At 48.5% G+C, this 508,867-nt stretch overlaps 5 protein-coding genes and 2 long non-coding RNA genes across 27 annotated transcripts; 4 read left to right on the plus strand and 3 right to left on the minus strand.

Annotated features, from left to right (window-relative positions):
* Window positions 1–76,238: 76,238 nt before the first annotated feature.
* Window positions 76,239–133,177, minus strand: LOC129532366 (uncharacterized). Of its 2 annotated transcripts, XR_008678071.2 has the most exons (5): window positions 133,062–133,177; window positions 129,739–129,841; window positions 95,186–95,243; window positions 81,061–81,199; window positions 76,239–76,619 (listed from the first exon to the last, which is right to left on the minus strand). It is a non-coding gene; the product is annotated as an uncharacterized lncRNA (long non-coding RNA). The 2 variants fall into 2 exon arrangements; XR_008678070.2 differs by lacking the exons at window positions 76,239–76,619; window positions 81,061–81,199 and adding an exon at window positions 94,265–94,748.
* LOC129532367 (uncharacterized) lies at window positions 85,049–119,473 on the plus strand. The gene is made up of 4 exons (XR_008678073.2): window positions 85,049–85,299; window positions 85,582–85,705; window positions 109,716–109,837; window positions 119,346–119,473. It is a non-coding gene; the product is annotated as an uncharacterized lncRNA (long non-coding RNA).
* Window positions 133,178–168,540: 35,363 nt separating the features above from the next.
* On the minus strand, window positions 168,541–186,552 carry TPRA1 (transmembrane protein adipocyte associated 1). 5 transcript variants are annotated; one of them, XM_031009122.3, is made up of 12 exons: window positions 185,862–186,191; window positions 179,800–179,929; window positions 175,499–175,640; window positions 175,217–175,349; window positions 172,464–172,550; window positions 172,295–172,367; window positions 172,091–172,170; window positions 171,414–171,524; window positions 171,223–171,283; window positions 170,878–170,980; window positions 170,660–170,740; window positions 168,541–169,260 (listed from the first exon to the last, which is right to left on the minus strand). In XM_031009122.3, exons 3-12 carry the CDS (start codon window positions 175,621–175,623, stop codon window positions 168,993–168,995), a joined length of 1,122 nt encoding a protein of 373 aa, XP_030864982.1. In that variant the 5' UTR covers window positions 175,624–175,640; window positions 179,800–179,929; window positions 185,862–186,191; the 3' UTR covers window positions 168,541–168,992. The 5 variants fall into 5 exon arrangements, with proteins under 5 accessions (XP_030864982.1, XP_018879133.1, XP_018879132.1 ...); XM_019023588.3 differs by lacking the exon at window positions 179,800–179,929 and adding an exon at window positions 183,447–183,623; XM_019023587.4 differs by lacking the exons at window positions 179,800–179,929; window positions 185,862–186,191 and adding an exon at window positions 186,324–186,552.
* A 6,828-nt stretch (window positions 186,553–193,380) lies between these two features.
* MCM2 (minichromosome maintenance complex component 2) lies at window positions 193,381–217,217 on the plus strand. Its single transcript, XM_004036237.4, has 16 exons — window positions 193,381–193,602; window positions 194,446–194,675; window positions 199,748–199,923; window positions 200,036–200,296; window positions 201,244–201,463; window positions 201,736–201,943; window positions 203,508–203,642; window positions 203,959–204,150; window positions 210,633–210,726; window positions 211,639–211,889; window positions 212,050–212,176; window positions 212,740–212,852; window positions 213,803–214,054; window positions 215,471–215,653; window positions 215,844–215,999; window positions 216,434–217,217. Exons 1-16 carry the CDS (start codon window positions 193,597–193,599, stop codon window positions 216,542–216,544), a joined length of 2,715 nt encoding a protein of 904 aa, XP_004036285.3. The 5' UTR covers window positions 193,381–193,596; the 3' UTR covers window positions 216,545–217,217.
* A 6,705-nt stretch (window positions 217,218–223,922) lies between these two features.
* On the plus strand, window positions 223,923–267,575 carry PODXL2 (podocalyxin like 2). Its single transcript, XM_031009697.3, has 8 exons — window positions 223,923–224,072; window positions 233,998–234,276; window positions 255,141–255,922; window positions 256,999–257,073; window positions 263,215–263,371; window positions 263,915–263,976; window positions 266,207–266,386; window positions 267,041–267,575. Exons 1-8 carry the CDS (start codon window positions 224,003–224,005, stop codon window positions 267,251–267,253), a joined length of 1,818 nt encoding a protein of 605 aa, XP_030865557.2. The 5' UTR covers window positions 223,923–224,002; the 3' UTR covers window positions 267,254–267,575.
* A 108-nt stretch (window positions 267,576–267,683) lies between these two features.
* On the plus strand, window positions 267,684–275,710 carry ABTB1 (ankyrin repeat and BTB domain containing 1). Of its 10 annotated transcripts, XM_055381488.2 has the most exons (13): window positions 267,691–267,849; window positions 268,264–268,377; window positions 269,160–269,222; window positions 269,314–269,369; window positions 270,735–270,879; window positions 271,037–271,196; window positions 271,301–271,346; window positions 271,731–271,847; window positions 271,932–272,050; window positions 272,229–272,327; window positions 272,440–272,607; window positions 274,778–274,978; window positions 275,062–275,710. In XM_055381488.2, the coding sequence occupies exons 1-13, from the start codon at window positions 267,794–267,796 to the stop codon at window positions 275,266–275,268; spliced, it is 1,551 nt and encodes a 516-aa protein (XP_055237463.1). In that variant the 5' UTR covers window positions 267,691–267,793; the 3' UTR covers window positions 275,269–275,710. The 10 variants fall into 10 exon arrangements, with proteins under 10 accessions (XP_030865315.1, XP_030865314.1, XP_055237463.1 ...); XM_031009455.3 differs by lacking the exon at window positions 268,264–268,377 and having other exon boundaries at window positions 267,684–267,849; window positions 269,160–269,187; XM_031009454.3 differs by lacking the exon at window positions 268,264–268,377 and having other exon boundaries at window positions 267,687–267,849.
* Window positions 275,711–283,805: 8,095 nt separating this feature from the next.
* Window positions 283,806–418,227, minus strand: MGLL (monoglyceride lipase). 7 transcript variants are annotated; one of them, XM_019023285.3, is made up of 8 exons: window positions 417,936–418,216; window positions 416,545–416,692; window positions 376,619–376,725; window positions 317,204–317,340; window positions 315,827–315,937; window positions 305,339–305,428; window positions 289,765–289,980; window positions 283,806–287,065 (listed from the first exon to the last, which is right to left on the minus strand). In XM_019023285.3, exons 2-8 carry the CDS (start codon window positions 416,667–416,669, stop codon window positions 286,940–286,942), a joined length of 912 nt encoding a protein of 303 aa, XP_018878830.1. In that variant the 5' UTR covers window positions 416,670–416,692; window positions 417,936–418,216; the 3' UTR covers window positions 283,806–286,939. The 7 variants fall into 7 exon arrangements, with proteins under 7 accessions (XP_018878830.1, XP_004036296.1, XP_018878832.1 ...); XM_004036248.5 differs by lacking the exon at window positions 417,936–418,216 and adding an exon at window positions 417,163–417,787; XM_019023287.3 differs by lacking the exon at window positions 305,339–305,428 and having other exon boundaries at window positions 417,936–418,227.
* Window positions 418,228–508,867: the final 90,640 nt, after the last annotated feature.

The following is a 508,867-nucleotide window of genomic DNA, read 5'->3' on the forward strand; positions in this document are numbered from 1 at the left end:
TCATTTCCTAACCAATCAGGAACGATTTTTTAAAAGCTTTTCCTATCTTAACGTGTGCAAGCTTCTCTTTACCTAGCTCCCAAGAGAACCTGGAGGAGAGAGATAAGCAGGCTTGCTTCCAAGAATAGTTCTGGGTAGTGGTCCCAGGAGGCCACATCCACTCAACTCCACTGAGTGACCAGACAAATGGGCTGGGACAAACAAGAATGGATATAAACTCCTTGTTTGGACCCCAAAATGCAATTGTGTAAATATAGGATGGGGAATACCCAGCCTGAAAAAAAAGTTGTAAAAACAGTTCAGCAGCTTTAGCCAACCACAAGCTGACCTTAAAATCCATACTGGGACAGAGTATCTTAGGTTGCATCACAAGAAGTATAGTGACCAAAATGAAGGAGGTGACAATTACAGGCAGACCACATCTGGAATTCAGATTAGTTTCGGGTCCCTCAAGACTCTCTGTTAACCCATCACTTCCCCATCCTGGGGACCAAAGCCAGGTTCGCAGAGGGTCTCTGAGGTTCCTTTCTTGCCCCTCTCCATCTGGTACCAGGGAAAAGGAAGAAGGTAACAAGAGGCAAAGAGAAGAGCTGGCCAGAAGCCAGGAAACTTGTTCCCCACCACATCGAGTGTGTAATTGGGCTAATTCTGTAGTATTTGTGCTTCCAGGCCTTTGTTTCCCTTTGTCTGTATAACTCCTGATTGGAACATTTGCTTTTCCTTTTGTGTGGTCCTAAACCGAATCCTCTCTGCTAATGTTCATGAATGTGTTCTGATGGATGTTTTCCAGAGCCCTTTGTTGCCTCAATTAAGGGATAATGAACAAGAATTGTTTCTATTTGTAAAACAGCCCAGCCATTTCTGCTTCCCAATTGGTGGGACAATGTGTCTTAATTAAGCACAAAGACTTGTCACTTCATCTACTGTCAAGATCTCCAAACAGGCAGTGATAGGGTGCAGGCGAAAGAAAGAGAAGCCTGGGGGGGCCCCCTCTGATGCCTGGTTGGGCCCAGAGGGGCCAGGGAAGCCCAGTGGGCAGCTCCCAGGTGTCAGGAGCTATGCCAGATCATCTGTAGCCTCGGAATGCCTGGGCAAGACACCTGGCCTTTTTCTACGCTGCTGTGCCAGGCCTTTGTCACCAAGAGCATGGTCTCTGGAAGCAGACTGCCTGGGTTTGGTCCCTGCTCCATACTCACTAGCTGTGTGACCCTCACCCAGAACGTGAGTGAGAATAAGTAAAATGATGACGGCCCCCACCCCACTGAGTGTGGGCAGCTTGAATCTGACAGCACAGGGGAAGGGCTGAGAACAACACTAGGCTCAAGGAAAGCCCCTCAGTAAGTGCTGGTGACGATATTGTTTCTGAAAACAGTGCTCCAGATTTCCTCTGGGCTCTCCTCCTCCCCCAGTGAATATGTGGTTCGGGAGAACAGAGTCACAGCTGTGTGCCACCACAGCTCCATGTCCCCGGTAGCACAGAGCGCGGCAGGACATTCCTGGAATGAGCTGCAGGAATGGTCCCACAGGCAACCTGCAGACAGTTGTGACATCTTGGCAGGAACACCAGCCACTCAGGGGCCTGGGGCCAGGCGTTCATCCACTCACCTTGGGTGAGTAGGAAGGTGGATGGAATGCCTGGGAGAGTCTGGAATGGAGCCACACTCAAGGAGCTCCAGGCAGTGCCTCTTTACCCTGCTGTGTGCAAAGACTTCAGTAGCTTAATAAAGGGCACGGCCATCCAGGTGCCCAATCACATGCCCTGCTGGGACTCATGACTACCAGAAACCCCTCAGAAGTCAGTTTCGCAGAGCCAAGCTGGAGCCTGCTCATACCCCACACACACCCCTCAGGCCCATCAGTGGCAATTGAGAGCTAGAAAGACGTGACTGGTGTTTCTCAGATAGGAGTAGCACCGGGTGGTCACAGGAAGATGGAGAAACCCAAACAACAGCTAAAACGAGAACAGGGTGAAGAAACCACAAAATAACCAAAAACCCAAAATAAGGGAGAGAAAACGGCCCAAATCCTGGTCACGGTGACACGTCCATAACATGTCTGTGTCTTATTTGGATTTCCAGGCAAACCCAAATAAGAGAGAAAGGGGGCAGTAACTGGGGGTCCCTGAGATCCCCTCCTTTTCCAGAATACCTAGCGATTATTCCACCCACTGATTAGACACCCATAAAATTAGAAACCCAAACCCTCGCTTCATTCTAACTCCTCTGTGAACTCTTTCTTGGACGGTATCAAGAACCTGGGAACTTGCTGGGCTGGGATCTCACTGGCCTCTGGAGACCCTCCTGAGCCCTCTGGCAATGTTTCCCTCGGCCCTGGATCCCTGACCCGCTCAGGCTCCACAAAGACAGCAATGTGTGTCCCCAACCAATTCCCAGTACTTCAAAATACCCCACTCATTTGTGGAGGAAAAGACCACAATAGGTCTTTTGCTTTCGGTGGGAATTCCCTCAACCGAGGGCCACACAAGGGCTGAGAGGGGCTCACATTGCTCAGATGTTTATATTGATGATTGACTCTGGGGTTCTATGATTGATACCAAACCTGTCAATACAACCTTTACAAAAAGGGTGCAGACTGCATACCAAGCCCTGCCTGAGCTTCTTGAGTCTATTATCCAATTGAACTCTCACAACCACCCCCCAAGACAGTCATCGTCCCTATTCTTGCCATTTTTACAGATACAATCGCTGCAGCTCAGAGAGGTACAGGGAGCTTCCCAGAGTCACCAGGAAATTGTGGAGGCAGGACCTGCGCTCAGATCGCTCCTACCTCACCAGCAGCGGGCTGAACCCCATGTGATCCATTGTTGCTGAAACTCTGGTCTTCCATGGCATGACTCAGGTCTCCTCCTCTCGGCTCAAGCTGGTGCAGGAACCTCCCAGCTTACCTCCTGACTTCGCAGTGTACCCTCCTCCCCAGCCTGCCTCGGCCCACCGGCCAGATGAGTTTGGGGTGAAAGATGTTTATTAGGGATCAACCCTTGTGAGAAGAAGGGTTGGTGGGGGAGCATTGGGCAGAGGGAGAAGTCAGTCTGCAATGCAAAATCGAGAACGCTCAGCCAACCCAGAGGGGAGCTCCAGACAGAACAAGCCCTTCAGTGCCCCAAGCAGATGGAAATGGTGGGGCCTTTATGCCCTAGAGCCCTCAGGAGGGCATGGCCTCAGGCAAAGCCGGCCCTGAAGAAGCTGACAGCCAGAGGTGGTCTCCACTGCACACCTAAAACAAGGCATGTGAAGAGTGGGGAGGGACACCTCTGTGTCGACCACACCACGTCCCATCCCTGGCTGCAGGCTTCAGTGTCTCCCCACGGAGGCAGAATGCAGCTGGGCCTCCATGCTGCTCAGTTGGTGGCATTTGGCTTCTGGCTCTTTGTTAGGCCGCCCTGCCCCTGCCCTCTCCTCTCAGAGCCCTCCACCCCTCTGACCACACCCCAGAGGCTTCCTTAGCTCCTCCATGGTCTCCTCTCCCCTAGGCTGACTTCTCCCCGGAGACCACCTCCCTGGGAGCCTTGCCTGATCACTGTCTTGTATTATGCAAACCCTCTGGGCCTCCAGCCACCCCTGCACAGCAACCACCTCCTACCCCAAGCCAGAGTAGACTAAGTCTGCCCCATGGCTCTGGGCAGACCCTGCCACAGAGCAGAAGGGACCCACCGCAGGGTGGAGAAAGATGACTGGGGTAATCAGAGAGCCAAACTCAGAGCCCCAGAGGGCTGGAGGCTTAGGGACATGAGTAACAGGGTTGGCAGTGAGCACCAGGCGCTTGTGGGACCGTGGCCCCACCTAAGGGGGATGACCTCCGCCCAGCCCCAGCCAACTCATCCAGATGGGAGTGGGCACAGTGTGGACAGATTCCTCCATTTCCCCAGAGAGCTTAGATGTCTAGGTTTTTATTTCAATTACCTTGATTTTTGGTTAAAGTTGGCCTCTACTTTCAAATTAACAGAAACACTGGATTGTGTGACTCAAACCAAGACCCTGCAGGCCCTGGAGTGGACAAATGAATGCACCACCCCCGCTGGGGCTCAGTCACGGAGCACATGCTAACTGCCTGTGTGGGCCCAGAGCCCCAGCCTCACAAAGTCCCCAGGTGGGGAGACAGCCAGGAGGCAGTGGTCTTCATGAAGAGTGAATGATTATTAGTACAATGTTTTGGGATAAATGGAGCAGTCGGGGGTGGCAGTTTGAAGGGAGCGGGTCTGATGGAGAGGGTGACATTGGAATGGGGACTGAAAGGCTGGGCGCCAGCAAGCTCCACAGCTTTGCAGACCGGGTTTTGGAAGGTGGGGGTATGGGTCACAGAATCCTAAGAACTGTGGCCTTTATTCACTGCAAGGTGACAGCCAGTGGGGTTTTAAGTGGAGGAGATGCTTGCTCTGACTGCTTTAGTGAGTATGGCTGGGTGGAGAAAGTGGGGCAAGGTGGCTGTCACAGTCATCCAAGGAGGACGGGAGGGTGGCCCTGACAGCGGGTGGCGGTGGGGCAGTGAGAAATGGTTAGATTGAGGACGTGTTTTGAAGGTAGAGCCAGCGGGATGTGCTGACAGATAGCGCCTGGATGAGAGAGGAGGCCAAGGTGCCCATGAGGACAGTGTGGGGGCAGGAGAGCAGGCTCTGCGGAGAAGGCCACAGCACTGTTCAGATGCAGGGCAAGGTTGGAGCCTCTGAGGCCTCCATGGAGCTGCCCAGCAGGCAGCTGGTGCAGGACTGGGACTCTGGTGGGGAGAGACTCAGACCAGACCCTCCTCTGGCTGAATGAACAAGTTCCAGCAGCAAGGGACTTGTGTTTAAACACAGGAGACTGACCATCCCCAGGGAGGTCATTCAGAAAATGGGGCCAGAAGCTGCTGCAGACCCGGGCCTGGCCACCACCCCGTCCACTCAGGGCAGGGCATGCGGCCCGGGAAGGGGATGGGGTGGAAATAGGCCGTGACTGTCCTGAGGACACAGGGGAAGAGAGGATGGGGCGAGCCCAGGGGTCTCAGCCTCGCCTGGGTGGATTAAGCATCTGAAAACCACGCCCCCACCCCAGGAGCTCCAGTCCTCATGAGTGACAGGTGCAGACGGTGCCCGGGTTGCCATGACAACGGAGAGATGCACTGCTGGCAGTCCACACTCCCTCTCTGACCACCCTCCGCCCCCTATGGGCATCAGGGTGCAGAGAGGCAAAGGCTCGGGCCTCCGGGTCAAGCCGTGCAGGCAGCTGGTTAATGAGCCAACCCTGGGCATCCCTGGGAAACAGTGACCAGGACTGTTAGGAGGTGGCCACTGAGGCTTCACCAAGGTGGCTGCACTATAAGTACCAGCAGTGGTAGTGAGTGCTTTGGTGCAACAGCCTGTCTTTGGGGTTCTGGAGCCAGACTCACTGAGTGACTCCAGAACCAACTAGCTGAGTGACCCTTGGGAAAGTCACTTAACCTCTCGGGCCAGCTTACCTGGAAGAGGTGGGGACAGGCTCAGTGGGATGCTCCACTCCCTTCAGTACCGCTTAAAGCCTAGTGTGAGAGCCGTGCCTCCAGGGTCCTACCCCTGTCACCTCCACCACTGCCAGTTCCACCATCCTCCTCCTCCCGGCCTCCCCTCCCTGCCCTGGCAAACTCCACTGTCCACCACCGCCTGTTCAGACAACCTGTCCCAGGTATCACTGTCCCTTCACTTCGGGGGACAACTCTCTCTCTCTCTCTGCCGACTTTTACAGATCCTTTCTATGTCTTTAAGAGGTTGCCTTGTGACATTTCCACCAGGGAGCAGAGGAAGGGAGGGTGGCTTCCAGGAAGAAGGCAGCCCACCCTCTGGTGCTCCCTGCTCATTTATCTTACTCTCCCCTTCCTTTGTCTCCCTACCTCCCTCCCCAGCTCATCCCCTTCCCTTCACCCCACATCCACCACTGACAGATGGGGCCTGCAGCTGCAGCCTCCTGTCCCCTGGCCCCCGTGGTGGCTGCCCCCTCTGAGGTCAGGGCAGGCCCTGCAGCTGGCAGCCCTGCCTGCTGGAGCTGAATTCCCTGCTGGCCTCCCAGCCCACAGCCGCATGGAAGGACTGCTGCTGATCGAAGCAGCCCCTGGCCAAAGGAAGGGAAGGGCAGTGCTAGGACATTTCAGACAGGGTCTTGTTTCGTTTAGTCCTCGCCATAATATACCCATGAAGGCACAGTAAACCCATTGAACAGATGAGAACAACTGACACTCACGGAGGTGTTGGAGCTCCTTTGTGACAGTCAGAGCCACCCAGCTAAGGCGTGAAGGAGCCAGGCTTGGAGTCCAGGTATGCATGGAAATGGGTGGTGCCCTCTTGGCCCCATGGTGGGGCTTCCCAGATTGTCTTCCTGTTCATCTGCCTGCCATGTAACTCAGAGCTCAGAGCACAAGGCTAACATGGCCTACGGTTCGCATAGGAACCACTGAGCTGGGGTTGGCCCTGGTCCGAGGCTGGGCCTGGACTATGCCTTGTCATGGGGATGTTGGACACTACATCTGAGATTTGCCTTTTGCAAATCTCATTCCTTGCCCTGCTCTGTACTGTAGGGCATTGCCTTGCCCTCTGGCTTCCTGAAAGTATGTCTACGGGAAGGCACTGATAGAGGCTGGCGGGCAGGAGGAGGAAGATAGCCAGGTGTTTCTCCCCATTCAATCTTGGCAGCACCTCTGGCAGTGCTGTTTCCTTCATAACTCTAGCTCAGTTTGGGGGCTCCACCAAACTGAACCCCCTTCCATGGTCCCAGCTCCCATGCAGAAGCCTCTACCATGACTCCGAAAGGTGCCCTGGTTTCTGGGCTCTGGTGACACTGCCTTCTCTCTGTGGGACAGCAGTCGTGAATCTCCGGCTTGCTTAAGTCACCAGCCAGTTTGGTTACCAGTTTCCCTGTATCAAATCACCTGTTTATGAGACCTAGGGTGACTTCTGTTTGGGAGAAGAGATCCTAGACCATCCCCACTGTTGAAGAAGAAGAACCCAGCCATGACCATCAAAAAGGAGGAGCAAGCTGTGAAAGATGTGTCTCAGATCCACAGCGTCACCAGGAGGTGGCCACCAGCCCACTCTGGGACCTGGCCTCCTCTCATATGAAAGACAATAGCCGTACTCTTGGTGCTTTCTTTGAGGGCTCTTGTCAGGGTAAAACGGGGCAAAGAGCTGGTTGGTGCTCAGGCCAGCACAAGGCACTCTCAGATGCCCAGGCCTGCACACTCTCATCCCCACTGTTCTCAGCCCGGCCTGCCTGGGCACAGAGGTGGACCACTGCAGGGCCCGCATGTCTCTCCAGCCTTATCTTGGGCTGTTCCAGCCACCCAGAGCAGATCCACACAGATTCCGAGGAAGTTCAGCAAGGCTCTGACTGTCCTCGGGAAAAGGGGGTAGCTGGCACACAGGAGTGAGTCCCTGAGAGATCTCTGCTAAGGCAGCAAAGTCTACATGGTGCCCTGGAGACCTTGTTCATTTTGTCCTCTCAAGATGACAACCTTACTGCTCTGGAGAACTTGCCACCTGCTCAGTGCACCAAAGGAATGGAGACTGTCAAAAGAACCAGAGGATCTGAGATTGCAAAGGGACATCTTGGGGCCCTTGAGGAACAGCTTCCTGCTGGTGCACAAAGCCCAGCCAGAGCCAACCAGAGCCGGCTGAGCATCTACAGGGACAGGGGCTTCCCACCTCCCAGGTCCCCACACCACACTGAGCAGCTCTGAGGAAAGTATACACATGGGAAACAATGGCAAATGGAAATAGGATACCGTTATCATTAGAACTCTGGCAGACCTAGCTCATTTCGGTCCAGAGGACCTTTCTCTCTGCCTGCTGCATAGAGATAAGCTGGGTAGCTTCCCCAGGGGCCTAATCTCAGCAGTTGCCCCTCCTCTGCAGCTGGCCCCACCCTCTCCCTGCATGTGGCCCTCCCTGGGACAGTCACACTGCCAGGTGCCCAGATCCAGGAGAGAGCACTGTGTCCAAGCCAGCCTAGCCCCAAACCTTCCCTGGATACTTGAAGGGGTGGGTTGCCCCTCCACACCTGTGGGTGTTTCTCGTAAGGTGGAACGAGAGACTTGGAAAAGAAAAAGACACAGAGACAAAGCACAGACAAAGAAATAAGGGGACCCGGGGAACCAGCGTTCAGCATATGGAGGATCCCGCCAGCCTCTGAGTTCCCTTAGTATTTATTGATCATTCGTGGGTGTTTCTCTGAGAGGGGGATGTGTCAGGGTCACAAGACAATAGTGGGGAGAGGGTCAGCAGACAAACACGTGAACAAAGGTCTTTGCATCATAGACAAGGTAAAGGATTAAGTGTTGTGCTTTTAGATATGCATACATATAAACATCTCAATGCTTTACAAAGCAGTATTGCTGCCTGCATGTCCCACCTCCAGCCCTAAGGCGGTTTTTCCCTATCTCAGTAGATGGAATGTACAATCTGGTTTTATACCGAGACATTACATTGCCCAGGGACGGGCAGGAGACAGATGCCTTCCTCTTGTCTCAAATGCAAGAGGCATACCTTCCTCTTATACTAATCCTCCTCAGCACAGACCCTTTACGGGTGTCGGGCTGGGGGACGGTCAGGTCTTTCCCTTCCCACGAGGCCATATTTCACACTATCACATGGGGAGAAACCTTGGACAATACCTGGCTTTCCTAGGCAGAGATCCCTGTGGCTTTCCGCAGTGTTTGTGTCCCTGGGTACTTGAGATTAGGGAGTGGTGATGACTCTTAAGGAGCATGCTGCCTTCAAGCATTTGTTTAACAAAGCACATCTTGCACAACCCTTAATCCATTTAACCCTGAGTTTGACACAGCACATGTTTCAGAGAGCACAGGGTTGGGGGTAAGGTCACAGAATCTCAAGGCAGAAGAATTTTTCTTAGTACAGAACAAAATGGAGTCTCCTATGTCTACTTCTTTCTATACAGACACAGTAACAATCTGATCTCTCTTGCTTTTCCCCACAGATACTCATGCTAGAGCTGGCCCTTCAGAGATAAGGCCTGACAGCTTCTCACCAGCCTCTCTGGTCTGCACGGAGGGCTAAGTTCCTTGCTGGAGGCTCCTCACCTTCGCTTCCGTTTCCTTGTCCTTTATGGCTGGGCAGTGGTGTTCCTAACCCTCTCCCCAATCCCAGAGGTCAGGGATTTCAGGGACTGGTGGAAGGATCCGTCCTCAGAGCGAGTCCTGCCCACTTCGTCCTCCTGAGAGGCTGTTCCCCTGCCTCTGATGTCAAAGCCAGGTCTGAAGCGATGACTGTGGCCCTACCCGACTTCCCTGCACAGCATTTCTAGTTCACTAACTTCATGAATCTCCCTGGCACCCTGCTACCTCTGGGCACAGACCACATCTGCCCTCCCTCCCCAGCCCCCATCTCACCTGGGATTCCCACTTCGATGCCTCCTGTGGTTCACTCATGGTCTGGAATCCCCACGCCTCTGTCCCATATTTGTCTGAACACACATCAGCCCTCAAGGTCTCCAAGGGGGTGCCACCCACAGCTGTCTCTGACCCCCAGGCTTCAATGCTGGGGCCTCCTGGGCTCTGGCCTCACTGTGGAAATCACTCCCAGTCACTGTCTGGAATCACTTCCTCTTCCCCATGCAATAACCTTGGGCCCCTGTCACCCTCTGCCAGGGAGAATAACAGCAAGCCCCAGGGTCCTAACCACATAGATTAATCCTCATTTGGTCATCTGGGGTAGGCACTGATGGTATCCCCCTTTCTTACAGATGAGGAAACAGAGGTGCAGAGAGGATAAATGATTTGCCCGACATAAATACTGTTCCAAACAGGAGACAAGGAAGTTGTAGGTAGAAGAGAGTGGTTTCCCAGCAAAGGCCCCACCCTCAAGCCTGGATTCCCAGGTCAATAAATGAGAACAGGCTTTCGTGTTTTCGTGCCCCAAATGTTGCCTTTTTGGCCCACAATGCCCCCTATCTTGCCCCCAATATAAACCCCGAATCCCAAATTCCAGGAGAGACCAGCAGACCAGCAGATCAGTGATGGCCAGCCATGGGGTCCAAGCCCAAAAGCCCTTGCCCTGGTTCCTGCACCTGCCTGTCTGCATGCTCCCCCTTCCCCTCCCCTGCCATAAAGGGTTTGAGCTCCTGGTGGCCCAATAGAGAGACACACCCCTGTCGCACATCCTACAAAAGGGGCCAGGGAAATCTCCTGTTTCAATATGACTTGCCCACAGACAGTGTGTGGGAGAGCTGAGATTTGAACCCACTCTGCCTTGAGCTCCCAGCTTAAACCCCTACACTGTCCAACCAAAAGAATAAGTCAGAGTAGTTCAGAACATTCCAATGTAGCATGATTCACTTGTTCTCACAGGGGATGTGCAGAGGATGGTGACAGAGAAAGGACTGCCCACCCCCACATACACTGGGGCACCCCCAGGCAGCTGCTACAAGCCAGGGTGGGATGGGGCATTCTGACCCCGCTTATTACTCCCCAGGGCCGGGGAGGATGGGAGGATGGGCAAGGTGACACCCAGTCATAGCTGCATTACCTCATTGGAAGTATTCTCTAACTGAAACATTAAACCGCTAGTGAGCATAATTTCTAGGCAGACAGCAACTTTGCACAGGAAATTTGCAAGCATTACATGTCATCTTTCCTTGTTGCAATCTGTATAGTTTATCTTCTGAAACAGGGCTCGTGACTAAAGAACAAGTCTCCCAGGCTGCTACTCCCGGAAACGAAAAAAATATCATTCCTTACATGGCAGAAATTGGGCTTTCAAACCTATAAAGGAGAATTTGAACAAGGCTCTCCCAGAGCAGTTCCTGTCTTCCTCTGGTTCTTCCTACATCTCTTTCCCCTCTTTTTTCACTTTCACACTTCAAGACTGAGACCTGATTTTAAACCCAGTCCATTCCTGCTTGAGTGTCTGATGTTTCCTTTCCGAAGCTCAGAGCAGTCATCTTCCCTTCACATGACACATTCTAAAGAATTCTCCCTGTCTCCCCAGGGCTTCCCACCAGACTGAAGCAAAACTGACTCTCAGAATGCAAATGCCTCAGGCCCTGGCCTCCATTTATTTCTGCAGCAAATGTTAAGCAAGCACCTACTATATTCCAGGCACCATCGTAGGCATGGGGCAGCCGTGAGAAAACAAATTCCTACCTTCGAGTGTTCGTGTGTATCAGTTTAGCAGCTCTCAGCTGCAAGGGATGAAACCTCAGCATAACAAAGCTTAAACAATAGAGCTATTTAATGTCTTTTTTTTTTAATTTTTAAAAATAGACATGGGGTCTTACTACATTGCCCAGGCTGGTCTCAAACTCCTGGGCTTAAGCCATTCTCCTGCCCCGCCCTCCCAAAGTGCTGGGATTAGAGGCATAAGCCACCACACCCGGCCATATTTTCTTATATGACAAGAATTCTGGTGGTAAAGGAAGATCCAGGATTGGTTAATTCAATAGACCAATGATGGAAAGTCTGGTTTTTCCCATCTCTCCACTTTCCCATTATCAATGGATTGACTTTGCTCCTAAAACTAGCTCTCTTCCTGGTCACAAAATGGCTGCCACAGTTCCAATCATCGTAACCAGGTACAAAAATGTTCCAGAGAACAGAGTTTCTTCCTTCCGACTCCTTTTAAGAACAGTAAAAATCTTCAACATCCATGCATGATTAAAAACCTTCCCAACCTGATAAAAGGCATCCATGAAGAAACTCCAGCTAATTCAACACTTAATGGGGGAAGGCTGAATACTTTCCTCTAAGGTCATGAACAACGCAAGGATGTCCACTCTCACTACTTCCATTCGACATTGTTGTGGCAGTTCTAGCTAATACAACAAAGCAAAACTTAGAAATAAAAGGCATACAGATTGAAAAAAATGCAGGGCCAGGAGTCACTCATGCCCATAATCCCAGAGAGGGTAGATTTCTTGAGCCCAGGAGTTCAAGACCATCCTAGGCAACATGGCTACGAAAAATAGAAAAATTAGCTGGGCATGGTGGTGTGCACCTGTGGTCCCAGGTACTCAGGAGGCTGAGGTGGGAGGATTGCTTGAGCCTGGGAAGTTGAGGCTGCAGTGAGCCATGATTGCACCACTGCACTCCAGCCTGGGACACAGAGCAAGACCCTGTCTCAAAAAAGAAAGTTACAGATGACATAATTATCTATGTAAAAAAAAAAAACCCCAAAGAATCTAAAAAAGAGTTATTAGAACTAATGAGTGAGCTTAACAAGACCATAGGATACAAGGCCAATAAACAAAAATTAGTTCTATTTTTATATGCTAAAAATAAATAATTCAAAGCTGATATTTAAAAGTGTCATTTACAATAGCATCAAAATTATAAAATACTTAGGTATAAATCTTACAAAATATATTCAAAATCTGCATGCTAAAAACTATAAAACACATTTGAAAGAAATCACAGACCTAAAGAAATGGAAAGAGGTAATCATGTGTCTGGATTAAAAGATCTGGTATTGTTAAAACGTCAAGTCTCCCCAAACTAATCTATACATACAGTGCAATTCCAGTCAAATCCCAGTGGGATTTTTATAGAAACTGACAACCTGATTCTAAAGTTGAAATGGAAAAGCAAAGAAACTAAAATAATTAAAACAATATTTTTAAAAGAAGAGCAAAAAGGAATCATACTACTTGATTTCAAGACTTATTATAAAGCTACCATCATCAAGAAACATGGTGTAGGAGAAAGGATGTATACATAGATCAATGGATCATAACGGAGTCCAAAAATAGACCCACACATTTATGGCCAATTGATTTTTGACAAAGGTGCAAAGGCAATTCAATGGAGAAAGGATAGTCCTTTCAGCACATGGTGCTGGAACAATTAGACATCCCTGGATGCAATGAGAAGGGGGAGGAGGAGGGGAGAACAACTTCAATTCGTGTCTTGAATCATATGAAAAAACTAACTCAAAACAGAACTTAAAGCTAAGTGCAAGCCTCAAACAATAAAACTTCTGAAAGAAAGCCTAAGTGAGAGTCTCTATGACCTTAGGTTAAGCAAATGCCAAAATCAATTCATTCCATAAAAGACAAAACTGATGGATTCGATTTGATCAAAATTAAGAGTTTCTACTCTTTGAAAGTCACAGTTCAGCATGAAAAGACTGAAGGAAAGTAGGTACAAATCACGTGTCTGATAAAGAGCCTATGTCCAGAATATACAAAGAACTCCCAAAACTCAATGATAAAAAAACAAAGAACTCTGTTTAAAAATAGGCACAAGATCTAAACAGACACTTCATCAGAAAAGTTATATGGATGGCAAATAACACATGAAAAGACACTCAGGATCGTTAAAGAAATGTAAATTAAAGACACCACGATGAGACATATGTGTCTACATACATACTGGAAAGGCTAAAATTTAAAAAAAAACGAAAACAAAAAAACAAAAACCTCACAGTACGGAGTGCCTGTGAGGGTGTTGAGCAGCTAACCTTCCATATATTTATACTGCTAGGGGAAATGCAGAATAGGCTACCACTTTGGAAAACAATTTGGCAGTCTCCTATCAAGCTAAGCATACGTCTACCATATGACCCAGCAACTCCATTCCCAGGTATTTACCTAAGTTAACTGAAAACATATGTCCACACAAACTCTATCTAAATGTTTATGGACGTTTTATTCATAATCACCAAAAACTAGGACAACTCAAATGTCCCTCAACTGGCAGATGAATAAACAAACTCTGGTACCTCATCCAATGGCGTACTATTCAGCAATCAAAAGGAATAAACTACCCATATATGCAGCAACATGGCTGAGTCACAAATTCCAAATGAAAGAAGTCAAATTCACAAAGCTACCTAGGCATTCAGAAAAGCAGAAGACTGTGGAGACAGAAATCAGCTTAGTGTTTGCAGGAGCCGGGGCAGGGGAGATAGTGTCTACACAGGTAGTTTTGGGGGTGATGAACTTGTTCTATATCTTGATTATAGTGGTGTTTATGTGGTTGTATGCATTTGTCAAAACTCATCAGACTGTGCAGTACAAAAGCTGAGTTTTATTTTGTGTGATACCTTAATAAAAGAAAGAAAAAACAAACATTTCTCAGAAGCAACCTCCCATCTCAGTGGCTGGATTTGCATCTTCCACTATTTCTAGCATGAGGAATGGGATTGTCTTGGCTGGTTTAGACTCATCAGGACTTGCTGGGAGCATGCAGGAGGGGTACTTGAACCCATCGAGAGTCTTGTTAGAAAGAAAGGTGGAGAGGGAGATGGGTATGAAGCAGGCTGCCTCTGGGGGCCTCCTACATGGAAGGTCCCAGTCTGCAAACAAATTGGTAAACAGAAGTGCTCAGGTAGGCGTGTGTGCTACAGGAAAGAAAGCAGTGTGGTGTGAGAGGCGGAGACTTCTGGGGCCTGCAGGGAGGCCAGACGGACCCTCTCTGGGGAGGTGACTTTGGAACCCAGACCTGAATGTTGGGACAAATCCAAGCAAATAGCACAGCAAAAGCCAAGGGTCAGGAGGGAAAACCCATAACCATGGTGTAACCTCGTGAGCACAGAAAGGCGGGCTGGAGACTTGGCTGGAGAGGGGAGAGGCCAGGGGTTGGCTTTCACCCCAAGAGCTAGGCAAGCCACTGAAAAGTTCTGCCAGTGAGATGACACAATCCCACTTATATTTTAAGAGTCACAGCTGTGTGGGAAGTGGACAGGAAGATAGAAACAATGTAAGCCGGGATGATGGTGAAGAAAAAGAAAGATATGGGAACAGCAGGCTGTAGGCTACAAAGCTGGTGGGTGGTAGAGTATAGAAATCATATGTTTGATGTGGTAGGAGCCCTCAGGAGCTCTCCTTGGGTGGCCTTGCTGTTCAGAGGCCCCTGAGACACTCACCTGGGATGTCAGGCAGGCACCTTCCTCATCTGTTAGATGGGAAATGTGGCTCTGGAGACAAATGACATTAACACTCCCCCTTTATGACTCCCCTGCCATGTGACTGTGGCTTCAAAAGTATCCAATGAATAACCCTCATAGCCTCCCTGCGAGGTTATCAGTTTCATTTTATAGATGCAGAGAGAGAGAATCAGAAAGGTTGCATCATTTGTCCAAGGTCACCCAGTGGGTAAATGGTAGAGACTGTACCAGAATGAAATCAATGTCTGCAACCTGAAAAATCTTGGCGGCCCCTTCCCACAGAGCCTCCCAAAAGTGAAGGGTTATTTTTTATGTTCAGTCTGTGAAGGAGTTTATATGTGAGACACAGGTCCCCAGCACCTTTCAAAACTGCCAATCAGGCAGCCAGCTCCTCTTCTGGCCTGGGGTTCCTATCTGAAGGAGGAGACTGCCCAGCCGGAGGCAGCAGAAACATCTCTGCAGCTCAGCACAGTATTTCCAGGCGGCAGAATTAATAGGGCAATTCCCCATGCAGAACTTAGCTGGCTCCAGTGCTAAATTAGCATAGATAAATATTTTTGAGAGAGGAAGGAAAATAATGCATTTTGCAATAAAGCCAGAGAACAGCCCTCTGCAGCCCAGTCCTGTGAATCTGGATGAAATGAATTTGCACCTGGTGTAATTGAAGGTGCCATGGTCCTCCGTGGCAGGGAGGAGGATCCAGCCAAGCGGATAAATTTCCTCTACTCCAGCAGAGCTGATGGTTGTCAAGAGGCTGATCTCTGTGGGGCGCCCAGGTGGAGGCGGGGAGGGCAGTGCCAGGGACTGAGGAGCAGGGCCAGGGCTTAGAGGATGAATGAGGAGAAAGACTCCCCAGCAGCCTACCGGGCACACACACACTCACACTTGCACTCACACTTGCACAGGCACACCTGACCCACCCCAGGGCTCTCTCTAGATGAAGGCCAAGCATCCCAATGGTATGGTCAGCCAGGAGCCTCTGACCTCCACACCCTCCTCCTAGCTCTACTGAAACTGTGAAGCTCTGGAAATTCCTCAGTGAATGGCTCACAAGCCCAAGGTAATGATCTGGGCCTCCCTGCAAACTGTCACCCACATCCTTCAGTCACTGGATTAATAATTAGCCTTCTAAATCTCTCTCCAGCCCAAACTCTCTCCCAGTCCCCTCTGCCTCAGCCTCATGCAGGCCTTATCCTCTTTCCCATGGGTCCCCAGAAAAGGCCACCTCACTGCAGGGCTCCCCTGAGGCAGCCCCAAGGTGAGGGCTCAGGGAACCAGAGCTGGTGCACATCAATATAGCTCCACTGGTTGTTAAAAATACTAAAACACTTCAAAACCAGCTGGAAAATGACCGCCGCCAAACCCCCATGGAGGATCCCTGGCTGCCCTTGAACCCCAGGACCCTTGGGCTTCTCCATAAGGCACAAGCAGGTTCATGCCTGGCACCAAGAGTATGGCCCACCAGCCCTTCTGATTGGCTGGGTGTCTTATATTTGGAAGATGTTCCCTGGGGTTGGAAATGTAGACCCCTCCATGATCGTCATCAACTCTTCTGGTAACATACCAGCCAAGGTAGAGAGAGGGTTGCCATCACGTGCTAAGACAAGCCCCTGGCCTCCCTGCGACAACCAGGCCCCCATCATCTCCCTGCAGCCCATGGGCAGGAGGGGCCTTCCCACAGTCTGGCCTTCCCAGCTCCCAGCGTTCAAGGCCCTGAGCCCTCTGGTCCTTGCTGACCTCTCCAGATGCTCTCCTGAGACAGCCGGGGGAGAGCCATGCAAGATTCAATCCTGTCCTAGAGGAAGGTAGAGGGCAACTGACAAAATAAAACAAACAGAAGGGAGCTAGACCAAGAGCAGGGCTGCTGGAAACCCAAGAGGAGCACCCACACTTGGGGCTGACAACCCCACCCTGGTCTGAGAGACAGCAAGGGGCACTGCCAGGTCTAGCAGCTGTGGCCAGGGTCCAGCTGCTGGACCAGCATCTGATCTGGGACCAGAAGCCGGGTGGACAGTGAGCTGTGCTCTGCCTAGCTCTGCCGGAGCAGGTACAGGGCCTGGGAACCCAGCACTCTGCTGGGGGGCCCAGCCCTACCTGCTAGAGGGTGTCTCCAGGTCTCATCCTGGCTCCAGAGGATCTCACCAGGTCTAAGACTTCAGGCCATTTTTGCATCAAAAGTCTTTGCCTTAATGCTTTTTCTCTAACATCAAATATCTAACATCAAATATTTTCCCTGCCTGTGGCTCTCAGTAATAGTATAGAAATGGAGCAGAATTCCTTGAGGTGCTTTTTTTCCTAACTGCACACTCCAGGCTACTTCCCTGGGATTCTGAAAAGCACTCCTTAGGGGAAAATGTCAGAATCCTTGGGGCAGGGATGGGGAAAGAGGATTATAGCCAATGTGAAAAGCTATAAACATCCGGAGATTCCATCAATACTCCCCTTTCCCCGGGGCAGGCACAGGGCCCCGGAGGGGGAAGCAGGGTCCTTTGCCCTCTGCCTCTGTGAGTCACTGTCCCTCCAACAGAGTACTCACCCTGGTGGCTGTCTGACTTCAAGAGCCCTGGGCTCACACAGGGGCTGATCCCAGGGGCCGGGGCGTCATCAGCTATGCAGGACAGAGGGCTACTACAAGGTGAAGGACCCAGCCACTTTGAGCAAAAAGCCCAGGAGCGTCTACAGGAGGCTGTGGGTACAGCCACACTTGGTGGCGTCCTGTCTGCCGAGCACATCTCTACCAGCCTATGGGTTTTGTTTTATAAGCACTTTTATAGTGCCAGGCACTGCCGTAAATACAGTACATATATTAACTCATTCTATCTTCATACAGCCCTATTTCTTTTTTTCTTTTTTTTTTTTTTCTTTTTTTGAGACGGAGTCTTGCTCTGTCGCCCAGGCTGGAGCGCAATGGCACGATCTCGGCTCACTGCAAACTCTGCCTCCCGGGTTCACACCATTCTCCTGCCTCAGCCTCCAGAGTAGCTGGGACTATAGGCATACGACCCTATTTCTGAAGTAAATCCTACTGTTTTCCCATTTAACAGATGAGAAAGCTGGGGCTCAGAGATGGTAAGTGATTTGTATACAGTCACACAGCTCCAAAGTGGAAGAGTCAGAATTCAAATCCAGGCAGTGTGGCTCTGATCCAGCCCTTGCACCCTGGCTCCAGCAAGCCCCTGTGAGTGCCCAGGGCAGGGGGCAGGAGCAGGCTTTAATGGTTTTGCAGCCTGTGCAGGTCAGGATTCCAACCCAGACCCTATAGGTGCCTCTGCTCCTGGTTTGTAGATGCTACCTGCAAATTAGCTAAACATTATGGAAAAACCTGTGTCTTGGCCAGGATATGGCTCATTAATGCACATTTATACAAATCATGACAATTTCTTCAGACAGAGACTTGAAATGCCTTCTCTGCAGAAGGTGGTCACAGAGATCACCAAAAATAGCAACCGGCTCAAGGCAGTAGCTTGGTAAATGCCACTGACAATCTGGGGTTTATTTCTCCTCCCAAAGCCAATGCTGGTGCTCACAGTGGTCTCTCCAGGGACCAGAGCAGCAGCTGAAGGTCCAGGTGTGGAAGGGCGCCAGTCCTGGCCTGGGGATCATGCTGCCCCAGCTCCACTGCGCGCTGTTTCTTATGGACCAATTTTGGTATCTGTGTGGTTAGTCCAAAAAAACAGACACATTGATGTGCACCAAGGCTCTGGAGTCTGTGAAGTCTTGGTCTCTCTGAGCTTCAGTTTTATCATCTGCACAAAGGGCATCACCAGGTAGCTGCGAAAATCAGAGATGATGAACGGGATGCCCATGGCACATGCCAAGAGCATGACAAATGGGACCTACTACTACTGTTACTCCAAGGAGCAGACAGAAAAGGGTGCTGTGTGCCAGGGCTTCCAGAATGGAGAGGGCGAGGTGAGCTGAGAGATTGTTTGGAAATCCTTCTACCTCCTGGGAGCAGCATGACTGAAGGTGGGGGCAGGGAGTGGCCCCAGAGCTGACCAAGCATGGCATGAGGTTTCCCTCGATCTCCAGGGGGCGTCCCAGAGGGACAAGGAAGGCCCCTGAGCACAGAAAGCCCAGCAACTAGCAGGTACCCGGGACCCTGGCTGGGCAGGTTGTGCGGAGGGGCATGGGCTGAGTGTGAGGAGCCCCTAAGGGAAGATGTAGATCCGGAGTGAGGGGTCTGCTGGAGGTTGGTCGGCGGCCAGCTGGCAGTGCCCGCTGCAGCAGAGCCAGGAGCCTGGGCCCCCCCAACCCTTGGCCCATACACAGGTGCTGAAACTGAGACCCAAGGGGTCCAGGACCAGGTCCGGAGCACAGCAAATGGACGGGCCAGACTTGGGGCCTTGCAGAGCCCCCTCCCACATCGGAGAACCCCGGGAGTGCTCACCAGTCCCTCCTCCGCGGCTGGGTTTCCTAGGAAACAGGCCAGTGTTACGAGACACAGTCGCCCCTCTCCATCTGCGGGGAGCCCCGCTGCTTCTCTGCGAGGTGGAGGCGGGAGGCTGGGCCCAGACGCCCGAGGCTGGGGGGCGCCTGGGGAAGGCCCGGGGCTGGAGGTGCCCGCCTTACCGGAAGCTCCTCAGTCCGCGCCTATGCAGCAGGTAGAACATGGTTAGCGTGGGGTTTCAGAATCTTCACAAGAATTAAAGTATGGTTTAAGAGTGTTTCTAGCAACATGGGGAGAGCAGAATGCCAATGGCCAGGGCGCCCCAGCCTTCCTGAGCCACGAGATTCTCACCCCAGGACTGTCCCTGCACCCATTTCACAGGCAGGGAAGCCGCTCAGAGGGACAGGGGAATAGTTCCTCAGGCCCCAAAGCTGGCAGGAGACAGAGCTGGATTTTAAAGTCAATGCTTAAGCCATTCTGGAATACACTATATTCTGTGAGCAGTGGAAATGGAGCTCTCTTTCTCCTCTTCGTCTCTTCCTCCCCCATTCTCTCTCCTCCTCTCCCTCCCTCTCTCCCTCTGCCTCTCTGTGCCCTCTTCCTCCCTCTCTCTGTCTCCCCCCACCTCCTTTTATCTCCCTGTCTCTCCCCTCCTCCGTCTGCCACTCTCTCCCTCACTCTGTCTCCCTCTCTCTCCGTCTCTGTCTCTCTCTCCTCCCCTTTCAAAGTCTCTCTTCCTGTCACTTCATCCCTCTTCTCTCCCTCCTTCCCCACTCCCTCCTTCCTTTCTACTTTTGAGAATTTTCCAAATGTTCTGTAGTGAGGAGGTCAACTTTCTAATAGTATCAAGAGAGGATAAACCTAGCTTTTTCCCCTTACAGGAGCCCCCATTAGCTCCCCTCCTTCAGCACTTACACCATGCCCCAGGACTCACCCAAACGCAGAAGCCACAGGGCTTCCTGGTCATTCTCCATCAGCTCAACACTGGTGGAGGAAAATGACACACAGTGTTTTGAGCTACATCTTTCTGAGGACTTCAGTGAGACCCTGGCTGAGGTTCCCAGCCTGGACGTAGAATTCTAGGCCTTCAACAGCCTGCCACCCTAGCAGCGATGAGGAAGTGAACGTCCTTGGACCGGCAGGGCCATGGCCGGGTCTGTGTCTTTCTCACTGAGTTCTAGGACCCCACTGCCATTTGAACAAACCGTTTCCAGACTCCCCCACTTGCTTCCTGTGAGTCCGGACTCACACCGGGTGCTGGGGACTCGGCAATAACAGCCAACAGCCCTGTGCTTAAACACTCAAAGCCCAGAGATGAAAACAGACAAATGCGCGACCAAATACAGTTCCGCACGGAAATGGAAGGACAGCAAGGGCCAAAGGAAGGGCTCAAGGAAGCATTCAGGGAGGGCTTCCTGGAAGAGACAAAACCTCAGCTGCCTCCTGAAGGAGCAGTAGCTGGCCAGAGGTGTGGTCTTGGGCTCGCCACCCCAATCTGCACCCCCACCGGCCACTGATTCCCTCTCCCTGTGTTCACACACACTGCGTTCCTCTCCCTATTCACATGCGCTGCCTTTCCTCTCCCTGCATTCACACGAACTGCCTCCCTCTCCCTGTTCACACACACTGCCCCCCCTCCCTGTTCACACACACTGCCCCCCTCTCCCTGTTCACACACACTGCCTCCCTCTCCCTGTTCACACATACTGCCTCCCTCTCTCTGTTCACACACACTGCCTCCCCTCTCCCTGCATGCATGCACACTGCCTTCCTTCCCACCCCGGGACCTGTGTGCGTGCCGTTCCTTCTGCGAACTCATTGTTTAACTCTCAGCCACAGTGTTGCTTCCTCCTGGAGCTTCCCTGACTGCAGAGGGCCCTGGTGGACACCGTCCCCACACCCTTCTTCCTAGAACTCTCCAGAGTTTGGAATCCTAGAACTGTGTGGCCCTTCAGTTCATGTGTCTCTCCCCTACCCCAAACTGTGAATGCTGAGAAGGCAGGCACAGATCTCTGGCTCCTGGCCAGCTCCCCAGGGCCCATAGCAGAGTGCCAGCATACAGCAGGTGCTCAGTAAATGTGTACTGAAGGTAGACAGGAGGAAGGCACAAAGGAAAGAAGGCAGGATGGGAGAGGAGAGAGGAGAAGGTGGCTCCAGGGGGAGGCTGAGGGAGAGGGACTGCGTGTTTGGGGACGGTGTCTGCTGGGCCTGCCTGGGCTCCCGGGGTTGGTGAGGAGTGAGGTCAGACCACAGGCAGCTTCCTGGCCCAGGAAGCTGGGAAGCTCCAGACAGCCATAAAACGTGAATGGCACGTTCACTCCTTGTTTCAGGGAGTTCAGGCCAAGGATAGGGAGTGGCCCTGAGGGTCCAGGCAGTCAGGAACTGCAGCCTCACAGAAGGCCAGACCTCAAAGGCCTGCCCTTCCCTTCCACAGCAACAACACCTCCCCCACCTGGGGAAAAATCACACACACACACACACACACACACACACACCCCTCCCTCACCTGGGGAAAAATCTCTCTCACACACACACACACACACACCAGCCCCTGGTGAGCTCTATCACCAGGATGGGCCATCCGTAGACCACTGCCCACCCTGGAGACTGCAGTTGGCCCCAGGAAAGCAAGCAGGTGGGCAAAGGACCCACCAGGGCCACTGGGAGTCCTCTCTGGGACTGCTTGATGGATGCTGGGCAGAGAGGTTTTCTTTCTGCTAGAGTGACAGAAAGTAAACCCAGAGCAGCCGATCGCCATCTTGCCCCTCCTCAGAGCCACAGAAGGAAGCTGGCCGCTAGATCAGAGGAGCGCAGGGTGATGTTACCACCGAGCGCCTGGACCCAGCGGTGCCTGAAGGACTTCACCTGGCCTCCCCGGCCCTGCTACTTGCAACCAAAAGAGGCTTTGCTGATTCTGAAATTGCCACCTGGAAATGGAATGTGACAAGAGACAGACCTCAAGATGCAGAAGGGGCCGGGTGAGGCAAGGAAGCACTCCACGAAGCCGCCAGTCCCTGATACGCCACGTGAGTGACACTGTCATCAGCTGTGTCTCTGGACTCTGATCATGTGCCTGCTCAGCTGGGGCTCTAGGGAGCTGGATAACACAATACGGGGTGCTGACCAGGCCTGCCACCTCCAGTGAGTCCTGGGGGAAGCTGGACTTGAGGTGAAGGTGTAGCTCTGTGGGGAGCCACGGTCTCTGAGTACCATGAGAACTTGAGACCTCAACACATCGGCAGACAGGGCACTATGTTTGTCTCCATTTCACACATGAAAAAACTGAGGCTCGGACAGGTAAAAGAATCACAGCCACCAGAAGCCTTGGTGGCGTTAGTGGTTTAGAGGGGCTCACAGAACAGGCTCCAGCAGGGTGGCTCCAGGAGCACAGGCCAGCTGGGAGGCAGAGCCCACAGGAGGCCTGGAGAACAAGCGGGGCAACCAAGGCAGGGAGCCACTAGAAGAGCGGTATGGTGGGAGGGCTATGGGAAGCTGCGGCTTGCTGGGCCCAGAGCTAAGGCAGCACAAGTAACACCATGCCCCAGCTGCTGGGAGAGGGGCTACAGAATCCCACCAGGACAGGCTGGCACAAGCTAGGGGACTGGGAGGGCTGGACGGTAGAGCTTCATGGCTTCTGCTGGGAGGGGGAAGCAGGGCCAACTCCAGGCCATTCTCTGGGTGTTAGCTAGCATTGGCCCCAGCCCAGGGGCCCGTGCAGGCTGGGGTGGGGCTAGCACGAGGTGGGGGCTGTTCAGGATGCCAGGCAGGCTCTGACTGCATTTGCAGCTGCTTCGAGGCTCATCTCCCATCGGACGTGCATTGCTCTGCAGCGCTCGGCCCCATCCCTGTCACTGCAGCTGCCACTGCCTCTGTCCCAGCTGAGGGGGAGGGGAAGCCCAGAAGGCCAAATAACAAACAGGCCCAATTTCTCCAAATCAACCTGTCGCCACAAAGGGAGGAAAATTCAGAAGCCTGGCCAAAGCTGACCTTCTGTTTACATTTTCCTTGGAAACGAAGAAATAATTGCTGCTGCTCTAGGGAGCTGTCTTCAGTTGCCCCCCTCCCCTGCTCCCACCCCCCACCCCGTCCTATTCAAGCGCAGCCAGGGATGACACTGGAATCTTGAATCAAACTAAGTGGTTACTATGGTGTCAGCCTGAAATTCTGAATCTCCGAGCGGGCCAGCGCTGAGGCGCAGAGCCAGGGTACACAATTAAAGCAGAGAGATCGAGGAAAGAGAAGGCACATTGTATTTCAATAGCAGCAAAATTGCACTTCCCAGCATGGCGGGGGAGAAAGATGTGCTTAGAAATGAAGCTGGACGCAAGATCGGGGCTAGGAACAGCCCCAGTTCCACCACCCACCAGTCATCTCTCCCCGGCACATACACTATCCCCTTCTGCCCTTGTCCCTGTGGTCACTGAGAGCCATGGAGCCCTGCCCTGACCCCTGCTCCCAAACTGCACATCCTTAGCCTACCCAGAGGCAGGTGCCACTTCTCATTACACAGTGCCAGCTTCCCAATGCCTGGGGGCCTCTGCACTCACCTGGGCGGACACTGGCACAGCTCATGGGCATCTCTTTCCTCAACCCCATCTGGAACCCACTGAAAAGTCCTGCCAGCCCTCCCTGTAAACGCACTTGTGTGAGGCCCCTCTCACACCTCCACAGCCGCCACCCTGGCCCAAGCCCGTCATCTGTACAACAGCATTAGTCCTACACTGATCTGATCCCCCTACAGTCTCTTCTCATTAGGGTAGCCAGAGAAATCTTACTGAAGCACAAGCCCCATCCTGTTCCTCCTCACATCACTCAAAGAAAAAGCCAGAGCCCTTCAGTGGCCTCCCGGGCATGCTCAGGCCAGACCTCCTTCCTCTCCTACTCATTTCCCCCAACCCCAATCACTGGCTCCAGCCGCCCTGGCCTCCCACCTTCTATGAACATGACAAGCAGGCTGCTCCTGCCCCAGGGCCTTTGCAGCGGCTGTTTCTCCTGCTAGAGCACTGTCCGCAGTCAATCCCACAACTACAGGGGTTTGTCTGTTTGACTCACTGCTGTATTCCCATGCCCAGAACAGCACGGGCATGTAGGCGTACTCAGGAGTGAATGAGTGAACCATTCCCTGGGTTCTGGGCATTGGAGGAGCAAACAGGAGGCTCCCACAAGCAACACCCAATCCGTAAGCCTGTTTTGTTCAGCCCACGGCATGCTGACCTGCAAGGCGCATGTCAACCTGAATTCATTAACAACATATAAAAATGGGAAGGTTGAACACACAAAGCAGGATTTCCAACAAAGGAGTTATCTGTTCCTTAAAGGTTTGGCAGAACTTCCCCATAAAACTGTCTGGACCTGATGCCTTCTTTTTTCTTTCTTTCTTTTTTTGTTAGGCTACCTTTTAATTGCTTTTTTGAATAGGTCTGTTCATAATGTTTCCCCTTGCTTCTTCTTGATTCAATTTCAGTGTATGAGCCAGAGATGCAGACCACAGCTGGTTAAGGGCAAAACACTGTATACTGCAGAGTTTAGAAAGCTTCTTGAGTTTCTGTGAAGGTGAGCAACATAGACAAAAGGGAGGAGACATTCCATTCCCTCCAACACAATGTCCTGACAGAAACCCACTGCCTCCACCACTCACCACTGGGTGCCTCTACCACAACTGTCTCGGCTGAGCCAAATGCTTTTGACTCAAGAGCCAATCTTTCCGCACATGACCTGGCTCCTGCCATCCTCTCAGCCCATTGCTCGTCACTCCTCTTGTGTTAAGCAGGGCTCTTGCTATGGTAAAAAGCATAATCCCATCTCACGCAGGCACAAATAAAAGGAGAGAGATCTTTTGGCTAGTGTGCCAGAGAAGCCTTGGGACTTCAGGCACAGCTGGATCCAGGAACAGTGCCAGGAATCCATCTTTTGCCACTTCTAAGCTACACCTCCCTCTGCTGTTGGCTTCATTCTCAGGCAGGCTCTCCCCTCCTGGTAAAAACACAGTCCCCTCAACCACCAACGGTAGCTCACTTTTGCCTCTGGAGTCCTGCTTTGATAACCTGCTTGGCTCAGTCCAAGCCACACACTCAACTTGAACTGCAAGGACATATGGAAAGTATAGTTTTTAGCTTTTCCACTTATGGGGTGGAGACAGGCATGCTGGAAGGGATTGGGACGGAGGTCGGGTTAGCCAAGTTGCAGCATCTGCCACTTTGTACATATGTGATTTTACCTAAAAAGTATTCATTTTACCTTTGATAATTAGATTTATTGGCAAAAAATGTGCTTTGTATTCTCCCATATTTTAACATATCTGTATATCTATAATCCCCCTTCTGCATGGTTACTGATGTGTTTTCTTGATCAGATTTACTAGTTTTGTCTGGCTTATCAGTCTTTTCAAAGAATTATCTTTCCTATTTATATCTCATCTACTATTGTTTTATTCTATTTCATTAATTTCTGCTCCTTTTCTTCATTAATTCCTTCAGTCTGCTTTCTTCAGATTTATTCTGATGTTGATTTCCTAGCTTATTGAGGTAAATGCTTCTCTTATCTTTTTAATCTTTCCTCTTTACTAATGACTGCATTTAAGGCTATTCATTTTCCTCTAAGTACACATGGCTTGGGTGGTATCCTGTGGGTTTTTATATGCAGTGCCTTTATTGCTGTTCATTTCTAAATAGTTGATAATTCAGTTTTGAGTTATTGTTTAATTCACATTATTAGATTTGTTTTTAAATCTCCAAGTGGATGGATTTGAGGGTGCTCCCCTCTTGTTCATTTCTAGTTTTATTTGCATTGTGTTTGGGAAATGTGACTGGCATGATCTTTTTAATTTTTAAAAAAATAGGTTTTAAAAATCAAAAGGAGTGTAAAAACATATCCTCTCTGTAAAATAGCCAGTCAGTACAGAAGTGCATAGAGCCAAACATGAGAGTTTCCTCTTGCAATTATTCTTATTCTCTCAGCTTCACCCTCCTATTCATTCAGAGCTAACCTTTGTGAATAATTTGGAGTATATTTTTCAGCCCTATTTTTAAATCTAAGCATATATTTATATATTCATCCCTAGAGCTTAAAACTTTCTTCTGTTTTACAGCCTGTCTTGCAGAACTCTTAGCTAATTCTACTTTCAGCCATATTTTTCCAAATAAATGCATTTTGTTTTCAGATAAATGTTTGCTTTGATTTGGCAGCAGCATGTATATTTTGATATGTCATGCTACCACTGCTGTTCATCTTTAGGTCATTTTTAATTTTTGTTTTGATTTACCTTTTAACTTGAGTTCTTGATCAATTTTTTTAAAATTTTTGATTATGTATGTTTGAGAACCAAGGAAAATGGAAAACGTTCCACCTCTTTCTAAAAGAACTAGGCAAGGATAATTTTTAAAAGAAATGTGTAAACCAATATCCCACATTAAAAATTTTCCAAAAGCCTAAGTAAAATAGTAACAAATTACATGCACAATATAATCAAAAAATTAACCGGTCATGATAAAATAGATTGTAATCCAAGAATTGAAAGACAGCTCAAGATAATGAATGTAATATTATCCATTATATTCACATATTAAAAAAGAAAACTCATATGATCATTTACGTAGATACCCCCAAAGAAGCAATTTATAAAATCCGACATTTGTTTCTGACTTGTAAAACTTCTGATTAGTAAGCTAGGAAATAGAAGGGAAATTCATTAATTTAACAGAGATTGTCCATTAGAAACTCTTAGTAAACTTGACACTTAACGGTGAAATTTTAGAAGCATCCCCATCAGAGTTGGGAGAAAACGACAAATGCCCCCTCCCACCCTATTATGCAAGGGACTTGAGATTCCAGGGAATGCAAAGCCAACAGGCATTGCATCTGAATTTGGGACTTAGGAATACTCTGGGACCTTCAAGTCTGAGCCCTAAGAAGCCCTGCAACAAGAACAAGAAAGAAGAGTCTCTAGACAGAAGTAATAATAATAAACTGTCGTCATTTGCAAATGATATAACTGCCTATCTAGAAAATCTATAAGAACAAATAAGAGAGTCCAGCAAGTGACTAGACATGACCTAGCAAGTTCAAACCAACAACCATGACCAGTTAGAAAATATTTGGGGGAAAAGATGTAGCCCATTCACAATAGTGACAAAAACAAGAAAATAATTAATAATACATGTAACAAGATCTATATGAAAAAAAGATCAAACTTTACATAAACAAAAACTTAAGTAAGTAGAGAAACTACTACATTCTTGAACACAAAGGGATCGATTCTCCCCCAAGGAGTCTATAAATTCGCTGCAAACAAGATACCAAGCACAGATTGTTGGCTCCCTGCCCAAAACCCAGCATTAGAGATACCACGGCAGAGAAGGGGAGGTTGATGGATCTGAGAAGCCAGCATAAAACTATGAGACAGAAGGTGGTTGAGTTCTGGCGTGTGTGTGCGTGTGCTTGTGTGTGTGCGTGTGTGCGTGCACGTGTGTGTGCAGGGAGAGGGAAGGATGACAGTCCAGAGTGGAAAAGAGCCAGTCAATGTTGGAGTGGATTAGGTTAGAGGAATGCTTTTTTTTTTTTTCTTTTTTCTAAGATAGGGTCTCTCTTTGTCACCCAGGCTGGAGTGCAGTGGCATGATTATAGCTCACTGTAACCTTGAGCTCCTGAGCTCAAACGATCCTCCCTCCTCAGCCTCCTAAGTAGCTGGGACTACAGGCGCGCACCATGATGCCCAGCCAGGGCAATGCTTCCTAACTGTGCTCTTTTCTCTCCCTGGCACACTGAGAGGACTGTTGTCAATCCCCTCACCTGTATAAGGCAGGAATGAAACACCAGCACCCACCCAGATGAAACAACGTTGAAGCAGTTATTTGTCCTGGCTGCAGTGTGGGCTGGCAGTTCATGCTGGCTGTTGGTTCAGAGGTCAGCTGGGTGGTTGGTCACAGTGCCTACACGTGGTCTCTCCATGTGGCTTGTTTTCTCTCTGCATGATAGTTAAGATCTGAGAGGGAACCTCTCAAACACTAGCATTCCAAAAGACCCAGGGAAGTTCTAAGTTTTGATATGACCCAGCCCAAAATGCCATCCCTCCATATTCTATTGAGGAGGATGAGTAACCAAAGCCAGCCCAGATCAGAGGGAGAGGAATGTGGCTCCATCTCTGGATGTGAGGAGCACCTTGCCTTTGGAAGCCATCTTTGTTTCTCCACCATAGTCCCCAGGCTCACACGATGTTGTCTTTTTCCCCCTTGGGAGTCCATATTCCTTTGGAAGTATAAGCTAATTTGACTAATAACGTACACTGGATAAAAATACTCATGAGTAAAAGTCTAAATATGTTATGGGTAAGCTCTAAAAGATGAAAATGGAATGCCCGAATTTCAAATCAATAGTAGAAATTTTGATCTATCTGTTGAAATATGGCAACATTTTAAAAATAAGAAAATGTGATAAATAGAAAACAAAAAAGACTTTAGGAGAAATAGATCCTAACATAACAAGGATTCAATTAAATATAAATGGTGCAACTGCACCAAACGAAGACAGGGAGTCTCAGATTTTTTTAAAAGATCCAGTAATGTCTATAGGAGACACAATTAAAGAGATGAAAATAAAAGAAATGAAGAGGAAAAAAATCAGGCAAATAAGGAACAAAGAACACAGCAACTTTAATATCAGAAGAGAAAAACAGGAATCAAGGCAAAAAAAATCAAAAGGGACAAAAAGAGACATTTTACTTTGTTAAAAAGAACAACGAATTGAGATATATCATGCTAATAATGAACATATGTTCACCTAAAATACAGCCTCGAATATATGTAAAATAACAACTGAAAGAACTGTGGAGAGATATAGAGAACTCAAAAACTATGGCTGAAAATTGTAACACATTTGTCGTAGGAACTAATAGATCCAGACAACAAACATAAGCAAATGTATATGAAAGATATATTTAAATAGATATAAAAATTTCCACCCAACAGAGACAAAATGTGTTATCTTTGAACACACATGGACCATTCACAAAATCAACCACGTATTAAAGCACAAGTGAAGCCTCCCTAAATTAAATAAGAAATCAATATCATATAAACCCATTCTCTAACCATAATGTAATAAAACAAAAGCAGTAACAAGAGGAGGATGGCTTTTTAAAAAATTCCCACATATCTGAAAAAGGGAGAAAATTGCAAATAAGCAAAATATAGAGCAAAAAACAGAAAATCACTACAGGCATAATATAAAATTCCAAAGTAATCACTATTACAAACAACTGTTTAGTCTACAAATTTGGAATCCTGGACAAAGTAGATATATTTCTGGTAAAGCATAAAATGCCAAAATTGGAACAAAAAGAAACAGAAACTTAAATAGATCAATAACAATTAAAGAAGTTAAAATAGCAATCAAATACCCACTTCTCTAGACACCTCAAGCCAAAATCATTTCACAAGGGAGTTCAAGCAAACTTTCAAAGAAAAGAAAAACTCAAGACAGAGATGCCCTCTCTCACCACTCCTATTCAACATAGTGTTGGAAGTTCTGGCCAGGGCAATTAGGCAGGAGAAGGAAATAAAGGGTATTCAATTAGGAAAAGAGGAAATCAAATTGTCCCTGTTTGCAGATGACATGATTGTATATATAGAAAACCCCATTGTCTCAGCCCAAAATCTCCTTAAGCTGATAAGCAACTTCAGCAAAGTCTCAGGATACAAAATCAATGTACAAAATCACAAGCATTCTTATACACCAACAACAGACAAACAGAGAGCCAAATCATGAGTGAACTCCCATTCACAATTGCTTCAAAGAGAATAAAATACCTAGGAATCCAACTTACAAGGGATGTGAAGGACCTCTTCAAGGAGAACTACAAACCACTGCTCAACGAAATAAAAGAGGATACAAACAAATGGAAGAACATTCCATGCTCATGGGTAGGAAGAATCAATATCACGAAAATGGCCATACTGCCCAAGGTAATTTACAGATTCAATGCCATCCCCATCAAGCTACTAATGCCTTTCTTCACAGAATTGGAAAAACTACTTTAAAGTTCATATGGAACCAAAAAAGAGCCCGCATCACCAAGTCAATCCTAAGCCAAAAAAACAAAGCTGGAGGCATCACACTACCTGACTTCAAACTATACTACAAGGCTACAGTAACCAAAACAGCATGGTACTGGTACCAAAACAGAGATATAGATCAATGGAACAGAACAGAGCCCTCAGAAATAACGCCGCATATCTACAACTATCTGTTCTCTGACAAACCTGAGAAAAAAAAGCAATGGGGAAAGGATTCCCTATTTAATAAATGGTGCTGGGAAAACTGGCTAGCCATATGTAGAAAGCTGAAACTGGATCCCTTCCTTATACCTTATACAAAAATCAATTCCAGATGGATTAAAGACTTAGATGTTAGACCTAAAACCATAAAAACCCTAGAAGAAAACCTAGGCATTACCATTCAGGACATAGGCATGGGCAAGGACTTCATGTCTAAAATACCAAAAGCAATGGCAACAAAAGCCAAAATTGACAAATGGGATCTAATTAAACTAAAGAGCTTCTGCACAGCAAAAGAAACTACCATCAGAGTGAACAGGCAACCTACAAAATGGGAGAAAATTTTCGCAACCTACTCATCTGACAAAGGGCTAATATCCAGAATCTACAATGAACTCAAACAAATTTACAAGAAAAAAACAAACAACCCCATCAAAAAGTGGGCAAAGGACATGAACAGACACTTCTCAAAAGAAGACATTTATGCAGCCAAAAAACACATGAAAAAATGCTCATCATCACTGGCCATCAGAGAAATGCAAATCAAATCCACAATGAGATACCATCTCACACCAGTTACAATGGCAATCATTAAAAAGTCAGGAAACAACAGGTGCTGGAGAGGATGTGGAGAAGTAGGAACACTTTTACACTGTTGGTGGGACTGTAAACTAGTTCAACCATTGTGGAAGTCAGTGTGGCGATTCCTCAGGGATCTAGAACTAGAAATACCATTTGACCCAGCCATCCCATTACTGGGTATATACCCAAAGGACTATAAATCATGCTGCTATAAAGACACATGCACATATATGTTTATTGCGGCATTATTCACAATAGCAAAGACTTGGAACCAACCCAAATGTCCAACAATGATAGACTGGATTAAGAAAATGTGGCACATATACACCATGGAATACTATGCAGCCGTAAAAAATGATGAGCTCATGTCCTTTGTAGGGACATGGATGAAATTGGAAATCATCATTCTCAGTAAACTATCGCAAGAACAAAAAACCAAACACCGCACATTCTCACTCATAGGTGGGAATTGAACAACGAGATCACATGGACACAGGAAGGGGAATATCACACTCTGGGGACTGTTGTGGGGTGGGGGGAGGGGTGAGGGATAGCATTGGGAGATACACCTAATGCTAGATGACGAGTTAATGGGTGCAGCGCACCAGCATGGCACATGTATATGTATGTAACTAACCTGCACAATGTGCACGTGTACCCTAAAACTTAAAGTATAATAAAAAAAATTAAAAAAATTAAAAAATTAAAAAAATAAAAAAATTAAAAATTAAAACCCAGTTCAATTAAAAAAAAATAAAAATAAAAAAATAAAAAAGAAAAACTCATTATAGGCAAGTTGTCCAGAAACAAAGAAAAGAGAGAAAGCTGCCCTAGTTATTTTATGAAGCTAGAAAAATCTGGATCCCAAATTGGAGAAGTACAGGACAAGACAAGAACATCATCAAGCCATGTCACTTATGAATATAAATGCAAAGATTCTTAAACTAATATTTGTGAATCAAACCCAACAGAATATTTTAAAACATAATGCATCTGATTCCACTAACATAAGAGTTAGAAGCAGACAAAGCTAACCAATGGTGTTAGAAGTCAAGGTGGTGGTTGCCCTTGGAGGGCAAGACCTGGGAAGGGGCTGAGAAGTTTCCAGACAGATGGTCATGTTGCTTCTTGATGGAGACGCTGCTTTCACTGTTGCATTCATTTACCATTTCATCTCCCTTTTGTGTGCAAGTTACACCTCGACGAACAATTCCCTTTTTGAAAAAGTAGTTTACCTAATAGGATTTATGCAAGAAATTAAAAGAAAGTTTAATATTAGAATATTTATCAGTGAAATCCACCAATTAATAACCCAAGGGAAAAGTCACAGGATTATATCAATAGACACAGAAATGACTTTATTCATGTCCAATTCCTATCTATGCATGATAAGAACACCAAGAAAAGTAATAGAAGGAAACTTCCTCAACCTGATAAAGGGTGTATACCCAAACCCAAAAGCCTTTATATATAGACATGTTAAATACATTCTCTTTAAAATTAGAAATCAATTAAGAATGCCTGACCAGGCACTTCTGTTCAGCACAGTGTGTCCTGGAAACAGTAGTAGGGAAATTGACTCATTATAAGTGGCAAAATAAAGTTAAATCCCTACTTTTGATCATACACTAAGGGAACTTCATATCCAAATTATGTATTAATCATTTACTAAGGTGAACCTAAATATAAAAGGTAAACCTAATAGAAAAAAACAATGTAAGAGAATATATTTGTAACTAAGGGTGGAGGAAGACCTCTTAACACATAAAAGCACAAATCACAAAGTAGAAAAAAGATGGATTTGATTATATAAAAATGAAGCATTTTGTTGGATAAAGGCACACAAAGATAGAGTCAAGTGATAGACTGCAGAAGATATTTGCATTATCTAACATCCACGAATATACAAGAAATGTCTGCAGATTAACAACAAAATAATCAACCCAACAGCAAAAGGATAAGCGATATGATTAGGCAACTCATAGCAAGGGAAACCCAAATAGTTCTTAAGTACATGGAGAGATGCTTAACTTCATTCGTAATCAGAAAATGCACATTAAAACAATTACCCCACCACAGTGGTAAAAATTAGGAAGTCAGAAAAAACTCTGCATTGGCAAAGACACAGGAAATCAGGATGGTGCATGCATTGGGTGGGAGCGAAACGGGTGCAGCCTTTCTGAAGAGCAATCAGGCAGCGTTTAGTGGAAATTAAGTGATGCAGCAAACCCATTCCTGGCTGCAGGCTCTTAAGAAATGTGAGCCGAGCTCCACAGGAGAATAAGTACAAAGACGTTCAACCAAGCATCGTTTAAGGAACCCAAGAGCTGGAGGCATCCTTTGTACTCATTGCCAGGGGACTGTTTAAGAAAACAGTGATAGGCTGGGCTCAGTGGCTCACGTCTGTAATCCCAACACTTCGGGAGGCCAAGGTGGGAGGACTGCTTGAGGCCAGAAGTTCAAGACCAGCCTGAGCAACAGAGCAAGACCTCACTCTACAAAAAATTTAAAACTTAAAAAGAAAACAATGTTAGATGCTGTGTGAGAAATGCTATGCCACTACTAGAAGCAATAAATTGGATACACATGTAGCTACCTAGACATGTTTTAAAACATGATCATTGAAAAATTTATTGCACTTGACACAGAACAACACTAAATATTTCATAAGGATTGATAACTATCCAAAGACAATTATCAAACAAATTAGTAAGTACCTACTTAGGAGTGGGAATTAGGAGGGAAAAGGGGAAATAATTACTACAAAGTAAGAAAAGAGCATTGCATGGATGATAATAGCGGGCCGTGAAATGAGGAGTAATAAGTAACTTAATTTTTGCCTCTGGTGTCCAATAAATAAATAATTAACTCAATATTGGCCCCTGGTTTCTAGTAAATACATACAGTCATTAATAAGTTAATTCTGTATGATAGCAATCAAAACCCAACAGAATTTTTCTGAGGAATCTGACAAGCTGATTCCTTCAGGTCATGTGGAAGGCACAGGAACAGCCCAGAATTAAAAATAATAACAGCAACAGGACATAGAAAGTTCAGGAACCACTTGGTGAATATACGGGAATCTTGGACACAATAAAATTGGCATTCTACTTCACAGCATACGAGGTGATAAATTTCAGATAGATCAATATTCTGAACATAAAGATTCCATAAAAGCACGGGCTTAAAATGTGGCACAAGCTCCGTAGAACTTGGAGCAGAAACGGCCTTTCTAAGCAATACCAAAGACAGAGACGCCATAAAGGAAATCCTTTTGACAATATAAAATGGAAAGTTCTATAAGGGAAAAAGACACCATAAACAAATTCAACACGAAAGACAGGCTGGGAGAAAATACAATATTTATTATGGGAAAAACATTAATACTCTGAAGAGATGTTTTTAGAAGTCCCTAATAAGCAAAAGACAGCCAACCCAGCAGAAACAATGGCAAAGGATATAAACAGGAAATTTACTTGCAGAGAAAAATAAACAGCCCATAAACATATGAAAAGAAGCTCAATCTCACTAATTATGCAACTACAAATTAAAATAAAAAATCTAATTCCAGATTTTGCCCATTCGATTGGCAAAAACTATAAGAACTGATTATATCCTGTGTTGGAAAGATGGCGAGAAAATGGGCACTCCTCTTCTCTCTTGGTGAGAGTATTTGTTTATTTATTTATTTATTGAGACAGGATCTGGCTCTGTCACCCAGGCTGGAGTGCAGTGGCGCAATCATAGCTCACTTCAGTCTCGACCTCCTGTGCTCAAGCCATCCTCCTGCCTCAGCCTCCCAAGTAGCTAGGATGACAGGCATGAGCCACCATGCTTGGCTAATGAGCCACCGCCCCTGGGAATATTTTGTGTGAAATTTTTTTACATTTTCTTCTTACAATTTTTTACACTTGCAACTAATTTTGAAACATTATATGAGATATATATACACATATGTATTTCTATTTGCAAAGATAATGTGTACTCATTTTAGAAAACTCCAGTAACCCAGAAAGACATTCTGCAAGCAAACGCCATGCCACCCAGAACAACCCCCAGCATTTTTCTGAGCCTGACCACAGACTCCCTCTCTACAGATACACACACAAATGGATCTGTAGGGTTGCGTGTACGCCTGCATGTGCGAAGTGCACTCACATGCATATGTGTGAATGGTAAACACAGTCTCACTGTGGGGTTCTCTGGACCTCTGGACCGCTTACTCAGCCTTGGATATTTCCCTTATTTGACCTGGACTCAACACCAAATTAAACCCTAGCTCTCCAACAACTCCAAGAAGTGGTGACTTCCGAGCTCATGGGTGGGGAGCCTAGGCCCAAAATTGGCTAAGAAGACAAGCTACTGAGGGGCCCAGAACAGGAGCGAAAGTGCCATACAAACAGGAGGCCAGGGGTGTGTGCCAGAGCTGGCAGTGAGAGGTGGGCCAGCTGAGATGCCTATCAGAGGTAGTGTAGCTATCAGAGGGGGTGGGCAGGCCACTTCAGGATGGAAGCTGCCCGAGATGGCTAGTTGACTGGAAGGACCTTTGTCACTGTGTCCCACCTCTTCATGGCTGCACTTCACAACTGTTGGAGTTGAACCTGGAAAGTGACGCTCAAGGAAATGATTTTAAGTACCTTGCTTAAGCAAGGAGGAGGAGGAGGGGGAGAAGACCAGGAGAAAGAGAAGAGAAAAAGATCAAGAAGGAAGAGAAGGAAGAAGAAAACCTTAATAATTTCCTGGTTTAAATAACGTTAAAAGTTCAAGGGCAGCCTTCCTTCAGGCATGGCTGAATCTCGGGGCTCACATGATACACCCTACGCATTTGCTTTCTTTTCCCTACCCATGCCTCCATGTCTTGGCTTTGTCTTCCTCTCCACAAGCTGTTGTCCATAGTACCAGACCCTGCTCTAACAACTAGGAAGACAGCAATTCTTTCCCATGGACTCTAACCAAAGTCCAGGGACTAGATCTCAGGGGCCAGGCTTGAGTCTCACGTTCATCCCTAATCACCAGGCCACGGGATGAAGTGCTCTGAGAACCCCAGGCTGGTCCAGGTGGTGGACCCCTCCGGAGCTGGGGTGGCCTGGGAGCAGGGGCAGCTCAGTTCTATGGGAATTGCACTTAGTAGGGGAGGGGTGGCTCCCTAAAGGAAAAGCAAAGCATCGTTTCCAGAAAGCAGAGCTACAGGGGCCAAAACTGCAGGTGTCACCACCCATGATCCCTTCAGTCAGGGAGATCCTGACCCCACACTTAGCAGCTACATAACTCTAAACAAACTTCTTAATCTACTGATCCAGTGTTTACTGCTCAAGTGAGGATTTAAGATTCCATTTTGTATTATCAAGTGAAAACAAGGTATGGAAGGCCCACGCACAGTGCCTGGCACATAGTAGGTCCTCAGTTCATGTGAATCTCTCATGAGCCAAGCCACCTCCTTCCCCACCCCATCCCCACATTTCCCCTACACTCAGAGGCTGAAGGGGGTTGGGGGATGCAGCTCTTCCTAGCGGCCTTGTCTCCAGAGAATATAAACTCTATGATCAAGGGACACGTTCAGAAAATGGAAATATTTGGCCAAGCCTTCAGAGATTTAATTAAAATTAATATTATGCCTTATCAAAGCAGAAAGCTCAACGCTGTGCATGTAGAACAATCTATTTAACCAATTAGCCGAGGCAAACATGACTGTCCAGCCTTCAGCAAGGCCGTCCACACCTACTCTTGGGCCACAGTTGCTGCTAATGCCATGTGCTCAGACAAGTGGGCCAGCTTAAGGCTGAGTGATGATGCAGCAGGAGGAGGCTTCCAGAGAGACTCAGGGGTGAGGGTGGGGGATGTGAGCTTGCCGGGGCCCAGCCCGCCCATCCAGTGCCCATCCTGACCCACCTTAGTATTAATGCTAGGTGAGCATTCACATGATGATCATGGACCAGCTGTGTGATCTTGGGCAGGTGACTGAACCTTTCTGGGCACCCAGCTATGGTGAAGATCAGCAATAACAGGCATACAATGGACACACCAAACTGGCTTGCCACAGGCTGAATTTGGCCCAGGATTTTAACATTTTTCACATATGCATTTTCCACGCAAGTTTGCTCACAATGTCTTCAAGGTTTTTCTAATCAGATTTCCTACCAATCAAAATGGCAAAAATCCCAAATTTATTAATACACTGTGGTGGCCAAGGAGTGGGGAAACAGGCACGCTTATATCTTGTTGGTAGGAGTGTAAATTGATACAACCCTAATGAAGGGAAATTTGGCAGTATCTATAAAAGTTACAAATTGTGATCTTTAATCATTTTGAGGAATTTATCCCATAGATTTACTTGTACATGAACAAAACTAGATATGCAATGATGTTCGTCATTACTCTTTTTGTGATAGCACAAGATTGGAAACAACTCATGTCTTCATCAACAGGGGATGGACTTAGGGGTGTCAGATGATATACAGGATGCCCATTTAAATTTGAACTTCAGATAAACAATGAATGCTTGTTTAGGAAAATAGGTGCATTCATGCCTTATTCCTGTATTCTTATTGCTAAATACGGGAACTCTAGTTGGATTAAATCAGGATTTCTCAGCCTCTGTACTATTGGACATTTTGGACAGAAAAATCTGTTTTGTGGGGGTCATTCTGTGCGTTGTAGGAGGTTTAGCAGCAACCTTGGTTTCTACCTACTAAATGACAGTATACACAGACACACACACACACGCCGCACTGGTGACTGTCAAATGTGCCTCCTGACATTGTCAGGGCAAAATCTCCCCTGAGTGAGGGCCACAGGGTTAAGTAAACTGGTACCTCCACACAGTAGAGTACTATGCAGCTGTTAGGGTGGAAAGAGGAAGCTCTCTGAGTACTGATAAGAAAAGGGCTCCAGGACCTGTTATCAAATAAAATAAGAAAGGTACAGAATAGCACATATATACCAGCTGCTACGGTTTCAATATCTCCTCTAAAACTTGTGTTGAAATTTAATCCCCAATGTGGCAGTACTGAGAGGTGGAGCCTTTAAGAGGTGATTGGATCATGCAGTCTCTGCCTTCATGAATGAACTAATCCATTTGTGGATTAATGGATTAATGGGTTAAGGGATTAATGTGTTCTCGTGAGAGTGGGACTAGTAGAGGCAGTGCGGCCTGAGATCGCATGCTCAGCCCCCTTGCCACGTGAGGCCCTACAGGACTCTGCAGAGTGTCCGCTGCAGCAAGAAGGCCATTACCAGATGTGGCCCCTCCACCTCGGATTTCTCAGCCTCCAGAACTATGGAAACAAATTCATCTTTTTAAATTGCCCAGCTTCAGGTATTCTATTTATAAGCAGCAGAAAATCGACAAGGACACCACCTCTTTCATATAAAAGAATGGAGGAGCAGTCACTGGGCACAGGAGACAGGGAGGGATGAGGGCTCTTGCCTGTCTATACACATAATCTAGTCAACAAATTAAGAGAAAGCGGATTTCGTTGTTAACACTTAAAAAAATGAGAGATTATACATTAAAAGCTCAGACCTGCAAGTTTTTCTGAGAAGTCCAAGTCTGAACCACGGGGACCGTGTTCTTGGAATCAGTTGACTGAAGCTAAAAATGGGATACATTGCACACCTCACCTGCCATGGTTTATGTACCAGCAGGGGCCCTGGGGATGGGAATTCAAGACCCTGCTCACAGTATGCCCTCCGTGAATGGGAGCTTCTGCAGCCAAGTGAATCAGGGAGTGGTCTTTGCACCCAGGTCATAAAAACACAGGACATGAATCCTGACCACTGCCCTGGTACCGAGGAGGCCAGGCCCCCTGCCCCAAGCACCACTCAGCACCAGGATACCTCATCTCAGAAGTTAAAGTAGCTTAAGGTGGGAAGGACTCAGATCAAAGCCTGGTTCCTTGTCCTCACCTGGCTCTTCAGTGTCACCTTAGGGGAGCAGCTGTCCCTCTAGGCCCTGGGCCTCAGGTGTCCCATTGCAAGTAGCTTCATCACTGTCACGGAGTCTAAGTCATGGAATGAGCTCATCCCTCCCTGGGGGCTTCCTGGCTCCATCTCCTCGCACCTGGGCTGGAGTACACAGGGTGGGAGAGGGGACCGGGCAAATGGGGCCACACTATCTCTTAACCCCCAAGTGCTATTGTTGGGGGGAAAGGGAGGAGCTGGGGAAACATTGTCCAAAAGATGTGCTACCCTTAAAAATGTCCCAAAGATAGACATTCATTAGTTGTTGTTTATAACAGCAATTTTAAAAAGAAAGAAAAAGAAGAGAGAGAGAGAAAACAGAGAAGAGCAAAAAATAAATTCTGGAGTTCCCTTAGAAAATGAATTATCAAACAACTGTAAACATCATGCTTTCACAGCCTTTTAAGACAGGAAAACTCTCATGGCAAGCTAATTGGAAGGTCAGTGTGATGCCAATTTTGTAAAATACACCTATTTTAAGGCCAGTCACACATTTGCCGGGTTAGAATTTCTGTTTGTTACATGTTAGCTCTGTGGCCTTGGGAAGGTTCCCTGAACCTTCTATGTCCCAGTTCCTTTATCTGTGAAATGGGGATAATAAAACAGTAACTCCTTCGAGAAGTTGCTGGTAGGAGAAAGGAGATAAGCATGCGTGACCGTAGCCGGCACTGTGCAAATGCCAGTTACAGTGCTGCCAGGAGGAAAGGCCCAGAGGGAGAGCACACACGTCACTGGGATTGGGGTGATTTGGGTTACCTTGTTCCCTTTCCAACTTTTCATCTTTCTGCCCTGAATATGGATTTATTATCTTAAGAACCAGAAGGCAAAGTTTTGGGTTGATCTCTCCCAAAGCCAGCCCTAGACAAGGGCCCCAGTGGAGGGTGTCACTGGGGATGGCCCAGGCACACCAGCAGGGAGAGGGTGTGAGTCTGGGAAAGCGAGGGCCAGCACAGAGATCACTGCCAGTCACCCCAGTGGACAGCTGGTGCCTGACGCAGCACAGAGCTGAGTTATCCCCAGGGGCCAGGGAGCTGAGCATCAACACCTAGCCCCTTGATCAGGGCCTGCTCAGGGACACGGATTCCCCACTTCAGGCAAGCCACAGGGCCGAGTGCACAGCCACAGCTAGACTCAGGCTGGGGAGTCAGACAGAGGCAGGTGTATTGGGGGGCGCCACAGCATCTAGCACACACCAAAATAAGGAACCCCAAGGAGGGAGTGACCAACGACAGGACGCAGGGATGTTCAGAGCCCAAGCTCATTCGCTACTTGTGTTGTTGCAGGAGTTGCTTTGGAAAACCCTGAACCCCAGGAAAAACTCCCACCGTACCCCCTTAGCCAACACCAAGACCCTGACAGGACCCAGACTCGAGGCTGGACCTGGTCGAGGGCTGTCTCCTGAGGTGGTTCATGTGAGTGGCCCGGAGGGAGAACACCTGCCAGTGCCCACAGGTTTGAGGCCTGCGGCCCGATTGCCCTCTGACCCTCTCTGCCACCCTCTCCACCCCCAGGCTTTGTTGTCCTATTGTCTTCAATCACAACCGAAGATGGACGCCCTGACGGCCATCTCACCTCCATGTCCCCCTCTCCGCTCTCCCAGTTAGCGGCCTTGCATAGGCACTTTTTTTTTTTATTTTGAGATGGAGTCTCGCTCTGTCGCCCAGTCTGGAGTGCAGTGGCGCGATCTCAGGTCACTGCAACCTCCGCCTCCCAGTTTCAAGCGATTCTCCTGCCTCAGCCTCCCAACTAGCTGAGATTACAGACCCATGCTGCCACCACACCCAGCTAATTTTTGTATTTTTAGTAGAGACAGGGTTTCCCCATGTTGGCCAGGTTGGTCTTGAACTCCTGACCTCAGGTGATCCACCCCCATCAGCCTCCCAAAGTGCTGGGATTACAGGCATGAGCCACCATGCCTGGCCACTTAGGCATCTTTTGATAGTGGGTTCATTAGAATTGCAGGGGTCTGGAAATCTAGCTTCTGGGACTCCAGCAAATGTTCTGCGTAAAAATTATGAATCCAAGACTTAGGCATTTTTAGAAAAATGGGATAACCTTACCAAAAATAACTTAGAATTAGAGTGGCCACCCTAGAATCTACCACACACCTACCATACCAGGGCCCACTGCTCCCCACTCCAGACCCTTCTGCTGCAGGCTCTGGCCTAGCCTGCAGGCCTCCTCCCTACCCCAGCCCTTCCACCTGACGACCCAGTGACCAAGTGGACGACCCATGCCAAGTCCAGCACCCTGGGCTCTCAGGATCTCAATCCTCCACTCCATCCCAGCCTCCCAGGCCCTCAGCCACACCTTTAGGGTCAGCACCAGAAACCTACTGGATCTCCAACCAAATACCAGTTCTTCCTGATTGCTTTCATCCAAGCTCCACCATACCTATTCCTCCCCTTTGCAGAAACTCTCCCCCAATGGGAAGCTGTGAATTGTAGGGGTGGGCTCTGGAGCTGGACTGCCTGGGTTCAAATCCCACCTGCGCCAATGACTGGCTGTGTGACCTTTCTGTGCCTCGATTTCTTTATGTACAAAAGGCCTGAGGATGGCTCATCTTCATTCATTCAATAGTTGCTGAGTACCTGCCATGTACCAGCCCCAGGACTGGGAACTGGGCATGAACCACGTAAAAGGAGACAAAACCCTTGTCCTCATGGAGGGAGAAACAACAGAACATGATAATTAAAATACACAACATAGCAAAAAGTGGTGGTTAAGCACTTGCAGCAAGACCAGGCTGGCCCTGACTGACCCAGCCAGAGCAGACACAACGAGCCACTTTTAGATTCTGACAGTGTGTGACCTGCATGGACAGTGAAAGGGAGAGTCAGGGACAGTGTCATGTCCAGGGTCCCTGTCCTGCACACCTAAAATGATGCCACCAAAGCCAAGGGCCTGGACGATCACAGTCCGAGTTGGGTCTGAGTTGTGGGACACCCCATCACTGAGGAGCCTGACACAGCTTGACTGCAGTTAAGTGGCTTTGAATTCCACAGCTCTATTCTGCTGGGGACCCAGGAGGCACTGCGGAGCTGCCTCAGCACTGCCTCCCAGGGGAGAGGCCTCCATCCTCCGGTGTTCCAGGAGGACTGCAGGGTGTCGTGCCAAGCTGGGATAGGCTGTGGTTCAAGGGTGGGAACCTTTGCTGCGTGGCCCTGTGGCTGCACGCAGGGCGCCAAGGCGGAGCCGTTCCCTTATGCAGGGATGGAGGTGGTGTTATCTTTTTAAATTGGATGCCCAGAGAAGGCTTCACTGAGAAGGTAAGCTTGAGCAAATGCCTGAGTGAAGTGAAGAAGCAGGTTATGTGAGTATCTGAGAGAAGATGGTTCCAGGCAGAGGGAACGGCAGGATGCAAGGCCCTGAGGCAGGGTGAGGCTACATACCTGTGGAAAGGGAAGAAGTCACAGTGGCCAGGGTGGAGTCAGGAGTGGGAGGACAGGCAAGAGCCAGTCATGCAGTGACAGGTGCCTAAACATGTCGAGCCCTGAGGGCCAATGTTGGGACTGAATTCTACTCCGAATAAGGTGAGAATCGGTATGGGGCTTGGGGAATAGACTGAGGGGCAAGGAGATGCCTCAGGAGCTTTCACAACAGTCCAGGCAAGACATAATGTCACTTGGTCCAGAGTGAAGGAGCAGAAGTGGTCTGATTCTGCTAATATTTTGAAGGTGGAGATGACAAGCTCTGGGTGGGGGATCACAAGAGAAAAAGAGCCAAGAATAACACCAGGTTTTTGGCCTAAGCAGTCAGAAGGAAGAATAATGGGAAAGGCTGCAGAAGGAGCAGGATGGGGAGAGGTCAGGGGCTTGGTTTGGGACCTGTTGAGTTTGAGGCTCCCAACTGACCTTCAGGTGCTTGTCACATCGGCAGGAGGTAGGGCCATGGACTAGAGTGGACACAGGCCCAGGGTACAGCAAGGGCCAGGTGTGCAGCAGTCACCCACAAAGGTGAGTTCCTTCTCCTGTTGACAGGTCTACTTTCTTACCTGTTAGAGGAAAGTGTCTCTTTCTCTCTTTTCCTCTTACATTCCAGGATCCATGATTCAACCACCCCCCTCACTCTTGCCCTATCATCCTGCCATTGTACCTCCCATCTGGCAAGAACTCCAGCCTCAATGGATTCATCTGCCTGCCTGCTCTGTGCCTGGGCCAGACTGTGGGACACTGTTGGAAAGCATCAGACCACGCGGGGGACTGGTGCCACCATGCATGCCCTGGGAATTGTAGGCACTCCCTCACCACCCACACCCACCAAGTTCAGGCACTCTGACTCCTTCTTGTATCTCTTATCCATAGCTCTCCTCCATCCCCACTGGCTAAATAATAGCCACCAAAGTTGTCCATGCTCACACTGGAGTGGTGGTGCATGTCTGTAATATCAGCTACTTGGAAGGCTGAGGCAGGAGGATTGCTTGAGGCCAGGAGCTAGAGACCAGCCTGGGCAACACAGTGAGGCCCCATCTCTAAAAATAGTTTTAAAAATATTCACCAGGCATGGTATTGCATGCCTGTAGTCCCAGCTACTAGGGAGGATGAGGCAAGAGGATCCCTTGAGCTTGGGAATTTGAGGATGCAGGGAGCTATGATTGCACCACTGCACTCCAGCCTGGATGACAGAGTGAGACCCCATCTCTAAAAAACAAACAGCTGAAAGATGTCTGTGTCCTAATCCCTGGAACCTGAGAATATACCAACTTACGTGCAAACAAGATTTTGCAGATGTGATTAAGTCAGGGATTTTGAAATGAAGAGCTTATCCTGGGTTATCCAGGTGGCCTCAATGCAACCACAAGGGTCCTTATAAGAGGGAGGCAGGAAGATCAGAATCAGGGAGAAGAGATGTGATGACAGAAGCAGAGGCTGGAGTAATGAGATTTGAAGACGGAAAAGAGGCCACAAGCCAAGAAATGCAAGTGGCCTCTAGAAGCTGGAAAAGCTATGAAAACAGATTCTTCCCTAGAGTTACCACAAAGGAAGGCGACTTGGCCAACACCTTGATTCTAGTCCAGTGAGGCCCATTTCAGACTTCCGACCTGCCGAGCTATAAGGCAATAAGCTGGTGTTGTTTTAAGCATGGAGTTTGTGGCAATTTGCTATAGCAGCCTAGAAAACTAACACATTCTGCATTAGGTCAGACGCATCTTCTCCCACCCGGCCTACCACACCAGCCTCTTGCCAGAGCTCTGTTGCAAGTCATTTTGGTCCGCTGCTGCCAGAGGATCCTGCAAAAGCCTGATCATATCAACCATTTTCTTATAATCAAGCCTCCCCACCACCTTTCAGCTCTTCAGTATGCCATCTAAGATTTCATGACCTGGCTCTCCTGCCTTCCCCTCAGCCCATTGCTCGTCACTCCTCTAGTATTAAGGAGGGCTCTTGCTATGGTAAAAAGCATAATCTCATCTCACACAGGCATAAATAAAAGGGAAGAGATCTATTGGCTACTGTGCCAGAAAGGCCTTGGGACTTCTGGCACAGCTGGATCCAGGAACAGTGCCAGGAATTCATCTTTTGCCACTTCTGAGCTACACCTCCCTCTACTGTTGGCCTCATTCTCAGGCATGCTCTCTCCTCAAGGTGAAAACACAGCCCCCACTGCCCTGCGGCTTGAAGCTTTCATTCTACCAGCTAAGCCACCCCCATAGCTCCAGCAAAAGTCTCAGGCATAGCATGCATTAATCGTGATTGGCTCTGCTTGAGTCATGTGTCCATGCAGCCAGAGAGACGCAAGTCTCTCATTGGCTAGGGCTCAGTCATATGCCCATACGTGGACCCAGGGGGTGGAGCCAGACCTTCCCCAATCACATAGACTGAGGATGAGAGAGGGTGGGTTCCTAAAAGAAAATTAAGAAGAGAAATAGGTACTGAGGAGGCAGGAATGACAATGCCCCTCCCACACACCCGGAGTCTCAGCCCCATCCCACGCTAGTCTTTGCCCAAATGTACCACGCTCCCTCCTTACTCTCTGCCAATCTCTCTGCCTCAAATGTTCCTCTTCCTCTCCTTGCCTTCCCTGTACCTTCTCCAGGAAGCCTCTCTGACCCCCAGACCTTGCCTGCTGTCTCCTTTGAGCTGTCACAGTCCAGTGCTTCTCCCCGGCTCTCCAGGACACACTGACACCATGTGAATGGCTGACTCCCACTGGGCCGCCTCCTACCCCAGTAGCAAACATGGTGGTTACTGATATGGAGTACTGACCATGTGCCAGGCACCACCCCAGTGCTTTGTGGGCTTTATCTCACTTAATCCATACAACACGCCTGAGAGATGGATTCTATGCCTAATCTCTAGTTCAGAGGGAAAAAAACTGAGGCACACCCAAGATATGGAAAGGCACCCAGGCTGCCTGGCTGCAGACCTGTGCTCTCAGCCTTGATGCTACAGCCCTTTCTGTAGACCTCAGCAAAGCAGGAAGGGAGTTTGTTCACCTCTGAGTCCCCAGTGTGATTCCATTACAGCATAATTAAGACCACAGTTTCCGGAGTCAAGGCAATCTAGGGTCCATCCTGGAGGCTGTGACTCTTTGAGACATTAAAGTAGGGTGTATAATATTCCCTTGGCTCAATTTCCTCATCTGCGGAACAGGATAACAATAGTACCTACCTCTTAAGTTTGAAGCAAAGATGAAAGAAAAGAATGCTTTAGTACTCAGCACAAAGCCTGGCACGTAGTCAGAGCTCACAAAGTGTTAGCTGTGATGAGGCTGAGGGATGATGCTACCAGCAATTTGCTCCTTGATATATTGGGGAAATGGAGGGCTCTTCTCCCTTCCCTCATGTAACACACAGCCAGAAAAATTGATGGTCAAGGGGACTCAAGCCCTCTCTAGTTCTGTTTAAAACCCTTGCCACATTCTCAGGGAGCTGAGGTTTTGATACCTGGCTCTTCTCAAAAGACCGTGCCCCCAAGAGCAGGAGAAACTGGTCCAGCACGGTGGTTGCCATGGAAACCATTGAATGTAAATTTCATTTTCTGCCTTGCCCAGCTAAGCTATCGATTCAGCAAGAGGGAGAGAAATTGGGAGCAGTTTCCTTCCCAAAGTAAAAGAGAAAGTGCAGACCCAAAGTGAAAACAGAAGGAAGTGTGGCCAGGGGATCGAAACCTAGTTGGAAAAAAGATGGAACAGGGGTAGGCTGAGGGAGCAGGGAGGGAGGGAAGGACTAGAGAATCACTTTCCACTCCTATTAACCTGATGGTACAGGTAAGTAGCCAGCTCCTAACACAGGCTCTAGAGTGATCTCGGCCCTGGCCTTAGCACTGGCACTTACCAGCTGCGTGATCTGGGGCAAATGGCTGACCCTCTATGAGCCTGTTTCATTATGTATAGAAACATGGATAAAAATTGCAACCTGGCAAGCTTGTCCTGGGGACATCATCACCCATGCATCCCAAGGCCTCTCTGGCATGCTGTCTTCTTCCTTTTTAGCCTGAAATTCCCTCCATTGTTGTCATACTGAAGTTGTCATCGACAACTTCAGTACTCAAGGGAAAGAATGTGGTCCCAAGGAGCTGCAGTGGAAAACTCGAGGTCACCCATGAAAGAGGATAAGAGGAAGATGGAGCAGATGGGACATGGGACAGGTCCGTTTTGATGGAGTGAGCTGGAGTGGAAGTGGACCATACAAGGGTTGGGAGGGAGGAATGGACTCGCTGACCAAAACCAAGTCCAAGTCTGGGTCCATCTCTGGGGTGCCCCAGCAGCTGGGTGCTCCATGCGGTGGGTGCAAATGCTGTGTGCTACCAGTTGTCACAGGATGACCGTGCAGGGCTGCTGAGCTGGAGTGAGCCAGGCTGCCCATTCCCTCTTCCTGGGACTGCTGACACTGGCTCCCCTGGGGTGACCCAGGCCTGCCCAGGCACCATGACATGCCGAGGGTGCCCTGTCACTGCAGTCCTGGCAGCTGCACCCACAGAAACACTAATTGGGAAGTGAGACAAGCGAAGTGCCTTTAATGAGCTACCTTGTTGTAACTCTAACTCGTTGGCGTTATTTACAGAGATTCTGCTAATGAGGTGCCTGTCAGAGGGGGAGCCCACTGTGGGAGTGGGGGGAGGATGGGCCAGTCAGCCTTGAGGGAAGAGGCAAGATTCAAAGGGAAGAGGGAAAGAAACTCACCCTTGCTGAGCACCTGCTGGGCCAGAGGCCCTTCATCCCCATGATCTCAGCACACCGGCCCAGAGGCCCAGGAAGTACGGATGAGGTGTAGGGTGCAAGAACCTAACCAAGGTCACATGGGGAGTCTGGTAGTCCAGCCCAGGCTAGTCAGACAGCACAGTCCCTCAGGCATCTGCCTCAGGCAGGCCACAGGAGCCGCCAGGACCACCAAAGGTGGTAGGGACAGTGTGTGTGTGTGTGTGTGTAAGTGTGTGTGTGTGTGTGTAGGAAAGACCACCAACTGGGAAGGAGTCCACTTCACCTGGCCTGGACATATGGGATCTACTCAACGGTGGCCCCATCAGCTCTTCCACGCCAGAGTTCACAACCTCTCTTTCTGGGTTGACTCCTGGCAGGGCAGGGTTATCCCAGCCATCCCTCACCCACTCCTCCCTCACTGTCCAGGGACCCTGAGCTCTGAACCCTGACCCTAGCAAAAAAAAAAAAAAAAAAAAAGGAAGCTTCTCTGGGTCATCTACACTTTTAGAGACCATCTATCTTAGATCCAGTGGAATGGATTTGGCTGCTGCTTAACTGGTCTAGCCTGGGTTGGGTGCACCTCTCAGCCTGGGGTGGTGGGCAGGGCTCAGTGGCGGGAGGCGGGGGGGCTCAGTCTGAGTTAAGGGTGGGGCAGGGGTGGGGCTCAGCCCGGGGCAGGGCTCAACTTGGGATTAGAGGGGAGAATCAGTTTGTAGCATTATCGGTTTGTGGCCAAAATAAGGGAACTGACCATTGGTGTTACTTTTTTCACAGGCAAAATTGGATTAATAAACTTGCCTTTCTAGAATGTTATGGGATCCTAAGAAACAGAGATTGTGAAAGTGCCTTGCAAACCATATGGCGCCCCTCCTGGGTCTTGCTGTGGTCACTATGAGCAGAGTGGCAGTCTGGGTGCTGATGCTGAAACCAAGCTTGCCACCCTAGTGGAGACACTTCCCTGGCTTATCCCGTCCAGCTCGGCTCTGAGCTCCTCTCTCCTCTTCTCCATTCTCATTGTCACATCCTCTCTCCTCTCCTACTACCTGTCAAGATTGGCATCTCTTTAATTATAATGTCTGAGTGTTTCTTTAGGAGCCATGTAATTCCCCCTGACAGCCACCTATTTAAAATGAAAGTCAAACACTCAGAACTTTGTTTAAGAGTTGAGTCTTGGGGAAAAAAATGCATTAATTGCCAAATGTTGCTAATTTCACTCTGATTTGGTGCAAAAAGAATACACACACACACACACACACACACGAGTACTGATGAAACTAACATGAGTCCAAGGATAGCATCTGGATGTCAAAGCCCTAAGCTCATCCAAACCCCTCTGTCATTTCTCAGATGAAGAAACCAGGACCCAGAGAGGTTAAATGACTTGCTGAAGGTAGCCCAGGCATAGGCAATGGAACCAAGGCTCAGCTGATGCCCGCAGGCTCCATGTGGCCTTCAGGCAGCAGCTGGTTGACCAGGGAACAAAAGACAAAAGCCCTGCATTCCTTGCACATATCAGCATGTCAGGCCATGTGGGCCGCTGCCTGCCCTGCAGGGCTGCTGTGTTTGCAAGTGTTGCCTGCCAGGGGGCCTTGCCTGGGACAAGGGGCCTGGGGAGACCCTCTTCTGAGGCTGGGGATCTGTCCCTTGGTAATCAGAACATATAGGCACAGTCCTCCCTGAGCAACCATCTGTGGAGGCTCAGCTGTGAGGCACAGGCACCAAAGGCCTTTGCCGACAATCAAAACTTGTCCCAGGACGGAGCTGGGAAGAGGGCCTGAAGCAGGCAAGGCAGCTTGCAGAAGGCTCCAGCCCTGGCTGGATGTACCCTCACAGCCTCTCGGTGGGGAAAGGCAACTTGGTGGAGAGCCACAGGGAAATGTTTGGGCACTACCCTGCAATGATCGAAGCACCACTTCTGAACTCGGCCAGTTCTCAGATCAGATCCCCGCTAGACCTCTTCCTTACTGAGCAACCTTGAGGAGCTGTGGAACCTCTCTGCATTACTGATTCTGCATCTGGCCGACATGATCAATACTATGGATTACTCAGAGTTGGTTGAAGGGGCGTCTAATGAGTGAATATGTGCTGTGTACCAGCCCAGGGCACACACACCCTACACACTGCTCCCACCTCTTCCCCAAAAAGGAAGCAGAGGGTTAGGCCAGGAAGAGCAAAACAGGGGCCCAAGAGCCTTGTTTGGCCACAGTCTTGTTTGTGGGCTTGCATGTGCTGTTATAAAAATGTAATTTAAAGGCCTCTTGGACAAGACCTGAGCTCCCAGAGCATCCTGGCACCCACCAGTCCCTGGAGGCTCACAGCTGGCCACTTCATTCATGCCTATCTGTTACTCTGCAACTCCTAGAGAAACCCTCTGCATAGCTCTGAAAGATGAAAGTCTGTGCTCACCCCTAGCCCTCTCCAAACCCAGCCAAAACCCCACATGCCTTCTTTGCCCCAGCTCTGATAACATAGTGTTTAAAATCCGGTCCATGTCCAGCTTTCCACTGAACTAGGAGCACCTAGACGCGAGGCGCCACATGCTACCCCTACATGAGAAGAGGTAGGCTTTTGGTAAATATATTTACTCATTCGACAAAGAGGTGTTGCAGCTAGGCTCTGAAGACACAGCTGTGAACAGTTTTGACAAGAGCCAAGTCTTCCCAGAGCTTAAGGACAATTAACACTTCAATAAACAAGATGGCTTAAGATGGAGAAGATAAAACACGGTGATGTGCTGGGCCAGAGTCGGTGAATGAATGAATGGGCAAATAGCAAGAATGCAATTTTCAGTCGAACAACACAATAGGAAAATGTTATTGCCTCTAACAGGTAGGAAGATGAACCAGTGAAGAAGATACTAGTATTAGTCCCATGGTCCCAGTGAGGAATCAAAAGTATGGGGTCATACCTAGGGTCTAATCAGCCCTCTGAGTAGAAGGGCGGGGGATATACCAACTCCTCAGATAAAGAAAAATTATCTCAAAGCAGCCACCTTTTAAAAGTGTCTACTGCCAAGCTTCTGCCAGACACTTTACCCACAGGATCCTCTAGACAACTGTCTGATCATCTTTATAGGTAAGGCCATCAAGGCTCAGAGACTTGCTCAAGATCACCCAGCTGGAAAGTGGCAAGTCTGGCTGGCTTCAAGCACTGTGTGCTTTCTGGAATAGTGGGTGCCCCCAGCCACAGAGCCGTACCACCCAACTTCTCAGCCTTCCAAAGAGAGCTGCCCTGAGGACCCAATTAGCCCACAGCCTGCAGCTGCTATGCCTGCAAAACCTGCCAAGTAGCCAGGCTGAGGCCACATTCTGCTAGCCAAAAGCCCAGTGTGGCAGCAGTACCAGGGCCTGGGCATTCCTGCTCAGCTTGGGGCTCCTCTGTGGACAGTCTATCAGGGAGTCCCACTGGGCTGGAGAGATTTTCTCAGAGCTGTGCTGCAGGCTAACACTCTTCTTACCCAATCTGCCTACCCTATTCTCTCTTCTTAGAAGGCTGAAACCCACCGTATGGTCCCAGGCAATCCCCACCTACTCCTGCTCCTTCTCCTCTGGATTTCTTGCAGGTGATTCCTGCCATAAATCCCTTGCACTTCTTGCTCCGTCATCTTGGCATCTGCTTTTCAGTGTTCCTAACTGGCACGACACATCATCCAAACCACAAGGAAGACTTCTCAGGTATGGAATCATGCAGGACATGGCATATGAGGGTGGCTCCTCTGTGCTTCTAAGGTTCCAGTGGTGGAGAAACCTCTGAGAGCTAAAGCCTGGAGCCCTCTGACCATTTGCACAGCTGCCTGGCTCAGGGGAGCAGGTCCAGGCTGAGAGTCAGACAGGGCTTAGTGTCCCTGCAGCAGCTCCTTCGGCTCTCTGGGCCTCAGTCTTCCTCATCTATAAAATAGGCATGCTGACACTTTCCCCGTAGTACTGTCTTAAGAACTGGATAAAGCACCTGCTTTGAAGGTCAGATAACCAGGAGTGTGGGATTTTAGATCCATGTCACTAGAGTCTAGATGATCAGAGTTGGAAAATGTCATAGAGCCCTATATTTTCATTATTTGTGTAGGGAACTGGGAACATGGAAGGGAAGATCTTAGGCAAGCAGGGACGGCAGGCCACAGCAGAGGCAGGCCAGGTCCCGTGGCCCAGCCCGGAGCCTAGGAATGCCTTCCATTCCCATTCAGCACCAGCTTTGCCCGCAACCACAGGGAGCCCAGGCCAGGATCCCAACCTCCCCCCTTTCCCCAGGCAACCCAGGGGGCATGGTGGGGCCAGAGGGAGAACCCAGTAAGACCTGGCATTAACATGAAGACTATCTGTGGGCAGTCAGAGGCGCCCAGCCTGCAACAGAGGCCAAAGGGCAGGCGAAGGCGGAAGAGGCGGGGTGCTTTTCCTCCGCTGGTCGCATCACCGCTAATGTGGCCTCAGGGCCTCCTCTCTGGAAGAGCAAACTGACCTCCGGAGAAAACAGTTGGAGCAGGAAAAACAGAGAGATGCCAGGGACCCAAGGGGCACTCAGAGACAGGGTCAGCCCTTATTGGAGTTATAGAGGCAGAAAGAAGACAGAGAGGCCCAGGGATGGAGAGGGGAAGTGCAAAACAGATGGCCGGGGAGGGATGCGGAGGAGAGGCGGAGGTGTGCGCTGGGGGAGAGGACTACCGACGGAGCTGGCGGTCGGGATGGGCTGGAGCGGGCTGCAGTCGGGGCTGCATCGCCGGGTCCCAGCATAGCGCAGGCTCGGCGCCGCACCCGCAGCCTTTGTCCTGGGCTGCAGAGGGTTTCCGCGGGCCGCCAGCGCCCCCTGCCGCCCCCAGAGCGCCGCGCCGCAGCCGAGCGGCCCCTTGCTGTGCAGAGGGGACCGAGCCCGAGAGGGGACCGAGCCCGAGAGGGGACCGCGAGGGCGGAGGGGAAGCTCCGCGAGCCGGCGCTAGCGCCACGGCCCAAACCCCAGCCTCTGCAGGTACTCACTGCGCGACTGCCTGTCCCAGGCGCTCGGGCTGCGCGCCCTCTCTAGGGCCTGGGAGCAGCGTGAGTCCGGGGGCGGCCCGGCACGGGCCTCCCACCCCAGGAGACGCCCTTCTGGCCTGGCCCTCCCAGTCGCCTGGGCAGGACTCGGATGCCCGCGGGCTGCAAACCTGTCCCCCGTGAACCCAGCAGGGAGGCCGGGGAGGCACGCTGCTCCCCCGCTCAACCTTGCCCAGTGTCCAGACCTTTCAAAAGAAGCCAGAAAATTCACGTTTGCTTGGGAATCCCACAATTCAAAAGCTTTTCAAAACAGTGCGGGAAGAAAAGTGGGTTTGGCCCACCAGCAGCCGGCGGGCACCCTCCCAGCCTCTTCACGGACTCTCCTTCAGGTTTTGGGCGCCCGGCCCCACTAGAGTCATCTGTGGGCATTTCCTTCAGATCTTCCTCCACTTAAATACACTTATTGAAAAAGAAAACTCCTTTTCTCTTTCCCTATAGTAATTAGAAACTCAGCGTCCTGTGGTGTAAAAGCCAGGTAGCCTCGGAAGTGAAACAGGGCAATTAGAACAGACACAGGGCCTGTTCCGCCCCACCCTGCTGCATCTGGTAGACAAGCCCCCGGGGCTGCTGATGACCCGTGCCCTCTGACCTCAGGGGAGGGGCGGGCCGACGACAGGCCTTTCTAGAAGGGCCCTAGGAGCGGCTTCAGGGAGTCTGGGAACAAAAGCAGCCACCCTGTCCATGGCACTGTCCACCCCTGGCACCACGGCCCCACCGGGAGTGGAAGCCGCCAGGTGAGGCAGGGGTGGTTCCCTTCCCCGGGGAACAATGTGCAGAAGGCATCGGTGCCTGCCAGAGAGGAAGTGGGGAGACAGAGCACAGAGAGTGACTCAGACCCGAGGGCGAACCAGAAGCTGCCCGGAGATTCCCACTGTATGGCTTCCTGCAGGATTCAGCTGTGGAGACTGAAGCCGGAGGGCCTGGGGGGAGCCGCAGGAAGCGGGTGGGCGGGGGCCGTCTGCCCCTGGACACTCAGGACAGCCTGGCTCACCACGGGGGAGGAGAAGCCAATGGAGACAGCGGGGACCAAGAGGGAGGGGGTGGATGGGGAGCCTGGGGAGGAACAGAGGGACCCAGGTCCCCTGCCTCACAGGCCGACCAGCACAGGTTCCAGGTCTCCAGCCAGCTACAGGGCTTCTTAACACACAGCACTCCCTGCTTCGAGCCTTCCGGGAGGCCCCCAATCCAGGATCAAGACCCAGCCCCGTCACGGCCTGGCTCACGAGGCCCCACTTCAACTGCCCCTGACCTCTCTGCGCCCCCTGCTCCCGCCAGCCCTGCCGGCCGCTGCCCTGGAGAAGGAGTTGCAGACGGATCCCCAGTGAGTAGGAGGCAGCCGTGTGAGTCAGGCAGCGGAGGGAACGGGCTGAATCGCGGAGAGGAGGTGCGAAGCAGCGCGCCGTTTCCGGGCTCTGGAAGCCGAGCTGCCAAGGCGTAAGCTGGGAGGTGGACATGACGGGGGAGTGGGGAAGGGCAGGCGGCGGGACGGCCACACAGCGGAATATTATTCAACTTATAAAAAATTTAATTACCTCCCTACCAATAGACTTAAAGGGATTTCTATAAGGTATTGTTGGGTGAGAAAAGCAATTTGGAGATAAGAATGTAACATACGATCCCATTTTTATAAAACAATGGGCAAAAAAATCTGTGAGTTTGTGTGTATATACGTATATGTATATAGGCCTCTATAGGATTTTATTAACACAAAAGAAAATACAGGATACATGCTAGGTTGTTAACAGGGGTTTTCTTCACGGAAACCTATTGTGGGGGAAGAGGAACCAATAAAAAAAGGATCTGAGAAATAAAGACCGCCCTTAAAAGATGGATGACTGCAGCTAACCGTGTCCCCAACACCCACCCCTACCAAAGCTAGACATGGGGGAGTGGTCTCGACTATCCCCTTCTCCCCATCCCAGCATCTGCTCCTCTCAGGTGGCAGCCAGCCACTAGACACCCCCCAATACACACACGCACGTGCACACACACACACACACAGACCCAGCCCAGTCTCCACATAGCCAACCCTCTGAGGGTTCCAGTTGCCCTGAGAGTGAGATCCACTTCAACACAGACTCCAAGTTCCTTCCCCCAGCCCCACTCACCTCTGCAGGCTCAGTCCTCACTGCTCCCCCAAACCCCACCCTGCCAACTCCCTGCACTGCCAAATAGCCCAGGGTCCAGCCACTGTGCTCTGAACTCTGAGCCTCTGCATCTGTCAGAACAAGCTTGCACTGATATTGGCTATATTCCAGTCTCTGTTCTGAGCACTTGACATTTATTGAAAGCATTTAATCCTCACAACAACCCTATAAACGTGTATAATATTCTGCATTGTATAGTATTTTTGTAGATGGGAAAACGAAAACACAGAAAGGTAAGTCATTTGCCTAAGGTTGCACAGCTGGTTAGTTAATAGGGAAAATGGCCCCAGAGCCTGCACTCTTGACCACTGTGCTAAACCCTCACCATACTATTCCCTCTGTCTGGAACTCTTTAGTTTCTTTCTTCACTTGGCTAAATCCTAATCCCCACTAGATATCAATTGAGATATCACCTCCTCCGGGAAGCCTTCTCTGACCCCCCATATCTGGGCTGGGTGTTCTTCTGATGTTGCCTCCACAGTGCAGTCATTCCTTGATCACAAAGTTTCTGCCATGCTGTGGTGGTTGGACGTCCACACTAGGCTGTGCTCCTTGAAGGCACAGGCTTTATTTCACTCTTTGGAAGAAGGGTCCCAAGTCCCTGGGACAATGACGCCCTGTGTTAGGAGCTCAACCTACATCTACTGAATAAAAGGTGGATATCAGTACATCAGATAGGCTAGGAACCATCTCTCCGAGTACAGAGGATGGGCGAGGAGAGGGAAGTCGGTCGGGCCTCTTTCAGGACCACGGAGAGCTCCTTGGCTGCCAGCCACCGCTAGAGCAGGGGTCTCCAGGTTTGTTTCTTTGTTCTCTGAGAAACTCTGATTCTGGCCTGGACAAGACTCCCCAGACTTTGAATGTTAGCCGGCTTGACTGAGCGGCAACAGGGCAGGGGGGAGCACAAGCCTCAGGACTGGCTAATCCGCTGCCTGGGCGGAGCAGCACCCCCAGGGCCCCACAGTCAGTCACACCCCATCTCCTATATACTTTTTAACCAACACAAAGTTTTAAAAAGTAATAGAGAGCCTGTAGGAACCAGCACCAAATCTATGTGTTTTCTCGAATTATTGAACTAGAAAGAAATGAAAACATCAAAATACTCTCTTTGTACCAGGCTCGAATTGAGCGGCTGCCTCATTCAGTCCATGTCTCGGCCTGACTACAATGATGAAGCAATGGAAGGCAGAGTGGATTGAAAGGGAGCGAGGCTCAGCGGGGAACCTCAGATTGCCATTCGCAGACCACGGGGAGCCCAGAATGGGTCCCTGCTCGGGAGGAGAGAAGGGAAACAAGATTGACAGGTGAAGAGATGGGGGAGGGCAACAGGGGGCCAGGGCTGGAGCAGGCAGAGACACAAAGAGGTACTCTCCTCCTCCATTCAGTTCTGCCCAGAACACAGGCAGGACCCTGCCTGGTGCCAGACTGGACCCCCAGAGATGGGTCCCTACCCACTGCAGCTGGCCAAATGGGGACAGCCTGCAGAGGGGCAGAGAAGTCAGAGCCATCAGTGCCCCCACAGAAAAAGGTGCAGGCCTCTGAGGAAGCACAGGAGTGCAGCAGGCAGAAAGAACAGCGTATGCAGGCAGGAGGTGTGTGCATGATGGCAGGGTTTCGAGGACAGCCCAGTAAGAAACAAAGCCAGAAAAAATGCTGAGGTCCCTGAATGTCACCGACAGCAGTGTGGGAAGACCTTGCCTTGGGGGAGAACCTGATCTTAGATGGACTAAAAGGCCTTTGTCCCTCCTTGTTCAGAAGTGCACCTTGGGGACCAAATCCTGTGGCTAGAGTTACACGTCTGTGCAACAGGCTGCCACAAGGCTGAACAGCCATCACCAGATGTTGCTCACACCCATTTAGGGAGTGGGCTGTGGCTAAAAGGGCAAAGAGAAACCAGGTTTCTGGAGTTCACTCCACAGCCAGGCTCTGCAGCCCTGACCCTGTGGAACTGACGGCAGCCCCCTCCTCCATGCCTGGTGATATGGGGTGTGGGGTGCCCCAGCTGGTCTCAGTGGGAACCTGCAGAAGATGCTTCAAGGAGGAGAGGGAGTGTGAGAAAGGCTGATGAGTCAAATCTCAAGGCAATGGAGGGAGATGCCCGGTTCTTTTTGGTTTTGGCACAGCATTGGTTGGGCATTTTTTCTGTGTGCATGTTACACACGTTCACAGCCTGAATTCTCTCAATAGCTGTCACAGTTGGACACAGCTATTCACCCAAGAGCTCAGAGAGGCAAAGCAACTTGCCCATGGCCACCCAGTGACAGAGATGGGGCTCTGACTTGGGTGGCCAGCTCTGGCACATGGGAACAGATTACATCTGTGTGTTCTCCACCCAAATTCCCACCTCCCCTTTGTTTCTCTCCTTTTCCTCCAGCTCCTGGCCTTTGACCTTCACCAATACTGTCCAGCATGGCACTTGAGTGGGTTGCCACCATTGTGAATTGGGCCTTGCCTGCATTCTCAGTAGGCTGGGTTCCAGACCTTTGAGGTCTCAGCCATAGACTCTGCTGGGAACGTGGAGGCCGGGGAGATTCTGTCCCACCTGGTCCCTCTGAATGAGCCAGGCACCTCTTGGAGGAAGTGACAGTCCAGCCCCAGGCATGCACTCCACTGGTATGTTTAGCCCCAAATCCTCCTCTTGCCCCATTTACCACCTTTCTCTGGGTGCCACCCTTGGGCCATCCCCATCCCTGACTGATGACTATTCAAGACCACTTTCTCTGCCTCTAGTGGAGCGTGTCAGAACCCAGCCTGTGACCCCACCCCATCATCTTAGAAGCAAACTCTTTCTAGCACCTGTACCAGGTGCTGGAGCAAGCCCTGAGTTTAGTTCATGTAATCCTGACAACCACCCCATAGGTCAGATGGGGAAACCAAGGCAGGAAGCAGGCACATACCCTGTGAGTGGCTGGACCCAGGCACTAACCCCCAGCCCCACACTCTTAGCACCCTGCTGTCTCTTGGTGACATGTGAGTATGTCAATCTGAACATGCCTGAAATGAATATTTGTCAATAATTTTACCAGGCACTTGCAAGTTCATTCATGCTCGCTAATTCTTTATTCAACAAACATTTGCTGGCACCTGCTCTGTGCTAGGCCCTGTGCTGGGGACTATGGGTGCAGTGATGGCTCAAACATAGCCCCTGCCCTCACGATCCACAGTCAAGATAGAAGCAAATGAGGAAGTAGACACCTGCCACACTAAGAGGTCAGCACCGTAGCAGGTTATGGGAGCCGGGAGGAAACAGTCATTCCACCTGGGGCCCCCCTCTTGTGCACGAAGCCTGTTCTCGGGCGGGTGGGAGGGAAGGTGCAAGGCACGGCCCTGTGCAGGAGGACTGAGTGCTCTGGGGCTGGCCTCCACTGCTGCGGCATGGCAGGCTCACACAATGAAAGCTAATTCTTTGGTTGTAATGACTGGAAGAATTGCTGGCTTTTGACTTCTAGCATAATTACTGTGAGACCTCCGTAGAGTAATTCACCAGATAATTACATGGTAGCAGGTGGGGGGTGGGATTCTTCTCTGGAAGGTAAAGAGGTAGCATTTAATTTCAAGGGGGATGCCTAATCTTATAATTACTCAGTAAAGTCCTATATTCTTGCCAACCTGATTCCCTGGGGCCAGCCTGACCTACAGAATCAAATCAAGCAGGGGCCATTCCCCAAAATGGAAATTCAGAGTAGGGGCCTCGGGGATGATGAGGCTTCCCCAGAGTGTCTTCACAGGTGAATTATCCTTGGGGCCTTGAATACAGCAGGAGGAAGAGGCAGGGCAAGATGCAGAGCCTTATTTTCTGTGCTGGAGGTGGAACTGATCAGAGGGAGAAAACTCATCCCCAGGCAAGACTGTAGCTCAAAGTGTGGCAGTCCAGGCTGGCCGCCCACCTCAGGGCCACTTAACCTCTCTGCGATGCAGCTCTCTCCTCAGTCAAAGGGGGCTAAGCCTTACTGCCTGTTATCTATTATCACCAATAGTGCCGCCTAACAAACTACCGCAAAACACAGAGGATTTGCAAACCAGCTAGCAACGTACTCCTCATGCTTCTTGGGTCCGCTGGCAGCTCAGCCTGAGCTGCGTCTCATTCACATGGCAGGTGGTGTTGGGGCCATGTGTCTCTCATCCTCCTGCAGGCTAGCCCAGGCTGGCTCCCATGGCATCTGGGAAGTCCCAAGAGCAAGCATCGAAGTGGACAAGGCCTCTTGAGGCCCAGTCTGGAAACCAGCACAGTGTCACTTGGCCACATTCTACTGCCCAAAGCAGGTCACGGAACAGCCCAGAGACAAGGTGGAGCAACGGATTCCCGCCCCTTTGTGGGAGGCTCTTCATCATGTGGCAAAGGTGTGAGGTCATAGGGAGGAATGAGGAACTGGATCTATTTCTGTAATCAATCTACTACAACCTGCCCAGGGGGTTATTGCAATGTGTATGAGATGCACACAGTAAGTGTTCAGTAAAGTGGAATTCTGCTGGTTGTTGAGAATGAGAATAGTAAAAGGAAGCTGGTAGCAGAGATAGGCATGGACTCCTGCTGCTGAATGTGCAGGCCACTGGCCTTCCCTCTTCAGAGACAGCGATGTAGTGCAGATGCCCAGCACAGGCCTTGCGGGGCGGTGGGGGACATGGTCCAGAAGTGAGTTCCTGCACTACCTGCTTCTGTCTTCAGCTCACTTCCTCTCTCATAGCCTCAGTGGCTGTGGTGCAGATGCCCAGGACAGGCCTTGCGGGGCGGTGGGGGACATGGTCCAGAAGTGAGTTCCTGCACTACCTGCTTCTGTCTTCAGCTCACTTCCTCTCTCATAGCCTCAGTGGCTGTGGTGCAGAAAGGAGGTGATGCCACCCCACAGAGGCGGCTGAGGGTTAAAGCAACACATGCCACATGCCAAACAAAAAACGGCCTGGCGACGGTCGGTATTTCTCTCTTTTGAAATCCAAGCCCCAACTGTCCAGAGGATTTTGTTTAGCTTTACTTCCTGTTGTTTATATTACAAGAAAAGTAGCTAATTCCCTTTCATTTTCCAAATATGAAATTATTCTCTCACACAGAAATGCCTTTTCAAACTAGATATTTCTTCATGGAGCTTAGGGTGTGTTCCCTGCCCTGCCATCCTTCCCCCGCAGGCAGGACCATACCATGGGTCACAGGTACCAACCCACAGCAGGTGACTCATGGCTCATGCTCCTTCTCCAATAGTCACTACTATTTTTTAATTAAATTGTTATTAAACAAGTAATTATACACTCTCCTTTTGAACAACCAGAACATTACAGATAAGGTAAAGTCCCCCTGTTCACCACCCCAATTTCAAATACCTTCCCCAGCCCCCACCCACCACCAATGCCGTCCTCACCTTCCCCAAAAACACCACAAATATCAGCACATGGTATTCTTCCAGTTCTTTTCCTATTAACTTACATGTATATATACATGTGTATGTGCATGTATGTCTGTGCATGCATGTGCTTATATATATCTATTTTCATAGTATATGTTATTATTTTGTGCTTTGTCATAAATGGTATATCACATACATTAACTTGCAACATGCTTTTTCGCCCAAATTGCTAACTTCTTTCTCCATTGACGCACGCAGATAGGGCCCATTATTTTTACATGCTGTATAGTACTCTGCAGTGTGAATGGACCCATTTCTATCCATCCTGCAGTGGTAGGAATAATACTTTACTGCAGCACTGTCCTAAACAAGTGTTTAGAGCCGATACTAACTCCCAGAATCCCTCACATCAACCATGAGGCAGCCACTACTCATGTTTCCATTTTGCAGTTTTGAGGAAAGCAAGGCACAGCAAGGTTAGATGAGTTATCCAAGGTCATATCAAAAATAAGTGGCAAGGCCAGGATTTGAGCCCAGGCAGTCTGGCTCCAGAGTCCCTGCTCTCACGCGTAATACTATATTGCTTCCCGCAGCATGTGTGAGTGTGGTGGTTGGGGGGTGTCGTTTGTGTTGGTTTGCTTTGCCTTGCCATTTTAAGTCACCCCAAGTTCTCTGAGACTCAGAGACCTTTGCTTGACCATATTTTTGAACTGGAGGTCAGCCTGCCATCAGAAGCCCCTCCCTTCGCTGCTCAGGCTCCAAAGTGCCTGCTCCAAATTCAGTATTTCCTGAATTTGGATGTTGATATGTCTTGCTAGGTCGGGGAAGTTTTCCTGGATAATATCCTGAAGTGTGTTGTCCAACTTGGTTCCCTTCCCATCACTTTCACCTGATGCCCTCTGTGGATAATTCTGGGCATCTTCCCGGAGATGCTGCGAACAGCGGGAAACCTCTCCCCACCGGCTCTGAGCCACCCCGGCTCATTTCCAGGCCCATGCCTTGGGGAGCAAGGAGCCCACAGTGTGGACTGTGGACTTTCCCTTTCCCTAAATCACCATGTGCGCCCATCAGAATGCAAGGCTATCCCTGAGATTCGAGGGAGAATGAGCTCCTACGGAGAGCGTTTTGCTGGCATAGGGAGGGTGTCTGCCCGGCACTCAGGGGTCAGCCTAGTGGGTGGTCAGTGCAGCGTTTACTAACAGAAAGAGAAAGCCCTTTCTGAATCTTAGAGTGCCTTACAGCCAACAAGTCCGTCTCCCTGGAGAGCCAAGAGTGTGTGCCAAGGCAGGATGGCAGAAGGCGGGGACACATTCTGGAAATTGCAAGTGATTCAGTGTTTGAGACAGAGTGCAGGGAGGAGGAGGAATGTGAGGTGGGGTGGTTGGGCACAGCCTCAATCAGAGAGGCCTTGAATGCCAGGCAACGAGGTTAGGCAAGGAGGAATGGGAGGGCGTGTCCATCCAGAGGGGAGTGGCATGGGCAAAGGCCTGGAGGTGTGGCTGAGCGCAAGTGCTGAACAGGTTTAAGACTTTGAGGGATCTGAGAGCAGTAACACGGCCAAGGCCCACAGGTCAGCCTGCACCTGGGTGCAGGACCTTCACTCGCAGGGAACCATGACAGCCTCTGAGCAGGGACAAGAGCTGGCCAAGTGGGCTGGGGCTGATTTCTCCAGAGGAAGAGGCAGGGGCAATTATTACTGAGGGGTAGTGCTGCCTGAGACAGCTGAGCCAGGTCCCTTCCAGGGGGTCTCAGGGAAAAGATAACCAGCCAGCCCTTCCGCAGAGAGAGCCACACCATGCAGTATGGACATCTTGCCCCTGTTTCTTCAGTTTCTAATCCTCTTGGTTTTTCCTTGAGTGCAGCAGCTTATGGGAGTGAGCCTGACAGGGGCATGTGGGAATAGACTTGGCCCCTTGCACAGTGCTCTGCTGTCAGTGGGTGGAGCCTGCCAGCAGTCCTTGGTGGGATATCCTTGCAGGCCCCAGCCACACCCCAAGGGCCACCCCTGTCGCCCCCAGTAGTCTATATCTGGCAGAAAGGAAGCCACCCCTTAGTCATTCCCTAGCAATCAAAGGGTATGTGATTCCTGCTTACAGCAGGTGCTTAATTACTTCAAAAGTGCCCCCAGAACAACAGTGCCATTGCACAGGCCACCTCTGAGCCTGGTCCACACTGTTTTGAGGTGTCACAGAGCTCAGCCCCAGCCAGCATTGGGAGTGGTCAGGACCAGCTGTCACGTTCCCCAGGAGAAAAGCATTACCATTCCACTAAATCAGCATCAGCTTCATGAAGACACAAGCAGGGTCTCTTGATCGTCCAAGCCTGTGCTAGGTGTCTTAGATGGCCTTCCCCCAGAGGCAGATCCTGAGACCAGGATTCAAGTGCAAGTCACTTATAAGGGAGCCCAGGTAGCACCAGATGGGAATGGGAACTGAGACAAGGAAGGGAAGGAAACCAGTGCTGTGCGGCCTCAACCAAGTCACCTAAGCTCTTTGAGCTTTGTCTCCTCAGTAAAACAGAGTGCAGTTATACCTCCCTGAGAGGACTGGTGTGAGGATCAAGGGAAGTGCCTGGCAAAAACAAGGTAAGTCCAAACGGATGGAGTGAAATAGGGGCCCCCAGGCATCCAGGATTGGCCAAGGCCCATAGAGAAGGACCTACCTGCACGCATGTTTACAAGCCCCAGGTTGCTGACCCACTGCCAGGGCTGTCTTCAGCCCTGTCAGTCCCCAGCACCCCTGCTATGGGCTCTTCCAGCCCTGCTTCTCAGGCTCTGCCCTGTGGCTCCAGGCTGGCCCAAGCACGTGACCTTCCTTTGGGACCCCTGGAGCCCCTAAGTGCCACCCAGTAGATAGCTGGGGTGGGCAGGGCTTTTCCTTTGAGCCCTGCTGGCCTCTTAAGGCCCCACATGGGTAAAGGTTCACCAGTCCATACCACCCAAACTGGAAGTACCCCAGGAGCCCCACCCCACTGCTCCTGGCAGACAGGCTGAACTCACCTAAGTGGGCACAGACAAGAGCCCAGCTGGCTTTTGGCACAGGCCCACACCAGGGGGGACTGGAATTCCTGGGACTGCTGAGACCTGGGCCATCAGAGAGTGGATGCTGGCTCCATCCCTTGCCAGTTGTCCTGTAACCTTGGGAAACTTCCCCTAGCCCATCTGGGGTCCCTTGAAATCTCTATAAAATGGGCCTAAGAGCAGTGTCTGCCCCTTGGGTTGTGAGGAGGCAACTGGGGTCACCCATGTGAAGGGTCCGAGCCCGAGGTAAGTGCTTACTAAATGCTGCAACACTAGACTGAAAGGAGCAGCCAGGGGTCCAGGCTGCAGGGGCAGAGGGGTGCAGGTTGCAGGGGCTGAGGGGTGCAGGTTGCAGGGGCTGAGGGGTGCAGGTTGCAGGGGCTGAGGGGTGCAGGTGCAGGTGTCTCCAAGAGAAAGTGAGGATGTCCCCGAGGCCAACTTCACCAGCAGGAATATGGGACCCCTGCTCAGCAGGACTCAGGGTGGTGTCCTTATACCCATGATGTTCCAAGTCAACTGATGACAGGACCCAACCAGGGGCACAGCCAGTAACCAGATGACAAGGGCTGAGGAAGCAGGATGGGGTCCAGGGCCCACACACAGGCCTGGCCTCCCAGATACATTCTTCCAGTAATACTGTTAGAAGTGATATACATCTGGCATTTCTAGTCCTTTACATAATGGCCTCACTAGTCATCCAACACCCCCACAAGGTAGAGCCTAGTATCAGCCCCACATTCCAGATAAGGAAACTGAGGCACAGAGAGGCTCCTGCTTCATCCAGGCAATGGAGGGGATTCATCCCAGCGAGCCCGGCGCCAGCCTGGCTCCCATCCACTGCTTTAGAGCCCCTTGTCTTCAGGCACAGAGGTGAGAGTGCTGGGGGGAGTTCCTAGAGATGGAGGGCCAGTGGAGCCAGCCACTCCTGGGAAGAACCTCCCACTGCCTCGACCCAGGCCCACTGCAGGTGCCACCTCCTCCCTGATCCCCCAACCAGGCATGTTCTCCTCCCATCCCCAGGCACTTTCTTCTGCCCTCGTCTTTCCCTGACCTGAACTCTCACCTAAGCCAACTCTCCCTGCCTGATCTGGGTCCCTGAATTTGGGCACGGGGCATGGGGGTCCCTGGCCAGGGAGGGCAGAGGAGGGAATCATAAGTGCCATCCACCTCCCCTTCCTCCTGCAGCTTGCCTGGCCCAGACCCCCTTAACTAGCTCTGGCTTCAAACCTAGGCTCTCCCAGCCCCACCCCCGCTCGCCTGCTGCAGGCAGGCCTGGCCGCCCTGATGCAACGGGGGCGGTGGCAGCTGGGGGCGGACTGCTTCCTTCCAGGGCTGCGGCTTCCACATCAAACCCATGCTCATTAAGAAGCACGGCGAGTGCCAGGGTGACATCTTTATTCGCGCGCCCGGAGACTTCAAAGCCTTCAGGAGATCTCCTCGGTGGATTAGACATGAAAAATGTTGGAGATGAGATGGAGCAAAGAAGCAGACAGCCACTCTGGATGTTAATTAGGCAGGGGGTGGGGGCTGCCTCCAGTCCAGGGTGGGTTCCTGTGGGGCAGAAGGGCCCAGACCACCAGAGGCTCTCTGTGGCTACAATCCCAGGTCACCTGGAGGCTGGAACCTCCCAAGCTGCAGGCCAGGTCCCTGGATGTGGGCGAGCTGGACCCAACAGGAGAACTTGCTCTGCAGTGAACATGACTGGGTGACCCCAGCATCCCCAGTAGGGAGAAGCTTCAGCTTCACTGCTGCCCACAAATGTAGACCAAGTCCTGCATGGACAGCTCTGTGCGGGCTGCTGCCAAGAAGGCAAAGAGGAAGGGGACATCCCAGGATCTCAGTCTTGGGAGGCAGGTGGGAGTAGTTGCGAGTCTCTGTGGTCAGTTCCGAGAAGGAGGCAGGTCCAGGAGGCTGTGGGAGCCAGAAGAGGCACTCCGGCCAGAAGACGAGACTCTGGCTGCCCCCACAGATGTTTCCCAAAACATTTCAGAGGAAAACCTACTGTCTCAGAGGGCAACTGAGAAACAAATTTCTTTGGGCTTTCTTATGCCTGCTAGATGAGGGGAAGAAAAGGTTTCATAAATGAGCTTTCCCTCCCCCACCAGGGTGGGAAGGGGAAAATGGAGCTATTGATTGGCCCATTTAGAGTGTCGACTTTGATTTGGTGTGTGTCACCTGGGCGACTAATTGGAGACGCGCAGCTTCTGATCAGGGGGCGGCTTGGGGCCTCCTGGCAGGTGATGTGGAATTGGTGCCACCATCATCCTGTCTGCCTTCCTGGCCTCATGGCACCACTCAAGGACAGGACCATAGTGGCAGGATCACTGGCTGTGCTCACGTTTAGGCTGTGTGTCGCCTAACCATCCCCCCTGCACACACTGAAAAGATGGGCACTGGAAGCAAACTACTGCACTGTTCTTGTTGGGGGCCAGGAAGGAGACACTTCCCCCCAGTCCTGTGGGGACCCCACACTGCCAGTGCTTGGTATAGCCCCACACCCTGCCTCCACCGTGTCTGAGCTGCTCCTGTGCCAGAGAAGCTGTGGTTCTGCAGGCACCCATTCCCCCATCTGGAAACAGCTCAGCATCCCCCAGGGGAGTTACCCCGACCCCTCAGTCCAGTATCTCAAGTGGGCTGATGGACCCAGGCTCTTGGTTGATCAGATGACCCGGGCCTGGCCAATAAAGATGCTGCATTTCTCCGGCCACAGCGATTGGTTCAGGAGGGGTTATGTAGCCCAGGCAGAGCCAATCAGAGGCAAGGAGTATCACGTTTTAGATTTTGCAGCACTTTTGGGAAAGAAGCAGGTCGTTCTTTTCATGGGGGGGGGAGTGGTCACTGAGCTCATAGGACGTTGACAAGGAGCTCATCAGGGTTTGCAGTAGCTTGGGTGCCCTGGGAAGTAGACTCTCGACATTGCCACAGATTTTAGCAAGCAGAGCATTCATTAAAGGGGGCCTGGGGATGACCCCTGTGGAAGGCGGGAGAAGGAAGTGGAGGAGGTAGAAGGAGAAGTGACAACCTCAGCCACCCTACAAGGACCTCTGGGGCTAGTACCGAGGTGGGCTGAGATGACCAAGGCTTTTTATCCTCACATCCATCAGTCACTGGGTCTGGGCCACCAAGAAAAAGGATGTGGCCTTAGCCAAGGCAGTTCTCTCCAGCCAGAGCAATCCTTGGAGGACCAGGAACTGTCTGCTGACAGCCCTTCCAGCTGGGAGGAGTCTGTGCAGTGTGTCCCAGGCCGTCTTTGTTACCACTAGGGGAGATGTGAATGAACGAATGAAGAATGAAAACTCTGAAAAAAACAGAGCTAAGAAATAAAGCCATATTGAGACTTGAAGACTTTGCAGTGCCTGACCCATTCCCATAACTTCTTGCTTCAACCAGTTTGAGCTGGACTTCTGTCTCTTGCAACCAAGAGAGTTGACCAACAGAGCCTTACCAAGGGTGGGCATTCAGTCCAGGTTTGGCCAAATTAGTCGCTTCAGGGTCTAACATGGGAAGGCCTTGTGGTGACAAGAGCTGGGGAGAAAAGGTCTAAGGGGTCAGAAGGGAGCCCTGGAGCTCACATCTGAGGCCAACACGGGACACAGCCAGGGCATCAGAAGTGAGCTGCCAGGGAGGTGTGAGGGGGAGGCAGACCAAGGAGAAAAGTGGGGGATAGAGGAAGGTCTGCAGGTGCCCACCATCCCCAGCCCCTCAGTGCCTAGTGGGGAGCACTGGGTGACACTGATACTGATTAATGAGAGCCTCCTGGCCACAGGGCTCAGTTCATGGGTGGGCAGGTGACCCTAGCAGGACCAATTAGAGTCAAAGCACCTCAGGCCCAAGCATTCTACCAGAGTTAATGTCTCCAGACTGGTCCCAGTGTGCGCCTTCCTCCCACCCCCACCATGGGGTTATCACCACATCCCCTCCCCTGTAGGTCCCCTCTCCAGCCCAACTGGAAGCAGGCCGGTGCTGTTGAACCTCAAGCCTTGCGCCCTTTGGGCCAGACCTTCCTGGCTCGCAAAATCTCCTTGGGAGCAAGACCAGGTCTCCAGTCATCTCTGATTGCTCTGCCACCTGCCCCTTTCCAGTGGACTCAACACATCTGATTCACACTGAACACACATTTGTTTAGCCGAGAATGTCAGACAGAGGTGGGGACTGGGGGAGGCAGGGAGAGAAAAGGGAAATTCAATGACAGAAACACACAAATGAAAACAAAGTCTAGCTGAAAATGCTGAGTATGTCCTCGAGGCTCTCAGAATTCCCAGCCATGTGGCTCAAAATTGAGGGAGGGAGGAAAGAGACAGGCAGGGAGGGAAGGAAATGCCAGCTGCCCTTTTCCCAATGACTTTATATGCCCCCAACTTCATGACAGGAACTTGCCACTGCATTACCTCAAATGGCCGCCCAGCAAACCTTCATGGAAGGACAGATGAGGAGACCAAGGCCTGGGCAGTGGCAGAGTGTCCGGCCTTTACGTCTAGGTGCTATTTCTACTCACACCGAAGAATGGGGTGTGTGTTTGGGGTGAAGGTATACCAGGAGAGGAGAGCAATAAATCCATGAGAACAATTAAGTGATTCCCAGAATGAATGTCCAAAAGTATGGATTATCCTAGTTGAAAGGACCCCCAAGCCACAGACTCTGGACCCTGCTTTGCAGATAGGTAACTGAGCTCCCAAGCTAGCCCTATGTCCTCAAATAAGTGACAGGACCAGGAATAGGATTGGGGTCTCCCCGTTGGGTCTCCCAATCACCAGCCTGAGGCTCTAGACACGCCTGTGAGCTTCTCCTCATTCCAGAGACCCCAGCGCCCCTCCCCAGGTCAGCGAGGGAAGAGAAGAGTCCACAGAGGGCCCCTCTGTCTGAGCGTGGAGCTGCCTTCCCTTTGTTTAAGCCCATTGTCTTTTGTAATTAGAAAATAAATTACTTTTTCTCAAAGAAGCATGCCTGGTTCTAGCTCCATGGATAAGAGGGATAAGAGGCAGGGTGCATCCGTGGCCTGACAGGTGGAGAGCTGGCGCCCTATCAGCCCATCCCGGCACTAAGGCCTATGGAAAAGAGGGGGTGGTGGGGGGAAGCTGGTGGGAAGGAGGCAGGCAGAGGAGGAGAGGGCCTGGAGTTTGACTAATGCAGACCCTTTGTGTCTGCAGCACCAGTCCAGCATCCAAGAAAACAGAATCCAAATAGTTTTTGAAAGAGGGTCCCTTGGGTTCTTACTCCAGATGGGGAATGGGTTTTAAGGTGGCCCTACTGCACTGTCCCACCACGTGTGTGCGTTGACAGCATCCAATCCCGGTGTAGTTGTCTGGCTGGAGCCTGCCGGGCCAGGGCCCCCACTGAGGAAGAGCTGGGCTCCAGATCCTGCCCTGCCCTCCTCCTGTGCTCACTCCGTCCCGCCCCTCTGCCTCCATGCTCACCCTTAGCACCCCCACCCTAAGGCCTTCGCCTGCTGCCTAAAGGTGTCCTCAGCCAACCTGGCCGCCCTCCCGAAGGTCTCTGCCCACCCCGTCCTTCCGTGACCTCCCACCCTGCCCTGCATCTCATTATACCTGCCTGCTTTTTTCCTCCAGAGCTCTATCCCCTTCTCCCACCCTACAAAACTTGTTCTTTTATGTCTCTACCTCCCCATGGATGGGGGTTCACAGTCCTCACAGCAGAACTGGGGCGGCCTCGGTGGGGCAGGTATAGAATGAAGCTGTCCAGGCCTGCAGGCACCCTGTCCACGGAGGCCTCAGCCTTGGAGAGAGGCTTGTCTTCCCAGCCATCCAGCTGGGTTTTTTGAGGGTTTATTTCCCTGTGTCATGCCCATCCCCTTCACTGTTTGTTCCCAGCACTGTAGTTATGAAGCAGAGTTGAGCAGAGAGCAGGGCCCAGGGCTCCTTTGAGGCTGGCATGACAGAGATGGCTGGCATTGGGGAGAGATCCTTAAGGCCAGGAATCTTGGAGGACAGGGCCCCACCCCATTCCTTCATGGAGATTCTCCACTGCATCAGCTGCAGAGCTGAGTTGTGTCTGGTTTAAGGAAAGCGCCCTTAGGGGCTGGTGCAGGGTCCCCAGTGCTCCCTGCCTTACACCTGTGACCTTATGCCGAGAATTTACCTTGACCAATGAGTGCCACCTGGTGGAGACACCTGGGAGGTTACGCCCACTCTCCCATCCACCCTCGGGAGTGGAGAGCAAAGCTGGCTGTTCTGACTGAGCAGAGCACAGGAGCCCAGGCCCCTGGCCTCAGGGCAGGACAGAGCCAGAGATTTGTTCTCCAGAACGCTTCCCCGCCCCAATCCCAGCGGGCCCCACTTGAGACCACATTCTTGCCCGGCACATTCACTTCCCTCCACTTACAGGGGTCCCCTGAGAGCTCCCTCAATAAACCAGGCTCAGGCCCTGCCTCTAAGGGGGCAGCCTCAGCTGGTGAGGGTGTGAACACCACCCGGACCCTCTCCCAGGCCCGGGGAATAACAAGCAGGAGTGTGGGAATGTCAGTTGGCAGAGCCTGAGCCAGGGAGGGCCAGGATGAGAAGGCAGGGCTGGAGGTCCCCACACAGGAGGGACCTGAGCCAGGACCAGAAGGTCAACCAGGGGCCCCAGCAATTTCTAGCCCACACAGGGCTGTGTCAGAGTCCAAGGGTCAGATCTCAGGACCTGGGCAGGATTTAGCTTCAGCACTTATTGCTGGTGGAAGCTTTGCCACAAGCTAAGAACTCAAGCCACCAGTGAGATCTTCTGAGAGACAATTATTATTCAGACCCTAAGGCCTTGGCCCTGCTGGGACTCCTGAGTCCCCACTATTAGAAAGGGCCTCAGGTGTCCCCAGCATCTGTTGTTGGAATTGTACGAAACTAAAATTGCTATGCAAAGCTGCCAGGATTGCTGAATAATAAAGTGAGCTTGGAAGTAGTCCAATGACTAATTTCTTTAATATATAAAGAGTTTCTACAAATCACTAAAAAACACAATGGAAACTTTGTTAGAAAAAAATAGGCAAATGTTAGGAGTAGGAAATACAAAGTTTTCAACTATATTAGATGTTTATTATCACTTAAAATAACATATCACAAATGCAACAAGATGCCATTTTCATCTATTAGATTGATGAATATCAGAAGATTGGGTAATATGCTGTCCAGTGAGGATGCACATGAGCAGACCTTGCACCCTCCAGGTGGGGTGACATTTCTATCCACTTACAAACACACTTGCCCTTGACCCAGCATCACTTCTGAAAGCTCACCAGCAGGTGTGCCAGGACTCGAGGATTGAGGTGTGTGTACAGCATGGTGGTGCAGCAGGACAGAGGACAGAGAAATGATCTCAGTGTCCTTCAACAGGGACTGGTCACATGGACACAGCACATCCATATGGCAAGGTCCACTGCAGCCACTTTAAAAAGAAGGAAGCAGATCTGTACATGCTGATGTGGATAACCCACATGCAGACCACGAAGACCAAAAGGCAAGAGGCAGAGTGCTCTGTATGACATGCTACTATTCGTGTGTGGGTGTATGTGTGTGTGTGCACGTGTGTAAAATATCTCTAGAGTGATGCTCATGAAACTGACAAGAGCCATTGGCTCTGGGAAAGGAAGCTGGGCGTCGGGGTGGGAGAGACACGGAGTTCTCACTGTATTTTGATTCTTGTTTCTAAGATCTTTTCAAGAAAGAAAGTTTAAAGCTAAACTTTAAACAGATGTCTATCTGAGACTCAGGGGAGGGGAAGAAAACAGGAGGAGCCGAGCTAGAAGGGCCCTGGGCCTGATTCAGCAGGAGGGACCAGCAGGGAGCCCCCAGGATGTTCCTGGGGAGAGGGTGGGGAAGGAAGGGACTAGGGAAAGGGGCCCTAACCACAGGGGCAGAGTGAGCTGGGGTGCCTGTGGGAGGCATGGTGGGGGGACACAACCACTCACAGGGTCCCTTCTGGATGGAACCGGATGCATTTGCCAGGGGCCAGGTCCACCGGGGTCAGGGTGGGTAGAGGTAGACTGGCCCATCTGCTTATTAGACTTCAAGAGCTGATTCCCTGGTGGGGAGCTGAGGAGCAACTTGGAAGGATCCCCAGAGTGGGGCTGATAGAGAAACCTGGGGTTTTGAACCCACCCCAAGGACCCCCGACACACACACACACACACACACACACACACACACACACACACACACATACGTCCTACTTAAAGCTCCTCAAGGCTTCCCATCACTCACACACACACACACACACACAAAAAAAAAACAAAAACCGTTCCCATAGTCCACAGGACCCCATAAGGCCCAGCCCCATCTGCAGCTGCACCCCACGCCCACCCCATGGGCACACCCGGGAGCCCTAGCTTCTGACCCACCAAGCCCCGCCCACCATGGGCTTTGGTGAGAAGGTTGCTCCTAGGATGCTCCTTCTTCCCTCACCCACTCCACCCACCACCTACCTCGTGAACTCCTCTTTGTCCTTGGAGGGAAGCTGGGCTACTGCTTCCTTGGGAAGCCATCTCGCTTTCATCAGGGTCTCGAACTCAGTGCTTCTGGCAGCTGTCTGTGCAGTTATTTGATTGATACCTGTCTCCTCACATAAGACTACCAGCTCCAAGAGCACAGGAAGCACTTCCTTTTATTTTATTTCACTTTATTTTATATTTTATTTTATTTCATTTTATAAGTCTACCACGCTTAGAGACACACGCACAAGCCCTCAGTGCACAGCTCACTGAATTCCCACACAGTGCGCACACCTGCATAAGGGGTGCCTAGGTCAAGACATGAAACCCAGCCATTTCCCAGCAACATGCCATGTCACCCTCCCACTGAAGGGGGACCACTAGCCTGACTTCCAACAGTCTAGCTCCATTTTGCTGGTTTTGAGTTGTATGTACATAGAATCATATCTCTGTGATCTTCTGTTGGACAGATGCCCGGACCTGTGAGACCCAATGGTGGTGTTGCCTGTGACTGCCCCTGCTTCTTCTCATGCATTGTCATGCCCCACAGGGGGATTTCCCACATTTATCTATTTAGTCTATGTCAAGGGACATGTGAGTTGTTTCTGGTTGGGGTTGTTTGAATAACACCACTATGTGCATTCTTGTACATGTCTTTTGGAAAACATATGTGGACATTTCTGCTTCACGTAGACTCAAGCAAGGAATCACTAGGCCAGAGGATAAAAGTGTGTTCACCCTTCAACAGTGGACTGCCAAGCAGTTTTCCAACATGGCTGTTCCAATTCTCTGCCCTGCTGCCCATACTTGATGAGGTTTATCATTGTCACAGCGTCGTTCTGACACAGACCACATCTGGTTTATTCATTCTTTATCTCTGTGCCTAGTGCAGTGCCTGATGCCACATAGTAGACGCTTTAAAAGAGTGGGAAAGAGGAATGGAGGGAGAGAAGGAGAAAAGAGGCAAGTGAGGAAGGAAGGGAGAGAAGAGGAGGAAGGTGGGAAGGGGAGGGGGAAGGGAGGGAGAGAAAGGGAAAGGAGGAAGGAGAGAAGGGAGGAAGGAGGGAAGGAAGGAAAGAGGGAAGGGAGAAAAGTAGGGCCTGTCTCCCACGACTGGTGTGATTCTGGCTTTAAGTCCTGCAGCAGCTGAAGCAAACATGAAGCCAGAGGGCTCCTTGGATCCAGCAGGAATTATCTCAGCCCCGGAGACAGCCCCTCGAGCAGAGATCAGAAGTCTAGAACAACACAGGTGCTTTGATCTGCCTCTGCTAAGATGGAAACTTTCCTGGAGGTTTGGCAGGAGGTAGACACCTCCGGACTAGCGCAGCTTCACTGGAAAGGAGAGACGTCATGAAGATGAAGAGAAATAGCCTGAAACAGCATGTTTCAGCAAGGAATCAAAGGCAGAGAGAGCATGGAAGGTGCCTGGCGACACCACGCTGGTGCAGGGTGAGACGAGGAGCTGCCGGGGGCAGCTGGTGGGCCTGAGGGAGCCTTCTCCTGAGGTTAGGAGGGCGCAGGATGACAGAGCCTGACGGAGAGTTCAGAAGGGGAGGATGTGGCTCAGGCCTCCATGTCAAGTGGACAAAGCATGAGAAAGGGAATGTGACAGTGGGGAGGACTCTGTGTGCACACATGTACATGTGCATGTGTGTGTGTGTGTTTAATTTAAACTTGAACAAAGGAAAGCAGGGATGGCAGCGCTAACATCAGACGAAGCCAACACAGTAAGTGTGGTCCAGGGGCTCACTGTATCATGACACCAACAAACACTAAAACAGCAGCACCAGTATTCAGCTCTCGAGCATTTTCTGCGAGCCAGGCACTGTGCTTCCTGTGCCCCACGTGTGCGCTTATCTCCTGACAAGAGCCTCCTCAGTGAACATGGCTCCAAGCCCCATTGTAGAGACGAGGAAACTGAGGCAGGGAAGCTCCACAGTGGCCCTGAGTGGGACGGGGGGCCCCAGCAGCCCAGCTCCAGAGGCCACACTCAGGTCATCAAAGAAAGGCGCAGTGAATCCTGATGCTCCTTTTCCTCACACTTTCATAGACCAAACCACAAAACTCATTTTTAAATGTTAGAGATAAAAGGAGAGAAGACATGACATTTTAATTCACTAATACTCATTTATGGAATATTAAGTAAGCAAAAAATAAGCACAGAGGATATGAACTATGTCATTGAGAAGATAGAATTAATACGTGAGCATTTATCATTTTACCCAACAAACAGAGAATGTGCCATTGGTGGGAAGGTTCAGGGAACATCGTTAAAAGCTGATCATATCATCAGTCCTGGTGAATATGTCAAAAAGATTTTTCGAACAGATCTTTTAGAGACCACAGTCTTGACCACAATATAATAAAGCTAGAAATACTTTCTAAAAATAGAAAGAAAAGTAGAGATTTAAAACTACTCTCCTAAATAACATCTAGGTCAAGGAGGAAATCAAGTACACAGTAACTGATAACCCAGAAACAATGAAAATCAAACCTACATATCAAAACCCGCAGGACGGTCCTCGCCAGCCTCAGAGGCTCGCCCATAACTTTAAACGTGTTTATTGTCAAACCAGCTCACACACGCAAAGAGAACATGAAGAGATGAGGCTTTCAACCTCGGATTTTTAAGAAAAGAACAAACCCAAAGAAAAATAGGAGAAAGAAAATCCTAAAGATAAAAGCAGATAAATAAATTAGAGAACATGAAAGCAGTGAAAATAACAAATAAATACCAGACCTGGTTCTTTGAAAAAAACTAATAAAATAGAAAAACTTCCTGCAAATCTAATGAAAAAAACTGTAAATGTGAAGGTCTTTCCACTTAAAATTCAGGGCTCTTTAATTTTTTAAACGCAGACAGACTATTATATTAAGAGAAAAAATCTCCAGGTAGGCCGTGGGGAGCGGAAGGGGGGCCAACCCACACCGCAGATGTCCCTCTCCCGGTGGCACCTGCAGAACTGGGGACATGAAGTTCTCAGATTCTCCTCTTTGGGATCTTAGGAGTCCGCTGCATGAAGGGGAGCACCCTTACTCTTAGGAGACATCTGGGGCTAGACCGTCCTTCAAGAGGTCCCGAGCATGTGGAATGGGCAGTCCTAGTGGTCTCCTGGGCCCATTTCACAGAAATGAATCTCAGGCTCAGCCAAGCTAAGGGCTACAGAAAGGTTCTCTGCGTTGGCCACCTGATGGCCATGCTCACATGGTTCTCTCCCCCTAGAATGGCCTCCCACCCATCTTCCATGTCATCTCTGTTCTTAATTTTCTTTTCTGATGAATCTTTCTAAGCAGGGGGCAGAGGTCTTAGTGGATTCAGGTAGACCACCGGCAACTTTTATTATTGATAAAATACTCCAAGCTCCCTAGTGGCAACTTCCTTGGCAGTCGCGGAGGCCTGAATGTGAGGAGCTCCACCCAGGCCCCTGCCCTGGCCAGAGCCTGTACCCCGCTGACCCCTCAGAACCCCTGTCTCCACTGGGGCCACTTCCCCCCCCATCCTCACCAACACAGCCCTTCTCACAAAGTAAATGAGGACTGTGTCATTCACCATCAGTGGGCTCTATAGATTAGGTGGGTTCATAGCCCATGGTTACCAAAATAACAGCACAAAGTAACTAAGCGGAGAGCTGACTCTAACGGCCAAGTTTGTTTTAATGCTCTCACAAATTACTTTAGTCTTGAACTGATCACCTCATTAATTTAACATTTTTACATAACTGAGGACATTATATGGGGGAATCAGTTGCTAAGATCATGTCATTTACAACTTGCAAGCGACAAGAACCCAACTCAAACTTGTTTCGCAAAACAAAAAGTAGTGAATCCTTTCCCGTGGGGCCTGGCTGGCCCTGGCTGCTGCTGATTGGTTCTGCTTTCCTGAGTGTGGCCACAACCCCAGGCGGGTCCCCCTCACGCTTGCAAGACAGGCAGCTCTGACCCACATGCAGCCAGCTGGGAACCTCGCCACTTCCAGCAGCATCCTGAGGTCAGCTGGCACTGGGCCACTGAGCCTGCCAGGCCTAGGGGACGCAGGTGTCATCCCCCACACGCCGCACAGACTGACTTTGTTCTCCAAAGGAAAGCTGAAGGGGATTGTGCTGCTGGCAAAACAACAGACGCCCAGGACAGCATGTTTGCAAATTTGGAGATTCATGAAGGTCTCTGGGTGATCAAAACGCGCTCTTCAAAGAAGCAGGCTGCAGGATTTAGGGTGTCCCCTTGTGATGTCTGTTACTTACTTTCAAAGAGTTCCGCACAGAGAAAATGCATAAAGAGAGGAAAAGAGATGAAGCAACTACACAAAAATGTTAACTATTATTGAATCCAGGTGCAAGTCATTCCGATTTCTTCCAATTAGTCCTCCCATTCTTCTCTGTTTTAAATGTTTTCATAAGCAAAATGGCAGAATAGTTACCAGCTAAATTGTTTTCGAACAATAAGAAAATAATGCACATTTTGCTGATAAATGTAAGATTTATTTGTGTCAACCCAAGGCCCCCTTCCCCTGGGTGGTGAGAAAGTGTCCTCTTGCTGGAGCTTGCTACACTGAGTGTCCTGGCAGATAGGCCCCTCAGAAGACAGCCCGGCTAAGAAAGCCTCTGGGCTGGGCCCTGGGACTGTCCCTGAGCTGGGAGCTCTTTGTATACCAGCCAACCTCTAAATGGCATAGACTCAGCTCAGAGCAGACCCAGCCTGGTCTGGGGGCTCAAGGCAGCTCCGCCTTCGGCCTGCAGCACCTGACCCCCTGGAAGCCAGGCCTACACAAGAAGCATCTCCAGGAAGAGGACAAGGCCTCACAGCTGCCGCACTCTACTCCCACTGTACCCGCCAGGGTCCAGACCCGACTCTCCCACCCTCAATGGTCTGCCAGACAAGGGAGGAGTTCTCTTCTGGGTATTTACATCAGCCCAGGAAGCCGGGAGGAAAAGACCTCTTCACAATGAGACAAGCCCCTTCTAACAACAGAAAGTGGGTGTGGAGGGGACTTCTACTGTCCAGGAAATGAAGAACAATATGAATGACATATAATTTATTTTGAGCTGACCCATAAACACCCAGATTCTGCCAATGCTTCTTTTGATAAAGAACGGCCAGGCATCAAAAGGAAGCAGCGTGCAGATAACACTGGGGACAACTCCCAGCCGCACAGTCTTCACTGGGTGATCTCAGACAATCATATAACTTCCTTTTGCCTCCGTGTGCTCATCCATGCGATGGGAATAATAGTATCTCCCAACAGTGTTGTTGTCATGATTCCACACTTCTTCAAGGGTCCCCAAGTTAGAGAATGGACTGTAGACCACAGTTCAGTGAACTGCACCTCTGTTGGAAACCACGGGCCAACGGCATCCTATGACGGTCCCAGCCCTTGTCCACTGGAACAATTCTGTATCCCCTCTGAGAGCGAGGCTGTTCCCTGCAGCCTCACTCCTGGAACTCGCGGGTGTGTTTGTTGAGAGAGCTCTTTGGGGTTCCTAGGAAGAGACACATCCAGGTGACCTAGAGAGAGCTCTGTGCAGTGTCACATGGAGCCCCCTGGAGCCCATGGAGCCCCTTGAAGCCCAAGACATAATGACCCCAGGGTGCACAGTATGGCCAATGTCATGCAGAACCAGGCCTGGACTAACACCATTGCAGAATCATCTGCTGCTCAGAAAGCCCTAGTCAGGGCAGGCAAGTTCAAGCTAAAATTCCCTGCAGTGGGAAAGGACACACACACACACACACACACACACAGAGAGGGAGAGAGAGAGAGAGAGAGAGAGAGAGAGAGAGAGAGAGAGAGAAAACCACAGTTAGCGGAACCTTGAGAAACATAAAACCTGCTCATATCCATAAGGTATTTTACTGTCTTTCGAGCCGCTGCATGGCCATGGTCTTATCTGAGTCTCACACCAGTCCTGTGGGGCCTCCCCACTTTACTGCTGAGAAATGGGTCTAGCTCCAGCTCCCCACTGTCACCAGGAAGCACAAATGACTTCCGAATCTCCCCAAACATGCTTTTCATCAGGGGACTTTTAATCAGTTCAGAAATGTCCTCCCCCTGCCACTCGCTGTGGCTGCTGTGATCTTAGACCCTGCAGAGGCTCCCAGCTCTCTTCTGCAGGTATCTTGTGCCTCCACCTGCAGCCTGGAGGCTCCAGGGGTGGCCTGAGAGATGCTGGAGCTCTGAGGTCTATGTTGCAGGGGTCGGCAAACTACCCCCCACAGGCCAAATGCCCCACCACTGATTCCTGTACAGCATACAAGCTAAGAATGAGTTTTCCTTTTTTCTTTAAGTTGAAAAAAAAGTCAGGCTGGGCACAGTGGCTCACACCTGTAATCCCAGCACTTTGGGAGGCTGAGGCAGGAGGATCACGAGGTCAGGAGATGGAGATAATCACGGCGAAACCCGTCTCTACTAAAAATACAAAAAAATTCGCTGGGCATGATAGCATGTGCCTGTAGTCCCAGCTCCTCGGGAGGCTGAGGCAGGAGACTCGCTTTAACCCAGGAGGCGGAGGTTGCAGTGAGCTGAGATCACACCACTGCACTCCAGCCTGGGTGACAGAGTGAGACTCCGTCTCAAAAAAAAAAAAAAAAATCAAAAAAAGAATGGTATTTTGTGGCCCAAGACAATTATATTGAATCCAAATTTTGATGTCCGTAAATAAACTGTTCTTGGCACCCAGCCACACCTGTTTGCTCACATGATGTCTACAGTTGCTTCCACACTACCACTACCACAGCAGGGCTGAATCACCGAGACAGCAACCATATGGCCTGCACTGCCAAAATTGCTATCTGTCCCTTTACGGAAAAGCTTGGCAGACCTCAGCTTTAGTGCCCCTGTCCTTCACCCCTCTTTGTATCGCCTGGAGGCAGAGCACATTTTCTACCCACTCAAGGCTAGGTTTGTCTTGCTTTGGCCAAAGGTGCATCAGCAGACATGAATGTGAGCAGAAGCCTTAAATATGCATGTCTGGCTGACTCTGCCCTTATGCATGAGAAGAACATGCCTCCGAAGCCACTGCTCTAAGGAAGATCAAAGACAGAAAGCTGGGGGTGCGGCCCCCAGCTCAAGTGTTGGGGTCCAGCCCCACCGAGCCCAGTCTCGGCCCCTGAACGCCTGCTGACCGGGCAAATGTGAGAGAAGAATAAACGAGATTGTTGTAGGCCACTGAGTCTCATGGTGGTTTGTTAAACAGCATTATTGTGGCAATAGCTTGCTGAGGCCATGTCCAACAAGGGTGACTCACAAACATTTGCAACATTTGTTAGTTTTCAAGACTTTTGCATCCATTTTATCAAGAGATCCCTGCTTTATGAATAACGAGACCACAAGAGACAGCAGCAATAATGGCAGGCTCCCACCCAGGGCCCTGGCCCTGCAGCTCCCTTTGTCTGGAATGTTCTTCCCTAAGTATCCACAGAGCACTCCTCGGCTCTGGCGTCTCTGCTCAGCGAGGCCCTGCCCCACCACCTACTCCCCCCGGAAGCCCCCTCCCCCTGGGCACTCCCGACTCCCATTCCCTGCTTTATCACCTTTTTCCATGCTGTGTCGTGTTCTTTTTATTTCATTTCTTCTCTCTCTTCCCCTCTAGACTGTGAACTCTATGGGCCAGGCATTCGTGTGTTCCGTTCACTGCTAAGCTCTTTCCCATCCTGTGTCTCCCGTCCTTCCCAGCACGCTCAGTGCACTCAGCCCTGCCTGGCCTGTCCAGCCCCACCTGTGACCTCTCAGCCCTCCTGGCCCCACCCCAGCCCTGCTCCCTGTGCTTCTGCCACACTGGTCTCCTCGCTGTTCCTCAACAGGCATGGCAGGCCCAGGCCTTTGCATCGGCTGTTCCCTTGGCCTGAAATGCCTGAAACACCTTTCCCCTAGATTGCCCCAAGGCTCGACTCCTCACCTTCCTACCTTCCTCAGCACCTTATTTTAGACTGCAGCTCTTCCTGCCCCCACCCCATGGTGCCTGTCCCTCCCCAGCTCCATTTTTCTCCTTAGCTCTTGGTGCCTTCTCGCACACCCTGCATCCACCTGCGTCTGCCTCGGCCCTGGCATGCCAGCTCCTGAGGGCAGGGATTGTGTCTGCCTTATTCACTGCTGTGCCCCCAGACCTTGAACAATGCCTGACACACAGTAGGTGCTCAGTAAAAACTCACTGAGTCAAGAGGAGGGAGGGAGGAAGAGGGGCCCAGGAAAAGGTGCATGGATTGCTGGGAACCTGCGTGAAGAATGTAAACACTCAGGAGCTGGGATTTAGGAAACTGCACCCCAGAGGCTCAGGCTCTTCTGGGTCCCTAACAGGCCTACGCTTCAGGGCTCGGCTTTAGCACTCCACTGGGCCTTATCTCTCCACACGGAAACATCCTGAGGCCTCCACTGACTAAGCTCAGCTGCAGGGGCTTTTGTTCCACCAGAGCAGAAATGAGAAAGCTCTGTGGGTTTTGCACGCCAGTGGCAGACTCCAGCACGTCAGGCCTGCGGTGTGAGTGCGCTGGGGGAGGGAGGAGGCCAGGCATTGTGGGGAAGTCAGGAACCGAGGTTGCTGGGGGGACCTTGCCACAGCCCACAGCCCGCAGCCCGCAGCCCGCAAGGTGTGGTCCCTGCGACCCCCAAACCGCTCCCTATCAGAAACTCTCATGGAGATGAAAGGTGGAGTGGCAGGAGGGGCAGGCACCCGACTTTCCCTCTGAGCCTCCGTTTCCTCATCTGTAACACAGGACAATGAGGAGCCGGGAGGACTCCGTGGGAGCGAAACCCAGCTAACACCCGGTGCAGCTGCCCTGCATGGCACTGAATGCTTTCTGTACATCACTCGCCCAGGGCCCAGCAACCCTGTGAGAGAAGTAGTGTTAGTGCCCTCCACAGACGAGGAAGCTGAGGCACAGAGAGATCAAGTGACCTGCCCAAGGCCCCACAGTTAGGATGCAGAGCTGGTCCAGGGTCCTGTCTTCTCCAGTCTGCTGTGCACCACCCCTGCTATGTAAGTTGAGCCCCTAGAACACAGGGATGAAAGCAAGAGAAGGAGTATGGCCCAGTCACAGAGAGGATGCCAGGGGGACTTACGCCCCTGCTAAGGACCAGCTCTGGCTTGTGCCTGGCTCAGCCAACCTCTGACGCTATTCTGAGCACAGCCCTGGACTTCCGGACACCTGAGAAAACAAAGCAGGCACAGAGTCCCACTTCGCCCATCTGAGAGTCTTGTGGGTCAGTTCATCAGCCCCCTGAGCCCTGGTGGCAGAGATTAGCTAATTGTTCAGCAACTCACTGCCCTTTCCTCTGGGGCCAGGAGGAATGCCTGGGCATCATTCCCAGCCCTCCTTGCCCTGGGGTGTGGCCATGTGGCTGAGTTCTGTCCAGCCAATGAATGTGGTGAAAATGATGCTCACACACTCGGATCTGGATCATGAAGGCTCTGGTGTGATCCTCCACACATTTTCCTCCCATATCTGCCAGTCAGATGTTAACACCTAGAGTGACTTACAAGCCCCATGTTGACGGTGGCAAAACCTCCATCATCCTGGGTCTCTGAATGACTGCATGGAGCCCCTATCTTAGTCACAATGAAACTTTACATGAGTGAGAAATAGCATCATCTATTGTGTGAAATAGCATCATCTATTGTGTGACGCCACTGAGATTTGGGGTTGTCTTTTTTCTGCAGCCACTAGGGCTGCTCTATCACACCCACGTTCCTTATCTTTAACATAGGGATAATAATTTGGATCTTCAAGTTGTTAGGTGGGTTAAATTAAACGTGATAAAGTGTCCGGATGCAGGGAATACTCAGCAAATATTGATTTAGTGTTTGCTGAAGGTTTGGGTGAGCCCATGGGTGTTTGGCTAGTGTATTAGGTAGGATTGCTTTTGGCTATAAATGACAAGATGCTGGGTGAACAGTTGTTTAAACCACAAGGATGTGTGTGGCTTACTCAGCAGGCCCTCTGGAAGTAGGCAGTCTGGAGTTCCTTCCTTGGCCCAGTGATGACAGGTCCTTCCCTCCAGTGCCCTTGGCCACTGTCAGCATGCCAGCCTCTTACTCCTGCACTTGTCCCTCTGTGGTCCTTGAAGCTGCAGGCACAAAGAAGGGAAGCACCAGAGGGAAATGCTTTCTCCTTGAGAGGCTCCAACTCTTTCTCCATCTGAAAGCAAACTTTTCCCCAAAGCCCCCAGGCGAGACGGCCTTTCCTCATATTAGCCAGCAGCAGGTCCCTTGTCCATTTCCCTGCAAGGGAACATGAATTGGCTCCTGGTGGGCAACTGAAGCATCTGCCAGAGTTGGGAAAGAACATGGAAGGTGGTCAGGGCCCAGAGAGTAGCCGCAGACATCAGAGATAAAAAACTGAGCAACTCTGACCAGGAAGGGGCAGCAGCTACTGAAATAAGGGAGCCCTGGGCCCAGGAAAGACTGGGGCCGATGGAGGCGTGGGGACCAGGCAAGAGGCCAAGTTCACATGCATGGCCAGGGCACCCACAGCAGTGGCGGAGCTGCAGGAGGGGACGTCAGTGACCACGAAGGCCCTAGTTCACCCATCAAGCGTGGTGCAGGGTTTTCTTTGTGCATCGGTCTGAATTATTTCCATTGCAAACAACAGATTCCCACTCAAACTGGTCTGAGCCTTAAAGATGATGAGTGGTCTCAAAAACTGAAAATCTGCAGCAGATCTGACGGAGCTGGACCCTGGGCTTGGGATGTCCTCAGGGCTCAGCCTCTCTGTGTGTCTGCTCTGATTTCCTCTAAGCTGGCACCACCTCATAAAAACCTTTCCCCTGGGGAGGTAGTGAAGACAGCTTCCAGCAGCTCCAAGCTCCCTTCCTTAGCTTCCTGACCCCATGGGAAAAGAGGACTCTTCCCAGTGGTTTCAGCAAAAATCCTGGGGTTTACTCTGATTGGCCAATGTGGTCACGTGTGCAGCTCTGAGGTGTGGGCGGCATCAGTGTCTAGCTGGAAAATAATCATTTAATCACAGGCTTCAGGAGCCAGGACCCTGTGCTCGTCCTGCCCATTCCAGGCCCCAGGGACCTCAGAGCCTCCACTGAGGCACCTCAGAGAGGTGAGTGTGCAGGGGACATTAAGGCCTCTCCTGAGCCAGGACTGGCTGCAGCTCACAGGCCAGTGGACTGAGGGGCAGGGAAGCCATGGCGAAGGGCTGGCTCCTGCCACAGGCAATAGCATCAGTGCGGAGACGAGGCCGGGCACAGTGGGGGCTACACCAGCAGTTCCGGTCTGCAGACCCCACATGGAACGATAAAAAGCTGAACCTCTCAGTATCCTGTCTCCAGACCTGCCTAGGAGCCCCTTGTGCAATGGATGACCACAGCCACCAGCCTTACCTTGATCGCTTCCAAAGGAGGGAGTTCACTACCTCTTCTCTGCATTACCATAACTACTGATTTAGATGGTATCTCAAGCAATGTGGAGACACTCAACCGCTGACCTTCCCCCAACATCAGCACCTCTGAGACGTCCCCATTTCACTGTATACTAGCTCCATTCTTCCAGCCGCTGAGATGAGTCTCTCTCTCTCTCTCTCCCTTTCTCTCTCACAAACACACACACACACACCCCTAACCCATACACAAATCTTGTTGGCTCCACTTCCAGATCCGTGCAGACTCCATCCAGAATTCTCCCCACCCTCCTGCTGCAACCCTGACTGCAGCCACTGCTCCTCTGGCCTGGACAATTGCAGCAGCCACCCCTCTGGTCTCCCTGCCACCATTCCTGACCTTCCTACCAACAGCCAGAGTGAGTCTTCTACGTGCCTGTCAGACGGTGTCTCTGCTCAGCCCCCATCATGTCTCCCCATCTCACACGTAATTCAACGGCCAAGAGGATCCTATGTGACCTGAACCAAACACCTCCATTGACCTCCTCCACACAGATTTCTGTGGTATTTCTCGAACGTGCCACACTCTTTCCCCCAGAACCCTTGCACCTTCTGCCTGACTGCTCTGCCACGCCACTCCTTCACCTCTGCGTAGCTGGCTCCTTTTTGGCACCCAGCCCCCCACACCCTCCCTTCACACCTCCCCTCACACCTCCCCTCCCTTGCCACCAGAGAGCACACAGGATTGACTTCCACAATCACAGGGACTTCAAGGAAGGGAATGAAAGGGGGAAATTGAAAGACTGAGCATGTACCCAATATAGTCAGACATACACACACACATACACATGAGTACAAACACACACACACACGAGTACATACACAGGAGTACACACACACAAGTACACAAACAAACACACATGAGTACACACACACAAGTATACACACATGAGTATAAACACACAAGTACACACTCACACAAACACACATGAGTACACACACACATAAGTATACACACACACACACACAGCAGACTAGGCACATGTGGGGAAATCGGATCTGTTTTGGAGAAAGAAGGTTTTTGCGTCTGAGCTGTAATGCCAGTAAGTCTGTGATTTTGCTTCAAATGCTTCCATTTCCCTGGCCACAGTGATTGGTCTGCCCCAAACTGGCCACTCAGAGCCACTCTCCAAGATGTTTGAGTTTACAAACAGAAAATGTAAACCAGGGAGCTGCAGGTGCCACCATTCCAGGGCCACAGAAGAAGCTAGCCTGAGAGAATGTAGCCAACATGCAGAGACACGTGGGAATCCAACGGGAGGAGTAAGGAAGCATCCCGGCCCAGGTATCTTTTGGCAGCTGACCCCTGCCCTTCCTGGTTGGGCTGAACGCACCCACACATTCTCCTCATTGCCTGATCTGTCCGTTGTAGGTTTCTGGCTCTTGGAACATAATGATTTTGACCAATCAGGCCCTGGACACACTGTGTGCTGGAGATTGTACTCAGCCCCAGGCCTCAGAGGAGAGAGGATTCAGACGAAGCTAAAAGAGCAGGAGAGCTGGGTCCCAATGGACGGGGAGAAGTCCCCATGTAGACAGGAGTGGGGGGTGCATCCTGGTCAGAGGGCATGGCACTCAGGGCACAAGTGAGTCCCCCAAGAGCTGGAAAACAAGAGCCCAGGCAGAGAGGAGATGAATAACTGATCCAAATGGGAAAGACCATTCTGAGGACCCTGTGATGGGGCGCTGTGGGGGATGACCCTCAAAAGAGAAGAGGGGCAGAGGAAAAGGAAGGAATGCAGCAGCCAGACCTGCCCAAGCCCTGACTCAGCCCTTGATTTGCCACCAAGCCCTGGGCAGGCTGTTTCAGCCATCTGAGGCTCAGTGTTCCCATCTGTGAAATGGTGTATTTCAGAAATCAAACGAGGTTAGGGATAAGAAAAGTGCTTGGCAAATGCTGTTCGCCTACTCAAGTGAGGGCACGGGGGTGTTGCAAGCAAGGCAATTGTGCAGGAGACCCAAGGCATGCTGCCTCCCTGCTCTGGCCTCAAGAGTCCTCAACTGCCCGCTCTGCTGTTGTCAGCAATTATGTGTCACATGCACTGTGCCAGAGATATCAGACAAGGTCCCTGTCCTCAGAGGGCTTACACTCCAGGTGATAAGTAAGTAGAAGTAGACACAAATAAAGAACTAGGGTGATTCAGGCCGTGGTAAGTGCTAAGTGAAAAATAAATCTGGGCAAGGGCTCCAGAGTGACAGGGAGGAGAGCCCCATCCGGGTGGTCAGGGAAGGCCTTTTGGACATGGTGGCCTTTGAGCTGAGACCTGAATGGTGCAAGAGAGTGACTGGGTGTGGGAAACTGAGGCCTACAGACGCCAGTCCCCTAGCTGACAACTGAGCCCCTGGGGCATCCTGGGGCCTGGGCTGCACACTGAAGACAGGGAAATGACGAATCCCCAATCCCACAGGAACACACTGGTGAGTGGACATTAGATAAGCCCATTATTGAAAGTCACAGTCACAGAGTGTTGCTGTCATAGAGAAAGGGGCAGCAACAGGCCCCACAGGCCAGTGGAAGCCCAGGGCAGGAGGAACCTCACCCGGTCTAGTAGGGAGGGCTTCCTGGAGTAGGTGAGGAAGTATGCTCCGGAGGACAGAGGAAACGGCAGGAGCAAGAATTAGGAGATGACAACTGGAATAGCAAAATCCCTGGGTTTTTGAACTCCACAGGGACAGCCACATTCATCCCGGCTGTGGACTGAACTGTGTCCCCTTCAGATGTCACATGTTGAAGCCCTTGCCCCCACTGTGACTGCATTTGGAGACTGGGCCTATCAGGAGGTAATGAAGGTGAAATGAGGGCATGGGGTGGGCCCCTGATCCCATAGGATTCCTGTTCTCATAAGAAGAGACACCATGGTGGTATGCACCTGTGGTCCCAGCTACTCAGGAAGCTGAGGTGGGAGGATCCCTTGAGCCCAGGAGCTCAAGTTTGCAGTGAGCTATGATGGTGCCACTGCACTCCAGCCTAGGCAACAGAGCAAGAGCTTGTCTCTAAACCAAAAAAGAATGAGAAGAGGAAACACCAGAAAACTCACTCTCTTGCTCTCCAAACATGCACAGATAAGAGATCACGTGGAGACACAGCAAGAAGGCAGCTGTCTGCAGCCAGGAAGAGAGCCCTCAGCAGAACCTGCGCCTGCCAGCACCATGATCTTGGACTCCCAGTCTCCAGAACTATGAGAAAGTAAGTGTCTGTTTTTGAAGCCACCCAGTCTATGGCAGCCTGAGCAGACTGACATCCTCACACCACCACCCAGAAGGAGCAGCTCTTTGTATCCCCAGTTTACAGATGGGGAAACCAAGGCCCAGAGATAATACATGACTTGCCTGTGATCCCACAGCTGTAAGTCAGAGTTAAGACTGGAGCCCAGGCCATCTCCCTCCACCACCCACACCTGACATCCACTCACTGCGCTTCCTGCATGGTGGACAGTGCCTGCCTGCTCACAACTGGGACCACTGCCTCCTCTGCTTCTCTGTAGCCCTGGCCCTAGCTCGTGGGAGGAGCAACAGGGCCATATTTGAGTTTCAGAGCACTGCTCAGGGGGGCAGAAGGCAGGGTCAGATGCTTCTGGAAGAGGTCGGAGTTTTCCCAGCCAGAACAAAACTGGGATGAGAAGCTGGGGTTCCTCCCACCTCTCTCCAGGACCTGTGAATGTCCCTCCCCTGTGGAGCTGGAGAGCCAGCCCGAAGGCGCCTGCCCCGTGGGAGGACACACCCCTGAGCCTTGATGTCTCATCTCCTGCAGCTTTGGAATTCTAGCCCCTACCCCCACCATGCCCACCCCCCTTGCCTTCCTGTCATGGGCCCCCATCTTTCCCCAGCCCATCCAGCTCCTGACAGCCAGCCCTAAAACCTCCTTAACTGAGAGTCTATGCCTGCTGGGGTGTTTGGTTAGAAGGCATTTAAGCAAATCAGAGGGGATCCTCAAGGGAGCCTCAGCCCCTCCCCAGGGCCCCTCCTAGCCTACTCAGCAAAGGGGCATTAAAACCACTCTTTAAAAACTTAGCTGGTGCAGTGGCACACACCTGTGGTCCCAGCTACTCAGGAGGCTGAGGCAGGATGATGGCTTGAGCCCAGGAGGTCAAGGCTACAGTGAGCTAGGATTGCACCATTGCACTCCAGCCTGGGCAACAGAGCAAGACCCTGTCTCTAAAAAGAAAAAGAAAAAATTTAATTGTAAAACTAAAACAACTCTGATGTCCACTGACAGATACATGGATAAACAAAATGTGATGAGCCTGTGCGTGTGTGTGTGTCTACATACACATATATACAGTAGAATATGATTCAGCCTTAATAAGGAAGGAAATTTTGACCTATGCTGCAACATGGATGAATACCACAGACACTAGTCTAGATGAAACTAGCCAGTCACAGAAGGACACATACTGTCCTTCCAGCACATGAGGTCCCTAGAGCAGTCACAATCCTAGAGACAGAGTAGAATGGGAGTCGCCAGGGGCTGGGGGTGGGGGATGGGGAGTTAGTGTTTGATGGGGACAGAGGTTCAGTTTGGGAAGATGAAAGAATTCTGGCTGGGTGCAGTGGCTCAGACCTGTAATCCCAACACTTTGGGAGGCTGAGGCAGGTGGATCACTTTTTGGTCAGGAGTTCGAGACCAGTCTGGCCAACTTGGCAAAAACCCATCTCTACTAAAAATACAAAAAATTAGCCAGGCGTGGTGGCAGGTGCCTGTAATCCTAGCTACTTGGAAGGCTGAGGCAGGAGAATTGCTTGAACCCAAGAGGCAGAGGTTGCAGTGAGCCGAGATTGTGCCACTGCACTCCAGCCTGCATGACAGAACAAGACTCTGTCTCAAAGAAAAAAAGTTCTGTGGATGGATGGTGGTGATGGTAGCACAACAATGGGAATATACTTAATGCTACTGAACTGTACATGTAAAACTGGTTAAGAACCCCAATTTTATGTTATGTATTTTTTTACCACAATAAAAAATGCAAAAGCAAAATGCAGCACTGACTCCAGGCAAGGGTGGGAGGGAAGGAACTGGGCTTATCAGAGCATTAGGGATAGTTGGGTCTGGGTGGGTGGTCCTAGGCCCAAACTAGTGAGGGGATCCCACTTCCCTGCTGAATGAAAAGGGTGAAGACTTGAGAGCGCTGTGAGCTGCAAGGAGACTGAGTTCTAGAAGGGAGAGGAGTCCGTGCACACAGACCCCAGTGGGACCTGGGCCTGTCACTTCCCCTCTGAGCCTGGTCAAACAGGGGAGCCAGCATTTACTAGGCAGCCTCCAAGGGCCAGACAGAGCACTCTGTGCTGTGATGCTCGGCGAATCTCATCCCCACAGAAACCTGAGAGGTGGGACCTGTTACAATCCCCACTTCACAGAAGAGGAAGCCAAGGATCTGAGAGGTGAAATGACCTGCTCAGTTTACACAGCAGAAATGTGAGAAGGCTGAGAGTTTATCTGGAATCCATACTGTTCGCTGTTCTGCTCTGCCTCCCAGGCTGGAAGCTTCCAGCAGTGGAAGGGGCTGAAGACTGGTTCCAGGGCACAAACTGGCATGTAGCCTTCATGTCCCCTCAGAGATCTGGCCCACAGAGTCACATGACTAGCTGAGCATCACTTGCTGCCACAGGGGAGTGGGCAGGGGACCTAGCCCATGCAGCAACCTTGCGGTGGAACTGCCCTGGGAGTGGCCCACGCTACCTGGGTGGCCCCAACTTTTCCTTCTGTGCTTCTTGGCCTGCCTCCCTGGCCACAGTTGATTGATCTATGGCCAACTGACCCATGTTGGACCAATCAGAGTCCTTCCAAGGGTTTTCGCACTGTAGCTGGGGGAGCCATTCAACCATCTTTAATAGTGGGAGTCACGAACAATGGGAGACAGTAGAACCTGCATGAGGAGGCACTGAAGCTGGTGTTCAGGAGAGGCAAAGACAAAAAGAGCTAGTATTATTGGGGTTTGATTGTAGATAAATTGAAACCCCAAATTACATGGCTTGAACAAGATGGAATTAATTCTTCTCTGAGTAGATGGTCCCAGGCTGGTATGACATCAGGACTGTGTTAGTCCATTTTGCATTGCTACAAAGGAATACCTGAGATTGGGTAATTTATAAAGAAAAGAGGTTTATTTGGCTCACAGTTCTGCAGGCTATACAAGCATGGCACCAGCATCTGCTCAGTTTCTGGTAAGGCCTCAGGGAACTTAGAATCCTGGCAGAGGTGACATGGAGCAGTGTTATCACATGGCAAGAGAGGGAGCAAAAGAGATGCCAAGATCTTTTAAACAACCAGCTCTCACATGAACCAGCAGAGTGAGAACTCACCACCAAGGAGATGGCACTAAGCCATTCATGAGGGATCCGCCCCCATTACCCAACACCTCTCTCTAAGCCCCACCTCCAACCTTAAGGATCATATTTCAACATGAGATTTGGAGGGACACACATCCAAACCATATTATTTTGGCTGTGGCCCCCCCAAATCTCAAGTCCTTCTCACACTGCAAAATACAATCATCCATTCTCAATAATTCCCAAAAGTCTTAACTCATTCCAGCATCAACTCAAAAGTCCAAAGTCTCATTTGAGATTCAAGGCAAGTTCCTTATACCTATGAACCTATAAAATCAAAACCAAGTTATTTACTTCCAAGATACAATAGTGGTACAGGCATTGGGTAAATATTTCCATTCCAAAAGGGAGAAATCAGCCAAAAGAAAGCAGCAACAGGTCCCATGCAAACCTGAAACCCAGAAGAGGAGACATTCAACTTTAAAGCTCCAAAATAATCCTGACTCCATATCCTGCATCCTGGGCACAGTGGTGCAAGGGATAGGATCTCAAGGCCTTGGACTTCTCCACCCCTGTGGCTTTGTAGAGTACAGCTCCCATGGCTTCTCTCTTGAGTTGGAGTTGAGTATCTGTGGCTTTTCCATGCTCAGGGTGCAAGCTGCCAGTGGTTCTAGCATTTTCAGGTCTGGAGGGTGGTAGCCTCCTTCCCACAGCTCCACTAGATAGTCCCCAGTGGGGACTCTGTGCAGGGGCTCCAACCCCATATTACCCCCTTGGTACTTGCCATGTAGGGGCTCTCTGCAGGGGCTCCCATATAGGGGCACTCCCATACAGGGGCTCCCTGCAGTAGGCTTCTGTTTGGGCACCCAGGCTTTCTGATACAGCCTCTGAAATCTAGGTGGAAGCTGCCAAGCCTTCTTCACTGTTGCATTCTGAAAGCCTGCAGACTTAACACACCATGTGGAAGTCACCAAGGCTACAGCTTGCACCCTCTGAAGCAGTGGCCCAAGCTGTACTTGGAGCCCTTTGAACCATGACTTGAGCTGCAGCAGCTAGGATATGGGGTGCAGTGAACCCAGGCTGTGTGAAGCAGTAGGGCCCTGGGTCTGGCACTTGAAACTACTCTTTCCTCCTAGGCCTCTGGGCCTGTAATGGGCGAGGCTGCCTCAAAAATCTCCAAAATGCCTTAAAGGCCTTTTTCCCATTGTCTTGAATATTAGCACTTGGCTCCCTTTTAGTCATGTAAATCTCTCTAGCAAGTGGTTGCTCTTCAGCCCACTTCAATTCCTCTCCTTAAAAATGTGCTTTCCTTCTCTACTATATGGCCAGGCTACAAATCTTTCAATTTTTTATACTTTGCTTCCCCTGCAATGGTAAGTTCCTATCTTGAGTCATTCCTTTGCTCCCACATCTGTTCATATAGAGTTAGAAGTAGCCACACCACATCTTGAATGCCTTGATGTTTAGAAATTTATTCTGCCAGATACCCTAGGTCATCACTCTTAAGTTCAACCTTCCACAAACCCCTAGGACATGGACACAATGCAGCCAAGTTCTTTGCTAGGGAGTAACAAGAGTGACCTTTGCTCCAGTTCCCAATAACGTTCTCATTTCCGTCTGAGACCTCGTCAGCCTGGTCTTCACTGTTCATATTTCTATCAGTATTTTGGTCACAGCTATTTAACCAGTCTCTAAGAAATTCCAGTGTTTCAACTTCCTGTTTTCATCTGAGCCCTCCAAACTCTTCCAACGTCTGCCGGTTCCAAAGCTGCTTCCACATTTTCAAGTATTTTTATACCAATGCTTCACTCCTTGGTACCAATTTTCTGTGTTAGTCTGTTTTGAGTTGCTATAAAGAAATATCTGAGACTGGGTAATGTATAAAGAAAATAGATTTATTTGGCTCACAATTCTACAGGCTGTAAAAGCCTGGCACCAGCATCTGCTTGGCTTCTGATAAGGCCTCAGGAAGCTTATAATCATGGCAGAGGTGAAGGGGAAACAGGTGTGTCACACAGTAAGAGAAGGAGCAAGAGAGATGCCAGGTTCTTTTAAACAATCAGCTCTCATGTGAACTAATAGAGTGAGAACACACTTATCACCAAAGAGATGGTGCTAAGCCATTCATGAGAGATCTGCCCCCATGATCCAAGACCTCCCAACAGGCCCCACTTCCAACATTGAGAATCACATTTCAACATGAGATTTGGAGGGGACACACATCCAAACAATATCAAGGACCCAGCCTCTTTCTCTCTAATGTTGTATTCTTTGGATGTTGCATTCACCTCATGGTGCAAGCTTCACTCACATTCTGGCCACCTGGAAGGAAGAAAGAGAAGGAAGAGCACATCTTTTTCCTTTGAGAGCACTTCCCAGCAGCTGCACACACCACATCGGCATCCATCTCATTGATCAGAACCTGCTTGTATGGCCACACTTAACTGCAAAGGAAGCCAGGAAACATCTTTTTATTCTGAGAGACCTGTGCCCAGTCAACTCTCAGGATTTCTGTTATTAAGCAGGAATGTGAGAACAGATACTGGGGACAAGTAACAATGTCTACCACAAAAACAGCACTTAAGACAGTGCATCATCCTCCTCTATGCCTATCTCCCCACCTAGACTATAAGCAACTTGAAGGCAGGGGCCAAGTCTTTTCATTGAGTGTCCACAGCACCCAACACAAATCTTGGAATACAAGAGCCACCCAGTAATATTTGTGGAATAGAATAACAATTTACAGTGTGTTACTGGTGATGGTGGCAGCCCATCTGGGACACCTGCTGCCATGATGCCAGCTGCAGTGGAGAAGGTGTGACTGGACTGCATGCTCCATGGAGCCAGCAGGAGCCAGGAACAGATGGAAGCCCTGCCTGCTTCCAAGTTGGAGAGGCAGGAGCCCCACCCTCCTGGGTGCAGCTGCAGCCATCCAGGCACGGCTGTGGACCTAGGCATCTCTGCACTCTTGGGATCCCAGAAAGTAGTCTCCCTTCCCCTGCAGCTTCAAAAGTACCTGTTCCTGCTGCTTGGCCTCTGCCTCTCCTGGCACCCACTCCAATTTCAAAGCAAAGTTGTGGCTGACCCCAGCACTGTCATGACCTAGCCAGGTGTGCACATACTCAAGACAGTGCTGACACACCAACCCCCTCCCACCTCAGCTGCCTTCAGACTTTGGGCACTGATAAGCATGGCAGGGAGGCTGAAGCAGGGCTAAGGGTGGCTCAGCACAGGCCTGCAGTCACCCCTCAGCACAAACAGCCTGGGCATCATGGGCACTGTGGATGGCAGGTTAATGGTGGCAGGAGGCAGATAGGCTCCTGAGCAGAAAGGGACTGGTTCCCAGTGAAGCCCCACCTTCAAGTCAGGGACTGCCTGAAGTGTGGGGCCAGGCTGTCAGCTCCGTGGACCAAGGTGAGAACTTACAGTGTTTTTTCTGCACCCCCTGCCTCGCCCCCACCGACCATGGCTGCCCATGGACCAGTCAGCATGCACTTCCTCCCCTCTAAAGTCCGTAAAAACCCTGGACTCAGCCAGACTTGGGTAGATGACAGGACAACCTGCCTGCAAAGAGCATCTACCAACTGCTGGTCTCCTCTGAGCTGTTCTGTCACTCAATAAAGCTCCTCTTCACCATGCTCACCCTCCACTTGTCTGAGCACCTCATTGTTCCTGGATGCAGGACAAGGACTTGGGACCCACCAAATGGTGGGGCAGAAAGAACTGTAATACAAACAGGGCTGAAATATGCCCATTGCTCACCAGGTTTCAGGCAATGAGAAGGAGAAAAGAGAGAAGGCAAAAAGAGCTGTAGCCCTTTGGGGACCCCAGACCTAGGAGCTCCCCAAGCCAGGGCTATGACACCCTCTTTGGGGCTCTGTGTTTCCTGGTATCTCCAAGCTTTCAGGCACCACTGCATTCCCTGATGCCAGCCATAGAAGCTTCTTTTCTATGGACCAGAAGCCTGGTCCAGCTGCAGCCTCACAGGGAAGCAGTACCTGTACCAGCATCTGGAGCTGCCCGCCCCACCACAGCCAGCATGCCTGGCTGTGTACAGTGGCCAGACCCCATGCTTGCTCGCTCACACATCCCTCACCACTCCATGCCTGGCTCACCTTTGGCAGGCATGGGATCCAGGCTGGTAGCACAAGCCAAGTACAGCCTATCAGGCTGAGTGGGCAGAATGAGCCCAGTGAGCCTGAGCAAAACTTGGGCAAAGGCACCACCAGCCACAGAGGTTTCTGGCCAGAAAAATGACACCCCAAGGATCCTGTGATGTTGCAGTTACTGTTGCTGCGTAACAAATCACAACAAAACTTATGGCTTCAAACAACATTCATTTTGATACGCATGTAGAGTCTGAGGGCCAACAATTCTAGGAAGGGCTCTACTAGGTGGTTCACATGGGGTCTTCCATGTAGTTGCAGACAGAGCTGCAACCACAGGCATCTGAAGTCCAGCTTGACATCCAAATGGACATCCAAGTTGTTTCACCCTCAGCTTGCAGTTGGTGTTGGCTGTATGCTGAGGGCTCAGCTGGGCTGTTGACTGGAGCATGTGCATTTGACCTGTCTTTATGGAGCTTGGATGTCTTCCACAGTGGCTCAGCGACCTCAGCACAAGTGTTATGTGAACAAGGCAGCAGCTGCCTGGTCACTCACAACCAAACCCCAGAAGTCACAGCATATCACTTTTGCCAAAGTTTATGGGTTGAAGAAGTCACAGATGAACCTAGCTTCAAGAGGAGGGAAGTTGGGCCCCACCTCTTGATGGAGGAGTGTCAGGGTCACATTGCAGAGGAGCATGCAGGAAGGGAGACATTGCTGAGGCCAGCTTTGGAAGGTTCAGGCTGCACACAGTGCAAAACCCAGCTCTGAACTATTCAGAAACGAGGAAGACAAACTCAAAAATTCACTTGTGACTTCTGTCTTTGCCTCTTGTCCTCATCAATCAACTTTTTTCATTAAGATATAGTGCCTGAGCCACTGACAGTAATAATTTGGTGTTTCATCACATCTCACAAATAGATCTGAATGTGTTCAAGTGCCCTGTGGGGCTGAGAAAGAAGAGGCCCTCCACATCTGATGGAGAGGGTACATCTAGGACAGTGAGTCTCAATCCCAGGTACATGTTAAAACCCCTTGAGGAGATTTTATAAAAAAAAAAACCCAGGGCTATGTCTTCTCTAAGACCAATTAAATCTGGGAACCTCTGGGAGTGTGGCCACAGCTTTAGAACTGTTTGAAACTTATATGACTGGGGAGTCCAGTAGATGCCCCCAAATCCCAGGGACAAGCAGGGAAGGTATTGGCATTCTCCTGGTGTTCTCCCATCCAGTATCTTGTCCATTACCTCAGGCCATGTGCTTCTGTCCAATTCCTGCTCCTTCTTACCACATGGGAGAACCTACCTTTCTCCCCCAAGACACCACAAAAACAAAGGCATTGGGTAAAATAGATTTTACTGAAGGTTTTGGAGGGTGAGTTAAAAAAGGGAGGCCAGGCGCAGTGGCTCATGCCTGCAATCTCAGCACTTTGGGAGGCCAAGGCAAGTAGATCACCTGAGATCGGGAGTTTGAGACCAGCCTGACCAACAGGGAGAAACCCCATCTCTACTAAAAACACAAAATTAGCCAGGTGTGTTGGCACATGCCTGTAATCCCAGCTACTCAGGAGGCTGAGGCAGGAGAATCACTTGAACCTGGGAGGCAAAGTTGCAGTGAGCCGAGATTGCGCCATTGCACTCCAGCCTGGGCAACAAGAGCAAAACTCCATCTCAAAAAAAAGGTAGTTATCGCACTGAGCAGAAGACTGCCTGGAATTGAATATTATCACCTTTGTTTCTAACATGAAATGGCCATTCCCAATCACAGGGCATTTCTTAAGGAATGTTGCTCTTCTTCATCTCTTCCTAATTTCTGCTGCATCCTCTTCTTTAGGGCATCCATTCTATCTCTCACATTGCTGGGGTGAAACAAAAAAAAATCCTCCTAATATAAAAAGATATCCTAATATTAAAAGATATTTACTGCCCCCCTTTCTCACCCCAGCCCTTCACTGCAAGATCCTCCCATTTAGGATTACCTAGGATCATCCCTTTCTGAATAAAAGAACTTATTTCTAAAGTAATGTATAATCCTAAATAAAAGCACAGTTTGGTTTACCCTGTCCCCCCACAACCACGGAATGAATACATTTCTGCAGGTTGAAATGACATCATCCCAAACTTTTGCTTCTGATGGTAGTAGGCAAGATGAGCTAACTCCTCTGTTAAGGACAGAAAAACTGAATAACACGTTTCTGTTAAAATCTTCTTTAAGAGCATAAGAGAGCTAATGAGATAGTGAAGAACCACCAGGTTAGGTTGCGGAAAAAAAATAAAAGGAAAAAAAGATACTCACTTCAGCTGCTTCTCCCTGGTGGCATTTTCAGTTTCATCAGAAGTGCCTGAAAGACAGACTGAGAAGAATTTTGACAGCTTCGTGGGATCCAGGATACAATAATGTTAGGGAGACTTAGAAAACATCCCTGTTCCTGAAGCCTAGGGTGGGGATCCTGAGGAAAGCATCTCACAATAAATGTGAACCAAAATTGGAGCAGCTCTCAGAGACTGAAGCACAGCTCTAAGGCATACCAGTCTCTGAGAGTGGAGTAAAATTACTAGTGACACAAAGCACCAGTCAAGATCCAGTGTCAATCTTCTCTAGGAGAAGACAATGTCATCTAGGCCTCAAACTGTTCTACACATAGTTTTTCAAATGCAATGTTCAGGATGTCATCAACATCATCATCTCTGCCATCATCATCAATATCACCATCATCCTTATCATCACAATCAGGCACATAAAAAGACAGGATAATGACAACAGAAACAACTGCCAACAGAAACAGATCTGCAGATACACAGATATCAGGGTGACCAGTTATAGACTTTAAAGTAACTATGGTTATTATGCTCAAGAAAACATTGAGAATTTTGGCAGGAAACTGAAAACAATCTCTAAATAAGATAGAGAAGATTTGAAAAAAGAGTAATATAGACATTTTAGAACTAAAATGCAAACAATAATTGAAACTCAGTACTTAATGGGTATGTTTAACAAAAGAGTAGACCTGCTCTTCTCAAACCATGTGCCAAGGTGCCCCAGGTGCTCCTGTGCATCACAGGAGTGCTGCAAAGTAGTTTATATATTGAAAGGAAACATATTGCTATCTGTTGGACACAACACAAACTATTAGCTCAAAGTAGTTCATAGTTTCAACATTAGATGGCTACCTTCCTTCTGATAACATCATATATTTGCAAAGCCAAGTTTTCAGAGATCGCTGTAATACAAAGAGATTATTGTATGAAAATCAATGAAAAGCAAGAAATGAGGGTAGCGATATTCAATGATTCCATAATTTGAGAAGCTGTGCAATGCCAAAAAGGTGGCTACTCTGTTATGACACAAATACTTATACTGTTAGGATCTAGCTACTTAAGAAAACTATTAGGTATTCCTTTTTACCTAGGAGCACCATGGTGGGGGAGGGAAGAGGAATGAGATATTAAGAATATTATGAGCCAAGAAAGCCTGGGAACCTCTGGATAGACATAACTGAAGAGATTTACTAAACTGGAAGGATGGGGGAAACACCAGAGTAAAGCAGAGAAGGACAAAAGAATGGAAAATAGAAGAGAGTATAAGAGACAAAGAGAATAGAATGAGAAGATCTAACATATGTGTGCTTGAAGCACCAGGAAAAAAAGGACAAAGAAAATAGAACAGAAGACATAAATGATGAAAATATTCCAGGCCAGGCACAGTAGCTCACACCTGTAATCCCAACATTTTAGGAGGTTAAGGGAGGAGAATTGCTTGAGGCCAGGAGTTTGGGACCAGATATAACCTAGTGAGACCGTATCCCTACAAAATAAATAAATAAATAAATATTCCAAAAGTGATGGAAGCCGTTTGCTTACATATTCAAGAAGCACTACAAACCCCAAACATAATGGTCAGAATAAATCTACACTTGGGCACATGAAAGTAATTGCTGAAGACAAAAACTAGAGACAATCTTCAAAGCAGCTAGAGGAAACAACTTGTTTTACCTTCAAAGGAGCAACAAGTAGACTGACAACTGATTTTTCAATAGAGAATATAAAAACCAGAAGACAATAGAATGATGTCTTCAAACTACTGAAAGAAAATAACTACCTACCTAGAAGTCTACCTTCAGAGAAAAATCATTCAAGAATGAAGGTGAGATAAAAATATTTTCAGCCAAACAAAAATGGAAAGAAATAATAAAAAATACACCCAAGCTAAAATAAAAATGATAGTGTTCGGACATAGAGTATATTTCAGATGGATAAACAGAAATGCAGAAAAAATATTAAAATAGCAAATACGTATATAAAGCTAAATGAATATTAACTGTATAATGTAATAATAATGTCTTTGCGAGAGTTTTAATAGGTAAAGAATTAAAACCCACAAAAAACACCAAACAAGTCAGGAAGAAGCTAAATGAGTTGAAATGCTCTAAGTTCTTGCATTGTCGAGGAAATTGGTGATGTGCCAAGTAAACTTTGATTACTCAAGAATGTAAGCTGTAGGAGATCAACTTCCAGCATGATGACATGAGGAGCTCTGCCAGCCCCTCTTAATTAAGGCCTCTGGAAATGGCCCAAAGGACAAAAAGAAAATTAAGAAACATCTATTTAAGAAAAACCCATAGAATTTGGGTAAGAAAGTTTAGAGTCTGTGGTATTTCATGACTCCCTCCATCCCAGCCCCATGAGGCAGAGAATCCAATCCAGATAGCTGCAACCAAGAAGACAAGGTATCACCCCAGCTTACAGTTGGAAGTCTTTCTTCCCAGAAGGAAGAGCACTTCAGTGTTTGTTGTCCTGTCCCCAGCTACCTGTTGCTGAGGCTAAGCTCCAAATGAGTGCAATCAAGCCATGGGAGTTCCCTTCCTCCAACCAGTTGCTAAGAAACAAACAAGCAAATAATGACAACTATAAGCCCCATGGAGGAAGAGAGGAAACCAGTGCTCAGAGTTTCTACAATATATTATCTACAGTATTCTACAGTGTATTATAATGAAATATATTACCTAAAATGTCCAGTTTCTAGTGAAATATCAAAAGGCTTGTAAAGAAGTATGACCCATACACTGGTTTAAAAAAAAAAAGGAGCAGGCAACATGAACTGCCTCTAAGAGCCACAAGATATTGGATTTAACTGAAAAAGACTTCAAAGTACAAATTATAAATATGCTCACAGAGCTGAAAGAGAGGATGATTTTAAAAACAAAAGCAAGATATAATGGCAGTGTTTCATCAAGCATCTTCTATCAATAAAGAGATTGAAGTTATTTTAAAAGAACCCCAAGAAAAGTCTAGAGTTGAAAAATAGAGTAACTGAAATTAAAAACTCACTATAGGGGCACAACAGTAGATTAGAACTATCAGAAGAAAGAATTAATAAACTTGAAGATAGGTCTATAGAAATTATGCAAATAAAAGAACAGATAACAAAATGAAGACAAATAAACAGATCCTCAAAGTCACAAACATAATGGGAGTGAAGGACAAGAGAAAGAAGAGAGAAGAAAAAATATTTGAATAAATAATGGCAGAAAACTTCCCATATTTATTAAAAAGCAATATACATCCAGAAAGCACAAAGAATTACAAGTATGATAAATGCAAAGAGATTCACAGATACATCATAGTAAAAAATGCAGAAAGTCAAAGACAATAAGAAAATATTGAAACCAGCAAGAGAAAAATTACTTACAAAGAAACCTCAATAAGATTAATAGTTGACTTCTCAGCAGGACAATAGAGGCAAGGATGCAGTAGAATAACATATTCAAAGTACTCAAGGGCAAAAAAAAGCTGTCCACCAAGAATTCTGTATCCAAAAAAACTAAATGTATATTTTGAAACAGTCTGGCTCTGTCACTCAGGCTGGAGTGCAGTGGCATGATCTCAGCTCACTGCAACCTCTGACTCCTGGGTTCAACAAATTTTCAGTTCTCAGTCTCCCAAGTAGCTGAGATTATAGGTGTGCACCAATGTGCCCAGCTGATTTTTGTATTTTTAGTACAGACAGGGTTTTGCCATGTTGGCCAGGCTGGTCTCAAACTCCTGGCCTCAAGCAATCCACCTGCCTCAGCCTCCCAAAGGGCTGGGATTACAGGGGTGAGCAACCACGCCCAGCCCAAACCACATTTTTTTAATAAAGGGGAAATAAAGATTGACCCAGATAAAATAAATAAGTAAAAGAATTTATTGATAGCAGATCTATCTTCCAAGAAATACTAAATGAAACTCTTCAGACTGAAAGCATGTGACTCCAGATGTTAATATGAATACAAACAAATAAAAATAAGGAGCACCAGAAAAGATAATTATTTAATTATAAAAATCAGTATAAGTCTATTTTTTTCTGCTTTCTTTTCATATGTGATTTAAGAAGCAATTGCAGCCAGGTGCGGTAGTTCATGCCCGTAACCTCAGCAACTCAGAGGCTAAGGCAGGAGGATCACTTGAGCCCAGAAGTTTGAGGCTGCAGTCAGCCATGATCATGCCACTGTACTCCAGCCTGGGTGACAGAGCAAGACCCTAACTCAAAAAAATAAAACCAGAAGCAATTGTATAAAATAATGTGTATATAATGTAATTTTGGGCCTATGACATAGAGAAATGTAATATTATGTGTAATGTATTTGTCAATAATGACACGAAAGAGGTGGGTAGAAGCAGAGCTGTATTGAACTAAGGATGTGATGACAGATGGTAAAGTAATAATCAACAATTTATCATTAAGTTTATAACATTGATAGATGTAACATGCATAACAATAATACCACAAGAAAAGGGAAAAGTGAATAGAGCTATATACTAGTAAGGCTTCTACATATCACCATAAGTTAGTATAAATCTAAAGCTGAATCTGATAAGATGTACAGTAAACCCAAAAGCAATCAATAAAAAAACTCAGAAAAATAAATTAGAAAATACACTAAAGAAACTAAAATCCTAACTAGAAAATATTCACTTAGTGTAAAAAAGCAAGAAAGAAGTAATAGAGAAACAAAATGACATGAGACATATAGAAATATAAAGCAAAATGGCAGATGTAAATCCAACAATATCAATTGCAACATTAAATGTGAATGAATTAAAAAATCCAACAAAAATGCAGAGATTTTTGGACTTGGTTAAAAAAACATGATACAACTATATGTTGTATATAAGAGGGCAAGATTAGATCCAGATTAGATTCAAAGATACAAATACATTGAAAGTAAAGTACTGAAAAAGAAATACACAAACAGTACAAGAAAGCTGAAGCGGCTGTACTGATATCAGACAAAATAGAGTTTAAAACAAAAAAAGGGCCGGGCGCAGTGGCTCACGCCTGTAATCCCAGCACTTTGGGAGGCCGAGGTGGATGGATCACGAGGTCAGGAGATTGAGACCATCCTGGCTAACACGGTGAAACCCCATCTCTACTAAAAATACAAAAAAATACCCGGGCGTGGTGGCGGGCGCCTGTAGTCCCAGGTACTGGGGAGACTGAGGCAGGAGAATGGCGTGAACCCGGGAGGCGGAGCTTGCAGTGAGCCGACATGGTGCCACTGCACTCCAGCCTGGGCGACAGAGCGAGACTCTGTCTCAAAAAAAAAAAAAAAAAAAGACAACAAAAAAAGTTGTTACTAGAGACAGAGAGACATTTCATGCTGATAAAAGAGTCAATCAATCAGGAAGATATAACAATTATAAACACATATGCATTTTATAACAAAGCATCAATATACATGAAGTGAAATTGACAGAAACTAAGGGAGAAATATACAATTCAGCAATAACAGTTGAAGACTTTAAAACCTCACTTTCAATAATGGATAGAAAGACTAGACAGAAGATTAATAATGAAATATTAGACTTGAACAGCACTATAAACCAATGAGACCTAACAGACATCTCTATAGAACACTCCACTCAACAACAACAGAATATACATTCTTCTCAGGAGCACATGAAACATTCCCCAGGATAGACCGTATATTAGGCCATAAAACAAACCTTAACAAATTTAAAAGAATAGAACTAGCACAAAGTATGTTCTCTGACCACAATTGGGTAAAATTTGACATCAACAGTGGAAAATTTGGGGAAACTCAGAAATATGTGGAAATTAAACACACCCTTATATAACCAATAGGTCAAAAAAGAAATAAAAGGGCAAATTTAAAAATACATTGACAAGAATGAAAATGAAAACACACCATACCAAAACTTATAGGATAAAGCTAAAGCAGTGCTTAGACAGAAATTTATAGCTGCAGTGCCTATATTAAGAAGAAGGAATGATCTCAAATCAATAACCTAATCTTCCACCTTAAGACACTGGAGAAAGAAGAGCAAACTAAACCTAAAGCAATCAAAGAAGGGGAATAATAAAGGCTAGAGCAGAAATTAATGAAACAAAGAATAGAAAAACAATAAAGAAAAGCAGTTAATTCAAGGCCAGTTTGTTGTAAAGATCAGCAAAATTGACAAACCTTTAGTTAGATTGTTCAATAAGAAAAGAAAGAAGACTCAAATTACTAGAATCAGAAATTAAAGAGAAGACATTACTACTACCCTTACAGAAATAAAAAGATTATAAGGAAATATTATGAACAATTGTATCCAAAAAACTCAATAAATTAGAAGAAATGTCCTTCCATAGAAGGGCAAAAACAAAACTACAGGAACTGACTCAAAAGTAAATAGACAATCTGAATAGACTTATAACAAGTAAAGAGATCGAATTAGTAATCAAAAACTACCCATAAAGAAAAGCTTAAGTCCAAATGGCTTAATCACTGAATTTTATCAAATACTTAAAGAAGAATTAATACAAATTCTTCACAAACTCTTCCAAATAGTAAAAGAGGAGGAAACACTTTCCAATTCATTTTATGAGGCCAATATTATCTTACTATCCAAACCAGGTGAAGATAGCACAAGAAATGAAAATTACAGACCAATACCTCTTATGCAAAAATCCTCAACAAAATACTAGCAAATCAAATTTAATAACATATAAAACAAATCAAACACCATGACCAAGTTCGATTTATCCTAAGAATGCAAGCTTGGTTTCAACATCTAAAAATCAATTAAATCACCATACCAATAGAATAACAGCTAAATGAGCTAAAATTATACTCAATGGTAAAAAACTGGATACTTTCCTCCTAAGACCAGAAACAAAACAAGGATGTATGCTTTCACCATTTCTATTCAACATTGTACTGGAGGTTCCGGTTGGGGTAATTAGGCAAGAAAAAAGAACAGGAGGCATTCAGATCACAAAGAAAGAAGTAAAACTCTATCTATTGAAGATGACATGATCTTGTACATAGAAAACCCTAAGGGGCCAGGCATGGTGGCTCACACCTGTAATCCCAGGACTTTGGGAGGCCGAGGCAGGCAGATCACTTGAGGTCAGGATTTTGAGACCATCATGGCCAACATGACAAAACCGTGTCTTTACTAAAAATACCAAAATTAGCCAGCATTGTGGCACACGCCTGTACTCCTAGCTACTGGGGAGGCTGAGGCACAAGAATCGCTTGAACCTGGGAGGCAGAGGTTGCAGTGAGTGAAGATTGTGCCACTGCACTCCAGCCTGGGTGACAGAGTGAGACGCTGTCTCAAAAAAAAAAAAAAGAAAAAAGAAAATCCTAAGGAATCCATTAAAAAACTATTAGAACTAATAAATGAGTTGAGCGAGGTTGCAGAATACAACATTAATATACAAAAATCAATTGTATTTTTGCTGGGCGCAGTGGCTTACGTCTGTAATCCCAGCACTTCGGGAGGTGGAGACAGGCAGATCACTTGAGGTCAGGGAGTTCAAGACCTGCCTAGCCAACATGGTGAAACCCAGTCTCTACTAAAAATACACAAATTAGCCAGGTGTGGTGGCACAGGCCTGCAGTCCCAGCTACTTGGGAGGCTGAAGCAGGAGAATTGCTTGAACCCGAGAGGCAGAGGTTGCAGTAAGCCAAGACTGCCCCACTGCACTCCAACTTGGGTGACAGAGTGAGGGTCTGTCAAAAAAAAAAATCAATTGTATTTTTAAATAAACCTTTAATTTTAGAATAGTTTTAAATTTTAAAGAGAGTTGCAAAGATAGTACAAAGAGTTCTTTATATCCTACATCCAGAGCCCTCTAACCTCTAATGTTAACATCTTCTATGACTATAGTACATTTATTTTAATTGCTGAACCAAAATATACAAGTAACAAATCAATAAACATTTGATTGCAAGTAAGAGAAGACTAAATCAAAATAGTAATAGTAGTAATTTCAATAGTGGTAGTAGTGATAACTGAATGGTCAAGGAATAATATACACTTTAGTTGAAACCAGGCCTCAAACACTGTCATCAAGATTACCTTCCTCTCTTATTTTTTCCTTTGCACGATATCAATTATATGTTTACACAATTTCAATGAACAATCCAAAATAAAATTAAGAAAACAATTTCATTTACATTGAAAACAATTTCATTTACAATTCAAAAAGAATAAAATGCTTAGGAATAAATTTAACAAAAGAAGAGCAAAATTTATACTCTAAAAACTGTAAAATATTGCTCAAAGAAATTTTAAAGATCTAAATAAATGGGAAAAATCCCATGTTCGTGGACTGAAAGACTAAACATTGTTAAAATAGCACTATTCACCAATCTGATGTACAGAGTCAGTGCAATTCCTATCAGAATACCAGCTGACTTTTTTGTAGGAATGGACAACCTGATTCTAAAATTCATATGGAGTAGCAAGAGACTCAGAATGGCCAAAATGATCTTGAAAAAAAAGAACAAAGTAGGAAGAGTCAAGGTTCTTGATTTCAAAACTTACTACAAAACAAGAAAATAGAAAAATAAAGAAGAGCAGAAATAAAAACAAAGTAGAAAACAAGCATACAATAGAAAGAAGCAACATAACCAAAAGCTTTTTAATAAACCCTTAGCCAGGCGCAGTGGCTCACGCCTGTAATCTCAACACTTTGGGAGGCCAAGGCAGGTGGATCACGAGGTCAGGAGTTTGAGACCAGCATGGCCAACATGGTGAAAGCCCGTCTCTACTAAAAATACAAAAATCAGCCAAGCATGGTGGCAGGTGTCTGTAATCCCAGCTACTCAGGAGGCTGAGGCAGGAGAATTGCCTGAACCTGGGAGGCAGAGACTGCAGTGAGCCAAGATCGCACCATTGCACTCCAGCCTGGGTAACAAAAAAAGAAATCAAAACTAATAAATCCTTGAAGAGTTTGGTAAAGTAAAATGAAAAAAGGTACAAATAACCAAATGCCAAGAATAAAGAAAAGAACATTGTTACAAATCCTGAAGGTAATAAAATGATGAGACTTTGTGAATACATTTTTATGCCAACATATCTGAAAATTTCTATGAAATAAAAAATTATGAAAATATAACTTACCATATCTGAAACAAGAATATAAAATATTAAAGCTATTAGAACTATTAAACTACTAGAAAAACTAAAAATACTATTAAAAATATTTTCACAAAGGAAAATCTAGATCCAAATGTCTTCACCAGCAAATTCTACTAGAAATTTCAAACCAGAGAAGAGAAAAGGGGGGAACATTTTATAAATTGCTTTGTGAGGCAGGAATAAACTTGATACCAAAACCCAATAAAGACATTATGAGAAAGGAAATATCACTCAAGAAAATAAATGGAAAAATTCTGAGCAAAATATTAGCCAACTAAATCCAGAGATATATCACACCAAATAAAATTTATTCCAAAAAGTATGTTAAGTGTAAGTTGGTTTAATATCTGGAAATCATCATATTAGTAGAATTAAGTTCTTTAAAAAGCATATAAATGTCTTAAAAGATGAAGGGAAAAAACTGATAAAATTTAATATACATTCACAATATTTTTATATCCTCAGGAAGTAGGAATAGAAGCAAACTTTCTTGGTCTGAAAAAGGATATATATGAGAAATACACAACAAGTGGCATACTTAGTGATGAAATGTTAAACTTTTTCCCCTTTGAGATCAGGAATCAGTCAAGGGTGCTCGCCATCCCCACTGTTTGCCATTTTATAAGAGTTGCTAGTCAGGCAAGGCAAGAAAAAGAAATAAAAGATAAGAAGAGTAGAAAACTACTCCTAAAACTGGAATTATTTGTAGGTTATATGATAATGTACAGCTAAAATTCAAAAGATTCTTAACATAATTTATGTCATATTCTTAGAATTAATACAAGGTCAATATACAAAAATCAACTGAACTTCTATATATCAGTAACAAACCAAAAATAAATTGTTTTAAAAGATGCCACTTATGCTTGTATCAATATATATTAAGTACTTAGGAATAAAACTAAAGAAAATCTAAGTAAATTAATGTTCATGACTTATAGGACTCAATATTATAAAGATGTAAATTATTTCTAATTAATGTATAGTTTCAATGGAATCCTAATCAAAAATTCTAGCAGGATTTTTTTTTAGAAATTAACAAGCTGATCCAAATATTATATGAAAGAATAAACGACCAGACATAGCCAAGTCAATCTTGAAAAAGAAGAGCAAAGTAGGAGAATTTGCTCTATCAGACATCAAGACCCATTATAAAACTACAATACTTAAGAAAACATAATGTTGAGGCAAGAATAATCAAATAGATCACTGGAGCAGAAAGGGGAGCCCAGAAACACACCCACATATATTCAGATACTTGATTTATTTTTTTTAAAAAAGATTACACTTCAGAACACAATGTAGGAAATTATTTTTAACAAATATTGCTAAAACTATTGGTTATTCATATGAGGAAAAGAGTAAACTTGATACCTGCCTCACACCACATTAAAAAGTCAATTGCAGGTGGAATTGTACATCTAAAAGTGAAAGGTAAAACAACAAAACTTCTGCAAGATAACATAGGAGAATATATAATCTCAGGGTAAGAAACAACTTTTAACTAAGATACCAAAAAACCTAACCATAAAGGAAAGCACTGACATATTAGAATGCATGAAAATATATATGGAATGCATTTTATGTATGTAGAAAATACATATGTAAGTGCTATCGCTTGAATATTTGTCCCCTCCAAAACTCATGTTGAAATTTAATCCCCAGTGTGGCAGTTGTAGGGAAGTTTAAGTTTTCCCAGAAGATTTGATAATTTGAGTCTATAGAACAAACTTACAATAGAAAGAGTAACAGAAAAAATGGCATACAAATTTTATTATGTGCACATGTGTGCACAGGAGTCATAAAAAATATAAACACTCAAAGAAAGCCAAGATGGTTGAAGTTTTTGTACTGTATTGGGTTTACAGAAAGAATAGGGGCTTGGATGGTGGCAAAGACAGGTCGTGGGAGAGAGAGAAGAGGAAAGACCTGGGGAAAAGGCAGTCTTGTTATGCAGGAGAAACCTCACAGGTAGCAGCCCTCAGAAAGAACAAATGAGTGGCAAATCCAGACAAGTGGACAAATATTCAAGTGATAGCACTTACATATGTATTGTTTAATTCACTTTATTTCCTCTGTAGATGCACATCTCCCCACAAAAGACAGCTTTGTAGGGCTACTTCTGTCTGCAGGCCCTCTGAACTGAACAGGCATCTCAAAATATGTCAAAGAAGTATATTTTGGGGTAAACCATTTTGGTTTCCTTCACAATTGAGAGATGAGGCCTTTAAGAAGTGATTGGTTCATGAGAGCAGTGCCCCATGAATGGATTAATTTATTCATGGACTAATGGATGAATAGATTAATGGGCTAATGGGTTAATGAGTTATCTTTGGAGTGGGACTGGTGGCTTTCTATTAGGTCGATGCAAAAGTAATTGCGGTTTTTGCCATTGAACTGCAACTACTTTTGCACCTACCTAAATAGGAAGAGGAAGAGAGACCTGAACTAGCATGCTCAGCCCCCTTGCCATGTGATGCCCTGCGCTACCTCAGGACTCTGCAGAGTCCCCTCCAGCAAGAAAACCCTCACCAGATGTGGCCCCTCGACCTTGGACTTCTCAGCTTCCACAACTGTGAGAAATAATTTTCTACACTTTATAAATTACCCAGTTTCAGGTGCTGTTACGAGCAACAGAAAATGGAGTAATGCAATATGAGATAATATTGGACTTTAAAAGTAAATTACATTTAAGAAAAGTTAAAATTAGGAAAGTCTATATATCAAAAGACCCCATTAAGAAAGTTAAAAGGTAAGCCACAGAATGGAAGAAAATATTAGTACCATATATAACAGACAAAATGTTTACATACAGTCTATTTTTAAAACTCCTACATATCAATTAGAAAAAGAAAACAGAAAAATAAGCAGAAGACTTCAACAAGCACTTCACAAAAGAGGATATACAAATGGTCATTGAACACATGAAAAGGTGCTCAGTCCCACTAGTAATTATGGGAATGCAAATTCAAGCCACAATGAGATATCTTTACACACTCATGAGAATGGGCTAAAATTAAAATGTCTGACAATACAAGATGTTGGTAACAATGTAGAGGAACAGGAGTTCTCACATACTACTGATAAACATGTAAACTGGCACAACTATTTTGGAAACCAGTTTTGCGTTATGTTCTAAAGTTAAGATATGCACGCCTCATAACTCAGCAATTCCACTCCTAGATTTTTTCCCAAGAGAAATGTGTGCACAGGTACAAAATAGTCCCAGTCAGCATGCACACCTCATTTGAGACAAGTGAAAGATGGTCATAGCCACATTGTTCATAATAGCCCCAAACTTGAAACGAACCACACATCCACAAACAGAAAAACAGAAATATAAATTGTGTTATATTTACCCAGTGAAATACCAAACAGCAATGAAGACAAGCAAATTGCAACTACACACAACAACATGGGTGAATCTCACAAACAAAATATTAAAAGATGCAAGTAAAAAAAAAGACAAACTATATAATTCCAACCTGTATTTTTTAAATAGGCAAAACTAAACAATTATGTTTTAGGAATGCATGCTTAGTATAGTGATAAAACAATAAAGAAGAGAGGAACTGATTACCATACAAGTCAGGAGAGTGGTCATGTTGCGGGAGGAGGGAGGTGGGAAGGATTAGGACGAACACAATAGGAACCTCCTGCAGTGTTTGATTTTGTGACCTGGTTGGTGGCTTCATGGGAATTTGCCCGGCAGTAATTCACTAAGCTGCACATTTCTGTTTGGTGCAATTTGTGAGCTCACAATTTACAATGGAAACATCATTTTAACCACCCTGTTTCTTTGGCTTCAATATATTCATAGTCACATAGATTCTAACCCTTACACTCTTACTCTTTGGCAGCGCAACCTGAGGTAGGAGGCGAGGCTCAACTCCAGAGGTGGGGTTCAGACTCCAGACCAGATTGAGGACTAGCTGAAACAGGAGAGAGGCAAAAGCACCTTTCCATAAGACACGCCTACCAGTGCCATATCAGTCTACAATTGCATGGCAGTACCCAGAAGTTGCCACCCCTTTCCATGGCAATGACCCAGAAGTTACCACCCTTTTTCTAGAAAATTCTGAATAACCCACCCCTTAATTTGCATGTAATTAAACATGGGTATAAATATGACTGCAGAATTGCCCCTGAGCTGCTGCTCTCCATACACTGCCTAGGGGCAGCCCTGCTCTTCAGGAGCAGTCACAGAGCTCTAATACTGCCACCTCAGTAAAGCTGTTTTCTTCTCCCACTGGCTCACTCTTGAATTCTCTCCAAGCAAAGCCAGGAAACTTCTCAGGCTAAGCCCCAATTCTAGGGCTTGCCTGCCTTACATCAAGCCTACACTTGCTAAAAGTTTTTCACAAACATTAAAGTACCCTGAGAGCAGGTGACTATTATTCCCCTTTTTAGTTAAAGAAACTCATCATGGCCAGGCGCAATGGCTCATGCCTGTAATCCCAGCACTTTGGTAGGCCGAGGTGGGTGGATTACCTGAGGTCAGGGGTTCGAGACCAGCCTGGCCAACATGATGTATTTTGTATTTTGTACTAAAAATACAAAAATTAGCCGGGTGTGGTAGCAGGTGCCTGTAATCCCAGCTACTTGGGAGGCTGATGCAGGAGAATCACTTGAACCTGGGAGGCGAAGGTTGCAGTGAGCCGAGATCACGCCATTGCACTCCAGCCTGGGGGACAAGAGCGAGACTTCATCTCAAAAAAAAAAAAAAAAGAAACTGATCATGAGGGACAGGCACAGGGGAAAGGGCCAGGACTATAACCAGGGGCAGAACAGAAACCAGAACGCTTCCTTTCATCTGATCTTCTCCTTTACACAATGGATAGTGTATAGTGTTCCGGGGAAATGTGCAAATCATGTTTTTGTAAATTGATTTCACCTGAAATACACTGGGGAGCCTGCCACGTAAAGAAAACCCCAGAGCAAATTCATTTATTAATTGATTCAGCAAATATTTATCAAGTTCCTATTGTATTCACAGAACTGAGAACCCCCTGAAGTCTAAAATTCTCCCTCATAAAGTGAATAAATCCTTCCTTAATTTATTGGTGTACAGGTCTACATTTTCAAATATTGATAATTCCTAAATGGTTTTTATTTTTTTTTCTTATTGCAAAAGCAGTACAAGTTCACTGTAAGCATTTAGAAAACAGGAGAGAAACAAAATAAAATCATGGGTATTCTGCCACCCAGAGATAACCATTGTTAACATTTTGGTATATATCCTTCTAATAGTTTTTTTTCTATGCATGTGTTCACTTTTTTTAACCAAAATAAAATCACACTGTACATCTTGGGTGTTTTGGGGGTTTTTTACTATATATATACACACACACACATATATATGTATATATAAATATATATATTTAAATATATATTTCTTTTTTTTTGAGACAAAGTCTCACTCTGTCACCCAGGCTGGAGTGCAGCGGTGCCATCATAGTTCACTGAAGCCTCAACCTCCTGGGCTCAAGTGATATTCCCACCTCAACCTCCCAAGTAGCTAGGACCACAGGTATGTGCCACCCCACACCCCGCTAAATTTTTTATTTTTGTAAAAACAGGGTCTCACTATGTTGCCCAGGCTGGCCTCAAACTCCTGGGCTCAAGCAATCCTCCCACCTTTACCTCCCAAAGTGCTTGGATTACAGGCATAAACCACCACGCCAAGCCCAAATTTTATATTTAAAAAACACAGTTGGATTTATAGCACTAAATGCCCACAAGAGAAAGCAGGAAAGATCTAAAATTGACATCCTAACATCACAATTAAAATAACTAGAGAAGCAACAGCAAACACATTCAAAGGCTAGCAGAAGGCAAGAAATAACTAAGATCAGAGCAGAACTGAAGGAGATAGAGACACAAAAAACCCTTCAAAAAAATCAATGAATCCAGGAGCTGGTTTTTTGAAAAGATAAACAAAATTGATATACCGCTAGCAAGACTAATAAAGAAGAAAAGAGAGAAGAATCAAATAGATGGAATAAAAAATGATAAAGGGGATATCACCACAGATCCCACAGAAATACAAACTACTATCAGAGACTACTATAAACACCTCTATGCAAATAAACTAGAAAATCTAGAAGAAATGGATAAATTCCTGGACACATACACCCTCCCAAGACTAAACCAGGAAGAAGTTGAATCCCTGAATAGACCAATAACAGGTTCTGAAATTGAGGCAATACTTGATAGCCTACCAACCAAAAAAACTCCAGGACCAGATGGATTCACAGCCGAATTCTACCAGAGGCACAAAGAGGAGCTGGTATCATTCCTTCCGAAACTATTCCAATCAATAGAAAAAGAGGGAATCCTCCCTAACTCATTTTATGAGGCCAGCATCATCCTGATACCAAAGCCTGGCAGAGACACAACCAAAAAAGAGAATTTTAGACCAATATCCCTGATGAACATCGATGCAAAAATCCTCAATAAAATACTGGCAAACCAAACCCAACAGCACATCAAAAAGCTTATCCACGACAATCAAGTTAGCTTCATCCCTGGGATGCAAGGCTGGCTCAACATACGCAAATCAATAAACATAATCCATCATATAAACAGAACCACAGACAAAAACCACATGATTATCTCAATAGATGCAGAAAAGGCCTTTGACAAAATTCAACAGCCCTTCATGCTAAAAACTCTCAATAAACTAGGTATTGATGGGACGTATCTCAAAATAATAAGAGCTATTTATGACAAACCCACAGCCAATATCATACTGAATGGGCAAAAACTGGAAGCATTCCCTTTGAAAACTGGCACAAGACAGGGATGCCCTCTCTCACCACTCCTATTCAACATAGTGTTGGAAGTTCTGGCCAGGGCAATCAGGCAAGAGAAAGAAATAAAGGGTATTCAATTAGGAAAAGAGGAAGACAAATTGTCCCTGTTTGCAGATGACATGATGGTATATTTACAAACCCCATCATCTCAGGCCAAAATCTCCTTAAGCTGAAAAGCAACTTCAGCAAAGTCTCAGGGTACAAAATCAATGTGCAAAAATCACAAGCATTCCTATACATCAATAACAGACAAACAGAGAGCCAAATCATGAGTGAACTCCCATTCACAATAGCTTCAAAGAGAATAAAATACCTGGGAATCCAACTTACAAGAGATGTGAAGGACCTCTTCAAGGAGAACTACAAACCACTGCTCAAGGAAATAAAAGAGGACACAAACAAATGGAAGAACATTCCGTGCTCATGGATAGGAAGAATCAATATCGTGAAAATGGCCATACTGCCCAAGGTAATTTATAGATTCAATGCCATCCCCATCAAGCTACCAATGACTTTCTTCACATAATTGGAAAAACTACTTTAAAGTTCATATGGAACCAAAAAAGAACCTGCATTGCCAAGACAATCCTAAGCCAAAGGAACAAAGCTGGAGGCATCATGCTACCTGACTTCAAACTCTACTACAAGGCCACAGTAACCAAAACAGCATGGTACTGGTACCAAAACAGAGATATAGACCAATGGAACAGAATAAAGCCCTCGGAAATAATATCACACATCTACAACCATCTGATCTTTGACAAACCTGACAAAAACAAGAAATGGGGAAAGGATTCCCTATTTAATAAATGGTGCTGGAAAAACTGGCTAGCCATATGTAGAAAGTTGAAACTGGATCCCTTCCTTACACCTTAACAAAAATTAATTCAAGATGGATTAAAGACTTAAATGTTAGACCTAAAACTATAAAAACCCTAGAAGAAAACCTAGGCAATACCATTCAGGCCATAGGCATGGGCAAGGACTTCATGACTAAAACACCAAAAGCAATGGCAACAAAAGCCAAAATTGACAAATGGGATCTAACTAAACTAAAGAGCTTCTGCACAGCAAAAGAAACTACCATCAGAGTGAACAGGCAACCTACAGAATGGGAGAAAATTTTTACAATCTACCTATCTGACAAAGGGCTAATATCCAGAATCTACAAAGAACTCAAACAAATTTACAAGAAAAAAACAAACAACCCCATCAAAAAGTGGGTGAAGGATATGAACAGACACTTCTCAAAAGAAGACATTTATGCAGCCAACAGACACATGAAAAAATGCTCATCATCACTGGCCGTCAGAGAAATGCAAATCAAAACCACAATGAGATACCATCTCACACCAGTTAGAATGGCAATCGTTAAAAAAAGTCAGGAAACAACAGGTGCTGGAGAGGATGTGGAGAAATAGGAACACTTTTACACTGTTGGTGGGACTGTAAACTAGTTCAACCATTGTAGAAGACAGTGTGGCGATTCCTCAAGGATCTAGAACTAGAAATACCATTTGACCCAGCCATCCCATTACTGGGCATATACCCAAAGGATTATAAATCATGCTGCTATAAAGACACATGCACACGTATGTTTCTTGCGGCACTGTTCACAATAGCAAAGACTTGGAACCAACGCAAATGCCCATCAATGATAGGCTGGATTAAGAAAATGTGGCACATATACACCATGGAGTACTATGCAGCCATAAAAAAGGATGAGTTCACATCCTTTGTAGGGACATGGATGAAGCTAGAAACCATCATTCTGAGCAAACTATTCCAACGACGGAAAACCAAACACTGCCTGTTCTCACTCATAGGTGGGAATTGAACAATGAGAACACTTGGACACAGCGTGGGGAACATCACACACCGGAGCCTGTCATGGGGTGAGGGGAAGGGGGAGGGATAGCATTAGGAGATATACCTAATGTAAATGACCAGTTAACAGGTGCAGCACACCAACATGGCACATGTATACATATGTAACAAACCTGCATGTTGTGCATATGTACCCTAGAACTTAAAGTATAAAAAAAAAAGAATTGGAAAAAAAAACACACAGTTGGATTCTACCCAGCAAAACAAAGAGAAGTATTCCAAATACAAGTCACCCCAGCTTCCCACCAGGGTGGTAGAACCCCAAGTAGATGTCAGATGCCGATGGAGAACGCACTGCATGGGATGCTACAAGGACTGAGTGTCCCTTTCCTCAGGGACGTGCCTTGGAGGTGGCTGCATTGCTCACAGGCCCAGATGACCTCCACTTCACCATCACCTGAGCACAGCCCCAGGTCTGCACAAGGAAATACACAAGAAGAAGACTGCCATGTAAGAGAACACAGCAGCTTTCTCCAAATCACCTTTGAGAGTTCACCAAAATTTCCCTCCAGCCTCTAGGTAAGCTTAGTTCCTTGTTGTTGACTCAAGTCTCACTACTAGAATTTCAGCACATCCCACTTACAAGCCTATAATACAACCCATATTATATTTTATAAAAGAGTACACTACCAGCCCAGGTTGTTGGCAAGACCTCAATATTTTCCCAGAGCAGTAGAGTCAGTAAGTTACCCCTGTCAAAAGCAGCGTATGTTCAGGAGTAGTGCTGTTCTTGTCCTCTCAGAAGGAATGGCATGAGGTGGTGGCAGGCAAGTGGGGACAGCCCAAGCGCAGTGCATGGGGGAGACAGAAGATGGCTGATGGTCAGATGCCAGCCGTATCTACCATGACCACTGGGACCTCCGGGCACTTGGCCTCCCAGATATCAACAAACCAGGACTAAGTCAACACCATCAGAGCGTGAACTTATACCACCTGGGAAAAGAAGGAGAAGCCAAGGGGATGGCCAAGTTTCAAGAACTTGACCTAACATCTGGGTTCCAGGAATTATCACTGGGGGAGGGAAGCAGCCATCACAGAGAACTTCGTGCCTTAGGGTGAATATTCAGGAGAACAAAGCACATGTTAAGACGAAAGAACAGGTGACTCAGCTACCTTAAACACCATCATGACTGCAGTCACACCCCCAGTGGGTTACAGGTTCATCTGTCTTTTTGCCGTAACATGAGCTATTCTATCTTATTCTTACAGCACCAAGAACTTCCTAGGAAAAGTCAAATGATGGTTTTTATGGAACAAAATAATTCTTACAGCAAAGACAAAGTTGCCGATTGCGTCAGATGCAAAACGAAATACAAGCAAGGATGAAAATCATCTGAGCCAGTGAACAACTTACTCCTTCACCAACTTGCTTACAGTTTATAACAGCTCTTTTACAGAAAGTATCCAAAAAAATATGCTAGAAAGGCCCACCCAAAGCCTTGCCTTCAGACTGGTAATGAGACCTGGTTTTATGACTCTTCCATAAATACTTCCGAAAAGTATTCTTTTCGGATACTCAGCATCTGAATCTTTTTTCTGTGTTTGAAGAAATTTCACCATAGAAGGGATGGGCATGTTTTTGAGATGCTGACCTTGGACATAGACTCTCACCTTTTGAAACTTTGGGAGACCTTCTTTTTAAAGGGAGAGTCAGTTCAGTAATAAGGAAGTTGTACTGCATTAGCAGCGCACTCACATGTATATTTAAATGTGTGAAAGTTTGAAAAGAAAGTGCATGCTGTCTATTTGTTCGTTTGTTTTGCTCCTTAGCAAATAAATCACCCTCTTATGAGTGGCAAGTCACCACCCCATGGGTTTTGGTTGGGAGGCAGAGCCCGCTCACTGCTTTGGAAGCAGCTGAGAACCCTGGGATCTCACTTGGTGACCTCCCTCCAGCAAGGGCACATGATCCAGGCTCTGCCAGACCCACATGCACGGATTGGGGGCCAAGGCACAGTCCCAGGTTCCACAGCAGGATTCTGGGAGTGATGTCCAAAGGTTTGGCCCTGAAAATGAAAATGATTATGTAGATTTTTTTGTAAATCTCTGAGGTACCCAGTATCCTTTTAACAAGTTCTATTTCTGAGCATATCTGCTGAAGTTGGTTCCTGAGCTTTCGAACTAAGAAGCCAGATTGCTGGAGTATGAAAATAGTAACATGCTATGCAGTGATGAAATCACCCAGTCTTCTAAGGTGAAACAGTACCATTTACATTTAACCTCAAGGAACAACCTGGAATTTTTTTCTTGGAATTTATGTTTTCTTGTTTTTGGTGGGGAACAGGTGGCGGGGACAGAATTTCACTCTTGTTGCCCAGGCTGGAGTGCAATGGCGTGATCTCGGCTCACTGCAACCACCACCTCCTGGGTTCAAGTGATTCTCCTGCCTCAGCCTCCCGAGTAGCTGGGATTACAGACGTGCACCACCATGCCCAGCTAATTTTTTTATATTTTAAGTAAAGATGGGGTTTCGCCATGTTGGCCGGGCTGGTCTCGAACTCTCCTGACCTCAGGTGATCCGCCTGCCTCTGATTCCCAAAGTGCTGGGATTACAGGCATGAGCCACCACACCTGGCTGAAATTTATATTTTCTAAAGATGTAGGTATGAATGTGTCACCTATGCCAAATAAGATATATGGACAGGATGACAATCATTTGAAGCAAAATTGTTATCAAATTTCAAAATGCTAACGAGACTTTTGAAAACAGCCCCATTAAGCTGATGTTCTTCCCTTCTCAATGAAATCTCTCAGAAATAGCAAGAAAATCAAACTTCTCCTTGCTCAGAGCTATGATTTAGCTGAAACGCCAAACCAAAAAATAGGTGAAGTATAAAAAGCAGAAAAATTTAGCAGGAGTGTAGGCGAAAACATAAAGTGCCCATGGCTATGGGGACCAGAAAGAGTTGACAAGGTACGTGTATCCAAGACAGAACCAAAAGCCTTAACCGTAAGACCAAATCCCTTTTGAATGTAGAAAGAAATGCATTATCTTCCTTGTACTTAGTTTGTGTCTGACAAACAGTGGGTTGGCCAATCTCAAAGGAAGGGAAAACACATTTGCAACAAGCACCCCAGGCCATATGGCTGGATGAGAAAGACCAGAACCTCAGGTGGCTGCTCTGCCAGGTGGAAGGAGTTGGCTCTGAGGGCTCCACACACATCGACGACAGCAGTCCCGGGTGCGACACTGGCTCTCCACCATCGAACCTCCAACAATCACTACTCCGTGGAAAATGGCCTTACACAGAGATAAGTAATCAAAAATACAGTCAGGTGCCACATAATTCCAGCTGCTCAGGAGGCTGAGCCCAGGAGATCGAGGCTGCAGTGAGCCATGATTGCACCACTGCACTCCAGTCTGGAAAGAAGAGCAAGACTTTGTCTCTAAAAAGAAAATAAAAATTAAGAAAGAAAATATTTTTGTACAGCTGTACAATGTGTTTGTTTTAAGCTGTGTTATCACAAAAAAGTCAAAAAGTTAAATTTAAAAGTTTATAATGTAAAAGGGTTATAGTGAGCTAAAGTTAATTTATTATTGAAGAAAGAAAATATTTGTTGTAAATTTAGTGTAGCCTAAGTGTCCAGTGTTTACAAAGTCTACAGTAGTGCACAGTAATTCCCTAGGCCTTCATGTTTACTCACCACTCACTCACTGACGCACCCAGAGCAACTTCCCGTCCTGCAAGATCCATTCATGGCATGCAAGATCCATTCATGGTAACTGCCCTATACAGGTATTCGCATTTTTATCTTTTATACCATATTTATTTTTACTGTTTTCTTTTCTTTTTTTTTTCTTTTTTAGACAGAGTCTCACTCTATTGCCCAGGCTAGAGTGCAGTGGTGCCATCTCAGCTCACTGCAACCTCTGCCTCCCGGGTTCAAGCAATTATTTTGTCTCAGCCTCCCGAGTAGCTGGAACTATGGGACTACAGCCGCCTGCCACCACACCGGGTTAATTTTCGTAGTTTTAGTAGAAATGGAGTTTCAGCATATTGGTCAGGCTGGTCTCAAACTCCTGACCTCAGGTGATCCACCCATCTCGGCCTCCTAAAGTGCTGGGATTACAGGCGTGAGCCACCAGGCCCAGCCTACTGTCTGTTTTCTATGTTTAGCCGTGTTTAGGTAAACAAACGCTGCTATGTTACAATTTCCCACAGTACTCAGTACAGTCACATGCTGTACAGGTTTGTAGCCTGGGAGCAACAGGCTATCCCATGTAGCCTAGCTGTGTAGTAGTCTATGCCATCTAAGTTGTATAAGGACACTCTTTGCACAATGATGAAATTGCCTAAGGATGCATTTCTCAGAACATATCCCCATTGTTAAGTGACACATGACTGCAATTGGGTACTAGATAAGGTACTAAAGTTATCTCATATTTTAGTTATTTTAATACAGGTATTGAAATAGCTAAAAAATGAAAAATGTCACAGAAAACAAATGGCAGATACATATCATTAATTAGAAAATATATCACTCCTGAGCAGCAGAATATAGATACCAAATTTTACTTTATAAATTACTAAAGTGTAATGAAGTCCCTGCCAGTATAAAACAAGAGTAGAAAGTAGATACAAGAGCTCAACACAAATAGAGATAGAGGAGATAACCCATGAGCTAGCAGGAGCCAGAAAAGTGTGTACATACCAACATGAAGATAGTAGTACAAAAGTAGTACAAAAGACTTCACATATCATGCACATAGACTTTCTTCCACACAAATTCTCTGGCGTCCACCGAGGGGTATACCGCAGCTCCACACTTGCCCACAGACTCTGCATGCAATATTTTCCCTCCCTAAGAACTGTCTCATGCATATGTGTACTGTGGCTGCCAAATTGAACACTGTCTGTAAAATCCACAGGGTTTGTCTTCTATTTGAGTTCTTTTAGGCAAATAAAGTGAATGCTCTGAGAGGTTTCTCACTCTCATTATTTCTACATGGCTTCTCACTCTTCACTTTTCTGTGCTGTGAACACATTGAGTATGTGAGTAGGAAGACAAGACGCACAAAACTCTTTTCCTCCACCTCACTGTCTTCCCAGCTCTCTGGTGAGTTGGCGCTTCTGTCTGGATGAATGCCATTTCCTTCATGTGTGTCTCTTGGTTTGCCTTGCTCTTCTCCAACCAATCCTTACATCGACAACTTCTCCCCATGGACATAGAAAAGCCCATCCCTGACAGCCTCTCTAGCTTCACTCCACGGGATGGATCTTCATCAGAAAAGTCTTACATTGAGTCTCAAAGAGATAATTGCACACCCATGTTCACAGCAGCAATCTTCACAACAGCAAAAAGATGGAAGCAATCCAAGTGTCCATTGTCAGAGGAATGGATTAACAAAATATAGTATATGAACACAACAGAATGTTAAATATTTAGCCTTAAAAGGGATGGAAACTCTGACACATGCTACAACATGGATGAACCCTGAAAACTGTGCTAAGTGAATAAACCAGTCACTGAAGGGCAAACACTATATATGATTCCACTTATATGAGGTCCTTAGAGTGGTCAGATTCAGAGAGTAAAATGGTGGTTGCTAGGGGGACTGGTGGGAGGAGAAATGGGAGTTAGTGTTTAATAGGTACAGAGTCTCAGTTTGGGAAGAGAAAAAAGTTCTGGAGACGGATGGTGATGATGGTTGCACACTGAGTTTTACACTTAACAATGGTCAAAATGAAAAATTTTGTTATGTGCATTTTACTACAACTGAAAAGTTTTTGAATTTTTAAAAAATGCCTTATGTTGAAGTTGATTTTCCTCATGCAAGCAAGGCTCCAAATCTGTTGCCTTGAAAACATTATTTGATTCTTCATGGTTTATCCTCTTGACCCAACTAAGAGATTGTATTTGGCTTGGGAATACCCTGGGATGCGATGGCCAGTGCAGCAATGACTACCCCAAACTGACAAGCTCTCCAGGAAGGGCTATCCGTGAGTCACACAATTAGGTGGTGTCAGGAGACAACCTGGGCTTCCCAGGCCCGCAGCTCTGGACTGTGCTTCTCCCCAAGATGTACACTCAGACGTGCGTTCATGTGCACAGAAACTTCTGGTCGCACTCTCTAGGAACCCTGGGCAGTGTTCTGCTGAGTCTTGACATCCTCCCCTGGGTGCAGAGGGTGCTGAGGACTGAAGGTGTTGGTAGGAGGGCCCTGAGCAGCACTATACATCTGTTTCATAATCTGTTGTTTTTCTGCTTAATATTCTATTGTAACTATCGTTCTGCGCCTCTAAGTAGTCTTCTATAACATTTCTTAAAGGTTGCATAGCACTCCCTTGTATGAATGCAAAATAGATGATTTAATCAATTCTTTTTTTTTTTCAGATTGTGGTTGTTTCAAAGTTTTTGCTATTATAATTGCCCCTACAGGGAACACACTTGGAGCTGAATCTTTACTCACTTAATTATTACCTTGGAATAAATTACTACAACTAGAATTGTTGGTTCAAAAGGTATGTGCATTTTAAAGGCTTTTGATACAGATTGCAAATTGCCTTCTCAGAAATGTTCCATGAATGTGCACTCAGACCAGCAGGGTGTTCGAGTCCCCATTCCCTACACCCCCCGCCAACACTGGGTCCTATCTCTTTTGTGCCTCATCTCTTGCCAATTGCACTAGTTGTTGTTGTTTTTCTTTAAGTATCTTATTGTTGTTTGCATTTGCATTTCTATGATCGCTGGTAATGTTGGGCACTTGTCATAGATTTATTAGCCACTTGCGGTTCCAAGTCTTTTGTCTGCATCCTTTGTCCTTTCTCCCCATAGAGGCTCCCAGCTTCTCCTTAATGACTGATAAAAGCTCTGAGTGTACCTGCTTTCCTGAGCGGGGCCCAGCTGCGCTCGGCACCCTCTCTGGTTGCTATGCAGATGTGCCAGTGGCGGGCCCAGTCGCCATGGCCACAGATGCCCGGGTCTCAGCGAGGAGCAGCTTGGGGAGAGGTTGCCATGGCAATGCTACCCAAGCAGGGCCTGGCTCCCCTCCCACTCTGCAGAGGCTGGGCTGTGGGGCTGCACACCCAGGCAGAGGCTTCTCAAGCTGCAGAAAAGGAGGTGAGCAGAAGTTTGAATATATCATCCCTGAATGTGGAGACGCATGATAAGATTAAAAGACAAAGCCGCTCATCGCAAAACAGAAAAGTTATGTCCCATGGCCAGACCAGACAATGCGCTAAATGAACATTTTTGTTAATAATATTGCAATTATCTTGTGATTTGTACAATTGTGGTGCATTATTTGTTTAAAGTACTAACTTATTAAAGTAACCACTTAAAATATAGATCAATTTCTTAAAACCATTGAGACATGCCTTTATTTTTTAGTATGCCAAGATCCTCCAAATAAATAAATACATGGGAAGTGCCAGGGCTTCCTGCTTTTCCCAGTCTTGGGGGTGGTCTGGCACCCCATCTCGCAGGCTGCATGGTGGCCCCCAAATTTACACACTGAACTCTATGCCCAGTACCTCAGAATGGGACTGCACTTGGAGATGCAGTAGTTCCCACTTCTCTGCTGTTTTGCTTTCTGAAATTTTAGTTACCTACGGTCAATCACATCTGAAAATATTAAATGGAAAATGCCACAGCCTGGGCAACATAGTGAGACCCCATCTCTACAAAAAGTTTAAAATCTAAAAACTAGCCCGGCATGGTGGCATGTGCCTGTGGTCCCAGCTACTCAGAAGACAGAAGCGGGAGGATCGCTTGAGCCCAGGAGGATCACTTAAGCCTGGGTGACAGAGCAAGACCCTGTCTCAAACAAAAAGGAAAAAAAAAAAGGAAGAAAGAAAATTCCAGAAACAAACTATTCATAAGTTTTAAATTGCACACCATTCGGAGTAGACTGAAAAACCTCGCTGAGTGCAGCCCCATCCAGCTTGGGTGTGAATCATCCCACTGTCCAGCGTCTTTATGCTGTACCTGCAACTCCCCCAGCTGTGAGTCATCAACATCGTCTGCTCCTGACATCCAGCCTGCACTGTCATCATGGCTCAATGGTCCAGGGTAACCACAGCAGGTGACCCTCCCTCTGACGTACGTATCATCAGAAGGTTGGCAGCAGCCTGACACTATGTCACAGTGCCCACGTCATTCACTCATGAAGACATTGTGTCTTCTCACAGCCTCACAGAAAGAGTGAGTGCGGCACAATTGGGCGTTTGGAGTAAGAGAAGCCACACTCCCATAACCCTTATAACAGTATGTCCTGATTATTGTTCTATTGTATTCATGGTTGCTATTGTTAATCTCTCACTGTGCCTAATTCATAAATCAAACTTTATCATAGGTTTGTACATGGGGGGAAAGTTCAGTACTATCCACAGTCTCCAACATCCACTGGGGGTCTTGGAGCACACCCTTGCAGATCAGGGGGACTCCTGCAGAGTCAATAAAGAGGTACTTAAGTTAAAACGAGTGGCTCATAACCCAATATAACTGGTGTTCTTGTAAGAAGAGATCTGGACACAGACGCACAAAGGGGAATGACGAGGTGAAGACCCAGGAGGAGGAGACAGCCACCTGCAAGCCAAGGAGAGAGAGGCCTCAGGAGAAACTGCACTGACACGCTCCCCTACTGCACACACCACCCAAGAAAGAACCCCAGATGGGGCTGGCTTCCTAGGAGGTGGGAAGCCAGCCTCATCCCCTTGATTACAGCTGGGCAAACTGAGGCTGACACTGCTCTATCTCCTTGGGGCAGCAGGAAGGAAGGAATCACTCCCTTCAAACGCCCCCCCAGCTCTGGGCCATCCCTCACAGGCCCAAGTTCTTTCTGCCCTGAATTAGGGTGATTTATATCTTTTTCATGCATTTATTTATTCATTCCATTATCTAACTCATATTTATTGAACACCTACTATGTGCCAGGCACTGGGCTAGGCATTGGGGAGATCGTGGTGAGCAGGACAGACAAGATCCCTGCCCTCACGGAGCTCATGTGCTAGTGGGGACGGAGTGTGCACATGAAGTCTAATGAAAGAAGATCATTTTAGAGAGGGGCTCCGAAATGCTGGGGGCTGGCATGACAGTTACTAGGGACCAGAGGGACTGGGGCAGGGAGACAATGTCGAAAGGGTGATCAGGGAAGGTGACATTTCAGTGGGACTCAAGTGACAGGGAGCAGCCCATGTGTGAATGCTGGAGGAGGTGTGCTCCCAGAGAAAGGAGCTGTGCGTGGACATACCTGCATCTGGAGAGAGCGTGGGCTATCAGAGGAGCGGTGAAGAGGGCAGTGTGGCCGGAGCACACTGAGCAGAGTGAAGAGGAGGGTGAGATGGGGCCCCGGAGCTGTGAAGGAGGACCTTGTCTTGAACCGTCCTCAGGGGCAATGTGCCAGGGGAGGGTCCAGCCTCCAGGCTCCTCCTCTGCCAGCCCCATCTGCCCCTGAGCAGTTGCCTGGGAGGCAGCAAGGAACATGAAGAGTCACGTGGATTCTGAAGACAAAACTAAACTGGAATCTCAGCTCTGAACCCCCAGCTATGTGACCTTGATTGTGTCATTTTCTAGAAGACACTGTCCTTTGCAGCCCAGACCCCTCCTTCTGGACCAAGGTATTTGGGAGTGTTGAAGGCTGAAGGCTGACAGCTGCATCCCTGGGTAGTGCCCTTGGATAGCAGCAGCCACTTCGCCCAAGGTCACACCCCTCCTGGGGAGGAAGGGGGCTTTGGTAGGCATCCCACATCCAATGTCTGGCTGGTGAGGGGGTACAGAGTCCTGGCCCCTTAATTAGAAGTTAAGAACCACTCTGAAGGGCCATTCAGGTAGGAATGGCTGAGGCTTCTGTTGCCCGCAATCAACTTCTCCCTCTGCCCAGCCCTCCTTCCCTCACTCCCTCACCAGTGTCGGGCCTGAGCCTACTCCCTAATAAACTTCCTGAATGCAAATCTTCATCTCACAGTTTGTTTCCCTGGAAAACAGACCTAAGACGCACTTCATTTCTCTGAAACTTAGTTTCTGCAGATTTACTGAGTTGCAAAGATTAAAAGCAATGATGTATGCAAAGCTCCTGGCCCAGGACATGATAAGTCTTAAATAAATGTCACTTGTTCTCTTTTCTGTCCTCCCTGTGCCCTTTGGTCTCACACATATGTGTATCTGCCATTGAGCTCAAGCCAAGGCCTTATACAGGGTAGATGCCCAGTGTGTTCTGAATTGAGTCAATACACAATATATGATAAGCATTGCACTTGTCACATTTATTAGAAGATGAAGTGGAAATGGTTCATTGTCCCCCAGTATCCATGCTCAATTTCTCTCATAGAAATAAAACTCTAGACTTTTAGCTGGGTACACTTCATCCCAGAATGAAGACTACAGCCTTCCTGGCAGCTAGGTATGCCCATCCGTTTAAATGCTGGCCAGTGAAACATGAGCAGAAATGATGTATGCAACTTCAAACGTGTCTTAAAAAGAAAGGTCATGCTTTGCCCTTCCCACTGGCAAGAATGCAGATGTGATGACTGGAGCTAGAGCAGCCACATTGGACCACAGAATAGCAGGGCAACTGTGAAGCCAGCAGATGTACCCTGGGCTGAATGCTCACTGGCTGTGCCTTTCAGGGCCTAGTGCAGCAAATCTCTCACCTCACAGAGCCTCAGTGTTTGCATATGTGAAATGAGACAAATTCTAAGTGAGACCATATACAATGGAATCTCACTGTACCCAACAGTTCTATTTTACAGGGGAGAAAAATTCCCTTAGAACTGAAGGGCTTGGACTCTTGGGAATATTGAATTTCAGACTAACTCCTTCTTAATTAACTCATTTTGTTTATATTTATCTCTGTGGTGTGACCTTCCTTTCCTGGGGATGGTCCAGATCTAGCAGGTCCAGGGGAAAGGCTAACAAATAAAGAAGCAGATCTCTCCCTGTCAAAAAGGGCATCGAGTTCATGTAAATTAAAACGTGGGCCTGGCAGGCCTCCACAAGGCACATCAGAGGTCCAGAGGCACTCATAATGCTTATATGCTTGTTGTTCTGTGATGATTTAAAATGCCCTCAGAGCTGCAGGCACCATGGTGGTCTGGAGAGGTACAGGTGAACCACGAGGTGTGCAGCCTTTGCATACAGAAGAAGAGGAGGGTTTTCCTATAGATCCCGGTCAACGATGGAGAGGTTTCCATGAGCTCACTTGTCTTTGAAGTTAAGAAAAAAAAGTTTCCATGAGCACAGCAAAGGGGCATAGAGTAGACCCTGGCCTAGATGACATGGAGGGTTTTGGAGGAAATTGGGAAGAAGAGTTTTAGAGGACAACTGATGAATGCGTAGAATTAGCATGGATTGGCTGTAGGTGTTGGTGGATCCAAGGACTGGCTTTCGTCTGGCCTGGACCCAGGCCTCTCCAAACCTCAGCCCAGCCCCATCCCAGCTGCCCTGCCTCCAGACCCTGCCCACCCCCTGAGATCCAAGGAACCTCTCATTAGAGCTTGGCTTTCTGCTCTATGCACCCCAGGGTATCACCCAAGGTCATGTTTAGACTTTTCACAAGAATTGGACAATTAGAGCAGACAAACAGTATGAATAACAGCAGTGCACAGCTCAGAATCTTGAAGGAGGCTGGGGTAGAGGATGGTGTATGTGTGCAATTTCAAAGGGCTTTACCCACTGGAACTTCTGCAACCAGAAAGATGGAAGAAGTCAAGGTACTTTTTCTTATTTCCCCCCACCAAATACAGCTAAAAGTCATGGGTATTCTGTGTAGAATGAATACAAGGAGGCCCTAACAGGTGCAGAGAAGCACAAGCTGGGAGCCTCAGGACCTGGCAACAGCATGGTGGTGAGTTCCATCTTTATGCTTCGTGTTTGCCAAACTGGGTGCTAAAGAGTCAGCAACCCAGAAATACCAACAGGCTCAGAAAACAATCCCCCAGAAAAACCTGCTCCCTCTAGCCAGGCAAGGGGCATTCTGGAAAACTTGAGAAGATAACTGACCTACGCCATCAGACCACACAGGAAAAGACGAGGCCCCACCCCACCCTGGCCAGCAGAGACTGAGGAGGGAGCCTAGACCTCCACCCTCACCCAGATGTACTGACTGAGATGCCACCCCTCCTTGGGAAGGTATTGGAGAAGCCCAGCTGGGGGCAAGGAAGTCCACCACAGCCGGGCCTCAAAGGAGGCTGCTGAGACAGAGGTTTAAATAAGGCCAGGAGCCCCACCACATAACCCCTAATATCCAGGCTTCAATCACAAATCACTCCACACCAGGATCCAGGAAAACACCAACTCTGATGAGAAGAGATGCAGAGACTAACCCAGGATGACACCAACGGCAGCATCATCTGAACAATTTGAAGCCACCATCACAAAAATGCTCAACGGCAAACAACAGAATCAAGTGAGAAAATAGAAAATCTCTGCAGAGAAACAAGCCACAAAGAGGAACAAAATGGGAACTCAGGGTTGAAAACGCAACAGCCAAAATTAACTCAGTGGATGGCTCAACGCCAGAACAGAGAGGTTGGAGGGAAGAGTCAGTGAACCTAAAGACAAAATAATAGAAATTACTTAATTTGAACAACAAAGCAAAAAATAGACTTAGATAAAAATGAGCAGAATCTCGGGTATGTATATTTTGGCCTGTATACATTTTGGTCTATATTTTGGTCTCTCTATTACAAAAGGCCTAGCATCCATGTCGTGAGAGACCCAGAAAGAAAGAAAGATGAGGGTGGAGCTGAAAAGATTTTCAAGGAAATAATGGTTAGAAATTTCCTAAATTTGGCAAAAGACATAAATTTACAGATTCAAGAACCTGAGCAAACCCCAAATGGCATCAATCAAAGCAAACCTATGCCAAGACACCTTCTATTGAGACTTCAGAAAACTGAAGACAAAGACAAAAATCTTGAAAGTGGCAAGAAAAAAACAACATCTTGGCCAGGCGCCATGGCTAACGCCTGTAATCCCAGCACTTCGGGAGGCCGAGGAGGGCAGATCACTTAAGGTCAGGAGTTCAAGACCAGCCTGGCCAACATGGCAAAACCCCGTCTCTATTAAAAATACAAAAATTAGCCAGGTGTGATGGTGCATGCCTGTAATCCCAGCTACTAGGGAGGCTGAGGCAAGAGAATCACTTGAATCTGACAGGCAGAGGTTGCAGTGAGCCAAGATCGCACCACTGCACTCAACCTGGGAGACAGAAAGAGACTCTACCTCAAAAAAAAAAAAAACAGAAACAGGCTGGGCTTGGTGTCTCACGCCTGTAATCCCAACACTTTGGGAGGCTGAGGCGGGCAGATCACGAGGTCAGATCGAGACCATCCTGGCTAACACGGTGAAACCCCATCTCTACTAAAAATACAAAAAATTAGCCAGGCATGGTGCCATGCGCCTGTAGTCCCAGCTACTCGGGAGGCTGAAGCAGGAGAATCGCTTGAACCCAGGAGGCAGAAGTTGCAGTGAGCCGAGATCGTGCCACTGCACTCCAGCCTGGGCGACAGAGAGAGAAAAAAAAGAAACAGCATCTTACCTGTAAGGGAAAACCATTTTAATGACAGCAGATTTCTCACTGAAACCATGGAGACCAAAAGGAAGTGGCACAGCAATTTTCAAGAGCTGAAAGAAAAGAACTCTCAGCCCAGAATCTTACATCCAGTGAAAATGTCCTTCAGAAATCAAGAGGAAATCAAGACATCTTCAGAAGAAAAAAAAAAACAGAGACTTTGTCACCAGCAGACCTACCCAAAAGGAGTGATTAAAGGAAGTTTGCCAAACAAATAAAATGAGAAAAGAAGGAATCTCAAAGTGTAAGGAAGGAAGAACACAGTCAACAAAATATAGATAGAGACAATAGACCTCATCTCTTGAGTTTTCTAAATTATGCTTGACAATTGAAGCAAAAGTTATAACACTGAATGATGTGATTGCCAATGTATGTAGAGGAAATATTAAAAAGAATTATTATACAGGGGGAGAGAACAGGGAAAGTGAAGGACTTAGGTTTCTCCTCTTCCCCTCCACTGATAAAATGTCAACATCAGCTAACTGTGATAAGTTATATATGTATAATCTAATACCTGGAACGACCACTGAAAAATCTGCACAAAGAGATGCTGTCAAACGCACTATATACAAGCCAAAATAGAATTTGGCAGGCCTGGGTTCAGGGCTGAGATAGAGCCCAGTGAGGTTTCAGAGTGGGGCATAAGCCTAGGGCTGGCCTGTCCATCCAGTTTCAGCCAAGGGTGGCATGGGGGTGTGGAAAGGGAGGGCGCTGTGCAGGCTGGGACAAGGGGGAGACAAAAGAGGCATCCTCCATAAAAAACGCAGGGAGGCACTCACTGCCAGGCCTGTGGGTGGCCTCCGAGAGGCTGAGCCTCATGGAGGAGAGGCAGCCAGTTCCAGGCAGTGTGGCAGGCCCGGGGCAAACTGGAACTGGAACTTGGGGAACTGATTCTGAGGTCACCCTCTAAGGGGGTAGGAGTTTGCATGTCCCTAGTTGAGTACAGAGATCCAGTCAGGGGCAGGGTCTGGCCTTTAGGTCACTGTGGGGAATTGAATGGGGAAACCGAGGCTGGAGCACAAAGTAATGGATTGGACCAGCACTGCACAGTGGTGGTGGGTGTAGGGGAGATGCAGTAGCTTTGTGGCCCTGGGTGCAGGGACCTCCAGGGTCACACCAGACACAGGGCTGAAGGACCATGGGGCAGATCACATTTCCAGAGGCGACCACACAGCACCTCCCATCCCGCACACGCCTTTGCAGTGTGACTGTCTTACTCCATTTTGTGTTGCTATGAAAGAGTACCTGAGGCTGGATCATTGATAGAGAAAAGAGGGTCCTTTAGCTCACCATTGTGCAGACTAGGAAGTTCGAGGACATGGCCCTGGCTTCTGTTGAGGGCTGTCATGCTGCTTCATAACATGGCCAGGGTCAAAGGGAAAGTGGGCAAATATGAAGGGTGGTAAACTGAGAGGTGTCTGGCTTTATAACAACCCTCTCTCGAGGGAACTAACTTATTCCCATGAGAACTCATCCAGCCTCACCAGAGTGAGAACTTGCTCACGGCCTAGAACAGCACCAACCACTCATGAGGGAAGACCTCATGACATAAACACCCCCCACTAGGCCCTACCTACCACCACCACCACCACATTTCAACACAAGCTTTGGGGACAAACAGACCATGGCATTGACCTTGTCTTGTCCCTGCCAAAGAGTGGCCTCTAACTTCCCCACCCCCATGCCCCTGGCCTTGAACCTGACCTGGCCTTGGTGATTTCCTTTGCAGTGACAAAATGTTGTAGGAATGAGGTCAGAAGAATGAGGTCCCTGGGAACACTGGTCCTCAGGATGCTTCTCTGGAGCCTGGCCTGCCATGCTGTGAGGAGGGCCAAGCCACCCAGAGAGGCTATGTCAGCTTTCACTCAAGCCCCGGTGCCAGGCTTGGGTGTGAGGAAGCCTCTAGGTCCCTGCAGCCCCCAGTAGCCTGAGTCACCAGGATCACCACCCAGCCTTCAGTCTCCCCAGCTTTCTGGGACATGCGGAACAGAGGGGAAGCACCCTGATGCTCTCTGGCTGAATTCGTGACCCACAGACTTGGAGAGCAGGAGAAAATGGCTGCTGTTTTAGGCCTCTAGGCTTGGAGTGGTTTGTCACCCAGGCACCTAGAACAGAGCTCCCCTCCTGTTCACGCCATCCCCACCTGGGCCAAAAGACTTCCCTACTTTTTTGTTTTTTTTTTTTTTTTTTTTTTTGAGACAAAGTCTCACTCTGTCACCCAGGCTGGAGTGCAGTGGCGCGACCTCGGCCCACTGCAACCTCCGCCTCCAGGGTTCAAGCGATTCTCGTGCCTCAGCCTCCCAAGTAGCTAAGGCTCCCCTACTTTTAAGTGGGCAGAGGGCTGGAGGGGTTGGAGGCCCAGGACAGAGGAGGCAGCTTGGCTGCCTTGGCACAGGGCCTGCAGGATCTGGGGAAAAGTCTCGGGCTCGAGGGCCCTCTGCCCCAACTGCCACCTGGGCCAGTGTCCTCCCATCCCGGGCCCCCTGTACCTTCATCTGTCACACAGGGATGGTGAGGCAGAGAACATGCCCAGCGCACACTTGAAGCCACTGTGCACGAGCTGGCTCCTGCTTTTCCTTATGCAGCTGCTATCAGGCATGTGCTGCCTGGTCTGTAGACAGCCCGCAGGGGCACCTCAGAAGAGGTAGGGCCGTGCACCTTCTAAGCCTCAACTTTCTGCTTCTACAAGTGAGAGAAGCACTGCGTGGGGTGCCTGACGCCGATCCCTCTAGGTCTCACCTCCTCCCTTGCCCTTGAATTGTCTTCCTCCCCATCACCTGACAACACTACTCTGGCCTGGCTGGACCCCAGCTTCCTCCCTTGCCCTGGCAACCCTCTCTCCCAAAGACACCACTGAGACTTTAGAACTTCAACGCTGACCTCACCGCATCTGCCTAGCCCTCTTCACATGCCACGGTCAAGGTCTCCTGTGACCTGGCCTGGCTGCCTCTCTCCCTGTCTCCTGATCCCTGCCCTGTGAAACCTTCCCCTGCTTGAACTCCAGATACAACTCGACGGACAGTGGAGACCTTGGCAGACGCCACCTCCACCAGTGATGAAGGTGAAGGGCCCTGGAAAGCAGTGGCACTGGTGCATGGACCCCCATGTGGTGTGATGAGGAGCATCTCCTCTCTGTGGTCCTCCCCCTCAGGATGCCAGTGCCATCATAAGGAAGCATCAGAAAAGCCCCAGGGGAGGCCCATCGTGTGGACTAACCGGCCAGCGCCCTTCCAGAGTGACCAGGTCAAAAAAGATGAGGAAAGGCTGGAGGGGACCAGGGAGACAAGATGACCACACGAAATGGATCCTGGATTATTTCCTGAAACAGAAAAAGGACATCAGTGGAAATGCTGGAGACATCTGAACTCTAGTTCACGGTGGCACAGCAACAGTTATTCCTTAGTTCTGACAGTTGTATCACGGTTACGTGATGTGTTAACATACGGGACAGGAATTCTCTGCACCACCTTTTAGTTCTTCAGTAAATCTAAAATTATTTCAAAATAAAAGGTTTAAAAACCCTAGATGCTTAAAAATTCCTTATCGTGTCTCTCACTGTAACTGTATGCATAATCACTGTAATAACTCAAATCAGCCGAGACACACAATGGTGACAGTGCTGGCCTCCCTTCAAAGAGAAGCTGGCGTAATGCGCATCCCTCCAGGTCCCGTGCATGTGTTAACACATATCAAAACTCGATTTTGTTTTTCTCATAAATGGGATATAAAGCACACTGTGTCCTGCCACTTGCTTTTTCTCCTGTTACTCCCCCGGGGCGTCTTCCAGGTGGGGCCTGTGTTCACGGCCGTGGATGTAAACCACATTTTAAGCAGGCTTCTCGGTGAGTTGTAATTTCTGTATCCGACTCCTCATCAGGGCCGATTCCATAGACGCTGTATTTACCTAGTACTGTGCACTGTGAGTGGCTCCTTCCAGGAGTGAAGAAGAGTGCCGAGTTACCATTTCTTGTTCTAAGCTCTTGCTTCCATTATCTTCAAAACACATTTCCTTCACATGAAACTTCTTAAGCCACTTGCTCATTTTGTTAGGGTTAGTTTAATTAAAACCAGAGACTATAATCCACAAATCCACTTACCCAGGCAATTCACTGAAACAGAATAGACCTGAGTGGGCCCCTCTATGCTTCAGGCCTCCCCCTGCTGCGAGGGGATGTGGCTGTGCGAACACCAGGGCTGAGAAAGGACCTCCGGAGGGCGGTGCCGTCTTTACAGTAGGCATTGATCAAGCTGATTGCTTTCTTGTTGTGGAGTAACACAGGTACAAAATAGAAGTTCTAATGTTTTCTTCTCACACCCTGTGGTATTCATAGAAGTTCCAGCATATTTTTTGCAGCATATTCACCAGTGGCTTGGCCTGCATGGAGAGTCGGTGCTCCATTTTGGGGACCCCTGGGCCGGGTCCTCTGCTATCCTTCGCAAGGCTAACTTGTCCTCCAGGCTCTGGAGACTCGCCTGCCCCCCAGGAAGAGAGGCAGAGAACATGCACAGCATGCACTCGAGCCTGACTCCCCAGCTGCATCAGGACCCCCCCTCGCTCTGGTCACAGCCACCTTCCTCCCTTTGGTCGAACATGATGCTGACCATACCACTGGGTGCAAGTGACCCCCTGAAGCCTCTGAGGGCAAGCTCCTGCTCTCTGTGCTCACGCTGCCCACACAGGCCAGTGCTGAGGGGTGCTGAGGATGTACGGTGGAGGAAGGAATGGGAGAAGAGTTTGGATCTGCTCTGAACACGGGGCGAGAAGACCTGCTCCTCTCTCTCACCACAGCCCACCATGCCCCAGCACACAGCTGTCTGCTGTACATCTCACACCTGCCCCTCCTGTCTTCCCCACACTCAGCCACCCATCAGAAAGCTGTGAACCCTGCTTCCCAGCTTCCCCTCTAGACACCCCTGCACCCCCAGGACTCACGGCACGCCCCTGCTTAGATGCTGTCCATGGTTCCCCCACCGCATTTAAAGGCTACACCTACCCAGGCGCGAGGCTCACTGTTGGCCCTGGCTAGCCGCTCCCCCACCACCCCGCACTGGGCCTCCTTGCCCTTTTTGTCTTTGGAACCTTGGCACAGGCTTGGGATGCTCCCCAGCTCTACGCAGCCACCCTGCTCCATGTCCCTTGGAACCTAGGCAGGGCCTCCTGCTGTGAGCCTCATGTGTTTCTCTTCTCTTTAAAGGCCGCAGTGTACCCACACACCCAGTGGGCGTTTGCTAAAGGCAGGCACACAGGAGCAAAGAAAGGGAAGGAGAAAGGACCAGCATGCCCTATCCCGGGAGGTGAGGCAGTGGGCAAGGCCCCAGGCTCTGGGCTGAAGGCGGCCTCTGCAATCCTAGGTGACACCAAGGTCCAGGTGGGGTGGGGGTGAATGGCATACCTGGTGGGCACAAGGGTGTGGGCAGGGCTGGAAGCGACTGTCCCTGTGTGTCCTGCTTTCCCTCCCTGGGGGGTCCCTTGGGCATCTCAGCCTGGTGAGGCACTTTCCTCCCTCCAAGTGCTGGCATGTGACCAAGAGAGGGTGGCATCAGGAGGCACCTGTGCCTGTGTCTGTGTGAATCAGATCTGCCTGTCGCCGTGAGCTTTGTGTCTGCCTGGATTGGTGCGGGGGTGTGTGTGTTTGTGTACCGGCGTGTGATTGTTTTGGTTTGCTGTGATGAGTGTGGGTGTATTTCTGTGGGGGCCATGAGTGCTCTGTGGGGGTGTCTGCTGTGGGGGTGGGTCTGGGTCCCCACATGCCTGCGGAGCTGTGTGTAGGTGTCTGTGCTCCACGAGCCTTCATGCTTCAGCTCCCCCCACCACAGCCCCGCCAGACCCTGCCCAGTTCCCCACTCTTTGCTCCCCCCAGTTCCCATCACCTAGCAACAACAGAATCAGAGCAGTGGCCTCTGCAGACAAAGAAGGTGTCTCTAGGAGGGAAGAGCTGGGAGGTGGGAAGTGGGGGAGGGGCCCCAGACCAGGCTCAGAGCATATCCTTGCTCCTGGCCTCCACTGCAGAAGGTGGCTCACCCCTCCGCCTGGAACAGTCTCTCTCCATTCCCTCTACCCTGGCCTTCCTCCTCCTTGCAGGCCCCAGAAGCTGGAGGGGGCTGGTCAGGGTTGGGCTCACAGACACAGTGGTGGAGCTCACAGAAGTGCCCCCACCCACCAGGAGCCCAGGGTGGGCCTCAGCCAGCCGGGGGTAATGAGGCATGGGATGGACTCTGCGGGCACAAGGCCTGACCCTGAGTGCACCCAGGCGAGGGCGGGGAACACTCAGATCTGCCCCTCTCTGCAGGAACCTGGTTTCCCCACCCTGGAGGCCAGCGCCAAAGGACGTTCATGTGCAGCTGTGGGTAATGGGTGGGCCATCCTGAGGGTTGGGAAGGGAACAGGCCCAGGTGCCTCCTCTGTCCCTCAATGCCCTGCAACCTGGCCTCTCCTGGGACTCCAGTCTCCCCCGCACACCCCTGCCCTGTCCCCACACTCCAGCCCTGCTGGCCAATGGGCCAGACTCTCTTTCTTGGGGTCTTTGCACCGCCCTCACCTGCCCAGCACACCCTTATTCCAGGTTGCCATGGGGCTCATGCCATCGTTCCTGTGGTCATGCGGTTGCCACCACTTGGGCAAAGCTGGTCCTGGCCACTGTATGGCGGCTCCCCTCCCCACCCGCTCTGTCCCCCACCTCTGCGTTATCTCGCCTGAGGCACTTAGCTCGCTCTAAGATGGTCCTAGTTACTCCCTGATTGTCTATCCTCTGACTCACCCGTGATCTAATAATAAGCTCCATGATCTAATAATAGCCAGATTCATTTAGCACTTACTATGTGCCAGGCAACGTTCTAAGCCCTTGATGTCTTCTAACTCATTTTACCCTTGCAGCAACCACACAATATAAGAGCTACTGTCTCCAGTTAACACTTGGGGACACTGAGGCAAAGAGCCTGGCTGAATATTGTGCCCGTGATGACAGAGGGACAGCCTATTTTGTTTGCTGCTGTATCCTTAGCACCCAGCACAGGGAAGGGGTCCTGGTACATTTCTAGAAAGAATGGAGGGGAGCAGAGTCCCCCTGAGTACCTGGGGTTTGATGCCTCCCTGCCCAGAGCCCTTGCTATAGCATATGCTGGTGAGGGCCGAGGCTCTAGCTCACACCCCAGACTGGGGTAGGGATCCAATCTGGCTTTGAAGACATCATGCGGAGCCTCTACTCTGGAGATGGGAACCTGCAGACAAATGCCTCCTTATCTCAATCCTCTGAAAACAGTTTGACCAGGGAGACAGCGTTCACTCATGAATTTCAGAAAAAAAAAAATCCCTGATCCCTGCTTTTTGCCAACTTCAATGCTGATTTCTAGTGGTACCAAGAAAAATGCAACTGAGCCTCCATCCTCAAGGGGCTCACAGTCTTGGGTGGAGATAGAAAGTTAGTGGTCATTCAGATTGCGGTGAAATCTCCCAACGACTGTCTTCTATTCACAGTTATCAATGTCCTGGAGAGGAGCTGCTGGGGAGGAGGTATGGGGAGTGGCAGGAGATGAGATTGGACAGGGAGGGACATCTCTGAGTTCCCAGCCAGAGAACTAGAGGGCAAACAGAGGCCATTCATGGTCCCATGCAGTAGGAGTGACACATTCGCCTTTGTGCTTTCTAGCTGGCTCCTGTGCAGGTGCAGGTGCAGGTGCCCACACACACATGCCGCGTTAGTGGGGCTAGGTGCCACCTTACGAGGCCCCCAATGGAAAAAGGTTTAGGGCAGGGAGTCAGGGGTTTATACAACCATTGGAAGGGTTGGAACATCAAAAGTTGGGACTTGGGGTTTACTGCCAGCTTTCAGGGGAGTAGGATGTTACTGTCGCCTCCCAGGTCGGGAAACTGCTGAAAATTGCTGAAGATGTTCAAGGCTTTCTGTTGTTATTGCACTCAATAAATATTTACAGAATGAATGAGTGAGTGTTCACAGAGTCTCATATATATTTATATCACATGGATCTAGTTTTTCCCCCAATAATTATTTATTAGAAAGGTGAATAAAATTATAAATAACAAAAACAATACCTTCACCATTAACTTAAAAAAATTCTAAATACAATTCTTTGGACTCTCTTGATCATTATTCTTATGAATACATAGGGATGCAATCAAAATAAAGAATATAATTTTGCATCCTAACCTTCTTTGCTTAATTTTTAAATTTTGAAATAACCACAGATTTATAGGAAGTTGCAACGATAATATAAAGAAGTCCTTTGATGTCTTCATCCAGTCTCCCCCAGTGGTAACATCTTATGTAGCTATTCAATACTGAAACCAGGACATTGACATTGATACAATGCACATGTTGAATTCTATGTCATTTTATCATGTGTGTAGATGCAGGCCTGCTGCAGATCCAAGTCCTGTGGCCGGGGTCCTGCCCAAGGGTCCTCCTTCCCTAGGCATCCCAGAAGTTCAGCCTGCATCTCGACCAGAGCCTGAGAGTAGACACCTGCCGGTTTATCTGTCCCTTCATGTAGCAGGTGACAGAGGTGCCAGGGGCATGGCAGGGGTACTCTGACAGAGCACTGCTCCATGGAGCCCATGTCCCACGGCAGAAGACCCACGATGCACAGCCAGCCAGGTGAGAGAAGAAATGTCAGGTACAGAACACAATGAAGAAGAAAGCCAGCTATGAAGGTGGCCCCGTCGCAGGCTAGGGTTGGGAAGAGACCCTGAGTTGGAGGTGAACGTGCAGGACGTTACTTAGGGAGGGCTCTTGGATTGATACTGTGGACAGAAAGGGCAAGAGGAGGCAGGGCTGGCGGGGAGCTGTGATGAGCTGCAACAGAAGCCCCAGCAACGCAGGCAGAGATTCTGAAGATCGATGGCCCTTCAGAGGGCCCCGGAGAGCTGCACCGGTTGCTCATAGGGAGGGGAGCGACCTCAGTTGAGGCAGCTCTTTGCAGCTGGGTGTGCTGGCTCCCGGCGGATGGGGCGGTGGAGCGGGGAGGGGGGGTCTGAACACCCCCACAGATGCTGTCCAATTAGGAAGGCTTCTGTGATGCCTCATCTTGTGCATCAACTTGGCCAGGCCACACTGCCCAGTTTCTGGTCAAACTCCAGTCTAGACATTTCCACGAATGTGTTTTTTAGATGGAAAAAATATTTAAGCCAATGGACCTTGAATAAAGCAGATTACCCTCCATCATGTAGGTGGCCTCATCCGATCAGTCAAAGGCCTCAATAGAACCAAGACTGACCTCTGCCAAAGAGAGAATTCTTTCAGCAGACGGCCTTCGGACTTGAGCTACGACGGCAACTCTTCCCCGGGCCCACCTGACAGACTGGGTTTCTCAGCCTCCACAGTCATGTGAGCCAATTCCGTAAGATAAATCTCTCTCTCTTCTCTCTCAATCTCTCTCTCAATCTCTCTCTCTCTCCAGGAAAGAACTCCAGGGTAGCTGGGAGCTTGGTATGTTCCAGGACAGCAGGGAGGCCAGAGCCACTGTCAGTGTGAGAGGGTCGGAGTACAGTGGGGCCCTCCCTGCATGTGGGGCCTCATAAGGTGGCATAGATGCATGCTTGTTCTGTGTGGACAGGGTTTGGGTGGGGGTGATGCTTCCTCTGTTCCCTGGGTAGAGACTTGATGGCTGGTGGCCTGGGGAAGGCAAAGAGGCCATGTGGAGGCTGCTGCTGTGGTCCGGGTGAGAGGTGACGCCACTGTAGGGCAGCTGGTGGCATGCATAATTCAAAATAGGCATATTGACCGGATGCAGTGGCTCATGCCTGTGATCCCAGCACTTTGGGAGGCCAAGGCAGGGGGATTGCTTGAGCCCAGGAGTTTGAGACCAGTCTGGGCAACATGGGGAGACCCTGTCTCTACAAACCATTAAAAAAAAAAATTAGCCAGAATAGTGGTGTGCATCTGTGGTCCCAGCTACTTGGGAGGCTGAGGTGGGAGGATCACTTAGGCCCAGGAGTTGGAGGCTGCAGAGTCGTGCTCACACCACTGCATTCCAGCCTGGGCGACAGAGTGAGACCCCATCTCAAAAAACAAAAAACAGGGGTATTTTGCAGGCAGCATCTAAAGGCCCAGCTGCTGGCTTGGCTGTGGCCTTTGAGGAAATGAGCACAGTCAAGATGGAAGTACAGATGTGGGCAGGCCCTGTTCCAGCCTCCAGATGTTTCCATCCTAGCACTGGTAAGGATGAACTCATTTGTTGAAGGGGGAAGTCATGTGCTCCAGGAGGGCAAGGGAATGGGGGCATTGTTGAATCCTGCCTTATCCCTGAGCCCCCACAACTAGAGAAATATGAGTAACACCAATGGAAAGGCTGCCTTCCTTCCATACCTGTGGCCACTAGGTGCTCTCAGCCCTGCTGCAGGCTAAGGGCGTGGCCACCCCCTGCCCAGGTAGCCTACAAGGAGGTTTGTGCCAAGCCCAGAGCCAGAGCAAGAGCTGGCTCTGCCTGGAGGAGCTCATGCGAGTTGAGGAGATAAGGCACAAAATAATTAGTGAGCAGAGTGTATAATTAAGCGCTAAATTGTGTGTTTCAGACTCACTGAGCTGTGGGAGTGTGAGGTGGGGGAGTCACACCAGGCTGGAGTGGCTGGGTGAGGCAGCTTCTGCAGGTTGGGGGCATGACTAAGGGGGGCAGCCCAGAGAAGGGACAAGGTTCCAGGCGGGGGCAAGGCAATGGGGCGAGGGGTGGCAGAAGCACAGTGAGGTGCAGAGAAAGGGAAGAGAGCGGCCATCAGTGTGATGGGGTCTGCAGGTTGGGGCCCCAAGACTGCATTGGGTAAGCAGTGGTTCCCAGCACCTTGTGACATGCTGGGCCTCATGTACCACATCTGTGAAATGGGGATGCTGGATGTATTCAATGGGCAAGTCTGTGTACAGGTCCAGCCCAGGGTCTGGTACATGGGGACACCCAAGCAGACAGACAGGCAGGCACATAGACAGAGGGGACAGGCAGACAGACGGGAGGAGCCAGGTGGTCAGACAGATGTTCAGACACAGATGGGCCAGACAGACAAGCAAGAGAAGTTCAAATAGACAGCTGGATTCCTGTGTCCCAGCACCTGGCCCTTCCACAGCCCTGACCAGAGCAGGTCCTACCCACCCTCATCCTGCTCTGAGAGGCGGGAAGCCTGGGGCTACCAGGTGGCCCCGAGCCTGAGGGCTCTGCGTGGTAGGGTGTCCTTGCTGCAGCATTCAGGAGCTGGGATTCTGGGAGAGCTGGGCTGACTTCAGGCTTTGGGGGCCAAGGCCCAAAAGTTCAAAAGGGCCCAAGAAGATGGAAGGCAGGGATGAGCACGGGTGGCCCTGGGCTGGAAGGAAACCAGGAGGCAGAACCATGAGGGACACATGCAGCCTGGCCAGGCTGGGCCCCGGGCGGTCAGGCCAGACACAGGAGAAGGGCAGCATGTCGCTAGCATGGCAAAGGATCCCAGCGGCACAGGAGGCTTCCCCTTGGCAGTGCTGTGTTTGCTGCCTGGCTTAATGTGCCGCCGCCTGTTAAACAAATATTGTGACAGGCCCACTCCATACACTCAGGGACGGCGGCGGCACTGGCTGTCACCAAGGGCGGCCAGTAATGCGGGCACTCTGCACCACGCAACCTCTCCTTCCAACTCAGAGCAAGCCTGCTGCCTAAACAAACACAGGGCTTGGCCACCACCAAACACACCCAGAGGAGACACAGGAGTGGGGCCCAGCCTGACTCCAGCACTCCTGCCCCACACATGCAGGCAGGAGGAGGCAGCCCCACAGGCCCCTCTGCCCCACCTGGCACGGACACATCCAGCCAGCAAACACTGAGCATCTATCACGTGTGGAGCACTGTCCTGGAAACAGGGAAAAGGGCGGAGCTCCCACCTAACAGAGGAGGCTGGCCACGGACAGAAGGAAATACAGCATGCCTGGCGACAATACAGAGCCGGGAGAAAAGCCACAGGTAGAGCATGACAGGTGTTAAAGCAAACTAAAAATGGCCTGAGAAGGACTTCATACTTCTATATGTTAGTCCTTGTGGATGAACTGTAACCTAACTTAATAGGTAGACAAAATTGGAAAAACTGTGTTCAAATAAGGCAAACGCCAACCTATAACCAATCCAGCTGTTTCTGTACCTGACTGCCGATTTCTTTACGTCATTTTCCTATTTTCGTCTATAAATCTTCTTCCGCCATGTATCTGCGCTGGAGTCTCTGTGACTCTTCTGTGATTCTGGGGGCTGCCCGTTCCTGAATCGTTCATTGCTCAATTAAACTCCTTTAAATTTAATTCAACTAAAGTTTTTCTTTTATCACAGGGCAGTCAGGGAAGGCCTCCTGGAGACTTGGGCAGAGACCCAAAGGAAGTGAAGGGGCGGGCAAGATGGGAGAAGAGCATCTGGAACAGCATGTGCAGAGGCCCAGGGCCAGGGCTGTCACTGGCATGTTCCGGGGCTCGTAAGGAGCTGGGTGTGGTGGAAGCGGACTGTGCACCAGGAGAGGGGACCATGAGGCAGAGAGGTTCCCGGCACTCCGTGCAGGCCTCTAGGCCATTGTTGGACTGTTTCCTCTGAGCAGGTCATGGAGTGCGTGGAACAGAGGAGGGAGGGACGGGACCTGACTTTGGGTTTAGGAGGGGGGTCCCTCTGGCTGCTATGGGGCAGGAGCAGAAGCAGCAAGGCCAGCAAGGAGGCTGCGGCAACAGCTCAGGAGTGGTGGGGCGGGTGGCCCACACCACGGTGAGAAGAGAGCCGGAGCGGGAGGTCAGATTCTGGGTGTATTTTGGAGGTGGAGGTGGCAGGGTTTCCTCACAGGCCGGATGTGAGGCATGAGGGAAAGAGAAGAGACGGGGCAGAATGTGCTCATTCACTCATTTGTTCATTCATCCTACATTCACTTTGTCTTTTTGACTAGGTGGGCAGGGAGTGTGGCAGCATTGATGAGAGTAGCTTTGTGGTAACACTCCTCTTAAACATCAAATACGCAGCCTCAGCCACACAACCAAGGAGGAAGCTGCTCTTCCAAGAGTCTCCCATCCTTCCGTCCCTCCTCCTCCAGCCTGAACCCCTGCCCAGAGCACAGGGACAGCAGGGCTCCAGAGCTTCTGACCTGCCTCGGGTGGGGGCAGGCCAGGGAAGGGTTGTGGACCATGGCAACCTGTGAACCCAGTCCTGGAGGGATGCTGGGCAAAGATGAGGCACAGGGCAAAGGTCGGAGGCAGCGGCATGCTGGCTCTTGTGCAGCGGGGCAAGGTCTGGGGCCCCGAGCGGCCTCACGCATCTGGCTGGAGGCTCAACTGTCCTGAGGCCAGGCAGCCACTGCAGGATTGTAAGCAGGAGCAATTTTGTTTAAGACGTCGCCCTCTGGTGGCCATGTGCAAGGTGGCCTGGAGAGACAGCCCTGGGAGGGCTGTGGCCCCAGCTAAGGCAGGAGGAGGGCTCAATCAGCCATCTGTCACCTCACCACAAAGAGGACAGAAGGCCCTGTGCCCCCTCCCACCCAGACCCTCACACTGCCACTGTGTGCTGAGCCTGTCCCTGCCCCACTGTTCCCTCAGCCCTGGTCCCAACCTCACTGTGACCTTGGGCAATTTCCAACCCTCACAGCCTCCATGGAAGAGCAGGGCCCCAGGGTCTCTCAGCCAGAGGATCTACCAATCCTAAATCCACACTTCTTTTTGCAGAGCCCAGCAAAACTGGGCAAGACAGGCCTGCAGCCCTCAGGAGGGCTGTGTCCACCGTGGTAGCACAGCTGAACGGCCTGATTTCAGCATTTTTAAACAAAGCCTCCAGATGGACCTTGTCTGCCTGCTGGGGAGGGCTGGGCAGCTGCTGCACTCAGGGACTTTCCTCTAATTGGATCCCCTGGAAAGGAGAACAGCCTCAATCCCAGCCAGCCCATCCATGCATCCATTCATTCATTCCTTGAGAACCCATCATGTGAATCAGGGCCCTGAGCTGGGGTCTGGGTGAGCAGGAAGAGGAAGGGCTGCACAGATGGCACACACACTTGGGCGGGGAGACCCACGGTCCTAGGCAGGCAGGGATCCGAAGCATCATGCGGAAGGCAGAGATCCAAAGCATCATGCGGGAGGCAGAGTTAAGCAGGGTGGAGTGACCGAGCAAGTGCTTCTCCGAGGAGGTAACATTTAAGCTGAGGCCTGAATGGAAAAATGGAGCCAGCCACACCACAGTCTGGGGAGGTGCTCCCAGAGGAGGGGACTGCAAGTGCAAAGGCCAAGAGACCAGTAGGAATGGGGGCTGTTTAAGGACCAGCAAGGGAGAAGCGGGAGGAGGTCAGGATTTCAGCGGGTGCCTCTCAGGCAGAGCCTGTGTCTGTGGCAGGAATAATCTATATTTTACACCATGTGTGCTCGGAGGAGGCTGCTTCAAGCCTGCTGGAGCCGCTCCCTCTGCTGTGGTGGGGACTAATGATACCACTCGTCTGTGCACAGCCGCTTTATTATTACTTATTGGCCCACGTGATCCTCCACCAGGAGGAACTGTTAGGCTTATTTAATGGATCAGGAAACTGAGGTTCCGAACAACAAGCAGAGCTGGATTTGAGCAGAAACGGCCATTCCAGCTGAATTCAGCCCTTAGAACTAGTTTGTTTTACCTGTATAGCTTTGAAAATTTGAATCCGTTGCCAACTCTACAACATTGGGAGCCTTCACGTCAAAGATGTTTTGGCTTTCGGCATCTCTTCAACAGTCTGTGGCACTGGCTATGGCAGTGTGAGCCCTGGCTCTGCACGGGGTTGTCTGCAGATGCCCCTTCAAACCAGAGGTCACAGCCCCCACTCTCCGAATCCCATGCCCCTCTGGTGTCCTGCCCTGCTCCCCCAGCACCTGAGTTTGCCACCTGGGCCACCTCTGCTTGAGGTGGGCTTGAGCCCACCTGCTGTGGTGAGCCCGTCTTGCTTAGCTGACAACGGACACATACACTAGAGATTCTCTGAGGGAACAAACAATCCTCCCGCACCACCCCCCACCCCGATTCCACGACTGTCTCCTCAGTTTCCTGCCACCAGACCTGAGACTCCCAACTGCAACTTTCAAGATGTGAATGAATTCAGAGACCCTAAGAGCCAGAGACCATGGATGGGGCTATCCTCCAAGGGGAAACTGAGGCCAGTGGGGTTCGGGGCCGGCCAGCTAGTCACTCCTGGGGCTTCTGGAGACATGCTGTGAAGAAGCACATTCTTCCCTTCACCTTGGGGCTCGGAGCCCCAGCTCTGCCTCCATTTAGCTGTGACGCTTGGGCAACAGGCCTCAGTTTCCCCAGCTGTTCACTGACAGAATAACTGTGAAGTTCATGGGGGCTTCTCGGCTCATGTACCCATTGTCTCAGGAGAGGAGCAGCTTGTCTCTCGGGGTTCAAACTCAGCCTCCACTTTTAGCTATGTAACCTTGGGCAGGTAGCTTAATCTCTCTGACGCTTGGCTTCTTCATTCAAAAAAGGAGATGCATTATTGGGATTATTATGAGATTCCAGGAGATGATTCAAGAAAAGCCCTTAGCACAGAGCAAGTGCTCAGCAAATGTGAGCAAGAGCAGGGAGTTGTGAGCTGACCCGTGTCCCCTCCCAAAGGGCTTAGGCCAAGGTCACGACCAACAGGCCAGCGTCCCAGAGAAGGCCAGGCTCCAGGCCTCCTCATCCAGAGTCCACTTGCCTGAGTGGTATAGTCCCAGACTGAGGTCACCCTCCACTCCCATGTCACTGAGTCCCTGCCATGTGCCAGGCAGCCCTGTCAGTGCTGGAGAGAGGTCCCGTGGAGACAGAGACTGGAAGGGTGCTGCCCTGAAGTTCTAGGGGGAAAAGGGAAGGAATAAATAGGGGAGTGGAACAGAAACATCCAGGGAGGAATTGGGACTACTTGGTCCATCGGGGGGAGAGAGAATTTTGGGCCATCAGGAGAGGTTGAGGGGCATTGCCAGGGAAGGGCTTTCCAGGCAAGGGAGCCACACGTGCTGGGGCAGGAGGCAGGCACAACCCTGAGGCCTTGTGGATAGCAGGAAGGCTGTTGTGCCCGCTGCAAGAGGAGAGGAGGGGAGAGGGGAGCCGCGGTGTCAGCTGGGCGGCAGGGCATTCATGCGAGCGGAAGGCCTCCTGGGGATTCTATTTTAAGGTGACAAGAGCCCTGGAGGGTTTGAAGCCAGCTCGGTGGTGGGCTTTCCATTCCACACCGAGGCCAGCGGCAGGCTCAGCTCAAACCCTGAGAGTCTGGCTCCAAGCAGCTCCAGGCAAGAAAATGAAGCTCGGAGGGGAACTCAGAAGGGAAGGATTGGGGTTGGGAAGGTGGTGCGACTGGGGAGGGAGGGGCACAGGCTGTGGTCAATGGGTGCGGTCTGAGGCTGGGGGTGCGAGCTGGGGTCTGGAGGTGAGACACGGACTGGGTGCTGGAGAGGGGACATAAGCTGGGGTACTGAGGAGGGGTCAAGGGAGGAGGGACGGAGCTGGGGCAAGGACTGGGTCCGGGGGAGGGGTAGGGGAGTAAGCCAGGCGGTGTTGGCGCAGCTCAGAGCAGACGCACAGCCCGGGGCTGGGCAGCAGGGCAGGCGCTGCCCAGCCCCTCCGAAAGGCGCAACTGAGAGGGGCCTGCGGCAGTCCAGAGGCGCCCCCTCCTCTTCCCCTCCTCCTCCTTCCCCTCCCCTCCTCCTCCTTCCCCTCCCCTCCTCCTCCTTCCCCTCCCCTCCTCCTCCCCCTCCCCTCCTCTTCCTTCCCCTCCCCTCCTACTCCAACCCCTCCTCTCCCCTCCTCTCGCTGCCTTCCCCTTTCTTTTACTCTCCCCTCTCCTCCCCTCTCCTCCCTTGTTTCTCCTTCCTCTCCCCTCCCCTTGCTGTCCTCCCCTCCCTTTCCCTACCCTCCCCTCCCCTCCGCCCCCCTCCCCTCCGCCCCCCTCCCCTCCGCCCCCCTCCCCTCCGCCCCCCTCCCCTCCGCCCCCCTCCCCTCCGCCCCCCTCCCCTTCCGGAGCCCGGCCCCGCGCGCCGCCATGCCTGGTGCCGCACCGCCCCCTAGTGCCCACGTCAAGCATGGCGCGGAGCGACTGCACTGTGCCCGGGCTGCACTGGGGGCGAGAGGCCAGGGAGCCCCTACGGCCTCCAGAGGCCGGGCGTTGGGGGGGCCGCAGAACGTCGGGGACTCCCTTGGGACCCACGCTCAGCTCCGCCCTGCCCGCACTCGGCTGCGTCCTTGGGCCCCCTCCCCTCTCTGGATCTCGCTTCACAGCCAAGATCACCAGCTGGGAGTGGCCAAGGTCACCAGCTGGGAGTGGCCGACCCAGCGCCAGGCGCCGTCCCGCAGCGCTGTCCCCGTCCCCGCAGGCCAGCAGGCTGCACGGCTGTCTGAGCCTCAGTGTCCTCATCTGTAACACGGGCATCATCATATCCCCAGCTTCAATCTTAACGTCTCAAACCATTGAAATCTCAGCAGTAAGAATCCAAGTATCCAAGTGCCAAATTCTCCATCAATGTCTACATAGTTTTGGTTTAAGTCTGTTTTTTCATGCATTTCCTTTTAGCACTAGAATGAAATTCAAGCAACAGGCCGGTCACGGTGGCTCATGCCTGTATTTCCACCACTTTGGGAAGCCGAGAAGGGCGGATCACTTGAGCCCAGAAGTTCGAGACCAGCCTGGGTAACATAGGGAAACCCCATCTCTACAAAAAATTTTTTAAAATTAGCCTGACTTGGTGGCGCACACCTGTAGTTCCAGCTACCGAGGAGGCTGAGGCGGGAGGATCGGGAGGATCGCTTGAGCACAGGAGGTCGAGGCTGCAGTGAGCCGTGATCACACCACTGCACTCCAGCCGGGGCAGCAGAGCAAGACCCTGTCTAAAAAAAAAAAAAAAAAAAAAAACAGACACACAAGCGACATTGAACCTCAGAGGCTGGCATATAAAAAGGGTGGTTTTTGAGAAGCAAGACCCTCCAGAAGTCAAGCTTTAGCCCTATCAAAAGATGTCCAAGAAACTGTCTTTTTTTTTTTTTTTTTTTTTTTGAGATGGAGTCTTGCCCTGTACCCAGGCTGGAGTGCAGTGGCACGATCTCAGCTCACTGCAACCTCCACCTCCCAGGTTCAAGCAATTCCCCTGCCTCAGCCTCCCAAGTAGCTGGAACTACAGGCATGTGCCACCATGCCCAGCTAACCACACCTGGCTAATTTTTTGTATTTTAGTAGAGACAGGATTTCACCATGTTGACCAAGATGGTCTCGAGCTCCTGACCTCGTGATCCACCCACCTCGGCCTCCCAAAGTGCTAGGATTACAGGAGTGAGACAGTGTGCCCGACCAGAAACTATCTTTAAGCTAAAAATGCACTTAAATAAAAAGGAAAAGTCGAAAGACAAATGAGAAACTGGGGAAAATGTTTGAAACTCATTACAAAAGTCTAGCACAGGGTCAGCAGGCTGTTTGTGTAAAGGGCTGTGTAGTGAGTACTTTCAGCTTTGCAGACCATGAGGGTATCTGTGGCAACTGTTCAGCTCTGCTGTGGTGGCAGAAGGCAACCACAGACAGTGAGTGCAGCTCTGTTCCAGTAGAATTTTATTTACAAAAAAATTTAAAAGGCAGTGGGCCCACTTTATCCCACAGGCAACAGTTTGCCAATCCCTGGTCTAATCTAATACATTAAAAGCTTCTAGAAATCTAGAAAAGACAACCCCCCCAAAATTGGCAGAAAACTTGAATAGACAGTTTACAGAAAACTCAAAAGGCCCCTAAATGTATGACAAATGTCCAACTCCACACACGATAACAGAAATGGAAATTAATGACATCAAGTTACCATTTCTCACCTATCAGAACAGCAAAGAATTCTAGTGCTGCCGACAGCGTGTGTGTGTGTGTGTGTGTGTGTGTGTGTGTATGTAACAGGTCCTTCCGCATTGCCATGAGAGTCAAGGGAACACCCTCTGGAGGGGAAGCTGTCCATAGAAAGGGCTGTCATATTTACCATGTGACCCTACAACCCTACCTCTGAGCATGGGTCTTGCAAACATCCTGGGCACCACGAAATGATGCGTCCTCACAGTTCCACCACGGGAGGCACTGCTGCCGTTTGTAATCATGAAAATATTGGAAACAACCCATCTAGGAGCTGGTTAGACAAACTCTGCTTTGGGCACACAGTGGGATACCACACAGTTGTTGAAGACAGTGAGGAGGCTCCGTGGGCTGATAGGAAAATTCCACATGCTGTTGGGAAACAGGTCCTTCCACATTGCTGTAAGACTCACCACTACCGCTAGATCCCAGGGCCCAGAACAGTCCTGGCACATAATGGATGTCCAATAAATACATGAATGAATGAATGAATGAATGAAGAATCTGCACACTCTAACACTTAGAGACGAGCCAAGAGAGGCTGCATTCCCTGGGCCATGCTGGTAGTTGTTAGCAGAAAAACAAACATGCAGAACCACGCACAGAGTATAAGGCTTTTGTGTAGGAATGGGGTGGAGAAATAAGAATGTCTATTTGTATATGTTTGTGTAAAGAAACATTAAAAGGATCCATAAGAAATCAGTACAAGTGGTCGCCTATCTGGGGCATGGGGTGGTCAGGAACAGGAAGGAGAGAAAGAATTCTCAATATACATCACTGTAACTTTTTAAGCCCCGTGAGAATATATTTCCTATTCAGAAATTTAAAATTTTTTAAATCAATGTACATGGCTCTGACAAGGAGTGAGGAAAGAAGCCAAATACAGAAGGATATATATAGAATGCTACAGTTTGTGTGGGAAAGGCATTTCCTTACGTGTGGAATATCTCTGGAAGGATTACAATCCCCAACTCAAGTGCTGGCAGTGATGGCCTCCAGGGGAAACGTGGGACCAGGGGTTGGAGAGAGACTCACCTTTGACTGCTGATCCTTTTGGATGGTTGGTTGGTTTTTGTTTTTGTTTTTTACCATATGCGTGCTTTGAGATTTTCAAATCAAAAGAAAAAGAGATGAAAAGCAAGTGGGTGAAAGCCCATGGCTGTTATAATAACACAGCAGCTCCCCCCACAGCGTTCCGAGGGTGTTGGCTGCATTAAGTCACCTAGCACGCTCTCTGTGGGTACCATCACCAGCTCCACTTTATGGCTGAGGAAGCTGAGCTGCAGAGCAGTGAGGTGGCCTGCCCAGCATCACACAGGGTGAGCACACCCCCAGCAAGTCCCCATGGCCAGCAGCTGGAAAACACCATTGCAGCCCAACACTGTTCAAAGCAGGGATTTCCTCTATGAAACCCTCTCGACTGGTTGCCCAGCCTATGCTCAAATTCCTCCCAGAATAGGAAGCTCACCTCCTTACAGGGAGGGCATTCCATGGTCAGATGTTTGGGTCAAAAGCCCCTCCTCACACTCAGTGGCAACGGGCCTGCCTGCCCCGGCTCTGTCCTGGGAGCCCATCTAATTGCTCCACCAGGGAAAGCCATGTGGGCACGTGGCCGGGGCACCTGGGGCTATTCTTCATTCTGAGCAGTCCTGGCTATTGCAGTTGCCCCTGCTGAGCGATTCGGGTCCCTTCCTCTCTGAGTCAATATGGATCCACAGGTCCCCTTTTGTTAGACTGTTGTGAACTTCACAGGGGCAGTGCTAGCACACACGGAAGCCCCGCTGATCTCCCCTAAGTCTTCTCCATTTTAATCTTTGGTCTTATGCACATCAGCCCAGCCTGGACATACCCCAGGGCCTTTGCCCTTGCTGTCCCCTCTGCCTGGAAAGCTCTTATTATGCCTGCATCTCCCCAGGCTTCAGTTTCTTAGCAGGAATGTAACCTCCTTAGAGAGGCCTTCACCCACTACTCTTGCTAACATGTCTCCCCGCCATTCCCTTTCTCATTCCCATTTCAATCTGGAATCGTCTTGCTTCTTTGTTTCTTTGTTTGTCATCTGTTTCCCTTAGTAGAATATAAACTCTAGAGGACAAGGGCTCTATTCCATTCACCACTATCGCTAGATCCCAGTGCCCAGAACAGTCCTGGCACATAACGGGTATCCCATAAATACGTGAATGAATGAATGAATGAATGAAGAATCTGCACACTGTAGCACATAGCAGTGAGCCAGGAGAGGCTGCATTCCCTGGGCCATAGATCTACGAGTCCATCTCAGAGCAGCCCCCACACAGCCACTGTTACAAGCCCTGCACTTTAGCCCTCTCCTCTCCCATCCACCATCCAGGGCAGAGGTGAAGCCAGGAGGCCATCTTCCCAGAGAAATATCAGGGCTCTAAATTCAATTTAAAACAGTTTAATTGCCTAATTGCTCAGCTCTTCGGTGCAGTTTGTTAACAGAAGTGATTCTGCAGCAGCCAGGCCAGCCTAGCAGAAAATTGGCATTTCAGCCAGAGGGAATTAAAGAGGCAGAGCACAGAACTGCCACTGCTCCCAGCTGCCCCCATACCCCCTACTCCACCACCCCCAGCCGTGTGTGAGGCCTGACTCCCTGAAGGACTTGCTTGAATCTCTGTTGACACGCCCATAGGTATGACGGTGCAGGGTGTTGTTTGTGTTTGGGGATGAGCAGCTGTTCTGCCAGCATGTTTGGACGTCTCAGCCATGTGCTTACCTAAGCATGTCTGTGCTTTCCTTTTCTTCATTTTTAATTTAGGCTTTCAAAGGAAAAACACATGCAAATAATGCAAAAAAAATTTAATTCAAGATTTAAACAGGTTTACATCTACAATGAGCCCCTCTTCCCCCAGCGCTGATTCCAGACCACCAGTTCCCTTCCCCAGGGACAAACACCGCTATCGGTTTCCTATGGGTCCTTCCAGAGACAGTTTATGTTTACATGTGCATAAAATTGTTTCTATGCAAATGATTACATACTATAAACATTATGCTGCTGTTGGTGGTGGTGGTGGTTTTGACAATACATCTCGGAGACTCTTACTAACCAGAGCTTATCTAGACATTCCTCAATCTTTGGAACAGTTGCATAGCAATTCCATTGAAAGACTGTACTTTGATTTCTTAATCAATCCCCTATTGCTAGACATATAAGTTACTTCCAACCTCATGCTTTTATAACCCACATAGCAATCTCAATCTTTATCCATACTTCAAGTTTGTATATATGGAGGTACATGTGAATAGAATTCCTATTCCTTTCAAAATCAATCCCTTCCCTTCCTTTCCCTTCCCTTTTTTTCCTACCCAGAAAGCAATTTTTTTTTTTTTTTTTTTTTTTTTGAGATAGAGTCTCACTCTGTGGTCCAGGCTGGAGTTCAGGAGTGCAATGGTGCGATCTTGGCTCACTGCAACCTCCACCTCCCAGGTTCAAGTGATTCTCTTGCCTCAGCCTCCTGAGTAGCTGGGACTACGAGTGCACACCACCATACCCAGCTAATTTTTTGTATTTTTAGTAGAGACGGGGTTTCGCCATGTTGGCCGGGCTGGTCTCAAACTCCCCTCAAGTGATCTGCCAGCCTCAGCCTCCCAAAGTGCTGAGATTACAGGCATGAGCCACTGTGCCTGGCCCCAGAAAGCAATTCTTGATTCCCTTACAGGAAAAGAAAGAATGCCACAATCCCACCGACTCAAAAGCAACTAGAAGCCAGGCACAGTGGCTCACTCCAATAATCCCAACACTTTGGGAGGTCGAGGTGGGAGGACTGCTTGAGGCCAGGAGTTCAAGGACAGCTTGGACAACATAGTAAGACCCCATCTCTACAAAATATTTAAAAAATTAGCCAGGCATGGTGGCACACACTTGTAGTCCCAGTTACTCCAGAGGCTGAGGTGGGAAGATTGCTTGGGCCTGGGAGGTCGAGGCTGCAGTGAGCTATGATCACACTGCTACACTCCAGCCTGGGCAACAGAGCGAGACCGGTGTCTGAAAAAAAAAAAGAAAAAAGCAACCAGAAACAACCATGATTACCCCCGCAACAAGAGCAAATTTTTCAGCCCCTCTTCCAAGCTGCTTCTGACTTCTATCTTACCCAAATGGGCTCATACCATTCAGATTATTTTTCAAGCTGCTTTTTGTTGCACTCAACAATAAATGACACTCATCTTCTGTGTAAACAGCTCCGTACTTCCTTTTGAGGGCTGAATAGCATGCCACCGTGCCCTCCAATGACAGCGGACTTCAGCACCCCTTATTAGAATCTAGATTGTTGCCAGCTTTTTATTATTACAAACAGCACTGCAGGGATATTCCTTGCAGCTGAGTCTTGGTACACATCCTTAGCTCTCTCCTAAGAATAGCTTCCCAGAAACGGAATTTTTAGGTCAAAGGGCGTGTACTTTTTTTGCAGCACAAGTTTAAACCATTTGAAGTGTGCGTGTGTGTGTGTGTGTGTGTGTGTGCTCTTCTGTCTTGTGTCTGTGGGCCTGAGCCTGTGGTTCCTGCAGGTCCCAGTGCAAATCTGTCATGTGTTTTTGCATAAAGGGAATGCATGTGTGCTTTCTCTTCAACCTTAGTCTCTAAAACTACTCAGCTCTGCCCCTCCTCTGCATAGTAGCCAGGGACATCCGGGAGTGTTTCTGAGCCTGCATGGTCTTTCTTCCTCTGGGCACAACCATGGGAGAGGTTGCAGGCCTCACTCTGGTCCCTGAACCAAGCCAACTCTCCTCTGCCCTGGAACCTCCTGTAGCCAGAGTCAGAAACCCGTCCTAAACTGGCTTCACAGCACAGGAGTATTTTGAGTCATTGCGAAGTGCAGGACTTTGGGGCTAGGTGGATCCAGGTGTTGAAAGAAGTCCGTTCAGAATTGATATCTGTCTCCTGGTTCCGGTCCCCAGATTGTGCCAGCTGACATCACATGTCCTTCCCGTGGCCATGGGACTGTGGTGTTTGCCAGCTAGCCTGTGTCGCAGGCCACCCACCTGTCCCCACCCTACCCAGATCTCCAGCTCCTCTCTGGAGCCACACCCTGCTCCCTGTGTCCCTGCCCCATCTGCTCATCTGCAGCCCACAGTGAAGAGGTCAGCAGACAGTGATGCTCATGTTTGCTTCATGCCTAGGATAACTGCAGTCTCAGAGAAGACCCCCAGAAACCCAAAATGCTTCCAGCCACAGAGGAGGAGAGCAGCTGGCAGCCAGAAGCATCCATTCCAAGTGAGAGACATCGAAGGGAACAAGGCTTAACCGCCTTGTCTTTGAACAGCACTAAATGATTCAGCAAAAGGGATGAGAGGAAACCTTTGGCCATGTCACGGTTCACAGCCATCTGTATATGTTCCTATAGTCCTGCTTTGTACCTCCAGCCTAAATGATGGGGAGGTCGTTTGAAGATGAGACTGACCCTTCACTACATGTGCTGCTTCCAACCCCAGATTCCATCAGGCTGCACTTCTGAGATTCAGTGAACTCCCACTCATCCTTCAAAACCTATCTCAATGTCGCTGCCATAGCAAAGCCTTCCCTGGCCCCCTTGGGTAGGGAGGGTCTCTCTGTCCACTGGCAGGCCAAGAAGGCCAAGCTCTGCCCTCTGAGAATCCATCAGTGTCCCAAGCTGACTTTCCCTAGCCTCGTATCCCTTCATTCCATGAAAGGGGAACTTAGGGTGGAGTGGAAATTTTGATCACCTAAAGGAACAATAATTGCTTTCATTCATTCATTTAAACAATATGTATTGAGCACCTACCAAGGACCAGGCCTTGTGCTAAGTGCCCCCACAGAGGTCACAATAGTCATATACTACAAACAAATACAGCATCACAAAGGTTGGCGCATGAAGAGACAGCAGCTAAGGGCATGGTCCTGGAGCCAGAATGCCTGGATTTGAATCACAGCTCTACTACTTCCCAGCAGCTTGTTGAGCTTAGCCAAGTCTCTAAGCCCCTCTGGGCCTCAGCTTTATCACCTGTAAAATAGGGATAAAAGCAGCATCTGCCCTATTCATCTGTTCACAGGAATACATGGCCTATGGAGGGAAAGTACCCAGGCTCCTGAGTGGGCCCTCCTGGCCCGCGGCAGAAGCCGTGTGCATGTCTGTTCAACAGATACCTTTGGTGGCCTGTATGTACCAGGCGCTTCTCTTCTCTGCTGGTCAAGGAAGGCTCACGGTGGAATAGGATTTAGCCCCGGGAGAGACAGCAGGGGCATTCTAAAGACATCGACTAGCTGGCATCCTGTGCCAGGCATCCCAACCTTTTGCACATCGCGGCTCACCTGGAAAAGACGTGGGGGTGAGGAAGGAGGTGCCACCTGCATGAGGCATGGCAGAAAAGCATGACATCGCCTTTATAGTGCAAAGCTTGACAGGAAGAATAAGATACAAGTACTTAAAGAAGATAATCGATATTGGATGTGTATTAAATTTCCAAGGAAAATATTTTTAAATATGTAAATTAATCTTGAGTTGGCTTCTACAAGCATAACTTTTTTTTTCTTTTTTTTCTTTTGAGACAGAGTCTCGTTCTATCACCCAGGCTGGAGTGCAGTAGTGTGATCTCGGCTCACTGCAACCTCCGCCTCCCAGGTTCAAGTGATTCTCGTGCCTCAGCCTTTTGAATAACTGGGATTAAAGGCGCACAACACCATGCCTGGATAACCTTTGTATTTTTAGTAGAGGCGGAGTTTCACCATATTGGCCAGGCTGGTCTCAAACTTCCAACCTAACCGGGGCTCACCCTGATCTGCCTGCCTTGGCCTCCCAAAGTGCTGGGATTACAGGTGTGAGCCACCGCACCCAGCCTTACAAGCATAAACTTTTTTTATACCAATGTACCAGGTTTCATGCTTGGGCTGACTAAGCACAGTCCGGGATCAGGAATGTTTTTCAGGGGTCAGTCCTTTGGGTTCCTGACAGTCACCACTGATGAGAAGCGGCCGGGCAGGCAGCAGTGGATGAGGACCACCTGTGGCACTACAGAGAGCCCTCTGGTGGCAGGTGGGATGTCGACTGGGCACAGCTGCTGTGACTGAATCTGAAAGGTGACAGTGGTGCCAAAGTTACCTTCCAATAAAATTTCAACTGTTGCACATTTTTGAATGGTTGTGAAAAAATGATTTTGTAACTATAAAAATGTATAACTACAAAGAATCTATAAGCTTCAATGGCTGGCAGGTTAGGGTTGGAAACCTGGGAGTTTGAGGGCTCCAGGGCCTGGGGTGCTGGGGCGTAGATGGGGAGGCAGGGGAGGAGCACGTGGGGGCTATGCCAGAGGGGAGCTGAGGGAGGGGGCTGAGCCACTGAATAGATCTGTGTGTTTCAAAGGTCTCTGTGACTGAGTGTGCAAATGGAATAGGATGGGGCAGAATAGAAATGACAGTGTTGGCCTAGAGGAGAGGGAATGGCAGCGTGGACCAGGCTGGTGGAGGTGGGAAGGGACAGGTAGATTGAAGCTACATTTTGGAAGTAAAATGCACAGGACTTGGTGACAGAATGGATATGGGGATGAGAGAGTAGGGGGTGTCAGGAGAACTTCCAAGGCCTGGCTCCTGGAACTGGGCAGGCAGGCATCCCCTTTGGAGTGGTAGCAGAGCCACTTTCCTTACTCAGAAGCCGGCTGGAATGGGGGTGAGGGGTGTCACAGGTCAACGCACCTCCCAGTTTTCTGGGGACAGTCCTGGTTTATACCTATCTTCCCTGAATATGTACCTATTGCCCCTTCCACTCTCAAAAATGTCCCTGTTTTCCTCTGAATGACAAATAAAAATAAATGTAAATAAATTTTAAAATAAATGAATGCATGGGGAGAAGAGAATGCTCTTCCTAACAGTGGAAGCTAACCGGTAAATGTGGAAGGGGTGGAGTATGTGATCTGAAAGTCACTATTTGGCCGCCAGTTGGGGAACAATTGTTTCAGGCAAGAATCAAAGGATACTAAAACTGGCAAGTAAGGGCCAGGCACAGTGGCTCATGCCTGTAATCCAAGCACTTTGAGAGGCCAGGGTGGGTGGATCACTTGAGGTCAGGAGTTCGAGACCAGCCTGGCCAACATGGTGAAACCCCATCTCTACTACAGTAGAAAAATTAGCCAGGCATGGTGGCACATGCCTGTAATTCCAGTTATTCGGGAGGCTGAGACAAGAGAATTGCTTGAACCCAGGAGGTGGAGGTTGCAGTGATGAGCTGAGATGGCGTCACTGTACTCTAGCCTGGACGACAGAGCAAGACTCCATCTCAATTTAAAAAAAAAAAAAAACTGGCAAATGGAAGGTGGAGGGAGAAGAGAGGATGCACCTGGGCTCAAAGCACTGCCTCCCCGCAGAGGCATGTTACTCGCAAAGGGGAAGAGCACATTTCCCACATTTACAGGGAAGAAGGCTCCTTCCGTAATTAAGTGATAAGACAAACTGCCACTGTGGACCCCAATGGGGTGCAATGAGGAGAACGCAACATCCCTTCTGTGCCATCCCTCTGAAAACACAAAACCTGATCTAATCATTAGGAAGCAGCAGACAAACCCAAATTGAGGGGCATTCTATTCTTTTAAAAATGCTGGAGGAGGCCGGGCGTGGTGACTCATGCCTGTAATCCCAGCACTTTGGGAGGCCGAGGCTGGTGGATCATGAGGTCAGAAGATCGAGACCATCCTGGCCAACTTGGTGAAACCCAGTCTCTACCAAAAATACAAAAATTAGCTGGGCATGGTGGCGAGTGCCTATAATCCCAGCTACTCGAGAGGCTGAGGCAGGAGAATCACTTGAACCAGGGAGTCAGAGGTTGCAGTGAGCCGAGATTGTACCACTGCACTCCAGCCTGGGCGACAGAGGAAGACTCCATCTCAAAAAAACAAAAAATGCTGGAGGATAACATTCAAAGGCATCCAATTGATGAATATCAAGGAAAGACTGAACAATGTTCCTAACTAAAGGAGTTTCAGGAGATGGGATAACTCAGGGCACCATGTGGTCCTGAACTGGATCCTTTTGTTCGAAGGATATTCCACAATTGGCAAAACCTCAGTGGTGTCTGGGGATCAGATGCTGGTGTCCTCTCAGTGCTACTTTCCTGATTTGGATGGCTGTGTTGCAGAGAATGGTCTGTTAGAGGGAAAAACACACTAAAGGCTTCAGGGTGTTGGGCATCATGTCAGCAACTCTCAGATGGTCCAGGAGATAAAAGTTCTTTGTAGCCCAGGCGCAGTGGCTCACCCATGTAATCCCAGCACTTTGGGAGGCCAGGGTGGGTGGATCACCTGAGGTCAGGAGTTCAAGACGAGCCTGACAAATATGGTGAAACTCCATCTCCACTAAAAAAATACAAAAATTAGCCAGGCGTGGTGGCAGGTGCCTGTAATCCCAGCTACTACTTGGGAGGCTGAGACAGGAGCATTGCTTAAACCCAGGAGGTGGAGGTTGCAGTGAGCCGAGATCATGCCGCTGCACTCCAGCCTGGGCAACAGGGCAAGACTCTGTCTCAAAAATAAAAAGTTATTTGTAATATTTTTGTGCCTTTTCTGTACATCTGAGATTATTTTTAAAATATATCTTAAATGTTACCCCAAAAAGGTGTGCTGGTGATTTGGACAATAAATTATATGGCCATCCAAACCACAAATACTACAACACAGCCATCACACCCCTTTGACCAGACTCTGCTGGGGACTGGAAGGGAATGGTCCCCAGAGTCCCTTTATATGATACTTGACATGGGAGATCAGGAAGAGAACACTCCCCTTTCCTACCCCAGGCCCCTTACCTATGCCCACCTGCCCCAGAGCTCTAGCACTTCCTGAGGATGCACTATACCCTCAGGCATTGCCAGCTGGAACATCTAATCAGGCCAGGCACGTTCAGGATGGAATGCTCTGACCAGCCAGCCCTGGTCAGAGCATTGGCCCTTCTAGCCATCAGTGTGGCCTATCTCAAGCTGCCCCGGGTTGGCATTCCTGGTCCTGGGTCAGAATCTGTCTTCCCTGGGAGCCATCTCAGTGGCCTCAGCCCTGAGCTCCAGCCACACACCCCCAGCTATCGGGACTGTGCTGCTTGATTTCACTGTCAAACATCAGATATAGCCTCCCATCCTTCAGCATTCCCCACCCTACAGCACCCACCAATTCATTCATCCATCCATTCCTTTAACAAAATTGCTACTGAGCACTCAATAAGACCAGTCACTATCCTAGGCACTGGGGAGAGAGCAGTAAACAAAGCATACCAAAATCCCTGCCTTCATGGAACTTACACAATAAGGGAGATCAACAAGAAACTGTGTTAACAAACAAGTTAGCACGGTTAATTTGTGAACAGGAGTCTCAGGGGTAAAACAACAGCAGGACTCTATAGTTATCATTCCTGTGCATTTACTGTTTCCTCTGAACTTACAGTACCCTAGCACTTACTGTTCCACCATCACTTACTGTTCCACCATCACTTACTGTTCCCTGCACTTCCTGTGTCCCCAGACATCCTGTGCTTACTCACCTCTGTTCCCCTGTACTTCCTGTTCCCTTGTACTTACTATTTCCTCTGCACTTCCTGTTGCCCCTACACTTCCTGTTACCTCTGCATTTACTGTTCTCCCGCACTTGCTGTTCACCTTTTGATTACTGTCCCCTCACTTACTGCTCCCCTTGCACTTACTCCTCCCGTGCACTTACTGTGCCTCCTTGCACTTGCTATTTGCCCCTCATTTACCGTTCCCCTGCCAATACTGTTTCCTGCACTTACTATTAATCCTGCACTTCCTGTTCCCCTACACTTCCTGTCCCCCTGCACTTCCTAATCCCCCTACAATTACTGTTACCCCCAACTTACTCTTCCCCCATACTTACTGTTCACCTACCCTTTCTGTGCCCCTACACTGCTGTTTCCCTGCTCTTCCTATTTCCCTGCGTTTACTATTCCCCTGCTCGCCTTGTTCCCCTTGCCCTTCCTGTTCCCACTGTACTTCCTGTTTCTCTTACACTTATTATTCCCCTGCACTTACTGTTCCCCTGCACTTACTGTTCCATGGTGATATATGTTCCCTCTGTACTTACTATACTCTCGGCTGCCCACTTCTTTCCCCAGATACCCACAATGAAGCCCCCTCACTTTCCTCACATCTTAACTCCGAAGTCACTTTTTCCTAAGTCTTTCCTGCACAGTTTATTCACACTTTCTGCTTCTTCTCCCCACCCCAACAATTCCCCTTCCCCTTCTCTGCTTGTTTTTCTTTCTAGCACTCACTGCTGTATAAACCTCTGCAGATTCTGTGTGTGTCTCCTGGATTATCTACCTCCCACAATAGAATATCAGCCCCTTCAGGGTGGGGATTTTTGTCTGGTTTCTTCACTGCTGTTTCCTCTGTGTGGATAAATGAACAACAAAAGAGGCTGCTTTCTAGTGTGGTTGTTCAGCTGTGTTGCTCTGGGAAGGTGATGCTGAGCAGAGAAGGAGGTAAAGAAAGAGAATCTGGCCGGGCGCGGTGGCTCGTGCCTGTAGTCCCAGCACTTTGGGAGGCCGAGGCGGGCGGGTCACAAGGTCAGGAGAGCGAGACCATCCTGGCTAACATGGTGAAACCCCGTCTCTACTAAAAATACAAAAAAATTAGCCAGGCGTGGTGGCGGGCGCCTGTAGTCCCAGCTAGCTACTCGGGAGGCTGAGGCAGGAGAATGGCATGAACCTGGGAAGCAGAGCTTGCAGCGAGCCAAGATTGTGCCACTGCACTCCAGCCTAGGCGACAGAGTGAGACTCTGTCAAAAAAAAAAAAAAAAAAGAAGGAGAATCTGCAGAAGGAGTGAGAATTCAGGTTCTGTGATGTCACCTCACCGTTCCCAATGCAACGCTGATTTTCCCCTTAGGTGTGCCTGCTCTGTGGAGCCACCACTGTCTATTACAGTTTTAGGAACCCAGCTGCTCCCCAGGCTGGCTGCAGCAGGCTCTGGAGTGGCAGACCAGACCTAACATAGCCATCACACTCCCCGCTGTCTCACAGCCAGGTGGAGCAGCCGCATATTCCCCACCCCCTGCTGCCTGTTCCACGGACTCACTGCCAGCTTGGGCCTTTCCATAGAACAAGTCAGCCAGTGACCACTTTGGACCCTCTTTCTTCACATAATATGCTCTATCGCCAAGTCTTCCCCATCTTGCAAGTCTTCCCCATCCTGGACAGATTGCTGACTTATTCTGGAAGAGAACTTCATCTGGGTCCCTGCCCTCTCAGCTGGCAGTGAGCAGAATCATTCCTAGCAGCCGAGGCCTGTGAATGTGATTCTAGCACGAGGACACACATAGATGTTGGGGAAATAAGCCAAGTTCTCGTCTCTTTGGAGAACCCACAGTTGTCAAGAGCCTTCTGAGCAACAGCTATTTTATAGATCGTCTAATACCCGACAGGAAGAGATATTATCGTCCCTATCTTACAGAAGAGGAAACTGAGACCCAGAGGGTAAAATTACTCACCCAAGGTCACTCTTAGAAGTAGGATCTAACTTGCAACCCAAGCATCCGACTTATTTCCCTCACACGGCTGCCTCCCTCTGCATAGTGCTGACCTTCCCAGCCGGTCTGTTCAGATCTGGCAGTGTCCCTCTGGCCTGAAAATCACAGTTTCCCAAAATGGGATGGAATCAGAGAGGTTGGATCAATGACACACTGTTAGCAACCTCCAGGGGCCAAATGGGGCCGGTTGGAATGGCTCTGAGGTAGGCCCAGAATGTGAGGAGTGCATCCCAGCAAGATGGTTCCCAGAGCTCGAGTTGCCCCCTGAGGATCCATGCAGCAGGGGCAGTCGACAGAACAAGGGCCTGTTTCCACCGGCTGAATTTGAAATCACTTTGTCTCAGCATCCCAGGAAGTAAACCCGGCAAGGAGGAACAGCAGCCCTGAAGCAACTCGCCCGTGGACTGCCCGTCGTGCTCCCCAGCTCTGTGGGTCTAAATGGTGGGTCTGTCCGTTGGCAACCCTAAAACTTTTTGGTCTCAGGACCCCTTTACACTCTTAAAAATTGAGGCCCTCAAAAAGCTTTTGTCAGGGAGAGTTTTATCTATCAGCGTTTACCATACTCATTAGAATGGAGAGCTTCGAAAGCACAAGAAGCCATGAGCATGCATCTCACTGGCTGTCGGAGCTGTGATGTCATCACATGCATGCCTGGAAAATGCCACCGTGCACTGTGACAGAATGAGTGAGAAAGGCAGATCATAGCTTATTGTGAAAATCGTTTTGACCTCATAAACCCCATCAAAGAGTTTCAGAAATCCGTAGCGGCCAGGACCCAAGTCTGAGAACTCCTGGTCTATGTCACATCCTTGTTTCAAAAGCTCCAGGGATTGCTATGACCACTTGGAAGAAAACTTTGGCAGCATCGAGTGAAGTTGAAGATGTGTATGCACATGACCCCAGAAAATTTATTCCTTAAGATACACCCTAGGGAGGGCTTCAGAAAGTCAGACACCAGATGATGCATGGGGATGTTGTTTGCTGTCACAGCTTGCAAACAACCTGAATTGTCAGGAGAACTGACAAATAAATGATGCTGTATTTGTATAATGGAATACTATGCAGTAGTTGCAAGTATCAACATAGATGAGTCACCAAAACAAAATGAAATGAAACATCAAGTTATGGAAGAAAGTGATCAGTATGAACTTATTTGATTAATTTAAATGCACACAAGACAATGCCACATACTGTCACAGATACATACTGCATGGATAAACACAAAATTTGAGAGAGTAGGAGAGTAGTTGCCTACTGTAGGGGTCAGAGGAGGGAAATAAGAAGTAAGGATTACACATGATGGGGGGTGAATTGTATCCATGATGGCTTAATTTATAAGGTAACATTTGAAAGACCTATCTGAATGACTATGGGAAACTATGACTGGCTGCTGGTGGTACAACACCACTACCACCAGCACCACCAGCACCACCACCATCACCACCACCATCCTACCAGCACCACCACCACCATCCTACCAGCACCACCACCAGCACCACCACCAGCACCACAATCACCACCACCAGCACCACCACCAGCACCACCACCAGCACAACCAGCACTACCACCAGCACCACCATCAACACCACCAGCACCACCACCAGCACCTCCATCAACACCACCATCATCATCAATATCACCACCACCATCATCACTACCACTACCACCAATACCACCACCAACAACATTACTACCAATACCACCACCAGCACCATCACCACCACCATCACTACCACTACCACCACCACCAAAACCACCAGCACCACCACCAGCAGCACCATCATCACCACCACCACTGGCACCACCATCAGCACCACCATCACCACCAGCATGACCATCATCAGCACCAGCACCAGTTCATTAACTGATTCTTTGTATATCTTAGTACATGTAGCAGAGACTGCCAATTGCCTATCTAATATCTGTTTTCTTTCTCTGTTACTGATTTATGGGAGACAGCATGTGCCCAACCCCCTCAAAAAAGGAAACCTTACTTTTGCCAACCTCCCTTGCAAACAGGGGTGACTTGATCAGCAATTTTTGGGCAACGAGGGGAAAGTGAGAGTTATTAAGTACAGCTGATGTGCTAGCTCCTCACGTGGAAGGGCTTCTGGCCCAGAGCCCCAGGGACCTAGACAGAACTGGACAGTGGGAGCCACAGCTGCCATCCCAGGACTATGAGGCCACCTTTGGGATAGAAGCCAGGGCTGAGGCCAGCAGAGCACAAAGCCAGAGGGAGCCTGGGGCATGGACTGGTTAGCCTGCCCCCTCCTCACCTCAAGCTCCATCTCCTCTTTATTTAAGGCCCTCTGGTCCGGCTATGTGTGTCCACAGCAGCGCACCCTCATACCCCCCTCACTGGCTGAGTTGAACAATCGCACCTCCCCAGGCACATTCAGGGGGCATGCCGCTCACCGATGGTGCAAATGGCATGTGCCCTAATTCTCCTACTGACTCATCCTAGCCTGCTCTTCACCTTTCTGTAGTCTGAATTGTAAGCTTGTTGAGCCTGCTTTTTTTTTCTCCTTTTGGTGCCAAATAATGAAATTTCAACAGTTGGCCTTGAGAACTCTAAGCCTTTCTTACCGCCAGTGAAAGAAATCTCAGCAAGACAAGAAGGAAGAAATGTTCCCCCTTCCCTAAAGCTGCAAAAACACAGGAGCTCTTTGGAATCATAAGGCTGCCTCTGATAACGTGGGGAATTGAAAATGTTATATACACATATATATATATTCTCTCTCTCTCTCTTTCTCTCTCTCTCTCCAGTGTGGAGACTGATGAGAAAATGTAAAATCCCATTCTATTTTCTGTTAGTATAAAAGTGTCTGCAGAAGGGTTATTTGGACAAAGGAGTCTTTAAGGTGCCTGGACTTTGGGCTTTGCCAGCACGACCTGCGATGCTCTCCGGGCTGCAAGACCCACGAGGAGGTGTCTTGTATGATCATTTCTTGCTCTGCTAAGAATATTTAATTTTACATCTGTCACTTTCTGAAATTTTTTGGTCAAACTATAAGAGGATCATTGCCATCTGCATGAAGGAAAAAATTAGTAAAAGCTAAGATGCTATTTCATTCCTTATTTGAACCACGGTTCTAAGAGTCCTGTCTTATTTCAATCCACACTGATCTAACAGTCTTGTGCTCATGGCTTCCCCAGACTAGAATGCCCTCCCTTTCCTCTCCTCCCTTCATTTCCCTGACATCTGCTCACCCTTCAAGCTTGCCAGTTGGAAGGCCCTTGCCCCTAGCTTGGAGCTGGGTCTCCTCCCCATGCCCGCAGCCCCTGGGTATCCCTCTGCCTGGCTCACCCCTCACCCACATAAGACAGGGCTCCTCTAGTTACAAGTGACAAGACTCAACTTAAGCTGGCTTGAGCCACAAAGGAGCTGTGTTGGCTGCAATGCCTGGAAACGCCTGCCATGCCCTGCTCAGGCTCGGATGGGTCCAGGTGCTGGGCGGAGGGCTTGCTCCTGAGCCCTGCCCCTCTCCAAAGCTCTGCTGTGGCCCTGATGGCCTCATCCTCAGAGGCTCTCACCAGGGAGCTAGAGCAGCTCCAGAACCACATTCCACCAGCTCGGCAAACCCTGCAGAAAGACACTTCTTGTTCTCAAGAATTCCAGAAGCAGCTCAGTGATTCCGATTGGCTCAGCCTGAGTCACATGCACGTTCCTCATTGGCTAGGCCTGAGCATGTTCCTACCAAGGAGCCCAGGCAAGGGCCAGTCCCCAGAAGGGAAGTTGGGGGCATCTTAGAAGTCTGGGCAGACAGGCCAGGTATGATGGCTCACACCTGTGATCCTAACACCTTAGGAGGCTGAGTCGAGAGGACCATTTGAGCTCAGGTATTCAAGACCAGCCTGGGCAATATAGGGAGACCCCATCTCCATTTTATTTAAAAAAAATTGTTTTAAGAAGACTGGGCAGGCAAAAAAGACTGGACTCCATGGCAACACAAGGTTGTAATTTGTTTTATTGTCTGTCTTCTATATCTAGATCACTATAGAGCATGGCACAGGCATACTAGGTAGGTGCTCAGTAAACATGTGCAGAATGCTATGAGTGGGAAGGACAAGATGTAGCCTGGGAGAATCCTCCTGATGACAGGGCCCAGGATTGCAGGGATGTCTGAAACTCTGATATGTGCAGGAGCCAGGCAGGAGACATGATGGTCCATGCCAGGAGGACCAGTCAGAACTGGGGGAGAAATGTCCCAATCTGAGACTGTCACATCTTCTGATTTTTTTTTTATGAGAAGCCTAATATTTGGACAATATATGAAATCTTGTAATATTTAAAATCTGACAACTAATATTTTAAACATTGTGCAAGCCCGCAAGACACCTCCATTTATGAGGATGATGAGGGTCAGCATTTGGAATGGGGAAGAGTAGGAACCTTCTGGAAGGCCACCGTCACAAGGGCTGCATCAATCTCTAGAGGAGGGTGCTTGTCACCCACTCCAGTCTGTAGTCAAGGGTTTCAGAGCCAGCCCCGGAGGCAGCCCAGGTGCTCACAGTGGGGAGGCCAATGGTGTGAGGGGGTGTGCCCCACAAGCCCATGGCCCAGCTCCAGCCCGGGCAAGCCCCAGCCCATGGGGAGGGCCAGCTCCTTGGAGTGGCTCTCACATTTTCCACCTCGAATTAGGCCCTGTCTTCCCCAGAATACCATTCGCCTCCAGCCAAGCAGAACTGATCTTGCATCCCAGAGCCTCCGGGAGCCGGTTTTAAACACTCTTCACAGCAGGTTTTTGGATCTTGATTTGAGGAATGCATTCAGCTGAGTCACCGTCCCCAAACAATATGAGAAATAAATCGTTGGGCACGCTCCTGATCCCAGAGCCAATTACATGGGCCACTCCCCACAAGCAGCCCCTATACCCTCCAGAGAAGGTCCTGCTGAGAAACAGAGCATGGACAGTTCCCCAGATGGAGATGCTGCACTGGGCCAGGCCCTGCACAGGATGGGGTGGAGGCTTCATGGAAGCCAAGGAGGCACAATCAGCCCCACATTATAGGTGGGGAAACTGAGGCACAGAATACTGGAAGCCTGCCAGCTCACTTGAGGAAGTGGCAGAGCTAGGAGTGGAAACGAGTTAGTTCTATGCTCCAGAGGTGTGCACTCCAGACCCCGCTCTGCTATAATCACCCCAGGTGCTCTCAGTCCCATCCCAGCAATCCTTTCAGCATTTTCTCTGCATCCTCCAGACTGGCTTTGGAGTGGCTGCAGGCTCCTCATTTTGATGCAATGGCCCAAGAAACAAGGCTCGGGGCCCTTCCAGTGCTGAGGGTGTTTCTGTCAGATGTGACAGTGCGGCGAAGTGGTCAGAGGCCTGGACTCAGCCCGATTGCCTGGAGTCAAAACCCACCCTACCACCACGTATTTGGCCATGTGACCTCGCTCCCTCAGGTTTCCCCGTCTGTAAAGTGGAGCTGTATAACCCATGGCGAGTGTTTAGAATGCTGCCAGAACATAGTGTTTAGAACTACTTTCATATCCCCCTAAATAATCAACCAAAAACATGTGCAGTGCCAGATGAGCCTGCCTTCCTCTCCGATGTGACATGTGAAAGCCAGCTCCTCTCATTCACACCTTTCACATCTGATGTTGTTAAGGGGGGCAGTTTGGTAAAATTGCTCTCCCTGAACCCCTCCACTGACCTGGGTCCTCCTGAGAGGGGTGTTGCGTCCCAGGTAAAGTCAGGCTGCAGATTCAGGCAGACCTGGGCTTAACACCCAGCTCTGCTTCCCATGAGGTCTAGGATCTTGGGCAAATAACTGCACCTCTCTGAGCCTCGGTGTCCTCATCTGTAAAATGGGATAGGTAAACCTGTCTTGCAGGATAATTACCAGGACTTTAGCAGAATGACCTCTTGTGGATGACCCATGGGTGTGGACAGGATTGCCAGCTTTGAAGATGAGACTGTCCTCTGAGAGGCTGCAGAGTGGGAAGTCCTGAAGACCTCACGTCTGCTCTGCCCGGGACTGAGCCCGAGTCCCAAGGCAGAACTTGCGCACGCATCCCCAGGGACATGGGAAGCTTGGGACCCATATCCTTTTGGCCTCACTCAGTTGTTGCAGCCCTGGGGAGTGTGGGTCCAGTCTCCAGCCCAGCTCTGCTACAAAGCCATGGGGAGAAGCAAGTGGCCACTCACTCTAGGCCACTCACACTAGGTCTATTCACCAGGCTCAGTGCTGAGCAGGTGCCTCTAACCCCTTGCAGCTCCCAAAAGGCATTTCTGAGATCAAGGAGAGGCATGCTCATGGCTTAGCAACTGCTTCTCCAGGCTGGCTTTGCCGCATCTTGATCACCTGCCTGGGGCAGAGGGTGGGCTCAGGCCTCCAGGGAGCCCATCTGCCAACGGGTTCGGTGCCATGGTGTCTGACATCCAGGCACCAGGTGCAGGCCACCTGAGCATCTCTGGGACAGCCCATGAGGCCGGCCAGCTGCTCCAAGAGGTACCTACCCCATCGTCACTGGGAGAGGAGCAGGCTCACTCCTCCTGGGCTCGGGCACAGCCCTCTCTCCCAGGCCCGGCCCCTTGATCTGCAAGTGGCACAGCAGGAACAGTTGGTCAGGGAAGGGGACAGTGCTTCCTAGGCTGGCACTCCAGAAGGCAGCTCAGCGCTGGGTGCCCAGCACACACTTAGTACGTGGCCTGTGCCATCACAGCACACTAGCTCCTCCCCAGATGCCTTCACCCCTCCACAGTCACCCGAAAGCACAGAGATGAGGCCACTGGAAGCTGAAGGGAGGTGGAAAGACTAGGGCATTCAGGTTATGACCCTGGCACAGGCATCCCTAAGGAAGCTATGAAGGGGAGGAGAAACTAACAGAATGATCCATGGAGTCTGAAAATGAGCCCATGTAACACAGGGGCTGAGGGGGTGACCCTTTGAGCCTAGGAGCTGTTACTTGTCCCTAGCCCAGGCCTTGCTCTCTGTACTTGGAAATCAAATTAATCACAGCTACTGTAGCAGGTGTCCACCTCAGCTAACCCTTGGAGAGGTTGAGACATGCCAGGATGTGCTGCAGTAACAAACAGCCCCCAGTCTTGGAGGCTTAAAGGATAGGGTTCACTTCTTTTTCTGGTCACATGTTCAGTGCATGCTCAGCAGGGGGATTCTTCCCACTGAGCCCCCTCAGGGACCCAGGCTAGCAGAGGCTCTATCTTTACCACATGCTTCTGCCATCACCGTGGCTGGCTGGAGCAATGTACTGGCCATTAAATTCTCCCACCTGGAAGTGACTGATGCATGCCACCTCTACTCACATCTCAGTAGCCAGCGTTAGTCACACGGCCTCATCCCTCCTCTAATGGGGCAGGGCAGGGCAATGCTCCTCCAGCTGTCCCGAGGGAAACGGCAGAACCTGGGGCTGTCCTCAAGAAGACCCAGTCCCACACAGCGCCGGGAATCCCACCACAGCACACCAGGAATTTTCTAGAATGTTGCTGAGTTTCCACCATGGCCCCATTCTGCTGAGCAGGAGGAAGACTTAACCTCAGTTATGCTTAGGGCTTTTCTGCCTGTTCCATGGATCTGGTAAGGTCTCAGGCTCTTGCACAGTGTCAGGAAGTCAGAGGGAGAGAGGCTCTAATGCCATTTGTTATGGCTGAAGTCAGTCCCCCAACACTCATGCACTGAAGCCCCAGCCCCAAGCACCTCTGCAGGGGACTGCATTTGGAGATTTGGCCTTTACAGAGGTGACTAAGGTGAAAAGAGGCCATTCATTGGGAGTCCTAATCTAATCTGACTGGTGTCCATATAAAGAGAGGAAATTCGGACCCAGAGAGACAGCAGGGACCCCACACACAGAAGGAAGACCACTCAAGAAGGCAGAAAGGGGACAGCTGACTGCAAACCCAGGAGAGGGGCCTCAGAGGAAACCAACAGTGGACACCTTGATCTTGGAATTCCAGCCTCCAGAACTGTAAGAAAATAAACCCCTGTTGCTGAAGGCCCCTATCTATAGTACTTTGTTATGGCAGCCCTGGCAAACCCATACATCACTGGCCATGCGTTCACCCGTTATATCACCATGCTCCAGTGCTCTGGGTGGGTGGACCTGCAGGTCTCAGAGCTCTGCTGCTTCAGGGCCATGTGGCTGGCACTGAGCTTGACAGCAACTGAGGACCCTGTGTCCAAGGTCTTCTTCCCTAAATTCTCAATGGTGACACCTCTAAGGTGGGTGCTTCACTGACCCACAAACATGAGGGTGCAGTTACTGAGGGAGGAAAAATGGATACCAGTGGCAACCAGTCACCTGCTACCCTGTACCACTAGTGAAGAAACTGAGGATCAAGGAGAAGCTGTGACCTGCCCAAGGTCCACAGTCCATGTGCAGCAGCAGTGGGAAGGTGAGACTAGACTTTGGCCACATACAGTGAACTCTGTTACCACGTTAAGACTCCAGAAACCTCGCATCCAGCCGCTCCTCTGCCTAATGCCTGTTCGCACCCAGACACCACACAGATGTGGTCTGAGCAGGGCTCTTCAGAAAGACTGAAAATGTGACTGGCATACCGCGTCAGTGAGGATGTGCCGGTGGGAATGAAAGCTGGCATAGCCTCTTGGAATGGATGTTTTGGTTCAGATTAGGTTCAACTGTAAGAGAAACATCAAAAGTGGTTTGAACAAGATAGCCACTCATTTCTCTCATACGTTCCAAAAGTCATCTGAAGGTAGGACGTCCGAGGTCATTACAGATGCACTACAGTGTCCATGACACCGGCTCTCTCTATCCTGTCGCACTGCAATGAGAAACTTCCATTCCCCAGATTACCCTATGGTTCAAGATGGCTGCTATCACTCCAGCCATTATAAGCACATTCCAGTCAGCAGGAAAGAAGGGCCACCTCTTATCTCTAAGGAAGTTGCATGCATACTTATATCCATTGGCCAGAACCCACCTGCATGGAAGGCTAGAAAATGCAGTCTTTATTCTAGACAGCTGTGTATCCAGCGAAAAATCAGGGATTTTCTTCCAATGGAGAAAAACAACATATATTGGAGGACAACTATTGATCTCTGCAGAAGACTAATAAGAGTAATTAAAACTAATTAAGACTGTGTGCTCCAGCAATTCTACTTGCATGAGTTACCAAAAGCAAATTTATAAGGATTGTTGATGTTGCCTTGTTTGTTGTTGCAAAATCTTTCAGAAACAAAAGGGAAGTGGTTTATAAATTGCCATATATCCATATATATGTAGCTGCAGGGGTGAAGCAGTCCTCCACTTGACATGGAATGATCTCCAAGATCCATTGGCGCGAGCTACAGGACATTAGCATTACAGAAAGAGGGATGATATACACATCAGTTGGTGTGAACACAGGATGGCTCTGGAAGGTTATGGAGACCCTGGGTGCTTCAGGAGGGGGACGGAGGAATTCAGTGCCACACAGGGAGATTTATCGTTCACCAAATACCCTCCTGTACTGCATGAACCTTTTTTTTTCTTGCCATGTACATATATGACCTATTTTTAAAAAACAAACTTAAAAATTATAAAAATGGTCTCTTTTCTTCTGTTGATGCCTCTCTGCTCATTCACTGTAGCCAGCAAACTTCGGCTGACACTGTGCCATCTTGGACTGCATGTGGATCTGATGGTCAAATCCCTGCTGGCCCCAACCCTTACCCTGCTCACTCAGAATGCCGTGAGCTTGCCTTCCCTGATTACCAGGCTTTTACATGAGCTGAGAGGCCCTGATAAAGTATGCCATTCAGGGGCACCCTGCAGTGCCCCCTGCAGCCCAGGAGTCCAGCTCACTGGCCGTACTGTTGGCCCTGCCCGCTATCAATCAACCCTCCAGGCCCTCCCAGGGAGCCTGACACATTGGCCCCACAGACATGAGCTGTGTTGGAGCTTGTGCCCTCCGCACCCCATTCCCCCCTAAAAAAAAAGGCTGATCGCGGAGGCGGGCAACAGCCTGATCCTCAGGGTACCCACAGCCAGGGCTGAGACCTCCCCAGGCTCTGAAGCATGCAGTTGGCTGTGTCCTGGATGGGCTCCTCCTCTCCAACACTGGGGATTACATAACTGGCAGCAACTCCCTTTCACTCTGGCTGCCAAAAAGCTCAAAGCCGAACTCAGGTACAAGGGCAGTGGCAGGGACAAGTGGGCCCCTCTCCCCTACTCATGCCTTATGATCCCAGTGCTTTGCTCTGATTTACTCCCATTTTCAGCCAACCACACCCATCCTTATGACAAACATCAGTCCCCGAGTCCTGTCTGCTGAGGGCCTACTATGTGCCAAGCACTATTCTTGAGGCTAAAAATAAGAGCTATCCTTATCGTTCATTACTGTACGCCAGCCACTCGCGCTTAGTGTTTTCCAATCCTTACAAAAGGCCCTGCAGGACGGGTCTTCTCCGCATTTTACAGATGGCAATAGTAAGTCCATTCTGAGTTTTACTGGAGCTGAGCAGAGAGAACCGGCTGCCCAAGACAATAGTGTGTGTCTGACAAAGGGAGAGGGGCTGGCTCACAAAACATAGTTCTCCTCTCTCTCAATGTCTGTCCCCCCTACTCAGATGGGCCCAGGGGCAGGGGCAGCGGCAGCTGGGATCCTGTTTCTCTTCACCTCCCCAGCAGCCAGCCCAGGGCTTGGGCACTGGGGACTGTTCCTTGGTTGAGCAAACAGAGGCCCCCTGAGCCTCCCAGCCCCTCACCCAGCCCTCACGCTCCTGAAAGGAACCAGCCCCGGTATTCCTGCAAAACCTCCACATTAGCACCTTCTGCTCCTTTTCCTTTTTATTAAAAAATAGATCAAGAAAATATACACACTTCAGTCCATCCACCATGGTGGATGCTTTGAGGAGGCCAAAGCACCATGGGGATGGGATGGAGGCATTGGGAGAGCCAGCCCTGCCCCCGTGCCAAGGGTGCAGAGAAGGAGGGTGCCCTCAGCCAACCTTGCCAAGCATGGCCCTGGAAGGAAAGCCTGGGCCATGTCACTGAGCAGTATGAGAGCAGGTGGGAAGGGGAGGAGGGTCCCCAGTGAGAGCAGAGATGGCAAAAGGGATTGGGAGCCCCAGGGAGGCGGGGCCTCCAGACTCATGGTGGGAACAGGGCCACACAGGGCTACCGCCCACAGAAGGTCCCTTGACCTGGTCCTCCTCCCCCGGGGACTCTGGGCCCGCCAGCCTCCTCTCTGGCCTGTCCTCCACAGGCCCTGGCAGCCGCTCTCAGGCATTGATGGCCTTCCAGCGCTCGCTGTCTGTGCTGTTGATGCTGCCAGTGTGGCAGGGCATGGAAGCGATGTCATCCAGGTAGGCCACCCCGCCGGCAGAGTCGAACTGCGTGCTCGAGTAGCTGGCAGCTGAGGCCCCAGCAGCCCCTGCAGCCTCCAGGCCCTCCCGCCGGGCCACAGCATAGGGCTGGGGTAGGTGTACATCTGGCTCCTCTGTCTCGTCCACTTGGCATTTGTAGGAGAAGAGGATCTTGGGCTCCGAGCTGATAAAAGGAAAAGAGGGGCATGGAAGCCTCACTGAGTGATTCAGGAAGAGCCTTCCCCTCCAGGCTGATGGGGCCACCAGATAAGGAAGGAATCGACCAACAGTTGCCTGACACCCACCCCGAGTGGGCCTGTGAGCTGGACCCCAGAGCCCATCTAGACTTGTTTTGGAACTCAGCCCTCCTCCCCCTGGCTGTGTGAGCTCAGGCGGGGGGCATCTGTGCCTGCTTCCTCATGGTGAAATGGGTGCGTGGACACCGTGTGGAGGAAGAACGGACATAAATCATGAGCCTTCAACAGTGCCTGCCCAAGCACTCAGGAGACATTGGCTGTGGCCTCTGCCCCCACTCCTGTGACCCCTGCTGCTCATGTTACCACCCACTCCACTCTGACCTCATCCCTCGGCCCTCAGGGCAACTCTCCAAGGGGGACACACTACACCCAATTTACAAAAAGGAGCCTGAGGCTCAGGGGAGAAATTGTGTGCAAAGATCCAAGCTGGGGCCATGGACCAGTCTGGCCCTCTCCCAGCTTCACCCAGGTGGGAGGCTGATCCCCTCCTCACAAGACCTGGCAGGTGAGAAAGGGGGGACAAAACACCCACATTCCGACCACATTAAGGTCTGGAGTGGGACCCCCAATCCCATGTCTTCAGCATCCCATCTCACAGACGCTTCTGCAGATGCACATGTGCACAGCAGTGTACTCACCCCCAGAGAATCCAACTGACTTCCCACCCCAAACCTGCTCCCCACTTAAGTCTTCCCCCAGCAGGGTACAAGCTTCGTGAGGACAGGGATTTGCATCCGCTGTGGGCCTCGCATCTTCTGGCTCTAGCAGTGTCTGGCACACAGTAGGTGCTCAATGAATGCTTGCGAATGAATGAGTTAATATATTATTAAATAAAAACCAGCAATGTAGAACACCATGCATAGTCACTCTCTCTCTCGTGGGGAGAGTATGTCTGTGTGTACTGTACATACAACGTGCATATATATGTATGTATATGTGGATATGTGCATATATCTACATGTATGTATATGTTGAGCACGTGTTCATGTGTGTATGCATGCATGTGGGTGTGCACGTGCATGTTTGTGTGCATGTGCCCGTGTGTATCCGTATGTGCGTGTTTGTGTGTGCATGTGCATGTGTGCACGCTTGTGCACCTGTGTGTGCATGTGCACATGTGTCCATGCACATGTGGGTGGGTGTGCGTATATCTGCGTGCATGTGCATGTGTATCTGTATGCGTGTGCCCAAGTGCATGTATGTATGTGCGTGCGCATGCGCACTGTATGCATACACAGCCTCTCAGCTTCAATCCTCACACCCATGCTGGAAGAAGGCGCAGTTCCGCCGGCAGCCACGCGGGGGCGCCGGCGGCCACAGACTCACCCGAAGAAGCCCCGGAGGAAAGCCACGTAGATGAGCGGAGCGAAGAAGCTGAAGTACAGGAAGGTTGTGGCATCTACACAGCTGCGGAGAAGGCGGGTCAGCGCGGGGCCTCCCAGCCCCATGCTGACTCCACACCTCCCCATGCCCCCAGCGGGTGGACACCCTGCCGCCCACTTCCCATGCCCCCACGAGGTAGACACCCTGCGGCCCCCACGCACCAGAGCCCCTCGATGATGTCGAAGCACAGCAGCACACTCCCCAGCCCCTGCAGTAGGTTGAGCAGTGCCAGGATGCCCGCATACACGTAGAAGCTCCTCCGAGCTGGGGCCGGACAGGGTGGGTCGTGAGGTCCCACCCTGGACAGGCCAGGCTCTGCCTCCAGCACCTACTACCCTCAAGCCTGGTGTGTCCCCCAGGGCCCCTCTAGGCCTCCCTCTCACCCAGGGCTCTCCAGCTCCCAGCCTGGAGCTCTACAGCTCCAGCTCCCAGCTCCCAGCTCTACAGTGGCCCGGTAGACTCCCTCCCATCCCCGCCTGTCCCAGAGCCGCTGGCCAGCTGCTCACAAGGCAGGGAGATGCGCTCCTTCAGCGGGGTCTTGGGAAGGACGACCACCAGAGAGTAGACCTACAGAGACAGGCAGGGCTGAGAAGGTGCTGGGGACGCCACCCCAGACCCACAGCCAGAAACCCAGGAATCCAATCCCTACCTGGCCCTAAGGCCCCAGCCACCCCAGCTGCCCCAGCCTGAACCTCACCAGGAAGAAGAAGCAGGAGCTGACCAGCCAGAACTGGCGGCCCCCATGGCCATAGATATTAAAGTCCTCAGCTGAGAGATGGGCATCAGGGTACAGGATCTCCAGGGTCCCCTGCAGGGGCAAGCAGGAAGGGAGGAAGGGAGAGGATCTCAAGGCTTCTCTCTCCCAGGGGCTTTCCCTGATGCAAAGCCCCCTAAGCTCTCCACCACACCAAGTTCAGCCTCTTGGCCTGACCCTCAACTCACCTGCCCCAGCCTGCTCCCTGGCCATGTCCTGCCCAACTGATTGCAGCATCCAGAGCCGGCCCAGTCTTGGGCTGAGTCACATGGGGAAGGGGGCAGAGATGGACAAGGTGCAGTCCCTGCCCCCAATCTAAGAAAGGGGACTCTAGATGCATGCTTCTCAGGGGGGTCTGCGGACCTGCACCATCCCGACCTGAACTCCTTATTAAAACGGCAAGTTCTGAGCCTCCCATCCTGGCGCCCTGGCCCACTGGATCCGAATCTCCAGGGGACCCCAGAACGTGCCTTGGTAACAAGCACCCCATGTGATTTCTCAGGTGCAAAGTTTTGAGAACTCTGAAGGTGATAAAGACTGGAAACCTGACCCAGACCCAGAAGCAGTGGGTGCCTGGTGCCCTGACTCCTGGCATCCCCTGCGCACACTCACCCTCTTACCTGGGTGACAGAGTAGGCCAGGGACAGCACTGTGGTGATGGCCAGCACCCGCTTGATGCTGGACTTACTCTCCAGGTGGCCTGGAAGAAACATGCTGGTCAGCAGGCAGGAGCCAGCCCAGGTGACCAGGCCAGAGTCAGCCCACAGCCAGGGACGGGCAGGGGAGAGCGTCGCCAGGGCCCAAGAGCCCAGCGGTACACACACCAAAGGCCAGGCCCAGGATGATCACACTCAGCTCGATGGCCAGCAGGAAGAAGCGGGTGATCTCCCACAGGATCTGCACGCAGAGTGGGCACAGCGTCAGCCTGGACCAGCATCCCCAGCCCACCCCAGGCCAGGCCTCCCTGGCCTCCCTCAGAGGGCCCAGCCGCACCTTATCAGCAACAGTTGCAGCGTTCGAGGTGCTCACCGTCATGGATACCACGGCCCGGGCAATGCCCACCAGCGCCACCACAAACACCTGGTGGGCAAGGGAGTGGCGTGGCAGTCAGGGAACAAGAGCCTCTGCGTCGGCAGGGGCAGCAAGCCCACCCCCATATCTACAGGAGCCTTTGATTCCTGAGGTCGGAAAGGAGGAAGGGGCAAAGTCAGGGTGGGACACAGGGAGGTGGGGATCAGGCTCCAGGAAGCAAGGCTCACAGAGTTGCAGACCCTCAACTGCAGGTGACTTCCAGCCTGGCCCTCCCCTCTCGGGACCCCGGCTTCCTGGCTAGCACCAACAGCCTTGGGCTGGTGAGCAGGAGTGCGCGTGGTGGAGCCAGATGGGCCAGGTTCACATCACAAGCAGCACGCTGCTGCTTCCTGGCTCTGTACCTTAGCTTTCTCATCTATAAAATGGGGGCAGAAACAAAACCTACTGTGTTTGATTGTTGGGTCAAATGGGTTAACAGATGCAGCAGAAGCCTGCCTGGCACCCAGGAAGGGCCAAGTATACATTTGCTGTTATTATCATATTCATGGTTTTAATTCTGAGGCATGCGGGACCAGGCGAAAGGTCACCGAGAAGAGGTGCAGAGACCTCTAGGGAAGCCACCAGCCCAGCAGGTTTCACAAAGTACCTGCTCAGCATCTGTGGCACTTATCGGCCTGGTATATCCATCCCCTTCCTCTCCCTTCTCACCCCCACTTCAGTGGTTCCAGATAAGGCTGAGTCCACCACTCCTGGCTTCAGGGATGGGCCTGGGACGCAGCACTGGCCAGTGGTGTGTGCCATTCCCCTGGCCTCAGGGCTAGTTCAGGAAAAGGTATAGGCCCCAAGGGAGCCTCATGAGAGAGACCCAGGATGTCAGGTGCGGCTGCTGGGAAAGGCAGACGGACGGCATGCAAGCCTGGCACCATGGACACCACCCTGCTGCCACAAGGGCAGATGGCGAGAGAGCAGGGCCATCGGGGAGATCCCAGGCTGAGTGGGAGATGGAGATGGTGCCCCAGCAGCACTGCTGTGCCCCCAAATCCTGCTGTGCCTGAGGCCCAGGAACTGCCCAGTTTCTCAGTCAGAAACTGGCTTCTGTGAGTCTCAGTTGGGTTTTCTGACACATGCCCAGATCCATATATACTCTGTCTTTTGTGCCATGAGAAATTGTGTCAGCAGGGCAGGCAGCAAAAGCAACAAACTGCCACACGCCTACTGTATGTCAGGCTCCCACTGGGCTGCAGCTATGCAGACGACTTCATAGGTGCTCACATGAACACCATAGCTAAAGCAGATCAACATCTGTTACGCAGAAGGGCACTGGGGCACAGAGAGACCAAGACACTGGCCCCAGGTCACACAGCAGCATGGCTGGGGTTCAGAGCTGGACTTCCTGAGTCCACTCTTAACACTGCCTCCTGAACTCTTTAGGACAAAGTCCCCAAAAGTTGATGGGCTGGGCCCTATTATATGTTCCTGGACATTTAGCCCTGGCTCTTTCTCCCTGCCTGCACTCCCCCTTACCCCACAAAAGGACATCTGCCTAGCATACAGTAGGTGTTTAATATCTGTTGAATAAATACACAAATGAATAAATGGTGAGAGAAGCAGTAGGAGAGAAGCAAAGAAAGCAGGCCTCAGTTCCCAGTCCTGTCTACCACCATCTTGTAGGTGTGAGGGACATCAGGCCACTACAACCTCCAGGCTTCCCCAGCCCCTTGTCTGTCTCTCTGCCTGCCCACAGCCCACTCCTCTGACTGGGAAGTTCTGGGCTAGACCACAAGGAGGGGACCAGGGAGCCACTCAGCTCTCATGTGGTGGTATCTAAGGGCCACAGAGAAGGGAGGACTCCAGTCAGGCAGGCCCTGCAGGCAGGGGAAGGGCGCCCTGAAGGAAGGGAGCTGGACAGCCCACACCCGAAGCCCATACCTGGACAGCCCGCACCTGAAGCCCACACCAGGACAGCCCGCACCCGAAGCCCACACCTGGACAGCCCACACCTGAAGCCCACACCTGGCACCTATACTGGGACAGCCCACACCTGGAGCCTATACCAGGAGAGCCCACATTTGGAGCTGCCTTCTCAACCACAGCCCTGACACCTCTCCCCAGGCAACATGTGCCAGGACCACCAAGTGGTGACAATGCAGGCTCTCCCAGCAAGTAAGATGTCTTCTCCAAAGAGGTTTCACAGAATGGACAGATGGGGGACGAATGGATGGAGGATGCAGTGGGCATTTTCCCCACCCAGCATCCATTCCCCTCCCCTCTAGTACCAGCTCCCCAATTCTGTTGTGGGCTCCCTCAGTCCATATGGTCCAGCTGAGCTGATGCTGCCCTCCCAGCTTCACAGTGCCCCTTTCCTTGCTAGCCACAGTGCTTGGCTCAGGGATGAGGATGGGATCCTAGGTGGGCCAGTCGGAGGAAATCCCAGGTCTACACTGGCACTATCAGCAAACACGCACTGTTTGCCTGAGTTGTAGAGGCAGGATGTTAGCTCAAAGTTCCTCCTGGCCATCTTTGACACCATATGAGGGGAACTCATCTGAGATAAGTCCCAAAGAGATCAGAGATGCAGAAACAGATCCTAACAATATCATTTAACTGCCTGGATCCAGCCATACCTGAAGGTTATTTTCATTATAGAAGCAGTTAATTCCCTTTTTGTTTAACCCAGTTGGAGTTGGCTTTTCTGTCAACTGCAGTGAACTCACCAGGATGTAGAAGGTGATAAAAATGGGGCTGGAGGTGATGCGGATCTTCGCCCGAGCAGATGGAAGCTTCCAGAGCAGGAAGATGAGGAAGAGCACATTGGGGATGAGCAGCAAGAGGTCCCAGTACCGGACCCTGGCGGATGGGCACAGGAGCTGGCTCACTGGCGAGGCCACATATGCACCCCCTCTCCAAGACACAATCTGCCCCACCCTCACCACCCCCCTACACCAGGAAAAGCCACTGACACTCAGCGAGCCTGCCCAGCGTTGTGACTGCCTCACCTGGAGGTGCCAATGTCTTCGTAGAGCAGCAGCAGGCAGCGATGAGGCACACTGATGTTTGGTGCCAGGGGTGGGGGTAGCGCTGTGCTCCCATTGGCCCAAGTCGCCTCCTCCAGGGTGTCCATCCCACCAGCAGCCAGCCCTGGGGGAGTGAGAGCCGCCCAGTAAGCTGTGTGGCCTGGGCCACTGTCCTCCTTCCCCTGGACCTGGGACTCCCAGGGGAAAATCAGAGGGGCTGCACAGAGCACCCCTGTAAACCACCCTCCCCACCCACTGCAGCTCAGTGTGGGGCTCCATACAGGTCACGACCCAATCCCCCAGGCAGGGGCCCAGTCCCCCATCTCAGGCTCTATCTCACGACCTGCAAATAGTCTAACAAAGCCACCCCCTCAGCTAAGCATCTCCGTGTGCAAGGCACAGCCACTTGGCTCCTTTCAGTCCTGAGGGCCCATGAGAGCAGCGTGGGTAAGAGCATAGGCTCCGGGTTCACAGCCCAGCCCTGCCCCTTCCTTCCTGTCCTCTCCGTGCCTGTGTCCCCCCCACCATGGAATGGGTGTAACAAGTGAGGCTGTGGTGATGCCGAGTGCCTCAAACAAGGCACACACGTGAGGAGTTCTTGGTAGCGGTCAGCCATGGTTCTGACCTGCCACACCATGCAGAACTCAGAGGCCACTGACTTGTGTGAGGCCACAGCACTGCTGAGGGCCAGAGCTGAGCACCATGCCCTCCTCTGTTGCACCCTCCGGCCCTTGTCTCCCTCTGCCACCACAAAGATGGAGGGGACACTGAGCCGTGCCTAGAAGATGCACAGGAGGTCTCCAACTGGAGATGGGCATGGGGGAAGAGGCTGTACCACAGACGGGCAAGGCAAGTGTGTCTGCAATGGCCATGCTGCAGGGTGAAGCCAGGGACAGGGTGGGCCCACAGGCCAGAGGTCCACATGACACTCTGAGCATGAGAGGTCGAGTCTAGCCTGGAAGACAGGAGAGCTGGTGGTCTGGGGTCCTGGGAACCACTCTGGGGTTGGGGGACTGAGGGTCTGGTCGGAAAACCAAGACTCCTAAGCTAGAGGACTCTCAGGAGACAGCAACAGGTACTTCCGCAGGGAGTTCAGGGTGATCCAGGTGTGGCCTGGGGCACCAGAACGTAACAGATGCCAACATTTAGAATGATTTGAACAGATTGGGCCAGATGCCCGTGACTCTGCTTCACCAGGAATGCTTGTAAAGGCTATGGATGACAGCCCCAGGCGGGGAGCAGCCCCAGAGCATGGGCATGAATGGTGGCAGGTTCCTACGGTTGACACTTGCACAGCATAAAAAGAATGACCCACTGCTACAGGCAACACGAATGACTCTCAGAAGTGATATAGCGTGAAGCAAGGCACAAGGGCCGACAGGCGTATGATCCGTGGAGAAATGCAGACAGGGCGCCTTTGGGGAGATGAAGCGCATGGTAATTGGGGGAGGCCTGCCAGCGTCTGGGTGTCAGATCCAGGTGGTGGGTACACAGATGTGTTCACTGTGTGGTAATTCATCAAGCCACACACCGATGACTCCTAAGTCATAGGTGTACTTCAGTAAATTTTAAAAAGTAAAAAAGATGTGGCCGGGCACGGTGGCTCATGCCTGTAATCCTAGCACTTTGGGAGGCCGAGGCGGGCAGATTGCCTGAGCTCAGGAGTTCGGGACCAGCCTGGGCAACATGGTGAAACCCCATCTCTACTAAAATACAAAAAAAAAAAAAAAATTAGCTGGGCATGGCGGCATGTGCCTATAGTCCCAGCTACTCAGGAGGCTGAGGCAGAAGAATTGCTTGAACCCAGGTGGCGAAGCTTGCAGTGAGCCGAGATGGTGCCACTGTGCTCCAGCCTAGGCGACAGAGCGAGACTCCATCTCAAAAAAAAAAAAAAAAAAAAAAAGATGTGTCCCGACAACACATCAAGGGCCCAGGCCTCCCCTTCAGCAAGGAGGCGCCCAGTGAGCTGCATGCCTGTCAGCAAGGTCTGCAGAAACGCCAACAGGAGCCCTGCTTGTGTTGTCGCCAAAGCTATCCCTGAACAATAGCAGCCCAAGACAGGGCTGGGGGGACTTAGGAATACTTCCATTGCTGGTCCAAGCCCTTAAACACCAGAACACCTCTGGATGAAAGGGAGGGAAGACTGAAGGGGGCGGGCCATGGGCTGGGGCTCAGGTTGCTCCAGTGGGCCACTCACTGGCTCTGGGATCAAGTCCCCATCTAAACAGTAAGGACAGCAGGGTGTAGTGACTCACACCTGCAATCCCAACACTTTGGGAGGCTGAGGAGGGAGGACTGCTTGAGCTCAGGAGTTCCAGACCACCCTGGGCAACATAGCAAGACCTCATCTCTACAAAAAATACAAAAATTGGCCGGGTGCGGAGGCTCACGCCAGTAATCCCAGCACTTTGGGAGGCCAAGGCAGGTGAATCACTTGCGGTCAGGAGTTCAAGACAAGCCTGGCCAACATGCCAAAACCCCATCTCTACTAAAAAATACAAAAATTAGCCAGGCATGGTGGCGTCCAGCTGTAATGCCAGCTACTTGGAAGGCTGAGGCAGGAGAATGGCTTGAACCCGGGAGGTGGAGGTTGCAGTGAGCTGAGATCGTGCCACTGCACTCCAGCCTGGGCGACAGGGCAAGACTCTGTCTCAAAAAAAAAAAAAAAAAAAAAAAGGCTGGGCACGGTGGCTCACACCTGTAATCCCAGCACTTTGGGAGGCTGAGGTAGGTGGATCACCTGAGGTTGGGAGTTTGAGGCCAGACTGACCAACATGGAGAAACCCCGCCTCTACTAAAAAAAAAAAAAAATACAAAATTAGGGCCAGGCACGGTGGCTCACGCCTGTAATCACAGCACTTTGGGAGGCCAAGGTGGGTGGATCACCTGAGGTCAGGAGTTCGAGACCACCCTGACCAACATGGAAAAACCCTGTCTCTACTAAAAATACAAAAAAATTAGCCGGGAGTGGTGGCACATGCCTGTAATCCCAGCTACTTGGGAGGCTGGGGCAGGAGAATCCCTTGAACCCGGGAGGCATAGGTTACGTTTAGCTGAGATCACACCATTGCTCTCCAGCTTGGGCAACAGAGCAAGACTCCGCCTCAAAAAAAAAAAAAAAAAAAATTAGCCAGGCATGGTGGTGCATGCCTGTAATCCCAGCTACTCAGGAGGCTGAGGCAGGAGAATCACTTGAACCCAGGAGGCAGAGGTTGCAGTGAGCCGAGATCACACCATTGCTCTCCAGCCTGGGCAACAAGAGTGAAACTCCATCTCAGAAAAAAAAAAAAAAAGAAACAAACAAATACAAAACTTAGCCAGGTATAGTAGTGCATACCTGTAGTCCCAGTTAATAGGAAGGCTGAGGTGGGAGGATGGCTTGAGCCCAGGAGTTCGAGGCTGCAGTGAGCTATGATCGTGCCACTGCACTCCAGCCTGGGTGACCGAGTGGGACCTTGCCTCAAAAAAGAATAAATTAATTAATTAAAAATAATAAAATGAGGCCATAGCTGCAATCTTCAAGTGATGGGGAATATTAAAGAGAACAAATGCCTGACACATAGTAGATCCTAAGAAAGAAGATGGCTCCTTCCCTACTGTTGGGAGGGGGGCAAAGAAGCCCACCCTTCATTCACACATGCTTTTTTTTTTTTTGAGACGTTGTCTTGCTCTGTCACCAGGCTAGAGTGCAGTGGCGTGATCTCGGCTCATTTCAACCTCTGCCTCCCAGGTTCAAGCGATTCCCCTGCCTCAGCCTCCCGAGTAGCTGGGGCTACAGGCACGTGCCACCATACCCGGCTAATTTTTTGTATTTTAGTAGAGACGGGGTTTCATCACGTTGGCCAGGATGGTCTCGATCTCCTGACCTTGTGATCCGCCCACCTCGGCCTCCCAAAGTGCTGGGATTACAGGTGTGAGCCACCATGCCCAGCCCACACATGCTTTCATTTGCTCAGCAGACCTTAACTAGCACCTACTGGGTGCCAGGCACAAGTCTAGGTGGTTGGACGTGGCACGGAACAGAGCAGACAAGGCCCTGCCCTCACAGTGAGGTGAAGCCAACAACAAGGATGAAAACCCTATTTAAAAAGCAAACTTGGAAAAAAAAAAAAAAAAAGCAAACTTGACAGGGCACAGTGGCTTATGCCTGTAATCCCAAAACTTTGGGAGGCCGAGGTGGGAGGATCACTTGAGCCCAGGAGTTTGAGACCAGCCTGAGCAACACAGCAAGAGGCTATTTCTACAAAAAGTTTAAAAAACTAGCCAGGTATGGTGGTGCATACCTGTAGTCTTAGCTACTCGGTGGGGCCGAGGTGGAAGGATCGCTTGAGCCCAGGAGATCCAGGCAGCAGGCAGCAGCAAGCTATGATCACACCACTGCACTCCAGGCTGGGCCACAGAGTGAGACCCTGTCTAAAAAAAAAAAAAAAAAAAAAAAGCAAACTTCTAGAGATAAATGCTAAGTGAAGAAAACAGAGAGGTGGAGCAGAATGACAAGAAACACAGTAGACTGCTGGGTTCCCCCAACATCTACCCTTCCCTTTAGTGATGGAACCAATGGAGTTTAGCTTACACATCGCTTCCCAGCACAATGGGGACCTTTCCCAGCTTCCCTGCAACTGGGTGTGGCCATGTGGCTGAGTTTTATCCAACTGGACATGAGCTGAGACAGGCTGACAGTCCTTCAGCCTGTTATTTGATCTAATCCCATAGTGTGAAGACGTAAACTCTACAACAGAGGCCCAACAAAGATAAAAACCCTGACTTGTCTTTAAAAAGAACTGTTTTTTTGTGATAAACATATGACATGAGCAGAGTGAGGTCTGCTAATTTCAGGTCATGCCCTCCTCCCTTCCCGGTGGCTGGAATATAGATACGACAGCGGGAGCAAGAGCAGCCTCCTCAGACCACGAGGCAGAAACCCTGTACGAGGGTAACAGAGCAATGACAAAGAAGGTGTCTGAGTCCCCAGCACAATGAGGCCTCCGTGCATGTACTGGACAGCTTGCACAGAGGCTGCCATGCATAGATAAAAATAATCTATTTTATTATCCTAGCCTTTGTTTCAACAGCTAGCCCAAATCCCAATGAATATAAAGGTACTGCTTGGACTGGGTGGTCAAACAAGGTGACATTTTGAGCTGAGATCTCAATAAATAAGCAGGAGCCAGCCTTGGAAAGATCAAGATAAAGAACATTCCAGGGAGAATCACCTAAGATCCAGATGCACAGGTCCAGAGGTAGAAACAGGTTTGGCCTGTCCCAAGGGCAAAAAACAGGCCAGGGTAGCTGATACCAGAAAGGTTGGCAGGGCCAGGTCCCACATGCAACTCGACTTCACTCTAAGTGCAACCAGAAAGGTGTTACAAGGAGTGAGAGGTCTGGTTTCCATGGCGACAGGATGCCAGTGAAAAGGGACTGAAGTGGAGGAGGAGCAGAGACCGGGAGGCCATGAGGAGCTCCTGCAACAGTCCATGCATGAGAGGACAGAGGCTTGCACTAGTGGCAGCAGTGCAGGTGGAACAGAGGGACTTGGGAGACCTTTGGGAGGCTTGGCCAACAAGACCCACTGACAGATCAAACACAGAGAATGAAAGAAGAGGCCAAAGACAGCTGATGGTGCAGTTTCTGGCCTGAGTCACTGGATGTTTTGCAACTGAGGCCAACACTGACCACCAGACATTGTCCCCTTCTTCCTCACTAACAAGCTACTATTTTGTTCAGGATCCCTCCATAAAACCTAGTGTTCAAGCAGGGGCCCCTCTCCAGCACCAGAAGTTGAGTCTCCATTAATTTCAGCCAGTGGTCTCTGGGGTGGAGCCGGTGTGGAGCACTGCTCTAGTTTGACATGGCAACTGCTAGGGGATGGAGGACTGTGGATTTTTTTGTGTGCAGGGTCCAGGGCTGCCAAATGTCTGCAATGCATAGGACAGTCCGCCAAATGAGTAACTAACTGTCTTCCCCTACAGCTAGCATGCCCTGCAGAGTGGCTCTGGTCGAAGTCAAGAAGGGTGGCCCTTCTGCTCCTGGACAGCAGTTGGTTGAGGCAAAGGCATGTGATGCCTCATGGGGGGATCTGTGCCTGTGTGGGGTGTCCAGAACTGTCTTCCTGCACCCCTGGAGGACTGGGCCACCACGCTGAGCATGCAGGAGCTTACAGCTGGAAGCGGGTGTGCAGCGCGCCTCCTGCATGACTTCTGGTGGCATGAGATAACAACCTGTAACTTTGAGTTGAGAGTATCAGTGACCTGATGAAGGAGGGAGATTCTACAGCCCTCTCCTCCCCACCCCATTATTTATTTATTTATATATTTTTGAGACAAAGTCTCACTCTGTCACCCAGGCTAGAGTGCAGTGGTGCAATCTCAGCTCACTGCAACCTCTGCTTCCCAAGTTCAGCCTTCTGGGTTCAAGCGGTCTTCCCATCTCAGCCTCCCAAGTAGCTAGGATCACAAGTGTGCACCACTACACCTGGCTAATTTTTGTATTTTTAGTAGAGACAGGGTTTTGCCATGTTGGCCAGGCTGGTCTAGAACTCTGGACCTCAAGTGATCCACCTGCCTGAGCCTCCCAAAGTGCTGAGATTACAGGTGTGGGCCACCATGACCAGCTATCCCCACCCCTATTATAAAGCCAAGCCAGGCAGAGCGAACGCCTGGTCCTAGCAGCCCAGCACCAACTCTGACCCAGAACGGAATGTCACACAGCCCCAAGACGGGCAGGGCCAGGGTGCAGGCCAGGCACCCAGCAGTCACCAGCAAGCTGAGAGGCCCCTTGAGGCACAGAGGCCAGTGGGGAGGAACAGGGGCAGGGAGTAGGAGAGTGGGGGAGTCAGACAGAGTCCAGGGTATGGAGGGCGGGGTGGGCTTCTGGTTTTGCCTGCCCAGCAACCAGGCTCCTGCCAGTTGGTAAGAGCACCGTTTTCCTGAGGTGGAAACTCAGCTCCCAGACTCTAGACTCTCTGGAAGTTTAGGGATGCCTGACTAACCCTTCACAACCCAGGGAATGCACCTGTGATCTAAGTCTGGCTAGTCAGGATGTTCCATCACCCTGGCCAATGAAAATCTGCCCTGAGGCTTTTGATCTAAATTATTATTAGAATAAATTATTAGAGCAAAAGTCTCAGGGCAGATTCTCATTGACAATTGAGGAAACACTCTCTGCTGAGCTCAGTAAGTCAGGGCTGTACCACCTTGACCTCACGCTCAGGTACCCGCCTCAGAGTAAAGCCGACACGGAGGAGTGGAGAGCTGAGACACGGATGGAGACAGATCTTGATGAGCTCACTGGAGCCCCTGGATTCAGCCACACCCAAAGCCAGTCCTACCCGCTTGGACTTTTCAGTTATAAAACCCAACAAATCCCCTTTTCTGCCTAGGCCAGTTTGAGTCTGACTTCTCTAATTCACCACCGAAAAACCTCCAGCTAACACAGATTTTGGAGTCAACAAGACGGGGCTGCACTGCTGGTTCTGCCACGTGCTTGCTGTGTGACCTGGGGTGAGTCACTCCCCCTCCAAGTATCATGGGGACAACATCTGCCTAATAAGGGTGCCGTAAGGATCAAACAAAACCAGGGAGGTAAACATCTACAAAAGTGACACATGTACAAAGGTGGTTGCTGCTTTTTTTTTTTTTTTTTTTGAGACAGAGTCTTGCTCTGTCGTCCAGGCTGGAGTGCAGTGGCGCGATCTCGGCTCACTGCAACCTCCACCTCCCGGGTTCAAGCAATTCTCCCACCTCAGCCTCCCAAGTTGCTGGGATTACCAGAGAAGACTGAAGGGCAAGGAGGGAAAGGAATTGGTTCCCAGGTCCATGGACCTCTTGTGAAGCCCCCATTGCTGTGGAGTCTGAGGAAAGACAGAGGAGGTGTCAGCTGCTCTCCCTGCCCCCACTCCCCTGCCAACAACGTAGCAACCTCTGTGCCTAACCTCTGAGCCCTGGCCTCCAACCCTGGGAGGGAGGTACTTATGTTATCCGCATTGTGAACGTGGAGCTCAGAGGGGCAGCCACTTGCCAGGCCAGCAATCCAGGCTGTCTGTCTCCAGAGCCCAGGCCCCCAGTCAACAACTTGCCAGGTGCCCCTCTCCAGGCCTCGGCTTCTCCACCTGTGGGTCAAGAGCACCAGGCTTGTTCTAGAGCTATCTTCTCAGACCTGATGTGGGAAATACCCTGGTGTTGTTAACATGCAGATGCTGCTCCCAAGGGCAGGGGTAGGGCTGACAGTCTGTGTTTCCCACAGGCTCCCAGGTGGTGCCCCTGCTCCTACTACTTGATCCAGCAACCACACTGGGGTTATGGGGCTGCTGGCCATACCAGGACTGCCATTACGTATCAAAGCTTAGGAAATAACTGAAGCACTGACTTTTTTTTTTTTTTTTTTTTTTGAGACAGAGTCTCACTTTGTCACCTAGGCTGGAGTGCAATGGTGCGATCTTGGGTCACTGCAACCTCCGCCTCCTGGATTCAAGCGATTCTCCCGCCTCAGCCTCCTGAGTAGCTGGGATTACAGGTGTGCACCACCACACCCGGCTAATTTTTGTATTTTTAGTAGAAATGGGGTTTCACCATGTTGGCCAAGCTGGTCTCAAACTCCTGACCTCAGATGATCCACCCACTTCAGCCTCCCAAAGTGCTATGATTACAGGCATGAGCCACTGCGCCTGGCCCGCACTGACTTTTAGTTAATAGGATGCACACTTCCTATGTGCAGACATGGTGCTCAGTGCTTTACACATGGTGACACACTTAACAATGGCATCGCCTTCTAAGGGAGAGAGGACAATTACTGTCCCCTTATACAGAGGAGAGGAGAGGAGAGGCAGAGAAGGGGTCAGTCCTCAGCCTTCTCTACTTAGTTCTCTTAGACTGATGCTCCCAAGCACTGACAAGGAAGTGGGAGGGGTTGGTCAGCTCACGATAGGGGCCTAAGGGTGGTGAGAAGGGGTGGAGCCCAGGGGTGATTCTCAGAGGAGGAATTCCTGGGGTGCAGAGCACCCTGGGCAACCCCAGGCCTCCCAGGAACAGGGAAACTGGGACAGACTGTTTCTTCCACCTGGGAGGAGTCTCCCAGCCTCACAACATTCCAGGGGCCTCTGCCTCCCTCCCTCCCACCCAGTTGAGGGACAGGATGCTGGCTAGGCTCAGGTCACGGTCACGCAATGCAGGACCCGCTGAGAACGACTGGATAAGGCCTTCTCTCTCCTCTCTGGGACTCAGCTTTCCCTGCTCTCTCATCTGTGCAACAGGATTGACCAAACCCCACCCACGGCTACCGGATGGGAAACCCTGGGGAGAGGGGCCCTCAGTGCTTCCCACACCGACGGGTTGTTGAGCTTACAAACCCTAGGGCCTAAGGGTGGTGAGAAGGGGTGGAGCCCAGGGGTGACAAGGTGGGGAAGGCTCCATAGGGTAGAGGCCAAGTTACTTTGCTCTCCCCTGTTGTCCTTCGGCCTTGGGGCTGGCAGGCGTGTGGTCCCTGTCCTAAGCCGGAGACCCCAGTAAGATGGGGAGGCCTGGGCCCAATCTGACCTGCACCTTGCCCTCCCTGCTTGCCTTCCACCTGCTGAGCTGGTCCGTTCCTCAGGGCCTTTGGGCTGGCTCTCCCTCAGTTCTCTCCTGACACCTCCTCTGAGAAGCCTTCCCTTCTCAGCTGTCTCCAGCGCCCGAGCCGCGTCTGGGTATTTACTACTCTCTATCCCGGGAGTGCTCAGGACTCGGTCCCCTAGAACACGGCCTGACACGACACGAGCCCTCAACAGGTTGTTATGACGGGAACAACTGAATCTCCAGCACCGCCAAGCCCCGCTGGGGACTGGACGACCCTGCGGCCCCTCCTCACTGCAGAGAAGAGGGCAAAGCCAGCCCCCACCTGCCTTCCCCGAGTCCAGAGGGAGCGGAGGCTTCGACATGGCCCCCTCGCGGGGCAGCAAAGCCCCGAACCGGCGGCAGGCTTGGCTCAGGAGCACCTCGGCCGCTGCGGGAAGTCACCGTGGGGCTGGAGTCCATGCCGCCACCCCGCGCCGGACCGGGTCGCCGAGGTCCGGATCTCCACCCGCACTGCCTCCAGCCCGGGCCGAGCCCGACGCCGCTACGTGCGGCTCCCTCCCGGGCCTCGCGTGCCCCCGCGCCCCGAGCGACTCCCGACTGCCCGGCACCCCTCCCGTGGGTTCCCACATCCACGGCCTTCCCTCCCAAACGCCGCCTTGGCCGTCCGAGCTGCGCCCGAGCGGAAATGGGCCGCTCGCGGAGCAAGGAGGGGGACGGCGGCTGGGCTTCCCGCCGGGGCGAGGGACGGGGCTCCCCCTCTAGCTGCGGCAGGAGACGGGGAGAAGGCCCCTCCTTACCTGACAGCCCGGGCCGCGCTCAGGCCCGGCCGCCCCGGCCGCCCATCCGCCGCCGCTGGGTGTGCGCGGACCCAGCACAGGCCGCGGGACTCCGGCCTCCAGCGCCAGACCAGGCGGCCGGGGCCGGGGAGCGTCGCGCAAGGACCGGGCGCGACCGGCTCCGTGGAATGAGGGCTAGGCAGGAAAGGCGAGGCGGGGTCAGCTCGCCGGGCCGCGGGTCTCGCGGACACCCTGCAGCCCTTCCCGACAGCGGCGACCGGGAAAGCAGGACCGTCTTTTTCGTCCAGCCCAAATTGCGAAAACGGCCACAGTCCCACAAGTCCCAGAGTCCCAGAGTCCCTGTTATCACTCAGGCCCGCCCTCTAACCTCCAGCAGCCTATAGGAATAAGTCATCACTGGAAAAAAAAAAAAAAAGTGGGAGAGACCAATCAAATTCCCAAGAGGCGGAGCAGCCCGCTGACCTCTTAAAGAGACAGCACAGAGGAGGTGCGGAGACAAGACGCTGCTTCACGGAAGAGAGAGGCCTGCGTTTCTCACTCGGAAAGAGAGCGGAATCGAAGACTGGAAAGCTGAGGACGCGCCACCTCTCGCCCTACGCGCCTTCCAGCTGGCAGTAGTTGTCAGTGGACCAGCTGGCGGCAGCCGCGCTCCACCTCCCGGCCTGGGCCGCTGCTGGACCGTCGGGGCGGAGCCTCCGGGGACCGCCCCCTCGCGTGCGGGCGCTTCGGGCGCCCTGCAGGGGTGACCTGGGGTCAGCTTGGGGGAAGGCGTGTCGGGGACCCTCCCCGGCGCCACGCGCTCCAGCCGCGCCACGCCGCAGGGCCGCCGCCTCCCAGCGCCCTGCTCCACGCGGCGCCGCCAGGCCTCGGGCACTCCTCTTAGCAACCCTGCTAGGCAGTCATTATAGTCACGTTTTACAGGGCCACCTGAGGCTTGGAGAGGTCAAATAACTTGACCAAAGCCGCGCAATGAGGAAGCGACACAGCCAGGACGCCTCTCCCCAACTCTAACTTCCACAGTTCTTCACGCCTGTTCCTCTGGAAAGCCCTCCCTGATTGCGCCTGTCTTATCCCCTGGCATCGATGCTGCATTCACCATACTCAAGCCATGCGGGTCTCTGTTTCTGTCCCTCGGCTGTTCCAAGCTTGTTCCTGCTCCTGGCTCTACACCTGTTCCCCCGCAGAGCTCGCTCCTTGCCACATCATGTCCTCTAGAGGGTTTTGTGGACACCCTCACTGGAGCGGCTGTCCAGTCTCATTTCCTTCCGAGCATCTTAATTCTCACCTGATTGTTTTCATTTACCTGCCTCCCCGTCCAGTCTCCCCACCCTATTATAGAATTCCAGCGTCATGAGGATGGAGCCAAGAGAGCCAAGCTGCAGGATGTCCCCTGCAGCATCCTGAGGCTGACTCAGAGCCTCGTGCAGACTGTAGGCACCCAGTTATTACAGGCACCCCAAGACTCACACCTTGCGACAGCACCGCTGGGCTGGAATGAGATTGGGTCCCATTCTTCTCCTTGCTCCTGTCCTAAAAACACAGGGAGATTGGGGAAGAAACCACCTTGTGATCCTCTGGGACTTTCCCAGCCTGGACCACACCCAAATGTGCATACCTAAGTTTAGGCTTCTATATTCGCCAGAGAGGCTGGGCAATGCCGGCCTGCGTAATCACGAATGACCACAGCCACAATGAGCCGTGGGGAATCCAGTGGCTCCTCAAGTTCCTCCCAGAAAGTTATACACATCACTCACACTCACATTCAATTGGCCACCACTTCTAGCCTCCAGAGGGCAGGAAACTGCCACCCTACCATGTGCCAGGAAGTAGAAGTCATGGGACATGTGTGACCAGGCCTAATAACTACCCTCTGTAAGGTTCTTGTATCGGTTCGAACCCTGAGAGCGCGCTGACACACAACACGAGGCGGTGTGGAGCAACATGCTGTTTTAATGAGCGCCTGGGTGCAGGTGGGCTGAGGCCTAAAATGGCATCAGCCCCAAGTGAGGACGGGGCAAAGGTTTTATGGTCTCCTGTAAACAGGAAGTGTCCTAGTCTGACATAACTGCTACGTTGTACCCGGATGGACTCTTTCTCGATCTTCACGGGTACATGTCTTCCCACCAGGGTAGGTGTCTTCTGGCCAGCTCTTGTCCTGCTTCTGCTATCTTGCTGGCACAAGTAGCCTTGCACCTTGGAACTGGGCCTGAAAAGGGAGGAGTTATTCATCTCCTTAAGCTTTCAGGCCCCAGGAAGAATCTTAAACCCTCTATTTTTATTTTTCTGCCTTTTGAGACTTGGAGAATTCTGCATTTTCTTCTCTTGAGTTTTGAACCCCATATCTAGGTTTCTGTGGGATTTTGTTGTATTTGTGAAATAACCAAAGGTATCTCCCTTTGAGAGCTGAGGCAGTGGCTAATTCACTGCAGTATCCACTACACACAGGACAGAGTGTGGCATCTGCAACATTAAATGAATAGTAGCTTAATAAACAGATCTGACTCTCAGGTTCTTCATCACCCTACAGCAGGCTCAGGGGTGGCCACAGCTGACAGTAGGAGATGCTGCTACAGAACTGGGCTCCCTGATAGCCATGGGGATGACAGCAGTCCCCAGATAACAGAAGCCAGATGGTAGTGCTTAGGCGTGAGAAGCAAAGTGGGTGCAACTGTCATAGGACCATCAAGATCAAGCTCAATATATCACTGGGATAGACATCCTGTGTAGTAAACAAAATGCCTGCACTGGTTCCTTGGTCTATGGGGTGAGAGTGATGGTAGCAAAAGTCAAGTGAAAGCCTCTGAGACCCCACTATCACCACCACCCACCCCGGCCAAGAGAGCAAGCACATAAACAACATCACACACCAGAGAAAATGGCGGAGACTGGTGCCACCCTTGAAGACCAAAGATGTGTGGAGGGCATCCCCCACCATGTACCTATTTAATTCATCAGTCTGACCTTATAAAAATAAACAGAGTGGCAATGGACTATTGCAGATTCAGCCAAGTGGTAGCCCTGACCACAGGTGCCGTGCAGGTGTCATTGCTAGCATAGACAGATCAGCACGGCCCCCGCTTCTCAGGGTATAGCCTTCCATCTGATCACCACACTTTTTCATCCCTATCAGGGACCATTTGCACTCATAGGAACGGCCAACAATACACACATATGGTCTTGCCCCAGGCCAATGATACCTTTCCCATCCTTTGTCATCACAGTCTGAAGGGGACTGGGCCATCTGAACGTCTTGCAGAACACTGCACTGGTTCATGGTGTCAATGACAATGTGCTAATCAGGATGGATGAGCAGGAGGTGACAAGTACATGGAAAACTTGATGAGACATATGTGCTCCAGCGGGCAGAAGATTAAACCCTATGAAGAATTAGGGGCTTGCCACATCAGTGAGGTTTGTAGGGGTCTGGTGGTGTGGGGCACACCAGAACATCCCCCTGCACACTCCATCACAGAAGAGCAAGCACAATGCTTAGAGGCTTCTTTGGGTTCTGGAGGTAGCAGATTCCACACCTGGGAGTGCTGCTCTGACCCACATATCTCTGGGTCACATGACATCAAAGGCTGTCCCCCAGGCTATGGGACCCACAGACCCCATGATACTAGAGGCATACATGGTGGGAAGACATGCTGTGTGAAGCTTACGGCAAGCTCTGGTGGGAAAAACCACAAAGTAGACTCCCTAGGGTTCTGGAGCAAGACCAGGTCATCTATAGTAGAGAGCTAGACACCATTCACAAAGCAGCTCTGCCAGGCTACTGGACCCTGGTAGAGATGACTAGGGGACATCCAGTGACCATGAGGCCAGAGCTGCCCCTCGTGAACTGGGTTCTGTCAGGCCCTCTAATATGTAAATTCAGGTGGGTGGGCCTAGCAGCAATCCACTGAGACTGTAAGCAATCCGTTGTACATCCACATCACCCACCACTGCCACAGCAGCTCCTCTGCCTCAGTTCACAACTACGCCAATGGGCGGTTCTTACAGAGGAAAAAGGCTGCGCTTGATCACAGCTGAGCTGGCTCAATACATGGGTCAGATGTAGTACCTGGATGTGCAGCGGTCGCATGGAGCCCTTGAGGATGAAAGCCACAGGCTACAGACGGCGGAACCAGACTGGGGAGGAGACTTGTCCTCGGCGATGTCCTGAAGCACCTGCCCCAGCGCTGGATGCCTACTGACCTGGGAAGAGCAAACCCCAAGGTGATGTGTCCTGGAGCAAGTCCAGCATGACTGTTGGCTGGGGTCCCAGCTCCTCACTCCCCAAGCCTGTCCCAGGCTGCCTGAGTGTCCTCAAGACATGGATGCTGCCTTCTCTCAGAGTGAGCAAAGCTGCAGTCTTTTTGTAACTGAATCTCCAAAGTAACATCCAACCACATCTGTCCTATGCTGTTGGGAGGAGATCACACAAGGGTGTGAATACCAGAAGGCAAGGGCCATCAGGGTCATAATAGAGGCTGCCTACTCACCCCACCCACCTTTCTGTCTCTCCTACACTGCCCTCGACCAGTGTTTAAACATGTCCAAGAACCTCTCATCTGAGAAAAAGCCATGTCCCACTCCAGTGCCTGTCCCAGCTCTCACAGTCCATTCCACACCTGGGAATGCCTCTCTGACCCATACATCTCTGGGCACCATAAAAGCACTCCAGCCTCCAACTAGTAACTCACATTCACCCTTCTCACTTCCCTGCATCCTACCTGTCAACACACTTCAATGTGGTGTCTGACTCCAGACACACCGGCCAGCCCAGATCTGCTATCGCCAGGGCCACCAACAGCTCCTAGTCCTTATCAGATGACCTCTGGGCAGCCAGCTGACCCCATCCACCATCTTGACTGCTCTCTTCAGTGGCCTTTGGGAGGGCTCCTGATAATCCCCAGCCCTGCTAGGATCTCCTCTCCTTCAGTGTGGGCCGGACCTCAGGACTCACTTCTCGCTAAGAGAATATGGCAAAAGTAATGGAATATCACTTCCAAGACACGGCATCTGTCTTATATGGCCTCTCTCTCTTGTTCGCTTGCTCTGAAAGAAACCAGCTGCCAGGTTGTAAGCTGCTCTGTAGAGAGGCCCCCACCCAAGAGCCAGTGGGAAACTAAGTCTTCAGTCCAACAGCCTATGAGGACCTGAATCCTATCATGTGAAGAAGCTTGGAAGGGGATCCTCCTCAAGATGAGCCTTCAAAGGAGACAGCAGCCCTGGCCAATACCTTGCCTGCAGCCTTGAAAGACCTTGAAGAAGAGGCACCCAGTGGCATCATGCCCCTGACCCACAGACACCGAGATAGTGGGTGCTAATTGCTTCAAGGTGCTAAATCCCAGGATAATTTTTTTTTTTTTTGAGATAGAGTTTCGCTCTTGTTGCCCAGGCTGGAGTGCAATGGCACAATTTTGGCTCACCGCAACCTCCACCTCCAGTGTTCAAGTGATTCTCCTGCCTCAGCCTCCTGAGTAGCTGGGATTACAGGCATGCACCACCACGCCTGGCTAATTTTGGATTTTTAAGAGAGACAGGGTTTCTCCATGTTGGTCAGGCTGGTCTTGAACTCCTGACCTCAGGTGATCCACCTGCCTCAGCCTCCCAAAGTGCTGGGATTACAGGTGTGAGCCACCATGCCTGGCCATCCCAGGATAATTTTTTATGCAGCAACAGATAACACAAGCCCATGCAGAGTCTCTTCAGCTTTCCTGTCAGCAGCTCCTAGCATCCAAGGTGCATCCTTCACATCCTTTGTTGGTGTCTCTTAACTGTTGGGGTTTCCCAGGTCCCAGGCTTAGACCTTCTCATCTCCCTGCACTCACTCTGGATTATACAACCACTCCCAAGGCAATCTACAGCTTCAGTCCAAACACGCCCTCGAGTCCCATACATGGATATCCAACAGCTTCCTGGATATGTCCCCTCGGCCCAAATTCAGCACAGCCAGAAACAAACTCATCTTCTTCCCCCTTAAATTGCTGGTCTTCCTGTGTGCTCCTATCTCAGCTATCATCCACCTAGCTAAGCCAGGATCCTGGTGTCATCCTGCATGCCTCTTTTGCTGTCCTCAATCACCAACACCTATAGACCCCACTTCCTGGCCGGGCGTGGTGGCTCACACCTGTAATCCTAGCACTTTGGGAGGCCAAGGCAGGCGGATCCACTTGTCAGGAGTTGGAGACCAGCCTAGCTAACAATGGTGAAATCCCATCTCTACTAAAAATACAAAAATTAACCGGGCACAATGGCGTGCATCTCTAATACCAGCTACTCGGGAGGCTAAGGCACGAGAATCGCTTGAACTTGGGAGGTGGAGGTTGCAGTGAGCTGAGGTTGCACCACTGCACTCCAGCCTGGGTGACAGAGTGACTCTGTCTCAAAAAAAAAAAAAGATTCCACCTCCTAAACATTTTGTATTTCCAGTTCTCTCCATCACTCCTGCCTCCCTACCCTGGGTCCCAGGCAGAGATGCTTGTTCACTGCACAAAGTGCCTGGCTAAGAGGGTTGCGATTCAGCCCTGCCTCTGCTCACTAAGGCTGCCTGGAACTAGACAAGAACCACAGCAACCTCCTCGTTTGCTGCCTTCAACCTCGTTCAATCCACTTCCACCTGGTAGCAGCCAGAGGGATTCTAAAACCCACACTAGTTCACGTCTCACCCTGCTCAAAATGCTTCCATGGCCTTCCATTGCTTTCAGAATACAGAATAGTCAAACTCTCTAGAAAAACATCTAGCTCTTTTTTGATCCGGATTTTCTCTCCCTCAAGTCTTGTCTGTTGCCCGGCATCATAAGCTCCTAGCGTTAGTTCTTAGGGAGGGGCTTGCACATCTGGGCCCTGCCATGACCTCTGCGGCTTTGCACATGGCATCCTTCTATCTGTAACATCCTCCCTGCATCTTCGCTCCCCTGGGCAAAGATAACTCCTACTAAAGCCTCAGATGTGACCTCCTACAAAATCCCAGAGTTGTCCAGCTGCTTGAAGCATTGAGCCTTTGAGCTTTGGGAGAAGTTAAACCATTGTGCTCCTAAGACGGTAAGACGCGTCAGAAAACCAGGCTCTAAACCTCTGTTGTCTTTTTTTTTTTTTTTTTTTTTTTTTTGAGACGGAGTCTCTCTGTCACCCAGGCTGGAGTGCAGTGGCGGGATCTCGGCTCACCGCAACCTCCACCTCCCAGGTTCAAGCGATTCTTCTGCCTCAGCCTCCCGAGTAGCTGGGATTACAGGCCCGTGCCACCATGCCCAGCTAATTTTTGTATTTTTAGTAAAGACGGGGTTTCACCATGTTAGTCAGGCTGGTCTCGAACTCCTGAGCTTGTGATCCGCCCACCTCGGCCTCCCAAAGTGCTGGGATTACAGGCGTGAGCCACCGCGCCCGGCCTCTGTTGTCTTGTCAGCAAAATGGCCCTGGTGTGACCGAGGTCACGCAGCCAGCAAGTGTCGTCGGCTCCCCTGGAGCCTCAGCTTCTACCTCTGCTCCAGCTCCCACCACAGCGCAGGCGAGCGCACGCGCACAGCGCCGGGCCGCACACCTCCGGGCTCTGGGCGGAGCGCCTCGGGCGTTGTGGGCGGGACCGGACCCTCTGGCCCGCCCCTCCGTGTCCCTGCTGGTCGCCAGTGGACGCCGACGTCATGACGTCGCGTTCCGTAGGGCTCTTCCCGGGCTTTGGTGGGTCACGTGAACCACTTTTCGCGCGAAACCTGGTTGTTGCTGTAGTGGCGGAGAGGATCGTGGTACTGCTATGGCGGTGAGCGCGCTGACGCGTGGCGGGTGGGCGCCGGGGACATGGGTGCGGAGGCTGCGCGCTTCCCGTACTCTGGCCCCGGCCCGGGGCGGCGCTCTGGGTGAGGCTGGGCCCCAGGCTCTGGGCGCAGCTACTTTCTCGCCTGCACCCTGCGTGAGGCGACTCGCCTACCAACCACTGACCTGGGGCCCTGGGCTCCCTAAGGCGAGCTCGGCCCGTTCAACCTCTGTCCTTTATTCACCCCACACATACTTATTGGGCGCCATCTGTGTGGCGCTGAGCGTACAAAAGACAGGCCCCCATTTCACTACACTCCTTTAAACTTTTTTTTTTTTAATTTCCCAATGATCCTTGTTCCAAACACTACGCTTACTTTTGTATTACCTTCTTGTCCCTTTGTCTTGTATACTGTCTGTTCCACATCTGAGTTCCAGACCTCTTGTTTTGGTGGCTCTTCTATGCCATCTCTATCACAATACCTTGCGCACTGTGTGTGCTGAAATAGGTCTAATGCTTAAGGGGAGATAATAGACAGTAAACAGGTAAATAGGCAAATGACATAACCTCAGTGGTTTTTCATGGAGAAAGCACGGTGATGTGCGTGACCCCGATATTTGAGCTGGCTTCTATTTGTTTGGAAGCCACTGACTCAGATTGCTCAGCTGAGAGCATTCCAGGTGAGAGAACAGCAAGGGCAAAGATCTGGAGGCTGGAAGGGGTTTGGTGTGTTGGAGGACAAGAGTCACAGGTGGAGAGAAAGAAGGGAAGGCCCCTGATGGTAAAAAGGAAGCTGTATCGTGCCTCACCAGCTTCCTAGGTTTCTGACAACCGCACCTTCTCTTGCAGGAATCATCGGAATCCTTCACCATGGCATCCAGCCCGGCCCAGCGTCGGCGAGGCAATGATCCTCTCACCTCCAGCCCTGGCCGAAGCTCCCGGCGTACTGATGCCCTCACCTCCAGCCCTGGCCGTGACCTTCCACCCTTTGAGGATGAGTCCGAGGGCCTCCTAGGCACAGAGGGGCCCCTGGAGGAAGAAGAGGATGGAGAGGAGCTCATTGGAGATGGCATGGAAAGGTAATTTCATTCAAGGCCCTGGACTCAGCAGATAGTTTTGCAGAGAGCCCATTGTGTGCCTGGTGGCCTGGCTTTGGGAGCTGGGAGCAGATAAATCAATGGCATTCTTGCCTTTGAGCACAGCTTGATCCAGGGTTCTGAGGAGACAGGTTTACAGAGCCATGACATAGGTCTCTTTAACTTACTGTATGTAACTTGGAAAGACTAGACCCTAAGCTGAGGATAAGCCCCAACTCCATAAGCACCCCAGAGAATGTAGGGGTCTCTAATCTGGAATACACCAACTCAAAAAGACAGGAAGCAGGAAGCCCAGTGTTTCCCAGTAACTTTTCAAAGGAAAGGTGCATGGGGGAGGAGGGATCTGATAAATAAAGTTTTAGAGTCAATCAGCAAACATTTATTGTACCTAATATGCACCATGCCCTTTGTTAGGAATGGTCTTGTTTATTAGTAAACGTGGTGGCTCACACCTGTAATCCCAGCACTTTGGGAGGCCGAGGTGGGCGGATCACCTGAGGTCAGGAGTTTGAAACCAGCCTGGTCAACAGGGTGAAACCCCGTCTCTACTAAAAATACAAAAAATTAGCTGTGCGTGGTGGTGCGTGCTTGTAGTCCCAGCTACTTGGGAGGCTAAGGCAGGAGAATCGCTTCAACCCAGGAGGCGTAGGTTGCAGTGAGCTGAGATCACACCACTGCACTCCAGCCTGGGCAACAAGAGCGAAACTCTGTCTCAAAAATAAATAAATAAATAAATAGGTTAGCAAGACTTAATGCTAGGAGAGTGGAGTAAGCTCTGCGCATAAGCAAGGCTAGATTTCTACCCCTGCCTTACTCTGCATTTCCAGCTGGGATCTGGTAGATAACGTCAGTAGCGGAATTGTGTGAATGCCCAGGAGCCTCGTGGAGATGCTGCTTTTGTGCCTTTCCAGCCTTAGCATGTGTGAGAGTACTGTGCAGGGCATCCTGCCGTCCCTAGGATGTCAGACAGCTGAGAGGCTTTCAAGGGCACTCCAGACTGGATGCATCTTTCCTATTATCAGTACCACCCCCAACGATGAGACTGCACGTGCTGTAGGCTGTAGAAAGAATGAGGAGTCTGGATAAATCTGCCCTGGACTTGGGGTCAGGGCATGGGTCCTGGACGGCTTCCCTGTTCTGCCTGATGAGTTGTTCAGGCCGGATGCCCCTCCTCTGCTGTTTCCCCTCCCTGTCTTGACCCTTTCTCTTTGCTTCTCTGAGAAGCAAAGAGAGAGGCCCTTGGCAGGGGGCTTCTGGGTAGAGGTATCTGAGGGATAGCTGAGCCCAATTACATTTGTTTTTGTGGTTTTTCAAAAAAAAAAAAAAAAAACTTTATTGGGCTATAGTTTTTTAGAGTTTACCCCTTGCAAAAATATAATTCAATGCAAATTCATGGTAAATTTCCTGAGTTATACAGCCTTCACCACAATCCAGTGTGAGAACAGGGTCATTTTCCCATTGAGGTCCCTCCTGCCTGCTTATAGTTCATTCTCAGTTCTTACCCAACCCACAGGTAAGAATTAAAGACCTGTCTCTGGATTTTCCAATCTGGTCATTTCATATAAATTGAATCATATTATATATGTACTTTTGTGGTGGGCTTTTTTCTCTTAGTGTGGTTTTAAGGTCTCTCTGTTCTTGCATGTGCAGCACTCCATTCCTTTTTGTGGCTGAATCATATTTCTTTGTATGGAGATACCACATCTATTCATCAGTTGATGGATGTTGGCTTCCTCAAGCCTTTTGGCGATTATGAATAATGTTGCTATGAACATTCATTACAGGTCGTGTTTTTTGTTTGTTTGTTTGTTTGTTTTTGAGTTTTGCTGTGTCGCTTAGGCTGCAGTGTAGTGGCACAATCTCAGCTCACTGCAACCTCCGCCTCCCAGGTTCAAGCAATTCTCCTGCCTCAGCCTCCCAAGTAGCTGGGATCACAGACATTTGCCACCACACCGGCTAATTTTTCTATTTTTAGTAGAGACGCGGTTTCGGTTTTACCATGTTGGCCAGGCTGGTCTTGAACCCCTGACCTCAGGTGATCTGCCTGCTTCAGCCTCCCAAAGTGCTGGGATTACAGGTGTGAGCCACCACACCCGGCCCGTTACAGGTTTTTATGTGAACAGATCTTTAATTCTGTTGGCTATGTAGGAGTGAGATTGTTGGTCTTGTGTTTAATCTTTTGAGGAACTGCCAGACTGTTTTCAAAAGCAGCTGCACCATCTTGCATTCCCACCAGCAACACATGAGGGTTCCACTCCTCCGTGTTCTTGCCAACATTGGTCTTTTTGATTCTGGCCATCCCTGCAGGTGTGAAGTGGCATCTCATTCCTGATGGCTAATGATGTTGAACATCTTTTCGTATGCTTGATTGGCTCTCTGTGTATCTTCTTCAGAGAAATCCTGGACTCACTTTTTAATTGGGTTGCTTGGCTTTTTATTATTGAGTTGTAAGAGGTTTTTTACGTATTCTGAATATAAGTCCTCTATCAGATATGTAATTTGCAGTTATTTTCTCCTCAATCTGGCTTATCTTTTTCGTGGTTTTAATGTTTTCTTTTGAGGTGCAAAAGTTTTGAAATTTGATGAAGTCCAGTTTAACTTTTTTTTTTTTTTTTTGTATGAACCAATTAGAAGTTTGCTGAGGGCATTTTGTGTGACTTGAGATCCAGGGAGAATGGGACCGATACCTTTTCCCCGAAAACATGGAAGAAATCAGACTTGGTCAACTCTGATATCTGCCTGGCTGGGTTCTGCTTGGGGCATCAACTGCATAAAAAGATTTGTTCTGACAGTAGTTTGACAACGTTTATTGCAGAAAAATAGTAGCAGTTTCTCTCGTCACCATTTAACCTGAAAAAAGGAGAATTCAAGGGGATTGTCTTGGGGAGGCAGTATGGCATGGGGGAAGGAGCTCTGGGCTTGGACTATATTTTGACACTCAGGTCTACAGAGTGACCATAGGCAAAAATCACATTTTCCCCTCAACTACCCATTTCCTCATCTTTCAGATGGAATGACAGTGTCTCCTCCTCAGGGAAGAGAGCACTGCAGGGAAGAGAGCACAGTGCTTTGCACTCGCTGGGTGCCTTATTAAGGCATTACTTCTCTTCAGTATCTGAAGGAAGATAATGTGGAAAATGTGTGTCTGATGGTCTTGGAGTAGCTCAAAGGGTTGAGACAGTGGGTGGCCATTTCAGAGGGCTGGTTTGGCTGACTGTGCGTGGAAGCCAGGACATCAGGTTGTTGAAGGCGGCATAGTCAGAGATGGGGAAAGTACAGGGAGAATTCCAGCCCTCACGGGGAGTTGGGTCAGCTCTCTGAAGCCTTTTGGTCTAATGTTTTGTGGTTCCTTGAATTATTTTTTCTTATTGGGCGCATAGAAGCTGTCTGGAGATCTACCTCCCCTTTTGTAATTGTGGTAAAATACACATAACAAAATTTACCTTTTTTTTTTTTTTTTGAGACAGAGTCTCACTCTGTTGCCAGGCTGGAGTGCAGTGGTGTGATCTCGGCTCACGGCAACCTCCGACTCCCTGCTTCAAGTGATTCTCCTGCCTCAGCTTCCTAAGTAGCTGGGACTACAGGTGCCCACCACCGCTCCCAAGTAATTTTTGTATTTTTGGTAGAGACGGGGTTTCACCGTGTTAGCCAGGATGGTCTCGATCTCCTGACCTTGTGATCCGCCCGCCTCAGCCTCCCAAAGTGCTGGGATTACAAGCATGAGCTACTGCCCTGGCCCAAAATTTACCATCTTAACCTTTTTTGTTTGTTTGTTTGTTTGTTTGAGACGGAGTTTCACTCTTGTTGCCCAGGCTGGAGTGCAGTGGTGCTATCTCGGCTCACGGCAACCTCTGCCGCCCTGGTTCAAAGTGCTAGGATTATAGGCATGAGCCACTGCGATCAGCCCTTTTGTTTGTTTGTTTTGTTTTGTTTTGTTTGCTAGTTTTTTGAGACAGGGTCTTACTCTGTCACCCAGGCTGGAATGCAGTGGCACGAACGTGGCTCACTGCAGCCTTGAACTCCTGCGCTCAGGCAATCCTCCCAGCTCAGCCTCCTGAGTAGCTAGGACTATAGGCATGTGCCACCAGGCCTGGGTTATTTTTTTTTTTCGTTTTGTTTTTTTTGAGACAGAGTCTCACTCTGTTGCCACCAGGCTGGAGTGCAGTGGCACAATCTCTGCTCACTGCAACCTCTGCCTCCCGGGTTCAAGCGATTCTCCTGCCTCAGCCTCTCGAGTAGCTGGGACTAGAGGCACATGACACTACGCCCAGCTAATTTTTGTATTTTTAGTAGAGATGGAGTTTTACCATGTTCGCCAGGATGGTCTCAATCTCTTGACTTCGTGATTCATCCGCCTTGGCCTCCCAAAGTGCTGGGATTACAGGCATGAGCCACCGTGCCCGGCCATTTTCTATTTTTATACAGATGGGGTCTCACTATGTTAAGGCTGTTCTTGAACTCCTGGGCTCAAGTGATCCTCCTGCCTTGGCCTCCCAAAGTGCTGGGATTATAGGCATGAACCACCACGCCCAGCCATCTTAACCATTCTTATGTGTATGGTTCAGTGGCATTAAGTACATTCATATTGTTGTGCGGCCATCACCACCATCCATCCACAAAAGTCTTTTCAGTTTGAAAACTGAAACTGTCTCGGTTAAACACTAACTCCCCATTCTTCCCAGCACCTAGCAACCATCATTTTACTTTCTGTTTCTGTGAATTTGACCGCTCAGTGAGTGGAACCATATAGGATTTGTCCTTTTGTGCCTGGCTTCTTTCACTCAGAATCATGTCCTCAAGGTTCATCCATGTGCCAGCACGTGGCAGAGTTTCCTTCTATTTTAAGGCTTCATCGTCCATCATATGGACAGATCGTGTTTTGTTCATCCATTGGAGATCTTTTCTGAGCCTTCTGTGTTTCTGACGTGGAAGCGCTGAGCCTACCCACAGTGGGGCTCCTGAACCTTAGGGAACAGGCCCAGTTCCTGGATGGGGTTTGGTGCTTAGGGTTTTCCTTTTCGGCAGCAACCACATCTGTTTTGGTGCTCCCTCAGGGACTACCGCGCCATCCCAGAGCTGGACGCCTATGAGGCCGAGGGACTGGCTCTGGATGATGAGGACATAGAGGAGCTGACGGCCAGTCAGAGGGAGGCAGCAGAGCGGGCCATGCGGCAGCGTGACCGGGAGGCTGGCCGGGGCCTGGGCCGCATGCGCCGTGGGCTCCTGTATGGTAGGTCCAGTTGTCTGCCTGCCCGAGGGACTGGGAAGCTGGGAAGGAGTCTGGGAGGGGAGTAGAAGGTGCTGGGGATGACCGCAGTAGCAGGTGTCTCTTGCCTCCCCAGACAGCGATGAGGAGGACGAGGAGCGCCCTGCCCGCAAGCGCCGCCAGGTGGAGCGGGCCACGGAGGACGACGAGGAGGACGAGGAGATGATCGAGAGCATCGAGAACCTGGAGGATCTCAAAGGCCACTCTGTGCGCGAGTGGGTGAGCATGGCGGGCCCCCGGCTGGAGATCCACCACCGCTTCAAGAACTTCCTGCGCACTCACGTCGACAGCCACGGCCACAACGTCTTCAAGGAGCGCATCAGCGACATGTGCAAAGGTGTGGCTTCCCTACGCCCCCGCCTCAGCCCCTGTAGCGCCTCCATAAATCCTCCCCAGAAAGTTGTCTGAGCCGAGTGAACACGTGAAGCACAGGGCATGTGGCTGAGAGGTCTGTCAGAGAAACCAAAAGTATTGAGTTTTGCATCAGGGCTCTCCTGCTGGCTATGGAGTGACCACATCTGGGCCACCAAAGCGTTTTTTGACAAGCTTGAAAATGGACAGATTTTATATAAAAATCTGGATTACTACTTTGATCTTTGTAATAGGAATTGACTCTTTTTTTTTGAGACGGAGTTTTGTTCTTGTTTCCCAGGCTGGAGTGCAATGGCATGGTCTCGGCTCACTGCAACCTCCGCCTCCTGGGTTCAAGCGATTCTCATGCCTCAGCCTCCTGAGTAGCTGGAATTACAGGCATGCGCCACCATGCCTGACTAATTTTTTATTTTTAGTAGAGAAGGGGTTTCTCCGTGTTGGTCAGACTGGTCTCAAACTCCCGACCTCAGGTGATTTGCCCGACTTGGCCTCCCAGATTGTTGAGATAACAGGCGTGAGCCACCGTCCCCAGCCAGGAATTGACTTTTAAAAGGGACATGTAGATCTTGATTCCTGCAGTTCCTTCCACTGCTTTTTGTCCTGTGTTTGTCAGTTTCTTCCTGGCTCTTGTAAGGCATTTCATGTTTGTAGCTGTGTAGGCACTCTGCTCATATTTAATTTAACCCCCCAGCAACTTTGTACACTGTGTGACATGCCCATTTTACGGAGTGGGAAGTTGAAGCTCAGGCTATGTCACAGCTGAAGTGTGGTAGGCCTAGAAGTGAAAGCTGGGCTTTCTAGGTCAAAATCAATGGTCGGGGTGGGTAGGCCTTGCTTCTGACACAGGCATTGTTGCAGCCCAGCCTGGGCCTCATGCTTAGTTAACTCTCTTCCCACTGTGCCCCCCTCTAGAGAACCGTGAGAGCCTGGTGGTGAACTATGAGGACTTGGCAGCCAGGGAGCACGTGCTGGCCTACTTCCTGCCTGAGGCACCGGCGGAGCTGCTGCAGATCTTTGATGAGGCTGCCCTGGAGGTGGTACTGGCCATGTACCCCAAGTACGACCGCATCACCAACCACATCCATGTCCGCATCTCCCACCTGCCTCTGGTGGAGGAGCTGCGCTCGCTGAGGTGAGCTGAGGGCAGGTGAGGATGGCAGGTCCGAGCTCAGTGCTGGGTGACTCGGTCGTGATTCCTGAAGAGCGATTGCGGTGTGGGCGGGGAGGGTGCAGCCAGCAGCATCCTCATCGCAGGTGAGTTGTGGTTGCACAGGAGTGTGATGGGAGGGATCTTCCCGGGCTGGGGGCTGGGCCCAATTTCCAGGACAGTGTGTTGGGACACTCTCGTCTGCAGCCTGGCCTCACCCTGGCTCACAGCTTCTGATGCACCCTCTGCCTCCGCAGGCAGCTGCATCTGAACCAGCTGATCCGCACCAGTGGGGTGGTGACCAGCTGCACTGGCGTCCTGCCCCAGCTCAGCATGGTCAAGTACAACTGCAACAAGTGCAGTTTCGTCCTGGGTCCTTTCTGCCAGTCCCAGAACCAGGAGGTGAAACCAGGCTCCTGTCCTGAGTGCCAGTCGGCCGGCCCCTTTGAGGTCAACATGGAAGAGGTGAGAGAGGACACAGGGCCTGCTGCCAGCTGTCCTTAGGGGTGCCCAGTATGCAGGACCTGACTGGCCTCTCAGGCTGTGGAAGACCAGTGTGGGCAGCCGCAAGAAGCAAGATAGAATTGTGTGCTGGCCACACCCTGGGGTGGACCCAGTCTGTCTGGCCAGTGGGCTTAGCTTGGCCCACACGACATTTTTAGGAATTCAAGTCAATATTTAAGTCAGGCGATTTTGTTTAAACCATACAAGTTTATGGCTCCTCTTGAAACATGGGAAGATCTGGCAAACAGGGCCCACTTCTTGCCAGGTCACTCCTTCACGATGTGTGCTTACCAGTCTCCATGGTGCCATCACTCACGTGGGGTGGCTGCAGTCCCATCGGGACTTCCCCTCAGCTTGTTTCTGGGACCTGCGTGGCTCACGTGGGGCCCCTGGACCATACCAACCTCCTGCACCATATTCAGGAGACGCTGCCAAAGCCTCTGGTGTTAAGGTCTTAGGCACATGTAATGTGCCTTTGTACTTGAGCGTCCCTGTAAATGGGCTCGTCGCCATCGCTGTGGTGGCACCCAGGCCCCTTGACTGCCCTGCTGCTGTGGCTGTTGGCTGTCCTCTTCTCACCGCTCTGCAGTGCAGTTCTGCGAACTATCCCATCTGGAGCCACCTTGCCAGAAAATGCCTCAGAGGTTCCACCTGTGGCCACCTACAGCCAAAAGCTGACCCGTCTCGTCTCGGGTGGGGCAGCTGCAGGCCAGATGCCGGCTGAGCCACGTCTTTGCTCACTCTTCCCATGCCCTGTCTGTCTCCCTCAGGCCATGCTTCTAGGGACCTGAGATAGTACCTGGTAGAGGGTTAACAGTTACAGCTATCATTCATGGAGTACTTACCAGTGCCAGGTGGTGGGTGGTTTATTACCCGGTCCTTTTTCACAGCTCGTGAGGCAGGAACTATTACTGGCCCCACTTTGCCGAGTGTTTAGAGAACTGGTTGAGGTCACCCAGCCAGAATGTGTGTTAGAGGTCCACAGCTCAGGCATCTTGATCTAGAGCATGTGCTTTTAACTGCAGTGCCATGTTGTGAGATAATGGGTACAAAATGACATGGCACAGTGCTGGCCTGTGATACTTGACAGTGACAGCCAAAACTTCCTGTAACTTAACATTTATCAGATGCTGGATTAGGTTGATGTGTGTATGACTGGCTTTAATTCTTATTATGAGGTTGCAGAGAAGGCACAGAGAGAGGAAGTCACTTGCCCAAGATCACACAGCTTAGACACAGAACCCAGGCAGCCTGGTTCCAGCATCGGTACTCAAGACAGCTTAGCTGTACAGCATAGAGCAGGTGCTGAGTCTGGCAGTCAGAAGGCATCCCAGAGGGATGGTGTGGCAGGAGTGGGGACTGTCAACTGATGTGCTGAGTCGCCATGAACTCATTCCTTGCTGTCTTTGGCTCTCCATTTGCCACTCAGGAGTCGGAATCCTGCCTGTTCTCCCTCCTGTTCGGGGGTCAAGGTTAGGTGACATAGTAAGTCAGTGATTTGAGGCCTTCTGTGTGTCCCTCGCAGACCATCTATCAGAACTACCAGCGTATCCGAATCCAGGAGAGTCCAGGCAAAGTGGCGGCTGGCCGGCTGCCCCGCTCCAAGGACGCCATTCTCCTCGCGGATCTGGTGGACAGCTGCAAGCCAGGAGACGAGATAGTAAGTGGCCAGGGGCAGGCTGGGAGGGAGCCAAGTTGCAGAGGGAATTGGCAGAAGCAGTTGTGGCTGGGCCGGTGGCGGTGTCTATGGTCGCAGGGGCACTCGGGCTAGGATCTGTTTTTGCATGGCTGAGGCAAAGAACTTTCTTCTGGTGGATGGGTTGTTGGAATGGTGGGTTTAGGAGGGGTTTTACTGAGTTACTTATCTTGGTGTCTGTAGTGTGGAGCACTTGCAATAGGAGAAACTGGAGGAAGGCAGCATGGAGGTGGGCACCCCTGGGTTAGGCTCTGACTTCTCGGCCCCTCCCTTTCCCCAGGAGCTGACTGGCATCTATCACAACAACTATGATGGCTCCCTCAACACTGCCAATGGCTTCCCTGTCTTTGCCACTGTCATCCTAGCCAACCACGTGGCCAAGAAGGACAACAAGGTTGCTGTAGGGGAACTGACCGATGAAGATGTGAAGATGATCACTAGCCTCTCCAAGGATCAGCAGATCGGAGAGAAGGTAGGTGGAAGGCAGGGGCAGGGGCTGTCAGGATGCTGTGAGAGGATATGGAGGGTTGCTGGGGCTGTGGTAGGCACCTAGGGCTCACTGCTCAAACCTTGCCTTATTCCCCTGGAGCTCAGTAAGCTTGTCTGGAAGGGAGGCCCTGTGCTCCAGGGAAGAGGTAAACTCACATTGGGGATGGGTGAACCTGGCTGTGGCTCCACCATGGGCCAGCAAGGTAGTGGGATAACTTGGATGACCTCTCTGAGTCTGTGTGGTGGGAGGAGTCCCCTGCTGAGGACGGGGTTGCGACGAGAAGAGCTCTTCCTTTAGCAGATCATTTCAAGCTGTGGTTTGAAATTGGAACAGAGGCAGGGCAATAGGATAACTTGTGTCATGAGGGATTCCTAGGGATCCAGCTGTGGCCAACGGGAATTTCTTCAGAAAAACAACCCAGAATGGTGGTGGTTTTTGTTTTTTTTGTGATAGAGATGGGGTCTCACTATGTTGTCCAGGCTGGTCTCAAACTCCTGGCTCAAGATCCTCTCACATTGGCTTCCCAAAGTGCTGGGCTTACAGGTGTGAGCCCTTGTGCCCAGGCAGTTGGGCAGTTGGTTTTTAGTATAGACATCCTTACTGAAGGATGAGGAGATGGGGATTTATGTTGCAGAAATACGGATTACTTAAACAGAATGTTAAATTTCTGTTGATAAAAATCCTTTGCTGTTTCTCCCACAGTACCTCCATCCTGCCCCCAGAGCACCGTGTGTTCTCAAGCTCACTGCTCTCCCCTTTCTCTTCCTTCCTTCCTCTGTTTCTCAGTCAACTTCCTTTTTTTTTGAGATGGAGTCTCTCTGTCACCCAGGCTGGAGTGCAATGGCATGATCTCAGCTCACTGCAGCCTCTGCCTCCTGGGTTCAAGCGATTCTTGTGCTTCAGCCTCCCGAGTAGCTGGGATTACAGGCACACACATCACCGCACCTGACTAATTTTTGTATTTTTAGTAGAGACGGATTTCACCATGTTGGCCAGGCTGGTCTCGAGCTCCTGACCTCAGGTGATCCGCTTGCCTCAGCCTCCCAAAGTGCTGAGATTATAGGCGTGCCCGGCCTTCAAGTCAACTTGAACTTCAGTTTTTAATGCGGAGCAGTTTAGTTCGCCCTTTAACCTCCACTCTTCTGCCCTCTGGCAAGATAAAATTCAGTTCCCATTTGGCTTCTTCAGTGAACTGGGTGATTTCCTTCTGAAGTATGTAAACCCCCCAGGGACAGGAGCCATCACTGGCTTAATCACCTCTGTCCCCAGGGCCTGGCTGCAGGAGGCCCTGAGTAATTTTAAAGGAATGGATGGTGGGGTAAGGAGAGCTGTGTCCAGGCTGCAGGTTAGCTGATTTGTTTTGGTTGTTTCTCTCCATCCACCTTCCCCTGAAGCCTGTGGAGCCCCCTTTCTTGGTTCCTCTGAGGCACGGCTATGGTTGCCCCTTCCTTTTCCTCCTCACCCATCACATTTACCCATGTTTGCCTGCCACTTAATATTCCTACACATGCGTGGTTTGTTCTGTTCCTTTCTTTACTCCTTGAGGCGTGTTCTCCAAGTAGGCAGGGTAGTTTTGTGTCTTGGTTCCTTTTCTCAAGTGTATTGCGTGTCTTTGCATCCACCATGAGAAGCTGCTGCAGGCTAGACGCAAACCCAGTAGGGGCAAAGCATCCAGCATTTGTGGGCTTATATGTTACTGTCATTGTTCAGGAAAGCTCCAGAAATGCATCCCTGGCAGAGGCTGGTATTGGTGCCATTCCTTCCCAGCTCTTGGCCATCTAACCTATTCTGCGAAGATTTGGGGTTCCCATAGGAGAGGTGGGTGTTTCTTAGCGTCAGGAAGCCAGGAGCTTCAGTTCAGCCAACACACATTCGTTCCTGGAAGACCTAGGGCCAAGTTCTAGGGATACAGTGGTGAGTAAGTCAGACATGACCCTTGCCCTCAGAGCTCATATTTTACTAGGGTTCCCAATAATAGGAAATAGACAAGATCTTTTCATGTAGTTTTACATGCGAGGAAGACAGTCACACAGGCAAAGAAAGCCAGGACCTCCCAGCCTTCTACCCTCACCACCTGCAGAGGCTCATGAGTGCTACCACAGTGGACACCTTTGCAGAATTTCATCCAGATGTTTGAGCTAATTTCTTCAGGCTTGGGTGGACTTGGCCCTGCTGGGGTCTTGCAGTCCCTAAGCAGCCGGGCCACCTGTGTCCCACATGCTTATCTGTGTCTGTGCCTACCACGCCAAAGGAGCTGCATGCTTCAGGAACTCTCTTCTGGCACCTTCTCTTCCTTTGCCTTGAGCTTCAGCCACTAATTTCCCACTCTGTTGATTGAAGAGGTGAGAGACCCATAGGTGAGCGTGTGGCGGGCATGGCATGCCTGGGCACTAATAAGGCATCTGCCCGGGCCATCCCCATGTGCTTCTGGAGCCCCAGGTTCCAAAACGACTTGTTCCCCAAATGGAGGCAGCCCTACCCCACTCCCAGGTCTTGATGCCTGCTATTTGTGTCTACACAGAGCACCTTCTCCCTCACTTGTCCCCAGCTGACTTCTGTCTTCTGCAGATTCCATCTCCAGCAGGAAGCCCTGCAGGCTTCTGCAGCTGACTTTTTGTATTTGTTTTTATTTTGAGTTAGTTATCATCCTTGAGGGATCCGGAGACTTCACATAGAAATCCGGATGCTTTTTGAAAATCCAAGATCTGTGGGTGCTGGCTCTGTGTTCCTCTCTGGTAACGCTGACGGAGCTGAGGCATAGCTGCCCTTGCAGGCAGGATCTGTGTCCCCAGGTTTACCCCGTCCCCTACTCTGTCAGTTTCATGGCCCTGCCTGCCTTCCGTGGGCCCTGGACACTGATCTGGTAAAGTATTAAAGAGATCAGGGTCATGCCCAACACTTAGAGATTCTAAAGAACTAACAGAAGCAGCATGCAGTCTGAAGCCAGACTTTTTAGGTTTGAATTTTGGCCTAATCCTTAGGATGGTCAGATGAGTCACCCTTATCTATAGAAATGAAAGGATGAGAGTAAACACTCCTAGAGTTGTTATAAAGATCAAATGAATTAGTGCATATAAAGTACTTGGCTGTTGGCGAGTGCTCAGTATCTAGCTGTTACTGTACATGGCTACCAAAGTTAAACTATTTGTACAAAAACTGGATGGAAGAGCCTGTGACAGGCGTGTAGAAAGCATAAGCAGCCAGTAGGTAGGACAAAAATAGCTTTGAGCCTGGTGCTTTAGGCATTTTACACATATTATCTCAGGCTCATGGTACCCATGCAGGTGGGTGCTTTTTCTCCGTTTGCTGGGTGGAGCTCACAGTACCCACTCAGGTGGGCACTCTATCCCTGTTTGCTGGGTGCGGAGACTGAGGAGTGCTAGGAAGCAGCACACCTAGAGCCAGGAGGAGCATGAGCTTTGGATTCAGATGCATCTGGGGTCGAGTCTTGCCTCTCCTCTAGGAGAAAATATTTTGACCTGAGCCTTGGTTTCCTCTGTAGGATCGAGAGAAACAAGGTTATTAGGAGGATTACATGAGGTAATTCATGGAAAGCGCTGTTATTCCCTGGCAGGTCTGGGATTTGATTCTGCCCCACTTTCCAGCCATTAAATTAGCCTGCTACTGTCTCCTGGAGTAACTGGGTCAGCGGTGGAAGGCACAGCAGGCAGTGTAGGCATTCGCACATTTGCGCTGCTTGCCCTCCAGTCCCACAGGGAAGTCCCCCTGGATGCAGTGGTTGCTTTACAGGAGGGGGATTGAGTTGGGCAATCTGCCCTGCATAGCAAGCAGGAAGCTCTTGGCCCTGGAGGGAGACATTACCTCATCCTGCAAGGTTGCTCGCTACAAAAATTATACGGGGAAATGAGCTGGGTTAAGAGGAGTCAAGGATTGGCAGTCTTGGCACATCCAGCACGAGGTGTGTTGGGGCATGAGAGGTCCGTGGAGTGGTCTGCCCAGCATCTGCAGCACAAAGTAAGAGTTTCATAAGAGAGTCATTATACTTACTGAGGACTTAGTATCTGCTTGGCATTGTCTAGGTAATTTCTAGATAGCAGTGGTCCTGTGAGGTTTCATCTCTGCCTGTTTTACTGATGAATAAACTAAGGCACAAAAGGTTAGATAAGTTGGCCATAGTCACATAGCAAGTGGCAGAGTCAGCAGCCTGGCTTGAGTCCATGCTCCCAGTGACTGTATTGTGCCAACAGTTGGTGAGTTTATTTGGTTATTGTGAGTTCCATGGGCACTCTGTGTTACATAAGGCCTGGCCCACATTTTAAAACATTGTTACAGAAAATTTCAAACAGGTATGTGGAATGGTATAGTGAACTTTGACTATTTGTCTTAGTCCATTTTCTGCTGCTACAACAGAATACCATAGACTGGGTAATTTATAATGAACAGAAATTTATTGACTTATGGTTCTGGAGGCTGGAAGTCCAAAATTGAGGGCTGGCATCTGGTGAGGGCCTTCTTGCCATGTCATCCCATGGCAAAAAGGTGAGAGTTAAAGAGACAGAGTGAGAGCCCAGAGGGGGCCAGACTCATCCTTTTACAAGGACCTACTCCCTGGATAGCAGTGCTTTTATCCTCCATTCATGAGAGCAGATCCCTCATGGCCTGATCACCCCTTAAAGGTCCCACCTTTTAATACTGTTAAATGGGGGATTAAGATGCCAACACATGCTTTCTGGGGGGTACATTCAAACCGTAGCACTCTACCCGGCTTCCACAGCTGTCATAGTCACAGCCAATCGAGTGTTCTTAATACACCACCCATTCACCCTTAGTATATTTCAAGGCAAATTCCAGGCATGCCGTTTTTTTCTGTAACTACATCAGTATGTATATGAAAAAGAAAAGGCTCTCTTTGAATAAACCTAGCCACAATACCATTATCTCACTTTAAGAGGTAATTAACAATTCCTTAATATCCAATATTCTGTTGTTGTTCACATTTCCCTGATTATCTTACCCCTTCCTCCTGTTTTTTACAGCTTCTTGGAGTCATTATCCAAATAAGGTCCATAAATTGTGATTGGTTGATATCTCTTAAGTCTCATAATCTTTAGATCTTTTCTCCATCTCTTTTTTCCTTGTAATTTTTTGTGGAAGAAACTGGGTCATTTGTTCTGTTGAGCCTTGCAGTCGAGATATTGCTAATTATGTCCCCATTAGACACACACCTCTGTCACCTGTGTTTTCTGTAATTTGGCAGTCAGGCACTGAAGCCTAGTCAGGTAAATGCCTGCTTATTTTCTTTGACTTACTAGTTTTAAAAATAATGAATTGGTTCCCAGGTGACCTGGGTATCATAACAGACAAATAGGCCCGCCGAGTGTTGAGGTTTCCACGCTGCAGGTGTCATCCCTACAATGCTCAAGTGTCCCTTTTTTGCCAGCGTGAGCCTATTCATGTTGGCTCCTGAGTTCTGTTGACATGACCCTGGTTGTCTTTGAGTAATTTTTTGCTTTCTGGTAGAAGATATTGCAGGCTCCTCTTGTACATTTCCAGCCCCGGACCTGGAATTGGACATTTCTCCAAGAAGCCCTGTGGGAAGTGTTACTTGCTTTCAGAGGGAGATAGGAGTTAGAGACACCTCTAAAGCTGCATGAATTTGATGGTGCAGGCAGGACATACAGGATGCAGCCTGATGGAGGTGTCTCCCCTCCACCTTCAGGGCTGGTTTTCCTGCCTTAGTCCCCTCTCCCCAGGGGAGGGCCAGTGCTTTCTGAGCTCCTTTGTCTGTCCTATAAGGAGGGAAGGATGTGGGTGTGGCCAGTGCAGGGGGGTATGAAGGCTGAAAGCCATCAAAACATGGCTGTGCTGCAGGTGGAGTTGGAAGCAGTCTCCTACAAGCAAGAAATGTCTTTGATGTCTCTAATTCTATCTAAAATTCATGAAGATTTTGCTCTCTCCCTGTCTCTTTCTTTCTCTCACACACACACTGAAATAGAAATGTTCCAGTGACTCACTAGTTGGAATTACTTCCTGGTGGACACATCTCCCAGATGTGCCACATTTATTGCATTGACGAGGCAGGCACTTGCATGAACTGTTGCATTTGTACCCACCCTTCTGTGAATTGGATGTTGCCATCTCTCTTTCCCATATGAAGAAACTGGGGCTTGAGGTAGGCCAGTGCCATGACAGACCTGGTTCCGGTCTTATTTCTGCTCTTGGTCTGTGATCTTGGGAAAGGCCTTTCTGAAATATGTCAAGATTAGGGGTTCAGATGAAGGTTCTTCTAAACTCCAAAGTTCTGTGACTCTTGGGAAGAGCCAACTAATGAAAAGCTTTAGAGTCGGGCACGGCTTGATACCAGGGCCTGATGCAGTTGCAGCAGCTGTGGAAGTGGGTGTCTTTGAGCTGGGGATGTCGTGGTTCCCTGATGCCAGAGCATGTGGGTGACCTACTCTGTGAGTATCTGTTCCCATTCTTGTCGGTCTCCCTCCCTTTCTCAGATCTTTGCCAGCATTGCTCCTTCCATCTATGGTCATGAAGACATCAAGAGAGGCCTGGCTCTGGCCCTGTTCGGAGGGGAGCCCAAAAACCCAGGTGAGCACCCACCTTTCCTCTGCAGGGGTGTTAGCAGCTTTCTCTTTGGGGAGCCAGCATTCAAAGAAGGACACAGTGTTTTTAAAGCCTGGGTGCTGGGGAGAAAGAATGCATTAAAAGATGGTCTGGCTGGGCGTGACTCGTTCTTCAAGGGAGAGGGTGGCCCTGAGTTGGGCATTCTGGGTGTTGGGCTGTTAGTCAGGGAGCCAGTGTCTGCCTGCTTTTGTGATTTAAGCAAATGAGTCTTTGCTTCTCTTCTATTTAAAAAATACTTTGTCTTTTAAAAAACTGTTGTAAGTACAAAAATACTATTGACACATGAGTTTGTATTTATATTACACTTTTATAGAACACTAAAAGTCATGGGTGAGGCTGATTTCCCCATTGACCCCCACTTCTCTTCCTAGTCCCTCCCTTTGTGGCCATTTACAATTACACAGCAAACACAGGGTTTCATGACTACACGTGTTTATTTGTACAAGCGCAGCATCCCCTGTGTGTGCCCAGTGCTGTGCCTGTGCGCAGTGCATCCCACCGAGCTCTCCTGCTCAGTGCCACACTGCAGCATCTTTTCTTGTTAGTGCATACAGAGCAATTGCCTTCTTTTAAATGACTATCATGCCACCGGATAACGCAGTTTATTTAGCTCTCCCTTTGGAGAACACTTAGATTGTTTCTGGTATTTCACATTCGCCAAGGACATCTCGTGCATCCCTCCTCTGCACCCGTGTGTGTTTCCCTGGGAGTGCCCAGAGTGGGACTGCATGGCGTAGGGCATTGTATCCCTTTCTAGAGGGACTGTGCCTTACCATTCCTAACAAGTAGGTTGAGGAATTGGTGGGGGATGCAACTGTGCCCTCCTCCTCTCACTTCCCACTCTCCCCCTCCCCCGCTTCTACTCATCCCCTCCAGGTGGCAAGCACAAGGTACGTGGTGATATCAACGTGCTCTTGTGCGGAGACCCTGGCACAGCGAAGTCGCAGTTTCTCAAGTATATTGAGAAAGTGTCCAGCCGAGCCATTTTCACCACTGGCCAGGGGGCGTCGGCTGTGGGCCTCACGGCGTATGTCCAGCGGCACCCTGTCAGCAGGGAGTGGACCTTGGAGGCTGGGGCCCTGGTTCTGGCTGACCGAGGAGTGTGTCTCATTGATGAATTTGACAAGGTGGGTCCCTGGGTCACGGAGGCTGGTGGAACTCAGGGGGTGTGTGTGGGCTTGGGCCTTAGCGACGGGAATGGTGTTAATGGGGTCCATTGGGACCTCATCGGAGACTTAGTAGTAGGGGCATGTACCATGCTAAGGGTGGGCCATTTCAATCTTGCAGATGAATGACCAGGACAGAACCAGCATCCATGAGGCCATGGAGCAACAGAGCATCTCCATCTCGAAGGCTGGCATTGTCACCTCCCTGCAGGCTCGCTGCACGGTCATTGCTGCCGCCAACCCCATAGGTGCAGCAGGCACCCTGACTGCTGGGGCTGGGGTGGGACACAGGGAGGTCCCGCCTGCTTGAATTGGGAGCCCACGGGATCCCCAGGAGCCGATCTGAGGAAGTCATTGTGCAGCAGAGGGTTCCCCTCTTCTGCATATCCTGCCAGAGCGGGGAACAGTGAAAGTGGGACCTGGGACACCTGGGTTTCCTGTTGAGTCATGTTCCTGGAATCACCTTGGATGTTCTCAGAAGGCATGGGAGGAGAGCCCAGTGCCCCTCTGGCCAGGATGGAGTTGGCTGTTGGTCTCAGCAGCAAATGCGTAAAAGAACCCAGGCTCTGTCACCCACTGTGTTCTTGGTTTTTCCTCCTGGGGAAGCAGTTGTGCTTTCTGTCTAAATTAGGCTATTTTGGGCACTGGTTAGGGTAAGCTCTTTGCTGTCTCAGACAGCAGGTGCTAAGTACCCACCTATGTCTTCCTCTTCCACTGCCCTCATCCCCTTCTGCCATCAGAGCGGCCTGGGGTCGCTGAGATGGGAGGATAGGGGAATCCACCCTGATGGAGGTGCTCCCCTGTGTTTCAGGAGGGCGCTACGACCCCTCGCTGACTTTCTCTGAGAACGTGGACCTCACAGAGCCCATCATCTCACGCTTTGACATCCTGTGTGTGGTGAGGGACACCGTGGACCCAGTCCAGGTACAGCTCGCATGTGCCCGGTTTCCATGAACTGTGGTTTGGGGGACCTCAGGTGAGGCTTGGGGTCATACAGTGTGCCCAACACAGGGGACAGGTGCTGCAGGGGCCATAGGCTGTTTTCTAGTCCTGTTCCCTCGGTCTCTTCTCATGTCCAGAAGTAGCCCTGATTTCTCTTTCCTTCACAGCACCCCCGACCCCCAACCTACATAACCCACAATCCACCAAATCCTGTTGTCCCAACTCCTGAGCCTACCCACCTCCCTCACTTCTGCCTCTGACCTGAGGCACTACCATCATCTGAACTGGCCTCCTGGCACCCATGTAGACTGTCTTCCAGTTGAAGGCATAAATCAGATCAGCCCCGTCCTTAACAACTGCTTGAGGCTTTCTGCTGTCATCAGAATAGAATCCAGGGTCCTCCCCTCCGGCCCGCACCCGCCATCTCTGCAGCTACCTCCTCCTCGCTCCCTTCCCTCACCTGCACCTGCACTTGCCCTTCTCTCTCTCAAAAGGGCCGAGCCTTGGGGCTTGATTGTGCTCCTTGCTCCTGGCAGACACGCTCCCACACTGTCACGTGACTTGCATCTCATTGTCGTCATCTCAGCTCCCTGTCTTTCAGGGAGGGGCTTTGCCGGGCACCCTTAGCTAGAGGCATCTCCTTGGTCCCTTGATCCCATCACTCTATTTTTCTTCTGAGCATTACTTTCCATAATTAATTTTTAAGACTATTTGTCTCCTGTCCCCTTGTGGAGATGAGCCCTGTGGGGACTCTGTCCCATTGTCTGGTTTGCCACCCACACCCAGAACTGCCTGGCACATGGTCAGTGTAGTCAGTCTTGTTGAAAGAGTGTCACCCTTGAAGGGCACACACGCAGCCCTTCTCCAGCCACTGACCTCCCCAAAGCCACGCACACCCACAATCAGACCCACCCTCTCATGGCTTATCTTAGGACGAGATGCTGGCCCGCTTCGTGGTGGGCAGCCACGTCAGACACCACCCCAGCAACAAGGAGGAGGAGGGGCTGGCCAATGGCAGCGCTGCTGAGCCCGCCATGCCCAACACGTATGGCGTGGAGCCCCTGCCCCAGGAGGTCCTGAAGAAGTACATCATCTACGCCAAGGAGAGGGTCCACCCGAAGCTCAACCAGATGGACCAGGACAAGGTGGCCAAGATGTACAGTGACCTGAGGAAAGAATCTATGGTGAGAGCCCAGGCAGAGCCGGGAGGTGCTGTGCAGAGAAGGAAGTGCAGTGTGAGCCTTCTGACCAATGCGGCGGGGGTGGTGGTCAGTCAGGCCAAAAGGTGCCAGAGCAGGGAGGCATTAAAAAAAAAATGTAGGTGCCAGGCACGGTGGCTCACGCCTGTAATCCCAGCACTTTGGGAGGTCGAGGCAGGAGGATCACGATGTCAGGAGTTTGAGACCAGCCTGACCAACATGGTGAAACCCAAAAATTAGCCGGGCGTGGTGGCACATGCCTGTAATCCCAGCTTCTCAGGAGGCTGAGGCAGGAGAATCGCTTGAACCCGGGAGGCGGAGGGTGCAGTGAGCTGAGATCGCACCACTGCACTCCAGCCTGGGTGACAGAGTGAGACTCCATCTCAAAAACAAAAAAAATGAAAGTTGGGTACAGTGATTCATGCCTGTAATCCCAGCACTTTGGGAGGCCAAGGCAGGAAGATTGCTTGAGGTGAGTTCAAGACCAGGCTGGGCAACATAGTGAGGCCCTTTCTCTACAAAAAATGTTTTGAAACTTAGCTGGGCCTGGTGGTTTGTGCCTGTAGTCCCAGCTACTCAGGAAGCTAAGGAAGGAAGATCTACTTGAGCCCAGGAGTTCGAGGCTACAGTGAGCTATGATGGCACCACTGCACTCTAGCCTTGGTGACACAGTGAGACCCTGTTTCAAAAAAAAAATTTTTTTTTTAAATGATAGGTATTAATATATACCTTAACCATTTTGTTTTAGATGAAATTTAAATGTGCATTCATTTGTCTCAGTGTAGGGCCAGGGCCTTAATTGTTGATGTGCTTATTAAGTTCCATATTGACTTTGTGTAAATTTCACGCAAATGAACACAAGGTCTTTGGCTCATTCATAGTGGAATGGAAACTTAAAGCAGCTTGCAAGCCATGGGAATGTCGAGTCCTTGTAGATTGCTGCCTCAGCTACACCCAGTCAACACAGCAGCTTTTCAAATTTCTGCCTTTTAACTTTACCAAGTTTTTTCAGACCATTCAATTTAGTTTTCCTACAAACAACGACCTTTTTTTGCACTTACATTGCACACGATTATTCAATATTTAGTGTGTGACAATAACCAATACAGCTGGCCACAAATACAACAGCCTCTGAGATGCACAGAAGTCAGCTGGTGGGAGCAGAACTGTGCAGGTGTGATGGTGACAGGCCGTAAGCATGCAGCATCCACTGGCATCCTCTGATTTCCAGGAGGGATAGGAAGTGTGCATTCACTGGGCAGCGCAGTCAAGCATTCTGCATTTCTGCTGGGGCGCTGTCAGATGGGTCTTCTTGGCTCTGGGTGCTAAGAGTGCCGCTGCTTTATTTTCCTTGCTTCTCTTTCCTGCCCGTGAAAGACCTGACACTGTGCTTCTCTCCAGGCGACAGGCAGCATCCCCATTACGGTGCGGCACATCGAGTCCATGATCCGCATGGCGGAGGCCCACGCGCGCATCCATCTGCGGGACTATGTGATCGAAGACGACGTCAACATGGCCATCCGCGTGATGCTGGAGAGCTTCATAGACACACAGAAGTTCAGCGTCATGCGCAGCATGCGCAAGGTGGGTGTGCTCCGAGGTAGGGGCCTGATGGGCAAGCTCAGTGAAGGAGGCCACGTGGGTATCCAGGGCTCTGGCCTGGACGTGCACCCAGGAGCGGCAGCCTGTCTGACCTGGGTGCTGGCACGTAGGGTAAAGGGAGTGTGGCAGGCATAGTGGGAGCGGGTGTTTGACTGAGGCTTTTTTCCTGCAGACTTTTGCCCGCTACCTTTCATTCCGGCGTGACAACAATGAGCTGTTGCTCTTCATACTGAAGCAGTTAGTGGCAGAGCAGGTGACATATCAGCGCAACCGCTTTGGGGCCCAGCAGGACACTATTGAGGTCCCTGAGAAGGACTTGGTGGATAAGGTATGGGCCCGGAAGGGAGGTGAGGGTTGGGGTTTGCTGACTTGGGAGCTGCCAGTCTCCTGATGGGGGCTCCATCATAATGGGTCATGAAGTGGGTGTGCCTTGGTTGACAGCCATTTATTGAATGCTTACAGTCTGTTGAGTCCAGTTCTGTGCCTGTAGTCTGACAGCAGGGGAGTGAGGTGAATCCTGTTACTGCCTTCCTGTTGTGCAGAGGTGGAGACAGATACAGGGCAGCCAAGTAACTTGTCTCAGTTTACACACACAGCTTGCACAGCAGAGATTTGAAGCCCCTTAATCGGCCTCTCCACCCCTGGATATTTTCCTCCCATAAATGGAGGTGATGGTGTCTGAAAGTGCACTGTAACTGGGGCGCTCTGGAAACAGCCTGTTCTCACACCACTGATGGCTCACTGGACACTTCCTCCTTGCAGGCTCGTCAGATCAACATCCACAACCTCTCTGCATTTTATGACAGTGAGCTCTTCAGGATGAACAAGTTCAGCCACGACCTGAAAAGGAAAATGATCATGCAGCAGTTCTGAGGCCCTATGCCATCCATAAGGATTCCTTGGGATTCCGGTTTGGGGCGGTCAGACTGAGTGGTCAGTGCCCTCTGTGCTTTATGGACACAAAACCAGAGCACTTGATGAACTCGGGGTACTAGGGTCAGGGCTTATAGCAGGATGTCTGGCTGCACCTGGCATGACTGTTTGTTTCTCCAAGCCTGCTTTGTGCTTCTCACCTTCTGGGTGGGATGCCTTGCCAGTGTGTCTTCGTTGCTGAACATCTTGCCACCCCCGAGTGCTTTGTCTCCACTCGGTACCTTGGATCAGAGCTGCTGAGTTCAGGATGCCTGCGTGTGGTTTAGGTGTTAGCCTTCTTACATGGATGTCAGGAGAGCTGCTGCCCTCTTGGCGTGAGTTTCGTATTCAGGCTGCTTCTGCTGCCTTTGACCAGAGAGCTGGTTGAAGATGTTTGTAATCGTTTTCAGTCTCCTGCAGGTTTCTGTTCCCCTGTGGTGGAAGAGGGCACAACAGTGCCAGCGCAGCGTTCTGGGCTCCTCAGTCGCAGGGGTGGGATGTAAGTCATGCGGATTATCCGCTCGCCACAGTTATCAGCTGCCATTGCTGCCTGTCTGTTTCCCCACTCTCTTATTTGTGCATTTGGTTTGGTTTCTGTAGTTTTAATTTTTAATAAAGTTGAATAAAATATAAATGCTGGTATCTGTTGGCTTCCATTCCGCTTTAGTAAGTAACCTGGACTTCCTCTGAAGGCCCTTTCCACCTTCTCTGTTTAGAGTTCTGTAGGAGGTAGGTCAGGTTAAAAAAGCTGTTTTGTTTGTGGATGTAGAGAAAGCAAAAATGATATAGATCTCCCCATTGAACTTGGTTTGCAGTCACTGCTTCTGTGATATCTAAGTGGAATCCATGGAAATCCTAGTTAGACATGTGTATAGAAGGACTAGAGGTGGTGTAGCCCACCCCCCAGTGGGGCAGTACCATCTACCACCTCACCCAGAGATGAGGTGCTGGAGGGACCTCATCAGCCTCAGCTGATGGGCTGCCGGAGGGATTGCAGTTCCCAGATGGGGTTCTGACATCTGTCTTGTCCAAGTTTTCCCTTCTTGAACTTTTTTTTTTTTTTTGAAGTAAGTTTTCAGTCGCCCAGGCTAGAGTGCAGTGGTGCAATCAGCTCACTGCAGCATCGACCTCCCGGGCTCAAGCAATTGTCCTGAGTAGCTTGGACTACAGGCACACACCACTACACCTGGCTAATTTAAGTTTTTGGTAGAGATGAGGTCTCACTCACTATGTTGCCCAGGCTGGTCTTGAACTGGGCTCAAGCGATCCTCCCATCTTGGTCTCCCAAAGTGCTGGGATTACAAGCCTGTGCCACCATGCTCAGCCTGGAGTTACTTTTTAAAGGAAAAGGTGCCAGTCACAGGAAAATGGGCTGAAGCATAGGGCAGGGCAAGGATTGAGGCCAGAGTCAGGCAGGTCACACAGGACTTGTGCTCTAAGGAGGCTCTAGTCTGCCACAGCAGGCAGCCAGCAAGAGGGTGTTCAGGACAGCAGTGGTCCAGCCGTCTTGGAGAGCTGGCTGGCCACCAAATCATACTGAGAGGAGAAAGGACGGAAGAGTGGAGACTTGGGTGATGGAGATGGGGGAAAGTGGACATAGGTGTACTTTGCAGGTAGATTAGACAAGATGTAGTGATGAGTAAGATGTAGGGGTGGCGCAAAAAGGAAAAACCCTGGATGACCAGGTCTGTGGCTGGGGAAATAGGTTGAAGTTTAGTAGGGAAAGCCAGGAGTTTCATTTCAGACATGTTGGCTAGACAGGCCTTTTAGGCATCCAAGTAGAAATGTGAAGTCTGCAGGCAGGTTGAGTCGACCACTGAGCAGAGGTGTGGGCATGAGGAGCGGTCATCACAGCTGCCACTGTGGGGCTAAGTGCCATCACCCCCAGAGTGCACAGAGAAATGATCCAGGCTGGGTGCGGTGGCTCACGTCTGTAATTCCAGCACTTTGGGAGGCTGAGGTGGGCGGATCACAAGGTCAGGAGTTCAAGACCAGTCTGGTCAACATGGTGAAACCCAGTCTCTACTAAAAAAATACAAAAATTAGCTGGGCATGGTGGTGTGCGCCTGTAATCCCACCTACTTGGGAGGCTGAGGCAGGAGAATTGCTGGAACCTGGGAGGCAGAGGGTGCAGTGAGCCGAGATCGTGCCACTGCATTCCAGCCTGGGCGACGGAGCAAGACTCCATCTCAAAAAAAAAAAAAAAAAATGATCTGGAAGGCTACGTGACACCCATCATTTGAAACAGCAAAGGAGACAGGAGGAAAATGTGGCAGAAAAACCAGGGGAGAAGGGTGTCTGTGGAAGCCAGGAGAAGAAGAAATTTCCAGAAGATTGAGGTCAGTTGGCCAACGTAGCTGAAAGATCAGGTGAAATGACAAACCTGCCCACTACCATGTTTCATTGAATATAAGATGCCATTGAAGATAAGAATCACCATTTTATGTGCTTCTGAGGAAAAAATGTAAACATTTATAATGATGTCATCAACCTTCAGATGTCCTTATTTTATTTATTTATTTATTTATTTAGAGACGGAGTCTTGCTCTGTCGCCCAGGCTTGCTCTGTCACCCAGGAGTGCAGTGGCACGATCTCAGCTCACAGCAACCTCCACCTCCAGGGTTCAAGCAATTCTCCTGCCTCAGCCTCCTGAGTAGCTTGGATTATAGGCCTGTGCCACCATGCCCAGCTAATTTTTTCTTTTTTTTGTATTTTTAGTAGAGATAGGTTTTCACCGTGTTGGCCAGGCTGGTCTCAAACTCCTGACCTCAGGTGATCCACCCACCTCTGCCTCCCAGAGTGCTGGGATTAGAGGTGTGAGCCACCATGCCCGGCCAGACATCCCAGTTTAGATGTGCACCTTTGAAATACAAGCTTTGTGGTAATGTGGGAGTTGCTGTGGCCTTGTCCAGCAGTTTCAATCCCTTGGTGACAGTGGAAGCCAGGTTGGAGTGTGGATAGAATAAACGGGAGGTGAGGAGGTAGAAACTGCTCATGGAGAAAACGCGTGAGAAGTTTGGCTCCAAGGGGCGTGTGAAATGGGACAGCCAACAAGGTATACAGGACCACAGTGAGGCTTTTCCGTTGATGTTTACTCTAAGACTGGAAAATTAGATTTTTTTTATTCATGCGATAGAATTTATTAATGGATTAATTTGAAAGATATGAGTGAAAAAACAAGATGCTAAAGGATGTGATACATATATGTAAACATTTAAAACATACCGATATTACATAATGTGTGTGTACATATGTGTGTGTGTGTGTGTGTTTGTATGTTAAAGATAATAATATACGCCAGCGAGGTGGCTCATGCCTATAATCCTAGCACTTTGGGGGGCCAATGAGGGCGGATCACTGGAGCCCAGCCTGGGAAACATAGTGAGACCCCATCTCTACAAAAAAATACAACAGTTAGCTGGGCATGGTGGCACAAACCTGTAATCCCAGCTACTCCAGGAGCTGAAGCAGGAGGATCACTTAAGCCTGGGAGAGTGAGGCTGCAGTGAGCTATGATGGTGCCCTGGCACTTCAGCCTTGGTGACAGATCCAGACCCTGTCTCAAAGAAAAAAAAAACTCCAAGATAAAATGTGAGCTTGGGTATTCTTGTGTTTTTTACAGGTTTGTTGAGATATAGTTTACATACCACATAATTTAAAATGTACAACTTGGCCGGGTGTGGCAGCACACATCTGTAATCCCAGCTACTCAGGAGTCTGAGGCAGGAGAATCGCTTGAACCTGGGAGGCGGAGGTTGTAGTGAGCCAAGATCACACCACTGCACTCCAGCCTGGGCAACAGAGCGAGACTCTGTCTCAAAAATAAATAAATTAATTAATTAAAAAATGTACAACTCAATGGTTTTAGCATATTTGCAGTTGTGCAAATTATCACACTTTTAAAACATTTTCATCACTCCCCTCCTTCCCCCAAAAACATACCCATTAGCAGTTACTCCTCTTCCTTCCCCACCAGCCCTAGGCAACCACTAATCTGCTTTCTATTGCTAAAGATTTACCTATTCTGGACATTTCATAAAAATTGAATCATATAATATGTAGTCTTTTGTGATGGGCTTCTTTCACTTAGAATAATGTTTTCAAGGTTCATCCATGTTGTAGCATGTGTCAGTACTTTATTTCTTTGTATTGCTGACCAACATTCCATTGTATGGGTATGCTACATTTTATTTATGCATTCATCAGTTGATGAGAATTTGGGTTGTTTCCACCTTTTGATTATTATGACTAATGCTGCTATGAACATTCCTGTAATGTATTTGACTAGACATATGTTTTCTATGCTCTTAGGTATGTATTAGGAGTGGAATTATGAAGTCATATGGTAACTCTATGCTTAAGCTTTTGAGAAACTGCCTATGTCCAAAGCAGCTGCACCGTTTTACATTCCCATCAGCAGTGTACGAGGAGGGTTCTTTCTCCATATCCTATATAACACGTGGTCTCTCTTTTTAATTCTAGCCACCCACCTTAGTGAGACGCGAAGTGGTTTCCTTTTTTTTGAGACAGAGTCTCGCTTTGTCACCCAGGCTGGAGTGCAGTGGTGCGATCTCAGCTCACTGCAACCTCCACCCCCTGGGTTCAAGCAATTCTCATGCCTCAGCCTCCTGTGTAGCTGGGATTATAGTCATGCACCACCATGCCCGAGTAATTTTTGTATTTTTAGTAGAGACAGGGTTTTGCCATGTTAGCAAGGCTGGTATCCAACTCCTGACCTCAAGCTATCCACCCAGCCTGGCCTCCTAAAGTGCTGGGATTACAGGCGTGAACCACCATACCCAGCCTGAGAAGTGGTTTCTTATTGTGGTTTTGATTTGCATTTATCTGATGGTTAATGAGGCTGAGCGTGTTTTCATGTGCTTATTGACATTTGGAGGAATGTATATTCAGATCTTTGTCCATTTTAAAACATTGAGTTGTCTTTATTACTGACTTGTAAAAATTCTTTGTATATTCTAGATACATGATTTCCAAATGTTTCTTCCCATTCTGAGGATTGCCTTCACTTAAATTTTTTTTTCTTTTTTTGAGACAGAGTCTCACTCTGTCACCCAGGCTGAAGTGCAGTGGCACAATCATAGCTCACTGCAGCCTTGAACTCCTGTGCTCAAGCAGCCCTCCCACCTCAGCTTCCTATGTAGCTAGGACTACAGGTGTGTGCCACCATGCCTGGCTAATTTTAAAATTTTTCATAGAGATGGCATTTTGCTTTGTTGCCCAGGTTGGTCTTGAACTCTTGGGCTCAAGTTATCCTCCCACCTCAGCCTCCCAAGTAGGTAGGACTACAGACATGCACCACTACACCTGGCTAATTGATTTACTTAGAGATGGGGGTCTCACCATATTGCCAAAGCTGGTCTCAAACCCCTAGCCTCAAGTGATCCATCCTCCTACCTCAGTCTCCCCCAAGTAGCTGGGATTCCAGGCACATGCCACCACCCCTGGCAGCTTTAGAGTTTTCTTCATTTGGAGCTTACATATCTGGTTTGGTTTATTCCAGTTTTTAATCATTGTTGCTGTGATTGCGATCTTTTCTCCTACTACATTTTCTAAGTGGTTATTGAGGATACACAGAAAAGCTATTGATTTCTGTACGTTATCTTTTATTCAGCAATCTTGCTGAACTCATTGGTTTTCAATTATTTTGCCAACTGATGATCTTGCATTTTCTAGATAAACCTGCAAATAATGAGTTTTCCCCCAATACTTTCATCCCATTTCTTCTGTCAGGCCTTGTTGCAGTGTCTCTTATAGAATATTCAATCATTGTGGTGGTAGTGAGGATTCTTTTGTTCCATTCACTTAAAAGAGAATGTTTCTAATGTTTCACCATTAAGTATGATAATAAAGGTTTCTGGGAGATACCCTTAATGGAATTGAGGACGTTTCCTTCCATTTCTTGTTTGCTTCTAAGATCTTTGTTTCTTGTAACAGAAAAACAAAACAAAACAAAACAAAAAACCAAAGGGATGCTCCTTTCATCCTCAGAGGAGGAAAGAAGAGGGAAGCTGGGTCTAGACACACCCTGAATTTCTCTTTTCCAAGCCCAGCTGACAGCCACTTTTCTAGTACCCCTAACACCCATCAAATAAAAGGTGCTACATTTTGCTCATGTTCTTTCTTTTGCCCGGAACCCATTTCTTCCCTATGCTCCTCCACCTCAACTCCTATTTCTCCTAAGTATTAATATTTAGTCTGGAAGAGTCCCGTGAGATTATCTCCAATGTCTGATGCTATATCCCTGCATAGGGGGGTGGGGATATACTTTGAAAAAGCATATTCAAATAACGATTTGTTATTTTAAAGAAGTGTTTTCCTAATATGCTATATATAAAGTAACATTCCACAAAATTGTGGTTGCTGTATATTTAAGCTGCAGTAATTCTAAAAGGGTAGTCGGGGTTTTTCTCTCCCTAAAAGAGGCTGAGCTTCTTTCTAACTCAGGAACTCTATCAGTGGGCTTTTCCCTCTGCCTTGTACGTTCTCTCCCAAACCCAATCTCCTACCTAATACCCACTCATCCTTCCGGATGCCAGCCAGCTTACCTTAAATGCTGTTTCTTCAGGAAGGCAAGCATAAGGTTCCCCTCTGTGCTGTCTCCCAGCCCCTTATACTCCTTAACAGACCGACTACCAACTGCAATCATAGGACCATATGTGTGTCCATTTTGTTTTTCAGTCTGTTTTCTCTACTAGCCTAAACTATGAGGACGAGGGATGTGCCTGTTTTATTTACCACTACAGTGCTTGGCATATTAAGGATCTTCAGTTGCCAAAAGGGAGCACATGTTAGAGAAGTCAGCACCTCTCTCATAATCTAAAACCCCCAAGTTAGCAAAAGGGGCAAGTGGGGCCCAGAGGTGAGAAGAGATTTACTCAAGGTCTCGGAACCAATCTGATCCTGAGCCAGACTGCCTAGCTCTAAAGTCCAGTTCTTTGCTCTCAGGTTCTCCTTCAGGGCTCACCCAATCTAAGTACCCTGAGAAGTCTTTCCTTACCCCAGGCCTCTGTCCACCCTCACAGTCATTTCCACGCGTCGTCCTCGTCCCATCAGTCCCATCTGCCACAGCTGCCCACTCTGCTTCCCAGGGAATGGGAAGAGCGGCACCCGGGCGCGAGGTGCGAGGCCCAGGTCTGCGGGCGGCCGGGCCAAGCCCCCGAGCCTCGGCGGTGCTGATTGGCCGGCCTGGCGCGGGGGACGGGCGGAGGGACGGCCGCCCGCGCGTCCGCTTCGTCTCCGCGGGGGCGCGCCCGCGGCACGCGGCCGGGCGGGGCCGGGCGTGAGTGACGGCCACGCGGACCAATGGGGAGGGCGCGCGCCGCCGCCGCCGCCCGCGCGGCCCCTGACGCGGGCCCGGGCGCCGCGCCGCTGCGGCTGCAGGCGGCGACGGCTACACCATGGGCCGGCTGCTGCGGGCCGCCCGGCTGCCGCCGCTGCTTTCGCCGCTGCTGCTTCTGCTGGTTGGGGGTGAGTGTGCTCCGGGCCCGAGCGCGGGAGGGCGGGCGGCGGCGTGGGCGCGGTGCTGGACAGCTCCCCGGGCCGCCAACAAAGGGGCGAGAGTGCGGCGCCGCCGGGAGCGCGCGTGTCCCGGCCGGGCCGCGGCGCCGCCCCGACACGCGCGCACGAGGAGTGGGTGCGTGGGGGCCGCGGCGGGCGCCTGGCTTGCCGGGCGACCCCCGACCAAGGCGCGGCGGTGAAGCTGGGACACAGCACCGTGGCCCCCACGCCGCGGCTCTCAGGGGCAGGTGCGCAGGCTGCTGCCTCGCGGGCCGGGGGGGCGCGCACGTGTGGGTGTGCATGTGTGTGCGTGTGCATGTGTGTGTGCGAGTGCATTGTGTGCCTGCGCACTCGGAGGAGGAGGCGTGTGTGACAGCCACGCGGGGAGGAGGCCGCATTGTGAAGGTCCCAGGGGCCGCCTGCGGAGTGTGGGGCGGGTACGCTGAGGCGCGGGTGGCTGCTTACGCGTGGCGTTGCCGGGAGGGAGTGTGAGTGTGTCACGGTGAATGGGTATTCTCTACTGTTCTGGGCGACTCTATTAGGAGCTGACAAAAACGGGCGTACAGCCACGGAAGGCCCGTGACAGCACACGGCGGGAGGCTCCCACGCAGCTCACACACGAGGGAGGTGTGAGACTCAGATGTGTGGTTTCCATTCAGCAGTCACGCCGGGCGGCGGGCTGTGTGGGTGCGTGGCGGGCTGGGGGTGTGGCACAGGTGTGAAAGGGATGTGTCTGCCTGAGAGAGAAAGAGACGGGCCTCCTGATGACTTCCAGCGCAGACGGGGATTTAGTGGAGGGGGTGTGTAGGGAGGTGGGCATGGGGTGTGACAGCCCATGAGGCAGGCGGCCACTATGGAAATGGCGGGGAGAAGGGCTGTCTGCAAAGGTGGGTCAAATAAGGTCATAGCTGAGCAGCTCCTGCACACACTGGCAGAGCAGAGGGAGTGTGTTACGGTGTATGTTAAGGTGTGACTGGTGCTGCTGGAGGAATACCCGGATGAGGAAGTGTGCATGTGTGCCTGTGCACACTCATCAGCCAGCTGTAACTTCACTTCTGATGCACACGTCAAAATAGCGTCCTAGTATGATGTGTGTATGTGCATGTAGGAGTGTGCACAGGACATTTCCCACGCAGCTGGCCCATGAAGACACAGGCACTTTGTGTCCAGATGTGTGTGAGTGAAAGAGAAACTAGTGAAGGGTCTCTATGGGAAGGGAGGAACAGTCTTTGCCTGAGGTGGGCCATGAACCTGGGACTCAGAGTGGCAGAATCCCAGGGTAAATGGCTGGGAGGGGAAAGTGGTCCCTCACACATTCCTGTGCATGTCATGGGAAGGCTCAGTTCAGGGAGGGTACATTTTCTCCACAGTGAGTCTAGGGATGAAGAAAGGCCCTAGGTGGTGTGCACAGAAAAACATGTCCATCAGTGTTGGCTCAGACACTCACACAAACCCACCTGTATTCTTTCACGCCGTAAATCCTCTTTGGAAGAAGGCGACATTCAACAAATAAACATCAATTGATTGGTCTGCTATTTCTTTGTGTGACAGTCATAAACCAGAACTGGCCAGCAACGTCCTCACGGACCCAGGCCCAGCTGTAACTGCCCATGTGCTTATGTGACCAGCTGTGAGGACTGCAGGCAGCCGGCCTCCCGGCTCCTCTCTCCCGTGCATGCTCTTCATGACGCACTTCTTACCCCATGCTTGGAGGGCATGTGCGTGTGTCTAGCAGTGTGTCTCTTTCTTACACACCTTTGTGTGGAAGCCCTTCAGGGACCCGTCAGCATTGTTTCTCAGGTGCTTACAGAGTGGAGGTAGTGTGACTGTGCTCAGCAGTTCCTGTTGTCGCTGACACTCAAGGGTGAGGGGCTGTGTGACAGATGCTGCAGGGCCCCTCCCATGTTGGTGTCTGCCGAGAGCTTAGGGAGACTGGACTTCAAAGACCCTGCTTAGGGGAGAGGTGGGGTGTAGCTGATGGTGGAAATCAGAAAGGAGGTTTGCACCGGGAGCAGATCACAGGGACTGATTTGAAAAGGTAAGATAAAACATGAGGATCGCTGGGGTCTTGTTTTTTTCACCTCCCCAAATGTCAGCCTGCTTCCTTTGCCTCTTTCGGTGTTTGTTTGGGTCAGATTTTCAGTTCTTTGAGGCTGATCCCCTAATCCTTTTCATGTGCCATCTTTTTCTCTCTCCTCTGTTGGGTGTGATGATGTAACAGAAAATTATAGGTGCTAGAGGGAAAAAGGAAATCAATCACACACAGAGTGTAATTCTGAAATTTTAAGTCAGGTGGGGTCTCAATTAAGGCAGATTAATTATTAAGTGCAAAACTAATTATACACAGAATGGCTATGTCTCAGCTACTATTTTGGTGTCATCTTATGGTGGGCAAGTTTGAAAAGAAGTAACCTCTTGTAATTACTTAAATAAATACCCATTGCCAAGGCCTTTGAAAATATCAAGGTCTATGTAAAGACAAAACAGTCATTAGAGGGAAAAATAACTTTAAGAAAATGAAACTGTTTACTGGAAAAGGAATGAAAAACCGGGAAAATACCAGATTCCTTTTTCTTCAGTAGGGTTTTCAAAATCTTTGCCAATTCCTATTAGACCACTGGGAAGGGAAGACAAAGAAGGAAAGGGAGAGATGTTAGAGGAAGGTTGTAGGTTCCTGGCTTGACAGGTGGGAGAGCTCAGAGAGGTGGGGGCTCACTGGAGCCATGGAAATGACAGGGAAGGGGCCTAGCAAACACACCAGACCACAGTCCTGTGCACAGAGAGCTGGACTGACTAGAAAGTGTTTTATCCCCCAGAGTGGGGAAGGAAACAGGCTCCTCTGGGCACACTGACCTGGAGAGGGCAGAGCAGTCTTCTTGAGTTCCAAGCCATTCCGAGGAGCCAGAGTAGGGTGTAGACGGCAGCAGCCTCCCCCTGCCATGCCACAGCCTCTCCCTGCCATGCCACAGTTCAGCTCCGAGAGAGAGTGCCAAGGTTTGAGAGACAACCCGTGTTTAATCCTTCAGTGGTTTTGTAGAGAGTGAATTTCAAAATTCTTAGGGAGAATCAGTTTACACTTTTCTAACAAGGCTGAAGTAATATCTTTCCCAGCATACCTGCTGGAGGTTGGAGCATGCAGATAAAGATCTCCAGTTCATGGCCCTCTCAAAGGCAGGTTGCCCGGGTGCCCTGGGAACCTATACAATGTGTATTATTTAATTATTATAAACATTTTCCATCAGTTGACTTTTTTCTTCCTGGAATGCATGAATGAGTTTTTCCAGATTTGTTTCTTGTATTTTGGCTCCCTGCCAGCCCTGGGGATACTGCTTTTGCAAAGCAGTCTGCTACATCGGCTCAGATCCCCTAAAGAACTTAGGGTTCCACTTCCCAAGAGTTCGTAATTTTCCTGAGGGCAAAGCCTGTCTCTTGTTCATCTGTCTCTTGTTGCACCTCCAGGAAGGGCCTAACACACTGTTTGGCACAGAATAGGAGCTCAGGAGTGACTGTATTTTTCTTTGTAATCGAGAGTCTAATAGAAATTTTACCTCTAATAAGAGCACAGCCCACCTGAAACCAAAGTTCAATTATAATTGGATTACATCTGATTGGCAGTACTACATGATTCTGATTCACTTTTCAAAAATTAGAAAATAACTACTAAATAAGTACAGTTTATAGATGAAACATTTCCAAACACAGGGGCCACATGGAAATGTAAATAAAGGGATTCTTGCTTGTGAAAACATTGGGAATCACTTTACTAATTTGGTCTTTTTCAAGAGAAGAGATTCCTTCAATTGATTGGATTGGTTGTGGGGACCCTGGGCAGAGTGTTTGGAAAGGGGTATCTTCTAGTTTTTAGCTCTGGCTTCTTTCCCTGGCCCTTAAAGCACATGAAATATTTAAGCTGTTTTACATATTCTCTTCCTTCATGTATCCTTTGGAGGAAGGAAGGTACCCAGCCCCACAAGTAATAGCTTTCCATTCTTCTTCCTGGAGCATCCACAAGACGTTTTTATGGGGGAGAAACCAGCTAATTTCAGCTCCTCTATTAACTAGCTGTTTGACCTTAATCCCACTAGGCCTCAGTTATTTCATTTGTAAAACAAGAGGGTTGGATTACAAATTTTGTGTGTGTGTGGAGGGGGGGAGAAACCAGCTAATTTCAGCTCCTCTATTAACGAGCTGTTTGACCTTAATCCCACTAGGCCTCAGTTATTTCATTTGTAAAACAAGAGGGTTGGATTAGACTACTAATTATTTATTCAAACCTTTATCGTGTCCCCATCATGTGTAAAAGGTTGTGCTAGGCACTGGAATTCCAGGGTGGAATTGAAACAAGGGACTCCTCATTTACAATGGAGGCTGTATGAAGGTCTGTTACAATTTGGTGAGAAAAGTGGCGTGAGAGTAGTTTGTTGAGAAGGCTGTGATAGAGAGGAGTGGTGTCTCATCCAGACTTGGAGTGGCCACAGAAAGCTTCTCGGAAGCTGAGACTGCAGGCAGGAGTGAGAATTAGCAGGTGGGTGGTGGGACAGGACAGAGATGGGGAGATATGGATGTTCAAGCAGAAGAGCATATGCAAAGACCCAGAAGGCAAAAGAGGCGGCTGTGTTCTGGAAATTGCGGGTAGTCAGTTTGTCTGAAGCATAGAGTATGATTGGGGAAGGTGGGTACAGAGAGGGGAGGGGAGGTAATGGTCAGTTTATGAGAGCCTTCTCGCCTTTTCAAAGGATCTGACCTGTATGATAGAATGATAGAACCAGATTTGCATTTTAAAAAGACCTCTCGGCCTGCGCAGTGGCTCACGCCTGTAATCCCAGCACTCTCGGAGGCCAAGGTGGGCAGATCACCTGACGTCAGGAGTTTGAGACCAGCCTGGCCAACATGGCGACACTCTGTCTCTACTAAAAATACAAAATTAGCCGGTCGTGGTGGCACATGCCTGTAATCCCTGCTACTCGGGAGGCTGAGGCAGGAGAATCGCTTGAACTCGGGAGGCGAAGGTTGCAGTGAGCCGAGATCACGCCATTGCACTCCGGCCTGGGCAACAAGAGAGAAACTCCATCTCAAAAAAAAAAAAAGTTGGCTGGGCACAGTGACTCACACCTGCAATCCCAGCACTTTGGGAGGTTGAGGCAGGCAGATCACCTGAGGTCAGGAATTCGAGACTAGCCTGGCCAACATGGTTAAACTCTGTCTCTACTAAAAATACAAAAAAAAATTAGCTGGGCGTGGTGGCAGGTGCCTGTAATCCCAGCTACTCAGGAGGCTGAGGCAGGAGAATCGCTTGAACCTGAGAGGCGGAGGTTGCAGTGAGCCAAGAACGCGCCATTGCACTCCAGCCTGGGCGACAAGAGTGAAACTGTCTGAAAAAATAAATAAAAAATAAATAAAAAGACCTCTCTGAGCTTTGTCACTCAAAGTGTGGTCCGCGGACCAGCAGCATCAGTCACACCTACTGTGTCAGAAGACTCGGGTGACTCACACACATTTCAGTCTGAGAAGCGCTGATTAGAGGGCAGTGTGCGGGACAGATGGGTGCAGGGGGAATTGCTAGGGGTTCGTAAAAGAGCTCTCTTTTTCTTCCAGCGGTGAAGCACTATGAGGACTGTAATTCTAATGGAGGCGTCTCTCATGTCTACACACCTATGTTTCTGTATCGTCTCTGCTGTTTTGCTTTATCGTGAAGTGTGGGGCAGTTCGGCCATGTGCCCCCCTGAGTGGCATGGTTGTCTACCCTAGAGAAAGGGAAACTGAACACATGTTCCTGAGATCCCGGTGTTGTTATTTCCTCCAGCCTCCTTTCTCCTTCACAGTGTACTGAGCACAGTTAGTACAGTGCCATGAGCAGTTCTGTTAGTAGCTACCTTTGAGATCTCTCTCCCTGCCCTACTAACCCTGTGGCTCAAACAGAGTTATATGGTCACTGTTACACTATTCCATAATGATTTGTTTTCTTGCTGGTCTCTGTAGTAGAAACTGACCCTTTTGGGGCAGGGACCCTAACTTTCTTATTTCTGTACCAGCATAGCCTTGGATCATGCCTAGTCCAAATAAGCATTTAATAAAGGCTTTTTGGTTGAAGAATGAATGAATGGATGGATGAATGAATGGAATTTAACCATTCAAACACTACTCTGATCCAAAAGGAGAACTTGATTTATAATTTTTCTTAATGTATCAGTTGGCTATTTCTGTGTAATAAATCGCCCCAAAATTTAGTGGTTTCAGATTCTCAATTCTTAAGATCTGATCCCTGGACAGAAGCATCACCTGGGAACTTGCTAGAAATGCAAATTGTTGGGCCCCGTCACAGACCAGCTGGATTCAGAACTCTAGGGTGGGCTTAACAGTCTCTGTTTTAACAAGCCCTCATGGTGATTCCATGCTGGTTCAAGTTTGAAAGCACTGGATTAAAACGGTAGCCATTTATTTAGCTCATGATTCTGTAGTTTGGCAATTTAGGCTGCAGTCAGCTGGGTGGTTCTGGTCTCAGCTGAACTCCTTCAAGTTTGTCATCAGTTGTTTATCACCTTTGCTGGTCTTGTCTGGCTCTCTCACTTTGGGACTTCAGCTAGGACACTGAGCTGACCTGGCTGTCTTCTTCATGGGCTCCTGTTTTCCTGCAGGCTAGCCTTGAGCAGAATCCTGAGAGAATGGAAGCGTGCAAGGTATCTTGATGCCTAGCCTTGGAAATGGCACATCATCACTTCTGCATTGACTTGTGTAGCAACTCACAAAGGTAGCTCAGATTCAAGGAGTGGAGAATTAGATTTCATCTCTTGATGGGAGGAGCTACAAAGTCTCATTGCAAAGATGTGTGTTATTAATTGGGAGTCATTGGATAACCCCTCTCAGGAAGAACCTTAAGAAGGTACTGTTTTGGGGTAGGACATGACACTCTGTTTCTTTCCCATCTACCTAGTAGGGGATAGATACTGCTTTCTTCTATAATATTCGGGCTAGGAAAAAATCCAAGAGTAGCTTAGGGTCCCCCTGTGATGTGAAGGGGAATTAGAGTGGAAGAGGTCATGGGAAAGTCTTGAGCTAGAGAGAGTCCAAGTCCTTAATTCATCCTCTCCCAGGAACAAAGGGGAACTTCAAGGGGAGTGGACCCCAAATTGATTGTCTTGGCTTTCTCTGGCTTTTAAATACCTTTGGCTCAAAGAAACCACAAAATATGAGATGGCTGTTTCTCTCTTTGAGTCAGGGATTCAGACACAGGCTCTGGGAACATGACTTCAGCTTCGTGGAGCCAGGCCCTGCCTGGAAGCAGAATCTTTGTCCGTGGACATGGTGCCTAGGACAGCAGAAGACATTCCGGATGGGGCGTGATAGCTTCCTGGTTTGGACTTGGCAGAAGGCATTCCCCTATGAGCAGTCCTCAGGGGCATTGGCAACACAGCAGTGCCATTGGCTCCCACCTGCCCAGGGTCACAGCTTGCCCACCCTTTAGGTATTTTTTTATTTTTATTTTTTTGAGACAGAGTCTCACTCTGTCACCTAGGCTGGAGTGCAATGGCACCATCTTGGTTCACTGCAATCTCTGCCTCCCGGGTTCAAGCAATTCTCCTGCCTTAGCCTACCAAGTAGCTGGAGACTACATGCGTGTGCCACCATGCCCAGCTAGTTTTTGTGTTTTAGTAGAGACTGGTTTTGCCACATTGGCCAGGCCTGTCTCGACCTCTTGACCTCAAGTGATCCACCCGCCTCGGCCTCCCAAAGTGCTGGGATTTACAGGTGTGAGCCACCACACCCAGCCCCATCCTCTAGTTATGATGATACTTTCTAAAGCTGAGAGTTGGGCCTGTGAATTATCTTATTGAGAGACAGAGCTTCACGGGATCTTAGAGGTTGGCATAGACGTTTACTAGCCCTGGTCAGATGCTAAGGCTCTGATGCCTCCTTAGCCCCGGCGTTGGCTTTGAGGCCACGTAGAATCACTCTGATATTCTTATTCACATCAACCTTTTGTCTTAATGTATTTGAAGATACCATGGTCTCTTTTAAATATTTTTTTCCCCAGGCCATGAACTTCGCAGGTCTCTGTTTTTTATATAGGATAATAACACAATATTTGTAGAATAGTTTGGTTCGTAAAGCTCTTTGTAGAGCAGCTTTCACACATGGCTCACGAATTACCTCATTTGGTGCCCCTCACACTGGAGGCATGGTAGGAATTGCTGTCCTTATTACACAGAGGAGGAGAGCAAGGCTGGTGGTGGTGAAGTCACTCAGCCAGAGAAGCCAGAGTGTAACCTATTTCCTGGTACCAGGCTTTCTCTCCTGTTATATAGAACATCTTCCTGTCTCTGACCTCAGGGCGTCTCTCTTACCCTGGAGTCTCTACTTCCCATCCCCCATCCACACAACCCAGAATACACCCCTGTGGCTGGATGTGGCATTATTGGCTGTGAGTTGTCTGGCTGCTGCACAGTGTGCACAGACTCCCTCATACCCAGACTCACAGGACAGTCTGAAATGCTCATTTTTTTCAGTGGCCAGTCACAGTATTGGCACATATCAAGCTTAGGGCCTGCTCAGCAAAGCACATGGCACCAATAATATTAGCCCTATTTTTATTATAAGCATCACTAAAAATTGCCATGTACTATAGTCAAGTCAGGTCACAGTACACATCTGGTGTAGAGCAAGAGGAAGACTGTGAAATTCCCTCTTCCCTAGATCCTTAAGTGTTAGTCTTGGAAAAGAATTCAGAGGTCATTTCATTTAGCTTCCTTGTCTTTCTGGTGAGGAGACTGAGACCCAGAGGTCTTGAGCAGCTTTCCAAGAGCCTCACAGCAAGTTAGTAATTTGTGTGGTTAGGTCATTGTGTGGTTAGGTTAAGTTGTGAAACTGGCAAATAGGGCTATATTCCTGTCCTTAAAGAATGAGAGTGAAAGAAGAGGAAAAAGGCCTCCTTTAATTTGTTTTCCTGTCCATTTATTTGCTTGTTTTGGTAAATTAGGAGAGAGAGAGAATCCAAGATTCTAAACAAATATGTCAAATTACCAGCACTGGGTTGAGTTTGAACTGTGACCTCACGTGGTTTTTTAAAAGACTACGTTCAGAGGCTGGGCTCAGTGGCGCACGCCTGTAATGCCAGCACTTTGGGAGGCCGAGGACGGCAGATCACTTGAGGTCACGAGTTCAAAACCAGCCTGACCAACATGGCGAAACCCTGTCTGTACTAAAAATACAAAAATTAGCCAGGCATGGTGGTGGGCACCTGTAATGCCAGCTACTTGGGGGGCTGAGGCAGGAGAATCACTTGAACCTGGGAGGCAGAGATTGCAGTGAGCCAAGATTGCACCACTGTACAATCTGTTGCCTGGGCGACAGAGCAAGACTCCATCTCAAAAAAAAATTAAAAAAAAAAAACTAAAGACTATGTTCAGGATACTGTATTGCTGAAATACAAATCATATTCATAATGCAGTTTTGGAGAAATTTCAGCCAAGGATGGAAGCCTGGGGAACACTGTGTTCGTCCAATCATACTGCTAGGTCCTTAAAAGCATGGGCCCTGTCTTCACTTCAGTTTGTAGCTCCAACACCCAGCACAATTGCCAGCAGAGAGAGGGGTACTCAGGAGGCGTTTTCTGAGTGACCACATGCGCAGTGGAACGCTGACTCAGTGATTCCTTTCTCTCCCCTGCCTGTCTCCATCTGTCTCCCCTTGCCCCTGCCATAGGGAAGTCTAAGCAATTTGGCTTTTTTGAAATGAAAATAGTGTCTCAGAATACCCGCAAAGCCTCTGGGTTTTCAGGAGTGTCCACTGAAGTCCCCCCTTCCCCAGGACCTTTGTCATTTGAGACATGCTCTAACCTGGCACCAGTCTTGTGTCTTCTCTAGCCTCCCCTGACTGTCTGGCTTTTATGTCTGCACAGGAGCGTTCCTGGGTGCCTGTGTGGCTGGGTCTGATGAGCCTGGCCCAGAGGGCCTCACCTCCACCTCCCTGCTAGACCTCCTGCTGCCCACTGGCTTGGAGCCACTGGACTCAGAGGAGCCTAGTGAGACCATGGGCCTGGGAGCTGGGCTGGGAGCCCCTGGCTCAGGCTTCCCCAGCGAAGAGAGTGAAGAGTCTCGGATTCTGCAGCCACCACAGTACTTCTGGGAAGAGGAGGAAGAGCTGAATGACTCAAGTCTGGACCTGGGACCCACTGCAGGTAGCTCTTCTTACCTACAGAGCATGTGTTGAGTGCCAGCCAAGTGTCTAGGCAAAACACCAGGTGACCATTTCCTTGCCAGAAGCATCTCTTCTCTCTCCCTACAGTTTTTACCATGCTGCTGCTGTTTACCTGCACATCAGAGCTAAGGCTCTGGGACCCTGAGTGTCTCACAGGCCCAGGAGGCCCTTTCTCTTTAATACTAACCACTGTTTAGGGAGCCTTTATTCTGTGCTCATTTAATTCAATCTGATGCTTATAACCTGAGAGATAAGTAATATGACCCCCCTTGTAGACAAGAAAACACTGAGACTGAGAGGTTAAAAGCTGGCCTGAGGTCAAACAGTGGCTCAGATGCTCAGTCATGATTCAGACCTATGGCTTTCCAAGCCCTGGAGCTCATTGTTTTGTTTCTCCCTACTGCTGTATGCTGTCTCTGTTGAAGATTGCCACAAGGTCAGCTGATCCATGTTTCCTTGAGTCTATCCGACCAGCAATTGAGGCATTCTAACCGCCCTTCCCTCAGTCACGCACCAGAGCTAGAGCTGGTGTTTGGGTCTACAGAGCCCAGCTGGTGAACATTTGGGTCCTGAAGAAAGCCTGAGGCCTAGGGCTCCAGGTTTGAATGCCCACCGCCATGAGCTGACATTGATACAGATGTACGGGAGCGTGCAGGCAGCGCTGCCAGCCATAGCCGCTCTACCAATGTCCTGGGCCAACAGGAGCCCGTCTCTCAGTAGGGACTGAGGAATTGGTGTGATTGTGTGTGCACATGGGGCAAGGTGTTACAGAACTTAACCTTTAATTTTTCTTTTTAAAATAGGTAATATTTATTGGATTTACCTTTTCTAATTATAAAAGAACACATGAACATTGTAGAAAATCTAAAACACACAAAAATAATACAAAGAAGAAAATAAGGCTGGGTGTGGTGGCTCACGTCTGTAATCCCAGCACTTTGGGAGGCTGAGGCGGGTGGATCACTTGGGGTCAGGAGTTTGAGAACAGCCTGGCCAACATGGTGAAACCCTGTCTCCACTAAAAATACAAAAATTAGCTGGACACGATTGTGGGCACCTGTAATCCCATCTACTTGGGAGGCTGAGGCAGGAGAATGGCTTGAACCCGGGAGGTGGAGGTTGCAGTGAGCTGAGATTGCACCACTGCTCTCCAGCCTGGGCGACAAGAACAAAACTCTATCTCAAAAAAAAAAATAAAATAAAAAATAAAAACTACCTATAACCTGATAATTGAAAGATAATTACTATTAGTAGTTTGGGGATACATTGTTCTAGTCACTTTTATGTGCAAAATTGGAATCGTAGGGACATTTTGTTTTCACTCAAAATATTTCAAAAGTATATTTCCACATTGTTAAATATCCATTTATAACCTGATTTTTAAACATGTTATTATTTATTTATTTTTTTGAGATGGAGTCTTGCTCTGTCACCTGGGCTAGAGTGCAGTGGCGTGACCTTGGCTCACTGCAACCTTCATCTCCTGAGTTCAAGTGATTCTCCTGCCTCAGCCTCCGAGTAGCTGGGATTACAGGAATGCTCCACCACACCCAGCTAATTTTTGTATTTTTAGTAAAGACAGGGTTTCACCATGTTGGCCAGGCTGGTCTCTAACTCCTGACCTCAAGTGATCTGCCCGTCTCGGCCTCCCAAAGTGCTGGGATTACAGGTGTGAGCCACCACACCCGGACAACATGTTATTATTTATTTATTTATGTTTAGAGTTGAGGTTTTGCTCCATTGTTCAGGTGTGATCATAGTTCACTGTAACCTCGAACTCGTGGGCTCAAGCGATCCTCCCACCTCAGCCTCGTAGGTAGCAGGGACCAAAAACGTGCCACCATGCCTGACTAATTTTTTCACTTTTTTGTAGTGATGGGGTCTTGCTATGTTGCCCAGGCTGGTCTTGAACTCCTGGGCTCAAGCGATCCTCCTCCCTTGGCCTCCCAAAGTGCTAAGATTATAGCTGTGAACCACTGTGCCTGGCTTATAACCTGATTTTTTTTTCTTGAGACGGAGTTTCGCTCTTGTTGCCCGGGCTGGAGTGCAGTGGTGCCATCTTGGCTCACCACAACCTCCGCCTCCCAGGTTCAAGCGATTGTCCTGCCTCAGCCTCCTGAGTAGCTGGGATCATAGGCATGTGCCACCATGCCCGAATAATTTTGTATTTTTTTTAGTAGAGACAGGGTTTCTCCATGTTGGTCAGGCTAGTCTTGAACTCCCGACCTCAGGTGATGTGCCCGCCTCAGCCTCCCAAAGTGCTGGGATTACAGGCATGAGCCACCGTGCCCCCAGCCCTGATTTTTAACAGCTACGTTATATTTCATCATGTGGGTCATCAGGTGTATTAAACTGGTTCCCTACTGTTGAATACTTAGGTTGTCTTCAGTTTTAATGCTGCTACAAATATCCTTACACATTTTCGCACCTTCCTGGTGGTTTCCTTAGGATAAATTTCTAGAATAAAATTGATAGGTCAAAAGATGTATTAGGGCCAGGCACGGTGGCTCACGCCTGTGATTCTGGCACTTTGGGAGTTTGAGGTGGGCAGATCATGAGGTCCGGAGTTCGAGACCAGCCTGGCCAACATGGTGTAACTACGTCTCTACTAAAAATACAAAAATTAGCCAGGTGTGGTGGCGGACGCCTGTGAACCTAGCTACTCAGGAGGCTGAGGCAGGAGAGTTGCTTGAACCTGGGAGGTGGAGGTTGCAGTGAGCTGAGATTGCACCACTGCACTCCAGCCTGGGGGACAGAGCGAGACTCCATCTCAGGAAAAAAAAAAAAAAAAAGATGTATCAGTCAGCATCCCACGCGGAAACAGAAGACACAATCAAATTAAAACAATCTAAGGAGAGTTTGTTTATGAAGCAGCAGATTTATGAAGGTATGGGCTGGATGTGGGTGAACTACCAAAGGACTTGTGGCTAAGGATCTGTGGCTAGCAACAGCTGAGTGCTTACCATCTCTAGGCACAGGGAGACCAGGGAAGGGATGAAGATGGGAGCCTGCGGGGAAGTGGTGTAGAGAGGTGGCCAGATATGGGAGGAGACCAAGAGAATGAACGCCGCACCCCCCACCAAGTGTTCTCTCTTTCCCTTGTCAGTTTGATAGGAAAAATCATAATGGCCTTTGATTACTAGTACATTTTAACTCATATATGTACAAAATATATAGGTACGTTCATTATATATAGAATATGTGTATTCTATAGAATATACATATACACAAAAATAGTGACCACTTATCACTCTTCTTTTTTATTTGAAGCACAGTGTAGTTAAGAGAACAGGCTTTGGAGTCAGGAAGGCTCCAGTGCTGTCATTTAACAGTGATGCCATTTTTGGCGAGTAACTTGCCCTAAGCCTCAGTTTCCCATCTAGGAAATGGAGATAATTATATACCTACCTCACAGGGTTGTGAGGTTCACACACCATCATACATTTCGAGCACTTAGCTCAGTGCTTGGCACATTGTTAAGTGCTCTGTGACTATTAGCTATTATTATTACTTTCCTGTTTTTTTCTATTGAGTCTTTAATTTTTTCTTATCCCTGTACAAATCTGAAAAAGGATACTAACTTTCCTCTGACATACATAGAAAACATTTTTCCAGTTTGTCAACTGCTTGTATTTTTATTATAATTTTTGGCATAAAGAAATTAAATATTTTGTAAGCTTAAAATTACTTTTTTTTTCTTCGAGATGGAGTTTTGCTCTAGTCACCCAGGCTGGAGTGCAATGGTGTGATCTCAGCTCACTGCAACCTCTGCCTCCCAAGTTCAAGCAATTCTCCTACCTCAGCTTCCCAAGTAGCTGGGATTATAGGCACGTGCCACCACGCCCAGCTAATTTTGTATTTTTAGTAGAGATGGGGTTTCACTGTGTTGGCCAGGCTGGTTTCAAACTCCTGATCTCAAGTGATCCACCCGCCTCAGCCTCCCAAAGTGTTGGGATTACAGGCATGAGCCACCACACCCAGCAAAATTACTTCTTTTAAAATGTTTTTATGTGTTTTTCTTTACTTTATGATTAGAAAATACTTTCTGCCCTTGAGATACATGCACCTTTCTTCCTTCTATTCTTTTTTTTTAATGTAAATTCTTTTTTTAAAATTATTTTTATTTTTTGGACACAGGGTCTCGCTTTGTACCTCAGGCTGGAGTGCAGCAGCACAATCTCAGCTCACTGCAGCCTTGACCTCCTGGGCACAATCGATCCTCCTGCTTCAGCCTCCCAAGTAGCTGGGACTACTGGTGTACCCCACCACGCCTGGTTAATTTTTCTGTTTTTTTGTAGAGACAGGGTGTTGCCATGTTGCCCAGGCTGGTCTTGAACTCCTGGGCTCAAGCAATCCACCTGCCTCAGCCTCCCAAAGTGCTGGGATTACAGGTGTGAGCCAGCATGCCTGGCCCCTTCTATTCTTTAGCTTAATTTTTTACATTTAAGTCCAATCTAGCTGTAATTTATTTTTGTGTGTGGTGTAAGATAAGGATCTAATTTCATTTTCTCCATATAGATCATCTATTGTCATGGCGGCATCCATTGATAATCTGTCCTCTTATCATTTTAAAGAAATGATATTTTGTTGCTGTTGTTGTTTTGAGATGGAGTCTCACTCTGTTGCCCAGGCTGGAGTGCAGTGGTGTGATCTCTGCTTACTGCAACCTCTGCCTCCGAGGTTCAAGTGATCCTCCTGCCTCAGACTCCCTGGTAACTGGGATTACAGGCGTGCTACCACGCCCAGCTAATTTTTGTAATTTTAGTAGAGGTGGGTTTTACCGTGTTGCCCAGGCTGACTGAACTCCTGACCTCAAGTGATCCACCCACCTTAGCCTCCCAAAGTATTGTGATTACAGGTGTGAGCTGCTGTGCCTGGCCAAGAAATGATTTAAACAAACTTTTACATTGTACCAGACAATTATTGGGTCTTTTTCTGGCCTTTCCCTTTTGTTGAGACTATTGAGCGTCTAGTGTGAGGTAAGCAGTCACGCAGAGAGCATTGGCCTCAGGACCACAGTGGAGGGCCCTGAAGCCTTGATGAGCTCGATTTGTTGTCCTCCCCACTCCCCAGGGGATTCGTTTCCCTTTCTTTTTCTTTCAGTTCATGTCTCTTCCTCTCCCATTTCCTTCCCTAGGTCTCGTAAGAATAAAAATAGCTCTCATTCATTGAATACCGGCTATGCATAGGCCTTTGCCTCCATTGTCTCTAGTCCTCACCACAGCTGCATACAGCTTGGCTGTGAGGTGGAGATACCAATCACCCTACCCAGGATGGGCAGAAGGCTAGGGAGGTGCAGGGAGGAGGCCAGGAGGCAGAGGAGGTGCAGGGAGGAGGACAGGAGGCCAGGCAGGTGCAGGGAGGAGAGTTGCTTCAGTCCTGTCCCTCATTGCTCCTCTCTTGACCTGTCCCCTCGCCTTACGTTTCCTCAGGTCAGTCTCTTCTCTGTACTACCTGACCATGATCATGTGAAAAAACTGGAGTTGCCCATCTTCTTCTCAAACAAACTAGCAAACAAACCCCTTCTCAAACCCCAAAGCCCACAGGTTAAAGGCTGAACTTTTTAGCATGGCAGAAAATGCTCTTGATAGTCCGGCCCCAGCCTTCCCCAGCCTCTTCTCCTTCCTTGCTCCAGCATGCATCTGATTAGCTCATCATCAGCTTGTTCTCTTCCTTGCTTGGCAGAGTTGAACTGAGGCATGGGGAAGTAGGGTGTTTTGCCCAAGGACACATTGCTTGGATGTAATGGAGCTGGATCTAGAGTCAGTGTCTTCTCACTGACAACAGCCTGGCCTATTCCCTAAGCCTGTGATGCACTTGTTCCTCTTGTCCCATCTGCTGGGAAGCTCTTCTCCATCCTGATATACTAGTGGATATGTATTCGACCTTGAGTACCTAGCTCAAGAGGACTAGCTTCAAGAGGCTTTTGCCAGCTCTGACCAATGAGCAGGACCAGTGCATGTGGTTATGCTGGTGGTGCCCTGTCCGGGGCTCCTGACCGAGCATGGGAGTTGGAGCTGAAGTCCAGCATACACCCTGCCAACCAGGCCATGGGCTGGCTGGGAGGAGCACCTTTTTCTAATTCATTTGCCCAGAGGGGACATCTCCGTGTACTGGCAGTGGCCCTGAAATCAGGCTAGTGACCCCTGCTTCTGTTTTCTTGCAGCACCTTGATGGCATATGATTAGGACATGACAGAAGAGAAAGTGGCTAAGGTGGCAGGCTGATAGCGAATAGTCAGGCTGGTGTAGGAGGCAGCCCAGGGGACAGTGGCGTGCCCTACCCCCCATTCTTGTCTGCTCTTGTGCCCCGGAGCCACAGGCTTCTGTCTAGGGGTTCTTGGGGAGAAGGAGGTGGATCACCTCTTGGGGGTTGGAGGAGTGCAAAAGAACCTTGAGAGGGCATGCCTGGGTTGGGATCCTGCAGAGTCCAGGGTGACTGTGCCAAGTGCTATCCTAACATGGCCATTAGGGACATTGAACTCCATGCAGCAGTAGCAGGGACTGCTGAAAACCATGCTGCAGACAGGCCAATCTCAGATCAAGTACAAGTACATCAATCAATGTATTCAACACCCAGTATGTGCCCAGCACTATGTTAGGGGTTGTGGGTTCTCATTTAACGTCCACTGAAAAATGTAAGTATATATTCTTACTTCCATTTAGCCGATAAGCAAACCTGAGGCTTAGGGAGTTTGAATTTACAGCCCAGCAAGTAAATGTAAGAATCAGGATTCAAACCCAAGTTGTTAGACTCCAAAGCCTCTCTGCCCTGTCATGTCACCTCTCAGCACAGTGATTTTGCTGGAGACTAGCACTAATGTCATATTCTATGTGGTACTTATCACCATTTTTCCATAGATTTTTTTTTTTTTTAGATGAAGTCTCAGTCTGTTGCCCAGGCTGGAGTACAATGGTGCAACAGTCTTGGCTCACTGCAACCTCCGCCTCCCAGGTTCAAGTGATTCTCCTGCCTCAGCCTCCTGAGTAGCTGGGATTACAGGGGTGCGCCACTATGCCTAGCTAATTTTTGTATTTTTAGTGGAGACGGGGTTTCACCATGTTGGCCAGGATGGTCTCAAACTCCTGACCTCGTGATCTGCCCGTCTCGGCCGCCCAAAGTGCTGGGATTGCAGACGTGAGCCACCACGCCTGGCTCCATAGAATTTTGAGTTAGCTCATTTGGACTTCACAACCATTCTGTGAGCTCAGCCAGGTGGCAGTTATTCTCTTTGCTTGACAAATGGTGAGCTGGGCCAAGGGAGGTTCAGACCTTTGCCCAAGGCCACACAGCTTGTGTGTGGCAGAGCCGAATCTGGAGTCGGTATCCCTGAGCACTGATGCCCTGGGCCTGGCTTCTTGCCAAGGGAGCACATTGATGGCACATGTGAGACAGGAAACCAGTCCATTCTGTCACTAGGACTTTGTCATACATCCCATTTCTAGTGTGTTGGGCCTCAGGTAGAGCTGATGCCTTCCTTCTCCATCTGTAGTGATGGTCCCCGGGCCCAGTGGGAAAAACAGCTGGTGGAGTTTCTGCTTGGTGGATAATGAGCAGTGTGACCTTGAGTGCGTTGCTTTTCTAATGTTGGCTTCAGTCTCTTCATCTGCAAAATGAGACCTGGGAATAATAGATTGAAGTCTTTGCAGCTTGAAAATATTATGATTCTGTGACATTTCAAGTGAAAAGAGCAACCTCAACAAAGCAGGGAAAAAAACATGGAATGCGAATTGCTGCTCCACCAGCTAGCATCAAGTGAAGTTACAGCCTGACCAGTTAATTCATGCACAATTGTTAATGATTAGGAGCAGTCTCTCAGGTTACCTACTCATTCGAGACTGTCCCCACTGACCCCTCTAGCCCTTTCATTTTCTAAGCTCCTTAAGGAAATTGTCTTGCATGCAGTTTTAATTTTCCTAGTGAGTGAGCAAATTAAAGTGTTCTGCAAGAAACACTTTAATCTTTGGGGTTGGCAAGTCCTAGATACCCAACTCAGACAGGCTCACGGGCCTGTGTGGTAAAAGGGGACTTTATTGGCTGAAGAACGGGGGGTCCAGGAACAGGCTTCCAGCTCCAGCACTCGGCGTGCCGCCCTCAACGTGCTGGAGCCTGCCCTGTCCCATCAGTCATGCTCAGCTTTCCCTTGCTGGCTTCATTCTCAGGCAGGCTGGTCCTGGGCACCGGCTTGGAGAGCCCCAGTAGCTCCACACTGTCGTCCCATCACTCAGCACCCCGCAGAAAGGGAGCTCTGCCTTCCCAGCACTTCAGGAACAGTCTCTGGATGTTCTCCCTGGGTCCCAAGCTTGGGGATGGAATTTGACTGTCCAGGCCCATGTTGAGCTGTCTGTCCCTGAAGCCAGGGGACATTCCAGACCAAAAAGAGAGGAGGAATGTCCCCCAGAGTAGAATTGAGGTGCTATTAACAGAAAGAGAGCATGAGACAACAGTACTGTGCTTGAGTAGGGAACACTCATAAAGTGCCTATACTTCATATGTCATTTTCACTTGGATTTTTTTTTAACCTCACAGCAACCTGATGAAATCTGTAAAAGCAGGCATGATTAGATCACTGTTTTACAGCTAAAGAAGCTGGCTTACAGAGATTTAAAAGTGGCTCTAAATGACACAGTGGCAGAGCTAAATCTCAAATCTGAGAGTTCTACTTCAAGATCTGCTGCTCCCCTCAATACAAAGTCCTTCATTAGGCTACTTTAATTATCATTGCTGTAATCAATTTTGGAGAAAGCAGACCGACCGAGCAGCTGTCTGCTGGGACCTGGAGCTGGTTCCTGTACAGCGAAGCCTTGTTGTGATTGTGTCTGCTGTAGAATGATTTGACCTTCTGGGTCATTGCCCACACATCAGGTGTATCCATGTCCTTAGGATGGGCCGATAGCTGTGGAGCCTGTGGACAGAGCAACAAAGAGAGCACTTTTACTTAGACACCAAAACAAAAGCCTTGTCATTCTTGTTCTGTGCTAGTAATAAATATCAACATATAAAAATTTAAAACAGCAACTAAAAGAAGAAAATAAAAATCACCTACAATCCAGTCATTCAGTCAGTGAATGTTAACGTTTTGGACTATCTCTTTCTGGACTTTTTTTTTTTTTTTTTGAGACAGTCTCACTCTTTGCCCAGGCCGGAGTGCAGTGGTGTGATCTTGGCTCACTGCAACCTCCGCTGCATGGGTTCAAGCGATTCTTAGTCTCCTGAGTAGCTGAGATTACAGGCATGTGCCCCTATGCCCAGCTAATTTTTGTATTTCTTTTTCTTTTTTTTTTTTTTTTTTGAGACGGAGTCTTGCTCTGTCGACCAGGCTGGAGTGCACTGGTGCGATCTCAGCTCACTGCAATCTCTGTCTCCCGGATTCAAGCAATTCTCCTGCCTCAGCCTCCTGAGAACTGGGGCTGCAGGCAGGTGCCACCACCCCTAGCTAATTTTTGTATTTTCAGTAGAGACGGGGTTTCGTCATGTTGGCCAGGCTGGTCTTGAACTCCAAACCTCAGGAGATCCACCTGCCTTGGTCTCCCAAAGTGCTGGGATTACAGGCATGAGCCATTGCACCCAGCTCTTTCTGGACTTTTTTTTTTTTTTTCCTTTATAGGACATATATAAAAATATACTTTTACAAAAAATGGACAATAGTGGACACTGTGGTATACACATCTTGCTGTTTCACTTAGAAACCTCTTTCCAAGCCAGCACACACAGCTCTGCAGCCTGTTCAAGGCTGCCATGGTCTCCCAGTATAAGGCGGGTCTATCATTTCTTTGGGCAGTCCCCTGCCGTGTGGGTGCTGGACCCCAGTCTTCTGTTACATGGACTGTGCCATGATGGGGATCTATAAAGCCACATGACTGTGAGTGTCCCTAATCGTCTCCTTAGGGTACCTTTCCAGAAGTGAGATTGTAGGTTCAGAATATTTGTCTTTAAAGCTTCTCGTTCCTGTGACTCAGTAGCTCTCCAGAAATGTGGCCTGCTTTCCTTCCCATCCCTCACCCTTCCAATACTAGGCATGAATGACTTTGAATGTATACATATACTTGTCAGGTTGGTAGTCCAAAGACTTTGGCATTTTGCAGTTTACTTTATGTTCCTTTGATGACTATTGAGGTTGACTATCAAAAAGTAGTTTTAAGCCAGGCATGGTGGCTTACGCCTATAATTCCAGCACTTTGGGAGGCCGAGGCGGGTGGATCACCTGAGGTCAGGAGTTCGAGACCAGCCTGGCCAACATGGTGAAACCCCGTCTCTACTAAAAATACAAAAATTAGCTGGGTGTGGTGGTGGGTGCCTGTAATCCCAGCTACTCAGGAGGCTGAAGCAGGAGAATTGCTTGAACCCAGGAGACAGAGGCTGCAGTGAGCCCAGATCACACTGCTGCACTCCAGCCTGGACACCAGAACAAGACTCTGTCTTAAATAAAAAAGTAGTTTTAAGTTATACTAAAACGTCTTCCCTTGCACCTCTGTTTTAGACATATTTTTTTTTAATTTTGAGTGTTTTTATATTAACACTCAGTTGGATAACTGACTTGAGAGTTGTAGTGAGGGGACAATTTTCAGTGACTTGACATTAACCTAAAGGGACTTTTAAAGTGATCTTTCAAGGGCTCTGGCCCTTATGCCTGTTTTAATTCTGTCTCTTGAATAGAAGAATCAGTTCATTGATATTTCAGCCTGTGCTGAAGTTCATCCCTGGGATTATGGCTGCCCTGAGAGATAGAAGTAAAGTCCAGAGTGACCTCGATAAACTGGGGAAAGAAACCTATACAGAACTGTGATGAAATATAGGAGGGAAAAATGATCTATTTAGGGAACAAAGCCAGCACCATAATGAGTTTAAAAGAAAGCGGAGAAATAAGGCCTGGGGGACCCAGGCCTGGGGCTTCATCAGGGTGAGCTGGAGCTGCATCTGAGCCAGCACCAACCCATCACAGGGGGCGCAGGAGAGCTCAGCTTACCAGCTGTGATAAATGACAGTAGTGCCACTGGAGTGGAGAAACCCCTTTACATTTTGCATCAGTTAGTCTCAAGTTAGTGAATCTTGTTCAGTTTTCAATAGTTCATTCAGCAAATATTTACTGTGTACCCCCTGTGCTGATTTTGTAACACTCTTTTTTGTTTTTTGTTTTTGTTGTTGTTGTTGTTGTTGTTGTGACGGAGTCTTGTTCTGTCGCCCAGGCTGGAGTGCAGTGGTGCGATCTCGGCTCACTGCAAGCCCCGCCTCCTGGGTTCACACCATTCTCCTGCCTCAGCCTCCCGAGTAGCTGGGACTACAGGCACCCACCACCACGCCCAGCTAATTTTTTTTTGTATTTTTAGTAGAGACGGGGTTTCACCGTTTTAGCTAGGATGGTCTCCATCTCCTGACCTCGTGATCCACCCACCTCAGCCTCCCAAAGTGCTGGGATTACAGGCGTGAGCCACCGCGCCCAGCTGTAATACTCTTAAAACTGTGGTGAGGCTGGGCGCGATGGCTCACACCCGTAATCCCAACACTTCGGGAGGCCAAGACGGGTGGATCACCTGAGGTCAGGAGTTCAAGACCAGCCTGACCAACATGGTGAAACCCCGTCTCTACTAAAATACGAAAATTAGCCAGATGTGGTTGTGGGCACTTTAATCCCAGCTACTCGGGAGGCTGAGGCAGGAGAATCGCCTGAACCCAGGAGGCGGAGGTTGCAGTGAGTTGAGATCGCGCCATTGCACTCCAGCCTGGGCGACAGACTAAGACTCCATCTCAAAACAAACAAACAAACAAAAAACACCAGGGTGAATCCAGAGTTTTCACAAGAGAAGGATGAAAACAGAAAGGTTGAGAATAAAGAATAATTACAGTTGTTTAGCCCCAGGAAAAGAAGCTAGGTTTAGGGGCAACTAAGAGACTATGTACATTGTTTCCTCTGAAGGCGGTGCTAGCAGGTGCTGCTCACTTACCAGATGAAACAGAGATGGACTTGAGTTGTAAAGGAACCATCACAGCTGGGTTTAGGCAAATGGGGGTGTAGGGGTAAGTCAATAACACAGAAATGCCTCTCTAAAGAGACCCAGCCATATTCTTGAAGATAATTGCCAGCCCATCTTCTCTAGACTCACCAGTGCCTGCCAGAGGGCTGAGGCCTCGTCAGGTAGCCTCCTGTGGTCCCTTCTCGTGTTAGGACCCTGACCCTAACCACGGATATACCTGCCGTGAGCTGGGCTGTGTGGATGCTGAGAGGAGCAGAGAACATGGAGTGTGACAGAAGGAAAGTGTGCCTTCTGTGGGCTGGGTGTTTTGCATTCCTGATGCCACTTCATCTTTGTAACAACCTGAGGTATTAGCCTCACATCATGGAGGGGTGGGTGTGTGGCACACAGAGGCAAGTGGCCACCCAGAATTCTAGCCCATGCCTCCAGAACGCTGAAGCTTGGCCTGGGGCTCTTAACGCCAGCCACTCTTGTGATTCAAGCCCAGCTTTAAGGAGGTTGGCTGCGGCCACAAAGGTACGGGCAGACTGGGGAGAAGTCATGATTCTGCTTGTCAGCTTGCTCCTGTCCAGCATCGCAAGCCAAGCCCGGGTGCTGGACTAAATGACCAGGATGTGTCAAAAGACACTGGCTTTAACCACACAAGAGTCTAAGAGTCTTACAACTTTACAACTGTGACAAGTCTAGCATCACAACTTAGAGCAAGAATCCTCCTCTCCTGGGCTCCCTCATATGGAAAAGGCGAGAGATGGGCCCTTCGCTCTTGCAGGGCCTCTGTCTACCTGTAAAATCCCCGAGTCTGGGATTTGGAGACCCAACTGTTCTGAGGGCTCTGGGAAACATGTGGTTTCTGTTTAGAGCCACCAGGGGGGGCTGTGACTTCACAGTGCCATTCCCAGCAGTTCTGGGAGGGTCGGGAGCCCAGGAGCCTAAGTGTTATCCTGCAGTCAATCCGGGAGGTGCTCCAGGGCTCTCCTGTGCAACTAGGGGGTCTGCCCCAGGTGTCTTCTGAGCTGCAGCTTAGACATTCCTGGCCTCCCATGCTCTGAGGCCCAGCCCGAGCCTCTCCCTGGAGGGCTTGAGCCTTGGATGACCTTTCTCATCCTTCAGTGCCCCAGCTCTTCCTGAGGACAGGGATGAATCCATGGAGCCAGCCCTTAGACTTCCACGTGTCTCCAGTGTGTCTCCCGGGTGGCTCGGCTTCCTCACACCCGTGTCCAGGTGTGGGGCTCTAGAGGTACACCTTGGTCCCAGACACGCTTTTGGGGTTTGGCTACAAACTAAAAGGGCTTCGTGGAGGGACCCTTCTCCTGAGCCTGAAGTGGATGGGGTAGGAAGGCGTTCCCTGGAGCGCTCAGCTGGTCAGACCCTCCCTCTGGAATCAGAGCTGTCCACGGCAGCAGGGCTGAGGGTGTGGGCGTCAAGGACTTGCCCTGGGTCACTGAGGGCAGGCTGGGAGGGCAGGTAGCCCTGTCATGTGTCCCCTCTCTCCTTCCTCTCCTCTTGCCTCTCCCCTCTCTTTACTCTCCTCATCTTCATCTCCCTCCTTTTCCTGCTCAGCTTCACTTCTTTGTTTCTCTTCTTCCATTCCCAATTTGATCCTTTTTCACCTCCAAAGTGCCTGCTGAGGCTTCCTCTCCCCTCTCAATGCAGCGAGTCCCTAGAAGCCTGATCTGTATTCCTTGGACACCTGAGTGGGAAAAGCACCTTCCTCCCTGTCTCTCAAAACTGTCTCACCTGCTTCAGGGCGGTGTGGCTCCTTCCTGCCACAGGGCTCTGCGCTCTCAGCCAGGATAGCCTGCCCTGTCCCTTGCCATGTTTCTATTCCCCTCTTGACAGCTCAAGCATGTTCGCTGACCTGTAGTGAAAGTCAGTGTCTCAGGCCGGGTGCAGGGGCTCTCTCCTGTAAGCCCAGTACTTTGGGAGGCCAAGGCAGGCAGATCACGAGGTCAAGAGATCAAGACCAGCCTGGCCAACAAGGTGAAACCCCATCTCTACTAAAAATACAAAAAATTAGCTGGGCGTGGTGGCATGTGCCTATAGTCCCAGCTACTCAGGAGGCTGAGGCAGGAGAATTGCTTGAACCCAGGAGGCGGAGGTTTCAGTCAGCCAAGATCGTGCCAATGCACTCCAGCCTCGGTGACAGAGTGAGACTCCATCTCAAAAAAAAAAAAAAAAAAAAAAAGAGAAAGTGTCTCTCACATGTGCACGCTCTGTTGCTCCTTATTTTAAAAAATTTTCAATTTACAGAAAAGTTGCAAGAATAATTCCGTCCACCCCTTGCTCGGACTCCCCCATTATTAACACTTTGCCGCAGTTGCTGTATCAGTGTGTATGTGTACACGTATGGATATGGAGATGCAGATCTGTACTTGCTAAACCATTTAATGGTAAGTTGCAGACGTGACGCTCCTTTGCTCCAAATACTTCAGTGTGCATTTCTTAGGAACAAAGCATTCTCCTATAAACCACAGCAGGATGATCAAAATCAGGAAATTAACACTGATACAATATGCTTCTGTAATTACAAACTTTATTCAAACTTTGCCAGTTTTCCCAGTAGTGTCTTTTATAGCAAAAGAAAAAAAGAGCAGGGTTTCATAGTCCACTATCCGGTCCAGAATCACGTACTGCATTTAGTCAGCATGTCTCTTTTGTCTCTTTTTTATTCTGGAAAACCCTCTAGTCTTTCTTTGTCTTTCATGACCTTGACATTGTTGGAGTGCAGGCCAGTTATTTTGTAGATTGCCCCTCAATTTCAGTTTGTCTCAAATTTCCCCATGGTCAGATTCAGGCTCTGCATTTTTGGCAGGCATATTGTGGACGTGATGCTGTATCTTCTTAGTGAATTGTACCGTGGTTCTGCTCTTGGGTAAAGCCTGGCTTCTTCACTCTTTATTCTCAACTCACATTTGGATCCAGTCTCACGGGCCCTCTCCTGGGACCCCTGCTTTCACACCGCTGGTGTTTGCCCTGCAGCTGCCCACACAGACGCCCCTCACCCCACTGGTTCCTAGTGTGTGCTCCCATCAGGCCTCCCAGTAATTCTGTTTCTGTTTTAGGAGACATTTGTGATACTAAAATCATATTTACACTTGTCAACAGATGACTAATCCCCTCCTGCCCTGCCCTTTTTCCTGGATTTTCTTTGACTTAAAACTCAAGTGCTTAGGCTTTAGTTACATTCGGTATAAAAAATGAAAAATAAAAACTCAAGTGCTTATCCTGCTCCTCATTCTATGGAGATACTTCCACTTTTCCTGTTATTATTTTACCAGGTAATAACTCCTTTAATAATAATAATGGCAGGCGGATGGCCAGGTGCGGTGGCTTACGCCTATAATCCCAGCACTTTGGAGGGCCAAGGTGGGCGAATCCACCTGAAGTCAGGAGTTTGAGACCAGCCTGGCCAACACGGCAAAACCCCGTCTCTACTAAAAATACAAATTTTTCTTTCTTTCTTTTTTTTGTGACACAGAGTCTCACTCTGTCACCCAGGCTGGAGTGCAGTGGTGCAATCTCGGCTCACTGGAACCTCTGCCTCCCGCGTTCAAGCGACTCTCGTGCCTCAGCCTCCCAAACAGCTGGGATTACAGGCACCTACCACCACACCTGGCTGATTTTTGTATTTTTAGTAGAGACGGGATTTCACCATGTTGGCCAGGCTGGTCTTGAACTCCTGACCTCAGGTGATCCACCCCCTTGGCCTCCCAAAGTACTGGCATTACAGGCATGAGCCACCATGCCCAGCCATAATACAAAAATTAGCTGGGCTTGGTGGCAGGTGCCTGTAATCCCAGCTTCTCTAGAGGCTGAGGCAGGAGAATTGCTTGAACCTGGAAGGTGGAGGTTGGAGTGAGCCGAGATCACACCACTACACTTCAGCCTGGGCAACAGAGTGAGACTCTGTCTCAAATGATAATAATGATAATAACAACAACAATAATAATAGGAGGAGGTGGAGGACCCCCCACAGTTAACTGAGTGTTTACTCTGCACTGCGGACTGTGCGCAGGGTCACCTCACTGAACCCTGACCAGAGCCCTGTGTGGCAGGTACTATTTTTATTTTACACTTAAGGAAAGGGAGACACATGGAGGTTAAGCAGCATGTCCAAGATCATACAGCTGATAAGCAGTGAAACTGAGACCACACTGTAAAAAGAAAAGGAATAATTTTAGATCTTGAGAGCTGGTAAGGAAGTAGTAAAGGACTGCTGATTCCAAGTGCCAGTGAGCAAGCGTTCAGTGATTTGTCAAGTCACTGGAGTGAGAGGCTGGAAAAAAGCGAGGAGCTCTGGAGAAGATGTAAATTTGGGAGCCTTTAGCATAGAGAAAATAGATGCAGCCTGTGGAATGAGCACTGACCAAGGAAGAAGTGTGGAAATGATGAGTCAGAGGCTGACCCTGGAAGGGACTGCATTTTGGGAGGCAGGAGAGGAACTCATAGAGACAGTAAAGAAGTCTGTGCCGTGACGGGAGGGCCTCTTACCCCGTGGAGGCACAGGCCCTGGTTTTTAGGAGGCAGAAGAATTCAAAAACACACATTGCTCTCCTTTCTACTCTGGGCCAGGCACTATGTTACGTGCTGGGAATGTAGGGATGAAGACAATTACTTTGCTTGGCATCAAAAATTTGTAATCTAGTGAATCCTATTTTATTCTTACTTAAGACACTAGAGTTGTTTGTAATGCCATTGGTATATAAGACACATTTATCAGAACTATATCCAAAGCTTAAAATATCAGTGATATGAAGAACCTTAGAAATCATATATACCATCATCCTCATTCCACATAAAAACTGAAGCCCAGGCCAGGTGCAGTGGCTCATGCCTGTAATCCTGGAACTTTGGCAGGCCAAGGCAGGAGGATCGCTTGAGCCCAGGAGTTCAAGACCAGCCTGGGCAACACAGGGAGACCCCATCTCTACAAATAATAATTTTAAAGAATTAGCCAGGTGTTGGGCGCGGTGGCTCACGCCTGTAATCTCAGCACTCTGGGAGGCTTTGGTGGGTGGATCATGAGGTCAGGAGTTCGAGACCAGCCTGGCCAACATGGTGAAACCCTGTCTCTACTAAAAATACAAACATTAGCCGGGCGTGGTGGTGCATGCCTATAGTCCCAGCTACTCGGGAGGCTGAGGCAGGAGAATTGCTTGAACCTGGGAGACAGAGGTTGCAGTGAGCCAAGATCGCGCCACTGCACTCCAGCCTGGGTGACAGAGCAAGACTCCATTTCAAAAAAAAAAAAAAAACAAATTAGCTAGGTGTGGTGGTATGTGCCAGTAAGTCCCAGCTACTCAGGAGACTGAGGCAGGAGAATTGCTTGAGCTCAGGAGTTCGAGACCAGCCTGGGCAGTGTAGAGAGACCCTGTCTCTACAAATAATAAAAAAAATTATCTGGGTGTAGTGGCCCTGTGGTCGCAGCTGCTTGGGAGGCCGAGGTGGGAGGATCACTTGAGCCTCGGAGTTTGAGGCTGCAGTGAGCCGTGATTGCACCACTGCACTCCAGCCTGGGTGACAGAGTGAGACCCTGTCTCAAAAGCAAACCAAAACCTGAAGCCCAGAGAAGTTGGAGGGACTTACCACTGCGTGCGCAGATAAGTTAGTGGCTGAGTCCCAGATCATGCTGCCGACAGCGTGACTGATGATGCATCTCTGAGGAGGCTGTACACAGTTTAGGGAGTTCTGTTGGTGCCCTCTGGAGATGTTGATGCTCTCTCTGACTTTTGGAAAGTCAGCACCAAATTGAGTAGAGAGATCGTTTTAGTCAGCTTGCCCTCCCGGGACCTCCCCACCCCATGGGATTCTGCTGATGGGTGTGTCACCATCCACCATATTCCTGCCATATCCTAGGCTTCATTGAATCCATCAGCTATTTTAAGTGCGTCCTGAAGGTTTCCAATATGCCTTTCCTCTGAACTTCACCATCTCTATTAATGGCTTGGCTACTCCCGCAGCTTCTCCCTGTTGGCCATCTAGCTCACGCATCTGATTACTTCTCTTTCAGAGTCATCTCTTGAGTCTGCTCTTTTCTCATCATCTCCAGTGTCATCACCGCCATGCATCTCTCCCGAATCACTGCAGCAACTCCCTGACTCTTCTTTGCACTTTCATTCATCTACTCCTTCACCTAATCTTGTAAATTGCTGTCAGATTAACCTTCCAATAATGAAATATTATGCTTGTAAGTGATTTCATATATTGTATTTCCTAGGCACCCATCTGACTCCTATTCTGTTACCCAGTATTCCTATCAAGTAATCATCCAGCCCATTTCAGTTATGTTTTCATGCATTATATTTTAATTTTGGATAGATCTGGCTATTATAAAGTTCTTACTTACATTGAGGTAAAATATATTTATTCTTCTATATACTTGTTTTGTGGGTGTGATTTCCTCCTGAATCTTTCTGAAGATATTAACAAGAAACTTTTCTGAATTCTCTTTTGTTAACTAGACTAACTTTTCCTAGAGGTCAGTTGCTTTATGGTCCCACCCTTATGCTTCTTCATCAGGCTGGCTTTCTTAAAATGTCTTGTGAATCTTGGTTGTTCTTTCTTTCTTGTTTATCTGTAGTGACTTCACTACAGAGTGTGTGCAGTAGGTGGAAGAGGGGGAGGATCTGCTACTCAAAAAGTCTAATTAACAGAAGTGGACTGGATAGAATATTCTAATTATTGATTTAAATACTATAGTGGGCTTTCAGTTGTCACTAGGATTGTTCAGCTTCTAAGTCATACTTTTTATTACAGGGAATCAATTTTTGTTTTTGAAATAATCGTTCTCAGAGCTCTCTCTCTGTGTTCTAATTTGAACCAATTGCTTTCCAGGCTTACTGCACAGTTTCCATCCTGAGATATATTTTCATTGCATTCCTCTCATGTTTCTTGATTTCCCATGTCTTTTTTTTTTTTTTTTGGTTTCTTAAATAACTTACTTAAATCTCTTGGAATCTGTGGATAGTAACACTTTTAAATCTTTGCATGTATGAGAATGTCTTTATTTTGCAATCACACTTGAGTAGTCATTTATTTGGGTATAACATTTCAGGTTCAAAATAAACATCCCTCAGATTTTTCAGTGCATTTTAAAATTCTTCCTCTAGGCTACTGATATTAATTAGAAGCTTCATGATAATTTGATAATCTGTTTCTTGTTCCTTTACAGATAACCTGTTCTTTCTCTGAGAGCTGTTAAGATTTTCTCTTGCTCCTTATAATTCTAAAATCACATGAGAATGAGGCTAGGTATAAGTCTTTTATCATTCACCTTGATGATGTAAGCTTTCAATGCAAAGATTCATGTTGCCAGCTCTGAAACTTTTTTTTCTTTGTTTCTCTCCATTATTCTCCATTTTATTGGTTCTATCTTTCCAGAAATCATATTAGCTAGGTATTAGATCTCCTACATTGGTTGTCTGTATCTTTTAACTCTTATCTGTTGTCTTCTCACTTTTGCCCTAGAGGCTTTTCCTTGACTTTTTTTTTCCCAGCCATTAAAAATTTGAATTTTCAATCTGTTGAATTTTTAAATATCAACTATTGACTTTCAATATCCAAGAAATTTTTCTTTTTTAAAGATTACTTGATTTTCTGAGTGGCGTCTTATTTTAGGGATGCAATATTTTGTAATCTTTCTGAGGATACTAATTAGACTTTTAAAAATTACCTTCTGTTCTCTGAATTTTCTGTGTTCTACATCCTTGCTCCCACGGTTGTGCCTCTTCCTAACTCTGGGTAAGAAAGCCTGCCTCCTCCCCTGCTATTTTTTCCTATGTTTATTTTGTCTGAGGGGTTATCTGTTCCTATAATCTCATCTGCTTTCCATATTCCCAGAAATTTCTCTAAAATGTTTTTATCTTCATTTTGACAGTTAAAATTGTTTTTGTCATTTGATAAAAGTTTTGGAGGAGGAGGTAAATGAATACCTTTAGTTCGCTATCTTAAAGTGTTCCCACCACTCTCTTTTCTAAAGAGTATTTTAAAACTACAATATTTATTATTTTGAAACAAAATGGCAGCCAATAAAAGTTGCTTCCTAGATACAGCTTCTGATATTTTGAATGAATTTCCAAAAAACTTGTTGTATAACTTTCATGCATAGTTATTTGGAAGAGGCCTAGGGTTCATTGAAAAGCCAGAAAACAATCTGATCTCCAGGAAGTCTCCTAACTTCTCTGCTTCAAAATGTAATTCCCAAGAATGGCAGGGAGAATAAAAACCCCTCTCCCATTGCCAACAGTGACCCTGAACATTCTGGGAGGCCCTGGAAAACTCTGGGCTCAGCCCCTGGCCTCTCTCTGGCTCTCCCTACATCTTTTTCATTTCCTGTCAGGGCCTAAATTACAGAAAAAGAGCACAGTTGAGGAACAATGGTCATAATTGAGGGGTCTCACTTCCTCCAGTGATGAGAGGGCTCTCAGACCTCCTTCGGGGACTCCACCAAGAAGACTCTTATAACGACTCACTAGAAAAGGAGTAGGGGGACCCTTCCTTGTGGGTTGTTGTGGGATCTTCTTGGTGAAATCCCCAGATGAGGACAAGCAAGCACATTACAAACACAGTGGAGAATATATACCTCAAACTACTCATGGCTCTTTTGGAGGAATGCAATATACAAAACTTTCTACATTCCTGTGTTCATTGAGTTTTGGTGATAAATTTGTATTATTTTATCATCATAAAGGAAACAGTGACTAGCCTTGTCCCTGTGTCCTTCCACAGTCTGCTCCCCTGGCCTCTCCATCATGACCTGATGACCCCTGCCCTGTCAGTGTATTGTGGTTCTTTTATGCCATCTGCCCAGTAAATACTGAGTAAAGCAATGAATGATGAAACAAGTGAATGAACTTTTCATCTCTGTCCTTAGATTATGTTTTTCCTGACTTAACTGAGAAGGCAGGTTCCATTGAAGACACCAGCCAGGCTCAAGAGCTGCCAAACCTCCCCTCTCCCTTGCCCAAGATGAATCTGGTTGAGCCTCCCTGGCATATGCCTCCCAGAGAGGAGGAAGAAGAGGAAGAGGAAGAGGAGGAGAGGGAGAAGGAAGAGGTAGAGAAACAAGAGGAGGAGGAAGAGGAGGAGCTGCTCCCTGTGAATGGATCCCAAGAAGAAGCCAAGCCTCAGGTCCGTGACTTTTCTCTCACCAGCAGCAGCCAGACCCCAGGGGCCACCAAAAGCAGGCATGAAGACTCCGGGGACCAGGCCTCATCAGGTGTGGAGGTGGAGAGCAGCATGGGGCCCAGCTTGCTGCTGCCTTCAGTCACCCCAACTACAGTGACTCCGGGGGACCAGGACTCCACCAGCCAAGAGGCAGAGGCCACAGTGCTGCCAGCTGCAGGGCTTGGGGTAGAGTTCGAGGCTCCTCAGGAAGCAAGCGAGGAAGCCACTGCGGGAGCAGCTGGTTTGTCTGGCCAGCACGAGGAGGTGCCGGCCTTGCCTTCATTCCCTCAAACCACAGCTCCCAGTGGGGCCGAGCACCCAGATGAAAATCCCCTTGGCTCTAGAACCTCAGCCTCTTCCCCACTGGCCCCTGGAGACATGGAACTGACACCTTCCTCTGCTACCTTGGGACAAGAAGATCTCAACCAGCAGCTCCTAGAAGGGCAGGCAGCTGAAGCTCAATCCAGGATACCCTGGGATTCTACGCAGGTAAAGTGAGGGGCATGCGGGCCACCACCCTGTACCTTCTTCACAGAGCCTGGCCATCCCCAGGGCTGGTGTGGCATGGGGGCAGGATCTGCCAGGTTGAGGAGGGAGGCCCTTTCCACAGCACGTGGAACCCCATGGAACTTGTGGGGATGCAAACCTCAGGGCCAACAATGGGTGTTCTCCCCACACTTCTGTGCAAAGGCCTTTGGAGAAGCTTGGTGGCCTGGCCTGGGTTTCATTTGTTCATGTGTTACCATTGCCACCCTTAGACATCTTTTGTTTTTTTTTTTCCCGAGATGGAGTCTCACTCTGTCACCCAGGCTGGAGTGAAGTGGGCATGATCTCGGTTCACTGCAACCTCCACCTCCCAGGTTCAAGCAATTCTCGTACCTCAGCCCCCTGAGTAGCTGGGATTACAGGCATATGCCACCATGCCTGGCTAATTTTTGTATTTTTAGTGGAGACAGGGTTTCACCATGTTGGCCAGGCTGGTTGGGAACTCCTGACTTCAAGTGATCCACCCGCTATGGCCTCCTGAAGTGCTGGGATTACAGGCATTAGCTACCGCGCCCAGCCCACACTTAGACTTCTGCACTGATTCTACCAGCAGCTAGAGCTAGTGGCTGACCTGTGCTTTCCCCATCCCATCTCACCACCCTCCTCCTCCCCACCGACACCCATGTGCATAGCAGGCACAAGTCAGTGTTCACACCCACTGACACCGCAAGGAAAAGAAAGGAGCCCCAGAATATTAACGATAAACTTGCCCTTGAAAGCCAGCATGTGGGGCAAGCTCTCTGCAGCCTGGCCCCTTTGATATAGTCCCCTACTTCCTGGGAATAATGCCTGGCCTCCTCCTCTCACTCAACACATTCCCTGCTTGGTCCCCAAAGACATTCGAGTTTGTACTCCTTGGCATGGTGCCTCACAGAGGCTGTCAGCAGCCCCCTCGCTGTAATACGCCTCCACTGGCCTCCACCTTCCAGCTTCCCAAAAGGCCTCTGACTGGGGCTCTCTCCCCTGTCCCTTTCCTATGCCTTCGTAACTGTCGCCCTGCTTTCTGTCTCCTCGCACAGGTGATCTGCAAGGACTGGAGCAATCTGGCTGGGAAAAACTACATCATTCTGAACATGACAGAGAACATAGACTGTGTGAGTGCCCAGCCAGGCTCCGAACCGCAGGGAAAGGCTGCAGGCAGTGGACAGGGTGGGGCAGAGGGCAGGCTGGGGGGACAAGCAGTGCATGGGAGGAGGCTTAGTCCTTCAGTTGGTGGCCCAGGGATATATCAGCAGCCATCAACATTACACACAGAGTGCTTTCGTATTTTAAAATGTCCAAAGAAGGCTCTTTGGTTCTTGCTTCCCTCTCTTTTTAATTTAAATGAATAGTTTGTTCATGTGTGCATCATCTTACCTCTCCCGTGATATTGAAACCTTTCTGTCTTTTTTAGAGTTGTTTTCTTCCTGTATAGGTTGCTTTTCTCCGTTTTGGGTCTCAGCCTTTTCATATATATACATGCTCTCCACACATGTCTGGTGGAGTTTGTTCATAGCTCTCTCTATCAAAAAACTGGCTGGAAGCTTTGAGCATAGTGCTAGGGTTGTCAGCTATGGCTTCTCATGAGAGTGGTCTGGCTGGGCTGTATCACTTAGAAATTTGCAATGGCAGCATTGTTAGGTCCTTCCTCCTGAGGTGATTAGAGTCTTTGAAAAGGGAACTTCTGTTCTGTTCGAAGTATAACAAGTTGGTTGTCAGTGTTCTGGGAGCTGGGGTGGAGAGAGAGGGCTGGGTGTTTCAGTATTATAAATATGTATCCATAAATGTGAATATTCATGTACTGTCTCTTCCTGTTTGCAGAGTGACCTTCTCCCTCCCCAAAACACACACTTGTGTCTGATGCTCTCTAGGTCAGAGACCCTCTGTTTTATCTTTTTTAAAGAATAAACTTCCAGTCTTCTGCCAGGGAGAAGGGACATTTCTTGGCTGTGCAGCACTGCGGGAAGAACTAGGGACCCAGCCGTTTCTTAAGCAAACTTCCGACCAGCTCATATTTTTAGTAGCATTTTCATCCCCTCTTCCAAAGGTAACCAGGGCCCCTATTCCGGGGCATCTGGGGAGTGTCAATCAGTATGCATCTGACTGCTTCTCAGCTTTCCTCATTTTGGCTTAGGGTTTGGCTCTTTAGAGTTTGCTAAATTAGGAAATTCTAACTCACCATCTGCTTCCAGTGTCTAGATTTTGTTGCTCTTGTCTCCTCTTCTGTTTTGCTTTGTCTCTGGTTTTAGGCCTTAAATTCTTTACTCTTGTTAATGGGCCTGGGCAAGACTGAAGGGACATGCATGCGTTGAATCCAAAAGTCCCCAGCAAGGTTGGTTTCCCCCACCATCACTATACTGATGGATCTTCACCTAAGTGATGTGTGTTTTCATCCATTGCAGTTATTATTTTTACTGATGCTCAATACCTCATCTTTGGCCAGGGAAAGCCTCTTTGAGTTGGCCTCTGAGTCCTTTTGACCGATCTATTAAGTGTCTGATTGCTTCCTTGCTTTCTGGCATAATAAGACATTACAGGCTCACCTTCCTCCCCCAGACATGGAGCCCTCATTCCCTTCATTGGGTAATGGTACATGAAGACCACAGATGGGTACTTGGGACCCTTGAACTTTTGGTGTGCATACTTGAACAATACAGCCTAAAGTTCGTATCTTTTTGCCAATCAATACATAGATATTAAGATGCTTTTATTCTGTTTTCCCTGTTTTTGTCTTCTGTGTTATTCTAATGTGACCTCCACTCAATTAGTCATCATTATTTTTTATGGTAGATTTTTTTTTATTGTAGTAAAAAACATAAAATTTTCCATTTCACCCTTTGTAAATATAAGTTCAGTTGTGTTAAGTATATGCACATTGTTGTGGAACAGAGCCCCAGAACTTTTTCATTTTCAGAGCTGAAACTCTGTACCCATTAAATGACTACCTGTTCCCCAGTCCCGGCACCCACCATTCTCCTTGCACCCACCATTCTCCTTTTGGTTTCTGTGAATGGGACTACTCTGGATACCTAATAGAAGTGGAATTAGACAGCATTTGTCATTTTTACGTCTGGTTCATTTCACTCAGCATAATGTCCTCAGGGTTCATCCATTTGGTAGCATGTGGCAGAAATTTCTTTTTTTTTTTTAAGGCTGAAAAATATTCCATTGTATGTATATACCACATGTTATTTATCCATGCAGCTGTTCATGGACACTTACATTGCTTCCATCTTTTGGCTATTGTGAATAGTGCTGCTGGGAATGTGCTGTGCAAATATATCTTCAAGACTCTGTTTTTAATTATTTTGGGTATATACCCAGAAGTGGGGTTGCTGGATCATATGGTAATTCTATTTTAAATTTTTTTGAGGAATCTCCATACTGTTTTTCGCTATGAGTATACCATTTTACATTTTCACCAGCACTAGGGTTCCAGTGTTTCCACATCCTCATAAACACTTGTTCTTTTCTGTTTTTTTAAACAGTGGCCATCCTGAGAGAAGTGAGGTATTTGGTTGGTGCAAAAGTAATTGCGGTTTTTGCCATCGAAAGTAATGACAAAACCCGCAATTACCTTTGCACCAACCTAAATGGTCTCATTGTGGTTTTGATTTGCATTTTCCCTGATGATTGGTGATGTTGAGCATTAGTCATTATTATTAACAGTCAATGCTTACTATATTTTATCAACATACTTATTAGTTTCTTTGCCAGATTCACCACTTGTTAGAATTTTTTCAAACCATTTGAGAAAAAGTTGAAGACATTATTTTCTTTTGCCCCTACCCCCAAATACATTAGTTTGTATTTCCTCAGAACAAGAATATTCTTTTAGATAACCACAATGGAATGGTCAAAATCAGGAATTAGCACTGCTACAAAACTATTATCTGATTACCTACCTTATTTCAATTTCACCATGGTTCCAATAATACCCTTTATAGCCTTCTTCCCTCCCATGCAGGGATATAATCCATGGTCATGCATCACATTATTTGTCTTGTCTCTTTAGTCTCCTTTAATCTGGAATAGTTCCTCGGCCTTTCTTTGCATTTAATGACCTTGACTTATTTGAAAAATGAAAGGAATAAATGTGCATAAAAACTGATGGGCTCTACAGAGACTACCTATTCAGAAAAAGACAGGGAGAAAAGTGCTGGCAGTCTCTTGTGGAAAGTTTTACACGATGGAACTACAGGAGTTCCAGGAGTTCAGCCCTCAAGATCTAGAGAAAGTGATGCAGGCTCAGTGGCTTCTATTTTACCTAGATGTCACAGGTAACACAGAAGAAACTGGAAAGAAGTCTAAGAAGGAAACATATGAGAGGAGGAAGAAAGATAAAACAGTAAATCCAGAGGTGGTGTTTTTGAGTTCTAGAAGGCAAAAGAAATCCTTACCGTAGAGATGCAAGGATCTGATCCTTTGTCTAGCACAACAGAGAGAAGTGCTAGAGGACAAGGACAAGGAGGAGAAATATGTGGATCATCCTTTAGTGAAAATACTGAAAGAGAGCTTCCATGCAAAGGGCTGGATCATCAAGATCTGGATAAAGAAGCAGCGCTGACACAGAGTGATGAGGCGCCAGTCCTTTGCCCGAGGCTGCAGAGTTTCTCAGTGCATGCCACACACATGCTTACAAGATGTTCCAGGCTGCATGGGACTTTCCTTGCCCCAGCCCCTAATTTAGCCATTTCTGCAAGGAGCCCTGCTTCCTTTTAATGAGGAAAGGTATTTAGAAACCAAGATCTGGGCCCCAGGTGTGCTCATGGCTACTGGGGTGTCACTGCTTCTAGGCCCTTCTAGAAGAACTGAGCAATATGGATCTTTATTTCTGTCTGTCTCTAGGGCATAGATATACATATATCATGTATAATGCATGTACACATATTAAAAGTACGAATTCAATATTTCTAATTCTAATCCATCACCACTGGATGATGTCCTCCTGTGCTTACTGCTACAAACTTTAGATCTGTAGTCCATCTGGAATTAGTTTTGGTAAATGATGTCAGGTATGAATCAAGGAACTTTTTTTGTTTTCCATGGGATATCCAGTTGTCCCAGCACCTGTGATTGAATAAGTACTTTACTTATTCACAGTAAGGTAGGGTGTCAGGACCATTGCCCATGTTTTTAAATAGGGAAACTGAGGCTCAGAGAGGTACTTCTTTTTTTTTTTTTTTTTTTGCTGACATCACAGAGAGCTGACAAATGGCAGAAGCAAGATTTGAACCAACGTATTTATTTATTTTTGTCACCCAGGCTGGAGTACAGTGGCACAGTGTCAGCTTACTGCAGCCTCAACTGCCCAGGCTCAAGTGATCCTCCCACCTCAGCCTCCCAAGGAGCTGGGACCACAGATGTGCACCACCATACTTGGTTAATTTTTTTTGCATTTTTTGTAGAGACGGGGTTTGCCATGTTGTCTGTGCAGGAGTTGGAACTCCTGGGCCCAAGTGATCCACCTCCCTTGGCCTCCCAAACGTTGGGATTACATGAACCAGTGCACCTGGCCAGAACCCAGATTTATTTGATTCCGAAGTCAGGGCTTTTCCCCCTTGCCATGGACATTCAGTTTTCCTGTCTACATAATAAGTGGTATGAAATCTGCAGTCATCAGATCCTCCCACACTGACATTGTGGGTCTCTGGGCTTAAGCCAGGCAGACATATGTACCCAGGAAAACATGGGGTGTGCAAACACAGCAGAGCACAGAGCCGCAGCACAGAGGGCAGGCACTTCATGTGGCAGGAGAGTGCTTGTTTTGTAACCGGGGGTCTGTGGGTCATGGTGCATGGACCCTTGCTCTGGCAGGGGCGGGCATGCACTCCTTCTCCCCCCATACTCAATCAGTGAATAAAGTAAGAACCATCACAGAACTAGGGGTTTCCTAGCTGCTCTATGGCCATCTCCAGGTACCCATCTTCTCCCACATTTAAAACTCAGTTGGCTGGCTATTAGACCAGTGAGTGCCAAGGCTTGAGCCTGAGCCTGGCATTTGCCATGGTAACAAAGAACAGAGGCCCAGCACTTCAGTCCCTCTGGTAGCCTTTAGGTTGGCATGACAACTACGGAACAGCTCATTAGCCTGGGCTCTAGCAGAAGGGAGATTTGGAGTGGCAGGGGATCCTGCAGGGCTGGCCTGGTGAGATGCCCGTGCCTCCCAGTGGCGCTGGCTCTCAGCTGCATAGCAGGGCACTGCGAGAAAGCTGAGCACCTGGGAGAGGGGTATCTGCAGCAGGCTGTGGAGGCTACGAGCAGGGAATATGCGACTGTGCATGTTCAGGAGGGAGAAGGCTGCTGGGGAGGAGCCGGAGTGAGGAGTGGCCACAGGGCCAAAGGAGGGTATCTTCCTAGATGGGGCTGGGCAGGGACAAATGGCAGGATGTGAACCAGGAGGCAGGGTTCTGGCCTGTGCCCCAGCCTGGGCTCTTGCCACTCGTTGAGTTTCTGTTTAAGGCCAGGCTCTTGTTTTTGTTTTAAATTGTGGAATTACAGGTACACATGGTCAAGAAAACCTCACAATACTAGCGAGTGCACGATGAGAAAAGGTCTCCTCACGCCCCTCCCTCTGTTCCAGCCCAGCTCCAGGGGCTGCGGTTCCCATCTCTGTGTTTGCTCTTCTGGCCTCCACCGCCTACACAAGAGCACACAGATGGCTTTCCCACTCAACAGCTTGGGGCTGCATCTCTGCGATGACAGGCGAGAGGAGAGCCGCGTTCTGCCACTTCTGGCCCCTCCCCGATTTTTGGTAGTTACATGGTGCACACCTCTTTTGGCCATCACCACTCCCACCCGCCCATGTGTTCATCCCCAGCACCATGCACTTGAGCACTAGGCACAGGGAGCAGTTCTCCCATAGGCCTTACCACTCTGTGTACCCAGTTTCTGGGCTTGTCACTGTACATGGCTGTGTGTGTGTGTGTGTGTGTGTGTGTGTGTGTGTGTGTGTGTGTCCCCAGCCCCCGCCCCGCTCAACTGCATGTGTCTCTGGGACAGGCCCCTTGACTTTCTCATGGCTAGAGGCCAGGGCAGGAAGGAGCACCTGGTGTAAGTGAACAAATGGGTGTACATCTTGGGGTTCCCACATTCCCTGGCTTGCAGCTCTCAGAGGGTCTCCAGAGTTGACCAGAGCTGCCTCTCTGGGAACAGCCAGAGGGTTGAGGGTGAGTACAGGGCTGGGCCTAGAGGCAGAGGGCTCAGTAGAGCCCCTCTCCTTCACTGAACACGGGGGGCTCTTTCTGCCCTTGTAGGAGGTGTTCCGGCAGCACCGGGGGCCACAGCTCCTGGCCCTGGTGGAAGAGGTGCTGCCCCGCCATGGCAGCGGCCACCACGGGGCCTGGCACATCTCTCTGAGCAAGCCCAGCGAGAAGGAGCAGCACCTTCTCATGACACTGGTGGGCGAGCAGGGTGAGCGAGGGCAGGTGATGGGAGGGCCCAGGAGGGCAGTGGGAGGCAGGCGGCCCCTGAGGGTCACGGGAAAAAGGTGCACGCATAAGGGCTTTGAAACTTGGAACTCCAGGACAGTAGTTTGAGCTACTTAGCTTAGTGGTCAAGGTGTACCCACCAGCTTGGGTTCTGGGGACAAGGAGGAGGGTGTGAGAATTAAGGATGGGGAACAGGAGGCAGGGGAACAGGTGTGGTCCAGCACAGGTGGGAGATGAATGGACACTGTACCTGGTGTGGCAGGGGAGAAGGGGTGTGTTCAGAAGGCAGTGTGTGGGCTTCGCAAGTAGCTGGCTGGTGTTATACAAATCGATGTTCTAACAGATGGATGAAGTGGAAAGCATGTCTAAGAGAGGGGGAGGCATGTGCCTTGAGGATCTGTGTGCAATTTGAGCCAGGAAGGGACGCAGAGGCTCAGGCCAGCTGTTGGAGAGCGGGGCCAGAGCCCTTGGAGGGGCATGCACCTCAGCCGTGGTCGCACTGATAGTGGTGTTTCTTACCCCCCAGGGGTGGTGCCCACTCAAGATGTCCTTTCCATGCTGGGTGACATCCGCAGGAGCCTGGAGGAGGTAAGAGTGCAGGGACCTGGACCTGTTAGCTTCTAATATGCTCCCTCCTGTCTCTGTTCCTCAAAGTCCCAGGAGTCTGCCCACATCGTGAGGTTCAAAGGAGTGTAAGACAGAGCGTGCTCTGGGCAGGTTCCTTGCTTCAGGCCTTCCTTAGACATGGTTTTGTGGGAAAGATGGTGCATGTGCGTGCTACCAACCAAAGGTCCAATGCAGGCAATGGCCAGGGGCAGAAAGGGGCCATGGGGGTGTGGGGGCTGTGCTAAGAGGCTGACAGTCAGGAGAGGGCCCAGAGAGGAAGGGTCTGGGGAGCAATGAGGGTTAACTGGGAGTTTTCTGGGTAGACAGTGGCAGAGACACCATGCTGCCTGGTGGGAGGGGCGAGCATGATGGGTTCCAGAAACCAAAAGAGCAAGCCTGGGAAACCTGGACATGTGACTTGGCGTGGACGTGTGAATCTACTGGTGCTTGCACGGCCAGGCCCTGCGCTCCTGCTGCGGTGAGATGCGGCGCCTGGGGGCCAGGAGGCAGCCCTGCCATCTTGGGAGGTGCCCCCACCCAGTGCAGTCTGCTGGCTGCCTGGCCCATCCCGATCAACCTCTCCTACCCAGCTGCCGCACAAGCTTGGATGGGATGGCAGGGTCCCCCAGTCCTGCTCCTCACACCACCTTGCCTGTGGGGTCCTTCTGTTCCTCATCTCACTTCTTGAGGACAGCCACCATCTCCACCAAAACTGCCTTTGCTCACTGTAGAGTCCAGTGCCCTGTCATCAGCCCTCTCCACTCCCGAAGGTGCTGCCATTTTTGGCAGGAGAGATGAGTGGTATAATGCTGGCCGCCTCTTCATCCTTGCATGCCAGGGGAGCAGAGGCCCTGGTGGTGGTGCTTTTCTGGTGAGCATGTCGAATGCCCACTGAGCACCACACTGTGCAAGGCTCTCTCCCTCAGTCCTCACCACCACCCCATGGGGTTGTGAGGGTTAAGTGAGGTACCTGTTGAGTACCGATGGTGTCCCCATGGAAGATGAAAGCTGAAGCGGGAGAGGTTAGGTGACCTGTCTGAGATGGCACCAGCAGTAAGCGGTAGAGCCAGGCTTTGCAGGAAGCCTGATTCCGGAGCCCGGGCCTTTCACCACACTGCTCTACTGCCTGGAGGGCCACTGAGGCCCTTCCCAGTTCTGGAATTGTGGGTCCATGAACAGTGGGGCTGCTGGTGGAAGTGTGGGCTAACCTTGACCTTTTATACAGTCCTCCCCCTGCTTTTCGCTGCCCCTGAGTATTCTGGCCTTACTGGTCACTTAATTCAGACTGACTTGGCCAAAAGTCATGCTGGGTCTTTGGAAATATACTCAGGTGAATCTAGCAAGAAAAACTGACCCTTGATAACAAAAAATTGAGAAAAGTACTGGAGATACACGGGTGGTTCACAGAAACCAGGGAAGAGCTGCAACCTGAACTCAGAAAGGGGGCCTGGTGCCACCTAGGCCTCAGCACTGGGAACTGCCCTGATCCCTCACCTGAGGAGCCCCTGGTGGTGCTCGCCCTCCTGCTTCTCTCTGCTAAGATGCTGATCTGTGGAGAGAGCACCTGCCTGGCCCCTGGCGCCGATCTCCTTGGCCAGAGAAGGCAGGACTGACCATGACAACCTGCAGCGTGGAGCGATGCAGGCAGCTACATGCCAGCAGTGAACACGCCATGGGAAGGGAGGAAGCTGGGCAGCCGGGGTGGCCCCCCATGTGGCCTGCATGCCCTCAGTATCCCTCCCTGCACCGGCCCTGGCATCAGGAAGCTGACTGGTCCACCCCTCCCCACCGAGGTGGAAGCGGTTGTATGGTGGAGGATGTGTGGGGGGCTCACATCTCTTGTCTCTCTAACTAGTTAGGATAGGTGTGGGCACTCTCTCTAGTTGGATGGTGTCCAGCAGCATGGGTCCACTCTCACTGGAGGGCTAGGGCCACAGTGAGCTCAGACTCAGCGGCTGGGGCAGAAGCTATGGTGGGATGTGAAGGAGGCTGGGAACATGGGCATGGGGTGGAGAGGCCTCCAGTTGTGCTGAGGCAAACGGGATGGGCATGGGGTAGAGGCAAGCCCAGGCCCCAGGAACTTCAGGAGCCGGGAGTGCCAGCACCTTCTAAGCGTGCTCCCCCATCCCCACCCGAGCCCAATGCAACCACCCCAGAGGAGCCATGGCACCCCAGGACCTCAGCTGAGGAAACTGGCCCCTCCCACCTCTAGATTGGCATCCAGAACTATTCCACAACCAGCAGCTGCCAGGCGCGGGCCAGCCAGGTGCGCAGCGACTACGGCACGCTCTTCGTGGTGCTGGTGGTCATTGGGGCCATCTGCATCATCATCATTGCGCTTGGCCTGCTCTACAACTGCTGGCAGCGCCGGCTGCCCAAGCTCAAGCACGTGGTGAGTGTGGGGACAGGTGGGGCTGGGGGCCAGTGGAGAGGAGAGTGCCCATCGATAGGTGTCCTCATCTGCAAGGGGAGGCAGTGACTCTCCTGGGCGCACAGGGTCCCGTGGGTGAAGCAGCTGGTCAGCCTAGCACTGCTGACTGCTCTGCAGGGCACCAGCCCCAGGACAGGTGCCAGAAGTGCAGGGAGTGAGGGGGCTGCTAGCCCCACCAGGGGGCCCCTCCCTGGCACCACCAGCCCCTTTCCGGCGCAGGCACTGCAGGGCCTGAGCACCTGAATACCTCATCAGAGGCAGGCCCTGCGTTGGTGGTGCCCAAGGATCAAGGAGAGGCTCCAGCAGCCTGGAGGCCTCCCCAGGAGGAAGCGAGCAGAGCCCTAGCGATGCTCCCTGCCCACCTCGCAAGTGGAGTCTTCTTAGGGGGCTGTTGGGGGATCGATGACGTCAGGGAGGCCACGGGGCTTTGTAGTGCCAACGACTAGTAGGTTTATTTTGAGAAAGGAGTTGAGCTGCAGCAACAGAAAAGAAGGATCTGGCACCTGTGGAGGGTGCCGCGGGGACCCCCTGGGTGGGGTTGCACAGACGGCCGTGGGCCTGGCGCTGTCCGGGGGCCGGCTCGCTCGCCCACGGCCTCTCCCCACCCCGCCTCAGTCGCACGGCGAGGAGCTGCGCTTCGTGGAGAACGGCTGCCACGACAACCCCACGCTGGACGTGGCCAGCGACAGCCAGTCGGAGATGCAGGAGAAGCACCCCAGCCTGAACGGCGGCGGGGCCCTCAACGGCCCGGGGAGCTGGGGGGCGCTCATGGGGGGCAAGCGGGACCCCGAGGACTCGGACGTGTTCGAGGAAGACACGCACCTGTGAGCGCAGCCGAGGCGCAGGCCGAGTGGGCCGCCAGGACCAAGCGAGGTGGACCCCGAAACGGACGGCCCGGAGCCCGCACCAGGCCCGCGCCTACCCGGGCCGCTCCCGCGGCCTGGCCCTCGGCGCGGGCTCCTCCCCGCTTCCCCCGACTTCACACGGCGGCCTCGGACCAACTCCCTCACTCCCGCCCGAGGGGCCGGCCTCAGAGCCCGCCTTGGCCCCGCTTTCCCGCCCCTGAACCCCGGCCCCGCGGGCGGCGGGCGGCGCTTCCTGCGCCCCGGGACTCCATTAAACCCGCCCGGAGACCACGCCGGGCCCAGAGCGTCTGCCTTCTTGACTCATTCTTATTTCCGGGGTTGGGGCGGGGCGGGCGGGGCACCACGGGGCAGGGGCGGGGCCGCGGGACGGGGAGGCCGGGGCGGGCGGGTCCTCCGGACGCCGCTGCGGGGCGGGGCGGGGCGGGGCTGAGCGTGTTTACATCCGCCGGGTGCGCGGCGTCGCCGCCCGAGGTCGTTCTGCTCGGGTACCATCCTCCGCGCCATGGACACCAGCGACCTGTTCGCCAGCTGCAGGAAGGGGGATGTGGGCCGAGTGCGGTGAGGATCCCGCAGTCCCGGGGAGGGTGCGGGAGGTGGCCGCCCTCGGAACGCCTCGGGCCCTGGGACGGGCGGCTGGGCGGCCGCGGAGAGGCGGGCGCCTCTGCCGGGTCACAGCCCTCGGAGCGCCCCCGCGGGGCAGACCACCCGGACCCCCGCCGCAGCCCCCCAGCGGAAGCGCGCTGGGGCGGGGACACTGATGGCCATTGACCCCCGGAGGGCTTCCTGTAAGAAGGGACTGCTCCGCGGAGGCCCGAAGGCGCAGAAGTGGGCGGAGAGAAAGGCGGGCCACTGTTCGCCCTGGTAGGGCCCGGACGTCAGACCCCCTGGGCGCAGGGCGCGGGTATAGGCCTGGGACTCCAGACGTGGCCCCTTTCTCTCGTGCTCTCTGGACCTGGCGCGGGGAACACCTAGAGCCCATAGTCGGCCTCCGGTCCCTGAGGATTCGGAAACTCCTGACGCAGCTAAAGTGAATCTGGCGCTGAGATGTCGCTTCCATGGGCCGGACGCGGAGGGAAGGGGTGCCCAGTTGGGTTCTGGGGCCCTTCCCCTCCTTGGGCTTCCACTATCCCGTTTGACCTCCTTTTTTCTTGGCCCTTCCTCCCCCTTGACCTGGTGCTGACTGATTGCTTCCACCTCCCCTGGGCTGGCGCCGGGCTGCTGTACTCCCGTAGCCTCCCTGGGCCGCTCCCTGACATCCCGTGCCACTCAAGAGTTAGTGCATAGTGTCAACGCGGAGTGGGTTCACAGCACTTCCAGGTGCAGCCTGGAGGCCTCCTTCGGGCTGCCCCCGCCTCAGTGGGGCTACATTAGCATTGGCGACTCCCCTCGCTCACCTTCCGCATCCCATCAGTTGCTGTATCCCGCGACTCCTGCCTCCTAGAATTGTGTGCCCTCCACACCATCAGGAGGCCTGCAGCAGCTTTTCCCCGGGCTCCCTGCTTCTAACAGGGCCAGCTTCTTCCTGCAGTAGAGAGCTCTGGTGGGAGTGAAGGCTCCATCACCTCCTCTCCCAAACGCTGAAAGGCCAAAGGTCCAGCCTCGGCACTGGCTCTGGCTTCTGTCCCTGTAGCCCATCATCCCCCGGCACTGATAGCACACAGTGTCTGCCTGTTCGACCCCACCTTCACACCCTTGCCTGCACTTTGCCTTGAGTGCCTCTCCTGGTCTGGTCTGCCTGTCACCTGCCCTCACCTGGGGGAGGCTTCCCCATACCAAAAGGGATGTTTTCCCTCCGTTCCTTTCCACGGGCCTTCTTTCTCAGACCATGAACCCGTCCTGACCCAGGCTCTGACCTCCTTCCTGCCCAGGTACCTGCTGGAGCAGCGAGACGTGGAGGTGAATGTGCGGGACAAGTGGGACAGCACCCCCTTGTGAGTGCTGGAGAGAGGGGTGGGGAGGGTGGGGGTTGGTGCACCCCTTCAGCACTGAGGACTGCCTCCTGTACTTCCTTCCTCCCTTCAGGTACTATGCCTGCTTGTGTGGGCACGAGGAGCTGGTACTCTACCTTCTGGCCAATGGTGAGAGCAGGGAGCCCGGCTCACGGGTGTGCGTGGGTGCATGCATGCGTGCGTGTGGGTGCATGCATGCGTGCGTGCATTCAAAGGCCTTGATACACATTTGCAAAGCACCACGATTCCTCTCTTACCACCCAGTCGAATCAGCAAGTACTATTATTGCTACTTTAAAACCTTTTCTGTGTCCACCCTGCCCATCTCTACTTCTACGACCTGGGCCCAGTCATCAGCATTTCTCCCCGGACACGATGCCTGCCTCTCTCTTGCCATTGCAGCCAAGTTGATCTTTTCACAGTGAATCTGATGGGCTAAAAATCCTCCAGCGAGTTCCCATTGCCTCTAGGATACAGTGAGCCTGCCTGGCCATGCCCAAGGCTCCACAGGGTCTGCCCTCCCACTGGCCTCATCCTTCGGCTCTCCCTGCTTGCTTGCTGCTTGCTTGCTGCTACACTGGCCTCGCTGGGGCTCCACTGTGCTATGCATACCCCTCTTCCTGCCCCAGGGCCTTTGCACCTGCAGTTCCTCCTGCATGGACTGCCCTTCTGCAAACGTTCACATGGCCCACTCCCCCTTCATTCAGGTCTCTGCGTGCCGCCACCATCACAGAGTGACCTTTCATGACTTCCCTTCATTCAGTGCCATTCTTCTTCCTATTTTGGTTTTTTCTTTTTTTTTTTTTTTTTGGAGACAGAGTCTTGCTCTGTCACCCAGGCTGGAGTGTAGTAGTGTGATCTCGGTTCACTGCAGCCTTAACCTCCCAGGCTCAAGTGATCCTCCTGCCTCAGCCCCTTCAAATCTTCAAATAGCTGAGACTACAGGCGTGCACCACCACGCCTGGCAAGTTTTTGTATTTTTTTTGCAGAGATGGGGTCTCACTATGTTGCCCAGGTTGGTCTCAAACTCCTGAGCCCAAGTGATCCACCTACCTTGGTCTCGCAAAGTGCCTGGATTATAGGTGTGAGCTGCCACGCCCAGCCTTGTTTTTCTTAATAGTCCCTGCCATCATTAGGTAGTGGGTTGATTGTCCTGCCTCACTAGAGTATAAGTTCAGCAGGACAGGGACCTGTGTCTCGTTCACTGCTGTGCTCCAGTGTGTGGGACAAGCCCAGCCACCAAGTCAGCTCTCCGTTCTGTGTTGTCTGTCTTCCGTGTGAGTGAGTATGTGCCTGTGTGAGTGCACACAGACGTGCCCATTCGCCTAGCCCTTGACTGGGAGGGTGTTGGGGTCAGAGTGGGCCCAGGGTAATTTGGGAAGGCATCGCCAGAGATTCGGAGCCCCATGTGTGGGAAGGTGGGGAGGAGGGACAGGGAGATTAGAATTTCCCCCAGGCCCCTTCCCTGCTAACTGGTGAGCCCTGCCTCCCCCAGGAGCCCGCTGCGAGGCCAACACCTTCGATGGTGAGCGCTGCCTCTATGGGGCACTGAGTGACCCCATCCGCCGGGCTCTACGCGATTACAAGCAGGTCACGGCTTCCTGCAGGAGGCGGGATTACTATGACGACTTCTTGCAGCGGTGAGCCAGGGTACACGAGGGGTGCAGCATGGGGTGCGGTGGCCCCGGTGGGTGTGGCGAGTCTGCTCTGACTGTGGCCTGCACTGGGTTCTGAGTGCTCCGAGGAATGGGGTGGGGCTGTGCCAAGTATCCTCCCTCCTGGCTTGTCCCTCCCCAGGCTTCTAGAGCAGGGCATCCACAGTGACGTGGTCTTTGTAGTACACGGGAAGCCATTCCGGGTGCATCGCTGCGTCCTGGGTGCACGTAGTGCCTACTTTGCCAACATGCTGGACACCAAATGGAAGGGCAAGAGTGTCGTGGTTCTCAGGCACCCACTGGTATGTCCCTTCAGGGTGGCAGAGGGGCATGAACTGTCCAGGAACAGCAGGAGGTTGTGCTGGGTGGCTGCCTCTGACATTACTTTCTGGTTTTCTGCCCACAGATCAACCCCGTGGCCTTTGGGGCCCTGCTGCAGTACCTGTACACAGGTGACCCCCTGGGTCCAGGGTAGGAGGAGAGGGAGTGGGCCGTCCTTCTGGACAGCAGTACACCTAGGTGTGGCTGGGCTGACCTTTCACTTCTAGACACTTCATGGTCCCCCGGGGTGGTTCCAGCTGCCTCTCGGGTTGGGTTGCAAGAGAGAGGACTAGTGTGCCTGCTCAGGAAGAGCTTGTCCCACCCACATGCTGAGGCCCTCCCATCTGTTCCCTGGGGCCTGTAGAACAGCTTTTGATGGGGAAACCATGGTGGCAAGTGGGCCCAGGAGTCCTAGTCCTGCAGCCAGGTGGCCAGGTGGGAGGGGATCACCCTTTTTCTGTGGGCCTGATGACAGCTGAGGTCCCGCAGGCCCTCATCCTCCCCACTGCCCCCAGGCCGCCTGGACATTGGCGTAGAGCATGTGAGTGACTGTGAGCGCCTGGCCAAGCAATGCCAGCTGTGGGACCTGCTCAGCGACCTGGAGGCCAAGTGCGAGAAGGTGTCTGAGTTTGGTGCGAGCAGGGTTTGGGGCCCGGGGCCATGGGTGCGGCCTGGCAGGGCTGGCCTGGCTCCCTGAAGTTGTTCTTCCCCTGTAGTGGCGTCTAAGCCAGGCACGTGTGTGAAGGTGCTGACCATCGAGCCCCCCCCTGCAGACCCCCGCCTCCGGGAGGACATGGCGCTGCTGGCCGATTGTGCCCTGCCCCCCGAGCTCCGGGTAAGTGCGGGGCTGGTGGGCAGGAAGGGCGTTTTGGGATGGCAGGCCGTGACAGGCAGCCCAGATACTTGGGCTCAATTCCTTGTGTGGCCCTGGACCAGTTACTTCCCTTTTCTGAACCTAGTCGTTCACTTCTGTGAACAACTGCTCTGATGGGGTCACCTCTTCTGTACCCCAGGGTGATCTTTGGGAGCTTCCCTTTCCTTGTCCTGATGGCTTCAACAGCTGCCCTGACATCTGCTTCCGAGTGGCTGGCTGCAGCTTCCTCTGCCACAAGGTGCCTGTGCCCTCCTATTGCCCCTGGCCCCAGCCCGTTGCCCTGAGCCCCCGTCTAGCTCCTCAGGAGACAGACCCTGGCCCTCACACTTCCTGAGCCCGGCCTCCCCCAGGCCTTTTTCTGTGGCCGCAGTGACTACTTCCGGGCCCTGCTGGATGACCACTTCCAAGAGAGCGAGGAGCCAGCGACCTCAGGGGGCCCCCCAGCCGTCACCCTGCATGGCATCTCACCCGACGTCTTCACTCACGTGCTCTACTACGTGTACAGCGACCACACTGAGGTGGGGGCTCAGGCAGAGCTGGGGATGGCACACAACCTGTGCTGCCGTGGGCTGAGAGGGAGCGCCAGGGCCCTGGGGGTCTGTGGAAGGGCCCAGTTGGCCCCATGGTTGACGTTTTGAGAAGGCTGGAGGGGAAGGCTGTGGGACTTTGGATTTTTTTTTCAGGTAGAGGAAGTTTTGTTGGGCTCCAGAGAGAGGATGAGTGATGAGGCCTGTGTCACAGACACTCCACACTTGTCAGCCACTTGGGATCCTTAGCTTCTCTAGCAGGAGGGTGGAGGGTGGGTGGGGACAGCCTCCTCTCTGTGGTGCTGCAGATCCCTGGGGTTCTGGGTTCCCAGTCTCCTCTTCCCTTGCTGCCTCCCTCTGTCTTCAGCTGCCCCAAGGTGTCCGTAAGCCAAGGCTGCAGGGCAGCAGCAGAGTGCTGAAGGTTTGCTCTGCCAGGGTGTGTGAGAGAGAGAGAGTGTGTGTGTGTGTGTGCGTGTGCGCGCATGCGCGCGCACTATAAAGCGATCCCCATATCTGGTGGCTTAAAGAAGAGGGGAGTTTGTTTCTCCTTCACTTCTGACTGAGGTGGGTGCCCCAGGGCAAGTGGCTTGCGGAAGATCAGGTCATCCCTCCATCTTGCCCCTGTATGCCTAAGGGTGAAGGTCAAAAACCTTTTCTCTAAAGGTGAGTGTTTCAGGTTCTGTGGCCCATACAGCCCTGTTGTAGCTACTCAACTCTGTAGCGCAAAGGCAGCCAGAGACAGTACAGAGATGAGTGGGTGAGGCTGCATTCCAATAAAACTTTACTTGCACAAACAGGCTGGATTTGGTCCACAGGCCGTAGCTTACCCATCCTGCCTGGGGCATCGCCTTTGGCCATGGAGATTGGGTCCTAGGCAAACTCATGCTCTAGGAGGAAGAGGAAGGCAGGGCAAGCAATGCTGTTTTTGTAGAAGCCACCGGAAATTGCACCACTTCTCATGTTCCCCTGGAGAGAACTTCGTGCCTACCTGCCAACAAGGGAGGCTTGGAAAGTCATTCTGTGGCCAGGGCCCTGTTTTGTGGGGGAAGGGGAGGAAGCATGCTGGGAGACAGAGGGCAGTCCCTACTGCTGCTCTACCTCCAGTGGCAGCTCCCTTGTCCATTCCTCCCCGCGGCCTGACAGCCCCTCAGCCTCCATCTTTCCCACCCCCTCTACTGGGCATCTCCTGCAGCTCAGCCCAGCTCTCTGGCCCCTGTACCAGGGGTTACCTTTGCCTACCCTGGAGAAGCTCCCTCTTCAAGGAGCCTCGCCACCCCAAGGGCACCTTGTCTCAGAGTGTGGCTTGGGCTCCTAACCTGGGTTGATACTGGTTGAGCTGTGTGACACTGGGTGAGCTTTGTGATCTTGGGCCAGTTACTTAACTGCTCTGTGCCTCTAGAACATGGGGATAGCGCTCGTCGTCACTTCCTAAGGCCTTGTGCAGATGCATGGGTTACCCAGGTAAAGGAGGTGGCATGGCATATGGCACGTGGCCTGTAAAATGTGGTCGCAGAGCTCCCCTTGTCTCTGTCTGCAGCTTGCTCCCTGTGCCACACAGGCTCTGGCCTGAATCTGAGGGCTTCAGTCTTGTCCAGCACAGGATGTACCTGTAGGTGGGCTCTGTGTTCCCACAGCCTCTTGAGAGGGAGGGAGCTGGTAGATAGTCTCCCACCCCTGGCAGGGTCCCTGCATGGGTCTTGACTAGCTGCCTCTGTCCCACCATTCTGACAGCCCCCGCAGGTAGGCATGGTTATCTATACCTCATAGACTGGGAACTAGAGGTGCAGGGAGGTGCAGTGACTTGCCCAGGGCCCCACAGCTAGAAGTGTCAGACCCAGGTCTGTGTAACTCGGAGCTCAGACCCTGGCTCCTGCGAGGGCCCTGCCTCCTGCGAGGGCCCTGCCTCCCGCCTGCCCTGCCAGCCTGCTCAGGGCATGGGAGAACCCCCCCAGTCTTCTGCCCCCTAGCGGTCTTGCAGATCCCTGTGGGAATCTGGGCCAGCCCCCGACCCCCAAACCCATACATGCGCAGGGAGCTCCTACTCCCACTGGAAACCTTCCCACCAGTGCCCCCCAACCACCGCAGGCCCTAGCCTTGGCTGTTGTGCCCTGGGAGCCGTTGGTGACCTCGGGGGGCACCTTCATCCCTGTCTTCACTGCAGCTGTCCCCTGAGGCAGCCTATGATGTGCTGAGCGTCGCCGACATGTACCTGCTGCCAGGCCTGAAAAGGCTGTGTGGCCGCAGCCTGGCTCAGGTGCTAGACGAGGACACTGTGGTGGGTGTGTGGCACGTGGCCAAGCTCTTCCGCCTGGTGCGGCTTGAGGACCAGTGCACTGAGTACATGGCCAAGGTCATTGAGAAGGTGGGCCAGTGGGCTGCAGTGGGTGGGAAGGAGGGGTGAGAGGGCGGGCACCCCTCCACTGAGCTGGCCCTTCCCGGTCATAGCTGGTGGAGCGGGAGGACTTCGTGGAGGCGGTGAAGGAGGAGGCAGCGGCTGTGGCAGCCCGGCAGGAGACGGACTCTATCCCGCTGGTGGACGACATCCGCTTCCACGTGGCCAGCACGGTGCAGACCTACAGCGCCATAGAGGAGGCACAGCAGCGTCTGCGGGCACTCGAGGACCTGCTCGTGTCCATCGGTCTGGACTGTTGAGCCCCTGGCTGGGCAGCCCCAGGGGCCAGGAGCTCTCTTGGAGACAAGCATGTGTATGCGTTTGTGTGCAGCTCTTCTTCCTGCTCCCTGCACATTGAGGGCTTCATGGGGGGTGCAAGGGGCTCAGTGGGGCTTCTCTTCCCTCCATGAGCCTGGAGACCCCAGGGAAGGATCCATTTGGGATGAGCCCCCTCCCCCCAATGCACAGGTCAGCCCCCAAGACCCTGGGGGTGGGCATCACTCAGGGAAACCTGGGGTGGGGGTGGGCTTTGGTCTTAGCACTTTCCTTCTCCAGATCCCCCCTACCCACCCCAGTCCCAAATCCAGTCCTCTGGCCCTTGCATAGCCCTGAATTGCTTCTCTAAGCTGGTGTTCCCATGCACAGGGCCATTCAGGAAGGGCTTGGGGAGTGTGTGTGGCAATAAAGCTTGAAGGCACCGTGGGAGCGTGAGCCTGTGTCCTGGGGTACAGCTTGGGAAGGGTGGGGCCTTCTGGAGCCAATGGAGCTGGTGTGACCAAGGAAAGAAGCTCTAGAGTTGGCTCCCAGCAGAGGCTGGCCCAGAGCCCAAGGGCCAGGGTACCTGGCTGAGGAGACCTAGATATCTGCCACTGACCCCAGTGTGGCCTGGGCCCATCCTGGCTCCCTGCCTCCCTGTCTCCATGGATGCTGGTTGTGGTGGGCCTCATTCTAGGAGAGGGCCAGGACCAAAATGACCATTTTCTCTCAGCCCAGTGCCAGTCTTTTCCCCAGGGAGGACCTTGTGGCCCTTCGTGCAGGGGCTGCTACCTTATTATGGGAAGGTGAGCTGCAGGGGCCAAGGGAGACCTTTCTCCTTGGCCCTCTGAAGGTTCACTGAAAAATTAACTTGCAAAAGGCAGAGTAACAGGAGAAAAGACACGCAAATTTATTTAGCATGTAGACATGGGCGTCTTCAGAATGAAGACCCAAAGATGGGAAGCTGTCCATTGTTAGGCTTAGGCTCAGCAAAGTGTGGCCAGCCGAGTAGAAATGGGATCGGCAAAAAGTGCAGGATCCTATGCTGACTGAACAGGGAAACGCAGCCAGGCCTGTCTAGATTCTTCTTGGTCTCTCTGAGCAGCCTGCCTGCCTGCCTTCTGGGTGTGGGGCAGGACCCTCTGGAATGGGGGTCTTATGACCTATAGTCAAACAACGTGGATCAGATGATTACTTTATGGCCAGTTTTTACACAGATATGGCAGAGGGAAAGTGAGAGTCCTGTTTTTAGGTTTTATGGTTGGCTTTCGGGAAAGGGGGCTCTGGTTTCTAGGGCCTGCCTAGGGGAAGAGGGATTCTAGTTTCTGTGGCTAGCCTCGGGATGATGAGACTGAGAGAAGGGGGCAAAAGTTCAGAGAGAAGCTCCTGCTTCTGAGGTTGTTGCTTGGGTCTTCATTTTGGGGTATTTGAGCCCCAAGGGGGTTTCTCACGATGAGCTGCAGGCCTGTGGACCCTCCCAGGCCTCTGCCTTCTAACCTGGTTAAACTCAGTGTCGTGTCATGGCCCTGGGGGAGGAAAGGAAGGCTGGTTCTTTCGCAGGGCTTCTAGTATCAGGTGTCTCCACCCTCCCTGCAGTTATTTCACAGCTGTTCATGCTTTTTTTTGTTTGTTTTTTTTTTTTCTTTTCAGACGGATTCTCGCTCTGTCGCCCAGGCTGGAGTGCAGTGGTGCGATCTTGCTTGGCTCACTGCAACCTCCACCTCCCGAGTTCAAGCAATTCTGCTCAGCCTCCTGAGTAGCTGGGATTACAGGTGCACGCCACCATGCCCGGCTAATTTTTGTATTTTTAGTGGACACAGGGTTTCGCCCTGTTGGCCAGGCTGAGCTTGAACTCCTAACCTCAGGTGATCCGCCTGCCTTGGCCCCACAAAGTGCTGGGATTACAGGTGTGAGCCACCATGCCCGGCCTCTTCATGCCTTTTTACTATGGTATTTTTGGATTTTTTTCCTTTTTCCTCCCCAGTGCATTTTCAGCTGTGTTGCACTGGCATGTTGGTCGTCACCTGGGGGAAGTTGTAGGTCTGAAGTGACCACTAGTGAGGGATCAGCTGGGACAAGTCATGGTGCAGCCTGCAGGAGGTGATGAGTGTGTTGGGGAGGTGTCCTGGGTAGGGCCTGTGGGTGGAGATTGTAGTTTGTGCAAGGGCCTGGGATCCTGAAAACAGCCTGAGATGGGATGGGCTGGCAGGGGTCTGCGCATTGCCAGAGCTGAGCTGCAGCCAGAGGCCCAACCCCCACCGTGGCTCTGCCTTTCACTGCTGGCCACTGCTCTGCCTGTTTGCCTGCCCACAAATTGGGGGTGATTATGGCAACTCCCTCTTACCTAGTGTTTGACCTATCCTGAGCCTGGTGTGTTTGTTAAACAAAGGCTGAGTCCACCTGGTGGGTGGGAGGTGGGAGCACGGGAGTGACAGGGGCACACTCTGGTTGCCATGGGGTACCCAGGAAGGGAAGAGTGAGGCCAGGCTAGTGGCCTAACACCAGCAGGTCTCACCTCAGAGCACACACAAATCCTGGTGTGCCAAGAGAGATTTAAATATTTAAATAAAAAATTTTAATTCCTATGCATTTCTTTTCATATGCATTAGGGGAGAAAATGAGCTACTACATGAAACCTTTTTTTACAGATGTTATTATTTGAAATCATAAAGTTTCCAATCTTGAACAAATTTTAAATAAAACCCTAGTAAGAGGGCAGTTTAAGGAAAAATTATCTGGAGTTGGTATTTTAGTGGTTCACTGATACAGCAGATACAGCCAGGTGTACCAGCTATGGCACCTGTTCGGGGAGAGCTGCAGTCTGAGAACTGCCACCCCTCAGGAACTAGGCTGTGTGGTTGTTGGGGCAGCATTCCCCAGCCACACCACACCATTTCTCACTTTATTTTATTTTATTATTTTATTTATTTTATTTTATTTTTTTGAGACGGAGTCTAGCCCTGTCACCCAGGCTGGAATACAGTGGTGTGATCTCGGCTCACTGCAACCTTCATCTCCCAGGTTCAAATGATTCTCATGCCTCAGCCTCCAGAGTAGCTGGGGCTACAGGCGCCCGCCACCATGCCCAGCTAATTTTCATATTTTTAGTAGAGACATTGTTTCACCATGCTGGCCAGGGTGGTCTCGAACTCCTGACCTCAAGTGATCCGCCCGCCTCAGCCTCCCAAAGTGCTGGGATTACAGGCATGAGCCACTGCACCCGGCCCCATTCCTCACTTTAGCCTCAGGCAGAGAAGACAGCGCGATGGGGAAACACTTATGTAGGAAGGTGTCCAATGCGGTATTGCAAATCAACAGGAAGCATTGCCAGCAGCCGCAGCGAGCAGTAAGTGGGGAAGGAACAGAGAGCATGGATGCTCAGAGCTTCCTGTAACTACGAGGGTGGTCAGTGAAGCTTCTGTGTCCCCAAGGAAAAGGTGGAGGACATTCAGGCACTAGGGGGTGCTCCCCAGGCTTATGTGAGAAACCTGTAGCGCAGACAGCCACACAGGAGTAGTGAACTACAACCATGGAATTTGAAATTTAGTGTCTAATACTTGGTTCTAAAATTGGGTTCATTTAAATTCAGAAGTGTGCTCTACTCTGACAAATGTTAAAATAGACTAATAGAAGACACATTTTGACACAGAGGCCCTGGGTTTGAGACTCCTCCATCATCCCTAAACCAGAGGAAGAGTTGCTGCGTGAGAGCTGGGGATATTTGATCTGATTTCTGTTTAGTTTCTGTAATGTAGCTGTGCTACCTTTAAAATTAAAAATAAAACAAAACATGTTTATCTCTTTAATTCATTCCTACTCCCAGGTGAAAAAAAAATTTTATTGTTGAATGAAAAATATTTTCATCATGTGTTATTGGAAAAATTATATGTATTCTCTCCCAACTCAAGATACCCACAAATTTTTAACAGACAGAAAAATAGACTGGTGGTTCACGCCTGTAATCCCAGCACTTTGGGAGGCTGAGGCAGGAGGATGGTCTGAGCCCAGGAGTTTGAGACCAGCCTGGGCAGCACACTGAGACTCTGTCTTTCCAAAAAATAAAAAATTAGCCAGGTGTGGTGGCACGAGCCTGTAGTCCCAGCTACTCTAGAGGCTGAGGTGGGAAGGTAGCTTGAACCCAGGAGGTTGAGGCTGCAGTGAGCTGTGACTGCACCACTGCACTCCAGCCTGGGCAACAGAGTGAGACGCTGTCTCAGAAAAAAAAAAAAAAAGAAAGAAAAATCAATTGGACAATGACAAAATAAGCAATGATGGAAAGGAAATAAACTCCATTTTGCACAGGAAAGGTAGTATAGGGATGGCTTGTTGACCCACCAGAAGAGGAAGAAGAGTGAAGGTGGGGCTGGGCAACCCTCTACCTAAAGCCCCCAACCGACAGGTGGTCCTTTCCCGCAGCAACTGCTGCTCTGAGGGTCTGCTCCCTGCTGTGGCTGGTCTTGGACGCTGCATCATCTGCTGCTGACCCCTTTAGTGACACCACCCTTGGTTAGGTGCAGCTGTTTCCTGCAGGGCCCCGAATGAACATGCCCTTCACCCCTGTGCTCCAGCCATCCTGAGAGTCTCTCAGTTTTGGGGCCTCCCTGAGCTCTCTGCACCTCGAAAACTCCCCCGCAGACCCTTCTGCTGTGCCCCCAACCCCGGCCCGCTCCTGCTCACCTTTGGCTTCTGGAGGGCTGTGCTGGCCCCAGGCTGTGCTGGCGGCCACTGGGTGCCCATCGCTGTTAGGCTCTGGGGTGGGAGTCCGTGTCGCCCGGGGTCCTCGTTCTGTGAGGGCGGCCCACCTTGTTCTGCCCTGGTCACTGTTCCTCCCAGCACTGGACACCGTGCCTGGAGCATCACAGGTGCCCAGTAAGGGGCTTGTGATGAGCCTGAGTGTTCATGGAGGAGGCTGGAAAAGCCAACAAATGCAAACATTGTTGGCTCTAGGTTTGATACAGTGAAGTTCCGGGCAGAATTTGGTTGGCCATAAGTAGAGCATGAGGACCTGGAGAGAACGGGCTGTCCTTCAGGTCTGCACACCTTTGGGGGACCTTCTGCACAGAGGCCAGGTGCCAGCCACCCAGGGCCTGAGTGGTTTGCAGGGCCCAGTGCAAAACAGCACGTGGTGCCCTTGCTCAAAGAGCATTAAGAATTTCCAGAGAGCAACAGTAGAGCACTCACCCAAACGCACGGACCTTCTAGGGTGGGGTCTGGGCCTCTGCATGGGTGGCCAGGCTGCGAGGCCAACCCTGCTTCCACACCCAGTTCCCAGCTCAGTGCCTGGCTCAGATAAAGCCTTCCTGCCTCCTTCCTCCCTCCTTCCATCCCTCTCTCCTTCCCTTGGCCACTCATTCATTCTTTCATCACTCCCTCACTCAACCATTCTCTCGCTCACTCATTTCCTCATTTATTCATCCCCTCACTCATGGACTCATCCATTCTCTCATTCTTTCATCCCCTCACTCATTCCCTCATTCATTTTCTCTCACTCATTCTCTCATTTATTCATCCTCTCACTCATTCACTAATTCATCATTCTCTTACTTATTTCCTCTCATTCATTCCCTCATCACACATTCCCACGCTCACTCATTCCCTCATTCATTCATCCCCTCATTCATTCTCATTCATTCTCTCAATTCTCATTTATTCTCTCATTTATTCATCCCCTCACTCATTCACTCATCCATTCATTCTCTCACTCATTCCCTCATTTATTCATCGCCTCACTCATTCACTCATTCTTTCACTCATTTCCTCACTCATCCATTCTCTCACTCATTCACCCATTCATTCATTCTCTCATTTCCTCACCCATCCATTCCCTCATCACACATTCCCTCACTCATTCCCTCATTTATTCATCCCCTCACTCATTCACCCATTTATTCTCTCATGTCTTCACTTGCTCATTCATTCCCTTACTCATCCATTCTCTCATTCATCACTCATTTCCTCACCCACTCATTTCCTCAGTTCATCCCCTCATTCATTTTCATTCATTCACTCATTCCCTCACTCACTCATTCATTTTCTCTCATTCCCTCACTCTTGTTCCTTCATTCATTCATCCCCTTGTTCACTCATGCTCTCACTCATTCATTCCCTCATCCATTCTCACTCATTCCCTCATCACTCATTCCTTCATTCATTCTCTCATTTCCTCAGTCATTCCTTCATTCATTAATTCCCTCCCTCATTCATTCATTCATTCATTTTCTCACTCCTTTCCTCATTCATTCCCTAACTTTTCCATTCTGATTCCCTCACCACTCATTCCTTCATTCATCCCCTCACTCATTCCCTCATTCACTCATTCTCTCATTTATTCATCCCCCACTCATTCACTCATCCATTCATTCACTCACTCATTCCCTCATTCATTCATCCCTTCACTCATCCATTCATTCTGTCACTCATTTCCTCACTCATCCATTCTCTCACTCATTCATTCATTCTCTCACTCATTTCCTTACTCATCCATTCTCTCACTCACTCGTTCACTCATTCCTTCATTCTGTCACTCATTTCCTCATCCATCCATTCCCTCATCACACATTCCCTGACTCACCCATTCCCTCATTTATTCATCCCCTCACTCGTTCACTTATTTATTCTATTTCTTCACTTATTCATTCCCTCACTCATTCATTCTCTCAGTCATTCATCAGTCATTTCCTCACCCACTCATTCCCTCAATTCATCCCCTCATTTGCTTTCATTCACTCATTTCCTCACTCACTCATTCCCTCATTCATTCACTCATCACTCATTCCCTCATTCATCCATTCTCTCACTCATTCCCTCACTCATTCATTTTCTCACTCATTCCCTCACTCTTGTTCCTTCATTCATTCATCCCCTCATTCACTCATGATCTCACTCACTCATTCATACCCACACTCATCCATTCTCACTCACTCCCTCATCACTCATTCCTTCATTCATCCCCATTCACTCATTCTCACTCATTCCTTCATTCATTAATTCCTTCCCTCATTCATTCATTTTCTCACTCACTCCTTTCCTCATTCATCCATTCTCATTCCCTCACCACTTATTCCTTCATTCATTCATCCCCTCATTCACTTACTCATTCTTCTCACTCAATTTCCTCAGTCATTCATTCACTAATTTCCTCATTCATTCCCTTGCTCATTCATTCACTCCCTCACTCATTCCCTCACTCACTTATTCCCTCATTCATTCACTCACTTATTCACTCATTCATTCCCTTGCTCATTCATTCACTCACTCATTTCCTCACTCATTCAATCCCTCACGCATTCATTTTCTCACTCATTCATTCACTCACTTGCACAGTCCCTCACTCACTCATGTCAGTGCACTTTTTACATTTTTCTCCTTCAAAGAGAAACCAGAGAGATAATATGGGGCTATGGTAGGCGCTCTCTGTGGGGACCTGGGCTCAGCACCTGAGCCTTCACCTGCCCTGCATGGGATGGGGGTTTGGCTCCTCCTGAGAGAGAGGATAAAGAGAACACATCATTCCATCACTCACTCATTCATTCACTCACTCACCCACTCCTTCCCTCCCTGCCCTATCAGGCAGGCCTTTCCAGGGACCCTCTGGGAAGCAGGCAGAGGTGTAGTGCAGGGATATACCCTTTTGCAGCTCACATGGGAGGGGACAGAGTGCTACCAAGCAGACAAGCAGAAGATCTGTCATGTCAGATGTCAACAAGTGTGCTGGAGGAGGAGAAGGCAGGGCAGCACCTGGGGGAGGGCCTCACTGAAAAGACAGCCCGTGAGGAGGCTGGCATGGTGAGGACTGAGTGGATGTGGAGGATGGGGAGAGGGGAGGCAAGGAGGCCAAAGGCCCAGCACCTGTAGGCCTCAGCAAGAACCGTGGCCTTTATTTAGGTGAGATGGTAGTCACCGGAGGATGTTAAGCAGAGAAGGGCCACAGTCTGACTCATACTTTAACAGCCCTCTCGCCTCCGTGTGGAAACAGACTGGGTGCAGGAGAGAAAGCGGGGCCTGCCAAGGAGGCTGCTGCCGCCGTCCCTCAGACGCTGGTGACAGCCGTGCAGCTGGAAGGAAGCCACATAATCCTGGCCACACTTAGGAGGAGAGTGGCTGGGCCACGTGTGGGTATAGAATGGAGAGGGGCTGGAGGATGCCCAGCAGCAGGAGGCCGAGTTCCCTATGCTGAGGAGGGAGGGCTGAGTCCGGACAGAGCCCAGCTTGTGTGGGATGGGTTTGGCATCTATATGGGGCCCTGGAGAAAGCACAAGCCACCTGAAGCTGGCTCGGGGAGGGTGGCCTGGGCTCCGTCCTCCCCAGTGGCGGGGCAGGGTCTGCGAGAGGATGTGTATGTTTAGAAATCTGCTCCAAGCATGGATGGGAGAAGATAAACTCCACACACGCTGATGGAGGCTGGGAAGCACTGCTGGAGTTGGTATCAGGTGACAGGCATGGCTCAGGCAGGGATCAGCCTGTCTAAAAAAGGGCCTGCTGTGTTCTCGGCAAGGAAGATTGCCATCCAGGGTCAGAGGCTACTGTGATGGACAGACAGACGCCATTCCGAAAACATCGGATTTATTAGGATTAGCTGTAGTGTACACTGATTCCTTTAGCTCTAAATGGATACATATGTGCCCCGCAGACAGTATACACGCAGGGATGTGACTGAGCCACAGTGACATAGCAAACCCAACAGCTGGCTTGTGAAGCCATCGTGATCCCAACAAGGTCTATGTTAGCAATTGGTGAAAGAAGAAGAGAGTGAGATGGGACCCAGGTGGGCCTGGAGGTGGGATCCTGTGAGTTTTCAGAGCACCCACCAGTGCTCCCTCGGTGAGCCCAGCACCACCTGGAAGTGGAGGGAAGCTGGGTCGCTGCTGGAAGGGAGGGAGGCTGACTCTCTACCCCTCACCTCTGCAAGGAACTGAGGCCTGTAGGGTTGCGGCTGTCACTGGCTACAGGTGGCATCTTTCTGTAAAAAGCTTTTCAGGCATGAAACCTATTTCTGTATGGACTGGGCTGTGTTGACGGTGGTGCTTGGGCCTTGTGTGCCAGGCCTCTCTAGGTCCCCTCCCTGGCCTTTGCCTTCCTCTCACCTTCTCGAGGCCAAGCTGTGCGAGACCTGGCATCCCTTCCAAACCTCAGTTCCTCCACGTCCCTGCGCTGGTGCGACTCCAGAGCTCAGAATGTCAGCACGGAGCCGTCAGTATGGAGAAGGAACTCAACGCAAGGCTTCACAGCTTTCCAAGGACAGGGACCGGCTCTGGAGTGGCCGTGCGTGAGATGTCAGGCACGCTCACACGCAGGGTCCTGTGTTGGCTCCTGACCCAGCAGGGGGACATGGTGGGCGGATGTACCAGCCCTTCTGGATAACACGACAGTCCCAATTTCAGGAAAGTTTTGATTTTAAATATTGGTGATTCTTTAACCAGGAATGCAAATGCTACTGAAGTGCTGTGTGTGTCTCTGTGAGAGCCTTCATATAAATAAATTCATGCATCTAAAGAGTCCCTGGTCAGGCCGCATGCCGATATTCAATTTGGGGAATGGTGATGCCATCACATGCATCTGGGGGAGGCGGCAGGGAGGCGTAGGGACTTCGTGTGGCCTGCTCTATCACAGCTCCTGGGAGAATTACAGATCTGAGCCCAGGGCATCTCTGGGCTTTTGGAAAGGGTTCCTGCTTTTCCTGAGTTCCCATGGCTGCCCTGCTGCCGGGGCTGACTGAGCAGGCGGGGCTGGCTTTCTCAGTGCATATTTTACATTTTTCTCCTTCAAAGAGAAGCCAGGGAGACAAGCTGGAGCTACAGAAGGTGCTCTGTGGGGACTTGGGCCGGGTCAGCAACCAAGCCCCCACCTGCCCCTTGTGGGGTGAGGGCTTGGCTGCTCCCCCAGGGCACAGAGTGATCTTCAGCAGGGTGACCCGTTCCTGGCTCTCATGGTGTGATCAGGGCTGCTGGAGGGAGGGTGGAGGGGCACACTCTCCAGGAACCAAGGTTAGCCTCCAGAACAGGGCCTGGGAGAGCAGTGGCAGTTCCCGCTGCTGGAGGAAGAAGGGCGGGAGCCCCTGAGGCCTAGACTTCATGTTGGGGGTCCTGGTGGGAAGTGGCCTCCTCCTCCGTGGCCCCAGAACCCCTAGATTGCACCTTCTGCAGGGCTTCGACGGTGGCAAAGCCCTGACCAGGGTCATATTTGCACTAAGGAGCCTCCTGAGGTAACAGCAAGTCCCATTTAGAAGGGGAAAGTATTCCCGAGGCGGGTGGTGAACCCCACTTATTGCTGGGAAAAAGTGAGGCCAAGGGCAGGGCTGGGGTGGTATTGGCACCTGAGAAGGGCAGGCTAGGCCCAGGGCCTCGGCTCCGAATGATTGGCTGATGCCAGCCTTGGCCTTGGGTGAAGCCTGTCCCGGCCTGTCCTGCTGTGGCCTGGGGCAGGGCTGGGGGTGCCTCCAGTCCCTGCTCTGGGTCACCGAGTGCTCCATGTAGACCTGGACAGGAAGGCCTGGCCTGCTGCTGTGCTGGGCCTCTCTTCTCCTGCCACCAGAGGTAGCTGTGCTGCTAGCACTGACACTCCCAGGGTAGCTCTGGGCCATAGGCAGGCCCAGGCCCAGGCCTAGGGATCATAGCCCCATAGGCTGCCACTGCTCCATGGTCCCTGGTGGGCAGGAAGAGCACTGGGCCTTGCCCATAGGAAAGGCCCAGCCAAGTCCCCTCTCGGGGGCTGCTGGCTTAGCTCCTGGAGCACAGAGCCCTCTGGCCCCACCATTGCCGGCCCAACCTGTCCAGTTCTGTACAGTAGCATCAAGCTCTGATTCCCTCAAACTGCCCTTGCTCCCTCCCACCTATCCACCAAAATAATCTCTGCTTTAAAATATACATTATATATTAGACGTTTCATCTTCAATAAGATTCTCTCATAGCATCAGGTAAAATTAGTGACTCTAGAGGAAAGGCAGCCTTTGTGAGTACAGGCAGCACTCGGGGGCCAACCTGAGCCTCCCCCTGGCAGGAGGGGAAGGGCAGGGGACAGAGAAGAGCCTTGGTTTCCTGCTCAGTTCTCCTTCTGGGCTAAGCCTCACCCCCCGCCCCTCTGCAAAGCCTGGTCTCAGGCTAACAAGGAGCCCACAAAGTCATGGGTGGCTGCTCATTTTGAGGAAGGGCTGGGCATTTTCTGAGCCTCAGAGGGGCACGTGAGTCTGCCCTGGGGAGCTGGCCCCTATGGAGACAGCAACCACCTCATCACACGGCCAGAGGAAGGCCACCAAGCGGAGGCTGGTCAAAGAGGGCGCTGGGGCGTGAGCGAAGGGTGGGCAGGAAGGAGGCGCCTCCAGTTATTGCAGTCTGGTGTCCTGGGAACACCAGGAATTCCTGGAACCCTTGTGGGAGCTGGGAGAGGCAGGGCAGAGGCTTGGCTTTGTTTTCAGTGGACATTTTAGCACATTCTTTGTGGAAAATCACCTGGGACCTTTCTCTTTTTTTGCATAAAGTGTCTAACCATTAAGGTAGGTCCAGTGTCTGATAGCCTAATGTGTAACAAAAATGTCTGTTTGTTATTTTTTAGAAAATTGTGCTAAGGATTTCTCCAATTTCTGATTTTTTTTTTTTTTTTGCAAGCCATATCTGAGAAGCCATCTCTGCCCTTCCCCTGCCTGCATCCCCCAGACCATGAGCCGGGCACCGGCCAATGCATTCAGGGTGGGGACGCAGTTCCTGCCGTGGCTGTCCTTTGAGAGACCCACATGTTTATTTCATGGAAGACGGAGTTGGTGACTTCAGGAAGCTCCTTGTGGAGAACATGGTAGGCACCTTCATAAATCTGCAATGAGGAGAGACACGGAATCAGAGCTGCACCATCAGAGGCAGGTGCAGGGAGCGGAGACTGTGGGCAGTGGGCAGGGGTCTGGAGCATTCTCCGGACCCTCTCCCTATGCCCGAGGACCTGGCCCTGACCTCCCATTATTAGGAGGCCAACACCTTTCTATCAGAAGATGGTTCAAATGTGTTACAATGTCCCAGTGTGTTCTCAAACTTCCTTTCTCAAATGCAAACCTTCCCTCACTCCACATCTCTCCCCATCCCTGGACCCGTTTCTGTGTCTCTGAGTCAGGCAACCTTCTCAAAAGAGGGGGTTCCACTCCCGGCCTTACATCCTGACCTCCACGGGGTCCTCAGCTCATCCCAAGCCGACTTCCACTCCCGCCAACCCACGGTGGCTAGCCTGGCGAGGTCTCCAGGGACCTCCATTGCCGTGGCAGGGGACACTGTGCTGGTCATTCATAAGCTGCTCCCTCTCACCTTCTAGAAACACTTTCCTCTTGTGGTTCCATGGCTTTAACTTTTGATTTTCTTTCAACCTAGCCGGCAGATCCTTCTCAGTCCAGGCTCACCCCACCCACTGGCCTCTGCAGGCGGCTGGACTACGGGCTTGGCTGTGCCCTCCTTCACTCTGCCTGGTCACCTTGTCCAGTCCAGTGGTTTTAAAATCCATCCTGGGCTGATGACTCCGGAATTTACATCTCCAGCCAGACTTCCCTTCTGCCTCTAGACTGCCAACCTGCCATCTCCATCCGAATTTCTGGCAGGGACCTCCAGACTTCAGTGCGACGCTAATGGGCATCTCCAGGTGGACTCCAGCCATTGCTCACGTCAGTCTCTCTGCCTGGCGTTTCCGGTCTCATTACAGCCTCCTCATTACTGCAAGCCCGAACCCAGGGTTCGTCCTTCATGACAGTGATCTCACTCTCTGCCACCCTGCCTGGCTTGACCTGCCTTGGTTGTCACTGTCTCCTACCTCCTCCTTACCCCAGCTCCTGTCTTCCCAAGGCCACTGGGGGATGCTTTTAAAATGAAAATCAGAGCACGTCACTCCTTGGCTTGAAATGCTCATGTGGCTTCTCATCTAACCAAGAGAAGAAGTTTAGACTTCACAGGTGGTGGGGCTCCCCTGCCCCCCGCCACCAGCGTCCCTGACTGGTGCATCCTCACTGGCTGCTCTTCTTATGGCTGCGTGCCTATGCCAGCCTCAGGTCCTCAATCTCTCTCTTGCCTCAGTCTGGAAGGTTCTTCCACTGGCTCTTCTCACCAACAGACTGCAGGCCTGGCTGTCCCATCTAAAGTGCTGCTTTCCCCCTGTCCCCCTCTAAGCCTACACTACACTCTGCTGAGTTTCCTTAGGGGCACCGACTCCTCTCCATCATCATCCGTTTCATTTATTTGCTCATCCCACCAGGATACAGGTTCCGGGGCGGGCAGGGCAGAGCCTTTGCCTGTCTTGTTCTCTGGGCCTGACAGAAACTTAGGGCCCCATAAATACTTGAATTAAAGAAGCAATGAATGGATAGCTGGGTAAATGAATGAATAAACAATCTTAGTGGACTCCTTTCGCAGGGACTTGGCAAGGGTTCACATCGGTGTAAGGGCGGTCTGAGTGATGCTCTCATGGATGAATGCAGTGTTCCACCGTGGCTTTTAAAAAATATATTTTGCTGGGCGAGGTGGCTCACGCCTGCAATCCCAGCACTTTGGGAGGCCAAGGCAGGTGGATCACCTGAGGTCAGGAGTGAGACCAACCTGGTCAACATGGTGAAACCCCCTCTGTACTAAAAATACAAAAATCAGCCGGGCATGGTGGCAGGCGCCTGTAATCCCAGCTACTCAGGGGGCTGAGGCAGCAGAATCACTTGAACCTGGGAGGCAGAGGTTGCAGTGAGCCGAGATGGCGCCGCTGCACTCCAGCCTGGGTGACAGAGGGATACTCTGTCTGAAAAAAAAAAAAAAAAAAAAAAATATATATATATATATATATGTATGTGTATATATATATATATATGTATGTATATATATATGTATGTGTGTATATATATATGTATATATATATGTATGTGTATATATATGTATATATATATGTATGTGTATATATATGTATGTATATATATATGTGTATATATATGTGTGCGTGTGTGTATATATATATAGTCTTGCTGTCTAATATTCCACATAACCAAGCCGCAGGGCCTGTCCTCAGGGCCCCTGTCTGCAGAGCTAGCTCTGGCAGGTCCCTTCACGGATCAGGCTCTGCCAAGTCCTGCCAGCACCTGTGTGCCCTGAGCCCTCTTGTGGCCATGGCTCCCGAGCTACTGCAGCCACCACTGGTGCAGAGGGAGGCTTGGGCATCACACGTGTCCTTGGAGCTTGGACATGTCTCTCTCTCGGGAGATTTTATTTGCTCAGTGCCCAGTTGCAGATTCCTTTCTTGCCTATAACATCTTTTGATTGTTCTTCTTCCCTTTGAGGCTTATTCATGCAAAACAATCAGCAAATGACTCACGTGTTCTCTTGAAATTCATAGGCTCCTGGGATTCCTTTTATTTATTTATTTCTCGGTCAAGCAGGCTGATACCTATCCTGAGACCTGGGAGGTGGCTCTCGAGGGTCTGGGCAGATGTGCCCCAAGGGGTGCTGCCTTTCTGTCCCCCCTCCACCTTGGGGGGAAGTGGGCAAGTGGCAGCCGCTCACCTTGAGAGTCTTGTCCTGGCTCTTGGCTAACTCCATGAGCAGGTAGGCCCCTTTGCTGTCACACAGGCGATCGGCAGAGCCCTGGAGCAGCAGGAAGGGCACAGTCAGCTTGGGGAGGGCGCGCTCCACCCGTGAGACGGCATTCAGCAGTTGGATGCCAAAGCACACCTTCAGCCCTGCCCGGCAGATCAGGGGGTCTGAGTTATAAATGTCGACCTGGAGGAAGAAGGAGACGGTTTCATCAGCATGGGCAGTGCTCACTTCCATAAGCCAGGCCTATTTCCTGGTAGCTTTTCCTTCTGCTCTGGCCTGAAGGGTTGATTCCATTCAGGTCAGCTGGGCTTGGGCATGGCTCTGAAGGCCAGCCGTGTTCATCCACAAACCTCATCTGCACCACTGGCAGTGCCTCTCCTTTCAGGCTTGAGGGTTTCACATACACATGGGTGCCTGTAGAAAATGTCAAGTATTGGCCAGGTGTGGTGGCTCACGCCTGTAATCCCAGCACTTTGGGAAGCTGAGGCAGGCGGATCACCTGAGGTCAGGAGTTCAAGACCAGCCTGACCAACATGGTGAAACCACGTCTGTATGGGATTTTTTGTATTTTTGTAAAAATACAAAAACTAGCTGGGCATGGTGGTGGGCACCTGTAATCCCAGCTACTTGGGAGGCTGAGGTGGGAGAATCCCTTGAACCTGGGAGGCGGACTTTGCAGTGAGCCAAGATGGCGCCACTGCACTCTAGCCTAGGCGACAGAGCAAGACTCCGTCTCAAAAAAAAATTTAAAAAACGAAAGTTTCAAGTATTAATTTGTATTTTAAAAAATATAAGCAGCAGCATATTGTTCACATCAATTATTTTATTAAAAAGTAGCTCTGCAGCAGTTTTAGCATTTGATTTTTGTTCTCTGTCTCTGCTGATTTGGTGTCCACCTGGTGGAAGTGGATGAGGGGCAAACAGTAAACTGCAGGAACAGTTTACTGGGTTCTGTGCCGGAAAGCGAGGGCCCATGCTAGGAGCCCCTGGAGGGGCTTCGGCCAGGCACTGACAATGGGCTTTGGGGTGAGGGACGCCCAAGGGTGGGTCTGGCTGGGGTGGGCTCGGCCTCCGTGCCCCCCAGGGCTACACAGGGTGGTCAGACGCCCTGACAGGCTGTGCCCAAGGCCAACTCTGCCCCTCGACGGGATGTGGGTCCTCTCTCCTCAACCACCACCCTGTGGATCTTGCCTTTCGAGGGGCTGCTCTCTCCCCTGTCCTTGCTCTCCCTGGCCTGTCTGGGTTTCTGGCTTCACTCTTCCTGCCTCCATAAAGACAGCTCAGGCTCCACTGCCCTGATCTCTAGCATCTGCCCCACAGGATCAGGGGAGAAGTTTCTAGGAATCTCTCAGGTCCATAGAGGGCAGGAGTGAGCCCCTGATGCTTCTTGTTTTTTTTTTTTTTTTTTTTTTTTTTGAGACGGAGTCTCCCTCTGTCACCCAGGCTGGAGTGCAGTGATACGATCTTGGCTCACTGCAGCCTCTGCCTCCAGGGTTCAAGTGATTCTGCTACCTCAGCTTCCCAGGTAGATGGGATTATAGGCGCCGGCCACCACACCCAGCTAATTTTTGTATTTTTAGTACAGATGGGGTTTTGCCATGTTGGTCAGGCTGGTCTCAAACTCCTGACCTCAGGTGATCCACCCGCCTCGGCCTCCCAAAGTGCTGGGATTATAGGCATGAGCTACCGCGCCCGGCCCCATGATGCTTCTTCACTCATGTTTGTCATCCTTGCCAGTGGGTTCTTGGTGGGTTGGGGAGGGGCCACGTGGTGAGGACTGGGTGAGGGTCAGAGAGCATGTGGGGAGGAGGAAGGAACATGCTGCCAGCTGCTCCCCGGGCAACCAGGGTGCCCACTGTGCTAGGACTCAGCATTTCCAAGAACTGAGCTACACCCCCTCTGTTGCCACCCCTACAAGGCCTTGGCCAGAATTCTGGACCACACCAAGTGGGAGAGGCTGTCCTGCAGTCACCCCTGCCATCCCTGGATTCCTTCCCATGCTGGGGACTGAGCACCAAAAACCAGACCATTTGTGTAAATCCACACGAGACAGATTAGCCACTTCCTGCAGCTGAGCTGTCATGAGTCCTGCTGGGCCAGGCCATCTGCTCGGAGCCTGAGAGGACAAGGGACTGGCAGGGCAGTTCATGGGGCCCATGGCCAGGCCCAACCACAGGGGGTGCTTCCCCAGGGTCAGCCAGGAGCCCTGAGGGAAGGAGGGCTGTAGGGCCCGCAAAAGAGCCTGGGGCTTGGGGTCAGTGGAGTCACCAACAGCAGCGCCATCTACCAGCTTGTGCAGGGCTGTGACATGCCGGGTCTCATTGAGTAATAAAAGTAATAATAGCTACATCTGAGCTCTGGCTGTCTGCCTGGCACTAAGTGTTTTTGCATGCAGTAACTCACTGGGCCTCCATAACTCCCCTGTATGAGGAATTGCTCTCATTCTCTCCACTACACAGAGGAGGAAACTAAGGCACAGAGACGCTTGTCAACCTGCCTGCTGTTAGTTGCCCCAATTCTTGTTCTGCCCTACAGAACCTTGATGTTTCCTTCGGTACACAACTGCTCAGAATAGAGACTACATTTCCCAGTCTCCCTTGCAGCTAGGTGTGGTCACATGACCACGTTCTGGCCAATAGAAAGCAGGCGGGGGCTGTGTGCACATTCTGGGTTGACGGCTTATTTTCTCCTTACCCCACAGAAAGAGTCAGGGCTGTGTGGACAAGGTTCGCCCCTGGAAGCTAGAGCAACAAGATGGGTGTCCTGATGCCAAGAAGTCACCCCCTCTCTTGGTTAAGCTGCTGTTGTTGGGGGTATGGGTTCCAGCAGGCTGGCCGTGCCCTGGGCTGGGCCACCACCCCATCCCATGCTGTCTCCAGGGCTCCTATGGGACCTGTGGGGTGGGGGCCACACCCTCGCCCCTGTTGCTAGCGATGTCTTACAACCACCTTCTTCCTGCAGCAGGCCTGCTGCTTTGCCCCGCTGACCCCAAGTGTCCTGGGCACAGCAGGCGCTCGGGGACTCTGCTTCTGAGTTTAATTGCACTGACGGCCCAAGCGGCTTCCTGCTCTTGGCTTCGTTTTCCATGTCTTGATCACGTAGGCCCTGTTTACACAATGGCCTATTCTGGGCCTGGGGCCCAGCCACCAGATGTGTCAGAGAAAGAGCAGGCCCCTGATGTGAACCATAGCCTGGACTGGAGGTGAGGGGCAGAGGGAAACTGGGACCAGGAGGTTGGGGAGGGCTGTACCACATGGGGAGATTGAGGCACAGAGGGGCCAAACCCTCCCCTCAAGTGACAGTTCTGGCCCAATCACAATGGCCTTGATTTTTTGACAGCTTAAGATCTCAATCCACCAAAAGTCCTAGGAATGTGGCTTGTGGCTCCCAGGAAGGAGATAGCCAGGCCCCTTCCTCCCAAACCAGGCCCAAGCCCAGAACATGAGCCTATTCATTCAATAGGGACCAGAGTCAGTCCCCAAATATTCCACACTGCATGATTCCACTGATGTAATGTTCTTCACGTGACAAAACTAGAGAAACAGAGACCAGACTCACGGCTCTCAGGGCTGAGGAGGGTGTGGGGCGAGTGGGGAGGGGATGCGGCTGCAAAAGGGCAACATGAGGGGTCCTTGTGGGGATGGAGCCATCTGTGACTTGACTGTGTCAAGGTCAGTATCCTGGTTGCGATATTGTCCTGTCGTTTTGCAAAATGTCACTGCTGGGGGAAACTGGGTAATGGGTACATGGAATCGCTCTGTATTATTTCTTATAGCTGCTTGTGAGTTACAGTGATCTTAAATGAAAAATTTAACTAAGAACAAGTAACAAAGGCCCAGGCTTTGGCACAATCTCTCGCACCGCCACCTTCCTGTTTGCCTCACCATGGCTCCCACCAGCTGAGACCAGGGTCTGCTGGGGACATGGCAGCTGGAAGCAGGAGCCCAAGCTGGGGACCCAGGTCCAAGTGACCACCCCCACCGTGGCTCTAGATAACTGATTTCCTGGGGAGCCCCCACTGGCTGAGAGCTGAAGTCTTTTTTTCCCCGGGGTGGGGGTTGGGAGTATGGTAAGGCTCTACTCCTTCCTGGGCCTCAGTTTCCCCATCAGGGGACCCCAAAGGCTCCTCTTGGGTTTTAAGTTTCACAAGCTGGCCTCCTGTTGAGCTTGACAGCCAGGAATACACCAGCTGGGTCTTCTGAATTTCCAGCACTGTCTCTCTGTGGGAAGAAACTTTGCACTGAAGTGCAGTAAATACAGCTGCAATCCTCAGCTGGGAGTTTTCTTAACACTTACGTTTGAGCAAAATCTAGACACAACCCCTGCAGTCAAATCTCTTGACCCATTTTTTTTTTTAAATTGTTCCATGATGAAATGCAATATCAGAGTTTAATTAGAATACTATGAAAAATAACTAATGCGTGGAGCCCTTGACTCTTTACTAGGTGCTGCAGTAAGTGCTTCACTTGTACTTGCTCATTTAATCTTCACAGGAACCCTGTGATGTAGGAACTATTATTATTACCTTTTTACATATGAGGAGACAAGCTCAGAGAGGTTAGATGACTCACCCAAGGTTACACAGCAAGAGGCAGAGCCAAGGTAAGAACCTAGGCATTCTGCCACTGCCATCAGCATTCTTAGCCACTTACCATGCTCTGCTGCCTGTCTCGAGAGGAGAAGGTGAAGGTCAGTGCTGGGGCATAGACAGCCAGGAGCTATGCAGGTGGCAGGGGCACTAGTGCTCTCAGAAAAGGCAGGAATGGTCCCTGATGAGGACCATAAGCAGATGGGCCTGACAGATGGTGAAGTGATCTGGTGGGGCCCAGGGGTTACCGCCCTTCACAGCCAGCCAGAGGGGATAGGGGAGCCCTTCTGGGCACAGACAGGCATGTGCCCTCCTGGATGCACCCCTAATCACAGAGAAATACAACCCAGCAGGCTTCATCCCTGTAGATCTGTCCACAGCTGGCTCTTCCTGCCCCTCCTTCCCTGCAATCTCCTCCCTTTTCCTACGGAAGCGTCACCCTTCCACCTGGGCTTTAGAGCCCATCCTGGAGTTCCCACCTTCTTCCTCCATTGTTTAGATCTCTCTTAATCCATCCATTTCCAATACAGGGAACTCGGATAGCCTTCTCTGGCATAATAGAGAAAGAGTGCATGACACTCTACCTGAGTGATCTCTGTGAAATTTAGAAACCTGCAGGAACCCTAACAAAAACTGGCAGGTCTTTGCAGAGACGATGTCCTCATTTCCCACCTTTGTCTTGAATGGCCGGAGACATAATTTGTGGTGGAAAGAGCTGGATGAGAGAATCCTCTTGTGATGGCTTCTGTCTCCCATCACAAACAGCTTTTCAGCCCCTTGCTCTTAGCTTAATTAACATTGTCTACTCCGCTTTCAGGCCTCAGCTCAGCCTTCCCAGACCCCCACAGACTCTGCTGCCCCAAAGCCCTTCTCCCATGCCTCACTTGGCCTGGTCTGCAATCAGCACATCTCTTCCCACATGTCTGCCCCACGTGAGGGTCAGGGCTCTGTCTGTCCTGCCCTCTGCATGGCCTGCATGGTGGCTGGCACAGGGGAAGCCTTTGGTAAACTCTGGTGCGATGGATGAATAAGCAAACCATTCCCTAATCCAGCCCAAGAAGTAGCACCTTTGGGTACTGAGAGGCCAGCACAGACCTCACGGCAGCTGGGAACTGCTGGCCGCCTGCTGGCCAAGACAGTGTCCACAATGGGAATGAGACTTAGGACCCTCGAAAGGGGAGGCCCTTGTCATTTCATTCAGCGAATGGCCTTTCTGCGTGCACACGTGGAAAGCCCCGATAGCTTGCTTTTGGAGCCGCTTGGCATTGCTTTCCTTCAGTGCATCGTGCTGAACCCCAGGCCCATGGAATATCCTAAACGCAAATAAGAATGTACCGTAGCCTGGGCACGGTGGTGCATGCCTGTAATCCCAGCACTTTGGGAGGCCAAGGTGGGCAGATCACTTGGGCCCAGGAATTCAAAACCAGCCTGGGCAACATGGTAAAACCCCATCTCTACAAAAAATACAAAAATTAGCCTGGTATAGTGGTGCACACCTGTAGTCCCAGCTAGTGGGGGGGCTGAGGTGGGAGGATTGCTTGGGCCCGAAAGGTGGAGGCTGCAGTGAGCTGAGATCACGCCACTGCGCTCCAGCCTGGGCAAGAGAGCGAGACCCTGCCTCCAAAAAAAAAAAAAAAAAACCACCACCACCAACAATAGCAACAACAACAAAAAAAACAATGTCAATGTCCTGTGGAAGTTGGCCTGAATTTGGAACATGCTGAAGGCTGGAAACAGCTGTGCTTGGCGTGGCCATGGCGTGCTTCCTCTCCCACACATTCCCTCCCAAGCCTGTAGCACCCTGGCCACTGCTGTCAGCCCCCAGAGGGCTCACGGCATTGGGTCCCTGTCATGCAGAGATAGGTCCCATTTCAGACTCACAGATCTGTACCTGTCTCCCTCTGTGAAGAACCCTGTGGTGCTTCCCATGGGGGCCGCAGGGCAAAGTCCGAACTTCTTGGTATGGCCTGGGACACCTCCATCCCTGCCCTCCCTTAACACTCCCCACTCCCCTTGACCCCAGGGCCCTTGCACAGCATGTCCCCTCAGCCTTCAGACCCCTTCCTTGGCTGCCTGTGGAGTTTCTCCCTCCCTATCAACCCTCGGCTCAGCTGCCCTTCCTGCAGGCAGCCTTCCCTGGTCCCGTGTGTGTCATCCCCAGACCCCTTTCCTCATGTGCTTGTCGTCTGCACTACAGACTGGCCCCGATATCTCCGTTTCCACCATCCCCTTCCACGGCCTTTCTCTTATCTGCCAGCAACCCTGTTCCTTCTCTTCAAAGCCCAGGTTAAGCATTTCCTCCTGTGGACAGGTGCCCAGACACCCTCGCCAACATTCATGCTTCTCTCCCCAGGCTCCTGTATCTTCACCAGCACCTCCTTCAGTGGGCCTCTCTCAGAGCTGTGATAGCAACAGCCCTCACCTGCTAGGGTCCACACTGTGCTAGGTGGCTGTGCAGTCATCTGGAGGGATCTGAGGAAGAGCAAGACTGAGTGTGGCTTCCAAGGTCACACTGAGGAGATGGAGCGGGGTCCAGACTCAGGTCCTTTTGGAAGCCTGTGCTCTTCCCACTGAGCCTACCGCCTCTTTCCCCTCTGGGCCACTGCAGTTGATGGGCCTGGCTGGCAGGGACAACAGGGCAACTCATGGGGTGTCACAGCCTGCAGATCTAGCCTGGCTGGAGTGGGAACCCTGAGAAAGTTTGTTGGTGTGGTGAGCTGCCTGCAGGGTGGCAGAGGGGAGATAGGCCCTGCCTGACTCAGCGGAAAGCTTCCCCGGCTCGATAGACCCAAGCAAGCCCTGCCTACCAGGAGGCCTGAGTCCCCACAATGACCTTACCCTGCCTTGGGCCAGCCCCAGCTGGCACCCAGCCTCGGTGGCTGAAATTCCTGAACCAGATCAGGGCCATTTGGAAAGAAGATGTTGCTCCACATTCTCCTCTCCTGGAAGCTGCAGTGCCATTTTGGACAGAAAGAGGATAATCAAGGATCAGCCTACAATTCTGAGTTGCCACTTAATCAAGGGTGTACAAATTAATGAGCATTCTTTCCTCCAAATTACTTTTTAGTATGAAGGTTTGAACTCCTGGACATCCTGGCATCTGTTTGTTTGTTTGTTTTTGAGATGGAGTCTCGCTCTTGTCGCCCAGGCTGGAGTGCAGTGGTGCGATCTTGGCTCACTGCAACCTCTGCCTCCCAGGTTCCAATGATTCTCCTGCCTCAGCCTCCCGAGTAGCTGGGATTACAGGCACACGCCACCATGCCCTGCTAATTTTTGTATTTTTAGTAGAGACGGGCTTTCACCATGTTGGCCAGGCTGGTCTCGAACTCCTGACCTCAGGTGATCTGCCCACCTCGGCCTCCCAAATTGCTGGGATTACAGGCATGAGCCACCGCGTTGGGTCCTAGCATCCACTTTTAAGAGCAGTGAGCTAGGAATGGCTCTGCAGGTCGCAGCCCCTGCAAATGGGGAGAGCTGTTTGCATAGCCCCGCCCCACCACTGTCTCCTCCCCCAGGATTCCTTCTGCAGGGCTTCGGAGTCTTCACAACCAGAAGTGATGCAAAAAGTCAACCTCTTTTTGTCCTTTGGAGTGGAGGGCCCTGGAATGTGGCTCTGAACACAGAAGTGCTCCTAGGTGACCACCAAGGGAAAGGAAAAAGCAGCCACCACATTCTCCGCCTTCTCACAGGCTCAGGGATTTGAGGAATAATAAGAGAAACAAGAAAGAATTCCCAGGTCTTGCAGGACCACTTTCATAACTGCTGATCACAGAACAGCAAAATCGTGCAGTCTCAAGTCTTAAATGGTGACAACTGTGGAAACTGAAGCATGGACTAGATCGAGGACAACAAGGGGGAATGACTGTTACTTTTCCTAAATGTGATAATGGCATGGGGCCCTGTGTGAAAGCCTCTGTTTTGAGTCCTTCCTCTTGGGCAACCCAGGCAGAAGTATTCAGGCGCATTCAGGATCGTGGTGTCTGCAGTTTACTTTCACATGGTTCAGCCAAAACAAGGTATCCACTTCATGACATTGGATTTGGCAACAACTTCTTGGATATGACACCAAAAGCACAGGCAACAAAAGAAAAACAGATAAACTGGACTACATCAGAAAGAAAAAAACCCTTATGCTTCAGAGTACATTATCAGCAGAGGGAAAAGGCAGCCCACAGAATAGGAGAAAATACTTGCGAATTATATTTGTATATGTGGTTAATATCCAGATAAGGGGTTAATATCCAGAACATATACAGAACTCCTGCAACTTAACAACAAATAACAAACAACCCAGTTAGGAAATGAGCAAAGCAAACGATGGGCCAGACAATCCTAGGCAAAAAGAACAAAGCTGGAGGAATCATGCTACCTAACTTCAAACTACATTCCAAGACTACAGTAACCAAAACAGCATGGCACTGGTACACAAACAGACATATAACCAATGGAACAGAATGGAGATCTCAGAAATAAGACTGCATATCTACAACCATCTGATCTTTAACAAACCTGATGAAAACAAGCAATGGGGGAAGGACTCCCTATTTAATAAATGGTGCTGGGAAAACTGGCTAGCCATATGCAGAAAATTTAAACTGGACCCCTTCCTTACACCATATACAAAAATTAACTCAAGGTGGATTAAAGACTTAAATGTAAAACCCAAAACTATAAAATCCCTAGAAGAAAATCTAGGCAATACCATTCAGGACTTAGGCACGGGCAAAGATTTCATGATGAAAATGTCAACGCCAATTGCAACAAAAACAAAAATTAACAAATGGTATCTAATTAAACTAAAGAGCTTCTGCACAGAAAGGGCTTCTGCACAGCAAAAGAAACTATCATTAGAGTGAACAGACAACCTACAGAATAGGAGAAAATTTTTGCAATCTATCCACCTGACAAAGGTCTAATATCCAGAATCTACAAGGAATTTAAACAAATTTGCAAGAAAACAACAACCCCATCAATAATGGGCAAAGGATATGAATAGACACTTTTCAAAAGAAGACATTTATGTGGCCAAGAAACACATGAAAAAAAGCTCAACATCACCGATCATCAGAGAAATGCAAATCAAAACCACAATGAGATACCATCTCACGCCAGTCAGAATGGCGATTATTAAAAAGTCAAGAAACAACAGTTGCTGGTGAGGCTGTGGAGAAATAGGAACACTTTTACATTGTTGGTGAGAATGTAAATTAGTTCAACCATCGTGGAAGACAACAGAAACACCATTTGACCCAGCAATCCCTTTGGGTATTACTGGGTATACACCCAAAGGAATATAAATCATTCTATTATAAAGATACATGCACACGTATGTTTATTGTAGCACTATTCACAATCGCAAAGACATGGAATCAACCCAAATACCCATCAATGATAGACTGGATAAAGAAAATGTGGTACATATACATCATGAAATACTATGCAGCCGTAAAAAGGAACAAGATCATGTCCTTTGCAGGGACATGGGTGAAGCTGGAAGCCATTATCCTCAGCAAACTAACACAGGAACTGAAAACCAAACACCACATGTTCTCACTTATAAATGGGAGCTGAACAATGAGAACATATGGACACAGGGAGGGGAACAATACACACCGGGGCCTGTCAGGAGGAGGGGCACGGGGGGAGGGAGAGCATCAGGATAAATAGCTAATGCATGTGGGGCTTAATACCTAGATGATGGGTTGCTGGGTGCAGTAAACCACCATGGCACATGTTTACCTGTGTAACAAACCTGCACGTCCTGTGTATGTATCCTGGAACTTAAAATAAAATTAAATTTAAAAAAAAGAAAAAGAAAAACAATAGACAAGAAATAGGAAAAAGAAAAGAAATGGGCAAAGGATCTGAACAAACATTTCTCTAAAGAAGACATACAAGGTCCCAGCGCAGTGGCTCACGCCTGTAATCCCAGCACTTCGGGAGGCTGAGGCGGGCTGATCACCTGAGGTCAGGAGTTCAAGACCAGCCTGACCAACATGGAGAAACCCCGTCTCTACTAAAAATACGAAATTAGCCTGGTGTGGTGGCACGTGCCTGTAATCCCAGCTACTCAGGAGGCTGAGGCAGGAGAAATGCTTGGACCTGGGAGGTGGAGGTTGTGGTAAGCCAAGATTGTGCCACTGCACTCCAGCCTGGGCGATGAGAGAGAAACTCCATCTCAAAAAAAAAAAAAAAAAAAAAGAAGAAGAAGAAGAAGACAACATACAAATGTCCAAAAATCACATGAAAAGACACTCAGCATCACTAACCATTAGGGAAATAGAAATCAAAGCCACACTGAGATGCCACTCCATACCCATTAGGATGGCTACTATCAAAAAACACAACCTAACAAGTGTTGGCGAGGATGTAGGGACACTGGAACCCTTGAGCACTGTTGGTGAGAATGTGAAATGGCACAGCCACCGTGGAAAATGGCAGCGTGGTTCCTCCAAAATTACCAGCAGAATATGACCCAGCAATCCCACTTCTGGGTACATACATACCCAAAAGAATGGAAGCAGGGTCTGGAGTAGATATCTGCACCGCCACGGGCACAGCAGCGTTATTCACAACAGCTGAGAGGTGTCTTTGAGAGAGCTTTGCCCAGGCTATGTTCCCACGGAAGCCTAACTGAGCCCACATCTTTCTTTCCTCCACTGCCAAGGCCCTACTATGTGCATGTCCCACGTACCCACAAAGGTACTGAGAAAGAAGCTCAGTTGGGCCTGCTGGACACAGAGAACTCCTCAGTGTGTCCTGTATCTTGCTGGCAGCTGTGGCTTCCCTGACAGTCTCTGCAGTCCCTGGTTTTCTGCTGCCATTAAAGCATCATACTTCCAGGATCTGCCTGTCATGAGCTCACAGCCGTTTCTCCCAGCCTTGGTGGCTGGCAGGAGTGGGATTGGGAGCGGGTCCAGAGCTGGAACATCTACAGAGGGTGGTGCAGGGCGCAAAAGCAACGTAGAGCAATTCACACGCTCCCTCACCACCACCCCACATGGAGCCATATGCCCAAGAGACTTTCTAGTGCCTGTTGTTTTTATAGGGCATTGGGAAATTTTTAGCTGCAAATACTGGTAATAAGACTGTCTCAAATAGACAAGTATATGCCGTGGGGAATGTAAGTGATGAACGATAGAGAGCCACAGAATAAAATCTGCTAGCCAAACCGAGTTTGCTGGAAGGTTCTTAGCTCGTTCTCGGAGGGAACTCCCGTGGAAGGCTGTGTCCTGGGGACAGTGTGGGAGACTGAAGCCCATCTTTAGCTGTGGTTACGCTTAAGTCGAAGGCCTCAGCACGGCCGAGCTTTCCAAGACCCGGCAGGAGCCTTCCGAGGGCCTCTGGGCAGCATGGGTGCAGGACAGGCAGGCAACAGGGGGACCTGGAGCCAACTCCTCGACATTGGGCACATCCGAAACACCGGGCAGAGGAGACAAAAAAGGAAGCTGAGTGGCCACTCCTCATGGCTCCTGGGTGCTCAGAACTCAGCATATGGCCTGCCTGAGGGAATATAAACTAGCAGATGCGCAGGAAGGGCCTCGCAGGGTACTTATAAAGAACAGAGACTGGGCTCTAGAAGACAAGTGGCCTCAAGAGATAAGCAGCTGAGGTTCCTAGCGCAAGGTGTGCTCAGAATCATGGCCTCTTTGCCTCCTGTCTCCACCCCTTCCACAGCCTGGGAGAGGAAGCAGTGCATTCCGCCTGAGTATGTGGATGGCTGAGGGCATGGGCAGATGCTGAGCAACCTCTCCTCACCTCCTCCCACAGCGTCCTTGGCCATAGAACTCTTTAGAATCACGTTCAAGGCTTCTCAGAGTAGGAAGGAATTCATCACATTCTGATAAAGCCTTTTTGGGGTGGAATGATTACCATGTCAGTGTTCTGATGTTCTGATCAGGGACCCTAAATATATTGACAAACATAATAAATGTCTGTGTAGCAACTTCTTTGTTCCCTGGGTTTGAGTGCCAAGGGCACTTGGCCCAGAGTAGCTGTGTTCTTGGGCAAGTGACTTGCCCTTTCTGAGCCCACACTTCTACAACTACAAATACTGGTAATAAGACTGACTTCCTGAGGTCATGGTGAGACCAGAAGGGCTCTAGTGTCTGGCACAGAAGAATGATGCCATCATTGTGCATTGGGTAGTGTTGAGACAATAAAAAGTCCTCTTATGCCTTTTTTCCTGAAGGCTTCACACATGCAGGGAGAATGTGGTTCTATAGGGTGGCAGCTTTGGGGCGACGCAAGTGAAGAGAGCCCACTAGCAGTCCTGGGTGGGTTGTGAGAATGCTTGTCACAGCAAACACCAAACATTCTGCTTCTGACATTCTGGCAACAGAGCTAACCCGCTTGCCTTCAGACAGAATTCCAGATCTTCCCTGGGGCCTGTGCACCCTCGAGTCCCAGGCCCCTGCACCCTCGATTCCCGGCCAGTGGCCCATCCCCCGTAGTCCTGCTCACTCAGCTTGTTAGGCAAACATTTCTTTTCGGTTTGAGGCTTTTATAGCTGCAGGGTTCCATGGGAAATGTCTTAGCTAAAGATGTGCCTCAAGACACCCTGATGTTAGATGCCTTTCCCAACACATTTTCCCCTCGGCGTTGCTATTTTTAAAGCTCAGCAGAACGTTCAGAGGGAGACGCAGAGCTGCGGCAGGCGAGGGAGGGAAAGGCGTGCTCTTGATTTTTCCAACTGCAGTCCAGCCTTGGGGCTGACCGGCCACCTCCCTTCCTCATGTCTTCTCAGCAGGGACATTTATTAGTGTTTCTAAATAACTGATAACCTGGGCAGCCAGAAACCTGAGGCAGGAGGGCTCAGATGGGGGCTGTGGGTGGGGCAGGAACAGAGGAGGGGAGCCCCACCAGGTGCTTCCATCCTGAGTAAGACCGAAGAATTTCTCTATTGCAAAAAGGAGAGAAAAGATCTGAAATTGGATGCTTTTAAATAGAGAGGGTTTGGAATCTCTTTTTAGTACCTGTTTTTTTCTTCCTCTTTGCCCGTGTATTTTCAGGTGTTCAGATAAACAACCTGGATTTGCACCTGGGTGCTTTGTCTTAAAGGGAGGCCCCTCCCTCCCTGACCCATCTTTCTCAAACCTACTGTTGTCCTGGCACCGCCGCTACAAAGATTACTGGTTTTACCAGACACCACACCTTCAAGCTAGAGTCATTATGAGGGATGCAGGCAGGTGCAGGAGCCCCTGCCCCACACTGAGTTTCCCTGACAAAGTGGGTCCCGTACAGAGAGCAATGGCCATGGCCATGGGCTGCGTGGACCAGCAATCAATTGTAAAACAGGAAACAGAGCTTAATGATCATAATTACTAGCTAGAGGGAGGCACCAAAGCATGGACTTTTGAATAAAATGGGCTAAAATCCCATCTCTGCCCCTGACTAGTTGTGCAATCTTGAACAGGTTATTTAACCTCTCCAAGCCTGTTTCTTCATCTGTGAAATGGGGTTAATGTCGATCTCATTCATGTCAGGATTAAATCAAACAGTGTATATTTGGCTTTGGTCTTTCTGGGTCCTAAAGTTGTGCTCTTTCACTGTATGAATCTGCTTTTTGGAATTAAAGTTTTTTTCCTTTATTCAGATATTCTTTCAGAAAGACCAGGGGCCACACACTGGTCCCTAATGGGTCCAACCTGGCCCCAAGATGTAGGTTTGGGAGGCACTGTGGGCTTTAAAAACCAAATTATATTAGAATTTTAAATTAATGTGGATGGGTTGGATGGATCAGATGCCCTCTGGCTCCACACAGGCCTCATGGCTTGCTAGAATCTCTCACCAGTCTGATTTTTAAGCAGCTGGCCCTCAGAGGCCTAGGAGTTTTCAACCCCTGATCTAGAAAGTCTCTTTCCTACACACCACGGGCTATTCCTCTTGAGTTGCCCACTCTCTAAGTGACTCAGAGGGCCAGAAGGCCACATTTTATAATGAAGCTAGAGTCCAACAGCCCAAGGAAGTCTGGGAACATCCCCAGAATGCCAGAGCACTGCACTCCACTTCCCAGGGCCCTTTAGGGAGCCAGTGATTCAATGATTTCAAACTCCTAAAGCAAGAGGGCAACTGAGGCAGAAGAGTGGCAAACTTATTTGCTTAATCATGAAGATAATGCTGGTGTCTTCTGGATGCTTCCTACCCATTAACTGCAAGCCCACTCCCATACCCAGACAGAGCACAGCTGGAGACCACACCTACCCACGTTCCCAGGCTAGCCTCACCACTGGCTGACCCCAGGCAAGTCATCCCACGTTATGGGGCTCAGTTTGCTCATCTGCAATATGGGTCTGTCCTTCCTTTGCTACCACTATTCTGAGTTACTCCCAGGGATCCCCTTCCTCTACTCTCAGTGGGTGGGGATGATACTACCCCCCTTTCCTGGACAAATAATCCTGGCCTGGATAATCAGTCAGTAAGAATCAGCCCTGAGACTTTTGCTGGAAAGAGGTGCTGTTTTTCCACTGGGGTTGCTCAGGTAAACCTGCTGGTGGCCCTCTTGGCCTTCACTGGGGGAAAGCCTGTCTGGGAATGAAGCCAAACCAGGGGAGATGAAAGCTGGGAAGAGACCGATGGAGAATAAGACTTTCAACGCCCTGGATCCAGCCATGTCTGAAGCCTTCAGTTCCATTCACCACAAAATCCCTGCTTTTGCTTAAATCACTTCGACATAGGTTTCTGTCTCTTGCAACCAAGAGACTTGACTGGCACACACTCAACTTCCACTGTTGGCTCCTTTCATGTTTAGAACACAGCTCAGGCATCATAGCCAACCCACCCTTTTCACCCAAACCTGAAGCCAACCATGTCTAATGCACCACTGTGTCCTTGTCACTTTGCACAGGGCCTCGGTGAAAGGGCAGCAGAGAATGCCAAGGCTGGAGCCAAAACTCTGATTCCCCATGGGGGCAGCCACCCAAGCTACCCCTGGGGTTTCGGAAAGCCTCTCACCTCTGTCTTATTCCGAGAGAGCACGCTGGAGTCGATGGGCCCGAGGGACAAGTTTGGCAGCACAAGGTTGAGCACTTTCGCAGCAAGGACCTAGCCGGGGAGGGAAAACAAGGGCTGTGAGCACAAGTGGCATCCACACCCGGCTCTTCCGCAGTGACAGTTTACAGTACATTAAGGAGAGTGATGCCCAAACTGAACATCAGCCAGGTTCGTCTCCCAAGCCTGCGTCCTTAAGCCTGCATGCCCAAGGACTCTCCCTTCTGACTCAGCCTCTATTCAGCCTGGCTCTGCTCCACCTTGGCGGAGCTGGTCAGGCAGCCACCGCGCCCAAGGCGGGAAGTCACGTCTGAATTTTGCCCGCTCTATATCCTCCCCATGATCGCTCATGGGTTGTAATTTTGCATCACTGGCAAGAGTTGCCCGGGATGAGCTCTGGCCATTTCTCTGGGGTACTGAAAATACACGGCAGGTGCAGAATCACCCAGATCAACTGAGCACGAAGCAGAACAGCGCGGAAGGGCCCACAGGAGCCACACAGAGAAACTGTGCACCCATTTCTCTCGGGTGGAAGTAGAAATAGCACCAGCTCGATGAGGAGGCTGTGTGGCAGAGGGAAGGAGAGGTGGGTTTGATTCCTAGCTCTGCTGCCTCGTGAACATGGGCTGGGATTTCCACATCGCTGAGCCTCCGTTTCCTCAGCTGCCAGTGGGACCTTGACCCTCCCCCAGAGGACCACAGGGAAGGTGAATAACACCCTGTGTGCAAAAGCCCAGGGAACACAGCAGGAGCTTAACACATGCTCATTGAACTTGAGCCTGATTGAGGCCCAAACCTTCCCACCCCCTCCCCCATCTCTTCTTCTGGATCTCTTGTTTTCCCAGGAAAACAGAGAACCCGGATCTCACACTTCTGCCTTCAGAGAGGGGCTGTTTTCATTTCTGCAATGTGCACAGACATTCGGGGATGAAAGATGCTATTTCAAAAGTGAGCTGTGAAATGCTGAAATTAGAATTGGACGGAAGGTGGCAAGCAGTGAATTCTCAGTGCACATCAAGGGCACAGGGCACGTAGCTCAGTACCCTCGGCAGAGGGCAAGGGCACTCACAGGCACCGAGGAACCACCTTCTGGTGCATTGGGCACAGTTTCCCTATCTTTTTTTTTTTTTTTTTTTTTTTTTGAGACAGAGTCTTGCTCTGTCACCCAGGCTGGAGTGCAGTGGCGCAATCTCGGCTCACTGCAACCTCTGCCTCCTGGGTTCAAGTGATTCTCCTGCCTCAGCCTCCTGAGTAGCTGGGATTACAGGCGCGTGCCACCACGTCTGCCTAATTTTTGTATTTTTAGTAGAGACGGGGTTTCACCATATTGGTTAGGCTGGTCTCAAACTCCTGACCTTGTGATCCGCCTGCCTCGGCCTCCCAAGGTGCTGGGATTATAGGCGTGAGCAACGGCGCCCAGCCAGTCTCCCCATCTTTGCAAAAACCCTGGGAGGTGAGGCTTCATCCTCACTGAACAGATGAGAAAATGGAGGCTCAGTACCACGAGGTCCACGGGAGGGGCCCCGGGCTGGGGGGCCGCTTTATCTTCTTATGCCACACAGCCTGGATTACTACGTCTCTGTCTCTGCTGCTGTCTGTGTCTCTCTCCACAAATGCGACCCAGAGCTCTAACCTTCCCGTGGGTCTTGGCACCAGCGGCCACTGATGTTCTTTTGGGGGACAAGATTGCTGTGCTTGCCCACCCTCCCTGTAGGCCAGGGCTAAACCTTCCTGTGTCCTAGGCCTGCACAAGTGTGGCGTGACTGCCCACCACGATTGTTTCTCAACCATCCAGTATCAGGCAGACAGCAAAAAACGGGCTTTTCTCCTAAAGGGCTTTGTTCCATGTGCATGAACCTATTCGGAGTTCCATGTGGTCAACTCTCCTTTTCTCAAATGGTAGAAATCAGTAATTCCTTCTTAGTGCAAAGGTGGCAGCCCCCTGCCTCTGAGGATACCGAAGCTTACTGCCCTCCAGCCTTGGCATCCAGGCAAGCAGATCTCATTCTGCAGCCGCCACTGTGCCAGGTGCTTTGCTGAGCCCTGGGCTCCGACTTTGACTGTCTAGTATAGAAGCATGCGGCAGCCTGACTTCGAGCACTGTGTGGGGGCATGGTGTGTCTGCATAATCGGAAGCCTCGAAGGGTGGCTGTGATGGGTCAGGAATGTTCAAGAGTCCAGCTAGTATCATGGGCCAGCTCCAAGAACGAGCCTGGGAAAGGAAAACTTGGAATTCTGGGAACTCTGCACAAGGATTGGGGTATTTTCAAACACGGATCAAATGTCTGTGAACTCCAAGAATTGGGAGCTCGTCTGCATTGGGATCTGTACTTTCAAAGGTTAAAACAATCTAAAAATGAGAAAATGGAGTGGATCAGTGCATAAAGGCAGTGGGCTGTGGCTCTGGGGCCGTCACTAGACTCTGGCTGTGTAAGGACGAGTGTTCCAGGGCCTTAGCGCTCTCCTCCAGCAGTAGTGGGCAAGGGCCACACTGTGAGGGAAGACTTCTGTGTTCCACAGTTATGAAGAACTCACTTCTAGATATTCTGCTGTTCTCAGTACCCCGTCACTACTCCCTGATGCTGGCAGTGTGTGTGTCCATGAAACACCACAAACACCTCCTCCCAGTGCTGCCCTGAGAGACTGATTGTATTGGCCGAAGTGGAGCCCTGGCATCAGTGCCTTTTTAAAGTTCCCTAGTGATCCTGTGTGCAGCCAGAGGAGACATGGGGCTGCCAGCTGTGGCGGGGGGATCCCCACCACACTCAGGAACCGCACGAAGGCTCTGTGTAACAGGATGGTGTGCAAGTGCCAGCCTTGCAGGCGCTGCTCCCAGGTCAACCCACCTGCCTGCTGGGGCCCACACAGCCTTCTCAGGGACATGACTGTTTTATGTAAGCCAGCTTCCTACCCATTCCCTGACCAGACGGCTCAGAGCCAAGAAAAGGCCCAGGGACCCAGCACCTCAGCAGTGCCTGCCACAGAGGTGAAAGCAAGAGACCACCCAGCATCCACACCATTTCGTCCAAGCCCACCACCAGATTTCTCATTGTGCCACCATTTGTGTTTTGGGGACCCATCACCTGATTCTGCGGGGACCTGGGCCTGGAGGTGCCGGTCCATCTTCAGGATCAGTCATTTGTGAAGACAGACTTACCTTCATCCTTGAACATATGTTTCAGCTGCTGGCACCTCTTAACCCAAAACTTTTATACCAAAAAGTGACAAGGCCTCTACTTCCAGGCTCTGGAGAAGATGCTGACAGCTTAGGCTGTTGGCGCCTCAAGGATCAGCGCAGCTTGAGCCATCCTTGAAGTGGTTTCACAGAGGATGGGGAAGGGGGAACAGAGAGCCAGAGAGAGAGCCTGCCTCCAGGAGAGAATTACAGCAAGCCCTATTCTGTCGTCTCACCCAGCAAACCTGATTTTCTTCCTCCATGAACAGGGGAACTTTTTGCAGTTAAAGTAAGCTTTTAAGAAAACAGCTTCGTAGGAAAAAAAAAAGAGGAGAGCCACTTCCTGAGAAGTATTTGCTTTAGAAAATGAACAATGCAAGGGGCTGGTCCCTGGAGGGAAGGAAGTGATTCCTGGCAGCTGAACGCCTCACCATCCCCTTCCAGGTACAAAAAGCCAAGGACTGGGAGGCCTCCCCCTCCTATGGCTGTGAATGATCTATTGCTGAAAGCGCAAACAGGAGATGTGGGGAGAGCACATCCTGCTCAGGAGTGGAGGCAGAAGGTGACTTCCACTGCATGCATCCAGCTGAGCACTGGCTGCGCAAGGACGGAAGGGACAAGCAGCCACCCTTGCTCCCCTAAAGGAGCTGCTGCCAGCAGGTTCAGGATGAGGGAATGTGCCTAAAAGGACAAGCTTGTAACAGTAAAACTCCCGTGGCTGATGGTGTACATGAGGCACTGGTGTCCCAGCGACAATAACTGGTTGTTCCATCACGAATGTAGATGGAGGAACACGCCCTCCAGGAAGGCCTGGTGTAGATTCTGCAGACTTTTCCCAGTGAATGCGCACACAGGTGTGTCCTGGCACTAAATCCCGAGGAATGCCACCCCAAGAACAGAAAGGTCTCAGTGCATAGATGGTTGCTGAAGCCCTGGGTGCAAGTTACACCACAAAGAGTGTGCAAAGAGGCAGGAGGGGACCCGCGTGGATACACCATTCACAGGAAAGGTGCAGAAAGAGAAACCCATGAAGGAGATTTCTAGAGTCCTGGGATTCCCTTAAAATGATCTGTAACTCCCTGTCTTCCCAGGAAGACGGAACCACCTGTACTGTTCTGTTCCTTCAATCCAGTTGGCGTATGGTAGCGGGCACAGCACACCCATCCCAACATCCCAGGGCCTCCCTGCTCAGTGTGGTCCTCACACCAGCAGCGCCAGGGGCTCCAGGGCCACCTGGCTTCTGGGTCAGGATCTGTAGCTTCACAGGGCTCCTGGGCATTCATGTGCGTGGTGAAGTCTCAGGGGCTGGCAGTGTGTGTGTCCATGAAACATCAGAAACACCTCCTCCCAGTGCTGCCCTGAGAGATTCTGATTGTATTGGCCAAAGTGGGGCCCTGGCATCAGTGCCTTTTTAAAGTTCCCTAGGGATCCTGTGTGCAGCTAGAGCAGAAGTGCCTCTGACAGGCACTGGCTAGGATGGGGGTGCACACGTCCCTGCAGGGCAAGCTGCCCTTTCAAAGGCGCCACCATAAGAGATGTTTGCATAGCCCTGATCTTCAGCTCTTTTTCTAAACCTGCATAGTAAGTTCCAAGCCACATTTCTAACAAGACTCAATTGTGTAGAGGCAAATCTTTTAATGGTAACTTCATGGCTTAAAACAAATTAGGTGTTTAGCCTCTTCCCCATAAAAGCCCCAAGAAAGAGGAGAGCTGCCATGCAGGGGCATGATGCTTTGAACAACTGCAAAAGAGATCCCCTTTCCCTGCTGCTCTTTTAAGATTTGTTGATTTCATGAGCCTAATCTCTCCTGAAGGAGGAAAGGGTAGGATGGGAGGAGAAAGAGCTAAGCAGAGGAAGTGGGTTGATTGTGCATGAAGGAAAGCAGAACAGTTGAGCAGGGGCCATTGAGGCGGCATGACGAGGAAGCAGTGGGGAAGGAAGGAGTCATGGCAGGTCCCACACCCAGATGGATCACATTGTCGAGGTCGACCAGATGACTGCTGCTCCTGCTCTCCCACAACCTCCATCCTGAGCTGTGAGCACACCAGGAAAGCCTCAGAGGGGAGTTGCTCACCCAAAAAGGATGTGGAATCCAAAACTTTAACATTCTTGATGCCTTTTCCATCAAGTGTTTCAAAATCCTCGAATAGTCCTACAAGAGCATTGAGAGAGCCTTGGATCCAGCTCAGGAGAGAGGAGCCCCTGCATGGCTCCCCCATTGAGGTGAGACCCCCCCGCACCTGCCCCATGACCCTGGTGAAGCTAGGTTTGTGTAACCACAGAGCTCCCAATTATGCCAGCTCAACCCAGACCCCAGGGGTCATCGCCTGAGGATAATTTGGGGCCAAAACCCATGACAAATGGCTACGCAGTCACTAGACCCCAACCCCGGAAGGGACAGGCGATGAAATGGAGAAACCAGACTTGGAGACGCGAAGCAGGCACATTTGGATTTGAACTTTGATTCTGAATCCTCGAGAAAGTCTATGATCTCAGTTTCTTCACCTGTAAGACAGGGATAATTAAACTAACTCCGAAGGGATGCTGGGAGAGCTGCATGAGACTCAACCGCTCTGCAGCAGGTCCCTAACTCTCTTCCTGGCTTCTGGCCCTAAGGAGAGGCCCAATAAATAGGTGTTGGTTGACTGAATGAATGAGCAAATGTCATTCAAAGTAGAGACTTCAGGAAAAGCACGTGACGTGCAGCTTTGCAACAAATGACACAGTCACCCACAAATAGGGCAACTCTCCCACAGCTGAAGTCAACATCTTGATGAGCAAGAGGCTTGAGGGGCGTTCCCGATGCACCATCACGCCTGTCACTTTAAATACTAGAGACAGGCACAAATGCCTTTATCGATCCAGAAGGTTTTAATGGCTCCCTGTGATCATTTCTAAGTGAATTTCACTTCTGCCAGTGAAAGCCTTGCCATGAGGAAGGCAATTACAGATGCTGTTTCCTAAGTGGCTCCCACAGGCTGACTTGTGCGCGGGAGGCTAGGACTCCCCACCTTCCGTGGGACAGCACTATGACAAGGGTCATAGGACAGCCATGTGGGGGACACAGCAGGTACCCTCAGGGTTGCCCCAGATTTTCTTGAGAGTGAGAGGACACCTTAAGGCAGCCATAAAACAGAAAGTGCTGTGCCCCTTTCCCAGTGACCCTCACTGGGAAGGCCAGGACACTTGTTTCCTGATAGATCAGGGGCTCAGCAAAGATGTGTGGCAGGAGGCTTGCTAGGAAGACAGCTGGTTCCTGGAAAAACAGGTGTCTAGAAAGCCCAACACCCAGCTATTAGAGAGCAGGTGCCCACAGGACAGAGGTGAACTAACCCCCACGGCAGCTCATTGCTGCTGCCCAAAGGGCCAGTGCATGGCTAAGTTCCGGGATCCTGGGTCCAAATTCACCTGAAGCTTGAAAGAGTGGCCATGTTCCACTTGTTTCCCCTCCCTCCCTGCAATCTCCCACTGCCCCAAGGGCCTTCTGGATTCTATGGCTAAAAACAGATGAGTGACATTCAGATGGGAGTGGGCTCCATTAAGGGAAGCTGATTTCAGGTGTGTTTTGGGGTGAAAGGGGGTATCCTGGCATGCTAGCTGGTCTGAGCTGGTGCTCAAGCTGACTCGAGCAAGACATTTGGCCTCATTTCCTTGTCTGTAAATTGGGAATAATTTCCCCTCCTTCCAGGGTGGTGCTGGAGAGGAATGGAGACAATGCATGTCAGGCACCGAGTACTGGGCTCCCAGGGGGAACCCCCTTCTCCCTACTGGGCGAGGTGCCCTTCTTGGCGGAGAATGGGAGTATCTTGAAGCACTGGCTGACTCCTGCACCCCTGCCCCAGGAACCCAAGGGACAACCTTGGCAACAGGGAGAGGTCATTTAGAATGATTACTCTCCTGGTAGGCTGAGACCCCCATCCCTCAAGCTTAGCCCAGAGGGATTTTTCTCTTCTAAGAGGCTCCCAGAGAAAGGAGGGGCCCTGCAGCCTGCAGTTGCTCCTGAGTGCTGTCCCAGACAACTAAGGGTGGGAAATCCCGAGGGGCACCTGGAGCTTGACACTCTTCCAGCTGGGGGGCCACAGTTCCACCTCTGTACCCAGGCACGAGCCGCGAGCCATGGTGAAAAACCCCACGGAGTGACCTCACAAATAGCCAGATTTGTTCAGATGCATGGAGTTTTTGTTTCTGAATTTCTGCTGCTACCACTTTGCGAAACCATTTTCTCAGCAGAGACAATGTTTGGGGCCCCCCCATCCGTCCTCATTGTCTCATCTCCAGGCTAAATATATCCCAGCTTGTTGAAAACCAGCATCCACATAAGAACCAGATGGTGGCGAGATTTAGGAGGGTGGGGGTGATCTGGCGTTCTCACATTGCAGGGGGTAGGGGCTGGCCATCTTCCACAGGCCAGACTGTACTCACAGACTGGGCATCTCACGCTGCCCCTTACTAACTGGGGGAGTTGCTCTAGAAGGTGCCTGGTGCTGGGAAACTGTTGAACGGCTTGATGGATTGAACACTGTCTGAGGAGTCAGGAGGCTGGGACTTGACTGTGCTCTGCTACCACTCACAGCCACACTCAGGGAAGCCCCTCAGCCCCACCACCAAACAGATTTCCCAAACAGAACGCTGGAGGGAGGAGGTGGGCTCTAGGAATTGTTCCATCATTGAGGCTCATAAGAGCAAACAACTGGAAATGACCCCAGGGCACCCTCCCGAAACCAGGACCTATCCCTGCAGTGGGACCCTTGGTAGGTCCTGATGGGGAAGGAGCACCAAAAGGTTGCTAAGCAAAACCACAAAGTAAAACCCAAAACCCACAAAAACAAACACACCAACCAAAACAACAAAAGCAAACACAGAGTACCCCCGACATGCATGGAGCAAGCTCCCATTTGTGTGAAAAAGAAGAACAAATGGAGTGAGCGTTGACGGGAGGTGCAGAGACTCTCGCTGGTATCATGGGTTGCTGCCCATGCCAAACGGGAGAGAGACTCTCCCTGCATCCTCTTTCATATATTTTGAATTTTGAACCATAGAAATGTCTTATTCTTAAAACTTTTAAATTACATTAAAAAATAGATCCTGTGAGACTTTCAGGAAGGTTGTCAGACCAGACTAGAAAATGTGCCAAGAGTGATGAAGCCTTCCAGGGGCAGGGTGGACGAATGCATCATGGACTTTGTCAGCCAAAATTGCCAGAGATGCAGGAGCAGCAACAGATCTCAGGGAGGGGAAGCTGGGCCCTCAAGTCTGGGGCAAAGGGAAACCTCATTTGTCTTGGTTAATAAGAGGAGACCTGTGTTCCCCCAGGGGCAGCTGGCTCCGAATGTCACAAGGTGATCTATTAGCACAAGTCTTTGAAAGGTCACAGTGGTGGCCTTGCCCAGAAGTGCCCCCTCCCCTGGTCGGTATGGAGCCCAGGGGGCTCTGGGAGGAAACCCTTGTTGGTCCCACCTCCAGGCCCAGCTGCCAGGTCCCCCTGGTGCACTTTATCTGAGAAGTCCTGTGGGCCCTGGCTTTTCTGTAAGGGAAAACATCCATTGCAGAAACATCCATTTTCTTCCCTGGGGAAATATCCTAGATGGGGAGTGGGCAGCCCTGGATTCAAACCCATCACAAGGGCTGCACAATCCTGGCCAGCCATTCATCCTTCCTAAGCCCAGGTTTTCCCATCTGGAAAGTGCTGCTACAACCTGCTCCTGGGCTGGAGAGGAGTTAAATGAGACAATGCCTGGGAGAGCACAGTGCATGCCTGGCATTGGCTGAATTTTGCAGACCTGCAATATAGCAAATCCCATGGAACGCAGCGGGAACGCCCCTGCTGCTGAGTCTGGGCCTGCTTATTCTACTTAGATAATTAGAACCATAGTCACGGGAGATGTTGAGTAGATCATGCCTCCCCCCCACCGCATGTTTCAATGATGAAGAGGTAGTGCACATCCGGGCACTGTGATGCTAAGGGACCTCGATCACTCTGTGACAGAACCCTGGTACTGTCCCACACGGCGCTGAACTTCATTCATGATAGTCAATTTCAGTAAGTCTGTGATTTCCTTGAACTGGAGTAAAATTCAAAGGAGATATCATCCATCTCTCTCGCAAACTAAGTAAATCATCGTTCTCTGGCTAAACTATCAGATAGTCCCTGATTTCTCTTTTGCCAAGCTGAGCCCCATTTCAGATGGCTGAAATTTTCTGTTTTTAATTGAAAGCCTGTCTCTAGAGCCAGGAGCAAGTCTGTGGTCATGGGCTGAAGGAAACCCTTTGAGGATGTTGTTATAAGGTTTCATTCCCTGTACTGTGTTGAGGAGAGTGCGGTGGGGGAATAAGAGCTAATGTCATTATTTAAATGATCCCACAGTTCATAGGGTAAGCCTGTGGGTGACGGCTGCCCAGTGCACCTGGCCCCATGACCTACTACCTCACCTCTTTCTCCTTTGAGAGTCTCCAGAACTCGCTCAGGAGGCAGCAGCCCCTGCCCAGCGCTGGGGTGAGACTGAGGATTCCTTGTGGATACGTGGGGTTGGGATTCTCCACCCTCACTGCGGCTATGTATCTACCTTAAGCCTGATGCCCCCAAGGCCGAGTCTAAACCGATACCTTGTCAACAAGCCAGAGTCACAAGCAAGCAGCCCTACCGAGGCCACTGGTTTCATCTCCTTTCTCGGGGAGAGAAGGTGCCTGCTCCACCTCTAGGTATCATTTGTTGGTTCATTTGCCTTGGCAAAAGCAGCCCAGAGTCCCAGTACCTACAGGGTATATCATTCCTATGGGTCATTCCAACCAGAAAAACAAAATCACGGATCCCTAACAGTCAGAGGTCGAAAGTGCTCGGGGCGGAGGAGCGCGGCAGTGGATGCGACTCCATACTGCATGCAGTTAGGAGTTCCTGCAGTCCCACTCACTGTTCACTTTCTGCTGAAGTTGGCAAATAATCAGTGAAAAACAGCCCAGGCCTTGAGTGTGACTTGTTAACAAACGTGACTTTGCTGGACAAATAACAAGTCTAACCTCTTCTCCTTTTAAAATTCATCAATAAAACATGCACAAACAGGAAGGCATTGTCTTTTTGTCTGGGGGGAAAATGGCACCTGCCTTTAGAAATTACAGAACCCCGGTGGCAACAGTGTTGGATATTTGTCCAACCCCTCACGCAATAGTGTCTGAGGTCCAAGGATGGCCTTTGGTCTTTTTACATAGACTCAGGCTACAAATGGAAGGCCCATGTCCCGGGGAACCTGTAGGAATTGTACAGACTGGAAGGTCCTTTTACCTTGAAAGTTGTTGCAGATTCAGGATTGGCAAGAACCAGAGGCGAAATGAGTACCATGCCGGCGAAGTGGCCTGGCCTCTCTGCGGCCGTGAGGATGGCGATGGCGCCTCCCTGTAATGCAGAATGGGCAGAGCTGCTGTGTTCGGCTTGCACCAGTGCACACATTTCTAATAAACATGACCAATGCAGTCCTCTTAAGCTGCAGTCCTGGCCAAGAGCCCTGAGGAGGACTACCTTGGAAGAGGCACCATCAAATGTTGGCTAAACTAGATCTGCAATTATTTTATTATACATGTTTTTTTCTCTGGGTTTTCCAAGAGCAAACATTTCAGAGAGATATAAATAAGGTTCCTGCTTGTGGGCCGCAAGTTAAACAATAATAACACATTCCCACTTCATTTCAAGCCCAAAGTTGGCAAAACCCCAATTCATCCATCCCGACAGGCTTAATAGGAGGGTTTTTTTTTTTTTTTTTTTTGGTGGGGGGTAATCTGATCATAATAATAGATTGCTATACTATACTTTTTCCTGGTTTAGTAAAGGTCCTAGAAATTTAAATTCCAAGAAAAATGGGAGTGAACGTGGATGGTGCTGAAGGAGAGAGGCCTCACCTGTTTGCTGAAGCACAAAGGTGCTTAAAGGCAAGGGTTGCAACAGCAAATGCTCACGGGGCTGGGCAGGTAAGAGAAATGTAAGGACAGAGCCAGGCAGTGACCATGGGGCGGGAGGAAAGGCCTGCCCTGGTCAGATGTCCCCAGGCATTCAAATTCAAGCAGTTCAATATATCTTGGTCAGCCAACCAGCCTGCTTTGTCTGTAGGTAGATTTGGCCTGTGGGCTGCCAATTTAAGGACCCCGATTTAAGATTACATTTGCTTGATTACATTTTAAGATTATATTTGCTCAATTTACATATTTAAAAGGTGGAAGGAGTTGGAATAAGCTTTAAGGAATTGTTTCCATGGGGACCCTTTGTCCCTAGTTAACATTTGTCATCTGAGTTCAATTCTGAAACAAGCACACAGGGTTTGGGGACATTTCATGCGCTTCTTATTGATGAAGGAGCTATTCCCGCCTCCAAGAAGTGGCTCTTAGTAGCCTCACTATGAAATGGCACCAAGTGGGCCAAAGAACGTTGAGAAAAAGATCAGTTTTCCAAGAGGCCCCGTATTCAAGCCGCTCACTAAGGACCAGCTGGCAGCCTCCCTTGTTTCCTAAGCATGGAATTGCCCAGGAACTCCAAGTGCAGTGCACAAAGGGAGACATCATGCCAGCCAGGCAGAGAGCAGTGGGGGGCAGGAAGTCAGGGCCACCCCCTTCCCCCTGCAAGGCTGGAAGCCAGGGTGGATTTAACCTGGGTCTTCTGTGGTCTGCTTACCATGGAGTGGCCCAGAAGGAAGACAGGAAGCCCAGGGTAGTCTTTCTGCATGGAATCCACATGCTGCAACACATCCCTGACGAAAACGTGGAAGTCAGACACTACCATCCTCTCCCCTTCGCTCTGTCCGTGGCCAACTGGAAAGGAACGGGAGATGAGAGAGAGCTGCAGTTACCAGGTCGACTCCTACACAAGCCCAGAGTTCTCCTCACTGCAATTGCTCTCTCTCCTGAGCGCCTGAATGTGTCACCTCATTTAACCCTTTCCAGCCACTCTTGAAAGTTGGAATTCTTCTCCCCACTTTTTATGGATTAGGAAACTGAGGCACAGAGTGGTTGAGGAATGTGCCCAAGATCACACCACTAGGAAGCAACGAGCCAGGGTGTACCTACTACAAAGGCTCCCTTGGGGGTGGTTTCCAAGGAAGGGAAAAAGGATAGGTGCACAGAGAGCCTCAGCATGCCCAGTTTTCTACAAAGCAGCCGGGAGTAAGACGAAGAAGGCTCAGAATTTTCCTGCATTTTCCCTGTTCCTTGCCCCTGGCAGCTGTGCCTGAATATTGGCCTTTCACCAGGTAGAGTGGTACACTCAGCCCCTCATCTTACAGTTTTAGGTGAAGATAATATGACAAACATAAAATAATATGTAGTCATCGGGTGTGCTTGCCAGAAAGCGTCTCGACGAAGCTGCAGTGAAACTAGGTCACACTCTCTCCCTCTTGAGTTTAATCTGTCACATATCTGTGCTGTTCACCCCCTTGTTCTTTCCTTAGGGCCCTCCACTTTCTCCCTCTTTGAAGGACATCAGTCGCTATAGAAACAACTCACTGGCTGTGGCTTCACATTCAGGCTGAAAGCAGCTGTGATGGTTTGAAAATGGCAAAAAAGAAAGCGCTTCTGGAGAACTGGGACCACACAGCCAGAGGGGCTGCCCAGACCTTCCCTGCTGAGAGCCTGAAGCACTCATTAAGCCTCTGCCGCCTCTGGGGAGGCTGCTGCAGTAATAACGGTCACCACCTGGAACTGACAGGCTGCCCAGACCTCCAGCTTGGAGACCCTCCTGCTGTCAGGCCCCAAGCTCCCGTGTTTCCCACTGGCCCTTCCCCCGCACCCACCTTCCCAGTCGCCCCCCCACGGTCTGTCTGACCATCCCAGTGGGCCCGGGAGTCCCACTACCCTCTCAGCAACACTCCCCCTTTCCTTGCCCTTCTGAGCTTTTTTCTCTTTTAAAATTTATTTTTACTTTTTACTGTGCTATCATATCCGTAACATAAATTGTACTGTTTGAACCGTTTTTACATGTAAGGTTCAGTGGCATCGACATTATTGTGCAACCCTGTACTTTTTCACCTTCCCACGCTGAGACTACATACCAATTGATATGGGTTGACTTGTGTCCCCCAAATCCATATGTTGCAGCTCTAACCCCCAGGATCTTGGAATGGGACCTTATTTGAAGACAGGGTCTTAAAAAACATGACTAAGTTAAATGAGGTCCTTAGGGTGGGCCCTAATCCAAATGACTGGTGTCCTGTAAGGAGAGGGGATTAGAACCCAGATATAGAGGGAAGATTATGTGAGGACGCAGGGAGATGGCAGTCATCTACAAGGCAAGGAGAGCTTGCAGGAGAAACCAACCCTGCTGATGCCCTGATCTTGGACTTCCAGCCTCTGGAACTGTGAGACAATAAATGTCTGTTGTCGAGGCCCCAGTCTGTGGTCCTTTGTTATGGAAGCCCTGGCAAACTCATACTAGCTATTAAACCCCAACTCCCCTTTCCTTCTTACTCTCCCTTCCCCCACACCCCTGGCACCCTCTACTCCACTTTCTGCTTCTATAAATTTGACTACTCTAGGGACTTCATTTGAGTGGAATCAGGCCATATTTGTCTTTTTGTGTCTGGCTTATTTAATGTAGCACAGTATCTTCAAGGTGCATCCATGTAGTCGTGTGTGTCAGAATTTCCTTCCTTTTTAAGGCTGCATCATATTCCATTCTGTGGATGGACCATGTTGTGTTTATCCATTTGTCTGTTGAGGGACATTTGGACTGTTCCCACCTTTTGGCTATTGTGAATGATGCTGCTGTGAATATGGGTGTGCAAATATCTCTTCACATCCCAGCTTTCAATTCTTTGGGGTATATACCCAGAAGTGGGGTTGCTGGGTCAGATGGTGATTCTGTGTTGAATTTTTGAGGCATGACCCCGCATTTCCATGTGGAACATCTCTCTGGACGCAGCCGCTGCTCCTCCACACTCTAAAGCCTGAGGGCTGGCTGCACACAAACGCTGAGCCAAGGCAACACCAGGGCTGCCCAGTGTCAGGCTCCCTCTTCCCATAGGCTTGGTCTCCAAACAAGCTCATCTGGGCATCTCTTTCTTATGTTTCTATTCTCCCAAAACTTGCAATCCTACCTCACAACCCTGGGGACATAGTATCACTCATTTTTTTGAAAACATGGGGACAGTCTAAAATGGCCGTCTACGTCGGAAGCACCCCCCTTTCTGATTCTGACCACTCCCGGCCCAGCCTGCTCCCTGTGCCAGCTGCATCCCCATCCTCCCTCCTTCATCCACAGCCCCCAAGCTGCCCTCTTCCCCTCCCTCCTTAAGGGGTGGTCCACACTCATGGCCCTTTTCCCACCTACATTCTCTCTCCAGCCCTGGAGGCTCCGTGCGACCCTCAGCTGAGTCCACCCCAGTAAGCCTTTACCCCATCCTCTTCCAAGATCTTGGCTCACTCAGCACCACACGCTCCTGCTGACTTTGTCATGGGGTACACTGGAAATGGACTTCCTTGGCTCTCCTCCTTCTCATCTGGCTGTGTTTTCTTTTTCTCTTTTCCTTCCTGGCTGATTTCTGTATTTATTCATTCATTCAATCATTTTTAATTAAAAAATTGCATTTTAAAAGACATTCAATTCACATGGTACAAAATCAAAGTGGTATGAAAGGTGTATACTGACGGTCCCTTTCCCACTTCCTCCCATCCACCCGATTCCCTATCTTCCCCTAAACTCTTCTCTTAGTGTCTCAGCCTCTTTACAAGCAAATACAAATATAAATCCTAATTTTTACCCCAGTCCTAAACACAAAGAAACACACAACAGATCCTGCTCTGTGTAGGGCTTCGTTCACTTGACACCATATCCTGAAGATCTTCCAACGTTTGAAATAGGGCTCCTCCCCAGCTTCTTACTACAAAACTTTCAAATGCACAAAAACACTGAAAAAAACATTCCAATAAAAACCCATATGCCTACTATCTTTATTCAACAGTTGTTATTTGCTGTATACATACACATTTATGAATATAAAAATGGCTGAATCTTTTAAAAGTAAATTGCAGGCTGGGCAAGGTGGCTCACATCTGTAATCCCAGTGCTTTGGGAGGCCAGGGTGGAAAGATCGCTTGAGGCCAAGAGTTCAAAATTGGCCTGGGCAATATAACAAGACAGACCCTGTTGCTAAAAAAGAATTTAAAACAGAAACTGGGCATTGGTGGCATGGTGGTGCACACCTGTAATCCTAGCTACTTGGGATCACTGGAGCCCATGACGTTGGGGCCGCAGTGAGCTGTGCTCGCACCACTGCTCTCCAGCCTGGACAAAAGTGAGACCCTATCTCAAAAAAAAAAAAGGGAAAGAAAGAGAAGAAACAAAAGAAAGAGAAAGAAAGAAAGAAAGAAAGAAAGACGGAAGGAAGGAAAGAGAAAGAAAGAGGAAGGAAGGGAGGGAAAGAGAGAGAGAAGGAGGGAGGGAGAGAGGAAGGAAGGAAAGAAGGAAGGAAGGGAGGGAGGGAGAGAAAGAAAGAAAGAGGAAAGAAAGAAAGAAGGAAAAGAATGAAAGAAAGAAAAGTAAGTTGCAGATTATAACAACAGACAAATCTGGGTAAAGGATCTAAAGGTTTTTTATTTTTTTTTATTTTTTATTTTTTATTTTCTTTTTAGTAGGAGTCTCACTCTGTCGCCCAAGCTGGAGTGCAGTGGTGCAATCTCGGCTCACTGCAAGCTCTGCCTCCCAGGTTCATGCCATTCTCCTGCCTCAGCCTCCCGAGTAGCTGGGACTACAGGCGCCCACCACCATGCCCAGCTAATTTTTTTCTATTTTTCAGTAGAGACGGTGTTTCACCATGTTAGCCAGGATGGTCTCCATCTCCTGACCTTGTGATCCGCCCACCTCAGCCTCCCAAATTGCTGGGATTACAGGTGTGAGCCACCACGCCTGGCCTACAGGGGTTCTTTATACTATTCTTGCAAACCTTCTGTGAAGGTGAAGGTATTTCTGAATAAAAAGTGTTATAAAAATTATCTATAACTATTAAAACACTTCACCCTAAACACTTCAGCATGCTTAGTGACATTCTCTTCAAAACTACACTACTATTTTCCTGCCTAAGTAAATTAGCAATAGCTCCCTAATATCATTTAATATACAATCCAAATTCGAATTTCCCAGTTGTCTCCAAGTATTTTACAGCTGGTGTTTTAGAACGAGGATGCAAAACTCTTACGCTGTATTTGTTTGCTATGTTCCTTTAGTCTTAGAGGGGCCAGGCTAGTAAATGCCTTACATCCTGTATCTGATTGTTTCCCCTCATGGTCTGTCATTTGACTTGTTTCTGTGTTCCCATTCATTATCAAGAACTTCCCCCCTTCCTCAACACAAATGTACTAGGCTCACCTTATACTTTCCTTGTCCCAGATTTGGAATTAACCATTTCTCCAGGGAGCCCCTGTTCCTTTCAGTGTTTAAACATCAAGATTTAAAGTTGGGAGTGTCCAATGCCACCGAGGTGCCTTTGCTTTCATGTTCTTCATTAGGCAGAGCTGAAAAACTTAATTCTTTTTTTTTTTTCATGAGACTTAAGAAAACTTAATTCTTAAAAAATGAGTCCATATAGATATTTTCAACTATAAATCAATGTTCTGGCTAGGCGCAGTGGCTCATGCCTGTAATCCCAGCACTTTGGGAGGCCAAGGTGGGCAGATCTCTTGGGCCCAGGAGTTTGAGACCAGCCTGGGCAACTTGGCAAAACCCCATCTCTACAAAAAATACAAAAATTAGCCTAGCATGGTGGTGCACACCTGTAGTCCCAGCTACTCAGGAAGTTGAGGTGAGAGAATCGTTTGAGCCCAGGAGGTCAAGGCTGCAGTGAGCCATGATCGTGCCACTGGGCTCCAGCCTGGGCAACAGAGCAAGGCTAAAAAAAAAAAAAAAAACAGAGCAAGAAATCAATGTTCCAAAGTTTTATCTTACCTTCTTTGATTTTGTATTTTATCTCTTTTCTTTGACACTGAAAATCTTGGTTCCTAATAGCATTAACATATTTACTTATAGCATAGCGTCAAAATTACAATACCAATATTGCCACCAATAATAAGCCTACGGCAAGAAGCTAGAATTGCTTTGCATTTTTTTGTCTTTAGAATATAGTTCAATCATAATATGACCAGAGTATTGTGTTTGAAGTTTAAATTCTTACAAACAGGTTATAATTATTTTCTCTGTGTGCTTATGTTACTAATTTGATAATTAGATGCATTAATTTCAAATTAAATTTCTTTCCATTTGTAGGTTTTTCCTTTTTGCTTTTCAATTTAATTTCCTTTTCCAAATATGAAAACGTGTACCTGACACAACAGTCAGAAATATATTAAAAAATTCATCCAGTGAAGTCTCACTTCTACCCCATCTCCTCCATCTCCCCGCTCGTTCCCTAGGGTTAATCATTCTAATTATTTTCTGTTTTTTCCCTCTAAGCATTTCTTTTTGCAAAAATAAGAAAACTACCTGTTTATCCATCCATCCATCCATCCATCCATCCATCCATCCATCCATCCATCCATCCATTTATCCATCTAGTCTATCATCTATCTATTCTCTGTCTAATCTATTTATCCATCTACCCATCTATTCTTATTTTTCCTCCTTTCTTACTTAAAAGATAGTATGCCACATATCCTACTCTAGAAACAGTCTTGTCTATTTCTGGATTTCTACCGGGTTTTCTTTTCCTCACGTTTAACATATTCTGGAGGTCACTCTGTGTCACAGATCCCAGACCTGCCTCCATTCTGCCTTACTGTTGCGTAGTACGCCCTGTGGGGGTGAACTGTAGTTTTTTCAAGCACTCTCTCATTGGAAAACACTTGGATTGTATCCAAGCTCTTATTTATTAAACAGTTGGCTGGGGTAGATAAACTTGGACTATTTGATGTCATCTGCATGATGGTGTATCTTCAGGGTATGTGCCTAGATGCAGGATTGCTTGGCTGAAATGTAAATGCATATGTAATTTTCGTAGGTATTACCAAATTCCCCTCCATGTGGGAGTGTCACCTTTCACTCTATGAGTGAGATGCGGGAGAGGGCCTCTTTCTCTTGGCATGACCAGCAGACTGTGTGTTTGACATTTAGGTTTTTGCTCATATGATAGGAGACAAAGTGTGGGTTGAACAGCTCAGACTTTAAGAGCCTTTACTTCTTTTTTGGTAAACTGAGTATTCATGTCTTTGCTCATTTTTTTCTGTGGGGGTTTCGCATCTCTTCTTGACATTTAGGAGCTGTTTGTATATTAGTTGGTCATTTGTTTTTTGACTTTGTTTACGTTGTATTTAGCCAAGCAGAAGATTCTTATTTTTGGTTTCTTTTGAGATTCTTATTTTTGAATAGTCAAGTTATCAATCTTTTCATTTTATGGCTTCTGAATTTTGATTCTTGGTGATAAAGGCCTTCCCCACTCCACGGGTATAAAAGAATTCAGCCATATTTTCTGTGACTTATATTTCTTTTGCAGTGAAATATACATGACCTAAAAAATTAACCACTTTAAATGTATAGTTTAGTGGTATTAAATACATTCACATTCTTGTGCAACCATCACCATCATCCATCTCTAGATAGTTTCATTTTTTTACATTCGAATCTTTGACCCATTTGAATTTTGTCTTGGTGTAGGGTAGGAGATAATCATCTTTTACCAGACCTTTTTTTCAATTCAGTGAAATTCACCTCACATAAAATTAACCATTTTAAAGTGTACCGATTTAGTGGCATTTAGTATATCCACAATATTGTTGCAACACTATCTATAAGAAGTTCCAAAATGTAGATGGTTTGTAATCGTCTCAGCAGAATTTATGAACAAGTCCTTCATTGCTTCACTGAATTGCAATGTCATCCTTATCATGTGTTAAAGTTCCCTTTTTACTCAAGCCCAGTCTATTTCTTGTTTTCTGCTCAGCTCCACTGGTTTGCTTATTCATAAGCCAGCCCCCATATTATTGAGACATTATAGGAGCCTGCTCTTGACACACATTACATGCAGGAGGCCCCAGGTCACTCTGCGAGCTTTCCCTGGTCCAAGCGCATCACTCCCATGCTTTGACTCTGATGGTAATGTAGGCATCTCCTGGATAAACTGTTTCTGACTCTGGCTTCTTTCCAGAGCTACAGATCCATCCTGCCAACCTGTGGTCAGACTCTCCTGGCTGTTCCACAGCTCCTCAGATTGCTTGCAAATAATTGGCTTTCCTTCACATAGCGATTAAAGGCCCTGTGAGCCTTCCAAATTATTCAGGCTCAAAACAGGGCTGTCGTCTTTGACTTTAATTCTATTTCTACATTCAATTGGTCCCCAAGTCCTTCTAGATTTCTACATCCAGTCTCCTTCTTTGCACGTTATATCCCGGTAGGGGTGGAGACCGTTGCTGCCTTTGAACTTACAGTAGCTTCTTCTCCAATCTCCCTGCCCAACCCCGGGCTCTCCATGACCCACCTCCTCTTCCGGAAGCTGCTCTGATGGTGTCGTGGTCCGACGGCCCCCACTGTTTGAGAATGCAGCCTGCACATCCCAGCCCAGTATTCCCAGCCTCCCAGGAAGGCTTCTACTGGTTCCTCTGCCACAATCTGAGCCACAGGCACACCCACCTCCCCACGGTTCCTGAAGCATATGCACACGTTCCTGCCCTGTGCCTCTGAACAGGCAGCCTCTCCTTGATGTCCTCACCCTGCCCCAGTCCTTTAAGGCCCTTTAAATCCCTTCATCCATGGCATCCACTGTAATTCCCTAAATGCAGGTGCAGCTTCCGGAAGAGGAGGTGAGTCATGGAGAGCTTAGGGTGGGCAGGGAGATTGGAGAAGCTACTGCAAGTTCAAAGGCAACATACCCCTTCCATAACCCTGAAGCACTTCTTGCCCCTGTCACATGTGAGTTGATCACAGTCCTCCCTCGTTTTCTCCTCTAGCACCATCCCCCACCCTATAGATGGAGGGTCCTGAGAGCAGGGGTGCCACATGGCTCTGTGCTGCAGTGGCTTCTAAGGTGAGTGTGGCTGGATGGGGCGCAAAACAGTCCTGAGTGAACGATGATGTTTGTGTGGACTCGGGGAGGGAATGCACCGTGCATGTGCCCATGTCTGCCAGGGCCGTCTTGGAGAGCAAAGATCATACTTTATTCACCTGTGCATTCCCTAGGGTTCCTGGCACGGGCCTGGCAGAAGGTGGGTGTTTGATCAATGTCTGTTGAAATGAATTGTAGGCAATGTTTCCATAATGGCCACTTACCAAAGAAACTCAATTCCATTACTCTAGCTATAGCTGATGCAATATGTTTCCTTGACCACCATGGAAACAGAGTTTGTTGAGAAGTAGTTTTGCATCTGTAATGAGAATTCTTTTCCTCCTGGTTTTATTTATGTATTTATACATTTGTTTTAGAGACAAGGTCTTGTTATGTTGCTCAGGGTGGATTCAAACTCCTGGGCTCAAGCAATCCCCTGCCTCAACCTCCCAAGTACTGGGACTACAGGTGCACACCACTATGCCTGGCTGCTCTCTTGGTGGCTTTTATTATTATTATTATTATTTTAAAGAACCCTGCTTTGCAGACTTTAAGATATTTTTAGTTTTGTGTCTCTATGTATTAATTATGTTTTTAAATTTGCTGTACTTTGATGCTTTAACATCTCAGGCCTTGCTGATCCTGGAAAGACAGTCCCACCCCATCATGGATGGGACTTCAATTGCCTTTATCAGACTCTCCCCGCTCCAGGCCACTGTCCCCCTGTCCTGATTACCTCAGGGCCAGGCAACAGACAATTAAGGACAGCCCTGCATCTGAGAGCCCTGATATTCTTCAAACTAATCAATCCTAAACCTGCTCACTGCATCTCACCTGTTCTTCCCCTCGGAAGCCACAATAAAAGCCCCGGCCCACAGTTCCCTCTCCCTCTGGCCCCTGACCCGCCCCGTGCTCCCCTGCAGGGCCCTGCGTGGCATGCTTTGCCATCTGTTTCTAGGGACCTGTCAATGGAATAAACTTCTCCCCTCATGACAGTAATTTTCATGTCTGTGTGTCTTACCATATCCAATTAAAACAGATCCTAGGTACTCTTAAAACACCCCAGCACTGCATTTGATGCGAAGTATAATAAATTCGTGATAATCCTTTGTTGAATGATTAGTCTCCTACAAAATATTTCTGTCTGAAAATAACTTTCCATGTTGTTACCATGTACAAAAAGAGTCCTCCGGGAACCTATAGAACCCTGGTGATCCTGTTACTGCTGGAATGGGAAGAGCCAGCCTCCCCCTTCCCTTTTTTCAGGGAACCAGGCTTTCTTAGCATTCATTTTCTTACAGAAGAAAAAGCTGATAAAATATAGCTTTGCGTAAGGAAAGTGAGATGAAGCCTTTAAAAAGTAGTAAAAACAGCACCTGGTATTTGTGTGAGAGTTCATAACGTACAAAGCACTTTTCCCAGAGTTTGTTTCATTTGATCCCCACAAGCTTGTGAGGTAGGGATTCCTTCCCCATTTTCTAGCAAAGGAAACTGACCCTGGAGAGACTAAAGGGCAGCGCTCAGCCCCCAGTAGGTGAGCCACAGGGAGGGACTTGAGTACGGGGTGTGAACTCCAGACTCAGGGTTGTCACTCTCACAGCTCAGGGCAAAACACAGCAGGAAGCAGGGGACTGAAGATTGAGGAGGGAAAGAAAAGCCTTCTTAACAAGATAAAGAACCCACTGTGAAAACACAGGGCTGGCATCTTCCCTACACGCCCAGACCCCAGGGCTTGTGCCTAGAGCTGCTCACCCCAGGTGAGTCCTGAGAAGGATCTGGTTCCATGTCAGGCAGGGACAGGTGGTTCACACTCACCAGCACCTGCAGATGTGCAAACAGGGAGGCCACCGGGAAATGTTCTTTTGAAGACTTCACAAATTTCTAAGTGTGGGATACAATGGGAACAGAAGGGCTGGACAGAGGCTAACCCTGGAAGTAACCACAACAAATGGCAGCAAATGTCCACTGGAGACCTCATGTCTATGAGGCCACTGAGTGCACTGACGGACACCATGACTGGGTCTCAGGAGGTTCAGTGACTTTTCCAGCCCAGGGCTGTCTGAGCAGAGCTGGGAGGAGCGGTGGGTGGAAGGAGGGTGAGAGTGCCAGAGGCGTTTGAACCAGAGCAACTCCATCTTGAACAGGGGCTGGGTAAAATGAGGCTGAGAGCTACTGGGCTGCATTCCCAGATGGTTGAGGTATTCTAAGTCACAGGGTGAGATAGGAGCTTGGCACAAGATACAGGCCATAAAGACCTTGCTGATAAAACCGGTTGCAGTAAAGAAGCCGGCTAAAACCCACCAAAACCAAGATGGCAACAACGGTGACCTCTGGTTGTCCTCACTGCTACAGTCTCAACAGAGCCATGACAGTTTACAGATGCCATGGCAACGTCAGGAAGTTACCCAGTATAGTCTAAAAAGGGGAAGCATGAATAATCCACCCCTTGTTTAGCATATCATCAAGAAATAGCCATAAAAATGGGCACCCAGCAGCCCTCAGGCTGCTCTGTCTATGGGGTAGCCATTCTTTCATTCCTCTACTTTCCTAATAAACTCGCTTTCATGTTACTCTATGGACTCCCTCTAAATTCCTTCTTGCTTAAGATCCAGGAACCCTCTCTTGGGGTCTGGATCAGGACCCCTTTCTGGTAACAAGAGTGAGGGGAATTCAGGCCTGGGAGGCAAGGCAGATGCAGACCCCTGGATGGGAGGAGAGGTGTCAGTGTCTTGGGAGGACGTGGCCTGAGACCATGGTAAGGATGCTGGCCTCTACCTGGAGAGAGGGGAGGCTGAGGAGAGTTTTAGGCACAAGAGGGATGTTTGCATTTTTTAAAAAATGGCCTCATTATATCACTGTCTCCACAAGATCATTATAGAAAAGTCTTGTCAAAAGCTTCATCCACCAACTCCATGCCTCCCTGGGGAGAAAGGACCCTATGCAGCCATCGCTCTGACTTCCAGGGTTCAGAGGTTCAGAGGGAGAAGCTTTGCCTCTGAGCAGAGGGATGGAGTGGCTGGGTGCGCAGCTGCACCTGGGTGGGTGTGCTGACGTGGAGCAAGTCACTAAAGAGCTCAGTAAAGAGGGCAGGGCGGCCGAGCCCCTCCAGCCTGCCTCCCAATCGTACAGCGTAGAGCATTGTGGCCCTGCAGAGGAAAGTGGGCGTTCCTTGCAGAGCAGGAGGCCCAGGCCTGAAGTAGAAAACCCTGCTGGAGCCTTTCCTGTGGTGGAGCCGGATTGGTCTAAGGAGTCTAATTCTGGAGCCCACCCCCTTAACCCTGTGGGATCCATGGCTGCCTTGATGCAGTGCTGCTTTCCCTTGAATCTACCTTGACCGGGTCTCACTTTCATAACCAGAGGAAAGACGCAACATGTGTTACCCAAAATGCAGGAAAGTGGATCCAGGTGCTAACCTGGGACTGGTCTGGTCCCTCATCAGCTCAAAGAGGAATGCCAGCGAGGCCGGCCTAGAGTAAGGAGGCGTTGCCACGAGGCGCCAGGGCACCCGGCTCCCAGTATTCCATTTCACCATGGAAGCATCGCCCACTGCCTCTCCCATCAGGGGTCTGCAGTGTGCCCGTGCCTTCATTTACCCTAACTCTGAGCCCACACGCTCTCCACTGGGGGTTCGGCACAGACAGACATTTCTCCTCATTTCTCACCCCTGCTCCTTCGCAGGTGCCAACCACAGAGTGTCTCCCTGACCCTCCAGAGTGGCTGCACAGGGGCCCTGCAGGATTTGCTAGCCTGCCAAAGAAACGAACTCCATTAAAAGATGAAAGAACACATTTGAAAAAGGGCTCTTGTCTTGGCTCTGTCCCAACTTGACAGCCCCCAGGTGAAGAGATCCAAGGACCAATCCACCTTTCCACAGGCAGTTTATTCCCCTCAGCCCAGCAAATGCCTTCTCTCTGGATTTTCCTGGTCATCTCTCCTCAGGTGACTAAGCCAGCCAGTCATGGCAGGCACACGGGCTGAGGCTCTGGAGAGATGGGAGCACCTGACTGTGAGGAGGACAGACACTTCCTTCCCTTACAATTTGGGTGTCTGCCCTGCATTCCTGGCCAACCCACAGGAGGTCAGCCAGCATCAGAAAGGAGGAATCTTACAGAATGTGTGGTCAGCGCAATAAGACAGACAATCACTGTGGGGCCTCTAGCCTCAAGAACCACACAATAGACCCGGAGGAGCCCGACGTGGGAGTCTTGGCTTATTCAGACCCAAAGGAAGAATTAAAGCCATTTGTTGATGAACACCAGAGTGGAACAAGCCTTTGTTTTAGGAGCAGAAAGGAAGAATTGCCTTAGTCCCCATTTTTAGATCTAAAGGAAGTCATAAACTCATATATGCTACAACAGGAGGGAGATAAACTAGTACAACCCCCTTGGGAAAACAATTTGGTATCCGGTAAGGTTGAATTTCCTTACTTTACAACTCAGCAATTCCACACCAGGATATATGTCCAAGAGAAGCTCTTAGACACAGGAATCGGACTGTTCATAGCAGCCCCGTTGTTATAACTAGAGAATGGATACATTGTGGCAAATGGATTATCACACAGTAGTGAAAAGCAAATAAACTAGAGCTGCACAAAGCAGCACTGATGAGTCTTAGAAAAGAAACACAGAGTGAAGAAAGCAAATCACGGAAGACTGCGTAAGTATGACGCCATTTTATAATGTTAAGAAAACAAGCAAAAGCAAATATACATATTTTTAGAGACTCATGTGATAAACACATAAAATAAAAAAGCAAGAGAATGAAACACAAATTCCAAGATCGTAGTTACCTCCAGTCACCTCCCTGCCTGTCTACTCATCAAGTTGTTGGGGGAATAAATGAAACAGCTGACCATACCTGGCAAAACGTGGGTTTCCAGCACGTGCTCGCTCCCCGCCTTCTCCCATTCCCTCCCTTTGTATAGTTTCAGAGGAGAAAAATGTATAAATTCTGGCATTCTCTTGGTGCTCACATCCTTCCAGGGGAAGATCCTTCTGAATCTAGTCTGCATCTCTCCCACTTACAAGGATTTTCTCCTGTTCAGCTCTGCAAAGAGATGGGGCAGCTGGTCTGCACCTTCAGTTAGAATCCTGGCTCTCTTAGAGTGCAAGCGTTAAACCATCTTTTGGCTCAGTTCCTTCACGCTAAAAGCTCCCAGGTTTAACATGGAACAGACCTTTTTATTTTCCCTTAAAAACATTCAGTTAGATCTGTTGTCCTCTGTGAGATTACAGAAGTTCCCAAACAGTGCTAGTTCCATTGTTTGGAGCTTAGGGTCAGTCAAACCTAATAAAAGTACAGACACCTGGCAACCCAAGTTTCACTTCTGCTGAAATTGTTGTAAGTATCACTTTAAAAAACAAAGAAGATTGCATGAGGAAAAGCAAATTGCTTAAAAAAAATGGACATTCATTACTCTAGGATGTGAGATACTATATTTTTTAACAAGAAGTGAAACTTTTAGAAAGCCTGGGTGATAAGCAACTAAAAACAGCTGAAGTCAGGATCCCAGAGCTTCCAGAAAAGGCAGGAGTTGGGTCAGCGAAAAAGAGTAATGAGTCACAAAGAGTAAATGAGTCTGGTCCTAGAGAGAACACGTGAGAAATGGCTCCGCTGCCCTGGAGACTTCAGCTTCATGCATCCCTGCCCAGGCAGGGCTGGGTGAGGGGAAGGGCTCCTTTCACCTGGGTTTAATGAATGAATAAGCACTATTCCAAATTTGAATTCAGCTAAGATGTAATGAAGGCAAACAGAAAAGAGCCTCATTTGTTAAGCACTTGCGGTATGCCTGGCCCCATGCCAGGCCATCAGGCCTGCTACTCCTCTTGTTTGTTTATTTATTTATTTGTGTATTTTTATTTTTTGAGACAGGGTCTCACTCTGTCGCCCAGGCTGGAGTGCAGTGGTGCAATCTCGGCTCACTGCAGCCTCGACCTCCTGGGCTCCAATGATCCTCCTGCCTCAGCTTCCCGAGTAACTGGTACCACAAGCGCATGTCACCACACCTGGCTAATTTTTGTATTTTTTGTAGAGACAGGGTTTCACCTTGTTGGCCAGGCTGGTCTAGAACTCCTGACCTCAAATGATCCACCTGCCTCGGCCTCCCAAAGTGCTGGGATTACAGGCATGAGCCACTGCGCCCGGCCCTCCTCTTGTTTAATAATAACCCAATCTGGGAGGGAAGAGTCACCATCTACCAGTTGGAAGATGAGGAGGCTACGGCCAGTAGCACTGTATCCTGGAGGTGGCCAGTAGTTACAAATGACCTGGGCGGATGTTCCAGTGAGGAGAATACAGGGCCACTTTGGTCTGTAGCCTCAATTTTCATAATGACCCTTATCATAGCAGTGAGCATTTATTGAGTGCTTCCTGTGTGCCCTGCTCTGTGCTAGCCACCATCCATTCCCTCCCTCACTAATCCTCACAGCACCCTCTGATGTGTGACTGCAGTAAGGTGGAGGTCACCTCTGTGTGACCTTGGGCAGTGACTTCACTTCCTGAAGGCTCAGCCTCGTCACCTGCAATAAGGGGCACTCACAAGCCCACGTCAGAAGGTGCTGTGAGAATTAGTGAGGGAGGGAATGGATGGTGGCTAGCACAGAGCGGGGCACACAGGAAGCACTCAATAAATGCCCACTGCCATGATAAGGGTCATTATGAAAATTGAGGCTGCAGACCAAAGCGGCCCTGTATTCTCCGCACTGGAACATCTGCCCGGGTCATTTGCAATTCCAGGACATCACTGGCCACCTCCAGGACACAGTGAAATCATCAACTGCTTCTTCTTCTTTTTTTTTTTTTTTGTGAGACAGGGTTTTGCTCTTCTTGCCCAGGCTGGAGTGCAATGGCACAATCTTGGCTCACTGCAACCTCCACCTCCCGGGTTGAAGCAACTCTCCTGCCTCAGCCTCCCAAGTAGCTGGGATTACAGGCATGCACCACCACACCTGGCTAATTTTTTGTATTTAGTAGAGATGGGGTTTCACCATGTTGGTCAGGCTAGTCTCGAACTTCTGACCGCAGGTGATCCCCTGCCCTAGTCGGGATTATAGGCATGAGCCACCGCCCATCAACTCCTTCTTAAAACGGGCATTAATTATGCATTCACATATGGCACATGGTAATATTATCTAAGTAAGAATAACGTAAGAAGTGCTCGTGTGGCTAGGCGCAGTGGCTCAGACCTGTAATCCCAGCACTTTGGGAGGCCAAGGTGGGCAGATGGCTTAAACCAGGAGTTTGAGACCAGCCTGGGCAACATGGTGAAACCCCACCTGTACAAAAAATACAAAAAATTAGCCAGGTGTGGTGGCACATGCCTGTAGTTCCAGCTATTCGGGAAGCTGAGGCAGGAGGATCGCTTGAGCCCGGGAAGTTGAGGCTGCAGGGAGCCGTGATTTCACCACTGCACTCCAGCCTGGGTGACAGAGTGAGCTTCTGTCTTTAAAAAAAAAAAAAAAAAAAGTGTTCTTGGTTCCTGGAAGCAGGAAATGGTAACCTAGATCTTTCTTGTTGATTCCTCCAGCAAACACAGGAGCAAGCCACGCCTTGGGAGGCCTTGTTTCTGGAATCACAATTCTACCTCCCAAGGAGCTGCTGGTGGAAGGGTGGAGGCTGGTCAGGCTTCCGGTGTTCAGCACCCACTCAGCCCTGGGTTGCTCACAACCATGGACAGGCAGAAGGAGGCCCTGGGCAGGAGCCATCTGCCAGGCTGGAGCACCCTGCAGCCTGGGTCCCACTCCTTGGGCCTGCCTGCAGAGAGGTTAGAAAGGGATTATCTGGCCCTCTCCATCTGGGCACACTGCTCAGCTTCCAGCATGGGGGAGAATGCCAGTCCAGCCCCTGTAGGAGTGAGCACTCCTGGGTACCAAGCGGCAGGGTGGTGTGAGGGGCTTCTGCAGCAGGGCACAGAGTCCCTGGATGCCAACTGACAGTGTGACTGTATAAAGAAGCGGTCCCAATCTGCACCAGCCGCACAGGCCAGCTATGCTTACATTTACATCATTTAAAATGAAAAAGCAGAAAAACTCAGTTCTGTAGTCTTACCAATGCCCTACGGCCACACGCAACCAGTGGCTTCCACACAGGATGGGCAGAGGTAGAACATGTCCACCATCGCAGAAATTTCTAGTAGGCAGCATTGAAGATGCCTTCAATTCAGGAGGCACCAGGTGGAATGAAGGAAATGCCTGTGTCCATTTGCCTGCATCTTAAATGATACACACTGCATCTCTGCTCTGATTGCAAAAGTAAAACATGTTCAAGGGAGCTATCTGGGAAAAATCCCGAAAAGCCTCAAGTGGCCGCTGAGTGCAAAGACCCCAGAATGAGACTTCTTCAGATCAAATCCGTCTCCACCACAGGGAGGCCTCTTGTGGGGGGTTCAACTTCTTTGAGGCTCAGTCACCGCCTTTGCAAATTGAGGGTAGTGAAAGTCCCCACCTCTCTGGCTTGTTAGTGAGTTTAACTGAGATAATTGCTATAAAGTGCTTAGAGCAGTAAGACACAGAGTAAGTGGGCAGTAAATATCGGTTGTAGAAATAAGAACTAAAAGTCAAACCACTCCTGCCAACCAGAAATAATTAAGTATTATTAGTTTGGTCTCCTTTCAATAACTTGCCAACGTGAACTGTATGAGCTGGCCTGGGAAGACCTCCAAGAGCCACTGTGGATAGAAAAAGCTTAAATTGCTGAATGACGCATACGTAGCTCACCACTGATGCTTTTAAAAACCCACAAAATACTACTGTTTCCTTTGGCTCATACGTGATATCAAAGCAGAGAGAAAGCTCTGGAAGGTTATACTGCAAACCGGCCATGCTGGTGACCTTATGGAGGGCTTTGGGATGGAGCAGCAGGCCTGAGATTTCATTCATGGAACTCTTACATGGACAACTGGATGCCATGCAGGGGTGTGGACCAGTGGTACTGTGCTGCTTCTTTAAGGCTTTGGGGGTTCCTGGAGATGCTTTCTACCATCCTCCAAGTGTGCATGCAGCCAGCCCCCAGCGCACCTTTGCTAAGCGCTTGCTGTATGCTGGCCAGTGTCTAGGTGAAGCACATACAGAGACTCATAAAACGCAGGTGTGGGCCTGGGGCCAGACACACACACAGCGAGTCCCCTTGCCTGTGCGGGGAGCCCACTCAGAGGCCTGCGGGCCAGCAGACAGCTCTGAGCGGGGAAGCCCTGGCCTCAGCAGGTCCAGGCCGCACAGGAATGTGGGTCCAGCGTGGCCCAGTCTTCCAAATGTTCAAGAGAAGCTAGAAATCCAGTTTTAAGGTCAAGTCTCCTAGTTCTCTTTTTAAAAACTTGTGGTAAATGTGCATAACCTAAATTGACTGTCTTCACTGTCCGAAGTCACCACTTGTGGCATGAAGCTCGTTCACACAGACATGCAGCTACCAGCACCATCCAGCTTCGAACCCTGCCATCCTCTCCAGCTGAAACGCGGTCCTTGTTCAGCAACTCTGTCTTCCCTGCCCCCACCCCCTGGCAACCACCACTGACTTTTTGTCTTCATGAGTTTGACTGCTCTAGGACTTCATGTAGGTGGAATCATAGAGTATCTGTCCATATCAGTTCCAGTTTTAAAAAGTCTGAGTGGACTTCGCAAAAACCCCTCTGAGGACTGCCGGGACCCAGGTCGCCGTTTGCCGGCCTCACCCTCCAGCTTGGAGAATTCAAGAGAAAGGAAGGCAGGGGCTCTGCGGGGGCCCTGAGGTTCCAGTTCTGTGGGGGTTGTGCAGGGCAGTAGGGGGTACACCCCAGGGGAAGTGGCCTGTCGTCTGAGTCATGTAAACTTCAGGATGAAAATATATTCCAAGTAGAGGATGAAGTCACCAGTGCGGGGACAATGGTGTGACGCTGGCCTGGAAGGAAAGCTCCTCACACTGAGGGTGGAGGTGAGGCTTGCAGGGGCCAAAATGTGGCCGTGTCAACGTAGTGTGGGGACCTCCCAGGGCTGGATTCTGGACATCTGTTTTCATACAAGAACACAGCACGGGAAAAGTGTTCTGTTCAGCCAGGCAGGGCCTAGGGGAGCAGAACGCCCCCACAGCAGTGCAAGCTTTCCCCGGGGCTGGACTGGCCCAGGCTGCAGGTACCAATGCCTGGCCCCAGCCAGCAGGTACCAATGCCTGGCCCCAGCCAGCAGGGAAAATGCTGCTCCCCACGGCTACCCCCAGTGAGCACAGAGCCTGACCTGGTAGTCCTAACCACTGGGCCTTCAGCCACAGTGACCAGTGACAACCTCTCTGTGGCCAGGTGCCTGAGCTCAGCTGTGCCCAAAGAGAGACAGGACAACTAGGTCTCTGTTTCCTCTACATTCCATGGATAGAATGTTCTTCTTCTTCATCACAGGAAACACATCCAGCAGCACCTAGGATGTGACATCCAGAGACACAGTGGGGTGGAGTGAATGAGAATGGAAACATACAACACGGTGTGTGTGGCGACCCCAGCTCCAGGCCATGCCCACTCCTCATGCTTTCTTGGGGGGGAAAGTGGACCTGTCCAGCACAGACTGTGTGGTGGCCCTGAGTGTGGCTCTGGATGCCAGGGCAGGCTGGGTGCTCCCAGGGGGCATGGCCCTCTCAGGCTCTTCCCAGCCAGACCCCATCTCCCAGGAAAGACAAAGCCGCCTGGTGTGGGCTTACTCCTTTGTCAGCACGAGGCCAGCGCTAGGACACCACGATGCGTGTGTTACACCGGGGCAGAGGTTTGTGGGGAGCGGGCAGAGGTTTGTGGGGAGCAGTCACAGATGAGCCTTCCAGCAGGAACAGCCAGGGAGTGTAATTTGCCTCCTTGCTCAGTCAACATCCCCTTGTCTCATGGTTCCCAAGGTGTGTGTTAGGGGCTGGGTGGGGACAAGGTCAGCCCTTCCACTAGACAAAGCCTTTTTCTATCTGGCTGCTACAGGAAGATCATGCAAGCAGGTCACTTTCAATGTAACAAGCATTTCCTAAATACCTGTTTTGTGTCAGGTCTTGGTTAGATGCTGGGGGCTTAGAGTTGACTTGTAACTTCATATACATAATCTGTGATTTTTTTTGCACATTATTGCATCATTTGTACTCATGCCTTACACTGACTGTATAATATCCCATCGGGGGATACATCAAGACTCAACTACTTATTGTGGAGCATTGAGAGTGACTTCAATTTTTTGCTTTTATAAATAACACTGAAATGAACATCTTTTTACAGATGTCTATGGAATTCTCAAGATAAACTTACCAAAATGGGATTTCTAGATCAAAAGATATGAATATTTTCATGAGTTCTAATACATAGAACTAAAAATGCTTTTCAACTTGACATTTCATTGTCATCAGCAAAGTATGGAAGTTTGAGTTTTGCCACATCCTTGTCAGCACGGGAGTTACCATTTGAAAAAATGTCCTTATTATATAATAGGTGGCAAAACCCACCTTCTTTCTACTGTAGTACTTGGTTTACAGATAAAAGCTACAGAAGGCAGGCCAGGCGCAGTGGCTCATGCCTGTAACCTCAGCACTTTGGGAGGCCAATGTGGGCGGATCACCTGAGGTCAGAAGTTCAAGACCAGCCTGGCCAACATGGTGAAACCCCAACTCTACTAAAAATACAAAAATGAGCCAGGCTTGGTGGTGGGCACCTGTAGTCCCAGATAGTCAGGAGGCTGAGGCAGGAGACTCGCTTGAGCCCAGGAGGCAGAGGTTGCAGTGAGCTGGGATGGCCCCACTGCACTCCAGCCTGGGAGACAGAGTGAGACTCCGTCCCCCCCCAAAAAAAAAAAAAGCTACAGAAGGCATTGTTTTGGTCTGAAGAACATGCAGCTCAAGTTATGTGTTTCTCCTCGCTTCTTTTCTTAAGGCAACCTGTTTTCTCTACCTTTGGTGGGGTGAGAGAGAGCCGTATCACTACTACACGTGACCCAAACAGTGGATCAGAACATAATCTGGGCTTTCAGCCCACTGATTTGGAAGCCCTGATTGCAGGAAGAGACCATGTGGCTGCTTGAGCCATTTCTTGCTATGTCACCAGGCTGGTGTGCAGTGGCGGGATCTCAGCTCACTGCAACCTCCACCTCCTGAGTTCAAGTGATTCTCCTGCCTCAGCCTCTCGAGTAGCTGGGATTACAGGTGCCCACCACCATGCCCGTGTAATTTTTGTATTTTTAGTAGAGATGGGGTTTTGCCATGTTGGCCGAGCTGGTCTTGAACTCCTGACCTCAGGTGATCCACCCGCCTTGGCCTCCCAAAGTGCTGGGGTTACAGGCGTGAGCCACTGCACCCAGCCTGTTTGAGCCATTTCAAATGCACCTAAAAGTGATTTGACAGAAAGCCAGCTCAGTGGCCACCTACATGCCAAGAAGCAATCTTCCAGTTTCAGCAGATTCCCCTGAAATTGCTGTGTATTTTCAGATTCCAGTCTTTAACCTCAATGCTTTATTGGAGAGAGGATGCCAGCATCTCCATATTTCCTTCCTACTTCAGGCTGCAACTTGAATATGCTTTTAAAAAATTTAGCTCTCATTGTTTCAAAAACACACTTTCCTAATGAAAGCCTGGTTTGTTTTCTATGCTCCTGCGACATCCAATAGCAGGGCATTATATACCAAAGTATAAGGAAATAAGACCAACGACAAATTAAAAGCAAAGGAACCGCTTCCTTAGATGAAATGCCATAGGTCTGTCCATTTTTGCTGCCACTACAAAACTATGTTTGGCCATCAGCTGACACATTCCACTAATGCTAAAAAAAAAAAAAAAAAAAAAAAAAGTCCAAGCAGAGAGTACTGGAACAAAGGGAGGCTCAAAGTCACAGGTAGAAGGGGCCGGAGAGGTGATGTGTTAGACAAGAACTGCGTGCCACCCCTACATGCTGCCCTTCCCTCTCCAGGGCAAGGAAGAGCGTATGACCACAGGGGCTCTGCTTTTCTCGCTTTCTAAAAAATGTACAGATGGCAAAAAGTCCAAGATCACAGCTTGTTGGCCTGGAAAACAGTTTGTTTCCCTCAACAAAAGCCATTTCCTTCTCTTCTGTTTGCTGATGGTCCCAGTTTCAATCCACGGCCACTCAGCACAACATGTTTTCGTCCCCCTGACTACCACTGCACTGAGTTACCTTAGAGCGAGGAAGGATGTCTCCCTTTGTGGCTCTCTGCATCATCCAAGCACAAGCTCAGCTTTACAAGAGAGATAAAGGCAGAAATTAATTTCTTTACTAATTGACAACAGCTTGAAAAAGGTATAAAGATGCCAGAATTCAGCATATGGGCTCTGGAAACACATTTCGACTCAGATTTTTTTTTTAAGCTGTTACTACATGCTTTATAATGTAACCAACTAAAAGGCTGCTAACGGTGCAGCATTTTTGAAGTAATGCATTCTCAGGATTTCATATTTAGAAGGTTTATTTGAAAACATCCTACTCTCCACTGTATAAATAAGAGGAAACAGAATGACAAAAAGTGTCATAACTACAGTTCTTGGCATCTAGCAAGATGATCTTCCTTTTGTATCACGCTGCGGGATGACGATCTGGGTTTCAGAAAGCGGTAAGTGGCTGGTTCCGTGGGGTTAGCGATCACATTGCCACGTGTCATGCCCACAGTGGCCATTCTCCTGTTGATTTTCTCTCTCATGAAATGTTAGGGCTCTGTGCAGCTCTGGGTTGGCCAGAATCATCCAGAAATGCCAGACCTTTCTCTCAGAGCTCTATGATGAAAGTTGCATATACAGAAAGTGCCTCTGGCTTATAAATAAGTGACAGCTGCAGAGTGGGGAGAGGCTTTTGCCACTAGAAACTTCCAGGATGCATGAGATCAAGGAATTAAGTCTGTAACAAAATAACAGGATGCTCTGTGAAGTCCAAAGAATTGCTTGAGGCCATGAGATCAGCAACCCCAAGAGCTTCTACACCGCCGGACAAGGTTTAATAGGAAAAAAATCTCCTATACTATATATTCAGAACCAAATGAAGAGAAATGTCAAAGAAGTCGGAAACAATATGTCAAATTAGGTAAATTCCTGACCTGACCCAGATTTTGCAGAACATTTGATCCTAAACTATGCTGTCCACGTCCTTAAGATCACCTTTATCTGGGTTAGAAAACAGATGACAGAGACCATGTTTTGACTAATATATATGCTTCTGTCATACACCTGCTGACCGGCAGAGTCCCTGGAAGGCAGCAGAAAGCAGGCAGGCAATGGCATCAGATCTGGGTACAGACCACAGCTGCTACGTCTTAGCTGTGTGAGCTTGCAAACGTCTCCACCGCTATGATCCTTGGTTTCCCCATCAGTGAAAGCCGCCATCAGGGGCCAGGGTATTTACTGAGTGGATTGCTGAAAGGGTTAAATGAGGAGGCAAGTGAAAGCACCTGTCACACAGTAGGCATCCAAAAAATGCTAGTCTTCCTTTCTCCACCTTTCATGCTTAGTTCTTGCAGGGATCTACTTGAGTGTCCATAAACAGATGGCTGGATAAAGAAAATGTGGTGCATTTATACACGGAATGCTGCTAGGTCCTCAAAACGAATGAAATCCTGTCATTTGCAACAACGTGGATGGACCTGGAGGCCATTATCTTAAGTGAAATGACTTAGGCACAGAAAGTCAAACGCCGAATGTCCTCACCTGTAGGTGGGAGTGAAATAATGTGCACCCATGGACATAGAAGGTGGAATGACAGACACTGGAGGCGTGGAAGGATGGGGGATGGGGGATTGAGAGATGACTTATGGGTACAATGTACATTGCTTGGGGGATGGTACACTAAAATCCCAGACTTCACCACCACGCAATATATCCATGTAACAAAGCTGCACTTGTACCCATACATTCATATGAATAATAATAATGAAAAAGAAAGCCTGCTTCAGGATGCCGGGGTTCCTGGTGCAGTGTCCATCCATCCTCTGGGATGCAGCTGCCTTGCTCAGGCCACACAGGCTTTCCCAAAGCTGTGCCCTGAAAGAGTCCCAGCCCCCATACTGGTGTCACAGCTGCCATCCCTGCAAGTGGAGACAGAAGGCACAGGGGCGGGGCATGGAAGGGGAAGGCTGCACAACGGACTGACCCCTCACAAGACTGGCGCTGGAACTTTACATTTTTGTGCACCATGTTAACAAAAGTTATTTTGACTTTACTGAAGTAAAGGCAAAGAACAGAGTTTGAATAGAATGAGTGACAGCAGCTTGGGAGATGGGGGCCCAGACAGAAACAAGGAAGGTGGAAATGGAAGAGATGGAAGATTGAGAAGCCAACAGCACCGGCCAGGGAGACTGGGGAAGAGGAGCCTGTGAGAACGCCTGGGATCGTGAGGATGGAGCTGAGGCCAGCGGGAATGAGCACGTCCTCCTGACTCTCCTTCAGGGAGAAAACAAGCCCCAAACATGCAGCCATGGCTCCTGAGTTTTCTAATGTGGCAGCTCTGCACAGTGTCCTTCCTACATTTCTGGCTGCCTCCAAGCTGTTCATGGCTCCTGGGCAGGTGGCAGTCCCCCCTGCACTGCTCACAGCACTCTCTTGTCCTGGGCTCACAGATCCACCCCACCTCATCTGCCCCCAGGCGGTCCCCATTCACCCTGCCACGATCTTCCCTTCTCCACCCTGCCCTCCCTTTTCTCTCTGGTTCTGGGGGCCTCATCCACACAGAACACTTAAGACACCCTGGTGTGATACCTGGGCTGGTTTCTGTTTCATTTGGCTCCAGGTCCCACCCCTGTGTTTCCCACCTGTCTGGAACCAGTTATGTTCCCCTCCCAACCTGGACCTCTAGCTGCACCCCCTGTCTCTGTGGGGGTAGAACTGCAGGCTCACATTCCACTCTTCCGTCTCCCTCTGCGTCCACTCCCTCCAGAGGCATGCACGCCATCCTTCTTGTCCTCTGCCACTCCCGTAGGGAGCCTCCCTCTCGTCTACTGGGGCTGGTTCCCTGGCCTTCCAGCCCTTCTCCCCACCCCCAGCCCCCAGTCTCCCTCCAGCCCAGTGCATTCCACAAGATCCACCCAGTCCATGGGCCTGGGGAGGAGATAACCCTGCCCCTCCCTCCTCCTTCCTGAATTTTCCTCAGGGGACGGGGTCTAGGAAGCTGGTCCCTGGGGTGGCTCCCAGACTCCTGAACCTGCGCAAACAAGTGACTCAGCCCTGTTCTCGATTGCTGATGGAGCCACCTGAGGTCACAAGTGGGTCATTCTGTGTCTGCCTTTGTGTGTCCCTGTCTCTGTTCCCTTCTCTTGTACTGTGTCTCTGTCCCTCCACTTAAGTGGACATAAGGAGCTCCTCAGCCCCCTCTTCAGTACCTGCTCTTTGATGGGCTGTTGGGAACATCTGGAGATTTGGTCTGGGACTCAGGGGAAGTGACCCAAGGCCACCATCCCAGGCCTCCAGGCAGCAACCACTCACCCATCCTTGCACTCCAGCACATCCTGGGCCTTGCACACACACCTGCTCCATCTGAAACACCCCTCCACCCTGTGGAACATCTGCGTGTCTTGTCTCCCCTAGAAAAACCCCCAGCCTTCTCCTGTGTGTCTAGAGGTCCAACTCCAGTGCTATCACAGGATGGCGTAATCAGGGTCTACTACAGACCCCTGCTGGACTGTGTGCTCCTTAGGGGCAGGGTGCCTTGTGGTGTCTTTGTATCTCCAGCACCTAGAAAGTACCAGGCCCATCACAGATTCTCAAGTATAAAAGAACTCATCAGGACAAGAGCTTGTGGTTTCTTAAGTCACAGAACAAGAGGTTCCCTCCAGGGCAGCTAAGAGGCCACGGAGACTTGTAAGCACAGGGTCTCCGGTCCAGCACAACCCAAATGGGCACAGGTATGATCATTTCCATCAAGTGGCTGTCTACAGACTTGGGAAAGAAAACCTCAGGCTCCCTTGAGACAGGAGCTTCCACGGTAACACCTATTTGAGCTCCTCAGCTGCTGTCTCCAAGGTGACGCCCAGAAACCGTGATTGGAGCAGGCTTCTCCTTCCACACCTGTGGTCCCTGGGGTGGCTCCCAGACTCCTGAGCCTGCACAAATAAGTGACTCAGCCACATCCTAGGGAAGGGGGGGTCCTCCCACTGGAACAGGATTTGGCCACAACCTGGCACTCGGGGACCTGGTGTTGAAAATGAGTCAAATGGGGACAGATGCTCTCTCTTCCCAAGTCCACGTGAGATTTCACATGGGGAGGAGCCACAGCGTCTGGTATTAAGTAAAGGAAAACTCATTAGCAAGAGACTCGGAGCATTCTAGGACAAGTGTTGAAAGTAATCCAAAACAAATATAAAACAACTTGCAACCCCCCTCACTGGATCTGACTAACACGGGCAGGGCTGATTTAATATTTTTCCATAAAAGCATGCCTACCCAGACTAGGGTGGCCTCCCCTCCACACCACAAAGAGGCGCCTGACACTCAGAGGACCATTGGAATTAAATCCAAGTCATTCTCAACTGAGGGTTACACATAGCAGTCTGTTGACATTGTTCCATCCTTGATCATTCCCCAGAGAGACAACAGAGGTGGGAGAGGGAGGAGGGAGGGAGGGAGAGAGAGAGAGAAAGAGAGAGAGAGAGAGAGAGGGAGAGAGAGAGAGAGAGAGAGATTCCTATCTTGGTGTTATGGGCTGAGCTGTTTCCCCAGATTCACAGGCTGAAGCCCTAACCTCCAGTACCTCCGAATGGATACAAGGTCTTTGCCAAGGTAATGAAGTTAATATGGGTGGGCCCTAATCCACTATAACCCAAATGTACACACTAGATGGGGAGGACCATGTGAGGACACAAGGAGAAGACGGCCACTTACAAGCCAAGGAGAGAGGCCTCAGAAGGAACCAGCCCTAGCAACACATTGATCTTGCATTTTCAGCCTCCAGAACTGTGAGAAAATAAATCCCTGCTGTTGAAGCTCCCCAGTCTGTAGAATTTTGTTATGCTGGCCCTAGCGGACTCATACACATAGCATCTTTTCATTCACGCTCCAACAGCCCCGAGTGGTGTGCAGCTCCCTCCACAACTCTCACTGCCACGTGACTCTGTTCTTTTGCAAATGTAATTCTCTTTGCTTGGAATGATGCCCACCTCTGCCCACCTCACAAACTTCTATTCAACCTTCAAAACCCTTGTAGATAGCACCTCCTCTGTGCAGCCTCACCTTGCCCTCTGCCCCCTTCCCCAGGGAGTGCTCCCTCTTCTCTGTGTCTACAACCCTGATCACTCTCTTGCTAAGCATGCTGAAGCCTGGGTTTGGCAATGTGTCGAGATGCCTGTGATCTGGGCAAAGTCGGAGCCTCTCGACACTGGAATGAGGACTCCTCTCTAGGGCTGGCACAGGGCCTGGCGTGCCGCAGTCTCTCCATGTATTCATTCAAATTCTCAACTCTTCTATTTATTTATTAGTGACTGTCTTGACTTTTGGATCAGAAAACTTCATCCTGGAACCTCCCTATTACTCTGAAATAAAGAACATTTTCATCAGAACTTGGGAAGTGCAGCATCTAGCCAAGATCTCCAAACAAACACCATTTTCTGATTGAAAGAAATAAAGCAAATGTTTCCCAGGGCTTTCTGCTGTAAGGAATTAGAATTTACAAATTCAGATACCATTCATTATAAAAGGAAAAGTGCACAGTGCCCTCTTCTATTCCTTTACTTCTAGCTCTCCTGCATTCCACATTCCATCCTTTATTCATCCTTACTCACTGAGCACTTGCTGTGTGCTGGCGGGATGGTTTGGCATTCAGCAGTGGACACTGCACCCCTCGCCAATGCCTCTCATCCTGTGGCCCAGAGCAGATTCTAGAAGGAGGGCCTTATACACACCCCTCACGACAAGATCAGTACAGATCTTTGTCATGGTGGGGGTCAGACAATAAACACAGAAAATCTAAAGCGGGTCTGACCACTGGCAGTCTGGAGGGAGCGGGTATGTGGTGCGTGTGTATGTGTGTTATGCAAGGGGGTTTACTGTTTTAGAGGAGGCCTAGCTGAGAAGGTGATATTTTAGTAACGACCAGAAGGAGGTGACAGAGCAAGCCATTCAGACATCTGGGGACACATGTTCCTAGCAAAGGGGACAGCAAGTTTGAAGATTCCAATGGGCCCAGTAGGTGGGAACAGAGGGGAGGCCAGTGAGTTGGAGCCAGGGACAGGGAGAGATGGGGCCAGGTCACGGGGGCCTTGTAGGCTTCTTGGGGACTTTGACTTTTACCCCAAAGGAGGTGGGAGCCACACGTGGTGGGAGCTGAGGAGGGCCATGGTCTCATCTGGGCTGAAGGGATCCCTCTGCCCGTGTGTGGGGACTAGACTGCGGGGGTGAGGGTAGAGGCTCCCTGCTGAGAAAGCTACTTCTGTGTCCCGTTCGTCTCCTGGTGTAATCAGGGCACCGTTTCTTCTGGGTTTGCTGTGGAGAAGGCATCTGAGTGACAAGGAGGGCATAAAAGGTGGTCTGGGACACTGGGCTAGGAACTGAGATCCAGTTTTGCTCCTGGCTCCCTGGGGGCCTCGGGCAGGCCACGTGCCTCTTCATCTGCGCAGCCAAGGAGATGGTCTCCACATCTCCCGTCACGCTTCAAAGGCTGCACTCTCATTCTCTAACTTCAAAAGCAGCTTATCGAAAAACAGAGGGTAGTGCAAAAACGAGGGAGAGAGAACCATGGTGGAGGAAACCGAGAAAGCCCCAAACAGCAGGTGGAGGCCAGGCCCCCAGGACTCACAGGGAACAGATGTCCATTCTGTTGACAAACCACAGGTTTCAGTCATTTCCACTCCTGGGCAAATGCACGCTGACACACACTCACACACCACTGAAAGGATATGCCACAAAATGGGTACTGTTTTTCTCTGAGTAATTGAGTGAAGGCTAATTGTTTTGTCCTTTGGGTTTTCCAAGATTTCTACAATGAACTGGTATTTTGTCATGAGGGGAAAAAAATAAAGGCTTCCCTACCCCCAAACTGCAACTGTACATATGCACAGTACAGAAAGCATGAAGACAAAACCAGCTGGCTCTGAATCAGCCCACAGTCATATCTGCTCTTGAGAAACCACTGTAATTGGAGTTAGTGCCTTCATGCATTAAATGGACTTGCCAGGGGCAAGACTGGCAGTTGAGGATGTGAAAATGAATGAGCTGAGTGTGTGGAGGGACCAGAGGTGAGGATCACTGATCTGGCATTGCCCTGCCATAGCAGTGGTGTTTCTGGGCATCTGGATTACAGCCTCAAGACAACCACCACCACCACTGAGACATCCCTGGGATGGACAAAAGCGAAGATCAGAAATAGCTCCCAGGAATGGTTTTCATTATCTTCCGCCATTGTTGCCTTCTCTGAAACACACTACTCTCGGTCATTCGGTAGGCTGACTACAAAAATGGCTTCAACTCCCCCTCCTCCTTCCCTTTGCACCTGTCCATGCCGCTCTGCAAAGTGCCCTGCAGCTCCTCCCAGCAAGGCTGGAGTCTGTGCTTGTGACTTACTCGGACCAACACAATGCAGCAAAGGTGATGTGTGCCCCGCCTGAGCCTGGGCTTGAAAGGTCTTGCGTCTTCTGCTTGGTCTCTTGAAACCCTGCTGCCACCAGGTGAACAAGCCCAAGCTAACCTACTGGGCGATCAGAGACACATCCTAGTCACCTCTCTTGTATCTGTTACCCCAGCCAAGAGCCAGATGATTCCCAGACACAGCTGCCATGTGACCTGCAGCTGACCACACATGTGTGAGGGGCCCAGCTGAGATGAGAGAACCGCCCAGCTGAGCCCAGACTCATGCACTGGCTTGAAGCATCATGAGCTAGATAAATGGCTGTTGTCTGAAGCCGGTAAGTTTTGGGGTGGTTTGTTACATAGCTGTAACTAACTGATTAACTGGTTACTGTCACAGATGTACCTGGGCAAAAAAAAAAAAACCCCAAAAAACAAAACAAAACTAAAAACACTTGGCTTGATTGAAACTTTCCCTCAGAGAATTTCATTTTAGAATCTGTGGCTCTGGCCAAAAGGGTGGCTCTACCATGATGGGCATCTGGGCTTTCCAATTCACAGTGGGCCTTTCAGAGGTCAAGCACTGTGGCAGGTAAAAAGCCGTGAATGATGCTTGGTTAACTTGCACTGCATCTACTGCTTTACAAATTGTTATTTAAAGTAACAAAACACATGTACGCAGTCTCACTATTCCCTCAGGTGACAAATCCTCTCACTTTGATGTGTATTCTAGACTTTTTCCTACACACTCACACTCATGTCTCAGCTCTGTGTCACTTTTTTTTTTTTAGACGGAGTTTCACTCTTCTTGCCCAGGCTGGGGTGCAATGGCCAGTGTCGGCTCACTGCAACCTCTGCCTCCTGGGTTCAAGAAATTCTCCTGCCTCAGCCTCCCAAGTAGGTGGGATTGCAGGTGCCTGCCACCACTCCCAGCTAATTTTTTTGTATTTTTAGTAGAGATGGGGTTTCACCATGTTGGCCAGGCTGGCCTCGAACTCCTGACCTCAAGTGATCCACCCACCTCAGCCTCCCAAAGTGTTGGGATTACAGGGGTAAGCCACCACGCCCGGCCATCATTTTGTTTTATGGCCTTCTTTTTCTTTCCATAAACAGCACTTTATTTTTTTCCCTTAACAACAGGTCTTGGAGGCCTTTCCATAGCTAGAATTATAGACCTAACTCCTTCTTTTTAATCATGGCAAAGGATGACAGTACTTTAGTTTATCTGACTCTTCCTGTGCTCATGGGCATGTGAGTTGTTCCCAACTTTTCATGATAATGAGGTTTATTTCTCTGTACATATGCGGCGGATCCCTTTAGTGAGCAAGCAGAGATATGGCATCCCTGGTCAAGTGAGCATTTAAAGGAAAACGGTGGCAGATGGAGCCTTCCCAAAATCCACAGACCAATAACTGACCCTTTCTGCAAAACCAGCTGAGCTTCCCCAGCCCTGGGTCTTTCACCTCCCACCGCTCTCAGGCTGCCTCCTTACGCCTCTTCCCCCAGCCTAAAATGCACCTAGCATGGGGCTTGTCAGGTAGAGTTTTCCTGCTTTAATCTAAAGTGAATGTGCACTGAAGTGGCTATATTTTTCTAAGAGGGGAAAGAAATCACCCTCCATTTAGTCATTTTGTTGTGCCCTTGATTGATTTTTTTCTGAGTCAATGGTCCCACACAGGGAAAAAAAAAGATTTTCTACTGTTGTATTATAAAAGGAACACCTGATTCGTATGGACAGAAGGCTGTAAGAGGAATCATTACAAAAATGAGAGACACAATAGTCAAAGGTGTAAATAAAAAAGAAGCCCCAAAAGAAAACAAGAAGCCAGAAGAGAAGTAACGACACAGGGAAGAGCTGCAGAGCAACCTCCCCAGCATCTCTAGGAGCCTATCACCCAGTCACTCTCCTGCAACCTGGATGGTGAGTGTTCTGGACAGGTGAGGGGCTGCAGGTGTCGACGATGAATTCCCTTCACCCAAAGCAGACCATAGTGACGATAATGTGCCCTTTCCCTGCTGATGCTGGGTCCTTGATGTGACCAGTTTTTAACATACTCTCAGAACCCAGGGATGTTCTCAGGGCTTAGGTGTGAGGCCATCTGTCCCTGCACAAAATGGCCCTTGCCCATGGGTTTCCAAGTTGGCATAGCTCTTTGTTCCCGCAGTCACATTCCATGGATTCTACCAGCGTTTGCTGAGAACACAACACATGTCAACTGACGTGCTGGGCGCTTCTGCAGACCTTGCCTTATCGAATCAGCATCAGGCACTCCTGGGCCTGAGCTTTGTCTCTGTGGGTAGCTTTGTCTCTGATTGGGTAGCTGTGCACAGACAGCATAACCTCTGTGGCCTTCACTTTCCTTGCTTAAAATGGCCACACTAATAAGGTCGGCATATAGTCTACAGGGGGCAAGAAGAGCAGGAGATGTTCCATCTACAAATATTCCTTCTGCATTTGGGCTCAGAAACAGCCCAATGACTGAATCAAGGCCACACAGCTAGAGATGGCAAAGGAACCTGGTCCAGAGCACAGGCAGGTCTCCACCGGCCCCACAGGACCCCAACACACTTCCTTGGTGATGGGTCTCCATTCCCACCCTTGACTTGGCATGGGAGGCACCAGGTGTAAGCCCTGTCTTCCTCAGGGGTCACTTCCTCCCACCAGCCTCGTCACAGCCGTCAGTGCCCTGCACTCCTAGCCCATTCTGTAGCCACAGTAGCTGTTTCTGTTGGCACCCTGTTCTGTTTTGGTCACTTTTGGGTGGTGGCCCGCTGGGGCCTGATGCTGCACTCTATGGAGGAGGCCACAGCCTCCCGCTCACCCAGGCCCTGGCCTCACTCTCCAGCTTCCTCCTTGGCAGGGGCTTCCCTCTGTGAACTCAGAGGTCACGACCCGCCAGGCACTGCCGCCCACTCCCCACCAAGCTCACTCCCAGTTCCCCTGAAAAGAAGGAGGTGCTTAGACTAAGTGAGAAAATCTCTCCCTTTTAGGGAATCAGTCCTGCTGTCACCCCCACAACCATAAAAGGCAAAATAAGAAAGAAAAAAAAAAACCACATCTATCAAAAGCTCCACACAAGTGCCTTCCAGGACTGCAAGCCGTCTTCAGGGAAGGGCCTCCCCTTCTGCTCCACACACCTCAACTCTACACAGGGCCTCACCCCTCACCGGCGTTAACTGGATGAGTACTTGCGACGGCCCCACTAGGCAGCAGTACTGCCTGTGTCCATTTCACCAGGGTGGATGCTGAGGCACAGAGAGGAGAGGGGGCTGGCGGGCTGGGATCCACAGCCTCTAGGTCTGTTCTCACCACTCAGGCTGTTGGTCCCAGTGGGCACCTATAGGTGTGCTTCTGAGGCTGGGTCGGGCAGGAGGATGGGTTTTCCTTGTCGGAAGGCAAGAAAGCGTAGGCTTCACGCTGGATCTCCACCCAGGCCTCAGCGGCCTCCCCGTGTGCCTCCCCCGCAGCTGCTGAGAAAACCAAACCAGAGAGCGAGAACGTCATCAGAGAGGGGCGCGTGGGGTGTGCATCTTGGGAGTTGTATTTCTAGGTGTGTGCACTCATGCCCACGTGTCCCAGGCTCTTTAGAGGGAAGTGTTCCCTAGGTACGTGGCATTCCCTTTCAAATTCACCTAGCGCCCCAGAGAAGGGATTGTGTGGGAGGAACACTGGTTTCCACGAGATGGTGGGGGTGTTTTATGTTTGTTTTCTCGGCATTTTGTGGTTCTGCACAGTCACGAGCTGTGGCATCCCCGGGGGAAAGGTCCTTGCCAATGCGGGGGCTGTTCTTTTTGCCCACACAGCCTCGTCAACTAGGGGATGCCCCATGCATTGCTCAACCCCAGAGAGAAAAGGAGAAGATAAAACCTGAATTCAAATGATTTCACTTCTCATTAGCCACTGTGACCTTGGAACAAGGGAAAAACCAAAGATGAAACTGGTCACGTTAGCTAGACTCAATGTTCTTGTAAAAGGAGGAAGAGGGTGTTTAAAGAAATGGAAGGGTTTAAACAGTTGCTCACAGCTTTATAAAGGATAGCATGCCTCTCCCACCCAGCCTGCCTTCTGGGGTCTCAGCTCCTTCCCTTACCCAGCAATCCATCGCTGTAGGCCCCCAAACATGGGAGACACGATATGCCAGTTGTAGGTCAATGGGTTTTCAGTGACAAGGACAAGGAGAAGGTTGCTTATGAATGCGTGTGGGTGGGAGGTGCACGGTCACAAGGGCGGACCACATGCAGCGGCGAGACTCAGTGCAGCCGGGACACTGGCACGTGTGCCTGTTGCTCCGAACCAGGACAAGGGGCCCCACTGCGGGCCCCAGAGAATGCGTCCAACCTTCTGTCTCCCCAAACATACCGGGCAGAGTCACCCAATCTTCGCACACCATCTGTATTATTATTTACCTAATATACTTCTTAATTACACACTCATGTTCCCTCGCCCCCTTAAATTGATGTATTTATCAAAGACACTTTCTATGACTATTGTTTGTAGAAAATCTGTCACTTCCCATAAACACAGAGTAACTGGTGGATATGGCCATTTGTCTACCCAATATCCACTCTCTCTTTTCTTCTTAGTAACTGAAACCTGATTTTATTCAGACCGGCAATGTGCTTGGGCAGAGCACTCTACCTCCCAGCCTCCCTAGCAATCAGTGTGGCTATGTGACTAACTCCTGGTCATTGAGACACAGGATGTCATGGATAGATGGAACTTCCAGAAAGCCTTCTTAAGTGGAAGATAGGTATCATTTTTTATGTCTGAAATATAAATGTAATGTGATGGCTAGAACTCTTACAGCCATCTTGGGCAAAGAGGTAAATGAAGCTAGGTGCTCTAAGGGTTGGGGAGCAGATAGAAGAAGTTGGTTTCTTGATAAAATAATGGAGCTGTTATTCCAAGTATTAAGTATGTCTTTTTATTCTGATATTTTGGCATCTAGGGCCTTGCTGACTGGGGAAATTACCTGTTCTAGGGCTAGCCAATTACTGGAGATAGTAAAGGTCTTACAGGGAAGCACATCTTTCCTATGCAAATTAACTGGTCCAGAGCCCACACCTCCACTCCAGGCCAATATTTCTCTGCTTTCATCACCTCAGGGCCAGATGCCAGAAGCCCCTACACCCCAGAGCCCACAAACTGTCTAATTCTAAGCCTGCTCACCCCATCTCACCCATCCCTTCCCATGGAAACCACAATAAAGATCCTTTTCCAATTTTTCTCTTTGTTCCCTCTGCCTCCTGATCAGCCCTGGTGCTTCCCCACATGCCCCCATGGTATGCTGTGGCCCCTTCTCTTGGGAACTGAGAGGAACAAACTATCTTTTCAATGGCAGCCTCTCCTGATGTGTTGGCCTCACCATACCTGAATCACAATACAACCTACATTTTCAAACACAGGCCTGGCCTATCTCCAGACTTCTTTTCAGAAGAGAAATAAACCTTTTTCTGTGTAATTGACTGTTACAACTAGTCTTTATTTCTAGCAGCCAAACTTAATTCCTAACTGATATAGAAATCATAAAATAAATACATATAAATAAGAAAAAAGTGATTGCCTGTGTGCTATCTAAAACCACCATGGCTGCTACCCTTGATGACGCAGACGTAGGTCAGTAGCAGGAGGGGCCCTCGTCTTCCTAGGAAGACCTCCTCCATCCATGTTTCTTGCCATACATCCCTTCAGGTCCTCCCACCAGGTGAAGAATATCTGTCCCCACTGTCCCCACCCTGTAAATAAATGTTGGGCTTGGCCATGTGACATGCTTTGGTCAATGGAAGGTGGACAGAGTGATGGTAAGAAAGTCTGAGTGCAGACTTTAAAAATCATCACCACCATCAACAGCTTCTGCTGTTGTCCTAGAAAAGAACATGACTCTCCTAGCCCACTGTCCCTGGAAGCTGACAGACATGTGGAGAGAGCCGAACCCAACTTGAGGCCTGCAGCCACACCCAGCCAAGCCCAGCCTAAAACAGCTGACCTACAGACACAGAAGAAAGCATGAGTTGTTGTTTTAGGCTGTTGAGTTTTGGGGGTATTTGTTATGCAGCATTATTGCAGTAACTACTGGCTCAGTCGGGAAGGCAGCAATCTACATATATTTATTGATTTCTAATTTTTAAATTAGAAACTGCCCTAGGCATATCCCAGTGCCTGTATATAATATATAATACACACAGACACACATGCACACAGACATACACACACATATATACGACCAGTGAGATGGCTTCTGGCTTCAAGAAATTGATGACTTAGCTCTGGAACTCTCCGCTTTCAAAGACCACTGAGATTAGCTAGATGCCCAGTTGCCAACTCCAGCAGGAATTGTAACTCCAAGTGAAGTGACTACACCAGAGAAAGAAACTCTCCATTGAACTCCCTAAAAGAAAAAGCACCCAAAGAACCTTGGGGACAATGAAGAAAGCTGTGACAGTGTCATGAAGCTGGGGAACCTGCCTCTGAGAGAGCGTTTCTTGACCCCAACCTGGGTAGATCCGAATCCAAGCTCAGGGTCCTCCTGACCCAGTTGTGTTCAGCCACGTGTCATCGACACCTTGTAAACAGATTGCTGATACAGGAGTGTCGGGAAGGAACGCACACTTGCTTACACTGGTGGGGCACCTAGCACACCTGTAGGTACTTGGCTGATGTTATTCCATCAAATCTGTATGGCAGCTGCCTGGAGGCTTCTGTTCCTGTTTTATAGAGGAGAAAACTGAGGATCTCTGGGCCCTGTGTGGCCAGCTGCACACCACCTCTGTCTCCTCTCCTACGGTGCTCTCCTCTCACCTCACCTCCTGTCTCCCGACTGTTCGTGAGTCAGGCACCCTCCTGCCCCAGAACCTTTGCACTGGCCACCCCCTCTTCCCCTAGTCATCTGTGAGGCTCCTCCTTGCCTCCTTTGGGTCTTTACTCAACTACCACTTTCTCAGTGGAGCCAGCAGCTTGAGCGTGGCCCCCTGCCCCCACTGCCCCGCCCTCCTCCTCCAAGGTTTTATTTTGCTTTGTGGCACTTATCTCCAATGGACATACCCTAAAGTCATTTATTGCTGCTCATTGTCTGCCAAGGGCAGGGACTTGTGTCTGTTTTGTTCACAGCTGCATCTCCTGTGCCCGGCACCATGCCTGGAGTTGGTAACTGGGCATCAAGCTAATACATTATAGACTGAACGAATGAATAAATACACGAATGAGGCTTGGAGATGTGAAGGAGCTTGCAAAAAGTCAATAGCTAGAAGTTTTTCAAGCTAGACAGAAGCCCAGGTCAGCTTGGCCCTCTTAGAGCAGCCCCTGAGCCTTGTATAATTAAATGGTGTGTTCCGTTGTTAGTGCTGACAAAGTGCCAGTCTCCTTTCCTAACAATTCGGCTGTACTGAGTGAGGAGAATGGGGGAAGTCACCTGTAATTTTCTTTTCTGTCTTCCTCTTTAAAAGGGTCTTTAAAAATCAGATATGTGTTATAAAAAACAATGGGATAATGGGTCAATTTTTCATATCATGACAAGCAATTGCTAGGGAGAAAAATATCATTCTTGAAAATGTGCAAAAGTGCACTGGCTGTAAGTTGCAAACATGACCCTCACAGGAAAGGATGTTCTGGGGGCTCCTGGCACCTATTTTTTTTCCTTTTCTTTTTTTTTTTTTTTTTTTTTTTGAGACAGAGTCTTGCTCTGTTGCCCAGGCTGGAGTGCAGTGGTGTGATCTAGGCTCACTGCAACCTCTGCCTCCCAGGTTCAAGTGATTCTCCTGCCTCAGCATCCTGAGTAGCTAGCTGGGATTACAGGTGCATGCCACCAAGCCTGGCTAATTTTTGTATTTAGTAGAGATGAGGTTTCGCCATGTTGGCCAGGCTGGTCTTGAACTCCTGACCTCAAGTGATCAACCTGCCTCGGTCTCCCAAAGTGCTGGGATTACAGGCGTGAGCCACTGCACCCGGCCCTGGCAGCTATTTCTCACAGCGTCCATTATTATAAACCAGCTCTCCTATTCTGTGACCCCAGCAACTGAGACACAGAGTCAGGCGGCTCTCAACCCTTCTCTCTGCTATGCGTGACCCTGGCTAACATCTCCAACCTCTGCAGGACTGTCCTTACCCCCCCCTTGGTCCCCTACCACACCTGATGTGACCAAGGCTCTCAGCACCGTGCCTGGTACACAGTAGATGCTCACTGGAGGTGGGTGTGCCTCTCTTCTGAATCACGTGCTCAAGAGGGATGTCTGTGTTCACCTGCGGCCATTTAAAAATCTCAGCTGTGGGCATGTTCTCATGTCTCACTGCACCTTCCCCTGCTTAGAGGTCATTTTCCAAGGAAGGGAAGAGAGAATGTAATTCACAGAAGCAGTGCCACTTTATAGAGATGCTTTGAGCCCAGAGATCCCGATGACTTCAGAGACGCTTGGTTCCTGTGTGGACTGGGAGGAAGGAGTGGCCTGATGCAGAGCTCCTACCTGCTCAGATCAGCCCAGCTCCTTCTCCCTCACTCAACACAGGGTCCTTGGAATCGGTCCCTTTGGCCTTCAGATGATTCTCCTTTTTTGGTAAGAAAGCTTCCACTGAATAAAACCTTTAAGTGATTTTTCCAATCTGGTGGCATCTGTACAATAACTGAGGAGAGAAATAATTATGATTATGGGGCCTGAATGATCCAGCACTTCTCCACGACTCTGAGGAGGAGGCAGCTGGCCCCTGCCTCTCACATTGACTGTCTTTGCAGGCAGGCCCTGCTTAGACGGCTTGGTTTTCTGCATTGGAGAAAGCAAGCCAGTGGTGTAGCAGGGAGAGTGCTGGATGTGCACACAGCTTTCAAAGAAAAGCAAAGGAAAGATGATGGGAGGGAAGGGCAGAGCCACACAGGGCTGGAAGCATCCATTTATGGGACATTGAGTTTGTGTGGGGTCCTATGAGCTAACGTTTCCATAGGAAGCCTCAGGCCTAACATACAGATGGGAAATCTGAGGCTCAGAGAGGTCAAGTGACTGTCCTGGACACACAGATATAAAGAGTAGGCCAGGCCACTCTGCCTCCACCCAGCAGGTTCACATAACAGAACTCTCTGGGCTAAGCTCCAGTTGTCAACAGGGGACCAACCCCTCTGGGCTCACACCCTGCCACACAGGGCACGTGGGTGCTAAGGAATGAAGGTGAAAGGACCTTGTTCTCCCCCTGCAGTCAGCCCCGATGCTGGCTCTGTCCCTCGTCCAGGCTCAGGCGCCACCTCTGGGAGTTAGAGCATCTTCTAGCAGAGCCTTGGCAGAAGGCGAGGTGAGGAGCTGGCACTGCACCCCCGACAGACTGCGCGTCGCAAGCTATTCCTGGAGCCACTGCGGCACTTCTGTCAGATGATGCAGAAACCCCAGGGCCACTCGCCTGGGGGCTGTGCCCCACGCCAGGCTGCTCAGAGGCACAGCACTGATTGGGGGGCACTGGTCCAATGGAACCTGCAGCTCTGCACCCCAAAGCATTTTCCCAAAAGTTAAAACTGTAGCAAGGTGCAAGTGTGTAAGAATTTCAGTCCGACTTTGCCCCCTAATGACTGTGAGCTTGAATAAATCAGGCAGCATCTCTGAGCTTGTTTCCTCCATAGGGACGTTGCCTGCCTTACTCTGCTGCCGTAGGATTAAATGGGGTGATCCGTGGAAAAAATTATTAGCACAGAAGTCATGGATTTTTCCAGCTGGGCAAGCGTTATTTGATTTTCTTTAAACAGGGCTCATCCTCCAGGCCAAATTCATACCCACACATACAGGATTCACAAGTGTGAACTTGAGCGTATCCAAAGAAACCATCATTTCTGTGAAATGCCTTGTAATTCTGCAAGCCTTCACTGAGCAGCTGCTATGAGCAAGGTGCCACACAGATGCAGAGAGCAGAGGCCCCAGTTGCTGTGTTCAGATAACCTACAATTCCCTGTGGCCATCCGGACCTTTTGCACTATCAAGGGGCCCACCGCCTGGGAGGGAGTTCTGGGGTGCTGATGACCAGACTGCGTCACTTTCCAGGGCCCACTGGGCAAACTGGCTTCTCCCCTGCTGCTGTGTCTTGTTAGAGCCACTGTGTTGTGTTGGGGGTGCTGGCTTAGTTTAGGGTGGGGATGAGAAGCTTTGAGGGACCAGGGTGGAGGCCTCCCCAGGGCTCCTCCTTCTCCAGCAAGCAGTACTAACCTCCACAGCCAGGGTGGAAGCCACAGAACACTCAGAGACAGCGGTCAAAGAGGCCACTTCTGCACTGCCTGGACCAGAGACTGCAAACTGCCCTTCAAGCTGCATTTCAAGTGCCTTCTGTGTGTGTGTCCACGTGTTCCCCTAAGCAACTGGGCTACACCGGTCCACCACAAAGGTACTGTTGGTTTCCTCTTTTGGCTGGTGAGGACACAGAGGCACAGAGAGGGCTGGCGCGCAGCCGGCTGTGGGCAGAGCTGGACTGCCACGCAGGCTGCCTCCCTCCTGGCACGTTCGGCTCCTCGCTTCATCGGCCGGGCCCTTGGGACCCCAGCTCTTCAGGGAGGGACTCCAGGCAGAGCTTCATTCTCAAATGCCCAGACAAGCACTAAATATGCGTAGTGCACCCAGCGCAACTGCCAGGGAGTTGTGACTGCATCTGAGGATCCCATGCAAGGTTTGGGTCCTCTGTTTGCTTTTTAATTTCTCCCTTTACCTCTAACAGGGGAGAAACCAAGACACCGAGAACACAGCTTAATAGATCTGTGATTTGGAATTCTGATCCTGGCTCTACCACTCCTGGCTTGTTCTCTCTCCTGTAAAATGAAAATGACGATGGCTTTACCTGCCTTGGAAAATGAAATGAAATTAAATAGAGAATATGAAGCCCTTCAGAAAGGGCAGCCTGACAGTGCAATCGTGGTTTATTACTTCCACGTTAGTGACACGTGAAGCACCTTGTCTGCCGGCATGCGGTTCTTTTTTCATTTTGAGGAGGATCCCACTGGGCACCGCTCTGCTCCTGAGCTCTCCGCATCCTCCCCGCCTGCCCTGACGGTTGGCAGCATTACAGCCGTTTATTTTTAGTTCTTGGTGGGCCAGCCATTTCCTGGTCACATGCTGTTTGAGCTCCCACTTCAGAAAGGCTCAGCTCACAAGACAGACTCTGCCCATTCCCACCCCCAGCCTTTCTTAAGGGCTGTGTCAAAGCGAAGCCAGCCCTGACCCTACCTATTTTAAAGTTCCTTTGAGGAGCCCTTTCTTCTGGTCCACTTGCAGCCAGAGTGATTTTGAAGTTTAATTTACGAAATGGGCAGAGTAGCTGTTTCCATGTGTGGGGAGAGGTGCACAGAACCTGGTTCTGGGAGCTGGGGCCTGAGATCCGGGTCCAAAACTGCCACCAACTGGTGGGACCTCGAAGTCTGTCCCCTACCCTTGTACAATGAGAAAGGGAGGGGCGGAGGCTTCCTTGCAGGTTCCTTGCAGCCCACTGCTCTGTCAGGGACCATCAAATGAGAGCAGTTCTGGTCATTACTGCAGCTTCAGTTATGAGTATGCACGTAGTAACAGGTGCACTTCCTGCATGCTGCTCTGGGCCAGGGCCTGTTATAAGCAATTTATCAATGGTAAGTTTACAGATGGGAGCTCTACACCTAGGTACCATTACTACCATCTCCACTTCACAGACAGGAGATGTGATGGGGACGCCTCAGGCCAGGTCTGTGTTTGCGCCCTGCAGCTGGGACTGGAACCCAGTGTCACTCCAGACTCTGCCTTCCCCCCATGGCAGCCTCCCCAGCTTTGCCCTTGATCTTCATGTGTGCTGGATCACAGTGTGTCACTCTGATTGGGGAAAGATGTGTGATCCACCCTCCTTGAATATCTTTAGGGAAATACTCAGTATTTGGAGATAGAAAAACAACAACCACCATGCAAGGTCCTTATTACCTAGGCAGGGTGCAGCGGTGTGGATTCATAGGATGTCAGGTGTGCGGTGAGTGTGCACACACTGACGTGCACCAGCAGGTCCAGGCTGCCCCAGCAGCCAGGGGACAGGTGTGCCAGAAAGAAAGGCTCCGGAGGGTACATCATCTCCAAGATGGATTTGAAGATGCCAGTCTGAGGATGATAGCAACAACTGCCAAAGACAGAAACGGCTTCTTCTGGGGACCTAGAGTGATGTCTGTTTTCTTCTCACCCTCTGGCCCCGCGAAGCCAGGCTGGACACAGAAAACACTGGGCTGTACCCAGTTGCTGTGATAGCATGGGCCCCTCAGGCTCAAGGCCAGCTCTGACTCAGTAGAATGGGGGACCCTCACAAGCATGCCACGGTGTGGCTTCTGTTTGCCAAGGGGCCTGCTACAGCAGCCACGGCCATCTGGATCTCGGACCCTGCCCAAGCAACCTGGGTGGGGACATCTCCCTGGAGCCCCACCTGGACCTGTGCTGAGGCCAATCCAGCCCCTGACCTGGCCTGGAGCAGACCTCTGTCTGTGCCCCAAGCTCGGCCACTGTGGTCCTTCCCTCTGTGCTGCCTCGCTGAGCTTCCTTCCTTCCCCTCCCGCCCCTTCTCCTCTTCCTACTGCCCTCCCATCCTCAAACTCTCCCAGAGACTGAACCCCTGTGTGGGGGAGGGGGAGGTAAGGCTAAACTGCAGATGGGTCTTGTCCTCAAGGAGCAACTAAGTTTACTGATGTCGCCGTAGTCATTACACCCACCTCAGTGTGCAGTCTCAGCTGCGTGCTGGGAAGACAGGAAAGGAAGACCCAGGTTCCGACATGGGTGGAAGCAAGAGGCTCCACCTCCACCCTCCTCCCTCCCGGCTCTCAGGCGCTCCTCCAGCTTCTCGGAGCTTGCATGCCACCGTCTAAGCTGCAAATCCCCAATGCCCATCACATGGCCTCTCTGGGTGGCACCCCATGCCTGATGCTGAAGTTGCCTGAATACCACCCCCAGCTGTGTTCCCCTTTCCTCTCAGATGCAGGAACCCACCTCTGACATGATAAAGATGGGCGCTGGGAGGGGCACACACTCTCCTCTGTGAGCATCTGCTCCCACCACAGACTCCTGGGGTTCTAGGAAGCCTAATGGCCTAAAGACAAAGGGCAACTCTGTCTCATTTGGGGAAGAAGTCGTGCCAGAGAGAACGAGGCTGCAGACCTGGAGTGGAAGGGGTCCCACTGGCCTCTCAGCACCTTGTGACTTTACTATGTCTCCCTGCCTGCAGAATGGGCGTACAGATATCAAGGCCATATACTTGTGGTGCAGAATAAAAGAGAAGAAGGACGGAAAGCCCCCAGGAGAGGCCTGGGCCACAGTTGTGCTCTGCTGTGGGTGAGAAGAGGTGCATGTTTGGGAAGCTCACGTGCTCTCCTCATCTGTAATAATTACCACACCTACTACAAGGCTGTAATGAGGGTCAAGGCAACGTCTGAAAAGCTTTGCATGGATAATCAGGCATATGATAAATATTAATTAATGTTAAATATGAATATCATCTCTCTCTGAGAATTCTTATAAATACTCCATGCCATAGGTAATATCACACCACTTTTCAAATTTGGAAGCCACACTAGTTAGCATGAAACTGTGACTGGAGTCAAATCAGGTTTTCCTAAGGTGGAAAAGTAGTCACCCCAACATAGCCAATATTTATGGAGTACTCTTTGTGGGTCAGGCCCCCCACATAGAGGAGCTCATTTAGTTCCTTTTTAATCCCCCTACTGACCCTATGGGGTAGAGACTTTGACTCATCCTTTACCGTAGATGAGAAAACTGAGATGCAGAGAGGTTAGTAACTTGCCCAGAGTCACATAGCAAATAAGTGGTTAAACTGACTCAAATTCCGGCCTTTCAGACAACAAGGACCACGTATTTGTTCTACACCCAAATATAACCTGCATATATGTTATAATTAGCTACATCTTTTCTCAGCTCCTGAACCACAGCAAATAGCATCCCTGGTGCCGAGAAGAATTTCCTTTCCTAGAATTATTCAGTCTTTCTTTTTAACACAGGATCACGTGTAAGTAATTTGACTTTTTTTCTCCTCCAACAAGTGACTCATTAAAACACTTCAGAAACGGCTTCTTCTGGGGACCTAGAGTGATGTCTGTTTTCTTCTCACCAGGAAACCTTAAATATTTTCATCTGAGAGACCGCATGAATAATTTTGAATGAATGACTATGCCTTTGGGGTAAATTCCTTCTGAAAGATAACCAGGTGGCAAATTATCAGGCCGCTGGGCACTAGAATGAGAAGAGATGGTGCTGGGTCTCCAGGAGTGTCCATTTGGCTTCCAAAGCCCCCAACATAGATCCGCGATTCAGCATTCAGACGGCACACTTGCTGCGGCCCTCGGAAGAGCCACGTGTTCTTGTCACTTCAGTGAAGCTGAGTGAACAATGTGCCCAATTCCTGTGTGAATAGCTCAGGGTTCACATTGTACCTGCCACAGCAACCACTTTGTAAATTTTTAAAAACAAGTTCAACAGTGGGTAAACGAACAGAAACACGTACCCCCAACGTCACTGAAGGGAAGCCCAGAAGGCTGATGAAGAAGAGTGTTCCTGCAGGAACGGCCGCACGTGGCCGCATCGCTCCAGATTAGCTAACATGGGAAGCATGAACAACTTTCTATAGAAAAGATGGAAGCTGTCTATTTAATTTCAGGGAACTGAAAAAAAAAGTTTCTCTTCTCAGCCAGTGACTAATGTGTGGTGAGGAGAGCAGGGGTCTGTGTGCTGGGGAAAAGGACAGTATGGGGGCTTGTTGAGCACCTACTATGTGCCCAGCAGCCACTCTGCTAGCAGCTAAGACATTCATTTAATCTTCGCCAGGTAGATACTATGACTTAGAGTTACAGGTGGGGAAACTGAGGCTCACCAGTTTAAAGTGAGGTTTAGTAGCTTGTCCAAAGTCACAAATGTCATCTCCTATGAAGATATTTCCCCATGATCACTCCCAAAGGTAGTCTGGGCCCTCCCTCCCTCTCCCATACGTCCCATGCACACTTCTGCCAGAACCCCGTAATAGCCCCCCACCAACTACTTTTGCTTTTGAAGCAGGTCTGTCTCCATGGATTCCTGAGGCAGTAACCAGGTCTGTGTGATTTCCTCATTCCACACCCAGCACTGACCCAGCACACGGCAGGTTCTCATATAATAGCTGTTGAATCTGTTTATTGCAAATATTGTGTATACATTTCTAATTTTAACTATGTAGACATGCACCTTATTGAAAGTAAATCCTACTCAGAAAATACTCGTAGTGCCCCTGGCTCTTTTCTCCTTAGAATCTGCCAAACCCCTCTCTTGAGTGGGAGCCCCAATCCACTTCCTCAGTTGTGCACAGGGTCGCCTCCCAACTGCACCTTTCTGGCCTGTTTATCAGCCAAGCAGGGGCACTCTTATGAAGGGTGCTGTGTCCTCAAAAACAGCATCAAAGAACTCCGAAGACAGTGGCTTTGTTGGTTCATTATAGAGGATTCTGGAAGTCAGTTGTGCCATAATCAATGCAAAACCATATGAAATAAATTTTTATGACAAAGATATTTGTAATGAGCTCTTTTCTTTCAAATATGAAGCCTTAGTTTACCTCTTTAAAAAACACTAGTTACGGCTGGGGGCAGTGGCTCACATCTGTAATCCCAGCATTCTGGGAGGCTGAGGTGGGCGTATCACTTGAGGTCAGGAGTTCAAGACCAGCCCGGCCAACATGGCGAAACCACATCTCTACAAAAAATACAAAAATTAGCCGAGTGTGTTGGCATGCCCCTGTAATCCCAGCTACTCAGGAGGTTGAGGCAGGAGAATTGGTTGAACCTGGGAGGCAGAGATTGCAGGGGGCCAAGATTGAGCCACTGCACTCCAGCCTGAGTGACGGAGTGAGACTCTATCAAAAAAAAAACAAAAAAAAAACAAAAAAAAAAACCCCAAAAAACTAGTTAGGAAATTATCCTTTAAGGCTTACCTTCCTCATATTCTCCATCATCACCATCACTCTCACCAATATTACCATCACTATCACCATCACTATCTATGGGTGCCTGTCATGGAGCCTGGATTTATCTAATCTCTCAATATTTGTACTATTGCACCCATCCTGTTAGATGAGGCAATGGAGGCTCAGTGAGGTTAGGAAATTTCCCAGGGTCACATAAGCAGTCAGTGGCAAGGGCAGGGTGACATTCTTGCCTGCCTGGTTCCAAAGATTGTAAATAATTAACCAATTGTTTATAATTGCAGTCATAAAATCCCATATTTCATGGCTCGTGGCAAGGATCAAATAATTCAAAAACACATTTGGGGCTGGACCTTAGCTTGTGAGATTCTCAAGGGCAGGAGCATTGTCTCATTCCTCTTTCTATCCCACAGTGAAAGCACATGGTAGGCACTCGATGAATCTTTTTTGAATGAGTGAATGAATGGATTATTTAAGAAATTATAGACTATCAGAGCCCTGGGGAACTCTGTTCCATAAGAGTGTAAAATGTTCTCAAAGAAATTTTGAAGCAAGTTTAACTCTAGAAACGGAACAGCAATTTGTAAACTTATAGTCTCAGAATGATGCTTTTGACAATATCCAGTGTGGCCAGGTTTTAGCTATTAAGCAATAGAATTCAAACACTTTTCAGTACATGTCTTCAGCAGGTAACTGGAATGTGGTGAGGCCATCAGTAATAATAATGAACAGGTGAATACATGCTATATGCCAGAACTCCACCTAAATGACTGTTTAATCCTCATAACAACTTATGAGGTAGAAATTTCAATACCTTCATTTCATAGATTAGGAAACCAAAGCTCAGTAATGTTCCAGTAACTTGTCCAAGGATAACAGAGGATATTATGGACAAGTGTATGCCAATAAATTTGATGTCTTGGATGAAATCCACAAACTCCTTGAAAAACACTACTAAAGCTGACACAAAAAGAAAAAGAAAATTGGGATAGTCCTATTAATAGTTAAAGAAACTGAATTTATAATTAAAATCCTTCCCATAAAGAACACTCCAGGCCTTGATAGCCTCACTGATCTACCAAACATTGAAGGAAAAAATAATAACGATCTTACACAAATTCTTTCAGAACTAACTAAGAAGGAGCACTTCCCAATTCATTTTATTAGCCAGAATATCCCTGGTACCAAACCTGGAGAAGGCCATAACAAAAAACAGACTGCAGACCAAAGCCCTGCAGCTAGTAAATGACTGAACCAGGATTTAAGTCCATATCTGATGCCAAAGCCTGTGTGTCTAACCATCACACCACACTGCCACTTCCTGCGCCAGTTGCTTCTGTATAGCTGGTGTGTGGTTTAGGGATCAGAGCCCTCATTTTGGGGATGTGTAATGACTACTGGAGTCATAGAAATAAAATGTTAAGAACCGAGGCCTGACCTACTTTACTCTGACATCCAAGATGACTAAGTAAGGGAGTATTTCCCAAGAGTTCCACTCTGACTCTCCCTTCTCTCTTTGGCATTTCCTTCCCCCTCCCCTGGATTGAAATATCCTTTCCTCTCTTCTTCCTACTGAAGCTCCTTGTCCTGTCCACCCCTCCAGCTCTCCAAGCCCCAGTGCTCACCTCTTTCAGGGAACCTAGCACATTACTCATGTGTCTGCCCCTGGGCAGTGATTCTAGACTGTAGTGTCCATCAGAGTTGCCTAAGGGCTTGCTAAACACTGACTGCTGGTCCCACCCTGGAGCCCGAGAGTGTGCACTTCCTGCAAATCCCTGGGTGGTGCTGCTGCTGCTCCTGCTGCTACTGGTTTGACCAGAACCACACTTTGAGAACCACTACCATACTCACAGCCCTCATATCTAGAGATGGTTCCTTTCAGTTCAGCATATGGAGTCTCTGGGTAAAACTCTGCTAGAAAGAATTGGATTGTCAGGCCAGGAGCGGTGGCTTATGCCTGTAATCCCAGCACTTTGGGAGGCTGAGGTGGGCAGATCACCTGATGCCAGGAGTTTGAGGCCAGCTTGGCCAACGTGGTGAAACCCCATCTTTACTAAAAATAAAAAATTAGCCAGGCGGGTGGTGTGCACCTGTAATCCCAGCTACTCAGGAGGCTGAGGCAGGAGAATTGCTTGAACCTAGGAGGTGGAGGTTGCAGTGAGCTGAGACCATGCCATTGCACTCCAGCCTGGGCAACACAGCAAGACTCTATCTCAAAAAAAAAAAAAGAAAAAAAAAGAATTGGATTGTCTTTGACCATAAGCTTCCTACAAATCAATTTTTAAACAACTGGCATTTCAAAAGTTCAACTAACCTGCATCACCTAGATGCTGCCCTCACTTAGTGCCATAGTCCACACTAAAACCCTGTGACGGAGGTAGTGCATCCTCCCCATTTCTCAGACGAAGATGGCAAGGCCCAGGGAGGCTGGTGAGGGGGAGGCTGCCATCGGAGCTGAGGTCTTCTCCAGGTCCAGGGAGTACTGGACCCTGAGCTGCCAGCCCGGGTGGCTTAGCCCTGAGGGACTGAACATATTTAAGTAGCAAGTGAGCTCCAAGAGGCTGCAAGCTGATGTCTGTTTGGTTCAGCATTTCCCCAGTGCCCAGACAGTGCAGGCACATAGTGAGTTTCAATAAATGCTGAGTGGAGGGAGAGCAGAGCAGCCTCCCTGCCTCCACTCCACAACACCCCACCCCCGAAGCCCCGTCAGAGTGCTGGGGGGTCTGTCCTGAGGATGGAGCGGGGCTCCTGTGAGCGCTCAGCTCAGTGACCGGCACGCGCCATGGCTGCTTTCTTCTTCCACCTGTCATCTCGACATCAGCCTGCCCTTCCCCAGGCCGCTCTGCTGCAACAGCAATAAGGTGCCTCTCTTCATAACTATCCTCCCTTGTAACTCGCAAAGAGCTTTCATACCTAGTTTCTCATTTAGAATCAGAGAATTCTAGAAGTGGAAGAAACTTCCTAAATCCTCAATCTCCTGGGCTCAAGTGATCTTTCCACCTCAGCCTCCCAAGTAGCGGGGACAGGTGCACACCACTGCACCCAGCTAATTTTTGTATTATTTTTGTAGAGACAGAGTCACATCCTATTGCCCAGACTGGTCTCAAACTCCTGGCCTCAAGCAATCCTCCCACCTCAGCCTCCCACAGTGCTGGGATTACAGATGTGAACCACTGTAATCCCACTGTAATGCCTCACCCTGAAACATTTTTTTTAAGTGAATCCTTTAATCAAATGAAATATTGTATAGAAAAAGAGCTGAATGGCCCTGCATAAGGTGGGAAAGAATGCAGTGCTCAGCCCTCTAGGTTTCTGGGACCCTCCCCACAGCCCCTTGGAGGATATAGGCTCTCCGGGGCAGTTGGAACTTCCCTCATCCACTCCAGGTCCCTTCACCTTTCAGAAAGAACCGAGATGGCAGGAGGGAGAGTGTCATGCCCAAGCCGTGGCATGGGTTGGTCAAAGAACTAAGGCATGAGGGCCAGGTGCAGCTGCATAGAGGGAGTCCCGTAAATGAACAGTGAATATCTAAGAATATGGAATAGACTCCAGGAGGCAGGGCTGTATGGAGAAAAACCAGGCCACAAAACCCTGTTGGAGTCTTTAAACATCTTTAACCACTTGGCCTGTGATCCAAGGTCAGAGGATCAGTGACTTGCCCAAGGTCACAAGGCTGGGTGTCCAGGATCACAAGGGTGAGTGCCAAGGGTCACAGGCTGAGTGCCCAAGGTCACAAGACTGAGCACCCAAGGTTATAAGGCTGGGTACTCAAGGTCACAAGGGTGAGCGTCGAGGTCATAAGGCTGGGAGCCCAGGAAAGGCTACGTATCTAGGGTCACAGGCAAGGTGCCCAGGGTCACAAGGATGTGTGTCCAAGGTCACAAGACTGAATGATTTATCAATTTCCTCTTTCCCTTTATGCTGCTTGACCCTGATTAGGCCCCAGAAGCCTGCTTAAACCCCCATCTGCCTATGTCTCAACCCTACAATTTGCGCTAACCAAGCCCATGTAAGCAGGAACCACAACTGCTCATTGCCTCAGGCAGTTACCCTCCCAATCCTGCCTCCTTGAAAGCCTGGCTCCTGCACCAACAGGAGCAGAGGCAGCTGCTCTCTGCTCACCGTGAGCTTCGTGGACCCAGCGACCATCCTCCCTCTGGTCCTGCTCATCACAAGGCAACCCTTTACTATTTCTGTCTTCCTCCAGTTATGCATTTTATTTTATTTTTTGCGATAGGGTCTCGCTCTGTCGCCCAGGTTGGAGTGCAGTGGTGAAATCACAGCTCACTGCAGCCTTGACCTCCTGGGTTCAAGCGATCCCAAGTAGCTCCCAAGTAGCTCCTGCCTCAGTCTCCCAAGTAGCTGAGATCATAGGCATGCACCTTTAAGCACTGCTAATTTTTGTGTTTTTTAAGAGACAGGGTTTTGACATGTTGTCCAGGCTGGTCTCAAACCCCTGGGCTCAAGCAGTCCTTCCCCCTCAGCCTCCCAAGGTGCTGGGATTACAGGTGTGAGCCACCAAGCCCGGCCTTCTCCGTTTAGCTTTAAACGTTTTCATCTGCCTTAGGAAGAAGACAAATGTCCACCACTGGCTCTGCATCATTCTAGGACTTAGTGCCACACTTACCATCTGCAGTTAACTCAAGGGGCATTTGAAAATTATAAAGAGAAGCCCTACGTTAATTTTAACCCAGGGTAACATAGCATATGTTTAGAACACCAGGGGCAGCATGTATGTGGGGAGTGGACAGGTGGGGGACCTGAGCCTAGTTGCAACAGTCCCGGCTGTCTTGGCAAGGACTCCTCCTGGCCTCCATGAGGTTCTGTTTCTCAACACAACAGTGGTGCAATGGTGGGTCTTACACCAACGTCTCTCAGGGCATCTGAGCTTCGCACTTTCCTACCGTCCCTCAAAAAGCAAAAGAGGTGTCATGGGAGGAAGAAAGAAAACCTGCGTTTATCAAACCCCAGGCCCCAAACCAAGCACTCTGCATACTTCACCTCATTGAATCCCTGGGATAACCCCAGCAAAGCCTTACCAGCCCTGCTTTTTCAACTTAGGGGACTGTGCAGACTTGCCAAGGCCGCACAGGTAGTAAAGGATGAAGCTACAATTCAAGGCCTCGTCTGTCTGGTTCCAGAGCCCCGCTCCCCCAACCTCTAAGTGCAGACAGCACGCTGCATTGGTAGTTCACTTCTGACAGCACCCCACAGGCTGGTATTGTTAGCCCATTTTACAGATGAGGAGTGTGAAGTCCGGAGAAGTCAAGTAACTTGCCAAGGCCACACAGCAAATTAGAGCCAAGGTCTGTCTCTCTAAAGCTGAGCCTGTTTCACATCTGTCCAATGGCTGGTGGAAGGAAGGTCACGTGAACCGTCCTGCACACTACTGCATGCAAAGCATTCCCACAGTGCTCTTGAGGGAGTGGTCTGGCTGCTCCTTTTAGAAGCAGGAAAGCCAAGGCTCCCATGAGGCTAAAGCCATGGGCTCCAGCTGATCCAACAACTAGGGAGAGGCTGGATTTGCAGGGGGGCTGTGTATGCATCCAAAACTGCTGCTCTCTGCTGTGGTGGGAATGTTTGTCTCCCCTCAGAATTCATGTTGAAATCCCAACCCCAAAGGTGATGGTGTTGGGAGGTGGGGCCTTTGGGAGGTGATAGGTCATGGGGGCAGAGGCCTCATGAATGGGGTTAGAGGCCTTATTAAAGGGGCTGCAGAGCTCTCTAGCTCTCTTCCCACCATGTGAGGACACAGTGAGAAAGCATCATCTATGAACCAGGAGGTGGTTCTCTCACCAGACACGGAATCTGTCAGCACCTTGACCTTGGACTTCCCAGCCTCCAGAACTGTGAGGAATAGATCCCTGCTGTTTATCAGCCACCCAGTCTAGAATGTTCTGTTACAGCAGCCTGGACGCACTGAGGCACTCTCGGCAGATCTGAAGGCAACAGCTGGGCTCCAGCCTGGGCTGGTTTCCTCCCAGGGTTACTGAGATGGAATGAGATGTTTGAGGAAGCCCCTTATAAACTGTGAGGTTCTGTGCTTGTGAATGTTATTATTTTTGAGGGGCCCAAGAATGCTGTGGGCTGCTGCTTAGAGGCCAGGGTCCCCCGAAGGGGTCAAATTCTAGACCCCTTGAACTCTAGAGCCAGACAGCTTGGGCTTGAGTCTAGGCTCTGCCATGTAGCAGCCATGCCACCTTGGGCAGGCGGCTTAACCTGTCTGTGCCTCAGCTTCCTCGTCAGTAAGAGGGAGACAACAGTCTTGCCTCCTGGCAGCGCTGTGAGGACAAGTCAGATAAGGTATAAACATGTAAACACAGTGTTGAGCACATGCTGGGTGCTCAGTACTTGTGTCTTCTTAGGACAGGCCCTGGGGGTCACCACAAGACAGGAGAGGCCTAGGCAGGTGGGGTGGACACAGGCTGTGCCGGGCTGGCTCTGGACCGGGACAGCGTGACGGGGACTTGTTAAAGAGTGCACCTGCTCTCATCTTGCTGCCTTAAGTGGCACCCACAACATGTGGACTTGGGGGAGGGACCCTGAGACATGCACGAGGCCTTGAGTTCAGTATGATGCAGACTAGACTCAGCCTTCCATTTCTAGAGGGAGATGTCGTTACAAGGAGACTCAGGCTCGCCACTGTTGGGCCTTCCCTGTCTCTCACCTCTCTGCCAAATCTTGTTGCTTTTATCTCTGTGTCTCTCCACTCTGCTCAGGCCTTTTTATTCCTAGGGTCGCCACCCAAGTTCAAGGCTCAGAGAGGTCTGGTTGACACTGCCACACAGCACACAGCAAGTCCCTCCCAGCCTGGCGGCCCAAAGTCCTCCCCACACTCCCTGCCTTCGCCCTGCAATCTGTCTTCGCACAGCAGCCTCAGGTCGTTCAGAAATCACACACATCACAGTATACTGCTCCCCTGCTCACAGCCCTCCCTCCAGTGGCTTCCAACATCCCAGAGCAGCCTCTTTTCCTCCTCCTTGGGCCCACAAGGCCCCTGCCCATCACTGCTCACCTGCTGCTCAGTCTAAGCTCTGACCATCCTGGCTTGCTGGTGACCTGAGAGCACCCTGCTAGCCCCTGCCCCCGGGCCTTTGCACTGACTGTTCCCAGCTCTAGACTCCCTCTGCCACCCAGACCTTTGCAAGAATGGGTCCAAATGACTGCCACAGCCTCTTGAAAGGCTTCCCAAACTGTTGGGCAGAGGGAGCCCCTCTCCCTGGCAGCCTCCTGCCTCTTGCCTCACCTGCTCTTGGCAGGACATAACACCTCTCCTTATTCACTCATGTCTGCCTGGCTCACTGCTGGACCTCTGTGCCTAGAACAGTTAGGAGTGCAGTTGGGCATTCAGTGAATATCAAAGAATGAAGGAAGAAGAGTTCCTTCACCTGAATGCTCTTTCTCCATATTTCCCTGTTCAATTTAATCTCCTTGAGGAAGCATCCTTTGAAGTCTGGGACAGAACTTTCAATAGCTGCAAAGTCTCCCTGCACCTTTCTTTGCAGGTGAGCTGGCAGGTACTTCGTGTAGGGTAATAGATGCCTGGCATTGTGTATGGTTTGTTACATACACTCTCTCAGGGGTCCTCAGCAGCAGCAACAGCAGCAGCAGCAGCACCCCCAGGGGCTGTTAGAAATGCACATTCTTGGGCCCCACAGCAGACCAACTGAATCTGAATCCTGGGGTGGGCCCAGCCATCTGGCTTTCAACAGGGGATGCTGCTGCCACTGGAGTTTCAGACCCTGCGCTATCTCATTTCATCTCCACGGCCACAGAGCAACCTTGTTATTATCATGGTCCTCATTTTACAAACGAGCAACTGAGCCACATGGAGGTTTTTGTTTTGTTCAACAAAGAGGCAAATGACCTCATATCAGAGAGGGCACACAAACTCATATCCGAGATTTACATCAAATAAACTCAACAGACTTTCATCAAAGGTAGAGCATTCACTATGCTTAATAGTGAATGAAGAAGGAAGAGGAGGAGGCAAGGGGAGGAAGGGAATGAGATGGGGAACAGCAGAGACTATGGGGGTCTCAGCGTGGCACAGTCCACTCTCCCACACTCTACGAGTTGCAGCAAGTTCACTGTCACCCACCCTCGGAGTTGGGCCCCCAAGGAACTCTTGAAGACTTAAAGGGCAACTCACTCCATTATTTTAATTCTCATATTTACTAAGGCAAGAAAAACGGTTAACACATTTTTCAAACGTTTCAAAGAAAAATATATTACTTACAAGAAATAAAATAAACCGATGGCAGTTTATTTTAGAATACTTCCAGCAAGCGACCTTGACTCAAATCTGTCTCCCTGGATGAAAAACACCCGTATACAATTATTCCCCCTGAATTGCCTAAATACTCTTCTTCTGACTGGGTAGGACCCACCCGCCGAGGAGAACCACGCGTAACTGCCGCCCACAGACATTCCCTCAAAACTTCCTCTTCTCACATGCCCCAGCTGAGTTAAAAAAAAAACACACAAAGCCCTCTTTAACACTTTCCCTCAAATATTTGCAGATAATTAATTCACTGTTCATCAGTTGAGGATGGTTCCTTTATACTTTGTAAATACAGAGGAGGCTTCTCTGGCCCCAGCAAGTGCTCCTGGAGCCGAGTGTGTGTGTTAGGAAGTCAGGAGGCTGCTCCCTGGGGAAGGGCCCTTTCCAGCAGGACTGCAGGGAGCGGGCCTGCGGGCAAATGGGCCTCAGATTCCCACCGTCTCTCGCAGCAGCGCCTCCTGGGTGGGTCCATGTGTGCCCTCCTCCCGGAGTCCTCCTTGCCCCCTCTGGGTGAGACTGGCCCTTCTGCCTGCATGGAAGGCCAAGGGGTTTCCAGTGAGTCACCGCAGCAGCTGGCAGACCCAGGGACCAAGAGAACGCCAGCCCCGGTTTTCTCCCTGCTATATTTAGAATGTTGCGGAAAATCCCATCTTCTGGTGTCCCCACCTGTTCACACATGGCAGCAGCCCCTCCGTTTCTGGCTGCCCGTGCACCTCTCCCTCATGGGCTCTACTCTGAGGCCCCTCTCCTGAGGATCTCCAAAGTCTCCTGGTGGCCTTCCATCCTTCCAGGCCCCAGAGCCTTTCCTAATAAATCCTGTCTTCACCAGCTCCAAACTTTGTGCCTGTGTGGCCTCCTCTGCTCAGTGGTAGTTCTCAACCTGGGCTGCATATGAGAATCACCTCGTGTATCTTTTAAAATCCTGATGCCCAGGTGACACCAAAGACCAATAAATCAGGATCTCTGAGGGGTGGGGGAGGGGGAGCCCAGGCTTCAGGATTTTTTGACTCCCCAGTAATCCTGACAGTAGGCAAGGTGAGAACCATGGCTCTCAACGATCGGAGCCCTTCCTCCTGCTGACAAGCTCCCACTCTCCGACAAGACCCGGCCATCCTGCCAGCCACCCTGCTGGCCCTCCAGGCATTGAGGATGCCCTGAGCCTGGAGGTGCTACACCCCTTCCTGAGCTGCGGGCCTTGTGGCGCCTCTGTCCCAGCAGCGCATCCATGGCACTTACGGGCTCTCCACCTGCTTGGTCACCAGACTCAGGTCCAGTGGCCACACTGCTGGACCCTCTGCTCATTGAGGGGACCCGGTAGTGCCCTGCTTACGTGGATACCTTAATGTGGATGTTCTACCCTTAATATTTAAAGCATTTCTGGTCTGATCTATTTTGGCTTATAAACTCTTCCAGTCATTCAACAAACACTGTTGATGCCTCCACTTCCTGCTCAGTCCAGGAATGGACTATGCTATGCAAAGATGATGAGAAGGGTCTTGGGGGAGGGAGAGGAGTGAATGGACAACACAATGTAAGACACTGTCTTTGCCTGCCTGCAGTGGCTGCCTTGGCCTAAAGGAATAGTTCCCACACAGGATAATACATGCTATAAAAAGCTATGCCCTTAGAGAGGGGCTGCTTGCTTTCTCTGGGGAAGACGGGTCATGTTCTCATTAGGACAACAGTTACTGTGTCCATGCATTTCTCCTTGCTTCACACCTCACCCAGAACAAACACCCAATTAGGAACTTCAACCAATGCTTATTAATGATGCCAATACTAATAGCCTTCACATCAAAACCTTCAGAAAGAACACAAGGATGGGTGAGATGAAAGGAAATCCTGTGAGTGAGCTGAAATGCCCAGAAAATACATAAAGTAGAAACAATCAGGGAAATGCTAATTTAATAATAAACCTGGGAGTGTGGCATGGCAGAGATGGATAGCCATCAGCAATGTCCATTCTCTGTGTCTACCTTACCAACAGAAGTTTCTGTTGTTTGGGTCAGTAGTTAACAAATTACAGTTCCTGCCTCCCTTGCAGCTAGGCAGAGCCCTGTGAACAGCGCTGGTCAATGCAGTGGGCTAGAGCCTGCCAGGATTTCTAAGTAAGCTTTGCCTTCCTGATAGGAGCCCAGCCCTTTTTCTCTGTCACTTCCTGCTTCATCTACCTGTTAGAACATGAGGCTGGAGGTAGTGCCCACACAGATGAAAGCCACATGCTAAGTAGTACCAGCTGAGCAAACTACAGATGGAACCCTGGGCACTGATGGTGCCATGGAGTCCTTGCACCTGCCTCAGACGTCACGTGCCCTGGAAGAAAACAAAACTTCCCTTTGCTAACACATGTGCAATGAGAATGGATCTGCTTGAATATACAGCCACACGTTCCTCACTTATAAAATGGGGAAAATAAGATTAATTGTTATGAGAAATTAGAGCTCATATGAGAAAAGTGCCCAGTAGAGAGCCTGGCATGCAGTTGACACTGAATAAATGGCAGGAATCACAATTTTCACTGCTGGCAAGCCATTCAAACCCATGAGGTCATTTTGTACAAATTCTGAGGTTAACATGGAGAACAAAGTTAAATTAGATGCTTATTGAACATGACTCTGAGCCCACCAATTTACCAGGCATGCTGGAGACACAGCCAGACTGCCACAACCACGGCGCCTAGAGGTTTCTGTCTGAACAGTGAAATACTATAATGCATTGAGCAATGAGACCCATGGTAGTAAAATCAGTTAGCGTCAGATTTACAGAAGCCAGTGTTTCCATAAATCGTGTCACAGAAACCGGGCAGTGAAACCACCGTAGGCAGCTCTGTCTACTTTATAAAGCATTTTCCTATCTATTGCTTCACTGTATCTTGAGAACGGCCTGTGCAGGCCTGAGGGGTGACCCAGCCCGCTCAGGGCAACCACATGGGGACAAGAACCCCCTAACTCCCAGCCTCAGTCCTGCTGGTCTTGCTCAGAGCCCTGGGGTCACGCCCACCTGGGTACACAGCACAGCAGCCAGTCTCCATTGTAGATGAGAAAATTAAGACTGGGGATAGTTAAACAAGGTGCAGATCACACGGCTTGGACTCCCTGTTGAGTGGGCCCTGGACTGGGTGTATTAGTGTCTGAGCCCTTCTGCTGTCTGGGATGAAAGTGCAGTAGCATGCTTCCAGCGACACCCTGGAGTGCAGATGACAACATGGCTAAAGACATGGGAGGTTTGGATGTTGGAGCCTGGAGGTGCCATGGGCCCTGCAGCAGTGTTTTCAGCTCTGTTTTTAGTTTTCAGTGTACCTCCAATGGGCACAATAAATGTCCTGAACATTCTCCTAATATTTGTTTTATTTAATTTTTTTTCTTTTTGAGACAGGATCTTGCTCTTTCCTCTAGGCTGGGTACAATGGTGTGATCACGGCTTACTGCAGCCTTGAACTCTCAGGCTCAAGTGATCTTCCCACTTCAGCCTCCTAAGTAGCTGGCACTATAGGTATATACCATGGGGCCCAGATAATTAAAAAAATTTTTTTTGTAGAGACAGGATCTCACTATGTTGCCTGGGCTGGTCTCAAACTCCTGGCCTCAAGCGATCCTCCCACCTCAGCCTCCCAAAGTGCTGGGACTACAGGTGTGAGCCATTGCACCTGGCCTGCTTTATTTAAATTTAAAAGCTATGTTGGACTGGGTGCAGTGGCTCACGCCTGTAACCCCAATACTTTGGGAGGCCGAGGAGAGTGGCTCACCTGAGGTCAGGAGTTCGAGACCAGCCTGGCCAATACGGTGAAACCCCTGTCTCTACCAAAAATACAAAAATTAGCCGGGCATAGTGGCAGGTGCCTGTAGTCCCAGCTACTCAGGAGGCTAAGACAGGAGAATCGCTTGAACCCGGGAGGCAGAGGTTGCAGTGAGTTGAGATCACGCCACTGCACTCCAGCCTGGGCGACAGAGCAAGCCTCCATTTCAAAAAAATAAAAAATAAAAAAATAAAATAAAAGCTATGTTGGAAAGAATGCAGTCTGCATATATCTCTGTAGACATTTGTGCCTGGAAACATTGGTGTACAGTAATAAAAAAGGCCAGGCTTTAGAACCAGCCTTTTTTTTTTTCTTAGAAAAGTCTAGACAGCTGTGGCTGTAATGCAGCAGCGCAGGACCTTACATAACCTCAGCAATGCATCAGAAGCCACACTGTGGGCTCCAGGCCTTATTAAATAAGAGGATTTGCCGTTAAAATGCTGAACAGTGAAATACTATAATGCATTGAGCAACGAGATCCAAGGTAGTAAAATCAGTTAGCGTCAGATTTAGCATCCATTCGCTCCTTTCCCTCCCCAACCTTCTAAAGAAGGTTTGACCTGGGTTCAAATCCTTCCTTCTTCACTTACTAGCACATTTCTCAGCAAGAAGGAAATACAGCCAAGATCACTAGCCACCAGTACCTGCATCGCCAGCCTGCACAAGATCCCCGAAATGGCAGCCCACTTACTTGGCTTCCTTCTACTAAGCAAGCCACAGCAAAAGTCACACACGCACAGTCAACTGGGTTCATTTCTTGAATTAAACACTTCCCTTAGGCACTTGCCAGAGAGATTTCCATGAGTCATTCAAAGAGCTTGAAACAGGTGAACACCAACAACCATTTTCGCACTATATTTAGAATGTCACAGAGAGCTCTGCCTCAACTCTAGATGTTATTCTGGAAACATCAAAAGGTGGGCTGTTTCTTTTCTCCCTTTATTCTAAAAAAGGAGGCTTTTAAAATTGTTTCTCAAAGTGCCACAGCCAGACAAAATAAACAAGGAACAACATTTACTTAATCCCACAGATTTGGCCAAGTTTTATCCGATAAGAAGGTGGTTGGTGCTAAGATACAAAATAGATTCTTGGGACTCTAGCTGCATAGTACAAATATCCTTTTCCTTCACGATGTCTCTAGAACATAACGATGATGAGTGTAACAAATTTTAAAGGATGCAAATGCAATAGGAAAAAAAAATTCCTATCTGAGGCTTTTACATGTAAGAAGTGCCAAAGTTAATAATGACACAGTCCCCATACTAAAAGCCTCGGAGATAATCCTCAAATATTATTTCTCAAACAGTCTCACAAATATTACTGGGACAGTTTGCAAAGCACTAAAGAACGTCACAACTATGATAAGAAAGAATTAGTCAATACTGTCAGTTATGAGGACGCTTGTGTATATCCAGCTGAATAAGAGCTCCTGGCAAATCACATTTGCAGCTCTTTACCTACAGAATGTCCCAGCAAGCTTTTCACCTCCTGTGCAGCTTCTCCGTACAGATAAGGCTTTCCCGCATTTACAAGGACTTCCAGGACTCTGTCATTGCTCCCCTGTCCCTCTTTTCAGAGACATCACTTAATTATTATCCATTTTCAAATCAGATAAAATGGAAGCAACATTTCTGGATCTGGGCCACAATGATAGAATTTTACATTGAAGCTGTGGGAAAATCACCGTGTTCAGTCACAGAGAAGTCTTAATTTTAAAAAGTGTTAGGTAAAGAACTAAATTGGGAGACTTCCTAGCCATAGAGAATGTTGCAAACATGATTACAAAACTACATACCGACTCAGACAATGAACATTGGATTTTGATGGTTGTGGATTTTGCTACAGAACAAAGAATCAAAGACCTGGCCTGGGGTTGTGTGTGTGTGTTTGTGTATGGATGTATGTTTATGTATGCATGTATATGTCTATACGTATGTGTGAATGTGTGTATATGTGTGTAAATGTGTATGTGTGTAAATGTGTAGGTGCACATGTGTATGTATGTGTGTATGTGTGTTTTACGTGTATGTGTATAGGTACAGGTGTGTATGTGTGCGCATGTATGTGTGCATGTGTATGTATATGTGTATGTGTGCAAATGTGTGTATGACTATATGCATGGGTAGGTGTGTCCTTGTATTTGTGTGTGTGTTGGGTTTTCTTGTGAACAATATGGCCTGTTGAGGCTTCTACTATTCTCCTGGTCTGAAATGCTTGGTAAACCTCGTGTGGTTAAACCAGGGTTTACACTGTACTTGAACTGACTACACCATGTCCATTTGAGGGCACTGGGAGAAAAACCAGGGCCCATTTTGAGAGAAAGCACTTTATAAATGCAGGAAAGAATTCCTTAGCCTCGGGCAAGTTCTAAGATGAACATATCCGACTTTGTTTTTCCAGTTGAGGTTTCTAATCAGCCTGCATTCAGTCTCAGACTACAGAATCTGCTCATCAGACATTTTTTTTGTTTGTTTGCATAACTACATTTTTTTACTTTGAAACTTCCATGGGGAATAGAAGAATTGAGAAGGATGCTGGCGGTGAGATGGACTAGAGAGGGAGATCTCCAAATTGTCAGGGCCCAGCCAGCTCTGACGGCACCCTGGGACACTCACCATGGTCGTGGGCGAACACCAGCAGGTCCAGCCCCATCAGCATCCGAGCCAGCTCTTCGTAGCGGCCACTGTGCTCTCCGGCTCCATGGGACACAAAGATGAGGGCCCTGCAGAGACAAGAAGGGAGCCTGGTTAGGAAAGCCCACACGGGGCTGGGCGCGGTGGCTCATGCCTACAATTCCAGCACTTTGGGAGGCCGGGGCTGGCGGATTGCCTGAGCTCAGGAGTTTGAGACCAGCCTGACCAACATAGTGAAACCCCACCTCTACCAAAATACAAAAAAATTAGCCGGGCGTGGTGGCATGCGCCTGTCGTCCCAGCTACTCGGCAGGCTGAGGCAGGAGAATTGCTTGAACCCAGGAGGCAGAGGGGACAGTGAGCTGCAATGGCGCCACTGTACTCCAGCCTGGGTGACAGAGCGAGACTCTGTCTCCAAAAAAATAGAAAAGAAAAGAAACGCCCAGATGGCTGCCACTGTGCTGCAGCAGCACCAGAGCTTACAAAACCTCAGCAACACCAGGAGCCACACCATGGGCTCCAGGCATTGTCAAATAAGAGGAGTTTGCTGTTAAAATGCGGGGCTTCAGAGTCACGCAGAATGGAGCCCAAATCCCTGCTCTTCCTGTGAGCTCTCAGGCAGAGCTCCAGTCCCATGAAGGTTCATTTCTTCGCCTGTAACACGGTAAGAATAGCATCGCCCTGTGGGTGCTTGTGAGGCTCGTGGGAGCTAATCGATGCCAATGGCCCAGGCAGAGTGCCAGCGCGGGGCAGGCAGGTCCTCCACCAGGGCCTGCTTCCTCCCTTGGGGGCGAATGCGGCAGCATTTAGATTCCAAACTATCCAATTTTCAAGACCTATATTCTTAGCAGAAGACTCACGGAGAGCTAGAGTCTCCTTCAGGCATGGAGTAAATGCCATGAGCGATACCCACCAACTTCTACTGCTGCTGATGGTGACGAGGGGAAAGAGGAGGAGGAGGAGAACAAGCTGCCACCTTCCTGAGCATTTACTATGCACCCGTTCCTCTGCAACTCCATATGCAAGATTTCTAACTCTCCAGTCATCAGATGATTTATCTTCTTTACAGATGAGAGTGAAATGCATAGAAGTTAAGTGAGTTGGGCCAGGCAAGGTGGCTCACACCTATAATCCCAGCACTTTCGGAGGCCAAGGCGGGCAGATCACTTGAGACCAGCTTGGCCAACATGGTGAAACTCCGTCACTATAAAAAGTACAAAAATTAACCGGGCATGGTGGCACACACCTGTAATCCCAGCTATTTGGGAGACTGAGATTGCAGTTGAGCCAAGATCGTGCCACTGCACTCCAGCTTGGGTGACAGAGTGGGACTCTATCTCAAAAAAAAAAAAAAAAAAAAAAAAGAAGTAAAGTAAGTTGTCCAAGCCACATGGCAAGTTGGCAAAACACCATTCAGAGGATGTTGCCGCTGGCTGTCTGGTCTCCAGGAAGCTGCCATAGGGCTCAGAACACAAGCCATGGAGTCAGGACAGACGGTGCCTCGGCGGAGGCTCCCAGTGCCTGATCTGGCAACCCCTCCCGGGCCTTTCTGCTGGGCTCTGGCCCCTCTGCACACCCCTGCTGACCGTCACTCTGGTTCTCTAGTTGCCTGCCTGCTTCCTGATGCCCCCACCTTGACATCAGCCCACAACCCTCTGAGGACTGGACCCCAGAGCTGTATCCCAGCCGAGCAACATGAATAGGGGCCCAGCTGAGGACATAGACACCTCATTCAACAGCTGTGTTCTTCCTACGACTCTTTTCAGCCAGGCTGTGTAAGGCCAGAATGGCACCAGTTTGTTTTATGGTGCTTTCATTTAGCCCCATTTTTCAAATCACCTTTGCCATCTGTCCTTTTCCTTTTCCTGCCTTTTTCCTAAAAAAGCCAGAGGAATTTTCACACCCTCTTCACTGCTCCATGGAATGCCCAGCCACCTCCACTCGATCGGATGTGTACTTGTGTAAATGACACCTGCCCACCTGATATTTCTGGGATTGGCTGATGGGATTTCTTTCCTGCATTTCCCTTGGCTACTGAGGAGCATGGCTGGAACTGCTAACTAGTCAGCGTCTTCTGTCTTCAAAAGGGGCTGTGCTTCCAGAAGGGATAGCTCAAGTACTTTAACTCCCTTTGGGAGCACAGCCACTGCTGTCATAATTCAGGCTACTGTTAATGCAGACAGACAGGTCGTTGAGCTGGATCATGCAACTCTCCAGCCTCTCATCGCAGCCAGGGGCCACCCAGCAGAAAAGGACTTCAGGGTTCCATTTAGCAACCAAAGAAATGGCACAAGGCATTGCCATCATGCCTGGAATTGCCTGTCAAGAGAATCCAGCACCAAGTCAATATGTGGAAAAACAAGTGGTCTCTTACCCTACAGCAATTCCTTCTAATCCAGAGGTTCTCAACTTTGGCCACACATTGGAGTCACCTGGGGAGCTTTCAAAAAGGCTGATGCCTGGGTCCCACTCCCAGGAGACCTCTGGGTTTAATTGGTCTGAGGTTAGAAAAGCTCCCCAGTGGCTCTGATGTACAGCCAAGGTGGAGAAGCACCTGTTCTCATCACAGTGTTGAGCTTGGGCCATGGTGCTGCTCAGAGGCTAAGTGGAATTTAAGTGTGGTGAGAATGCAGCCATCGTAGAAACTTAGAGCAACCTTAGAGCCACCAATCTCCCCGGGGGGTATGCTGGGTAGACCACGAGTTCTAGCCATAGAGGCTGACCGATATAGCCGTCCCACTGCAGGCGGTGGGGGTCACTGCCACCCTTCTCTCTGCACAGGAAGAGCCCGTTGGCAGCACCTGCAGGCTTAGCCTTCTACAGCCCCACACTTCCACCCCCAGGCCCGGTCAGCACCCTGAGAGCCCACCATTGGACACCTGGACTCATTCTGATCTTCATCTTCTATCGTGGTAAGTGGGTTTCTCCTTAGTGTCTGGATTCAGATCCTGCCTGGACCCCGATTCTGATAACTCAATCTCCCCTTCCCCCTGGCTGCCACATTTACATGTTCCCAGGACCTTAGTGTGTTTTGTAAATCTGTCCAGCAAAGCGAAATCAAATCATGTTACCCTTCTGCTTTAAGCCTTCCAGAGACTTCGCATTGCAACAGAACAAAGGTTGTCTGCCTCTGAAACACCTCTCCCCCTCTGCCCTGCTCCCGAGCTCCGAGGCCTCCTTTCTGGTGCCCAGATGTGCCAGGCGATGGTGTGCTGTTAAATGTTTAACAACTGGGGGTGGGGGTGGTCCTAGGGTTCCTCTGCCCACTGCAGTGCCCAGGGTGGAGCCTCCTGGAAGCCCGCCTGTGCTGTGCTTACTGGCACCAGGGTTTCCAGGTGCTTCACCTCACCCACTGTGAGCACACCCCTCCTCCTGTGAGACCATCCCCCCTCCTTCCCCACACACCTGCTGCAGGTGGAGCCACTGTTGCCGCTCCCTCCTCTCTTCAGACCTCTTCCCGGCCTGGTCTGGCCGGCCCTTCCCAGCTTCCTGCCCTGTTGCCACGAATACAGCTGGCCATGTCCCAAGCTATGTGTGTCTGCATTTGTCTCTCTGGGTAAAGGGACAGACCCCAGCTCCAGGCTTCCTGATGGAAGGTCACATTCACCACTGGATACTGGGCACTGCGTGGAAGCTTCCCCTTCAGGGTTTCACAGAACATTGTGCTTCTATTTCTGCTCCAAATATATACATGACTGAGCACTGAGAAACCCAGATGTGGAGGAAATGCACATACCAGTTGCTGGGAGGCCGTGAACAGAGAGCAAAGTTCAGCCAGAACAACCTGGTTGGATTCCCAGTGTGACCACACAGGACCCTGGGCAAGTCGCCTGATGGCCCTCGGCCTGTCTCCTTGGCATTGAAGTAGAAAGAATGGGATGAAAACAACAGTGGGTCCTACTTTTCTTCAGCCGAGTCTGCAAATGTGTGAATGTGAGCTTATTACGTGCCAGGCCCCCAGGACACTGAGATGAACAAACAACGTTGTCCCTGCCCACACACAGCTTGCAGCCACTCAGCAGAGAACACGCCTGTGAGTGTGTACTGTGAGGAGCACTGTGAGCACCATGAGGGGGTCGACAGATAACGGAGCCCAACCTAGACTAAGGGAGCCCAACCTAGACTCCAGGGAATAGCCAGGGAAGGCCCCTGAGTGTCTGAGTGGCTGGGAGCTGTCCTGGTGCAGGAGTCCTGCTGGGGACACACAGGTGTGCCCACTCCAGGCGCAGAAGGAAGGCCCCGAGTCCAGAGCGCCATGTGGAGGAGGAAGGTGAGAGGTGCATGGAAGGCTGGGTCCACAGCCCCAGGGGCAGCAGTGGGGCACTGGGGTTCTCTGTGCAGAGGATGGTACCCAGCAGGGCAGCGACCTGATCTGACGTCAGCTTGGTGAGGATTGCAGGGCTGCTGCTAATGGAGTGGGAGACAAGAGACAACGTTCATCAAGGGGCCGACAGGGCCCTGAGCAGGTGCCAAGGAAAGTGGTTGGTTCCTGCCCTTCTTCCCCTGCCGTTCTGCAACCTCACCAACAGGCAGCAGCAGAAAATTAGCAGAGCCATTTATGCAGACAAGGCAATACCCACAGCAGCAGAAATTAGGTTGCAGAGGAGGCTGGCTAAGATCTTTTTCCTGGAACTTCTTTAACGGCTGCAGCCAGTTGGGAGCCAGTCGTTCAGGGAGAAGGCAATGACTGTGGGAGGGGCGCCCAGCCCCAGAAGCAGATGGCCTGCCTGGCATCCAGCCCCAGGAGGTGGGACAGCTCCCAATAAAGCACACACAGCCCTCCAGATGAACAAGCTGCAGAGCCTCTCAGAATGTACAAACCAGGATGATTTATCCTCTCCATCGAAAAACGAATGCCCCTTTTATGCCTTTGTTTATTAATCAGGTGACCTAACCTCTCTGGGCCTCAGTTCACTCACCCGTGAAGTGGGGATAATCCTAACACCACCGACCTCAGAGAGCAATGTCTCGAGGTAAATAAGGAAATGCGGATGGGGCAGGGGTCTTGCCTGGGCTAATGAAAGCCCCCCATCGCTGTCCGCTAGGAAGCCATTTGCTCCGATGGCGCAGGTGAGCCACTTGCCAGGTGAGCCACTTGCCAGGTGAGCCACTTGCCATGTGGAGGTGTGGGGTAAAGCTCTGGCCCTCCCACAAGCTGGTTCCTAGACCTCTGTGGGCCTCAGTTTCTCCACCTGAGACACAGGAACACTGCAGCCTCCTCCTAGGGGTTTGGAGGTAAAATGAGACAATGTGTGTGCAAGTGCACTGAGGCCCTGCGGCTCAGGATCGAGGCTTCTGCCTTCATGACCATCCTCTCTGCCTCACCCCCCTCCTGCATGAGGAGGAGGATTCAGGGCCAGGGACAACTCACACTCTCATGGTCACTGCCAGCCCCCTGGGCAAGACGCCTGCAATACACCAGCAGCCACTGCTGCCTTGAAAGGCAGAGACCAGAGCTGAGATGAAAGGGGTTCACCTCCACTGAAGGGGCCGGCCTGTTCTGGCCAGACTCTGGACTTGGCTGGACTTGCTGGCCCCCTGACTGCTCATCCACAGAGTGGAGATGACAGTGCCTCCCTAGGAGGCTGCCAAGAGAATTAAACGGACAGTCCCCTAGAGCACGTGGAACGGCTGGCAGAGGGGAAAACGCTAGCCTCCTTCCTGCCTGCCCTTGTCGAAGCAATGCCAGGCTCCCTTAAAGGAAGAATGGAATGCCCAGCTGAAGGAACGTTCCGTTCATTTTCTTAGGAAAATGGATATTTTGTTAGAGGAAATGTATGGTCAGAGGGATACAGTGTTTGTTCCTACCACTAGGCAGGTGGGGATGCCACCAGTCCTGGGTGAGGGGAGCCTCGGGGACACTAGTCCCACGCCCCTTGGGGTGTCCTCGCTGGAGGGGCGGGAACATCGCCTGCCGCTCCAGGGCAGTGCCTGCTCTTGGTTCTTGCTCATTCCAGAGCATCCCACTCATTCGACTGGATCCCTCACTTCATCCTCCACTTCTACCAAACTCCGTCCTGCCAAATTTTATGACTTTAACAAATTTGACCGGCACGTCTGCCGTCAGGGCTGCGTGTGGGCTTGTGAGAGTGAGTTGGATCCCTTTCCAGTAACTAAGGCAGGAGAGCATGATGGCTCTGTGGAAGCCCAGATCTAACTTGTCCTTCCTCTTGGAGTTCCAGGGGGCTTTGGTTCCTCTCTGTCTCTGGCAGGGCTCCTGCAGCGACAGTGCACGGGGGACAGAAATAGAACAGAGCCAGTGAAGGAGCTAAAATCTCACAGAGGAAACTAGAAATAGACTTCTCCTATGTATAATAAAACAGATCAATAACGCCTGCCTCCCAGGGAGGGCCTTTGAGAGGACTGATTGAGAGAATTTATGGAAAATCACCAGCATGCTGCCTGGTACAGAGTTAGGCATTAAATAACATCCAGGGCTGACAGCTGACACCTTGGCCAGATACAGGTCTAAGTGTGTTATTACATATCAACTCATTTAACCCTCACAGCACCCCCATGATGTGGGTACTGTTATTTCCCCATTTTACTGATGAGAAAAGTGAGGTCCGGAGGTTGGATAGCTTGCCTGAGGTCACACAACTAGTAGGTTTTGAGCCCAGCAGAATTTTAACTCAGCCAGGCTGGCTGGTAAGTCTGCCTTCTTGACCACTGTAGTTAAATAATAAGACAACACCACGTAATGGTCAGGTCATGCCCCAAAAGCCCCTCACCCTGACCAGCTTATCCTCTCTCTGGTCGCCTGCCCCGGCACCCCTATCCTACCCTGTACTGCAACCACAGGGAAAGACGTGTGGTTCCTCCACACCCCCTCTGTCTCTGACCCCATGATTGGGCAGAGGCCTGCTCTTGCCCTCTGCGCACTCCGCAGTCCTTCCATGCTTCCCCAACACTGAGTTAGGTGCACCCTCCTGGGGCCCTGCATTACTCTGTTCATGGCTCTTATCCAGAGTTCATCATCAGGGCGTGTAGACCCTGTGTTCTTTGAGAAGAGATCATGTTTTATTCATTCATCCTGGTGTCCTGTCCCTAGCAGCCGGCACTGCCTCTGCTCCATGAACACTGAATGAATGAATGAATGAAATGCATCAGAGATAGGAGAAACAACTGTGGGCTGGAACAGTCATGAAGCATTCCCGGAGGCCTAAAGACCACTCCCGCAGTGCCCAGTAGTTTTGAAAGCACTCAGTGCCCCAGGTTAAATCCCTTTGCTTTGCCTGGCTAGAGAGGCTTCTCGTGCTTGCAGCTGAACCTGGTTATCCGAACGCTCCATTGGAGAGGTGGGAACTCTCTTGGGCTCAAAAGGGGTGGGGGGATGTGCAAAGGGCATTAAAGGTGGGGCAGGAGGGGGTGGAATGCCAAGGGACACAAGGCCCTGAGGCATGTGGTGGCCAGGAGGAGCTGGGTATGAGTGTGAGCAAAGCCCAGCCATGGTGGGAGGAGCTGCTGTGGATCATCCCCTGTGGGCTCAGCTTCAGGAGCCCTGGGCTAGGATGTGAAAAGGCCCGGGACCCATCTACGGCTGGAAGGAAAATTTGAGATTTGGGAACACAATGGGAATTAGACTCATCATCCCTGACACCCAACCCAATCTTAGCTTATTTTTAAAAGGCATATTTTGGGGCAGGTGAGGTGGCTCATGCCTATAATCCCAGCATTTTGGGAGGCCGAAGTAGGGGAAGACTGCTTGAGGCCAGGAGTTTGAGACCAGCCTGGGCAACATGGTGAGACCCCATCTCTACAAAAACATTTTAAAAATTAGCAGGGTGTGGTGGTGCAGCTACTTGAAAGGCTGAGGTGGGAGGATCACTTGAGCCCGAGAGGTGGAGGCTACAGTGAGTCATGATCACGCCACTGCACTCCACTCCAGTCTGGGTGGCAGAGCAAGACCCTGTCTCAAAAAGAAAGAAAGAAAGGAAAGAAAGGAAAGGAAAGAAGGAAAGAAAGAAAGAAAAGAAAGAAAAGAAAGAAAGAGGCAGACCTTTAATAGAGGCATTTTCCAAGAAGAAAACAAAATTATAACCATAATAAAACAAAGCCACAGCACAGGTAAGCATTCTTTGATCTAATACTCCTTTCAGAATGGGCACAACTCAGACCCAGAACAACTTTGCATCCAGCATATTTTAGCACAAATGCTGCCACCCACCCCCAAGCTATGCATTTTTTTATTATCATAAAACACTACAAATCAGAATCCCTTGGTTACGCCAAGGTGGGTAAAGTGACAATCACCCTGATTAGTAGTAAGTGTGCTCGCTGATTAAAAAGCAGTATCCTGTGGGCTGGGGCCCTGGAATCTGATTCTTTGGACTTGAATCCTGGATCTGCCCCTGACTGGCTGCAGGCCTAGGTGACAAGTGACTCAATCACTCTATGTCTCAGTTTCCTCATCTGTGAAGTGGGTACTAATGGTAGCACACACCTCCCAGAGGCTCCGTGATGATTACATTGGTAATGAGTGAAACACGAGCCCAGCGTGCATTGGAGCACTCAACCCACATGAGCTAACATTGTCATCTCCCCAGGTGTGATCTCAGCATTACGTAACATTCTAAGCCATTTGACAGATTAGGAATTGGGCGTGGAGCTGTTAAGAATTTAGCTAAAAATGCACCCATGCCAAGCTTGGAGGGAGAGAGATCTGATTTGAAGACCACCTTTCTTAACCAGTACACTACACTGCCTGTCGTGGACGGTTTACTCCCACTGTGACCTCATGGCAGCAGGAGATGAGATGGAGGGAGGGGGATAGATTGGACAATCCTGAAATAAAGGCACTGTTAGTCCTTCCTTTCTTCCTTCCTTCGTCCGTAAGGAACACTAAGCGTATTTTGTGAAGCCACTTCAGAATCCTGAGTTGAATGAGACCCGGTCCACTGCCCTTAAGGAAGTCGCACGGGAAACAATTTCCCTGACTCCCTATTTTCCCGTTAGCACAGCCTGACTCCAGCCTGCCCCGCAGCCTCTTGCCTCCCCCACACCAGATTGCCTGGATTTCTAGCTCAGTTCTCCTATTCAAGTCCAGCCAGCCTGCCCACTTCCTGGGGGACCCTAGTCTAGGAGCCTGATCCTTCTCCCGCTCACACTGACAGATCCCACGAGTTCCCCCGTGGGCTGGTGTGTGAACTTGCTCTGATGGCAATCCCAGGGGGTAGCCGGCCCCAGTGCGGTGAGGCCCAGTCCTCCATGTCACCCAGTCTTCCATGCCACCCGTACCACTGAGACTGCAGCTGAGGTTGCACTGTGCCTGCCCAAAGTGCATGCTTAGTTAGGGTGTGGCCGGCCCAGCGTCTGAGGAGGCTTCCTCTTCCTTCCATGCAAATGCCCTGCTGAAATAAGTGCTCCCAGAAATAGAAGAAAACTGCAGAGCCTGACTCCCAAATTCCCTGTGTGAGGAGCTTTACCTTTCAGTATGAGCTTTCTTCAGATCATTGAAAGATCAGAGTCCTAAAGGAGCCTGAAAGCTCCTCCCGCACACCCCTCTGTCCCAGGCACTAGAGGGCCACCCCGCCTCCTCTCTCCCTCCTTTCTTTCTCACTTCTTGTTTGTCTTTGAGCCATCCTGCTTCAAAGCTCTCTGAGAAGCATCTGCAGCCTCCAGGCTAACCACAGTCCAGCTCACATTTCATGTCCTGATGATTCTACATGGTTGCAGTTGATTATGTTTTGTTTATATTGGGAGTATCTGTGCATCTCTAAGATCCCCCTACCCCGACCCCTACCCCAAAAGGGGAGGAATGCTTATTGAGCTAAGTGCTTTACATATGTCATGCTGTGGACTGAACTCCATAATTATATCATCTCCAGCCTCCTCCCAAAACTGTGAAACAGGACACTCAAATATTAACATGGGCTGTTTATCTCAGTTTTAAACTCTTGAGGCCCGGAGTTCCTTCCTTGCCTTTTATGGAAATTCCTTGAACTGCATTGGCTCCATTTGTGTTTGTTCTGCCCTCAAGGCAAGAGGAGCATGAGTCCTTTAACATGCAGCATCTGTTGGGAGTAGTGACTTAAACCTGTAATCCCAGCACCTTGGGAGGCCGAGGTAGGGGGATCACCTGAGGTCAGGAGTTCGAGATCAACCTGACCAACATGGTGAAACCCCGTCTCTACTAAAATACAAAACAGCCGGGCATGGTGATGAGTGCTTGTAGTCTCAGCTATTTGGGAGGCTGAGAAAGGAGAATTACTTGAACCCAGTAGGCAGAGGTTGCAGTGAACCAAGATGGCACCACTGCACTCCAGCCTGGGCGACAGAGCGAGACTCTGTCTCAAAAAACAAACGAACAAACATGCAGCATCCCGGCCCCCAGAGGCCACTCACTAAGTTCAAATCTATATGTCTAGGTCCTTCTCTCTAGAAATTTACATCTGTCAATCTGGCTTTCAGATACTTGTGTTAAATCAACCCATCCACTTTTTTTTCTTGCCCAGACCAACACTACAGCCAAAAGTCCATTGCTGTGGTCCACACATGCATCTCTAAGATCTGAGGGACAGGGGTTCGAGAAAGGCTGGAGTAATGGCAAAGGGATTGCTGTGTAATGAACCCTGCCTTGTTATTTGAGAAAGTCACTCACAGCCTCAAGTGCCTCAGTTGGAAAACAGGAATAATAATCCTTGCCTTGGCAGGTCGCAGTGGCTCCCACTTGTAATTCTAGCACTTTGGGAGGCCAAGGAGGTCAGATCATGAGGTCAAGAGATCGAGACCATCCTGGCTAACATGGTGAAACCCCGTTCTCTACTAAAAATACAAAAATTAGCTGGGTGTTGTGGCACACGCCTGTAGTCCCAGCTGCTCAGGAGGCTGAGGCAGGAGAATCACTTGAACCCGGGAGGCGGAGGTTGTGATGAGACGAGATCGCGCCATTGCACTCCAGCCTAGTGACAGAGCGAGACTCTGTCTCAAAAGAAAAAAAAAAAAAAATCCCTGCCTTGCAGAAGTGCTTTGAAGATGAAAAGCTGCCGGTAGGTACCAGTTCACTTCTCTAGGCTTCCTCTCCTGCGTGTGCGTGTTAGGGTTTCCTCAGTGAAGCCACTGGAGAACATGCAAAGCTACGCGGGCCCTTGGGAAGACTGCTCCAGACAGCCTCTTTAGACACATGGCAGGTTTTCTGGCCTGTGTTTTGCTTTTGAACACATCTGGTTCCCATGAAGCAGGCACATCTGGGCAGAAACTGAAGGGTTCCAATCCCACCCAGGGGTCATGACTCAAAATATTTTTTCTTGGGAGCAATGATGTTGATTGTCAGCATACCTAAGTCTGAAGGACGTCTCCATTCCTCCTTGGCTGTGAGCCAGATGGAACCCTTCCCAGCTCCAACATGCGAACCACAGTGGCTCCACCAGAGAAATAAAGCAATCGGAGTCGACCAGGCACGTGGCAGAATGGCAGCCGCCCTGGCCCTTGGCTGGCTCAGCAGCTCCCAGGCCACATTCGGGTCTCACTCTGTAACTTGCATGAGTCTAGGGAGAGGCAGGGAAGGGCCTGGCTTGGCAGAATTGCTAAAACTGGAGGTTAAAAAATCCCCAATTGGCATAAATCCTAATAAGGGAAAACATTAGAAAAATAGGTTGTGTGTGAATATAACTTATTTTAAGAATGATAACAGTAACATATTTTGAGAGCCTATGGGCCAGGCACCGGGCTAAGGGCTCTCTATTCACAATCTCCTTCCCCATAATTAGAGAAGCTCTAGATCCCACGGAATCTTTTCAGATGTCAGTTTCTTCCCCTCTGCATAAGTGGGTCTTATTTTATAGATGCCAAGTCTTCTTCATTTTTTTTGAGACGAAGTCTTGCTCTTGTCCCCCAGGCTGGAGTGTGATGGTGCAATCTCGGCTCACTGCAACCTCCGCCTCCCGGGTTGAAGTGATTGTCCTGCCTCAGCCTCCTAAGTAGCTGGGATTACAGGTGCCTGCCACCACGCCCAGCTAATTTTTGTATTTTTAGTACAGACGGGGTTTCACCATGTTGGCCAGGCTGGTCTCAACCTCCTGACCTCAGGTGACCCACCTGCCTTGGCCTCCCAAAGTGCTGGGATTATAGGCGTGAGCCACTGCGCCTGGCCAAGTCTTCTTGAAGTGTGTTGGAAGTTACTGGAAATTTTCTAAATATCTTGAAGTAAGACTGTCTTCTATGATGTAAGACTATCTTCTGACTTAAGACTATCATCTATGATGTTAGACTATCTTCTATGAAGTCCAGCTGTCTTCTGTGATATAAGGCTGTCTTCTGGCCAGGTTTGATGGGTTATGCCTGTAATCCCAGCCCTCCAGGAGGCCGAGGTGGGCAGATCACTTGAGGCCAGTAGTTTGAGACCAGCCTGGCCAACATGGCGAAACCCCATCTCTACCAAAAATACAAAAATTAGCTGGGCGTGGTGGCTTGTGTCTATACTCCCAGATACTCAGGAGGCTGAGGCGAGAGAATTGCTTAAAGTCAGGAGCTCCAGACCAGCCTGGCCAACATGGCGCAACCCTTTCTCTACTAAAAATACATAAATTAGCTGGGCATGGTGGCATGCTCCTGTAATCCCAGCTACTAAGGAGGCTGAGGCAGGAGGAAAAAAAAAACTGTCTTCTATGAAGTAAGACTATCCTCTATTATGATGCCAAACTGTCTGTCTTCTATGATGTGAAACTGTCTTCTATGATGTAAGGATGTCTTATATGATGTAAGGCTGTCTTCTATGATGTAAGACTGTCTTCTATGACATCAGACTGTCTTCTATGATGTAAGGCTGTCTTCTATAATGTAAGACTGTCTTCTGTGATGTAAGGCTGTCTTCTGTGATGTCAGACCGTCTTCTGTGATGTAAGGCTATCTTCTGTGATGTCAGGCTGTCTTCTATGATGTCAAACTGTCTTCCATGATGTCAAACTATCTTCCATGATGTGGAACTTTCTTCTATGATGTAAGACTATCTTCTATGATGTAAGACTCTCTTCTCTGATGTAAGACTGTCTTTTATGATGTAACACCATCTTCTATGATGTAAGACTCTCTTCTATGAGTCCTATGTAGGCCTCCTCCTCAGGATACCCCCCTCCTTTGGGCTGCAGAGTCTTTCAGATTTCTGTTGAGTTTTTATCTTTTGCTTGTCCTTTTGGAAGAAAGTTAATGTGTGTCTAGTATTAGAAACTGAGGTAGTTAAGCCACTATGAAAAGCAGTTTGGAGATTTCTCAAAGAACTGCAAACAGAACTGCCACTCAACTCAGCAATCCCATTACTGGGTATATACCCAAAGGAAAATACATCATTCTACCAAAAAGACACCTCCACTCGTATGTTCATCACAGCAATATTCATGATAGCAAAGACATGGAATCAACCTAGGTGCCCATCAACAGTGGATCGGATAAAGAAAAGGTGGTACATATATGCAATGGAATACTATGCAGCCATAAAAAGGAACAAAATCATATCCTTTACAGTTAACACAGATGCAGCTGGAGATTACTAAACAAATTAATTTATCCTAAACAAATAAATGCAGGAACAGAAAACCAAACATGGCAGGGTTTTGCATGCTCTCACAAGTGGGAGCTAACCATTGAGTACACATGGACATAAAGCTGGGAAAAACAGACACTGGGAATTACTAGAGGGGGAAGGGAGGGAGGGGGGCAAGGACTGAAAAACTACCTCTTGGGCACTATGCTCAATACCTGGGTGATGGGATCAGTCATACCCCAAACTCAGCATCATGCAATAAACCCGTGTAACAAACCTGCACGTGTATCCTCTGAATCTAAATAAAAGTTGATACTTTAAAAAAAAATATGAGAAGATGATGATGAGGTTGCTGTCCGGATCTTTCAGCCCAGATGAAGCAAAAGGCTTAGAATTACCTTAAGTAGTAACTAAAAAATTACATTGAGGAGGAGTAATTAATGTTCCTGATGAATTTATAAAGTGAAAAAAGCATGCCACCAAATCTGCACATATGTAATATTGAAGAATGCACACACCAACTCACACATATAATTTATGTATGCTTAAAAAGGAATATGGGTCATTGCACAAAAATAGAAAAATATAGATGAGCATGAAGGAAAAAGCAAAATCCATCCACAATCTTATCACCCAGTGATAACAATTATGAACATTATGATATATTTCCTTCCAGGTTCTTTTCCAAATATATTAAAATTTGTTCGTAATTATTTATACATTGTATGTTTCTTTTAAATCCTGCTTTTGATTCCTTAACATCTTTCCATGAACATCTTCCCATGGAAATAGCATCAACACTTTGCAGTGAGGGTGAATGGAGAGAACATTGGAGAAAGCCCCCTCCCCGCCCCACCACTCTCTGCACAGAGCCCAGAAGTTGGGAGGTATCTTGGAAATGGCTAATTACAAACACATGGCATTTGGGCCACTGTCCCTGCTCCTGAACTCAAAGCAGATATTACTAATCAATCCCAGTTCCCTTTTCTGAGGAACACAGAAGCCCTCTGACCCTTTTTCAGCACCACACTCTAGACAGCCACATATTATCTTCCTACATTGGGCCTCAGCTTTGAGAAGCCTAATTCTGAGAAGCTTCAATTCACAATTTCCCTGCAGGACTATGTCACCACTACTTAGAGATTCAAGCCTTTAGTGCACAATGAATCTGCAGTTGGATCTTTCATATTTAGCTTGGACTGTCATTAAAAAAGCACTGTGGAGCCAATGCATTAGGGTTGCCAAAATCAGTCTGGCTTCAAAACCTCTTGGTTAAGTATCCAGTAGATGAGAAACCTCCCTGCTGCGTGATTAGTGGCAGGGCAGAATTTCGTTTGAGACCAGTCCATCTTGACTCCTGGGTCAGCAGGACATAAGAACACTATCATACAACCCTCAAAACAGTGATGTACTGCAGCCAACGGTGCCCTATGGTGAGTGTCACGCAATGTTTAGAATCGTGCACTCTTCTGAGCACTGAACCTCAGCAAAGCTCTCCCAGCGTAAGGATAATTAAATTCTAAAGTAGGCCTACCCTGAAGTTATTCAACTAGAAAATTACAAGCCACAGCAAAGATGTATTTCCATATAAATGTGCGAAAGCAAATCCAGCATCCACCAGCCTGAAACAGAGGGGGACGGAGAGCCTGGTGCATTTACCACCTAATTTATCATGCTGCTAACATCTCTCTTTGGGCACTTATCACATTCCCCCGGGGCGACTGCCTGCCTTACCCAGCCTGCTAAGCTGAGAGGTTCTGGAAGGCGGATGCCTTACCCACTCTGCAGAGCTCCGTGGGAGGCCTGCAACCCACTGGTGTGCTTGAGGACAGGGTGGCAGAGGAGAAGCCTGTGATGCTGTGCAGTCCCCAGGCACGAGAGGCCACACTGTGCCACACACATGACTGTCACTGTTGGCTGTGTGACCGCATCAAAATCGTCTCTCCAGTTGTCTCTCACCATCCCTCTGCAGAGGGTGTATCCCAGGACTGCTTTCCACTCAGCTTCTGGGACATTCTGTGTGGCTGTCCCTGAGAACACCTGGGCAAAGCTGAGAATCCTCCTGGCTTTTTGCAGGCAAAAAAAAAATGTTCCTGAGGCGAATAAGAGAACCATGTCTCCTAAGCAATATTCCCCTCGACCTGTCAAGACTCAGTCTAGTCTTGCTCCGCATGCGGCCTATCTTCTGAGCTGGAAGGCTCCTGAAAATAGAAACTCAGGGTGAAAAGATGGAGGTTGAACACAATCCTTTTATTATGGCTGTCTATGATTCCTTATTTATATGCCTAAGACTATACAGCCAGAATGTCACTAGACTCCTCAAATATTCCAGATTAGAAAAACAAACAACATAAAAATCAACTTTTTTTTTGAGACTTGGTCTTCTTCTGTCACCCAGGCTGGAGTGCAGTGGTGTAATCATGGCTCACTGCAGTCTCAAACTCCCGGGCTCAAGCAGTCTTCCCACCTCAGCCTCCTGAGTAGCTGGGACTACAGGCGCGAGCCACCACTGCCCAGCTGATTTTTATTTTTTGTAGAGACAGGGTTTCACCATGTTGCCCAGATTGGTCTTGAACTCCTGAGTCAAGTGATTCTCCCACCTGGGCTTCCCAAAGTGCTGGGATTACAGGCATGTGGGCCCACCATACCTGGCCCACCGTACCTGGCCCAAAATTCTTTACATAGCATATACTTCTCCAGTGTATCTCCAACCTTCATCTCCAACTTTGCCCAGGTTGATGTCATCCAGAGCAGCAAGGGGTGTGTGACATTTCATTGTGAAACAGATATATGTATTAAAAAGTACAAACAACTGATCTGCACAGGTCAAATAATCATAACAGGTGGAAACCCGATGTACCTACTAACAGTCAAAGACACAGAGCACATGACCAGCACCTTGCAAGCACAGTGCATACCTTTCTCCCTGCAGGAGCAACCCACTGTCCAGAGTTTTGTGATAATCACTCTTTTGCTTTTCTTCATATCTATGTATGCAGGAAAGCAGGAGCCTGTTCAGGTTCTCTACGCGTCAGACTAGCCCATGAAGTGAATTCTTTGGGTGCCATAAAACAGGCAGCACGTCTCTCTGAGCTCCCACCTTCAGCTTCAGCCTCCACTTTGCTCTGAGTCACAGTCCTGGGGCTCCGAAGTACCCTGCTGGGACCCCAGGGCCCTGTTCTTGCCTCTGTGGCCCCTGCCTGTCCTCTTGTGGAGCTGCCACTGGACTCTGGGTTCCAGGACTTCCTCCTTGGACAGGCTCTTTGCTGAGTCCTCACTTCTCTTGGATTTGTTCTTTCCATTCCCTCTGCTGTCACTCCCAGACCTTATTACCCCAACAGCCTGAACAATCCCAACAGCCTCCTAACTCCATACCCTGCCCCCAGTTCCCCCCACTCAAATCTGTGCTCACACAAATGCCATATTCCTGTTGTGTCAACAGCCAAAATCACTGATGTCTCTGCTCTTACATCATCTCCCCGCACCTTTGTGTGGCCTCTCCTCCACTCAGGATGCCCTTCCCGTCCTCCTCGCCTGCAGGAAGTTTCCTATCAGTAGGAGGCTGGGCTCCACAGCCTTCCCAGGTACCCCAGTCACTGGGGCCCTGGTCAGGGTGTCCACAATGAAGTGAGGCCACAGGTGGTGCAGCCAAGCTGGAGAGCACCCGAGGGAAGCTGAGGGCAGAGCAGGGGAGCAGTCTCAGGAGCATTGCCTTTCAAGCCTGCAGGTGGATTCCCATGATGAAGGGAGAACTTGGAGCCAAACACCAAAGGCCTAGATAGGGCCCTCTGCCCAGCGTCCCCGAGTCCATGGACTCATTGTTCTCTCGAGGACACATTCTTAGGACATCATAGAACATGTAATGCAAATTGCCAGGGACCAAGTGCTCCTAAGAAGCCAGGGAGGACACTCACGGCTGTGGAGCATCTACGTGCCCCAGAAACTCACCCATTATCTCAGCAGGTCCTCCTCCTGGCCCTTTGACATAAGTAGCCTGAGCATCGGTTTTCCAGATGAGGAAACTGAGGCTTCCAGGGGTGAGTGAAGCTATTCGTTAGGATCAGAAGAGCCGGGCCTCGAATGTGGACTCTCCCAACTTCGAATCTGCACTTTGCCCTTTCTACCACCCTCAAGACCAGCTCCGAATCCTGCCCTCACCACTCACCAGTCATGGGATTTCTGATGCTTCCAGAACTCCTCTGAAACTACCCTGCCTCCCTCAGAGTGGGTGAGAAGGTGAAAGAGATTACGCACACGAACAGCATTTTGCCAGCTGTATCCTACTACAAGTGGGCTACCTCAAGTCCTTTCTCAGCACAAGATGTGTGTAAATAAACCAGGTTGAATGAGTGAATGAAATTCACCAGTCAACTCTCTTTCCTCTTTCCTGATTCCTGGCTGATGTCTCATCTCTCGGCTGTGCCTCAGGAAGAGACAGTGAATCAGGCATCTTGGCAGCCCCCAAGCAGCTCACTACAGTAGCACCGGCAAAGGAAGGGCTTCATATTTATGAAATGAATAGATGACCCCATGTCTGCATATGATCATGAACGCATTTAACACTGTCCTGTGGTAGCCCAGTCTTAATATTCACAAAAGAGAAGATGGTCTTTATGGTAGACTGCAAACTGATTGCCCCAAACTGCATTCTCTCTTCTGTAGTTACAGAATTTTATAGAATTTTAACTGTTCATATGGCTGCCCAGATAGAGACCATATTTCCCAGACTTCCCTGCAGCTAGGTGCGGCCGTATGACTAAGTTATGCCAATAGAATATGAACAGAAGTGACGTATGCAATTTCTACAACACCTGCCTGAAACAATCTGCTTGCCTTAGACTTGCTCTTTCTCCTCCCCATGGTCGGGAACACAGAGAAGGCAATGACCAGCTTTGGTGATTGAACCACACTGTAAGTGGTGGTGGGGCAACAAGATGGAAGGAACCTAGGTGCCTGAATGGCCATGTGGAGCCCAATGACCCTACCAACTTGGACTGCTCACCTCTGGACTGCTAAGTGAGAGCAAAATAAACCTCTCTCTTATTTCAGCCACTAAATTTTGAGGTCTCTGTGCTCAGCCTGTACCTTAACAAATGCAGACTATCATTAATAAGACCCCTTACATGGGGAAGAGCCAGTTGACTTGAGTTCAGATCTAGGCTCTGTGACTTCCTACTTCTGTGAGTTTGGGCAAGTTGCTGAACTACTGTTTCTTCATCTGTGAAATGAGGAGAACCATAGGACCTGTAGTGAGAATTAAACAACATAGAATATACACAATAAAGTTGGCTACTGTTATGGCTACTGTTATCATCATCTTATCAAAATGTTTTCCTGCCTGTGGAGCCCCAGCCAGGCTACCCGTGCATTAGTCAGCCTATACCAGAGGAAACAGCTTTTATGTTGGTCCCCTGTGTGGTTAGTTATGTGTCTTCCTGCCACAACTGATCTTATGTCCTCACATTCATTTTCATGCAAAAGCCCTAGCAAGCCAAGTGTGGTAGTAAGAACTACCCACTGGTTGGCCTGGGAACTTACTGGTAACAGTCAGAGCATGTGCTTCACCCCCTGAGGTATCTAAGCATTGTAGCCAACAAGAAATCCCTTCAACTGCCTTTCCCTCCTCTAAACTCAGCTCAGAGTCCTGTAGAGCTCACCGGGTACCAGGCCAGCTTCAGAAGAAGCTGCTGATAAATTTAGAAGTCAGAGAGAGTACGTATAGTCAGAGAGAGAAGAGCAATGCTACTAATTAAAAAGGGGTAATGAGCCAGGTGCGGTGGCTTCACGCCTGTAATCCCAGCACTTTGGGAGGCCAAGGCAGGTGGATTGCCTAAGGTCAGGAGTTCTAGACCAGCCTGACCAACATGGTGAAACCCCATCTCTAGTAAAAATACAAAAACTAGCCAGGCCTGATGGCAAGCGCCTGTAATCCCAGCTACTCAGGAGGCTGAGGCAGGAGAATCGCTTGAACCGAGGAAGTGGAGGTTGCAGTGAGCCGAGATAGCGCCATTGCACTCCAGCCTGGGCAACAAGAGTGAAACTCCATCTCAAAGAAAAAAAAAAAAAAAATGGAGTGAGGGCAATGGCCAGGCGCAGCGGCTCACGCCTGTAATCTCAGCACTTTGTGAGGCTGAGGCTGGTGGATCACCTGAGATCAGGATTTCAAGACCAGCCTGACCAACATGGTGAAACCCCATCCCTACTAAAAATACAAAATTAGCCAGGCCTGGTGGTGCATGCCTGTAATCTCAGCTACTTGGGAGGCTGAGGCAGGAGAATCACTTGAACCCGGGAGGCGGAGGTTGCAGTGAGCCGAGATCGCACCATTGCACTCCAGCCTGGGCAACAAGAACAAAACTCCGTCTCAAAAATAAAATACAATAAAACAAAATTAAAAGGGGTGACATTTCCAAGAAAAGTTCAGATGCATGCAAGGTTCTGGAGTAGTCCCTAAAGTATTTATTTCCTTTAAAAAAGAAAGAAAAAATATATATGTATATGTTATGTATTTTAAAATATGTATTTATAATAATATAATAAATATATCATATATTTTATAATATATAATATTTATATATATAATTTTTTTTCTAGAAAGGATGAAGCCCTATGAAAGTAGCTGGAAGGCTGCTGTGGCCACAGCTGTAACCCAACAGGAAGATCCCATGCTTGTCACCAGCCAGAGGCCCACACAGCTCACAGCCCTCTATTTCTTATTTAACAGAGATTCCTTGAGAGCTCTGTCTGGCCAGGCACTGGGTTAGGCTCTGGGGACACATCTCAGACCAAGTCCCTACCCTTATGGAACTTCCAGTCTAGTGTGGACCCAGAATAATTAGCAGATGAGCATAAGCCAGGCCGGGTTGGGCACCCTGAGCCAGGCATGTCAGGGTCAGGAGACAGGGGACATCCGCTCCATACCACACAGCACAGGCCTGCTTCCTATAGGACTGGAGATGCTAGAGTTGCGGAGTGTAAGAGATACTAGGTTCAAGAGTTTGGTCTTGAACTTCACTTGCTTAGGTGCATACCTGTTTGCTGCTCATAAAATGCAAACAGGACCAAAGTGTGGAGGCCCACCGAGGCGGTCAGCAGCCTGACAGCCCTGGTGCCCAGGTGCAATAACAAGCAAAACCGACATCCTGCATTCCCTAATTAAGCCTGATTAGCCTCTCCCACACTTTCCCATCCTCCTGTAATCTCCTACAGGTGCAGAAAATATGTCAGTGCCAGTGGGGTGAGATGGATAATCACCCCCCTTGTACTAGGCTGGAAACTTAGATGGCCGTTATTACTCCTCCAACACAAGATATCTACTCCCTCAAAATTATTTCATATGCTTTGGGGATGCAAGCTCCAGGAGTGATTTATTTTTAATCGAAAAGCAGTTCTGCATTATAGGAGGCCAAGAGATTAAGAACCTTTATTAACATGTGAGATCTCTTTAGATGCCTCTTCTAGGCCAGCCGGGGCCCTGGCCGGTTTTGAAAAGGTTCTTATGCCAAAGGGCTCCTCTGAGGCGACATTTAGATCAATATTTGGAACTGCCCTTCTGGGAAATCACTGATGGTCTGTGGAAGGCACATGGTGTGACTTTTAGAGCAGTCCATTAATGAAGAGCTCTACAGCTGTCCCAAGATTCCGGAAAAGGACCAGATGCTGGTATGACTGACCTCGCTTCTGTGCAAGAGCTTGGAGCGCTGTCTTTCAAGCCTGAGTCTCTCTCTCTCTCTCTTTTTTTTTTTTTTTTAGACAGAGTCTTGCTCTGTTACCCAGGCTGGGGTGCAGTGGCACAATTTTAGCTCACTGCAACCTCCACCTCCTGGGTTCAAGTGATTCTCCTGCCTCAGCCTCCTGAGTAGCTGGGATTACAGGTGCATCCCCTCACACCCAGTTTATTTTTGTATTTTTAGTAGAGATGGGGTTTTGCCATGTTGGCCAGGCTGGTCTCGAACTCCTGGCCTCAAATGATCCACCTGCCTCGGCCTGCCAAAGTGCTGAGATTACAGGCGTGAGCCACCACACCTGGCACAAGCCTGAGTCTCTTTATTGCTGCACGGGGAGGGCCTTTGTTTGCTCCTGTTCTGGCAGTGGGCACCCACCTCCAGGCTGCCGGAAGGAACAAGCAGTGGGGTGGGGGTGAAGATATTCTGGCCCCACCTGCTTCTTCTAATTCTCCTTGGTGCCAACCAGCCTCACAGCAAACCATGGCCGATGCTGGTGCACTCACACCATATGGGATGCTTTTACGGTACAGGCATGTTCCATAGGAGGGGAACAGTACACTCATTTATGGGATGGCTTTGAATGAAGATGTGCATACATGTCAGGGCAAAAAAAAAAAAAACGGAAGAGAGCTAGACTCTAAATCACATAGAGGGTTGTTAAAAACCCTGCACATTTACTAGCTGGTGTGATGAGCCCTGAGTGTGCAGAGCATGAGTCTCTCAGCCTGTAGGACTCCCACAGCTGGTTGTGCCTGGGATGAGTTAGGGAAGTTTGATGTCACAGCATGAAATGCCATCACCGTGTACCAGGAAAACATTACTCATTCCCTCGTTCATCCCATTCCAATCCTCTGAGTACTTAAGAGAGAGACTCACTCAGGTGCTGACCCATTTTAAGCACCTCTCAGGCACTAGCTCACCACCACTTTCAGGATGGGGTGGCTCAGGGCTCTTGAGTGTACCCCAGTGCAGAGCTGCAATACACTGTCGCCTTGTTTTCTCCTTGTGGTCACCTATTTACAGCCCCTGACACTGGTTTCTACTTCTTGTGTTACAATAAAATTTCCTCTTAAAATAGATTTAAAGTAAAAAAGAAAGTTGATTTAAAAAAAAACTATGAAGAAATAATATGAAATTTAAATAGCCGCTATGAAAATCACAAAGGTGGCGTGTAAACAATCAAGGTTTGGGAAAAGCTGATCTGGAGCCATTTAGCAGGAATTACCACCCGGAATGCAAGATGGCTAGTTAGGAGGTAACATCAATGGGAGGAGGATGGGGCCACAGAGCCAGAAAGCAGTGTCGCCCAGGAGGCCGGCAGTGAGCAGAGGGTTGCAGGGCCATGGGGTGGACCAGACCCGGCTCAAATGTCACGTCTGCTTAAAGCCATCCTGGCCACATGGCAGAGTCCACTGATCGCTTCTGCTCACTTGTCCCCCATCCCACAGTGACTCCCTGAGTAGGACTCCCCACTCCTGCCATGGCCACCTACAGGGGAATGAGTGAGCCTAAGTCCCCTGGGCCTCAGTTTCCCCATGGTAGAACCCACAGGTCAAACTATAATAGATCATCTTTAGGGTGCTTTCCAACTCCTCAGAGTCTGTGCACATCAACGTTAATTGTCCTGGAGTGCTCAGTAGTCACATCTTTCTACTTCAGTTTCTTAAGGTTCTATAATGAACATGTTTCCCCAAAACACAGAGCCAGTTTTATTGACAATAACCAAATAAAATAACCTAAGATGAGCAAGTAGAAGAAGAGCCTGTTCTATGAAGAAGAAATGGTAATAGTTGGGCCAGGCCTGCCACCCCAGAGAGGCACTAGGAGGAAGTGGGCCAGGGTCCACTGGGGGTCTGCAGGCACCTCGACCCCTGGAGAGGTCTCCCACCCACACCTGAAGGACAAAGGACAAGGCCACCAGCACAGGCTCTGCTGGGAACAATGCAGTGGGAGAAGCCTTTCCTCACAGAGTCCATGGGGGTCTTGGAGAGACGGCCATTCTATGTGAACACAGGGACAGTATGGAGCTCTTTTTAAAGGCTCTGCAAGAGAGAATGTTTAAAAACGGCAGCTGCCAAGTGATTGTGGACCTAGATACAATAGGAAGCAAGAGGCAGAGATAACAGGGAGCTGTTTTAGTCAGAGAAGTGGTTTCCTGATCTTCTATAAGAATGTGCTGGGCTCCATCTTATGTAACATTCATTTTCTTTCCTGAAAGGAGAACAGCTTGAACTTTCCAAGGCTGCAGATGGCTCCAAGTTCCTCTGGGTGGTGAAATGCCAAACGGATGGCGACAAATGATCAGGAATTTATTGAGAATGCGGGAGAGGTGAGACGAGCGTTGAGTGATGAATTTAAGGAAAATGGTCACAATTTCATAGGCACAATGAGGCCTCTGCACTCCATTATGACCTGAAGGGGCATCTGCAGCCAGGCCAGCATCATCAGTGGGAGCGGGAGCTGAACACCTATGGAGGGTGAATGGGGCATGGACCACAGGCTCATACCACAGACCTGGCATTCCTAACTGTGGGACCTCATCAGAGCCACTGAGCCTTTGTGGGCCTCAGTCTTCTCACCTGTAAAATGGGCTTATCATGCCCACCCCCCACTAGGGTTGTTGTGAGGGTTATGTAGCATCTGTACACACAGCTGAGTTACAGGCATGGTCCTGCAATATTTTATGAGGCATAGCTAGGTGCTGGAATTTCAATGGTGCTTTTAAAGCAAACAGACTTGGGTTCAAATCCTGGCCCTGCCACTTAATAGCATGTAGCTGACATTGTCTATGGCAATAAAATAGCAAGAATGAGGCCAGGCATCTCATGGGTGCTGTGAGAGTCAGGGAGGTAAAGCCAGAGAAGTATCTAGCAACTTGTCAGACAAAGGTTTGGACCTTCCAAAGAGATTCGTTTCCTGCCCCTTTCCAAAGGTGATACAAGCATAAATAAAAAGTGGTTACAAAAGAATTTTAAGAAACTCATGTATTCAAGGAATACACGCCTCCCTGCAGACCTCTGAGGTTAAGCCATGGAGATCAGCAGGCTGTCTCCCCAATTCTTGGCTGGGGCCTCAGTGGAGATAGAGCCTGACAATGCCCATCTTTGTTCTGGTGCATAGAATTCTAAATGCACTGAATGGCCAGGTGGGGCATGAGCATGGGACTGTGAGGGTCCTCTCCTCTGGGAAGCCCTCTAGCTTCTCCAGGCAAATCACCCAGTCTAGACTCCAGACCCTGGCACATGCACTAGTGGCTTGCCTGCCTGCCATTCTCCTTGTGCTGTGAGCCCTTGGAAGGCAGGGACCATGGGGTCTTAATGATTTCTCTGTCACCCAAGATCCAGCACAAGGCCTGCCATAGAGTTTGTGCTCAGTAAATATTTACTGAATGACACTGATGGATGTATGGATAAGTAAATGTGTGGATGGGTGGATGAATGAATAAATGGATGGATGGGTGGATTGGTGAATGGATGGGTGGAAGGGTGGATGAATGGGTGGCTGGGTGGATGTATGGGGTGGGTGGATGGATGAACGAACGAATGGATGGATGGATGGATGGATGGATGGATGGATGGATGGACGGATGGACTGAAGGATAAATGAATGTATGGATAGGTAGATGGTAGGTGGATGGATGAGTGGGTGTGTGAGTAGATGTATGGGTGGGTGGATAGATGGAAGGATGAATGGATGTATGGATGGGTATATGGGTAAATGGATGAATGGGTGAGTTGGTGGATGGATGGGTGAATGAATGAATGGATGGCTGGATAAATAGTTAGATAGGGCCTGGCACGGTGGCTCACACCTGTAATCCCAGCACTTTGGGAGGCCGAGGCGGGTGGATCACCTGAGCTCAGGAGTTCGAGACCAGCCTGGCTAACACGATGAAATCCCATCTCTACTCAAAATACAAAAATTAGCCAGATTCAGTTTGCTAGTATTTGTTAAGTATTTTTGCATCTCTATTCATAAGAAATACTGACCTTTAGTTTTCTTTTCTTGTGATGTCTTTGTTTACTTTTATTATCTGGGTAATAATGACCACTTAGAATAAGTTGGGAAGTGTTTTCCTCTATTTTTTGGAAAGGTTTGTGAGAATTGGTATTAATTCTTTTTACATGTTTGGCAGATTTCAACAGCAAAACCATCTGGGCCTGGGTTTTTCTTTGTTGGTAGTTTTTTTGGTTTTGTTTCTGTTTTGCTTACTAATTCAATGTCTTTACTTGTTTTAAGTCTAAGTTTGGGTCTTTCTTAAAATTTGTTCGTTTCATTTATGTTATCAAATTTATTAGCCCACAATTGTTTATAGTATTTCTTTATAACCCTTTTTATTTTAGAAAATTTGGTAGTAACATCACCTCTTCCATTCCTGATTGTAGTAATTCAAGTCTTCTCTCTTTTTTTCTTGATGAATCTAGCTGAAGATTTATCAATTTTATTGGTATTTTCAAATAACCAACTTTTGGATTTATTTCCTCTATTGTTTTCCTATTTTTTATTTCACTAATTTCTGCTCTGATCTTTATGATTTTCTTCCTTCTGCTTGCTTTAGGCTTAACTTGCTCTTCATTTTTCAGTGTATTAAGGTGAAAAGATATTTGCATTTTAAAAGATAATTTTATTAAGTGAATCTCTGGTTGGTAACTGTCAGTGATGAGAAGAGAGAAGGGAGGTCTCTTGGCCACTAAAGACATAGTCATACAAGAACAGGGGCAGGAACTCAGAACTTCATTTTATGATGTTTTCTGACCCCTACTCTGGCTAATTTAGACATGCTGTGAAAAGTCTTTTTTTTTTTTTTTTTTGAGATGGAGTCTCGCTCTGTTGCCCAGGCTGGAGTGCAGTGGCGTAATCTCGGCTTACTGCAAGCTCCGCCTCCTGGGTTCACGCCATTCTCCTGCCTCAGCCTCCCGAGTAGCTGGGACTACAGGTGCCCACCACCATACCCAGCTAATTTTTGTATTTTAGTAGAGATGCGATTTCACCATGTTAGTCAGGATGGTCTCGATCTCCTGACCTCGTGATCCACCCGCCTCGGCCTCCCAAAGTGCTGAGATTACAGGCGTGAGCCACCATGCCTGGACGAAAACTCTTTTTTCTCTGCTCCAGAGTCTAGCTTTCTTATCAAAAATTTTGTCTACAACCTCCAACATGACCATAGCCTCCAATGTGACCATTTCCAGATCTATGATGATTCTTTCAGTTGTGACAGAAAGTGATTCCCATGCTTATTGGCTTATGTGATTGTTAGGCTCAGTACTGTTAGGTTTGATTCAAGGGGTCTGGCAACATGACCAGCAACTGGTTTCTCTTTCAACACTTCTTAGCTTTGCTTTCTTGAGGTAGGTTCCATTCTTGGTCAGACTTCCCCCTTGCAGTCTTAAAATGGTTGCCAGAGTGCCCAGGGTTCACACTTCTAGAGTCAACTTCAGAGGAGAAAAGTGACAGTTTCCTTCCCAAAAGTCCCAGGGGAAGTCTTATTGATCACTGACTTGCACTGGGTACTTGCCCATCCCTGAACCAATCACTGTAGCTGGGGAGAATGTAAAATGATGATAGGCTAAACTTGCTGCATGATCAACCTCTCACCAGGGTGGAGTCAACACTAACAGAAACACATGGGCTGAAAGTAGAGGAGAGATGCCTCTTAAATGTAAGGCACTGTGGGTGGAAGAAGGAAATGGATACTGGGGAGGCAACCAACCAATGCCTACTCAGGCTCCAAGCTCATCTCCCACTATTCTCCAGCATCAGCCTCTCTTCTTCTGCTCATTCCTGCCTCCAGTGCCTCTACTTAGTCTGGACATGTGCCTAGGATTCCTTTCCTCCTTCTCATTCGTGCTCCTCCATATCTGTCTTGGGCCATTTTTAGACTCAGTTCAAGCATCAGCAGCCCAAACACTCACCACCATTTGGATCTTCCATCATTTGGATCCATCTGGCTGAAAGAATCAGAACATACCTGGTGGTTGAGACACATCGGTGTGGATTTTTGTACTATCAAGGTATATTTATAGGCAGATCCAAGGTTGGCTCAGCTGTTCCATCAAGGACCCAGATTTTCCCAGCTTTCTTCATCACTCTCTGTTAGCATGTTAGCCTTGCCATCTCATGACTACAAGATGGCTACTGCAGCTGCAAGCATTATGCCCACAAAGGCAGAATGTAGGGAGTGAGGGGAATTGGGGCAGAGAGAGAGATCAATCTTCTCATCTTGCTCTCTCTTGCCTTTTATCGTGGAGTTAAATCCTCCAGAAACGTCTTCTGTGTCTCATTAGCCATCACCAAGTCCTATAGCCAGCTCTAGCTGCAATGCCACTGGGAGAGGAGAATGGGAGAGCCATGTCTGATTAAGACCAATCATGAGGCCAGGTGTGGTGGCTCACACCTGGAATACCAGCACTTTTGGAGGCTGAGGAGATAGGATCATTTGAGGCCGGGAATTTGTGACATGCCTGGGCAACATAGTGAGATCCTGTGTCTGCAAAAAATTTAAAAATTGTCTGGGTATGGTGGCAAGTGCCTGTAGTCCCAGGTACTCAGGAGGCTGAGGCGGGAGGATCACCTGAGCCCAGGAGTTGGAGACTGCAGTGAGCTATGATTGAGCCAACACACTCTAGCCTGGGTGACAGAGCAAAGCCCTGTCTCTTAAAACAACAATAAAAAAAAAAAGACTAATGAGTGATATCCCTGAGGATAAACATCAGCAAGAAAGAAGTGAGGATGGCCACAGTTCTCTGCACAGTACCCTTACTCTGCAATGACAGAGTTCATTCCTGGCACGCTCCCATGATGTGCTGGCTCTGCCCTTGAGCCAGGTGGCCTGTGGGGCTTGCTGAGACTAGATGGTCTTGGACAAAAGACATCAAGGCAAAGGATAAACCAACAGCAACTTCATGCAGGCTGGGGCATCCACCATGGAACCACAGAGAAGTACGGATGTGAAAAGGTGAGATCCTTGTCCAATTCTAGACATTTAGCCACATAAAACTTTTGCAGGAATTTCTCAGTTGCTCTGAATGGACTAGACTGTAAACAATTACCAACCCACATGGCCCCTGACTCTATCATGGTTCCCAGCACAGCCTATACAATGAAGCCCAAATTCCTTAGCAAGTCAAAATGGTCATTGCCAACTGAACTGAGTGCACAAAGGAAAGGCCACACGAGGACACAGAAAGAGGGTTGGTATCTGTGAGCCAAAGAGAGAGGTTTCAGGAGAAATCAACCCTGTTGACACCTTGATCTTGGACTTCTAGACTCCAAAACTGCAAGAAAATTAATTTCTGTTGTTGAAGACCCCCAGTCTGTGGTATTTTGTTATAGTGGTCCCAGCAGAGTAGACAACAGCCATTCCAATGCAGGCTCCTGAGCCAGCCATTCCAAACTTACATTCTGCCATGCACTTCAGACTCCAGTTTCCAAATAATCCTTGTTATTTTCAGAGCACACTGTATCCTCTCTCACTTCCATGCCTGTGAGAGTGTGATTCCCTTTGGCCCAGAATGTCCCTTTCTACCTTCAAGATCCAGCTGAAAGTCACCAAACGTCCCTCTGAAATCCCAACACAGAATCCACAGCCTTCACAAGACAACATCCATGGTGTATGGCACTGCCTCCCTGACAAATGCATGGAGATGCCTTCAAAGGCAGGAGGGGGGCAACTTCATTTGTTTATCTCCAAACTGGAATGAGATCTGGCATACACGAGGTGTTCAGCAAGAGCTAGTGCCGTGGAGAGGTCAGAAGTGAAAGGGGCCACGTCTCCATGCTGTTTGTGGACCCTCCTTTGCTGTCCAGCACAGTACTGAGTTTACATTTGGAGTTCAATTAATACCTGTTGAACCATTCCCCCACCCAATCAAAAAAGGAAGCAAACTCTTCAGATTCTGACATCCACAGCAACTTCTGTGCTAACATGGAAAACACCTGCCATACTGTAACTCCCACTCATAGATGCATTTCACACAGTTTTACAGCAAAGCTAACCAAACTGGTGAAAGTACAGCCATCCAGTATCTCAAGGGGTAACCTGCAGGGAATATTCTTCTTCTAGGTGTCACTAACTCCTTCGGTGATACTTCTGGATTTAGGTGCTCCTTTCCTGCACAAAAGGTTAATGCCTTGAAGCCATACTCAACAGAAATGCTTATATTCTTTTCCTGCAAAACTGTGGCAGTAGAGACTTCAGGAATCATCCTCTCTCAGTCATCCCACTGTAAATATGAGGAAGTTGAATCATCCATGCAACAAACGTGTTTTGATCCCTTATTTTGTGCCAGGTATGAAACTCTACAAGAGGCATGTGTTGGAGAAGATAGAAAAAAGCTAAACATGAATTCTGCCCTGGAGAAGCTCATAGGTTGTTCTACTCTTGCAAGATGCAAACTATCCCAGAGTTATAGCAAAAGAAAAAACGTCTGGGAACTTGCTGGAGAGTCTAGAGCTGGTACCTTGTCTAAAGTTACTCAGAGGCAGAGGTAGTAATAAGACTTCAACCCTCGTCCCAACTCTTAATACAAATATATTTTCCCCCATGCAACAGATTTCAAAAATGACCACAAAATATTCTCTCCTCCATCCTTGCTCCTTGGACGTGCCTTCACATATTGCCTCTGGGCTGGCCTCCTGATGTGCTTTGGCCAGTGGGACATTCACAAACATGATACAGGAGAGACTTCAAAAGCACTTGCATACTGGCATCTGTTCTCATTGCTCTTGAAAAACTGCCACCTTAATAACAGATCCAGGCCAGTCTGAGAAAGCATGATAAACCACATGGACAAGAACTGAGGTGATCCCACCAACAGCCTGCCAACACCAGATGTGGTAAAGCCATCCAAGACTGGCAAGCCTCTAGCTGGCCTGCCAGTGCCTGCTGATCCACAACTGACCATTGATACATGCAGGAGCCCAGCTGGGAGCAACAGAAGACCCATCCAGCTGAGCCCAGCACTAATTGCCAACCCACAGAATCATGGGCTGAGTAACAGCAATAGATTCCTAACATACCCCAGACTATCCTGCCCACTCTGGATCTAGCACATGGCCCTTGTAGTAACAGTCTCACTCTCTGCAGCAGAAACACTTCTACCAACCATGATAACGTAATCAGGACCAAAGGAAAAACATATGCCAAAGACTGGAATACCTTAAGACATGGACCACTGAAAATTGACTGGATGCTCTAAGGAAGGCTTATTTAAGTTGACTTCCAGCTATAATAGCTAAGGGTTGTTTGGTTCTCCTTCCAGTCAAGAGTTATGCCACAAATCCTGTACCGCGTTCCACATAAAACAAAAGTGTTGAGCTACCCTTATTATGTGTTATCTCAAAAAGAATTTCACACCGAAGGCCGGCTTCCTTGTGGCTTTCTTGTTTTGTTTACTTTTAAAAGAAGCACCCAGCAACTGCAGAAGTTTATCAGGGAGCCTGAAATCTCCTTGACATGGAACTGAAGAAACAAAAAAGTTAAGAAAAAAAAGGTGAGTAACCTGAGGCCTGGGGAAAGCCTGTGGCCTGGTGTGGTGAGGGCAGCAGTCAGGTTGGAATTTGTCAAAAGCATGATTGCTTTCATACTGGGTCCTCTGTGACTGGCGCTTGCCATGAGGGTGGAGGGAAGTAAGGGGTAACGGTGGGCAATCGACAAGCCTGGCACAGGTCCGCAGAGTCCCCAGAACGATGGTGCAGGGAGATGAAGCGGACAAAGGAATCAGGAGAGTTCACGTTAACCCCTCAGGGAGCCCACATTTCTCTCTTACCTGCACCAGCCATGTGGGAAAGGTGCTATTAGTCCTCATTTTAAAGATGAGAAAACTGCTGCAGTGATGGGTCAGTAGCGTCTCTGGAGGCCCATACCTGGCTGGTGTTGACCAGGGTGTGGTCCTGGCAGTCCTGTCCCAGGACCTCTGCTCTTCTGCATGCACCATTGGCTTTTGCTGTTCAGAGAGGCTATGTTTCCCTGAAACACATCTCTTCAAGATTGACGGAAGAGGATAAACAGAGGGGAACTTCTAAAATGTCTAAAGACAGCAATTTCCTAACTAAAGGTTTTTAATCTCTAATCCAGTAGACTGTCAATGACCTGGGAAAATTGACATGCCTTGACAAGGAGACATTAACCAGAGGCTGTATGTGGCCGCCTGTGCAGTTTTTTTTGTGCCCTTCCATCTCTTTCCCTTTTCATTCTTTTTTCCCCTGCTTCCCTCCTTTTTGTTTGGGTCCCCCTCATAAGAGTCTGCCACTTTCTTCCGACTCTTGTTCTCCCAGAGGCCTCCTGGGCTCCTGTTCCTCCCACAGTTTCTCCCCTCCTCCCACCTATCTCCTGGCTGCTCTAAGTAGGTCTCTGGCCATCTCTTCTGAGGTCTATCTGCACTTATTAGCAGCCTCGGCGGGCATCACTTAGGTGCCCACATACTTCTAACCACTGTCAACAGACCCAGCAAAATGGAGGCTGGCCAAATGGCTTCCCATGGGAGACAGGGGTCTGGTACCTCTCCAAGCCCTGCTCCAAACCGGACATTTGCTGGGGAGGGCTAACTTGTAGTTTAAATTGATCAGAAGAAGGCATAAGGGAAACTTCTGGAGGAAAAGCCTGAAGCAGAAGCAATGTGTGATCAGGAGGCTGCCCTGCAGCCCTGAGCCAGTCCTGTGGCAGCCTGAGAAACTCCTTTCATCCCCTGGGCCTCAGTCTTTCCATCTATGAAATGATGAGGGTGGCACAGGACTCCGGGGTCATTGACCTCCATTTTGAGAGTCTGGTGGAGCCTATGATCCATCTTCCTTTCCTAGAAAAGTGTACATACCCCTTTGATGTCAAAAGCCCCAGACTCTAACCCCCAAAAACTATCCATGAACCTCCTGTAAGTCCCCAAGGTCAGGTACAGCTGCTGATCTCTAAAGATACCTTACTGCTCAGTCTGTTGTTTTCCTACTCCTCATTCTCTCCTCTATCCTTCCTCCTCCTTATTTTTCCCCTTCCCCTCTTCTCTTCGTCCTTTCTTCTCTCCTTCCTTCCTTCCTTCCTTTCCTCCCTGCCCCCCTCCCGCTCTCCCTTCCTCTCTTCAGAATGTTGCTAGAGCTGTGACTCCCTGGAAGGTGAGGCATACCTTCTCATCACCATATACAAGAGACTTTGCGGAACATCAAGCATGGGAATAAATGGTCAGCATTAGCCCGGGAGAGAGGCATGTTAGCAGATGGACACAAAGGTCAACTTGGGGCAGCTGTAAGTGTAGGAACACACAACACACAGCTCTTCTTATAGCCCTCAAACACACAGAGAACAATGTCACCCCGTTTCACTTGCTGACCACCGCAGCATCCCCACCCCCATCCCCTAATGAACAAGGCTGTGTGAAATGAAAAGAAACTCCTACCAACAAGAATCTTGGATGACCCTGCAATATGGGACAAGGGTCATCTTGTCATCTCAGCTGTAAAAATTTGCACCAGTAAAGACCATTTCCTCCGTGTATACAATGACCAATAGTTTGGTTTGCATTCATGGACAAAGTGCATCTGGGATTAAGATCTAAACCTAAAAGGTGCCAATAAATAGACAATGGTGGACAAAGGTTGCTATTCAGGGAGCAGCTTATTCTGCTATTTTTTTTCTTCGACTCTACTGCAAAATAAAGCCAGATTTGTATCAGCAGAACATTCTTACAGCAACTGGAAGAAATTATCCCTTAAAGAAGCTGTTGGAAAACTCAACTGCAAGAATAGCAGCCGGCCTTGCCTCTTGCCATCAAAAGATCTTTGCTATTTGAAGAGTATTTTTAAAAAGCCCAGAAGAAATGCCCTGTTTAAAAATAAAACAATTTGCTATGCTATCACAAAGGCAGAAGCATCAGAAGGAGAAATAAGAGCTTCATACAAGAAAAACAAACTTCTGGAAATTCTTAAAATGGACTACTTAAAAGGTGCTACTAAAATGCAATAATCTGACTAAAAATAATGTCATTGCTAGAAGATGCATGGTAGGGCCCATTTTCTCAGAGTTTAAGAGTAAATTTTATGGAACAACAGACATATGTCAAAGGTGCTTCACTTTTTTTCCTCCTTGTGGGGAGAGGGTGTAAGCTGATTCCTTCCTTACCTTCAGCAGAGTCACTCGTGATTCATATTGATTGATATTGTAATTGGTGACGTCTGAAATGTAATCAGTTCGTTGGCCACTGCTCCTTCTCCTCACTCTCCTCCTGGCTTATCCCATGGCTGTGTCAACAAATGACCCGCAGCTTGCGATGATCCCATGCATCCTCCTTGCCACACAGCAGCCCCACCGTGTTCCGAGCAAAGAATACATTAAAGATGTGTGCTGTGAAGGAGAATCCCACATTCCCACACCCTCAATAACACCAGCTCCTTCTGCCATCACTCCAGAGACAGCTGGGAGTCACCCTCCTTCTCCCTCTGCTGCCCATGCATCCTCAGGTACAGTCCATGTTCATCTCTCCATCTCCCGCTACCACGCGGTGCTACGTCTTTGCCATGACTCGGCCTTCTTTGCCTTGTGCCTATATTACTATGAACCTCTCCATCTAGCTGGTTATTTGAGATACAAAGCTGGGGCCCCTACACCCACCCTTTGGCTCATGCTTTTGTGTTTGGGTCCTCTCCCCCACGTGCCCTTTCCGAGGGTGGAACACCATCCAGGACACAGGACAGAAGGGCAAGTAGGAGCTGCGACCCAGCCCACGCTCTGCTCACCAACTCATGGGGCAGCCTCTGCCCAGTGGGCACCTCTGTCTGATTTGCACAAAGGCTCTACATGGCATAGCAGCAGCCCTGCCTCTAGGTCCTGGCTGCATCATATTATAATTATCCGTGTGTTGGTCCATCCCACCCCTTCATCAGATGCATGATCTTTGCCACCCGTTCCCCACCCTGGCACCCAAGGACCATGTAGACGTCAATAAGGAAGTATTTGCTGAATGAATCGCTGCTTTGGATCCTGGGAGAGGAGAGCAAGGAGCCGTATGGGGTAGCCACAGAGCTGCATGCGAGGGGCGCTGAGCAGGAGCCAGGCCGTCCTCACCCCTGCAGAGACTGACAGAGTGGGGTTCAAAATGGCCACTTGAAGGGACAATAAGCTGTGTGATTTAGCTGACCCCAGGGAGCATCTGCGTTAAACCAGCTGGCTGGTGATGCGGGAACACCTAGTCGCAGGTGGCGTGAGTTCAGAAGGGCTACAGGGTTCAGCAGCTGCGGCCTGGGGAGATGGAAATTCACACTCCCTTCTACACTCAAAGATGAAAACAGGACCTGCAGAAGGTTTCCTGGAACACTGAACAAACACCCAAAGCAGGGGGTGGGGGAAAGAAAGCACTAAACAGCCGGCTGACAAGCTGATCAGAAAACCTAAGGGCGGGGAAGGAAAAGCCAGTCCCACCTTTGAGGACAAAGTCTCAGGAAGGCCGTGGGGATGGAATTATGTCCAAGCAGATGGTGAAAATTCTTCACCTCCGGATGGATCCAGATGGCTGGGAGGGGCCCTTATTTCCCAGAGCCACAGGTGCCACACCCGTGTCTGGCTGGGGGCTGATGTGAGGAGGCTATTACAAGGACGCAAGAAGGGGGGATGTTCTGTATCACTTAAATCTACCCAGGCCTCAGGGCATGGCCTCTCCTCCAGGTAAACTGGCATAGGTGGGGGAAGTGCCCGAGGATGGCACTGCCCATTGCTGTAGACACACACAGGGAGTGAAGGCTTCATGGAGAAAGGGATCAACATGGGCCTAGAACGGGAGGGCTGTGATGGGGACCATCACTGAGCCCCACTCCCGGGAGCAAGGGAAGGAACTGCAGGAGGGAGGAGCCCTGTCTTATTGGTTCTAGATCCACTGAAAGCGGCCACAGTTCTGAGGACTTGGGCAGGTTCCAGAAACAATGCCAAATCTCCCTTGCTAGTCCATCCACTGCCTGTGTTCCCCTTGCAGCACCTAGCTCCATGTCACCAACAGGAAAATCCTGAAAACCATGCAGGCTGCACCCTGGCCCCGAGGCAGCTCAGACCGGTGGAGCTGGCCAGGTGGGAGAGGAGGGAGCCATGGTGAGGGGGTGACTACAAAGTTCCTGGAGGGAAAAGCCACGTGACCGAGGTCTGAGGCAAGAAAGGACTAGAAGGCAAGGCCAGTAAGGTTCGGAGAAAGGGCTTATGTTCCAGAAGGTCTCCATAAATGCAGGGGAATTTGGAACAAAATGCTAAACAGAGATTTAAAGGAGGAGGCACTTACTGGAGGTGTGAGGGCAGGGCTCTAGAGGAAGTGGGGAGGGCTGGCCTCCCAGTCGTGTGTCTTGGGACATCAGCGAGGGAGGGACAATCACACTTTAAGCCAGTTCCTTCAATACACCAGTTGTTATCATCGTAACAGAAGCTACAGAAAAGAAAGTGGGCCAGCTCTCCAGAGTTGAGGGGCTGCCAGGAAGGCCAAGTGGCATGAGCTGGTGGATGGACTAGCGCTGAGGAAAGATGAGAGTGAGATGTGTCCACTCGGTAACCCTCTACTCAGCACCTCCTTCATGCCGGGCCTTGCAGATGAACAGCAAATATGGTCTGCTCCATGCCTTGAACTCACTGCCTGGCAGGGGTCAGAGTTGTACAATCATATAATTACAGCCTGCTCTCCAGCCTTCCTGGTCATCCAGTGTCAAATGAGGATATTTTTGGAGTCTAAGTCATCATATTGCACAGTGTTTTCAGACCGCACCCTTCCCTCACCTGAGCTCATGGGTAAGGAATTCTCACAGTTAACTTCTAGGCGTCCTTTCTATGGACTGAGAGCCACTTGGTTGGCTGAATACAAAGGTGCTAAATATTTCTCAAAGGGGCACAAGAGAAACTGTGACTTCCTAGCTCAAGAGCCCACAAAGCGGCTTGCCCCCATCCATGGGCCAGTCTCCATCGCCCTGCTGATAGCATCAGTGGACATTTGCTCATGATCCAGTATCCCCCTTTTTTTTTTTTGAGATGGAGTCTTGCTCTGTCACCCAGGCTGGAGTGCAGTGGCGCAATCTCCGCTCACTGCAACCTCTGCATCCTGGGTTCAAGCGATTCTCCTGCCTCAGCCTCCCGAGTAGCGGGGGCTACAGGCATCTGCCACCACACCCGGGTAATTTTTTGTATTTTTAGTAGAGAGGGAGTTTCACCACTTTTGGCCAGGCTGGTCTCGAACTCCTGGCCTCAAGTGATCCACCCGCCTCAGCCTCCCGATGTGTTGGGATTATAGGCGTGAGCCACTGCACCCAGCCAATATTTTTAAATTCCAGCATGCTGAATTGGATAAGGCAGCCAGTCAGGCAAGGGCATAAATTCTGTTTTTTGTTATTGTTGTTGTTGTTTTCAGAATGGATACCTATCTCTAATCTATTTTTTTTTTTTTAAGAGACAGAATTTCAACACGTTGCCCAGGCTGGTCTCAAACTCCTGGTCTCAAGGAATTTCCCGCCTCTGTCTTCTGAGTTTCTGGGGCTACAGATGTGTACCACGGAACCCAGCTCATTTCCCACCTTTGATATATTATGAGCAAACGATTAGGGAGAATTAATTATTCTCTTCCTCTTTACCCTAGGAAATGATGTTTACCCTAACCCAAAATGTAAGAATTTATCAGGAAAACACTACCTATAAAGACGAAATCTGTCCTGCTTGGTGGTGTAAGGAGAACAATTGGATTTGGTCCACGTCAGAAGATTGCGGACCAAATCCCACTACTGCCAGCAGGGTCATTTGGAGAAAGATACTTTGTAACATTGGACCTCTGTTTCCTCATCTGTAAAATGGGAATAGTAAGAATAATAATACTTGTCTCACAGATTGATGTGAAGGTAAAATGAGGTCATGTGTGCACAGAATCTAGTCCAGATCCTAGAACATACTTGGCACTCAATTAATATGAGATAATTGTGCCATGCCTTAAGTATAAGATTTGTTATTACCGTAAACACTACAGCATGAATTTGCCTTGGCACTGCCAAATGGAGGTTTAAGCTCTGATTCCCGATGATGAAATATGGAGACTCTGGCCTGCTACATTAAAAACAGCACTGATGGTAAAGGCTAACCCAAGACATGCTTTCTCTTTCTCAGGGTCCAGTCCGAGGAGGCTGGTGTTTATACGACAGAATTTGCTTCCATAAAGCGGGTTAAGCCAGGTTCCCAGTGCAGCAGCTGACACCTGTGGCTTAGTGTTGCTCCGAGCCACCTGCAGAGCCAGTCTTGGAACCCAGCAGGTCCTCTGAGGGCAATATGTCTCTGTAGGTGCTCATGGCAGGCTCCAGGAGCTGGAGGTAACTGGTTGGCCAGAAAATCCACCCAAACCAGTACTGACTAACTGAGGCTGGCACAGATCCTTCTGCATAATAAGATATCCACAGGCCCCCGGGGTGGCTTCTGAGGTCCCTAGGGTCGCTATGAGAAAGATAGCAGAGGCGGGGCTGGAGATGAGGTGCTCTTAACCCAGGTTTTGCCCACAGTTGGTAGAGTAGTGGGGGAGGGTTCAGTCTCCTCTTTTTTTGCCCCTTGCTTTTCCTCCCTTCTTTCTTCCTAACTGGGAGGAGGCAGGATTGCACAAAGCGAGGCCCTAGTTTTGCTGAAGAGGGGTAAAAAGCCTGGGGGGAAAGATTGAAGCCCTGGTGACTTGAGGTCCCCTCCCTCTTCCTAAAAGCAGAGTGAATGATTCTGTGCAGGCAATAATAATAATACTTATTATAATGATGCTGCGGGGGTCTCCCAGATCATGCAAGAGGGCAGGGATGCTGAGCAGCTGGTCTCGGTTATGAAGATACAGAGGTGTTTCATGCTGGCTGGCACAAACCTCTGCCCTGAGCCCCCACCCTAGGACCCCCAAGACTGCCCCAAGATCCAGCAAGCACAGGGTTAACATGAGTCATGGCAAGGGGCCTCCAGGGCCTCTGCATCATCTCCAGGGGCTGGAGGCAGGGCAGGGCAGGTAGGTAGGACCTTGGCCCGCCCCTTCCTCTTTGGTAAACTGAGGATAACACTATGGAAAGTGTTCATACATGCTCATGGTTCTGTTGCTCTTTCTATTTCAGTGCTCCTGCCCTCAATATTTTTTTCCCTTAACCTTTTCTAGACCCATAGGTTTCTTCCAAATTCTGGGCCCGAACTGCCTCAACCATCCACCTCTGTTCTTAAGCCCATCAACACCCACCACAAGGCGGACGCTGACATCCAAGAGGCAGCTCAGTTTAAATTAAGAAGTTGAGTTATCATCTCTAACTAGAGCAAAAGCAACGGAGCAGAGAGGGCTCCCTGCAATGCAACTTCAGCAGAGAGATTGTGAAAACCACCCGCAGGCGAAGGGAGGGCAGGGCAGCCAACTTGACCGTTTCTAACCCACTCACCCACCACCCTCCCCCTGTGCCAGGACTGCAGAACCTCTTTATTTTTGTTGACTTCGAACTAGGACAACCTCACTACTCAACCAACAAAGCCCCCCAAGTCTGAGACTCAGACATTAAAAACTTCTATTTTCAATTATTTGTCTTCTTTCTGTATATTGATCAAATTACCACAAACCACTAATCTGTTAGAAATTAATCCAAGATTGAGCAATTCTACAGCCAGTTAAGTCAGAGTGGAGAATTAATGATTAATTAGCATCATAATGCTCGACAACCCCCCCCCCCCCCCCCACTTCCTCTAATGCGTATGCACGTACAGACACATTCTTTAAGAAATGTATTACCAGAACTGGTAGGAACTCTTCTCAGCACGTTACCCACTTGAAAACACTAGAGAGAAACCATAGCCAATCTGTGTAGCTGCCCTGAAGCTATGACTCTATGCCCGGTTTTAAAAGTCCGTATCTCTGTGTTTTTAACGTGCAGCTCCCTGGATCATAGATACCTTGATGAAGACAGAGAAGAAATTTTACACCTGTGTGAGGGTTGGGTGATTACTGGAGCACAAAGAGAGACATAATCCAACCACACAATGATCCCTAGGAGACAAGAGGCCTACAAAACAGGTAAAATGTCCCTGGAACAGGAAATGTTCTTGTCACCAGGCCAATTGGTTACCACAAATAAATTCTTTTTCCAAATAACACAAACAAGCAGGGTTTTCCTGCTTCATCCAAGAGGAGGGAGCAGCAGCAGGAGACCAGCTGTCTTGTGTATAGTCCCAATGCTTGCTTCTAATAGCAAGACAAATCCTTGATGGAAAATGTACAAAGTAATTGAGCTGGCAAGGAATCAGAAGGAAATACCCAGGCCCCTTTCTTCCTGGTGACACATGTATGCCATCTTCAGAAGCTCAGAAACAAGCAGGAAAAGTGAGCAAAGGTGAAGATATATGTATTACTTCGGGTTTCTCATCCATCTAGGGGATTTTCTTTAATTGTCGGGTTTGATTTTAAATGAATGCCTGTACAACAGGAAATCAACTCCAGTACAAAAAATAAAGTCATGTGGAATTTTTGAAAATTGCCATACGGTAGGATCCATATCTGAGTTGTTATAATGAAAAAAGAATTCCTGCTTCTTAAATTTAAAAATTATAAAGTATACATTTTAGCTTTGTTAACATTGCTCAGCCTAACATTAAAACGGCAGGGGAAGTAGGTCATAGAGAAAGCGGCCCCGCCCCAGATGGCACATGATAACGACCAGAGGAGAAGCAGGGGCCATGCTCCCCTGTCACCTGGGGTGACTTTCTGGGGAAGACTTACTTGGGTGTGCCTGTGGGTTTCCAGTACCTGCAGAAGAGGTACTGTCCGTCTGCATTGACCAGGTGAGGGAGGTCCTGGTAGGGAATGCTCTGCGGGGTCCGCCTGGGGGAACTTTCCTCTGGCATGCTGGAAGAAGGGTCTTCAGGTCCTAGAAGGAAAAGTGACATATTCCAAAGTCAGAAATATCTCAAGAACATGTATGGATAGGAGAGAAAAGTCTAGTTCAGAGTCAGTAACATTTTTTTAAAAGCAGTTTAAAAAACCCCTCTGTTTCAAAGGTTTAAAACATACACACATTTCTTGCAAACCTCTCCAAGACTGAAAAATCCCATTTGTTCTTAAGAAAATGCTCACTTTATTTTTTAAGTGCCTCATTACAGTTTTTCCCCCTTCCCATCTGTGTTTATTTTAAATCATTTCAGGAAACTTCATCTTAAAGACTATTTTAGCTGTAATCAAGTGGAAATTATAGTCAGCTCTATGGGTACAAAGACCCAGCTGCAAGAAGACCCATCTATCTTAAAATCTCCAAGGAACAGTTTCAAGTGGGCACAATAATGAGGTGGATGATACTCAGATTATTCCTCCCATCTGAAATTCCAAGGATACATGACAAACCTGTTTCCATTATGTGCTGGCGTTTGCATTCCACAACCACGACAGCCTGGAGAATCAGAACCAGGCAAATCGGGCTGTTCCCTCATCTGGGCGGCCCCAAGGCAGCAGGAAGGCAGCTCCGAGCCCTCTTCCCGCACCCAGACCCTGCCTTTCGGGCTGGGGCGCTCAGCCGGGAGCCTGCTTCCAGCTCCCACCGGCAGGCTCTCCGGGGCTCCCCTCCCTCCCCAGGGCGGGGAGCGGCGCTGCGATTCTCCACTACTAGTTCATGTCATCACTTTTCCTAAACAAATCGCTAGAGGGGCTCGGAGAAGGGAGGGGCCCGGGAAACTGGGAAACTAGCTCCGCGCACACCGAGGCACCTCGCAGACGCACAAATGCGGGTGCCCAAGGCAAAGTCGCCCCCAAGGTTTCTCACAAACTTTGCTTCCTGTGCGTCTCCGACAGCACAGGACACGTAGCCCCGAAGCTGTCATCGGAAATGCCGCTGGGAAAACCGGGTGGGCTTCGCCGGGTGTCTGCACCGGGGAAGGTGGGGACTAGAAAGATGGAGTTGATGGGGACAAGTTGGTTTGGGGGCTGGTGCGAAGGAGCAGGGAGGGCGCGCGCGCGCACACGCGCGCACACTCGGACACGCGCGCACACACACCGTGCACACACACACACGCACACATGGGTAGCGGGAGCCCACGCCGGGCGTGTCCGGGACCCCAATGCTGCTCCCCACCCCTGACGGCGGCACTGGCGGGCTGGGGCAGGGGCCGGGAGGCAGTTACCGGGGCCACGAGCGCCGCTGTCGCGTTCCCCGAGCGCAGCGGATCCTCGTTTGCGGCGGGCCAGGGCCGGGACGAGCTGCGCGCGACCGGCTTCGCGGCGACAGGGTGCGGCGTCTGCGCCGCCACTTTATCCCCGGGCCGGCTTGGCGGCGGGGGCGGCCCGAGGTGGGTGGGGACGCGCGGGACCCGGCGGGCGGCGGGCGGCGCGGGGAGGCGGCGCCCGGGGCCCACGTGTGCCCGGCCCGCGGGGAGGAGCGGGGGCGCCGCCCGCCGACCCAGCCACGCACTCCTCTCCTCCGCGCCTCGTGGACAGCCGCGCCCCGGGGTGGCCGCCCGAGGACTGTCAGGGAGGCCTGAACTGAGCTGGGTTCATGGGAGCCTCAGCGCGGGAGGACACACCACACCCACGGGCACACGCGCGCACACAGACCCACAGGCACCACACGTACACAGACAACTCGCGCAGGGCCGCACACTCACCACACGTGTACACATGTGCACTCCCAAAGTCGCTACACTGCACGCAGGGACATACAGACACACATCCCAGAGATACCACATGCATACAGACACACACAGACCACACATGCATGCACACACACAAGCCGAGACATAGGCACAGACAACCCACAGAGACACAGATGTGCACAGACATATGCAGACTATACACCTGGCCCACACATAGACACAGACACACTCACATCATACACACACAGTCGCACACAGACACACTCACACTTCATTGCAGTCAGACACATACAATGCTGGAGGGGCAATTAGCCGGTCGTGGTGGCATGCGCCTGTAGTCCCAGCTACTCAGGAGAATCGCTTGAACCCGGGAGGCAGAGGTTGCAGTGAGCCGATACCACACCATTGCACTTCAGCCTGGGTGACAGAGTGAGACTCCATCTCGGGGAAAAAAAATGCTGGAGGGTGTCCACTTGACTCTAGGGTAGTGTAAAAGCAGATGGTGCATGCCTACAAATGCCTTGTCCCTTCCTGGCAATCCCCAGCAACTCTCCCGTTCCCAGCGGCTGTGACCCCCAGATAAAACCTCTGGTGCATCTACACAGGCCAGGGCACAGTCTGAGCTCTGTCCAGTATAACTAGCAACGTGGCCGTGGAGGGTAAGGCCACTGGACTGAGACTCCACACCACCTGGGTTGAACATTAGCTCCTCCGCTTGCTCTTTGAGACTCAGTCTACCTACCTTCAACCTGTGAGTGATACACCTATGCCCCAGTGGAGTGTCCCTGTCTCACACTGACCTCAAGAGGCCTTCCTGTCTTTCTTTCTCCGCAAAAAATTCTACACCATAGCAGCGTTGAGAACTGTGTCTCAGCGTCACACTGTGTGTGTCCAAGGAGGCCCAGGTTGCTACAGAGCCTGTGGTCTAACTTGAGAAATAAAACAACAGCCTTTGAGCAGTGGCTTGAGTTGTAGGCACTGCTGAGCGTGACTTACCCACTGTCTGGCCTCCAGCAGGCCACCAGGCCTGGAGCAGAGGAGTGGCTAAGTGACTTCTGGTCGGGGCAGCTCTACAGAATCCATGCAAGAGAGGTTTAGGGGCGGCAGTCTCAGGGGCAGGAAGCTTGGGGGCTTCACTCAAAGCTGGACATGCTAAGTGCACTGCATTTCCGTTGGTTATAATTCATGGAAAGGAAGGGTGGTCGGGGGTCTGATGGACGCTTTTATCAAGCCATTATTTCAAATGTTCCTGGCTCTAACATTTTATTATTTAAAATACACAGCTTGAAAATTTGGAGGAGAGGCCGGGCTCAGTGGCTCACGCCTGTAATCCCAGTCCTTTGGGAGGCCAGGCAGGTGGATCATCTGAGGTCAGGAGCTGGAGACCAGCCTGACCAACATGGTGAAACCCCATCTCTACTAAAAATACAAAAACTAGCTGGGCATGGTAGCGGGCACCTGTAATCCCAGCTACTCGGGAGGCTGAGGCAGGAGAATCGCTTGAACCCGGGAGACAGAAGTTGCAGTGACTGCACTCCAGCCTGAGCGACAGAGCAAGGCTCTGTCTCAAGGAAAAAAAAAAAAAAAAGCTTTGAGGAGACACTTCACTGAAGTTGTCAGAGGGATCTCAGTAGAAGTGACATTTGCAAACTTGAAGAGATCCCCCAAACTTGGTTATGGACAGAACTGAGACTGTGGTGTGTGGCCAGCCAACTGGGAATTTGGGAGTTAAGAGACAGATCGTATTGTTCTGTATCTGGCTTTTTCTTTTAATTAAACTTATTCTGAGATAATTGTAGATTCGCATGCAGTTGTAACAAATAATACAGAGAGATGCTATGTGCCCTTTACTCAGTTTCCTGCAATGGCAACTTCTCACAAACCACAGTAAATATCACAACAGGATACTGACACTGATAGAGTATCTGTAGTCAAGCTACAGAACGTCTCTACCCCACAAAGGGGTACGCTTTTATAGCTGCATCCACTTCCCTCTCATCCTCACTCCCCTAGAACCCCTGGCAACTACTAATTTGTTCTCCATTTCTAAAATTTCATCATTTCAAGGATATTTTATGAATAGAATCATAAAGTACATAACCTCTAGGATTCACCTTTTCATTCAGCATAATTCCAGGTGGGTTGGGTGTAGCAGTCCACAGTATGGAAGTACCACAGTGTGTCTAACAGGTGATCCGCTGAAGGATATCTGCGTTGTTTCCAGTGTTTGTTGATTAAGAATAAAGCTGCTGTAAACCTCCATGTACATGTTTTTGTGTGAACCTAAGTCTTCATTCTCTGAGATGAGGGCCCAGGAGTGCAATTGCTGAGCTGTAGGGAAATTGCAAGTTTTTAAAGAGAATGCCAAAATGTTTTCCAGAGTGACCGTAGCATTTTACATTCCTACCAGCAGTGTAGGAGAGAACCAGTCTCTCAGCATTCATGTCAGCATGTAGTGTTGTCACCATTTTAAAAATTTTAGTCTTTCTGTTAAGTGCGTAGTGATGATATTTCACTGTGGTTTTTAATTTGCTTTTGCCTAATGGCTAATGTTGTTTCATGTGCTTATTTGCCACCTATATATCCCATTCAGTGAAATGTCTTTTCTTGACCTTCGGCTATTTTCTTGCCCCCCACCCCCTTTTTTTTTTTTTTTTTTTTTTTTTTTTGAGACTGAGCCTCACTCTGTAGCCCAAGCTGAAGTGCAGTGGCGCCATCTTGTTTCATTGCAACCTCCACCTCCCAGGCTCAAGCAATTCTCATGCCTCAGCCTCCCTAGTAGCTGGGACTACAGGTGCAGGCCACCACACCTGGCTAATTTTTTGTATTTTAGTAGAGACGGGGTTTCATCATGTTGCCCAGGGTGGTCTCAAATTCCTGAGCTCAGGCGATCTGACCGGCCTCAGCCTCCCAAAGTGCTGGAATTACAGGCATGAGCCACCACGCCCATCCTTTAGGCTATTTTCTTTCTTTCTTTTCTTTTCTTTTTTCTTTTTTTTGAGACAGGGTCTCGTTCTGTCACCCAGTCTGGAGTGCGTTGGTACGATCTCTGTTCATTGCAGCCTTTGGCTATTTTTTAATTGTTTGCTTGTTGTTTTCTTACTGTTGAGTTTTGAGAGTTCTTGGTATATTCTAGACATTAGTCTACTAGATACTAGATATGTGATTGCAAATATTTTCTTCCAGTCTGTAGCTTGTCTTTTAATCCTTTTAACAAGGTCTTTTGCAGAGCAAAAGTTTTCATTTTGATCAGAAACAATTTATCAATTTTTTGTTTTATGGATTATGCATTTGGTGTCAAGTCTAAGAACTCTGTGTAGTCCTACCTCAAGAGATTTTCTCCTGTGTTTTTCTCTAAAAGTTGTATAGATTTACATTTTATGCTTAAGTCTGTAAGCTATTTTGAGTTACTTTTTGTCTGGAGTGTGAGATTTAGATCAAGGTTCATTTGTCTCTACATGTCCCATTGCTCCAGCACAGTTTGTTGGAAAGCCTGCCTTTCCTCCACTGAACTGCTTTTGCACTTTTGTAAAATTCAGCTGCCTGCTTGTACAGGTCTATTTCTGGGTTCTCTCTTTTGTTTCTTTGGTCTGTGTCTATTCCTCCACCAATACCACACAGTCTTGATTATTGAAGTTCTCTATAAATCTTGAAATTGAATAGGCTGGTTCCTCTCACTTTATTCTTCATTTACAAGACTTTTTTTTTTTTTTTTGGTAGAGAAGGAATCTCTCCATGTTGCCCAGGCTGGTCTTGAACTCCCGGCCTTAAGCCACCCTCCCACTGTGACCTCCCAATGCACTGGGATTACAAATGTGAGCTACCACACTCAGTCTACAAGATTCTTTGAACTATTCTAGTTCCTTCACCTTTCAATATAAATTTTAAAATAATCTTGTTTATATTCATTAAAAATTTTGCTGGAATTATGATAGGAATTGCATTAAACATGTATATTCTTCGAGAACTGACATTTTTACTATTAAGTCTTCCAATCCATGAACATGGGTATATATGTCCATTTATTTAGTTGTTCTTTGATTCCTTCATACATGTTGTATAGTTTTCAGCATACAAGTTCTATACACATTTGGTCAAATTTATACCTTTTTTAAAATAAGTAATTATAAATGTTAGGTATATTTAATTTCAGTTTCCACATGTTAATTTGTAGCATATAGAGATAAAATTGATTTTTGTATGTTGATCTTGTATCCTGTAATCTTGCTGAACTCACTTATTAAATACAGATATAGGGTTCTTTTTTTTGGCATCTATTGTCTTCTGTAATCCAGGAGGGTTTGGGTTTTTGGTGTTTGGCTTTGTTTGTAGCTTACTTGGGGTTTTCTACATAGACCATCATTATATTTGAAGGGAGTTTCTTGTAGACAACATATACTTGTATCATTTTAAAAAATCCATTCTGCCAATGTCTGTTTTTTAGTTGGTATATTTAGACCATTTACATTTAATGTAATTATCATATTGTTATGATTTAAGTCTGCCATTTTATTTTTATTTCTGTTCTCTCATTTCTTTTTTCTTTTTCTTTTCTTCTTCTGGGTTACTTGCACAGGAACTTTTTCTTGTTTTGTTTGGTTTGGTTTGGTTTTGAGATGGAGTCTCGCTCTGTTGCCCAGGCTGGAGTGCAATGGTGCCATCTTGGCTAACTGCAACCTCCGTCTCCCAGATTCAAGCAATTCTCCTCTCTCAGCTTCCCAAGTCTGGCTAATTTTTGTATTTTTAGTAGAGATGGAGTTTCACTATATTGGTCAGGGTGGTCTCGAACTCCTGACCTCAGGTGATCCACCTGCCTTGGCCTCTCAAAGTGCTGGGATTACAGGCATGAGCCACCGTGCCCAGCCTGTTTTATTTTGTTTTTGAGACAGGGTCTCACTCTGTTGCACATACTGGAGTGCTGTGATGCAATCACAGCTCACTGCAGCCTCAACTTTCTAGATTAAGTCATCCTTCCACCTCAGCCTCCTGAGTAGCTGGTACTACAGATGTGTACCACTGTGCCCAGCTAATTTTTTTTTCTTGGCAAAGATAGGGTTTCACTATGTTGCCCTGGCTAGTCTCAAACTCCTAGGCTCTGAGCCTGCCTGCCTTGGCCTACCAAAGTGCTGGATAATTATAGGCATGAGCCACCAGGCCTGGCCAGGAACATTTTTAAATTCCAGTTTTATTTATTTATACTGTGTTTGAGTGAATCTCTTTGTATAGACTTTTTAGTGGTTGCTCTATGTACTGCATTTTATGTATCACAGCTTACTGATGCCACTTTACTCTTATGCAATATAAAAACCTAACATCTTCTTATGTCCCTTTACTCTGTACCATTTATACTCTAATTGCCTTAACTATTTTCTCTACATACTCTGAGATTCACATCAGATAGTATTAAAATTTTTGCTTCAATCATCAAATATAATTTAGAAAAGAGGAGAATAAAAGTCTATTTTATTTGCCCATAGTTTTGTTCACTGTGTTCTTTCTTCATGATAGTACAAGGTTTCTTCTTTTATCATTTCTTTTCGGTTTAGGTATATTCCTTTAGCAATTCTTTGAGGATGGGTCTGCTGGCAACATTTTCTTAGTTTTGCTTTATCTGAGAATGTCTTGATTCCCCTTCATTCCTGAAGGATATTTTCACTACATAAAGAATTCTGGATTAAAAATTATTTTCTTTCAGCATTTGAAAAATATCGTGCCATTACATTCTGGCCTTAATGCTATCTGATAAGATATCCATTGTCATTCAAATTTTTTTTTCCTTATAAGGAAATTACCTATAGGTAACATGTAATTTATCTTTCCCTGCTGTCAAGATTTTTTTCTTTGTCTTTAGTTTTCAGAAGTTTGACTATGATGTTTCTTGGTATGGGTTTCTTTGGGTATATTTTATTTGGAATTCATTCAGCTTTTTTATTTATAGTTTTTTTTTTTTGTCTCCTGCCAAATTTGAGACATTTTCAGCCATTACTTATTTGAGTACTTTTTCAGCCTCATCCTCTTTTCTCTTCTCTTTTTGGACTCTGATGACATGAATATTTGAGCTTTTCTTATAGTTCCATAGGTCCCTGAGGGCTCTGTTCATTTTGGGGTTTTTTTGTGGGGTTTTTTTTAAGCCTATTTTCTCTCTGTTATTCAGATGAGTCATTTCTATTGTCCTATGTTCCAGCTTACTGAACTGTTCCCTCTATTTCACCTTTGAGCTCATCCATTGAGCTTTTTATTTCAGTTATTGTATTTTTCAACTCTAAAATTTCCATTTGGTTCTTCTTTATATCTTCTATTTCTTTGCTAAGAATTTCTATCCCTTTGCCAAGACTTTTTATTTTTCATTTGTTTCAGGCATGTTTATAATTGCCTGTTGGAGCACTTTTATTGTGACTGCTTTAAAAATCTGTTTGTTTTTCTGTTGGTATCTATTGTCTTCTCTAATCCAGTGTTAGATCTTTCTGGTTCTTGATAAGATAAATGATTTTCTATTGAAACTTGGTCATTTTTGTATTATGTCATCAGACTCTGGATCTGATTTAAACCTTTTGTTTTACTTGTGTTTCTCTAGAGTCACAAATGTATAAGGCAAAACAAAAAACCCAGGGAACTCACCACCATGTTGTTCCTCAGGTCCTGAGGTCCCCAGCAGGTTTGCCTTTTATCTCTTCCTTTCAGCATCCTCTTACGTTGGTTTTATACATAATGTCCAGGGTTTTTAGTCATATTTAGTGGGAAAAGTAGGGAAAAGCACATCCACTCCACCTTTGCAGATGTAGAAGTCTTGTATCTGGCTTTTTATTTCAGTAGGGAAATCAGCGGGCCACCAGGCTCCTACTTGCCTGTGTGTCCACCTAGATCTCTAGGGCAGGATTATTCTAGATGCAGTGATCTCCAAGACAAGTGCTGGTTGTCAGGCTCTGCTCCTACAGCCTGCGATGAAAAGGTAAGGGTTGCAATTCAAGTAAAGGTGACATCTTTCTGCCCCTACAAGTTGATATGGTTTGGATCTGTGTCCCCACCAAACCTCATTTTGAACTGTAATCCCCAATGTTGAAGGTGGGGCCTGGTGGGAGGTGAATGTATCATGGGGATGGATTTCTCATGAATGGTTTAGTGCCATCCCCCTTGGTATTGTCTTGGTGATAGTGAGTGAGTTCTCGTGAGATCTGGTTGTTTAAAAGTGTGTAGCACCTTTCCCTCTCTCTCTTGCTCCTACTCTGGCCGTGTAGGACGTGCCTGCTTTCCTTTCACATTCTGCCGTGATTGAAAGTTTCCTGAGGCCTCCCAGAAGCAGAAGCCACTATGCTTCCTGTATAGCCTGCAGAATCATGAGCCAATTAAACCTTTTTTCTTTATAAATTACCCAGTCTCAGGTATTTCTTTATAGCAGCATGAGAATGGGCTAAAACACAAACGTTCTTGTGTGGCCTTCAGAGATGCTCTGAGGTTTGAGGAGAGTGGAACATACTGGAAATACCTGTGAAGAGAAAACGAGAAAGAGCAAGCCGGGAGATAGTAAGAAGACCAAGAGTTTCTCTTATTAGCAGTTTTAGTGTATGTGATATTGCACAAGAATTTGGGTGGTTGTATACTTCAATTATAAACCACTTCTAATGGGAAAGGAGTGGAGGTTGGGAATGGAAATGGTACTGAAAGTGAATGACAGAGGAAAAGCAAGACTGTACTATCAAACTTAAGGGGAAATAAAGTTGGGCAAAAATACCTAAGCCTCAGAAGCAAGCTCCACTGACTAGTGGTGCTGCTTCCTGGTGAGTTACTCTATTTTGCTAAGCCTGCCTCCTCACCTGAAACAGGGGAATGTGGATAGGAATACCCCCTCTAGGGCCTTGGTTAAGATGGACTGAACATCAGCATGGTGCCTGGTGGCTAGTCAGCTTGCATTAAGTCAGGGGTGGCAGCTTGGGGGCCTTCATGTTAAGTCTGACCCATTAAAAAGTATTTCTATATCTGAAATGGTTTTTTTAATGTGAGTTTTAAAAATTGGTGATTTCACATGCAAATCCAGATTCCTAGCTTTTCTCAAAGAGCAGAGGGATATGGTTACACTGGACTGTTAGTGTTGGATGATGGGTTGAGCATGAGGTGCCTGCAGGGGCAGCTGGATTTGAGGATCTAGAGCTGAAGAAGAAGGTCAGACCGGAGACAGAGATGTGGGTGTTGGCCGGAAATGGCCCTTGCAGCTGTGGGGGAGAGTGTGCTGACCCAGGAGAGTGGGCAGGTAGAGGTGTGACCTGGCAGCCTGCATACTGCACCTGGTCAGCAGGAGATTTGGCCTGCACAGTGCTTTATTGTTATTTGGTTGAATTAGTAGCCAATTTCTGAAAATCAGGGCATTTCACATAGCAATGCTGGTTGTGTAAAAGGCCAAAGGTCTGGCAATATGGGCTTCCATCTGGGCGGGCAGCAGCCTGCACTGAGGCTGGGGGGAGGCTGCCCCCTGCAGGTGGTGCATGCATTTGCCTATCGGCCCACTCTGCCTGGCCCACCTCCAAAAATGCTAACTCTCAGATTTCTGGTTTATTTTACTGGGTGGAGCTTTTCTGAATTGTGAAACATGAAGGAAGAAGGGGAGGTTTTGATGGTGAAGGGCAGAAGCATGATGTCCAATTCATTCTAGGCTTTCTGAGTTCTCCTTGGAACAGCTAAGTGGAGAGGCCTGATTGCCAATGGAAGATGCAGTAGGATGCTCAAGATGGAGACGAAGGTTTGGAAGCCTATTATTAATAATGGTCGGCCATTTATTATCACTGAAATCACGGGAGTGAATTCAATTGCTCAGGGGATGTAGACTGGAAGGATAAGCAGGCCTAGGAGAGATCATCGTGAAGAGGAGAAGAGTTTGCAAAGGTGATAGAGACAGAGGTGGATGATCCAGAAGGTGTGATTGCAGAGAATCCAAAGTTGCATCATATTCCAAGAAGAATATGTGGCCAAAAGAGTCTAATAGCTCCCAGCAGTCAAGCAAAAGACAAACTGAGAAATGTGCAATTGACTTAATGACAAGGTCATTTTTGACCCTGGAGAGAACCCAGTTCATGGATTAATCAGGGTAGAGGCCAGCTTGTGCTTATGTATGAAGCGAGTGGACAATAAGTGGAGACAGCAAGTGTAGATAACCCTTTCAAGGTATCTTCTGTGCAGAAAAGGCAAGAGTGCAGTGGCAAGGACTATGGGCATTCGAGGCAAACAGCCTGGGTTCAATTACCAGCTCTGCTAATGTTTAACTACATGATCTTGGGCATGTGACTTACCCTCTTTATATCTATATGAAACAATGGGAATTAAGATTATTGTCTATTTCATGGGACTGAATGGAATAACGTTGGTCAAGTACTTAGCACAATGCCTGGCACATGGTAAGAAGAGTGCAATAAAATTTCCTTACTATTAATTTAAGTGATAGATGCATGTGTTAAAAATTCAAACGAGAATCAAAATGTTAACAGGGAATTGTGAGTCTCCATCCCATCCCTGTGCCTTGGTTCCTGTCCCAGGTTCTCTGTGGCCTTCCAGAGATCCTCTGAGGGTTGAGGAGAGTGGGACTTCACTGGAAATACCTGTGAAGAGAAAGGGAGAGAGAGCAAGCCAGGAGACAATAAGATGCAAAGGCATCAGGGGAATGAAAGTAACTGGCTTCCCGGGGACTCCAGTAGCCAGGCTGCTTAAAGAAGCAAGACACAAACTGGAGAGTCTGGGAGTTAAGGACAGAGCTTGAGAAACATCTCCTCAGTAAGGGTGGAGATTTGTTGCATCAGTGGCCCCAGTAAATGGCTTGCTTGTTCCCATGCTCTTTGCACTGACTTGGAAGCTCTTCCCATCAAGAGGTGAAGTCTAGTTCCAATACCTTGAATCTGCATTGGCCTTGACTTGTTCTGGCCAACAGGGTGTGGTGGAAATGGCACTGTGCCAGTTCTTCTTGATGTAAGGCATCAAGAAGCCTTACATGCTCACTCTTTCTTCACTCACCCCAACCCTTTCCTTTGTCATGTAAACCAGCCTGGACTAGCTTGATAGAGTGATGAGGCCCATGGAGGAAGCCAAGGCTCTCTACCAGACAAGCAACCAATCCCCAGAAGCAGATCTGCCCTTGTGACCTGCAGCTACCCACAGATGCATAAGGGTGCCCAGCAGAGACCAAAAGAACCACCTTGGCTGAGCCCAGCCCATGTTGCTGCCCCACAGAATAATGAGATAAATGTTTGTTGTTTTAAGCTCTTAAGTGTTGGGGTGACTTGTTATGCAGCAGTTGCTAGCTGATGCAGCAAGTTGTGCATTGCATTTGCCACCTCACACATTAGAGTTATCCCATCTCTACAATCACTGTGGGATCTGGGAGGTGGAATTCAACAGTTCTAAATCAAAAAATGTTTAAAATTACTGAAAATTTGGATGGAGGAAGAAAAGGGAAAGAAAAAGCACTTTGTACGATATATAATATCTACAAGATATGTTTACACGTGACAGAACAATCAAATTAATCAAATAGGATGTACTCAGTGCTATAACTAGAGATCATAAATATTCTTAATGTTGATATGGCAGGGTTTATTGACCCCATTATTCTACCTTGTTGAAGTGTGTGGAAAAATTTTCCCCAAATCATTTCCACCTTGGCACCCTTTAGCAATTTTTCCATGAAGTCTTAAATTCTTTCTGCACAGGAGATTTGGGGCCATTAACGAGCATGGTTGAGAAAGGAACTATGGTCATTAGAGGCCCCCAGACAGCTAGGTATTAAATGTGAACATAAGCTCTTAAACAATGTGTGTGGGTGCAGAAAAGCTCATTTTCTCCTGTTGAATGCTCCTGAGAGTTGACTTGGCCATCAATTTCTTCTTCCATGAGGACACAGTTGTAGATGTCATTGGAAGGGCAGGTGTGGCAGTCAAAGGCACTCTCCTGCCTTTCTTTGACCACTAAAGGTCATGTGGGAAAAACCAAACAGAACATTTTGAATATTTTTAGTGTAGTTCCTGCAGAAATTGATTCAATGGGAATCAAAATAGGGAAGTAAATTAACAGGTGCCCATGCCAATAATGCCCTTATCATCCTATGGTGTCAGCACTAGCATGAATTTTACAGCTGAGGAAACTGCACAGCAAAGAAGTTCCTTTGCTTGCCAATTGCCCTACGAGGAAATGGCAGAACAAGTCCATGAACCCGATCCGTCCACCTCCCATACTTTCTCCATTGTAGGGCGACGTTATTGTGTGGGAAGTGTCCATTTTCTATTTAAAGAAAGCTTTCAAAATAAATGAAGTTTAAAACATGGGTTGATTTAAAGAAAGGTATTACATAAATAACAGAGCTTGTGGGTCATAGATGTGACAAAGCCATCATGTAAGTAGCGTGGCCTTGCCGAGGCTGGAGACACACAGGGAGGAGCCCAGGAGGGAGAGCTGGGTGTGGCCCCCACTCTGCCTGTGACCTGCCTACAGCCCCTCCTGGCTGAGGTGCCCTCCACATCAACATGATTTTTCACTTCTGGGCTTCAGCTTCCTGTGGGTCAAGATAAAGCTTGGCCCAGATGGTCTCCAAGGGTCCTCCCGGCTCTTAGAAACAGTCATGCTGTGAACAGCTATTTTTTGCTCTGTATTTAAAAGCACAAGGGCCAGGCCTATTGGGAAAGGCCATTAAGTACAATCAGATCTACCAAGATTAAAATATAGGTTCCCGCCCACATGCCGTCTTCTTTAAATGCATTTGGCAAGTCCAGAATGTCAGCAATTAGTAACCGGGCCCAAGCACGGTAATAAGATTTGGACTCACCAGTGAAGGAGAAATTCTTCCCCTGACTAATCTGGTTAGTGAAGCAGTTCAAAGTTGCACACGCTGAAAAATGTTCCACTAAGGTCATTACAAGTACAAATAAAGTAGACTCTGCTCGCAAATAAAAGTGGTGGGTCACACATGTGTATCTTCCTATGTTATTTTTTGAAAAAAGTTTTTTTAGACTTCTTTTGAAATAGATGCCCTTGACCTCATACTAAAGTTTCACCATCAAAGGCAAATGAGGTGGTAGTTATGTTTAGGTGGGGAAAGTCCAGTGAAGGGTTGGGTAACTGCAGAAACTGCTACATATGTATAGATATTTCCAGGTAATTTAGGCAAGGTTGTTGGGGAGGGAAGCAAACTACACAGCCTTTCTAAACAACAGCATTTGTGTGTGTGTCTGTGTGTATATGTGTGTGTGTGTGTGTGTGTGTGTGTTGGGGGGGGTGGGTGGGTGTTCTGTTTTTTAATTGACTACTTTGAGTCAGAGAAGCTACACGGTGTGTACTGGTTAAGGGTACTGACCCTAGGGGCTGAAACAGTTCTTGGACTTACAAGCTCTGTGGCCTGGAACAAGTTACTTAGCCTTTTTGCACCTCAGTTTCCTCATCAGTAAAATGGAGGTAATAAGAGTATATAATTCACAGAATTATCGTGAAGGTTAAATGAATGAACATATTAAAGTGCTTACAGCAATACTTGCCATAGAGTAAATACTTTACGTGTGAACTATATTCTTATCTGTGAAACAGTGTCACCTCTCCCTCTAAACTGCTTTGGAAACACCACGTACCTGATAACATGTATCTTACAAAGCCAAGCTACCTTATGCAATGCTAAGTGCACATTCCCTTGTGTATTAAGCAAAACTGGAAAGCCTTGGGGCGAACTTTATAGCTGGAAGGTGTCCGAGACATCATCTAGTCTTAAAGTGTCATTTTGTAGACAAAGCAATTGAGACAAGAGAGGTGAGGTGACTTGTCCAGAGTTATGGAGCAACTTGTAACCTGGCAGCCAAATCCAGATGAGAACAAGGGTACTATTTACATCACCGCCATTCATTCCCAATGGATTCTTAGTGTTTCAGGTATGAAAAGAAATTAGAAACCAGGAATTAGGATGCTTGGGATCTCTCACTCACACTCTGCCACAGGCCTCTCTCCTAGCCTTCAAATCTGTAGCAGGTCTATGTGAACATTTGTTTTCTTTGCTTTTGAAACACTAGGCAATGCTCTTTCTTTTCTAACCACAGTTGTACTTTCTTTTAGGGAACTCTACATCGCTGCATGTTCCTGGGGCAACTGTCAATCAAAGTGACTCCCTCAGCCTAGGGCTGGCCCAGGGCCTGAGAAGGCCAACAGGACTCCCTCTCACATGGACTGCTGAGCAGAGCACTGTGAACTGAGGGTTCAGGCAGCGCTCCCCCATTCTAATGTGTGTGCCAGGAGAGGTGGCCAGGTGCTCCTGCTGAGGGAGGCCTGCTGCATGTCCTAAACCCTGAGCTATTGTTTCTGGGCCTGGTCTTGCAGTCTTGTTTACTCTATGAGCTACACAAAAGGCCTACAACAAAGTCCCTTTTGGCTTAAGTTAGCCAGCTTTGGTTCCGCCACTTAACCTATTGACTTAGCTGTTGTGAAAGTTCCTGGCAGGTAGAAAGATGGCGGGAGGCAGTGGACAATGTTAGTGGAGGGGCCTGCCGAAGAGGTGTCTGGGAGAAGAGAAGGCCTGAGCTGTGAATTGAATAAAACTAAGGGACCTTTTTGGACCAGCAAAAACAAGGCTCAGCAGCAGGAAGAAGGGGAAATAGGGATTCCATAAGCCAAGCAGTTGGCACATTGAAGTCCCTAAGGGGGCAAGGGATGTCAAGGAAACAGGACAAGATGTTGCTCTGTACTTGAGGATTTGGAAACTGAAAAAATGAGAAACCGAAAGAGGAAAACATCCAAGGACTCAGTCAGGACTCCACCAATGGTCACAGCAAAACAGTACTTTACAGGCACCCCTTAAAAGTGAAACAAAAATTGTTTCCAGGACACTCTGGACAACAGAAGTCAGTATTCATTTACCGTTTCCTTCATTCATTCAGCTTCTATGCATCTGCTAAGCACCTGCCATAGGCTGGACATCGATCTAGATGTGGAGATCACACCACCGTCCCTCCCCACACATTATTTGTCATCCAACAAGGAAGAGGGATGAGAAGACAAGATCATCACAGCCAGAGAGGCAGGTGAGTGGGTGTGGAGAGGACACAAAGGTAAAGCAATGGTTCCCACAGGAAGCCAAGTGGTGGGAGCATCCAGCTCCAACAGCCGGAGGAGGGCTTGCGAGGACTCCAGGAGAGCTGCCTGCATGTGCGCAGCAACCTCGCTTTCCTTTAACTCTGGCTCTTGTCTCATTCTGGGCTTTAGTGTCAGGGAAAGGAGCACAGGGGGCCAAGTTGGGCTTTGCTCTGGTTCCTAACAGCTTGCAGGTTTGACAGCCAGGCCCCCGAGGGATATGTGCAAAACCTTCCTACCAGCGTGTGGGCCCCAGACCAGCAGCATAGACCTCTCCTGGGAGCTTGTTAGAAATATAGAATTCAGGCCGCATCCAAGACCCACTATATCACAGTCTGCATTTTAACAAGGTTCCCGGTGACCTGTAAGCAGGTTAACATTTGAGAGCGTCAGTGTGATAATTGATGCTAGTGAAAAAGTGCTTTACCAGTTAAACCCTTAGCGAAGTACTGAGATATTCATTTAAGGGTAGGTTATTTGGAAAGACTCAGGTCAGGAAATGGGGGCAATGGTGCAGGGGTTGGGGAGGGCAAGAAGACTGAGTAGGACAGGTTCCTTTGGGTTGGATATACCATAGAATTACCTGATAAAATACAGAATGCTCAGTTAAATGTGAATTTCAAATATGCAATCAATAACCTTTTAGTATAAGTGTGTCCCAAATGTTGCATAGGGCATACTTATTATTATTATTATTATTTTTGAGACAGAATCTTGCTCTGCTGACCAGGCTGTAGTGCAGTGGTGCGATCTCGGCTCACTGCAGCCTCCACCTCCTGGGTCCCAGCAATTCTGCTGCCTCAGCCTCCCAAGTAGCTGGGATTACAGGTGTGTGCCACCATGCCTGGCTAATTTTTGTATTTTTAGTAGAGACAGGGTTTCACCATGTTGGCCAGGCTGGTCTCAAACTCCTGACCTCAGGAGATCTGTCCACCTCAGCCTCCCAAAGTGCTGGGATTACAGGCATGAGCCACCACGCCCGGACGGACATACTTATACTAAAAAAGTTACTCATTATTTTTCTGAAATTCACATTTAACTGAGGATCCTGGCAACCTTAGTTTACCAGGATGTAGGTATTACCTCACAACATTTAAAAGGGCTCGAAGCTATTAAAATAAAGGGATTAATGAAGAATAACTGAAAGAATTGAATAGATGATTTAAATTTAGGCATGCCAAGCAAATTAACTTGGGGACATGTGTATAATTTTTTCCAATATTTTCAATGTGCATATGAATCTAGTTGAATCACTAATATCTCCCCACAAAAGAGTAACAACCAGAGGTGGCAAGTGGTTAAGTAAATGGTATTGGAAAAATAAAGCCAAATCTCTACCTAACACCATATGGATTAAAGACCTAAAAGTGAAAGATAAACTTGAAAAGTTAATAGAGGAGAATGTAGGAGAATATCTTAGTTACTCAGGTGAAGGGAAGAACTTCTTAAATTAAAATTTAAAAACACTTACCATCCAGCAATCTCATCCCTGGGTGTATGTCCTAGAGAATTTAAATCCAAAGGTATGTCAAAGAGATATCTGCATTCTTGTCTTCATTTCAGCATTATTTACAATAGCCGAAAAATGGAAGCAATCTAAGTACCAATCAGCGAATGAATGGATAAAGAAAATGTGGTATGTACATACACACAATGGAGTACTATACAGCCTTAAAAAGGAAGGAAATCTTGTCATGTGTGACAACATGGATGGAACTGAAGGATATTGCACTAAATGAAATAAGCCAGACACAGGAAGACAAATACTATATAATCTCCCTTATTTGTGTAATCTAAATAAGTCGATCTCATAGAAACCGAGAGCAGAATGGTGGTTGCCAGGGGATGGGGAGAGGGAGTAATAGGGAAAGGGAAGATGTTGATCAGAGGGTACAAAGTTTCAGTTAGGCTGGAGGAATACGTTTTAGTGATCTATTGCACTGCACAGTGACCATAGTTAGTAGTAATGCATTGTATATTTCAAATTTCCTAAAAAACAGATTTTTATCATCAAAAAAATAAGTTGGTGAGGTGATAGATATGTTAAGTAGCTTGACTTAATGTTTCTAAAGTGTGTACATAGATCAAAACGTCACATTGTGCCCCATAAATAACACAATTATTGGCTGGGCATGGTGGTGCACGCCTGTAATCCCAGCACTTTGGGTAGCTGAGGCGGGCTAATCACTTGAAGTCAGGAGTTCAAGAGGAGCCTGGGCAACATGGTGAAACCCTGTGTCTACTAAAAATACAAAAATTAAATGGGTATGGTGGCACGCACCTATAGTCCCAGCTACTCAGGAGGCTAAGGCACGAGAATCGCTGGAACCCAGGAGGCGGAGGCTGCAGTGAGCTGAGATTGCACCACTGCACTCCAGCCTGGGTGACAGAACAAAACTCCATCTCAAAAAAACAAAACACACAATTATTATTTGTCAGTTAAAAATAAATTTAAAACAAATTTAAAAACAAAACCATAAGGCAAATAAACAAATTTGGTTACATAAAAATCAAGAATGTCCTTTCTACAAAGGACACCATGGGCATGGGCGAAGACAAAGAAGAGGTGAAAATATTTGCCAAATACAAATGGAAATTGATTTGTAAAGTGTATAAGGAACACTTGAAAATCAACAAGAAGGAATAATTAGAATAGCTGTCCTAACAGAAAAAAAAAAAAAAAGCCAAATGCAGTGGCTCACACCTGTAATCCCAGCACTTTGGGAGTATGAGGCAGGCAGATCACCTGAGGTCAGGAGTTTGAGACCAGCCTGACCAACAATGGCCAACATGGTGAAACCCCGTCTCTACTAAAAAGACAAAAATGAGCCAGGCATGGTGGCGGGCACCTGTAATCCCAGCTACTCAGGAGGCTGAGGCAAGAGGCTGAGGCAGGAGAATCTCTTGAACCTGGGAGGTGGAGGTTTCAGTGAGCTGAGATTGCACCACTGCACTCCAGCCTGGGCAACAAAGACTCCATCTCAAAAAAAAAAAAAAAAAGGACAAAGGATATGAATAGGGAATTGACAGAAACAGAATCTCAAAAAGCCAATACGCTCATTGAAGAGAGGCTCAAAATCATTAGCAGTCAGAGAAAGGCACAGTTAAATAACACGGGCACATTGTAGCAGACTATGCTAGGCTGCACTGGATTGGGGCGTGGATAGCTCAGCAGTGGGAGGGCTGGCAGGTGGGCACTGTGGGGGAGGTCCTGCCTCTCTGGGGGGTGGGCAGCCACGGCTCAGTGGAGGTCAGCACACACACCCCATGGCTGGGGTCTCCCTTTCCAGCTCACACAGGTCCAGAGGGGCAGCACATTCTTTGTGGTTGGATGTCCATGTGTCCTGAACGTCCATCTCCGTGGGAGTGGAAGGTATGATATGTTAGACACACCATGGAAAGTCATGCAGAATTGGAAGCAAAGGTCAGAGGTATCCAAAACAATAGGATGGATGTTATATACAGGGTGCCAGGGGGACAGAGCGAAACACAGAATGAAATCTACAACACAGTCTACTTACATGTATTTTAAAACGTAGGCATCCCAAGCAAAACATATTTTATGAAAAACGTGAACTATAAACAGAATAGATGGGTTGAATTTGCTTGGAAGGAGCATGGGAGAGGGATACAGAAAATGATAAGTAAAAAATAGCAACAACACTAAATAATAAAAGGATAATAAAAATTAAAGTACTAAGTAAATAGTAGACAATAAAATAGTAAGTAAATAAGAAGGAAGAAAAATAGAAATAGAATAAAAGAAGAAAACAACCATCCCTGAGCCAACCACATGAAGTGGCACAAAATTAGGAGGGTAATTGGCTCAGCCCTCTGCACCTGAAGTCCAAGAGTAAACATGTGAATATGTAAATAGGCAGCCAGGCATGGTGGTGCACACCTGTAATCCCAGTACTTTGGGAGGCCAAGGTGGGCAGATCACCTGAGGTTGGGAGTTCGAGATCAGCCTGACCAACATGGAGAAACACCGTCTCTACTAAAAATACAAAATTAGCTGGGCGTGGTGCCACATGCCTGTAATCCCAGCTACTCGGGAGGCTGAGGCAGGAGAATAGCTTGAAACCAGGAGGCAGAGGTTGTGGTGAGCCCAGATTGAGCCCTTGCACTCCAGCCTCGGCAACAAGAGCAAAACTCCGTCTCAAAAAAAAAAAAAAAAAAAAATTAGCCAGGCATGGTGGCAGGCACCTGTAATCTCAGTTACTCCGGAGGCTGAGGCAGGAGAATCGCTTGAATCCAGCAGAGGTTGCAGTGAGCTGAGATTGCACCATTGCACTCCAGTCTGGACAACAGAGGAGACTCCATCTCCATAAATAAGTAAGCAACCACAGGGGTCTCAAGCCACTGTCCTCACACCTTTGGGGGCTTACCTTAAGGTTCTCACTTCCTAGTGCTCAGCTCTGCTCTGGAGCTCCAGCTCTGTTGCCCATGGCTGCTATTGTCATTTGCATTCCCAGTCTCTGGGCAGTTTGCATATCTATGCCTTGCTTCTACTGCTGAGAGGTGGTTCTCTCCTTGGTCCTCTCAGGCAGGCAATCCAATAACTCACAGGGTGCTGAGCCCAATAACTCACAGGGTGCTGAGCCCATTGCTCAGCCCAGCCCCACTCTCTGTGACTCCTGCATCTGTGCTGTTTGCAGTCTGGGTATTAACCAATGGGATTTGACCAGAGAAGGAGAGCACCACAAAACTCTCCCCCTTCCCTGACATTTTCCTGCCACCTTGGATGGGGAAGGCAGTATCTGAATCTGTATTTGAAGATACTCCTCAGGTGTCTCTTAGGAACTTCACAGGTTGAAAACACTGAGGTTCAGAAGTAAAGAAATAAAAATTCATAAGATATAGGTTGAACATCTCTAATCCAAAAATCCAAAATTCAAAACTTTTTGAGTTCTATCATGATGCTGCAGATTGTTGATATGGGTGGTTGAGAAAGTAACCCGTTTGCTTTCTGATGGTTCAAGGCATTCATGCTTTGCTTCATGCACAAAATTATTTTAAATATTGGCCAGACATGGTGGCTTACGCCTGTAATCCCAGCACTTTGGGAGGCTGAGGCAGACTGATCACTTGAGGCCAGGGGTTCAAGACCAGCCTGGCCAACATGGTGAAATCCCATCTCTACTAAAAATACCAAAATGAGCGGGGCATGGTGGCACGCGCCTGTAGTCCTAGCTGCTTGGGAGGCTGAGGCATGACAGTTGCTTGAACCCAGGAGGTGGAGGTTGCAGTGAGCCAAGATCACACCAATGCACTCCAGCCTGGGTGACAGAGACTTCCTCTCAAAAAAAAAAAAAAATTCAAATATTGTATATAATCACCTTCAGGCTATGTGTATGAAGTGTATATGAAACATAAATGAATTTCATGTTTGAAAAATAACTAGTTATAGGATATTAAGGAAGAGAAAATCTCCTTTACAATACAACAAAGAAGATAAAATATTTAGGAACAAACTTAACAAGAAATATGCAAAACCCATATTAAACCCCCCTGAAAGACACAGAAAAAGATATGAACAAATGGAAAGACTTTCTTTATTCTTGGATAGGATGACAACATCAGAAAGATGCCAGTCCTCTTTAATTTATAAGTGTTAAACAATCCCAATAAAAATAGCAACAAACTCCTTTGTGGAGCTAGATAATTGATACTAAAGCTCTTATTTTAAAAATGCAAGAAGAGCCTTTAATGTCTGGTAGGCAAGAATGCCTTACCAGACATGAAAGCATACGTTTTAAACAGTGTGCTACTGGCACATAAATAGACAAACAGACCAGTGAAATAGAATAGAAAGTCTAAAAATAAACCCACCCTCATATAGAAATTTAGTATTTGATGAAGGTGGCATCTCAAATCAACTGAGACAAAGGTGGATTTTTAAACAAATAACCCCAGACACCTGGTAAGTTTTTTGGAAAAAGGTCCATCTTCATATCTGCCTTACACATGAACAAATTTCAAATGGATCAGAGCTCTAGATATAAAAAAAGGAAACTAGGCCGGGTGTAGTGGCTCACACCTATAATCCCAGCACCTTGGGAGGCCATGGCAGGAGAAACCCTTGAGGCCAGGAGTTTGAGACCAGACCAGCCTGGGCATCATAACAAGACAAAAAACATTTAAAAATTAGCTGGGTGTGGTTATGTGCACCGGTAGTCTTAGCTACTGAGGAGGCTGAGGCAGGAGGATTGCTCGAGCCCAGGAGTTTGAGGCTGCAGTGAGCTATTATCTCACCTTTGGACTCTAGCCTGGGTGACAGAGCGAGATGCTGTCTCTCTCTCTTTTTTTTTTTTTTATTTTTGAGACAGAGTCTCACTCTGTCACCCAGGCTGGAGTGCAATGGCGTGATCTTGGCTCACTGCAACCTCCACCTCCTGGGTTCAAGCAATTCTCCTGCCTCAGCCTCCCCAGTAGCTGGGATTACAGGTGCCCACCAGCATACCTGGCTAATTTTTTGTATTTTTAGTAGAAATGGGGTTTCACCATGTTCGCCAGGCTAGTCTTGAACTCTTGACCTCAAGTGATCCGTCCGCCTCTGCCTCCCAAAGTGCTGGGATTATAGGCGTCAGCCACCGCGCCCGGCCAACCCTGTCTCTTAAAAAAAAGAAGAAAAGAAAAGGAAACCGTGCGACTACTAGAAAACCATAACAAATAACTCTCCAGTCTCTCTAGACTCTCAGATGCTGGGATTTAAATAATTATTAGCAAAGCAACTTAAGGCAGAGTGTCCCCCTAAGAACAAATCCATTCTTTATGGTTTTCATACCACCCCTGGCTCACTTAGCTGTGCAGCTTTGGACAAAGCTGTGATTTCCATGACGTATTAAAGCCATATTTGTGGCAGGGATCGCCAAGCTTCTTCCCCATGGCCGTTCTGCTAGACTACATTTTCCAGACACCCTTGTAGCCTCTTGGGCTTGTGAGGCTGATTTCTGGCCAATGGAGCGTGGAGGGAAGTGCTATGTACTGTGACCAGGCCTGACCTAGAAAACCTCTCTCTCTGTGTTGTCGCTTGTCTACCAACTAGATGAAGAGTGGAGGATTCCTAGGTGGTGTGGAGCTGCACAATGGAAAGAGCCTGGGTCCTTGAATGACTACATGGAGCAGAGTAACCCCTGCCACCACTAACAATTTGCATTGGTCTGTGAAGCAAATAAGAGATAACCTCTTAGTTGGGTTAAGCCAATGAGATCTGGGTTTGTCTATGACGGCAGCTAGCGTTACTTGCCCTGACTAATATGGTATTTGAACTGTTGCTACTGCAGCAGAAAACTCTTTCAATCCTTCAGAATCTTTTAGTTCTCTTCTGCCTCAGGATATAATGTGATATGTCAACACAAGAACATGCAAATTTTCAGCCGAGTAGAGGGATGTGTACCAATCCACATCTGGGCTACTGCCTGACAGTGCTGGGAGGACCATAAGAAGAGAGGTCTGGGAGGACCTGGGCATGTGACAAAGAACAAAATGCTGGAAAAGACAAAACTGTGGCACCAAAAGCAGTTCACAAAGACCAAGTTCAAAAATGTTGGAAACAACATGTAGTTCTACCTCTAAGTTAAAACTCTCTGTGTTTATTTGGAGATGAAACCAAAACCTAGGGAGCACTGTGACAGGTGTGAAAAGGCTGCTGTATTGAAGTGGCACAACCAAGTCAGATTATGAAGAGATGGCAGCCTAGATAGGAAGGGAGCCAATTAGTCAGGCAAAGCTGGTATGGAGGGTAGTAACATTTAGAATTAATTTCTCTTCTTTCATGGCCGGGCACAGTAGCTCACGTCTGTAATCCCAGCACTTTGGGATGCCGAGGCAGGCGGATCACCTGAGATTGGGAGTTGGAGACCAGCCTGACCAACACAGAGAAACCCCGTATCTACTAAAAATACAAAATTAGGCAGGCGTGGTGGCACATGCCTGTAATCCCAGCTACTGGGGAGGCTGAGGCAGGAGAATCGCTTGAACCCAGGAGGTGGAGGCTGTGGTGAGCCGAGATCACGCCATTGTACTTCAGCCTGGGCAACAGTAGTGAAACTCTGTCTCAAAAAAAGAAGAAAAATTTCCCTTCTTTTCTTTCCTTCCTTCCTTCCCTCCCTCCTTCCTTCCTTCTTTCTTCTTTTTTTTGAGAGCGACCCTTGCTCTGTCATCCAGGCTAGACTGCAATGGTGCGACCTTGGCTCACTGCAACCTCCGCCTCCCAAGTTCAAGCGATTCTCCTGCCTCAGCCTCCTGAGTAGCTGGGATTACAGGCACCCACCATCATGCCTGGCTAATTTTTTGTGTTTTTAGTAGAGACAGGGTTTCACCATGTTGGTCAGGCTGGTCTTGATCTCCTGACCTCATGATCCACCCACTTCAGCCTTCCAAAGTGTTGGCATTACAGGCGTGAGCCACTGAGCCTGGCCTATTTATATACATCTTTATTATGTATTATATCTGTATTTATTGGCTTGCTTATTGTTTAGAATGGCACTGTCTGATGTGGTAGCCACTAGCCATTGATGGCTATGAGCACCTGAAGTATGACTTGTTTGAAATGAGATGTGCTGTGTCAAATACACACTGGATTTTGAAGACTTAGCTTAAAAAAAGAATGTAAAATATCTTAATCATTTTCATATTGATTGTATGTTGAAATGAGAATGCTTTGGATATATTGGGTTAACCACAATTTATTATTAAAATTAATTTCATTTGTTTCTTTTTACTTTGTTAATGTGTCTACTAGAATTTTTGTTGTTGTTGTTTTTTGAGACAGGGTCTTGCTCTGTCACCCATGCTGGAGTGCAGTGACACAATCACAGCTCACTGCAGCATGGACCTCCCAGGCTCAAGCGCTCTTCCCATCTCAGTTTCCCAAGTAGCTGGGACTATAGGAACATGCCACCACACCTGGCTAATTTTTAATTTTATAGAGATAGGGTCTTGCTATGTTGTCCAGTCCTACTAGAAAATTTTAGAACCCCATGTGGCTTGCATTTGTGATTCCCACTCTATTTCCACTGGACAGTGCTGATGTAGGATGGATGTTCCTAGAGAACAGAGACTCTGTCTTGTCCTCAGCATCTAGAAGAGCACCTGGTGCAGAGTAGAGGTTTAATAAATATCTGTTGAATGGGACTCTGTGTCTGTTGAAAACTTGGCAGTATGCACTCTCTCTCCTCTTCTCTCTCTCTCTCTCTCCGTATGTAACAACAGTATCATTGTATCAATGATATCCTTGTCCCCTGATATCACTGTTACATAAGAAACTGACAGCCTTCCTCGTCTGCTTATTTAAGACTGTCCTGATTTAGTCCCTTTTGAAAAACATATCTTTGCCACTATCTTCTGAAAATAACCTTAATTTTTTTTTTTTTAGATGGAGTCTCGCTCTGTCACCCAGGCTGCAGTGCAGTGGCACGATCTTGGCTCACTGCGACCTCCGCCTCCTGGGTTCAAGCAATCCTCTGCCTCAGCCTGCCGAGTAGCTGGGATTACATGCGCCTGCCACCACGCCCGGCTAATTTTTGTATTTTTAGTAGAGACAGGGTTTCACCATCTTGGCCAGGCTGGTCTTGAACTCCTGATCTTGTGATCCACCAGCCTTGGCCTCCCAAAGTGCTGGGATTACAGGCGTGAGCCACCGCACCCAGCCAATCTTAATTTTTGTCCAAAGTAGTTAAGGCATTCAAAATGATCCATCTTATGGACAAATTGGTTAATCTAATTAACCTGAGGGGGTGCTTGAAAGAAATCAGGGAAACAAAACAAAAATCTTGAACCATAAGGGGAGACAGCATGTGTTGATGGCAAGAGCAGAGGCCTGGGGGTCAGCCTGGTGCCACATGCTTGACAGAGGGAAGGAGGAGGAGTGAAGACAGCAGGGCGACAAGCACTCAAAACAAGCCTTGCTTTTCCAATAGCCCAGGCATGGCCCACTCAAGTGATCACCTGAGGCAGCAAAGGCATCTACACAAGAAGACACAATCATGCATTCACTCTGCAGATCCACCCAGTGCCTCCCACGTGCCAGGTGTTGGGGATACAGCGAGAATGAACAGGTGCCCACTCTTATTGAAGCTTATGTATTAGCTCAAGGTGACAGAAAATTAAGCAAAAAGCACATAAATGGATAATATAGGCATTCTATGGACTTTAGTAATGCATGCCCAGAGAAGGGAATCCGTGTTCTCAGTTAATTTTTAAAATCCTCAGTTAGAGGGATGAGCTAGACAGTGGATTTTTTTCTGAGAATAATTTCAGGATTTTTACAAATTAAGGATATTTAAGATAAATCTCCATAAAAATAAAATCCATGCTCAACATGAGAACAGAGAGGCCATCTACAGGAGTGTTTAAAATGGGGCAGATTCAGTCCCAGAGGGTTTCCAGATGAGTTCTGAGACACATCCAGCAGCGTGCCATGGGCATGGAAGGGTTCTAAGACTTGCGTACAAGTTGTGTCAAAACCTAGAAAATGCTAGAATTATATTTCTAGACAGGGAAAATTAATTTTGAATAACAATATTAGTGTTAGTACAAAATTAGTATAAAATGCACCTGCAGACTTGCTGGAGTTGGTGTGATATCTGACACAGAATCAAAGCAAAGCATGACACTCACTGGATCAGAACACTCTAGCCTCAGAAGCCCTTGAACTCTCCAGCGTTCCAGGGCAGGAAATAGCGCTCATCTCTTTGTTAGCTGTGAGCACGCCTGAGCATTTTCTGGAAACTGCTAGTACTGCAGTCCAGATTGCCTGCTCTGAGCTGAAAGAAGACAGAGAGAGACTGAGAAAAGGCTTTGATTTAAAATCCTGCAGTCGCTGCAATACCAGGGCGGGTGAGTCTATGGCAGGATTGTTTTGTTAAGGAGACCTGACAAATCTGCAAAGCAGGTTTTCACGCAATGTATAATGAATCTCCTGGCTTATGTATTATGTAATAGTAGATTTGTGCTCATTGAGTTTCTGTAGGAGGAATGGGTGTGCTATTCACAAGTGTTGTCTTAGCAAAGAAGGAAACACTTTTTAAAAGAATGAGGATCTGTATGGGTACACATGTAATTATATCATCTGTGTTCATTCATCCAGTCACCAAAGATTTCCTAGTGCCTTTTACAAAGTTAGTGCTGGGGATTCAAACCTGCAGAAAATTAGGTCCCTGATTCTAAGGAAACTTCAGTCTAGTTTGAGAGATCAACACAGCAGCGAATAATTAGGGCACCACATGGTAAATGCTAAGAGAGCTACAGACAGTTTCATATAGGCTCAAAGAGGAGGAAGTAATGAATCCTGCCTGGCAAGGGATAGGAGGTAGGGAAGGCTCCAGGAGGATTGGGTATCTGGGTGGAGCGTGGAAGGTTGAGCAGGAGTTTACCAGGCAGAGGAAGAGAGGGGAAGAGAGGAAATGGCCTATGCAAGGCTCATCAGCAAAAGCATGTGTGGAGGTGCCAGCTGTGCTTAGAATGGCAGTGTAAGTGGACTAGGACAGTTGGGAGAAGATGAAGTTGATTTGGCCTGGGGTGTTAGTTTGGACATGGGTTCAGTTATCCTAAACAATGTTCCCAAATCAGAGTGGCTTTAGAAAGAAAGATGTGTATTTCTCTTACATAATAGTATGGGCATGAGCAGTTCAGGGCTGGTAAGAGGCTTTTCAGCGAGAAACCCCAGCTCCTTCAGCCATCCCAGGACACGGCCCCATCCACATGGTCCCATGTGGGGCTCACTCACCCTTGCACATCTGTGTTCCACCCAGCCATGTCCCTAGTCACAAGGCATTCCCTATTCACCTCCACCATTGCTATATTTACAATACAGTCTTGACCTCGTCCACCTTCTACGCTCCAGATGAAAGGGGGAGAGGGAGGACAGGCCTCTTTCCTCTAAGGATGTAGCTGGGAATTGTACATGTGGCTCACATGGTGTGCCGACATGATGGAGCCTCGCTATAAGGAAGGCTGGGAAATGTAGTTCTTATTCTGGGCAGCCATATGGGCAGCCATCTGCCCAGCTAAAAATGGGAGGTCCTATTTCCATGTGAAAGAAAGGGAGCTGGGATGCCAAGAGGCCATGAGCAGCTCCGCCTTTTCATGCCTTTGAGTGCTCTATTAGTGATCTCTAGAATGCCTTTGGGAAAGCCAACATAACGTGCTTCAATTTTCTGCTTTATTTATTCTGACATGCTGACTTGTTAGTGACAGTCTGATTTCTCAAAACTAGAATTTTCAGGATTTAAGAGGTTACTCGATGTCAGCAAGTAATAAATGAGCGCTGACCCAAACATCTGCTTTGGAAACAGGAGCTCTGATATGGTTTTAAAGACACTTTCCACCATGTCTGGCCAGTGGACGTTTTTAGATTCCCAGGGTATTCCCATCGCCAAAGTTTACAGAAACAAGTCAGGCACCATTTCCACTGCCCCAGACTAAGGAGATGGGAACAGACTTCTCGTTAGGGTAGGGCAGGGAAATGACACAGATCATGTGTCTGACTCCCAGTATACCTCTTAGGGTGCCACCTGATCTTTCTCAGCATCAACTACCTCATCTGTAAAATGGTGATAAGGATGACTCTCAGGTTGACAGAATTAAGTGAGATATTATATGTCACCTGTAGAGAAAGTCCAACAGACTTTGGGAGGCCGAGGCGGGCGGATCACAAGGTCAGGGGATCGAGACCATCCTGGCTAACATGGTGAAACCCCATCTCCACTGAAAATACAAAAAATTAGCTGGGCGTGGTGGTGGGTGCCTGTAGCCCCAGCTACTCGGGAGGCTGAGGCAGGAGAATGGTGTGAACCTGGGAGGCAGAGCTTGCAGTGAGCCAAGATCGCACCACTGCACTCAAGCCTGGGTGGCAGAGCGAGATTCCATCTCCAAAAAAAAAAAAAAAAAAAAAAAAAGAGAAAGCCCAACAGATATTTGCTTTTCTTCTATTTTGACTGTCAGTTACTATGTGCACAGCACTTGGATAGAAACTACAATGCAAGAAAGGATTTAAAAGCCTGGTTTCTTGCAAAGAGGGAGGGCTCTTTGCATCTCTACCTCTACTGATACCTTAATGAAGTGATCAATCCTAAATTTTTTTTTTTTTTTTTTTTTTGAGACGGAGTCTTGGTCTGTCACCCAGGCTGGAGTACATTGGCGTGATCTCAGCTCACTGCAACCTCCGCCTCCCGGGTTCAAGTGATTCTCCTGCCTCAGCCTCCTGACTAGATAGGATTACAGGCGTGTGCCACCCCACCCGACTAATTTTTGTATTTTTAGTAAAGACAGGGTTTCACTATATTGGCCAGGCTGGTCTCGAACTCCTGACCTCAAGTGATCTGCCTGCCTCGGCCTCCCAAAGTGCTGGGATTACAGGTGTGAGCCAACGTGCCCAGCCAGAGCAATCCTAATTTGGGCAATAAAGGAGCAAAGAGGCATCATGTCCCACCTGTTGAGTTACACTGGGGGCAGAGGATCACTTCTCTGGTATTCTTTTCAAGAACCCAAATTTAATCACAAATAAGCTTCAGGAAAACTCAAATCCAGGACATTCTGGAAATCAACTAGCCTGGGCTCTAAAAATATTAATGTCACAAAACACACACAGGTGCACATAAATGAAGGGGAACTATTCTAGCTTAAAGGAGATGAAGAAGCACAGCATGTGAAAGCCATCTTTGATTAAGTTATTGATCAAATAAATCTGTAAAGGATGCTGTTGGTACAATTGGGGAAATTTGAATATAAACTATATATTAAGCAATGCTGTTAAATTTGCCAAGTTTTGTGCAGGAGAATATCTCTTAAGAAATACATGTTGATGTATTTACAGGTAGAATATGATGACTGAAATTTAATTTCAAATGATGTTTTAAAATGTATATGTGTGTATGTGTGTGTATATGAAGAGAGAAAATTCTAAAACAAAATGTGATAGAATGTTAACAGTTGGTGAATTGACAGGTTATATTGTTTTTCATTGTATTATTCTTTTAACTTTTGGGGTGTATTTGAAGTTTGTTAGAATAAAAGTTGTAGGAGAAAAAGATGATATGATGAAGGGAAAGAGTTTGAGTTTTCTGTAAGACGGTTAACTAGAGGCTATATATTCAAGAGGGCCTCTGGTCTGGCTGACCTATTGCTTCTTCCAGGACAGTGTAGAAAATACAACATTTAGTTGCATATCCACATTTAAAAAAGAAAAAAGCAAGGGTCCCTTGCTCACTCAGGCCCAGGACTGTGGATGGGCCTTGGATGAAGCCAGGGGAAAAAGGGCTGTCAGCTTCACCCGCCCTTAGAGACAGCATCAGCTTTATCACTGGTGACAACGTGCAAAGGAAAGTTCAAAAGCTGAGGCAGAAAAGTAAGGGGGCAGCTGTCTTGTAAAATACAGTCATACAAATACAGACACACAGCAGCCATAGAGCTGCTGATGACCAGGCTGGGCCTGCCGGCAGATGCTCAAGATTCACAGGTGGGCCTCGGGCTGCTCGAGGAGGGAGGAGCCGGCAGAGCCAAGGAACACAGAGGCCTCACAGGGGGTTAATCACTCCCTCCACCTGCCATATGGCCAGGGAAATCATCCACTCTCACGGAGCTGGATGGGAGCGGAAGCTGCTCCTGAACTTAATCAGAGGAGGGCTTTTGATTTCAGCATTAAACTGAAGGTGCTGGTAACATGGACTTGCCTGACCTGGTGGCAGTGAGCCAACATGACCCAGAAGAGGACTCCGTTAAATATGTATATTAAGAGAACACAGATAAAAGCTTCCTGCTTTTATCTGGAGGACAGTGGGTGGTCAAAGAATTTTTCATTAAAAATATTTTTTTAGAATTTCCAGAATGTGACATATGTCCTAAGGGCAGTGCAGTGGAGACAGTTTCCCTAGATTCAAGGATGAGGAGGCATTGAAAATGGAGACATTTTATATAGATATATAAACACACACACACATATATACTCACATTATGTATGTATTTCAAATTTATATATAGAATAAATGTATACTTAAGAAAATATATAAAATCAATATGTAATAAAACATGCTACATTTTCAGTGTGTATGTGCACACTTTGAGTTAGCGCATGTTTATTACTTACCCTTTAATCAACAATGCATGCTAATGGAAGTTAATTCAGAGAACTCCCAGTTACAAGGTTGGCCCCCAGTGCCGGCAGATTCAGCTACATACATTCATTGTAAGTGTGGAATCATGTAAGCACTCTCCGAACTCCTATTTCCAACCTGTCAATGGTCTGCACACAACACGTTCCTGCTTTTAAGCAGTAGATTCAAAATAAACAATGCTAACAGTGATTCTGCAGGGGAAGAAACAGAACTTGAATTACTTCAGTTCTGTTATTCTTTTATAGGTAACTTGAAGTTTTTATTTCTGTTTAAAATTTGTATTTATTTATTTATTTTTTTGAGCTGGAGTCTCACTCTATCACCCAGGCTGGAGTGCAGTGGTGCGATCTCAGCTCATTGCAACCTCTGCCTCCCCAGTTCAAGTGATTCTTCTCCTCAGCCTCCCAAGTAGCTGGGACTACAGATATGTGCCACCACGCCTGGCTAATTTTTGTATTTTTCATAGAGATGGGGTTTCACCATGTTGGCCAGGCTGGTCTCAAACTCCTGGCCTCAGGTGATCCGCCCAGCTATTTCTGTTTAAAATGTAAAACAATGAAACAGTGTGTGAACTGCAGTAAAATAATCCCCTTTAAAAATTATGATTAAAAAATATTAATCCATGACTTTTTACCTTTTTTTAACATATGTGCCAGCATGATCACATACACAAAGTTCAATAAAAAAATTTTCACTATCTACAGCAGTTCTTTTATGGACATTATTATTATTCCTTTTGTTTAATGATCATTATTGAAAAGAATTCTGTTGTATGGAGGAAGGAAGTATTAAAAACCAATTCTTGGCCAGGGGCAGTGGCTCATGCCAGTAATCCCCGCACTTTGGAAGGCCGAGGCAGGTGGTCCTGAAGTCAGTAGTTTCAGACCAGCCTGATCGACATAGAGAAACCCCGTCTTTACTAAAAGTAGAAAATCAGCCAGGTGTGGTGGTGGGTTCCTGTAATCCCAGCTACTTGGGTGGCTGAGGTAGGAGAATCACTTGAACCCGGGAGGTAGAGGTTGTGGTGAGCCGAGATCGAGCCACTGCACTCCGGCTTGGGCAACAAGAGCGAAACTCGGTGTCAAAAAAAAAACAAAAAGCAAAAACAAACCAACTGTCTGTACGTGAATCACATGGTAGGTCCGCCAGGTGGAGACAGCAGATTGAGCAGTCTAGTCTGCTCCTTCCATGGCCCCTCGCTGGTGATGATAGAAGACTTGCTTTAAAGGAGAGGAGGCACTGCAGCACAGTCCTGGAAGCTGGAACGCAGAGGGAGCATGGAAATGACACACCTGGCAGCCCCAGGAAGACCAAGCCCTGAGCTGGCAATGGAGAAAGATGAAGCTCAGCCGGACTTACCCCACAGAATCCCCAGAAAGCCCAGGACTTCAAGGCACTCAATGTCTCTGGCAGTAGAGGTGACAAGGATGGTGACCTGGAGGCTGCAGGAAGGTTTGTTTAAGGAGAGGTCCAACACTCAGGCCCGCTCCCCACTCTGCATTTTTGGTGATTGTTCTTCTCCCAACCTAGCAGAAGACGAGAGATTTATTTTGGGGAGAGGATAAAAAGTGAGTCTTTTGCACTGGGAGCAGCAGCAGCACAGCTGAGGTCAGCGTTGTCATCCCAACACATCTAAGTAAAAGATTATGTGTATTTTGGATGCTGAAGTCTCAAGCCATCTTTCCTAATCAGTTTTTGGAAGTTTTCACCCTGAGGCCACAAACTGGAGGATCTTTCTGGATGGAATTTGAGGGATAGCACAGGGACTACCCCAGTGAGATGACCCAGCACAGCACCCTCCTGCCAAGCTCCAGGTTGGCAGGCCAGTCACGCCTGCAGTTTCCAATACGCGTGTTAGTATCCCACTCCTGGGTGTGTGGAGACGATGAGAGGAAAATCTCTAACACGAAAGGTGGGACTAGAATGGAGACGGATGTGGCCCAGGATATAGACAAACAGAGAATGGCAATTTGGAGAAGAGCTTTTCACAGGAAGCATTTTTTTTTAGAAAAGTCATTAATATCCCCAGGAAGATAAAAAAAGATATTGCAACCGTGAAACACAGCAGAATGTAATAGAAATAAACATCAAGAGAACCAAAAAGAATTCTTGGGAATTAAAATCATGATTGCTGGAATGAAAAGCTCAAAAGAAGCTTTAGAAGATAAAAGGGCAGAAGGTAGACAGAAAGAGAAAGAGTTGGAAAATAAAGGAGAAAAGTTCAGAACCTGAAAGGACTGGTCCATGAGGCTCAGTATCCAAATAATAAGAGTTTCAGAAAAAGAGAACAGAGGAAGCCCAAAGATGGATGGGGACAGAGGGGGAGGAATCTGGCAACTGGAAGATGAGTGTCCACATTGAAAGGGCCCACCAAGTGCCCCACCAAGGCACATCATCATGCAACCTTAGGACGCTGGAGACAGAGGCCCCACAAGAATGCGGAGACAGAGAAAGAGAAGATCAAGAACCAGAATGACAGAATGCATTTGTGTTCATTTCCCGTTGCTGCTATTAAAAAAGAACTACACATTTTGTGGCTTAAAACAACGTAAGTTTATAAATTCTGGAGGTCAGAAATCCAAAATGAGTTTCACAAGGCTAAAAATCCAGGTGTTGGCTGTTCAGTGCTCCTTTCTGGAGGATCCAGGGGAAAATCTGTTTCTTGCCTTTTCTAGCTTCTACTGGCCACCAGCATTGGTTGGCTCGTGGCCCCTCCCTCCATCTTCAGAGCCAGCAGGTTAACATTGTCATGTCTCTCTCCCTCTCCCCACCCTAGCCCTGGCTTCCATCCTCACACCTCCTTCTCTGACCCTCCTGCTTCTCTTATTAGGATCCTTGTGATCACATTGGGCTACCCAGATAGTCCAGAATAATCTCCCAATTCTGAAATCCTTAACTTAGTCCCATTTGCTAAGTCTCTTTTGTCATGTAAAGTAACATGATCACAGGTTCCAGAGATTATGACATAGGTATCTGTCTTAGTTAGTGACAAAGGAATACCTGAGCTGGGAAACTGGTAAAGGAAAGAGGTATATTTGGCTCATGGTTCTGCATTCTGCACAGGAAGCACGGTGCCAGCATCTGCTCCTGGGGAGGCCTTGGGAGCTTCCACTCATGGCAGAGGTGAAGGGGAGCCTGCTTGTGCAGAGGTCACACAGTGACAGAGGGAATGAGAGAGAGGGGGAAGGTGCCAAGGGCTTCTAAAGAGCAACGGTAGAACTCAGCTGGCAAAGGAGCAGTAACATGCCCTCCATTCCGCCTGAAAACCACCTCCTGCCCACATGACCTCTCTCCTCAGCCAAGCTACCAACCAAGGGCAAGAGTAAAATAAAGACACCTGCAGATGTAAGTTCTCAAAATATTTACATCCCACACATTCTTTCTCAAGAAATTCCTGAAGGATGTTCTCAAACAAAATGAAAGACTAAATCAAGTGACAAGACAATATGGGGGATACAGGAAATAGTAGGTCCAATGTAGAGAGATGCAAACGGCATCATCAAGATGATGTTGAAGAGATTCTAGAAGAAAAGCTGTGATGCCATCCAGTGGCATCCAGTGCGGTGGTTCAGGAGATTCCAGAAGAGACTTCCTTGGGAAGGTGAACTGATGGTTGTCTGGTGCATGTGACCTCATTGTGAAGAAATAAAGCCAGTGGGTCAAGGATTTGGGATCAAATTGATATAAGAAATCTAACTGAGCCCACGAATAAGCTTGTCGGCAGGGGGGGCGGTCTGTTGGAGGCTGTTTAGACTCAGAGTAACGGTTTGTTCATTCATTTGGTCATCAAATGTCAGGTGCCTAGTATGTACCACATACTGTGTGAGGTTTGGAACTTTCTTTTTTTTTAACTTTTATTTTAGGTTCATGGGTACATGTGCAAATTTGTTACATAGGTAAATTGCATCATGAGGGTTTGGCATACAGATTATTTGATCACCCAGGCAATAAGCATGGTACCCATACCATAGGTATTTTTTCTGATCCTCCCCCTCCTCCCAGGCTCTACCTTCAAGTAGGCCCTGGTGTCTATTGTTCCCCTCTTTGTGTCCATGTGTTCTCATTGTTTAGCAACCACTTACAAGTGACAACCTGTGTTAGGTACTTGGTTTCCTGTTAGGTTAGGAACTTTCTCAGCAAACCTAGGGCGTTTGGGTAGAGGATCCCAAGTGGATGAAGGCCTAGAGTTATATGATGGTTCCATGGGGTCAGCAACTGGTAAGTGAAGGCTGGCTGAGGCAGGAAGGCTGTTGGAAAGCACTGAGAGACAAAGGGGCCAGGGCTGGGGCCCAGGAAGTGAGGAGTTGCTGAGCAGAGCAGCCATGTGCATGGTCTCTGTTAGAAAATGAGTGACATGGGTGGAAGAGAACGATATAGTCCTTTTTGCTGGTGCTGTCTGTCTCAGAAGGAAATCATTTCCCACCACAGGTGTTGGGGGCAGATGCTTTGTTTTGCTGTATGAGGTGGACAATCTAATCTTTTGATTTGTTTCCTAAAGCAAATTTTAAAAATCAAAGTATAGCATACATACAAAACATTCACAAATGGGGCAGGCCAGTGAATTTTCACACAGTGAGTTCACCTCCACAACCAGCATCCAAACCAGAAAATAGAACAGGAACACTCCTGAGCTCGGTTCTCACTCAGCAAAAGCCTGCTCTGAAGGGCAGGCTGTTTCAGAAGGGGCAGGAGATAGACTTGCCCCTCTGGTGGGGTGGTGGAGATTGGATTCTCAGCAACTGGGTTCAAAGCTCATCTGTGCCACCTTCAGGAGACAGACTACTGCACGTGGCAGATTCCATTTGAAACAGGGTTGATAAGGCCTTCCTCACCCATTAGCCATGAGCATCATATGACTTAAAGTGAACAGAAATGATCCACGTACAGTCAGCGCTTAACTCTGTGCTGCAGACTTGCTTTAGACTTGATAGTGATGCTGGAAGCCTTCAAGAGAGGGCTCTAGATGCAAACTTTCTGCCATTTTCCAGGTCCACGAGAGAGCCTTGTTAATGGACTCTGCAACCTTCCGGAGGACTCTAAGTCTCAGAGCTTTCCCAAGCCTGACCAGCCATCCTGGTACCTGCTGTCTAAGCAGCACCTCATATACCACAGCTTATCTGTCACCTCTCTGGAGGGCAATTTGGCAGTGTCTAACAAAATTTAAAATTGGTATGCTCCTTGAATCAGAAATCATCGTTTTAGGCCGGGCGCAGTGGCTCATGCCTGCAGTCCCAGCACTTTGGGAGGCCGAGGCAGGTGAATCACCTGAGGTCAGGAGTTTGAGACCAACTTGGCCAACATGGCAAAACCTTACCTCTACTAAAAATACAAAAATTACCTGGGCGTAATGGTGCACACCTGTAATCCCAGCTACTGGGGAGACTGAGGCACCAGAATCACTTGAACCCTGGAGGCGGAGGTTGCAGTGAGCCAAGATCATGCCACTGTACTCCAACCTGGGCGACAGAATGAGACTCCATCTCAAGAAATAAAAAATAAAAATAAAAAAAGAAATTGTGTTTTAGAAATCAGTCCTAAAGAGGTATTTAGTCACGTGCACAAAGACTTTGTTGCTACATTTCTTGAATGTCTGAGAAAACTTTGTCTTCTAGTGGTCAAATAAATTATGGTAGAAATACACCATGGAGTGTTCAGAAGCCCTTAAAAAGGAAATAAGGGAATCCAGCACTTTGCCTGTAAAGAGCCAGATAGTAAGCATCTACAATACTAAACAAACAAACCTGTATTGTTTTCTACACTGCATAACACGTCACCACAAACACAGTGACTTAAAACAACATGATTTCTTTTCTCTCCACCCTACAGGTCAGAAAGCTGGCAGAGCATGGCTGGATTCTCTGCTCGAGGTCTCACATGCCCGAAATCAAGGTATTGGCCGGCTGGGCTCTTGTGTGGAGGCTCTGGGGAAGAACCATTCAGGCTGTGGACAGAAGACAGCTCCCTGTGGCTATAGGACTGAGAGCCCTGCTTCCCGCCACCGGCCCTTCAAGCACAAGCCCTCCAGGCCTCAAATCTCTCTGCCTTCCTCTTCTGCTTGTAAAGGCGCAGTGATTTCACTGGACCCACTTTCAAAACCCAGGATAACTTCCCTATTTTAAAGTCCATTTACCTTAATTAATCTGCAAAGCCACTTTGCCATGTAAAGTAACATATTCGTGGGCATGAAACCAGGGGGTGAAGGTCATGTGGCTTTGAGAGCAGCACTCTCTGTGACACATACTCAATTCTGCTCCTCCAGTGCAAAAGCAGCCACTGACAATATGCAAAGGAATACATGCAGCCACAACATGGAAGAAATACGTGCATCAACAACACATAGCAGCGTGTGTATGTATGTGCATAAAGGCCTTGGAACACAGCTGGAAGAATACTTTTCAAATCCTTCACTAGGGTTTCCTCTAGGGAAGAGAGTGGAGGCCGAGGCTGGGAATCCAGGAGCTGTTCCCATTTCATTCTGCATACTTCCCTATCTTCTGATGACTTCACAATGTAACCATTAAGAAAAATAAAAATTGCTCATGCATTTACATATATAAATATTAATATATGTAAAGAAAACCTTAACCAATAATGATGATTATATCTGGGGAGGAGGGAGTGTAAAGAACTTGCTTTCTAAATTACATATTCCTGCGATCTTTGCTTTTTTGTTACAATGAGTCTCTATTGTGAATAGAAAAATATGTATACTTTTCATTGTACTGATGTCGATGAAGGATTTATGTAAAAAGCAAGATACTAAATATCTCCAAAGTTCATCCATTCTGGACAAATGCTCATGTTACAACTTTGAGTTAAAAGTGCAAGAGGCAGGCAGATCCTTTGAGGTCAGGAGTTTGAGACCAGCCTGGCCAACATGGTGAAGCCCCATCTCTACTACAAAAATTAGCCAGGTGCGGAGGTGGGTGCCTGTAATCCCAGCTACTCAGGAGGCTGAGGCAGGAGAATCACTTGAACCCATAGGCGGAGGTTGTGGTGAGCCGAAATTGTACCACTGCACACCAGCCTGGGTGGCAGAGCAAGACTCCATCTCGAAAAAAAAAAGAAGAAAAGAAAAGTGCAAGATGAAGAGTATACCCGGAAAATGAATCCAAGGACATAAATATTCATAGAAAATGACTGGAAGGAAATCCACTGAAACGTTAACAGTGGGTGTTCTAGGCAGTGAAGTCATGGATAATTATTTCTTCCTTTCTAGTTTTTAATGCTTCCCAATTTTCTATTATAAGTATGTATTATTTTTATAATTGACAAAATAAGCACTATTTTTTTTTAAACTGAATGTAATTGCCAAGTGTACAGCAATATTCCTGTCAACGGGTTGCCAAATTTTCTTCCCGGCAGGGAAGCCTGTTTGAAAAACAGTAAAAACCAGAGGTGTTCTTGCTGAATATGGGTTCCGAAAAAAAGGAATCTGAAGATGCATGGGTGAGAATGAAGAGACAGTGTCATTGTATCATTGAGGAAATAGGAGGGCTCCCCCACGCCTGCCAAGCCAACAGCCTGTCAAGACTGGCCACAGTGGGGTGGGTCCCGCCCAGCGACCAAACACCCAGCAGCATTGACAGGGGACCCACCCTGGCCCATGCTTAACACGTGCTAATGAGCTGCTATTTTCCATATAGATCAGACTTCTGGTTCCTATATTCCTAACCTTGCATACCTCTTCAACCCCCATGCTGTGTGCCATTCCCAGCAGGTGGCTTTCTGCTTGCTTCAGAGGGGGTTTCCCCTGGAAGGTTAATGATATGTTTCCCATGGATGTTAGTGGATATTCTCACTGCTTAGGAGAATAAATGCATGCCTGAGATGCAGCTATCACCACACAAGACTCCCCAGACAGACATGGCTGTGACATTTCAGCCCCTCCCTCTTTTCTGCAGTCCCTGCCCCAACAGTTTGAGCTCCTGCTTCATGCAAGGTGCTCTGGAACAGCTGAATAGGCAAAGGCTGCAGCAGCCCTCACAGAGCTCACAGCCGGTGAGAGACGAGATGTGTCCAGAAAAGGAGACTCCATGAAACAAACAGTAAGAGCCATAAGAAAGGTCAAGGTTGAGTGTTTTGTGAAAGAGAGATTAATCTGGAAAGGGGTGATGAGGAGTTTAAATAGAGGGAGTGACAGTTGAGGTGTACCTCAAAGGATTGGAGAATTTGTTCATGGTAAGATGGGAAGAAAAAGCAAAAGTATTCCAACCCACTCTCCAAAAAGCAGCATCAACAAAACCATAATTTTCTATGACTTTTCAGGATCCAAGGTATTACTCACCTGCACACTGGTCTGCATCAAGCATACCTATGAGTTATTACACTAGGCCACGATCCCCCGTTAGAGCAAGTAAAACTCCCCATCTCCATCTAAAGTGCTCTAATAAGGAACCAACAAAAAGGGTCTGGAACCTCAACCTTGGTCATCACATGAGTGGTGCAAATTGAAATTACACTAGGAAACCAATGTATTCTGTGATGAGGCTGTGGGGAGACAGGCACACTCAGATATCGCTGGTGTGAATGCGGAATGCTACTACCCGCCATGGAGGGGAGTTTGGCAATATCTGGCCAAATCATACAGCCTTTGAGCAGAGGTATCACCTCTAGGAAAAGCTGCGTGTAACCTGTATCTTGTCTAATTTTACAAAAATGACTAGGAGATTTTAAAATTTAAAAAAACAGGTAGGAAACAAAACATTATTTTACATTGAAAATAATTATTTTTTGCTTTCTTTCATTTCACATTTGAAAATTTTTTCAATACCTTTGTCTCATTAAAGTAAAGCATAGTAATGAAACAGACCCTGGTCACAGACAGTCCTCAGAAGCTGACCCTGTCAGATAAGAGGCAATGTGACCCACAGCACAGGAGAGACATAGGAAGGTAACATTTGTACTATTAATGACTTTGAGGTTCAAATCAAGATCCCTCACCTTCAAACAGGTCTTTATTTCTCATCCGTGGGCACCTCATTTACACACCTTTTGGGGTCATATCTCAGATTAATCATTTTGGTCTCAGTGTACAATAGTTTAACATAAAGCCACATCCCAATAGAGCGGAAGAACTGCCGAAACCATCTGGTCCAATTCCCCCTCACTTTATAGTGAAATAAAACCAAGTGATATTTAAGTGAATTACTTAACATTACACAGCTAGTGAAAGGCAAGGCTCAGGCTCAGGTCTAAGTTTCTTAATTCCAAGTTCAGTGTCCATCCTATGATGCCATACAGTCAGCTATCATAAAAAACCTTTTCCCCTTCATCAACAGTAGCTTGCATCTTTTGAGACAAAGGTATAAATAAAAGTTAGTTTAAAACACTTTAACATTGCTGTTATTTTATGTTTTTTATAAGAAGGCAGGGACCTTCATCTCTGTTGTAATGGATATAGCCCAAAAGCCTAGAAGAGAACAGCGTCCTTGTACATAGTAGATGTTCGATAAATGTTTGAATAAATATTTATTGAATAAATGAATATACTGAGTGGTATGAGTGGATCCATAGAGAAGAAAATGTAATTCTGATGTTTCTTAACTATCAGATTGGCAAAAATCTGAAAAATAACAAATAATTGAGTATTGTGCAGTGGTGCTATCATAGTTCACTGCAGCCTCAAACTCCTGGGCTCAAGCAATCCTCCCACCTCAGTCTTCCAAGTAGCTGGGACCACAGGCATGCACTGCCATGCTTGGATAATTGCCCAGATAATTTATTTGATTTTTTGTAGAGATGGAGTCTCACTATGTTGCCCAGGCTGGCCTTGAATTCCTAGCCTCAAGTGATCCTCCTGCCTTGGCAATTATTTCTTTAGGATAAATTCCTGAAGGTAAAATTGTTGCATAAAGGGTCTGTATAGTTTTTAAGGTTTTTTTTTTTTTTTTTTAATGAAGTTTCGTTCTTGTTGCCCAGGCTGGAGTGCAATGGTGCGATCTCGGCTCACCGCAAAACCTCCACCTCCCGGGTTCAAAAGATTCTCCTGCCTCAGCCTCCCAAGTAGCTGGGATTACAGGCATGTGCCACCACGCCCAGTACAGATGGGGTTTTCCATGTTGGTCAGGCTGGTCTCGAACTCCCGACCTCAGGTGATTCGCCCGCCTCAGCCTTCCAAAGTGCTGGGATTACAGGCATGAGCCATTGTGCCTGGCCTTTTTAAGGTTCTGATACAATAAACTGCCAAATTGTCTCCCCACAAAATATTGTGCTACTGGCTGGGCTCGATGGCTCACGCCTGTAATCTCAGCACTTTGAGAGGCCGAGGCGGGCGGATCACCTGAGGTCAGGAGTTTGAGACCAGCCTCACTGATATGATGAAACCCCGTCTGTACTAAAAATACAAAAATTAGCTGGGTGTGGTGGTGGGCGCCTATAATCTCAGCTATTCAGGAGGCTGGGACAGGAGAATCGCTTGAACCCGGGAGGCGGAGGTTGCAGTGAGCCGAGATGGCGCCACTGCACTCCAGCCTGGGCAACAAGATCGAAATTCTGTCTCAAAACGACAAAAACAATAAAAAATTTGTGCTACTTTATAGTGCCCATTGCCTGAAACTTCACCTGCCTTGTGTTTTATCCAATTTTTAAAAATTTTATGGAAAAAGCAAAACAGACCTGGTATTTCACAGGTATTTTTAAATATGCATTTATCTTCAAGTAAAAGAAAGTATTTTTGTTCCTTCTTTTTGTGACTGATCTGTTCTTTCATTTTCTCTCTCTCTTTTTTTTTTTTTTTTGAGACAGGTTCTTGCTCTGTCACCCAGGCTGGAGTGCAGTGGTGCCACCTCGGCTCATTGTAACCTCCACCTCCTGGGTTCAAGTGATTCTTGAACCTCAGCCTCCCAAATAGCTGGGATTACATGTGCACGCCACAGCACCTGGCTAATTTTTTTTTTTTTTTTTTTTTTTCTGTGGAGACAGAGTTTCACCATGTTGCCCCGGCTGGTCTCGAACTCCTAAGCTTAGGTGACCGACCTGCTTCAGCCTTCCAAAGTTCTGGGATTACAAGCATAAGCCACCGTGCCCGGCCTATTCCTTCATTTTCTTACTGAACTGTAGAAGTTATTCACATATGGAAGATATTAGTTGTCAATTTTATATATGATGCAAAGCTTTCCCAGTCCATATTTAATTTTAATCATTTTTCTGGTGGTTTTTCACATACAAACGTTTAAAATTTCAAGTAGTCAATTTTAACACCATTTTATTTTTCTTCTTCTTCATATGGTAAAGCGTCATATGGTAAAGTCCTTTCCCTACTCAGAAACTGCTTATAATTTCTTCTTTTTATTTTTTCTTTTATTTCCCCTTTTTAACCTCTTATAATTTTAAAATATTAAGGGTTTCTTGTGTTATATATTTTAAGATACTTTTTTTTAATATCTAGACTTTTTTTCTAAAATAATTTATTAAATAATCCCGTTGATTTCGCGTGACATACCCTATGTACACCCAATACCCGTATAAACATAGGTTGGTTTACGGACTCCATTCTGTTCCAGTGAATTAGTTGCCCATTCTTCCTTCAGTAGCACATTGTTTTAACTTCTGTGGAGGCATTTTAATGTTTCAGTGTTTGATGGAACAAGTCACCTCTCTTCACTGTTGTCAATTTCAAAAAAAAAAAGACCCCAAAACTATTGATTCTCTGCTATGAAATATGAAATTATATTCTTACACTTGTTTTCTTCACCAGCATTTTTATTAGCTATATTTAATTTTCTATTTTGTCAAGTTTTATAACATTTACACTTAATTCAATAAACATTTTCCAGTTGCTTAATTTTTTGTTTTTGTTTTTGTTTTTTTGACAGAGTCTTGCTCTGTCATCCAGGCTGGAGTGCAATGGTGCTATCCCGGCTCACTGCAACCTCCACCTCCTGGGTTCATGTGATTCTCCTGCCTCAGCCTCACAAGTAGCTGGGACTGCAGGCACGTGCCACCACACCCGGCTAATTTTTGTATTTTTAGCAGAGATGGGGTTTCACCATTGTTGGCCAGGCTGGTCTCAAACTCCTGACCTCAAGTGATCTGCCTGTCTTGGCCTCCCAAAGTGCTGGGATTACAGGTGTGAGCCACTGCACCCAGCCCAGTTGCTCAGTTTTTGTGGTGTTCATATGAGTTTACTATTTCTGTGATTATATGACATAACTATGGCCTTCTTTTTAAATTGCATTTTATCCACTATTATTAATGAAAAAATTTAATCTCATCATTGGTTCTCTTTATAGTCAAGTCATTTTTTAAACAAGTGCCATATGCGATATTTCTTAAATTCTTCCATGTTTGAGTATGACTTCCTGTTTCCTTTCTATTGAAGAACTCTTTGGCTGGCTATAATTACTTGAATCTCACTTTCTGCCCCTCAGAACATTACCAGCATTACTCTACTGCAGTGTTTACTGGCATTGAATGCTGCTGTAGAGAAATCCAAGGCTGATTTTTGTCCCTTATAAATTACTTGTTTATCTACCTGAATGCCTGAAGAATTCTGTCTTTAGTCTTAAAGTTTAGTAGCTTAACCAGGTTAAAGGTATTGATTGTTCTGTGTAATCTCCCCCCAAACACTGTGTACCCCTTTAAACGAGTTTTATTTTTCCCCCATTACAGGGATCTTTTACTCATTTTTATATGTGAATATTGTTTCTGGTCAATGTCTTGGGTTCTGTATTTGCAGAACTCTAATTATCTTTATGTCGTTATCCCTTCAAATCTGTCATCTCTTCCTTAATTGCTTTAGTCTCCTGGTATTTCTCCTCTGCAATTACTGTGATTTTCTGAAATCTTTTCTCTATCAGGATTTTTTCCCAGCCATGTGTGTTTGATTTCTTGCTCTTCCTACGTTATTTATTAATCTCTGTGTTTGAAGTTTCTTTATTGTTCCTTTTCTCTGCTGCTTTCTTTCTCATCTCTGCTTGTTCTAGCATTAAGCTAGTTTATTCAGTTCATATACTTCTTTTTAGTTCTTTCATATCATGAAACACACTTGGAAGTTTACTTCTGTTTTTTAGATTATATTTTCATCCAGATTGGGTTCTTTGTTATTTCTATGCAATGCTGTATGCATTTTTGTTGTTATGGGCTTTCATATTTGCATGCCATTTCTTTTTATCTTACACATGCTTCTGATGGTTCCCATCTGCCCGGATTTCCTTTTTGCTCTGCTCTTGCATGGAGAAGTATCTCCTTGATATTTTGTCCACTTGATCTGACACTCATTTGTCTTCCCCCTGAGCCCTAATATGTAGAGTAAGAGTTGCCTTTTACTAAATTTCATGTGACTTGAGGGCATGGGGGTAGGGGTGGGGGCAGTGTTGAGCCAGCTGGGGGCTGGACCCTGCTGTCTCTTCTGAGCACTCATCACTGTCACGTCTGGAACACCCACCCTCACAGGGTGTGCTTCACTCCTACGGGCTGTGAGTCATTCTCTCCACATAGCAAAGAATCCTAGAAAGTCTTTCTGGCCTCTTCTACGACCTGGTGGTGATACATGAGATTTTCCATTCGCAAAGCTTTCCTTCTTTCTCCCCAGAGCTGCATTATTCACACTGTCCACCCATTCTCCTTCAAATGGGAAGGTCTTTGTGAGAATGTTCCGTATTTCCTTGTGTGGGAGTACGTGAAGAGGAGCACATTTATTAGCTTAAAATTCCTTTCAGGGGTCTCAGCAAAATACCTTAGTGGACTATTTGATATGTTGAAAGTCAGATTTCAGGGCCTATCCCAGATTAGTGAAAAGAGAAACTATGAAATAAGAAGGAGCATTGGGGATTGCAGCAAGCTAAAGAAGAGATGGGAAAAATATTCAAAGTAGACAAGAGGGGGCCCAGCTATGTGGCCAGAGATTGGGTATCAAATGTAAAAAATGAGGCCGGGCACGGTGGCTCACGCCTGTAATCCTAGCACTTTGGGAGGCCAAGGTGGGAGGATCATTTGAGCTTAGGAGTTCAAGACTAGCCTGGGCAACATGGCAAAACTGTGTCTCTACTAAAAATACAAAATATTAGCCGGGCATGGTGGTGTGTACTTGTAATCCCAGCTACTCGGGAGGCTGATGTGGGAGGATCACTTGAACCTGGGGGCGGAGGTTGCAGTGAGCCAAGATCACGTCACTGCACTCCAGCAGGGGTGACAGCGAGACCCTGTCTCAAAAAAAGAAGAAAAAAGGCAATAAAAGCTCCACAGAAGTATGTTTATGATTCAATGTGCTATGCTGCAATATTAAACTGCCCCACTGCTTAACATTTTCAAAGAGTCTCTGCACTGGACCTTGAATCAGTGGTCCTTGGAAAAGTGAAATAATCATGCTGGTTTTATGAGTATTGCCCTAAGAAAAAGAAGCAGTGTGGACAAAGCAAAGAAAGCAAAACCTAGATCTGTGTTCTAGAACACAGACAAAAGATCAGTGGAAGCAGGGACTTAAAAAGTCGGGAATGACCAAGAGAATTCTAAGTCCTGCTCCCTTACTACACCCTGGAAATACTGGCTGGGAGAAGTGAGATTTTAAGGTTTCTCACCAGCCAATTGGAAGACATTGACAGGTAGTTACAAATGATTACTAACAACGTTTTCAAGATTTCCTCGAAATAACAGCCTCAGCCACACCCACATTTTCTTAGTTTTTATATATGGAATTGTATTAGTGCTCCCTAAATTAGTAATGCGAGATTTTGACTAGAAGACTTCTAAAGACATTTTATATGTAAATATTAGAAGCAACTATGATTCCTTGGGGAATTTTGTTTTTTTTTTTTTTTTTACTGAGGTAAATTTTACGTACAGTGAAATGTGTGCAGATCTTAGTGAGCAATTCAACGCATTTTGACTAATATCTATACCCATGTAACCAACACTCAATCAAGGTACAGAATGTCTTGATCACCCCAGGAATTCACTTGTGCCGACTTCCAGTCAACCCTCCCACTCCAAGCAGCCACTTTTCTGATACTGTTACTATAGATTATTCTGCCTGTTCTAGAACTTCATATACATGGAATCATACAACGTGTACTCTTTTGTGTCTAGCTTCTTTTGCTAAACATAGTATTTTTGAGATTCATAATATCAGTAGTTTGTTGTATATGTTGGTAGTTTGTTCCTTTCTGTTACTGATTAGTAGTCTATTGTATGGACTGCTGCAAATTGTCTATTCTATTGCTGGACATTTGCGTTGTTTCAAGTTTTTTACTATTTTGTGTGTGTCTTATTGTGAACATATATTTTTGTTTCACTTGGGCAAAACCTACAAGTGGAATCTCTGGGTAGGTATATATTTAACTTTTAGGAAACCATCAGTTTTCCAAAGTGGTTGTGCCATTTGATGGTACAAGACATTTATGACATTTACGTGGAGCAACTAGAGCTCTCACAAAACATTTATGAGAGTTCTAGTTGCTGCACATCCTTGTAAACATGGTTTTGTAGGTCTTTTTATATTAGTCATTCTGTTGGGTGTAGAATGGAGCCTTATTGTGGTTTCAAACTGCATTTCTCTGGCAACTAATGATGTGAGCATTTCCTCATGGGCTTGTTGGTCATTTGTATTTATTCTTTTTGAAGTGTCTAAGTCTTTTGCCTATTTTTCAAAATTGGGTCCCAGTGTCACTTGTTGAAAAATTCATTGACTACATGTGAGTCTATTTCTGGACTTTGGTCTATTCCAATAATCTATTTGTTCATGCCTACGCCAATACCATGCTGTCTCCTGATTACTTAGCTTTCTAGGAGATCCTGACATCAGACTGCGTGAGTCTTTCAGCTTTGGGAGGCTGAGGTAGGCGCATCACCTGAGGCTAGGAGTTTGAGACCAGCCTGGCCAACATGGCAAAATCCCGTCTTTACTAAAAACACAAAATATTAGCTGGGCATGGAGGTGCACATTTATAATCCCAGCTACTCGGGAGACTGAAGCACGAGAATCGCTTGAACCCAGGAAGCAGAGGTTGCAGTGAGCTGAGATTGCACCACCCACTCCAGCCTGAGCAACAGAGTGAGACTCTGTCTCAAAGAAAAAAAAAAGAATTCACTAATTCTAGCTTTAGAATTCATTCATTTTTGCCAAAAGAGTCTACTGGCCTTTGATTGGAATCAGATTAAATCTATAGATCAATTTGGGGAGAACTGACATTTTAACTTGCATCAAGTCTCCCAACTCATAAGTATATTTTTCCATTTATGTGGATCTTTAATTTCTCCCAGCAATGTTTTATATGCAAATGAATTTTTATACATATAAACTGTGAGTAATTTATATGCAAATAGTTAATAAAACTATGATTATATGATTTTTTTAAAAGTCTGCAGTTCTAAATGAACTGATAAAAGACCTCACATGAACGGGGAGAAGCACTCAGTAAACACTGTATTAATAACGGGCAATGGACACTCAGAATCCTCAAGTACTGTCATAATAATGAGTTCAGTTTTAAGTGCAGTAGAAGCCGTTAGTGAAGAAAAATGATATTAGACACAAAGTTTAGTCTGAATGCAGTCTTACATCCTATCCAGTCTTAAATCCAAAGACTTGTTCCAGGGCTCCCCACCTGCACTACTCCAACGTCTTTCTTCTTTGTCCATCAAGGCTGTCCTGTTGCTTCCAACTGACTGCCACTGCCTGGGCTCAGGTGCCCCTTGGCTTGTTCCTGGACCACTGAAATAATGTCCTAACTGACCTCTGTGCCTCAGTCTGTCAGCTGCCAATTTATCCCACATGCTTGACTTCAAAGTTACTTTTTAAACCTGCAAATTTAATATATGTTTGTTTGTTATTTCTGTTAAATAAAAATGGTTCAGATATCCCTTCTTTGGGTTATTACTTGTTTTTGTTTAATGTGGCATGGCAAATATATTCTCCATATATCCATGGTTATCAGTTATCTGTTAAATTAGAAATGATTAATCCCCCATTAATTAAAATTTAAAGCATGTGCTTCAAATAATTTGTTTAAAATATCTGAATCATCACTCAGATTTCTGATTCAGTTATAAAATTATTAGAAGAAAATATATTAATTCAAAGAGTGCATAAAACATACTACATCTTCTGCTCTGTGAAGAGCACCCAATAACTTGCCGTGAAACCAAGCCTCTAGACTGTACCTGCTGCAGAACAAACAGCAAATTGAGTCTCCTTGATTAATGCTTTGAGTTGAGTCTTCCCGACTGTGAAATAAATCATGATTTAAAATGTGATTAGCCCTGACTTGATGTAAATAAATCCATACTACTAGAAGCCATGTTCTCAAAGATGGATAGTTTGCCATCGTGTAAATGACCTTAAGAGAAGACCTCCACGTAATTTTCAAAATATAAATAAGCAACAAGAAACCTCTACTCAAGAGAACTACAGCTTTTTGCCTCAAAGTGGTATATCCATTTTATTTTCATTACCGATGACCCTACGATCCATTCTACAAATCTGACATAATTATGTTAAGAAAAAAAATACAAAATGATGTGGTGTGTTGCTGCTTTTCTGCCTGCCAAATTGGAAGTGAAGAAAGAGTCGTTATGCCGCTTCGCTCCACTGCTGCATTCCAGCAGTTCAGATCGACAAAAAGGCATCCATCATGCTTTGCATTACAATTTTCCTTTTCCATTTCCCCCCAGCTCATCATAACATAATTATGTTCCATTTTTTTCTAGCCAGGGTCTGGTATTTTCTTTTATACAGGACAACAGCTGCAAAGCTCAACCTTGATGCCTCCTTAAAATGGTGAAATGTGTTTGCCTTTGTTCCAGTCTTGGTAATTTCAATTTTCACACCCCTGCTTGGCAGATTTTCTTGCTGCCAAAAAATGCATTCAGCCCTGAAACTTTCATAGGGATGTGCAAAGGAGGTAGCTTCCAGGGTACTTAGTACTTGTCTGTACTGTAATTTATCCTTGAGCCAACTTGTTTTGGAAATGTGTTGAGAAGACTAATGCTGCTCTCATTCTTTTTATAGCTTCATAATTGCTAAAGGAGAATTGTCTTTGTGTCGAACCAATCTGAACATTTTTATTCTTCTCTCTATTCGTGTCTACTCATGGATACTCTCATCATCGCTTTCTGAGAGTTGGGAACATTGGGCCAAAATCTTGTCAATAAAAATCCTATGCTTCATAGCAAAAATTTTAAGATGTTAAACAAATGTTAATAATAACTAACAGTTTTGGGGCATTACTCTGTGATAAAAATGTTCTAAGTAATTTGATGAGTTACCTAATGTATTCCTCACGAAAACCACGAGGTAGGTGCTACCATGACCCTCATTTTTCAGTGGAGAGAAAGGAGACTAAGAGGGTTTGAGAAATTTCCTTGAGAGGCCACAGAGATAGTGCTGAGCTGGGAGTTAGATTCAGGCAGCTGGAGCCCACACCATTTCCTATCTTGCCTCCCCCTGTGGTCATCGTCAGCTCCCAAATTCTCAGGGGGCCCAGATTTGCCCCATTCCAGCCCTGCCAGGAGAAGTCAGGGCTCATGCCTCAAAAAGTAGCATGTCAGTATGAAAACCCAACAGGATGCAGATGTCTCACATCGTGTATACTGGATGCCTTGCTGGAGGCTTTCAGCTTCATTATGTGGATTTTCAACTGCCATAGTCTCAGCCGCCCCCTATTAACCTGAGCATTCACAAGTTTCCTTTCCTCTTCCGATCCATGGGATACTGAAGAGCAGATGCAGAGGTTCGCAGGCCACCCGTGGCTGAAGGCCTCAGGTGCCATGTCGGGAATCCGGCTGCGCTGAGGCGGCCATGCTGGAGAGGCCACGCATGGAGAGGCAGGAGAGAGACACAGAGAGATGCCTGGGGAGCCCCAGCTGTTCCATCTCCCCAGTCAGGGTGCCAGATGTGACTAAAGAACCTTTCAAGTTAACCCCAGCCCCAGGCAGCCACGGGTTACAACCTCATAAGAAACCCTAAGCAAGGACTGCTCAGCTGATCCTGTTAACTCCAGACTCACAGTCAAAATCAACTTTTGCTACTTTTCAAACCACTGTTTCAGGGTGATTTGTTACTGAAACACCATTAAGACAACAGCAGAGAACATTTGAGCAAATACACCTTACGGGCTCATATTTTTGCACGAGATTTTTGCAGAAGGACCCACCATTGTCACGTATGTGTAATGTCTGTTGTGTGGATGCTGTGGGTGCATGTGGGTAGGTATTGTTTGTTACCTGTTTGAGTTGTATCCTGTAGACCAGGTCTTACTTGAAGGATAACACAATTTATTGAGTCAGTTACAGAAGTTCTGCCTGTCACCCATGGACTGAGAAAAGTCTGTCAATTCAGAAAGAAGACCAAGTAGAAAGGTCTTAGAGAGGCAGATAAATTAGAATCACTGTCTTGGCCAGGCTCAACATGGGAGTCTTGTTTTGTTTAACCTGGGAAACCTGAGAAACATAGTGAGACCCCATCTCTACCAAAAAAAAAAAAAAAAAAAGCCAGGTATCTCACACCTGTAGTCCCAGCTACTCAGGAGGCTGAAGCAGGAGGATCACCTGAGCCCAGGAGTTCAAGGCTGTAGTGGGCTACAATTACACAACTGCACTCCAGCCTGGACAACGGAGTGAGACCCTGTCTCAAAAAAAAAAACAAAAAAAAAATTCCAAATTATGCTTTTATGCTTTCTGTTAACTGCAGCCAATAGAATCTAATGATACATTTTTCATAATACATTTTTTTTTGAGACAGAATCTCTCTCTGTTGCCCAGGCTGGAGTGCAGTGACGTGATCTCAGCTCACTGCAACCTCCGCCTCCAGGGTTCAAGCAATTCTCCTGCCTCAGCCTCCGGAGTACTTGGGATTACAGGCGCCTACTACCACGTTTGGCTAATTTTTGTATTTTTAGTAGAGACACGGTTTCATCATGTTGGTCAGACTGGTCTCGAACTCCTGACCTCAGGTGATCCACCCGCATTAGCCTCCCAAAGTGCTGGGATTACAGGCATGAGCCACCACACCTGGCCACATTTTATATATATATTCTCCCTAAGTATACTCAGACTTAGTGGTTTTGGATACTGTGATTCAAATAAATTTGCAGAAGTTAGTGCAAACACAAGTTAGGAACTTTTTATTATAGTTTTTACCAAATAAACTCCAGCTGTGGTATTATCACAGGCATAGAACTGGCATGTTAAGCTGCATGCTGCTGGCCTAGATGAGCTGTCACTATTTGTTTCTGACCCTCCATTCATTCATTTGTCAAGCAAATATTGGATGAGCACCTATTATGAGCAAGGCACTGTTCTAGGCTTTGAGGATATAAGACTGAATGGCATGAACACAAATCCCTGCCCTCACAAGATAATCCACTTCTTATTGATTTGCTCTATGCTCACCGACGACTCTGGATTTCTAATTCAGTTTCTTAGTGTTTGTTGAGAGCAAAACCAGGGTGTCAGGCCCTGAGAAGGCATGGACCCCATTGGAGATTACTGATTTACACAAAAGGCTCTGGGCAGTTTGATTCACGTGGCTTGGCCCAGGAGACTCTGTGTGCATTGGTAACATTCTACCATGGAGCGTTCAGAGCCCAGAAGCAGCCTTGCCCCTGGGAGACCATGACAACAAAACATCTCTTGCACATCCTGACCTTGATCAGCTTTAGTTGGCGTTATTATGAAAACCCAAATTCAGGGAAAATTGACCAATACTGGGACCTTGGCTTAGCACGTGTGCTTATTGATGCTTACATAAATGATTAGATTGTCTGCCATCACTGCTCCAATCCAGAACTTGGCCTGGAATTAGACACTACTTGAATAGGATGAGAAAAATGGTCTCAAAGGAAACTGTTCTCACTGTTAGTTAGGGAGCAACAATAATAAGAAATAACTTCTCTTGTTTTTCCCAGGTGTTCAGGCCTATTCTAAGAGCCTTAGATGCCTTTGCAACATCATGTCTCTAAAAGATGGGAACCATTACTATCGCCATTTTGCAGAAGAGACTGAAGATTAAGTGAATTGCCCAAGATTACCTGGCTGGTGGTCCCTGGTCTTTTTCTACAGCTTACAAAATCATTTATCTCACACTTCAAGAAGAAATGCTATGTTAGCAGGCAGCCATGAATTTGGGAATTCTGGACAATTGTGTAGAATACTTTTGTGAAGTAAGGATTGTAGTCTGAACCAGTTAGGAAAACAGTGGCTTAGAAGAGACAAGGGGGCAGGGTGCAGTGGCTCACGCCTGTAATACCAGCACTTTGGGAGGCCGAGGCGGGTGGATCACCTGAGTTTAGGAGTTAGAGACCAGCTTGACCAACATGGTGAAACCCCATCTCTACTAAAAATACAAAAAATTAGCCAGGCATGGTTGTGGGCGCCTATAACCCCAGCTACTCAGGTGGCTGGAGCAGGAGAATCACTTGAACACGAGAGGTGGAGGTTGCAGTGAGTCAAGATGGCGCCATTGCACTCCAGCCTGGGTGAGAAGAATGAGACTTTGTCTCAAAAAAAAAAAAAGACAAGGGTGCATTTCCCCCAGCCTGCCAGAAGCAGTCCAGGGCTGGTGTAACAGCTCTGCAATGCCACTGAGAACTCTATGGTCTTTTGGGTGTGATCCATACCCTTATACATCTAAGATAGCTACTGGGAGTGGCAACAGGAGGAAGAAGTCTGGCTGAGTCATCCCCTTTGTATTTTTTATTTTTCTGAGATGGAGTCTTGCTCTGTCCCCCAGGCTGGAGTGCAGTGTCGTGATCTCAGCTCACTGCAACCTTTGCCTCCCAGGTTCAAGCGATTCTGTTGCCTCAGCCTCCCGAGTAGCTGGGACTACAGGTGTGCGCCACCACACCCAGCTAATTTTTGTATTTTTAGTAGAGGCAGGGATTCACCATGTTGGCGAGAATGGTTTCCATCTCTTGATCTCGTGATCTGCCCACCTTGGCCTCTTAAAGTGCTGGGATTACAGGCGTGAGCCACCATGCCTGGCCAAGTCATCCCATGTTTAAGGGACTTCTTTCCCATCCAACTTCTACTTCGAGCCCACACACCAGATCTTAGTCACAAGGCATCTTCATCTGCAGGGGAAGCCAGGAAATACGTGTCTCTGTTGGTTTGGTTTGGTTTCTATTTTTTTTAAATTTTAGTACATTGTTGCCCAGAATAAAATTCAGATCATATTAGTGAGGGACAAGTGGATAACAAATACTGGGTGGGCGAAAGCAGGATGAACCCCAGATGACCTAGAGCACTTTATGAACTTAGAACAATTCCAGGTAGACATCTCCCTGCATGGCACAGCCTGGCGAGTGATGATTCCTCTGTGTGAAGCTCTCAAAGCACCCATTTCCTCCAGGTGCAGGGCCTGGAGGGGGAGCCCAGGCCCCTGCTGCCCTCTGCCAGGCCCCCAGTGTATTATGGATGAGTTGGCTTGGGCTGCTGTAACAGACAGGGAGTCTTAACCAGCAGAAATCTATTGTCTCATGATGCTGGAGGCCACAAGTCCCAGATCAAGATGTCACAGGGTTGGTTCCTTCTGGGGACTGTGAGGCAGAACCCATCCCAGGCTTTTCTCCTTGGCTAGCAGATGGCCATCTTCTCCCTGTGTCTTCACAATCATCTTTCTTTTTGGGGTGCCTGTCTCTGGGTCAAAATTTCCCCGTTGCAAAGAACACAAGTCATTGGATTAGAGCCCATCCTGAGAACCTCATGTCAGCTCATCTCTGTACAGACCTTATCTCCAAGTAAAGTTACTTTCTGAAGTCCTGAGGTGGGGACTCCAACAATTCAGCTCCTGTGTGGTGCATGACCTTTACAACGGTAAGAATCAAGCTGCTCCAGTACTGCCTATCCACAGTGTGACCCCATGGAAACCCAGACTGCCTGCTCACTTCACCCCACATTTCACATAGCCCCTGGCTCCACACTGGCCTTTGGTAATACTCAACAAACAGCTACAGATGAATGACAATGCCAGCAAATCTGCCTAGAGAGGTGCTTGAATGCATGGCTCCCAACAGGCTCCTCAGCCTCACTTCCTGCTGCTTCACCCTCACCCCTGTGCTTCAGCCTCCCCAGACACAGTGGCCCTGACTGAGTCTGCACTTTGCATCCCTCCACCTGGAATACCCTCTCCCCAGAGAGCCACATGCCTCCCTCCCTCCTATCTATTTTGTGGCAGGCAAGCTGGGGAGCTGATTCAGGATTATTGGGTGGGCCCGATGTAACCATGAATCCTTGAAGACAGAAAAAGCAGAGAATCTTCCTGGCTAAGTCAGAAAGTAGACACTAATTGGAGAGAGACTGAGTCAAAGCATGAGAGGGACTCCGTCCGCCATTGTCAACTTTGCAGAGGGAAGAAGTGAGCCATAAGCCAGGGAACCTGGCAGCCCCTAGAAGCTGGGAATGGCCTTCAGCTGACAGCCAGTAAGGAAATGGGGCTTGAGTCCTAAAATGCAAGGAATTGAATTCTGCCAACGACGCAGCGGGGCAGTAAATGGATCCTCCCCCAGAAGCCCAGAGAGGAATGCAGCCCTGCCGACACCTTGATTATGGCCGGGTAATACCCTCATTGGACTTCTGAGCTTCAGAACTGTAAGATAATATATTTGTGTTGTTTAAGCCACTAAGTTTGTGGTAATTTGTTATGGCAGCCTAAGATACTCATGTTATTCAGGTTCCTGATAAAATGTCACCTTCTTATAGAGGGTTTCCGAGACCATCGACCTGCGTTTCTCCTGGTTTACTTTTCCCCACAGCCCTTGTCACTAGCTGATGTCACACTGTACACTTATCTGTGTTTTTGCTTCTCTTCTCTCTCTCCACTAGTGTGAGCTCCAGAAGGATGAGATATTTTGTTTTGACCCCTTGTAGGCATTTAATAATTATTTGTTGAATGAAAGAATACCATAAACAGGGTTTAATTTTGTCAGCTGCTTTCTCTATTTAGATAATCATTTGGGTTTTTTCCTTATTTCTGTTAACATAGTGAATTGATTAACAAAGATTAAATCAACTTTGCATTTCTGAGATAAACCCCACTTGGTTATGATATATAATCCTTTTCATATATTTCCGGATTTGATTTTGCTAATAGTTTGTTTAGGAATTTTGCCTCTATGTTCATGAGACGTAGATGACATGTCAGTTTTTTGTTTTGTTTTGTTTTTGTTTTGTAATGTCCTTGTCAGATTTTGGTATCTGAGTTATAGGAGACTCACAAAATGAATTGGAAAGTGTCATCTCTTCCTCTTTTATCTAAGAGTTATGCAAGCTTGGTATATATTTCTTTTCTTTAAAAGATTGGTTGAATTCACCAATGAAGCTATCTGTGCCTAAGTTTTCTTTGTGGGAAGGTCTTAAATTATAGATTTAATTTCTTTAGCAAATATGACTACTCAGATTTTCTTTTTACTTCTGTTAGATTTATGCAGTTGTGTTTTCAAAGGATTTTCTCCATTTCCAATACACTCATGATATTCCCTTGTTATCTTTTTAATATCTTTAAGATCTGCAGTGATGCCCCCCTTTTCATTGGAGATGTTGGTAATTGATAATTTGATTTTTATGTTTCTCCCTTAATCTCTCTCTCTCTTTATCATGTTATGAGGGAATTTATCAATTATATTAGTCATTTCAAAGAACTTTTGTTTCTGTTGATTTTCTCTATTGTTTGTCTTTTTTTCATTTCATTGACTTCTGCCTTCATCTTTCTTTTCTTTTTCTTTTCTTTTTTTTTTTTTTTTTTTTTGAGACAGAGTCTTGCTCTGTTGCCCAGGCTGCAGTGCAATGGCACTATCCCAGCTCAGTGTAACCTCTGCCTCCTGGGTTCAAGCAATTCTCCCTGCCTCAGCCTCCCGAGTAGCTGGGATTACAGGTGCCTGCCACCATGCCTGGCTAAGTTTTGTATTTTTAGTAGGGATGGGGTTTCACCATGTTGGCCAGGCTGATCTCGGACTCCTGACTTCAGGTGATCCACCCACCTCGGCCTCCCAAAGTGCTGGGGTTACAGGCGTGAGCCACTACACCCGGCCCTTTATTTTCTTCTTTCAACTTTTCCGTGGTTTAGCTTGTTCCTCTCTTTCTAGCTTCTTGGGGGTATAACTGAATTACCGGCTTTAAATCTTCCTTCTTTTTTAAATATATATATATATATTTTTTTAAAGAGACAAGGTCACGCTCTGTTGCCTAGGCTGGACAGCAGTGGCACGATCATGACTCACTGCAGCCTCAAACTGTTGGGCTCAAATGATCCTCCTGCCTTAGCCTTCTGAGTAGCTAGGACCACAGGCATGTACCACTGTGCCAACTAATTTTTTTTTTTTTTTGGTAGAGACAGGGTGTCACTATGTTGCCCAGGCTGGTCTTGAACTCCTGGACTCAAGAGATCCTCCCACCTTAGCCTCCTAAAGCCCTGGGATTACAAGCATGAGCCATCCTAAATTTTTTTATTTGTTGTATTTTCGTTATCATTCAGTTAAAAACGTTTTCTAATGTCTCTTGTGATTTCTTCTTAAACCCATATATTATGTAGATTCATTTCTAAACAGTTGGAGTTTATCTGATAATCTTTTTGTCATTGACTTCCAGCTTGGTTCCCATGTGGTTAAGAAACACACTCTGTTTGATTTTAAACTTTTGACATTTATCCAAAATTATTTATGGTCCACAATATGATCTATTCTGGTGATGTTTCATATCCATTTGAAAAGAATACATATTCTTCAGTTGTTGGGTATAATGTTCTCAAATTTTGACCAGTTAGTTCAAATCGGTTTATAGTGTGGTTCAAATCTTATGTATCTTTATCCATTTTTTGTCTGCTTATTATTCTATCAGTTATTGAAAGAGAAATGGTATAATGTGAATTTGACTTTTTTAAAATCTTAGTTCTATAAATTACTGAGGCATACAGGGTGAATACACTTTAGGACAGTTAACACTTCCTGAAGAATTAACCCTTTATCATTATTCTTTATCATAAGGATGAAAAGTACACCCTTATCCCTGGAAATATTAATGTAGGTCATCAGCTATATCAGTATAGCAATGATATTAATATAGCTGCATCTGCTTTCTTATACTATTTCTTTTTCCATTATTTTACTTTTAACCTTTCTGTATCCTTATATTTAAAGATAGTCTCTTGTAAACATTATAGGGTCAAGTTTTCTTTTTTCTGTCCAAACAAACAAACTCTCTTGTTTCATTGGTGGGTTTATTCCATTTACATTTTGAACTACTCATATGGTTGGGTGTAAGTTTGCCGTCTTTCTATTTTGTTTCCACTTGTCCCTTCTCATCCATTGTTTCTCCTTTCCAGACTTCTGAATTAATCAAGCATTTTTATTATTCCTTTTTATCTTTTGCATTCAATTAGTAATAACTCTTTATTTTATACCTAGTTGTTGCTCTAGGGATTATAATACGCCTCCTTAACTTATCATACTCTACCTTAAGTTGATATACAACTTCATGTACAATGCTAGAAACTTACAACAGTTTAATTTCTTTTAACCACTCACTCCCCTTTAGGTTACGTATTATATATTTTACCTCTACATATTATATAAATCCACCCATACTCTGATATTAGTTATTTCAAGTGGTCAGTAGGCTCTAAAATGTATTTTTTGAACTGTTCTTTTCTATTTATCTAACCATTTCTGTTTCTAGTGGCCTTCATTCCTTCTTGAAGATATGGGCTTCCAACTGGGATCTTTTATCCTCACCCTTGTCTTAGTTTGGGTTGCTATAACAGAATACGATAGTCTGGGGGGCTTAAACAATAGAAATCTATTTTCTCACGGTTCTGGAGGTTGGAGTTAGGTCAGGGTGCCAGCCACACTGAGTCCTTGGTGAAGGCTCTCTTCCAGATTATGTCCTCCCTCACACAGCCTTCCCTTGTGCACTTACACAGAGAGATCTCATGTCTCTTCCTCGTTTTACAAGGGCATTAATTCCACCAGGAGGTCCCCAACCTCATGACCTAACTTAATTCTAATCACCTCCCAAAGACTCCACCTCTGAATATGATCCAATTGGGGATTAGGGTTCAACATATGAATTTGGGAGACACAAACATTCAATCCATAGTGACCCTGAAGAACCTCCTTTAATATTTCCCAGGCTGGAGTGCAATGGCACAATCTCAGCTCACTGCAACCTCTGCCTTCCAGATTCAAGCAATTCTCCTGCCTCAGCCTCCTGAGTAGCTGGGATTACAGGCATGTGCTACCACACCCAGCGAATTTTTGTATTTTTAGTAGAGACAGGGTTTCACTATGTTGGCCAGGCTGGTCTCGAACCCCTGACCTCAGGTGATACACCAGCCTCGGCTTCCCAAAGTGCTGGGGTTACAGGCGTGAGCTACTGCACCCAGCTGAAATTCTTTTTCCTTTCCATGCTTTACTTAGGTAATTTCTACAATCTGTTTTGTGTTTACTTATTCTTTCATTTATTGTGTCTGGTCTGCTGTTAAGCCCTTCTGATGAGCTCATCATTTCAGATATTTTTCTGTTCCATAATTTCTAATTGGTTCTTTTTTAGAGTTTCAATTTCTCTGCTAAAATTTTCCATCATTTCATCAACTTTTTCCAGTAAGTTATTTAGCACAGCAGTCCCCAACCTTTTTGGCACAATTTTTCCACTGATGAGGGTGGGGGTGGGGATGGTTTCGGGATGTTTCAAGCACATTACATTTATTGTGCACTTTTTTTTTATTATTATTACCTTGTAATATACAATGAAATAATTATACAACTCACCATAACGCAGAATCAGTGGGAGCCCTGAGCTTGTTTTCCTGCAACTAGATGGTCCCATCTGGGGGTGATGGGAGAAGAGATACCCGAAGTGTGTTGCTTATGTCCAGTCTATTCTCATTTTGTCCAGTATCTCGTTTTGGTTGCTGTCACTGCAGAAAACCCTGCTTCACAAACAGAGGATGCTGGAAATGGAAGCAGGTTTTTCAGCGCTTTTGTGGCAATCTCAGGATACTCCGCCTTGACTTTAATCCAGAACATATGGGGATTTGAAGTTGTCTCAAACATACTTTTAAGGCCACCAGATGCAGCTGTACAACTGAAGTATATTGACTCACTTGCCAGCCACCAGATGAAGCTTAATTGTCACTTGCCACTCACTGGTGGGGTTTTGATATTAGCCTGCAAGCAGTGGATTTATTGTGGTCTTATGGTCTCTGTGCAGTGAAAACTGTCTGCTAATGTTAATCTGTATTTGCAGCCACTCCCTAGCACTAACATCACTGCCTGAGCTCCCCTGAGATCATCAGGCATTAGATTATCATAAGGAAAGTGCAACCTAGATCCCTCCCATGTGCAGTTCACAATAGGGTTCATGCTCCTATGAGAATCTAATGCCACCACTGATCTGACAGGAGGTGGAACTCAGGCAGTAATGTGAATGAGGGGGAGTGGATGTAAATACAGATCTCGCTCGCCCACCACTCACTTCCTGCTGTGTGGCGTCGTTCCTAACAGGCCATGGACTAGTACCAGTTTGTGGCCCAAGGGTTGGGGACCTCTGCTTTAACATATTTATAACAATTATTTAAAGACTATTCTCTGCTAATTCCAACATCTAGTTCACCTTTGAGTCTGTCTCTTTTGACCATTTTTCCTCCTTTTGGTAAAGGATCACATTTTTTTCCTTCACACATAGAACTGATTTTTCAGCATACGCCAGATATTGTGTGACTCCTAGAAACTCTGAATTTTGTTACCTTTCTCTAAAGCGGGCTGAGTTTTGTTCAGGGAGGCTGGTGGATCCCTTCAATTTTGCTGAGGCTGGGCTTTTCGACATGTCTATTTCAATGTTTCCCTTAGTCATCAGGCACAGCCCTTACTTCTATAGCATGGTTCTTACTCTTAATGAAATGACCTTTCTGGGGTTTTAATTAAATGCCGGAGATGCCCACCAAGGTCTATGGCTTGACTGGCTGAAATTCTTCAATGATGTGTTATCATTGAAATCTCTGATCAACTCTCTGTTCCTAGGAGCTGTTCTCTATTAGGCATCATGGTGTCTTGCCCCGGACATGTTCAGTTTAAGATTTAGCCAAGGACCTTAAGGGAGGCCTTATACAAAGTTAAGGAATTGTCTCTCATCTGGTACTCTGACACACAAATTGCCACTGTCACAGAAGCCACAAGCAATGTTTCCAGATTCCCTGCCCAGCTTCCCTTCCCTGCTGCTCTCTTTGCTTGACTAAATTATCCCCCACTGTGGTTTAGAAATCAACTTCAAGCAGAAAGCCAGGATAAACATCAAGTACCTCCCTTGGCTCAAGGCGGCTCAAGGCTTTAAGCCACTGTCCAAGGCCTGAAAACCATTGTTTCACATGTTTTGTGCATTTGTTATAGTCTTCATGATAGAATGGTAAGTCTAATGCTACTCCATCACAACCGGACTGGAAGTCTTTGAATAAGTTACTATCTACACAAACAAGAGGATGATTCAAAATTACCTAATGCAATGGAACATTAGAAACTCAATTACTGCCTGTCTCCCTCTGAGCCTACCCTGTAGCTGAGTTGGTCCCCACCACAGGCCTCTGTTTCCTCCTCTTTCCCATCAGCCGTGGTCTTACAGCCTGTCACATTCAAGTTGACATTCTATTCATTTACCGTGTTCTTCTTATTCTGAACCCTTCCTTAGACAGAGGAGTTACAAAATTGCCATTATTGGAAGGAAAGCACAATTCAAGAAAAAAGCTCAAAGGATCTCAAAAATACAGATTATATAATAAAAAAGGACAATGGCTTTTAAATATACTAATATATTCTATTACAGACCAAATACATGAGAAATTAGAAACCCCTGAATAGCTGTTGGCTTGTATTGCATTTTAAAAAGACAGAAGATCTTGAGAATGTGCCCTAATGGAGGAATAGCAATGACAACTCAAAACAGACAGCTTTTTTACATATATTAGTCTCTTGCATTTGAAATGGTAATGAATGATATTTGCCCCACACCGCTCCCCCACAATCCAGCTGAGGTTAAAAATAAAAATAAGAAGGCATGCTCCAGGTGGGCAGTCAGGAGGATCCCAGGAATATTCTGGGCACTTGCTATAGCTGCCAAGAATAGGATTCAAGGTTTATCACAAATAATCTATGAAATGGAAAGAAACACGAAGACAATTAATATTAACAATCCATTATGGCAAAACTGGGCACTCTCCAGATGCTTTAATATATATATACACACACACACATACATACACATATATACACACATATATACATATATACCCATATATGTACATTATATATATATATATATTTTTTTTTTGAGACAGAGTCTCACTCTGTTGTCCAGGCTGGAGTGCAGTGGTGGAGGTTCACTGCAACCTCCACCTCCCGGGTTCAAGCGATTCTCCTGCCTCAGTCCCCTGAGTAGCTGGGATCACAGGCGCGTGCCACCACACCTGGCTAATTTTTGTATTTTTAGTAGAGGTGGGGTTTCACCATGTTGACCTGGCTGGTCTCAAACTCCTGACCTCAAATGATCCACCCATGTCGGCCTTCCAAAATGCTGAGATTTCAGGCGTGAGCCACTGTGCCCAGCCACTTTAAAATATTTTTGACTACCTGTATATAACCCAAGTCTTTAAGAGTTCATCATAACAGACTTCCATTTGTAGAACATGCTTAGATTCTACCCTGAGTCCCTTTATTGATTCGAGGTCTTATCAAGTCACAATGTTTACTAGTTTTGAAAATGTGTTTAACATGGAAAACACTGCTGCGTCTCGCCACAGCATTTTATCTTCACATCTGGCTTGGGGACCATCAGCTTACCAAGTCCACTCACGCCCGCTAATGTTTCCAAAAGCTTTATTTTGGAAATTTGGTGCACTTTGGCTTTGAAACATGTGTATAGATGATTTTTAACATAAGAAGCCCTGCATTCATTGTTATTTTTAAATAAATGTATGCAACTGTTAAATTTTGTGTTTCTTGGGTTTTGTTTTCCACAGCTGACTGGGCACATTCCCAGTGAGAAAATAAGGTCAGCAAAACAGCTGCAATAGTGGCAAAGGGACCAGTGGCCATGAGAGAGAACCAATGAAAGAGCATCTGCTAATGTATTAATGTGATGTCATGGAAGAGCTAACCATCTTAAAGATTATAAAATGCAAAGGTATGAGGCTTCCAGAAGATACCTCTTAAAGGCCCAGCAAATTATAAATATGTTGACAACACTTCATAGATAGATTAACACATATAAAATGTATCATATGAAAGATAACATTTATCCTAAATTAGGCGTGGTTCTAAGTCTAATGAATATTCAGATGGCAGAGCTAGAAGAAACTGAACATTTTTCTTCCTGGAAAGCAGTAAACTTTGTTCTAATCTCAGTCATCCTTCTACCTAGCTGTGCAATGCTATTTAGACAACCAGGGCCTCGGTTTCTTTATTTGAAACCAAACAATTCCTCAGAATTTAATTATTTTATCCTCCTTCTTCCCCTCCCCAATAGAACGTAATTCTCTGAAAACTTAATGTATCTGCTTCAGATACTTCTGTTCTTTTAGCTAAGTGCCAAGGATTGCAATGGAAGAGTGGTAAGAAATACTTTTTCCATGGTAAGGGTGATGTTTAGAGCACAGAAAACAGCAAATGCATTACTCGGCATCCTGACTATACTCTTATTGTGAAGCCTAACCTTTTAAATTGTTTTAAACCAGATGCTCTGAGGCTAGTCACTTGATGAATTAACTCATAAATGACTGCATTTCAATTTGGATGTCCCTATATGGACCCTGGCACAGGCTAGCGTTGCCATGGCTGTTCTCTAAATGAACATATAGATTTTACTTATTTATTTATTTATTGAGACAGGGTCTCACTCTGTTGCCCAGACTGGAGTGCAGTGGTATGATCTCAGCTCACTGCAGCCTCGAACTCTGGGTGCAAGCAATCCTCTCACCTCAGTCTCCCAAGTAACTGGGACTACAGGTGTGCGCCACCACGCCTGGCTAATTTTGTTGTATCTTTTGTAGAGATGGGGTTTCACCATGTTGCCCAGGCTGGTTTTGGACTCCTGAACTCAAGCGATCCTCCTGCCTCGAGCCTCCCAAAGTGCTGTGATCACAGTCATGAGCCACCATGCCCAGCCCATATAGATTTATGTTAAATAATTAATTAGCATATTTCTTAAAAGGCTGAAATCATCAAAACAATTTGCAAAAATTTATAGACTTACAATTCTTTTCACTTAAACAATTTATCATATGTCCCTAAGGCTCTTTCATCTTTACACACCTCTAAAGACACAGCATGCATGGATTCATCAGATACACAGTCACACACGTGCATGATCTATTGTTTCTCATGCTTTTCCCTTAGAACTATATGATCTTTATTTATAATGCCTACAAAATAGTGAAATTGATATAACAATTTTGTCAACTTTATCTGTGTTAGACTGAAACATGTAAATTAAGGTCTATTATTGGTGTGTTTTCATTCATTTCTTCTTACATTTCTTTCTTTTGTTTTTCTTGAGATGGAATTTCGTTCTGTCACCCAGGCTGGAGTGCAATGGCCTGATCTTGGCTCACTGTAACCTCAACCTCCCAGGTTCAAGTGATTCTCCTGCCTCAGCCTCCCGAGTAGCTGGGACTACAGTCGTGCACCACCACGCCCGGCTGATTTTTGTATTTTTAGTAGAGACGGGGTTTTGCCATGTTGGCCAGGCTGGTCTCAAACTCCATTGTTATTTATGCAATAACACTGTTTTTGCTTAATGGTGATCTTTTCATTCTTCAGTGTTCTTAAATTTGGACAATATGATTTGTCAGCATTACAGACAAGGTAGTACACAAGCTGTTCTGCTCTCTACCTGATTCAGACATTGCCACGGCACATATAACACTGGCATCCTGTATCATTTAGCTTTCTCTGTTTAACAAAACACCCCTAAATTTAGTGGCTTAAAACAACGAAGTCATTATTTCCCATGGTTCTGTGGGTTGGCTGAGTGGCTCTTCACATCATTAATTCGGGAGACGGCAGTGTGGCTGGTCTTGAGGGGCCTAACTGCCAGGTCTGGCTTGCTGTCAGCTGAGGCCACAGCCATATGTCTGTAATCAAGCAGCAGGCCAGCCTGGGCTTGTTCACATGGGCACAGGGGGGCTCACAGCAGCACGGAGGGGCGAGCCCCAACACACAAGCGCTGCTCAAGGCTCCACCTGCATTCGTCTACTGTTGTTCCAGTGACCAGACAAGGGCCAAGTCCAGAGTCATGTGGGCACAAGGCCATTTCACAAAGAGTCTGCCCCACTCTATGCCATTCATCTGTTCCCTTTCTTTGTTTTTGCCTTAGGTCTGTTGTCAAATGTATTCAGCATCCAATCCTTTTCTGAGGTTTCCCCTGTCATCTTCCGGCTGGTTGGAGTTCATCCTCATGATAACAGGGACTGGGTGGAAATGCCGTCTTCTAATTTGCATAAAAGCACTGCACGTGCTAGCTGCAGGCCTGACCTTCAGCTATACTGTAGACAGCCTTGAAAGTGCCTTTGCAGAATTGTAAGTAACGAAATAAATCTAACATGATGGGCTCCATCTTGATTCTAACCTCACAGGTTAAATTGTTTTTTGCTTATTCTAGCGCAGAGGCCAAAATAACCATAAGAGGAATTTAGTTAAAGTTTGAGGCAAGGAAAACTGACCCCCTCCTTTTTCAGAGACCAAAGCTGCATTAATAAGATAAGATTAGAATTATGGCAGGGGCTTGAGCTTTGCTAAAGAATAGGCATAAACAATGACCTGCCATTGCTTAGTGTGTTTTCTACAAGTTGCTTATTGCCCCAGAGTCATGTAACCAGGGGTTACATGATTTAAAAGTTTCCCAAGTACTCCTACACTATTGTGAAAACTAAATAACTAGTCTTTGAGATATTTTTTAGATTTAGCATTTCAACAGACAAACAGATGCCACCTGGTCCTAAGACCCACTCCCTAACTCCCAGGAACTGACTCAGCTACTAAAAGACAGTTTTAGACACACCTGTTATTTTGTTCCCACCCATACAATTATTCCAATTCCCAAGCCCCATCTGCCAAAGTACCATTAAAAAACTCTAGCCTCCGAATTCTCCAGGGAAGGGCTTAAGAAGTTTCTCCTGTTCTCCACGCTTGGCTGGCCCTGCAATTAGTAAACTCTTTCTTTGCTGCAACACCTGCTGTTCTCATTTTTTGGGGGACAGTGGGCAACACACAAGAAGAACCCATTAGCTTGTGACAGCCTGAGTCTACAAAGAAGGAGGATGTGGCTGGAATGCAAAGTCTGGGGAATCAGCCTGCTCACCTGACCACGCTTCCATCCCTGGTGTACTAGTCAACATTCTTCAGGAAGCGGGGGTTGCAGTGAGTCAAGATCATGCCACTGCACTCCAGGCTGGGTGACAGAGTGAGACTGTCTAAAAACAAAAAGGTTCTCCAGGGAAACAGAACCAACAGGAGATATAGATTTATAGACAGATAAAGAGAGGGAGAGACTAAGACAGAGAAAAATAGGAAGATGCAGCTCTCTAGGAAAATTATTAGGGGAATTGTCTCATATGATTATGGAGGCCGAGAAGCCCTCCCATCACCTGCTGTCTGCAGCTAGAGAACCAAGAAAGCTGGTGGTAAAATTCAGTCCCAGCCCCGAAGTCCTGAGAACCAGGAGGGCAGATGGTAGAACTCCCGGTCAAGTCCACAGGCCTGAGAACCAGGTGCTGTGATGTCCAAGGCAGGAGAAGATGGATGTCCCAGCTCAAGAAGAGAGTGAATCCCCCCTTCCTCTGCCTTTGTGTCCTATCACGCCTTCGATGGATTAGGTGATGTCCAATCTGGGGAGGGTAGACATTTTTTACTCAGTCTACCATTTCAAATGGTAACCTCTTCCAGAAACACTCTTACATGCACACGCAGGGGTCATGTTTTACCAACCATCTGGGCATTCCTTAGCCCAGTTGAGTTGACACACAAATGAACAATCACATCTGGGCTGCTATTTTTTATTCCAAGTCAGCAGCCAGCCCTCAGTTCTTACTGGATCCAGAAAGAACTTCCTCATATCCAAGAGCCAGTGCTGAGTTCTCAGACACTCTGGGTGGAATTTACAACCCTGAAGGGATGACGGCATCGTGGTTCCATGGTTCCTGGAAGGGGCATATCACACAGTTTGGCAGACTGGATTACTGGCTCCCAGGCTGTGGGAGTAGACATCCATAGGCTTTGCCATGTAACTTTCACCCATAGGGGCGAGGTATACTTCCCCATCCTTGCTGTGCTTTGGCCAATGAGATGTCAGCAGAGGAGACGCAACAGAGGCTTGAAAGTACTTGCACAGCTGAGCTTACCATCTTTGCCTCTGCCATTCCCATGAGAGCATTCCTGGCTAGGTCCAAGGAGGATAAGAGACACGAGGAGCGGAGACACCCCAGCTGACCCATGGACCTGCAGTGAAAAGAAAAGCCACCCCACCAAGCCTAGATCAGATTAATTCAGCCAAGCTGCAACATCCAATGAGAACTGTTTAAAGCAATTGAGTGCTGAGGTGGTCTGTTACACAGCTGTACTGTTGCCACTGTGAACTGCTACTTGTCAGAATTTAGTGGGTGAGTGTCGGCATCTCTGGAAAAACCCTCAAGGGCCCCAGATGAAAAGATGACCTACTTTCTGGCTTGAGCCACTGCCCCTCCCAGGCTCAGACTGGAAATTCTCCTCCCACAGCCACCCAACGCTGATCACACAGTCCTGCCGACGGTGTGGCGGGGAGCCACATGAATGACAGGGCTTCTTTTACCCTCCAGGTTCTCTTTTCCCTTACCACTCCTAGAATTGAAAATGTCTCCAGCTTCTTCCACTTAGCACAGAGCTGTTGACTCAGGAGTCCCTTAATACCTATTACTTGAATAGATTAATCAGTGAATGCATTAGAAGGTCATTTGCTAAGAGTGACAACGAGCCCATGGGAGTTGAAAGGTCCGCCACTTAGAGTATCTAATGCATTGAAATACACCAATGACATTATGAACAAACAAGCAAAATTACATTTATGCAGAATTTGGTTTTGATTGCCTTTCATTTAAAATCTAGCTCTAATAATACAACATTGACACACATTTAAATGGGATGCTGGGACCCCATGACCTAAGAGGTAAAATTCCATTAAATCTCTTCTAACCCTTCCAAAACTGGTGTTAAGGGAAACCTGTTGGCCTAAAAGAAACTTGTTCCTTGTACCAATAAACTCGCTTAATCACTCAGCAGAATTAAAATTGGATTCTTTACTGCTGTACTTCTCAGAACTTTTAATATGCTAATGTACATTGTACAGCTCTGAGAGGGGGAATTAGTATGCAGCATTTCCTAGGCCAATTTGGCCCCAGAACCCTGAGAACTTTTTGTGCTTAGGACATTTGTATGATTCATATCAGCCCATGGAACGCAGTTTGAGAAACTCTGGTCTTTTCCAATGACCTACAAGGTAATGAATCATTCTGTCAGTTACACAGTTATATTTGAATCCCACCTTCCTGGCCCTAAAGTGACTACCCCAGTGGTTGGTAACCTTTTTATGGTTACAGCACCCTGGAGGGGATTGAAAGAATCAAGGCAGGGGGCAGGAGGGGGCTGGAAAGCCACTAAACAAGTCAGAAGTAATTGCAATGAAAACAACAAAGTTTCACAGGTCTATAAAAGAATCCATGGTTATCTCACTATTCACCCTGCAAAACCGGGTCTTTGAATAGAAGTTGGTGACTGGGCCTGCGCTAATAAGAGAACGTTTTGAAGCAGTCTAGAGAACACTCCTTTCTGGCCCTGGCTGCCACAACACCACTCCCTTTAACTCTTATTGGTAATAAGCTGTCTCTGGAATTTCATGGCCTGATCAGTGCTGTGGCCACATATGGACTCATTTGTAATGAAACAAAGTGACATAACTGCAAAATACAACAGCATACCTGTCCTCAGAAACCACAGTACTGCAGTCAGCTCCTAGAGGGAGACTGCTGAGCCAATCATGCAAATTACACAGCACCAGAAATACAGGATCCATGATGAAATAACATCAAAAGGATCCCTGGTTTTCTCAATTGCATCTTTCAAAACAAACAAAAACAAAAGAAAAAGAAAAATGCCTCCAGCCCTCTTGGCCCTCCACAGGCATTGGAATGTCGTTATACATGACCTTAGATCTACATGGGCTGAGTTCTCCAAGTCTGAAAGTACAGGAAACTCAGTGGCGGTCAAAAGGGCCTCTCTTAACTTTTCTCCATGGTGTACAACCATGGCCTGTGTCTGCTGTGCTGCCCCTTAGTGAGATATACCCAGCCAGCCAAGGGGTCTCCCGCAATGGAGCAGATGAGTCTATCAGCTTGTGTATGTTACATATGAGTTCAAATTTCTCTTCAAAGAATTAATGTGTCAGTATGTTCAATTCTTTGTCTTTTACTTTTAAACTTAACTTCCTCATAAAGCAACCTTTTTCAATCACCTGCTCCACTCTGACTCAGTCTGATCACCTGCTCCACCCTGACTCATTCCGATCACCTGATCCACCGTGACTCATTCCGATTACCCGCTCCACCCTGACTCATTCTGATTCTGATTTCCTGCTCTGCCATAACCATTTTTCCCGCCAAACCACTCACCCTGTCACTCTCTTTAAATTAGCCAATTGGAATTAGTTTAGCCTGTGCGGTCTAACCCTAGCCAATAGGGGAGTGACACAGCAGCAGGGGCCACGTGTGTCAGGAATAAGACCCCCTTCCCCTCCCTTGTCCAGGTGTGTGCTCACCATTGCTCCACCTGTGAGGGCACACCCTTCTATAGAAGTAAATTGCCTTGCTGAGAAGAAAAAAAAGAACATTTTATATTCAAGTCCTATTTCTTTTGCTGCACTGAAACTTTATTTATAACAGACTGGGGGCTTGCCCATGATTACATTTCCTCCGGGGGCGGTCTCTGGTTCTCTCCCATGAGGAAGTGCACCCTGCCCCCTTGTGGCAGCCTCAGGGGTGAGAAATCAGGACCCACCCAGTGCGAGGAATAACCCAAGCTCTCAGCAATACGGAAAGAAACTGGCCAGCAACCTAGGGTAAAGGATCCTCACACACTGTGGTGACGGGTCTGTGCACAGACCAAGGAAGGAGAAGCTGCAGGAGCCGGTAAAGTACTTCCTTGATGGTCAAATTCTGGAGGGCTAAATGTGTGTGTGCGTGAATGATCACAAACAACCCTACTTGCAGTGTTGTTCGTGTGGATGGTGACAAGTCCTACTGCTGGACAAAGTGAGTGGGCCCTCTCCGTGGTTCCATAGCTACCTCATATGGCTTAGGACAGATCCTGCCGTGGGATTTATACCAGCATGCCAATGCTAAGGGGGCCTAATTCTCCATTGGGGGAGCAGCTAGAGAGGACAACATGAGTGGGAAGTGTGCAAGGGACCTTCAGAGGGGGAAAGGGAGGAAACAGGAAACAGGTCAACCTTCCAGGGCAGCAAGGCAAGACACCCCCTGGTTTGAGGGGTTGAGCCTTCCAGGGCAGGCAAGGCAAGACATCCCCGGTTTAAGGGGTTGAGGCTTCCAGGGCAGGCAAAGCAAGACACCCCTGGTTTGAGGGGTTGAGCCTTCTGCATGTTTCAGGGGATTGAACCTCACACAAACCTCCAGGAGTAGAAAAGGCAAGAAATTTCCAGTAGGGGAAGTTGAGCCTCATCCCAAAAGGTGAGAAATTTCCAGTAAGGAAAATTGCACCTTACCCCAAAATCATCAAGATGGGAGGGATAAAGATGGTAACAAGGATATCCCCCTGGATAGCCCCCTAGGTCTCATGTTAAAATACTGGAAGGATATTGAAAGGAGGCAAGGACCTGTCCCCTTTTTTCCCTTAAAAACAAATAGGGAAAAACCCAATCTGGCACCTCAAATGAAAAGTCAGAGGAGCCAGCCCTCATGCCTAAAGACTCCAGTGCATGAGATCCCCTAGAATATCTTCCTTCGCTCAGTGTCCCCAATCCTTCCCCTCAGGCAGCCACTGCCACCTCAGATCCCATTCCAAATCCTTCCTCTACTCACATTATCCCTCCTCCTTATAACCCTGACTCTTGGGAATTACCATCCCACCAGCCTGTTCCCTCCCAACCTAAATACCCCTCTCTAAAAGGACTCCAGCATGAGATAGAACAATGTAAAAAAGATATTCAGAATTTCCCATTTCCCTCCGTACCTAAGGGGCCAGCCTCGACGCTCTTCCCTTTGAAATAAGTGCCACAAGGAGGGGAGGCCACTGGCTTTGTAAATGCTCTCTTAACCAGTTTAGAAGTCCGGAATTTTAAAAAGGAGCTTAAACTGCTACTAGATGACCCTTATGGGCAGATCAAATTGACCAATTCTTAGGACCTCAGTTATACACTTGGGTCAAGTTAATGTCTATCTTGGGCATCCCCTTTTCAAGGAAAGAAAGGAGTATGATTTGTAGGGCTGCTATGGTAGTTTGGGAATGTGAGCACCCTCCTGGTGAAAATGTTCCTACCGCAGACCAGAAATTCCCCACTCGAGACCCCCAGTGGGACAATAACAACGCAGACCACCGGGAAAATATGGAGTACTTAAGGGAGATGATAATAAAAGGAATTCAGGAATCAGCACCCCGAACCCGAAATCTTTCTAAAGCATTTGATATACAACAGGAAAAGGATGAAGGGCCTATGAGATTTCCAGATAGACTGAGGGAGCAAATGAGGCAACATGCAGGCCTCAATTTGGACGATACCCTTGGGCAAGGAATGTTGAAACTCCAATTTGTCACTAAAAGTTGGCCAGACATTTCAAAAAAGATAGACGGTTGGGAAGACCATGCCCTAAGTGAGCTTCTCAGAGAAGCTCAGAAAGTATACGTGAGAAGGGACAAAGAAAAACAGAAACAAAAGGCAAAACTTATGTTACCCACCTTCCAACAGATGGCTCCAAACCCAGGTACTTCTAGATAGAGTTTCCAGGGAACCAGAAACTGTAAAAGGTCCGAACCCTTCTTTAAAGGAACCCAGCCTCCATCTGGAGGGGCAAGGCCCTCGTCTACCAGGCCCCGCTAAAGAGTATGGGGGAGCAGGGTTAAAGAATCCCTGAACTAAGAGGGAGTAAGGGCAAGATAGGTGCTATAGATGTGGAAGAACAGACCACTTCAAGAGGGAATGTCCCGAACTAAGAAAGGAGAAAGAAGCCCTTCCACTCATGACTTTCGAGGAAGAATAGGGGTGTCAGGGGCTCTATCTCTTTTATCTTGAGTCCCACCAGGAGCCCTTGATACATTTAGAGGTGGGACCTAAACATGAGATTGTCACCTTTTTACTCAATTCAGGGGCTGCTCGCTCCTCTGTTTGTTTCCCCCTGTCTAATGTTGTCTCTTCTTCAGAGGAGCTTTTAGTCTCTGGGGTAAAAGGGAAGGATGTAGAGTAAAAATTTTAGAAAGCACCAAAGTTAGATAGCAGGGTCGCTCAGCTCATATTCAGTTCTTGTTAATCCCTGAAGCAGAAACTAATTTATTGGGGGGGATTTAATGTTAAAGTTGGGCATAGGTCTACAAGTCAGTCCAAGAGGATTCCTCACCTCATTAAACCTACTCACCACTGCAGATGAAAAATATGTTAATCCTAGTGTCTGGTCCAAAGAAGGGAACTGAGGGAAACTCCGAGTCCCTCCAATCCACATCAAGCTAAAAACCCCTGGAGAAGTAGTGAGAAGGAAACAACAGCTTATTCCCCTACAAGGTAGGATACGGTTGAAACGTATAATCGAAGGCCTTATTAAAGATGGGCTTCTCAAGTCCTGTCTGTTCCCTTATAACACCCCCAATACTGCCAGTCAAGAAATCAGACGGGTCATACCGGCTAGTACAGGACCTTAGAGCTATCAACCAAATAGTTCAGACTACCCACCCCGTTGTCCCCAGTCCTTACACCATTCTCAGCAAGATTCCATATAATCATCAACGGTTTACTGTAATAGATTTGAAGGTTGATTTTGGGCGTGCCCCCTGGCTAAAGATAGACAAGATATATTTGCTTTTGAGTGGGAGGATCTCCACTGAGGATGGAAACAACAATATCAATGGACAGTCTTGCCCCAAGGGTTCACAGACTCCCCTAATATTTTTGGCGAAATTTTAGAACAAGCATTAGAAAAAGTTTTATTCCAGAACAAATATGCCTTCTCCAGTACATGGATGACCTTCTTATATCTGGTAAAGATATAGAGAAGGTAACTAACTTCTCTACACATATTCTTAACCATCTGCAGTTTGAGGAGCTAAGAGTCTCAAAAAAAGGAAGCTTCAGTATGTAGAGCCTGAAGTTAAATATTTAGGCCACTTAATAAGTGCAGGCAAGTGAAGAATAGGGCCTGAACGAATTGATGGAATCATGTCTCTACCCTTGCCTCAAACTAAACAAGAACTCAGGAAATGTTTAGGGTTAGTCACATACTGCCACTTACGGATTGACTCATATGCAATGCACAGCAAACTGTTACATCAAAAACTTGCCCAGGAGAAGCCTAACCCTCTCCTGTGGACTTCTGAGGAAGTTGATCAAGTCAAGGAGCTGACGGAAAGGCTCATAACTTCCCCTGTTTTAGCCTTACCCTCCCTAGAAAAGCCATTCCACCTTTTTTTTTTTTTTTTTTTTTTTGAGATGGAGTCTTGCTCTGTCGCCCAGGCTGGAGTGCAGTGGCATGATCTCGGCTCACTGCAAGCTCCACCTCCCGGGTTCACGCCATTCTCCTGCCTCAGCCTCCCAAGTAGCTGGGACTACAGGCGCCTGCCACCATGCCCGGCTAATTTTTTGTGTTTTTAGTAGAGACGGGGTTTCACCGTGTTAGGCAGGATGGTCTTGATCTCCTGACCTCGTGATCCGCCTGCCTTGGCCTCCCAAAGTGCTGGGATTACAGGCATGAGCCACCGCGCCCGGCCCCACCTTTTTGTTAATGTGGACCGTGGGGTAGCTTTAGGAGTGCGGACACAAGAACATGGTGACCTCCAGCAGCCCGTGGCCTTCCTATCAAAGGTCTTAGACCCAGTCACTTGTGGATGGCCTCAATGCATCCAGTCCATCGCGCCTACGGCAATACTAGTCGAGGAAAGCAGAAAGTTAACCTTTGGAGGAAAATTGACAGTAAGCAAGCCTCACCAAGTTAGAACTATCTTAAATCAGAGAGCAGGGAGATGGCTTACTGATTCGAGTGCTATTTCTTTTGCGGCACCAAAACTTTATTTATAACATGTACAAGAGTCAATGATATTTTCCCATCATATCTTCAACCCAGGAAGCAGAATTCACATACAAGAAATGCACACACTATAAGGCATATACATATAATGTACAGCATGCCCAATTATAGGAATGTGTGACTTTGGGAAGCCCTGCAGGAGGGGTGGGCGATGGGGGAATCCACTCTCCACTTACCAAGCGCTTATACTAGACAACTATTAACCAGTTAGAAAATACAGTGAGAAAGAAATCATATTAATAATATGTAATATCTGAAAAATAAACTAAACAAGCAATGTTCATGAAGAGGAAAAAAAAACAATACTACCAAGGAACATAACAGATGACTCCAACAAAAGGAAAGGCATTATTTAGATCTTGGATAGAATACTCCAAATTGCAAAATTATTTCATTTTTCCAAACAAATAATTTTTTTTTGCAATTCCAAATGAAATTACAAAACGATTTTTCTTAGAAATTAGACAAAATTATTTTAAAATTTGAGTTTAAAAACAGATGCATAAGGATAACCAAGAAAATTTTGAGAAAGACAAGAAACTTACCCTGGCACATATTAAAGAATATTATAAAGCTATACGGATGAAAGTATAATGTTACTCAGCCAGGAAAAACAGATAGCACAACAGGTTAAAAAAAAAAAAAAAGAGTGCATAAAGCGACAGAAATAAATAGGGAAATTTGTTATAGGAGAAAGAATTTCAAATCAGATGGATCATGTAATAAATGGGATTGGAACAATTAGCCTAATACCTGGAAAAAGACAAAAGAAACCTGGATCTCCATATTACTCTGTTGAACAAAATAAATTCTAAATGGGTCACAATTTAAAGATTTAAAATATATGAAGCCATACACACATTGGAAGAAAAACTGGTACATTTGTAATAAACTTGTGTCCATTTTGTGTTGCTATAACAGAATGTCTGAGACTGGGTAATTCATTTTAAAAGAGGTTTATTTAGCTGTTGGTTCTGCAGGCTGGGAAGTTCAAGAAGCATGGCACCGTATCAGTTAGGTTTTGGGGAGGGCCGCATGCTGGGTCAGAACATGCAGAGAGGCAAAACCCATGGGCATCTGCTTTATAACAATGTGCTTTCTTGTGGGAACTAATCCATTCCCAGGAAAACTCCCTCATTACCAGGAGTCCAGCGCCAAACTGTCCATGAAGGATCCATCCTCACCACCCAAACACCTCCTACTAGGCCCCACCTCCCAACACTGCCACACTGGGGATCAAATTTCAACATGAGTTTTGGTGAGGACCAACTCAATCCATAGCAACTTGGAGGGAAAAACATTTCTAAACATGTTGTGAAACCCAGAAAACACCAACGACAGATATTTTTAAAACTCCACAGAGTTGGAAGACAAAAGGAGCAAAGTATTTATAATACACTACAGAAAGAAAAGCTAACGTTTAAAATATCATTTATATCTCAAACCTCAAATAAACCAATAATAAATAAAGCAAACCTGTAAGAGAAAAATGGGCAAAGTAGAATGAGAAATATTATGAAAGAATACAAATACAAATGGACAAAACCATATGAAAAGATTTACAACTGTACCAATAATAAAAAATGAAAATAAAAATAAGAAAACATTTCTTGACTAACAAAAGAGTACAGATGTAAAGGACTAGGCCAAGCTCAGTGGCTCACACCTGTAATCTCAGCACTTTGGAGAGGCCAGGTAGGAGGATCATTTGAGCCCAGGAGTTCAAGACCAGCCTGGGCAACATGGTGAAACCCTATCTCTACCAATATCCCCCTCTTTACCAATTAGCTGGGCGTGGTGGCACATGCCTGCAGTCTCAGCTATTCAGGAGGCTGAGGTGGGAGGATCACCTGAGCCCAAGAGGTCAAGGCTGCAGTGAGCCTTGATCACGTCACTGCACTCTAGCCTGGGTGACAGAGTGAGACCCTGACTAAAAATATATTATAATAATAATAACATAAATAAAGATGCAACCTTTAGAAGGGCATATTACTGATAGAAGTGCAGGAAGAAATTTGAAGTGAAGAGTGAACAGGAGGTCCAGAAAATGATCCAATTACATATGAGTGTTTAGTTTATGATAAAGGTGGCATTTTAAGTTAGTAGGAAAAAGATAAATTATTTAATAAATGATGGATTCACTGTACTATTTAGGAAGAAGAGGAATACTCTTCTTTCATTACAATTGATTCAAGATGGATTAAAATTTTAAATGTAAAAAATACATGCAAAAGAGTACTAGAAAACACAACAGAACAATTTTGTAATGTTTAGTTGCATCTGTTCAGGGAGGGGGCTTCTAAGTATCTAAGTATGAAACCCAGGAGCCCTAAAAAGAAAAGATGAATAAATCCGATTAAATAACAAAGTTTAAATTCTATGTTTAAAAGCACAATAAAATTAAAACGCAATTTTTTTTTTTTTTTTTTTTGAGATGGAGTCTCACTTTGTTGTGCAGGCTGGAGTGCAGTGGCGCAATCTTGGCTCACTGCAACCTCCGCCTCCCGGACTCAAGTGATTCTCTTGCCTCAGCCTGCCAAGTAGCTGGGATTACAGGCACTCGCCACCACAACTGGCTAATTTTTGTATTTTTAGTAGAGACAGGGTTTCACCATGTTGGCCAGGCTGGTCTCAAACTCCTGACCTCAGGTGACCTGCCTGCTTTGGCCTCCCAAAGTGCTAGTATTACAGGCGTGAGCCACTGCACCTGGCCTAAAACACAAATCTTACACAAGGAAAAATACAATATTTACAATCAATATAGCAAAGTCTTCCTAGAGAAAGAGAATCAAAATGTTAACAATGGTTATCTCTGGGTGATCTTTATTTTCTTTTTTACAATGCTTCATACTTCTTTATCACTGAGTATAATATTTTCATAAAAACAGAAACACTTAAAAAAATTAAAACCAAAGAAAAGAGAATTGTTTATAAAAATTTTTGAAACAGGAGTGGGGAATTAGACTTTCTGAGCTTAGAGGCATGAGAAGGAAAGCAAACCTTTTGCTACGTGGGGCCAGACTCACTTATCCAATGGCATCCCCGAAATCTCCAGCTGGGTGTCTCATAGGCTCTCAAACTATCCAACCACAATGCAACTCTTGGTGCCTACACAGACAGAGGATATGAGACATCTAAACCTCAGATGCCAAAACATGAAGTCAATATAGAACTTTTAAAACGGATAAATCAAGAAATAACAGGGTTTGCTATTTTTTGCTAAAAGCCTTTTTAGTACTCTCATCAGTGAAAAGAGTAAGGAAAGAGGATGTCCCTTTGTCCTTGAGGATGACCCAGAAGTTGCCCACACGACTTCCTCCTACATGCCATTGGCCTGACCTAGTCATGGCCATATCTAGCTCTAAGGAGGACTAGGGAACGTCGTCTTTATTCTAGGCAGTCAGGTGTATAAATTCTGTTACAGTGGAAGTAGGAGAGGATGAGTATTGAAGGACCACACTCTCTGCCACAATTCCAGCATAGCATGTAGTACATAACCTTATCTGTATAAAATACACCCCTACACTCAACACACATGCACCTTGATGGATGTGAGGATACTTTAAAAATATTGGGACTTTGGGTGAGTTTTATTATCTTCCTTGAACTTTTCTGTATTGGTTGAATTTTACATAATGGGCATAATTTTCAATATGGCTTTATTTTTCCCAAAATGAATAACATAGATTAAATCTAGGGCCAGAGACTGTCACCAGGTGTCACAGATCAGCTCCCCAGGAAACACGCTCTCAGTCTGAAACGTGTGTGTAGGTGGCCTACTAGGGAGTGCATGTGGGTCAACACCTGTAAGGGGGCCAGAGAGAAGGTGGGCTGGCCAGAGAGAAGCTGGCCAGAGAGAAGCTGGGCTGCCATGCAGTTGCAATCCAGGCCTCAGCTGACCTCCTGGGGGCTCTGCATCTAAGATGACCCTTTGGAGTTATCCCAAATTCAGGACCTCTGTGACATGTTGCAGACAGCCTCTAGGAGGGGAAGAAACCTCAGGCAAGGGAGCTCCTTTCAGCGCAGGGCAATTCCTGGAGGGGACTGAGCTAGAAGCCCTCAGCAGCTAGCACTCCGCTGCTGGTGGAATGCATCTCCGTGCTGAAGGGGGAATGTGGGTGGGCACCATTGCAGCCATAATGCTGGGGTAGAGATACAAAGGCATGGCTTGGGGCTGGTAGAAGGAAGGAAACGAAAGTGAGAAGCATTCTCTTAAACATGGTATGTGCCATGTGTTTTTCACTCTGTGTTATTTAATCTTCTCAATAGTCTTGCAAGATGAATGCTTCATTTCACCATTTTTATATGTATGGAAACTGAAGTTCAAGGATATTAGTAAAATCTGTTTAAGAAGAGGGAGTAGGTAAATAATAGAATCAGGATTCAAATCCAGACAGGGACATCTTTCTCCAAAGCCCTCTGCTACCACCAGCATTAAGTCACAAAAATTGAGGCCTTGTTTGGATCGACTAGGATGAAAACTGCTAACAGCATCAAAAAAGGCCTTTAAAACCATGTGGGCAACAAGAACAAAGAAGTGAAAGTTCTGCTGTAAGGGAAGAGTAGTGTAAGTAGATTAATAATAGAAGGCAGAACCACTTCATGCAGCTACTATTTTTCTTCAGATCTTCCTCAGGAAAGACACCGGTTTTAAAATTAAACGTGTGGCAAAAGTGCGTAACCTGAATCTAAGCAGGAAAAATCATTAGACAAACCCAAATAGAAAAACTCTGTAAAATAACTGGTCTGTACTTTTCAAAAATGTCAAGGTCAGGAAAGGCAGAGAAAAGCTGAAGAACTGTTCCTGATGAAAGAAGGCTAAAGAGAAATGACAGGTAAAGGAATATGTGCTCCTGGATTGGAGAAAACTGTATAAAGGACGGTGTTAGGACTTAGGCAAATTTTAATATGGGTTGTATATACAATAATAGTTTTGTTACTGATGTTAAATGTCTCAATTTTGGTAATTACACCATAGATATGTAAAAGAATATACCTGTTTCTAGAATTACATGCTTAAATCTTCTTTTTGGGGGGGCGGGGGAGGGGGTTTGGGGGGACAGGGTCTGGCTTTGTCACCCAGGCTGGAGTAAAGTGGCAAAATCACAGCTCACTGCAGCCTCGAACTCCTGGGCTCAACTGATCCTCCCACCTCAGCCTCCACAGTAGCTGGGACTACAGGCACATGCCACCATGACCAGCTAATTTTTTGTATTTTTGTAGAGACGGGGGTCTCGCCATGTTGGTCAGTCTGGTCTTGAATTCCTGGGCTCATGAAATCTTCCCATCTTGGCCTCTCAAGGTGCTGGGATTCCAGGCATGAGTCACATGCCCAGCCACTTAAGTCTTTACGGGTGAAGAGTTACAGTGTCTGGAGTTGACTCTCAAATATTTAGAAAAAATAAAATTATATATAAATTTAAAAATTATATAAATATAAATAAATGTGTGTATGTATGCACACACACATGAATAAACACGGTAAAAAGTTAATAACTGGTCAACCTAGGTGAAAGTTATATGAGGAAGCCCTGAAATAGTCTTGCAACTTTTTTGTATGTTTGAAAATTTTTTTTTTTTCTTTCTTTTTTTTTGAGACAGAGTTTCGTTCTTGTTGCCCAGGCTGGAGTGCAGTGGCACGATCTCCAGCTCACCACAACGTCTGCCTCCTGGGTTGAAGTGATTCTCCTGCCTCAGCCTCCCGAGTAGCTGGGAACAGGCATGTGCCACCACACCTGGCTAATTTTGTATTTTTAGTAGAGACAGGGTTTCTCCATGTTGGTCAGGCTGGTCTCAAACTCCCAATCTCAGGTGATCTACCTGCCTCAGCCTCCCAAAGTGCTGAGATTACAGGTGTGAGCCACCGTGCCTGGCCGAAAATTTTTCAGAATGAAAGGAGAGAGAAATACATTCCAAAAGCAGGTGAGCCAGTAGGATGAGAGTATTCAGCCACTCTAAAGGAACTCAGATCTGACAACACAGGCTCCTGATGGGCAAACATTGCAATTGACAGAAAGTGGATTATGATCACTGTAAATTGGTAAGCTTGAACTTGTTTCATGGACAAATTCTGGTAGGTATTCTCTAATGGACAGTTTGTGAACCCTTAGCAAAACTTGTGAGGGTCTCTATGGGTCAATATGATCTCCTCTACAAAAGTAAATAAATAAATATATGCAAATTAAGTCAAACTACCCTTATTTTCTTTTCTAAGATAAGTTTTTACAAATGATCATCATCATTTGTAAAATCATCATCAAAGTGAACCTTAATTTTGGCACTTTTTTTTTTAATGGGTCCCACTCTGTTGCCTGGGCTGGCCTTGAACTAGGCTCAAGTGATCTTCCCACCTTAGCCTCCTGAATAAGCTGGGACTATAGTTGTGTGCCACCACATGCCTGGCTTGATTTTAGCCAAGTTTTTAGCCAAGTGGTTCGTACATCTTCCTGGATAAACTAATATAACACTTGAGGGCATTTTTACGGCAACTTCAACATCACTCAGAGAAAATGGGCTGAATCTGCTTAGGGTAGCATATTAGTTTCCTGAGGCTGCTGTAACAGATTTGGGGGCTTAAACAGTAGAAACTTACTTTCTCACAGCTCTGGAGGCTGCCCGTCCAAGACCAAGGTGTTGGCAGGGTTGGTTCCCTCTGAGGGCTGTGAGGAAGCATCTGTCCCAGGTCCCTCTTCTTGGCTTGTAGGCGGCCACCTACATGTTCACGTAGTGTCTGCCATATGCATGCCTGTCTCCAAATTCCCCTCCTTACAAGGACACTAGCCAGACTGAATTCAAGCCCACCCTCATGGCCTCATTTCAACTTGAATGCCTGTGTACACAACCTCTCTCAAATGAAGTTACATTCTGAGGTACCAGGGGTTAGAACTCCAACACATGAATTTGCAGGGGGGCACAATTCAACCCTTAACAGGGAGGTACCTCTAGTAGAGTGCCACAAAGCCCTGCTCTGTTAAACTCTATCCAGAGAAGACAAGAGAGGACCCACCGATCCCATTTGGGGACCGTATGAAGATGCAAAGGGAAAATACCAAGTAGATGACGCAGCAGGGAACAGGTCGGGAGCTAGAGGATGGGGCCCATGGCTAGCTCCCTTACCAAGAGCTGTGCCATCCTGGAGGTCACCATTTTCCATCCTGAGACTCACATCTTCCTGGGTGGCGTGGGGATTACAGGAGAGAAGGAGCAAAAGGCATTATGCAAACTGTGAGCCCAAATAACCCACTAATCACAGGCACCGCCGCATGCTGGGAGGCTTACTAGGAGCTGCTGAGGCGACAACTGGTCAGCTGGATCCAGTTGTCACTGCTTCTACGACTGTCTTGAGCAGACTTGGGAGACAGGGATTTACTAATCTTCAAATCCAATTGTGTGCATTTTCATAAAACATATTCAGATTTCCATCCATCTCCATTCTTCAGAAGACTTTAAACATCCAGTCCTTTGATTCTTCACAGCTTCACTCTAGACACCTTCTCAGACCTCTCATGCCATCTCCTCTCCCAATCACCCAAAGGGGCCATCCCAAGCCCCCCTATTTCTTCCAGTCTGACTTTTACAGTAAAAGTCTATTTCTCCACACCCCGTGGAGACGGCTGATGTTCCTGCCTCTGCTTCGGCTGCCATTTCTTCTGCTCACCCTGCCTCAGCCCCACAATCTCCTTCCTCCTCTAAGGTTTAGAATCTCCCCCTCACCAAGGGGTCTTGGTGTTCACCCTTACACAAGATTTTGCACTTCTATCTTAACACATCCTTTCTTAGCATGAGGTCCTCTCAAGCTTCAGTGGTGTTTCCCAGGTTTTTCCCATATGATCTTAGTCTGCATCATACCCAGACCCACAGTCACATCAGAAATCCAGAGGTCCCTAAGTCAAGGACATTTAGGAAATGCTTTGTCTCTTAACCACAGGATCACTAGCACTTTTAAGACTGCATTCTAATTCTCCAAAAAAGGACATAGAACTTGGCATTTCCCAAACTGTTCTTAGAACTCTGTATTCCAGAATATCCTGAGGGACTGATGTCCCACTATCACAAGTGCTGGTCTGGACCCAGTGTCCCCATTTCCTGTTGTTCTGTGAAAGAGATGGCTAACTGTTCACCAAAAATCCTTTCTGCACTTCTTCTTGGACCCAGAGCCAGACTAGTTTCCTAAACTTCCTTGCAGCTTGACGTGATCATGTGGTGTAGTTCTTCCCAGTGGAATGTGAGCAGGGTGAGATGTGCCTCCTTTAGGCCTGACCTGTGCAAACCTCCTACGTGGTCTTTTCTACACCCTTTCCCTTCTGAATGAGCAGGAGGCCATGGAGAGCCACCAACAGCCAGGGCCCCAGTGGTCATGGAGGAAGCTGCCTTGATAGCTGACACCTGCCTGAGGCTGCTGCCTGGGCAAAAGATAAGCTTCTAGTGTGGTAAGCCATGCACGCTGAGGCCGGTGATTCCTCAGCCTCACTCTACACTGCCTGCTTTCTCCTTTACTCCATGTAATTTACCCTCTGCTTTCTGTCTTGCCACTGACACAGCCCAGGAACATTGTCAGTGACTTTTTAGCCAAATCCTGAGGATTTATCCCAGTTCTTTACCTCTTTACATAATCTGACCCTCTTCACCACCACTTCCTCCTCGCTGGGTATCTGCAACCATGTTCTCCCTGTCTGTTGTTCTTCACCTGTAGAATATTTCATCTTTTTATCTCCTTCATTATCGTCTCCTCCCCCACTCTTCCCCCAGCTTTTAGTGTGCCTCTGCTCATTGTGTTTGGTCTTGCTTTTCTAACATAGTTTCATCTCTGATCTCATGGCTTCTGTCATCTCATCCATGCAGTCATTCAGGGCTCCAGGCTGAGGCAGCTCATCAGATACACATCTCTCTCCCTAATCTTAAGAATACCTATGCCCTAGGCCCTAATTTCTAAGTTACTATAGGATGTCTTCACTTAGAATCATAGACCATACAGTGGAAGTGCCCATGGAGACAGTCCACTGAATTCCCCGAAACTCATTTCTGTCCTTCAGGTCACCTCCTCAGAGAGGCCTTCTCTGATTGCCTTATATATGGTATCACTCCAACCCACCTTTTCTAGCCCCTTATCCTGATTTATTTTTCCTCATAGCACTTATCACTGCATGGAAATATATTCCAATCTTGTTTGTGGTCTGCCTCTCTAGCTTACACTAGAATGTAAGCTCTGTAGGGCAGGGGCTTTCATCTTTTGCTGTATTATTGGTGCTTAGATCAGTGCCTGACACAAGCAGGTATTCAATAAAACCTTGTTGAAGGAACTTAGGCTCAAAGGTTCTTCTGCTCAAAGTCTTATATTTAGTTGTAGCATTTAGACTTCACTCAGTTCTTCTGACCCCTGTCCTGGGCTCTTTCCATTGCCCAATCATCTTAAATCACTTCAAACTCACAATTTCTAAAAAGGAGCACTACCCGTCGCCATTTGCTGATCCCATTTCTACCACTGATCCTTTATTCTTCCAGTCTCCCACGTTAAAGGCTGCTAAACCTGTAGCTGTCTTCGATTCATCATCCCTATCATCTAGGTAGAATCCGTTTGCTTATCTTTGCCTCTATTTCAACACTTCACCTTACCCCCCCAAAATAAATTTTTGTTCTCTTCCTGCTTCCATCCTCAGTTCCATACAAAGCATCTTGGTGACCTCTAAATATTAATTTCCTAGAATAATTCTGGAGGGACATCCAAGAAACTGATAATAGTCCCTTTGGAGATGAGAAACTAGAATTTGGGGGATTGGGGTACATATGCTTTTGAATGGCATGAATTTTTACTAGTTGCATTATGTATTTTGCAGTAAAAATATTTTAAAATATTGTGTTTTATGTCCGGATTTATTTTGAGGCTCAACTCTTTTGAGGGGAAAATAAATCTCTTAAATTGCCCAGGCTAAAGCTATAACATGAAATCACTGTCAGATAAAGAATATAATAGTTCCAAGAAGGAAGGAAGAACCTATTGCTAATGAGCCTGAGAAAGGGGCATTGGTTTCTTGGGCCTTTTGTGCCCACGAAGAGAGCAATTTCAGCAGAGTGGTGAGTGTGGAAGCAGGGAGGTAATGAGTAGCAAGGAAATCAATAGCACCAGCTCAAGCCACACATTTTACACTTTGCCAGTGAAAACGAAAGATGAGAGAAAGTTGCTAGGAAGGACAGCAAAAGTAGCTAAGAGGTTTTTGGAATTTTTTTAAGATTAAAAAATTGTTTCTACGTTTGAAAACGAAACAAAGGGAGAATTAATATGTGAGAGACTGATTACTTGGCACCTCACCAGATTGTATTCTCTAAGGGACAATGTCTGTCTTACTCACACAGCTGGATCTAGCTATAAGACATGGGATATATAGACCAATGGAACAGAACAGAGGCCTCAGAAATAATACCACACATCTACAACCATTTTATCTTTGACTAATCTGACAAAGTAAGCAATGGGGAAAGGATTCCCTATTTAATAAATGGTGCTGGGAAAACTGGCTAGCCATATGCAGAAAACTGAAACTGGACCCTTTTCTTACACCTGATACAAAAATTAACTCAAGATGGATTAAAGACTTAAATGTAAGACATAAAACCATAAAAACCCTAGAAGAAAACCTAGGCAATACCATTCAGGACATAGGCATGGGCAAGGACTTCATGACTAAAACACAAAAAGCAATGGCAACAAAAGCCAAAATTGACAAATGGGACCTAATTAAACTAAAGAGCTTCTGCACAGCAAAAGCAACTATCATCAGAGTGAACAGGCAACCTACAGAATGGGAGAAAATTTTTGCAATCTATCCATCTGACACTGCAATCTATCCATCTGACAAAGGGCTAATATCCGGAATCTACAAAGAACTTAAACAAATTTACAAGAAAAAACAAACAAACCCATCAAAAAGTAGGTGAAGGATATGAACAAACACTTCTCAAAAGAAGACATTTATGCAGCCAACACACATATGAAAAAAATGCTCATCATCACTGGTCATTAGAGAAATGCAAGCCAAAACCACAGTGAGATACCATCTCACAGCAGTTAGAATGGCAATCATTAAAAAGTCAGGAAAGAATAGATGCTGGAGAAGATGTGGAGAAATAGGAACGCTTTTGCACTGTTGGTGGGAGTGTAAATTAGTTCAACCATTGTGGAAGACAGTGTGGTGATTCCTCAAGGATCTAGAATGAGAAATACCATTTGACTCAGCAATCCCATTGCTAGGTATATACCCAAAGGATTATAAACCATTCTACTTTAAAGACACATGCACATGTATGTTTATTGCAGCACTGTTCACAGTAGCAATGACTTGGAACCAACCCAAATGTCCATCCATAATAGACTGGATAAAGAAAATGTGGCACATATACACATGGAATACTATGCAGCCATAAAAAGGATGAGTTCATGTCATTTGCAGGGACATGGATGAAGCAAACTAACACAGGAACAGAAAACCGAACACTGCATGTTCTCACTCATGAGTGGGAATTGAACAATGAGCACACATGGACACAGGAAGGGGAACATCACACACCAGGGCCTGTCAGGGGGTGGGGGCTAGGGGAGGTATAGCATTAGGAGAAATACATAATGTAGATGGGTGCAGCAAACCACCATGGCACGTATATACCTATATAACAAACCTGCACGTTCTGCACATGTATCTCAGAACTTAAAGTATAATAAAAAAGATATAAACATTAAAAAAATAAACACAGGCTCTACTATATCTAGACATAGTACCTACCTATATGTGGCACAAAATAGGTGCTCAATAAATATCTATTAAATGACAAGAGGGATGGACAGATGGAGAGGGAGGTATTACCCTCTCAACATTAATGCCAAGTTACTTTGATAACAGGAAAATACAACATCCATAGTTCAGGTGAGAGTTTAGGGAGAGGTTGGGGTTCCACAGGTCACATTGGTGGATCATACACTGGATCCCAACCTTTCTTTGCAACATGGTGTGAGGTTCTCTGCTCCCACACTTCTCCCATGCTTCTCTGCATTAGCAGGTGGAAGGAAAGGGCTGGAACATTATTAAAGAAGAATTATTTGGGAGAAGAGCTATAACAACAACAGTAGGTGAAAGCACATGACTGGAAAATAAAAACTTACATGTGCTCTACATAGAAGCTGTTCATTTTCAAACATAAATCAATTCACCTTGTGGGCCTCATATGTGCCAGCCGTGTGCTGAGCCCTGGGATGCAGAGATGATGCCATCACTCTCTGCCCTGGAGAAGCTCAGCAGTCAGCGGGGCACGAGACCCTAAACCACTGTGATGCCACGGGCCAAAGGCCATCTACCAGTGCAGGACACAGTGGGAGTGCTCTGGGAACACAGACAACGGCATCAGTAATTCCACAGTGATGTGTTCCAGGAAAGATACAAAGAAGAGGTAACATTTGAGCTTGGGAGATGGTGAGAAGTTTCCTAATTATATTTATTAATTTACTCAACAACTATTTATTGAGCACCTAATCTGTGCCAGGCACTGTGCTGGGCTCTGGGGACAGATGAATGAGCAGAGACAGACACAGTCCCTGCCCTCACATCATTTACAGCTTAGTTGGGAGAAGAGTCATTAATCACACAATAACATGTGCCAAGGCAAAAGTAAACCGGAGACAAGGGACAGAAAGGAGAGGCACGAGGCTTTACGAGAAGTGACAAGGCTGTTTGTGTGAATCCATAGAAACTATAGAAACCAATGCATTTATAGAAAGTGTGCATGGCAAAGAGTGCTCCCTATATCTTAATGTTGTCCTCCCCTTCTTCTGAATAAAAGAACTGCTGGCCACCCAGGAAGATTACATTTCCCAGCCCCAACCCCCTGGGTTTGCCATGTGACTCAGTTAGGGCCAATGGTATGAGAAGTGACATGTGTGATTTCTGGGTGTGCCCTTAAAGGGAAGGGCTTGTCTTCCCCTTCCTCTTTTTAACTTCCCCTTCCTCTTTAACTTCCCCCTCCCCTTTTAACTTCCCCCTCCCCTCCTTTCTCCCATTGGAGGTAGGGTGAGCCATCTTGGAGCACGTGGACGAGAGCAATACTTTTGGAAAGGTGGAACAAGAAGAGAGAAGGAACCTCAGGGGGGCAGTCAGTGACATCCTGGAGCCACTTTAGAGCCTTGGAATGCTCCCATCTTAGCAGTTGTGTGAAAGGGAATTCACTTCTGTCTGGTTTAGGGAACCCTCATTCTAATTCTTTGTTAGAGCAGCCAAGCCTATATATCTTAATTCATACAGTATACAAGATCACTGGTCATTGCTTAATAATGAAACAAACAATAACAATTAGTCCTGCCTGTGTTAAGAAACTACTTGGACCCTGTCTAAAACAGAATTTGAGTATTCATATATTCAGGATTTGAGGATTTAATTGTGGGCAGAAATGAGATAATCTTGAAATATGGAGAGAATGCTGGCTTCCGGAGGGTTTCATGACCTTTTAAAAACCCAATATCTACTAGATTAAGTTGTGTAAAACCTCAAATACTCCAAGGATGGAAAGTCTGAACATGACTTATCATCATGGGCATGGAAGAGTGTGGCTGAAGACACAGATAGTAACTCCATTCCCCATGCTTCCCTGAGATGCACTCTTAAAGTGGAAGAGCCTCCAAAAGAAATACAGTCCATCTCTTGCCTCAAGACAGGATGAAATCAAGATCAGCAATAAGAGAAGGCTTTACGTCCCATTTTCAAGATCTTTAGGAAAGGAGTTTCTATTAATAACACATGCCTTATGGGGAAATGACTTCATGTTACTATACAGTTTATCAAAGCACTTCCACAACCATTAGCTCTCCTATTTCATCCTCCTAATAACATGGATGAGAGACAGACCCATTATCCTTTGCCTATCATACTCCAAGAATCTGAATGACTTCCATAGGCCAAGAGGTCTTAGGGAGCAGAGCTGGGCCAGGACCCCAGGGGTCTCATCCCCAGGTCCACCTTCCTCTTTGCTTACCTGCTTTTCCTCTCAATAACCTCAAATCAGTCAACATTCCCTGATCTTCTGTTCTCTTAAGGGCCTGAGCTAGGCAGGTGAGTGGACCATAAAGGTGAACAGGACAGAGTTCTTGGTCTGCAGGAGCTCTTGGGGTTGGCTAGGGAAACAGGACAGGTACGTCCACATGGCCACTGTATGAAGCTCTGTAGGGTGAGCATCATGTAATGGGCCCTGGCAACAATGCTCCGAGCTCCAAGCCCTTCAGACAAGGACAGTTAGGAAGGACAAAAAATGAAGGAGCTGTGACTGCTGGAAACCCCACCCTCCCACAGGTGCTGACCCTGAAGCTGCAGGCATTGATGCACACACACAGACACACACACACACACACACACACACACACACACACACACACACACACAGAGCGGTGGGTGAGACTAAACACATCAGGCCTGCCAGCCTCTTCTTGGAAGTCAGCACTCAAGTTCAGGCTCCAAGTCCTCTGGCCTCTGCTCTCTACCACGTCATCACCATCTAGTGTTTTTTACGTGCTGTTTTTAGTCCTGTTCTCCACCCTTCCCTTCCTCCTGAGCCTCTCCTCTGTGCTTTCTGGACCGTCCCCCACGTGGCCACCCCAGCTCTCTTTAGGATGCCACTCACCTTTAGCCTTCTCCAGTGGTAGTGGTTTAGCTTCTCACAGGTCACGAACCTCAGGAGGAGGGGGCAAGGGGCAATACATCTTCCAACCCTCCAAGTAGAGAAGCTGACACAGATCAAAGAAATGCTTAAGCTACATTTCCTGGACCATCCCAAAGTCAGGGTGCAGACCTGTGACTTGCCTCTGTCATCAGAGGCCCTCCCAGGAGACGTGGAGGTGGAGGGGAGGTGGGAGCCTGAGAGAGACACAGTCATCTGGTAGGCACTATGAGGGAAGAGTCTGATGCAGCTGTGGAAGCTTCTGGAGTTCCGTCTTGGAACAGGGGCAGAGCAGCATGGGGCAGGGGCATTTCTTTTGGCTGAAGAAGAGCCATCACTCCCAGGGCTGTAACATCTGAACCCGCTTGTGTGGTGTTCCCAGACAAGCCAGAATGAATTCCACTCTGTAACTGAGACTCTGATCCACTCACCTGTTCATTCACTGTGCTGACATTTGCTGAGTACCTACTTTGTGCCAGGCACTTTCCCAGGGGCTGGGAATACAGCAGTGAACACGACAGATGTAATCCCTGTCCTCAGGGAGCTCACATTTGGGGGTGAGAGTGAATAGACAAGACAAAAGGAATCAGCAAATTATATAGTGGTAATCAGTTCAGCTCCTGTTTCTTATCTCTCTTTCAAGGTGCTCTTTGTAGCATGCTGAAACTAAGGTTCCGGGCCAGACCTTGTATTATGTCAAGCCTTCCATCTTGACAGTCCACAAGCTGATGTGTGTGACAGTCCACAAGCTAATGTGTGTGAGAAACAGAACCTGATTGTGCTAACAAGTTCTAGTTGAAGCCCCCAGGCCACCAGGATGCCCAATCCTTCCCCTTTCGCAGGGTCACCTCTAAGTTTGGGAGGGGGGCTCTTACCAAGACACCAGAGTCAGGGGAAGGGGCATCCTTCTGGAACTCGACGTCTGCCATCTGTCTGCACTGACACCCACAGAGAGGTCCACTGTCCTTGGTTCTTGGTTGTGTGAGGGCTCCCTATGTGCCTGTCTGCATGGGCCCCCTTGATTCAGTGGCTCTCTCTACTGTATCAGGGCCTTGGGGACACCAAGGCCTCTGGAAGAGCTGTCTGGAGCCCTTGCTGTTCAGCCACACTATGAAGTCGTTGCTGCCCACTGGGTTCTGGCTGCCTCCCTGTGACCCTTCTCAGCAAGGGAGACAGCCATTCCTTCTCTCCTTAGATCCCACAAGCCTCCCTACAATTAGTCCAGCCAAACAGGATGCAGGTCTTCCTCCTCAAAGCCTAGGAAAATCTATGCTCTCCTTCCTTGTTCTTCAGAAACTGCCTCCTCTCCTCAGCTGGGGAAGGGGATATGGCAGGAGGATGCACTGCTCTAATTTAGGTTGTCACCCAAATGTTTCATGCATGCCAGTAATGCATGGCTTTCCTGAAAGGGCCTGGACTTCTGGAATGGAACGTGTTAAGAGGAGACCATTTCCTCCATTCCCTCCTTGTTTTCCACCGGCCTGACTCTCCCCCTGAGGCAATGAGCCTGGAATAGTTTTACTTTTTGGAACGGATTAGAGGAACAAAGTCCCCTAAGGAAATACATGATGAAGGAGGATGGAAAGAAGCAGCTGATACTTTTTTAAAAAATCACTCCACAGACAATATCATGCAGCAGCAGAACTGGTGCAAGCTAGTAAGAGGGCAGACATGGAAAAAAAAGAGAAGAAAGCTGGCACCACTGGGGTGTGGCTGCTCCTCGTGCTGCGGCAGGCTGTTTTGGGGATTGAATGAAGTTGCTTGTTTTTCATTTAAGAGCCAGGGTTTATCTAATGAGGAAACTGCTTAAGCCAAGTTACAGACTTGGCTCAAGACAAGAACCAGGCTGTGCTGTGTGAGAAGTACTATTTCAGACGTGTATTCCTCCTTCAAAAGGTAGGAATGATATGGAGTGGGAGTGGGTGTGTGGGAAAAAAAATGGCTTCTGTGTCAAGAAAAAGCTGCCCAGAGTCTAGTCACAATAAAAGGGAGCCAGACACGGGTAGATCAGCTTCAAAGAATAAAGGAATAAATTATATAAAAATAACAAAATCTGCACACAGGAATACAGAGAAACAACTCAACACTGTAAGAAAGCAAAGACTGAAAATAAAGCTTTGAATAGAAAGAGGAGGGAAAATACCTCAAGAAGAGAGAGACAGAGAGCGAGAGAGAGCGAGAGAGAGAGAGAGAGAGAGACCCAGTAGGAAGGAGCAGTAAATAGAAAAAGAATAGTAAGTTACTGCTGAGTAAAGAAGTACATATTCATATATGATATATTCCAGATGCATATTCCTTAAATCAAGTTATTGATAAATCAGTAGATTTGATAAATATTAATACTTCATTAATCATTTGGCAAATCGATGTTTTGAGAATCAACTATAGTCACTCAGTGATATGGCCCAGCATCTAAATTAGCCTCCAGACCCCAAGCCCTGACTCTTCATAGCATATTCCACTTCTTCCTGAAACAAATGAAAAAGGTAAAATAAAGTAGCCCAGTAGGAAATTGAACAGGGCCTTCAAAGCAAGCTGAGAAAGATTCATTAGGTTCACACAAACATCTCGTAAACAAAACCAGAAGCAGGAAAGAAAATAGTCGCAGAAGGATCTAACTAGGACTAACTGGATCAAGGGATGTTTGTGGGGAAAGGACACAGGAATTTCCTCAAATAACTGTAAGTATGTATGTGTATGCTAGACAGGATGAGGCGGGAGGATGGCTTCACCCCAGGAGTTTGAGACAATCCTGGGCAACATAGCGAGATCCTATCTCTCTCTAAAAAAAATTAAAATTTAGCCAGGCATGGTGGCGCACACCTGTAATCCCAGCTATTTGGGAGACTGAAGTGGGAGGTTCACTTAAGCCCAGGAGTTTGAGGCTGCAGTGAGCTATGATTGCACCACTGCACTCAAGCCTAGATGACAAAGTGAGACCCTGTCTCTAAAAAAGGAAGAAAAAAAAAAAGTAAGTGTAAATACGAATGCATGCAAGCATTCTTCATTGACATGAATACCTTCTAAAATGTTTAAAGGGACTTTACTTACCATATAAAATCTGTTTTGTTTTCAATGTGGTATATAAAGGCACACATATACACAGAAAAATATTATTCAGCCTTAAGAAAAGTAAGGACATTATACTCAGTTAAAGAAGCCAGTTACAAAAGGAGAAATTCTGGCCAGGAGCAGTGGGTTACTCCTGTAATCCCAGCACTTTGGGAGGCTGAGGCGAGTGGATCACCTGAGGTCAGGAGTTTCAGACCAGCCTGAGCAACATGGTGAAACCTCGTCTCTACTAAAAATACAAAAATTAGCTGGGCGTGGTGGAGCACGACTGTAATCCCAGCTACTTGGGAGGCTGAGGTAGGAGAATCACTTGAACGGGGGAGGCAGAGGTTGTAGTGAGCTGAGATCGCACCACTGAACACCAGCCTGGGCGACAGAGCAAGACTCCGTCCCCATCCCCCTCCCCCAAAAAAGGACTAATTCTGTATGATTCTGCTCATATAAGGCACCTAGAATAGGCAAATTCATAGAGGCAAAAAGTAGAATAGTGGTTACCAGGTGCTAAAGGGGAGGGAGAAATAAGTTATTGTTTAAAGAGTACCAAGTTTCTTTTGAGAGGATGAAAAAATTCTGGAAATGGATACTGGATATGGTTGTACAACATTATTAACATAATGCCACTGACTATGCTTAAAAATGATTAAAATGATAAATGTTATGTTATGTATATTTTACCACAATAAAAAAAAGGAAGAGGTAGGCAGAAGAGTTAGTGTCAAAGTGATGCTGAGAGGTGAAGCCAGCTGGACTTCTGGGTTGGGTGGGGACTTGGAGAACTTTTCTGTCTTACAAGAGGATTGTAAAATGCACCAATCAGCGCTCTGCAGCTAGGATTGTAAAACGCACCAATCAGCGCTCTGTGGCTAGCTAGAGGTTTCTAAAATGGGCCAATCAGTACTCTGTAAAAACACACCAATCAGCTCTCTGTGGCTAGCTAGAGGTTTGTAAAATGGACCAATCAGCACTCTGTAAAATGGACCGATCAGCACACGGTAAAATGGACCAATCAGCACTCGGTAAAATGGACCAATCAGCAGGACATGGGCGGGGACAAATAAGGGAATAAAAGCTGGCCACCCAGTCAGCACAGGGAACCCAGTCAGGTGCATTTGTAGGTTGTGGAAGCATTGTTCTTTTGCTCTTCACGATAAATCTTGCTGCTGCTCACTGTTTGGGTCCATGCCACCTTTAAGAGCTTTTTTTAACACTTAAGGTCCATGGCTTCATTCTTGAAGTTATCGAGATGGAGACCACAAGCCCACTGAAAG

This window comes from Gorilla gorilla, chromosome 2 (genome assembly GCF_029281585.2).
Source record: "Gorilla gorilla gorilla isolate KB3781 chromosome 2, NHGRI_mGorGor1-v2.1_pri, whole genome shotgun sequence".
NCBI classification, from domain to species: domain Eukaryota; kingdom Metazoa; phylum Chordata; class Mammalia; order Primates; family Hominidae; genus Gorilla; species Gorilla gorilla.

What these genes read in the sequence shown, in the direction of transcription:
- TPRA1 (XM_019023587.4), bottom strand. Translation starts at nt 175,623, where the DNA reads ATGGACACCCTGGAGGAGGCGACTTGGGCCAATGGGAGCACAGCGCTA. An exon ending in GCTCCTGCTTCTTCTTCCTG is followed by an intron (nt 171,284 to 171,413) that starts GTGAGGTTCAGG and finishes CTGTCTCTGTAG; the next exon opens with GTCTACTCTCTGGTGGTCGT. An exon ending in TTCCTCCGGGGCTTCTTCGG is followed by an intron (nt 169,261 to 170,659) that starts GTGAGTCTGTGG and finishes TCCTTTTATCAG; the next exon opens with CTCGGAGCCCAAGATCCTCT.
- MCM2 (XM_004036237.4), top strand. An exon ending in ACACCGTGGACCCAGTCCAG is followed by an intron (nt 212,853 to 213,802) that starts GTACAGCTCGCA and finishes GGCTTATCTTAG; the next exon opens with GACGAGATGCTGGCCCGCTT. An exon ending in AGAAGGACTTGGTGGATAAG is followed by an intron (nt 216,000 to 216,433) that starts GTATGGGCCCGG and finishes TCCTCCTTGCAG; the next exon opens with GCTCGTCAGATCAACATCCA.
- PODXL2 (XM_031009697.3), top strand. Translation starts at nt 224,003, where the DNA reads ATGGGCCGGCTGCTGCGGGCCGCCCGGCTGCCGCCGCTGCTTTCGCCG. An exon ending in TCCGCAGGAGCCTGGAGGAG is followed by an intron (nt 263,977 to 266,206) that starts GTAAGAGTGCAG and finishes TCCCACCTCTAG; the next exon opens with ATTGGCATCCAGAACTATTC. An exon ending in TGCCCAAGCTCAAGCACGTG is followed by an intron (nt 266,387 to 267,040) that starts GTGAGTGTGGGG and finishes ACCCCGCCTCAG; the next exon opens with TCGCACGGCGAGGAGCTGCG.
- ABTB1 (XM_055381488.2), top strand. Translation starts at nt 267,794, where the DNA reads ATGGACACCAGCGACCTGTTCGCCAGCTGCAGGAAGGGGGATGTGGGC. An exon ending in GGGGATGTGGGCCGAGTGCG is followed by an intron (nt 267,850 to 268,263) that starts GTGAGGATCCCG and finishes GGGAACACCTAG; the next exon opens with AGCCCATAGTCGGCCTCCGG. An exon ending in GCGGAGGGAAGGGGTGCCCA is followed by an intron (nt 268,378 to 269,159) that starts GTTGGGTTCTGG and finishes CTTCCTGCCCAG; the next exon opens with GTACCTGCTGGAGCAGCGAG.
- MGLL (XM_055381493.2), bottom strand. An exon ending in GGTGTTCGCCCACGACCATG is followed by an intron (nt 317,341 to 376,618) that starts GTGAGTGTCCCA and finishes GTTCCTTTCCAG; the next exon opens with TTGGCCACGGACAGAGCGAA. An exon ending in TCTCTCGGAATAAGACAGAG is followed by an intron (nt 289,981 to 305,338) that starts GTGAGAGGCTTT and finishes TTCTTCCTCCAG; the next exon opens with GTCGACATTTATAACTCAGA.